At 36.9% G+C, this 418,630-nt stretch overlaps 3 protein-coding genes and 1 pseudogene across 4 annotated transcripts; 3 read left to right on the top strand and 1 right to left on the bottom strand.

Annotated features, from left to right (window-relative positions):
- The first annotated feature begins 32,545 nt into the window (after positions 1-32,545).
- Positions 32,546-37,105, top strand: SMIM28 (small integral membrane protein 28). The gene is made up of 2 exons (XM_078155547.1): positions 32,546-32,656; positions 36,704-37,105. Exons 1-2 carry the CDS (start codon positions 32,546-32,548, stop codon positions 37,103-37,105), a joined length of 513 nt encoding a protein of 170 aa, XP_078011673.1.
- A 22,873-nt stretch (positions 37,106-59,978) lies between these two features.
- On the top strand, positions 59,979-68,319 carry HEBP2 (heme binding protein 2). Of its 2 annotated transcripts, XM_020973762.2 has the most exons (5): positions 59,979-60,086; positions 60,509-60,625; positions 61,301-61,436; positions 62,493-62,673; positions 65,710-68,319. In XM_020973762.2, the coding sequence occupies exons 2-5, from the start codon at positions 60,524-60,526 to the stop codon at positions 65,906-65,908; spliced, it is 618 nt and encodes a 205-aa protein (XP_020829421.1). In that variant the 5' UTR covers positions 59,979-60,086; positions 60,509-60,523; the 3' UTR covers positions 65,909-68,319. The 2 variants fall into 2 exon arrangements, with proteins under 2 accessions (XP_020829421.1, XP_020829419.1); XM_020973760.2 differs by lacking the exon at positions 59,979-60,086 and having other exon boundaries at positions 60,271-60,625.
- Positions 68,320-69,571: 1,252 nt separating this feature from the next.
- On the bottom strand, positions 69,572-337,997 carry NHSL1 (NHS like 1). The gene is given in 9 exon segments (XM_020973759.2): positions 69,572-72,361; positions 78,705-78,837; positions 79,560-81,431; positions 81,434-82,927; positions 90,383-90,514; positions 96,296-96,488; positions 109,904-110,028; positions 140,572-140,724; positions 336,767-337,997. Coding segments are annotated over 9 exon segments (5,244 nt in total). The 5' UTR covers positions 337,176-337,997; the 3' UTR covers positions 69,572-71,628.
- Positions 337,998-343,175: 5,178 nt separating this feature from the next.
- Positions 343,176-346,521, top strand: LOC144457635 (L-lactate dehydrogenase A chain pseudogene; annotated as a pseudogene).
- Positions 346,522-418,630: the final 72,109 nt, after the last annotated feature.

Genomic DNA, 418,630 nt, shown 5'->3' with positions numbered 1-418,630 from the left:
CATGCCAGGGAACAGTGTGAATCAATGATGTCTCAACTACTCCAGTTTTCCTCTGCTTAGCCAGACCTGAATACCATATTTGTCTGAATATAAGATAAGGTGCTAGAAAAAAAATTTTTTAGTGCATCTTACCTTACATTCACAGGCATGGTGCACAGGTAAGGAAAACTTAAGAGTCCTTCTTTGAAGCCTTTATTGCTGGGAGGAACAGACTCTTGCTAGTTGTTTCAAATCCCTTACAAATGATAACTCAGGACAGGGACAGGTACAAGAACTGGAATGTGTGATTTAATTACTTTAAAATCTGCTTTAAAACCTTATTATGTTTCTTTAGTTCAAAATGCTTTATTCTGGCTTTTTCTTTTTTGAGAGGAGCTTTAAGAGGCTCTAAAATTGAACACAAGTGGTTTAAAAGACAGACTGGGAAGAAGTTGATACATAACACCAGCTTTGGCATTGGACTTGGAAAAGCTAAGGGAGAAGGGGATCATTTCGCATCACAAAGGGCAAGGAATGAAGTGTGTAACAGATTTGAGTTTATTTGTGAACTAGCATTTCTCTTCTTTGGAAAGTAGAGGAATTTTGTATTCAAGGTCACTGTATACTTCAGCCAACCCAATAAATGGAACAAAGGTATTTAAACCATAGGTTATACTGACCTTCATCTAGATGTAACAAGAGAAGTAAATTTAGGACATTACTTTTAATAGTTACAATATATTTTAGATTTCTCAAAACTGTAGGCCATTCTGCTGATAAATTAATGTTATTAAGTTCAGAAGAAAGTTTTTCAGAGACAAGAGATAAATCATAGGACAAATGAATTTTGATTTTCACCCATCCACCCCCAACTCCTTTTATTCCAAACTGAGTGTCTTCTCATTCCTGAAAATATAACACAAACTATTTGCCAAGGGGTTAATAAGGATTTCCTACTGGGTTTCATCCGGTTTTGACAGCTAAAATGCTCCATTTGGGTAGGCTAATTATTCTCTATATTATCTGGAAGGATGAGGACTAGTTATAAGTCCCAAATTTTATGAGTGGATTGTTGAAGGCATTTTTCTCTCCAATAGTTTAGGGGAAAGAAATAAAATAATTATAGACTATTCCATCTAGTGCCATCCACAGGTAGAGGGCAATGTTTCCAGTTGTACAATATTCATTTTTCATACTCATTGTTTAACTTATATCATCCAACTAGCCAAGAATCAGTTTGGGAGATTCTTTTCAACTCTGACATTCTGTAAAGTAGACCACCAAGCCAGATAGACTCTGGAGAACTCTTGTTTGGCTTCCCAATAGTTCAGATGCTATGGATTTCCTTTGTTTCACAAGTGGACCTGGTAGCATATTTGTATAAGTACTTTTCAAAAGAAGACTGAGATATCTTTTGTTTTATAGCTTAGCTCCTGCCTTGGAATACCCTCAAGTGTTCTACAAGTTGTGAAACTGTATATACAAAACAAACCGTTAGGTTCTATGTGGAAAGTAAATTTGTTACATTGAATTCTTTGTTATAATTGTAGGAGGAAAAAGCACCTGTTTTTCTCAATTACCAAGTAGGATGTGAAAACTGCTTCCTCATACAAACAGAATGCCTCTTAAGAATACTGGCTGTAGCAGAGATTCCTCTCAAAAAATACCCCCAAACAATTAATAATTATAAATTGTGGCTAGGTAACCAGGTAGCTCGCAGAAGATTAACCTAAAATTTTGCTGAGTGAGAGACTTTGTAAATGGAGTTGGTGGCATTATAAGTACTTTTTAAAAGAAGACTGAGCTATCTATTTTATTTTATAGCTTAGCTGTCTCCTTGGAAAACCCTGGAATCTGGAATACCTGAATATGAATCCAGCCTCAGATACTTTCTAGCTGTGTGACCCTAAGAAAGTCACTTAACCTTTTTCTGCCTCAGTATCCTCATCTGTAAAATGGTGATAATAATAGCACCTAACTCCCAGGGAGGTTGTGAGGATAAAATGACTTAATATTATAAAGTGTTTTGCAAATCTTAAAGCTATATAAAATCCTAGCTATTGTTATTAAATATAAATATTAATGAGATACCAGAGACCATAGTAGCTGGCTAGTGGAATCTCTTCTACAGCATGTCCAACAGGGAACCATCTGTTTAAAGAAGCCTAGCAATGAGGAACAAACCACTACCCAAGGGAGCCTTAATTCTCTTTTGCTTGCTTAATTTATTGCTGTGGCCACAAGTCTCTTAAAATGAGATCAGAATTTAAAACCAGCAGCTTCCCACTCTATTTCTTTGCTCTTTTTAAAAAAAATTTGCCTCTTGAATTAGACAGTGGGGAACCCTAAAATGCAAGGGAAAGAGTTCTGATTCTATTGCCTAACCAACCTACTTTGCTTCTGTTAATTATTCTTCCTGTTTTATTCTGATTTATTCTTCCGGTTTTTCTTTTTTAAGAATGGATAACAAGGAATGGTTGGCGTAGATAGTCTAACCTATCCAGAACTATACTTCTATGGAATTTTCACTTGAGCCATACCTGTCAATATTCAGGTTTACTTACTTACTGCCTGACTACCCCCCTTCCTAAATAATTCCTAACTCTTATTTATCTTCTTTTTTTTTCCAACTCTCTTCTACATGTACAAAATGAGGTTGCAACTTTCATAGTTTTAAACTTCTTGATTTGTAAACAATCAGACTAAGAAATATTAAAATTTTTTAAAAGCAAACATTAAAAATTTTATTTTTAAGCATGACATTTAACAAAAACAATGTAAAAGGATTTCATGCAGTTGCCATTTAAGCATAATTAATATTTTATAAGGATTTACTTAGAGTGCATAGCTTTAAATGATTATATTAGGAAATTTACTTTGCCCCTCTGGGTTTCTTTATTTAAAAAAAAAAGTAGTTGTACACAATGACCTTTGTGGTATTTTCTAGCTCTAAATCTATGATCCTGTGGTTCCCTTATTTTCTTTTTTCTTTTTTTCTTCTTTCTTCTTTTCTTTTTTATTTTTATTTTTCTTTCTTTCTTTCTTTCTTTTTTTTTGACTAGGCAGTGGGGTTAAGTGACTTGCCCAGGGTCACACAGCTATTAAGTGTAATGTGTCTGAGGCTAGATTTTGACTCAGTCCTCCCAAATTCAGGACTGGAGCTCTATCCACTGTGCCACCTAGCTGCCCCCAAGTAAGAGATTTTTTGTTTTGTTTTGGTTTTTGTAGGCAAGTGGGGTTAAGTGACTTGCCCAGGGTCACACAGCTAGTAAGTGACAAGTGTTTTGTCTGAGGCCAGACCAGTGCTCTATCCACTGCACCGTCTAGCTGCCCCTGGTTCCCTTATTTTCCAGGAAATTATAATGTGACTTATAAGTAGTCACTGAAATATTCGTACTCAATGTATCATTGTTCCTCCAACATAAACACATACAAGACCTTTGATGTGATTATAACAAAAGTAAAGCTTACAAATCTCTAATGCTTTAAGCCCTACAAAGTAGTTTCCTTACACTATTATCTCCAGAATTGGAAGCAGACAACCTTAGAGGTTACCCCATCCAACCCATGTTGTTGTTCAGTCGTGTTTGACTCTTTGTGACCCTGAATGGGGTTTTCTTGGCAAAGATATCTGAGTGATTTGCTATTTCCTTCTCCAGTATCCAATCCATACCTGAACAAAAGTCAACTCACAGTATCCCTAACAAGTGGTCATCCACCTTTTGCTTGAAGGTCCCTAATGATGGAGAAGTCAATACTTCCTAAAGCAGTTCATTTTACTTTTGGATGGAAAAATAGCCAGTATGTCCCTCCTAAATCTTCCGTTCTCTAGTCAACATTTTCAGTTCCCTCAATAGTTCCTCCCATGAGATGAATTAAAGATCTTTTACCATTGGGGTCACCCTCCTCTGGACACTCTCCAGCTAATCAATGTCTTTGTAAAAACAGGCCTGGCTCCTAGAACTGAACACAGTACTCCAGCTATAGTCTGACCAAGGTAGAGCACGATAGGGGTCTTGCTCCACTAGTCTTGAATACTGCCTTTCTTAATGGATCCTAAAAACATAGATTTAGAGCTAGAAGGAAGACTCCATGGAGGAAATGATATTTGAGTTGGGCTTTAGAAGGAACATAGATATTCAACTAGCAAAGATGGGGAAAGGAAGACATTTCAGGCAAAAGAAACAGTGCAAGGAAGGTCTGAAAATGGGAAAGTGCTGTTCACAGTCATGGGGCAGGAAGTAAGCGAGTTTGGCTGGAGCATAGAGGGATTGGAATGGATTAATATGAGAGAAGTTTGGAAAGATAGGATTGTGCCAGATTGTAGGTAGAGTACCTTAAATGTCAGTCAAGGAAATTTAAATTTTACTTGGTAGGCAATCTAAGGCCTCTAAAGAATTTTAAAGACAAACTCATTCTTTACAGTTATCCTTTTCGGGTACCAGTTAACATTTTTAAAAGCAGAGGCAGTCTTAGGTGTCACCATGAATTGATGGTGGAATTAGAATGCACATCTTTGCATGTCTACCCTGGCTGATTTAGCCATTCTAATTAGTTAAAAGTTGTCATGTGATCTTGAGCTAGGAAGGCTACCTTTTGACTTGTAGTACTTGGGTATTTTATGCTTTTTCACAAAAGCAGACATGAATGTTGAAAGCCTGTGAAATTAGGAGGCACTTTGATTCACAATTATCCCTTTTCCACAAAATTGTTTGTCCCTCCCCTCCTTTTCTAGGGGAATACTCTGAAACACATTCCACTTTCTCTGCTGAAGGTAGGTGAGTGGTACAGTGCACATTGCCTTCCTACATTTAACACAGAACTTAACCAATTAATTACTGCAGGATGTGAGGTAAAGGTGCCAGTAAGGTGAGAACCTGTGCCTGTACCCATTTGCATTTAAAATAGTATTACTTCAGGGAACAGAGAGAGAGAGAGTAGCCTTGTGGAGAAACTTAACAGGCAGTAATACTTAACTTATTTTGAGATGGTATCATTTCTTAACTTGAAAAGAAAACTATATTAAAGTTTCCCTATATGTTTGCTTAATGTATGAGGGGTTTGGGGGCAAGCAGGGCAGAGAGACAAAGACAAAACTATATATTAAGAGCCTGATTCCTTGTAACATCTCATTGTGGAACCTCCATTTTCTACCACAAATTATTTTTCTAGGGCAATCTATTTATTACCTTGAGGAATCAAGTTTCCTTCAGTCATTCATAAGTGCTGGCTGTTAAAAAAATCAACCAGGTTTACCGAGTGTCAGAGATAAACAGTTTGACAGAGGCAAGACAGTGTTCAAGTTTAATAACTTTTCAACCACACTTGGCTCACATCTTTCTGGTTTCCGTTTTGAACATACTGGTAATTGGTGTTTTTTAAAAGGACAGAAGACTATGAATGTACATGTCCTATAAACAGTTGTTAGAATCTTTGTCTTTGGAGAACTTGATGCTGTTTTTAAATCATGTAATAATTTGTCTCTTGTTGATTCTTTAACTTCTATAGAAGGTGATTTCAAATTTAAGAAAATGAATTTACTGTGTCTAAGCATATTTAAGGGGTCATTTCTACAGAAGCCTACAGTATCTTTAGGTACTGCTTAGTAGAGGATTTTGATTATAAACCCTTCTTCTTCTCCCTCTCCCATGCTGTTTCTTTTACATAACTCACAGATGGATCACCAAAAATATCCTCACTTTCTTGAGCTCAAAACTGAAACTTTCCCCTAGGATGTCAGCTTTTGCTCACATGTGCTATGTAAATGAACTATTTGGATTAATCTCATATATATCCTTGGAACTTATAGTTTGGACTGACTACCCTTTTGAGCATGGTCATACCAGATTATTCCCAGTCAAGGGGGATCCCCTTTTACCAATGGCACATCTACCTTGTTAAAGTGGCATGTCATTTGTTAGCCATTTTGTAGTAGTTTATATGGTCAAAGACCTGGCTACTACATCTCACTGTTTTTGCCTTACGCTATTTTCAGTAGTCATTGTGTTTTCATGCCCACTTCTGTTGATTTGATAAAATAGGTACTTGCTGACATCATCATGCAATCCCTTGGTTACAAGTTGACTCATTTAGTTGACAACTTTTTGAAAACACTAATAGTGCATATGCACAGGCACATGTAAACATAATTAAGGTACATGAATAATTACATTTTCCTCCAGTCTTGGGTAACCAGGGTGTGATTAGTACTGTATACTCTGTACTGCAGGGAAAAGACAATGAGACATGTGGGAAAACTTTATTCAATAAAAATCAACAAATACCTAATATGTGCCAGGCATTGTACTAGGTGCTGGAGTCCTAAAACAAAAATGAGGCAGTCCTTTCCTTCAAAAAGCTTATAATCTGTAGATTAATTCAGATGTTACTTACTTGGAATTTTGATAATTCCAGCACAAGAATAAAGTTTTCTTTCAAATTATCTATACTATTTGCTTTTTAAAAAAATAAACAAGATTGTAGACTTTTTTAAGCACTTTAGAAGCCCAAATCTCTTATATAAACTATTTCATCATTTTTATATAGTCATTAATAAATAAATTCTCACAATCTTTACTAGGTGAACCACCCAGTAACAGAGTCACAAAAACACATAATTTCAGAGCTGAAAGGAACTTTAGGGATCATCTGGTCCAATCCCCTCATAAACTGATCTGTAATTCATACTTTTCCCTGACTGAGAATGTCCTTGTCTGCAATTACTCTGAATTATTTAGATTTGATTATAGTTGATGAGAACAACAAACATATGCAAGATATAGAACAGGAGGGTGTGAGAGATGCGAATTCTCGCAGTCTGATATGTGACTCAAAGGTAAATGATTTCATTCCTTATTAAAATCATTTATGAAATTAAAATAGATCTTAATCTTAAGTTATGTTAGTTAGAATCTTTACCATTTTGTATTTTATGCATCAGCAACCATTGTGTCTTGAAATGACATCAAATTAGAATGTTACCACTTTCCTTCCTCCCCCCAAAAAGCCCCAAATCATCTCTTCAGAATTGATTGGCATATCATGTATTGTCATGTTAGTTTTCATAGGTTTTCCCTTCAATCCTTTAGGTTCACAAATCAAGAACATGAAAATTGCGGCCACCAGTGTCTGTTTACATCTACCTCACTGTTATTTGCAAGCTGCCCTATTCTCCTGTGCTTCTTCTAATATATCCAAAGTTAGATCTGTTTCCTTCTATTAGAAAAAGAGAATCCCATCCAAATGGCAGGCCTCAGCAATTAAGATGCTTTTAGTAATGACTTTAATATACTATGGCTTCATTACAAGTAACAGCTGTGCCAGGATTGCTAGTGGTCTGGTTTGTAAGAAGGACATTGCATGGGAATAGTCCAGCTTGCTTATAGGTCAGGGATTTTGTTTTGATGTCCAGCATTTTGTCTTATTGTAATAGCAGTGCTGCAAAACTAGCCACCTTTTTGTATCATCAGCCCAGACTCCATCCTCGCTCGAATAAATGTTGAATAAGACCTAGGGGTTATTATCCTGGGGTCCATGAACTTATGTTCCTAAAAATATTTTAATGTGTATTTACACATAATTGGTTTTCTTTGTAATCCTGTGTATTTTATTTTATTTCATCCTGTGCATTTAAAAACATGATTCCAGGAAGGGGTCCATAGCTTTTGCCAGACTGCTAAAGGGGTCCAAACACACACACACACACACACACACACACGTTAAGTATTTCTGATCTAAAAAGAAAACAATATGCTCCTCACATATTTCTTTCCCAGTAGACACAAAAGAAGGTTAGTGTTTTTTTGCCCTTTTAGTATTATGCCAAAGACTAAACTTGTTTTTGCATTTTAAATCAAAGACAGACTCTCTAAACTATAGTGTTGCCATGATGATGTCAGTATAACTGTTTTACCTACATCTGTAGTGATTCTAAACTCATCTGTACAACCATAGCCATTTTTTCACTAGGAGTCTTGAGTGTTTTTTTTTCTTTCCCCTAGAGAATTAACATGAGCTCAACAACGAAGTTACCTTCCATCTCTTCTGTATCAATTCCAAAGTCCATTTGTTCTAATTTCTAGGAAAAAAAAACTGCAAACCATTCTCCCCAGTTCCTCTCTGTGCTGGTCTGTGGACATTTGATTTGGTTATTATCTATCTGTTTATTGTCAAACAGGTCACTATGAGCTGGCTTGCAAATGTATTTTGTGTATATTTTGTTCAAATTGAAAATTAAGAAAGGAAACTATTTTAAAAGAAATTGTATTTCTGTTGCTTGTGTTGTAGAATAAAGATGCAAATGCATAAAAAAACAAGGAGTCTGACATGCTTCAGAAACTAACAATTTGTTTGCTAAAAGAGTCAGTTCAAACAACTTATCTTGAGAAAAGGATGTCTTTTTTTTTTCCTGAACTGCAGTGAAACAGTACACACAGAATTCAACAAACAAACCAAACTTCTGGGAAGTGAAGGAAAAGTAATCAGTTCTTGGAACCACTGTTTGATCACAGCAACATGAAGACATTAGCAAAACATGACTACTTCTGTTTCTTATTTCTTAAAAGCACCCATTAAGTGTAAAGTAATGAATACATACTTATCATTGCATCCCCTGCACCCTCAGAGGTACTAGAAAGGTCTTGAAATCTTGAAGATATGGTTTCCTACTCAAACCTATTTTTATTATTTGCAGGGTAGGAATTTTAATATTTGTATTAGCTACCTTACAGAATTATGGTGAGAAAATAACTAGCTATACTAAAAGCATTATATAAAGGTAAGTTATCATTTCCCTAGTATGACCTTTCACTCTCTTCTCTAATGTTGAACATTTCCTTTATTTCAAACCATAGGAAAGATTTAGATTTGCCAGGGGAGCGGGGGGAAACTGTAATGTTAACTAACTCCCTTACATTCTCAGAGCCATTATGTACTGGAAGCAGGACTTGAACCCAGGTCTTCATGATTGACTCCAAGGCTAATACTCTGTCTCCTATGCCAGGTCACAAGTCAGTATGGTAAATAGGATTTCTTCCCCAGAAGTTCCTCACACCAAAGAAATGACAGGTACATACGCCACTTCCATCCCTACCCCTAAAGTAGGAAAGACTAGAGCAAGAGATAGAGTCATTAGGTTATTTTTTTAAGTTTGAAAACCACAGTATTAAAATAAAACTAAGTACAGACCAACATCTTACACCATATATCAAGATAGACTCCAAATGGAGGTATCACTAAAATATAGAGGATATTTGTAAACATATTAGAGGAGGAAGGAAGAAATTACCTTTCAGATCTATGGATAAGGGGAGAGCTCATGACCAAACAAGAGATATATAGGAACACAGGAGGTAAATGCACAATTCTGATTATGTGCATTTTAAAAAGATTTTCCCCAAACAAACCTAATGAAGCTAAAATTAGAAGTGAAGTAGTTAAATGAGGAGAAAAATCTTTGCAGCAAGTTTCTCTGAAAATGGTCTATTTCTAAGATATGTAGGGAATTGATGCAAATTTACAAGATTAAATTCTCCAGTAGAAAAATGGTAAAGGGAAATAAGCAGTTTTTAGAGGAAGAAATCCATGCTATCAACAACCATATGAAAGAATATTCTAAGTCACTAATCATTAGAGAAATGCAAAATAACTCTGAGGTTCTACCTTAACAACCATCTGATTAAAAAAACTGACAAAAAAATGAAAATGACAAATGTTGGAGGGACTCTGGGAAAATTGGTATATTAATGCACTGCTAGTGAGACTATGAACTGATCCAGTCATTCTGGAAAGCCAATTGAAATTATGCCCCTAAGGCTCCTAAAATGCACATAAGCTTTGAGCCAGCAATATTGTTACTAAGCTGCCAATAAAAACAGAGTGGCTAAAAATTTGAGGGGAAAAAAAAAAGTACCTAGGACAGCTAGGTGACACAATGGTCCTGGGGTCAGGAGGACCTGAGTTCAAATCCAGCCTCAACCCTTGACAATTGCTAGGTGTGTGACCCTGGGCAAGTCACTTGACTAAAAAAAAAAAGCAACTGCAAAATGAAAATGGGACCAAAAAAAAAGACAATGCAAAATATAATGAGAGATATCCTCAAACATATAGTAATGGCACTTTTAAAGGAATTAAGCAAGATCACTAGTAGGAAAATTATAAGACCAAATAGAAAAATAAATAGGAGAAAAAAGTGCTGTAAGAACTGAAGCCAGAATTTTAAAATTTATTTTATTTTTAATTTATGGAATAAAACAAGCATTTCCATAACATCATATAATAAGAAGATGATTGTACATGAAACTGCTATTCCTTTTAAATATGTAATAAAATTATTATGTAAATTTCTTTTTTTCTTCCCTCCCCTCCGCCCTAGAAATGTCTACTATTAGACACAAATGTGTGTGTGTGTGTGTGTGTGTGTGTGTGTGTGTGTGTGTGTGTGTAAAATCATTCTATACATACTTTTATTTATCAGTTCTTTCTCTGGATGCAGATAGCATCTTCATTCATATGTCCTTTGTAGTTAATTTGGGTATTTATAGTAGTCAGAATGACTAATTTACTCAAAGTTGTTCTTAAAAAATTATGGCTGTTACTGTATGCAACATTCTCTTGATTCTGCTCATTTTGCTCTTCATTATTTCGTGCAAGTCTATCCATGTTTTTCTAAGATCACCAAGCTTATTATTTCTTATAGCACAGTAGAATTAAATCACAATCATATACCACAACTTGTTCAGCCATTCCCAAATTGATGGGCCTGCCCACAATTTCTAGTTCTTTGCCACCTCAAAGAAAGCTGCTATAAATATTTTAGAACACATAGACGCTTTTCCTTTTCCCCTAATAATCTTTGGAAATAGACCTAGTATGGCTAAAAAAAATTTTTTGTCAGTCAATAAGCAGTTATTAAGCACCTAATGTGTATCAGTCACTGTGCTAAGATCTGAGGATACAAAGAAAGGCAAACGACAGCCCTTATTCTTAAGGAGCTCACACTTTAACTGGGGAAACAACATATGAACAACTATGTACAATATACAGATGTGTAATATATGGCAAATTGAAGAAAATCAATAGAAGGGAAGCACTAACATTAGGTGGGAATCAGGAAAGGGTTCTTATAGAAGATGGAATTTATCTGGGACTTGAAGGAAGCCAGGGAGGCCATTGAAATCAGGAAGAAATAATGAAGAAATTGAGCAATTATAGACAAATTTATTCTATAATCCTTTTTTATCTTGAAGTACTACACACTACCTTGTGTATGGTCTTTTTGTAAACTTCATACATTAATATTTTAGAGGGAAATGTTGTTAACATTTAAGTTAATCACAGTGTGAGACTATGCTTAATGCGTATACAGTCAAAGTCCCGGAAATCTGCCCTAACTCCCTCATTTGGTAGTCTGTTATTTGGATGAAGCTATCAGTATTTTACTTTCTCACTATAGACATTGTACAACCAAATTCTTCTCATAATTTCTCAGCCAGCAGTTCTTTAAGCATTGTAGGCACACACACACACACACACACACACGCACACACAAAACACCAAGAACACCTTGATGGATTGAATTGACATTGGAAAGAAAAAGAAAACTCCATTTTCCAGGTGAGAATCAGAGAAAAATTAAAAGATCTACTGTTTCTGATCAACAGTATTGCTTTTCTAGAAACCAATTCTAATAGACACAAAAACCTACTTCTCTGGCAACTCTTGGTCACTCATGTACAGAATTCCAGAATGATTGCTGTTTGAGTTGATTGCTGCCTTGGGGGTGTGATGGGAATGGTATTTATTTTGCTGGGGACACTATCCTATTAAACCATTGCCATATAATTAGCCAGCTAAATGCCGCAGTGGATAGAGCACTGGGCTTGTTCAATCAGGAAGACATGCTCATGAGTTCAAATCTGGCTTCAGACACTTACTATGTGTGTGATTCTGTTTGCCTCAGTTCCTCATCTATAAAATAAGCTGAAGAAGAAAATGGCAAACCACTCTAGCATCTTTGCAAAAACAAAACAAAACAAAACAAAACAAAATAAGCTCATGAAGAGTAGGACATGACTGAACAACAATAGAGTTAATTAGCTTGCACATTAGTAAGACCAGAAAACCCCAAAATTATAATCCCTTTTTTCCTGACCCTCTGATCACTTCTACAATATAAAACAAAATATGAAGAATTTTAATGTTTCAACTGATCACCAAAAAATAAGCAATGGGAACCTGATTTCATTTTCAAACCTGACCCGCTAGAATGAAAAACAAACTAACAAACCTAAACTTCTCAAATATGTTTGGCCTAAAGGGAGGGGCACAAATTATATGTCAGTGAGTATCAACTGTTGATAATTGCCAAAAATTGTTTTTCTACTAAAACAAAAGCTCCTTGAGGTGATGGCTGTTTTCATTGTTTGGTTTCATATCTCCAGGACCAAGGACAATACCTCCCACATATCAGATGTTTAATACATGTTTGTCACGTTGAATTGCATTCTCTGCCACACACCAATTTGTCCCCAGGATCAAATCAAATTTTTTTCTCTCCAGTGTGTGGTGGCATATGATATCTTTTACAATATAACACCAAAAGCTTGGACTTGAATTTTGTCTTTCTCTACAATCCCAGTGTTAATGGCAGGAGCTCAGAAATGGATTTTGTTTCTTGGACAGTTTGGTAGTAAGACCCATTGTATGCTAAGGGTCAGTTACTCAATCTTTGATCAGAGGGACAATATGCATAATTCATGTATAATTCTTCAGAAAGGAAAAGTCAAATCAGTAAGTAAATATTTATTCAGCTTCTACTATGTGCCAGACACTATGCTAGACACTTGAGCATGCGTGCACACACGTGTGCATACACACATACACACAAATAGTCCCTTATGTATCAGAGAAACAACACATATGCATAAGTAAGTCAAACATATACAAAAGATTTACAAGGTAATTGGGGAAGGAGCATACTGCTATCTGGGATGGGGGGAGGAAAGAGGAGAGGTATCAAAGAAGGCCTCTGGTAGCAAGTGTCACTTGGGCTGAACTTGAAGAAATGTCATAATTCTGTGAGGACTTGGTGGTCAGGAAGCACTCTGGTCATGTGCAAAGACAGATGGCAGATGGAAGAAAAGCAAGAAGGCCAGTTTGTGATGCCTTATCTGTTTTGGCCTATGGTCAGAACTTTTATCATAAGATACTTTCAAGCTCTGATGAATATTTAATCATTCTCATTGGAAAGACATTTCTACTTCAGCCCTGAGAGTAAGCTCAAAAAAAATAAACAACAAAGCAACCCATGGAAAACAAAATAGGGATTTAATGCAATGCTGTGGCTTTTGTAAACTGACCAAAAATTCCTGCTACCTTGAGTCTTTGAGAGACCACTTTAACCAATCCTTTTATCATCTATATGTGTTTTTATTTATAGTTTCTTCCATATAACATCATGAAGCCATTAAATACTCTGGAGGCAAAACTGTACACGCCAGACTGAGTTAGTGATACGTACTCAGCCCTGAGTCCACCAGACCTTCACCAGTGATGGACTCCTAGGGATCATATTCAGCAGAAGCAGTATTAAATGCATGAGAACTGACAAAGTACTTAATATTTTAAAGGGGCCTTTAAGCTCCTCCTTCACATCAGTTTCAGCAAAGGCTACCATCATAAACTAGGTTAAAGTACTTATGATCTCATATGAAATGTACAGTGTCATTGTTATCACTCATTCAGTTGTGTGCAATTCTTCATGACCCTATGGACCATATAGTACACCAGGCCCTTCTATCTGCCACTATCTCCCAAAGTCTGTCCAAGCTCACATTTGTTGCTTCCATGATATCTCTATCCATACCATTCTCTGCCATCCCCTTCTCCTTTTGTGTTCAATCTTTCCCAACATCATGGTCTTTTCCAATGAGTCCCATCTTCTCAATATGTGGCCAAAGTATTTAAGCCTGAACTTTAGTATTTGTCTTTCCAATGAGTAGTCTGAATTAATTTCTTTAAACATTGACTGATTACTGGCCCATGAACTTGCATGAAATATCCAGTGGTCTTCAGTGTTGTTTTCATTTGCTTCCTCATCTACTTCAGGAGGAAGCAGTGGAAAGAATGTCAGATTTGGAGTCAGAATATGGGATGGAGCCTAGCCCTGCCATTTGCTACTTGTATGAACTTGCATATGTCACCTCATTTCTCTGGTTCCCAGCCTCCTTAGTTGTAGAATGAGGTGGTTGGATTAGATGACCTCTGAAGTGTCTTCTAACTCTAAATGTCTTATTCTAGGAATATGGATTTCTTGTACCAGGCTTTCACATCCATAGTGTAAGGATGGAACATGAACAAAGCCCATATCTTAACTGATTTCCACAAAGCCTATTGATCTTGTTACTAGTGGAATTGGAATGAATTTTGATTTCCTACTGTGGGTGGTATAGGAAATAGAGTGCTAGACTTAGAGTCGGGAAGACCTGGTTTCAAATTCCACCTTTGGTACTTACTAGTTGTAAGACTCTTGGTAAGTCACTTAACTTCTTCTAAATCTATTTCTTTGTAAGTAAAATGAGGGTAATACAAGTAGTACACCACAAATGAAATCACGCCCGCAAAGTGCTTTGAAAATATTAATGAATTATATAAATACCAGTTATTATTATTATTCACCCTCAGAATTCACATAGCAGATAGCAGCTAGGTGGCGCAGTGGATAGAGCACTGGACCTGAAGTCTGGAAGACCTTTATTTGAATCCTTACTAGTCTTGTGACCTGGGGGTAAGTCACTTAACCTCTCTTGGCTTCAATTTCCTCTTCATCTTTAAAATAAAGATAAAATTTGCACCTGTCTCACAGGATTATTGTGAGAATCAAATCAGATAAGACTTTATGTAAAACACGTTGCAAACCTGAAAGTGCTTATATAAATGTTTGTTATTAATATTATTAGGCATCGAGGTGATGCAGCAGATAGAGTGCTTGGCTTGGAGTCAGGAAGATTCCTCTTCCTAAGTTCAAATCTGCTCTCAGATACTAGCTGTGTGACACTGGGCAAGTCACTTGACCCTGTTTGCCTCAGTTTCCTCATCTGTCAAATGAGCTGGAGAAGGAAATGGCAAACCAATCCAGTATCTTTGCCAAGAAAACTCCAAATGGGATCATGAAGAGTCAAAAACAAGTGGACAATGTTATTATTATTATTATTATTATTACATCTCTAATGTACTTGTGCATTATTGGGTCTGATAGACTCTGTGTATATATTTTCTCTCCCTAATAGATCTGTTAAGTTCCAGGAAGGCAGGAACCATGTCTATTTTAAATATTACATCTTCTTTGACAGCCAGCACAGAGTAGGAATTTAACAAAGGTTCTTGAGTTGACTTGGGTTCATGTTCAGCCTCTAACATATAGAGGCTTGTGTAACTCTGGGTAAGTTATTTGACCTGTCCATTCTCTAAGCAACTCTGTAAGACCATAAACAGCCAAAGAGGTACTGACCTACATTGGTAGACTTTCCTCCTCAGCCTAGAATTCCCTATGCCAATGAAGTCCCACATAAAATCCCTATCCCCTCCTTAAATTGATAAGAACTGTAAATAAAATTAATTTAATTAAGAATATGACTACAAAGACCATATGGTTAGCTGTAATTTAGCTTGTAAACATAAATAGCATTGAAACTAATCTACTAAATATGAAGCAAAAGATATAAAAATCTCCTTGGGCCTTACATAGAGTTAATTAGCATTTGATGATTTGGTGATGATTTATGGAAATAGAACTTTTTCAAAAATCTAGAACTGATAGATTATTTAGTTTGGAGAGAAAGAGAGCAGGTATTTACACTCTTTTCAGTTCAAAGACCAACTAAGTAGGCTTCCTCAAGAATTAGCTACATAGGCTTGGAACACTGTACTAACCATTCTTGCTAATATACCAAATTAAGAAGACAGCAACTGCATATTGGGGTTAATTCTAATGAAAGTGAATGGTTAAACTATATGAATTAATTTCCTCTAATGGCAACCAATCCTCCATTTCCTACGCAGAGGGTCATTTACATAACTACAGTGGGTAACTGCTGGTTGGGGGAAGGGTAGAAACATAGCATAAGCATTATTCCCATATCTGCAGTTCTCTCTACTATCCTCCTACTGCATACAATAATAAAAATAAAAATAGCTAGAATTTATATAACACTTTAAGGTTTGCAAAGCACTTTACATATATTATCTCATTTAATCCTTATAGGAACCCTGTGAGATAGTTGCTATTATCTCCATTTTTCAGATGAAGAAAATGGGGTTGACATGGGATATGACTAGACAAGGATTGCACAACTAGTAAATTTCTAAGGTAGGTTTTGAAATATTTCTTGACCCAAAGTCCAAGATATTATCTACTGAGATGCCTAGGTGTCCATGTACAAATTATGCACCATTTCTACTTATTTATTCATCCTTGAGTCTCCATCTTTGATTTTTAAAGCCACTGTGTGAGGTGTAGGTATAACCATTTTATAGACGATGCTATGAAAGTCTCACAATCAAGACTGTTGGGCACACTGCAATCCCTAATCTCAATTGGCCTCTCACTGCTCTACTGTAATTCTTTTATTTTTCTCTAATTGGCTATCATGCTCCCCAAAGTAGTTATTCCATACCTTTACCTCTTTCCTTAGATGCCCAATTCTGCCCCACCCTTTGTCTCAGCGAAGGATCTTCCCTCCAAGGTCATCAGTGGTGAGTTCTCTTATCTTTCCCCACATCTCCACACCACTCCCCATTTGCAACTGTACCTGATTTCAACTCCATGGAACAAGATGCCCCTCTCAGAATCTCTTCTAATCTTATTACCATGCTGCTAATTTAAGCCTTGGAGACCATCACCCTTAGCCTCTTCTCCCCTCTGACTGGAAGACTGGAGAGTGAAGTACCAAACTCCCACCAAAGCTTCCCTTCACATAAGACAAAAATTGGACTTCCAACTCACTCCACTCTCCATCTGCAGCTCTAACTGGTTTCAACACCATGGATACCCTCCCCCTGAAAATTTCAGCTTTTGTGGGTTGTCTTCCCCCATTATATTGTAAGCTCCTTCAGAGCAAGGACTCCTTTTCCTTAGTTGGTGCATTGATAAGGCACAGTGCCTGGCACATAGTAGGTGCTTAATAAATGGTTGTTTACTGACTGAAGTCTCCTGTCTCTTCACTTTCATCTCTTCAAATCTCTAGCTTCCTTCAAGACTCAGGTCAAGAGAAACTACCTACATGAGGCCTTTCTTGATTCACCCAGTTGTTAATGCTTAATTTCCTTCAAATGTTAATGTTAATTTCCTTCAAAATTATTTTGAATCTGCTATCAATAGTTCTATCTATTTACGTCTTATCTCCCCCTGCTCCTTCAAAGTAGGAACTTTTTCTCTTAACTGTATCATTAGCAGCTAGCCAATATCTGGTACAAAAATTCATGTTGATTTATATTAATTTTTTCATATTGAAACTAGCAAAAACCAATAACGTGTATATATACATGCACACACACACATATATAATTGAACAAGTAACTTTCAAAGCTATCCTCTTTGACTGTGACTCTTTCTGGCCTTCCATCTCTCCTCTTCAATGAATTTTTTAAACAAATTTTCCAATAACCCACATTTATTTCTTAGAGAATAAATTCATTGTAATTAGGGGTTATTTAGTTAGTGTTACTTGTATCCCTAGATCTTAGCACATAATAGGTTCTTAGTAAATATTTGTTGATTGCTTTTCTTTTCTTTTTATGAGATCCTATTCCCACCCTCCACATTTTTTCCAATTTTTATTTTTTTTATTCTAGAATCAACAAATACCAAATAAAATGAGCATTTCCATATACATAGTAGGTTGCGATTATACAGGAGACAGCAAGTCAGTTATCCAGAGCTTACTTCCTTAAAAAGTTCATGATAAATTTAACATTTAACATTCAAAGTTATCCTGCTTATCTCTGTTTCCTTCTGAACTCCCTTCTTCTGTTCTATTTTGTGCATTTTTAAAAAATACTTCAATGATCCTTTCTTTCTTTTTAGCAATAGTGTATTCCCTAGCCCTTCTCTCCTTGACACTCATCCCACTATTTAAAAACAAAAAACAAAATCTTTATAACAAATATGTGCAGGGAGGAGGAGAAGAGGGACTAGCCACTCTCCACAGTAACTGCATCCTAAAGTGTATGTCTCATTCTTCATCTTGAGTGACCATCACTTCCCTACCTCAAAGTAGGTTTCGTACTCAGTATGATGGGGTCATGCTTGGTCATTTCATTGATTATGGTTCTCAAGTCTTTCAAAGTTGTTTTTACTTACAATATTGTTGTTATTTTGTAAATTGTCCCCTTTTTCCTGTTCAATTCACTCTGCATCAGGTCATATATTACATGTCATTTCTTATGGTGCAATGATATTTCATTATGTTCACGTACTATAATTTCTTCAGCCATTCCCCAATTTATGGAAAACTTTTGTTTACAGTTCCTTGATACAACAAAAAGTGCTGCTACAAATACTTTTTTACATATGGGTCTTTTTCTCCCTTCTTTTATACCTTTGGGATATAGGCCTAATAGTGGTATTACTGGGTTTTTTGTTGTTCAGTAATTTTTTCAGTGGTATCCAACTCTCTGTGACCCCATTTGGGGTTTTCTTGGCAAAGATGCTAGAGTGATTTGCCATTTCCTTCTCCAGCTCATTTTACAAATAAGGAGCTAAGACAAACAGGGTTAAGTGACTTGCCCAGGGTCATACAGCCAGTAAATACCTGAGGTTAGATTTGAACTCATGAAGTCTTCCATCTAGCTGCCCATTAATGGGTTTTCCATTTTCTTTTTCATTTTCTTTTTTTTTGTCCTCTTTGCTAATCTGATGTGTGTGAAATAGGACCTTCCCACATGCTTTGATTCGCATGTATGTAATTTTAGTGATGTGAAGCATTTTTATATTGTTGCTGATGGTTTGGATTTCTTCCTTTTAAAACCAACTGGCTGTGTCCTTTGCCTCTTTAAATAGACTGATAGATAGCCTCGTCTCTTTGGCTTCTGTGACATTGCTTTTCCTGGTATCTCTCCTATCTGACTACTCAGTTTTCTTAGATTACGCTTTTCCCATCTTCATCCCACTGTACCCTTGCCAGATATAGATAGCCCCAAAGACCCCCAAGAAGGCCTTCTTTCCTTAGTCTACAAACCCAGTTATTTCATCTGCTCTCATGACTTCGAGTAACGTCTCCAAATAAATGTTTACTGTTGTTGGTGTCATGTCCAACTCTTTGTGACCTCACAGACCATGGCACATCAGGGCCTTCTATTCTCCACAATCTCCTGAAGTCTGTCCAAGCTAACGTTCATTGTTTTTATGACTCTATCTCTCCATCGCATCCTCTGCCATCTTGTTTTCCTTTTGCCTTCAATTTTTCCCAACAGCAGGACCTTTCCAGTGAGTCCCATTTTCTCATTATGTGGCTGAAGTATTTAAGCTTCAGCTTCAGTATTTGTCCTGCCAATGAACAGTCTGAATTAATTTCTTTAAGTATTAACTGGATGGATCTCCTTGCTGTCCAGGGCACTCTCAAAAGTCTTCTCCAATACTACAATTCAAAAGTGTTGAAGCTTTCTAATTCTTACTTACAACATCACTAATGTGAAAATAAGTTTAATAGGAATGTATACATATAGCCTGTATCAGATCGTGCACTGTCTTAGAGAGGGAGGTGGGGAGGAAGGGGGAGAAACATTTTAAACTCAAAAGCATATGGAAGTAATTGTTGATAAATCAAAATAAATTAATTTTTTAAAAAGTGTTGAAGTTTTCTTTATAGTCCAGCTCTCACAGCCACACATTGTTACTGGAGGAAAAAAAAACCAACATGTGGCCTTCTAGGTCTTTGGGTGTAGCCTTTTGACTGAGCCCAAGTTTTACAGAACAAATCCTTTTACTAAGGGGATTTGTTCTGTGAAGTTTGGAATATTCAAAGGGCCACAACTGAGGACCTGGAGGGCCACATGGGGGCCTCAAGGTTGCAGGTTCCCCACCCCTGGACTATACAGACCTTCATCAGCAATGTGATGTTGCTGCTTTTCTAATCTCTCTCTTTTTTTTTTGCTTCCCATAATGACTGGTTTCTTTTTCTTTTTATTAATTTATTTTGATTTATCAACAATCACTTCCATATGCTTTTGAGTTGAAAATTTTTCTCCCCCTTCCTCCCCCCCACCCTCCCCAAATGGTGCACAATCTGATATAGGCTTTACATTTACACACCCATTAAACATATTTTCACATTAGTGAAGCTGTAAGTAAAAATTAAAACCAATAGGAGGAACCATCAGAAAGATGAAACAAAACTCAACAGAAGGTAAAAATAAGTGATAGCGATTCGACTTCCATAGTTCTTTCTTTGGATGTGGACAGCATTTTCCATCCTGAGGCCTCTGGAGATGTCTTAGATCCTCATAATGCTGAGAAGGGTTCAGTTTAATAATCTTAGTCATTGCATAACATGGCTGTTATTGTGTACAAAGTCCTCTTGGTTCTGCTCACTTCACTCAGCATCAGACCATGTAGGTCTTTCCAGGTTTTTCTAAAGTCAGCCTGTTCATCATTTCTTATAGCACAATAGTATTCCATTACATTCATATACCACAACTTGCTCAGCCATTCCCCAATTGATGGGCATCCTCTCAATTTCCAATTCTTTGCCACCACAAAAAGAGCTGCTATGAATATTTTTGTACATGTGGGTCCTTTTCCCATTTGTTTGATCTCTTTCGGATATAGCCCTAGAAGTGTTATTGCTGGATCAAAGGGTATGCACATTTTTGTAGCCCTTTGGGCATAGTTCCAAATTGTTTTCCAAAATGGTTGGATCATTTCACAACTCCACCAACAGTGTATTAGTGTTCCAATTTTCCCACATCTTCTCCAACATTTATCATTTTCCTGTTTTGTCATATTGGCCAATCTGATAGGTGTGATGTGGTACCTCAGAGTTGTTTTGATTTGCATTTCTCTAATCAATAATGATTTAAAGCATTTTTTTCATAGGACTATAGATGGCTTTAATTTCTTCATCTGAGAACTGTCTGTTCATATCCTTTGACCATTTATCAATCTAATATCTCTCTTGAAATCTTATCCCTTATCTCCAATTATCTGCTAGACATGTCCACCTAGGTGTCCCTCAAGTACCTCAAATTTAATATGTCCAAACTGAGCTCATCAAGTTGCTAAGTATCAACACATATGCTGATTTGGTTTGGAAAAAATACTGTCAAGTTCATCATAAAATTTTTCTGTCTCTTTGGCCTCCATGATAGATGTGGACACATAAATTGCAATTGCCTACCTAATCTTTCTGCTTATGGTCATAAGCACTGCAAAGCCATGATGATCAAGTGTCCCATCAAATGGTATTCCTTGATCCCTTCAGCACACTCCTGTCAAGTCCTTTATCTGCCTCTTAAGGGATGACAATCTGTGAACTATCCTTTATTTCACTGTAACTTCCTTAAATTTTCTGGTTTCATTTATGGAAGAATATCAATATTGGTATGGATCAGTTTCCCCAGTGATATATCAATTTTTTGGCCAATTTTTGATTGGACAAGGATCTCACATTCAGAGTACCAACCACTAAAAACTGTACTTCTTGTCACTTTGACTTGTCACTGCAAAAGGGAAAGGAAGCCACCTGAATCTTTTTGAAAGTTCAAAATAGGGCTTTTTTGTATCATTTTAATGGACTGGGTTGGCCAAAGATTTTATCACCACATAGTCACTTAACTTTCCATATTTAGCTATATATGTGCTCAGAAAACAGAAAACATCTTTCACTAAGACTTCACTTGGTAGAACTTGCCAGCTTCCAAGCTGCCAGAGTTATCCTTACACTGTAATGAAGTATCAGTGTAGAACTTCTAAGAAGCATAGAGTTTCATACTGCTTTTTTCTCTCTCTTTCTTCCAGAAATATGAAAGTACAGGATTTGTAAAAGCTAGCAGAAGGATGTTTTACAACAGGCCAAGTCAGAAGTGATGTTTCTTAATTAGAATGGGTGGCCATATGTTTGTAGAGAAGGGGATGGATATTTTCCTGAGAAAAGTCATTTGAATTTTCATAAAGATTAAAATGTTTATATAATGCAATACATTTGCTTTGAATACGTTGGCCATGTAAATGGAAGAATTGGCTGACTATCCCCATTTACTATGTAACTGGAGACAGTGGTGTAGTGGGAAGCCATATTTGAAGTCAGATTTGTTTTTTAATCCCAGTTCTATTCCTCACTACCTGTCTTACTTTGGGATGGTCATATAACCACTGAGATATAGCTTCCTCATATGTAAAATGAGAAGGTTAGGCAAGATACACTCTGAGGTCCCTTCCAGTTCTAAATCTTCCAGTCCTATGATCTTTCTCCTTAGGCTCATCTCACCCCCAAAACTTCCTTATTTCTATTGATTCAATTCATCATCCTTCTCATCATGTATGTTGGAAGTCTTAGAGTTATCTCTGACTCTTCTTTCTCCCTCCCTCCATGATCAATCACCAATTCATATTAATTCCACCATCACAACATCTCTCATATCCATCTCCTTTTCTACAACCATATGGTTGCCATTCTAATTAAGAAACATCACTTCTGAGTTGGTCTGTTATAGAAGTCAGTGGCATCAAGATGTAGTGGATAGAGTACTGAACTCAGAGTCAGGAACACATGGGTTCAAATTCTGATACTAGCAGTTTGACAGTGGGCAAATTACTTAATATCTCAATTGTTCATCTGTAAAATAGGATAATCAATCAGTAGTTCAGGTTGGTTGGGCATTGGACAGCATAATGTGGCAGAAATCAGGGCTCAAGTCCTTGTGCTGCCACTTACTAGCTGTGTGGTATCAGAAAAGTCACTTCATCTACTGGTTCTGTTTTCCCAAGTATGAAATTGGGATAATACTTGTGTCCCCTGACCCACAAGATTGGCATGAAACTCAAATGCAATAGGATATGTGAAAGCACTTTGTAACCAAAAAGTATTATATAAATGTGAACTACTGTAATTACTGAACTGCCCAGAAATTCAGCTGTTGATCTGAATATACTTAGGATGAATAAGTCAACAGGAAAATTATGGATAGAGGGGATGAGACTACATTAAGATTCTAATATTTTTACTAGGTTGTAAATTCCATGAAGTCATGGACTATATCTTATCTAAACTTTGTACCTCTCCCAGGGCCCTGCTGAGTGCTTTGCAAACAGCCGGTATTTAATAAATATTTGTTCAATAAATAAATTCTTTTCATAGTCTCAGCAGCTTTGAGGCCCAACAGAGCAGAACCTTTCTCCTTCCTGAATGTTATATTTTATTTTATAAAACAAATAAATAATTAAGCAATTTGTGCAATGTTATGGCCCACTGATACACAAGAGATTAAGGACAAATAGTTTGTGAATCCAACCATGAAAATGAGAAGTAAACATTGAAGCTGGGTATCCTAGGATATTGAAACAAACTTTGAAGAGAAATTTTTCATCATGACTTCTTGATTCCGCCAAACTTAGAAAAGATATCCCTAGGAAGGTATATAAAATGACCACAACTTAGGGCAATTTTATGCAAGTTGATAAAACCCTTTAACAGCACTATTTTATTATAAAAGACTCACAGTTTGTTGAATGTTGTGCAACAAACAATTGCTAATGTTTCCTTCCCTGGGTGGCTATCTTCTTTCAACCATCACTATCTTGGAAGAAGAGGGGGGGAAATTATGCTTGTAGCCTTAGATTATAGTAACTTCAAAAATTACTTGAAACACTTTTTTTTTGCAACTCCTTAATAGATTCATTATGAAGGTAGCATGACTTAATGGATAGAGAGATGGCCTTAGAATCAGGAACACCTGAGTCAAAATCCTGTCTTTAAGACACGTTAGCTGTGTGACCATGGACAAGTCCAAACCTCTGAATATCCCTAGGCAAATCGGTAACATCTAGTCAGAGATGAGCTGCAAATTTGCTTCAGTGAAAGAAATTTCTACACTGGGAATTCCCTACAAAGATAAGATGATAAGTGATTTTGTAAGTGTAGGCCTTCTTTTTACCTCTTCTACAAGAGAATGAACTTTGCATGTAACTTGTATTATAGCTATTTTAGTAACTTTGCTGTCATTAGAGGGAAAAGAGCCCTAGATTTAGTCAGAAGCTGTTGATGTTGTTGTGCATTCATTTTCAGTTCTATCCAACTCTTTGTGACTCCATTTGGGTTTTCTTGGCAAAGATACTGTAGTGGTTTGCTGTTTCTTTCTCCAACTCAATTTGACATATGAGGAAACTGAGACAAACAGGGTGAAGTGACTTGCTCAGGGTCACACAGCTACTAAGTGTCTGAGGCCAGATTTGAAATCAGGAAGGTGAATTCCTGACTCCAGGCCCAGCACTCTATCTACGAACCACCTAGATGCCCCCTTAGAGTCAGAAGACCTCAATTCAAATCCCAGGTCTCCCACTAAGTTGCTGTGTGGTTCTAAGACCCAGGTTTCTCCATCTATGAAACGAGGTGATTGGATAAGATTATTTCTGAAGTCCCTTCTAGCTCTAAAATCCTGCAATCCTCTATTTGTGTTTTATCAACACTGCTCCTTCTACCATAAGCTCCACAAAGACATCCAGGAGCAGCTAATTTTTGCATCTTCTATAGTATTCTGCAAACAATAGATACTTAATAAATGCTGTACGAAATCTCCTATATTTTCTCTCTTCTTTAACCAATTTCCTTGCAAGAATGAATGGAACTGGACATCACATGCTTAACTATCACCTGAGCAGTGAAGAAGGCAAAGCCAAAATTTGGTGATAGTGGAAACGTGGTTAAACTCCTTTCCTTCTCTGTATCTCATGTAGGATAATGGTCACAATATATGTTTACTCTTGGGTGGGATGTGGAGGGAGGAAAATGATATAAATTCATCAGAATTGCTCCAATTTTGTAAATGGTATCATCAAGTTCATTGGTTTTGAGAGACAGCTCAGCATAGTGGATTTGGAGCTGGCCTTGGGTCCAAAAAGACTTGAGATCAAGTCCCACCCAGGAACCAGACTAGTTATAAGACTTAACAAGTCACTCATCCTCTCAGGGTCCCCAGGCAACTCCATGATACTTTAAATTACAGAGCAGATGTCAGTCTACACCAATAAAGAGTTTCGTCAGGAATTCTCTCTACAATAAAATCAAGCTCAGTAATTTTTTTTTAAATAGAACTTTAAGGCTGAAGGTACTTTGAACCTAAAATAGGGAACTGAATGTCAAAATCCCAATGTTTTGTAGGGAACAATACAGACAATAGAGGTACAGGCCAAAGGGAATGTTACAGCTCTGATGCTGCAGAATCAAATCACCAGGGTCCCAAGAGTGTATCAAAAAAGAACCTTCTAAATAATGCACATTTCAATTCAAAATCTTTCATCTGGATATATTTCATCCTGGGCATAGCATTAGTATCTTAACCCTACCTATTTAAAAAGCAGTACCCAAGGGCATACACACACAAATATGTTTTGAAAAGCATTTCTCCCAGAAACATCCACCACCTATTGGGAAACTCATTAATAATATGCCACACATGGAATGAACTCCAAAGCAAAGCTTCTTTGTCCCCCTAAGCCAACTCTAGCACCACCAAACCCTCCATTTGAAGATTTAACATTCACTTCTGATGACCAAGCTTGTCTACAAAGAAGGAGAGAATTCACCTCCTTCCTTTCTTTGTAAAGGTAAGGGACTATGGATGTGGAACACTGCATATACTGTCAGACTTGGTTTATGTTTTGCTATTTGGGGTTAGTTTTGCTGAACATTTTTTCCCTCTTTCTTATGAAATAGCTCTCTGGATGGGGGAAAGAGAAGACTATATTGAGGAATAAAGTGATATAAGAATGAAAGATACTTTAAAAGTTTAAAGGAAAAAAAGGTTCAACATTCACTTGTTGAACAAACACAAAGCTGTGAATTTCTCAAGATGTTCACTCTTTGGAAATGTCTTTTGGCTAGACCTCTTATGGTGAAATTATTTCACTAGGGTATAAATGTAAGTGCCCTTCACTAGGCCACAGACAGGCTAAAATAAACACAAAATACAAACTACAATAATAATGTCTGGCATTTACGTGGTAGTTTACGGTTTATAAAAGGCTTTGTGTCAATTACCTGCAAAGTGAGAAATTCAAGTATTATTATCCCTGTTGGGCAGAAGAGTCACTGAGATTATGTGATGTTGAGAGACTTGCCTAGTAGGATCAAACTATTAATAACTATCAGACCCAGTACTCAAACCCAGATCTTGTAATTCTAAGTCTAGTACTCTCTTTTAAAAATATTTTGTTTCATCATAAATTTAGCAATCATCAATAAACACATTTAAAGACACAAAGAAAAGGGGGATTATACATAAAGTTGTGAACTTCAGTAAGTTATGTTTTTTTAAGTATATGTTAAATTTAACAATGTAGAAACAAAACTGCCCCTTTGGCGTTCTCTTCTGAACTTTTTTGCTTCCTTCTGGGTATACTGTAGTGTTTTATTGATGGTCTTAATATATTTTTTCTTTTTTGCATTTTGCATTTGTGCCTGTAGTCTATCATCTCTCTGCCAAAAGAGATCTGGCACTTAGCCCAGTGCCAGGCACATAATAGGTGCTTAATAAATGTTTATTTATTGATTGAAGAAGTAGGAGGCATGCTTCACCATGAATGTCTCCAGGGCTTTGCATTATATCTCAATCACCTCCCCTCGGGAGATTCTAAGAGAATCAACATATTGTGTTTGTTGTAGGGCTATCTATTCTTTTCTCTTTTTTTTTTTTTTTCCATTCTGTGCTTTCAAATAAATTACCAGGGTGAGGAAGGAGGCAGGTGGAAGGTAGGAGTTGGTTTCAGACTTTATTTAGAAGCTGATTAGCAAGCTGTGAATTCTCCATGACCTTTGCTTCTTCATCTACTTTAAGCTAGCATTGTTAACACTTCCATAAAAGAGTGGTCAGAACACAGAAGCTTATTTATTTCATTATTTATGAACTGCTTTGGTGCTTGGTCAGTAGGCTGCAGCTATCAGATATCATTAATCATCCCAGGCCGTGACTCTGCACTTAATATCTGCTCTATAGCAAGAGGGTTAAATTAGGTGGGCTGGATAATGAGCAAATGAAGCCAAGGACGTCATCAGGGGTGACCAGACATTAAGTCCAATAATAAGAACTCTCTTTGCTACTGAGATCTGCTTTTCTGCTCTTACTCTGTTTCAATCTGGAATTTTGATACTTCTCAATTGTTTTTTGTTATTGTTGTTGTTGTTGTTGTTGTTCAGTTGTGTTCAACTCTTTGTGTTTGGAGTTTTCTTGGCAAAGATATTGGAGTGGTTTGCCATTTCCTTCTCCAGCTCATTTTACAGATGAGGAAACTGAGGCAAACAGAGTTAAGTGGATTACCTAGCGTCACAGACAGGATGTATCCAAAGGGGTTAGCAATATAAGTATTCTCTTCATACTTTAAGGAACAAACGGTCTTTATGAATCCTTGCAGAAGTTCTCCACTCAAATGTTTAAATTCTTCCAAAGCATATTTTAGATAACATCTAACTTACATAGTACCTAAGAGTGTTGTATTTTGGGGGGCGGGGAGTTTTCAACTTAGGTAATTCCATTTAGTGAAGGTTGACTATTGTCATGTGGCAAAAGAGACCATTTACTTCATGCAGTGTGTAGAAGGGGCCACCATTTCTGCTTTGTCCTTCATCACACTTCTAAGAAGCTGGTACTCAGGCTAGGAGAATTGATGGCAATGGCTCCCAAGAATGTTGTGTGGTATTGGAGGCCTCTAGGCCTGAGCAACATATGATCACCATAGTCTCCACCACAGTTACAATAAAAGATAAGCCTGTGGCCAAAGCTGGCTCAGCAATGGTGGTGGTGTTTCCACTATCCTCAGTGGCACCTGGGAATTATAAAGACTGAGGGCAAGAGTGGATACTAATTCTACAGATGGTAATAGTGGGTAGTACACAGTGATTGGTGGAGGTCAGAATGTCCATGTTATCGAGGATAGCCATGTAGAAACCGAGCAGAAATGACAAGAAACATTTCAATATGAAAAACAAACAGGTATATGAGGGATCCTATCCTGGTTGCTATGAGAGTGTGAAACTGCAAATGTCTTTTGAAGAAGGATCAAGAACATCCCTCTTCTCCAAAACTCTCACATCAACTCTTCCCCTTACCCAGGCACATCATTTCAGCATTCTTTCCACCAATTAGAAGAAGCTGAAGTAAAATGCTCCAGGCTTGTCTAGAAATCCAGATTATGCATTTATCATGTGTTATATATAGCATCTGGGTTCTGGCCTCATAACAATTATAATTATGATGACAATAATAATAAAATAGCTGGCATTCATATAGCATTATGAGGTTTATAAAACACTTGATGGGGGCAGCTAGGTGGTACAATGGATAGAGCACCTATCCTGTAGTCAGGATATCTGCCCTCAGATGTGTGACCTTGGACAAGTCACTTAACCCTGATTGCCTTCCAAAAAGTAAAAAATGAAACACTTTTTGTGAGTTATCTCAAGCTCCACGATGGCAGGAAACATCATCTAAACTTTTTATTGGTCTCAGCAGCTACACAGTGCTCTATACACACTGGGTATGTAAGAAATGATGATTAAATTCAATAAATCGACTGATTGATTGGATTCTGACTACAATGTCCCCACTGACACAACTTCTTACAATATGGTGTAGTGGAAAGAGCTCTAACTCTGGAATCACAGAACTTAGGTTCATATCCCATCTCTGATATTACCTGCATGACCCTGAACAAGTCACTTAATCTTTTAGGCCTCCATTTCAAAAAACGTAAAATAAAGGGGTTGATCTAGGTGACTTTAAGAAAAATTATTTGTTTTTAATTTATGGAATAAAACAAGCATTTCCATAATGTAGTATAATAAAAAAGATGATTACACATGAAACCGAAAATCTCTTATGTACAGCTTGCCATTCCTTTTAGATATATAATAAAGTTATCTTGTAAATTTTTTTTCCTTTTTTCCCCTTTTCTTGTCCCCCCTCCCAAGAGATTGGCTACCATTAGGCACAAACAGATATATATATATATGTAAAATTATTCTATGCAAACTTCTATTTATCAGTTCTTTCTCTAGACACAGATAGCATCTTTCTTCATGTCCTTTATAGTTAATTTGGGTATTCGTAATAATCAAAATGACTTATTCGCTCAAAGTCTAGGTGAGTTCTAGTATTCTTTCTGCCTCTAGATATCTAGTCCTCTTGTGAACCTTCCTAATTGCAACTTGACTGCATTGCCAGTTTACAACTAACTTGATTTTATCTTCTGCACACTGGTTTTTCTCAGCATTAAAGCTTTGTGAAAGCTCCTTTGAGATCTCTTTGAGAGCAAATGCTTGTATTTTTCCATCTCTATTCTAGTTTCTCTCTTGGTTAATTTTCTTTCTGGCCTAAGCACTTTCAATTCTTCCCTCAGTCTATATTGACCATGAATTTGGTTAGAATGCTTTTTTGTTTCCTCTCTCAGTCATTAGTACTAAGGTTTCACAAAAACAAAGACTCGCTGCTGACCTCTATATGAACCCTCTGGATACTTCATACAAATCTGGTACAGCCTAGGTAATTTGTAATAATGCTGCCTCCACTCCACCGATTAGTTGTCAATCATTTTAATTGTGTCATTGTCTAAGCCCACTTAACTTAATTTTTGAAATAGAATTTCGTGAGACATTGCATTGAACAGCTTACTAAAATTCAAATATGTACTACTTTAACTCCATCTTCTAGTTTACGTAAATATGTGACTGTGTTTTCCTAGCATGCTTTATTTGTGAGCATTTGTTCCATCTCTTAACAGCCATTGACTCATCTTCTATTTGACTCCATACTAGTGCTACAAATTGAAAAGTGTTGTCATGATATAATTATATTATGTTGGGTCCAATACCTTCCTCTATGCCCCATCCTACATAACCCTGCCAATACAAAAGAACTTTGAAGAACCTAGAAAAAGAAAAATTAAATAATTAAACAATTCAATTTTAAAAGAATTAAGGGGAAAAGAGAAGCCAAATAGATTACACTTTTAAATGATTTTCAGAAAGAGGTATTAAAAGAAAAATTGGCGGCCTATAGGGCACGTTTAGCATTCTTATATAAGTATAAGCTCTGAGATGTTGTGGCATTGAGCTGATTGTATTAGATACAAGGTCAGGTATATCCTGGGTACAGACCTGCCTTGACACTGTCTAGCTGTGTGACTGTAGGCAAGTCATTTTGCCTTTCTCAATTTCACTTTCCTCATCTTTAAAATGAGGGAACATCAAAGGTCCCTTCCAGCTCTTAACCTATAATCCTACTAAGGGATATTTTGGAGTTAGATTGATAAATCCCTATGCTAATATTAAATAGTTAATGCTTGCACCTCTCAAATTGAGCTATAAAAAAAACTGACTGGTAGAAAATAAGATATATTTAGAGGATAAAAATGTGTGCTGTTTCAGCAGAAAAATAACACAAATATTATTTGGAAGCTAAAGGACGGAAGGTTTATATAGGAATAGAAACAAAATGATAACTTCTAGGTTGGCCCAAAGTGATGGCAAGTTTACTCTATATACAATAAGTATATTCTTAAAACAGATTTAAAATATTTTAAATTTGTAATTAAAGTTCATAATTCAAACCCAATGCCAAACTATGGTTGAAAAACTTGCTATGTAATTGTCTTATTTTTGATCTGGAGAGAAGGAACCTGAGAGGCCCCCTCATTTTACAGATAAGGAAACTGAGGCTCAGGAAGGCAAAGGTCACATGGGAATCATGTCAGAGGCAACATTGGAATACATGTCTTCATTCCAGAACTAATAAATCATTTTGTAATGAAAACAGATTAATTCATTTTCTCATAATGATTTTCATTCAAATAGGAGAATGCCTGGGCAACACAAGTAATATTTTAAATGAGGAGAAAGCACAAAGCAAGATGAAATAAATTGACCGGCTGACAAATAGGCTCCAGAAGGAGAATAGTTACTATCTAGTCTAATGAATATTTTTACAAAGTTGAATATTATACTACTAGATGTAGGTAAACCAAGTGGACAATGTTCATCACAAATTATAGAAATTACTAGTTTTAGGATGTGATGATATATTTAGTGTGAAGATTACTCCACTTGGACCCAGAAAAACCTGAATTTGAATCTCATCTCATCACTTACTCTAGGTAACTGAATCTGTATGATCCTCAATTTCTCATCTGTAAAATGGATATAAGAACATTTACTTCACAAGGTTATTGTAAGGATCAAGTGACTTTGTGTAAAAGCACTACAAAAACGTAAATTAAAACACCATGTAAACCATCACGTAGCACTACTTTAACCTTTTTGTCTCAGTTATTCTATAGGAATCATAACACAATTTATCCTCAAATGTTTATTAATCATTCAAATGACAGTGGAATTTAGAAAATCTCCAATTCTCAACCAGGAAATCACATTACAACTCTTCATAACAAATCTTCAAGTGAAAAAATATTTTGCTTAGAAAGGATGAGGCAGGATGATTCCAAAGAACTAGCCTCCCAAAGGAAAGAGGAGAGAGATCCCAATATTACAGTGAAGGAAAATCTGACATTAGGAGTTTTTCATTTCAAAATTTCAAGAGAATCCACTTATAAAGTTCACAAACAAGCCATTATATGCAATATTGTATAGATGTTAAAAAAACAAATTGATTAAAAATTTTCATGTGTCTGTAAGTAAATATTATTCTTAGCCATGAGACTAGCAAAGGCTCAATCCTAACAACCTAAGCTGTTATCTGGCTTCTGTTCAAATTTATCATTAGCTTCTATAGTCTAAATAATTCAGTAAGACATTATTCATATCTCTTTGCCTCTTTCCAAAGTACCCATTCTCTGTGTACTGTCTAATCCAGTAGCAATTAAGGGGAATTTAGTTTGTTTTCTTCCTTCCTGCTCTGAGATACAGATCTCAATCTCTGGTAAGGGATGCAGGGAGGGAATAGGAAAGGGTATGAGGAGGAAAAGTCATGTTTATTAGATACCTAAATTTAGAAACCTATTTATCTAATGAATTAGGGACAGTATGGTCTTGGATTCAGATGCAAATTCTGCTCTAATAATCCCTAATGCAGAAAGCCCTCCCATCACCCTTGATACCTGATGCCTGTTTTCTCAATTACATAGACCACTGAGATAAACCCAGAGAAACTGAGTTAAAACAGCAAGTTCAGCCTAGAAGGTGTCTTTGGTACTTTCCTCTGCTGCTGCTAATCACGGGAGAAGAGTTTGCCAGTGGTCTTCAGCTGAGACTATCCCAGCAGTGTGAGGGCCAAGAGCAAGGGGCGTTGTTTAAATCTGGAAAACAAGGTGGAAGAACAATAACAGAGACAGCATCAGCCTGATGAAAGCATGAGGTGGCTATTAGGAAGCAGCTGGAGGCAGTTTGGACCTGCTGGCAGGGGGGCCCACGAATGGTTAACTAGTGAACCAAGTCTGCCACTTCTGGACACCCAGCTGCAGGTCTGTACTTAATGCCTTCCCTCTCTCATTGGTGTGTGATTGCTTTACCAATATTGCCTAGCTCTAGTTTAGGGGTTGCAGAGATTGAATTCAAACACATATGCATTATGGTGATAATGACAGAAACGTTAATTTGCTAATGTTTGGCATAGCAAAAAAAAAACACATTTTTATGTTTGTCTCAAAGTGTACAGAGGTGTTCTAAAGTGTAAAAGAAAGTTGATAAAGCTTTACTTCTTTCTGTAAAAACTACTTTCCCTTAGGAATGCCTAACAATTTTCTTCCTTAAGGTCCTTATCATCCTGTGATCCAATCTGAGATTTCTAAGACTTCAAAAGGAAAGGAACTCTTATTTTCCTTTGTAATAGACAAAAAAAACCCTTTTTGTTTTCTACTTTCCTAAAAACTAGGTAGAAGATTTCCTTTCCTTTTGATATAAAAAGGGGCACAGTGTGTAGCTTGGAGTGGAAAAGTTCATTTCTGAAGAACCTCATATCTTCAGATGAAGAATTCTTGCATTAGAATGGGCAATCTTAACCTGGGGTCCAGAGACTATCAATGTGTTCATGGATCTATCCATAAACTTGGAAATTTTAATATTTTGATAACTATATTTCAACATAATTGGCTTCCTTTGTAATCCTATATATTTAAATTTTTTAAAAAATTTTTTCTGAAAAAGGTTATATAGTTTTCACCAGGCTGCCAAAGGTGACCATAACACGCACAAAAAGGTTAAAAATGCCAGAATTAGAGGGTGACAAAACAATATAAAGTAAATAGAAAAAATGACAAATCATTTTTTTAATGTCAATTTGAGGGATTTGGAATTAACTAATAGTAAAAAGATCAGCCCAGTAGAGTTTAACTAACATGTCTTTGAGTAGTTTGATTTAATTTATTAGGATTTAATTAGGAATATGTATGTAAAATACCCATTAATCAAAAAGTCTTTGGATCAAAACAGAGCCCATGATGACTACAGGACATTCAAGCAGCTCTAAGGGAAAATGCACAAATCTGCCCATTATTGAACATAAAAATTAAAGTAGAAAGTCATTATACATATTTTTAAATGTAATGCAAGTTGATAAATTATTTTGCATGAATTCTTAAATTAACAAAATAAGGCCAAACCTGCCCCTAGCTATTTGCCTCCTAGCACTACTTGGAGAAACTGGAAGAATTATTTACATCACTAAATCTTTTTAATGTGTCTTTTTAGATCACAACCATTTTAAAAGCCCTTCAGCATTTGGATAGTTACAATATGTATGTACTATAAAATTCTAACAGTTCAGTTTATCATGTGGAAATATTAAAAAGAACTGTACCATTTTTTTAACTTATCTTCTTGAAATTGGAGAAAAGTTCAACTTTCTGTGAGTGTCTTTTTTATATATAACAGAATATTTGAATGTTAAGCATGTGGTACCTTTTATACCTTTAATGGACATATAAGGGGCACTGTAAAGGGGTTTTTTTTATTTTGCACATTAATAAATAGCTTAAATTTAATTATTCTTTACTACTAAGAATGGATAATGAAATAATGAAGAGTAGAATATGGCCAGTTTTAAGCCTTTGAAATCATAAATATTAAATCTAAAGTATGAAAATACCTTCTATATACTTTTGTAACAGATGCCAAATATAGAATGACATGATATACTTTTAATATTTTGGAGTGTTAAGTGAGGTAAGGGTAGGATACTGACCACAGTAGTATTTCCTGAACTCCCCATTTTGACTTCTAATTTTGAAAGAGTTGCAGGTAATTTGTTCCGGTATCTCATCTTTTCTCACAGCTTCTCTACTCAGTTAAAGCCATGGTTCAAGATATTATAACATCCTCGGTCTACAATTAATCATTTAACATAACAATTAGCTGACTTTGTAAGACAAATAATCAGAAGAAAGTCAGAATCCATTTTTTTTGACTTCTAAATAGCAAAGCATCTGTAAGGTACAACTCGTGAAATACATTTAAAAATGAAATTTTATACTAATTTTATTAATAACTCACTTATAGATAGGATATGATTTTAGCAGTTCTGAATAGTTCAGCAGATTTTTCTTTTCTTTTGGTGCTATAAATGAATTCTATACTTGTCTGGATTAGTTTTAGCTTTGTTCTAATCAGTGTAACTTTCTGAGACTTTAAGATGGTAAACAAGCCTTCAATATTTATATACTTTTATAGGGATCATTTTCTAACTCAATTTGTGTCAACTAAATACCCATATATTGATATTTGCCTATTTGGAAGAAATAATAGAAAACAATTCCTCTAATCTGGTTCAGAATGTCATTTATAAACTATGGAATAAAAAAGATAGCTAAGCAGAAAACCTTTGAACCAGAATCTTGGTCGTGACAAAAGTACATTTTCCTATTTTGCAAAAATTAAGGAAAAAATAGTGACTGCAATTTTATTTATCATATTAAGCTATGTAGCAGAAGACCTTAGTTTTTTCTTTCCCAACTTAGTCATGCTTACTTTAAAAAAAAACTTTAGTAGTTAGTTATTTGTACATGTGGTTCCATTAGCTTCATTTAATGCAGAAAAAAATCTGATTTTAACATCATTAGGCAATAATAGTTCATTATTGCCTAATGATATTAGAAGTCAGATTTTTTTTTTTACTGTTAGGAAGGCAATTCATTTTTCTCCCAGTACTGACTTGGTTTCTTACAATTTTATTATAATTCTAGATATAGAATATGATTCCTTCCCCAATAACAATTATAATTTTTTGTGACCACATACCACATAACCAAAGTTATCTAGGAATTTAGTTGTAGCCTTTCCTTAAAAACAACAACAGCAAAGACTAGTTTATTGCTCCATGAATCATACAAATGAAATGAAAGCAACTAAGGATTTTTCTCCCATTTATTAGACTCTGAATTAGTTTTTAAAATTACTTTTCAATGGTAGACTTGTATGAAGTGATGCAGAGAGAAGTTATCAGAATCAGGAAAACTATATACACAATGACTACAATAATTCATGTTATTATAACAACAATATAATTATAAGAACAGAACGAAGCTAAAGGTTGTAAATTTCTTTAGACAAATCTTAACCCTTGAGAAGAGATGAGAAAATACACCACTCTCCTTTTACTGGAGAGATATGTGTGTGTGTGTGCGTGTGTGTGTGTGTGTGTACATACACTGTCTGGTGTCTCTGTCTGTTGGATTCACATAACTGTTTTTCTTTGTCAAAAAGTAAGACTCCCTAGCAAGGGTAGGGATATATCTTGTAATGACTGTGATGTAAAACAAAAGGGAAGGTATGATTGAAACTAAATATATAAATCTCAAAAATTTTAGAGATTTAAGTTTCTGAGGATAATAATAGAACCTACTTCACAGGGCTGTTGTGAGGAATAAATGGCATACCCTATGTAAAGCACTTGGCAAAAATGAAGGCTCTAGTAGTAGATAGAGCACTGGCCCTGGAGGACAGAGTTCAAATGCTGATTCAGACACTTACTAGCTGTGTGACTCTGGGCAAGTCACTTAACCCTGATTGCCTCCAAAAAATAAAATGAAATCTCTTAATTATACTAATTATTATTATTATTACTTCATAATATCCCTTTTCAGGAAGAAAACAATCAGCTACTTCTAGAGAAAAATAATCTAAAGCAAATAATATATACAGCAATACATGCATACCAGAGTCAGTGCTTGAAAATGTAGATTCATTTTTTATTGTGTATATTGGGTGGGTAGTGTGGAGAGGCCTTCAAAGAGTCTGAAGTTATCTTAGTGTTACATTCCCATACCCTGGGTTTTTGTATGAACTCATTCCCTGCAAAGCTTGTGAAATAGTGAAGTCATTCATACTTTATCAAAACAGTGTTTTGTGAGTACTGATGTCTTTGGTACGTATGGAATAATCATGTTATTCATGAAGTAAAAAAAAATTATATAAGAAAAAATAGGAAAGGACGGGGCAGAGGAAATAGACACTTGAGTGTTTTTGGTTTTGCTTTTCTCCTCTTTTCCTCTCCTATTTTTGTTCCCTAAATCTAGAGCACACATAAGATAAGCTCTACCAAAGAAGACATTGAGCCATTCCTGTGCATCATTCTTCCAGCCACTATCCTGCTTTTCTTGGCATTTCTGCTACTTTTCCTGTATCATCACTGCAAGCACCCAAGGCCCCAGGGACAGATCTTCAGCATTGACCTTCCAGAGCATCTACCAGAGAGAGAAGTGACCGATTTCCTTTCAGGCTTACCTTGGAGCACCGAGCCGACCTTTCATTATTCAACCTTGTACCCTGAAGCTACCTTCCTCACAGTGTGCCTGCCACCTTCTTATGAGGAAGCCACTATGAAAACCCCTGAGGAAGAAGTCCAAAATAGGATTACCCAGGGTCTAGTACCTCTTTATGAAGAAGAGAGCACACGTAGGTTGGATGACGATAAATGACCTTCCCTTGCAAATCCTTTGTATCAATAGCTGTCACCTTTTTAACTAGGAAGGACAAAAAAATTGGATTGGGGAGGGGAGTATGCTAGCCCATGAAATGAGATAGTCATAGACTGAATCCAAGCACCAGAGACAAACTACAACCCTAAGAGTATAATGGAAAAAATGCTAATTCATCTATTTAATTCATGTATACTTTCTGTGATACTAGTGAATATTTTTTTCTTATATCCTAGACATAATTAAGATAAAATGAATAACACTTTTAATTCTTTGTCCCAAATGAGAAGAAAAGTTCCATGAAGACTGAAAGAATTTAGCTGAAGTTGCCAAAGCTCACTAGCTACTGAACACACTGGTGTATTTTCCCTACTCCCTGCCCTCCAGCGAAGACCTTTCTTTCCATTTTCCCTTTGTCATGGACTCAGCTGAGTCTTCTATATTACTTTATTTCATCTCCATTTAAGTATTTCAAGACTGGTAGGCAGTCCCAGAAATTAACAAGAGAAACTCTTGAGAATTAACAGAGAGCAAGTATAACACTTAGCAGTACGCATAAAGAATTGTTCTGTCTTTCACCAAAGTGAGGCCAATGAGTTTGCAATCAGTTATATAAAGGAAAATGAAAGTTGAAGATCAGACTCTTTGGGAATAACTAGTTAAATACATCTTCACTTTTGCCCATTCTTAAAATAGACATATGCATATGTATGTGTGTATATATGTATATATATATATATATATGTTTTATTGATGTTTTGTTTTTACATACATATATTTATAGTGTTTTATGAGAGGTTTCATAACAAAGAAAAACAGTTAAATAAAACTAATAATATAGTGAATTCATCTGAAAGTGTATGCAACATTTCACAACTGTAGCACATATCCCCACTTCTCTATAAAAAAAAATTAACAGAAATCTATTTTCTTTCCTTCTCATCCCCTCCGCATTGCAGAAAAAACCTAAATTTCTTGTAATGAAAATTCATGGTCAAACAAAAATTTTCCCAGTGGATTTACATACATACATCTGTGCATGTATATGTATAAATATGCACATATATACATGACCCACACACATGTTATATATGTGTGTGTACATACATATCACACATACACATACATATACACACACAGAGAGAGGTGTATCTTTTCCCCTTTACTCCAGTGAACATTTTAAAAGATCTTGGGAGTTAAGAATTGTGGATGTGAATTGTGAGGGATATCTAACAATTTCATCAATCACATACTACAAGTTTCTTTCCATAAGGTAACTTTTGGTGTTACTGTATCTATGTGCACATATTTCAAACATATATTATAAAACTATATGTGACAAAAACTATAGTCTATGGGCAGATAAATTCTTTTAATGGGTTTTATAATTTTTTCTTTTTTTTTCTCAAGAGGGAATCCCACCATACTCAGCTTTGCTCCATGTATGGACTCCTTCTTTACATGTTAGCTCCTGCTCTCTTAATTCTTTACCTATTTCTGCTCCCTGTTACCAGTACTTTTCAATCTGACCTAACCCCAAACCAGTAATGATGATAGACATAGTTAATAATAAGTGTTGGGGTAGCCATTGTTTCATCAGCTAACCAGTGTTGATTGTCAGAAGCCAAAGAGATAACTGGCAAAGAATTTTGGAAAGGTTATACAAGCACACTTTCTTATTACAAAATTATTGTTATACAAATTAAGTACTTGTTCATCTTAATATATTTCAAGTAAGCAAACAAATGGTGAACATTTGTTTAGTGTTCACTATGTGTCAAGCACTGTGCTAAGTGCTTTACAATTATTATGGCATTTGATCCTCATAACAACCCTGGGGTGTAGGTACTATTATTATCCCAATTTCACAGATGAGGAAACTGAGGCAGGCAGCAGTTAAGTGACTTACCCAGGGTCACATATATATATTAAGTATCTGAGGTCAAATTTGAACTCAGGTCTTCCAGACTCCAGGCTCAGGATATATAAAGAATCTAGAAGATCAGCAAATAAAAGTGTTAGCAGCACCCTATAATGAACAGAGCTCAAGCCATGGAGTCAAAAGATCTAAATTTGAGTCCAATACTTAACAAGATGCTTGCCTAGATATCAAGTCACTCAACATCTTTCAGTCTCAGATTCTATATCTCTAAAATGAGGATAATATTATTTGCATTCCCTATATCACAAGGTTGTTGTGAGAGAAATGTTTTATGAACTACAAAGTGTTTTGTAAATATGAATTATTATTATTTAAAAGTTTTAAATACAACTCACAGTATTAGCCCTATGCTTCATGTTATAGATGTTCATGACTATAAGATCAATATTTATGTGATGCTGAAAATAAGTAGAAAGAACTGATTGAAAAAACTGTTTTCACTCAGTAAAATATTATTAGTTTTGATTCCCCATTTGTGAAGTGCTTATTTTATAAATATCTCTTTTCTCTAAAATCATATTCTATTTTTCCATGCTTTGTATGGAGTGGAGTATGTGTGTATGTGTGTGTATGTGTGTGTGTGTGTGTGTGTGTGTGTGTGTTCTTGTTCCACAGGTAGAAAATGCACAGTCTTAAGCCTCATATTCCCTCTATATTGCATCTTAGGCACATGCTTCCAGACTTGAATGTAATACCCATTACAGTACACATACACACTCTGGAGTCTTAGTTGAAGAATCAAAGGACCCATTAGCAAATTTAACTCCTCACCCCTCAATACGTACTTATCAGTAGATCTGAAACTGGTGATAAATAGACCTCCTTCTCCCTTTGTCACTTCAATTTCTGCCAGCCTCACCATTCTTCTACCACACCCCTACTCCCAATAGTGCTTAGCTTTACAAATGGCCCTAAAATTCTGAAAAATACTGGCAGGGGAAAGATCAGAGTTGGTGACCTCAGCCCACCATTTTAGTTGCCACGGCAAAAATCTCTGTCTCCCCTGTTATATGCTACACACACAAACACATATAAACCAATACACAGATGTGTGTATGTGCATACAGATACATAGAGGAACATAGCTGTCTGTATATCAGTTATTCTCCATATTTCTACTTAAATGCTGGTTCTGGATATCTAGAAAAGTGATTTTTAAAAAATGACACCAGGAGTAAAGCCTATGTCTCAGTTGAGAACCTTACTTCAAAAATGAAATTTAAAATGATTCAGTGTGTGATATCCCCATAAAACAGTGGCTTCTTTGGGATAATTTTCCATCTTCATCCTCCTCTCTACAATGCCCTCTGCCATGAATAAGAACATTAGAAAAGTGTTCAAATAACATGTATTGTTCTCTTTTACAGCTAAATAAATGATATTAATGTTAGCATATACAGTATTGCATCTTCAAATTTCAGAGAAGTTGAGGAAGAAGGCCATTTGCAGGAAGTTTCTAACAGGGACACTTCCTACCCTATTCCCTGAAGGCTTCAGAAAACAGAATGTAATGATAAATAAATACATTGAGAGAGAGAGAGAGAGAGAGAGAGAGAGAGAGAGAGAGAGAGAGAGAGAGAGAGAGAGAGAGAGAGAGCGCACATTCAAGAAATCAGCATCTCATACTTGAATTCCAAGACTCCAGGGAGCTTGTTAGGATTGATGCTGGTACCTAGGAATAATTATCAATCAATTAACAAGTGCAGTATTTATAAAATGCCTATTATGTGCCAGGCAGTGTGGATACAAGTATGAAGAATAATCCCTCCTCAAAAACACTTTACCTTACCCAATACTATAGCCCATGATTTGATTCAAGGAACCCATTTCTAATCTGAGAGCTCCTCCTTTGATGGTCTCAGTGCCTGAACACTACACCTTTTCCACATATATTGCTGCCACGTGAAGAGTCATAGAATCCCTACTATCAACATCAGAGACACGTGATCATGGGTACCCCAAGTCAGAATGTAAGGCTGTACACGATGGCTGCGTGTAGTTGAAGTATTATACTTATTACCATTGTACCGCACAAAACCCATCATTTGTCACTCTATGGAAAACTTGTTCCAAATTCCAATGACCAGCTAAGTAACTTCTATAAATCCAAACTTTCAGAATTTGGGGAGTACTTGTATGGTATACTCCAGGTTGGCAAAAGTTTTTCCATGAAAAGGTCACAAGAAAAAATCAAGTAAAATATGCAACTTACCTTGCTAATTTTTAAAACACAAAAGTAGAAAAGTAGAAAATACACGTTAAAAGTGTAAAATACACATAAAAAGAGACAGACACATAACAAAGAGAATACTCTACCTCTTCCTCACTTACTCTCCTTGCTCTCTCACACACATGCCATTGAGACAACTAGTCACTGAGATGTAGTGTGACATAGTGGAAATAGTGATGAGTTAGATGAAACCTGGGTTCAAATCCTACCTTACATCTTTACTAGCTCTGTTACAATGAGCAAATTGCTCAACCTCTCTACTCTTAGTTTCTACATCTGGAAAAAGGGATAATACTCACCTCACAGAATTATTGTGAGGATCAAGTGAGATAATGTATGTAAAACTTAAAGCACTAAATCAATGTCAGTTATATTATCTGTTCAACATATAGTCTTTCAAGGTATTGACAATAAATATGTTGAAAGACATGCTACATTTTTGCAACTCCTGTGTTAGTATAAGTACAGATTTCACCTCTGCATACTTATGCTCTGGGATGTATGGTATTAAGCTGAAGTTCATATATGTGTATCCTTTGAGCCAAAGGTTCTCAATCACTGATATGGGCATGGGAACATAGAGCATTATAATAGCATAGAATAAATTGAGCTGACCTTTCAGGAAGGTAAGGATTCTTAAAGGCAGACATGGAGAGGAAGGGCATTCCAGGCCCAGGCAACTTACTTGGTAATTTGTGTGTGTGCTTTATATAGAATGTATCTAACCAGAACTCTCCTGGACTCTCTGGATACACTTCCCCCTCAGAGTTCTAGGATCTCCCTGAGGGGATTGGAGGCATCTCTTCTCTAATGCAGTAGCATTAGTGTTATTTCTCATACTCCTATGTGGTCTCTTCACAGTTAACTTCCTAGTGATTAACACCCCAGTTCCATTTAACTAATTAACATCGGGTTTTGGGGTTTTTTGAACAGAGGGATATTTGCTCAGAAGATAAAACAATAACAGGAGTACAAAAAATTTTACTCTGCAGCACTCCTCTATACCAGTTCAGTCTCTAGGAAAAGTGAACTCAGGCATAATAGCATTTCTAGATACCACTGGTCTCAAGTTCACATGCAAATACAACACTTGTCTAAGCTACCGCTGGCCTGGGTCCTGAAGGCACTGATCTGGGTTCTAAATGCTATGCCTCAGTCCTATTAATAACTGGACTCTGCAAAACCTGGACTAGGTTACACTCCCAAACTTCCAGACCCCAGATAACAATCTTTCCTGACCTCTCAGGGTTTACAAGGTGTAGTCATCTCCAGTCTGTTTCATGTAAAATAAAAGAACAAACACCAAGGGAAAGAAAGGAGGCCCATATTCACAGGCTGAGGTCACTGCTCAAAGCATTGTCTCTCTTCTCTCACCCAACACTGTCAGGTAGGAATTAGTCACCCCAGAGAGAGAGAATGAGGTTCTAGTTGGTTAATTCTTTTGAATGAGCCCCAGTTCTGACTACACAGCTGCAGTCAAGAGGCTCCCCATTTATTACATGGTTAGCAGGCCCCAAGGCATTTCCATTTCATATCATTAAGACTTCCCAGAAAGAGGCTCCTCAGCCTCTTCCATGTGGATAATTATATTCATGGCACTCTGCTTTTGCTCATAATGACTGGGCTTTGTGACCAGTCCCCCATTACATACATATACTATAAATATGTAACATTTTATGTACTGTAAATACAATTTACATAAAGCCACAAATATAGAATATATTAACATATGTAAATATGTTATATTTATGTATATATTAATATAGATAGATTTCCTTGTCAAGAAGATCTGAGTTCAAATTCTATCTCTACCACATAGATACCAGCTGTGATACCTTGGGCAAGTCACTTGAACTCCCAGTGTCTCAGGCAAATCTCTAAAACTATAAATTGTAGATGAGTTGGAATTTGCATCAATGGAAGGAGTTTCTATACTGGAAGTTCCTTCTACTTGAAAAAATGGATATATTCTTTGCTTTTTTCAATTATGTTGTCTGAATATAGCTATTAAATCCAATATTCAATATTATACCTACTTTTCTCTTTTATTTACCATATTCTGATAACAAATGTTGAAATATCTCACTATTTTTAAAAATTTATTCCTGAAAGATTGTGAGCTTTATAAATTTTATTGCTATGTATTTAGCCCATATTTTCAAAATTAATGTGCTCCTAACAGTGATGCCTTTGACATTTGAACAAGACAAAACTTTCTCTTCTCTTAATGATTCTAGCAAATCTGTGGGTCCTTCTTCAACTATTCTCTAAAGCCATCCACTTCATCTGCATTGTTTATCAAGTTTGTTCCAATTGAATTGCTTTCTAAATGGAATGAGGAGAACCCACATTACATGAACTTATTTTTCCATTTACCTTCTTTACTTGAATTTTGTCTTCTACTGTATTTCTTCTTCTCTTAGTCATTTATATTGATATTTTCAAATTTTCTCACTATTTCCTATTTTGCAGAGGTTCATCTTTTCAGATTATTTTAGTCACTTTCAGCTGTGTTCATTTTAATTCTTATTTTTGTTGAATAATTTTTAAATTCCCTTTAATTATTTGAATATGTCTCATACACTTTACCATATTTTCAGGCTTTCATTGTCACTGATGTTACTTCTGATGATAATTTAGTCTGCCTTTTTATTGTGTATTTCTCCTTACTTATTTTGCTCTAAAACATATTTTTAAAACTTGCATTAGGGCTCATTATGGGCTAGCTCATTGTATTTCTAAAATCAATTTTAATATTTAAATTTCTAACAATTGTTTTTGGCTGTTTTCATTGTTATTAGTAATGAGTATTATAAGAGTCCAGAGTCCCTTGTTATACTCCATCATTCTATCATCTTCTCAGAAGTTAGGAAAAATATAAATTTTAAATTGCATTAGATTTAATAAAGAATTAGCATGGCAACTTCTAAGGCTCTTGGAAAAGCCCAGAAGTTCCTCTTTTAAGTCTGTCCTCCTCTAATTAAACCTGATTTAACTCAGATACCAATATTCAGGATAATTTTAAAACTTCAATGTTATTATTTTTCTTTCATTACTAGCATTGCAAAAGTAGTTTTGTATTTTTTATTGCAAATGTATATTATTTCAGTTATATTACAAGTTAAATATATTTATAAGTTATACTCCAGATGAAATTGCAATGGTACAGCACTGTTTCCAACACAAATGTATCTTGTTAAAAAAACAAACTTTAAACAAACGTTTGAAACAAGCTCAATTGCAAGTTGGAGGTTATTTGTATACTAAAATGAAAGCTAAAGGCACTCCTACTTAAGTAGCACAACTACTAATATCTCTAAGAATAAGAAACCTAGGAATGATAGATTTAGAAAAGGTCTTAGAGATGATCTAGTAAGACCCCTTATTATATAGGCAAGTCTAATGGGGGTTTGGCCATGCCTAGACTACCTATAATAGAGTCAATCACATGGAAGGAGGGACAGCTAGGTGGTACAGTGGATAGAATGCAGGGCCTGAAGTTGGGAAGACTCACCTCCCTGAGTTCAAATCTGGCCTCAGACACTTACTAGCTATGTGACCCTGGGCAAGTCACTTAACTCTGTTTGCTTCAGTTGCTCATCTGTAAAATGATCTGGAGAAGGAAATGGAAAACCACTTCAGTATCTTGGCCAAGAAAACTCTAAATGGGATCACAAAGAGTCAGGCATGACTGAAATGACTGAATAACAACAATGCGTAGGAAAATGATGCTCTGTTAAACCCATGTTACACAAATAAACTAAGGCCAACAGAAGTTAATTGATTACATTGATTAATTGGTTGTACATCTAGTTAGGAACAGAACAGAGTCAAGACTAGGTTTCATGAAAACCATAGCTCTCCCCACTATTTAATACAAAGTCTTTTCCACCCCACCACACTGTTGTCCTTGGGAAAGAAGGAAAATATAGAACACTAAGACTTTCAGTGTACTGTTTTGAGTTTAGAAGGGTGAAAGGCAGAAACGGCTGGCAAAGATGACTGACAAGTTAATAAGACAGAGAAGAAAATTGTGAAAGGGGTTTCTTTGAATTTGTAAAGAAAGCTAGATTCTAGATTTGTGAAGATAAATTTGGAAAAGTTAAGGGAAATTAAAGAAAAATGAAAGCTCAATTGAGCTGATAAAGGAGGAGGAATTCTTAAACTTAAGAAGGAAAAGGATTAAAGAAAAAGATCTGAGTAAGAAATGAACCCCAAACAAGCTAAAGCAAAGTGAGGAAGAAAAGGAAGGCAAAACTAATGGGTGGAATAAGGTGTTAATCTAGTGACAGAAGGGAAAGAAATTTGGATATGGCCTTCAACTCACTGAGGAGAATAAGAAGGAAGCAAAGGTATAGCAATGATAAAAGGGTATGATATTTTATTGGTAGGGCTGGGAATTAATCTAATCATTCTGAAATACAAATTGGAATTCTTTGGGGGTAAAAAAAAGAGACAATTCATGCCTTTTGAACCAGATGTCCCATTTGTGGGCACATACTACATACAGTTAAAAGACAGAAAAAAAGGTAGTGTGCATGTGTATGTATACACATACACATGTAAAACACGTGTATTTATATATATATATACACATGTAAAACACGTGTATTTATATATATATATATAAAACACATACACACTCCTTTAAGCATACATATGTAGAATATGTATTTTACATATATAAAATGTGTATTTTACATACATATGTAAAATATATACATATACACCTTTATATACCCATACATATATAACATATGTGTATATATGTACCCACATATATACATACATATATATACACAAATATATTCATAGCAGCCCTTCTTTTAGTACCAAAAATCTTGAAATAAAGTGGCTATCCATTGGTTAAACAATATATACAATGTCTAAAACAAAGTAAAAGAAAAATAACAATAGAACCAAGCTGAACACTATGTACTTATGGCTCCTTTCACTGGAATGGTGGAATGTTACATGAACTGTTAGATATAGTTATTCTTGTTTTAGCCTAACCTTTTTTTAAAATTGCCAGTAGGTGGCAATACCTAGCAAGATTTGGAGGTTTCAGGTAGAAAGCGAAAGAAGAGGTACTTTCTCAAGTGTCCACTACTTTTGGAATTTGGAGCATGGCCCCTCCTTCCAGACAACAGGATTCTTCTCCCAGTGAGTGGTGCTAATACTCATTTATCATTCTTACTCCACTTAGCATGCTCAAGGAGAAAATAAATTGGAGAAGATTACTGTGGTTCATACATATTTATCCCTCTCCCCACACTACCTTAGTTACTTAGCATTTAATTTTAGCTTGAGAAGCAGAAGACAAACTTCAGATGTAGTTTAAATTCAGCTTTTAGGAGATTTATCAAAAGTTATTGTAATTAAGATCATGGATTTAAACAAACAAATGAAAAACTCTAGATATTTTAGATACCACAAGCCTCTCATTGGCCTCCTCCACTTCTGTCCCCCTATTCACAATTAATAATAAACCTATATCACACAGCAGATATGACCAGTGATGATTTTATGTCACAAACCTCAAATTAAGGACATCTTAATGATATAGAATGATTTGGAAGTAAACCTCTGCTATATTCAAGAGGGAGATGGAGTTAAAGCACTTCACTGGCCATTTTGAAAATCCCAGAATGACAACTGTCAGCATCTTTAGTCTGTTCTAGCCACACTCTCTTCTCATGAGTTTGAAAAGGCAGAACAGGAAACAGAGTTTGTATCTCTACCATGAACACAAGTGTCTGCTACTTATATACAAAGTACAGTTTGCTTTCGCTCATAAGAAGGAATGTTGAAGTGCTCAAAGTCTATCTCCCCATACTTCAGATTTTCAGAGACAATGCGGTATCCCTTTAAGAAAATATGGAAGTTCTTCAGTGTAAAAATTAGAAGAAAAGGAATCTAAAGAGGGGAATCCTGATTTGAATCAAGAGTTTGGAGGGTAGAAGACTATCTTACAGAGGAGAGGAGGAGGAAGAAGGAACGATAAATACTTGGAGCTTAGGAAGAAATTTGAGGTATTTTTATGAAGAGGAGGAAGCAGCTGCTGATCTTCCAGGGAATGGTGACATGGATTGACAGGTGTTATTAAGTGGGAAAATATACATGAAGGGTCAAAGTAAGAAGCAAAGAATGCTGATGGTTAGTGACTTTCTGTGAGAAGAATTGAACTACTATCTGTCAAATTGATAACAAAAATAAAGAACTCTATTATATTCCTGGGACATATATCTACCATATAAGACAGCCTCCTAAGTAGTCAAAATGGATGCCTATTGCCTGTCTCCAGTGATTCATCCGGGCACAAATGATGTTGTTCCAAGGTGTTATCGAAAATGTTAAAGTCTTCGGATGTCCATGGGGACACAGGTGATATTTTTGTCATGGCTACCCACTGAAAGTAAAAAAACATAAAAGAGAAAGCTTGATTTTGGAGATGAATTAAGATATGAGGTGAATGTCTAGATAGGAAGATGGTATCTGACAACTGGATTTGGATTTCTGAATAACAGAGGCATGACAGGTTCCTGGCCAGAGGTAGAGTAAACCCAACAAAATCTAGTAAGAGAGTGTTTGACTGGCATCTTGAAAATCTAACGAAATGAACCCTAAACTATAAGGGGTGGGGAGTCACTTTGAGATCCATTCTCCAAGGAAACCATGATCAGAGGAGTGTGGGGAATTGAGTTATAAGGAAAATAAGCTCAAAGAATTGAGTATTTATAAAATAAATACAAGACAATTTTGAAGGTGAGACACTAGCTATTGGGGTGATGAGAAAAAAGTCATATGTAGAAGTCAGCATGTGAATTGAGTGAAGGCATTTAGCAATTCTAAAAGGCAAAAATGAAAAGGTAGTACATTCTAGGTTTGGGAACAGATAGCTTATGTGAAAATATGGAAAGAAAAGATGGAATGGAGGTGTAGGGGGAGAATGTATATAAAGATTGGAAAGCTACATTGAAGCCAGTGTGTTTGGGGGTGGGGGGGAACTTTTAAATGGCAAACAGAGGAATTAGTCTTTACTACTGAAGGTAACTGGGAGCCACTGGACTTTATTAAGCAGCAGAATAATATGATTAAACCTATGCTTTAAGAATTATCACTATGTATATGTTTATATATGTAAGAATGTGTGTGTATATCTATGTGTATATTTATAGCTATAGATAAATATATCCACACTCAATTGTAGCCTTTGTGAGGGAGGAAAGGAAAAAAAAGAACAAAATTCAAAACGTGCACATCAGAGAACAAAAGAAAACTTACAAGGAAGCAAAGAAAAGATGGACAGCTCTCGATACAAGGTGTAATATTTATCAAACAGGCTTTCTTGAAATGAAAAATTATCATTACATATTTTGAATCTTCTCCTATGTTCTGCTATGCACATGACATACTTTTTTTCCCTTCTCTTACTTTGTAATTAAGTTCCAATATTTAATTTGTGACATGTTTTTTATTTTTCCTTTCTCCATTCTGTATTTGTGTTCTGGTGTTTTAAGTTTAAAATAAAATTCAATTAAAAAAAATTATCACTTTGGCAGCTGTGTGAAATATGCATATAAGAGGGAAGAGACTTGAGGCATGGTGAAAAACATTGCAATAGTCCAGGAAAAAAAGGTGATGAGGGGGCAGCTAGATGGCTCAGCAGATAGAGCACCGGCCCTGGAGTCAGGAGACCTTGAGTTCAAATCCAGCCTCAGACACATAACACTTACTAGCTGTGTGACTCTGGGCAAGTCACTTAACCCCAATTTCCTCACAAAAAAAAGAAAGAAAGAAAAAGGTGATGAGGACTTGAACTAGGGTGGTAGCTTTGTGAGTAGAGAAATATATGGACATGAGAAATATTGTGATAATAAAATCAATCAGAACTGGCAACTGATTGAATATGTAGTGGGGAATAAGGAGTCAAAAATATCTCCAAGGCTGTAAATCTGTAAATTAGGAAAAGGGGTAAGAGCTACTGGGTTCTGTTTCAGATAAGTTAAGTTTAAGATATATATGGGATAGTTACTCTAAAATGTCCAATAGGCCACTGGTGATAAGGGACCAATATTGGCAAGGATGGCTAGGGAGCTTGCATCATCAAGAGAGAGCCAGGTTTCAGCAATAGCCAGAAGATGAAAGCACTGGGAGAGGAAAATATTTAGAATGAAGGAAATGAGGATTTTTAGGCTAGATAAAATAAGGTAGGGAGGTAAGGTGGGGGAAGGAGAATTAACATCTGTCTTGAAATGCTGTTATGTACAAGAGGGATTTTATATGGTCTGTTTGACCCCATAGGGCATAACTTGGGACAGTGGACAGATGTGTACAAGTTTCAAACAGACAGATTTAGGAATGCCACCAGTAAAACCCAGGCCATCAAGTGGAAGCTGGATGACAACTTCTGAAGAATATTAGAGCTGGGATTCTTTGGAAGGTATGAGTATGGCTGCTGCCATTGCTTCTGAATCTGAAATTCTGTGAGAAGGAACAACATGGAAATCTAACTTTAAAGACAATGTTATATTTTGAGACTGGTACAAATCTCAAAGCATTCTTTTAAATTAAAATGTCATTGATTTAAAATTTTAACTATATATATATATATGTATATGTATATGAATAGTTCTACAATTGAAATGTATTTAATAATTTAAAACCATATTCCAAATGCTCCCATAGCTAATTCCTAGTTTTATCTTTTCAAATTTTTTAGTGCTGCTCAATCAAGTAGCCTCAGAATACTCCTCCATTTAGATAAATGGAAGGGATTCTTGAAATCGAACTATATCGTTTATACTTTTAGATACTAAGATAGATTTATAAGGATGATTAAATATTCAATCAGCTACAATCATTTATAATAAAAATAAATGATATACCACAAATATCATTTGTAGATTTTTTCTAATGCAATCACCATCAATATTTACTAACTAGTAATTGCTATGACTCTGTTTAATCTAATGCATTTGTAATAAATTCAATTCAACCTATCCTATCCATCACTGGTAACTGTAGCCCAAAGACAGTTCCTCTGGTAATATCATCTCTTTCCTTCTTCCATTCCCCTTAATGTTCTCACTCCTTTCCCTTTTCCAATTCCCACTCCAGAACTTAGGAGATCTACTTAAGCATGAAAATACTTTGATGGACCCATTTATGTAAGACCCCAAAGAAAGTCAAGATCTCACTGATTCATTAGCATATACAAGAGGGTGTTGTAGAACCCAAACACAAAGGAACAGGAACACCAAAATACTAGAGATTCCCTTTCTTTTTTTCCTTTTTTTAAATATAAATTTATTTATTTGTAGTTTTCAATATTCACTCCCACAAGTTTTTGAATTCCAAATTTTCACCCCATCTCCCCTCCCCCTACTCCCCACCCCAAGATGGCATGCATTCTGAATATCCCTTCCCCTAGTCTGTCCTCTCTTCTATCTCTCTCCCCTTCTCTTATCCCCTTCCCCTTCTATTTTCCTGTAGGGCAGGATAGACTTCTGTACCCCATTTCCTGTATTTCTTATTTCCCAGTAGCATGTGAAAACATTTTTTTAAACATATGTTTTTAAAACTTTAGGTTTCAAATTTTCCTTCTCCCTCCCCACCCACCCTCATTGAAAAGGCAAGCAACTCAATATAGGTTGTACACGTGCAGTTATGCCAAACATGTCCATAGTAGACATATTGTGAAAAACTAACTCTATTTCCCTTAATCTTACCCTGCCCTCCCACTTATTCTATTCTTTCTTTTGACCCTGTCCCTCCTCAGAAGTATTTACTTCTGATTACCCTCTTTCCCAATCTGCCCACCTCTCTATCATCCCCCTGCTCTCTTGTCCCCTTCTCCCCCTATTTTCCTGTAGGGTAAGACAGATTTCCATACCCAATTGAATGTGTATGTTATTCCCTCCTTAAGCCAAATCCTATGAGAATAAGATTCACTCATTCCCTCTCACCTTCCCCTGTTTCTCCTCCACTGTAAGAGACTTTTCTTTTCTGTTTTTTTTTTGTGAGATAATTTACCCCATTCTACCTCTCCCTTTCTTCTTCCGAGAGTATAATCCTCCTCATCCCTTAATTTTATTCTCCAGATATGACCCCTTAATCTTCAACTCACCCTGTGCCATCTATCTATCTATCTATCTATCTATCTATCTATCTATCTATCTATCTATCTACATACATATAATTTTTTTTTCCTCCAACTACCCTAATACTGACAAAGGTCTCATGAGTTATAAATATCAGCTTTCCATGAAGGAATGCAAACGGTTCAGTCTTAATAAGTCTCTTATGATTTCTCTTTCCTGTTTACCTCTTCATGTTCCACTGGAGTCCTATATTTGAAAGTCAAATTTTCTATTCAGCTCCGGTCTTTTCATCAAGAATGCTTGAAAGTCCTCTATTTCACTGAATGACCATTTTTTCCCCTGAAGGATTATACTCAGTTTTGCTGGATAGGTGATTCTTGGTTGTAAGTCATTTAACCCTGTTTGCCTGTTCTTCATCTGTAAAAGGAGATGGAGAAGGAAATGGCAAACCACCCCAGTATCTTTGCCAAGAAAATCCCAAATGGGGTCAGGAAGAGTCTGACACAACTGAAAAATGACTGAAAGGTAGAGCATTGGACATGGAGTTGGGAAAGACCTAGGTTCAATCCAGCCTCAGACACTTACAAACTATGTGACCCTGGGCAAGTAACTTAACTTCTGTCTGTCTCAGTTTTCTCATCTGTAAAATGAGGATAATAATAACTAGCACATATAAGGAGATATCCTTTGCCCTCTGGAATACTGTATTCCATGCCCTGCAGTCCTTTAATGTAGAAGCTGCTAAATCTTGTGTTATCCTGATTGTGTTTCCACAGTACTTGAACTGTTTCCTTCTGGCAGTTTATAATATTTTCTCCTTGACCTGGGAACTCTGGAATTTGGCTATAATATTCCTAGGAGTTTTCCTTTGGGGATCTCTTTCAGGAGGAGATAGGTGGATTCTTTCAATTTCTATTTTGCCCTCTGGTTCTAGTATATCAGGGCAGTTTTCCTTGATAATTGCTTGAAAGATGATGTCTAGGCTCTTTTTTTGATCATGGCTTTCAGATAGTCCAATAATTTTTAAATTCTCTCTCCTGAATCTATTTTCCAGGTCAGTTGTTTTTCCAATGAGATATTTCACATTGTTTTCTAATTTTTCATTCTTTTGGATTTGTTCTACTTTGTCATGATTTCTCATAAAGTCACTATCTTCCAATTGCTCTATTCTAATTTTTAAGGAAGTATTTTCTTCAGTAATCTTTTGGACTTCCTTTTCCATTTGGCCAATTTTTCTTTTTAGGGCATTTTTCTCCTCATTGGCTTTTTGGACCTCTTTTGCCATTTGGGTTAGGCTGTTTTTTAAGGTGTTATTTTCTTCAGTATTTTTTTGCGTCTCCTTTAGCAAGCTGTTGACTTGTTTTTCATGATTTTCTTGCATCATTCTCATTTCTCTTCCCAGTTTTTCCTCTCCTTCCCTTACTTGCTTCTCAAAATCCCTTTTGAGCTCTTCCAAGGCCTGGGACTGATTCATATTTTTCTTGGAGGCTTTGGATGTAGGAGCTTTGACTTTGTTGTCTTCTTCTGGTTGTATATTTTGATCTTCTTTTTCACCAAAGTAAGATTCTATGGTCTGACTCTTTTTGCGCTGCTTGCTCATGATCCTAGCCAATTACTTGAGTTTTAAACTCTTTGTTAAGGTAAGAGTCTGCTTCCAATGTGGAGAATGTATTGTCCCAAGCTTCAGGGGTTTGTATAGCTGTTTTCGGAGTGCTGGGTCTGGTGTCAGAAAGACTCATCTTCCTGAATTTGAATCCAGTCTCAGAAACCTATTAGCTGTGTTACCCTGGGCAAGTCATTTAACCCTGTTTGCCTGTTCTTCATCTGTAAAAGGAGATGGAGAAGGAAATGGCAAACCACCCCAGTATCTTTGCCAAGAAAATCCCAAATGGGGTCAGGAAGAGTCTGACACAACTGAAAAATGACTGAAAGGTAGAGCATTGGACATGGAGTTGGGAAAGACCTAGGTTCAATCCAGCCTCAGACACTTACAAACTATGTGACCCTGGGCAAGTAACTTAACTTCTGTCTGTCTCAGTTTTCTCATCTGTAAAATGAGGATAATAATAACTAGCACATATAATGCTTTAAGGTTTGCAAAATACTTTACAAATATTATCTCATCAATCCTGGGAAGCAGATGCTATTATTACCCTTGTTTTGCAGATGAGAAAACTGAGGCGGATAGAGATTAAGTGACTTGCCTAGATTCAAACAGCAAATAAGTATCTGAAGTTGAATTTGAACCTAGGCCTTCCAGACTCCAGGTCCAGCACTCAATTCAATTCAATAAACATTTATTAAGCATCTACTGTGTGCTAGGTACTGTGCTAAATTACTCTATCCACTGTGCTACCTAGTTGTCTTACTATAGCTCCTACCTCCCAGGGTTAATGTGCAAACAAAATGAGATATTTGTAAATTGCCTTACAAACCTTAAAGCATCAGATACATAAAGCATCAAATACTAGCTATTTATTATTAATTATTATTACATACAGTTCCACTTAATAGCTATCTGCTTTGGGGAAGTTATAACTAAGAATTTATATTTAAGTGAAGATGTATACAAAATATCCTGAAAAGATGGCCCTTCCATGCCAACATAGAAAGTAAGCTGAGAAGAAAAATTTTCTTCTACAGGTTCTTTTTCTGTGTTGTGCAGAAAACAGAAATAAGTTTCTACAGCAAATAAATAAATTTGCAAATCTATTAAATTAAATTCAACAATTTGTGAACTGCCCTGTAATTCATAAAAGTGGAAAGTTTTGACAAATATTTAATAATGTATGTATAGTCAAGGAAAAAAAGAAGACAAATGGTGGAAAAGAGAAAGAAGAAAACAAAGGTTTCCCAATCTATTGTAGTAGAAATGATCCTGGTCTGACTAAAAGCCAGCAGAACTGATCTAGTTCTGGATCCACTATTAATTGGGCAAGATTTTTACCCAAAATTTCCCATGGAGTATACTTGGGACTAGAATCCAGATCTTGTGACACTTCATCTGAGGCTCCTTCTCCTGTTGTGCTCAGTTTTGTTTTGTTTTGTTTAGAAATACATAATTATTATTTGCAGTCCCTAAGTTGATTTCATCACCATCACCATCATCATAACTAGCATTTAGATAGTGCCTACTATGACCCATAGACATCTTAAATTCATTATATCCAAAACAGAAATCATTTTCTTTCCCCCTAAACCCTCCCCACCTCCTACCTTCCCTATTACAGTACTCCCTTCCACATCATGGGAGTTATGGTCACAGAGCCCCTCACAATCTGGAAAATCCACATAAAATTTTTTGACCTCTCTTCATACCAGAGAAGTCTGAATTTTTTTCTTTTTCTTTTATGGGGTACTGTTATTATACAGTCTTATACACCTATTTTATGCATTTCTGAGATTCTAAACTTTTTTCTGTGTCATCTGCTGGCTTTCACATGTTGTCTGAGGCTTCTGCAAAACTCTCCCAAAATTCCCATTTAATTTCTTATGCTGACCCATGATATATAGAAACTGCAATGAGGAAAGTTGCAAAATGTGTTGTAGAGGGCAACATTATCCTCCCATCCCCTCAGGCTCATATCCTGGCATTATCTTCTCTTGACTTCTCACTAGCTCTCATCCTCCATATCCAATCTGTTGCCAATGCCTGTCGATATCACCTTTGCAACATCTCTCAAATACCACCCTCCCTTGTCTCCTTTGACACTGCCACTACCCTGGTGCAGAGTCTCATCACCTCAAACCTGTATTATGATAGATAGCTTGCAGGTGGGTCCACCTGTCTCAAGTCTCCACTCCAATCCATCCTCCATTCAGTTACTAAAGATTTTCCTAAAGCTCAAGTTCGATCATGTCACCATCCTACTTGATAAACTTATCTATTAATTAAAGTGACTATTCTAACATGCAGGTCTGACCATGTATGTCATCTTCCTTCCTACTCAATAAACTCCAGTGACTCCCTATTACCTCCAGGATCAAATACAATATACTCTGGCATTCAGTGCTCTTCATGATCTTGGTCCCTCCTACCTTTCCAGTATTCTTATACTCTATTTCCTGACATGTACTCTTCAATCCAGTGACACTGGCCTGCTGGTTGTTCCATGAAAAAAAAACACTCCATCTCTTGGCTCTGGGCATTTTCTCTGGCTGTCCCTCATGCCTGGAATGCTCTCCCTCCTCCACTTTCCCTCTGGCCTCTCTGGCTTCCTTTAAGTCCCAACTAAAATCCCATCTAATACAGGAGGCATTCACCAACCCCTCATTTCTAGTGCCTTGCCTCCATTTATCATTTCACACTTGCCATTCATATAGCTTGAATTGTATATATTTGTTTGAATGTTGTTTCCCCCATTAGATTGAAGCTCCCTAAGGGCAGGGACTGTCTTTTGCCTCTTTTTGTATCCCTGGCACTTAGTGCAGTGTCTTGGCACATAGTAGGCACTTAATAATGTTTATTGATTGGTTGATTACTATGTACCAGGCACTGTTCTAAGAGCTTTACAAATACTATTTCATTTAATCCTCACATTTCCTCTCATTTGCGAAATGGAGATAATAACGATAGTAACTACCTCTCAGAGTTATAACTGCCAATTAAGAGAACATACATAAACTGTTTCGGAAAATTTACTATTACCCTATAAAACATCTTAACATTTAACTTCAGCTTTTATTCTTTTAAGAAAGTAATTTTGAAAACCTTAAATGACTATATAACAGGCATCTCATAGATTTTTAACAGGTCCTGTAGGCATTATAGGTATATAATGATATTTCTTAGGTATCAGTATAACCTACCTCAGGTCTTTGCTTCCACACTTTTCCTGCTCTGCAGTAAAATAGAATGATATTCTCAATACTGTAATGCCACTTGAACTGACAGTCATATCTAATAAAGAAAAAAAGAGTTTTTTAAAAATATACCCCCATCTCTCCTCTGACCCTGCCACTTCCTCACCTCATGACTGTATTATTTAAAAAAATGTTTTTAAAGGAAAAAATGGGCTAAGATACTTTTAAAACACCTTTAAAATATTTTTTAAAAGCTAAAGAATAAAGAAGCAGCATAGTGTAGTAAATAAAGTGCTATACTTTGAGTCAAGAAAGCCAGGTTTAAAAATTCTGCTTCAGACACTTTTTGGTTATTGACTAGTCATTTGACCCCTCTGGGCCTCAGTTTCCCCCACATGTAAAGTGGGAATAATAGGAACTACCTCAGAGGGTTGCTGTGAGGACCGAACAAGACAAGGTTTATAAAGTGTTTTGCAAACCTTTAAACTCTACACAAATGTGAAGTATTACTATGCTTAATCATAAAGATCATAGATACAGAGCGAAAGGACCTCAAAAGACATCTACCCAACCCACCCATTTTTACAAATGAAGAAAATGAGGCACCGGAAAGATAAGTGATTTGTCCAAAGTAACAGAGCAGTAAACATCAGAGGTGGGACTAGACTGTAGGTCCTCTAACTCCACAGATAATGCTCTTTCCATTGTACCAAACTGCCTCACCAAAGGACATTAAATGAAGTCAAATTTATTTCTGCATAATAATAGCATTGAGATTGCTTCCAGAAAACTCTTTATCTGTTTAGCACATACAAACATATTATTTGGGAATAAGGAAATATGAAAAGAAGATGAAAGTATATGCGTTAGCTTTTAATAATAACTCAATAATTTACATCCACTTGGTACTTTAAGGCTTTTAAAGCACTTTCCTCACAATAATCCTTTGAGGCAGGTGGTTCAGGTATTATCTTCATTTTACAGATAAAGAAACTGAGATACAGACAACTTAAATGACTTTCTCTGAGTTACATAGCTCATAAGTGTCTGAGGCAGGATTCAACCTAAACACCTTCTCACTACCGCTTCAATGTTCTTTTCATCACTGTACTGCCCAATCACTAGTGGGTAAACAGTAAGTCCCTATATCTGCTCCTCAGGTGACCATTTTAATTTGGGGAATGAACTGGAGATTTGAGGTAATTACAAGTGAAGGTGAGGATACAAATTTCATCCAGTATTCTTTAGTACACCCTAGGGAAAATCCAAACCACTAAGATGGTACCTAAACCAGAGGATTCCTAGAGAATATGGTTTAGTAAGCAAGCATAGCTTCTAACACTATTGTCTCTTCTCTGAGTCCCAAAGCCTGCCCTCCCTCTTTCAAATCTCTACCTGTGGCTATGACCTAGAGAGGAGACTAGATTTAGCCCTACATTCACTTGGCTGCTTTGACCTTGTTCAAGTACCCAAAAATATTGTCTGAAAAGACCACCACCCTCATGGTTCCCTGCCTGCTCCTTTCTCTTCTCTATCCCAATCTCTAAAGAAACTGCTTCTTTTCCTGTTAAGGCATAAAGCCATATTTTTAAAAATTTTCAAGATATGCAGAAAATAAATAACAGGGCCAGTTTTTCTGCCTTGTAGAATTCTTAAGGCTAGGTTTGTTATGAAATCTGATTCTACAAACCTGTTTTTCCTGCTGAACAGTGAGGTCACTCCCAGGCATTTGATCAGCTCCAGGAGAAGAATATTAATTGCTGGCATTTAGTTTTGTCACTTTCATCACCACCACCAACCCATCCCACCCCTTAAGCCAGGGGAGGGGAACCTGCGACCTCCAGGCCACATGTGGCCCTCTAGGTCCTCAAGTGTATGACTTCACAGAACAAATCCCCTTAATAAAAGGATTTGTTCTGTAAAACTTGGACTCAGGCCTTGGGTGCAGCCTTTTGACTGAGTCCAAGATTTGTTCTGTGAAATTGGGATTCACAAGCTGCACTTGAGGACCTAGAAGGCCACATGTGGCCTTGAGGTCGAAGGTTCCCCACTCCTGCCTAAAGCTAAGTAGAGTCTCCCCAGAAGGAAAAGAGAAAAAAAAAAGAGGTGAATGAAATCGGCTCTCCAGCTGATTCAAAAGCAGAGGTGATACAGGGGGAAAAAACATAAATACAATAAGTTCAACAGAAGATAGCCTGATACATTGTCTCTAGAGCCAGCCTCAGAGTCAGGACCGTGCGGGTTGGGTATTACTATTGACCTACTGACAATGTGAAACTGGTCAAGTCTGTTAACTTTTTCTTATCAAGCAACTTTTTGATACTATAAATCACAGTTACTGATGTGCATTGGTAGAGCAAAATTCCACCCAGGGAGTGTCCCATATGGATAAAGGTCATAAGAACATAGTTCTAGACATAGGTGTGCACAGTACATTTCATTAGGGTGTGTACCTAGGAATTCTAAAGTCAATATATATTTTTTCAGTCTTGTCTGACTCTTTGTGACTCCATTTGGTGCTTTCTTGGCAAAGATACTACAGTAGTTTGCCATTTCCTTCTCTAGCTCATTTTACAGATAAACTAAGGCAGAGTTAAGTGACTTGCCCAGGGTCACACAGCTAGTAAGTGTCTGAGGCCAGATTTGAACTAAGGAAGATGAGCCTTCCTGACTCCAGACCCACTACTCTATCCACTACACCACATAGCTGCCCTATTTATTGAATTCCTAATCATAAAGGATACTGTTTTGTTCCTCACACTAAGGAAATTAAAATTTAATTTATAAAAATAAAAACTTAAAATACAAATAAAAATGAGATATGATACCATTTTTTGACATTAGGCATACCAGGTGACCATAGCTATTGATGGACTTAGAGCTGGAAGTCATCTAGCCCAATTCCTTCATTTTACAGAACAAAAAACTGAAGCATAGAGAGGTTGTAATTGGCCCAAGGTCACACAGATAATAGTAGACAGATGTTTGGGCTTTTAACTCAAATCCCATGACTCCAAGTGTACCATGTGCACTTTCTAGAGCACCACGATGTAGGTCAAGGGCAAGATTAAGAGTGAAAAGCACATTTACTGGGATAGCGACTGAACCTCTTATTTCATTGATATAGAGAATGCCTCTTTACTAATACTAGGTCTGTTGCTTCTCTGCAATTGAAAGTCTTACATTAAGGGTTGTTAAGCTGGAGTTCAGGAACTTTAAATACATACATACACACGTATACACACACATATAAGTTTATATATATATTATATATATATGTATATATATACACACACACACATATACATAACTTTAACATAATTGTTTTCCCTCCAAATTCTATGTATTTTATGAATTTGAAGAGGTTTAACCGGATTGTCAAAGGAGTCCATAACAAAAAAGGTTCAAAACTCCTTTCTTAGAGTTAAGCTTGCTCTCTGAGAGTGTAAGTAGCTTGTACAGGGTGACACAGATATTAAGTGTCAGAGGCATATACTAAACCCAGATTTTAAACTCAGATGTCCCTCGTTCTGAGGTAAACTCACCCCTTACTATTCTATGTGGCTTCTTCTAACACACGTTTTCATAGTTTTAATGTAAATGAATAAAAGTTCGGCTAAAAGTAGACAGGAGGGCTTGTTCCAGGTCACATTCTAGATGTCAAATGGAAACTCACATTCCTATTGGTTTTAAAGTTTCAAGGCGCTTCTCTCAATCACCCTTTGATATTGGTAGGAAAAAAAAAAAAGCTAAACCTGTGAAACCGGCCTGCAGCCTTTCCCCACAGGCTACACCCTCGCCTGCCTTTGGTGGCCAGGCCTCGCTCCAGCTGCAGTAGGGGAGAGAAGGGAAAGATATCCCGGGTCTGCTCTCCCAGCACACACTGCTGCTCCCCTGCATTAGGTGAGTGCGAGCGTTGGGTGGTAATCGAGGGTGGTGAAAGCCACCTCTTCCCTCCCCCAGTCTCCGTGAACAGCCCTGGGGCTACCTGGGCGGTCACCTGAGCAGCTGGGAGAGAGGGGTGGGAGGAGGTGGCGGTGTGCTTAGAAGGCGCTGGCTCTGCCTGATCCGTGGCGTTAGCTCACCCGTCAGGTCCCAACCGGGCCAGACTTTAGGTCTGGCACCGCTCCCTAGCGCGCTCAGGGCGGGCCCGCATCCCTGGCTGCACCCTCCGGCCCCCACGCACTCAGGAGGACCCGCCTGGGCGGAGTCTCTGGCCGAGGTGCAGCCCCCCGGGAGCAGGGGCGGAGAAATGGGTCAAGTTACGTGGGCCTCGCCTTCAGCCAGGCCTGCTCCCAATTTTTCCTCGCATCTTTTCCTGGAAGTTAGCTCCACCGCCCATGTCCGAGATGCCCGACCCAGACCCAGAGGAGCAAGTTGCTGAAGACGCCCCCGCTCCCGAGACACCCAACTGGAAGGGCTTGGAGGAGGCAGCCTGGGAGGTAGTGACTGACTTCTTCAACTTGGCAGGAAGGAGGGAGCGGCAGGGCGCAGAGGAAAACAGTGACTCAGGATGCCCAGGCTCCGAGGCCTGGGATGGGGAGCCAGTTTCCCTCGGGGAAGTAGGTGGGATGGGATGAAGCTGAAACCCATCCTAGCTTCCTAGTCCTTGGAACACCCTGTCGGGGTTGGGGTGGGGGAGGGAGGTTATTTCAACTCCAGTGATTGACAGGTGAGCAAATATTAGCATCTTGAGACTTTGGGAAGGCCTCTGGGACCAATGCTCAGAAAGAGTCACATTTTGGGTGATTTGCAATGCAAAAGCAAAAGTTCCCTGGTCTCATATAATTTTAGCAAAAAGTCACTGTAATTTTTAGCAAAGAAACTATTATAAAAAAAGTCATTGTTCTTCTAGGCAATAAATAACAACAATAGCCTTATCCTGGAAATAAGTATTTTCTGCTGTAAAAATAAAATATTGCCTGTGACATAGCAGTACTTGAGGTTGCAGGCAATCATTATACGCCTTTGAATTTATAAGACACATGCAAAACTCTATTTTTGTACATAAAGTATGTATTCTAATTGGATTCGAAAGTAGGCCACCACTATTGTTAAATTTGAGTTTTTAGAGCTTCTTTCTTCCTTCTGTATTTTTTTTTCCTGTTTCCTTTAAGCCTCGTAGTTATGAGATCCGGGAGTATGAACCAGCTAAGTGGGTTAGTACCTCAGTTGAGTCAATGGACTGGGATGCAGCTGTCCAAGCTGGCTTCACGAAACTTCGTAATTACATTCAAGGCAAGAATGAGAAAGGTAAGGTGGTTTATTGTACATTCATATGAAATGGTGACTGAGTAATAGGTCCAATGTGGCCTTCAGTTTTAATAAGGGAAAGGTATTATTTTATATAGGCAACCAACTTCTGTTGAATATGATAGAAAAATAACCACCACTGTGGTCAGTTAAAATTGAAGGACAGACAGGAAAGATCTAGGTTCATATTTTATCTCAGACACTTTTTAGCTGTGCCACACTGGAGAAGATACTCAACCCCCCCCCTTTTTTTGTCTTGTTTTCATGGCTTTTAAGATCTCTTCCAACTCTAAATCTATGACCCTGTAGACCATAGGTAATTGGTTCAGCAAAATAAAGAATAACCAGCAAGATACAGTTCTTACCCTTTTCAGATTAAGAATCGGGGCCTTAGCATCCTCATCTGTAAATGAGATTTGACTAATGAACCTTCAGTTTTCCTTTCAGTTCTAGTTTTTTGATCCTAAGCAACTGAGTACATTTAAAAAAAAATCCCCTTGTTCATTTCTTTTATTTGGTAATGGGGAAAAGCCAGTAGTTGAAGGTAACCTAATACACTAGGTGTTTCAGAATGGGGGGGAAGGGATGGCAGTTGAGTACAACTCTTTAACATATAAATGAGAACAAAGCTGGGATAATATCCTATTCCTATCACCACTATGAGCACAAAATGTTTCTTCAGGGGTTTTTCTCAGTGTTTTCTCTTTCTCTATTTCTGTTTAATGAATTCATTATAAGCACTTCAAAATAGCCATCTGATCCACCCTTTCCTAGTGTTTCAAGGTTATCTGATGGATTTGATAACCTCAACTACCAGTACCATTTAGTATGGGAAATAGAGCAAATTAGAGTATGTGTGTTTTTATGTGAGTATACACACACATATTTAAGGATGGAAGTTTCCTTTAAAATTCCATATTTACTGGGAAGTATGGAAAATCATTCTATTCAAGAAAATTATAGGCAGGTCAGATGAGAAATAACTAAACAGAAGGGTACAATATAGTGTTAGCTCATTCTTCTTTCTCCTTTCCTCCCCTTTTGTAATCATGTCAGAGGTAAAGATCAAGATGACTACCCCAGTAACAAGCTATGTGGAACCAGGTTCAGGGCCATTTTGCCAGTCTACAATTACCATTTCCTTATACATCCCTGCTGAACAGCAATCTGATCCACCGAAGCCTTCAGAGTCAGATGTCTTTATTGAAGACAGAGCTGCAATGACAGTGTTTGTGCGGTAAGTGGGAGGTAATTTAGCTCTTCAGACTGATAATTTTACTTGTGTGCTCATACAGTTTCTATGCAACTTGAGTCTTAACAGGAAAAATAAAAGGAGTAATATACTTAAACAGGCATTTCTTCCATGTTTAGATTCAATTCAGTTAAATACTAAACACCTACTATGTGCAAGGCACTGTGCTAGAAGTTAGAGATAGATTAAAAAGGAATTTACAGGGGCAGCTAGGTGGTGCAGTATATAGAGTATCAGCCTTGGAGTCGGGAGGACCTGAGTTCAAATTTGGCCTCAGATCAAACACTTGACACTTACTAGCTGTATGACCCTGGGCAAGTCTCTTAACCCCAATTGCCTGAAAATGAATTTTTAAAAAATTTGAAAAAAATTAAAAAAGGAATTTACATTCTGTGAAGTAATAGGAGGGTATAACAACATTTGCACACACGCATAATTCAATACAAAATATATATGAATTAATGTAGGAAAGGGAGGGAAGAGCGTGTTACTAATGTGTATCAAGAAAGGTGATGTGAAGGAGTGAGTTAGTACATGAAGGGTATTTGGAAGGAAGATGGGGATTCCATGAGGTAGAGGTGGAGGAAATACATTCCAAAGAGGACACTTGTGCAAAATAACTGGAATGTGGAATGTTACATAGTGGGAAGAGAGCTTGTGTGAACAGGTACACTCAGGACTGAAAAGTACATAGATACCAGTAAGGTAAATCATGATGAATTTATTGTGAGGAATGAAAAGGTATGTAATGGTCACTGCTTTCCAGGGGCCAACAGTATAATTAGATAACCTAAGTTCAAAAATAGCTGCAATGCAAGGCAGTGTGGGTAGAGATGAGTGCAACAGTAGTTGAGAAAAGGAAGGAATCACTTCTCCCTGGTTGTTGGCTCAGGAAAGGCTTCATGGAGATGAGATTTGAACAGAAATTTCTTCCAAACCCAGGTAGCTTAAAATATATATATAAAAAATATATATATTCTGACATATATTGATATATATGTTCTGATATATATTGATATATATATTCTGATATAGATATAGATATATAGATATATTCTGATATATATATCAGAATATTCTAAGAAGTTGACTCTCATTCTCTTTGATTTTATATTCCAAATGTAACAATACCTAACTTTTAGTAACTGAAATGTGACTCTGCAACTCTCAGATGAATTCACAGGAATGAAATAGATTAGTTGAAAACATTTTTGCTTTATGAACCCCATATTGTGTGTGTGTTTGTGTGTGTGTATGAAATACATAGATGTATAATAAAGTAACATTATATATCACTATATTATATTTTATTATTATAAAATAATAATAAATACCTAATATTATACTTGTGGGTACATGCATATATTTGAAAACTTGGAACAGAATTATAAAGCCATGTTCTGATTTTTCCAATCAAACATTTCTACATTTCCTCTAAGGAGAGCTGGAAGGGTGAGGAAGAAAGAGCAGAAAGAGGCAACCATCTCTCTCCCTACAGCTTTGACCCTATGCATATAGGACAAGATATAACTAATCATGGTCTCCTTTTAACTCCTAATTGGTACTTATTTTGGCAGAGATTTTAGGCATTTCTAAGTATGTGTCTTTAACCTCAAAATCTACTATCTCTATTATTCATAACCAGTAATTGTTTGACACAAACATGTAAGATGATAAACACTTGAGAAAGTGAATTGCATTTAATCATACTTCCCCTAGTTCTTATTCCTCCTCCCCCATATGTATCATCTAGAGTATATCTCTTCTGTGAGGGCTTGCCAAGCCTGTTTCAGGGGCTGCTCATCCAGCTGTGGTGTCCAAATAGTTACCCAGCTGTCACCTGTGACTCACATGGAGCAGCCACACCCCAGTAAAACCCCATCTTGACAGAAGAGCTAAACCAGGTTGAGGGTAGCCAACAAGTCTCAAACCTGTCACTGAATTAGGAGGATGCCTACTCCAAGCACATGAAGACTTTCCTGGTGGAATGGACCCCTGGGAACAATTTGTTCCAAGGAACATGAAAGCAGCTGAAACAAGAACTGTGGAGTGCTTAGAGCTGGGTCAGACATTGAAGACACCAAGGTCATCCACTGCAATCCAGGCCATTGCCAATTATCCTGACTTTTGTCTTGCCAGTGGACTTCTATGACTCTGGAAGAGTGAGGCTGACGATTTTGTGCAATTCTTCCTCACTTAAATCCAGTTCATACAAAATGCAAGACATCAGCCAGTGATATCATTGGTCCTCATAGAAAACAAAGTACAAACAACAATATGTTAGCAGCCCATCTGAATATAGGGAAATGATTTTGCTGGCTTAATGTGAAGATTTCTATTTCTCATGTTTCCATGTATTTTAAAACTCAATATGTATGTTTTTCTTAAAACTTTCTTTTTATTATTTAAAACTGGAAAAGAACCACCCTCAAAAGTGCTTAAACTCATTATTGCTGGCTAAATGTGTTTCATGTGCATATCCCTTCTCACTAGTTATCTTCAATATAGCTCTTCTGCAGAAAAAGAAAGTGATTAGATCTCATTCCATTTTCCTGCTCATTTACACCCTGCATCTCCATAAGGGAAAGGCTTGAGATAGATGACGAAAATATTTTTTTAAAAAACCCAAATTGGTATTTCTTATTGAGTAGAGCATAAATTCCCTTGGACAGAGAATCAATTGTTGTCATTGTAACCCTAGCACAGTGCCTTAATAGATAGTTTTCGTAAATTGAAGATATAGAGATGTTGGAGAATGGAATCATACCTACCAAAATCATTAGTACAATGCTTCTCTTGAACACTGCCCCCATTACTAGTTTTCTTACTGTCCCTTTCTTCAGGAGGAACAATAGTGAGTGGATAATTAGTTGGCCTGGAAAAAATTACTAATTTTGAACTTTATTTTTAAACTTAAAATTACTAAACTAAAATTTCAAACTTAAAATTACTGAACTATGACTGTTGTTACTAAATAGTAGTATTCAAATGATTCACGTTTATTACTTTTCTTCTTCACAGGTCTTTTGATGGATTTTCTAGTGCCCAAAAGAACCAGGAACAACTCTTGACATTAGCAAGCATTTTGAGAGAAGATGGAAAAGTTTTTGATGAAAAGGTTTACTACACTGCAGGCTACAACAGTCCTTCTCAATTGCTTAATAGACACAATGAGGTGTGGTTGATCAAGAAAAATGAACCTCCCAAAGAAAATGAATAAAAAAAAAAGATCTGTTAAGGGCAAAAGTTCTGCTTAATGTAGACCTCAATACTACTGTTAAGCAAATTGATAATCTAGTCTCTTTTGTATAAGAACACTATCAACTGAGCTTTCTTATGTGCCTTTTCCAATGCCTGAAGCTTCACTTTGCTTCAAGAATACGCTGCCAGTTCACAATTCCTGCTAAAAACAACAAACATTTAATTTGATTAATGGTAGTAGTCTTTCTTCTTTTTCACCAGAGGGTCAGAGGAAATAACCATGGATGTATCTTTCTTCCTTTCTGATTTTAGTATTTTTTTCCCTATCCTCTCTTCCACCAGTGAAATTCTTAAATATTTTACTATCTGTGGATAGTGCCAAGCTATCAGCCCTGGAGGTCCTAAGTTCCCAATTGATAGCAGTTTTTCAAGACCCTAAATTTCCCTAACTTCCCATCTTTATGGACAGCAAAAGGTCTCTTTTCCATTGTTAGCTAATTTCCACCCACCCCCTGAAAGTACTATTAGTTCATAAAAGTTGCAACCAAGAGTAGTGTCTAAGAAGTGTCTAAGTTAGTGATTTCTAATCCTGCTTTTTTGACTCAGGGTATTCTATTTCAAAGGATGCCTCATTTTTTTTAAATTTAAGAATAAATCTTAATTCAATTTAAAAAAACTCATGAATTACTTTTAGGAGGGAATAGTAAGGAATTCAAACAAATGCTGCAACACACATCCTCCCCACCCCTGCTAAGAAATTTTACCATTTTTTAGCTTACTGTTGTAAACTTCAATGTCCTCTCTTATCATCTGACAAAATGAAGTGATATGTGTTTCCTTAATGTTTAATGGACTTTGAAATGTGTGCATTTTTGTTCCATTTAACTATATCCTTATAGTTTTTTTGATCACATAACTGCCCTTTGTTAATAAAATGATAATTTCCAGTATGACTTCTAGCTTTTGAGATTATTTTCCTTTTGAAAACCCAGATCCTTATTTTCCAGAGGCATTTTATTTAGTTTGTAATATTTAATACTTCCTTATAATTTTTCAGTGTAAGGATCATTCCACTGGCCAGGGAGAGCTAATGACTTTGCTTTTACTACTAATTGGCACAGTGGATACAGTGGTGGGCCTGGAGTCAGAAAGACTGTTCAAATCCGGATTCAGACACTTACTAGCTTATGACCCTGGGCAGTCACTTAACCTCTGTTTTTCTTCAATTTACTTCTTCATCTACAAAATGGGTATCATAATAACACCTACTTCCCAGAGTTGTTGTGAGGATCAAATGAGATGATAATTGTAAAAAGCTCTTAGCACAGTGCTTGGCACAAAATAAGCAACATATAAATGTCAACTATAATTAGTTTTACTTACTGAAAGTAGTCTGAAAGTTCCCTCCACAGTGAATAATTCCTTCTGTTGCTACCAGTAAATATACATAGATATTACTGGGATGTGACTAATTCTAACAGGCAATTTGTAATATGTATACATATACACAAACATCTGCATATACATACTATCCTTATTTAAAATAGTATTTATTCCTAATAAACAGCAAGATTCTGTAAATTTGACATACAAGGGACCAGGAAAATATTGATTTTTTATTAGCTACTTAGATAATTCAATTTGATATTGAATAGTGATGCCATCTGGTATGTCAGCTTCCTAAAATGATTTAATCCAAACAGCATCCTGAGAAGCAAGGTTATAAGATAAAGATTTTTTGGTTCCCATGTCAATCTCTCCATGTTACCCAAATCTGTCTTCTTTTTTTCCCTTACTTATTAGAGACCCACTTCCTTCAGCCTATCCTGTCTGCCTCCACACCAGATCATGGATAGATTTTTTTTTCACTTATTTTCTCATAATTCTTTTTCCTCAAATGGGAATAAGACATGAAGGGAGAGACAATTTAGAAGTGGGTAAGCTGCCTATAGCATAAGGTATAAGCAGAAATATCATAATTAGGAACTGATGAAGAGTGAGAAAAAACAAGGAGATGGGTTATGTCAGTTATATCTGCAAGTCTTCTGTTCACCATACTTGGTCTTCGCTCCCTTTGTATAGTCTTGCTTACGAGGCAGGTTATGCTATGCAGCTAAACAATTTTTACCAGATCAAATTCTAGACATTAGATACGGAATCCATACTTAATATTGTACTTCTGTTTGGCTAAAACAATCCTTTTCTACCTCATAAAACAGGAAAGTATTCCTGTGTCTTCTGTGAAGCATCTTACGAAGCCCTCGTGTGCTTCATCTCTGGAGCCATCACCTAGGTATCATCAGTCATCCAAAGCATTTCCCCCCTCTGTTTAATAATGACTTCATCTTAGACTGTATATGGATCAGAATAGGAGTTTGTGTTTGCACATGTGTGTGTGAGGAAAAATAAAACATTCTCATTGTTGCCTTTTTCCTGCCACTGTAATTTACTGTGTCAACTAATACTTTTAGTCCAAATGGTTAGCACAAGTCCCACCAAAACATTCCCAATCTAATTGGAAGATTTTAAACACCATGCTAAACCCAGAATGGCACAAGGGTAGAAGGCTGAGCTTGGAGCCAGTGAAGATGTGAGAGAGAATAACTACTTCCAACTCTCGCCAGAGGGTAACCACTGGTAAGGTACTAGAAGTCTTTGAACCTGTTTTCTTTTCTGTAAAGTGAGAATAATACATCAGTCATCCCTTAAAAGGTCATTGTAAGGAGCAAAAGAGATAACATAAGTTAAATGTTTGGTAAAACCTGATCTGCTATGTAAATTATTCTTTGAAAGTAGTGGTTAGAATAAAGAGGATGGATGTACTACAGATTACTGAGTGAAGTCTAGTAGATGCTATTATTCAACTGGTATATCAAATTCATTCTCAGCCCTCCTTGTAAAGCCTGATTATTTTCTGTTCTCTGTAGTTCAATGGGAAGGAGCTTTCATGGCCGTACGATCAATCTGTCACTATTTGGCATTTAAAGATCTTGATGCTAGAGGAAGGGGATGTCAGATTTGTCTTTGTCCAGTTTTACAGCGTCACTAAATCCAGCAACAAAAAAGATTGGTACCCTCAAGATATCCAAGAACACAGGAAGGGTAGCTACTCAATACTAGAAAGAAGGTCTTAGAATATCTAGGAGAGGGCTAAGGACTACACCTGTGATTTCTAAAGAGAATTTTCAGGTTAGGAAACTATACCAAATGAGGTTGGCAGCTTCTCTGTAACCACAGTCAAAAGTTACTGCCTGGCATGTTGAGAGGTAGGAACCCAGGCCTTTCCAGCCCTGCAGCCTCTATTCACCACACCATGCTGCTTTCACTGCATACCTAGAACATCGATTAAACCTAAGTCCTTGTTGTCCTAAATACTTGTAGAAAGCTCCTTGTTCTCAGCACAAGCAGCCAGGGAGGCTGGAATGCTTCCATGTGTTATTTACATTTGTTATTCAGACTACATAGGATTGTATTTGTTGTTCTTTCCCATTTTTATGGCATCTACCAGCCCAGTGTTTATGTCCATTTCTGGCTTCTCACTGTTGGGTTGCCTCCTCCCGCTGGAACCTTCTGGTCTCAGTTGTTGTTGTCTTTTTTTCATCCAAACAAAACATTTGATGAGTGTATAAAACACAACTTGCCCCATTACCACACCATCATTGTGATCAACACACAGTAGGAAGAAAATTTTAAAATATTACTTTACTTTGTTTTTATTAAAGCAAGTTTAAATAGTGTATTTGTACAATTTTAGAAAAATCTGATATCTCTTAATGAGGTTTGTTATCAACTTCACCTTCAAGGTAGGTAACTTATTTATTGTGTAGTGGGTTCCAATATTCAAACATTTCTGATCTTACAGAAGATAGTATAAATTTCATCATACACAGGAATTGCTACTACCCTCTAAGAATTCTGTAGGATCCTTATGCCTTATGCAGAAACATCATAAAGCGCCTCTACTGTTGAATAATATCAGGTCCTGATGGCTTCCCTGCTTGGAATAAAACAATTCTACAACAGATAGAAGGAGCCTTGACTTCAGGCTGTTCTCAAAGATAAATCGTGTTTCCTGGTATGACTATGAAGTGCCTAAGGTAGAGATGTTGGATGGAGAGATGGGAAAAAAAAACATTAGTGCAGATCTAGGAAGATATCTTCATGTGAGAGACAAGATAACAATTGGCTCCCTCATTTTATTTGAGCTAAGTATCACAGCATAGTCTTCTTGGATCCCTCTGCTAAAGAAGGCATTAGTGAAGGTCCTGAATTTACATGACTAACAAGGGAGTTCAAAGGACAGAGAGGATGGAAGAGGTAGGGGTCACAAGCATATTTCCCTAAAATAAATAAATCTACATACTTTTTCCTCCCACATACTAAAAATGGTTAACTCCTAAGTTGGGGAAGATTAAAAATGTAATTAACAATCTTAGTTATTTACAGACAATATAAAAACTGCACAAGCCAATTAATATAAAGTCTTTTGTTTTTCAATTTAAAAACTTCCTAGTATGACTCAAGTTCAGTTCAGCATGCCATTTTCAGCCACTTTTTCTTTGCTAAGAAGAACTACTCAGTGTTTTCTTCCAAGTATCATTTTTAATATACAAGACAATTAAGATAGACCCTTCTATATTATGAAAAATTTTAAAAGAATACTGCAGGCAGCTTAGAAAGAAACAGCCATAACTTATTCTTTGGTATGACCAAAAGTTACCAAATATTGACATTTCAAGTGATGAGAAATTGCCAACAGAAACTAAATTCTGGCAAAAACAGTTTTAAAAGGAAAATCTCCACCCACAGTTTTGTAGTGCAAGCTTTCGAATTTAATTTTGGAAATAATTGTATTTATAAACAGAAAATTCCAACTCTAGTAGTATGTCACTTACTCTGATTCCTCTTTTATTACCACTAAAGTTTTTTGCTTATCTACAATACATCATTTCAGTTTTCTCCAAGGTTTTCTAAATTTCTGTTCAAGGAGGAAATTCATTCAAAAACATACATCCCTTCTAAAAATCAGGCTGAAGACTATATGAGTAGGTGGCTGCATAGCAGCAGACACCAAGTTTTAGTGGTGCCATTTTCACACACTTTTGTTATTTTTTACAAAAAAAGAAAAAAAAATCTTTTTTTTTCCCAGAAAAAAGTACCTGAACCAATGACTCCAGCCCTCTCTCAGCTTCTCTGGATTAACTATGACACGCTTCACCTCAAAAGCACACGTGCATACATATTCATATGGTTTCATTCCGGAATTAGCAATGCCACCACCTCTCACCAGCTGTGGACCTTTTCCTGCTTGTGGAACTCACTAAACTTGATAAATATACTGCAAAAACAACAACCATCTTGTGTCCCAGAAGCTTCCAGTTTACCTAGGTTGACCTCTTTGCTCCTATACTTTCTTACCAACTTAAAAAAAAAGTCTCCCCAAATGCACATATACCCTTACATCCCCAGCATCTAGGAAAAGTTTTCCCCACAAAGGACTTTCAGAAGTTAAGGTTGTAATTGCTTTTAAGCCAGAGGGCACAGATACCATGTAAGTCCTATATGACTTTCCTCTACCATGTAGAGCCAGCAATGATCTGGCATACAGCACAAACACAGTGTAATCAACACTCAGCAAAGTGAATGGTACCGATCTGGGATTACTCCTGGTACCCATCCCTCATTCCCTGTGCATATCATATGGAATACTAAGATGGAAAGTACATTTGTCCTTGATGCCTAACTCTCTTCCTTTAAAGAACTTCTACATTGTCCTAATAAAGCCTTAGTAACTGCCTTATCCTTTGCATCTAAATGGTTAGGAGCCTCAGCCCCCTTGGAGACATGCTCTTCAGAATGGGGAAGATCACTAGAGTCCATTTCATTCCCCGTAAATCCATCCGTTTCTTTCTCCCTCCCAACTCCTGAAGTCCGATGGATTCTGTTCTCTGTGGATTCCATTGCTTCTCCTTCTCCCTCAGAAATGACAGTCATGGGGCTGCTTTGAATTCGGTTCCTCATGCTATACCTGCTGCTTGCTGCAGAAGGTGGTGTCCGGCTCCGGCCATACCTAGGGCCAGAGAAGGACAGACTCCTTGGCATCAGGCCTTCATTCTTGGCCCACTCCTCCTGGGCCCTCCTGTTCTTGTTTGGAGAGCAGCTTGAGGGGCTGTCAGGGGTGTCTGGTGAGGGCTCTGACTTGGATCTTTGAAACCTTGGGTCTGTATTCTTCAGCATCTCAGCTGCTGACATTCGAGAGCTGGCATCTGTCCGGCTGCCCTTTTTCAGCAGCAGAGCTTTGAAGTTATCACTGCTGGTACTACTCTTACGAATACTTCTCTGTATCGATCCTGCTTGTTTAAGGGAAGCCAGACTGGGGGCAGTACCAGTGGGTGTCACTGGGGGTGATGGAGAATGGTTTCGGGAATGATCATCGTCAGAATCCTTCCGGCCAAGGACTTTCCGTTTAGATCTGAAACATAAGAACAAATGTTTTAAAATAAGTTATTCTACGTGGGTCCACAAGGTAGCAATCAATAACATCACACTCTCAGTCACTGAAGACTCAAACTGTCATCTGAGTTCATTTTCTGATAATAATAATAGCAGACATATATGCATAAATGTATACATATATTTGTAATGGTTTCATGGTTTACAAAGTTTTCTGGTTCACAAACAAAGTGTTTAGGGTGTCCCAGTTTTTTAAAAAACTGCAATAAGACTTTTGGGACACCCTATATTATCTCAACTGATTCTTACCACAATCCTGTGAGGTAGGTGATAAGTATTATTATCCCTTTCTTACAGATGAGAACATTGAGGTTGAGTGAGATTAAGTTGATTTGCCCAGGCTAACAAAGTTAGTAAGTAGCAGTGTTGGGATTCGAACACTGACTACAATCCCATGGTTTTTGCACTAAAAGACTTCCTTATAGAATTTATTAGACAATTGAACCTTACAGTAATACAATGCAAGTCACCTCATGCCTTTATATTATATCAGTTCTTTCCTCCTCCAGTTCTTTTCCAGTTTGGTTCCCAGGACAGGACAGGCCTGGTATGTAACCTAGTCCCAAATTACCTTCCCTACCAAGGACTCCTGGTAAAGCAGCTCTGCTTATGAAGGTACACGTTAATCACAACACCTGCTGGTGGACCTGCCTGCCACAAGTCGCTCCCCATTCCCGTCCATCCTCCACTCAGAGATGAAAGAGATCTTCCTAATGTGCAGGTCTGACCATGTTACCTCACCCTCTACTCAAAAAACCCCAGTGGCCCCCAGGATCAAATAGAAAATCCTCTGTTTGGCATTCAAAGTTCTTTATAAACTAGTCCCTGCCCCAACCTTTATGCCTCCTCCTCAAATACTCTGTGATCCAGTGACACAGGCCTTCTTGCTGCTCCTTGAACAAAACGCTCTATCTCTAAGCTCCAGTCATTTTCACTAGCCGTCCCCCATGTGAGGAATGCCCTCTATCTCTGCCTTCTGGCTTCTCTGGCTTCCTCCAAGTCCCAAAGCCTTCTTGATTCACCTTTAGTTCTAGTGCTTTCCCTTAGATGATTATTTCCCATCTATCCCTTACATAGCTTCTTTGCATGTGGTTGTTTGTATGTTGTCTTCCTTAATGGACTGTGAGCTCCTTGAGAGAACAGACTGTGTTTTACCTTTCTTTGTATCCCCAGCACACAGCACAGTGCCTAGCACATATTTATTGACTAACAAAAACTGAATTAGACTTCCTGAATTTCTAGAATCAAATCTAAATCTCTAGGAAGCCAGTTCTTAGGACCAGAGATGTGAAATTGCAGGACCATATCAGAATTCAACACCTAACCTAAGAGACCCTAACTACCCTGGAGTGGATAGGGTACTACAGATTTAAGGGGCATACAGGTAGAGGTGTGGACCTGAGGCATTCATTTCAAAGCTAGTTCATTAAAACTGGTTAATTTGTGCATAATCTTGTTTGGGCTTTCTCTTTGACCTTGGTTATGTATATGGACATGATTTCTACTTCTACTGGTGGAGAGAGACTATTAACTGACTAAACGGAATATTGCCTTTTTGCTGTTCTTCCTTAAATATCATTTCAACAATCCAATGCATAATTAAAGTGAAGTATATTTGTGTCTCTGTTTAAGCAAATCTAATATTGTTAAATCCCTTATAAGGCTGTTTCAACCAACCTTGTTTCACACTTCCATTATTATAGTACATTATTACCAAACTAACTCTATAAAGTTTAAAAAATAACTGACCTGTGTCATGTCATATTGCTTAATATTGTGTTTTCACCAAGAAGCAATTATCAATTTTGGGTACTGTGTGACTGAATTTTTTAAATACAGATTTACAAAACAGATAAATCAAGGTGATAGGGAATATAAAAGGATTTACTATGATATTCCTTTAAATTACAAGCTCCTCTGTATTTCTAGTGCCTTAAAATAGGATCCAATTTTAAAAAAAATTTGTCATGTGTTTTATTAACATATTTACTGTGTAAATCAAGGACAGTTGTAATGGCATCTTCAAATGCAAGTCTGAAATACAGCATCAGGCAAGGAACTTTTCCTTAACCAGATGATCAAGAAGGTCCTTCCTACCCTAAAATTCCAAAACTAGGGAAGACAGACACAATGCTGTTTTGCTGCTGCATGCTCTCTGGAACAGAAAGGAGGTGTGTAGAATTCATTGCTAGCTACAGGGATTTGGTGCTTATAAATATCCTCTCTAACATTGCTACCAACCAAAGAGCTAGAAAATGGGAAGAGGAAAAGTAGCCCAGTGATAATCTAAAGTAAAACAACATTGAAAAGCTTCAGAATTCTGATCGATGCCAGTGGTCTATTATGATTTAAGGAGACTGACGATGAAGTATGTTTCCTGCCTCTTAGTAGACTGGTGGTAGACTACAGGTATATAATGAAGTTTACACTTTTTGACATTTCTCTGATTACATGAGGTGTTCAATGGTTTTGCTTAATTGTACTTATTTGTCACAATGGAAGGTTTTATTGAGGGAGAGAGAGAGATTTAGTCATTGGGAAATGATAGTGATATAAAAAAAGGAAGTTTGATAAAGCATTTTCTAAAGTGCCTTGAGCAGTGGAGTAGCAATTAAAAGACTGGCTGAATAGTGCCCAGGGTTGGGAGTATCACTAAGAATGAACTGACATATCACCATTTGGAACTGCAGAAACTGACACTAAGGTTCATTTAATTGTAATGAATAAAGCATTGATCTGGGGGAGGGTTAGGCTTCATTCAGGGTTCACTAATGGTCTACAAAGAATCTACAGGGTGATCCAAAGACCATTAGTGAACCCTGAACCAAGTTTAAGACCCACCACCCACTCCAGTTCAATGCCTTATTTAGGACAATTAACCTGAGATACACAAATTTATTTTTAATAAATATTTGATAACCATATTTTAATATGATTAGTTTCTTTTGTAATCCTATGTATTTTACTTTATGCACATTATTCTAAGAAAAAGTCTAAGGGTTTATCAGATTGCCAAAGACACAAAACAAGGTTAAGAACCCCTGCCTTAGATCATTAAGATTATAGGGCAACATCTTTCCATGCATTAATAACTAAACTATCTACTGACATATTCCTTTTCCATGGTCTCCTCAAAGTAACATCATTGTCCTCTGCTTTATTTCTGGTGTCGATTTGTTATTTTCTACAAATGTTAAGTGGGTATGCAGACCAAATTAGTTTAAAATCAAGGATCTCACTTTCTAGAGGCTTTTCTGTCCTGTCCAATGTACCTAACGTATCAAACAAGTATCCAGCAAAATCTAATCTGTCAATCAACAAATGTTTACTCAGGACATGCCACTGATTGGTATTTATGTGCACAATTAATATATGTATTTCAAATAATACCTTGCTATTTTTATTGTAGAGAAATCTATTTTAAGAAAGATCATGTTTCAATTTTCTTTATTCAGTTTCTAAAATACAAACTATTTCAATATGGTCTGTAGTTACAGCATTGCACTGTTGGCAGGAGTGACTCTTTTACCCTTTCCTGAAAATTGTTCAGTCAGTTAACAGTCAGCAAGACTGGGCTAAATTCTCTGCTCAGATTACATAGTGTCATAAAATGAAGCACAGCTATATCATACTACTTTTGGTTTTTGTTTTTAATCACTGATTTAGATTAATGATATAGTTGGAAACACACTGGAGTTGAGATACGAAGATTTGGGTTTGATAATGGACCTTGGCATGAGATCACAACTCTTAGAGCTTCAGTTTCCTTATCCATAAAATAGATATGATGTATGCACAAGCTACTTTATATAGTTCTGAAGAAAGCACTTTGTAAATTGTAAAGCCTCATACAAACGTGGGCTAAAAGGACTTCGGTTTTTTCCTAATACAATGCTTTACTTCTAATAGCAAAGACTGCTTACTACCTAGACATTAATATTGCATCAATTTTTAAACACTAAAAATGTAATGCAATATTAGAATAGCCAATGTCTAACCATTCAAATTCAGCAAAAAGATTAATATTGTATATGTGGTTTTTAAAAAACAAAATGGCTTTAAAAGCCTGCTTAAGCAGCTAATATTGGCTTAGAAATTATTTGCTTCAATAAATGTGAAGAATTCATACCACCTTGGGTGCTCTATTTTCCATCTGGCTTTAAATCTAAACTTGGTTGATATGCATTATGAAATTGCTATCTGAAGTCTGTGAGCTCAGAGAAAATCTTCCTTTTTTTCCTTCCTTCTTTCCTTTTAATATGGAGTCTGGGTTCTGTTGCAAAAACATTAACTATTATATCCACATCATTTAGATGAATTCTTATTGCTCCTGCTGATAAATTACAACATGGATATGCTACTTATGAAGCTGACAATACACATATTTGATTTTTTAATCACAAACTACACTAAGGATATATTTGGCCTTTTATATAGGCATCTACAACGTTTATACAAGATATCAAATGCTTGTTTTCACATCTTCACATGTGAATGCATCATTAGGAAGAGAAAGATTCTATTTTGGTGTTTATTTAAGGCCAAGAAAACAAATGATAGGATCACAGATTTAGAACTAGAATAGACTTTTTAGGTCATCTAGTCCAATTTCCTCACTTCACAGATGAGCAAACTGAGACTTAGGATGATGAAGTGATTTAGCTGAGGTCATATTGGTAGCAAGTGCTGGAATTTTAACTTGGGTCTGCAACAGGAAAACATGCCAGAGACTTAAGCCAGCTTTTTAGGAAAAGTAACTATTTAAAATGACATTAAAGGTCAGGTTTCCTCACTGAGTCAAGCAATTTGTACTAGGGAAAAAATCCAAATTAACAGGTCAAATTATAGCCTCTTAACTCTGGATCCAATGTTCTTTGCAAGCTTGTGGGCTGGTTATTAGTGCCATTGGTTTCAGATTCAAGAGCATGCTTCTTTCCAGTTTCCCTGGTATTAGAGTTTGGTAATTAAAAAGAAGAGGAATGAAACGTTGAAGAGATGATTTTAGTACCTACTAGAATTTGTTGCTAATGGCTGAATACACAGAAGGTCTACATTTGGGTTGTAATCTCTTACCATGATTTTTTAAAACAGTTTTATTCACTAGCTTTAATGTATACAGAATATTATTTTGGTGTTCTCCAAAATGGGATGTATCTATATCATACAATGAATCTTGAATGTAGGCAGAATAGTACGTTTTATCCCATGCAACAGTTTTTGAGCAAGAGACAGTTCATGTAATGTTATTTTACACACAGAAAACTGAATACATGTATATGATAGAAGTTCCTTGTTCTCAGGCATAATAAGGTATTTCGTGCAAATCCTATGATATATAAGGTCCTTAGGAGGCAAGAAAAATAATATATTGAGTAAAATTTCAAGTCTAATTTGTATTTACTTCAAAAAGTGTACACAATGACTTGGGGGTGTGGGGATTAAAACTGTCCAAACCACAATAAAAAAAAGGGAGGCAGGAAAAAAAAGTGTATGCAAAATGCATGCAAAAATGGAAGCACTTTTTAAAAAAAATCCCATCTTATTAAAAAAAAAAAAACCTCTCTGAGTCCAGTAGATGGCACTATCAGTACACCTCAAAATCCACGTTTAACAAACTATGTTTTTTTTTCTTTCTGTTTAAAAGGCGTCTGCTTTTGTTGATATCTGCAAATTACCTGAAAAAACTGATTTGGCACAAAACTAAAATTAAAGAACTGTAACTTGTAGATGGGAAATAAATAAATACCAGAATACTAAGTTCATTCAAACCACAGGGCACCAAGACACTCATTCCACATCTCATCCTCAACTGGATTATGAGAATCTATAATCCAGCTCTTGTCATATATTTTGTCATATGACTGACAGTTGGTATTACTTGCCAGTGTATGTCATGCTTGCCAGGAGGCATGTGTTGAATCTCTGTCCCAAACTGCACCATAAAAGCAGCAGAGAGTAAAGGAGTTGGAGGGAAAGAAGGAAATGGAAATAGAGACACAGACAAAATCAACAGTGAAGTTAGTCAGGCAAAGAATCACAAAATACACTGAAGAGAGAACCTCAAAATATAATTTTAGAGTGTAGGATGTATAGACAAATTAGATTACCAAAGCAAACTTTGTTTCTTGGATCACAAGAAATAAAACATAATCTTATTATCTTGATTTACCAGTAATAGAGGAGATACATTAGTCAGAAATCTAAGCAGGATTCATGGATTTCAATTTTTTTTTCCCTAAAAATAAGCTGGGACATTTTTGGGAGCTGTCATAAGCACCTAAAAGGAAACAGTATTTAGGTACCTGTGGATAGCTGCAAAAAGATCTTCTGTCGTCCTGGGTCTACTTGGAGTTGTCACCTCATCACCCCCATCTTCCTTGTGGCTACTGCATGGTCCAGGGGAGGTACATACCATGTCAGACTCAAACACCCCAACTGCAGAGGAGAAAGAATGTACATATTTAACATAGGAATGATTTGGAATTTTAGTCTTTAAGAAAATAATTTTCATTGCTACTCAAAAAATGCAAAAGCCATAGGAGTACAGGCAATGTGGTTTACAGCATGATTTTCATTAAGAACAGAGGAAAAGGGGCAGCTAGGTGGTGCAGTGGATAGAGCACCGGCCCTGAAGTCAGCAGGACCTGAGTTCAAATCCGACCTTAGACCAAACACTTGACACTTACTAGCTGTGTGACCCTGGGCAAGTCACTTAACCCCAATTGCCTAAAAACAAAACAAAACAAACAAAAAAAAACAGAGGAAAAATGGTGAGGTGGGCCAATTGAGGAGATGGCATGACAGGCATTAATTCCCATGCTTTTTTCTGTTGAATGATATAACACTCTGTGGAACTCCAATGCCTCATTTAAATACATTTTTTTAAATCTTAAAACTATCATTTAGATGTCAGCACAAAAATGCTTTATGTAGCCTCCTATTCCTTACTTAATTGCTTTGATTGAGGTTGTTTTTAATCTAATTTTTAAAAAAAACAATTAGATGCCTCTACAAGGCACTGCAGGAACTCTAGGCAACACTATATTGAATATTTCAATCTAATCTCACATCCCTCAGTCCTAGGTCTAAAAGTCCCAAACTCAGTTGAGTTCAACTACACATTAGCAAAGAGAAGAGGAAAGAGAAACCAGACTTACTGTTTGCATCCTCTCCAGAGGGGGGACTGCCCACATTACCACCACTATCTTCACTGCTCTCTATTCTGCTGCCTTCAGCTGAAGTGCTTGGCTCCTCCTGCTTGGGAGCTCCTTGAGCTGGTGATGCACCAGGCTGTACCATATAGACATCCGCTTCCACTCCTGCAGCTCCTCCCTCTGGCACCGAGATCCCAAAGTCTGTATCGGCAGAACCAGGTCCTCCTGCAAAACCCCCTTTCGCCTCTTTGCCGTTCACATCAACTACCTCTCCCCTGGCTGAGCTGCTGACACTTTCATTCATGTTGGTTGTTTTCTCTGCTGTGAAATCGATGTGCGGAGGTGGCACGACAAGGAACAGTTTGGGTTTCTTTGAAATAGGAGGTGGTTTCTTACTGGGTGAGGAGCCATGTGTCTCTTTTGGAGAGCTGGGCTGCTCCTGGAGCAATGCAGTCTTGAGGCCAGGAGATTTCTCATCCTGCCCAGAAGTCTGCACTCCTTCCTCAGCGTTTGTTCCTGCAAAGGATGCTTCAGAGCACGGTACAGCATGAGCTGCATCTCCAGGCCTTTGAAGGGTGGCAAGCTCAGCCTCCCTGCTGTGCTGACCCCAACACGAGCCCTTTGCAGGAGCTGCAAGTGTGTTTTTAAAAGGGACATTCTGGGCTTTGCTGCTATCCACTCCATTGATGCTCTGTCTGTGTTTAAAGGCAGATGATGGTTTTAAAGGACCATGTGGAACCACAGAATTATTTTCCTGAGATTCTATTTCAGAAGCTGGTTTGCCTGGCTGTGCTTCTGATGTTTCTGGGGGCTTTTTCACAGGCCTCAACCGTACCATCTGTAATACTTTAGTGGTTATTAGGGGCATTGGTGGTTTAGCGGTTTCTTCCTTGGTGAGAGGCTGTTTAAAGACAGCACAAGAAGAATCCTGCTGGCTACACTTTTTAAAAGAAGGCCAAGCTTTCATCAACTTGGGGTCAAGAGGTGGAGCAGGTGGAGGAACCAAAGAGGGAAAGAGAGATGAAGGAGGAGGTGGAGGCAAGGAAGCAGCTGAATCTGGCATACTAAAGGATGTGGGGGGAAGAGGAAAGCATGTATCAGTTGGGAGGAAGGAAGAAGCAAGGGCTTCTGGGGGTGGAGGAGGGAAAATAGGGGAGTGTTGTACAGTAGATGGCTCCAAGGTATCTGCTAAAGGAGGAGGAGGAGGAGGGAGAGGGGAGTGATCAAGAGTATGTACAGATGTTGGGGAAAGAAGAGGGATGGAAGGCGTGCCTATGGCTGAATCTAACTTCTTCATATTCACACTGCCTTCAGTTGAAGTATTGGAAGAAAGAGAAGTTGAAGATGAAGAGATGGATACTGAAGATATCAGAGAGGATTTTCTTTCAGGCACTTTGGGCTTCAACTTTGATTTTCTGTTTCCTGGTGAGATGGATTTTAAAAACACAGGCACAGGGGTAAGCGCAGTAGGGGTATTCGACTGACTGGAATAGCCACTAGATGGGGAAGTGACCCTGTGAGACTTCTCTGGGGACATGTTCTTTGGTTTGGCCAGTCCACTAGACACCTGTGGAATACCTGGCACCCTGGACCCATCCTGGAGATGGCTGGTGGCAAAATCACCCAAAGGGGCAACAGCATTAGGTGGACATGTTCCACTGGATTTCCCCAGATCTTCCTGCATGCCTGTGTAGTCAAGGTAATAACCCCAAGGATCGCCACACTCTGACTTGACACTGCTCGTGTCACTCTGAGACGGTGTGACTGCACAGAGGGAGTACACATTTGGTGCTGTGGCTGATACCATGCTGCTGCTTGTGCTGACTGTGCTCTGGCTACGGGAACGGAGGAGCCACGGTTCCTCATAATCACTACCGGGGCTTGGGAAGGGGAACTACTATCTTTACACTGCAGATTTAATTGCAGAGAATGTTGGAGGGTAGCAATCAAAGTCTCATTGAGCACCTGCCCATTGGGCTGGGTTTTTTTCTTGGGGGACCTTCGAAGGGAGTCTGTTCTGAAAGGTGGAAGGGGAGGTTTCTTCGCTTTCTTTAAGGAAATGTTTCGTGGCAGAGATTTATCACAGTGTTGTGACCGGTCACCTTGGTTTTTGTGGGCATTACCATCAAAAACATTAATCACACTGTGCCTGGGGTTCCCAAAGCCATCACTGCTATTGCACTGATTTCCTGATTTGAGTCCAGAGTCCACATGCATGGAAGTGTAGAAGCCATCATGGTCTACTGAGTAGACAGAACTTGCATCCTCTTTGACTGAGGCTCGGTCTAAACTACTGCTGCTCATGTTACTAGCAGGAGTAGAGTAGCCAGGCGTACTACAAAGTGGCTTGTGTGGGGATGCCCTCTCATTACCTGAGGCTTTATATTCCCAGGACTCTGTGCTACCATGTGCTCTATTACCTGAATAACTGTACTCACTCTTGCCATCACTATCCTGGAAATGGCTTAGAAAATTCAGGTTGTTTCTGCAGTTATAGGCAACATTTCGGGACCCATTCTCCTTGCTCCCTGGAGTGTTCAGAGAGACATCCGAGTCACAGAGGGATGCCATCATGACTACATTGCTGGTCTGTGAATGTCGTGTAGAGCTATTCTCACTCCAGTTACCACTGGAAGACTGATGATCATCTTTTATGGCACTGATGGTGGCAAGATTGTCTCTGGACTTCATTGTCTTTGCATAAGATAATGAGCTGGTGATTTTGCTGTCCAACTGTCCAGTATTCTGGACTGTGTGAATAGCAATAACCTCTGATGATGAAGAAATTGTGGCATTTGCTATGAGGCTGGTAGAGTAGGTTGCATGAGGAGAAACAACACAAGCTGGGCTTGTTTTTTCACTTTCATGATGCCTCAACTCCTCAGATTTGGGCCTTGATAACATCCCAGGCCTTGAGATACATCTCACATGCTCAAGGCCCTCATCAACTTGCAGCTTACCTATCTGGTAGGAAAGAATACTAGCCAAGTCCTCTGCAGGGTCAACAACACCCTGTGGTGTCTCTAGTGGCTGAAGGGATACCCTTGTTCCAGGACGAGGAAGGCTATGGAAACCTCCATCACTGTGGAGGCGTGGAGATAAAACAATGCCTGCAGAATCACTCATCACTGACATGTTCCCTGATGAGATGGAGAACTGGCTCATCTGGGCAGCAATACCTTGCCCCTTTTGGGCCCTTATTCTTCTCATTGAAGGGGGCACAACTTTCACTTCATCAGTCTGACAACTGGAATCCCTGGTTTCAGAACGCTGCACAACAGATCGATAGTTGTCAAGCCTTCCTAGTGTGGAGTAGTGGTCTGGGACATACATCGAGTGACCACGGAAGTCATTCTGGCTAGTGCCAGTAGCTGGAGATAAAGCAGAAAAACAGTTATTACCTGAAAACAAAATGATAATTGGATTCATCACCTTTCCCCTGATACACACACAACACAAAAGCTATTTGCCCTGATTCTTGGGCAATTTAACAAAATACCCTCTTTTCTCTTAATTTGATTTTTTCCTCTCCTTCCATTGACATTTAAAGCAATTTAAGTATCTGTTGGCAATTGCTGGAGGGTAAAACAGCTCATCATGCAGTTATGTATCTTTTTTCCTTTATTTTTATATTCTCTGACAGACTAAGTGCTATGTTCCAGTCTCAGAAACTAAAGCCCCTTAATCTCTATGAAGACAGTAAATACCTCACAGATGACTTAAAAAACCCAAACAGAAAAAAGAAGAAAGAAAAAAGAAAACAACCCTGAAGTCTGTTTCTAGACCTCGGGGAGAGAGAAAATTACCTTTCTCTGCATGGCTACAGACAGGGTGGCTACTGGTCTGTGACCTTCATTCCTAGAAGTGACTACATGTCAGTGGTTGAGCCATAATTGATTATTTAGATGCCATTTGTGAAGCATATTGGTATGAATAGTGTTAATGCCACTAATATTTTATGTAAGAAGGCATTCCAGAGGAAGGGAAATGTGATTTACAGACCCATCTGTGTTTTAAACATTTTCTTCTCCATCTTAAACTATAATCATCTGTTGGTGACATTCAAAATTTCAATAGCAATCTGTTGTGCTATGGACAGAAAGAAGTGACTTCTGGTGGGGCATAAGGAATAGGAATAGATGAAATCTTGCCAAGCAAAGTTCTGATCCAGCGAAAAATTCTTCAAATTGTCATCATTTCTTGGAGCTATACATCAAACAGAACGTAAATGTATTCTACAACTAAAAACAAGGAAGGAAGCAAAGAGAGTGTGAGGAAGGAGTAAGAATAAGTAGAGCTAAACATAAAGCTTTCCAGTTTCCCATGAAAGACTAGCAGCTTAAAAAAAATTGGGGGAGCCAGGAACTTTGCCAAAGAGAAATGAGGAAGTTAAATTATGCATAGCAATCACTAAGAAAAAATAAATGGGGAAGAAACTCACCACAGTAAGAAATAAACATCCCTTTCCATTTTGTATTACTGTCTGAGCAAGAATCTTATTGAATTGGTACCAACAATAACCACTCTCTTGTATGATGTCGATTCAAATGACATAGTATTAGCTATGACTTAAATAATAATTCATCCATTTTTCATCTCTGATTTGGAATAGCTCAAAGTGCTCTTCTGTCATCACTTCTACTTTGCTCCATTACCACTGTCATTAGGGTGTATCCATCTTGGGTTCAAAATCCTAAAAACTTCCCCAGCTATAGAAGGGTTATATCAATATATTAATAGGAAGTTTGTATCAATGGTATGCTAGGTGTTTCATGGAAAAATAAACTGCACACAGTACCAACCCAATGTGCTAAGCTTCTTTTCTCCTACCATGATGCTGTGGAAAATTTTTATCTTTGGTTCTCTCCAGAGGAGTGAAAAGAACATGCATATATCCTATTGGAACTGAGATATGGTTAGAAAATGTATTGTCTTTCCTAGGAAATGGTCACCAGTGTCTAAACAAGAAAAATGTTGCCCATTCTTGGGAAAAGGGAATGAAAGATACAGGGATCATCCACTTAACTGGAAAATGATGGTGATAATGACTATATGGACTTTAAATGACATATGTTTAAACTTCCAGTCATTGAAGCAAAATAATACCCTATTTCCACCAAAAATTAACATTTGGGGTAGATGTTTTTCTGCCAGCATTTTAGATATCTTTGAATTGTAAACAATAAACTGTACAGGGTATTTGCCTTCAAAAGCATTTAGAAATAGGAAAGTAACTATTTACACGAGGAAATAAAAGATATTCTATATTGTTTCAGGCCTTAATTCTAAAGACAAATTCAACTTTAGTTTTTCAAAATAGTAGTAAAATCAATTATAAATGTATGTAACCAAAGCTATACTTGTGATATGATGGTGCCTGAATTAATTATTTTGTTATACCAAGAATATATTCTACTCATCTGAGAATCAGGAAATATGCAAGTAAATATATTTGGAAAGTCGATATAGGTCTTTAGAAAAGTTCTCTCATGCCAGTTATAAATGACTCAAAATGTTCTTGAATTTTGATCTGCAGCTGCCTCTACATTCAGGAAATGTACAGAGGAGGTGGGGAAAAAAATGACTCTAATTTTTTAATATGGATAAAGATTGGACCTGTGATTTCACTGGTGAAGAAAATTCTCTACCCATGCAAGTGGGCACCTTCTCTGCAACTGACATAGTGTTACAGTTGCCTAGAGCAGAAGTGTCAAATATGCAGCCCACAACACTGCTGAGTGTGGCCTGAACCAGATTAAAATGTAATTAGGAAATATTTAACAAAATAAAATGAAGATAATATTAATATGTGGTTTTCTAAGATAATATGATGCTCACAGGAATTCTTGTGCATTCTTTAGTGGCTCCTGTTTCTATTTTTTGAGTTTGACACTACTGAAATGCAGCATCCAGAGGTTATGTGATTTGTCCAGGGTCACAAGGCCAATGTGGGTCAGAAGTGGGACTGCTCTTCCTGGCTTTGAGGCCAGTTTTTTCTCCTCTATACTGCACTGCCTTTTCTAATTTTAAAAAGGAAAATTAAAATATGATATAATTTTAAAAACCCCTTAATCAACTAATACTTGGAAGACAGCTGATACCACACTAAAGAGGTAAAATCTTAAATGGGATAACCAAGGTTCAACTGAAATTTAATATGGTTTTAAAGATGATAAATGGAAATAACTCATCTTTTCCCCCCTTCTTATTTAGCCTTTTTTTTAAAACACTAGGTAATTTGATTCAGAGGTGAAATAACATCAGTTCTAGGTATGCTTTGAGGGGGGAAAAATTGGTAGGTTTGACCTAGTTTTAAAAAGTGTGATGCGTCTTCAAAAGCTCATTTACATGATTTACAATATACTCTACACATACTCTGATATTTAATATACTTCCTATTCCGTCATGTGAGAAATTAAGGTTTTGACTCAGATTCAAAAAGCTCAAATCTGTCAGCTATTCGATAGGTATTTAGAAAGCACATCACTTACATCATGAGTTTGGAGGTATTAAAATGAAGTATTTTTTCTTAGTGTCTGCCTTAAATAGTCTTTATTTACCTAAGCTATTTTACTATACATCTCTCCTGTGTCACATCTAGAGATTATTCTTGATTATTCAAGGGATATGTGAAAAAAGATATTTTTGATAATGAAAAAATTTTTAAATTCAGAGCTTCAAAACCTAGGTGCCTATAAGTGTAAGCCAATAGAGAGAAATAAATAGCCAAAGCCAACAGGAATGGGAAACCTTTTGATTATCTTGGCATTGCTAAATTTGCTCTTCTAGAAAGAGAAAATTATCTTAGATAAATATTCCCACACTCCCACTGTCAAACTCTCTAGTTAGCCTATTTACCCCAGGAGAGAAACTAGACAGAGCAGATGTCTCTTCTATGGGAAATGAGTAAGATTTTATAGTCTTAGTTGACCTCTGGCTATTATAATGCTGCTTCTTCAACTACAGTTTCACTGTAAAGCTCAATGTTTTTGGGGCATGACAATCCTCACTCCTCCCAGCAGCTGTTCACAGAATCTCAGAGTTAGAAGGAATGTTACATGTTATCTAACTCAACTCTCACATGACAAGACTCTCTTCTGTAATTTATCCAATAAGTGGCTTTCTAGCTTGTACTTAAAGACATCCAGTGAGGGGGAACATGCTACTTGCTGAGAAAGCCCATTCCACTTTTAGATGGTCCTAATTATTACAAAGGTTTTTGGGGTTTTTTTTCCTTCTTATAGCAATCCTCAATTTGCTTCTTTGCAACTTTCATCCATAATTCTTAGTATATTAAATTGGGTGCTTGCCATTCAGTCCTAGAAGGCTTGATTCCAAGGAGAAATGAGCCTGGGCACCTAGACACCATTCCTTCATTGAAAGGACCCAATGTAATTACTGGAACATAGGCTGCACTGTGAACTAACAATATTGTTCCATCACAGCAGCCCCACAGGACAGAAGAAAGAACTGAGCGATGATTTATGGCATTACTTGGTTCGATGCTGTGTACTCAGATATTAATGACAAATTCCATACCTGTAAACTCTGAACTGTAAATCTCACACACACACACACACACACACACACACACACACACACACACACACACACACACATTTAACAAAATTCTCCCTGTGTCTCAACCTTAATATTTCTATGTATGATACACAGGATACTTGGCCTCAATTGAGAAGAAGAGCACTATATTTGGAGTCAAAGGACCTCAGTTGGATTCCCAACTTGTGATTTACTTCCTGGATGTCTTTGGAGGCAAGTAACCTAGACATTGAGTTTCAGTTTATTCATAGGCTCCCAAAATGGGCAGTACTAACCCCTGGGGGGCACTGGAATGATGGGGGGGCAGCAGTAGCCTCAGGTGCAATTGGAGGGTGTTGAATAAAAGTAAAGGGGCAGTGGAAGCATAAAGAAAGAGAAGAAAATTTTGAAAAATCATTCATATGTGTTTCATTTGTTCTATAACAGAATTAAAATTGTAGTGATAACATTATTTTCCAAATAAACACACAAAATGCAAATTATAACCAATCAATGGTCAAGTCCACTGACAGGTCTTAAAAAGCAAATGTTGGCAGAGGAGCATACATATAGTACATTGTCAAGAAGTCCAGCAGGCATAGGCAGGAACATGTGCATGTAATGACTTATTTACAGCACAATACTATACTTACATGATGAAATATTGCATCACCAAAATTTCAATGCAGGAAAAAAAAGCACAAATTTACAATAAATTATTAAATTTAAGATGCATCATTTTAACAAATACGTATTTTCTTATATTTTTGAAATGACACAAATTTCAAAAAAAATCACTAAAGGGTTAAAGAAAGCAGATTTCAGAGGGGGAGCACTGAATAATTTTTTTAAAAAGGGGGCAATAGGCTAAATAAGTTTTGGATCCTGAGTTTATTCATCTATAAAATGAAGGGGTTTGTACTGTGTGACCTCTGAAGCTACAGGTTTTGTATTAGGAGTTCGAGTAGGCAGCGACCTATATGTTATGACTTAATGACAACTGAAAACCCAGCCCATCCAAGAAATTCTTCCCATTCATTTGCCAAAGAACCTGAATTTTCCACTGTTTATTGAATTCTATTCTGATGTTTCATCAGAGCTTAAAGGTGCTATTGGGAACTTAAGAGCAAGAATATGAACTCTGGCAGGTCCTAAACCAGGCTAGAAAGACTTGAAGCATTAGTCCCACAACAGATTATTTGTTGCTCACTGAATTCATAGAATACAGCAATTGAAACCAAAACCAACAGGAGCACCAGCTCCACCAGCAACACTACCACCACCACCAACACCACCGGATCATTATCCTGCATTACTGACTCATTCTGCATGTCATCTCCAAGGACTAAATGGTTGTTTTTTTATTAGTAGGATTTTCTCCCCTTCCTAAGAATGTTCTTTTAAGTCTTGTCAAATGTCTTCTTGTGGTGATTCAATAAATATTATAAATGAGGGGGAGGGGCAGAACCCATGAGTTTTCTGATGACTATCTGCTAAGGAATGGAATAGCTGAAATTCCTATCAAGTGGAGGCAATATGCAATATGTTAGATTTGAGATAGTAGGTTATAAGGTCTTCTCCAGAAATCATCTGATAAAATCCAAATGCTTCTCTGAGAGTAACAAATTATCCCATTTGCATTCCAGATTCGTTTGCCATTGCCTAGTAGGGAGTGAGTTCCTTAAAGAGTGGGCAAATAAAATTTTGATGGGAAAGATACAAGTGTCCTAGAGAAGGTACCCTAGTCAGAATAAGGTCCCTGAGGGAAAGGGTAGAAAGCAATTAAATAGACTGTGGTACACTAAAATAGCAGGTATGACAGGAAAAAAATAGAGAAGTTAAAGATGAATATCACTCAGTTCACATTTTTGTGGGCAGTTGGACCTTCTTCCATGCCTGAATTCCTTCCCCTCCCATTATGAGAAAAGGACATTGTTTAACTCTGTTGTGATTTTTCACCAAATCATGCGAATTTGGGTTAATATAGCCATGTTTTTGCTCTCTAGAAGATAAAGCAGCAAAATATGTCTTTGAATGTTGTTAGAGGGGGGAAAGGTAGAGCTTGCACACTTCAGGAACTGAAGAAAGGGTCAAATAAAAGGGCAGGAAGAGCTATATCATACTGAATGTATTATTGTATTGTGGCTATATTATTTAAAGTAAGACAAACTAGGGGCTAACTCCAGTTCCTTCAGACCCTCATTTTTTTTTTACTGGTAGAAACCAGTTTCATGATCTTGGATATAGAGAAGACACAGAATGCATGCTATAGCAGAGCTGTTTGTTGCCATGATAAAATTGGGGATAAAAAGTATTAAGCAAATGTAGAGCAATTCTTAAAAGTAATTCTTATGAATGAGTAATTTTTATGAATTTACATTTGCCTTAAAAGGAAAGGAAATGATTTCCAAAGTATGAAACTTACAGAAAAAATATCCACAGGGAAAAGAGTTAAGAATTAGGAAAACTAGAACTATTCTGATATTCCTAGAGTCCTGAATAAATCACTTTCCCAGATAGCATTACAGAAAATAAGATTAGAGTTGTTCTAAACATGAAGGAGAAAATAAAAATTATACCCAAAACATTTTGGAAAAATGTAGAAATGAAAAAAAGAGGTCAAAAACCCTCACAAACATTTACTATAGGATAAAGAAGATAATGTTAGTTTAAAAAAAACTTGTAACTATCCTAAAGGCAAATTATTAAATGTTGATAACTGTTTTCATGGATGATGCTGCTGGCAAATAATTCTACTGAGGTAGTTAGTATGTGAAATATAATCAATGTGTTCTCTAAATTATTCTCAAACTAAGTTTTGGATATGTCTTATTGGAGACAAAATTTCAATACCATTGCCGAGTTATCCGATTACAGTCCTTTCTCATCTGAAGATCTGAATTTTAAATTAAGTGAAAGCTTAAATCCTGAATAAGTGCACCTGTGAGAATATTCAAAATCCCAGGAATACTGGGTGATAACATACCTCACAGAGTTGCCATGAGGAAAATGCTTTATAAAACTTTAAAGTACCAGCTGCTGTACAGAAAAGTTTCTACAATCCTCGTTCAGGTTAGAAGTACTCTCCTCTGTCCACCACCTCACCCAAATTCACCAAGCTAGTCAGTATTCATGGATTAAGTTTGCTTCAAAGGACCTCATGTAGGAAGAATCACAATAGGCCATCAGACTGTATTGGTTTTATAAGCATGAGTAAATGGGATTAGTTTAGTAATAACAGCTAGTGAGGATGAAGAGCAATGAAATACAGTTCTGATGAGCCATACCTAGCTCCTTTTGTATGTTGTCAGGGATTCCTGTAATAGTCTTTCTCCTTTTGACTTTCTTCGGCCGTCTTACGACAGTATCTGTGTAAATTAGAGACCGCCGAAGGCTGGCCTGGCGGTCGAAATTCTCCCCTAATGTAGAGTAGTGGAACAAGCAAAGCAAAGTTAATTTGAAGCACGCTGACACCATGCACTTTCTTCCAGTAGCTTGTTGTAGAAATGAAAAAAGGCATTAATGATGATGTTAGCTCAGTCATATGAGAATGTTGGCTTAAGGAGAAAAAAAGAGAAATAAAGCATACTATCACACCGAGGCTGGCTTCCACACTTTCAATACCCGTATACTTCCCAAAGTAGCAAAACTGCAGAGTATCTCCCAGCTACTTTCCAAACACAGAGCAGGACAGCAGCAAATGTCTTTCTATCACATTTAAAGTTAGAAGAGGGTTACCATATTATCTAGAAAGGGATCCCTTGTTATTGAATTGCTTTATGTGGTTCAAATAGTTCATATGATTATCCATTCCTTTTGTAATCTTCCAAAATTGTAATCTCCATGAAGACAGAAAGACCTTTACGTACTCCTTACCAAGACTAGCATACTGCCTCACACATAGTAAGTATGTCATAAATGAGCAAATGAATGTCCCAACGGATAACTGGTGTAAGTATAGCAATTTTTATGATATCCAAAAACATTCATTGGAACCAATAAAAAGTCATATAATGATAGAGTGATTTTCCCCAATGAGACCCAGTAACACTGAACTGAAAAAACTGATAATAGTACAGCCATTTAGGCTCATGTCATATTCAAAAATGCTAATGGTAAACCCATATGACTTTCTAGGGCTTAAGTTTGTGTAATTGCCATTTTTTTGAGCTGTCAAAAACCACCCCCCCCCCATTTAAAATAAAAGGGCAGTTCTTTCAGAGCAAACTTTTTTTCCATTGGCCAAATTAGTTTCTTTAGAAAACTGAGCATTAGATATAAATACTGGTTATATCTGTCTACTATCATCATTATAAAGCAGAGAAATTGTGAGAGTTTAAAACACTCAAAGTATGATTCTTTAAAAATAATAACTATATAACAATAACAATAGCTAACATTTATACAGTACTTACTATGTTCCAGGCACTGTGCTAAGCACTGAACAAACATTACCTCATACCATCCTTACAACATCCCTGGGAGGTAGGCGCTATTATTTTTTTCCATTTACAGTTGAGAAACCTGAGGCAACCATAGGTTAACTGACTTGCCTAGGGTCACACAGCTAGCAAGCATCTAAGGCTGGATTTGAACTCACATCTTCCTGACTCTAGGCACTACTGTATCACCTAACAGCAATTACAAAATCTGTAAATCTCTTATAAAAAGAGATTTATTAAAAATGTAAAGTTCAAGTGATCTCATAAAAATGGAATACCAAAAAAAAAACTTAGAAGGAAAGCAGATTAACTGCCTATATGCAGTATAGATATTGAAAAGCACTTTTTCCAGTGGTTTTGTCACTAAATTTGGTCCTGGTAGAGAAAGGTAAGATGGGCTAAGAAGAGAAGGCCCTGTAATATTGGAATATACCAGGACTTAACTTTGCCTAAAGAAACACTACTATGTAAGAATAACAAAGAACAGCTGGGAGATGAACCATGGTTCATCAATTCACCTCAGTATGTTAAATTATACACATACAATAACTAGCATTTACATGTAATATTGAAATGGAGTCTAATAGAGCAGATAGAGAACCAAACTAAGGTTGAGAAGACCTGAGTTTCAGTTCTTCTCACAACAAACCACTGGCTGTGTGACCCTGGGTAAGTCATTTAACCTTTTAGTGTTCCAGGCATCTCTCTAAAACTATTGTGGCAGAAAACCAACCCATATTGGAACAGGGAGTTGCCACTTGGGAATACCTATACCAAAGAAATCAAAGTTCCTTTCACCATCTGTGTGAATATGTGTGTATCCTTGCACACATGCACACACATGAACATGCATGCTGTCTCAAAATTCTTTGTGCACTTTTAAGCTATTAAAGTTATTTAAAGTATAAAAGCTATTTAGGTACTACAGCTTAAAATTGCATGAAGACTTTTGGGACACCCTGGAGATACACACACATACATATTATATATATATACACACACACACACACACACACACACACACATATATGTATATATATATACATATATGTATATATACATATATATGTATATATATACATACATATATATATATGTATATATATGTATATATACATATATGTATATATATATATATATATGGAGAGAGAGAGAGAGAGAGAGAGAGAGAGAGAGAGAGAGAGAGAGAGAGGGAGAGAGAGAGAGAGAGAGGGAAAGGGAGAAAACTTGCCAGAATGGTAATAGAAAGTTGCATTTTTTTCCCCTCCAGTTCTTTTTCCCTTAAAAAAATAAAGTAGGGACAGCTAGGTGGTGCAGTGGATAGAGCTCCAGCCTTGGAGTCAGGAGGACCTGAGTTCAAATCTGGCCTCAGACCAAACACTTGACACTTACTAGCTGTGTGACCCTGGGCAAGTCACTTAACCCCACTGCCTAGCCAAAAAAGCAAAACAAAACCAAAAAATAGTAAAGACATACTCAAAAGTTTCAAGAATATTATTAGAAGCAAAAACAATCAGAATATGAGGATCATCTTCTTTTACATTTTGACTCCAGTTAACTTTCCTTGCTCTGCCTGCCATCTGGTAGTGTGAGAGCTAATAGCTCCTACTAGATCTGGGTCCAAAAAGGTCAGTGTTAATGAAGCAATTTGTATTTCTCATCCAGAAATAGCTCAAAATTCAGCACTCTGTAACATTTTACCTTTTGTTATTTATAATACTTTTATTTCATATTTTTAGGTTATTTTGTTTGATTCTAAGCTTAATTTATCCATTATCACCAGATATTTTCCTTTTAGCTAGACAAGCTACAAACCTACTCATCATGTGCAATACTACTTTTCATAAACATAAAAAAAATTCTCATTCCACCCCCATCAATATTCTATTCTAGAATCTGTTCAGTCCCAGCTGGTTCAAACCCAAGGGACTTAATCAATTTTTAACCCTGGCTATCTAGCTTGCTGTGTTAATGTCCCATCTCTGCCTGAAGGCTTCACTCTAGATTTAAGTGATAAGTTTAAGCGTACTCTGTACAGCGTGACTAGTCCACCTAAATAAATGAGGGCACAAAGTAATGCCCTACAAGTAGCTGCACAGGTTAGTCTCCAAGCCCCTTCATGGCTTAATATTTACATAATTTCTACAAAAACCATACGAAAACTATCTATTTAGGAAGAAAAAACTGCTCCTTCTGTGATGCAAATTAAAATGACTAAGTTAGTAAGTCATTGTAGGTAAACAGAATGTCTAAGGTGTACAGAAACTCACAGTGAAATAGAATCAAAATATAATTTTTTTCTTTCAATTTTAGTACTATAGTAAAGATTAGAAAGTCACATAATGGGTCAATTTGGACAACTAAACTATTTTTAAAAAACATTTTATATCCTTTAAAAAGTAGGGTGTTTATATGACTTCTTTTCTTAACTCCAATATTTTATTTATATCTAATATGCGTGTACCTATCTTTTATAATTGATTAACATTTTAATTGCCAAAGAGAACTCATTCTTTAAAAAGTAATGCTGAGCTTCTTCTCTGACAATGTTTATGTCACTAAGTTTAAATCACATGGTAAATAATGCTTTGTTCTAAAAAGTCTCCTATCTTTGCTCTTTTTTATTCTTATTATAATGTAGTCTCTTAGTAATGCCTAACAAAATCTTGAGCTTTATAGTAACATTCATCTCAGCTTGTGATTTTATATTTTCTCTGGATTTGAATTACATGATTATGTATTGATTTTATTGTCTGGTTAGAATTATGAGATTTAACTTTCAAGCACACCCCCTGAAAAAAGGACATGTTTTGCTGTAAGACAGCTACTTATATTTATAAAAAGATAGTTGTATGATAGCTACAAGATATAGGAACATCAATGGTAATAGTTATGAATAGAACAGATTAAAATGCCATGCATGAAATATGATATGCAAGTCTAAAATGAAGTAAACATATGTGGAATGAAGACCACATGGAGTTTTAAATAACTAGTTTTTTGTTAGGATTTTCAAGAATTCAAATAGGGAGTGCTTGCTACTAAGTAAAAACCAAAAAATGAAAACAAAAAAACAACCTTCAGCAACCAGCAAGAAAAAAAAATCATTGCTATTAGCCTCTTCCATGGTCACCAGTGTCACTGTGCAGATGCCTCTCCTGGCAGGGAGCAGCGGCAGCCTCACTCACATACAGTACTGGTGCTAGGGGAATTGTTTTTGATTTTATGGAAAATTTATTCCTGCTTACCACTTTATTCCCTCTCAGGCTCTAAAACTACAGGATATATTTTTGATATTTTGATCTATAATCAGTACAGATGGTCTATTATGCCTATATTTGGTCTAAAATGACTCAAACTGTCAACTCTGCATTATTCAGGGGTGGATTATCTAGTCTATGCATTGTCCAAACCCTTTGCCCTCCCTATTTGCTGCTGGCTGTGATTAGATATTAAAAAGGGAAAGTCTCACAAAGAAAGAAAACTATGCATATAATAACCATTTCTGGACTTTATCTTTCTATTTCTATTCCAATTATGGCAGATAATTGAGAGTTGATTCTTAATACTCAAAAAGAATGTGGATATAAAGATGACAAAAATTGACAATTAACTATCACATTCTAAATTTTTAAACTTTAAAACTAAGGGACACACATATGTGTATACATGGAGATATATATATATATGATACATTCATGTACATGTATACATGCATAGATTACATCTACACACTCATATATGCATCATTTGTTTTAAAGGTAAAAATCTGTCAGTGTCAGAATTTGAACCAAGGTCCAGTGCTTTTGTTTTTGCTGGGTTGTTGTTGTTGTTGTTGTTGTTTTTTCCAGAAAACTAGTAAGCAAAACAAAAACCAAAAAACTAAGACTAGATCAGATTCTGACACTAAGAAAAAAAGTGTGACTGTGAACAAGTCAATTAATCTTTCTGATCCTTAGGTTCCTCATCTATAAAATGGAAATAAATAACACCTACACTATCTCCTTTGTAGTACTGAAAGAAAAGCACTTTGCTATCCTTGAAGTGCCAGAGAATGTGAATGTGAGTAGTTGTTAGTTATTATGGTAACCACTATTAGAGAAACCACTGTACTTTTCTTGATGTTCTTAGGCCTTAATACCTTCTGTAGATATTTCTTCCTGAGATCATTAACAAAGAGTGTTCCAAAACTTAGTATTGTTTCTACCATTTAAAAAAGTTTAAGGTAAGCATCAAATCTTTATTACCAAGGACTATGCTTTAGAAACTGCAAGTTAGAGAGCTAGATTCTAGCCTGAGTTCCATTCCTATTAACTATGTGACCCAGAGCCAGTCCATATTCCTTCTCTGTATCTCAGCTTTTCTAACTGTAAAATTCAGATTTTGGGTTATAGAATCTCTAAGATATTCTAAAATAATAATCTACGAATCCACGAGAACCTCTTTCACAACTGAAATTTTAGAAGACAGCAGGTATGTCCATGAAAAAATCTTTCTCAAGTTGAATAGCTGAAACATCAAGTCTTACCATTAGCCTTCAGTAAGATAGGCAGACAATTTTAATTTTTAAATTAAGATTTTCTTCATTGAATTAAGTGCTAGATTGCAGATAAAAGTATTATTTATGTCATATAGCTAAATGCAAAAGTGGTAAAATTCTGCAAGAAAAAAATAAGTAAAAATTTTAAAAGGCTCTAGCCTAAATTTGCATATGTTCCCCAGAAGCATAGCAAACTTGATTGAACTGTAAAAGCATACCAGTTACATTAATAGGAACCACATCTGTCTGGACTGTTTGCGCTTGCTGTCGCATCTTCTCCTCTGGTGTTGGTAGCGGAAGTGACTTGGTCCAGTTTGTCTGGGTGTTAATATCAGATAAATCATTTGAATTTGGAGTTCTGGCTTTCCTGGTAGCAATAAGTTTTTCTTCCTCTGAGGAATCGATGGAACACTGAAAGAAAAAGAGAAAGGTACATGGCATGTAAATAGCTGAGGAATACAGCTTTTAAATTTTTATTTTACTATTTTTTAACCAGGGTCTAACAAATCTGATCCAGTCAAAAGAACTGGCAAGGTTGGACACTGAGGGTTCCAATGAAAACATTCGTAGGTCTTGAATATTTACCAGTGATTTTTGTAGTCAACATCTAAGAAGGATGTGGTAAACCTCAAAAGCCAGCACAGCTTCATCAATAAATAGATCATGCCTTAATTCAATCCATCTCCAATTGTTTGTTTGTTTGTTTGTTTGTTTAAATTTTGTGCCAAAGATGTGGATAAAGGCATACTTGATTTGCTTATCAGATCTGCAGGTGACACAAGACTGGGAAGGATAACCAATGCACTTGGTGACACAGTCTGGATTCAGAAAATTAAAATTAAAAGCAGAAAACTGGACCTAATCTATAATGTGATTTCATAGGATTAAATATAAAGTCAGAGATTTGCAGAGTCATAGACTTGGAGCTAGATGGAGTCTTGGAGAGCATCTGGTACAGCCCCTTCATTTTACAGATAAAGAAACTGAGCCCAGAGAGACTGCCTGGGGAAATAGTAGGCTCCCCCTCACTGGGAAGTCTTTAGGCAAAAGCTTGAAGGATTTGGCCATTTGACAGAAATGTTGTAAAAAATCTTGTTTAGATACAAGTATGACTAGGTTGGCCTCTGAAATTCTTTGCAACTCTGAGATTCTGTGCTACTCTTCCATGGGCCTAGAGAGACAAGTTGAAGAAACACTATTGCTTAGGGGTTATATTTTCCATTTTAATAAATAATTCTTGAATCCAGCAAAAAAAAAAATCTGTCCATACCACAATTTTTAAGCCTATTCTAATTTGTTCCGGACTTTAGATTTAAGGGTTAGTTCTTATAAGAAACAGCTATTGCAGACCAACCATTCCTGCTCTTCTCAAAACATAAATAAATAAATATACAGAAACATCAGTGTGAAATTGTTAAAGTATATCAAGCTTTAATAAAGCTTTACTCTGAACCTTATCAGAGCTCTATGGGAAACATTGCTTGCTGCATCAGTTTTGATAAAGATTCACATACTAACAAAATAACCTTCAATGCCCTTCTTCCTACAGCACCTTAAAAGGTATTCATTTAAAGGAGGAGCTTTTTTGGCAGTCCACTGGTGACGAACTTAAAGCCAGAGCTTAGCTTCACTCAATGACCAGAGGACACTGCAGACTCATCAAAAATAGATGCTGTGGGGGTCAAGCAATTCTGCTTTTGTGGGAAACTACATAGTAACTGAATAGAAGCTCCTCTAATGATGCGCTGTAACTGCACTCTCTTTTCAAAGTCTGTCTCCATCCATTTCTAATTGCATTGTAACATTTTGTGAGGAAATATGAAATATAAGCTGTAGAAAAACTGTTATGATATTACTGTCATCATCATCATCATCACCATCATCATTATTTAAAATTGGTAGTGGTGATTGCTTGCCAATTACTAAGGTTATCTTACCATTTAAATTACTTTACTTACTCAGACAACAATAATAAAGATAAGCCCTTTCAAACTGTGCTTTAAAACTCACACAGCAAACTCTGTATTCATTTTTTTTCTCGTTTGATTCTTAAAACAATCCTCTACGATGAATAGGGTAGGGATGCGTTTTGTAGATGAGAAAACAAGGTCAAAGAAATAAAGTGACTTGATCAAAGCCATGCAACCAGCTGGGGAATGCATGACCAGGACTCAGATCCAGGTTATTATGTTCCCTAGTGCAGCATTCTGCTACATCATGACTGCTCAGCTCAATAAAATTTGAAAACCAGCACTAAAATCACAATGAGAAGACAGTAGGATAGTGGAAAGAACATTGGATGACAAGTCAGAAGATCTATCTCTTGGCTTCGCCTCTGCCACTCACTCTTCCTGTGGGCCTTGAGCAGGGCACTTAACTTTGCTGAGCCTCAGTTTCATCATCTGCAAAATGGGAGTAAGAATGCTCACCCTATCTCAAAAGGCTATTGAGAGCATTAAATGATATAACATACATATGTTACAATATAAACTTAATGTACTGTCATTATAACAGAAAATACATTCCTGAAAAAACAGAACTGGTACATAGGTATATAAGTATACATGCGCTGCATATATGTGCACATATTTAGTGGATGATAGTAGCAAAGGTTTTGGGAGGAAAGGCATACTAAAATCTGAATATTCATTAGTAAATCCCAGTACAGTTGGCTCAAGTTATCCCTGTTATAAACTATTTTTAATTGAGTTCCAGTTTCTTTTATTTTTAAGGCACAACAAAGAAAGTGGTATGTGATTTTTTTTAATGGCATAGATAGGTCTAAAGAATAAGAACATTGATTTAAAAGTAGGTCTCACTAATATTATTACATTTGTCCCTTTTAAATTTGTCTGTCATTATAATTAAGATGGTTCAAATTTGATGTCATTCTAATCAAACTGTTGTAGTTGGCAATGATGACTGAAAGGCAGATGGAAACTGAAGCATAAAGATGTATCAGAGATGCCCAGCCTTTTTTGGAGAAGACATCCTATTGTCTTTCTTTGCAAACACATTTCCATCCCTATCCATACCCTAACACTTTATAGCCCAAACAGAAATAGAGATATAGGTACAAAGATATATATATATATATATATATATGTATTCACACATCCATATATACACATATGCATATATTTAAAAGACCTTGGATAAATCATTTAATCCCTCTTGAGCTCAGATTCCACCTCTATAAAATGAATATATGATCTCTAAGATCTTTTCCAGCTCTACATCTATAATTCAGTGGAGATAATTGGATTTATGTTTGGATGTAGTAAAATCAGGAATGGGATTGACATTTATCTGTCTCTCAAACAAGTCACTTTTCAAGGCAGTGGGAACCCTCTAACCATAACTGGAAATAAGGTTAGATGCTTTTACTCAACTTATCCTAAAAAATGAAGACAACTTTACAATAGGGTCTAGTATGATGGTTTAAAAAACCCAAATGTTAATAAAATAAGGTTTGCTTTGTTGATTCATTTTAAATGGAAAGAAAGCAAAGTATTCAGGTGATGGACAATCCTATTCTCTACTACACAAAAGTTTCTCTTTTTTGTCCATTTTTGGTGAAACAGTGTTCTACCCATTGTGTATGTTTCAATGCTGGTGATAGGCCCCAGTAACCTACTTTTCCCTTGATAGTGTCAGAATTGATAACTGTCACAATGAAACAATACTATACTGTATACCTCAGCTTCCATGAGGCAGTCACTAGGGAGTGCGTCAATATGACAAATGACAAAGATAATACATTTTCTAAAGCTCCATGTACTCTTCTGAGAAAATTTCCCAGGCAAGTAAAGCTCAGATAATAGTTAATGCAAATGGAGCAATAAGTCAGTGCCATGATCCACTATTTACTGACCTCTATATTCAGTGTCCTTCTTAAAACATGACATCAATTTCAGAATCATTACCTATTGAGGTGATTCCCTCTCTACTATCTGTCTGTGAACTCTTCACATACTCCCCAGCCTCACCTTTCCAGTGTCTACATCTTCCTATGCTTTCCTAATACATTTTGTGTCTAGAAATCCATTCTATAGTCACAAATTAGTGAACCTCTTTACTTCCTATTCTTTCCACCCTCCTATACCAAGAAAAACCTTGCTCTCTTCAGATGAAAATGCATCTTTAACCATTGTTTCTAATACTAAATGCTCCTCTCATTCCTGTGAAGCCTTAGGTCAGGAAGAGTAGGCCTATCTTTGATGCTTATTCTCACTTTCAAACAATTCCTTTGACTCCACTATAACCCAGCAACCTGCTCTCCTTTGAGGATTACTTCATTGATGTTTATTACCAACACGTACACTTAAATCCAATGACAATGGCATTTTGGTAATTTCACAAACAAGACACTCCATCTCTCAGCTCCAGGAATTTTCTCTGGCTGTCCCCCATGCCTGGAATGCTCTCCCACTTCCACTCTGGTTACTGACCTTTCTAGTTTTCTTTAAATTCCAACAAAACTCCTTTCTTTTACTAGAAGCCTTCCCGAAAACCTCTTAACTCTGGTGCCTTTCCTCCATTAATTATTTCCTATTTCCTTTAATCCTGTATATAACTTGCTTTGTTAGCATGTTATCTCCCACATCAGACTGTAAGTTCCTTGAGGACAGGGACCATCTTTTGTCCTATTTATTTTTATCCCCAGAGCTTAGCACAATACCTCGCAAATAGTAAGTAATTAATAAATGTTTATTGACAGATTATCCAGTCCCAATCTTTGTTGAAGTTATCTACTAACTTAAAGGTTATTCTTTATTCTTTTTCAAGGGGTTCATGTCCTGGATCCTACTCTTCTTCTCTACCCCAGCCCCTGACCTCATAGTGGAGACATCAATATAAACGGTGACATCTTCTCGAACACTCTGGCCTCTTTACTCACTAGCCTCTTAAATGTCAATGAACCCCATATTCACCCCACTTAAACCACATGCCCACAACCTGATCATTACCCATAACTGTTCTACCTCAATATTTCAGATCTCTGAAATTTCCCTCTCCAATCACATCCTCCTAACCTTCACTGTCACCTTCAACCTCACTCCTCCTAACCTATTAATTGCACTTTCCATGATCTCTCCAGTCCTTCTCATTTTCCTAATCCATCACCCCTGTGGTAGTCTCACTTTCTACCCTTCAGTCTTTACCCTATAGCTGAAAAGTTCAACCATATACCATCAGCTAGCTTGAATTATTTGTCCTATTTCCAGCCAGGCTTTGCAAAGCATCAAGTCTGGCTTACCCTCAATATCAGTCTTCTTTGCTCCTACTTTATATGCTGTTGATTGCTGCTAGAAAAAGTAAGGCAACTATGTTGACTGGATTCACTATAAATTTATGTTATCTAATCTCAACAGGGCCCTAACTAATATAGGGAAACCCTTTTTTATTCCTGCCTGATTGGCTCTCTATCATTCTCCAAATCTCTCCTTGCTCAAAACTTTCACCATCCTCCTTCTTTCTTCCATCTCAATAAAGAATCTCATCTCTTATTTTACTAAATAATAATAATAATAATAATAGATCCATAGTCATCTTCTCAAAATGTCAAAATCCTTCATCATACCTCATTCTTTCCTCCTTTGTTCCAGTCTTTGATGAAGAGGTGTCCTTTCCTGCCAAGGCCAACTCTTCTTAGTGTACTGCTCTTTAACCCATTCTCCTCCTTATCTTCCCCTCCCCTATAAATAATCCACACTCTTTCATCATCAATCTCTCCTTATCCACTGACTTCTTCTATGCCACCTTCAATTATGACAATGTCTCCCCAACCTTAAAAAAAAACCCTTCAATTGACCCCATTATTCCTTCAAGTTATCACCCTACATGTCTCCTCTCTTTTACAGTCAAACTTTTCAAAAAGATCATGCACCATTTCCTCAGCTCCCACTCACTTCTCAATCCCTTAAAATTTATATTCTGCATCCATTCACCTCCACATTTACTAATAACCTCTTTTTATTGTTTTTGTTTTTAAATTTTTATAAATATTTTGTTTTTACATTACCTTCCTTTCTCAATATATTTTTCTACTACTCCCTTCCTTACAATAAAAAGAAAGAAAAAATAGTTCAGCAAAACAAATGGAAATATCAACCACATCCGACATTTATATTCAGAGTTTCGTACTCATAGTCCCAAGGAAGAAGGTACATTCTCATTATTCCTCTTTGGCACCAACCTTAGTCATTATAACCTTACAGCACTTCGTTTCTATATTGTTGTTTTTCTTTCCTTTTATATCATTGTTGTCATTATGTATATTATTTTCCTGCTTCTCTGTATTGCTTTCCTGGTTCCTTGTATCATTTCATGTAAGTCTTCCCATGATTCTTTGTACTCACATTCATATTCCTCACAATTTATTTAGCCATTTCCCCAATAAATGGGCATTTCCTTTGTTTCAAGTTCTTGGCTACTACAAAAAGTGCTGCTATAAATATTCTGATGTATAGAGTAGGTAATTATGTTAGGTCGCCAAATATATCTTGGATTTCAGACTCTTAATTAAAGATAGTCTAATGATCTCAAATGCAAAATCAAATGGTCTTTTCTCAGTCTTCAGACTACTACTTGATCTATCTTCAGTGGTCAATACCGGTGAACCCCCCCAACCCCTTCCAGGATACTCTTCCTTTCCTTAGCTCCCATAATGCTATTTTTTGGGTTTTGTTTCTCCTCCTCTCTATATAGCCATTCCTTCCTATTTTTCTTTGAGGAATCATTATCCTTCTACTACCACTTAAGCATAGGAGTCCCTCAGGGCTCTGTCCTAGAAGTTCTTCTCTTCTAACTTTTCACTTCTCCTGTGATCTCACTAGATCCCATGGTTTCCATTATTATCTCTAGATAGGTAACTCTGAAGTCTAAACATCTATCTAACTTTAATCTCTCAATTCTAGTCCAGTTTAACCAATTTGCATCCTGTATATTTTAACTGGGTGTTCCTTATTTCAAATTCACCATGCAAAAAAAGGAAATTCATATTTTCCCCTAAAACTCAACCTTTCTCAAAACTTCCTTATTTCTGTTAAGGGCACTACCTAGTTTTTACCTTGGAGTCATCCTTCGCTCTCCCATCTCCCTCATTCTATATCCTATAAGTTGGCAAGTCTTGTTAATTCTGCCTCCACAATATCTCTAGTATAGCCTTATCTCTACTTACACAGTTTCTACTACATTTGAAGACCTCATAACTTCTTACTTGGATTTATGTCTCTTAATTAGTTTCCCTGTTTCCAGTCTCTGCCCTCTACCCTCTACAGCTGCCAAATTGACATTATTAAAACATATATGATGCGGGCAGCTAGGTGGCACAGTGAATAGAGCACCGGCCCTGAATTCAGAAGGACTAAAACATATATGATTACATGACACCCCCCCATTCAAAAATCTTTAGTGGCTCCCCCTAAGATAAGATATGTTAGTGCCCCAGCTTTGTATTTAAGGCCCTTCGCTATCTGCCCCTCCCTTCAACCTATTCCAGTCTTATTTCATATTACTCCCTCCTTCATGCACTCTCTGTTCTAATCAAATTGGCTTGCTAGCTATTCCCCACATATTACACTCCATCATTTACCTTTGCACAAGTGGCTCTCTACTTTTTGAGTATTATGTGCCTTCCCTCCATACCTCAGCCTCACAGGATCTTTAGCCAATCTCAAAACACAGATGTCACTGCCTATACAATCCTCCAAGTTGTAAGTATGTGCTCGCTCTCTCTCTCTCTCTCTCTCTCTCTCTCTCTCTCTCTCTCTCTCTCTCTCTCTCTCTCTCTCTCTGTCTCATACAAATACCATGGTGCAGGCCTTCCTCACCTCACATCTGGACTGTTGGAACAGTCTACTGGTTGGTCTCCCTGCCTTAAGTCTCTCCCCACTCCAGTCTACCTTCCAATTAGACGTTAACACAACACTCAAAGAGGCAGCCTAAACAACTAGACTGCTGAGTGAGGAAGGAGAGAAAAGAAAGAATAAGGAGAAATCGATTCAACAAGAACATACAATACACACATGTACGTCAGAACAGGAAAAACGTACAATCACTGTAAAGGCTGAATTATGTAACAGGCCAGAGGCACCATTCCTGAAACTATAGTCTTTGCAATTTAAAACACAAGTTAGTAATAAGGTGGGGAAAATTGATCTTCATAAAATGCAGGTCTGACCATAGCATCCCCTGATTCAATAAACTCCAGTGGTTCCCTATTATTACCTCCAGGATCAAATGTAAAATCACCTGCCTGGCTTTCAGAGTCCTTGTTAATTTGACCCTCCTACCTTTCCAGTTTTTCTACAACTTATTCCCCTCCATGTACTCAGATATTCAATTTCCTTGCTGTTACTTGAACATGACAATCAGTCTCCAGACTGTGTTTATACTGGCCACCCTCCATGTCTATAATGCTCTCCATCCTCATCTCTACTTACTAGCTTCTCTGACTTTAAGTCTCAGTTAAAGGTCCATCTTCTTAAAGGTTTTCCCAGTCCTCCTTATTCTTAATACCTTCTCTCTGAGAGTATTTCCAATTATCCTATATCCTATTCCTATATCTCTACATTTTGTTTGTACATAGCTGTTTGCATATTGTCTCCTTTATTATACTCTGAGCTCCTTGAGAGCAAAACTGATTTTTTTCCCAGAATATCTTCAGAATATAATACAACATCTGGCACATAGTGGGTGCTTAATAAATGCTAGTCAACTGACTACTAAAGTCTATTCTTATTTGTAAACCCCTGGAGGTAGTCATTCTCACTTTTACTCAATAGTTCCATTTTGTGAATCAGATATATCCTATTTGGTTTCCTTCTAATTAGATAATTTTTAAACAATGTTAGACAATGCTTGTATTTCTGTAACTTATTAATGAACAAGTCAGGTGAAAGTTTAAAATCCATTCTCATATTATGGGATTCTCTTTAAAAATTTCTCATTTACCTTTTCAATTACTAAGGCTTCCTATTTCTAGCATCCCCTTCCCTGAAGGTGGCATTTTAATGCCACCCCCAATGAAAATACTACCTGAACTGCACCATATTAATTCTGATGTGAACCTAAGTTATTCTGTTAGCACACGATGGTCAGTGTACATGTACTAATGCTAACAGCTCATATTTACACAGTATCTTATGGTTTATTTAGCAATTTCTTCATAATAACCCTATGAGGCACATAGTACACAAGTATTATTCACAATTTAGAGATAAGGTGTAACAACTGCAAAGGGGTTAAGCGACTTGTCCACAGTTACAGTGCCAGTAAGTAGCATACTGGAGACTAAAAATCAGAGCTTGTGACTTCACCCACTACATCATGTTGCTTCTGCACTTTGTTACACAAAACAGCAAGTATTGACCCCCTAATTCTACAATCTTACAAGGCAGATTCCATAGTAGAGAATATTATGATTAATTCATTAGTTATGAGTGGAAAAAAAAGTGGAAGATGTAATAAGATGGTATCAAGCTATATATATGGCAGCTGGTAGAGAGGTGGACAGGTACCTTGAAGCTCCATGGGACCAAGTCACTGCAGACGTTAACACAACACTCAAAGAGGCAGCCTAAACAACTAGACTGCTGAGTGAGGAAGGAGAGAAAGAAAGAATAAGGAGAAATCGATTCAACAAGAACATACAATACACATATGTACGTCAGAACAGGAAAAACGTACAATCACTGTAAAGGCTGAATTACGTAACAGGCCAGAGGCACCATTCCTGAAACTATAGTCTTTGCAATTTAAAACACAAGTTAGTAATAAGGTGGGGAAAATCCTTTTTTGTTATTGTTACTGCTTCAATTTTCTTTTCCTCCAGGAAAATATGAAGCTTAAATCCATATACATAGTAGCACATGTGAACTTGTCTCAAATCCAATAACTCTTATGAAGATGTTATCTGATATGTTTTAGTTAAGATCATGAAACTTGTGGGACCTAGAAAAATATGTAGTAATCCTTTCTTTCTGGGTTGTCTATTATGGGTTATCATTGTTTTTTTGCTTAATTTCTCTATAATCTCATTAACTATAATGCCCCAATAGCACTACCTTGATCTGCATGATCCCAACAAATCCTCAATGGAATTATTTATTCAATGAGCTAGATTCCTTCTCCTAGATCTTTTAATATTTCATGAATACTAGGGATACTTTCCCACATTTTTTTTCCCTTTTTCATATTATTAGTGAAAAAGAATAGTCATCCCATTTTTAATGTAATCAAAGAGAATTTGCATCATGCCAGGAAAGAAAATGAAAAGGGAAATCAACGATATGTCAGTTCCTGGTATAATCAACACATTTTCTCTTCTTCATTTATGGGTTTTTTTGATAACATTTAAGCAATACTTAATTTCACCATTGGAGGAGGGGTACTACTTCCATTGAAACAGATGACACTTTTTTTTTATATATAACTGAGTAAGTGGTCTCTGAGATGTGCTGGGGATGAAAAGTTAATCACCCACAGCCAACCTAGTCATGAGGCAGAAGAAATTAAAGTGGTATTTTGAAAAAATCAAACATACTGATCTTTCCCATTCCCCTCCCCCACAAGCTCAAACTTCAGTGAAAAACATTTAAAGTCTGTAGCAGGTTAAAAGGCTTATGGGGCAATTTTGCTAATGGGTAAAATCCTACTATGCCTTAAGATAGGAGTGACAGTTAACAGTGCTCCATTAATCAGTATTATTCAAAGCTGTCAGTTTCCCATCTGCCCACCTATCTGCTTTGTACTAAATTACAGTTTGAGTGACACATTAGTAAAAAGGTAATTCAGTTTTTAAAGTATTTATTTTGCAGTAAATTGTTTTAAATTTATACTGAAAGTTTCTGAAAGAAAATTAATTTCACTATTATAAAATATATTAAAAATTACAACAATTTTATTTTTGCCAACGTACCAATGAAAAAAATCTGAAAAATAAAATAATATTCTTGGACGTTTAATAGCATTGCTTAAGACAATTAAGTGTTTAGTTGATCAGAGTACTATGCAGCAGTTTGGCTTAAGTAACATATGGACAATTTAAGAAATATAACAAAATTCATAGACTAATGCATAAAAGGACAGTTTTTATACCTTTTCTTTTTACTAAAAAATTGGCTTGATAAAATCATTCATGTAATAATTTCAAAGATATTTTTAATATAATCATGTTTCACAAAACTTTATCACATTACCTATCACAATATTGCCCCTTGAATTTTGATAGTTTTCCATTCCAAGCAAATAAAAATATTCTAACATGCTAAACATTACTCAAAAAAAGTAGGAAGATGGAAAACATAATTAGTCAGTTTCATGGTTAAAGACACACAAAAGTGACAAAAAATAGCACAGAAAGTAACTGAGAAATCCTTAAAGACTTCACTGGGGTGACTAGATGGCTGAGTAGCAGGCACTGGAATGAGAAGAGAAGAGGAAATTTAACTTAAGAACACTTTTCCCGTGGGACTTTTTGATTATCTAATAGATCAGATTATAGGAGCCAGAACCAGAAGTGAATTCAGATACAATGGAAAGAGCCCTGCCTTTGGAATCAGAGAAGCTGGATTCAAATTACACTTCTCTCTCTTACTACAATGTAACCCTATATAAATATCCTAAACTTTCTGGGCCTCATTTTTCTCATCTGTAAAAAGGGGTTGCTGGACTAGACGACCTCTAAGGTACCTTCCAAGTCTAAATCTAAGATCAGAAATGAACTATTTAAAATCTCTTTGCTTAAAAGCTTATTAAACTAAAGTTCAGAGAGCAGCATGGCTTGTCCAAAGTCACTTACCCAGCAAGAGTCAAAGCTAAAATTAGAACCTAGAACTTTTCGGTTCTAACTCTAGAAATCTACTACACATCACAAAACCCTCATTATTTAACAGATAAAGAAACTGAAGCACTGGGGAGATTAAGCAATCTATTCAAAGTCACTGAGCTAGTTAGAGGGAAAAGTTGAAGCCTAGAATTCAGCTCTTTTGATTTCCAGTCCAATTGTTCTTTCCACTATTCCATGAAGCCCTATGTTCCTATGGAACAGCCATTAATGTAGAAACATCTAGGATCAACAGTGACATGAGCATATGATATAGTGATTTTGATATATAAAGATAATACTAGCATCTCTGACCACAGAAGCACATGGACTCTGTTCCTCTAGTGGTGATGGATTTGTTTGTTTCCATCCACCAGGTTCTCTTATGATAGCTCACAACTAAGAATGAACAGTTTGGGGTTTAAGGGATCTAGTCTGTGGTCATAGAATAGTGAAAAGCTAACCGACCCAGGAAGAGCCCTTCATCTCCCATTGGTGAAGTGACCCTCTCTTCCCATTGCTGAATTCCCCCAGAATTTCCATTTTGAGGGAGGGTTGAGATCAGCCATCCCTTAGTCTTTTCCTGGTTCCACTCCTGACTATTTGAACTTTGCCACTAAGTTTCCTTCTCCATCATCTTCCAACTTCAGCTCCTTTTCCTGCATTATCTTTCCTGATTAGAAACTAAGTTCCTTGAGGGATGGGATTTCTTTTTGCTTGTATTTGTATTCCCAGAACAAAGCTTATTGCCTTCTACATAGTAAACAATAAATGCTTACTGACTTCTTAACAGGAAGTTTGTAGCAATTGAATCCACTAGCCTGATCCTATCAGTGAAGGTACAATTATCCTAAACTCTTGAAATTATGTTCCTCTTTACCATTAGATTGAGTTTATTTGTAAAAGATAGGCAGTTTTTCTACAACGGTGCCATCGGTGTCCAATGAACCATTGAGTTGGGGCGGAAACCAACAGGACTGAGTCCCACAGTTTTCCAATCTTGGTAGAGGTGAACACAGCTCTTGTGTACAGCCTACACATTAAACCAGCATGTTTCCCATAATATTTGTACTAGGTTGTGGTCTTTGAAATGTTAATATATTATACAACCAAACTAAAGCTATTGGTTATTATTATACCCAATCCATTTACAAAATATCAAGATCAAAGAAAATCCTTCAAGGAAAGTGAAGCATCAGCAACACAAAACTCTAACAAAAACTGAACATTTAACAATAGTATTCAAAAACAAGTTACTAGCAAGTATATTTAACTCTGCTTTTAATTATTTGGGTGTAAAATTATTACATTTCTGACATTAATAGACTCTTACCCCAGACACCTTTATATTTATGTCTATAGCAAAATCACTTTGGTTATAGTCCCCTTGAAGCCCAAAGCTGATTTTAAACTGTGACTAAAACCACAGAAATCTAATCAAACTCTTGTTTGGATAATTAGTGGGTTATTCAATACTACTTTAAATATAAAATTGAATAAGGCAACATCCCCACAAACCTTCATACCCTTATCTTCATTCTAGCTTTAAAAATAAGCTTATTTTTACTTACTTTATAAGTAAATAAGTATGATTACCCCAAGGATATTATCAGAGAATGGAAACTACAAAGAAAGCAAAACCCAAACCTGAAATTGCATTAGACTACACTGTTAGTCTACACCATAGACTAGTCTAATATTTATTCCTAATCAATATAAAGTACATGGACTATTTAGAATAACAAGAGTTAAATGTGGAAAAGATGTTACAGAACCATCATTTTGCAGTGGGAAAAACGAAGGCACAAATATGGGAAATAATTTGCTTAGGTAAGACTTGGTAAATTACAGAGCAAGGATTTGAACCCACATTGTTTTATTTGAAAATCCAGGCCTCTTTTTACTACCTTAGATTTTGTTGGAATAGTTCCAAGTGCACAGTCAAATTTAAGATCAGATTATGTCCTTTAGATATTCACTTGGTTTGTGACTTTACCTTCTGATCACTTTCTTCATCTTCATCTTTATAGGTATCACAAGCCGAGCTGGATTTAGAGAAAGTTGGTCCCTGAGAGTAGTACTGAGAGCTTCGATAACCATCTCTCCTCAGTTTATCACATTCTGTATCAGGCAGAGAGAACAGGAAGAAGGGGAAAATGTTATTTTTTAAAAGCGGTTTCTTGTTTGTTTATTCATATTCCACTTACATTTTTCTAATCATACTTTCAAAATCAGAATAAGATATGTCAACATCACTTTCAACTTTTATTTGAAAGCATAGAACATTTAAATCCAAAATTCTATATAAAACTTTACGCAATTCTCAAGTTCCTGCTATTTCTAATTATCTTGATTTCATGTAAATTTCAAAGTTAATTTTAATACTATATGTATATTCAATCTGCATAGAGAGCAACACGTAAAAGCACCTCTGTTGGTTCCACAAGAGAAAGGGATGGGGGTAGCTAGGTGGTACAGTGGATAGATCACCGGTCCTAAAATCAGGAATACCTGAGTTCAAATCTGGCCTCAGACCAAACACTTGACTCTTACTAGCTGTGTGACCCTGGGCAAGTCACTTAACCCCAATTGCCTAAAATAATAATAATAATAAAATAAATAAAAAATAAAAAGAGAAAGGGATGGAGGATTGGTTGCGTTGCAATAGGAATTCACTTATTGCTTAGGATTTCTATGCATCTTGTAATAGGAGGAAGAGGTATGATGTTATAAGGCTCAGGTTGGGGGAATAACATAACTTGAGTTTTTAGGAATTCTTAAATTCTTTTCTATTATTCATGGTGACACATATTTTAAGACTATAAATGGGGAAAGGCAATTTGGCTGTAATTGCTGTCATATATTATGAACTATTCTCCTGAATGAGGGTCCTCTGCTGTGAAAGCTTCAAGAAGTTTAGTTTTTTTTAATTTAAAATGTTTTTTAAAATATAAAAAGACCCTAACAAGTCAAGTTCTTTAAAAATTGCTGTTTAATGTTATAAAAGGTGCCATTCCATCACAAACTACAAACTTTAGAAAAGGGGTAAGCTCCAAAACAGTGAGTCCTTTATGCAGCGTAAGTTTAAGTTTCTATGTCACAATGCCTGTTTTAATTAAATCATAGTGTTTCAAATGAAATATAATGCTTGAGTAGTATAGCTTTATGGCAACTGACCAAATTTTTGACTTATCAGATTTTTGAAATCTTGTAAACTCATCACATTACACAGCCACATTTCTTGTTCCAACTCTGGGGTAAATCTAGAAAAATTTCCTTCTGTCACATTTCAACAGCTCTCTTTGTTTGTAAAAACATGTCTTTGTTCATTAGAAATAAGAGTATTGTCTGCTAGATGTGACATAAGTAAATAATCCAAAATCATCACGAATAAACAAAGCCACTTTTCCAAGCATTAAACCATTAAAGAGTCACTACTACTCAAGACAAAACTCAGTAGGGTGTCTATGCAGAAAGGATCCAAATATAATAATTAATATATTATAAAGAAATATTTTTCTATCTCTATACCTTTAACATACAATCTTTGATGAGAGCCAATATGGTGAAGTAGAGGGAACACTGGACTTTCATTCTTTAAGCCCAAGTTCAAAGTTCTAGCTCTTACAACTGCAAGCAAATCTCTGTGAGACCAAGTTCACTTTCTTTCCATCTTACCATGAAGGCATAATATATCTAATAATAAAATTAATATCAGTAAGTTTCTCTAAAAGCCCTGCTTCCCATTTTTCTCCATATTGATATATGGCCTAACCTGAACTCTTTCTGGATGACAGAGTGTTTTGATCATGAATGTGTAAATGAGATTTAAAAAAAAACAGTTCTGAGATTCTGCTATGAAAATTTTATAATTATAATTCACTATTTAAATTATAACTATTACTAAACTTTTGCTAAATTTGCTTTTCCTGTAAACTAATACAGCACAAGATATTTTGCTATCCTCTTCCAATCTTCATTTTTCAAAAGATCTATGTAATGCATCTTGGTCTATAACCACATTTTGGGTTATTTTTTGTTTTAATTGTCTAAGAGGAGCTATAATGAGTCCATCTAGCATAGGAATCTGTTTCTGACAATGGTAAAAAACAATTTTACAGTGAAGAGCAGATTTCTTTGACCTCTGCCAGAGTGGAAAATGTGCTCTAACAATCCTTTGATAATATAATCATGGAATTATCATCTTTAAATTTCTCTAATAAAAAAAATTCATTGCTGATCTTTTTTAGCTACTATAAGGCTTCAAACTTAGGAATCTCTAGGGTCAGATTATAATGAATTAGAGACAGTTAAGACCTGCTGACTAATAGTGACATAAGATCCCACTTCCAATAGAACTCTAAAAAAAATAAATACATAAAATAAAACACGAAAGAGGATGCGAGCAAAGCTTGGGAATCTATTAAGTATGGGGATTCAGGGTTAGAAATGAATGTAAAAAATGCCTATGGGTCTAGATAACAGAGTGATTATAACTAAGACTTTTGCGTTTGGGGGAAAGAAGGCAAGGGAAGTTCACCTTGTATGTACCACTGGGAAAAGATTGTGTAGAATATTGAAAGGTTTCTGTACTTCTGAAGATTTGCCTGATGTGAGTGATAAAATGAATTTGATAAGAATTTTTGTTAGAATGTCTTGGATATTATATAAAGCAAAGAATCTCTATATTTAACTTCCCATGAAATGAACTTTTTAACCCTTTCTAGAGAAGAGAAAATTCCAAAAGAACCCATCTCTGATGATTACTACCTTTGGATACAGGAGCCACTTAATGTACTCTGACCTCAGTTTCTTCAACTGTAAGATGAGGAAGCCGGACCAGATGGCCTCTGAGGTCTCTTCTAGTTCTACAGTTGTGATTCTATGATAAATACCAGCATAAGTAATCTCTTTACTTCAAAGGAAGTAAATATTATGAAAGGAGGAAGTTCCTTTCCTTTGAAGTCTTAATTATTCTGTAAGGTCTTGATTGAATTTAAGCATATGCTACTTTTTCCATTCTTTTCCTTATCTTTCCTACTCTATTTTCAATCTTATACAGTGAAAAAAATATTCCTTTTCATAAAATACTACAGCTAAGTCCCACCTCAGTCTTCAAGATCAGTTCAAATGTTACATCCACTAGAAAGTCTTTGCTAATTACTTACCATTTGTATGACTGACAATAAGTCCCTTAACTTCCCTGAACCTCAGCTTATTCCAACAACTAACACTGGGGTGATAATCCAAGGTTATTGTGATGAAAGTGTTTTGCCAGCCTTAAAGAAATGTGAGTTGTTACTTCAGCCAGAAGTAATCTTTCCCTTCTTGCTTCCTACAGTATTTTGAATCATTTATGTAGTCTCTATCTTTATTGCGCCTTGTGTCTTACTTGTTTATGTATATTCATTTTCTCACCTAAAGGATATAAGTTCCTTGAAGGCAGGGAAGCCAATTTATACATCTTGGTATAACCTGAAATGCCTTGGACATACAAATCCAATAATTTTTGCTTGATGGATGAAAGAGTAGGAGAGAAAGGAAGAAAAACAAGTAGAAGTGGCCACAACCAGGTAGGTAAAAAATCACTAGTTGTGAAAGGGTATACTGCAACCCTCCCCAATTCAACATAATAGAATCACTTTCCATGCTTGGTTAGTATAAGCTTTTTATTTCTTAGCAAATTATTCTTATCTACTTTCTCACACACAGGATCTCTACCTCTGGGCATGAGGACTTTGCTTTTTAATTAGGTAGCACTTAAAACATGCTCAAATACTTGATTTCTAAATAATTTAAGATGGACTGGGTATGTTTTCCAGATTAAAGTGGTCTTTTAAAATGTTCACAGGATATCAATTTTATATTCCCTTGAGAATGCAATCAGTAAAAATGTACATACATTACTATCAATTTTGGAACCATCTCTTAAGTCTTCTTGGTGTGTTTGGTTTTTGTTTTTTTTAATTTATGCTCTCTCAAAAGAAAATACACCACATTGGTTAAAAGATTTGGGTGTGTCTATATGTGTTTTACAGAGTTTGTGGCAATGCTTCAATGAGGAGAAAATATTAAGTTAAATTGATGGTGAGACAGTTCCTACCCATTCCCCACTCTGTTTAGAAACTGGGTCATCCTATCCCATCTATGTTAGAAACATAGGCCTCTTCTGGGCCTGATCCCATTACTCCTCCATTTTTCACCTGGGCTGGTTTACCCCCCTTTAGGGAGCTTGGTGGCTTTCTACTCCTGGGGGCTCAGATTTCATGTGGACATGCAATGTATTGGTGCTAGATTTAACGTGGACATCCAGTGGGTTTTAGCCCTACTGCATCTCAGAACTGAGCTCAGGAGTCCAAGCAGGATTAGACAAAGGAAGATTCCCCAAGAATAATAAAAGACTAAAAACTTCCCCACCACCAGCATCATCCTTAGGTTACTTATCTCACCATTTCTCTCCCATTTCTCACAATTCAAGGGGTTCTCAACTTGGGTTCTATGAACTTGTTTCTTTAACATTTTGGATATATATACTGGATTTCAGTATAATTGATTTCCTTTGTAATCCTATATATTTTATTTTATGCATTTAAAAACATTATTCTGAGAAAGGGTTCATAGGCTTCACTACATTGCCAATGGGTCCATGACATAGCAAAAGTTACAAAGCTTTGCATTAGCATGTACTACAACCTCACCTTTCATTTCACTGTCTCTTCTTTGTCTTTCACTTCTAAAACTTCATGTGTTCCAATCAACACCCTTGCAAAGTGGACAATGATAGGTATTAAAGTCATTTTACAGATGAAAAAGTGGGTACAGAGAGGTTAAATAACTACTAAGTTTATATAGGGCAGCTAGGTGGTGCAGTGGATAGAGTGCCAGGCCTAGAGTAAGGAAAATTCATCTTCCTGAGTTCATATCTGGCCTCAGACTCTTAGTAGCTGTGTGAACCTGGGCAAGTCACTACTTCTTTGCCTCAGTTTCCTCATCTGTAAAATGAGCTAGAGAAGGAAATGGCAAATCACACCAGTATCTTTGCCAAGAAAACCCCAAATGGGATCATGAAGAGTCAGACATGACTGAAATGACTGAACAACAAGTTTATACAAGCATTTGTGGCATGTAAGAATCTAGGCTCCTATCCTAGGTCACAGTCCATTAGAATATGAAAAACAGCCACATCACAGGCTCCCTTTTTTTAAAAAAAAGTTTTATTGATGGATTTTGTTTTCATATTACATTTCAAATTATCTCTACTAGGTGAGAAGTCTCTTGTAACAAAGTAAAACAATTAAGTAAAAGTATTAATATAAAGACCTCATCTAAAAGTACATGCAACATACCACATCTGTAGCATTCTTTTCCACTTCTCTATTTTTAGAAATCCATTTCCAGCTTCCCATCCCACATTGGAAAAAAAGACAAATTCCATATAATAAATATGCATAATCAAGGAAAACAAATTCCCTCAATGGCTGTATATGATACACACACACACACACACACACACACACGTATGTATATACACACACGCGTGCATACATACATACATACACACATACATACATACATACATACATACATACATACATACATACATACATACATACATATATCATTCTGTACCCTAAATGGGATACCATGGTCCTCTGGAATCATGAATAGTCATTGTATTGATCATCATTTCTATAGTTTCCAAAGTTGTAATAGGTTTTCACTGTATATGTTTTGTCCTAGAAAGACAGCAATCACTAAATCATACAACACAAATACTCAAAAGAATAAGAAGAAAATTTCTTACAGCCTTCCAGATAGACCAAGTATTTCACAGGTGAAGTTCTAGTTGAATTTACAAGGTAACATATACGAACAATTATTACAAATCATAAATGCTATATTTTGCCAGAAATATTAGACACATTTTCTGGTAATTTTAGGCCACAAATTTATTAAATGAACAGAAGGCAGAGAATTCCTACCTCATTAGCTTATTAGGCTTGGCATTATTTTTTTTTTGGAAGGAAAAAAGGGTGTTTGGAGAAGTGGGGAGAACTGATATATTTTTTCTTGCCAAGAAATTCACAGTGCATATGAATAGAAATCTAATTTCCCATAAAAATCCTTCAGACAATAAAATGAATAAGTTTAAATTGTTGATATGACCTTCTAAAACTAGAAAGAACTGAAATTTAACACAGTGCAGTAAAGGTATAGATGTTTAAGTGTTTTTTCATTGTTATTTAGATACATGCATGTAACTTCCCAAAAGAAAAACAGCCCAGAAGTCAGTAGGGTAGAGAAATTGTAACAAATATCAAGTCTTCCAACAATATAAATTTTTTTTTGACTGATGATTTCATTAGATCATTATAAGCAGAAATACTGATAGATTTTCTTATTAATGGTTCATCTCTGATTCATTCTTTTCTATTTCCATTTCCCTTTGTCTTTAAAGCATCCAGGTAGTAATATGCAATGTAGTACATGTATGTGTATATGTGCATATTTAAACATATATTCTCATACAAAAACTAAAGACTTGTTTAAGTTCAAATAATTGTCTCCCAATAAATTTAGATGTTGAGACCATTAAGGCCTAATCATCACCTCAATAAATGGATATAAATTATTCAACTAACCTACCACTAAAGGTTTAGCTTCATTATTTTGTATTAGGAGGTGATCTAAGTTTATGAGGCCATATTAGAGGAGAAATAGCTCTGAGAGGTTCTTTGAACCTAGTAATGCTTTTAAATATGGGCTAAACCATAGACAATATCTGTCATCTGAGTATGGTGGAGAGGCTCATCACCAGAAGATTGATCACTGAGGATTTCTGATTTGAGTTCGTAGAGGGAAGACCCATTCTAATTGCATCACTGCTTCTTTGAAACATATCAATACAAAAGGGTAAAGATAAAAATTATGAAGGATTAATGCTTAAAATTCTTGCTTTTATAAGAAATCTGAAGATTACCTTCCCCTTGTTGGTCTAAGTCAAACAAAATGTTCTTTGTAAAATAAAACAAGGTGACTGAATAAGGCAAAGTAAAGAACAAAACAAACAAAAATCCCCTTATCACTGACACTACTACATAAGGTAAGAAACAGGCACAAAGAAAGGTAATAATTTGAAAGATGCTAACCTTTGTTTCCTCCAAGTGAAAAAGGGAGGTTTTGAAAAATGTCAAAGGGAAAATGAGCATGAATATGAAAAAAACTCTGATGAGGACTTAGAAAGAGGGATTAAAATAGCAGTATGATACTTTAAGCACTGACATTAATTAATTTGGATAGAAATAATAGCCAACAAAGTTTTGACTATTTGAATTGATGTTCAAAGTTAGGCTTTCTAATTACCAGCCCAAAGAAGAAATGGGAAGATGAAGTGTGGGTATAGAGGAAACAGTGCTAGATCAAAAGAATCACAGGATGTGGATTCAAATGACTTTGCTGCTACATCTTGTAAGATCTTGGGAAAGTCATAATTATTTGGATCTCAGTTTCCTCAGCTATTCTATACCTATGATTTTATAATCCATGTAATATGAATTATTAAGAACTAGGAGTAATCAAAGCATTATTTAAATTTGGCACTAAAGTGCATGATGTGATTTTTTCCAGTGGATTATGTTGGCTTTTAAGTTATTAAATTCAATTTGTATTACCTAGGTAACAACCAACTGGGGAAAAAGTAAGAAGAAGCCAAGAAGCAAGTGAGGTAGGACCAAGGAAACTTAGCATACAATTCACAATTCTATCAACTCTCTATAAATTATTTATGTACCTGAGTATTTAAATGTTGTCTCTCTCACTAGAATGTGAGTTACTTGAAGACAGGAAATAGTTTTGCCTCTCTTTGTATCTTTAATGCTTAACATTTATGTCCATCACATAAGAAGTTATTAATAAACGTTTATTGACCAAATATTTTTAAAATAGGTCTTTATTCCCAGGATAAACTTAGGGTCAATCAAAACTACTCATGTGTTCCTTTTCAATTCTGGGCCCAGACCACTATTTGCAGTGACATATGAGACAAAGACATTCACGGACACATTCTATGCACTGACCATCCTACTACAAAGCATAATTTAATCAATAGTAATTTTTCACCTGTTGGTTTTGTCTATGTGAATATTTAGGTTAAGCTCATTCAAGTGGCTATAGATCTTATTTGGGAAGCTCTGTAATCTTCTGAGGCTTCAGGAAATTTGCACAATTTCATCAACAAACAGGAATATCTGTAGAGCCTTATCATATATTCCTCTTTTGATTGGACTCTGTGCTAGACATCCTCTATGACAGCAATAAACAGCTAATGCCTCACTAGATCATAGGGTCATAGATCTAGAGCTGGGACTGACTTCAAAGGTGATCTACCACAACTCCTTCATTTTACAGACTGGAAAATGGAAACCCAAGGAGCCTATGGTTTGCATAAGACCACACAGGTAATATACATCAAGTGACATCTGAACTCAAAGCTCCCTGATTCGAGTATTCCTTCCACAGTATCATGCTGAACAATGTTATTTCATCTTGCAAGAAATTGTATATGATTTTGATACATGCATAGGGAATATCTTCCTGGGGAAGAATGTGCATTGTAATCATTTCCTCTATTCACATAATATAAAAACTCCTCTGTGTGGCTTTTTAAATTTGAGTGTTCCTTTATAGGCTTTTCAACTTCTCATTCAGTTTTGTTAGCATATACCTGGGCAAAATGCTTTCTAATGCTTTTTAAATGTTTTTCATTTGTTGTAAATTCTTTTTGTGATATTGGTAACAGTTTTTTCTCACTCCTTTTAATTATATGTCCAATTCACTGACCCTTTTTTGTTGATCAAATGTTTAGAGATAAAAATTTTCTCTTCAGAACTTCTCTGGCTATATCCTAAAAATCTGGATATATTTTCTCATTTTCTATAGTTTATCTGATGAAATTACCTATTGTTTCTATGATTTGTTCTTTGACCCACCAGTTCTTTAAGAGCATTTAGGCTCCATTTAAATTTAAACTCTTTCTTCAAAGGCCCCCCCCTTTTTTGTGAGGCAATTGGGGTTAAGTGACTTATCCAGGGTCACACAGCTAGTGTCAAGTGTCTGAGGCCAAATTTGAACTCAGGTCCTCCTGACTCCAAGGCTGGAGCTCTATCTACTGTGCCACCTAGCTGCCCCAAAGGCCTTTTTTTCATTGAGTATAATTTTATTGCCTTGAGGAAAGTAAAAGATATGTCAAGTCTTTCTGCTTTTCTATGTTTATGAGATTTTTATGAGCTAGCATAGTTAATTTGTGTAAAGGTGCCAGTAAAAGATGAGAAATATAGGTACTCCTTTCTGTTCCCATTGAGTAACTGCCAGAAATCTATTATGTAACTTTTCTAAAGTTCTATTCAGATGATTAACTTCTTTCTTATTAAACCTTTTGTGAAGTTAATCCATATCTGAAAAAGAGATATTGAAGTTCCTAACCATTAATATTCTGCTATCTATTGTTCATTACAATTCAATTAACTTTTCCTCCCTGTAATGTGAAGACAACTGTGAAAATATAACAATATATGTAAAGCACTTTAAAACCCTTAAAAATTGTTATAATTTATGATTGACATTATGTCAATGCTTATCTTGCCTTTAAAATATAATGCAATTTCCCTGTTTATATATTTTAACCTTGTCTATTTTTACTGTTGCCCTATCTTAGATCATGAATAATATATGCCTTTTTTGCGTTAGCCTTAAGCTTAATATATTTTAGCCTACCAGTTTAATTTACGTTTCTTTGAAGCTTTATGTTTCAAAGATGTTTCTTCTAAACAACATATTGTTGAGTTCTGATTTTTAATTCATTTTGCTGCGCTCTTCTTTATAGGTGAGTTCATCCCATTCACATTCACAGTTATGACTGCTAAATGTGAACTTCCCTCCATCTTATTTTTTTCCCTTTCTTTGTTTCCTGCTCCATCTTTACAGAGAAGATGGTGGTGAAAGAAAAGGAACATGATCAAAACCAATAATTTATAGTTGAAGTAAGCTAGCTCAGTGGCTTATTAGATAGAATGCTAGACTTGGAAATTGGGAAGATGCAAGTTAAAATACCACCTCAGACCACTCACTTAGCTGTGTGATCCTGCATGAGTTGCTTAAATTTTCACAGCCTAAGTTTCCTCATCTATAAAATGGGGATAATAACAACACATACCTTTCAGGATTGTTGTAAGGATCAAAAGAAATGATATGTGTAAACACAATACATGCAAATTCATATAATATATGTATTGCTCAAAAGTAAACAATACCTGTATAAGGTATTGTTTACTTTGTGAATCTTAAAGAACTATATAAATGCTAGCTATTAAGTTCACTTCACTGGCCATCCTCTCTACCCCCTAGCCTAACCCCAACCACTGGTTCTTACACTTTCTTTTTAATCCTTCCATTAATGTCTAACCTTCCAAAGTTCATTTGTGCTTGAGATTTTTACTTTCTTTTTTGAGATTTTTTACTTGAGATTTTCCCTTCCCTCTTAAACCCTTCTTTTCCCTTTGCCTACATAATTTGTTTTCTTGTTGACTTTAACACATTACTACAACCAACTCTGAGTATGTATGTATATGTTCAACTCTCCTTGGTCTGGTTCAAATGAGAATGAAGTTCATGTGATGCCTGCTCCCCATATTTCTTCTATTTTGTTATGCTTCTATACCCCACTTATGAGATACAGTAAATCCCTCTCACTTATTCCCTATCATATTCCTTTTACCTTCCTTTCTTTTATTAATAAAGTCTTAAAATCATTAAAACAGAACATAATCACCCTCAATTCATTTGTCTTAATTCCCTATGTGACCCTTTACATCTTTAGTATTTTGAAGGGATATTTGTTTCCTTTCCCCCTTTTATAACATAAGCACTTTATCATGATTTAGTCCATTCCAGTTGTTCAAATGTATTTATCTTCCTAAGTTTCTTTCACCTTCGGTATTTACATTTCAGTTTCTACTCATTTCTGGTATCGTTTTCAGGCATGCTTAAATGTTTACTTTTCCATTAAAGGCCCATTTCCACCACCTTGCACCCATCAGATTATACTCAGCATTATGGTATTCTTTATTTTAAGCCATTATCTTTTACTTTTTGGAATGCTATGTTCCAAGATTTTCTCTCCTCCATAGTTGTAGCTGCCAAGCCTTGTGTGTTTATAACTGATTTCTTGGTATTTAATCTCCCTTAAAAAAAAATAAAGACTGGTTCCCCCATCTCACTCAGGCTGGAAAAGTAGGGTGATTCATTAGTCTTATAGGCATAGGAGTTTTGTTCTCCTACATTTCTAATCTGGGCTGGTTCACTCCTCCTTGGGCAACCTGTTTCCTCCCCTCCCCATCCCAACAACTTACCATAATGGTTCAGAACTTAGTGTGGACACCCTATCTACACGATCCACTGCAGTTCAGAACTCCCAAGCTCAAGAGATTCACCAGCCTCATAATCCACAGTAGCTGAGATTACAAGTATGTGCTTGATTATGGCTGTTTCCAGCATTAAAAAAATAAAACAAAACAGAAAAAAACAAAAACAAAAACATTTCTGGGAGTTTTCACTTTGAGATTTCTTTCAGGAGGTAACTGGTATATTTTTCTATTTTTACTTTTCCCTCTTGTTATAAGAGACGTCAGACAGTTTTCATTAAGTACTCTGAAATATGATACCCAACTTTGGAGGAGGGGGTGGCACAGATTTGGCTAGGATATGTGGTGATTCTTAATATTTCTCCTTGACCTGTTTTCCAAGTCAGTTGATTTGATAATAGGTACCTCATATTTTCTTCTATTTTTCCAATATTTTGGTGTTGTTATAAGATTTCTCATTCTCTCATGGAGTTTGTTTAGGTCATTCTAATTTTCATGGCATCCATTACCTAGGTAATGTTTTCTATCTTCTGTTCAAAGCCTTTTCTTTTCCTCCCATTTCTTTCTTTCATTGCCCTTATTTTACTTACAATTTTATTTTTAACTTTTTGCTTAATTTCTTTTACTCTTTTAGTCCTTGTAGACAAGGCATTTTTCTTTTCCAACTCTGTTTTTACAGTTATTTTGGAGTTATTCTCTTCCTCTGGGTTTTTCTCTTGAGCAATGTTTGCCTCAATATATTTCTTTAGTGTTTAGTATCTACTTCTGTTCTCACCGCTCCAGACTCAGTTTCTTTTTGGGACTTTGTACCAGGGCCAGACTCTTCATTCTTGCATTTGGTGGTCACGTACTGTGTGGTTCTAATTCACTTTCCTGAGTTCCTGTCACTGACTTGGTCACTTCTCTTGGTGTATCTGCATTCAAAGAGCAGTATTGCTTCATAGTCCTGGATTAGAGCTCTGAGGTTATATCTTTATTATTATCTCCAATTTATCCTATATATGTTTTGTTTGCATGTAGTCTGTGCCATTAGACTGTGAATGCCTTGAAAGTAGGGACTATTTTTTGTGTTTCTTTATACCTATTCCCAATGGCATAATAACTAGAAAACAGTAAATGTTTAACAAATACTTGTTGACTTGACTTGTCTCTGACTAGTGTACTGCTATGATCTTCTCTTTTGCTTGGTGATTTTTCAGTCAGGGTGCTGGATGATCTTTTGTTTCCCCTGGTGTTTCTCTGGATAGGGGGCTGCCATGAGTTTCCCTGTTCAGCGTTCTGCCAATGATCATGCTGGCTTCTCTGGCAGGATCCCTTTTCCTCTCAATACAGACTCTCTTGCTCTTATGCCAGAAGTCAAGTTCCATAAGTACCTTTAAAGCCATGCTTTTACAATTTGTATTGAACATATGCATCTTTTTTTTAAATAAAAGAATATTTACCTAATTATATTACCATATATGCCCTGCTGGTATTATTTATTCAGTGCTTATTGACTATCCTGTCACCTGCAAGTCTAGAACAACAACATTAAATATTAATTTGCTGAACAGTCTGCATCTACAGATGCAAGATTATGGTGTGGCATCTCTCCTTTGTTTAAAAAAATTGAATTAGCTAATGATTTATTTTAATATTTTTGCAAATAGCTTCTAGTTTTATCGACTAATTCAATGGTTTCTTATTTTCAATTTTGTCACCTCTTCTTTGATTTTTGAAATTTCTCCCTTAATTCTCTATTTTGATATTTAATTTTGTTTATTTGCTGTGTTTCTATTTTACTTAGACGTTCAATTCATTGATTTGGTTTTTTTTTTCTCTTTTGTTCATGAAAATGTTTAAAGATACAAATTTTCCCCTAAGGACTGTTTTGGCTTCATCCCAAAATTTTTAGTTTGCTGTCATAAAAATAACAATGATGATGATAACAATAGTAGCAATTGCTAGCAATTATATAGTTCTTTAAGGTTGCAAAGTGCTTTACAAATGTTATCTCATTTAATCCTCACAACAATCCTGAGAGACAGATGGTATTGCTTTCTCCATTTTACAGATGAGGAATCTAAGGTAGATAAAAGTTAAGTGATTTACCCACAGTTGAACTCAGGTCTTCCTAACTCCAGGTCCAGTTACCTATCCATTGAGCCACCTGACTGCCTCATTATCTTTAATAAAAATTATTTATTTTTATTTTTGTAATTTGTTCTTTGACCCACCAATTCTATGGGATTAAATTATTAGCTTCTAATTGATATTTTTGTGCCACCTCTCCAAAATGGAAATTTTTATATTGGGCAACTTCTATAACCCAACTTTTATCTTTGACCAAAGTGTAAAATTAACCTTGGTTCATAGCTTGAACTAGATGTGGAAGGGGTGGCTAATGAGGAAAGTAAAGGAATAATTATTATAAAGAATGACTTTTATGAAAAAATAAGTTATTCCAGAAGCTGAATCTCAGATTACCTCGACCACACCATATGCATCACAAGCAGCAATCATTCCATGAAATTAATTATTGGCTAGAAGCTAGGTATAAGGAACTAAAATGTAGTATGACACTGACCAGACAGTAAAGGTGTATATTGATTACCAGCCTGTTTGGTAAAACCCAATAGAGATAGCTAATTTTCCATTATAAACCTCTGCTGAAGCAATCATAGCTTGTGAAATTATTTTTAACAAAGGATTTGCCAGATATTATTATTTCTGATAACAGATCTAAATTAATCACTGATGGGCTTAAGAAATTTGTAGACAAGAAGATTAAACCATCATTATTAGACCTCATCACCCTTAAGTAAATGGCTAGGCTGAAAGAATGCTACAAATGACTAAAGATGTCTTGAAACCCATTGTTGGAAGAATCTGGCCAACAAAACTTGTAGGTTTTTTATTGTTTAATATATCATTATGTGTTCTCTATTGGTAAAGTCAATATCTCAAGATATCCATTGAGACTTATCTCAGGACATATAAGACAAATAAGAATGAGTCTTGATGCTGTTATGTCTATATTTACTCACCACATTACAAAGTATTTTGCTATGACCAAAGGAGCTAGAAATGAGCCAATGGTAGCTAACCACTGTTCAATATTAGTGGCAGTGGAAGGGAGCCAGCCTTTGCTTCTTTGGGTCACAATCTGTAGCAATAAAGAACTATTGTTTTACAAACATTTACCATGACAGTAGTAGGGAGGGTAAGTTGTTTATAATGCTCTATCAGGGTTTTTTGTTTTATATCCAATGCATGTTAATTCAAAGAGAAACTCAGAGAAACTAATAAAATCTAAAATTAAAAGCTTATTGTATCACGGTTAATTTCCAACAGTTCTGTGCTCAAACAGAACAGATGTCTTAGTGAAACTGCATCAACAGATAAAACTCCATTAGCTAGTAAAGACTGAGTATAGGGTGTGGGTGGGAGCAATGAAAAAGTATGGCAAGAAAAGGATAGTGATGGGATTGAGACACACCACCTTTACACTAGAATTTCTGGGAGGTTTTTTTGGCCATAGGGGAAGCAACAAGCAGGAAGCTGAATTCACATATCTAAAAATTATTTCAGCAAAAATTTGGGTCACAATATTTCACAATGTGACCAGAGTAAGAAGTTAAGCAAGAGTGTGGGAAAGGTGTGGAGTACCTTGAGAGTGTGAAATGTACTAATTGAAATAGTCAGCTGGATTGTCAACTTAGAAATAAATCTGCTGATCCTTGTGTTAATTCTAATTGAGAGACAGACTAGTGAGAGAAATGTGGGTCAGTTCTAATGCTTAGCTAGCTCTATAACTATGTACAAAACAGTTAAACCCTCTCAGCCTGTTTCCTCATCTGTAAAATGGGGATATTTATGTTACCTAACTCAGGATCCTAATCGAATATCTGTAAACCTTAAAATGATATGAGAGTAAGAGCTGTTGTTATTAGTGATTCTTCATTGTGCCTATAATCATTAAGCATCATCCTTTTCTTATCTGCAAAGGCCAATACCTTTCTCTCTGATTCTAAATAATAAAATGAATATCATTTCATAAAAGGTGTGAAAACTGTGATTTTAATAGCTTATTCCCCCTAATTGTTAGCTATTAGAAAGGCCCTTTAAAACTAGTGTCAAAACAATCACCTCCCTCAAAATCTAAAAAATATACAAAATGTTATATTGACTAGAAGTCCTCTTTTTTTACAGTATGCCTGCCAGGCATCAGATAGCATAGGAAGACCTGAACTCATTCATCTACACAGAAAACCATCTTTTAAACAAATGAACTTAAGAGCATGTGAAGAATTAAATCTAGTTTAAGTTTTGGCACAGAGGTTTTTGATATCCTTTATTAACCTGAGGGAAGCTAACAGCTTGTAAGTTGCAACTGAGACACCCCAGCAGTGTGTAGTCAAATTGGAAGATATATCACATTACATCTCTATATTAAAAAGCCCCTATCCTCTGCAGTAATGGAGTATCACCAAGGTTACTCAATACCAAACAGCTTAAAAAGATTCTAAAATAACAGCAGAGGCTTCACTTGCATAAAGTTTGATAACGAACCTTATTCACAGTACGTTCAATGTACCATTTTTACACTATAGGAAACAAAATATAGGGGCACCTCTCAAGTTACTATATCCAGAATTCCCACTGACTTGCTGAAACAGCAGACTGGCTACAACCACACACAAAAAAAAAACCCAAACAAAAACCTTTTTGTTCCAAACAATCCAGAGGGCTTTGTTGGTACTGTGTCCATTTAAACGACTACCTTCAGTTTTCTATCTTTTGTCTGTCTTTAGCCACCCAAAAAAGAGGAGTGTTATTTCACTTCACTTGACCAAAAATGTAAACTGTTTACTTGTTAACTTTTTCTTTACTGTTAGCAATTTGTCTCGATTTTAAACTGTTCATCACTACTAATGAAAGCTTGCTTTTTAATCATTTACCAGACATTTTCTGAGCTTCAAAATGAGATACAAATTTACATCCTGACTATTAATTTAATATAAAAGTGGACTATGATCCTCTTAGTCTTTTTTAAAATTTCCTACTCTTAAATTCCAGGTCTGTGGTTATAGTTTGGGTTATTCCTGCTAAGAAAAAGTTTTAAGTTGATCTCTACCTTCATCTTAGTCTTTTCACCATCCTATCATTAGCTTTATTGCTTGATATATCCAACTTTTAAAAGTCCCAAAAATAAAACATTAGTGTTCAATAATTACATACCTGAAATTTATTAGAAGCATTTATTAAACCCAAAGTTACATCATGATAATAGGGAAAAAACATATCCAGTAGCAGTGCCAGCCTTTTCAGGAATTTCAATAAAGTAAAAACATCTCAGAAATAGTAATAGCTTCCTCAAGACCTCATATATCCAACCATGTATCACAACACTTTGGCTTATCATTTCAACTTTATCCTAGAATAAACATTCCTACCTAAACATCCCAAAGGATACTATTCTAAACAATCTGGATTTTTCTGACATTTTTTCCCCTTCATCCCAGGATGCCAGACTTAAATTTGAAAAGTAAGGCATAGCTTATGAACAATAAATTCCACTCACACTATGTACCCATTTCAATAGCATACATCTTAGGCTGCAAACATGAAGGGAAGTAATCATTTTAGAGCTGAAAAGAGACTCAAACATCATCTAGTTTATACTCTATATGCTATAGATTGATGAGGGAACTGAATATAAATGACTAAAAGTTCTCTGTTTGGCTTTTAAAGCCCTTCAAAATCTGGTTCCAACCTATCCTTCCTGGAGTATAACCTACTACCCCCTTTCACACACTCTATCATCTTCCAACCCAAATGGTCTGTTTGCTTTTCCATGGGTACAACATTTAAGCTCTGGTCTCTGCCTTTGCACAAGCTATCCTCCCATGCCTAGAATGCCTTTTTTCTTCATCTGTTCCTCTTGGAATCTCAATTTCTTTCAACTGACAGCTTGAGGACTGCTTTTCCTATGTCAGGCCCTTCCTGATTTCCCTCAGCTGCTATTCCCCCACCCTATTGCCTAATTACCTTGCATATATTAGACATAAACTCATTACAGGTACAGTTTCATTCTTTATATTTGTATCTTCAGCACCTAGAACTGTGTCTGGCACATAGTAGGCACTTAATAAATACTTGCTAAGGGGCAGCTAGGTGGTGAAGTGGATAGGGCTCTAGCCTCGGAGTCAGGAGGACCTGGTTTCAAATCTGGCCTCAGATACTTAACACTCACTAGCTGTGTGACCCTGGGCAAGTCACTTAACCCTGATCACCTCAACAAAAAGCAAAAATAAATAAATAGATAGGTACTTGCTTATTCACTGACTGATACACATTTGCATTTACTTATATATGTATATATTTCCTGATATAGACTGTAGCCTCCTTCAGGGCATTAACTGCTTTGCTTTTTTTTTTTCCTGTTTATCTACCATGCCTGGAACACAGTAGGTGCTTACCAAATGCCTGTTTCTTAACTGACTTAGAGTCTTACAGACAGAGTAGCAGAGCCAGAACTAGAACCAATATTGCAAAGGATTAGATTTGTTAATTTTATGATATGCCTAGCAATGTGCCGCACAGAACAATGGTAATCCTGGCACTTGAGAAACTGAGAGATTTTCTCTTTCACATTTTCTCTCTTCTTTAGTAACTGCTTCCTTAGAATCATCCGTTACTGAGTTAGCAGGTGGGAAAGGAATCATAGGCCCTTGGATATAAATGATCAGTTTTATAACCTTTTAAAAATTATAGCACATTTTTCCATTACTTCTCTTTACATGAGGATCTCTGACAATATCATCAGTCTTAAGAGCTCCCAATGGGGGAATACCCTTCGCCTATGTAAATTACCACTTCTCTAAGAGTTATTAAATAAGTCCTAAGGAGCAACTTGAGATACTAACTACATGTCTGGCGAAGGGTCACACAGATGATGTCTGAGTGGGGATTTGAACCCCAGTCTTTCTGACTCCAACACTCAATGCTTTATGCTACACTGCCTAGCTTTTATTTACACAAAAATACAATTTTTAAAATAACTATATTAGCACTAAACAATTTAAGGCAACTTTAAACTTTCATTCTTCCAAAGGAATTACTTCTATACTCTTCATCTGGCAACTGTGCACAAGGTCTGAATACTACCTATAAGTGTTAAAGTATTCACATGTTTAAATATTTCCATAACTTCATCTTTCACTTGACCCTTTTATAACCTGAGAACTCCTTCAAGCCTGCTCAGGCACTAATGACCTGACTGGTTCCCTCAGACAAAAAATGTACTTGGTGGCATAAAAATGAAGCAATGATTATAGATATTAATCAAATTATGACACATGGGAAATGTCAAATGCTTGTATCTTCATTTGTCTCAAGCTTTTTTGAATTTTAATGGAGAGGAGTATGGGTGGTGATAAAATATTACAAGACATTGGGGAGTTATCAACTTTTTTTCTTCTCTTCAAATGTGGTAATTACTATTTCAGAAGTTTCACTGGCTGAAGAATAAATGCTATTAAAGGAAAAAACAGTTTGCCCTATGTCTGTAGGCCTCCCAAAAACACGGATCTCTCAAAATTTTGAAAGAAGAGGATATCCTGAAACTCCATCACAGGGATGTTTCTACCCCAGTCACTAACTTATAACTCGGAATCTCTATAACCTCAAAGCTAATTCATGAAAGAAATTGTGCATTTCAACAAATTTATGGGGAAATATCAAAATATAGATTGTCAGTCAACAGGCAGACTGTTAAGTGCCAGAAACTGTGCTAAGTGCTGAAATACAAAGAAAGGCAAAAAACATGTCTCTGCCCTCAAACAGAGACTATTCTAACAGGGACAGAGGAAAACAATATACAAATAAATAGGTCCATGAAACGCATATTGATACATATATATGTACACACACACACACACACACACACACACACACACATATATGTGTGTGTGTGTGTAGTATATGAAAAGTAACCTTAAAGAGAAGGCCGTAACAACAGGGAAGATATGAGAAGACCTACTACAAAAGATGAAGTTTGAACTGAGTCTTAAAGGGTACCAGGGGAGCGAAGAGGCAAAGGTGAAGGACGGTAGTCTAGGCATGGGGGAAAGCCAGTGTGATGGCACAGAGATAAGTAGCAGATTGCTACGTGTGAGGAACACTAAGTTGATACGGCTGAATCATAGAGTGAGTGAAGAGCAGTAAAGTATAAGAAGGTTGGAAAGGTAGGCAGGGGTCAGGTTATGAAGGGCTTTAAATGCCGAATAGAAGATTTGAATTCAATCACAGAGGTAATCAGATGAAACTTACTGAGTAGGGGTGACGTGGTCAGATCTGAGCTTTGGGAAAAGTTCTTTGACAGGTGAATGGAGGACATATTAGAATAAAGAGAGACAAATCAGAAGAAAAATTAGAAGGCTATTGAAATAGTTTGACTGAAAGGTGATGAGGACCTGTACTAGGCAATAGCTACAGGAAGGAAGAGGGGGATATGTATGAAAGGTGCTGTGAAGTCAGCAATGACAAGATTTTAATATAGACTAAATAGGTGGGATGAGTAGGCGTGAGGAGTTGAGTATAAAACTGAGGTTGCAAGCCTGGATGACTGGGAGGACACTAGAGTCCTCAACAGTACTAGGAAAGTTCTGAAGAGAGGAAGATTGGGTGAAAAAAGACAATGAGTACTGTTTTGTTGAATTTGAGACGCCTATACAACAACCATTTTGGGGTGCTATAAAGGCAGTCGGTGAGATGAGACTGGCACTTAGGAGAAAGACTAGCTCTAAATCTGGAGATCTTGAAATCACCCACATAGAGATGACAACTGAACCCAAGGAAGCTGATGGAATCAATCACTAAATGAGCTAGGATAGAGGGAGAAAATAAGATGACTCAGGATAGAGCTTTCAGAGATACCCATAGTTAGGAAACATGTTCTGAATAAAGATTCAGAAAAGGAGACTGAGGAGTCATCAGAAAGGTAGAAAAATCAAGAGAGAAAAATGTTATGAAAACCTTTGGAGGAAAGAATATTCAAAAAGAGATGGTGATCAATAGCATCAAAGGCTTCAGAGGTAAGGAAGGAGGAGAAGTGAGCAAAAGTTATTAGATTTGATTGGGAAATTAAGAGATCATTAGTAAGGGCGGCATTTAGAGAGGGCAGTTTCAGTTGAATGATTAAGTTAGAAGAGGGTTTGGAATCAGCGAAAGGCAAGAAGTGGAGGCACTGCATATAAATGGCTTTCTCAAAGAGCTTAGCCCACAAGCAGAAAAGAACTATCAGAAAACAGCTAGTGAGGATGGTCAGGTCAAGTGAGAATTTTTTTTAAGGCTAGAGCAGACATGTGCATGCTTATAGGCCTGGAAAAGAATGAATAGGGTAAGAAGCCAAATAAAAGGCTGCAAGGGGGTGGGGGGGGGGGGGGGGGGGGGGGGGGGGGGAGGGTTTGGTGTAGCTGTTAACTAGATACCATATAGCTGAAGGGATCCCACCACTAGGCTACAATTGCTTTATAACTACTATCTACCTTGTAATGGTAAGAAAAAAGTTCAATAATACAACTAAAGAATAAATAAGGAACGCATGTCACTATTTCCTAATGGATAGATGCAGTTAGATTTAGGAAATCAAGCTCGTAAATTAGGGTTATATACAACTCCCAGTTACACAGAGGTTTTTAATAACTCCCAGTTGTGCTCAGGGATTTGGTGATAAAAGCCACTTTCTACATAAAAGGTAAGATCAAATGAGATAATATTTGTAAACTGCTTAACATGATGCCTGGCACATAGTAAGTGCTTAATAAATGCTTGTTTCTGCCTACCCTTCCTTAAGGGCTAAACCTCAATTTTTTTTCCATTCCAAACTGGTACTACTCTATAGCCATGGTTCAATGTTAGAATACAGAGGAGAAATCACACACTATTGATGTATCAATAGATAATGAATAGCCCAAAAAATCCAGTTATTAAATGCCTACTATATGATAGGCACTGAGTTAAGCACTAGGCATACAAATTTGTGATTCAGTCGTTCAGACAACTCTTCATGATCCCATATGGGGTTTTCTTGGCAAAGACACTGGAGTGCTTTGCTATTTTCCTCTCCAATGGATTAGGCAAACAGAGGTTAAGTGACTCACCCAGGGTCACACAAATATTGAGTGTCTGAGGTTAAATTTGAACTCAGGTGTTCCTGACTCCAGGCCTAGTGCTCTATTCACTGAAGCACTTTGCTGCCTTTACAATTTACAAATCACCCCCCCCCAAATCTACAATCCCTGTCCTCAAGGAGCTTACAAACTAGAGGAAATCAATACACAAAAGAAAGCTGAAGGGGGTAGGAGGTACCTATATAGGAGGAATAATGGAGAAGGCAAAGAAGTTCAAAATGAGTGCATCTAGGTAAGAAATTAGGTGTCTGACTTTGAAGCCATCAAACTGAATTATTGCCTTTATCTTTCCAATTTAGCTCATATGAGTTTAGAGAATTCTAGATTCATACAGTGAAAATGCAAATAAAAATATAAACTTTTAAATGACCAGTTGTGATGATCTAAAGGGAATCTTCTCAGTTTTTCTAGAAACAAGAATCTTGGGCTAATGCAGTAAAACCATTAGGAAAAGAAAATAGGAAAATACTCTGGCATAGTTGATAGTCATGAAGACCTGGGCTCAGTTCCCATCTCTGAAATACACTGGCTGTGTGACTCTCAGCAGGTCACTTAAAATTTCACTGTTCCCAGTCAACTCACTAAGCCTATACTTTTCTCCCTTTGTAGATGGAGTTTTCCTCATGGAAATTCTCAACACCACTGAAATCATAGGCCCACTGTTTTCAAAAAGGTAATAATAAAGAAGAAAATGTATATGTATTGCATTTAAAAGAGGAGAATTTAAAAATCCATTTACACAAGTACATATATATATATATATATATATATATGCACGCACACACACACACACACACACACACACATATATATTAGACTTTCATTTTACTAAGTTTCAAATCCTTTTAACGACCCATGCTTTTCCCTGAAACAAAGTTCAATGAAGGGGGGGGAGTGGATATCTGGGAACTCTTCCTAGACCCTCCCTTTGAGGAGAGCACCCACAGAATTCACCTCATCATTTCCCATCCAGCTGCTGCTATCCTGGATTTCACAATCTCCAGAAAGTAATCATTCTGCACGGTGAATTCAACTCTTTAACTCGTACCTCCTCAGATCATTTCCTACCACAACTCCAGGACTTCACAATGCCTCTGTGCTAGGTCCCATTTTCAGGTTCTTTTTATGTATTCTTTCTCCATTAGACTGTGACATCCTTGAGGACAGGCACTCATGACTTTCTTTTTATTCCCAGTACCAAGCACAATGTCTGCCACATAGTAAACAATAAATATTCCTTGATTCTTGATTCTTGCAACAACAATATTCTTCTGATGGAGTTGTACGGCCAAGAATTAAGGAACACCACACATTGCCAAGATTTAAAGTGGAGGTTCACCTTCAATTTAATTTAATGGAAAGACATATGGTGGGTGGAACAGTCTAACATACAGGGTGTCCCAAAAGGTTCAGTGCAGTTATTTAAGCTGTTAGAGCTTCAAAGAGCACTAAGCCTTTTGAGACACACTGTATTACAAATGAAGAACTACAGAAGAGAAGCAGGATAAAGGATGTCATCAGAGAGTCTCTAGGATCAGAAAAAAAGAGACAAGTTAGCCAGGTAGCAGTAAGAAGGAATGATGCTGAAAGGATAGGCTCTTTGCTCCACTGTTCTCCATGCAGTCAGGAGGTTTAGCTCATGTTATAGAACATATTATGAGAAGACATGGACAAGTCACTCAATATGGGCAGGCATGGAGGGGGTTACAGTCTATCTTTAAAAAAAAAGAACATCACATTGATGAGCCTGCAGCTCTGCACAAATAAATTTAAATTCTAAAGCCTCATAGAGTGATATGATCAATATAAACAATAATAAATACATTATTAGTATACACATTTATTACAAAGTTCTATTCCAATGCTTCCATTGTGGCATGAAGATTACCCTGAGTCAGGCCGGGAGTGCACAAGCTATGGAAGGTCTCACAAGCTGAAAAGCCTTGAGTTAGAGTCTAGGTTTCACTTGAGCTTTGTTGGGAGAGATTCATCACCACGGAGTTAGCACCATGGTGAAGATATATTTTCTGGCCATAAAAACAATACATAAAGCCAGTCAACAAAGTCATGGAAAAATCTGGGATCTTCATCACTGAAGAATGAAATCACAGTGTTAAGGGACCCCTTAACAATATAGTTAAATTATTTTAATAAGCACTAATATAGCAGCACCCTTTCACATTACCTATTTCTAGTTTCTTAAAATAAGCTGACTTACTAATTTTGCAAAAGATCATTTAAGATTTTACTACAGTATTGCCAAAATAGAGAACAGATGCACTGTGAACTAATTTCAAACAGTAAAATATTCTTATAACATCCTTATGAGATTTATAGGTTGTAGAAAACTCACTTCTTGACACCCCTAAAAACCTGGATCTGACCCTTTTGCTTTGCATCTTTTTAATAAAACTGAAAATGACTGTCAAGAGAAACTAAGCTTCTTAGAGAAGGATTATTCAGCATTATAGCTAACCCCAACTTAGTTCACATCCATAATGATTAAGCCATAGTTATAAAAAGGGCAGAATACTACAGACTAACTATTTGGAAGTTCTCTCACTAGGCCAATTAAATGCTTTATAGCTAATGGGATCTGTCTTCACCGAGTTTCATATTACAGCGTTTAGCAGATGTCTTCAACGAGATGAATCAAGTATCTAAATATCATGTTTCTCAAATCATCTGAAGAGTTTGCATTGAACAATATGAGTAGCAGTTTTGTGTTTTACCTACTTTGCTAAAAGGTCCAAGGCATTTGATTTAAGAACATCATCGCCAATTTTCCATTCATTCTCTAGTGACTATATCCAGCAATACATATAAACCTACTATATGAAAGTAGCAAAAATTTAAACCAATGCATACTGAAATAAAAACACAAGAATAATACTATATAGGTAAATTAATCTATCATTATCAGTATCAAATACACAAACAGCCCTATACTTGGCCACGATGATAGTAATTCCTATCTGCTGATGGAGAAGGGTCCACTAATTAGTATAGCCCAGTGGCGTAGTCATCTGATGGCGGCCACTATAAAGACCTACAGATGAGGCCTACCCATTGCTGGTTATCATTTCAATACAAAAAGTCAACTCAGCTTGCAGAGTCTATCCTATGAACTGGTAATGAATCTAGGTTGCCTTTGCACTCTGATTACCTGCCAGGACTGCAGTATCTAAACAGTGAAGTGGAAAGAGTGTTGGATCTAAAGTCAGAGGAACTGGATTCAAATCCTGACTCTGTCACTCAACCATGCACTTGTGTGACTGTAGGTAAATCACTTAATATCTCTGGGCCTCAGTTTTCACATCTGTGAAATGAGGGAGTTGGACTTGACAAGACTTTTCAAGATCTGAATGTATGCCCCTAAAACTCTGCCCCTGCAGTATAAAGGATTGCCGTGCTTTTTTCATTTGTTGTGTAAGTTTCATGTGCCCTGTTCCTAGACAGAGGCTTTTCCACTGACTCTGTGCAGCACTGCAGTATTTATATCCTTAGGTGGGTAGAATCCTATTTTTGTGGCTCATTTGTCTAAGTGTGCTTTCAAGAGTTGGTGGTCCCTAAGGATAAGTTTTCTCCTAACAGAACCAAGAGGAAGTCTGCGAAGAAATTCTACCTAGATTCCGGGTTCATGCAGACTGAGATACCATTTTAATTGAGACTACATAGGAACTGAATTAGCCACCATGGAGATAACTCCATAGGCCATTTCCCATATCTAGGATGTCTTCTTCCTCAAGCCTTTGCAGCAAAGCACATCCATTATCACCTTTAAACCATACTCAAAATTCGTCCTCTCTGTGAAGTATTTCAGACAAAGCTGGCCAGTTTCCAAGTGCTGCAGACAACCCTGAAGCATTTATGTATATCACCATGTACTTGTAGTTGGTTATGGGCCTGTTGTTTCAATAAGTAATTTTATTACTGCTTGTCTTTAGACTGCCCTTGAGAAGTCATATATCAACTCGTTCCTAGTAAATTCCCACAGTACCAAATTCACTGAGTGGGCACTTAATAAATGATTATTACCAAACCATACCTGCAATTTATCATAAAGAATAGGATTTCTTCCAATAAAAATAAGTGACTGGTAAGGTCACAGCTACAGAAGTGACAATAAACTGTTTGGCCAGCTTATATTTTCCTGCCTGTATTTTAAAACAGAAATAAAATTTAACTCTAGTCAACTTAGAAGGATAACCAGTATATAGATAACTGGGATACACATTCAATAACTGGGTTTTTAATACATAATCCTTCATTATGGGGTAATAAAAAAATATACTTATATGCTGTTCTTCATTTCAGGGTACAAAAATACCTTCTGAGTTACTGTAATGAGAATCAAATTCATAGTTTCATAGACATAGATATGGAAGGCATCACAGGTCTTATAATCCAATTTCCACATAATCTTAACACGCAAGGAAGCTAGGTGACCTGTCCAAGGTCCTACAAGAAGGAAGAGGCAAGGCTCAATCCTAGGTCCGCTAACTCCCAGTCCAGCCCTTTTATTACTCTGCCATGCTGCCATCCATCCCTAAGACTTTCTACTGCTTGGCATTGTTCTCTCTTTCTAGTTTTACTGAATGATATCCCACCAGCACTCTGCTTTTTACACAAACAACCTCCAGCTTTCCCACCTGCATCTCCCTACAACCCAAGAAGGAAGAAAAGACATACATAAGTAGCTATAATAAGCAAGGCAAAATGTCCTAAGTGCTATAAGAAAGTTACACTTCAAAAATCAAATAAAGCAAATATCAAGTGTCTACAAAAAACCTCATCTCTTCAATGAAACCTTCCCAGATAACAGCACATGTTGTTCCCTACATTTCGAATATCCTTGTTTGCTCCATCTCTCTGTGTTAAAATCTTCATTACATCCTTGGAGACATAGCTCAAATACCATCTCCATCATGAAGTATTGTCTGATCCTTCCTCCCACCCCGTTGGAAATTATCTTCTCTTCATTAGACCTTAATATCATTATCTTTTTATGTTTTATTCAGAAAATTCTACATTAGAGTTATTAGTAAATTACAGTAAACTCCACAAGGGTTCTATCATATTTCATATTTGTATTTCAAATCTCAGTACCCAACACAGTGCCCTACATAGTGGATAATTAATAACTGAACTATTGAATTGAAGTATTAAACCAAGTTTTGCAGATGAGGAAAATAAGTGAACAAACAGAGAGGAAGGGGGAAGAGAGGGAAAGGGAGTGGATTAGGAGAGAGAGAAAAAAAGAGAAAAGGGGAGAATATGAATACATATCTTGGAGTTCTCCCCAATTTAATCACTAGTTCAATCAAGTACTTGCTGTAAAATCATAAAGCAATTGTATTTAAAACATCTTAAGTAGTGTTTCAAATCAAATTTTAAAATGGACCTCGAGCAAGTTTTCTCCAAAATTTCTAATAAGAATGTTTTTCCCTTGATGTATATTTGCTTTTAGGGTTCTCTTTGAGTGAATGGCTTAAGGCATTAAAGCCATTATTGAAGCATTTGCCTTTTCAAAATAAAAATGCAAGTCTAGGCAAAACTAGCAACAGGACTGTTTGGCATTGGTATACTGAAATGGTAATTTGAAAATGAAATAATGAGATTTGAATAAAGGTACTCAATATAGTAAAAGGGCAGAAAAAGCCTGCAGACCAGGACTTTGAAAAATCTATTCAATATACAAGGTGTTCCAAAAGTCTGCGTGCAGTTTTAAGCAACTGAAAACTACTAATGCTTAAAATTGCATGCAGACTTTTGGGACACCTTGTGTAATACAGATTTTCCTGAAGTCTTATCAGAAAACTGATTATGGAAATGGAGTTCGAATTCAATTTCAATTATCCAAATTGCTGCATTTAGAAAATCACATCGTAAAGATGTCATTAAGGTAGCTCCTTCTATTAAGTAAAACTTTGAGATGCTTTTATCATTCAAATCCCACAGAATATGAATAATTGCAAGGCCTCAGACTTTTGTCCTGGAAATAAAGTCATTTCATATTGTTAAAGAGTAGGTGGAAAAAGTGAGAAATAATTCTGGAGTACCTTTAATGACATTTACTGAGTTACTAAGAACAAAAGGTGGTAGGTAACCAATGAGAGGGGAAGCTAGATAGTACATTGGATAGAGTGCTGAGCCTGGAGTCAGGAAGACTCATCTTCCTAAGTTCAAATCTGACCTCAGACACTTACTAGCTGTGTGACCCTAGGCAAGTCATTTAACCCTGTCTGCCTCAGCTTCCTCATTTGTCAAATGAGCTGGAGAAGGAAATAGCAAACCACTCCAGTATCTTTGCCAAGAAAACTCCAAATGGAGACACAAAGAGTTGGACAAAACTGAAAAATAACTAAACAACAACCAAAAAACCCCAATGTGATGGGACAGAGCATAAATGCAATAAGGGTAGTGGTAAAGCAGCATGCAGAAGTCAAATCAATATAAATTTTTACATAAAGTTGTAGCCTATTAATTCACAAGAAAGGAAGATACATAAATTCTAAAAAGAGGTTGATAACAGAGTATTTCTTTCCCAATAGTTCTATGTTTAAATCTACAGCAAAGGCTAATTAAGGTAATTTGGCATTTTAAACTTAACAAAGTTTAAACATATACAAAGTTGAAGGTAAGAGAGCAAAGAATAATTTCCCAAAGTATGCCAAATAAAAAATAAGGGCTGATCAATCAAATCAAGGCAACTGTTTGGCACACTTCTGTTGGGAGTACTGAATCCTCTTTTAATTCCATCAGAAGTATTTGTGACAAGATAAGCCTTCACTCTTGGCACAAGCACACCCTCCCTCTGAATTCTGCTAACACTTTTCAGTCTAGTGCTCCAGGGCATTTAGTGCTTGCTGAACTGAATTGTTTAAATGTGCCTTTCAAAGCACTTAACACATTTTATCTTATAAAAAATATCCTTATTTGTGTACACGATTTATGTTCCCTGCTAGACTGTAAGCTCTTGGATGGGACGAAAATATCTTTTTATTCTTCTTCTAGTTCTGCATACATACATATATAGAGATAGAGCTATACAGATATATATGTACATGCATTAACTTTATTTTAAGTTAAAAACTTCATTTTTAACAAAAACAAAATCAAATTTTAAAAGACATTTACGAAATCTTTGTTAAACCTGAGAAAATGCCACAAAAATGATACATATGCAAGGCTTTCCAAGGGCTGTTTACACTATAAAACTATACCCAGAATTTTCCTCAAGGTTAGAATAGCTTGAAGACAGCAAACTGAGAAAGAAATAAAATGTTGGAAGTAGAGTGGGGAAATTCAGGTGTTACTAAACACCCCTCCCCCATGCCAGAAGGTTCCTTCTCTATCCACCACTGACCAAAGGGTGTTGTTTCTCCCATTAGAATATAAACTCATTTAGTTCAGGTACTGTCCTTGCTTTTCTATTTGTAACCCCAGTGTTTACCCCAGTGCTTGGCATATATCACAAAAGGTATTCTCATTCATCCATCCATCTACTCATTCATTCATTCATTGTAAGGAAAATGAAAAATCTCACCAGTGAAAAAGCACTGTGAGAATTTGATTAATCTGTTTGGAAGGGAAAATCTGAGGAAGAGGAAGAGGAATAGGAAGAAGAGGAAGAAGAAGAAGAAGAAGAAGAAGAAGAAGAAGAATTCAGGGTAACTATACATGAAATACTGAGGATCTTTGAATTTTCAAACATGTCAATGACAGAACAATCTATTATATATGTGTGAGCATTTTTCTGCCAAATGATAACAACAGAAAATGTGAAATGGCTTGTTGACCATAATGGTGATCAAGTAGATTTTAAGGAAACCAACTGGTTAGAAGAAAGAAAGAAAGGAAAGAAAGGGAAGGAAGGAAGGAAGGAAAGAAGGAAGAATTCTGATATACTAGGAACAGCTTCTAATTTCGTAAGCCTATCCTCTCATACACATCCTTTTCATGTTCATTTTTAAAGTGCTTTAAATAATTTAAAATTAGGGATAAAAGTAATAAGTAGGGGCAGCTAGGTGGTACAGTGGACAGAGCACCAGCCCTGGATTCAGGAAGACCTGAGTTCAAATCTGGCCTCAGACACATAACACTTACTAGCTGTGTGACCCTGGGCAAGGCGCTTAACCCCATTGCCTAGCCAAAAAAAAAAAGTAATAAGTAACACTGGCTACATAATAACTATAAATCTTATATGGATATTTTCCCATGCCAAAAGATTTGCTTGCTTGTGAAAGATCAACTAGGACCCATTCAAGTTTTGGGGAATCACTGACAATGATTGAGTACTAACCAAAGTGTATATACCCTTTGATAGAGGGCTTAGAAACAGGTATAAATATCCAAGTTCCCACCAGAACTTGGATTAAACATAATAAAACATTAGACAGTATTGTTGAGACATTCAGGTTTTGTGAACTTAAGAATCTGAAAACCCTAGGAGGCTTTTTTTTTTCAGTGCCTTTTTAAAAGGCACTGAAACTAGTATCCACTGTGTTGTAATTTGTTAGATCTAATGAACTTAACAGGTTTAAAGGGCCCTAAATGGTTCCCCCAACTTTAGCAAGGCTCATTTTTGATGACAGAACTAAGAATACAATCAGTTTTTAAATATGTTTTATCTTATGATGTGGATCTTTTATAGGATATGTATATCAAAGTAACTTTAAGTGAAAAAAAAATCTATAGAGTAAAGGTTCATGACCTGCGATCCACTCTCAAGGGATCCATGGACAGATTTAGGGGTCAGAAAAAATTACATCTTTATTTCAATAACTGATTTCCTTTATAATCATAAGTGTTTTATTTTATGTGTTCAAAAAATATTCTGAGAAGTGGTCCATGGGTTTCACCAGACTGTCAAAGAATTCTATCATACAAAAAAGGTTAGGAATCCCTCTCTTTGAAGGTCTGGATTGTCCTGTGCGTATTTCAAGTACTTAACTCTAAAAGATCCTTTTACAAAATTAAAATTACCATATAGAAAATAACCAGGACTATTATCATATCATTCAATAAGTAAGCAAAAAAAAAAGACTTACTGATGTCAAATATCTTACCTCTCAGTACTGATTTGAGGTTCAACTTGGCTTGTCGATGCAAGTCTTCCACACATGGTGGCCTCGTGTTGGGTAGGAAGACATTTTCCTGCTGGTGCCATGGTGCTGTGTAATGAACCGTCCACCTACTCTCCTCATCTAAATTGGAGACAGCTGTAAAGAAAAAAAATACAACCTTGAGTGAAACAATGATTGTTCTATGACAGCTAGATCAAGATAGGGAAAGGTAGCTTGAATTAGAAAAATAACAAGGTACTATGCAAGACCAAATTTTGACATTTAATCTTATAAACACCGCAGTATTATTAATAGGTTGCAAGAAAAAAAACCTTAAATTTATCCATCATCTATTACACCAATGACATCATACTTTTCAGCTGATTTTTTCTCCCAGAATTCAATATTCCTTTTCCATGAAAAAATTATAAAATGGTTGATTAAACAGGTTGAAGGTGCTTGTACCCATCTCCTAGTCTAATAACTATTCGGTAGCATTATATGACCATTTTATCATGAAGTTTTTGATGCCCCACGTAGGAAAATAAACACCAAGTAAAGTTGGAAAAGAGGTAAAGTGTTCCTTTCCAAAATAATACTTAAAAGCATTGTAATTATAACAACTGTCACATTTTGTTTGAACAAAGAAAATTCCATTTAATGGTGTTAAAGAGCACTCCTGAGATTTTTGTTTTAGAAATCATTAATGGAATTCTTTATTTTCATGAATTTTAGTTATTTGCAAAGATCACAAGTGAACACTAGGTAATTTATCATGCAAAATTTCACTGGTTATCTAGTCTAATATATACATGACACATGAAGCTCCTTAGAACATTCTGACATGGTTCTTGACTTCAAAAGGGAAGCATTTTAACCCTTTCACTCAAGAATTCCTCCACCCAGGTCTTCTAGCCTCTCCCCATATAACCTAAATTGAGATGGGAGGCAACATGAGGTACAACAAATATCCAACTGGCAAGTACTTATTACTTGCCCACCACTGACCTGACAGGGATGGGAGGGAGAGAAGCTGAGGGGGTGGTACTGAATGGATACTAGCATAAAATGAAGTCTCTGTTTTGGAGAAACTTAGAGGAATACTCTTAATAGAGATGAAAGAACAGCAGGTAGGCCAAGGAGCTGAGTCCTACTTTCTCTGACTGTGTACCACTAAATATAGTTTTTACAGGTCTAATTTCTGCAGTTTTAGGACATCATGAAACAGATTGAACAAGTGCAAATCATTGGCAGAAAGCCCAAAAGAACAGGCCAATGAGTCAAGAAGTGAACTATAGGTGTTATAATCTCAGTACTTCAGGGGGGCATGATTTCATCAGTGTAGGTACTCCCCCATGGATGCAGACTGGAACTTCTTATGAATCTCTTGACTGAAAAATTCATCACCCTGGTGGTGAGCCACTGAGCATTTAGCTCACATTTCTATACCTCCTTAAGGTTTAAAAATTGCTCAAGGACTTAATAGAGGCAAAATTTTAATTCCCCCTTCTCTGACAACTCAATTCAGTAAGCATCTCTTACAGGCAAGGTACAGTGCTGGGTGCCAGGGGATACAAAGGCAAAAAACAAATAGTCCATGCCCTCAAGAGATCTGCATAATTAAATAGAAGGTAATTTGAGGAGGCAAAGAGCACACACAAAGAGAAGGAGAAGAAAGATCAGGAAGTGGCACCAAAGCCGAGGTCCAAAGAATTATAAGAGGAAAAAGTGAGGAGAGAAATAGTTCCAAGCATGGTAATGACCTGTGGCTCTGACAGCAGAGATGGAATGACCAGTTGGGAGCACAGTTAGTAGTGGAGACTCCAGATTGAAGGCTCTTTACTATGCTGCGGCTGCTTCTATGCTACTAAACTCCCACTCAGCAATCTTAACCCTCTTTTCCTCCTCTATCATACCCTTCTGACCTGATCTTAATCCATTAATCAAATTACAAGCATTTATTAAGCACCTTTATGTGTCAGGGGCTGGTGATACAAAGATAGAAGTAAACAGTCCTTGCCTTTGAGGAGCTAAAGTTCTAAAGGGATGGAGAGGGAAGAAAACCTTAATGAATGAATGAGTAAATAAGTAAATGAATGAATGAGCAAACAAATATGCACGTGATATAAATAGGTATCATATAAATATAAAAATATGTCAGTGTACCTTACTTTCCCCATAAACCCATACAAAAAAAAACTAAACCTTTGAGTTAAAGTAAAGATTTATATGGGATCACATAGCCAGAAAGGACTTTGAATTATCTGATTCAAACATCTAATTTTACAGATTAGTCAACCAAACATTTTTATGTGTCAAGTTTTGGGAATACAAAAGGAAAGAGAGAGAAAGGGAGAGAGAAAGAAAGAAGGAAGGAAGGAAGGAAGGAAGGAAGGAAGGAAGGAAGGAAGGAAGGAAGGAAGGAGAGAGAGAGAGAGAGGGGGAGGGAGAAAGAGAGAGGGGAGAGGGGAGAGAGAGGAGAGAGAGAGGAGAGAGAGAGAGAGAGAGAGAGAGAGAGAGAGAGAGAGAGAGAGAAGATAAATTAGTCCCTGCCCTCAGAAAGATGAGAATACTGAGGCCCAGAAAAGTTAAGTGATTTGGCCAATCATTTGGACAGAAGAGCTAGACTTGAACTCAGCTCATAATAGTCTGACTCCAAATTCATCTCTCTTAAAGATATCCTTAGCTGCTGCCTTCTTTTTTCTGACCTAATCCTTTGTTGATTAGGTTATATACTCATGTCAATAAAACTGTCTAAGACTAGTCATGACCTTTTCTTTTACTTTTTATTGAAATACCTAATTTAGTCCATAGATCCAACCTCCAAATTACAGGGTAATATATGCAAAGTGCTTTGTAAATCTTAAATTTAAAATCTTAACTGTTATTATTATTACTATTACTACTACTACTACTACTACTACTACTACTACTACTACTACTACTACTACTACTACTACTACCACCACCACCACCACCACCACCACTAATGGCCATTGGTGATGGTGTTACTAAACACCACTGAGTTTATTATAACACTGAGTTTCTCACAACAAATTACTTTACTTCCTCTATAAGACAATGCTGAATAAGACACAGCTGATCAAATCCAAGTAATAATATTCAGATCTCTACCCCTTTATACTCTAGGAAAAAAAGGAAAACATTTATCAGCTGGCTCCCTACCTTGAACATTACTATCTGCCCCTCCCCTTTCAGTGTAGATTCTAATCATGAAGAACAGTTGAGTAAACATTATACATGAAAAACAGCCTCAGATGCCGTTCTTTGTTGCTACCACAACAGTACATAGAAATTTATTATTAAGCAGCATAAACAACTGACACCATGAATGAAGAAAGAAGCAACCAAAGTATAAGAAAATCATTTAAATATTTACTTGTACTTCCAAGTACATAAAAATGTGCCTGAATGGAAAATTTTCCTTTAGTGATATTTCAACAAAACTATACTGCTCTGGTTCTTGACTTTAAAATGATCCCTCTTATATATATATATATATATATAAATATATGTGTGTGTGTGTGTGTGTGTGTGTGTGTGTGGAGAGAGAGAGAGAGAGAGAGAGAGAATTTGGTGGGTAGCAGGGTCCTTCTGTGTTTAAACAGTACACAGCTGGGACCTCCTGAGGAAACTTTACAGGATTATCCCCACCTTAAATATGGGACAAATCATTCAAGGACTTCCCTACTACATTACCATTTAAAACACATATACATACACACATCCCCCAACTATACATGAAGGATAATACAAAGCAAACAAATACATTTCTTTTCCTCTTTCAATGGCTTTATAGAGGAACAAAGAAAGTTGCATAACCTGACTCCCATTTTTAAAACAGGAGGCCAAAAACAAAATGCTCTCCCTGTATTAAATCGTAAAAGTTTGAACTATAACAAAAGCTTACTTGCAAATAACATACAGTTAAATAGTGCTCCCATAAACATTATTTCATTGATTCTTTCAATACCCTTGTCTGAAATAAAAACCAGCTTGTACAGACAGCCATTTAACCTCATGGTAATTATGCATTTCCACCATTTCTTTCCATTCCATCACTCAAAGGGTGAGAAAGTGAATAAGACACACACAGTAGGGGGTGTAGAGAGGAGGAGGTCTGTAGAGAGGAGTGGGAGGAAAGAAGGATGAAAGAACTACTTACTCTTCTTCTTAAAAAGTTTAATTAAAGACTTGATCTTTGTATTAATGAATATGACCATTTCCAAGGTGCCTACATGAAGTTCTGTAGTACTTTATATCCCATAAGAAGTCAGAAGCAGCAGCAAACACCAAGTCAAGATGCAGTCTGAATTTGCCTCAACTTCTGTTCCTAACTTTCTTCCCCTTCTGTCTCCCCGAATGTAGGCATCTGCCAGGGCGATGTAACTTGGAGGCTGGGCTGACTATCCTGGTGGTTACAAACCATTAACAATCCTTGAACCTGAAAAGCTTATTCTGAAACCTAATCCTCAAGGCTGAGAGCAGCCAGTTACAACATGTGGGGGGAAGAACAAGAAGCCAATCACTGTTCTTATTTGCATGAAACCCACATCACACTTTCTGCCTCAGGGCTCATTCATTCAGTTTTCTCTCCAACAAATCAATAGAGGCTTCTCCTCTTTCTAGTCCACCACAACGTGCAACAATTTCACTCTATAAAATAAGGGCAAAAACAAATGCATTTTCCATTTTCCCCTAGGCCATTGGTAGCTTCCAGGTCCTTTGTAGCACAGTCGACAGGTCTGTGAGCAATTCCATGTTGATTCTTTGTCCCTCTCCAGCTAAATCAGACTACATGGAACTGACTTCCAACCCCAACTTGCAGCTATTATTTCCCTAACACTGCTCTCCTCTACCCGCCCCCACCTCTGACACAGAAACCATTTACAGGCAGTAAAGATTTTACAATAGAATCTCCATGGAGCTGCAAATGATGACTCTACTGCATTTTCCTGCAAATTAGAATGCCTTGGTTTTCTCATCCCTTTTTTTTTGCTTGGTCTCTGCCAAAGATCCCTGGCTGCATCTTAACAGTTCTGCCAAAGTGTGATTCTCATTTGCATGTCCCTTCTACCCACCTTAGAAAGTCCCTCCTCCTCCCTTAACCAACCAGGAAAATCAATTGCCTGCTAGCCAATTAATTTAATCTTTAGGCTTAATTACCTAAATTAGTACTTTCCCAAAGTAATGTGCGATACTGTTAGTTTTTCCAGGGGTGGATGGTTCTGGTAATGAAAGAACCTGAGAGGATTTACAAGTGGAAAGGCCCTTAGACATCACCTAGTCCAATCCTCTCCTTTTACAGATAAGGAAACTGAGGTTCTGAGTGTAGAAATAACTTTCCTAAGATCACATAAGTAATAAAGAACAAATCCACCATTCAGATTCCAGTTCTCTGATCCAAATCCAATGTTCTTTTGACTAATGAAGCTTCTTCCCCATTAATAAACACTGAGAATCTTCTCGTGTGTAAATCTTTTAGTGCTTCCCCAACAGGACCAAAATGGCATCACTAGGTTGGGATTAAAGTACAGTGTGTCTGACTGTGGCTGATCAGACCAATATAAGCTCAGAAGGCTCTACCACAGGTGGGAAACAAATAGTCCATATAAACATGTGGAGTAGAGATGCCTCTAAATTTGCACATCTCAGGTATCTTTTGAACTACTGCAATTCTGATTCCAAAGTTCTTCAGAGAAACCTTGAGATGACAGTGTCCTTGTATTGCTTCTTCTGACTTCCTTGTGAGTACCTGCCTTGTGTGAGCTCTCTGTAAAATATTCTTTTAGGCAAACATATGTACAATACTTGCTATGGCATGTATACACCATCCTTCACAGAGAGATGGTAATGGAAATTCATGGAAAAGAGGCACTTTGAGGGCAGCAGAATGATGAGTAAATAAGTATGAACCAGAGAATAATATTCTGAAGGGAAGTGAATAGAAAGAGAGGTGAGGAAAGGAAAAGTAAATCAATTTGAGTGTACTGTGAAGCTTCTTAATGCAGTATGAAGAGAGCAGGTTTTGAACTCAGGAACACCTAGCTAGGTTTAAGTCTAGGCCTCTGACACATACTGACTGTGTGACCCTAGGAAAGTCTCTGACTTCCTTTAAGTTCCAATTAAAATCCCACATTTTACTGGAAGCCTTCTCTCTTTTAATTATTTTCTATTTATCTTGTATATAGCTAGCTTTGTATGTATTTGTTTACATACTGTCTCCCCCATTAGATTGGAAGCTCCTTGAGGGCAAGGGCTGTTCTTTGCCTCTTTGGTATCCCCAGCACTTAGCAAAGTGACTGGTACATAGTAGGTGCTTAATGAACATTTGTTGATTGATTGGTTGATATCGCTATACAAATATTGGTTTGACATTTGACTAGAAAAGATGAAAGGCCCCTAAAACTTTGTTTTTCTCCTTCCAAGGGAAGTTTCTGAAATAAAACTTAGTGAAAGTCTTAATTTACATTGGTATGGGTCAAGCTCATAACTGCATGGGAAAAAATGTAAAAAGCTACTAATTCAAAACATTTCATTTATAATAAAAGGCACTACTACTAAAAGACTGAAACTTATACAAGATTCTTCCTTAAGGGAAAGAATTGGAATGTACTGTCCATTCCCTCTCTCCTCAAATGAAAACAAAAAAGCTCAACAACATTTTCCCCTTTAGTTTTTTTAAGACCAAAAAGAGAATCATAACCCTACACAGATTTCTACCCCTTGTTCTATTGGCCTACATAAATACTGCTTTATTTAGGAAAAAAATGCATTTGCTAAAGGCAAAGTAGAAATGTTGAAAATTCTATGGTTACAGGAATAAAAAGTGTCATCATGGATCATAGATAAGATTTAGAGCTTGAAGGGATCTCAGTCATCATCGTTCTAGTCCCAACTCCCTCAATTTACAAATGAGGAAAACCCAGGCCAGAAAAGTTAAAAGACTCGCCTAAGGTGACAAAGAGAGGAAGTGGCAGAAATAGAATTTTAACTGAGGCCTTTGGATTCCAAATCTGTAATACACCTTCAGATATGTCAACGGTCTCCATTTCAATAGAGGGACATCCAATGCTAAATGGGAAGCATTTTAATCTCTAGCATGCTGATTTTGTGCTAAACTTACCCATACAGAATGTTAGTAGAAAAGATAAAATGTTTTTCTAGAAAACCAACTTTCAATATTGAGGGGAGGGGAGGGGAAAACAGACCTACAATATAGCTCATTCCTCAACTGTTTATAAATCTTTTGATATAAAAAACAAATCCATTCCAAATTATCTTGCAAAGCAAATTTCTGTAAAATAAATGTCCATTTCCCAATTGGTTTTCATTTAAAGGGATTTCCTGGAGTAGTGAAAAGGAAAAACTAGGACTGAAGAAAAGGATCCCCTTTCACAGAACCCAATCAGGTAAACATTCTGTCCTTCCCAATGGATCAGTTCTCTTATACATTGGAAGCTATGACAGGAATAAAATCCCCAAAAGGGAAGCTAGTGAAGATGAGAAGTCAACAAGCATTTAATAAGTACTTACTGCATACCAAACACTTTGCTAAGCACTGGAAGTACAAATCTAAGCAAAAAGAAAGATAATCCCTGTCCTCAAACAGCTTATTATTCCCCCCAAAGGGAAGAAGACAGGGAGCTACAAAGTTTGTGGTAGTACCCTAAGAGGTCATGGTGGACACACAGAAGAATAAAGTTTATATTACATTACTGTTAAACCCAAGCCTTGAGGCAACATAGACCCCATTTATGAGTTATAACAATGAGGGAATAAACTAGAGGATTTGTATGGTCTCTTCCATCTCTAAATCTACGACCCTATGATGCTGTGATCAAGTCTTCAACTTGAAATTCCATGTACAAAATTGCATTTGCTCTAACAACACACATTCTGAGATCAGAAGATCAGCACAAAATAAACAGACTAGCTTCTGCCCAAAAAACAGCAAGCAAATGTGTGACTTGTAAACTGGTTTGGCCATACGCAGTTCAGATAAGTGGAGGCCCTTTGTTCCCTACCATGTGGGTGGAGGTAGTCTCTTTTGATTGGCTACCTGCATCTTTAAAACTGGGAAACTAAGCCTATTATTTTTTTTTCTGTTACACTCTCTTCTTTTCAGCACTTTTCATCTGTTAAGCTCAGCATGGACTTCATTAACTGAACTGGTAAGAGAAGAAACGGAGTCCTTTCCCTGTTTTCTTCTTTTATCCTAGTTCCAAGGAATGGGGCTGCGGTTGGTTGTTTCTGTTCTAGGCACACAGTGCTTAGTTTCAGGCACCAGAGGTGATCTCCATGGGACTGAGAGGTCAAGCCATTTGTAACCTTGGAGCCAGGATGCAGCAAGTCAGCCCCATATGGAAGCCAGGGTACCTGGGACTCAAGCCCAAGGAGGGTTTTGGTCTCAAAATGTGGACTGTGTTCTATAGCAACCAAGTTAAACTATGAAGCTAATTTTCTTCTCCCACAGTGAGGTTGTGGGGAGGGGAAGATGATGATTCTAAGATGTCGGGGGAATGAGTGTATATAGTTGTGATTATACTTTCTGAAGTAAATATTTTTGTGTAAAAGCTAATTTAACTGTTAGTGGCTAATGGAACTGGGGCATATGGTAACTGTAGCCTCTACAATTGAGGGAACAACATTGGTGGGAGCTGGAGCAGATGTCAGAGAGCTTAGGGGTGGGGAAGCTGCAGCCTCGAGGTCTACAGCCCTCTGCAGCCCTTTGACTGAATCCAAACTTCACAGAACAAATCCCCTTACTAAAAGCATCTGTTCTGTAAAATTCGGACTCAGTCAAAAGGCTGCACCCAAGGACCTAAAAGTCCACATGTGGGCCTTGAGGCTGCAGGTTCCCCACTCCTGTGCCCAAATCTGCTGAAGGGGTACCAGAGAACCCTGGCACAGGTGATAGGGTGCTGGGGTGGTGGTAAAAAATGGTGAAATCTAGCATACCAGGCCTTCGGGCAGTAGAAGCCAGGGTAATCTGTATTATTTTCTCAATTGTATAGTCCTTGTTATAATCTCCCACCCCACCCCACCATCAATAAAAAGTAAGGTCCTTGAGGACAGAGTCTGTTTTGTTTATTTTTTCTTCATGTCCTTAATGACTTGCACATAGTATGTGCTTAATAAATTTTCTTTGAATTTGGTATTGAATGAAATTCTGTTATCTCATGGAAGAGCTATATTGGGGAAAATCCATTGGCAGTTTTTCCCTACATATCTTCTTCAGTTTTTTCCCCGCCAAAACCTCACTCATTATTTTCCTCCTCGAGAATGTTAAGAACTGACTAGGAAGTGATTTTCTTCTCTCAATTAGGTTTTAAGAAAATGATGTTCACTTTATTTTGACAACTTATCTTTCAAAATTTCTGAACTCATTCTGTAAACAGTTTGGAGATTTGATTAATACAAGAAAATATAAAGCAAATACATGTCCCTTGTAATTCATCTTTGGGTTAGTTTCAATGCATCATAGTACAGTGGAAAATAACACTGAACTAGGTATCATTAAGTTTGTTTTATAGGTGCCAGCAATGCCACTTCTTAACCACATTTCCTAGGAGAAGCTGTATGACTTCTCTGAGTCTCTGTTTCTTTCTCTGAAGAGTGGGGATGCCCATTCTATAAAAAGAGAATAAAGAACTTGTTTACTAACACATATGGTTACTAAGAACATCAATGAGATAACCAAGTAAAAATACACATGTAACATATAATTATTTAATTTATAGAGCAATAATATCCACAAAAAGATTCTCCTAAGTACATACAAATTACATAGGAATGGTTATGTACCTGGAAATGTATATAAAGAAGGGTAGAAATTGCTTTTACTATCCTTGCCATACCTGCCACCAATCCCTAAAACCAATTAGAAGCCATGAGCATGTCACTGCCAATTTTCTGGTCCCTGTTTTCCAGTCCCCAGGCTAGGAACCTTCAACTGTACACAAGAGAGGAAAAGATTCCTGTCAGAAGTTAGAAGTCTCTACATGTTCTTTACATCCTAATAAAGCTACTGCAGGTGTAGAGGAGAGTGATAGATGGCCCACTGTGGGGAAGAATAGTAGGAAGTTCCTTCTCCCTCCATTTCCCACTTCACAAAGGCTCAGAGTGACAAGAGAACATTGTCTCTCAATGGGGGAGGAGGAGGGACAATCATGAGGAAAGATAGCTTGGAAGGGACCATGGGAATTTTGTCTACAATATTCTGTCTTGAACATCCAGGTGGGGTAAATAAGGGCAGACAGGAGAAGAAATACTCTCAGATAGTAAGTGCATGTATATAGCACTAGTATTTTAAAAATGGGAAAAAAAAGCTATAAATGTTCAAAAAAGCAACTCAGGTTGCTTTAAATCTCAAATATTTCTGAGTCTTAGAAAATCTGACATCACAATGACAACCTCTCCACATAAAAGCTGCCATTTCTATAGCCCTTTAGAGTTTGCATAGTGTTTTACATATATTACCCTCAGTCTAGCTTCAAAACAACCCTTTGAAGTAAGTACTACAGGTAGTATGATCCCATTTTTCAAGTGAGGAAACTGAGGCTCAGAAAGGTTAAATGATTTGTCCAAGGTTAGAAAGCTAGTAAGTATTAGAGGCAGGGTTCAGTCCCAGGTCTATATGATTCCAAGTCTAGCATTCTATCCATTATGCTATGCTAACTTTTAGTATTTGGCTTCATACTATCTTTAGTTACAGAGTCAGAAGTTTCATTGACTCCAACGCTCTTATTTAACAGATGGACAAGGTGAACCCCAGGGAGGTTAAATCACCTATCCAAGATTAAATAGTAAGTAGCAAAGCGTGTAATTTAAACTTTGCTCTTTTGACTTCAAATTTGGCTATTTCCCCCATATGATGCCTCTCTAGCTATCATAAAAAAGCCTTTTTAATATTAAAGAAAATGGCATATTTCCTTACTTTTACTGGGAAAACAGAAATCATTGAGAAATTCTGCAACAACTTACATGTTACATTAAGAATCAAAGTTCATCAAATTGTGATATGTGATTATAATGGAATACTATTGTACTATAGGAAATGATGAGTAGGATGCTCTCAGAGAAACCTGGAAAGATATATATGAGCTGATGAAGTGAAATGTACTGTGTACAAAGTAACTGCAATATTGTAGAATGATTAGTTGTAAATGACTTAGCTATTCTCAGCAATGCAACAATCCAAGACAATTCTGAAGGACTTATGATAAAAATGCTATCCATCCCCAGACAAAGAACCGATGGTGTCTGAATACAGATTGAAGCATATTTTTTTTAACTTTATTTTTCTTGAGGTTTTTCTTTTTTCTTTTTCTTTTCTTTTTTTGGTCTATGTTTTCTTTCACAACATGACTATTATGTAAGTGTTTTGCATGATTACACATGTATAATCTACATGGAATTGCCTTCTCAATGGGGGGTGGGGAGAGAGGAAGGGAGAAAATTTGGAACCCAGAGTTTTAGAGTTGAATGTTGAAAATTGTTTTTTGCATGTAAGTAGGAAAAATCAAATACTAAATAAAGAATCATTGCTCATTTTAATTGTTTGAATTTATTCTAAAGTTTTGCCAGATCCTATTTTTAGTGCTCCAAGTCAGTCAGTCAGTCAATAAAGCATCTAGTATACACCTACCAGGGGCCAAATTTGTGCTAGAGATAAAAAGAAAGGCAAAAGAGAGTCCCTGCCCTCAAGGAGCTGACATCATTTCTCAGGAATATAGGAGGCTAACCTGAGAGAAGGGACTTATGCATTTATGTCTCCCCATATAAGTGATTTTTGCCCTGCTTGGACCAACTACCCTGGTTCCTAATATACTCTAATCTTTTTCATTTCCTAAATTTCTAAAGCCCTTGAATGTGCATATTATGCCAACTGCTTTCATTTCTTAAGCATTTATTCTCCTTTCAGTAGCATGAGATCTGACTTCTGGCCTCAACTCCATTACAACTAAAAATAAATTACATTAACAATGTACCATACTGTTAGGACATTTATAACTCATGTGGCCCCTTTCCAGATATCCTTAAGCCCTATTTCCTGAGTGCTGTCTTGCTTAAGCCTACAGAAAGGCAGCCTGTCATAATTATTCAGTAAGGAGTGAAATATCTGAATGACAGGCAGTGGTACCTTGGGACACCAGTCTGATGATCTCGACAAACTGGTGCTTGTGTGGGATAGATCATTTAGCCTACAGCTACTTAGAATGCTCCCCACCCCCAAAGTGCTACTGATAGGGTGTGGCCTGAGCTGAGGTCTTTGCCCCTTGCCCCAAAAGGAATCTGGCTCCCCTTTTGTCTACAGGCCCTAGCCCCTCATCTCCCTTTGAAAGCCTTAGCCTACCTTTTAATTTCATTCAGATACATTTCAGTTCCTTCATTACCTATTCCCACTGTCTATTCAATCTCTTAGACGTTCCAATCTCTGGGAATTCTGACCCAGACCCTTTTCCCAGACCCTTCCCTGGTCACCCAAAGTATATAAGATCTACCCTGGCCCTCATTCGGGGCTGAGACTCTCATGCTCAAAAAGCTGAGAACCTCTAGTGCCTGCTCATCCTTACGGGTGTCACCTGGCCCTAATAAAATTTTCCTCTGGCTGAAGAAGATTTGAGTTGAATTCTTTCAGACAGGGCCTGGTGCCGTGATCCTGGGGTTCCAGCAGCACCCCAAAAGTCCCAGACCTCCTCACTACTGCCGAGTAGGAGTTCTTAGCTCTTTTTGTGTCACAGACCCCTTTGGCAGTTTGATGAAGCCCTATGGATACCTTCTCAGAATATTTTAAAATATTTGAAGGAAATGTTAAATTTTAGTTTGAGATTAATGAAAATAAAGATGTAATTTTTGTCCCATCCAAATTCATGAACTCCCTGAAAGCTATGAGTGTCTGTAGATCTCAGATTCAGAACCCCTGAACTAGGGGGCAAAATGAATGTTATTCAAAATATCACATTAAGAAATCTATAATCTGTACATAGCCCATGAGTCTTTCTGGACTTTTCTATTTTAGTACGGTCCCTTGAATCCATGGGTTAAGAGATTTAGCATATTTTAATTGCACAGTGAATGAAACATTGTGAAAACAGAAGAAAAAAAAAATTAGGTCAAGTGCTTCTATATGGAACTATCTGCCTCTAAATGTCTCCTAAAATACCTCCTGCTTGTACTTACAGATTTTAGGGGGAAGGAATTTCAGAACCACCTTCACCCCAAGCTTTTGGAAAGTATTAAAGGAAAGGTGTATGTCCAGGAATCCATCTCAGGCTTAGAAACTGTAGCAAAGGGGGCATCAAGAGAAATAAGTCACCAGTCCAACAAGAGTCACCTGCCACTCTCAAGGACACACAAACCTCCCTTGTTGTGCTCCCACCTTTAATTTCTGTTCTGTTATCTAGATGGTAGCCACACCCCTGACCACTCCAGTATACTTCACGAAACCCTGGAATACCAAAGCCCAGGCCAGCAGCCATCTGCACCACATTGTCCTATGACAGTCAGGACATTTGATGCTCAAAAGCAGTGGAAGGATGAAGAAGTAGCCACCCTCAGACACCATCATACAATTCTTGTACCTTGTTATTCTGTTATACAGCTTCCTGTCCATTGGGAGAATATGTTATTGACCCACCCACACTTTCAGCTTAAGTCTTACAACTTGAAGAAAAAAAAAGAACCCTATCATGCTACTGATAAGTAAAAGGCAGTAGCTTACAGATATTATCAACAACTTGGGGATTTCAAAATATTTGCTTTTCAAAATAAGTATTACATGAGGTCATAGTCCCTATTTTCTTTTCTATCTCAGGAAGCAGGTCTTAAGCCTTAAACATTATATGAAATGAGTTATAATTAGAGGCAGCAAGGTAGAGTGGAAAGTGCTATGGACTTGAAATAAGGAGAAACCTCAGTTTGAATTCTGGTTCCAGGGCTCACTAGGTGTGCAACAATGGGTAAATCATTTAACTACTATGAGCCTCAGTTTCCTCATCTGTAAAGTAAATATATAAATACTTGTAATACCTAATATGGTGAACATGAAGAAAGCATTTTTGAAATCTTTAAAGCCAAAGAAAAAAATCTAACTAATATAGTCTGATCCAAAGACCCTAAACTGTTAGCTTTCCTCAATAAATTAAATGCTTTGATACTGAATTAATACAAATACTATTGTATTATTTTTGACAATAAATACTGCACAAAATGAATTATTAGAAACAATAAGCTAAAAACCAAAATGCACATCACAACTTATCTGTAACTTACAGTAGAGTAGGGTACCTAAAGGAGAATGGGAGGGAGGGAAGGAAGGAGGGGGGAGGGTGAGGGGGGGAGAGAGAGAGAGAGAGAGAGAGAGAGAGAGAGAGAGAGAGAGAGAGAGAGAGAGAGAGAGAGAGAGAGAGAGAGAGAGAGAGAGAGAGAGAGAGAGAGAATTTGTTGTTCGTAAGGACTATGACATCAGGAAGGTAATGCCATGACTTGCAAGTGAATTGGATTTAAGTGAGGTAGGGCTGTGCAAAGTCACCAGCCTCACCACTATGCTATGTGCTAGGGCAACAAATACAAGCAACTAAGAAAATCCTGGCCTCAGTGAATTTACATTCTAATGGAGAAAGACAAAATGAAGGGGAAGTAGAAAATGCAGGGAATACCGATAACAGTGTGGTAACACAGTATGTGTCAACCCAGGTCTCCCTGATTCTAACGCCTTCCCTTTCTCCAATTCAAAATGCTTCATGTAGAAGAAAAGTTTAGGTTTTTTTTTTAATAGGTCTGTGATTTCACTGGTGTTAGGCAGTGCCAGTAAGGAACCATCCTCTACCAACTAGATTTTCAATTCTCCTGCAAAAGAAGTTTTAAGTTTTGCCTGGGGCACTGAGTGGTAAAGTGATTTACTCAGTCACAAATCAGCATGTGTCAAAGGCAAAACAAGCCTAGTTATTCCTGGATGGCTCTCTATGCCCTACTACACCTCTAGTATGAGTTCAAAGAGTTTATTATGGTCTTCTATGAGGAGATAAGGGATAAGTATAAAGAAAATTTGAAAAGAGAGAACTAATACAAGGTTGGAGGGTAGGGAAGAGGGAACCAGGAAAGGCTTTGTGGAGGAGCTATAACCTGAGCTAAGTCTCAAAGGAAGATAAGGGATTCCAAGAGGTAAAGATGAGGAGCAAGTGTATGTCAGGCAAGATAGAAGGTTTCTAAACTAACCTTTGGCTTGATCACAAGAGGAGAGCAGCAGGACATAATGATAGAAGGAGACTTTGATAGCCAGATTCTGATGGCTTTAAGTGGCAAGCTAAGGGAATTTGTATTTTATTCTAAGGCACTAGGGAGCCATAGAGACTTTGAACAGAGGAATGACATGATCAAATTTATGCTTCAAGAAGATTATTTTGTCAGCATAGTGGATAACGAATTGAAAAGAGGTGAGAGATGGAAAAGGGGAAGCTAATTAAGAGGCTATTATAGTAGTCTAAGCCTGAACTAGGATGGTAGCAATGTATAAATGTAAGTACTTCAGAGGTAGAGTCAATAAGACTTGGAAACTGAAGAATAAGAGGAATTGATTCCTTTCGAAGAACACAGGATATAAAGTATTTAGAAACAGTAATAATCCCTCTTGATTAACTGTTCACTCTATAAAAATAATACTTGAATGAATCCATTATCTCAGGGATATAGGCAATCCATCCACCTGTGCAGATAACAAAGAATTCATGCCTTTTCTTCTCTATATTCTTCCATAAAGCATCCAAAGATATCATTTTTGTTCTTAGTCTAGGACATGATCCCTTAAACTTTTTCATCTCAAAACCAAAAACATCATTATAATAAATAAGAGGTTAAGGAGTACCAGATGAAGGCAGTGAAAAGGATATTCAAATAGATTACCTGAACTCTGCATTTAGAGATTGAGGGAAATTTTATCTAATTTACATGGTGCTTTAAGGTTTGGAAAGCATTTTACCAATGTTATCTTATTTGTCATAATAACCCTGGGAGGAAAATACAAATATTATTCCCATTTTACAGATGAGGAAACAGAGGAAGACCTAGGTTAACTGACTTGCCCAAGGTCACAGAGCTAGTAAGTATCTAAAGTCGCATTTGAACTCAGGTCTTCCTGACTCCAGACCCACTTCTCTATCCACAGCTCCAAGTAGTTATATCAAGGTACTTTGTGCATATTTGTTCTATTATGTACTCATCAGCTAAAAAGCAAACAAACAAACAAATAAAAAAAGCACAGGTAACTTAATAGTTTTACTGATGACATCAGCTAAAGAAGAATCTACTGTCGAAATTTCTGTCCCTTTCCCTAAAGCAAGGAATTTTATCAACCTTCATCCAACAAAAAATGTATCTAGTGCCTACTATGTACAATACACTTTAAATTATCTTAATATTCTAAGGATACTTTGGCACAATGATTATTTCACTTATACATCCATTTTAGCAAACCTCAAAAGAAAAATATTATCATCTATCCCCTCAGATTAATGAATCTTAATTAAAAAACAGATAAAATTTAAATAAACAGCTTGATCAGTATCATTCACTAGGAATGAGGATGAGAGGCGAGAGGACCCTCAAAATATATATATATTAACAATTCTTTGGAAGTAATTAAATAAGCATTTGTTTTACATGAAAATTCTGATGTTGGGAAGCACCCTTCACTCTGCATGTGTTGCATTTATGCACTTATGTCTCAAATCCTACTTAATAATTTAATCTGATCCTATTGCTACCATCTGTTCAGCACTCTGCTTGGCCAGTTTCAAAACATCAACTATCACTGCCACTATTCTAGTCAGGCCATGATATTCATGGGACAAATGCTGAACAAATGAAAAGAGATGCAGGCAGATAAAAGCATGTTCCAAAACAACAATGGGGGCTCATCTGAAAAAGCATTCTAAGCTTGTCACTGTTCAAACCAACAAATGGGAAGATTCTATTCCACAGGAAGAGAGAGAGAAATGGGAAAGTTTACAGATTGTGTGGCCAATTAGTGACTGGATGATGTTCTATGTGCAAGTCTTCACTGGGAGATGAGGTTTGTGTTTTGATTTAATTGAAGGCAGGTACATAGAAGAGGATAAGGGAATAAGCATTTAAACATCTTCTATGTGTCAGGAACTGTGCTAAGCACAAATCTTATTTGATCCTCACAACAACCCTGTAAGGTAGGTGCTATTATTATCACCATTTTACATTGAGGAAATTAAGGCAAAGAGAGGTTAAGGGATTTTCCCAGTGTTACACAGCTATTAAGTGCTTAAACATAGGTCTTCAGGTCTAATGCTCTATTCATTGTGCCACTTACCTGCCTCTGCATCTATAGCAGAGCCTACTAAAGGGAAAAAAAAAGGAATTTTCTAGAATGCCAGAATGAGAAGGACTTTTAGAAATTATCTAATAAGATTCTGCAGATGAAGGAGATACCTAGTGCCTCCATGATCAAATATAAAATTCTTTGTTTGGCTTTCAAATCACTTCATAACATGACCTTTTCCTACCTGTCCAGTCTTCTTCCATCTTACTCCCCCCTTCAGGAATACTATGACTCGGTGACTGGCCTCCATGAGGTTCTGTGCATAAGACAGTTCATCTTCCAACTCCATACAATTTTACTGGTTATCCCTTAAGTTTAGAATTCTCTTCCTCTTCACCTCTACTTCCTGGTTTCCTTCAAATCCTAGCTAAAATTTCACCTTCTTCAGGAAGTCTTTTCTTGTCCTCATCAATGTTAATACCCTTCATTTAAGAATATCTCCAACTTAGATAGATACATCTTGTGTGTGTGTCACACACATATGATGTATATATCTTGTTTATACAATTATTTGCATATTATTTCTCCTATTCCATTCTGAGCTCCTTGACAGCATAGATTACTTTTGCCCTTCTTTGTATCCCCAGTGCTCAGCATAGCTCCTGGCACATAGTAAGTACTGAATAAGTACTTGTTGAGAGCTTACATGACTTATCATGGAATCATAAATTTAATTCTGGAAGGACCTTAGAGGCCATTTAGTCCATTTTCCTCATTTTGCAGATGAAGAACCTTAGTTTCATAGAACATGACTAGCTTTAGGTCATACAGATAGTTAAGTAGCAGAGCTGGGGTTCAACCTCATAGATCTAGAACTGGAAGGGACCTCAAAGGCCATCTAGGGAAACCAGAAAAGTTACATGACTTAAATGACTTGTCCAAGGTCGAATAACTAGTGAGCATCAGAAGCACTGCCTCTTAAAGCAGCCCACTGCACTACTGGTCAACCTGAATTATCAGGAAGTTTTCCCTGATATCAAGATGAAATCTGCTTCTTTGCAGCTTCTACTGATTCTTCCTGGTCTTCTCTGGAATGAAATACAATCAAGTCTAATTGTTATTTCACATGACAGTCCTTCAAATACTTAAATACAGCATCAAGTCTCCAATCAATCTTTTCTTGAGGCTAAGGATTCCCAGTACGTTTAACTAATCTTCATATGACATGGATTTAAGGTCCTTTTCCACTCTGATTTCCTTCCTAGATACACTCCTGCTTATCAATACCTTGAATTGAGTCATCTAAGATTGAACACAATGTTCCATATATGGTCTGATTAGGGCAGAGGACAAAGGCTCTATCAACTCTTTATTCCTAAAAGCTATACTTTTAAAGAAGAATAGCATCATGTTGGTTTCATGCTAAGTCTGAAATTCATTAAAACTACAGATCTGTTGGAGATAAATTGCTGTTTAGCCATGCCTTCCTATCCTGTACTTGTGAAATTGTTTTTCTGTACCCAACTGTAATCCTTCACATTTATCCCTACTGAATTTGAACTTCCAAGACTCACCCTAATGCTCTTAACTCATGAAAGATCCTCTTGGACTCTGACAGTCATCCAGAATGTTACCTATACCTCTCAACTTTGTGTTATCTTCAAATCTGAAAAGTATTCTATTTATAACTTTATTCAAGGCAGTATAAAAATGATCAGTAGCCTAGAGTCAAGCATAGATCCTTGGGCACTCCTGTGGAGATGTCTTCCCAACATGACATGGAACCATCAATAACAACCATTAGATTATAGCCTCCTTGAGGGTAGGGATTGTCTTTTGCCTCTTTTTATATCCCCAGTGCTTAGCACAGTGCCTGACATATAGTAGCTACTTGTTATTTATTGATTGATAGATTTAAATCAACCAATTCTGAATTTATCTAATTGTATTATTACCTACTCCACATTTCCACACCTTTTTTTACAATAAAAGAACAGGATACTTTGTTGAATGTTCTGTTGAAATCTAGGTGAGCTGTATTTGACATTCATCCCTCAGCTATCTGCTAAGTATATCTTGTTAGAAAAAGGAGATGAGGTTAGTCTGGCAAGACCTATTCTTAATTAACTTATGCTGACTCTTTGTAATCATCTCTTCCTTTTCTAGAGGTTCACAAATAATTTCTTTAATGATCCGTTCAAGGATTTCTCCAGGAAACTGAAGTCAAACCAATGATGATGGTGATGATGATGATGATGATAACTAGCACTTATATAGTGTTTTAAGGTTTGCAGAGTACTTTATATGTACTTTCTCATTTGATCTTCCACTTATCCTATGAGATAGGTGCTACTATTTTCTTCATTTTATAGATGAAGAAACTTAGGCAGACAAGAGTTAAGTAACTTTTCCAGGGTCACAGCTGCTAACTGCCTGAAGGGGAAAGTGAAACAAGGTTTTCCTGACTTGAAGTCCAGTACTCAATTCACTATACCCATGTAGCTGTCTATAATTTATAAACTCTCTTTCCTTGATTGAAAATCAGGACATTTGCCCTTACACATATCCTGTAGTAACTCTTCTATTTTCCCCAATTCTTCAAATATTATTGGCAGTGGCTGGACAATCACAAATGCCAGTTTTCAGTGTCTGAGGATTTGGTTTATTTGAGCCAGATGACTTGAGTGCATCAAGGGTAAATAAGTGCTCTCTTACTATCTCCTAACTTATCTTGGTACCAATTTCTCATTATCAATTTTTGTTGTCACTGCCAGTATAAAGCCATTTACCTTGGTGGATGAAACAAGAAAAGTAAGAAATAGGCAGTTTTACCTTTTCTTTGTTGTCAGTTAATAACACCCCATCCAACTCAAACAGCAGTTCTATGCCTTCTCAGTTCTGTGTTCTTTCCATACCATATTGAGGCAGTTGGATATAATCTCAAATGTCATGAGAAGGAAGTGTTCCATGGGATCACAGCAAGGTGGTTGTTGTTGTTGTTGTTCAGTCATTTAAGACTCTTTGTGACCCCATTTTGGGGTTTTCCTGGCAAAGATACTGGAGTGGTTTGCCATTTCCTTCTCCAGCTTATTTTATAGATGAGGAACTGAGGCAAACAGGGCTAAGTGACTTGCCTAGGGTCACATAGCTAGTAAGTGTTTAAGGTCAAATTTGAACTCAGGAAGATGAGTCTTCCTTACTTCAGGCCTGGCACTCTATCCACTCTGCCACCTAGCTGCCAAAAGCATGGTCCTCTTTGAGAATGAAGGACAAACAACAACAATGACAATTTCAGAATGGGAGACAGTAGTAAATCTTCATAATTTGCTTTACCTTAAATACAAAAGACATACAACTCATGCTTGAAAAAAATAATAAAATAATTCATAGAGTCCAAAGACAAAAATCAGATGACAAGTTCAAGCAAATTTGTTTAAATTAATTTCCTTCAAATGTTTATTAAAATAATAGCTTCTAAACCCCTTATGTATTAACTTCTTTCAAACTCTAGAATTATGTTGCCTAACATTTTAAAATGTCAAGAAATAAAAACCATTAAATACACAAAGTTGTACTAAATTCCCTAAATGCTTTGCCAAGAAAGATTTGGAATACATCAAAAGAGCAATACGGTAACAGTTCAGCACCTTAAGAAAAACATTAGGGTTTATCTTTATAAACCTCTGTATCTTTGCTCTGGATTCTAACAGACATCACATTTTGATTATACAATTTAGCACTTATATGCTCTATTGTCTACTAATCTTTCATGTGCTTTAGTCTTGTCTCTCCAATTAGATTGGTCAAGTCCTTGAGGGAGTCTATATCTTATTATACATTTTGATAGCCCACAGTACTTAGTAGAGTTCTAGGTATACTAATTTACTAATAAGTAAATAGATGTTGATCAATTGGATAGTTAAGTTGAAGGCTATAAACAGCTTCCAAAGTACTCAAATAAGTTACACTAGGTTACTGCTGCTGTCCCAGTCACCATTTTAAATACATTGGAATTTAAGGATTAGCTTAGTTCTTTATTCACAGCATCCCCTCCTCAGAAAAATTAGAGCTTAAGATCTTCATCATAGCCTTGCTTGTTACCAAGTCAACCCTGTCACTCTTTTCCCTATGTAACTCTGGCTATGTCTAGAAATTGCCACAATATTAATTCACTGCAGAAAACAGGTGGTTCTTCTCCTTTATCTTCAATTTAAAAAGTGTTAGGGGGAATTAAGACCTTTTGATACTTTTCCTTTTAAAAGTAAAGACAGAGGGCAAGTATTGCCTTTTAGTAAAGATAGAGGGCCAGTATTACCTTTTAATAAAGAGAATAAATAATTACCTGCAAGCCTACTATACTAGACTTGAACAATGCACTTCATAACAATTGATAATGCTTACCACTAATTCTTATCCTCACCCAGGCAAATAATACTAGCTAATTACAATTAAGCTTGTAAAAGACCTAAATTCATCATGTATATTTTATTGTCCCTGTGTTACGTACACAATGAAGTCTTTTTCCAGGAAATAAGTAGGGCACTCTTTTCCACTTAACTTAGTCCTATTAATTTACTTGCCCTTTTTGAAGACAAGGTAGTGATATTAAACACTTACAAATTCATATTTCCTTTAAAAAACTTTCCACCCCCTCAAGTTGTGACAACATTTAAAAGGGGGAAAAAAACCTAAGATAATAAAAAAATTTATGGAAGACAAAGTCCATCAAAAATGATAAGTACAAAAATTTCAATTTTATGACCTTGTAGATTTCCTTTCAAAAGTTAGGTACATTTCTAACAACTACTTTATATATGCTTCAAGTTTTCTATATTGGAAACTTCCCTTCCTTTAATGTCAGATGTAGATATATGAATACCCTACCTACTCTACTTTGGTTAAAATACCTGTTGAAGGAAAACAAACAAACATTTACAATAAAGTTCCTTACCAAGGCTTAAAGAGTTTCTAGCATCAAGTGCAAGGCTGCCATCTACAGGGAAATGCTTCCAAATCATGAAAATAGCCACACAAAAATGAATTCTGCATTGTCTCTTATAAAGGAAGAAATAGGTAAGAAAAATTCAAACTTCGAACACAGTTCCTACATTCTACTAAAAATGAAAAATGAACCTAATTTCAAAACAGAATAATATAATCTAGAACAACAACAACAAATATCAAAGGGATCTTCAAGGTCTTAAAATTCTATCTAAGGATGAAGGGACTGGCAGTGTGGTATAATGAAAAGAGTATTAGTGCTGGAGTCAAAAGACCTGGGTTGCAATTCTTGCTCTAACATTCAGAACTTGGGACAACTGTGGGCAAGTCATTTATCTTCCCTATGTTCATTTTGCTAGTCCTGTTATAGGTACATAATGTAAGGTTTATTACAAAGGGGCAGGGTATACAAAAAATACTCTGTAAAGTGATATATAAATCAAAGCTATTAATAGATGATAGCTCATTCAAAGTGATGTGTGAACACATTTTTCAAACTGCCTTTCATCTGAAACCAATCTCATAGGACAGAATCATCTAGAATTATATCCAGTATCTATGTAACAGTAAAATGGCTGCAACATTTAATCAGATAATTAATAGGAGGATAACAATTGGAAAATCTTGATCATATAAAAGTATGCAAATGACCCTAACATTTAAGGAGGACAGATTATGGGGATTACAAAGAGTTTGTAGTAATGTAGAGGATGATTCTGAAAAACATCCCAAAATACCCATGAAGTCATTTCACTCAAAAATACCCCAAAAATACCAAATGCATTACTCTTCATTTGATTTTTCTGATAACACCTAAATATTATTCTGAAAAACAAGGAAAAAACAAGGGGGAAAATGAGAGAGCAGCTTCTTTTCAGAAAGCTCACTCCATAAACAATTTCCAATAGAAATCTGTATGCTGATAGATAAAGAAAATGGCTCCTTTTTCTACATTTTTTGTACCTCCTACGATTTTTGAAAATGTTTCACATATGGTTAAGATGAATGCAGCAATTAATATGCAATTAATAAGCTGGTGTGATCAACCGCTTTTGTTGGAAGAGACAGCTGGTTTCCATACAAAATGATAATTAGACAAATTAAGATAGACCACTTTTGTTTGCTGATGAACTGACAGCATTGCTTCATGATAGTTAAATGTTACCAACATTATTTAGTTTTCTAACAATATTGAAGGATTGTCTAGTGACAGAAATATTTGCCATTTATGAGGGAAAGAGGAGTCAATGTAGTTTTTTCCCCCCTTCCTTTCTAGATCATTGAATGGATAGGATTGTTCTTTTGACAAGGAAACTATGCTTCTTTACTAGGTATAGGAACTGGTAAGGATAGTGTCATTACAGTAAACTAAAGTGGTAGATGAAGAGAAATGCCAGCATAAATCCAATAAACATTTACAAAGCACTATCTATGTACATAATGAGATCTTGCCTCATAAATGAACATGTGGAGGTGCTATATAGTAGAAAGAGATAGTCTAAGTAGCAGCACTACTGTCAGGAAACCCTAAACATTTTCAGGAATGATTTCTATACAAGTAAAAACACATAATATACTAAAGAGAAAACAAGAAAAAAATGACATTAACTGTTTTTAAAAAATCAAACAAAACCCCAAGCAAGTGACAGTTAAAATATAGGTTGTTGATCTTGTCCCAGAATACCAAACCATTCTGTTATTTCTAAAGTTGTTTCCTAGGAATGAAGCTCCACAATTTGGAGTTATAAAATCCAGAAGAGTGCCATTGTACCTGCAGCCATTAACTATAACTAGATGATAACAGGGAGAAGGAAAAGGAAACAAACTAATTGCAAGACCAATAATTGGGTCCATATAATACCTGAGACAAAAATTAAACAAAACTTAAAACCCAAATCCTAATATTGGAAATGGAGGAAATCCATCGATTTTTAGCAATAAAATCATCTTTAGTTCCTCCAATCAATATACCAGGTTGCTAAAGGGAAGCCCCAAATAGAAGCTGTCCAGATAGCAATAAAGTTAAACTTTTAAATTTAAATTTAAATTCAAATTAAAAATTTGAAACTTTGAATACATATTAAATTTTTTTTAAATTTCACAAAAAATGTTGGAAGGGCTGTTGAGAAAACAGGAACATTAATACACTGTTGATGAAGCTGTGAATTGGTACAGCCCTTCTGGAAAATAATTTGGAACTATAACCTTTGACCCAGTGATAGTATTACTAGACCTATAGCACAAAGAGATCAAAGAAAGAGGAAAAGGACACATGCACAAAAAATAAAAAATACACACACACACAAGATCTCTTTTCATAGACAGAGCTGAAAACTAAGAAGGTACCCTTCTTAGGAATATGGCTGAACAAATTATGATATATAAGTGTATTGGAATACTACTGTGCCATAAGAAATGATGAAAGGGAAAGAGTTTTCAAGAAATCTTGGGAAGACTTGTATGAATTAAAGCACAATGAAGAGAGCAGAACCAGAAGAAAAATTTATACCATAACCACAACATTGTAAAGACAAACAACTTTGAAAGATTTAAGAATTTTGATAAACATAATGATCAACCATGATTCCAGAGGACCCAGAGTACAGAATGAAATATATTCTTTGGAATGGGAACATGAGAAGTTGTTTTCCTTTGCTATACATTTTTGTTACAAGGCTTTAGTTTTTGTTGGGTTTTTTTCCTTATATAATTGGCAGGTAAGAGGCAAAGAAAATAAATTTGTTGATTGCAATAATTAGATAAATAAATGAATGAATGAATAAATGCATGGAGATAGTAAAGGAATGAATAAACATTTGATGTATGAAATGTTTCTTCTGATGTGCAAATTTAATAACAAAGAAAAAACCCAAATCTATTTGGCCTATAAACAGGGACTTAGGCAGTCAATGTCAGCCTGCATAAGACTGAAAGAGAGATTTAGGGGAGAGTAAACCAGATCAGATCATGCATCATAAAATAGCCTTTCTAGCAACTCTAGTAACCTAATCTCTGCAGTAGCCTGATCAACCTTTTATCGCCTTATCTGGAAACAGATGTCTCTTCCAGAGAAGCAATCTATGCAAACCATTACATGACAAAATAGGTTTAAATTAGGCTGCCATAATCAATTTTTGCTGGCAAGCAACATTCAATTAAGGCTGCACTTAGGCTGACAAAGGCAGTCCTAAAATGCTTTCACTTTTCCATATTTTGCCAGATGTTTATGTTAGGAATCTACTTTTTTTTCACTTTTTAAAGAGAAATAACTACTCACCAACTGCAGTCCACTGAACACTGGAATCAGTTGTAGACTCCAGAGAACATATTACATTCATTATCAACATGAATCCCAGAGCACTGAATGAGAACATTTAACATCCCCATGCCCCATTCTGAAATAGTCTTTCTTGTCGCCTTCAAATTAACTTTTTCCCATTGTTTGTATGGATCTTCCACCTGATGAAAGCAGGATGCTCCAGCTCACCAAAGATACCTCTGTCCCCTGTAACTTCCCAATTTTCCAGGCTCATTTAAATTATGTTAATAAACCTTCTCTCTCCTCCCCACACCAAACTGCTTCTTCATTCTGCAGCTGCTGAGTGCCACAGATAGCTTCTTGTATGGTCTGGCTTAAAATGGACTCCCCACTAGATGTGTAGAATGGCCAAGAGAATGACTCATTGACAAGTAAACTACGTAGGTTGTTTTAGATAACATAATTATGGCAAAGGAGTCATTTAAAAGTGCTGGTGCAGAGAATCTTAAGTTCTTTGTTAGGATACTAATATAAAAAAGGACAGAGATATTTACTATACCTTGTTACCCAATGTAAATGGGGAAGGGGAGGGGGGGAGAGAATGATCCACAGCACTTTTACCTTGTGGATCAGTGGAAAGAGCACCAAAGTTGAAGCCAGAGGACCCGGCTCAAAATCTCATCTTTTCCGTATTATACATGTAACCTTGGGCAAATCAGAACGCCTTTGGGCCTCATTTTTCTCAACTGTGAGGTGTCTGTCAGCTCTAAAACTAAAGCAACTAAGGAAAATACTTATATTTTCTTATCTGCATTTAAAAAATAGACAAGTTTGAAATATCAACCACAACATCTCACAGAAGCATTTTACATTGAGGACTGGAACCACTTCTACAAAATTATATCCATTTTTCAACACTGTAGAGATGGATAAGTAGCACTTATCACCAATATTTTGGAGACTGAGATGAAGGCAATTTTGAAAGAAAAAAAGAAGAAGAAGAAGAAGAAGTTTTCCTGGACAACTCTCTCCAAGACTCTGGGTTGTAAAACAGTTGCTGATATAAACTGGTAGAAGAAATTTCCTCACTGGCAACTCCCTGTACCAAGAAATCATAGTTTTGGGGCAAAAAAAAGATAATATAAATAACCATATATTTTACTGTATTGCCTATACATGTGTGATAATTGTGTAATCAATACAGATAATTTGTACCACATAGAAATTGCTGATTTCATGATTCACTAGACAAGTAACTAAAACCTTTCCCAGCCTCAATTTTCTCATCTATAAAATGGGGAAAATAATAACACAGTCTCATAGGGTGATTATGAGGATCAAATTATATAATTTTTAAAGTGCTTTGCAAATCTTAAGTGCTATATAAATGTTAAGTATTATCATTACTTGCTCTTCTTGATCACTTAATCAACAATCACTAAATGCTTTCTATGTGCCAGGCATTATGTTTGATAAAGTAATCACAATCCTATGTATTTCAGTTGCTAATACAAAAGAATAGTATAGCTACCATGTCATCTCTCCATCTCTTTTACTTTCTTGAGAGTTCTAACAACTAAAGGGGACAAAATTTCAATTTTATATTTTTCTCTACTTCATCATCTAGCCTGTTTGAAAAGGCAGAGTTGAAGACTAATAAAATTGATAGAATAGCAAAGACATTTTCTAAGCTTAGATAACAAAAATACCAGTTAGGGATGGAGAGTAGGGCCTCTACTCTTCTGACATGTTCTCTTAAAGGAATGAGCTTCAGTCATATAGTGTTTGCTGACCAGTCCCACAAAACTGCACAACTTTGTATAAGGCACAAGTAAAGACCACTCACAGGCCAAGAATGATGTTCACCAGACTTTAATGAATCAGATACCAGCAACAAAGCTGAAAGTTCTTCAATATGTCAAGTTATTTGAGAAAAATTGGCCAAACTTCTGATCTAAAGTCTTAAGTGATAATAATAATCAATATTTTCCAAAAATCAACTAGCAGTTTTTAAAATTTGTATTTCAATTCCTCCTCCACTAATGTCCCACTAGGAAGTATCATTAAGGCATGAAAATGCTGCTGGCTTCTCAAATGCCAGGCCTGCAGAAGACAAGCTCTGATATATGTTCTGCAAAGGAGGAAAGGTTTTGAGAGCAGGCCAGGGGATGGACAGCCTACCAGCCATCTGAGGACAAGAACAGCTAATCTTAGTGAGACTCAATAGCAGAAGGTTGATCACCAGATCATTATTGTTACCTTTCTTTTGGCCCCAGCAACTCGTGAAGACTATCTGGATAATTATGCAACTTCAATGATGTAGGGAATACCTACATCAACGGACCCTTGAACATCTAAACCAATACGATCCATATCCAAACCCAAAGTACTATACTATTGATATTAGCAGTTGTGTAATCAGAAGCTGAGGAAATTAGACAAATCCTTCCTCCAAATAGTATCAGTGCCTTACAGTGACAAACATTAACCACTATCAGTACACACCAAGTAATATTTAACAGTGCCACCTGCTGAGTCTCAATTGAACATATTCTACAGATAGGCTGTCTGCCACTGTTTTCTCTCCTTTCATCAGATTTTCACCAGACACAATAGAATTCTAAAGGAATTCACTTGTATTGACAAAGGAAAAAAAGACAAGAGTTGGGAGGGAAGAGGGAAAAGTTACATACCAGAATTTGTAAGCACTTCAAGCATCCCAGCTATCCTGCTTATACAAACTAAATGAATGGGTTCAATGGTATCACAATTCAAACTACTCTTAATTTAATAAAAACTGAAATGCATAGATGTTCAAGCCTTTTCCCCATGAAACAAATGTGTACAATTCCAGCAGATGACATGGAACTCCATAACTCATATAACCTACAGATGAAAAAATAATAAACTACTCAGTGTCCTAATGATATTCATTAAGATAAATCCAATTTTGCTGACCAGAGATGTACGGTTATGTCTTGCCCAATCTGATAGTGACATGATCAGTATTTATCATGTAACTAGTTAGTTCAGAGGACATTTTTTCAAAATGTTAATCTTGGGGCAGCTAGGTGGTGCAGTGGATAAAGCACTGGCCCTGAAGTCAGGAGGACCTGAGTTCAAATCCGACCTCAGACCAAACACTTGACACTTACTAGCTGTGTGACCCTAGGCAAGTCACTTAACCCCAATTGCCTAAAAACCAAAACAAAAAACCAAAAATTAATCTTATTTGAAGTCACACATTCAAGAGTAGAATTATTTTACATATTTTAGATCAAAAGTGCATTTTAAAAAATTCTTTCCAATGAAAAATCCTTTTTGATGAGATAAACTTAAATAATGACTGTGGTTTATTAAAAAGTCAGTCTAAGTATTCCTTCCAAGTACAAAATGTCAAGAAAAATACATGTTTGGTGTTATATGCAAACACCCCAAATGAGAGAATTACAGAGATGCATAATTTAATTTAGCACAATTTGAATGATTCCATACAAGATAATTTTCAATTGCTTGTGATAACTAGACATCATGAGAAGATCAGCATGAGAGCAAAGGGAAGAAGAAAATCAATACTCCTCTGAATGAATCAATTCACTCCTTGCAAACAAAGCCCATCCACCAGCCCACAGGCCTTTACAGGGAAAGTCTTTTTTTTTTTTGGCTTTGTGCATGTTTTTTTTTCCTTCCCATGCTTTTTTGAAATATTACTCTACAAACAGCTGGGTGTCCCTGGGAGGGAAGATGAAGAAAGAGAAGACAAGCAGAGATGCTAACAGCTGAGTCCTTACAGTGACACTATTTCCTATCCTCCAAACTTCAATGTTTAACTAGGGTTTGAATTAATGATTCTTTGTTCAACTCATTCTGAAGAAATATTCTATTTTTAATAGGTCCTAAGGCTCAACTCTTTGAATGTGGATAGGAAGAGAAAAAGAAACCTGAGTTTTCATAGAATAAATTAAATGGAACCTAAAAATATAGTAGTGAAAACATATAGCTACTTATCTAATTATGAGACATACATTTTTGAAATTAAAACTATAGCTGGTGCTAAGAGAATAATAATAATAACTATTGTCATAGCAAAGTAAATAAGTATTACCTTGGTTAAATAATCTACCTTGGTAGTATAATCTAAAACATGACCTTCACCCCAAATGTAGGACATTAAATGTATTATCTCTAAAGCAGTACACTCTAATTCTCACCAACCTTCAGCTTCTTTTATTCTTAATACCAGAATACATATTACTGACTAGATCGATTTCAATAAGAATGACTTACTCACCTAGATTTTCTTAATTAAAAGGTTTTCTTCTGTCATGGACACAAAATTTCCTCTAGAAATAGATTCAGCATAAATAATCAATACCTTTACCATCTGATACATCACAAAGCAAGCCAGTCACACGGTTAAGGGACTTGTTTAAAAACAAAAAAAAAAGGCAGGAGACAAGAGACCATCCTCTCAATACCCCAGCACATTGCTCTTACTTGTCCAGAAGCAACTGTCATCCTCTGTACAACACTTTTTTTCTGAGGCACCATTGTACCTCCCATGTAGCATCCATAAAGTGAAATCGATTCCTGCTACTTATACTGTAGATCCCCACCGGCCTCTTTGTGAACACCCATCCACAGGCTCCACAGAAAGGAATCAGAAACATAGAATTTTTAAGAGGGATGTTTCAAAGGCATATCCTCAGTCTACATACGGTAGGAGCAGGAGGGGCCTTTTCACAGCCCTTCATGGGACTAGAGACAGAAAACATTCGGAAGGAAATAAAAATAATGAGTTTCTCTTAATTCAGCCTCATGTCTTCAATAAATAAAAATAAATGTTTTTATTAATTATCTTAAAAGCTACTTTTTTAAAGAACAGGAAAAACATGAAACTACTTAAGCTTAAAGATTACATGCAGATCTATCAGTCTGGATCTGAAAAATCTAATATTGCACCAGTAATAAGAGTCAGCAAAATATCTTTGTTTGATCCAGGTTTTCTTTACATTCTTCACAATTCTTTACCTTCCCCCTAAATGCTCCTGCTTTCCTTAAACCTTATTCTGGATTATTTGCTCCTTACTATGACATTTTGATTATCCCTGTAGTATGATCCCTCAGTCAATAAGAATTTACTAAGCATCTATTATGTGCCAAACACTGTGTTAAGTGCTGATGATACAAAAAATAGGCAAAAGATAGCCTCTGCCCTCAAGGAGGGTACAGTCTAATGGGAGAGACAAGCAAATAAATATGTACAAACAAATACACAAAGCAAATAAATATATACAAACAAAACGAATGGAAAATCATTGAGAGGGAAGGTTCTAGAATTAAGAGGGGTTGAGAAAGGATTTCTGTAGAAGTTAGGATTTTAGTTGGGATATGAAGAAGATAGGTCAAAGGTCAAAAAAAGAGGAAGGAGCAGGCTTAATGTGAGTAAATGAGAGAATGGAATAGGTAGAAAGAAGGCTAAGGCTAGAAAATTGAATTAAAAAAATGAACTTCAACATTTCAAAACTTAGCGGTGGTAAAATTCTGAGGGACGGTACGCACAAAAGTGAGATCTTTATGTATGGATGAAGTGAGGTGGAAGAAGACACTAAAGTATTACGAAATCAAGGACATTCACATGAGTACTGATGTCTCCAAGAATAATAACAGGAGAGAGGATTATGAGAAAGTTGAAGACCCGAGTTGTTTAGAGGTCCAAACGATTAATTTAGTCATTGAAACTGAGATTTCTAAAGAGGCATGTCAGAGTGGAATAACAAATTACTTCTAAGGAGCCAAAGGTTGTGCTCTTAATCATCATCTCACTCTTGAGTACCTTACCTCTAACTCATGGAAATCAATACTGGGAGCTCCCATATGGGCTGACTACATAGAGCAGATGTTTGTTGCTTTGTTAGAAACTTTGGCAGCATGTTTGATCTGGCACCATTGGTTTCTGCCAAAGGAGGCACAGTATTTCTATCCTGGGAGAATAAACAGTAAGTATTTTGGTGCATCACTGCACAATAAATAACCAGAGTGAATGAAAATGTCCCCTTTTATTTTACTTTATATATGAAATCAAAGACAAGTTATGTAGTCAGTAACTTCTCAGAAAAAGATTTCAGATCCAGTAATTTTTGCAAAACTCTGGAAGAAGGAAGTAGAAATAGAGGTAGAAGTTAGTGGACTAAATTAACAACTCATAATAGGATTGCTGCTCTTGAAACAAATTCTCAAAGACTAGCATTTAAGGACATTCATTCCAATGTATGAGTATGTAATAACGCTAAATTATGCCATTAGTATCAGTGATAATTTTTAATTTTTAAAAGTATGCATGACATACAGCATGAACTCCTTTTTAAAATTTCATTTTAAAAGCTGAAACAAAATCAACTCTGCCCAAGTTATACTCATTAGTTACTAACAAATGTAAAACCAACTATGAGTGTATGAATATGCATGTGCATAAATGTGTGAATGTGGCTTTATTTCAGTAATAACTATTTGTGGGAAAGGTAATTTTCCCTGTTCAGATTCTTGTGGAGATCTTAATAACATTGGAGGTTATATCCTAAATCACTTCACATTATATAGCCTTTTATATGAAAAAGTACTTATCAAAGCTTCATTATATCCATAGATCTCTATAAGGAATAACAAAAAAAAAACTGCCAAGAAATGGTAGCTCTGCACTATTATTTACACATACAAAAACACATTCACATTTCCTAAATGGCCTATAATTAAACATTTGAATTACTTGAAACACAGGTAAGAAGTCACTAAACAACCTATTATTATCATTCACCTTTGATGTGTTTTGATAGTAAGTATAATGAAAATTGTCCCTTCAACCTCAACAATCTAAGGAAAATACTATATACTAAACTCTCAAAGATTCATGTTAATAAGGAGAAAGCAGGCATATTTGAATATTCACAGATGATAATCTTCTCGTCTACAAAATCTTAGCCACCATGAAGTCTGGTTCTAAAATCACTCTGAATAAGAAGCCTAAACAATATGATCTGAACAAACAACACAATTTAGGAAATACAGCTAATTATTTTCTGAACTGATGAACACTCACAATAGAAGAAAATAGTTATCTATGATTTCTCTCCTCCTGTCTCCTGGTCCACCATGTGTTCCTTCCTTTCCCCACCCCCACTATCCTGCCCTTCCTGCCTGCTGCTAGGCACCATGCTAACTTTAGGTGTAAACACTTATGTGTTGGGAGCAGCTTCTTCAGGCATACAGATGTCCATCAAGGCCATCCTATTGGGCTTCACCTCTCTGGGCTTCAGTTTCCTCAAGGGTGGATCTATGATTGTTAAATTATTTTCCTGTTATAAATCCTTCAGTCCTATGAATTGAATGGAAATTAGGCATAAGCTAGCCAAGTTATTTCTCTTTTTATATATATATAAATTTATTTATTTTTAGTTTTCAAAATTCATTTCCACAAGTTTTTGAGTTCTAAATTTTCACCCCATCTCCCCCCTCCCCCCACCCCAAGATGGCATGCTTTCTGAATATCCCTTCCCCTAATCTGTCCTCTCTTCTGTCTCTCTCCCCTTCTATTTTCCTGTAGGGCAGGATAGACTCCTGTACCCCATTTCCTATATTTCTTATTTCCCAGTAGCATGTGAAAACATTTTTTAAAACATATGTTTTTAAAACTTTAGGTTTCAAATTTTCTCTCTTTCTCCCTCCCCACCCACCCTCATTGAAAAGGCAAGCAACTCAATATAGGTTGTACACGTGCAGTTATGCAAAACACTTCCATAGTAGACATGTTGTGAAAAACTAACTCTATTTCCCTTAATCCTATCCTGCCCTCCCATTTATTCTGTTCTTTCTTTGGACCCTGTCCCTCCTCAGAAGTATTTACTTCTGATCCCAATCTGCCCTCCTCTCTATCATCCACCTGCTCTCTTGTCCCTTTCTCCCCCTATTTTCCCGTAGGGCAAGACAGATTTCCATACCCAATTGAATGTGTATGTTATTCCCTCCTTAAGCCAGATCCTATGAGAATAGGATTTTCCCTCTCACCTTCCCCCATTTCTCCTCCACTGTAAGAGACTTTTCTGGGTTTTTTTGTGAGATAATTTACCCCATTCTACATCTCCCTTTCTTCTTCTCCGAGTATAATCCTCTCTCATCCCTTAATTTTTTTTCTCCAGATATGACCCCTTGATCTTCAGCTGACCCTGTGCCCTCTCTATATATACATATATATAATTTTTTCCCTCCAACTACCTTAATAGTGACAAAGATCTCATGAGTTATAAATATCATCTTTCCATGCAGGAATGTAAACGGTTCAATCTTAATAAGTCTCTTATGATTTCTCTTTTCTGTTTACCTCTTCATGTTCCACTGGAGTCCTGTTATTTGAAAGTCAAATTTTCTATTCAGCTCTGGTCTTTTCATCAAGAATGCTTGAAAGTGCTCTATTTCACTGAATAACCAATTTTTCCCCTGAAGGATTATACTCAGTTTTTCTGGGTAGGTGATTCTTGGTTGTAATCCTATCTCCTTTGCCCTCCGGAATATTATATTCCATGCCTTCTGGTCCTTTAATGTAGAAGCTGCTAAATCTTGTGTTATCCTGATTGTGTTCCCACAATACTTGAACTGTTTCCTTCCGGCAGCTTGTAATATTTTCTCCTTGACCTGGGAACTCTGGAATTTTAGCCAAGTGATTTCTCAAAGAACTTCTAACAATAGGCCACCAATGCTGCCTTAAAAAAACTGCCAAAATCTGACACAAAGTTTCAAAATGTGTCTAAAAGGGCTGTAACTAAGTTGCCAGTAACAATTACAAAGTGGTTATAAGTCAGAAGAGGAAGGTAAAGAGGGGTAACCAGGACCTCTGCAGGCTGTTGGTGACACAGTAGACTGAGTCCTGGATCTGGAGTCAAGAAGAAATGAATTAAAATCCAGCCTCAGACATTTACTGGCTGTGTGACAGAGGTTAAGTAACCTATTTGCCTTGGTTTCCCTAACTATAAAATGTATAATAATAGAACCTACTTCTTGGTGTTATGGTAAGGATCGAGTAATATAATATTGGTAAAACGCTTAGCACAATGCCTGGCACATAGTAAACACTTAATAAATTCTTATACCTTTCACCTTCCCTGATATAAGAACTAGATAGCTTGATCTATTATTTCCTGTGAAATAAGTAGAACAAGTCTGTGCAGGTAAGAGTCACAAAAGGTAAGAACCATAGCAGCCCACGCTCATATCCTTACCATGTGCATGACCTACATGTGATTAAAAAAAAAAAAACCAGAAACCACGGCAGGCAAGCAAAATTGTTCCAAGTACTATTTCTCATCCAAGCCAGCAGTAAGTTTTGGTGACCTGAGAACAGAACTATAAAGGGTCATTTAGGCACCAAAGACCTACTTTGGGATTTAATAAATTAGAAGCAGTGAGACTGTGAAGTGGATAAAGTGCCAAAGCCTTGTGTCAAGAAAACTGAGTTCAACTTCAGACTCAGACACAGTTTAGTGACCCCAGGCAAGTCACTAACCTCTGTCTTCTCCAGTTTCTTGAAATGTCAAATGGAGATAATAATAGCACTTAACTGTTTAAAGTTGTAAGAACAAAATGAGAAAATATTTGTGAAGAATTTTGCAAATCTTAAAGTGTTATATAAATGCTATCTATTGTCATTATTATTACCATAAGTGTTCCAGGAAGAAACAAAAGACAAATTAATAACAACAATAACAACAATTGATAGCATTTACATTGTTGTTCAGTTGTTTTTCAGTCTTACACAACTCTTCACGACCCCATTTGGGGTTTTCTTAGCAAAGATACTGGAGCGGTTTGCCATTCCCTTCTCTAGCTCATTTAACAGATGAGGCAACTGAGGCAAACAAGGTTAAATGACTTGCCCAGGGTCACATGGCTAGTAAGTGTCTGAGGCTGGATTTGAACTCAGGAAGATTAGTCTTCCTGACTCTAGGCCCAGCAATCTACCAACTATGCCACCTAGCTGCCCCAGTATTTATATAGTACTAGACAAAATTATTTTCAGTTAAAAATGATAAGAATAATATTCACTTAGATCTTAAATTATTATTATTAAGTTATTATTAAGTTATTAAATTATTATTAAGTTATTCTTCAAGTTGTGATGTTTTACTATATTTCTCTCATTCATGACTTTGCTATTCCTTCTCTTGCAGGGGCTACCTTGCGGGCATTAAGAGAAAATGCTTTGGAAACCTCCAGTGTCTTATATAATGATCTCCTTTCCCAAGTTTACAATATCTTCCATTTCACCCAAACTTCATATATTTAACTAGGATGTATTACTCATTTCTCAATTTAGTTTAACCAATACATATCTATGTTGATAATTGTCCTTCAGAGATGATTTGTTACTGGGTTGTTTTTTTTAATCCCTATCATCCACTCTGTTTTTTTCTTTACTTTCAGTTAGATATATATTTTAAAAGGTAATAAATACTGTCATGTATATAACATTAGTTTTTTGTCTTTGCTTTGCAATGTTTAAACAAGAAAGCAAACATAGCCAGCTGTATAAGCAGCACACAAACCCATGTAATCCCTATATAGTCTCTTTCTCTTTAGCCACATTAACATATGGGGCCAAGACTATTGCTGTGAAGCTCCCTTTTACTTGGTGCAGCTTCATGTCATGATTTATTGAGTAGCTGCATATTGTGGAAACTGAGTTTAAAAAGAAGGGAGGGAAAGAGTGAAACATCAAAGCCTACACTTTGTGATTGATGCTATTACTCTTGGCTGTAAAACAAAAGCAATTTATTTTAGATTTTGCTAACCAACACAACTCAGAATCTGAAAACATGGAAAAAGAAATGTGCCAAAAAAAAAAAAGGCAAGCTTTCTGGAGTGACAATGAAGTGATATAGCTAATAAGGCTGGTACACCCAAGTAGAGAGAAAGCAAAGCCCTTTGTTGACAACCCCAAATAGCAGCTAAATTTACAGCTCCCATTAACTGGCAATTCAGACACAGTGGCAATAGAATTATACCAGTGTTATATCATTTGTCACATCTACTTCCAAATACAGATAATTTGTTGTTCAGTCATTTTTCAGTCATGTCCTACCCTTCATGACCCTATTTGGGGTTTTCTTGGCAAAAATACTGGAGTGGTTTGCTATTCCCTTCTGCAGCTCATTTTACAGGTAAGGAAACTGAGGCAAACAGGATTAAGTGACTTGCCCAGGGAAACACAGCTAGTAAGTGTCTGAGGCTGGATTTGAACTCAGGAAGATGAGCCTTCCTGACTTCAGGCCCAGCACTCTATCTGCTGTGCCACCTAGCTGCCCTGTGTAGAAAATTGTTCACTGCAAAAATGTCCATGAAGTCTTCTTAGGAAATTTTAGGAATTTTTTAAGTGTTACATTGTTTTGACATAATGGAAACTTCCCAAGTAACACCCAAAGTCCCTTTCCAAGTATATTTCCTGAAAACTGTTAAATCTTAGATGCTTCTTTGAATGCTAATGCCCTTTAATGTTGGATGCTCAGCAAATTCTTTGAGAAAGTTGTCGTGTAGAAGGCACATTATACTGTGAAAAGGCATCTTCTTTCTTTAGGTTTTTAATTTCTAAGAAGACTGGTAATAGACAGTACACATCCAACATTAAAGGACATGAACATTCCGAGAAGAATATAGGGGACTTTGGATTAGTCAGGAAGTTTCCATTATGTCAAAACAATAGAACATTTTTTTAAAAAAAAGATCTAGGACTTTCAAAAAATGATTCATTTATTTGAAAAAGAAATGAGACCCTACTGATTAGAAACCAATTTCCCAATTTTTAGTGATGAATAGGATTATTGTCCTAATGAGGAATATATTATCTACTGGATGTCTGGCAACTTTTGCAAATTTATCTATATAAGCTTATGTATGGAAAGAGTTTGATTTTAATTACAGGTTAAGTGTGGCAGCTAGGTGGCACAGTGGATAGAGCTCCAGCCTTGGAGTCAGGAGGACCTGAGTTCAAATCTGCCCTCAGACTCTTGACACTTAGTAGCTGTGTGATCCTGGGCAAGTCACTTAATCCCATTACCTAGCCAAAAAAAAAAAAAGCCTTCCAATTCAGGTAGTCTATGCTAAACAGTAATTAAAGTAAAAAATGTTTTTAATATTAAAAAACTAATAAAACACTTTACTATTACTTAGGAATCACTTTAGGATAGTAGAACAGTATAGCCAAAATGGACCTCAGAGATTATTTAGTATGATCCCTTCGCTTTGCAGATGAGAGCACTAAGGTCCAGAAAGTTAAAAAATAACTTGCCCCAAACCATACAGGAAGAAGCCGAGCCAGGATTTGAACCCAGGTCCTCTGACTCCAAATCCATCATTTCCTTCAATACCATAATGTCTATGTTTACACAAAAGATAGTCTGCCCCCAACAATGACATAAACCAAATGAAACGCATATGTTGAGATGATGCTAGGGAGAAAAAAAATAGATTCTGTGCTTTTCATGGAAAGAATAAAATTTTCAAAGAAACTTAACAATTATCAATTAGTCTAAAATATGAGTTTTCCTCCTGCTTACCTTTATAAAATATTTCTCAACTTGTTAGAGCACAAAAAAAATACCAATATAAATCAGAGTAGAGGAAGAAAGAAACAAAAATTTGGTTTGCAGAAGAGCTAAAAAGAACTGAGATAAATAGTATCAATAAATAAAAAATAAGGTAGGCACAAAGTAATAAGACTCAGTGGATGAGGTTGCTTTCAAGATGCCAATTTATTAACACACCCTTTCAATTCTTATTCATTAACTTCTTATGCCTGGCTTTATCTGTTCACTAATTATTCAGAGTTCCAAGAGAGGTAAAATGTACTTGTCCTTGCTATGGACCTTTCTATGAATAACCTCACTTGATCTGTCCACCCTAACTATCATCCTATATCTTTTCCCCTCTGGGGAAAAGCTTTGAGAAGGTTATCTATAATTGATCCTTCCACTCCCTTTTTAACTCACCACACTGTGCCTTTCAGCCTCATCATTCAAACAAAATTGCTCTCTCCAAAGTTACCAGTAATTTCATGATACCTTTCTTGAATTCTTTGCAGCCTTTGACACTATTGTTTAGCCCCCTTCCCCTTAATACTCTCTTCTCTCTAGGTTTTACTCTATCCTGGTTTTCCTCTTACCTGTCTGAATACTCCTTTTCAGTATTCTATGCTGGATACCCAGGATCACTAACTGTGGGTGTCCCCCAGGGCTCTGTCCTACACTTCTTCTTTTCTCCATCAGCTCCCACAGAATCACCTATCTCTCGGCTGATGATTCTCAGATCTCCTTAGCCAGCACTGACCTCTCTCAACATCCAGACCACCATTTCCAACTGCTTTTTAGATGTCTTACACTCAACATGTCCAAAACCGAATTCATTATGTCACCTCAAAACTCTCCCCTCTTCTGAACTTTCTTATTACTGTTGAGTACACTACCATCTTCCCAGTCCCCCAGGTTCAAAACCTAGATGTTATCATCAACTCATTTTATTTCATGACCCACATCCAAGCTGCTGCCAAGTTCTTTTGATTTGAACTTCATGACATATCTTGTATATGGCCTATTTTCTCCTCTGATACTGCCACCACCCTGGTACAGGCCACTCCCTGACTATTTATTTACAAGAGCCTGCTAGTTAGACCCCCTGTCTCAAGACTCTCTCCATCTTCCTAAAATCCATCCTTCACTTAGCTGTTGAATTAACCTTCCTAAAATACAGGTCTGACCATGTGACACTCTCTGACCCTATTCAATAAACTCCAGTGGCTTCCTATCACCTCCAGGAACAAATATAAAATCATCTGTTTGGCCTTGTGCCCCTCCTATCTTTGCAATCTTCTTATACATTATTCTCGACCCTGCACTCTGAAATTAGGCATCAGTGGCTTCTTTGTTGCTCCTCACACAAGACACTCCATCTCCTGACTCTGGGCATTTTCACTGGCTGTTCCCCATTCCATGAATTCTTTCCCTTCTCATCAATGTGTCCTGGCTTCCTTCAAATCCCAGCTAAAATCCCATCTTTTAAAAGGAGTGTTAGGGGGCAGCTAGGTTGTACAGTGGATAGAGCACCAGCTCTGGATTCAGGGGGACATGAGTTCAAAGCTGGCCTCAGACACATAATCCTCACTGGCTGTGTGACCCTGGGCAAGTCACTTAACCCCATTGCCTAGATAAAATAATAATAATAATAAAAATTTTTTTTTTAAAATAAGTATTTCCTAGCTTCTCTTAATACTGGTTCCTTCCCTCTTTTGATATCTCCTCGAAATCAAGTACTGTCTTTTGCCATTCTTTGCACTGCCAGCTCTTAGTACAGTGCCTGGCACCTAGGAGGAGCTTAATCAATCCTTATTAACTGGCTGAGTAACTGCCTGAATGGTGAGATTCAGTGTTGTCCATGTCCACTTCTATGAGAGAATACCTTCATGATAGAAGGTGTGAAGCATCTGAGTAGTCTGTAAATTAATTCTTAATTCTAAACTATATTTTAATATATATTTTGCCCTCATCCCCTGTGTCCATCATCTCAAAGCAGTCATTAAATATGTTTATATTGACTTAATGTGGATTTCTGTTTTTTCATCCTTTATCACAGAAGTTAGAATAAATTATAATTATCTCTGTAATATTCATTTTGCTTCTGATTGTCATGAGTATGGCAAGGTGAGACGAACAAACATCCTATGAAATTATGTTTCTTGTTGCTTCTGAGTACATTATGAAACTGATTTTAGACAAATTCTTTTTTTTCCCTTCTTCACAGAGAGCCCCTGAGTCTACTTTCCATTTGACTACAATTTCCTTTTATCCTTTGATTTCATTGAAAGCATACAATGTCAACAGAAAGGATGTTATCTTGCTAGTTGCAGGGCAAAGATTTCACATTTAGAGCATGAATGGTTAAATTAATATTTGTATTTAACAAAAATTATAAAAATCTCATCAGCTTTCAGCTCCCTTTTCTGCCAGTCTCCTACCATAACTACAGAAATAATTAAAAAGAGGTCTCAAAGGACTAAATGTCATTTTGTGGGGGGTTTTTTTGTTTTGGTTTCATGGATTGTCATAGTAAAAAAATTTATCACCTAGTGTCCTGTCTATTAATGATGAAATCCTTTATACTTTGACCTGGTAATACCACTAACAAGAAAAAAGGAAAAAGGACTATATTTACAAAATTATTTATAGCCTTTCTTTTTGGTAGTGGCAAAAAAAAATGGAAACTGAAGAGATGCCCATCAATTGGAGAATGGCTGAACAAATTATGGTATATGATTGTGATGGAATACTATTGTGCTATAAGAAATGATGAGCAGGATGGTTTCAGAAAAACCTGGGAAGACTTTTGTAAATTGATGCAAAGTAAAGTGAACAGAACCAGGAGAATACTCTACATAGTAACAGCAATATTGTATAATGATCAACTGTGAATGACTTGGTTATTCTCAGCAATACAATGGTCCAAAATAATTCTAAAGGACTTATAATGAAAAATGCTATCCACTTACAGAGAAAAAAACGATGAGTCTGAATGCAGATTGAAGTATATTTTTTCACTTTATTTTTCTTGCTTTTTTTGCAACATAGCTAATATGGAAAGGTTTTGCATGATTTCAAATGTATAATTGATAACTATGTGTCTTGCCTTTTCAGTGGGTGGGGAGGCATTGGAGGGATGGAGAGAATTCAAAACTCAAAATTTTTTAAAATTTATGTGAAAAATAAATAAACAATAAAAATTTTAAAATGAGGAATCGGAGGTTCTAAGAAAGTAAGTAGCTTGCCCTGTGGTTATATACCTATCCAAGTATCTGAGGTAGTGGTCAAACCCAGGTCTCTTGACCCTGCGATTAGCCCTCTTTCTATGTCATTATGCCCCCTCTCAAAAGACACAAATATCTTCCAAAAGTTGAATTGGAAGTCTTTTTTTAAATAACTAGAAGAGATCACAAATGGAGAAGGAAGATGGAGATGGAAGAAGGTAATGAAACTGCTCATTCAGGCAGTATTTACTGAGCACAAAGAGTACACACTGATAACAATAAGAGCATGAGGCACAAAGTAAAAAACCAGATAGCCTGTCCAGAAAGACAAACAAATAGAAATATGGAATTACCACATTATGAAATTGTTTTGAAAGGGAAATTTAGGTCAGAAAATTATGTAGGAATGTGAGTGGAATAAAATGGGCAAGAGGCAGAAAAACTACTGAGCTGACCTAAAGAAAAACAATTTTTAAGAAGTTAAAAAAAAAAAAGAAATTTGAACTATTGAGAGCAAAACAAGCAGATTGGACTAAATAACTTCTACATCCCTTACATTTTGAAATCCTACCTTCCTATAGTAGAATCATTCATTCACTGTAATTTTGCCAGATGTTATATTATGAGTCACAAGGCTTATGTTCTAGTAGTGCTTTGCTATTAATTAGCTCTGTGACCTTGAGCAAAAATCACCTAACCTCTCTGACTTTCAGTTTCTATGTTTACAAAATAAGCAGTTGAACTAGATAATCCAGATGCCCTTTCTGGCTCTAAAATCCTATGTCCCTATGATTTCTATTCCAAAAACATGTAGGAGAGAAAAATCCTCCTATTAAATTAAAAACAGCAATTAGTCCTATTTATTACAGGAGAGAGTAGACTCTCTCACCACTCACAAACCCCTCAGAGGACATTTTGATACGACTTTGCAAAAAAGCCACACTATGCTCTACAGTTCAGAGAACCAGGCAAAAGTATATCATATATAGGGGGTAGTGGGTGGGGGAGGGGACAGGGGATGACTTGTACCCATTTAAGAACATTCTTGCTTTCCTAATAATTTAGATTAACCTTACCATTGATTTATTCTGAAATCTTTACAATTAAGATATAGGAACCAATTTTCCAAAGCTCCATTAATTCCTTGAGACAGAAAATCTCTTATTGAATTTATTTAATAAAACCTAGAGGTAAATCTCTATAGCTAAATTTAGTTCCAAAGAAAGCTGTTTTTTAACCATTAAGTGAAATAGGATGGAGCTATCTTCATTCCCCATCAAGGAGTGATGAACAGACCTCATTAAAAGAAAGAAATTTAAACCTTAAGCCTATCAATAGCATCAAGTAACAGAGGAATAAAATGAGAAAAGGACTAACTGGAAGCCCAGTCCTATAATGCACAGCAAAACTTTTTCTTATCTGCTGGACAAAATGATGTGACATAGAATTCTATTTCTTAGACAATATTCTTCCTCTCTTATATGTGTTTGCTTCAGACTATCATTAGAACCTTTGAAATTTATGTGGATAGAATTATAACTAGTTTTACTCCCACCCCCCCCTCCAAAAAGCTATAAAACATGAATGTGGTTTAAATGTTATTGTCTACACTGAACATGAGCCCAGGAAATGTGTGCCTGGCAGTGTCCAACTTCCTAAAATATGGAAACACTACAAACTCAGAAATCAGAACACTTGGATTTAAGATCTGGCTCTGACACTTACTGCCCAAGTGACCTTGAGCAAGTCAGATACCCTCTCTGAGCCCTGATTTCCTCATATACTCAAATGAATGCTATATCTCATTAATTCAGAGGTTCCCACCAACTATTCAGGTCATCACCCATCCACAGCTGCCATCTGATGTAACTCTTATCCATAGCCCAACCTACATTCCATATAGTCAGTCCATCCAATATCGCCAAGGTCTACTTTTCTTTCTCCTAACATCTTGAGAGTCACAGTGAAGCACACAGGCTGACCACCTGTCATTCCTCATTCATGACACATAACCAGACTTTCTTCATTTCCTATCACACAATTCCTTGATGATGACCTTTACTCCTGATCATCTTTGGATTTCCTCCTTGGTGTCCTCTGTACAGCACTCATTTTTAATTCTTCAGAGACAGTAGGCTTTCACGTCTCACTGTCATACAGCAACACTAGTAAAATGTTTAAAAGATGGTTCTTTGCTTTCATGAGAAGCTTAGAGTCAGTAAATGGCTTTATAATTTCCCAGAGAAAATTCAATTCAACCTATTCTCATCTTCACCTCTAGACCTGATTACATCACCCATCTGTATAGTGTATCCCATACGTACATATTGATAGTCAAACTCTACAGGATGTCTATCTGTAAAATGAGGGCACAAATACTTTACCTACCTCAACAAGGTTGTTCTAGAGTAGTCCTTTCTCTACCTTAAATTACTACATAATTGTGAATTATCCTTCAGACTCCCTCACTTGAGAGTGGCTAGGATCCAAACCAGCTTCTGAAGTTGGGCACAGATCCTTGCAAGCTCCAAAATTGTAAGATTTAATAAATAATATTTGTCTCCTGATATACACTGGAAAATCAGTATACAGTACTAAAGCTAGGTAAAAGGAAACTTTTGCTGTGGAAGTAGTAGAGTTCTCATGTACTACTACAGAAGCAAAGAAAGCACCATTCTCACCTTTCTAGCCGTAGCTATGTGGCCTGACCCAATTTTAGACACTGCACAGAGATGGTAGGGGACAATGGCAGGCAGAAAGACAGAAGAGGGTAGATGTCTGCCTACAGAAAGCATAAAGTGTTCTTTCCCTTGAAATGGAAATAGGAATGAAAGAAAAATTAATAAGAGGCAAAAACCAAAATAGTTGTCTGGTAGAAATTCTTGGTATGCAATGAACCAAAGGAATCTCACCCTATCTGCATAGGATTCAAGTTTTCCCCTCAGAGGATAAATTCTTTATCTGTTACAGATAAGCACTAATACACCACCAGTTCTAAAATGTGAGATGGGAATTGTTCTGTTTTGTTTTGTGGGGAGACAGAAAAAATTATTCCCGAAATCAAGTTAAACTTCAGTTAGGAACATAATTTTATAATGAACATAAAGAAAATAAGGAAACGCAAAGAGAAATATAAAATGAGAGGGAGCCAAAACAATCTGCACATTGACTCAGATCAATAACAATCACTTCATAAACAGCCATTGTGTTCCACACATTATGCTAGGTGCCAGACTACAACTACATGAAAACTTAAATAAAGAAAATAAATGAAGCCACGGTTCTTGAAATTTCAGATCTACATAGAAGTGATATAGAACAAATGCATTTCTGTTTGCTGGCTCTTAATTTGTTTGGTTCTGCTTTGTAGATGCTAAGAATTTCATGCAAGACTATATTTCTTGTTTCCTCTCTTTAGCGGTTGGATATTAAGTTTAAAATAGAGGAAGGGACTGGACCTGTGATGGCATTGATAAAGGGAACTCCTAGATGAGAAAACTCCCTTCTCAAACACAAGTTGGAAACCTTCCATCACAGTTCAGACACCTTCTGTATAACTTAAAGTCTTAAGGGAACTGCCTAGAGCTCTGATAGGTTAGATGACTTGCTCAGGTAAAGGGAAGATGGAAGCCCAGGTCTTCTTGATTTCCAGCCACATCTCTAGCCATAATTCTAAGCTTTCTCTTGAAGCTTCACATCAAAAAAAAATTAAGTTTACAATAAAAAAAAAAGTTAAAGGAAAAGAATTTTAGTTGATTTTTCTTCTTATATTATCAGAAAAGCTTTGAATAAGTGATTTACGGTCTTTCCTATGGCTACAACTCCTGTGGCAGGCAAAAACTGCTTGAAATTTATAGATATTCAACATGAATAACTGGGGTGGAGAGGGGAAGGGGGAAATTAGCTTGTATAGGGCTGGTTTTGCAAGCCTAAATCTTAAAGTTATAGCAAAAGTTATTGTGATGCTCTTCTAGCAGTCTCCTGGGAATGTCCATACTTTGGTTGTCTCTACCCTACCCAAATCTTGGCCTCCACCCCTGTCTTCCCCAGTTCTGATAAATGAGCTTTACGCAAGGGCCTAGTCTTCCAAGTCCTCTCCCAGTGTTCTCTGCCTGCCCTTCCCTGAAGTACTCAAGGCAGAAGCATTCCTCCTTCCTCAGGTTTCCAGCACACCTTCTGTTTGTGTTGTCTTACCCTTATTGGAACATAGGCTCCTTGAGGCCAGGAATTTTTTTGACTGCCCTATTTGTATCCCCAGAACTTAGCATTGTGACCCTGTAAGGTAAGCACTTCAATCTTTTGTCTATCTATATTTAAAACATGCAAAGCTATTGCTTTGCTTAAAGCTCTTCAGAAGTCCTGGATGATATTCATAGTTCAGGGGTGGGACACCTGCAGCCTCAAGGCCACATGTGGCCTTCTAGGTCCTTGGGTGCAGCCTTTTGACTGAGTCCAAGTTTTAAAGAGCCTTTTACTAAGGTGGATTTCTTCTGTGAAGTTTGGATTCAGTCAAAGGGCCACACTTGAGGACTAGAAAGCCATATGTGGCCTCAAGGCTGCAGGTACCCCACCCCTGTCAGAAGGTTATTTAAAATATACATCTAGCATTACCTAATTAAATCTCCTCCAAATCCTTTCAGCATTTATGCCCTCAAAATATTTGAAGGGTGGGGAAGGAAATTTGTACGTTGCCATTCCTGAAGGCTTTCAGATAGTTTATTGTGGGGGAAGATCTGGCTTGCTTTAGGACAAGAGATTAGGAAGGAGATCTTTGGGCCACACAAAAGTTTTGGGATATTGAGAGACAGATGGCAGAGAGTAGATACAATTTTAACCAGACTGGGTATCCTCCAAACACAGATGGGGCACCAACAACTAGGGACAGCAAGAAGCTAGAGCATGTGGGGGCAGCTAGGTGGTGCAGTGGATAGAGCACGGGTGCTGGAATAGGAGGACCAGAATTCAGATCTGGCCTCAGACACGTGATACTCACTAGCTGTTGAGACTGGGCAAGTCACTTCACCCCAATTCTCATATACACACACACACACACACACACACACACACACAATTTTTTAAAAAAAGAAGCTAGAGCATGAAGACAAGAAGCTGAAGGTGTCTTCTCTCTTCCTTAGTCTTCTGGGATAGAGAATTCTTTGCCTTAAAGCTTTCTATCACTCCCTTTGCCAGATTTTTCACTATGCGATGGTGTTTATTTTTTATTAAGTTGACTTGTTTAAAGAATGCTCTCCCTTGTTTTGCTGAGTTTTTTGTTTTGCTACAAATGCCTAAGTAAGGAGGGAGGAAGGAAGGGATCAATTTTTACAAGGTTTTTAGATTTCACAGGATATATAAGTGAGGACCTGACTTGCTTATTGAAACCACCTGGGAAGGGGGTGAGTGCTATTGTATAAGCCATTTATACTATAGGTTTCTTAGCTAAAATCTCAAGGGCAGAATTTAAAAAATACCTGAGGCTCTTTCAGTTTGCTCTCAGACCAAGAGTTTGTCTTTCATTTCCATTGGTTGTAATCGCCTGGTCTGACTTCCTGAGTGAGTCTGGTACACTCCTAAGAGGAAATATTTTCCCTTTACCTCATCTCATATCTCTACAGAAAAGGAGACAAAAGAAGAAGGATTAAGGTGAGGGGACTAGAAGGGAAAGTCTTGTGCCATCTGGTTCAGGAGACAGATACAGGGTGGTCTGTGAGGTTTTTACTTCACTCCTTTCTGGTTGGGAGGAACTGTAATGGGGGGGGGGAACCACAAAAAAACAGTCAATTTCTACAGGGATACCTAGTGGCTACATATTTAATCTTTCAGGTATGTTGTGGTTTTAAAAAAATGCTCATTGTAATTTATCAGAAATTTAATGCTTTGTGTTAAGATGGTAATATCTATGCCATACTGTATTACGTCCCTGAGGTAAAGAATATACAAGTCAATTTTTGATGACATAAACTAAATCTTGAAAGTCTGAAGCTTGTTTCTCAAAACAAAGCAATAGTATTCTTTTTAAAAACAGGTATCATATGGACAGATTAAAGGAGAATACTACCCATGGGCATGGTCTGTTTGTCTTATTCATTAATAAAACAAACATTTTTTTTTTTACTATCTGCTAGATGTGTAGGACACCCAGGAGGGGATAAGAAAATAAATAAGACCCTTTCTCTACTCTCAAGGAAAATGAAGTCTAGCAGAAGAGATAAAGACCTAAACACAAATAACTGGAATGCAAAACAGAAGATAAGGAACATACAAGAAAAGTACAGTCAATCCTCAACATTTGAACATTTAATTCTCTTCACTTTCAGCATTTGGGTGATTTTATTATTAGTAACTTCATTTTCCCTTTTGGGTTGGTAACCATGCATATTCATAGCTGTGCACAGTAGAGAAAAAAACTAGAGGTGTGATGAGTTCAAGTTTCTGGAGTAGCTGGTATCCCACTAGGTGCTTCACTGGTCTTGTCACTCTACCAATGTAGAGTACAGAGCTCCCTATGCATTCCTTGCATATTTTCCTTGTTTGACTTTAAAACTTTAAGTTTTGTGTTGCAATTATGCCCCTAAAGGATAGTCCAAGTCCTTTGGCCTCTAAGCCCAAGCTTGCAAAGTCAGTGAGGCAGCTGCATCATAAAGTGATGCACTCAAAAAGGTGTTAGACAAACTTCATGCTGGTATATCCTTAACCACTGTCAGCTGGGAGACCCTTAAGGCTCTCAAACAGCCCACAAGCATATGTAACTGACAGACTACAGACAGTTCTCACTTTATATAAGTGGATCATTCTTGTAAAGCAATTTTAAGTAATACAAATTTTCCCAAAGACAGGGAGAAGGGACGGGAGGAAGGAGGGAGGAAGAAGGCCAAGAGCCTGTGGAGGGAGGGGGCCAGCACAGGGTTCAAGGACACATGGAGGCCAGAGAAAGAGAAGTGAGAGCAGCAAGAGAAACACTGAACAGGGACCAGCACTTGGGGGTGCTGGGCCAGAACTGAGAAGAACACTGGGTAGGGAGTCAGGGCAGAAAGATGGGGGCCAAATGTGGACACAGACAGGAGAAAACTGGTCACAAGGCAGGGTCAGAGACAGGCACAGAAGACAGACATGCTGGACACATGGTGGGTGGGCTGAAATGGCATGGCAAAGGTCTCCTTTCTCAGAGGCGCCAGATATCTCAAGCCAAGTCCCCATCCAGCTGTTGCAGCTCTCTACTTACCTATTCTTCTGCTTTCACTTGCAGGTGGGGTTTTTTGGTGGGAGTGGGTAGGGTAGGGTGGGAAGAGGCCATGGAGTACTGAATGAGGAGCAGAGAAAGAAGAGTACCATACACTGAAATTAATGCAGGTGGCTTTGTTGTTGTTGTTGTTTTAGAATGCTGACTTCTTTCAGCATTCTTTACTTAAAATCAAACTTGCTAAATGAAAATTGACATACAGTGAGAACTGTTTGTATTTCAAGCTAGTGCATCTTTCACCAATGCCATCCACAAACCATGAAGGACAGGGTATTAGAAGTATGTTCTTTTAGCAGCAGTGACTAAGGTTCCAGAAATCTCTCCCTTGGTTTTCAGAGGGTGGCCAAGGTAGAGAAGTTTACAGCAGTACAGTAGACAGTTCTTACACTGCCATCTGACACAGTGGAAGGTAAGACTTCAGGTTCAAAATGTTTTAGTTTTAAGAATTTTAGTTGCCGTACAGTATGTATGGTACTGTAGATATCACATGTTATAAAAAGTAAAATTGTCTGAAATCAATGGTTTTTTATTGAGATGTTAGCACAAAAGGTCACAGAATTCTAGGGCATTACTAGTGAGAAAAATGTTCTGCACGTTACCAATTTTATTTTGTGTATTGCATTTTATGGGTTATTTCACAGTTACTGTATTAGGAAAAGTACATATTATCAGAATTAATGTTTTGTTATAAAGATTTGTATACAGAAAAGTATATTTTCAACAATCTCGTGAAAAATTACAGTTTTTGGTGGTTGCAAGGACTCTAATCTCCTACTTCCCATACTTTTTTTTTTGGGGGTGAGGCATTTGGGGTTAAGTGAATTGCCATATAGCTAGTAAGTGTTGTATGTCTGAGGCCGGATTTGAACTCAGGTCCTCCTAACTCCAGAGCCAGTGCTCTATCCACTGTACCACCTAGTTGCCCCTTTCCCGTACTTTTAATGTATCAACATTCATGTTTTTGACTTTTGCACCATTTTCTAGGAGTATTACCCTAGTGAAAGTTGAGGATTGACTGCATACACAAAATGCTATAGAAGTCTGAAGGACAGAATAGAAAAAATATTTTCAAAATAAAATGAGATATTTCAACGAAAACTTCTTAGGCAGTTCTTAGCAGCAAAACACACTGCTTAAATTTTAAATTTTGTTCTACCAGCAAACATTTCCAGAAAGGAAACCTTTGTTTCAATTGCTAAAGTAGTAAACATTTTTTGGGGGGGGAGGGGAGGATAGATAAGATAGCATTTAGGATTTATCTGCTCTAGTGCCTGAAAGTCTTTCTATATTCTTGTGCTCCTCCCAACATGTGACCATTATTTCTATTGAAACTGTGGTTGTATAATGGCAATTCTATAATAGAAACATTGTACAAGAACTGATGTCAAGGGTTCTGACACTTAATGGAAGACTGCTAAATTTTCTTTTCCTTAAAGTTCAAAACAAAATACGGATCCAATGGATTGACTTATTTTCAATTACAGGGTTTCAGAGTCACACAATAGGGAACTAAGGAGCTAATAAGATTCAACTTATAGAGGGCCAGGGTCAGCCAGTAATTTGATAAAACAGTGTAATTTTTCAACTTCCATTATTTAAATGGAATATGCATTGTTGAAGAAAGTTCCATCTAAACAATTGGGTGATTAATTTTATATATTTCAAAAGTATTACAGCATAATCTCATTTATCCCAACAAATTTAAACCACACACTATTTCAACTTAGGGAAATATGTACACAGTGAGTAGCTTTACTGGGATTCTTAGCCTGTGATTAGCAGGTCCACAATAGTCTTTCATGTACCCAATTTAAATGCCCTAGGGAGTTTTTAATAATGGCCACAGGAGGTTTTCTTTCCTCCCTTTTAGCAAGGTTAAGGATTTTTTTCCCCTTTACCTCTCCATGGTTTGTTGCCTGGGACCTCACTTCACCCAGTACTTCCAGCTCTGGACTCATCATAGGGCCCATGGTGATGGGTGGTGGGGAGGGACAGATTTCAGACTGACAAAACCAAGGATGACAGTCAATGAAGGAGAAGGTATACCAATCTGCCTGGCTCCTTCTTCATCGCTCTCCTCCCACTGCTATAGAGACTACTGAAAGCCCAAAGCCACTTGTCTCCCCAGCACTCTTTATACTTCCTCACCGCTTCCAGTGATTGAATGCCCCAGGAAGCCTGATTTTGAGTTCACTCTGAAATGCAGATGAATCTTTAGTACGTTGCTTTATAAAAACTTATCATTAACTCCTGTAGTTCTCAACCAGTCATTAAACTGTAAAATGGCCTTAAGATTAAAAAAGGGGGGGAGTGAAGAGCAGGTTAAATATAAAATGTTATCATTTTATTTCATATTCCCTATTTCATTTTTTTAGAACCCTTAAAAATTCAAAAAGGTCTTCTTGTTTATATTTCATTATTGTTATTATTTTTTTTTGGTGAAGCCATCAGAGTTAAGTGACTTGCCCAGGGTCACACAACTAGTAAGTGTCAAGTGTCTGAGGCCACATTTGAACTCAGGTCCTCCTGATTCCAAGGCAAAGCTCTATCCACTGCACCACCTACCTGCCTCTATTTCATTATTTTTTTAATAGATAAGAGGAAGAGAGAAATCCTATTTGCAAATAATAAATGGCAGTAGTTGCAAAAGTCAGTCAACAAAAATTTATTAGGTGCCCAGAACTGTGCCAAGGACTGGGGACACAAAAAAAAGGTCAAAAGTAGCCCCAGCCCTCAAGGAATTCAGAGTCTAAATAGGGAGAGAAGATGCAAAGAATTATGTACATATAGGATATACACAAGGTAAATTGAAGCTAAATTCAAAGGACTAAGCATTAAGAGAAGTAGGTGCGGGTTGGGAGGAGCCGTACAGAAAACAACTTGGTCTGAAAATAAGTTCAGAGGAGAAATGACCCAACAGAGTTTTTTAAAAGTGATTTTTTTGGGGCAGCTAAGTGGTACAGTGGATAGAGCATTAGCCCTGAAGTCAGGAGGACCTGAGTTCAAATCCTGCCTCAAACCAAACACTTGACACTAGCTGTATGACCCTGGGTAAGTCATTTAACCACAATTGCCTTTAAAAAAATTGATTTCTTATTTTTAAAGACTGGATCTCCCCCCACCATGTCCATGCTGGAACTACAGAGGACTACTCACTGACAGATTACAAAACTGATAGCATGAGAGCTCTGACCTGCTCTATAGACCAGTTCACTCCTCCTTAGGTAAGCTGGAGCCCCACTCCCTTTGGAGTTTTACCCTATTAACGTCAAACTTAGTGGAGAGAGTGGGGTGCATGGGGTGTTCAGGGAGGACCAGTACTTCATCCACTTTTGGTGTCCATCTTTTCACTCCACTCTCACCTGTGGCTCTAAGAAGCTGTAGCATACACAATGGCCATACCCCAGACCGGCTAACCTAGGTTGAGAGTAACCACCTGGGCCTCAAACCTGTTGGTGAGTTAGAAGGATGTCTTTCCCTGAGGGAATGGACAGCAGAGAACAATTTGTTCCAATAGCCATGAAGCAGCTGAAGCAGGTACTGTGGAGCACTTAGAACCTGGTCAGGCATTAAAGACACCAAGTCATCCCCTGTCTCCTGGGCCATTGTCCATCTCCTTAACTTTTGTCCTGCCACTGGACTTTGATAACTCAGGAAGAGTGAGGCTGACTCCTTTGTGCAATTCTGCCTCACTTAAAGCCAATTCATGTGCAAGAAGGTTACCCCGTTGTCCTCTTCAAAAATGAAGCATAAATGAAAACAAGTAAAGTAGACTGGCATAGCCCTTCTCAAAACTCCTGAGCTCCAGAAATCTGTCAGCTTCAACCTAGTAGTTCGGATTACAGGTGTGCACCACTACTCCTGGGTAATTCATGGAAATTTATGAAAGCTGAGGACCACCTCGGCTCCTTCTTTTATTCCTAGGCTTCCAAAATTTCTCTGAAACCAATCTAATTTTATCTTCAGGAAAGTGTTCCTCATTTAAATATTAGTTCAATCAATTTGAAATGTCAATTACTAATTCCAACCTAACCTTCATTCATCTCTGTTTTGATTACCTACACTAGTTTCTTCCTTTAAGATATTCTCAAAACAAATCATGAGATGAATAATCACTGAACATCAATTAATGTTTCTCCCTCTTAGTTACTTTTCTAGCTTATTCCTGTCTTTTCTCCTGTACCATCAATTCTATGTTTAGTTTGGCTTCTTTCACAAAATTTAGAACTTTAATATTTGTTGGTAATTTCATATTCAATGTACGTTAACAAAAGCAGTCTGTAAGCACTCAAGACAATATGAGTAATGCAGAACACACAACTGCATGGTTTCATCCCTACATATCCCTCCTTACAAGAAGGCCTGATAAGAAGGCCTTTGTAGTTAGAACTTAAATGTTGTAAAATTCATAAAATAATGCACAATTTAATTTAGTTTTTTCCATGCAAAATAAATTCCTCTAACTACTAACTAAGCTACTATTACTGCCAAAACTATATCACCTGAGCCATTTTCAGCTCCATTTATTTTTATCATTCAAATAGAAAGATTTCCCAACATACCTTTGCCTCTGGTTGATGATGGTGACATAATTGTGCTGGGCAGCAAACTGCCTTTATCACTGTTCCATCTGCCTCCATCTACTGAGTATTGCCTTTACTAATATGTGTCTAGCCTACTGATGACATCTTCAATAGCAAAACTGAGTTGAATGTAGCTCATGTGAGGTCAGTTCCCCCAACACACAATCAAAGAGCAAAAAAATAACTAGCCATGGGAAAGAATGGACTAGGAAAATGGGGAGAGGAGGGAAGAGAAGGAAAGGAAAGCGCCAAATAAATCTAACAGTAGCAGAGAGAAGTGGGAATAAAATGTTAAAAGGAAGACTATAACAAATCATTGTCACTTCTTTTTGCAATTCAAGTAATTTGGTTCAGTGAAACAACTACAAATTTCTTAGCTCCAACAATTACATCAGACATCATCGCCCCTACAAAGCTTGTCCTGAAACATCCTCTCACATTTTAGATACATCAAACACTTGGTGTTTCAATCAGTGGGTCAGGGTAACTTTTAGGTTGTAACACCTCTACGCTGATTTATATGCTAATGAAGCTCCTGCAACCCAAAAATAAATAAATAAATAAATAAAACAAGCAAGACTGGGAAACCTCGTGAAGGGGGGGAAAGAGAATAAAGTAACATGGAAACTTTTTTTTAAAAAGACGGACAAAGGAATTTTTAAAAGCTTGTTTTGGTTTAGTTCATTAAATTTGAAGAGCTTTGCACAATATGAATTTGAAAATAAGTTATCTTCAACATTTACTAAGATTGCTGTTTTAAATTATGGAAGAAGCAAATTAAAATGTCCCTAGACAGCTGTATATCATGTATAACAAGTATAATGCAATTTTAAAATAGAGAGAGGGAGAGAGGGTAGGGAAACACACATACAGAAAATTGTTCAGATTCCAGGAAGAACAAAGGACAAGAGAGTTACATGCTCAGGACATGTAAATTTAATTAATGTTTTCAGTGCCCCTGTATATATTTTTTTGTTTAAGCCTAATAAAATTCTATTTTAATTAAATAGCAAGTCAGTATAACTACCTGTGTCCTACCCCTTTCTCAGTATCTTAGTTGACCAGCCAAGAAGAAAAATACATTTCTCTACAAATTTTTATTGTTTTAGCTGGAAAAAAATGCACTTGTTTCCACACCACACTAAAAAAAAAAATCTGTTTCTGATTCCAAACATTATTTGATGAAAGTTGCCAAGAAAAGAATCCAAGGAATGTTGTTACATGCACAACACATATAAGGCAACTGCTGTACAGGCCTGTGATCTTTTATGGGATGGGTAGTGGGGGAGAAGAAAAGTTGCATTTCTAACATGAACAGTCCTCCAGGGATCAAAAGCACATGCCTGAAATTTTTCATGACCAGAGTCTCCAACATAACTCTTCACTAATATTAGGCCTAAAGACTGCCCTCAATCTGTAATTGTGAAGCATAAAAAGATACAGAAAATAGCCCACAAATGTTAAATATATAGACTCTCAGTTTATAGTTTCACAAATTTCCCCCACTAAAAAGCTGTAGTTCTGACATAGAAGAAAGAAAACACAAAATCAGCCAGACTGAATTTAGTACAGAAGACTAGCAAGAAAAATACTCATAAAACATTTCAAAATTTAAAGCTTAAAAATTAGGTGTTTATCACCCTCTTTTACAAACTTCTGAAGGCAATGCCATTTGCTTAGATATTAGATATTTCTAATAATATTAGATATTTCTAATATCTAACTACATAGAACACTCCATGCTCTGGCCATGAAGGATTATGAGTTTATGTTGTAATGAATGCACCATAACTTTGTTAACCAAAGCAACCTGCAGCAGACCTTCAGTAAGCAACTTCCAACAGACTGACGAGATATTTCCCAGAGAGGATATGTCTGAATACTTTGGTGGTGTGAAATCATCTGTGTGACTTCAACAGCAATAGCAAAGGAATATTATCTTATCTCATTTCAGAAGAGCGATGCAGAGTGGCCAAAGATGACATATGTACCATGCCAAAAGTAGTTTCATGGAAATGAAAAAACTAGACATATTGTAGCCTATGAAAGGAGAGAAAGTTTGTGGGGAGAGAAATTTTGGAGCAAGGGAACCTTACAACAAGATGGAAGACTTTCTGATTTCTGATGGTTTTATGCAACCTTTAAAAACCAATACACAAGAACATTCAAACCAAGTAATAACAATTCCATTCCCCCATCAGCAATGCAAAGCATAACCACAGAACAAATAACCACCAAACAGAAATATAGTATCAAAACTGCTAGACGTGGTGCATGCAAATGAAATGACCAGTTCTTTTATAACTCCCTAAAGCAAATGGAACAAAGCCTTGGACTTACTCGATAGCATTTAGCTCTTAATATCTCTGCCTGTTCAACCCTAGTGACTTCCACCCTATTACAGGTTTATATCAACACATTGTAATAACCATCTCAAAAAACTTTAGTAGTAGATAACAGAATTGTGCAAATCACTTTAAGAAAAACCAAAATGTCAAAGGGTTTTCCTGGTCATAAAAGATAAAGGTACACTTTTCATAGAAAAAGAATTGTTGGGGCAGCTAGGTGGTGCAGTGGATAGAACCAGCTGTGGAATCAGGAGGACCTGAGTTCAAATTCGACCTCAGACACATAATACTTACTAGCTCTGTGACTCTGGGCAAGTCATTTAACCCCAATTGCCTCACCAAAAAAAAAAAAAAAAAAGAATTGTTGACTAAAACATACTAGCAATGTAAAAATCTAGAGTTATCAACATACACTCCATGCTTGCCATTTCTTAGTTTGCTCTGTTACTAAAGAAACTGCTAAGAGTCAATGATATTCTTTAATAAAATTAATTGCTGTTGTGGGACTAGGTGGAGACATACTGAATTGCACACACTCATACACATACACCCCACCCTGTGACTATTCCACACCTGCATTCAATTAAAGAAAAAAACCCTAAAGTTTAAAAATATTATTTCATAACCACTTCAGTTTAAACTGTACTGTTAAAATTTCAGTTAAATTTACAGGTAGATTCTGTGTCATTATAAGCATTTTACATCAAAAAATTATGCTGGAAAAAGTAACATCAGAATTTATGATATTTTACGTCCAAAGTTGTTTACAAGAATTCAAAATCCCTAGGATCCTTTAGCACAAGCTCTCATTTTACAATGAGCAAGCTAAAGTTCATAAAAACTAAGCAACTTGTCCAAAGTCACACAGATATTAATGACTGAGCAAATGTTTGAACCTAAGTTTTCTGACTCTAAATTCTGAACCAATACTGCCATTCTACAGTGTCTCCAATATTTTATTAGCTTCAGGTCACAATGCTAAAAAGCTAGTCAGAAATCTATTGCAACCAGACATTTGGGAGTTCATGATAAACAGTAACCTAGTGAGGATGGAAATAGTATTAATTTCATTTATATTTAGCAAACTTGTTCATTTATCCCATGTTTAAAAACTGTATCATCAAAGCCTTTTATGGGTGTCAACTAGGGTAAGCCCATAAAGATAGAAACTAAAGAAACCATATATCTCATTAATGGACTCTGAGAACAGATTAACCAATGACAAAGGGAAAGCATAAACCAGGGAGGGGAATCAAATATTTTACATCAATAGAATGGCACACATAAAAGAATACAAAGAATTTCCATTGCTAGGAATATAAACTCACATTTCTAGAAATCCATAGTCACTACACTTTAAATTGCCTAAATTAAATAAATTATCACAAAAGCCAACAAAAATAAAACAATGAAGTATGGAAGAACAAAAAACAACAAAAACCATGATTACAGGATACACAGCCTTTGCACGTAACCAACTATAGTATCTACTATAAAATCAATTTCTCTTCAAAGGTGCATGTTATGACAACACAGTATAAGAATACTTTGTCCATTTTATTTCTCTCCCCACTACAGCTTTTCATCTCTTGCAGTTCCTTTCTTGGGGAACTTTTCTTATTTTAGTGACATGTATATGTTACAAAGTTCACAAAAACACCCATTTTTTCTGCACATTTAACCACCTATGTATATCATGCCCTGCAAATCATACTGAGAAAGATCTGTGTAGATTGAAAAAGAATTCTATCCCCTCATAGCAGATTTTGTGTGTGTGTGTGGGTAATTCCTTTTTGTAACAACAAAAAAGGATGATAAATCTTTTTTCAATTTCTCTCTCTCCTCTCTCTCTCCCTCTCTCTCTCTCTCTCTCTCTCTCTCTCTCTCTCTCTCTCTCTCTCTCTCTCTCTCTCACACACATACACACACAAACACCCCATCAAGTAGTATTCGTACTATGGCCATGAACGACTTACAAACTAGCACACCTCAAAACACTATTTCATCCTCTGATTGTCACCAAGCCCCTCACCTTTCAGACAGAACATTGTGAAGCAGTTCTGTAAAGAAGAAAGTGCTCTACAGTCCAACAGCAGTACTAGGCACAGCTGTTTCCCAGTCCTCCTCTTCAGCACATTCTGCCAGAAGAGCATGGCAGAAGGCCAGCTCATGTTATTACAGGAAGCTACTACCCAATCCACTGCTTTCGAAGCTCTGCTGCTGACACCTCCCTATCCTACCCCACGTCACCTCTCGCTACCACCTTAAAAAGAGAGGGAAGAAAACTCCCCATGCCTCTAGCTGCATCCAGCACAATTGAAAACCCATACTCCATTGTGCCAGCTTACCTATCAGCACTTTCCACTGTGATAGATGTAGCATGCATCTATCACACGATCCATAAGAGAAAAATCATAGGATCCTGTATTTAGAACGCAGAGGGAACTTCCAGCGCCCTCATTTTTCAGATGAGGAAAGTGAAGCCCAGAGAGGCCAAGTGTCTTGTCCAGACACACAGATAGCAAGTAAAAAGTATCAGTTAATTCAATTAAACTACTATGAGTGATGAAGCCTGTTCTCATGCCTTTTCTCCCATTTGTCCACTCCCTTGAAGAAAGGTTACTTTTTTGGGGTGGGATTGGGAAATGGATGCAGGTAAACACTAAAGATCACAACATTATGCTTTTCATTTCATATACAAATACAAATACTAGAATAGACATATCAATACCTTACTATTTATATAAGTGGTATCCACATCTTATAGATGAATAAGGGTAATAAAAAACAAATCTGACATCAGGCTTTATTCACCTCTACCTCAGTTGCAGCATTGGATCCTCAAAGACCCGTTGCTGGATGATTATTCACAATTTTAATCTGATAGGCTGAATAAGTGGATGAATGAGTAATGGTCCAAGAATGGTAAATAAAATATGTCAAGCCAAATCCCCAAAGAAATATTCTATTACCTACAAATCATTTCATTCTATGTTCAAAATTATGTTATTGATGACACTATAGCCCTATTCACAAATGTATTTCAATTGAATTTAATAGTATAAAATTACAAGAGGCCAGTAGGTTCTTCACAAATCATATATTTATAGTGTGCATCCTGCTTTTGCCTCCCAGAAATCAATGCTATGTATATGCTCTTTTGAATTTGGTATATCTTTCATTATATTACTATTGCACTTTAATTTTTTTTAATTCTTGTTTCTTTCCCTGCCCAATAAGATATCCCTTTGTGACAAAGATTTAAGAAAAAAATTAAAGCAGTTCAGCCAAGCCAGCACATCAACCATGTCTAATAGTATATTCAATATTCCATAATGTGGTTCTCTCACTCACTCCAGGGCAGGAGATGCATTTTCTCAACTTGCCTTGTCCTTGTAAGGTTGGTCATTATAATTACATAGTGTTCTGTTGTATTTTACCATTCTTTCCACTTACATTTTTGTAGTCATTTTGTATAATGGTTTTCTGGTGCTGCTTACTTAACTCTGAATTAGTTCTGATAAGTCTTCCCTTGAATCTTTGAATTCTTCATATTCACCATTTCTGTAGACAATTAATATTCCATTGTGTTCCTGTGCCATAATTTGTTTAACTCTTCCCCAATATATAAGCATCTATTCTGTTTCCAGTTCTTTCCTACTACAAAAAATGCTGCTATAACCCATGGCTAGGAATTGTCTCCATCATGCTGCATCTAATTCAGAATGTTTTGCTGTCTTCCTATACATTTAGCAGATTTATGTGAGGTCAAATGTTTGTCCTTAAAGTATTAGAGTGCATTTTATTTTATTTTATGTTACAAAGAAAGACAAAGTAAACATGACTTGGAGGAGTTAAAAATAAGATCTTCAAGTAACTAGGAAGATTTGATTGAGCAGTGGTGTCAAACACAAATAAGAACCAAGAGCCAATTTTAATTCATACATAATGATTCTTGCATGTCACATATTAAATTAGTTTTAAAATATAATATCCATGTTTTATTGTATTTTTGTTATTCTGTTAAATATTTCCTGAATACATTTTAATCTGGCTCACACTCAGGAGTGTTGTGGGCTACATGTTGGACACCCTCCAGTGCAGAAGGTTTTTTTAAGCATACTACTTAGAAGGACAGCTGAAATCTGTTCAAATATTAGTATTATGACATAGAGGTTCCAGTCCTAACCTGGCTCTGTGACCTTGGACAAATCAGCTAACTCTCTCTGGGTTTTGATTTCATCAACCTTTAAAATGAGGGACTTCCCTGCGTAGCTACTACCACAACATGGAGGGGAGAGGGTGTTGCTTATCACCACTTCAGCTTCCAGGATAATTCTAGAATGTTCTCATTACAGGCAGAGAAACCTATTTGAGGTTTTTGTTGTGACTGTTGACTAAAGGTCAGGAAGTGAAATGTCAAAAAAGTCAGTCATAGTTTGCCGAGATAGTTAATTAAATTACATTATTCTAAATATACAGTCAGACCAAAAAAGGGAAACCAATCTTCCCCCTGCTAGGTTAGAGGATTAGAAGCTTTCATTTGTAGAGTGTTTTAAAGCTTATAAAGCACCTTCATCACAACAGACTTGTAAAATAGAGAGTACACAGATTTTTATCACCATTCTACACATGAAAGACAGACTTTCAGAAGTGGTAATCTTATCATCATTATATAGCAAATAGCTGAGGAAGGATTCAAAACCAGATCTCCTAACATTCCACTACAATTTTTACAGCCATCTCTACTTGTTATATATCAGACTTCTTCACCAATTGTACATTGGTATAAGCCAAGATGGCAGCTAGATGGCTCAGTGGCCAGAGCACTGGGCCTGGAGTCAAGAAGACCTGAGTTCAAACCTACCTCAGACACTCAGACCTCGGGCAAGTCAATTAACCTCTGTTAGCCTAGGAAGGTGCTAGATGGCTCAGGGGATAGAATACTAGGTCAGTGAAGACCTGAGTTCAAATTTGATAACTTACCAGCTGTGAGGCCCTGGGCAAGTCATGTAACCTCTGCTTGCCTTAATCCACTGGAAAAGGAAATGGCAAACCACTCCAGTATCTTTGCCATGGTCGCATGGATCATAAAGAGTTGGACATGACTGAACAATAACAACATGAGCCAAAGTGGTACCACCATCTTGGTTATGGGCTATCTTTGCCATGTGGTTAGGGCTTTGAGTGGCCTTAGGAAGATTGGTTCAGGGAACTTGAAATGTTTATTCTAGACCAAAAAAAAAGCCTCTGAGTGGAACAGGATAACTGTCTTCAAGACCTTGAAAGACTATGACGTGGAAGAGGAGACTTGGTTTTGTTTGTTTCTTTGTTTTTTGTTTCTGCCCCAGAAAACATAGGGACAATTAGAAACAATAATTGGAAGTTGCAAAGAAGCACATTTAGGCTAGACATAAAGAAAAACTTCCTAATAACCAAAGGGATCCAAAAGCGGAATGGGCTGTTTCCCCAAGCTGCTGGGTTCTCTTACAGGAGAGATCTTCAAAGGCTGAATGTCTGACCCTTTGCTGGATGTGCTGTAGTAGAGATTCTTTCCAGGTGTTATCCTAGCTAGCCAATGAGGTACCTTCCAACTCTGAAATTCTGGGTGTCTCTACCTTTTTTTTCATGACATCATGACTCTGATCTCTTGAAGAAAGACTACTTTTTTTGTTCTCCAACAGACTAGAGGAGACAGGAAAGGCTTCATCAAAAAGGTGGCATTTGAACTTGCCATTTGTTAAAACATGGAGAAGTACATGAGCACAGAGACACAGAGGGAACCAGTGAACGTGTTTGGGAACTTAAGAAAAGCACCACTATGTTATTTTTAAATTGCTAGGCTGGATTTTAAAGGGAACAGTTTTTCTGAAGTAGCAAAATGTATATGCACCTCCACTACAACTGTCAAAACAAATCTTTGAAACTGGTTGTCCCAACTGTTTTTTTATCCTAGACTAAAACATAAAAAGGCAATGGGAAAGGGAAAAGAAAAAGAGATTATGCTAGAAATGACTGTGCAAAGAATGTTGATGTCAGAGTCCCAGCTGGACAGAGTGTACACAGAGATGTCAGGACAATTACCACAAATCCCTTTCCTTAAGGGGCTTGTAATGGAATGTCATAATAGGAGAAGAACAAACAATAAGAGCAAATTCCAACCTAAATTTGACCTACCCAGTGCCTTAACACTGTTAGCATGCCTAATTAACTACTTTATACCCTCTTTATTCAAATATTTTGAATCTACACAATGAAATATACTTTATCTCCTTTTACGCTGTACACAATTCATTCTAGTAAGAGCATAAATGTTCCCATGATAATCTCTCTCTCTCTCTCTCTCTCTCTCTCTCTCTCTCTCTCTCTCTCTTTCTCACACACACACACACACACACACACACACACACACACACACTACATAGAGGAAAACCTTCCCGATAAGGTAAACCAAGAGCTACCTTAAAATAAAAAAGGGCATTTGTATCATTTTCTCTTGAGCATCTGAACAATTCAAAGAAGTCAAATAACTTTCAGCTATGCAAACAGCTGAGCCCCCAAAAAAGCAGTCTTTCCCAAATAATTCTAAAGGAAAGCAATTCTATATATCAGAGTGGTCAAACTCAATGTACAAGGTTCAAAACAACACCCAATTAATCTGAATATGCATTTCATCATGATTCATCTGTTACTGGGTAAGAAAACATAGCCCAATCACCAGAAATTGTGAGAGAAAATGACGCTTTTTGCATCACACCAAGTAGAAAAAAAGATAAGTAAAATAAAACCCATTTTGAATTCTATTTCAAAGTTTCTCACCATCACCACCACATAGGATACATGTGGTAATTCAATTCACAATAATAGTATGGTGGAAAGAGCACTAGTTTTGATGGAAGAGAACTTGAGGCAAACCCTAACTCTATTACTTTCTACCTGTATGGCCTATCATTTAATCACTTTGGGCCTCAGTTTGCTCTGTTGTAAATCAAAGGAGTTAGACAAGATGACCTCTAATGTCCCTTAAAGCTCTGAATCTATAAACCCTGGAGATTGAGGGGTCATGGTGGGGGAGAGGATGCAAAAAGATAGGAATCCTACCTCCATGGATCTCAACCTAATAAGCTATACTACACACATACAAATAACATCACCAACAATTAGGTTATAAATGCTTAAAAGTATAACACTTTACCACCAAGTATACCATCTTTAAGACTCAGATTATCTCTAAATTATCCTGTATATGCTTTGTTTGCATATTCTTGGGTGTATATGGTCTCGCCACATTAGATTGTGAGTCTCTCTCAAGGGCAGGGATGGTATTTGCCTGTCTTTTCATCTCTAATGCTTATCACAGTGCTTGCACAAAGCAAGTGCTTAATAAATGTTCATTTACTTGACTTTTAAGACATTAAAATATTGTATTTTTAAGCTAACAAACACACACAAAACTTGTAAAACTAAAAGTATTGTAAAAGAATCATAGAATGTGCCTCATAAGTTGCTCATTTCTATAGTCACCATACTCTCCAACTGTTGCCCTACTTAAATCTTAGTGGAAACACTCAAAGGAAGGAGATAATCATTCCCCTTTCAACTGCCAAGTCCTCTGAGTGGTCAGAGTTTGGAACCTCAGGACTGATGAGTTATTTCAAGACATAGAATTTAAAATTATAATGACAAGAAACCACAGCACTGAAGCACCATTTAGTTTCTTCCCCCCTGAGCTTTTGAGTTTTAAGAGCTCTAAAATAAGAAGGCAAAAAGTCTTCAAGTTGACAATCCAATTTCCAGGGTGGAGTCTTGCCACACTACATGCTAATCACAGAGGTTAACCAAACCAGAGAGAACAGCACATCCCACAAAAGCAACATTTCAGATGATCCTCTTTGATCATTCTTAACCAAACATAATTTGGGCCTTTCCTCATTTTTATTTTTGCCTTACTGTGACCACCTTCTATGTATCCTCAGCCCTAGAAAACAATGCCCTAATAGGTGGAATCTGTAATCCTATTGATGATAATTGTGGAGGTTCTTGTTCAGATTCTATTTTGATTTAATGCATCCCCTCAGAAACAGCTTTCTAGTAAGAATAATTCTATGACCATACAGATTTTAAAAAATAATAATAATATCTTAACAGTTGGACCAAAAATAGAATCAAGTTAATTTTTTTTAAGAAATCAATTTATTCCTTCCGCAGCAGGTGTACTTCTGACAGCCCTATGTAGTTATCAGAAAGCCACCAGGGAATTTAGCTTGTATAAAGAAAGGAATGCAGCCCAAAGCTCTAGGTTTTCTTCGTCTCTTTGAAAGAATTTATTTTTACTTTGTACAAGAGTAGTGTAACTGTAATACTCTCTGACTCCATGATTTCTCTCTCCCTTGTTTTTTGTTTTGTTTTGTTTTATTTTAAAGCTTGCTTACTTTACCCAAGGGTTGCTTTTCTAAAACACATCCATTAAATGCTTCTGTCACTGTTCAACTCAAACATAAAAGAAAGGTTAGTCAAGCAGTGATCCTGCAAGATGACAAGATGAATCTGTAACCTTAGAAATGACAAAGTTAAAGAAGGTGCCCAAAGTTAAAGAAAGAATACCTCATCTCCTTTGGTGGGCACCGAGAGCTAAGAAATATCGGGAACTCAAGGTCAGAAACTATGTCTTAGTCATTTTTTCAATTTCCCAATAGTGTATACCATAGTATCTTATACATGGAACAGGCTTTCAATGAGTGTATGCTGAATGAATGATGGTGTTGGGAAATTCTCAACCTCTTTCAACTTCAATTTTCTCATGTGCAAAGCAGGAATCAGGTAGAGGGAGAGAAGTAGATGACATCTAAGTTGTTTCTAGTCCTATATCTATGATGCCATGATGTAGGTAAGCTTTGTCACTAACTTGCTGTTGGGTGAAGTATTTACTTCTCTGAAACTGCATCTACTCATCTGTCAAATAAAGAGGATAGTTTAGAAAATCTCTCAGGTCCCATTTCAGCTTTAACATTCAGGCATTCTATAAACCCATTTAAACTGCAATAGTATATGATTCCTTAAAGAAAGCCCCTCTACCGGAATGATGGAATCTTATTCTCATAGGATTTGGCTTAAGGAGAGAATAACATACACATTCAATTGGATATGGAAATCTGTCTTACCCTACAGGAAAATAGGGGGAGAAGGGGACAAGAGAGCAGGGGGGTGATAGAGAGGAGGGCAGATTGGGAAAGGGTAATCAGAAGCAAATACTTCTGAGGAGGGACAGGGTCAAAAGAAAGAATAGAATAAATGGGAGGGCAGGATAGGATTAAGGGAAATAGAGTTAGTTTTTCACATGTCTACTAAGGAAGAGTTTTGCATAACTGCACATGTACAACCTATATTGAGTTGCTTGCCTTTTCAATGAGGGTGGGTGGGGAGGGAGGAAGGGAGAAAATTTGGAACTCAAAGTTTTAAAAACACATGTTTAAAAAAAATGTTTTCACATGCAACTGGGAAATAAGAAATACAGGAAATGGGGTACAGAAGTCTATCCTGCTCTACAGGAAAATAGAAGGGGAAGGGAATAAGAGAAGGGAGGTGGGAGAGATAGAAGAGAAGGCAGACCAGGGGAAGGGGTATTCAGAATGCATACCATCTTGGGGTGGGGGGAGGGGTGAGAAATTTGGAACTCAAAAACTTGTGGAAGTGAATATTGAAAACTAAAAATAAATAAATTTATATTTTAAAAAAACACCCCTCTACCTTGGAGAAAATATATGTATTTTATTACTAGAATCAATTGATACTAAATATTAAACTATACTAAATACAATTTAATATCATTATTCACATTATATGTAATTCATATAATTATATGTAATTCAATATAATAAAAGACAATAATATTATGATAATTAAATAAATCAATAATGAAAATTCAAATTGACATGAAAAAAGGAAGAAACTGTGTTATGATGTCTCTTTTTGCCCAAAATTGATCATCTGATTATGCCTCAAAAAAGAAAGGCATTCCAAGATTCACACAGAAACACAAAAGTAATGAAACTTCTACCTCCAAATGAAATTATATTCAGAGATTTTTTTTGCTAATTATTATTCTTATAGTTTATCTGTAGAGTTTTTATCTTACTTTATACAATAAATTTTATATATTATATATATATATATATATATAACAGCTTTAAGATTTATAAAAGGGCTTACATATGTTGGTCTTTTTGATCATTAAAACAAACTAAGAGGTAAATAAAGCAAATATCCCCATTTTAGAGATAAGTCTGTGAGTCAATAAACATTTATGAAGCACCTGCAATGTGACAGGCACTGTACTAAGCACTGAGGATGCAAAAAGAAGCAAAAGATCTTACCTGCCCTCAAGGAGCTTACAATCTAACTATAAGGAAACAGAGGCTTAGAAAGGTTAAGTGACAAGTCCAAATCAACAGGGTTTTCTAAGTAGTAAAGTCAGAATTCAAAACCCATTACTTTTTACTTCAATTTCCACTATTACTACACTACTATTTTTATATATAAATATAAATCGATTAAGCATTTATTTAATACCTACTTGGTACCTACCACACAGACTGTTCTATTTTATTCTGTCTAGTAAATGACTATGTTATTATGAGCTCTGAACAGAGATTGTTTATAGTATTAATGTTTTATTAATGAATTCATTTTAAAAATAGATCAGAACTTTAGGGAATGAGTTTCTTATAATTTCACAGGGATGGGACCAATATTTACCAAGATTCACACCTCCTCCATTTCGAATGGGGTGAGCTAGATTTTCCCTAAAAGGTGACAAAGACCAAACTCAGTTTGGGGAGGAAAAGCTGAGTAAGGGTGCAAGGTGTGCTCTATTGGTCCAGCTTCCTGGTGGCCTCTGGCTGTGTTGAAGTGGCTTTCTTATTATCCAAGGGCATAAAAGGCACTGAGCACACCCTGCCATATGGAGACCACCTATTCAGTAGGGTATGGTGACTCAAATGGTCTTCTAATATCTAGACTAACCCGTGCTGGCTTGGAGGGAGGGGAGAACTATGGTACATACTGAACCTATAACACACACTTATTAAAATAACCCAATTAAATAAGCATGGTCAAAAATCCTAGTGATTTTGAACTTCTAACAAAAGGAGGGATATGCTTTCTACACCATTAAAATTAAAGAATGTCATTTCTTGGTGTTCTTGTGAGATGCAGATATGAAGAAGGATATGAAATTTACAGAGGGAGGTTAATTCTATCCTTGCAGAAAATGATTAAACTTCACAGATGGGACAGTGAGTTGAAAAGAAGATAGTAATATACTTATATGAAAGGAAATGGGTTAGATAGAAGTTATGACAGACTTTTTTTTTGTCCTTTTCTCTTTTTCAATCCTTGTTTGGCAAGCTTGTCAAACAAGTCAGTAGACAGAAATCCATTAGGAAATTTCATTTCACACACCTGTGAGTCACATATGGAAACTAGTTAACTTTCATGGCAACACGGATTCATAAACAAGGCTCACAATGTTATAATACTAATATTGTTTCAACAAATATAGCCTGCTTTTCATGGAAGTAGCTTAGCTAAGTAAGGAGGGGTTCATCACTAATGATTAATTTATTGGTCATGTCAATGCATGAAAAAGATAGAAATATAAACTGGCTCAATTTTGTGTGGTCCTTCTTTATGCTTCTGTAAGTAACTGTAGCAGAATGGTAGAAAAAGTAAGGCAGAGGATGCCATGAATCACACTGAATTTTATACCATCTCCAAGATTGTTGCTTGAATGGATCCTTGTCCATATAGATATTCTCAATAAAATGAAACCAGGAAAAATAAATGAGTAAAAACTAAATAGGACAGCTCACAGGTTCTCATTTAAATAAAGGAGAATAAAATAATTATCAGTCAATTTAATCCTGAAACTGTAGGCAACAAAAAATACCACGTCCAAGGACGTCTATTTGTTTTATCTTCCTAAAGAATGCTCTTGAAGAACATAAACACACTACCCTAAAGATAATTGCCACTTACGCACCAACATTTTTTTTTGTATTGGAGGAAGAAATAGAGAAATTCTATGAAGAACTTGAAGCTAACATCCAAACTAAATTGACATATACCTGATCCTTATAGATTTTGATGTGAAGGCAGGCATAAGAAGATAGTGAAAAATGTTAGAAAATATAGCTGAGCAGTAAGAAATGAAAGAGACCAAACAGCCTCTGCCCTATGTATCATAAATACATTTTTCAGGAAAAGAAATGGACTTGGTGAGCATCTCTATCTCTCTCACTTTCCTTTCTCTCAAAATGCACACCTGCACAACTACACACAAAAACTCCTTAAAGAGTATATAGTCCAGCCTAGGGGAGATTTCACATATACATACATACATATACACACATACATATATACATATATGCAAAATAGATACAAGGTAATTGGGTGGGTAGTAGGACACCATCATGAACATATATGACTACAAGTTAGTCATGTGATGAGAATGAGATCAGAGGGCTTGCAAGGTATACTGGTAACCACACACACACAAAAAAGTTAAAAGAAACAGTGAAAATCCTCCTAATACAGACATGGACAAGAACTGTTCACAGTGCAGTGGAAAAGAGTGCTAGAGCTTGGGGCAGCCAGGTGGTGCAATGGATAGAGCACCAGCCCTGAAGTCAGGAGGACCTGAGTTCAAATCCAGCATCAGACCGAATGCTTGACACTTACTAGCTGTGTGATCCAGGGCAAGTCACTTAATCCCAATTGCCAAAGAAAAAAAAAAGAATGCTAGAGCTTTAGTCAGAATTCAACTGGATTCTCAAATCTCTGGCTCTGCCAAGCTCTTGCATGAGCTTGGACAAATCACTTAAGCATGCTAGTCTTCAGATTCCCCATCTGTAAAAAGAGGGTGTTGGATTAGACAACCTCCAAAGTCACTTCTAGTTCTATATCTATGATCCTAAGTCAAAGATCAACTTAATGGTATCACTGGAAGTAGTCTCAACACCAATAAGATCATAGGATTAGCAAAGTAACCATTTGTGATTGAAACTTTTAGGTCCTTGGGAAGTCAGTTTAATTATTTGGAAATTTTGTGATTAAAGTCACACAAATGCAGTCAAAGTATGTACATTTCATGAGGTACCACTTTCCATGGAAAGAGGAGCTAAGAGTGACAATTAGGAAAGGATCCCTACCCACAACTCTCCTTCTGGAATTTAAGATAAAGAGGATCTCTTCTTCCCGAACAATAACAGACTTTCTAGCACCGCTTTGCCAGGGCACAATACTCCTAAGGTAAAACCAAGTGGACAAAGAAGTTCAAAGGTAATTTTTTCTCTATAAGGTATAGGTTATTAGGGAAGAGAAATCTATAGGAAGAAAATGTAAATAGGTCAGACAATGTAATCATGCGGTCCCCCACTGGGGATGGACAGCAGGTGCAACTAATCAGCCAAAGTACATTAGTAGGCTTGCTTACACCGCCTTCCAGCAGGGGAAACAAGGTTTAAATTGGTAATCATTAAATCATGCTTGCCAATTTCCAAGCAATGTCCCTAACACATAGATATGCTTCAGTGAGGTTTGTAGAGGTTGGGGAAGGAAGTCCCAGAAAAAAAAAACTTCTTATATAGAAGGAGTGCCTTACACACATGCCCACACTATATATAAAAGACATGGAATACCAGGAACAGAAATTCAGAAATAATGATTTTCTCTAAGTTGAATAGCTGCCCTACATCATATCTCAGGACAGTATTCCTGGCCTTTAAGGCTTTCCTATGCCCAATATCAAGATGACAGCATTACATTTGGCATAGTTTCACAGTTCTTCCCTTCTTCTAGTAGAGGAAAGCCATCTGGTATACGGAAGGAAAGACTGATTAAGGATGGTACTAGAGGATATACAAGAGGCCAATGATAATTAAATTTCTCAGGCATGGAAAAAAGTCACAATATTCACACACAATTACAATAGAAAATAATCTTGCCCACTCCATATCTCCTACCCTATATCTTTTTTGCAGGATTACTTTATGTAGTGTGAGAGACAAGGTATAGATAGAGCAAAATATTTGAAAATTAACATAATTAACTCCAATTCCCACCCCACCAAAAAAACACACTAGGAATTATTCTCTGATCAGTTGGTTTTATGCCTAGGATTTCAGTGTTATTTTTAGAACAATAATATCCAAAATCAAGTTAGCAAATTTCTTCAGAAAACAATTTATTCAAGAATGAGATCCAGTTGGAAAAGGCTATAGAACAGCAACAAAAAATAGATAAGCAAGGCCTGAACGTCTAAGGAGAAGCATGAAGGGGTGAAGCTCCTAAGCTTTGAGCTCCTTGGGATCAAGTCTATGAAAACAATAAGCAAATCAACACTATTATCACTGACTCTGGAAAAGTCATGTTAATGGACCACCCTATCCGTCCACTCACCACAACCTCCCCAACTCACTTCCCTGGCCACCACTCCCTTATATATGCTGTCTCCTCCCATTAGAATGGAAGCTCCTTGAGTTCAGGGACTGTCTCGCTTTTGTATTTGTATCTCCAGTAATAATAGCACAGTATTAGGCACATCAGACAGTCAATAAACATTTATTAAGGGCTTCATCTATGCTAAGCATTATGCTGAGCACGAGAGAGAGAGAAAGAGAAAGAAAGAAAGAAAGAAAGAAAGAAAGAAAGAAAGAAAGAAAAAGAAAGAAAGAAAGAAAGAGAAAGAAAAAGAAAGAAAGAAAGAAAGAAAGAAAGAAAGGAAGGAGGGAGGGAGGGAGGGAGGGAGGGAGGGAGGGAGGGAGGGAGGGAAGGAAGGAAGGAAGGAAGGAAGGAAGGAAGGAAGGAAGGAAGGAAGGAAGGAAGGAAGAAAGAAAGAAAGAGAGAGAGAAAGAGAGAAAGAAAAAGAGAAAGAAAGAAAGAAGCAGCTAGGTGGCACAGTGGATAGAGCACTGGCCTTGGAGTCAGGAAGACCTGAGTTCAAATTTGACCTCAGACACATAATACTTGCTAGCTGTGTGACTCTGGGCAAGTCACTTAACCCCAATTCCCTCACCAGAAAGACAGAATAATAAGCCCTCAAGGTTTTTTTACATCCTAAAGAATCTTTAGGGCAGAGATTTCATGTTGACTTAGATTTATAAAATATCAGAAGAGCAGCCTCCCAAATATCTGCCAAAAAAAAAATACCCTCCTTACAACTGGATCTTATTCATTTTTTTTTGTGATTCAACAAACATTTAGTAAGTGCTTAGTATTTTCAAAGCACAGAGCTGAGGATAAAAAACAGAAACAAAGCAGTTCTTGTTCCCAGGGTGCTTACATTTTACAGAAAACCACATGGTCAAAGAAAGGAATTAGTGGCCTAGTCACAAATGATCTTCTCTAAGTTGAATGGCTGCCCTATTGATATAGGCAGCAATATAAACAGGGTAAACAAAATATACAGGGTAACTTAATTCTGCTCTATAGACCTAAAGAGTGTAATGAAATTAGATTTGTAACTTATTTGTTAAAATTATAGCCATCATGGCCCAACAGATAGAAAGCCGGCCTTGGAATAAGGAATAAGTTCAGGTCCTGCTTTAGACACAAAATGGTCCTGCAACCTTAGATATGTCATAACATGTTTGAACGTAAACTCCTTGAAAGCAAAGGTATTGCTTCCTTGTATTTGTAATTCCAGGGCTCAGCACATTGCCTAGGACATAATAAGTACTTAATAAATGTTTCCCCTCTCTCCTCATCCCTTCCTCTCTAACAAAAAAGTTAGCTTTCATTGAGGAATAGCTGAATAAATTGGGATATTAAACAAAAATATCAATGTACTGAAAGAAATGACAAATATTCATAGAAACTTGAGAAAATCTATAGGGAATTGATAGAGACCAAAGTAGAACCAAGAAAACAATTTTAGATAAAGACAATAAGGTAAAGGAAAACTACATTCAAGGACTTTAGAACTCAGAACAAGTGACTGATCATGACCACAGAGAACTGATGATGAAACATGTCCTACTTCTTGGCAAAGTCTAAAAATATGGAATGATGCATGCATTTTGGGGGATATGATTTATTTTGCTTAAATATATTTCTTTGTTACAAGAGTGTACTATTGAGGGGGTGAGTCATTGGAAAGGTCTGGAAACACAGGAAAAAGGAGCACCATGTCAAGAAAAAGACAAACAAAATCACAGAAAGTCAGAGAGGTAGAACTATGATTAACACAGCTACAAATTTACTCTTCAGGGTAGAAATCAAATATTTTTTAAAGTACTCAAAGTTTAAAACCCTCTATGTACTTTTCCATTGATGAGAATGACATGTAAATAAATATCAAGCAAAATGATTTCAGCAACCATGCCAAGTCAAGCAGCAGGAATAACCATTCACCAAGGTCATTTCACAAGTTGTCTTTTGTGTGTTCTGAAAAAGAACCCCGTCTAATCAAAAGCTAAGCAAGACAGACCTGCGCTGGGGGTAGGGATTCCATCTTATCTCAAACTATAATCCAACCAAACCACTCACTCAGCATCTACTTTAACTGAAGAGTTTCTAGTTATGAAGTTAACAAGAATCTTAGGGAAATGTGGTGATAATGAGAAGTGATGGTCATACAACAAAATCTCAAGTTTTATTTTCCATTAAATCTTACCTATCAAGATAAATATTGCATTTTTCAAAGAATCACAGTGTTTTGAAGGCGATGCTGTACTTTTCCGCAGTCCTGCCTGGGAACAGCGATGTGACCTATCATGCTTTAGAGGTAAGGCTAAAGGTTCTAGAGTGGTTGAAGACCAGAAATGTTCCTATTTAGAGGGCAGCCAGAAGTACCCACCTGGTCTTGCAAAGCCAAGAATCCTTCCTGGAAACCTTAGTAATAGAATACTGAACAGAGGAACAAGGTTGAGAAGGTAGGAGAATCTTAAGATGGCATTAGGATCAACAGAGTCAGAGGAAACAGAAGAAATGGCACCTGGTTTATTTTTCTCTGGTTAAAGATCCAGAATGTGATACCTTTGGCACAGTACTAGACACACGATTCTTATTGTAATATTTCAAGGATCTATAATTTTACAGGTGTGGGTATACACTCCTGTGGGTACACTGCTCCCAGAAGCATCTGGATCATTCTGTGGATAAAGTGCAGGGCTTAGAGTCAGAACGGCTTGAGTTCAAATGTAGTGTTGGGCATTTGGTAGCTGTGTGACCCTGGGTAACTCATTTAAATGCTGTTTGCCTCAGTTTCCTCAACTGTAAAATGGGTATAATAACAGCACCTACTTTGCAGGGTTGTTGTGAGGATAAAAGGAATATTTCTAAAGGTTTAGCATAGTGCCTCCTCTCCTTCCATCAAAACAGATTACAACTTCTCTCATGCCTTATACTATTACTTATACGACATACTATTGTCTTGTGGAGTTTCTATGCCAGAAAAATTTAGCACTCTGCAGCCAACCTGGTAATGATCTACTCCAAATTTAGCTAGACTGGCCCTCAAACTATGGACATATAATCTATCACTGGCCCACAACTGGAGTCTTTCCAGCTTGATAGAACCTGCCAGACCATATGACCCTTTGGTATAACCTTCCAAGACCCAGCCTTACTTGGATAGCCCAGTCAAAAAAGAGAAGTAGGACTCTAGTAAGAACATACAGTAGGGCCTCAAAAAGAAAAAAAAAGGTTGAAAAATTGTACGACTCTTGTTAAGCAAAAATTTGGAGCAAACCAAAAGTCAAAGAGGCAATTATTGCAAACAGCTCCAGGCTCTCCAAATAGCAGCTTCAAACCAAAGTGCATTCCTTATATATAAACATATGTAAGACACTACTGATTATACATGAGTCTTTTAAGCCCACATCCACATAGGCAAATAGTGATCATCGTAAATGTTATCTTGAAACAGAAAGACCAGGAATAGAAAAGACCATAGCAGTTAGTGAACAAAACTATATAGAGCCTATAAAGAGAGATAATGTGGCCACATTAGGTTCCAAGAATGCTTTTCTTCAGATGTCTGTAGAATTGCCTCAAGGTCCACTGTGCCTTAAACTAAACTATCATATTTTCCTCTGATTCTAGGCACTCCACAACTCATATCCATCCCATAGCACTACTTCCTTAAACATGGCTTTCATTATTAATTGACATCAATAAGACACTGTGAAATATACAAAAGAGATATAATTAATTGACTCTACCTTGAGGGTAGATATAGTTTTATCAGAGACATTACACAAAAGTTATAATCCAAAGCAATGCATTCATTCATTCATAAAACAAATATACTAAATTGAGCACTTATGTGTAAAGGCACCAACAAGTGATGCCAATTCTTCCATCATGCCAAAAACCTTCAATGACTCTATATTTTCATCATTTTGAAAACTCCATTAGCTTGTAAGACCAAATCAGCTTTGTACTTATACCCCTTTACTACCCTCTACTCCTCTAGCTGCATGCACTCCAAAGCTTCCATTTAAGGAGAGGACTCAGGACAATTGTCTCCTTCTTTCCAATTTAGCTATGCTACTCAGGATGTCTCTGACTTCTCCACCACGTCCCTTTTCCTTACCCTCCTCACCCCCAGCCCTGCTTTTCAGCTTCCTTTGGTATGTCGTCTTCCCCCATTAGACGGCAAGTTCCTTGAGGGCTGGGACTGTCTTTTTTTTTTTTATGTCTATTCCTAGCACTTGGCACAGTGCCTGGCACATATTAGGCAGGTACTGAATGTTCACTACTAACTACAAGCATCTGCCTGAAACAATAGACCAATTTTTTGACATCTATATTCTTCCGATGATGTTCTTTGACTGAGTCATGGACTAGCATAGTATCCTGATAATGCTCAATGGCTTCAAATCACTTTTTTAAAGTTGTATTTTCTAGTGATTTTCCCATGAAATTATGGCTCTTTAAGGGGATGTAATGTTTAACTTGCTGCATATTTTTTCTCTATGCCTTACTTCTCCACTTGTGACATATATAGTCATTACTAACTAAATTACAGACCAAGATTGTGTTTATTTTATAACTACCCTACTGAAAAAGAATTGGGAGAATGTCTTCAAATACAGTTAGCTCTAAATTACTCAACTATTGATTATCTAATTTGTGGATTACTATTTTTACTTAATTCTTTTCTTTTCTTTCTCATTCTGGTCATTATACTTTTGCACTCTCTGTAGCTCAGGGGTATTTATACCATAAGGCAGAAAAGTGAAATAAAAGGTGAAACTCAAGTTGGTCAATTTTGACATAATAGTATTGTAGCCAAATTTGATTAAAAAAAAAAAGTAGCCGCATAAGATGTGAGACCAGAAAATGAATTTCTGTTCCAAATAAGGCAGGATTTCAATTGTTATTATACCTATTTCTACCTTTTAAACTATTAACTGAAGAGTTGGTTATATGACAAAACATGATTTCTCTTTTCAGAAATCAGAAGCTATAATAATAGCATATCTGCTTTTTTCTTTTTGACAAAAAAAAATGATGAAAGTAAATTTAGGAAATAATAATAGCTTACATTTACATGCCACAATTAAAAGTTATTTTCATATATATTATTGCATTTGATTCTAACAATCTTGTAAAATAGGCAAGGCAGCAATTATTATTCCTACTTCCAGATGAGAAACCTGAGGGTAAGAAGTGAAATGCCTTGCAAGTGATTAGAAAAGAGTAAAACATGAAAAGGTTTTTTTTGTTTTGTCTTGCTTTGTTTTTCCCTCAGGGCACTGGAAGGTAAGGGAGAAATCTGCATAGGAAAACAGGGGTTATGTGACAATTGTTGATTTAAACATACTATCAATGTAAAAATCATAAAGTTATTTCACACATACTATGTTTGACTTTTCTTAATTTCCTGTGTTACTGAGGAAATTGCTGACAGCCACTAACAATTTAATAATTTTTCATTATTAACAATTTAATAATTTATTAAGTGATAGAGAAGAAAAATGAACTAAGGTTTTCTGACTTCTGGGTCCATTGCCTTAGTTTACACATCAGTGCTGCTACCTTTTTATGGATTTCTTTTACACTACACTCCTGCAATAATTAATATAGTCCTGTTTACAAAGAATTGATCCATAAAATATCCACTGAATTGAATGTTAAGGGCCAGAAGAATATTACAAAATAATCAAGATCATAGAGTTAGAGCTGGAAAAGATTTTACATCACCTAGTTTAACCCCCCTCATTTTATAGATAAAGAAATCAGGACCGAGAACATATAAGCAGCTTCTGGGATCACACAGAGAGTAAGGGGCTAAGCCAAGAACTTGAATATCATTCTTCCCATTCCAAATTCAACACTCTTTCTTCTGTTTCAATCCCAAGTCCTGCCCTCTTTCTCCTGTTTCATGTTGCCTAAGAAAAAGTTAGTTGAAAGCATAAAGTCTTAGATTTGCAAAACATTCTTGTCTATACCTTTCAGTTGATACAATTTTATGCTGACTTTTATTATTTATTTTTTCCTTTTTTGTCTTGTGTCCTTACAAATATAATCTATTTGAGGACAAGTACTAAACAACATACAGACAATTCACAATTTAAGAGTTTAGAACTCATTTACATTGGAAAATGTAAATTATTGATAGTTACCAAAGGCATATTACAACAATCTGAATTATGTCAATAATAGTAACAGCTTAGTTCTTTCCTTTGGGAACAGAAGACCATGTGATGTAAGATGGAAGATCATGTGATATAAACCTTATATACAATAGAATCTTAAATTCCCTACAAATTTACCTACAAACTATAGAGATGCATGCTGCTATAGACTATTATTTATTATAACTTTCCTATTGCTTTCTTATATATACATCAGAGATTCCCTCAATGCATCCATAGAATATTCTCATTTAAATTTGTAGAGATGGGCATTTGGTTCAGTAATCATTAACACATTTGCAGTTGATCTTTTTAATAGTAAGACATTTTCCCCAAAATCTTTGGACTCCTATTTCAAACACCTTGGCAACTGATTCCTCAACATCCTCTAAATTGTGTCATCACCAGCCCAAACTTCCTCTGTATATGCTAAGCCTTATCCCAGCCACTTTTCTGATCTTGTTTTCCTTAAGACTATTTCTACTTCCTAGTGCAGCACACTGGGAACCATGATGTTAGATTCCAAGTGTGGTGGCTCTCCTATCACTGATGGATAAAAGAATTTGTTATAGACATATTGCTAGATCTTTTCTAGTGAATTTATAATCTGAAGAGTTTCATACAATGTACCTAAATAAAGAGTGAGTTTAGGCCATAATGGGGTGGGTTTAGGAGTGGGGAGGTAGTGATTATGGAAGGAAAACAAAACACTAAGGAAAACAGCTGACTTTGTGAGTGTGCCCTTGCTGCAGGATGCTCAACTCCTAAAACTCTTGCTTTCTAGTTTATTTCTTCCTCTATTTCTGAACTCAAAATCCTCTGAAAACCCTCAGTTTTTCCACAATGTATAGGGGTTAGGGAGTAGTGAGCCTTTTTATGTAAGGGAAGTTTATAAGTACAGTGTTGATAGACTGTACTTCTGTAAACTAATGGGATGTTCTGCACATAATGGGCACTCGGTGAATTATTTGTTGAATGTAGGAAAGAAGAAAAGAATGAAGGAACGAATAAACAGTCTCAGTCCAGATTCTCCCGCTCTACATAAAAAGCTTCACATTGTCTCACCTACTACATAATGAATTCCACTTCCTTTACAGATGCCTTATAAAACATTGCACGGTACACTGAACCTAATACTGAAAAGAGACACTGATGCACGTCCTTGATTTTTATTGCTAATGAAGTTGTAACATAATGTGCTATCACACTGGAACATATCAGTTTAAGAATCTGATGGTTGACAGTTACTGCTATGAAATTAATTTTTTTCCATCAGCATAACAAATGACAATAGAAGAAAACCTAGAGACTTGGGGTGGTGTAGTGACTAACACAGCCAACATTAGTAGTTAAATGTTAAGTGAGCATATGACATTTTGTATCTTCTGTTTAAACTCACTTTCATGGACCTAAGAATCAATAAAACTGAACAAATATGAGTTATCAGGGCAAGAACTTACAAAAAGTGTTCCACTAGAAGTTGTCTCTGGGCAGTTAGGTGGCACAGTGGGTAGAGTTCCAGGCCTGGAGTCAGGAAGGCTCATCTTCTTAAGTTCAAATCTGGCCTTAGACATTTAAGAGCTATGTGACCCTAGGCAAGTCACTTAACCCTGTTTGCCTCATCTGTAGAATCAGCTAGAGAAGGAAATGGTAAACCACTCCAGTATCTTTGCCAAGAAAACCCCAAATGGGGTCACAAAGAGCTGGACACTACTGAAACAACTCCACAACAACAAAGAGATAATCTCAAATCCAATCTGAAACACATATGATTATCATCCCTTCCCTCTCTGGTAAAGATGAGAAAAGCATTAAATAACAACACTTTACATTTTTATATTAGTTTAAAGTTTACAGATTTCTTTCTTTAAAACAACTCTATGAGATGGTTAATGAAAGTATTATTATTCCCATTTGACAGGAGATTAAACCAAGGCTCAAAGAGCCTCAGTAATCTGTTCAGTTAAGTGGCTAAGCAAATCTTCTATCTCAAGGCTGGTGTTCTTCCTGTCCTCATTAGAAGGCCATGAGGAAATTAATTTTACTGCAGAAGTATGCTTTTGTTATAAAGAGATAGAATTTCACTATAAATCGTAATTTCAAAACAAGAACATCAGTTTAGAGTCAGATGACTTGGGTTTACATTTTGTCTGTCACTACCTGTGACCTCAGGCAAGTCACTTAACCTCTCTGAGACTCAGTTTCCTCTTCTGTAAAATGAAATGATAGACTAAATGGCCTCTTCAAGTCCCCTCCAAGTCTAAATCTATGAGCACTCTGTAAAGCTTTGAGTGTCATATAAATGATTATTGATAAAGAATTTCTTTTTATTTCCCTTAAATTTATTGCATTCATAGAACACAAGGCAAATGTACCAGTCACACTATTACTGCAGAAAGAACTATGAATTGGGGTTTGGCAACAAACCTGGAGCTGCAACAGTCTCTGGGTAAAGGGGAAAAGGCCTAGAGGCTTGGAAGAAGGACCCACTTTCTCCCTTCCCTTCCCCCACCTGCCTTCAGTGTACTAGGAGCCTCAGTCGAGAAGACAGCATATAAGGTAATGACAGCATATAAGGTAATGATGTTCACCAAGAAAGCTACAAAGCTGGTTTTTTTTCTTGTTGGTTTCAGGATCTAGAGTAAGTCAAACAAAAGTAAACAAATGTAAATTAAGGGGTATGTCTGTCTGTCCCATCAGAGGGGTCACTATGAGAGGAAAGAGAAGGAAACTATGTTCCTTTTGGATGGTACTACTTCAACAACTTCCTACTTGCAGCCCCAAAGCTCTACAGGCCTATGGTACATTATTAGCCCTGGCTTGTATCAGTCAGTCAATCAATAAACATTTATTAAGCAAATAGTATGTGCCAGGCACTATGCTCATTGTTGTGGATACAAGGAAAGGCAAAAGACAGTCCTTACTCTCAAAGAGCCCACAATTGCCTTCATTTAGTGCTGATGCCACCATGCCCCATCTGCAATTTTTCTTAATTTTCTTTGTTTTATGCAAACATAAGCAAATGTCAGAACCACAGTCCTCCAAATGAACACAGAGTTACAAGGCTTGTCACAGAGACAGTAAATCAAAGCTGGGAGCAGAACTTTTTACATAAGAACTTTTAATGTGGGAATGGATACACTGAGTTTTGTTCTTAGAGTGAACTTTTCAGGAAAACCTATTTCATAATCAAGGAATGCTTGCACCTCATAATGTCTAAACGTTTCCAGAAGCCACATAAATGTAAGTACTGTCATAACAACTCTTTTTATTCTTCATTCACTAACTATACTCCTTAGCAGAAGGGATAAAGGATGCAATCTTTTGTACAGTGATGTTCAACTACACAAACAAGTCCTCCCCTTTCCTGGGCTCTTTACAATGACTTTGTTATATTTTATAAGTCAAGTGTGCAGTATTTGTTCGATTCCAAATGAAAAGAACACATACCAATCTGGCAGAATCTCTTTCTCCCTGGACACATAATAAAACTCTTATAAAAATTCTAAAATATAATTTTAAATAATTTTTATCATTAACTCAATAGCCACTTTAAAATAAAAAGACTGATAGCAACTTTATGAAGGGGAAAATATTCAGAACTTTGCCAGTTACATCCTCTTGCTTCCACATCACTGCTGCATATGCCTACTTAACATTTTTGCTACAGAGGTTACAACCCAACCATCACTGAAACCACTGTGGTTTATTCCTAAATTGGAAAAAGCAAAAATTCACATCCTGGCTCTTGTCAGGAAAGAAAAATGCAAATGTCATTCCATTGTCTGTCCTTTATTATAAAGCACTTTGGAATTAGGCTTTTAATTTTAAGCTGTCATCTATTGACCACAGTTGACTGGCCAAGTATGAAACAAAACTGACAACTTTAGAGGAGCAATTAGTCCCTCATGGGTGTTATTATATTAAGACCACAGTTTAAATGAAAATGAACTAATAGTTTAATACCTGTTCAGTCTCACTGAGGGGCTAAATCTAAGAAGCTCTTCCTGCTCCATCCTCCAAGCCCCAATGACACACACATATAGAAATGAATGAAGCAAAGTTTGTTTCCTCACATTTATTCATTTTGTGTCTCCAAGAGAATGAGAGAACAGGTTACTGAAAGGTCCTGACAAGGGAGAAATCCATCATGGAAAGAATGCGATAAGCAAGGGAACACAGTCATGCGGAATGCCTGAACTAGACTCCTTTGTCAGAGTGACACGGTGCTCCCAGACCGTGCAGAGACTTACACAGAAAGGAGAGACCATTTTAGAACTTAGGCATTCAGTCCCTACCAAAAAGTCCTTAACCACAGTTGAGTGAAATCCTACAAATTCTAAACAAAAAAAGGGGGGGGGGGGAATGTTTTTAATATTGGATTATGTTCCACATTTCCAGCTGGAAGATTATAATTTCTCTACACATTAAGAGAGATAGCATATGGTCTAATCCAGGGAAAAGAGCACAAGACTGGTACCAGGAAAAGAATTTTATTCCAATCCCTTCATTCCAGTCTCCTACTGACTGAGAGACCTGAGGCCAAGTCCCTTTACCACTATGCACCTAATTTTCCTCAATTCAAGATACTATCACCTGTTTAATTTGTATCAGGAAGGATTGTAATAACAACTGATGAGATTGCACATAACTCATTGGATATCTCTTATAAGGAAGATGCCATAATTGTACAAGGTAAGATATGACTGCCGTGAAGTCTCACAATGCATTATTCCAGGAAAAAGCTTTGCTTCCTACTGCCCATCCTTATAAGACTCTAATAAAGTTGTGATTGTACTGTGCTACTTAATATTCCACAAATGTAGATTTGGTGGGGAAAGCTAAAGATGAAAGGGGAGGGACAATTTTTTTTCTTAGGAGGACAAGAGGTCAAGCTTGTTAGGAGAAAATTATTTCTATAAGTGTAAGGAAATGCCATTGAAAACTATCTCAAGAGATGCATAAGACGCAAATTAAAAAGTCAAATTATTGTCATAAACAAAAGAACTCTAACAAATCCAAAATAAAATGGTCACCTTTTCTGTGCTGAGTTCTGTAGATCCAGTTTTCATCATCATCTTCTACCTGCTGTCCACATATTGAGAGCTCTCCATCACTGCGAAACAACCTCTTTGTCTGCCTGGACAAGGAGGAGAAATTTATCCAGCTCACAGCGCGTGAGAGAGAACCTGAGTTTGGCTTGAGTCTGAAGGAACCTGAAGCACACTCCTTTTTCATCTTCTTTTACATTACTGTACACAAAAATCAGACTAAACAAAATACTCTCTTTCAAAAAGTTGCTCCTGGTCCTTCAACAAAGTGCTCTCCTCACCTTCCCACTGCTTAAGCCACATTCAGTGCAAAATCCAAAAGGGTTGTTACTTCTGGCCATTCGTTTACAAGAATAAGAGGAGAGAGTGGGAGGCAGAGTCTGAAAGGGGTATCCAGAAAAGGAAGTAAATAGCAGCAATGTGCTTGAACTAGTCGCACTTCTTTGGTACTTGGTCACTAAGCTGATAGAATCTTCCCAAGTCCTTTTCCTCGGGGATGTTTCGTCCACAGCCAAATATAACAGAAGAAAAGAAAAACAATCAAAATGAAGCAGGATCTTGGTTTCAGAAAAACTTGTTACGACTTTGTGCAGTATAACACCAAAGCACACCCATTTGTTCCTTGTGCACCTAGCCTCCAAGACTGTAATCTTACTCCTCTCCCAGGCATCTTTCTCCCACAGGGACTGAAATCCAGCCTGCTGTTGCATAAGGAAGTAACTCCTCCTTGCCCTGGGGAATAAAGACTCAGTTTTAACTTAGGGTCCCAGTTTGCCGATCTCCAAAGGCAATACTTCTCCCACCCAAACAGGTTACTGGAGAAAAATCAAAGTGCTCCGTTCCTTCACACCGATACGATGCAATCACCAACCCTCCCACTTGTCCTCTCTTCTTTTCCTCCTTTCTCTCAATGAAAAGCTGGGGATCTACAGAAGGACTCCACAAACAATAAAACAGGCTGCGTGGCTGTTGCTTGGATTACAGAGTAAGCACTAGAGTGAAATACGATAGGCTCTCTAACGTACTAAAGGCACCGTATTGGAGGTTGAAATCTCCGCCTTTCCACAGCCAATATCTTGTAGGCAGAGCAAACTTCCAAACTCCTCTCACGGGGCTGGGGAAAATGCAAGTGTCTCTGGAAACTACTGATTTTAAACAAGCAAATAAGAAATGAATGGATTTATAATCAGACTTCAGGGAATATTTTAGGTATGCAGGATTTTTAAATGTAATTTTAATGATTTCTATCAAAGAATTATGGGTTTCTGATTTTTATACATGAATATAGTATATGGATGTGTGGCTTCTTTAGCTGTCATAGCATCACCTGAATGAATAAATCCAAGAGGCTGTATTTCTAACTAGGCTAATATACCTATTAGACCACTATGGCAGTGGGGAGGCAAAGGTACTATCCTGGCCTGTCTGGCTAACACTCCCTGCCACTAGCAGACAGGATGCAAAAACAGAGCATAGACCCTCAACTTTCTCCCATCCCTGGAGAGAATTAAGGCAGTGGTACTTAGGTGCAGGGATTACCTCTCCACCTGTTCCTACTTCCAGCCACCCAGAGTTCTAAATAGTCATACTGCCCCAGAATTAACAACAGGTGTGTACGTTAGCAACCCAGAACTACATTTTCCAGTTCTATCATTCATCCCAGTTACCCAGTACTGGGGCAACATTTGTAAAAGCAGAACTGACCCATAGCAGCAATAAATCCAGGGTCAACATATGATCATTATTACAAAGAGATATGATATTATCTTGGGGGAGGGGAAGGGGAGGGAGAGGAAGAAAATTTGAAACTCAAAATGTTGTGGAATCGAATGTTAAAAACTAGAAATTAATTAATCTTTAAAAAAAAGAAGAGATACGAGAATATAACTCTGTATCTTATTTGCAGACTTGGGGGACAATGGAAGTAAAATACACGTATAGGATTGAATTTATGAGTTGACTGGTTTTGCTGAAGTACTTTTTCCCTCTCTTTTTAATCTTGGTTACAAGGGAAGGCTCTCTGTGGGGGAGGTGATGGATATATTAGGCCATGAAGGTGATGCAAAAAAAAAAAATCAATAAAAATTTTGAAAAGAAAAAAAGATCATGGCCTGCATGTCCTTTATGCTATCAGAGCCAATAGCACTTTTCATGTGCAGTCCCAGGTCAATGCCCCCTTTACATATTGAGCTTTTGTGTAGTAATGTAGACTGCTGTCAGGGGAACACTAAAAAGCAGTAAAGAGCTCAGTCTTATTTGTTTTCTTTGCACATCACTAATAAAACCAGAAAAGTAAAATGAAAGTAGATGTGAAAGAAAAATGTAGGTGAAAATAGAGCTGGGTGAGTAATGTTCCAAGAACAGGTATATGATCTTCATCATATACCTACTCCAGTTCTGTGAGGTTTTAAGCAAAAAACTCTTCAGCCTACCTAGAAAATGAATGTTGGAAAGTCCATCAATCAATTAAGTATTCACACTAAACAAGACTCCAAGAGACTGACTGCTAGCTGGAAAATGATTTTAAGAAAAAAATATCACAGAACAGCTTCATTTTACTATTTTTAAGCAACAAAATGGCCTGGGTCATAGAATCACAAGCTCATAGAAACTCAGAAGTGGGAGGAACATTAGAAATCAATACTCTTCTGCAGAAGGTCTTGAAAAATTTTGCATATACAGCCCCTTTAGCAGTCTGGTGAAACCTATGGACCTATTTCTCAGAATATTGTTTTTCTTTCTTTTTTTCTTTTTTTTTGGGGGGGGCAATTAGGGTGAAGTGACTTGCCCAGGGTCACACAGCTAGTAAGTGTCAGGTGTTTGGTCTGAGGCCGGATTTGAACTTAGGTCCTCCTGACTTCAGGGCCAGTGCTCTATTCACTGTGCCACCTAGCTGTCCCTAGAATATTGTTTTTAAATGCATAAAATAAAATAAAATACATAGGATTACAAAAGAAACCAGTTATATTGGGGAAAATATATAATTTTTTCTACCCAAGTTCACTGATCCCCTGAAATCTATCAATGGAGGTGGAAGGGAGACATGTTAAGAACCCTTGACCTAATGTAACCTCCACAATTTATAGGCACAGAGAAGGAAGTGACTTGCCTAGGGTCACATAGTAAATATCAGGAAAGAGAACCCAAGTGTCCTGACTCTTAATTAGGAAACCAGAACTCTTTCTAATAACAAAATGGTAGAATTACATACAAAAGGAACTTTTTTTTAGGAGTATCTTTGATAACTAGTAACACTAATATATAAATATGTAAAAATATTGTCTTTTATTATTAAACAAATACCTACTTTCAGTAGACTTTGTTTTCCCACTTGCGATTGATTTGAACTGATCTATCCAAATTCTTTTACCACTGTCTTAGCATCAACTAAGAAGGGAGGTGCTGGGAGTTGGGAGTATAGTGTGTGGTGGTAGAACAGAGCACAGCTAGCTGACCCATGTGGTAATTAAAGGAGACCTGGGACCCTGTTAATAAGTGTACATTATATGCTGTACTTTAAAAACTATGCTTCCATTTCCCAAGAAATTAGAGTTCATTAGTATCAAAGAACCAATTCTTCATTTTTCAATTATTGATTATCCAGGTTATATGTTATAAACCAATGGAAGCAAAAGGCAAAACTTAGATGTCAATTTTGCTACAAGTTAGTGGTTAGACAAACTAGCCTTAACCTCCATTTATGTGGAAAATCAACAGTTGTATGCTTTAAAATGCACTTAAATTTTCAACTAAAATCAACAAACATTTTACTAAGTGCTTATTATGCTATAAGGTACTGGGGATATGGGGGGGGGGAAATGAGATAATTTCTACACCACAAGAGGCAAGCAAAGCTGCCATTCTAGTAGCAAGGAGGTATTAATCATCCCTTTGTTAGGCAGTTGAATTAAAACATTGACCTTGTAATTTTTTTTAATAAGTCAATTCTTTCAGAATAACAGTGAGAGAATATTCTAAAACATTCTAGCAAGGAGTGGACAGAGCCTCAGGCCTGGCATCAGAAAGAGTCATCTTCTTGAACTCAAATCTGGCCTCAGACACTTACTAGCTGTGTAGCCCTGGCAAGTCACTTAACCCTGTTTGCCTCAGTTTCCCATCTGTAAAATGAGATGGAGAAGGAAATGGCAAACCACTCCAGTATCTTTGCCAAGAATATCCCAAATTGGGTCACAAAGAGTCAGACATGACTGAAAGCAACTGAGCAATATTCTAAAATTAAGGACCCTTCACTAAAGTACAGTGCCTTTAAGGCCCTCTGCAATTTGACTCCAATTGACCTTTGCATCTTTCTCATACACTTCTCACCCCCAAGTACAGAGAGAGTCAAACTAATTATCATCTCAAGCATATATTTCTTATTTTTCTGTCCCTATTCTCATCCCAGTAACTCTGCCCTCTTCCTTGTTCCTGTATCTTCAATCCAGCCTCTAACACAAATTTAAAATGATATTTTCTTCCTGATCCCTAGAGCCAAAAAGGTTTTTGCCTCCCTATAAATGCAAATATCACCATACCTTACTTATACTGTGATAATATTCTGTTTTATTCTGTAGTTATTTGTGTGCATATGGTTTTTAATAAAACAGTTCTTGAGGACAACAGCCTTATCTTTTCTTTTAGCAGTTTCCAAGTGCCCAGCAGAGTGATTTAATCATAGTAATAATTACAAATTATGATTGTACAATAATTATAATTTATAATTATGAAATAATCACAAAGATTATAATTATATTTTTATTAAATGAATGCAATGGTGAAGGAACTAAAAGCAGAAAAGAAATTGAAATGTTGGTTATATGTCATATGTGTGTATACACACACACACACACATACACATATATATATATATATATATATATATACACATACACACCTATATACCTGTGTGTGCATACCAGTATGTGTGTAATCAGTGTCTTAGTACCAAAAGGAGATAATAAACTTTAGTGTGTACACACATATTAAGCACCTATAAATGATAGGCCACTCTTATCTGGGACCAACAAAAACTTTAAGAGCCATTAAGAACTACTGAAAAGTCAACATACCTGAAAGAAGTTCATCGTGAGTAAAATGAATGTGCCTGTCTTCCAATAACCCCAGTAAAGAAAATAATAGCACTTGATATAGAATTTAAGAAATCCACTTTGATAAATTGGCAAAGTGAAATACAAGACTACTTGAACAAAGGTTTGTTTAACTAACTTATCTAAAGTTAGTGGTAATAATCTTAATGGCTCTGAATTGTCCTATTAATAAAGCAAGGTTCATAGATCTTTTATCTAGGTAGCTAATGTCACAAGATTATAGAATCTCCGACTAGCCCAATCAATACCTGAACAAGAATCCCTCCTACAGCATATATGACAAGTGGTCATCCAACTTTTGCTTTGCAGACCTCCACTGCCACAAACCGGCCACTAGCAGAGAAAATCCATACCAATGTGGGAATAGCAATAATTGTTAGGAAACTTTCCCTTAAATCAATAGTAAATTTGCTCCTTTACAACTTTGAACCATTGCTCCCAGTTTTTCCCTCTGCCAACAAACAGGATAAGCCCAATCCCACTTTCATATGATAGCGTTTCAAATAATTAAAAGACAGAAAGCATTAGACCCCTTCTCAAGTAGACTTTTGAGCAATTTTACAGCACCTTCAATCAATTCTGGGGACCTTTCATCATCCCAATTATGCTTTTCTCAAGGATCTCCAATTTAATCAATATCCTTTGGTCAAATGTAGTACCTACAACTAAACACAGTATGGTCTAAGGCAGACCGTTATGAGATCGTCATGTCCCTAGTGCTAGACACTATGCCTATCACTACAAGTTTAAGTTAGCTTTTTTTAGCTGCCATATCACTCTTGACTCATATAGAGCTTGCAAATTTACAGAAACTTTAGGCCCAATTTCAGGAAAAACTACTATCTAGCCATACTTTTCCCCATACACTAGATCTGATTTTTCCAACTCAAGTACAATAATTCATATTTATCCCTTTTAAATCTCATTTTTAAACATTTATTCCAAAATTCTACTCCATCAAGATCATTTTGCATGCTGAGTCAGTCCTTCCTAGCCTTGTGTTATCATAAATTCCATAAGCATGCCATCTACGCCTTTATCCAAGTCACTGAGAAAAATGTTAAATAGCACAGGGCCCAGCAAAGATCATCACTAGGACACTCTACCAGGGACCTCCTTTCAAGCTGATATTAAATCATTAATGGTCATTCTTTGGGTCTGGCCAGTCAGCCAGTTTCATTCAAACTTATCCGAATATCATCTAGCCCACAAGAAGAACAGATTTGCTAAAAATCTGGGCAAGATGTTCTCTACAGCATCACCCCATCTACTAGTCTAGTAACCCTGTCAAAAAAGGAAATAAGGTTAGTCTGATGTGACTTCATCCCAATGAAGCCACGCTAGCTCTTTATGATCACACTTCTTTTCTAGATGTTTACTAACTATGCCTTCCTTAAAATTAGGGCAATATTTGCCCTTCTTCAATTCTGCAGTTACATTTGCCATTCTCCATACTCTTCCACAGGACCATGAATCTGACCCCCTCATTTTACAGATGAGGAAGCTGAGGAAGAGAAAGGTTAAATGATTTGCCCAGGATCACACAGGTAGTAAGTATCTGAGGCAGTATCTCAATTCAGATCTTCCTGACTCCAAATCCAGATCCCCATCCACAGCTTGCTCTTTCAAAGATCAGTGATGGTAGCTCAGCCATGATGCTCATCAATTCTTTTAGTACCCTAGTCTATCTGGACCTGAAGACAAATACCAAGGCACTGCTCTATTAGTATTTGTATATTTATATTCAGTGCCAACTCACTATTATCGTTCCCCTCTCCTTTTCCCTTCCAACTTATGGATATTTTCCTTGTTAGAGAAAACAGAAGCAAACTCTACCCTCAACTAATCAAATTATTATTGGGAAAAGAAATGTTCCAGAATAAGTATTCCAGATAACTGAAGCTAATTCCTTCAAACAGTTCTTATGAAAACTTTTCCTAACATATACTGTATATTTTGTTTTCCTTCTCAAGCCAAGAATATTGAACATTTTCTTGATGACAGAATCATAACAAACAACTATTACTATGTTGTTGTTATTGTTCAGTCTCTTTCAGTCATGTCTGACTCTTCATTATTCCATTTGGGATTTTCTTGGCATAAATACTGGAATGGTTTGCTGTTTCCTTCTCCAGCTCATGTTACAGATGAGGAAAAAGAGGCCAACAGGGTTAAGTGACTTGCCTACGGTCACACAGCTAGTAAGTGTCTGAGGCCAGATTTGAATTCAGGAAGATGAGTCTTCCTGACTCTGAGCCCGGCACTTTATCCACAGTATCATATAGTTGTCCAGCTATTAGTATTACTGTATGCTAATAGAGTTCTAAGCTAACTTTTTAGTTTTTCTGTCTCCTCTTTAATGTGGCTGTTGTCTATTAATTGTGTGATTTTGCCTCTACTCTCCTTTTCATTCATCCACTAATTTGCTGTTCCTCATCCACTGTGGTCTGGGAAAACATGTAACCAATCTTCTTTTTTTAAAAAATAGGGCATAAAATACAAGCCAATAAGACTATGCATAAGGTCCTACAGAGTAAATAATTCATTTATATAGCACTTGACCATTTGTAGTATGCCTTCCTCAGAAGCCTGTTAGATAGCTAACTATCACTGTCTTCCTTTTTCAGAAAAAGAAAAAGAGCCTCAGAGACGTTAAGTCCCTTGTCCATGGTCTTATTCCTGTAAGTGTTTAAAGTAGGATTCTGACACAAGTCTCCTGACTCTAAGTCCTACCCTCTTTCCATCATATCACACTGAGTAAAGTGTTACAAAGGCTTTAAGACAATGATTCGAGATGTTCTTTGACCTTTTGCCCTGTTACATGGGCTTGGGAGCACAAGGAGGTGGGATGCTTGAAGATTGAACTCCAGATAAATGAGGCATATGTAGTTTATTAAGTTTGCTACCTGAGTATTTTTAAGGCTCTTGGCAGAGGGGATTATGTTTCCACTGACAAGAGGATAACGGAAAATTACCTTAGATGGCAGTGGGAAGCCATCAGCCAAGAGAAGAGACTGAGGTCAAGGACCAGCAGTTCCTCTGATCTCCAGGTCCGCAAACAAACACAGTAACCCTCAATTTACTCCTTTTCCTTGTCCCTACTCACTCAGGCAAATTTGGAAGTGTAAATTGAATTGAGAAGTCTAAAGTTAGATATGTAGAAAAATGTAAGATGCAGAGAAGCAGAGAAAAAAAGGAGAAATAAGAGAGAAAATTCTCATCCTACACTATGCCCCTGGGATTAGATAGGAAGCTGCTAGCTAAGCACTATATCAGATTACCAAATGAATCAAGGAAGCATAGCAAAGTGACCTTTGGCTCCTGGGACACAGTACTGTAGGTTCCCCAACTGTCATCTTCTGTAAATAATTTAAGAGGTAGATTTAAATGTAAATGTCCCTTTGAGGTAACATATACACACCAAGAATAAGAGTCCTTCTACAACGTCCAAAAGTAAACAGTTTTAAACCAGATATGATAAAAATTTAGAACCTGAGGCATGCACCTGTGCGAGTACACACACACACACACACACTCTCTCTCTCTCTCTCTCTCTCTCTCTCTCTCTCTCTCTCTCTCTCTCTCTCTCTCTCTCTCTCCCTCTCTCTCTTTCTCTCTCTCCCTCCCTCCCTCTCTCAAACCACAGGGATTTAAATTCCCTATAGTCTAAAGTTAAAAGAAAAATCCCACATAAGGAATCTCATCACTACCTCATCAACAAGATGAAACAAAACCACGGAAAAGTTTCTATTCTCAGGTGCTTTTCTTTTGAAATTTTAAGAAATTAAAACATTTCCTTCTAGGCAAATATACTTTGGGTTAAGCATTTCAGAAAACCGGGGACTTTTCATTGATATTAATAATTTTGTTCTTTTTTTTCCATATGAAGATCAATTGGAAACAATACTATAAAGCATTACTATAAAACTCTTTAGATATCTTCATGTCTGAAAAGTATTCTTGCACATAAATACTATCTTCCAAATTAGCTACATAATTGTCATGAGATAATTTGATACACAAGCAATATGGCAGTGTATTGTTGCTTTCAATCTCCAGAGGTTAAACATATTGTAAAGGTGAAAACAGCCAATCTCCCATGTTAAAAACTAATGCTAGCAGAAAAATCAAGCTCGCCTTGCCAGATAATTTGGTAAGTAATGGTTTGACAGAAATGCTAACATTGTTTCAACCTCTCCAAAAACAAGTCTCCATTCTCCAGGTGAGGTACCTGTATGAAGAGGACTTTGGCATGTCCAACTATATCTCCATGCATTTGTATAAACCATTCATAAGGCCGAGAATATACACATCCTCTCCTCTCAACCTATCAAAATCTTCTTTGAAGGCTCCAGTTAGGTGTCATCTTTTGCCTGAACTACCCAGATGAAAGTGATTTATCCCTCCTCAAATCATCCAAAACTAGGAAAACAAGGACAATATAGGTACCACTACATTCAAGTCAATATACACATTTTTTGGATGGGATTGATGAATTGGAAACAATGGAAATTATAGATAAATATACAATTGTTTACAATCTTTTATTTTGCTGATTAGTTTGAGCTTGTATGCTCATTTTCTTTTCTATGCAAATAATAATAATAATAATAACAGATAGCATTTCTATAGTGCTTTATAAATATTATCTCACTAGTTCATATATTTGAATATCTGTACTTGAGAATTGAAGTAAAAAAAATTTATACTTTAAAGAATCTTTCCTCAAGTACTTTAAATATTTCCTTTGCCCATTTCAAACTCTACCTCATACTGCACTAATCTGTGTACACGTTAGCAGTGTATTATTTTTCATCTTTCGTTACATAATAATACATAATAATGGACTTAGTGTCAAAAGATTGAAATCCCTGCTCCACTATGTACAAACAATGTGTCTTCTGGGCCAAGCAATTTAATCTAAGCCTCAATTTTCTCATACATAAAATGAGGACAATACTTGTGCCACCTAACCTCACAGTGTTGTGAGGATCAGATGAAATAACATTTGCAGGTGTTTATATAGTTTATATGATACACATTATATTTCATATATACATATTATAAAGTGCTTAATTATTGCATTATCCAGATGCTAGTTTCTTTGCCTTCCCTGAGATTACCTTCCACTTACTCTGCCAATATTTTATGTTTTGCATAAAGCTAACAGTAGGGTCTCAAAGACTACATGCTGTGGCAAAGCTCAGAAAACTGGAAAGATCTGAATAGGGGCTTAGCCTGTATATCTGCCATCCAAAGTCCAGCACAACTAAATTTGGAGATGTTTATCACCAGAAGGTTGGCCATCAGATGACAATTTTTCTTCTGACTGCATCATTATTGAAGATCATTTACTAAGACACAGAAAAGTTTCATAGGTGGAAAGAGTGCCTAAATTTGTGACAGTATGTATGTACTCTTGAAGTTCAATGATTAATGCTTTTTTAGACAGACAAAATTTGAACATTATATACAGAAGTGATGATTCCATTTGGACAGAAATAAAAGCACCAAAATTTTATAACCTAGGTTGGGATTATTCAACCTGAAGGAAAAAAGGACTACTTACTGGTAAGTGTCAAAGTTTTGCCAGTTTGGGACCATATCTTCACTTTCCTTGACATATTTTATTTGGCAGCTAGACTGCACAACAGAAGTGTTGGACCTGAATCCAATTCCTGCTTTAGACACCTACTAGTTGTGTGATGCTGGGCAAGTCAGCTAACTGATCTCTATCACAGGTTCTTCATATGTAAAATGTGGACAATAATAGAACTTATGTCACAGGACAAGGATCAAATAAGATAACATGTAAAATATTAAATGCAATTATTATTGTTATTATTATTGTTGTTTTTAATTAGTATTGTTGTTTCTCCATCTACCTAAAATCTAATTTCAAAGTCTGGTCAGATATCAAAGATGCCAAGGTCATCCACTGCATTCTGAGCCATCAACAGGCATCTTTGACTCCTGTCTTGCCACTGGACTCCTATGACTCTGTAAGAGACAGTGAGGCCAATAACTGAGTATCTCAGCTTCCCTTAAATCCAATTTGCATGAGAATCAAAAGAATTTCTAATCACCTTTCAAATAACAAAAGATTTCTATTGCTCTGTTCAAACAGCAGCATACCTCAAATGGAAAAGCATCCTGTACACAGTGTAGATGATGTCTGTAGCCAGCAGAGTTTGTTTTGAGAGAAAGTATTTGTCCTGTGCCCATAAGAGTGACCACTGTTGCAAATGCTCCCTCCTTATGGAGGTTCTGGCCAAAAGAACTTTGCCCTATCTGCATCTGATGGACCCTGAAAGGGCAGGTTCTCTAGCTCCTTAGATAAGATCTAAACAACAGGTTGATAATGTGTATCTGAGTCCCAGCATAAACAGTAGCTTTGGATTGTTGATTGCAATGACTCCTGGCATATCTTAATTTTAATGCTTACTGATGTCATTAAGCAGAGAGGATATAAAGCCATTTGCTGACACAGTTCCCTGCCTCCTATTGACAAGACCCTATAAAGCCTGGCACTCTTATTCAATTATATCCTCCATACATTTCAACTCAACAGATAGTCCCCAGTGCAAAAAGGGTAGGAGAAAAATAAACACAGTAAATTTGCAGCAATTCATCTTGGGCTAATTCACATCATGTGGAAAGGAGAAAGTAAAAAATCTTTATCAGTCAAATGTTCATGGCTCATTTTTTTGTTTGAAATGTAAAATTCCTGGGCCTTCAGATACACTCAAAAGGCAAATATAACCCAAATACTTGAACTAGATTGTTAGTCTATGACTGAAGTGATTGTTCAATGGTATTTCTGAGAAACAGCCAGACAAACCAGACAGCCAGACATCCAGACAAAGGATGCTAAATTGAATCATATCATTGGATAGACTGTTAAATTATTTGCAGGATGTCTGTCATCGCGCCAATATATAAGCATTAGAAGTAGCATGGTATATTTGATTCAGAAGGTATCTGACTTTGAATTCAGGCTCTGGCACCTACTTGTTGTGTGGCCCTGGAAAGGCTATTTCCTCTCTTTAAGCTTCAATAATGGCACCATTGGTCTCATAAAATGTGAGGATTAATCAAAATATGAAAAGTGTCTCATAACTCTTAAACCCTATATAAATGTCAGAGAATATAGACATCTATAATATGTTAGGTCTAGGAATGGGGATATGCTGATTAATGAAGTATCAGCACATGGACCATAGATGGATTACCAACTTTCAAAGAATTAGAATACAGTAAAATACAATTGACATTAGAATCATACAGTTGTTTTTTCCTTTGATGATTGAGAAGGCACTTAAGATCCTGTATATCATAAGGTTTCAGGAAGGACGGTGATTACAGGTAAACACTGGTAACAGATTCCTTATCTTCTGAATCTAAAGCAACATAGCTGCCCAGAATATGCAAAATATGTACTGAAATGATTTTTTCTGAGCCAAGATCTGACCATTTCACTCTACTATTCAAGCTCCACTGGCTTCCTATAGGCTCAAAGGTCAAATATAAACTCCACCATTAGGCCCTTCACAATCTTACCCCCAAACTACCTTGAATTCACATTACTCCCATTTAAGCATACTCTAGTCCAGGTCTTCTTAAACTTTTTCCACTCGAAACCCCTCATCAGCACTTTTTAAACTGTGGGTTGTGACCAATAGTTTAAGAAGTGCTGGACGAGGCAAGCCAAACTGGCCTTCATACTGTTCTTACACAATACTCCATTTCATCCCTGTGCCTTTGCACTGGCTATTTCCTGTGCCTGGAATGCACTTCCTCATCCCTGCCTTGTAGAGTCTCTAGTTTCCTCAAGTACCACCTACTACATGAAGCCTTTCCTTATCCCCTTTTCCTCACAAATTTTTGTATAATATAACTAGAGATTTCCAAGCAGCTGCAGGTAAATTGTAAGCTCCTCAACAACAGAGGTCATTTAACATTTCTATCTGTATCTGAAACACAATGGCTAACACATACTAGGCACTTAATGAATGCTTGTTGACTGATCTTATGATAAGAGGAATCATGGTCCATTAGAGCTGGGCACTGAAGGATTAGTTAAGAATTCAGTTAAATTCAGTGTTAAAGGGTGAAGGAGCAGGAAGAGGGAAACAGTATGATTGAAAGTAGTTAATCTGTAAGGTAGGACATGGTCAGAAAATAAACATAGTCTAGCCTGGCTGTTTAATAGGATATGTGAAGGAAGATAGTAGGAGATACAATCATAATTGGACCAGATTAGAACCTGATCCAGGAAGGCCTTGAACATTAGACCAAGGAGTTTGAAATGGGAGGTAGCACGGTACCAGGCAGTTTGCCTTTTAACACCCTTCATAACGAGACTCCTTTTAACTGTTCTTGCACCTTACTCTGCTCCATGTGCTACTATCTAGTGACCCTGGTTTCTATTCATCCATCCCTCTACTTTGAGGATTTTCAGTGCCTATCATACAACCTGACCATGGTCATACAGGTATATGTATCAGAGTCAAGACTTGAATTCCAAAGAAATCACTCTATCTACTATGGCATGAAACTGTCTCTCAAACACATAGTAGGCACTTATAAATGTTTGCTGGCCTGAATGACCTGTGAACGATTGTGTGAGCCAACTCTTAGACAATGTATTAACTTTTTCAAGACCCCATTAATTTTTTTAATTGCTTTAAGACAATATTCAAAGTGTCCCCACTTCACCCCAAAAAACAATTTAAGAACTAGGAGAATAAGACTTACATTCAGTCAGAAAATATTATTTAAGTAGAAACAGAGAGCTTGAAGTTTTTACATTCTCTCATAGCTTGAATGGAAATTAGCAAGTTTCAATATATACCACAAGAGAAGTTTAAATTCAATACTATGAACTTTTAAGCCTACTCTGTGGCTCAAAAAGATGTGATTTTTGGCACCTCTCACAGGCCAATTTACTTGATCCTCCTACAATCTTGCTTGAATATGAAGGATGTTAATAAATATTCCTCTCAAGGGCTCTTTTTCCTCAGGTAATGTGTACTTTTGCATAACGTCATGACCCTTCTCCTAGACAGATTTTTTTTAAACTTTTTTCAATTAATGTGCTACATTTCTAGAAATACTCTCATTTTTGTTAAGCTGTCAAAAAAAAAACCCACTTCTTTAAATCCTGAAGGAGAAAAAAGAATTTTTTTCACAAGTTTAACGCTAAGTACACCACAATCCAAAAAGAAATATCTTCATACCAGACCAGTCCTCATTCTACCCATCCACTCTTCTGTTGAAGGAGTTTTAATCTTATACACCACAACTCCCTCAAGCATCATAATCATCATAAAATTCACATTTATATAGTACTTCTATGGTTCACAAAGCACTTTGTTTGCACCTTTATGAAACAGGTAACACAAGTTATTATTACTTCCATTTTATAACTGAGGAAACTTCAGCTCTGAGAGGTTGTGACTTGCCTATGTATGTACACTTGTTGTTCAGTCATTTCAGTCATATCTGACTCTTCGTGACCCCATTTGAGGTTTTCTTGGCAAAGATACTACAGCGGTTTGTCATTTCCTTCTCTAGCTCATTTTACAGATGAAGAAACTGAGACAAACAGGGTTAAGTGACTTGCCCTGGGTCACAAGCTATTAAACATCTAAGGCCAGATTTGAACTCTGGAAGAAGAGTCTTGGGTGAGATCAAAATTTCTAACTAAAAAAGTCATCTGAAAGAGGGGGAATTCACAATGTTATAATTATTGGGTCTGAAATTACATATTATTAAATGCTTAAAATGGTTAGTACTTCATCAGAATAAATTTATAGAACAATCTTTTTAAAAAACTGCAATAACAAAAAGTCTGGAACACATCCTCCACAGTAAAAAAAAATCATGCATTTAAATAATTGGTACTCGTTTCTATAGTATGATACTTTGAAATATCCACATGAAAAGTACTTTTCAGCATAAATTGCTTCTACAAAATAAACACCACACTTTCTTCACTGATTTCTGAAAGAAAGATGGAGTACTAATAGACTTGCCTGTAGAAGATTTCTGTCATCATTAACAGAAATGTATTGTTTATCTACACTGTGCAGGGGACAAGAGGTATTGGGAAAGAGAAGTGTGTAAAGGGAAAGAGACTCAAATTATCAGGCTTCCAAAGAAGTATTTGGACTTTGAAGGAAGAATAGTAGTTAAGAGTAGAAAGATAATCCATTCATAATATCCTTGGATATTATATATCTGTGTGGAATATATCTGAGCTATAAAGGACCTCAGAAATTCCTTTCTATTTTATACTTAGAGAAATTAAGGCCAGAAGAAGTTAACTAAGTCACAGAATATTGGTAAGGAACAGAGTCAGGATGTGAACCCAGGTCCTGACTCCAAATCCAGTGTGCCTGCCACTCAAACAGGCAAAGGGAATATGAGCCAAGGAGGCACAGCAGGTGAAATAGACAGCACAAGACAGGTAATAATGAGTAAAGCAATTTGGCTGGAGCGGGGAGGGTTCAGTTTGAGCAGTAGAGTAGTGAGAGATGCCTTATTTGCTCAATTGCTAAAAAGATAAAGAGCTATGCACAACACTACTACTCTCTTGTTCAATTGTTTTAAATATCTTTCTTCCCATAACAAAGGAACACCATAGGGCAAACAAAGGGAAGAAATCTTAATGATTCAAAAGCAAAAAACACCACTACCACAGTAATAGCACCAAGTACTATTTAATCACAAGGGGTGATACCAGTTCTTTAAGACAGCTTAAAATAAATGAGTGCAGGAGATCGAGCCAAGATGGCAGAGCAACAAGAAGCATTGTCTCTGGACTCCCATCCACAAAACTCCTCCAAACAGACCTAGAAAATACACCAGACTGAATCCTGATGGGGGAATCCAGGAAAAGTCATAGTGAATCCTTTATCCAACACAGGTCAACATAGGGAGACAGAGAGGTCTGCTGATGCTGGAGATGGGATCAGGGCTCAAACACATACCAGTGCCCAGAGAAAGCCTATGTACCAGGGCAAGAGGAGGACTGATACTGGGAAACTCCCAGACCAACATATGGCACTGTGACAGGGACAAGTGCCAACCGGGAACTTTATTGCCCACTACCTACTTCTGAGTTATAGATACAGGATAGGCTGTGCGGTTAGATAGGGGGAGAAGAAAGTGCCCATGTAGAAACTAGGCTGTGTACTGAGAAAGGAAGAAGATCAGAAGCAAGCAGCAGTGGTTTGGCTCAGATCCCAGGAGCAAAGTGGGATCTCAGTTCAAGCATCTAGCCCAGGCTGCAGAGGAATAACCAGGGTAGGAATCCCAGAACAAGGTGGAGTCTGCAGTTCTGTCACTCTGAGCCAAAAGAACTTCCTAGCTAGTTGAGCAGGATTCTATTGTTACTCTGGCCAAAACTAAGGTCAGGAACTTGCAGATCTCAGACCAAGTGGCTAGTGATCAGACTTTGCCCTACATCAGAATATTTGAAAGCAGTGAAAGATTGCAAATCTTTGCAAAGATTGCCTGTCCCTGAGATTCTGGAACAACACTAGAATAAAATCTAGAATAAACTAAAGAGAGCAGCAAGAAGAGAAGCCCAGACCTTTCCTCTAGAAGTGTGGCAGAATCCAGGCCTAACATCAAGTCAGGACATAACCTGGAAGAATGGCCAAACAAAAAAAATTGTTATGATGGTAGGAAAACTTAAGACACAAATGCAGGGGGAAAAAGAATGACTCCAAAACATCTACAAGCAAAGCCTCAGAAAAACACAGGTTGGGCACAAATTCAGCCAGAATTCCTGGACAAGATGAAGAAAGAGTTTTTTTATTTTTATTTTTAATAAACAAAATGAGAGTGCTTCAGGGGAAAAAATGAAAAAGAAATGAGAACTAAGAAAGAAAAAAAAAATGGAAAAGGCAATTAACGTTTTGGCTCAAGAAATCCCTTGCCCAAAAATAAAGTTCCTGAATAAAATGAACCAAATATAGAAGCCAATGACATAAGACCAAAAAAATTAAAATAATGCTAAAAGACTAGACAATGAAAAAACATAAACAGAATCTCATTTTAAAAAGAACAAGTAGAAAAAAGTCATTGTACTATGTGAACACAATGACCAAACAAGGGCCTAGACACCATTTTTCAAGAAATCAAAAGAAAACTGCCCAAGACCTCTTAGAAACAGGGGCAATGTATAAATATAAAGAATCCACTGACCATCTCCTAAAATAAACCTTGAAATGAAAACTTCCAAGAACATCATAGGCCAAAATCCAGAGCTTCCAGGTCAATATGCTGCAAGTAGCCAGAAAGAAATAATTCAAGTACTGAGGAGCCACACTCAGGATCATGTATGATTTAGCAGCCACTACTATATAAAAAAAAAAGCAGAGAATTTGGAATATGATATACCAGAAGGCAAAGGATATAGCTTGCAGCAAAAAAAAAATCTTACCCAGATAAACTGGCATAAAAACGCTATGAGGAAAAAATGGATCTTTAATGAAATAGAGGACTTTTAAGCATTCCTGACCAAAACAACAACAAAAAGAAAAACCAGAGATGAATAAAAACTTTGAAGTTCAAACAAAGGAGATAAGAGAAATATCAAAAAAAGTTAAGGATCAATGAACAATAATAACTGGCTAACCAAGGATAAACTGCTTACATTCTAATGTAGGGAAATGATACCCATCCCCTCTAAGTCCTATCATTGTCAGGGATCATAGAAGGAGTCTAATTAGACGAGGTCTGGGAGCGGTTCTTTTATATTTTAATGGTGTTAAAAGAAGAATAGAAAGAGAGGGGAAGAGGTATATACTGAGTCGAGTGAGGGAGGAAAAGGAAGGTTAGGAAAAATTCTCTCACATAATCAATGTGCACAAGTAGAAATCTATACAAACAAGGAAGAAAGAGGCAGGGGAACAGCTAACACACTTCAATTTCATTCTCAAGTGATCTGGTTGAAAGGAACAAAGAATACACTTACATATACAGAGAGAGTTGGATTTCATTCAACAGAGAAATAGGAAGGAAAGGGGGAAGAAGGAATTAGAAGGAAGACATGTTAATCAATCAACCAATCAATAAACATTTAATAAATGCCTGCACTTGGTTAAGCATGAGGGATACAATAAGAGACAAAAGACAGTGCCTGCCCTCAGGAAAGACAATAAATAAATGTGTACAAATTAGCATTATACAGGATAAATAGAAAATACTTAATAGAGGGAAGGCAGTATAATTAAGAGGGGTTGGGAAAGGCTTCCTGTAGAAGATGGTATTTTAATTAGGCCTTAAAGAAAGCCAGAAAAGCAAGCAGGAAGGAAGAGCATTTCAGGAATGAACATGTCTGGTGCAAAGAGTTGAAATGACTTTTTCATAGAACCAGGAGGCCAATGTCACTAGATTGAAGACTACATTATGGGGAGTGAGGTGTAAGAAGAATAGAAAGTTAGAAAGGAGGTAGGTTATAAAGGGCTTTCAACACCAAACAGAATATTTTGTATTTGATGCTGGAGGTAATAGGGAGCCCCTGGAGTGACATGGTCACACTTGTGCTTTAAATCTCTTTAATGGCTGAAAGGAGGATGGATTAGAGTGGAGAGAGATTTGAGTCAGACCCATCAGCAAGTTATTTCAATAGTCCAGGTGTGAGGTGATGAGGGCCCTGCACTAAAATGGTAGCAGTGGGATGGGACAAAATGGGGTGCATTTGAGAACATTGCAAAAATGAAGTCCAAGGCCATGGCAACAGATTGGGGGGAGGGAGGGTTAGCAGGCAAGATAATGAGTTCTGTTTTAGACATATTGAATTTAAGATATTCACTGGACATCTAGTTTGCAATATCTGAAAAGCAACTGAAGACTTGAGATTGAAGGTCAGCAGAGAGGTTAGGGGAAGATAGGTAAATTTGAGAATCATCAGTATAGAGATGGCAATTAAATCCATGGAAGCTGATGGGATCATCAAGTGAAGTAGTACAGAGGAAGAAAGACAGCACAAGACAGAAAAACCCTATGGGACATCTGGATGAGGATAAATTAAAGGAAACAGGGAAAGAGCTGTCAGGTAGGAGGAGAACCAGGAGAGAGTGGTATCTCAAAAACCTAAAGAGAAAAGAAGAGACAGTGATCAACAGTGTGAAAGGCTCAGAAAGGTCAATGAGAAGGAGAATTGAAACAAGGCCATTAGATAGGGCAATTAAGAGATCCCTGGCAAATTTAGAGAGAGACACTTTGATAGAATGATAAGGTTGGAAACTAGATTGTAAGTGGTTAAGAAGAAAAGTGAGAGGAGAGAAAGTACAAGCATCTACTGTAGATAGCCATTTCAAGTTTAGCCAAAGATATATAGAATGATAGTTAGCAGGATCAAGTGAGGGTTTTTTTCAGGATGGGGGAGACATAGGCAGGTTTGTAGGCTGTAGGAAATTAGTCAGTTGACAGAGGTTGAAAATAAATGATACAGTAAGAATGACTGGGGTGGGGAGGGTGGCAATCTGTTGGAGGAGATGGGATGGAATGGGATTGCTTGAGCAATAAAGAGGTTAGCCTAGGTAAGGAGTAAGGTCACCTCATCATGAGAGATGAGTGAAAAAAGAGATAGTGGTAGAAGTCACATGAGTGATAGAAGATAAGGAAGAGGAGAGAAGAGGGAGATCATGGCAAATGACCTCAATTTTTTTCTGTAAAATATGAGGCAAGGTTCTCAGCTGAGAAGGTGGTGGGAGAAAGAGCCATGGGAGACGCGAGGAGAGAAGAAAAGGTTTGAAAGAGTTGCTGAGGAGAATGGGATAGTGAGTTGATAAAAGATTACATTTAGGAAAGTACATCTCTTCTGGAAAAGGCAAGTACATCCCATAAAGCTGGTATAATATGGCATCACAAAAAACATATAGGAATAGGTGTTAAAAAAATACTTACCTGATATTTTGCTATCTTTTAAAAAATAATAGGATAAACAAAATTCAATTACACAATAGCCTTTTAAATTTGTCATCTATTTTCAAATGGGAGTTTAAAAAAAGTCTTGGGTTCAAGTCCTTCTTCTGACAAATACAGGCTATATAACCCTAGGGAATCTTTCAGTGACCCAGGCAACTCTCTAAGAGGGAAAGTTGCAGTGTAGTAGCTAATATAGAAGTAGAAAGGGTTTTCTCAATAGCAGGTTCCTTACAATAGGTTTAGACCAAAAACGAACAAACAAAACTCAGAACTACACAGTATTGTTTCTCTCAGCATCAATGGACTAAGGCTACATTTTGGGTTCTGACTAAGGTTTTACTAGTTCATTCTTGCCAGCTTTTCTTAAATTACAATGTTTAAAAGAATAAACAGGGAGAAACAGCACACCAATGTCCCAGTTCCAAAGAGAAAAGGTATGTCAACACCAGAAAAAAGCAGAACAGGACATTAATTTCTCCCAGAAGAATTCAACAGAATCAAAGAATTATTGCCACAACTCTTTTTGTACATGTGATACACCTAGACCATGGAACCATAACAAGGCTTGATACACATCAGAGTAAAAAATATTTTTTTTACAATTTCTAGAATGAATAGGAAAACAAGAAAACAATTATTTTCCTTTACCTCATAATGTGAAATCAGTAGAATTTGAGCTGGAAGGAGCCTTGTTGCATAATTTTAATAAACTAAATGACATCTGTGTCCCAGAAAGTTTAAATGACTTGTCTAAGACTAGTCAGTTAATGAATAAATAGGAGACTTGAACATAAAACTTTTAACTCCCTGATCCAATGCTCTGGACTTAGTTCTTAGGCATTAACATTGAGGGCTAAACATAAGCCCCAAATTAATGGAAATTCATTTTAACAAATTAGAAATTTGGCCAAAATTAATAATGCCATTAAATGAGACTAACTTTCCAATTTTTGCCACATCTCTGCTGTCAGAAACTACATTTGAAAGTTTCTAAAAGGCAATTTCAAGGTACTATAGCACTGAGAATTTACTTTTAAGTGGCCACAAGATGGCAGAACAGAACAAAGTTCAAGGAAGGGAACAAAAACCACACTTGACTAGTTTAAGGTTTAAAACAGGGAGTAGAGTACTCAAAAGTCAAAACTGAATAATTCTAGGTTAGCATATAAAGATTATATATTACATATCAAAAGGAGCCTAGACAAAGTTAACATTTGAGGGTAGATTAAAAAGCAAACAGAGGACAAAATTCTATGTGTTGTCTCTTTAAACTTGGCTAAATTTTGGAGGGTGGAGAGGAGGGTGGTGTCCAGATCTGACTTCCATACTAAATTTGTAGATATTCATATGCATTTCAGTTCAGGGGGAGGGTCTTCACTTGTGACTTCACTGTTTTCAGTAACCCTGGGTAAAGAAATATCCTTTACCACTGAAGATCTCCATCCGTTTTGTTGTTTATAGTCTTAGAAATTGTCTGAGCAATGAAAGGTTAAATGACTTGCCTAGGGTCACACAGCCAGGGGCAAGACTCACCTCAGGTCTTCCAGACTCTCAAGTTGAAACTATTCATTTAGACAAGACAAGCTACCTCTCTATTCCAAATAATATAATAAATGTTATTGAATAGCACATTGTCTGAAACATATTAACAAATTTTAATCCATAATTATCCAACATATCTGTGTGCTAAGCACCAGGGATACAAAAGACATACATTTAATTGTTCCTACTCTCAAAGATTTTATATTCCACAGAAGGCTGTTGCCATACACGTTAGAAAATAAATATAAGATAATTATAGGAAGAAGGCACTAATAGTGGAGTGAGGAGGGGAAGGAGAGATCAGGGGGAAGGCTCCTTAAGAGGTAGCACCTGAACTGAGCTTTGAAGGAAAACTAGGAATTTTAAGAAGCCAAGGTGAAGGTTTAGGGATACTCTGTGTAAGATAAGTTGCTCATTTTTACAACTTTGTATCTGATTTTGTAACATTCACATTCAAGCAAAATACTAAGAAGTTGAAGATTTTACATGTTCAACAAATAGGAAAAGAATTTTAGCATGAAAAGTAATATACATTTTGAATAATGTTATGAATTAGTTTGATATCTCTTTCTGAAGGAAATTTTCCATGCAACAAGTCCTTTGGAGGGGAGGAGAGGAGGAAGGTGTTCAGATACTGAATTCATGATTGTGGTGAACTCTTGGTGTGGAAACTTCCTCCACCAAAGTAGCCTGGCCTCTAAGTAAGAAAGTTCCCTGGGGATACTGAGCAATTCCGTGACTGACTGGTCTATGATCACAGCAAGTCCATGTTAGAGATAGGACTTAAACCCAGATTTTCCTAATATCCAGTCCAGCATATAATCCACTAATCCTATTGTTTCACTTCTTCCCTAGTCTCACAATTACAGAAACTCATTATCTTGTATAACAAATGCTATATCCACACAGGATTCATTTGCCACATCCTCTAGAAGTCAAAGTGCTTAAAAGGAACTTCCTTGTTCTGAGTCAGCAGCTTTCCTTGTTTGCTATTAGCTATTGAGTCAGCTAACCAAAATCTGTGTGATATCAGTTGTTTTGGTGGAGGTGGAGGTGTGGGGATGAGGGGAAGAAGAACTCTCCAGGAGTCAAATCTAGGAGCATTTATAATATATATCTGCCAATTATTTCAATAAACCCACGAAAGATCCATTTTTTTAGCAGCACAGGGAACTTCCTCCACTTAAGCAGATTCAACTTATCTATGACTTAGAACTTGAGTTCTAGGGAGTTAGTTATCTAAGGGACAGCAAGTTATAATCATCCTAAATAGAATACGAACACACCATTTCCCAAATCTAAGTCTAGCACTCTCATAATGCTTCATATTTGAGATACAAAGTAATGGAATTTTAAAACTGGACTAGGCCTTGAAAGTCACCTAGTTAAATTTTAAATTATAATTGAGTTCCACCAAATCATAGAACTAGTTAACAGTAATGTTAGGGCTTGAATTAACTGCCACCTACTTCCTAAGCCAGCACTCTTAACACAAAATCATGCTGCTGCCTCCTGACTCCCTTTCTGACTGCATCCGTGAGTAATTTTTTGTTCTCTTCCTCTTCCAAATAGTTCTGACAATATAGAATTCATTCATTAATACCAATATGTACTAACATATTGTAAATTTTAACTTTTAAAGAAAATTTCTAAATCAGTCAAGCCATCTGAAAACTGCTAATCAAATCTAAAAATAAAAGTATACCTAACATTTTTAAACTTCTGCCAAACATTTGTTTCCAATGTAGTATAAAATAACAGCCCATTTAGCAGATGAAAAGTGACTCATGGCTTTTCATTCAACAACCATTGTTTCTCCAGGCACAACAAACATGTTACATTTCATGGGGTCTTTTAAATATTTACTTGTAGGCAATATTTTTCCTTTCAGGTAAAGGAATTATGGTACCTAGCAACACAAAGAAAACAAAGATGGAGATGGTTATAAGCTTACATAGTGCTTTGTTAAAACTTCCCGTTCCTCAATTTCACTCATCATAAACTGCAGCAGGAAGCAATGAAGACAAGCTCAGCAGTCAAGAATTGATATTGAGAGAACCCTACTGAACTCAAAGTTTGCAGTCTATTTTAGCCCCTCAGTACTATATTATAGAGGAAAGACTAATTGTAACTGCAAATAAAACAGTACAGAACAATTATATTCCTCAATCAGTGGGAATATATATTTAGTGGGAATATATTTTTTTAAATTAATGATGAAAAATAAACCATTATAAAAAAATGTACACTATTTACACAGGACAGAATGATAGTATCCTCTCATGTACTCTGTTTCCGTAGGAGATCTGGGTTCTAGTCCTAACCCTAGTTAGTTCTAACTAGACTAAGCAAGTCTCTTCACCACTGTGGGCATCAATTCCTTCATTTGTAAAATCAGGGATTTTAAAAATTAGGGACAGCAAAGTGGTGAAGTGGATACAGTGCTGAGCCTGGAGTCAGGAAGTCTCATCTTATTGAGTTCAAATCTACCTCAGACACTTACTAGATATGTGACCCTAGGCAAGTCACTTAACCCTGTTTACTTCAATTTCTTCTTCTGTGAAATTCACTTGGAGAAGGAAATGGCAAATCACTTCAGTATTCTCGACAAGAAAACCTCAAAATGGACTTATGAAGAGTCAAACATGACTGAAACTACTGAACAACAAAAAATCAGGGAGTTTGGACTATGGCCTCTTCTAGGACTCCAATTCTAGAATTCTACTAGAAAGTAATCCTCCTGAGGGCAGGAACCATGTTCTCTTTAGAGCTCACATTGTGTCTACTGCAATTTGGATTTGCTAACATTTCTTGAATGAATGAATCAACACTAAGCCTCCATTACAATTTTTTAAACCACAACAAGAACTTCAGAGGGGATGTTATTTAAAAGACATACCTTTCCATTACTTACATGAAAGGCATTTAAAGAAAGCAAGTACAAGTAAAAGAACAATACTTGACAGATTATGCAATTATGCAATTATTTAGGCAAGATAAAACATGATTTTTCACAAATGAGTTTGATGAATGGCTAACTCTAAAATGTCAAAGCATTTGTAATATCAATATGACATTAGACAGCATTTCATTTGCTAAACTAATAATTGAAATGGATTTGTTTACAGAAACTATGCTAGGGTCAGTCAGGGAAGGACTGAAAGCAGACAATAAAAGAGCAACCCAAGGAATACACTACATTAATATAGCAAAGCTGCTCTCTAGCGATCAACAAAACTAGGTTAGTTTACATTAGTTCCCCATTTAGATTCCAGAAAAAAATATTCTAAGGACAAAAGCTTCAATGAGAAAACCCATTATACAAGTCTCTTGAGAGGAAGAGTAAAATAAAATAATCTTGATATTGCATGAACTTATATTGACGGGGGGGGGGGACCATCTTTATTCTCCAAAGAAAGTATCATGTTGTCAAGATTTTCCTTCTCTGACAATTCTTAGGTTCCAAGTCCAAGTGCAAGAAAAATGTCTAAATAAGTACTAGGCCATAAGGCCTCAAAACATAAATGCTGACAATTAGTTGTTTGTTTGTTTTTAAATATTAGTCATCTTCTCACAGAGCAGCTAGGGATCAATGGGATATCTATCAATAGGAGAGAACACTGAGCTTGGAAACAGGAAGATTCATCTTTATGAATTCTAATCCAACCTCGGACAATTACTAGCTGTGTGACAAGTCACTTAACCCTATTTGCCTCAGTTTCCTCATCTGTAAAATGAGCTGGAGAAGGAAATGGGAAACAACTCCAGTATCTTTGCCAAGAAAACCCTCAAAGGGGTCACGAAGAGTAAGATGCAACTAAAACAATTCAATAACAAACTTACTGAAGTAACAATCACCTACTATGTACAAAGAGCTATATACTGTGTTGAATATACAAACCAAAATTTAAAACAGTACCTGTCCTCAAAAAAGTTTACATTACATAAAACAATAAAACATAAACAAATACAATGTAACATAAGGAGGGAGAGAGCAAGGAGACAAGAAAAATATTCTTTAAGAGGACTCATGTAAATTGAACAGGGAACAAAGATAAGGATTCTTAGAGGTGAAGAGGACATTTTTCATTATGTATGAATTTTAAATGTAAATTCAAGGACACTGAAGCATTAATACGGTTTTTAAAAATGTTACCATGAACAAGTTTCAACAATCCAACTTTATAACAATTGTAAACATACCTGGTAAATTTTTCTAGACAATGCTGTATTTCGATTTTTTAAAAAACAAGTCAATTCTTATCAACAGCAAAAAAAAAGTGTATTTCAAGCACAGAGGGAACACTATATAACAAAAGGTGGGAGGCGTAGGTGGATTAGAGGCAAACCCAGATGAATTCTCTCAATATTCCCCTCAAAACAACTTTTAAATGCCTTAATGACCTCAATAAGGTTGTTAATTTTCTTGATGTGAGAACTATATTATAGAATCACAGAGCTTAAAGGAATCATAAGATTGTACATAATCTCTAAGGTACCACCACATCTCTCAGAAATATCAAATGCTAGAGTTGATGAGGGGAAAACAGATATACAAATGAACTATTGGTCCAACCATGCTGGAGGGTAATTTTGAACTAGGCCCAAAGGGCTATAAAACTGTGCGTACTCTTTTAACCCAGCAATACTACTACTAGGTCTGTATCTCAAAGATAGCAGAGAAAAAGAGAAAGGACCTATATGCACAAAAATACTTATAGTAGCTCCTTTTATGGTGGCAAAGAATTGGAAATTGAAGGGATGTTCATCAACTGGGGAATGACAACATGTTGTAGCATATGATTGTGGAGTATTTTTGTGCTGTGGGAAATGATGAGGGGGATGGTTTCAAAATAACATGGCAAGACCTATATGAATTGATGCAAAGTGAAGTGAGAAAAACTGTGAGAAAGACTTGGCTACTCTGATCAATACAATGATCCAAGAAAATTCCACTAATGATGAAAAAAATGTTATCTACCTTCAGAGAGAGAACTAATGAACTGAGTGCAAAATGAAGTATAATTTTCTTACTCTCCTTGTTTTCTTGCTTTTTTTTGAAATGTGACTAATATGGAAATATGTTTTGTATGATTTTACGTGTATAACTGATATATTGCTTGCCTTCTCAGTGGGTGCGGTAAGTGTGAGAGGGAGGGAGAGAATTTGGAACTCATGATTTAAAAAGAAAAGAATATTAAAAAATAAATTAAAAAAAAGTGTGAAGCGGAACAGCATGTAGCCCAGTTAGTCAAAATTGAAAGTTCACCAAGAGTAATAATGTGACAAAAGTCTGGTAGGAAAGGCTTAAATCAGACTGTGAAAAAATTTTAAAGTCAAGCTGAGGCATTTGTATTTTAATCTAGAGGCAATAGGAAGCCAACGAAGACTTGTAAGTAAGGGAGTGGCACAATTAGAGCTATGCTTTAAAAAGATTATTTTGGCAGTGTTGTGGAAGATTAATTTGAAAAAGGCAGATAGTGGAAGCCAGGAGTTCAATTAGGAGGTTATTTGCAATAATGCTTGTGAGAGATCTGAACTGGGGTGGTAAGTGTGTTTGTAGTGAGAAAAATAGCAATATGAGGTGTTGTAGAGGAAGAATAAATAAGACTTGGCCACTGGCTACATAAGCATTTGGGGGGAAAGGCGCTGCTAAGGAAAAATGAAGAGTTGAAGATAACTCCAGGGTGTGAAGTTCGTTGAAAAGAAGGAAGAGAAAAACCTCTACAAAAATAGCAGAGTTTTTAGGAAGGGTAACTTTAGAGAGAAAAATACTGAGTTCTATTTTGGACATGTTGGGGTTGAGGTGCCTATGGGACATCTAGGTGGAGATGTCCACCAGGCAAGTGGTGATGTCCTAGGAAGACGGGTGATACAATGAATAGAGTGCTGGACCTGAAGATAGGAAGACCTCAGATATTTGCTACCTATGTACCCCTGAGCAAGTTATTTAACCTCTGTCTCAGTTTCCTCAACTGTAAAATGGGGATGATAATAGACCTACTTTACAGGGCTGTTGCAAGAATCAAATGAAATAATATTTGTAACATATGTTTGTTTTTGTCTCCCTCATTAGACTCTGAGCTCCTTGAGGGAAGGGATTGTCTTTTGCCTGGCACATAGTAAACATTTAATAAATGCTTATTCCCTTCCCTTCTTTTCCCTTTCCTGATGTGTAGCTGACACTCAGAAGAGAGATGAAGGTGGCTACATAGCCATGGTAGTCATCTACATAGACCTAATGGAAATTTTTTAAAGAGAGAAAGTTTCAATTAACAAATAAAAATAATTGGTAGGAATTGGCAGTGTTGTGGAATGAAAACTCTATTGGGTTTGGGCTCAAAGGATCTGGGTTAAGTTGTGACTCAGATACTAACTAGCTTTGACTATGGGCAAGTCATTAACTTCTATGAACTTCAATAATCTATAAAAGGGGAATAAGAATAACCTGCACTACTTACCTCAGATGACTGTTGTAGACAAAAGACTTCTGGAAAGTGCTAGATTAGTGAGCGATGACTACTAGTATTATTAAGAAAGGCTCAAAAAAATTTCCCATTTCTGCTGCTCCTCCTAAATTAATTAATATTTGGCTATTGTTTTTTATAACATTTGAATGAAAAAGCATTTATTAAGAGCTTCCCTCATGTCAAGCACTGTGGAAATAAACATCTAATTTGCAGTTGTGTATTTCATATACACTTAGTATGCATGTAACTCATATATATAATGCATACACACACACACACACACACACACACAAAATAGGTACATGTCTCCGTCATAGCTCCTTAAGTGAACTACTTCTATTATTGCTTTTTGTTTTGCATTCCTATGGTTTTTTAACTGTACCTGAAACATGATAAGCACATATTATAAATCCTTGTTGATTGGCTGATTGACAGAAAATCCAGACAACTCCTGTTCCCAAGGAGCTCAGATTCGAATTGGGGAAGAAGACACATATAGGAGGATTTGGCTACCAGGAAGATAGCAAAGCCCAGCAATTCTTATGATGACTTGCTAAATCAGATGGTAACACCTAGACATCTGGGAGGAAAGTGAGGGCAGGTGATAAGATCTGGTAGGCCAGAAAATATTGTAGCAGGGTAGGCAATAAGATCCAATTAGACTCCAGATGGATCAATATCAGAAGAACTGTAATTGGTTAACTAATTCCTTGATCACCAAAGCAATATGAGTGGTCATGTCTGCCCCACAGCCAAAGGACTGAGGACTCCAGCCTCACAACATTTGTTAAGTGGGGAATGGGTCTGAGTTTGAATGGAGCAGGTGTTCCAGGCTCCTTCCTTTAAAGGTTAAAGGGGGGGGGGGCAGGAAGGAATGAGAGTCCAGTTGGGAGGGGAAAAGAAGAATGAAACCTCAGCAGGAAGATCGGGGAAAGGTGAGATTCCTACAGGAGGGCTGGATTCTCTCCATGACCAAGTCAGTTTAATGTGGAGGAGGGAGTACATGTGGAAAATGAAGAGTTGAGATTTCCAGGGATATAAATCTGGCTAATTGAAAAAGTGATGACCTCAATAGAAACCAGGGAGTTTGAAGAAAGGGTGTGTTTGGTGGTAAAGGACACAGCATTCAAGTACCTATACCAGGGTTCTAAAGAAAGTTCAATCCTGAAAGTGATACAAAAGTTTACAATAACCATATGTCATGTTCTTCTAGCAGGTGGATAATCTGTCTTTACATCATCTGTCCCCACATCTTATGTCCTCAGTTGGTCCTCTCCTTTGCTTTCTTTTCTCTCTTCTACACTTTTTCCACTGGCAATATCTTTACCCTCACAACTTCAACTAACACTTCTAAGCACAGGATTCCTAGACCAATAATTCCAACTCCAACTTCTCCCCTGAGCACCAAACTCGTATTCTTCAACTGCCTGTGAATTCTCAATCACTTGCCAACTCTTAAGACCTTGGGTAATCCACAAGCTCCGTGGGCTTCAGTCTTTCAACAGAAAAATGAGGGGAGGGCAAAAATATGTTCTATTATATATGTTAGGAACTGAAGGGTGACTGTAAAGTGGTAAAACATGAAAATTGTTCACAGTCTGAGGCATATCTTTTTGTGCAGCTCTGAGGAAATCTGCCAGAAAGTATATGATTTCTCTACTGCCTGTGACCTGATAGCACCACTCCTGTCCTGATATTTTCCATAAACTGTGATTTACGTGAGCAGTAGAAGTACATTCCTACTGTTTGTGTACAGAGCAAAAAGCCCTTTAGACTCTAGCACATATTTTAACCTTTTATTGAAACCACTTTGATTTTCTAGGAGAAAAGAAAACAAGGTAATTTTTTAATAATTAGGTTAAAAACATCCATTTGAAGTGTTTTAATAAAATTAAGTCAGAGAAATTGTGAGAGCGTGTAGTTGTAGTTAAATAGAATAAAATTTCTTCTTTGAAAAATAAAAGAAGGGGGTAAGACCTGAAGGCCTCCAAGTTCCCTTCCAGCCCTATATTTCTGATTCTAGGATCTTAGACCTATGAATGTATCACATTCTCCTCCACCTTCCAACTAGATTCTTACTTCCAAGAGGACTAGGATCCAGTTTATCTAAATCTTTCACACAACGAGTACTTGATAAAGGCTCACTGAATTTTAATTTGTCCATTGTTAATCTGAGTGGCAGATTAATGATCCTCAGAAACAAATTAATTTAAACTAACCATTTTTTCATCAAAATGAGTAAAAAGATTCAAACATGTTAATCAATGCTATCACCCCTATAGCTTAACCACATAAAAAGTATTTGAACAGTAAAAAGCCATTGGGTATAAATTGTCCTCTTGTATTAACTGATAGCCTCAAAATTTATCTGGCAACATTTTACTTAAATTTAAAGTAATTTACTGGATTTCCTAGAGAAACATAAAGGAAGGAAGGAAAATTGGCATTAGGTAAAGAAAAATATTATCCAAAAGATGTAGTTCAACCAATATCAAAAAGAGGAAGTGAAAATGTTTCATAATTGGGTCAGAATCAAGTACTGTTTCTGACTTTTCAACTAATTTGATGTTAACATTTATACCTTTTACATTTTTAACAAACACCCCACAATGGCAACAAAATAGCACTTAAATGCTTTATTTCACTTGGCAAACTTTGGTAAAATGCTTCATCATCTTCAAATGTTAATCATTATTCTAAAATTTTATTTATCTAAGCAGAAAGTAAGATCATTCAGTACAAGTACAATATCAAATAAAATGAAAGAACTGATTGCTTACTACTTGAAAGGCACAGTGCTAGAATTGTAGCATATTTCATCTTTATGGGCCTCAATTTCCTATGGTAGTACAATGGAAAAGCTACTAGGTTTGGAGTTGGAGGACCTGGCCATTTAACCTCTCTAAGACTCAGTTTCCTTATCCGCAAATTGAGGGAGCTGTACTAACATCTCTTCCAGCTCTTTATCTACAATCTTATGTTTCCTTCCAGCTCTGTGATTCTGTGAACCTATAATATAGATCTCACACCAAGAAAATTAACAACCTTGATTTTTGGGAAACATGACAGACAATGACAAGTTAAATAACAATGTATAAATTCAAAGAAAACATGAGCTTATCAGAAAGCATAACATGATTCACTGGCAAATGAGTGACACAGACAACAAATACCATAGGATTTCAGAAGAAGGGGAAATTCATCTCTGGAGAACCATGAGATTTCAGCTGAGTCAAAGAATGAGTAGACTCTGGATAAATGAAGGGCATTCCAGTTAAGAAAATTAGCCATGAGGTGAGGTAAGCTTACAAGACACAGGAGAGTGAAATGTGTCTTTGGATAACAAATGAGTTTGGCCAAAGCAAAGGGTTTATGCTGGGAAGTGGTAGGTGATAAAGCTGAAAAGACTGTGACCAGGTTTTGAAAAGTCTTGAATGCAAAACTAAGAAGCTTATATTTTATCTTGTTGTCAGAGGAGCCAATGGACATTTTTGAGTAGTAAAGTCACATTAAAGCAAGATTTTAGAATGATGAAATCATAGCAAGAGCTATAAGGGACCTCAGAAAACTAGCTGAATCTTTTGATTACAAGGATAAAGAAGAAAAAGGAGGCCCAAGCTAGGTGGTGGATCTGGAGTGGCAGGCCTGGAGTCAGAGAAACTCATCTTCATGAATTCAAATCCAGCTTCAGACACTTGCTAGTTGTGTGACTTTGGGCAAGTCACTTAACCATGTTTGCCTCAGTTCCTCATCTATAAAATAAGTGAAAGAAGGAAATGGCAAACTACCCTAATATCTTTGCCAAGAAAACCCTAAATGGGGACATGAAGAGTTGGATACGACTGAAAATGACTGAACAACAATAAACTGAAGAGAAATATCATGCCCATGAAGCATTTTTAATGACTATCTGGGAATAGAAAAATGAAAGACAAAATATAATTATAACTTTCTTTTCCTTATAACCCCAAATGTCATTTCAAGCTTCTTTCTCATAAATAAGAAACAGACCAGTCAACCATTTTTATAGTTACATTCTGTAGATTTATAGATTTTTACAGTTATATTCTATAGGTCACCAACTCTCTAGTTAGAGAAAAGCAACAGTAAAGGACATCTTTCACTTTCTTGGGTATGTGCATCAAGCAAAAGAAAAACAAAAACAAGTAAGCACATCAAATTCTTGTGCAGTGATTTTTTCCACTACCCTTCACATACAGTTACACTAATCTACATGACAAAAGAATTTTATTGTACTCTTGAAAATCCTCTGAATACAACTTGAAAAGATGCCAGTTCAATTCAACAAACATTTATTAAACACCTACTAGGTGTGCTAAGCACTAGGGATACAAATAAGTAAAAGAAAAATAGTCCCTTCCCTCAACAACCTTACAATCATATAAACATGGGGAGACACATAAAAGGAAGCTGGAAAGGTGAGGGGAGAAAAACATCTTGTGTATGTAGTACTCTGCCCTCCAAACAGAGGGGAGAAGAGGCTGAGGGGGGGTGGTATCCAAGGTTAGAGCTTTTAGCATGTTTATGAGATTAGAAGTAATGAGCTTATCCAGAGAGAGGTATCTTGGTCTATGGTCCTGGAAAAGTAAAGAAAAGGGGCCTCACCACTAAGGCTAAATGAATTTCAGTCAGTATAGGAATTTAATTTCTTCATATGTCCAAATTAGGGAATTCAAACAACTGGAAAGATGTCTTCTAAGACAAACATTCAGGGAAACCTCATTTCTTATTCATAACAAGTTATCAATAAAATTATTCAAACATGCTAATAATTGCCTGCATATCTAGTTGCCATACAGAAGTGTACTAGATAATCGCTAGAGGGTGTTTAAGGGGATAAGAAGCTATATTTCATATGAAAACTTAAGTACCAGCAACCTCCAAAGAATGTGCCATGCATTTGTATTCTAATCACCTTGTGGGCAACGGCCTCCCTCTTGTCTTAGCCTCACATTTCACAGGGCATTTAGCATAATTCATTGCATACAGCAAGTAATTAATGAATGTTATTTGAATTACTGAATAAAAGAATGAATACACATGAGACTTCTCCTAGAATAGTAACAATAACTGACTAGTGCCAGGAATAAAGTTTAGTCTGTTCATATTCCTCTCATTTTTCTACACTGAGTGACGTCTCTTTTACCAGCACTTCCACAAGAGGGCAGGCAGAGGAGAGGTGAGCAGATGAAACCTCAACTAACCCAGGGCAATTGTTCAGTTCCGTTTTCCATAGTCCTATCACCTCAGTAAACTATGAAGAAACATTACAATAAAGACATACAACTGACAGTTATTCTTTTCTTCTTTTTTTGTATTACTACTTCTCTGCTGAAGTGTACACAACAGGTATTTATGCAAATATTGGTTTTCCTTCCTCATTTCCCTACATAATAACATCATTAGAAAACAGAGGCAATATTGTTGTCCTTTGGTTTCTTTTTCTATCTCCTGTCATTTTTCTTTTTTTTTTAACATCTTATTCTTTCTATTCAATTTTGGCCTTTCCTCTAGTCTTACCCTCTAGCCTAGTTTATTTTCCTCTCTTCTCCACTGTATTTGCATAGATGCGTAACTTATTATAACTATTTTCCTGACAGTGCTGTTCTTAGGCTGTCCTCCTAATTGTCTAAATTCTACTTTTTATTTCTCAATAAATTTTTCTCGGTCTTTTCCCAACTGCCTTCCTATGATTCTATAATTTCACTCATTTTACTCATGTGTCCTAACCCCAGGTAAGCTTCCATTTCCAAGTACAATAGCAGTCACATGTTTTGTGCAACCATTTTCCAAATAGGTCTCATATATTCTTATTCAGTGAATTTAATAACTATATGCATGTTAAATCTCATAAAAATAAACTCCATTACCACCTACATGCCTTTGTTGTACAAGGATTTTCTTGAATTTAGAATAATTTTGTTGTAAAGAAAATTGTGTTGATGGTGTTACCACAAGGAAACTTTGCTGAGAAGAAACTGTGGTCATTTTCTTTCAAAAGCTACCCTCTTGGGGCAGCTAGATGGCACAGTGGATAGAACTCAGGAGGACCTGAGTTCAAATCCCACGTCAGACCAAACACTTGTCACTTTACTAGCTGTGTGACCCTGGGCAAGTCACCTAACCCTAACTGCCTTAGAAAAAAAAAACTACCTTCTCTCTTTGTGCCCTTGATTGCACACCCTAATTTTGCTCAGGATTTTGCTCCAATCAATCACTATCTCTTTCTTGCCTTTCCATTACCTCCCTTTCCACTGGATCTTCCCCCTCCTCCTTCAAACATGTTCAGGTCCTCCTTATCCCAAAAGCATTTCCCCCTCAACCCTACTAACATATACAATAGTCTCACTTTGACAGACTACTCTACTAAAATTTCTTTCCTGAAGCAGGGACTCTGGATCCTAAGTTCCAACTTACTTCCTAAATTTCAGTTCTACATTTCCAAATACCTACTGAAATATTTCCACTTGCATGTCCCATTTATACACCAAATACCACCATTTCCAGAAATGAACTCATCTTTCCCCCAAAACTTGTTCTCCTTCTTGACTTTCCCTTAATTCTGTTAATACCACCATGTTACCATCTCTAAGGGTAGGAAATTTGAATCACTTTTGACTCCTTTTCTTTTTTACCTATTCTGTTTCTAATTAGTTGACAGTATTAGTCTATCATAGGGGCCTTTCCATTTCCCCAGCTGTATCCCACAAAACTGGACAACTACAACAGTTTCTCAAATTGTCTTCCTATCTCCAGTTTCCCTCCTCTAGGCCTTTGCATTATAGATTGAATATAACTGAAACATCTCTTTCTTGAAGTCCTTGTTCTGCCCAAAAACTTTCAACAATTCCCTACTGTCTATTAAAATAAGCCCAAATTCCTTAGCTTACCACAAGATCCTCCACAATTTATACATTCCAGGTTTTTCTCACATTAGTCCCCTTTGTATTACTTAACCATATCCAACTGGACAATCTGATACTCCCCAAAGAGGCCCAATGATATCTCACATCTGTACCTTTACTCAGAACTACCTTTACCTAGAAGGCCCTGTACCTATTAAAATTCAAGTTATTCTCCAAGTTCCAACATAAGGCCCTCAGTGATTCCTGCAGGCAGAAGGAATTTCTCTGTCCTGTGAATTCCCATAACACTATTAACAATTTGTCTACTCCCCTTATGACACTGATCATATTGTTGTTGTTGTTTAGTTGTTTCAGTCGTGTTCAACTCTTTGTGACCCCATTTGGTGTTTTCTTGGCAAAGATACTGGAGTGGTTTGCCATTTCCTTCTCCAGCTCATTTTACAGATGAGGAAACTGAGGCAAAGAGGTTAAGTGACTTGCCCAGGGTCACACAAAGCTAGTAAATAACTGTCTAAGCCTGGATTTGAACTCAGGTCTTCCTGACTCCAGGCCCAATGCTCTTTCACCATGCCACCTAGCTGCTCCAAAAATGTGTCAAGTCCTGGCATCAGTTAGCATTTTGTTATTGTTCAGTCATTTCAGTTATGTCTACATCTTCATGACCCAATTTGAGGTTTTTTGGACATAGATACTGGAATGATTTGCCATTTCCTTCTCCAGTTCATTTTACAGATAAGGAAACTAAGGCAAACAGGGTTAAGTCATTTGCCCAGAGTCACACAGCCATCTGAGGCCAGATTTGACCTCATAAAGATGAGTCTTAACTCTAGGCCTAGCACTCTATCCACTGCACCACCTCACTGCCCACTAATCATATACTACATATATACTACCTTCAAATGTGTGTGCATATATATATATATATATATATATATATATACACATATATATATACATGTATATATATATACTATATATATACATATATGTATATATGTATATATATATGTGTGTGTATATATGTATACACACACACACAGAATGTATATACGTATGCATAATATATAGGTATGTGTCCCACTACATTATAAAATAACTGAGATAAAAGGGTATAAGTCCTTTTAATCTTTACGTCACTAACACAGTGCCGTACAAATGGTAAGTGCTCAACAAATATTTGCCTGAAAACTTGTCTCTGCATAGTGTCCCATTACCTTTGAATCTAGCATTTCTTCTTAGTTACTGTCCAAAGATATTTAAAAGATTTTTCACTTCTATTTTCTTATTCTTATGTATTACATGCATGTCTTGCCTTACTTTTTTTCTTCCTTTGAAATATATTATTTTGCTTTGTGGAAAGTTTAGTTCGTTTTGCCTAACAACATAACCATTATTGCCCTTTGTAATTATTCCTTTCATCTGCTATCAACAATTTCATCAATAATATATAAATGTATCCAAGAGTACTTGTCTTAAAAATCTAAATTCTTGTTCGTATTCTTCCTGGTTTTTTAACAAGTTCTTAGGACTTTGTCTATAATTATCATGAAAAGAAAATAATTTAGACTATCTGAAAAGGATGTGAAAAGGTTGTCTTTCCAAAGATCGACAATGTCACACTGGCTTACAATTGTTTTCTGGCATGTCAGTGGTGTGATCCATTTCCCTAGCACCTCTCATATATCTAGTCTAATACTAAAACCAGATTTAAGGTCTAACAAGGACAAAGAGCATAGATCTTCTCTGGTCATGATTTTTAATGTATTATTTATAAAATACTAAGAGAGCCCATCTTGCAGATGAAATAATCACCATAGCCCGGTGATTTCAGTTGAAGGCTTCCAGAAGTCCCTCAGAATCACACCCTCTGAAATGGCTATAAGTTCCAACTCAATCTGTTAAGAGTTTTACCACCCCTTTTAGTTCATAGGATATAGATTTCAGCTGAATATAAAAGAAAAAAAACTTCCCTGACAATAACAACTAGTTATCCCTTCCATACCATGGGGGTTAGGGGTGTAGCACTCCTGCAATCTGGAAAATCATGTAAAAAATTTTGGCCCTCCCTTCATACCACAGAAGTCTAAATTGTTATAGTATTAAAAGATAAAATATGTTGATATTATATGATGCCATACCTATATTTTATTCATCTCTAAGTTTCTAAACTTTTTCTGTGTTGTCTGCTTGCCTTCATGTGTCATCTGTAACTTCCACAAAACTCCCCAAAATTCCCATTTAATTTCTTATGCTGACCTGTGATATATTGAAACTGCAATGGGGAAAGTTGCAATAGGGAAGGGAGTATGTAAAAGTGGAATAGGCTGCTTAGTGAGCTTTGAATCCTCGGTTATCCTTAAACAGAAACTAGATGGTCATGTCTAGGCTTACTGTAATTGCAGGTTCATGCTTGAGGGAGGGGTTGGACCTACCTGAATCTCCCAGATCCCTGCTAGTTTTGAAATTTGCTAAGTCAATATTAAGTCTCTGATCTTGAGTAAGAGGCAATACCCCTAGAAGGAGTAACACTTCAAGTAAGTACCAGTAACCATTTTACACCCTATTAGGAATGAAGGAGCTGACAAAAAGTTTTAGTAGGCAAAAAGAAAGCTAGCCCCACAGCACTGGAGAGTTAGATAAAAAGGAGAGTGAAAATGCAGTATGGACTGATTGAAGACAAAACACCTCCTTCACAATTCTGCCCTGACTTGAGATATTAATATAATTGTAAATGTGTTTGTACAGAATAAAGAGCTACCTGGCTATTCCCTTAGGGCCTTCTCTGTTTCATAGGTCTTTCCATAGTTCTTTAGTTTACATATTTACTCAGATTTCTATGTAGCACTTAATGGTTAAAAAGTGCTTGTGTATATTATTTCATTTGATCCTTATAAGAATGCTACAAAGTAGATGGTATCATCATCCACATTTTTATAGATAAGGACATTTTGAAGGGCTGAGAAACTAAATGACTCAACTAGAGTCATACAGCAAGTAATCGTCAAGCTGGAAATGGAACCCAAATCTTCCCATTTAAAATCCAGTAGTCATTTGACTCTATTAATAGAAATAGAGTACCACCCCACTTATCTAGTAGTTAAACTACCAGCAATATAACCTCTTACCACCGGTGACAATCTAAGAAATGTGGAAATCCCAGAGGAGCAATGGCAAATAGCTATCAAAGTCCATGTACTTTATTTAGTCTCTTCTCCCTCCCTAATCCTAATGACTTAGTATTGCATATACAATCAAGGTTATTGATTTTTAAAACTTGATTTTCTTTCCTTCGAATATATCCTGTAAAAGGGGAAAGAAGATTAAAAGGGGGCTAGTGGGAATAAGAAGGGGAAGAGATTATGGCTGGTGTAAAACAGAACCATTGAAAAGATTATATGACAACAAGAAAGAAGTTGGGGGTGGGGTGGGGTGGGGTGGAGAAATCTGCCTTGCAGTCTGCAGCCATTTGGTTTAGAGAAAAACAATTCTTACCAGAGCAGCTGAGCTCAAATCCCACCTCTGATACTAGTTATATGACCTTGGACAAGTCTGCTAACCTCCTGGGACCTCAATTTCCTCATCTATGAAGTGAATGAGTAGACTAGATGACGTCTGAGGTTCCTTCCAAACAGTATTTACCAACAATGATACTGACTTCTAAAAAAGAAAAAAAGGCTAAAGTATATATAGTATATTATGTTTGCTAAAGTGGAGAATAGTTTAATATATTTTTCATAGGATCATAGATTTAGAGCAGGAAGGGACTCATGAAATCCAACCCCTTTATTTTACAGCTAAGAAAACTGAAGGTCTCAGAAATAGCCTTGCCAATGGCCACACAAGAAGTGGTTCTCCAACTCCAAATTCATCACTCACTTCATACCACCCTACTGCTTTAATTTGTATGCTTCCACTTTATTTCCATCAAATAGGAAGCTGTTACTAAAGAGCTATTCTTTAATTGTATAACAAACCTCGTTCCTTAATAGTACTGCACAGATAAAGTATCACAGGAATCCTGGAACTTTAGAGTTGGTTGGGGTGGGGGAGGTATGTTAAAGATATGTACTTCCCTCACTTCATAGATAAAGAAACAGAGAGAACAATGCGATTAAAAGACATATGCTGGATCTCCTAATAAGTATCATAGTAAGAATCAGAGATTCAAATGAAAATCCTTTGACTTCAATCTATTAGTCTCTTTATTAGAAACCATTGTCTTAATATGTTCTAGGACACTGTTTCAGGGTTGACAATTATTTTGTTCTTTTGAGGGGCACATTTATGGCATAGGGGAAACAATTTCTCGGCTTACCATTACTTTGAGGAATCCTACTTATCTTCTCTTAATAAATATACATGTATATAGGAATAAATATAAATTTTAATGTACTCTATAAGCTGTCGGTTAATTAGGATTGAAATAATTCAGGAATAATACCATAACTAATCCATTGAGTTGACTATATTTCTCAAAGTCTAAATCTAGGTCTTAAAAGTGTTGTATCCTTACTTAAGCATCAGAGTTAATGGCCAAGTTTTATTTCACTCTCACTGTATTCAGTGTCATTTAAATGGTTTAATTTCTTTCCATTATACCTTTCATTTATATTAAAAGACAAAAAGTTTAAGGCAATATTTAATATATAGTCATCTATATTTCAACAAAAAATAATAGCAAAACCCAGTAAGTATAGATTCCCATCCCACTCCAACTCTTCCTTCCCACCATTTTATTTAATAGGATGTCATATATCTGACCCTCCAAGAAGAAAAAAAAAATCTGTTTTTGAAAGAGTGATTTGGAAAAATGATATCATTACTTAATGTGTGGCCTTACATATTAAAATCAGGAAGGAGGGAGATCAACAATGTTTTATGGAAGGCTATAATAAGATTATAATGAAACAAATTATAGCAAATAACTTTACTCTGATTGTGCTGATAACTCTGCAGTGTCCCAATTGAAAGTCTTTTGAGAAATTAAACTATATTAGTAATATTGATATTCACTGTGTTGGCCAAAACTAAATCTTATGTAAAATTTAAAGACTTAAAATTTAAGTATCGAGAAAATTTAACATTTTAAGAAAGTCTGTTTTAAAAACTAGTCCAAATCTTTCACAATTACTACAAAATATGCATCAGAATGCCTATAGAGAAAATTAGATTATAGGATCATAGATCTAGAGCTGGAAGCAACCTAAGAGATCATCTAGTCCTACTCTATAATTTTAAAAATAAAGAAACTGAGGCACTAAAAGGTTAAGTGACATGTACTCATTCCGAAATAAGTTAAAATACCTAAAAGATGCCTTTTAAGACCTGAATGTAGATGCCTACCTGCCCTTATAGGTAAAGAAATATTTTCAATTATTATCTATATCAAATTATGTATGACTTAAGACTACCATAAAAATCAACTTGAGTCCTTCATAATTTGACAAAATTAAACATTAAGCTGGGACATTACAAGATTTTGTTAGTGTTATTCATTTTTATTTTAATAAATATTTTGCTAAATACAAACAGCATTGGCTTATGTGTACATATTTGCTAAACAGACTAGAATAATTTTCTATTCTTCATCCTCTATAAGCTCTCTGCAACAGGAAAAGGGAAAAAGCGGGTAAGCACTATCATCACCCCTAAAATAACAGCATCCTTACACCCAAAAAGCACAATAATTAAGATGAAATTACAGTGAAGAACCAACTAATACTATTTTGTGATTATGGTAGCTCTTTTAAATTATCCTCATCATGTTTGCAATTGCTAGACTGTAAAAGAAAAACAAGAGAAACACTATCCTAGACAGAAAGTGCAAAGGTTCAATTCCCAGCTCTATGTCTGACTCACTGTTTGATCATCAGCAAAGCATCTAACCTCTCTGTGTCACAGTTTATCCAACAGTAAAGTCGGAATAATGCTCGTTCCCTCCCATCTCAGAAAAAGGGAAAGATTTAATGAAGCAGTTTCAGCTTGGTCTAAAATGTTTCAGATAAGTATCCTTCCAAAATAAATGTCTGCAAAACATAAGGGCAGGGTAACTTGGCTACAGAAGGCTTTTTTTGAACTTTTTTTTTTTTGGATGGGGTGTGGAGGGGGAAACTACTTCAGAAACAAAACTACTAAAGAAATTAGAATTGGCTTATCTTATCAGGAGTGTAACCAAGACGCCCTGGAAACCTCGAGTTTCTAGTTGGGTGTCTGGGATACCTTACAGGAGAATACTTTATCAAATGACATGTTCAGTTTGGGCCCATCAGATCTCAAGGTAAGGACTCAAGCTGCGTCAGTTTAGTCCTTGCATAAAAGACCAAAAAAGGTACATGCAAGAATGCTATCAAGGAAGCAGCCAAACTAGCCAACTATTCCATTCCCTATTGGTTCACATCAAGGCAAATTCACTGAAGACACTTCCGAATAAACCATACTGGGTAATGAGAAGAAATGATGAGAAAGTTAACTGAAGGAGAAAGAAGAGATTTTTTCAAAAATTTTCCAATTAATAATTCTTCTTTAAAGAATTAATATTGGACTTTCATGGCAATGTAAAAACTCATTAGGTTGGCTTAGCTCTCAAACTTAAAACAGAACACACATACTTTTTCCTTTCAATTTAACTTCTGCTTTTTAATCTAAACTAGATAGCAGAATGATTTACAATCCATATCACTCCAGATCAAGAGAAGTTGTATCTTACTAAAGTGCTGGATATATTTATTCAACTGTTTGAAAAGTATCAATTTTTTAAAGTGGAAAAAGCAGGACACTTTAAGAAATCTATAATTTTCATATGAAATTTCATTTGAAATGTGGCTTTAATTGAAGTTTTAAAAGTACTTCAGAAATTTGTTGCAATATGATGTTATCATCAGCAGGTATTCTATAATATATAGAATAGTGAAGCTAGGTGGCACAGTGGATAACATACTGGGCCCAAAATCAAGAAGCCTCGTCTTCCTGGATTCAAATCTGGCTTCACACACTAGCTCTGTGATTCTCAGCAAATTATTTAACCCTGTTCACCTCAGTTTCCTCATCTGTCAAATGAGCTGGAGAAGGAAACAGCAAGCCACTCCAGTATCTTGCCAAGAAAACCCCAAATGGGGTCACAAGGAATTATACATGACTGAAACCCTGAACAATAACAAATTCTCTTATTTAGAAATTGTTAAGTATCTGATGTGAGGAAGAAAAAATGTATACAATTCAATGATAACAATGGTAGTCTTTCAAAACACTCTAAGAAAATTTCTTCCGCAATTCTAAAACAATTTCACTCCTCTTATTGCTCATTATCTGCATGGCATAAAACCGTTATCAAAATGATTCAAATTTCTACTTGCAATCAGAATAAGATGCTCTATTCTCAAAGGACTGCTTCTGTCTTCAAAGGCATAGAAAAACACTTTAAAAAGAAGTATTTAAGAGTATTCCCTAGGCTGCTGCATTTCCTCAAAGTAACTGAGACTATTCACTTCAAGAGAAGATAAAAAGTTCCATAAAAACATCATACACTCTACAGGGCTCGATACAAAGGGAAAAAATATACAAATAATGTGTTTCCACTATAAACCTCATCTCCTTTATCCTAAGACTTAAGGCAAACCTTACCAGAACTATTTAGTTTTATTTAATTTTCCTCTTTAACTTCACATTTTTCAGTAAAGCAATCCTATATTTTGTTACTTTTGTTCAGTTATATTTCAGGGGAGTGTATGTATGTGTGCATGTGTACATGCACGTGTGTGTGTATGTGTGTGTGTGTAAGTTCCTAATCTTTGATTAAGCCAATGCCCAAATAATTAAGGAAACACAAAGTATTCTTAGTCATCATTTGTTGGCTCATCCTTTGACTATGAGAATAAAATGAGAAAATAGCCGTAAAGTTTTAGCACAGTGCCTGCCTGAAGCATAGTAGGCACTTACTAAATGCTTATTCCCTTCCTTTCATTATGTTAACATATTCAAGTCCTGACTCTGTCACATACTCACAGTATGACCCCAAGCAAGTTACTTAAGCTCTCTAATCTCTAAGAAATTCTCCAAAATTTTAAGTTGTAGGGATCTACCCATGCTGGTAATTGTACTTCACCTAGAAGTTCCTTTTATGAACAAAATTATAGTTCTTATCCCTATTTGTCAGATGATCCTTTAAACCTTTTTACTCAGTCTAATTTTAGCTTTCTCGGTTTCCTAAGGAAAATCATCAAAGCTGAATTAAGAGAGGCTATTTGTCCTTTACTAACTTTGATATTTCAAAATTTTCAAGATTACATCTAATTAGGTTCTACCTCCACTGATAGAGATCAAAACTCCTGGCTCTTTGTGATGAATACATCCTTTTCAGTTAGTCATTTAGTCAATAAACATGTATTGTGGTGTATAGGGTGTTCAAAGGAGGACTAGTACCTCTTGTGTGAGGGCTGCTAAGCCCTTTACAATGCTACTCCACCTTTGGTGTCCACCTGCCACCCAGCTCTCACCACACCCAGAGCAATCTCCAGTTATCTTGACTTTTGTCTTGCCACTGGACTCAGATAACTCTAGAAGAGAGAGTGAGGCTGACAACTACACTCAACTCTGCTCACTTAATCCAATTTACACTCAATTCAAAAGGCATCACCCATTACATTTTGCTAATTTACTATTTCTTATTTTACTATTCAATAATTTTACAATTTTATTATTTTACTATTCAACTATCTTATTATTTAACCTTTTACTACATTACTATTTTACTATCTTATTATTTTACCAACCTTAAAGTCCTGTGGTTACAGGCTAGTAATAAAACAGCATGTGTGGATACACTGGGAGCTATAGTCATAACCCTGAACATAGGCAGCCCAATGGACTGAAACTGCAGTGGGATTCAGCAACTACTTAGGTGTCTGAGCAGCCTTCTTAAGGACCACACTGCTCACTTCCCAGTGTGAGAAAAGGGCTAGAAAAGATGCCCTAAAAATTGTCTGCTTCACCTAACCCTAGCCTGATTATTGTGGCAGGTAGGGATCCCATCTTGCGGCCAAAACACAAAAATATGTACAAAAACTTTTGCAAAGATGATTCCACTCACTGTTGTTACGTGGAATGTGTATATGCATATACACAACAAGAAATCCAGTAGATCTAAAAGACAAACAGTCCTCGTGAAAGAACTCAGCAGGTACCACATCCAAATAACAGCCCTGAGTGAAACAAAGCTAGCAAATGAGGGCCAGTTTGCCTAAGTCAGAGCTGGATACACATTTTTCACAGTGATTGGGAGTTCTGTGAAGCTACCATAGGTTTCACAATCAAATCTAATCTAGTCAACAAGCTTGTATGCCTTCCAGAAGGACTGAATGATAGACTCATGACAATGCAATTGCTACTTGCAGGAAAGCACCATGCACCATCATCAGTGCATATGCTCCCACCACGACAAGCCCCAATGAGGACAAAGAAAAATGTCATGAAGACCTGGAGACTCTCATCAACGGGCCCAAAAGAAGACAAGCTTGTAATTTGGGGTAACTTTAATGCAAGAGAAGGCAGACGAGCAGACGCAGCAGGGAGTCCTTGGGAGGAACGGAGTCTGAAACAGCAACAGCAATGGTCACTTAATAGTGAAAACTCGTGCATCTCATGATCTTCTCATCCCCATCACTGTCTTCCATTTATCTAAATGCAACAAAACTTCATGGATGTGCCCTCGCAGCAACACGGGCATTTAATAGACTATGTCACTGCAAGGAGAAGAAACAGACAAGATGAGAGAGTGGCGAAGGCAACGTGTGACACAGAGCGCCGCACAGATCACAGAGTTATCCTCTCCAGGCTAAACGTTCACAGTCAACAGTAGCAGCAAGCCCCAAAGCATCATGACCATCGAAAGATTCACTATCGACATGTCGGAGTGCTTCTCTGTGGGTGAACAGTGTGTTACTGACTCGAGAGGAAGCTGAGCCAGCACACTTTTGGCAACAGCGGAGCAGAAAAGGAGGGGGCAGCTCTCAGTACCACATCTACTCAAATGGGACAGAACACTAGCAAACATCAAGATTGGAAAAATTCAGAAGCTACTAAGTGAAAAACAAGAACTCTCAAGGTAGTTCAGTCTGAGGCAGGGTACTTCATCAGTCTGTAAAAAGGCAGCGTTTGACTCCATCAAAAGTGAAGTGCAAGCAAAGCTTAGAAAGATGTAGGATTCTTGGCTCAGTAAGAAAGATGATGAAATTCAGTTTTATGCTGATAGCAACAATACAAAGTGTTTTTATGATGCCCGAAGGATATTTATGGGCCAAAGAACTTTGGTGCATCTCAAGTACTCAGCACTGATCAAAAATACGGACGTCATCCTGGAAAAATGGGTTGAACACTTCCATATTGTTCTCAACAGACCATCATCAACCAATGCTGGAGCCACTGACCATATACCTCTACTTGAAGTCAATCCCTCTTTAGCCAAACTTCCAACTGAAGAAGAGGTTTTCAATGCCATTAAGCTCCTCTTGTACGGCAAAGTCCCTGGAGCTGATTCCATTCCAGCCAAGATCTACAAGGCAAGTGGTGCACTGCTTATACAAAGGCTGAATGAAATCTTCTGGGTTATATGGCAAAAGGAGGTTATCCCCCAGGAGATCAAGAATGCTTTTTATTGTCCAACTATACAAAGGAAAAGGAAACAACTTGTCTTATGACAACCGCAGAGGGCTCCTTTCTTAGTCATTTCCAGAAAGATTCTTGCCAGAGTCCTTAATAAGGTGACCTTCACCAGAAAGATGGTCATCTATCTGAAAGCCTGTGTGGCTTCAGAAAGGGCTGAGGAATACTTCACATGGTTTGCTGCCTGACAACTCCAGAAGAAATGCAGGAGCAGAAAATACGTCTGTACACAACATTCGTCAATCTAACTAAGGTCTTTGATATTGTTAGTTGTGAGGCCTTGTGGAAGATCATGATGAAATCTGGCTGCCTGAAAAAGTTCATTCAGTATCGTATGCTAGTTTTATGATGGCATGCTTGCATGGGTTCTGGATAATGGAGTGAAGAAGGGCTGTGTGCTAGTTCCCCACGTTTTTTAGCATGACACTTTCAATGATGTTTTCAGACACCTTCAGCAAGGATGAAAATGGCATGAAGGTCAACTACCATACTGATGATATATTATTTAACCTGAAAATACCAAAAGCTAAGACTAAAATGGAGGAAGAGCTGGTGTGCAACTTTTTGTTCACAGACAATTATACACTCAGTACAGTCTCTGAGGCTGAGATACAACAAAGTATGGATCAATTCTCTGCCACTTGTGCTAATTTTGGCCCAACAACTAACACCAAGAAAGCAGAGGGTCTCCACCAGCCAGCACCACACCATCCATACATACTTACAGCAAATGGAGAAATTTTGAATGCTACGGATAGGTTCACTTACTTTGGCACTATACTTTCTAGGGATGTAACTATAGATGATGAGGTTGAGGCATTCATTGCCAGGAATAACTTAACATTTGGGAGGCTCCAAAAGAATGTGTGGGTGAGAAGAGGTATTAGGCTGCCTACCAAACCAAAGATCTACAGAGCTGTTGTGCTAACTTCATTGTTGTATGCCTGTGAAACCTGGACAGTCTACCAATACCCTGCCCAAAAAATTGAACCACTTCCATTAGAATTGTCTTAGGAAGATTCTGAAGATCACCTAGCAAGATAAGGTCCTGGACACTGAGGTTCATTCTCAAGGTGAACTGCCAAGTATTCAAACTTTACCACAGAGAGTGCAACTTCAATGGGCTGACCATGTTGTTTGAATGACATTCTCTATTTTATAGAGAATTCACACAAGGCAGATACTCACATGGTGGTCAGAAGAAGTGATACAAGGATACTCTCAAAGTCTCTCTGACGAATTTTGGTATCAGTTATGAGACATGGGAGACAATGACATAGCATAATTCAGCATGGCATGTCCACCAAAGAAGGTGCTGTGCTCTACGAGCAAAGCAGAATTGCAATAGAAACATGAGACGTGTAAATTTAGAGACACTGCTCTCCCAAACAGTCATATGGAGGATTTGTGCCTCACCTGTGGTAGAATCTCTGAAGCTTTTACTGGTATGATCAGCCAGTCAGACACACTGTACATTGACCCCAACATCATGTCATTTTGAACCTCTTTGAGCATGAAGGACAACAAACATTTAGCAAGTGCCTACTATGTGCTAGGCACCGTGTCCAAGTTAATCATTAATCATACCTTTAATAACATTCTTTAAAAAAAACTTTGCCAGGAATTAAAAACAAGCCACTGAGGTGGCAATCTCCACTCTCTTCCCTTTTCTAACCATCAGGATATTTGCCTTTCTCCAATTCTAAGGTGCCACTCACATTCTTCCTGTTATTGCCAAGGTCAATAACAGTAGCTCAACAATTGTATCTCCTTGGTCCCCCCACCACGCACATACATACCCAATATTCTACCATGTAGTTCAACTGAGTCTTGCAATACAAACTCATCAAGGGTAGATAGGTGTGCTCTTAATATTTCCCTATTTATCTTGAGTATCGACTCTCCATTAAACAATTTTGTTCTGTCCTTTCCAGGATCTCACCTGAAATCCTTCATTCTTTCTAACCAGAAGGTCATTTCACCTCCTCAATCACAATGGTACAACTTTACAATTTTCAAAATGTTACTAAACACACATTTATGGCTATAGAATAATGTAGTTCAATATAAAAATCCAAACTGGTCTTTCTTTCCTAAGGGAAGAAGAAACCCTGTACTATCACAATAATCAATGAAATAACATGCAAATATGTATATGACAAAAAATAGGTTTTATTGGCACTTATTTTTTAAGATAGCATAACTAAGAAATGGTAAGGATTTGAGTAAGACAAGTGGGCTGTGTGGAGTTACTGCCAATAAAAATTTTACTTGGTCCTAGTGGATTTTTCAGTCCTACTCTTCACAGAGAACCTCCTTTTTAGAGGTTCCTTTATTAGTGCCAAGTCATATTAACTGAAATAACAAGGTAGAAGTACAGTAGACTAGTTAAATTCAAGAGCTCAAACTGGCTATAAAATAATATATGGATGATGCTGTACTGCTCTGGTCTTTTCCCAGAAGCTCATATCCAACCTTCCTCTTCATAGCCAGCATAGAAAAGTTTGTAGAGTGCTCCTGAAATCCATAAATTAGAGCATTAACTATAATCAGGCTGTCTGGGGTGTTTTTTTGGGAGGGAGGCAGAGAGGAGTTGGTTAATGTTGGGCTTTTTGCAATCCCTACACAAAAGTCTTTAAGTTTAACTCGCTGAACTCAATTCTCTATTAGGGCATATTAAACATCTTTTTCCCCAGTTTATTGAAAGTATGTAAGATGCTTAATTATAGTTTTGCTGACATATCAATCCTTATACTTTATAGTCAAAGAAGCTAACCAAAACAGACTTGCCTTCTCTCCTGGCCCTCGAGAGTCATCAATCAAGCAGAGAACAAGAGAATAGGCTTTCCATTTCTGGAATGAAGGCTGTAAGGAAATGTTGAGCAGACAGCAAAATGGGGAAACTTGACAGTTTCACAGTTCTTCTAACTGCCCTAAAGTTAGGTCTCACCAATAAGTAAAACTACATAATTTTGTTAGAAGAAAATTTCCAGAACACTAGACAAATTTATGCAAGTGCAACTGAATAATATTAAACACTGCTACAAAGAGGGCTTCAATAAAAGTAGATTTTCTTCTACCAGAGGATAGTTCCTAGTAAGATTTTGTTGGTGGTAGTGGTGACAAATTCTCTACACTGTCACACGGTAACTGTGTGCTGTTCATACTGTAAGGAAGGAAAGAGGAACACTCAGATCATGAACAATCATCTCCACAAGGAAAATCTAAATTATCAAACTATCCCTCCAAAATATGTAAGAATCCGGAAATTTAGAGGAAGGAAAGGAAAAGTAGTAGTGCTGATGTGTCTGTGATGTTCTCTCCTTTCAATTCAATTCCATAGATACTTAACACTTTTTTCCTTAATTCTAGAGAGAATTTGCTTCATCTTTAGCTACAGCCTAGGAATGTGGTTTCTACCAGTGTATTCTTTTTATTTTTTTTTATTGTTTAGGCAATTGGGGTTAAGTGACTTGCCCAGGGTCACACAGCTAGTAAGTGTCAAGTGTTTGGTCTGAGGCTGGATTTGAACTCAGGTCCTCCTGACTTCAGGGCTAGTGCTCTATCCACTGCCACCTAGCTGCCCCCAGTGTATTCTTTATAATACAATTCTACTATAGTAAAACACTTGGGTTTTGCATATAATGGGATTAATCTGCATAAAATATAGTTTTAAAAAAACACATTTCAAAGCCAAACATACAAAGTTTGAATTTGTATTCCAGCACCTAGCATGGTGCCTGACACATAGTAGGGATTTAGTAAATGCTAGATCACTGATTAATTACATCATTCCTCTGCTCAGAAATCCTTGAGTTCCCATTACCTAATGAAGTATGCACAAATTTCTTTTCTGGGTACTCAAAGCCCTTCACATTCTGGCTTCAATCTGCCTTTCCAATATTACCCCTCCCCCCCATTAGAAACATGTATAGTCAAGCCAAACAAATGCTCACATTGGCCATATCCAAAAAGAAAAAAAAAGTCAGAATCTTCACTCTGAGTCCATAAATTCTCTAACAGGAAGTAGGCAGCCTATTAAATCATGGATATTTTGGAATTGTGATTAGTCATTGTGTTGATCAGAATTCCTAAGAATTTCATAGTTGATTGTCTTTACAATGTTATTGATATTGAATTGTTCTCCTGGTTCTGCTCACTTCACTTTTAATCAGTTCATACAAGTCTTTGCAGGTTTGTCTGAAACCATATCCTTCACCATTTCATACAATATTGGTCATTCCCCAATTGATGGGTATCCCTATAATTTCTAACTTGTGACCAATCACAGAAAGAAAATGTTTTCAAACATCTAGGTCTTTTCCCTCTTTATTTGATCTCTTTAGAATACAGATCTAGTACTGGCATTGCTGGACTGAAAGGTACACGTGGTTTAGTAGGTAGCACCAGTTCACTGATCTACCAAATGTGCATTAAGCTACAGTTCCGCCTCAGCACCTCCAACATTTATCATTTTCCAGTTTTGTCCACTTTGTTAATCTGATGAGTGTGAAATAGTTTGTCAGAGTTGTTCTACTTTGCATTTCTCTAGTTATTAGTGATTTAGTGAATTTTTTTCAGATGGCTATTGAGAGCTTAGAATTCTTCCTCTGAAAATTGTTTATATCTTTTGACCATTTATCACCTGAGGAATTGCTTTGATTCTGATAAGTTCAAATCAGTTACCTCTGTACCTTAGAAATCACACCTTTTTTTTTGAAGAAACTTGTTACAAGCATTTCCCTCCATATACCTACCTCTCTTCTAATTATAGCTGCATTGGTTTTGTTTGTGCAAAAATTTCATAAGTTTAGGTGATCAAAATTTTCTATATTATCTTTTGTGGTCTTCTCTATCTCTTATTTAATTATTAACTCTTCCCCATCCATAGGTTGAACAGGTAATTTTCTTCCTCATTCCTCTAACTTGTTTATGATGACCTCCTTCATGTTTAAGTTATGTATCCATTTGGGGCTTATCTCAGTAGATGATATGAGATAATAGCACAGAATTAATTTCTGCAAGACTGCTTTTTAGTTCTTGTTTCAATTTTGGGTTTATCAAACACTAGACTATTGTGTCCATTCGTTTCAGTATATTACATACCTAATGTCTTCCACTGCTCAACCCATGTCTTACACGGCAACAAACTGTTTTGACGGCTATTTTTTATAGTGTAGTTTGAGATCCAGTACTGGTAGGCATCTTTCTCATTTTTTCATTAATTCTCTTCAGATTTCTGACCTTTTCTTCTTCCGTATAACCTTGTGTTATTATTTTTTCTAGCTGTATAATCATTTGGGCACTTGATTAATGTGGCACTGAAAAAATAACTTCTTGTGATGCAATATAACATATATACGTAAATGCATATATCTCTTTTCTTTTACTTACACTGATCAGGTTTATTGGCATATAACTGGGCAAAAGAGTTCCTAATAATTTCTTTTATTTCTTGTTCCTTAGTTGAGAATTCATTCACCTTTTTATTTTAATTTCTGATGAACTAATGAAGTTTGCTAATGATTTATCTTTTTTTTACAAAAAAATCAGTTGCAACTGAATTTTTTTTCTTTCAAATATTTTCCATTTCTTCTTTGATTTTAGTGTTTTTTTATTTATCGGTTTTTCAGAGGTTTTTTTTTTAGCTGAATGCCCAACTCATTGATTTGCTTTCTCTCTTTTATTAGTAAAAATGTTTACAGATAGAAAGTTTCCCCTAAGTACTGCTTTGGCTAGACCCCAAGTATTTTGGCATGTTGCCTTATTGTTGTCATTATTATTAATGAAATTATTGCTTCTTATAATTTGATCTCTGACCAATCCATTCTCTGGGATTGTTAGTCTCCAATTAATTTTAATAATGTCTTCAGTAGAACTTCATTAAATATAATTTTATTGCATTGTATTCATGAAGTGTATTAAATATTTCTCCTTTTCTGAATTTATTTGTGAGGTTTTTATGTCCTAATACATGGACAGTTTCTGTGAAAGTGCCATGCACAGCTAAGCTATATGTATACACCTTCCTATTCCCAATTTCCAAGTCCATCATATCTAACTTTTCTAAAATTCTATTCATTTTCTTGAAGTCTTTTGTTGTTGTTGTTAAATTTATGTAGATCTGAGACAGGGGAAAAGGAAGGGAACAAGCATTTGCATAATACCTACTATGTATGAGGTATTATGTTAAGTGCTTTACAAATTTATTTCATTCATTCTTCACAACAACCCAGGGAGGTCGGTGCTATTATTATCCCCATTTTACAGTTGAGGAAACTGAGGGAAACAGAGGTTAAGTGGCTTGACCAAGGTCACATAGCTGGTAAGCATCCAAGGCTGAATTTGAACTCAAATGTTACTGACTTCAGTCCTAGTGCTCTATCCACTAAACCACTAAAGGTCCCTCATTATATAGTTTTGTTATTTCTCCCTACAATTCATTTAATGTTTAAGTATTCAGATGTTATGCAATTGAATACATATGTTCAGTATTAATATTAACCATCTGTGGTAACTTTCAGCCAAACATAGTTTTTTTTTCTGTTATCTCTTAATTAAGTCTATTTTTTTCTGTTGCTTTGTTTGAGATGATGATTACCTTTGCCTTTTTTTTTACTTCAGTTGAAGCACAGGATTTTGCTCCAAACCTTATTTTTATTTCACTTCCATGTTTCTGTTTCAAGTATGCTTCTTCTAAATAACATTGACTCTGCTTTTTAATCCATTCTGCTACACTCTTCAATTTGATGGATGAGTTTGTTCCATTTGCATTCACAGTTATGATTGTTAGTTGTGAATTTGCCTTCATCTTACTCTCATACTTTCCCTTGTCTTTGTTCCCTACCCCTTCTTTATAAAGAAGAGGAAAGTGGTAAGAGAGAAGAAATGAAGTCAGCACCAGCTGTAATCTTTATCTGTTACCTGGCCCCTTTTCTCTTTCCTTTACCCAGAGCCTAAAAACAAGTTTTTACCTTTTCTTTTAAGCTCCTCTTCAAAATATTTCCTTCTTAGTTAAGTATGCTTTGCTTAAGGCTGCTTTCTCCCTTAAGCTATCCTCCCTTTTATTCCCTTCTTTCTTGTCTCCCCTTTCTTTCCTATTTGCTAGTTGAGTGAAATGCATTTCTGTACACAACACATTGTGTGTATATGCCACCCTGCTTTGACCAGTTCAGAAGACAGTGAGGTTCAAGTATCACCCACTTCCTCCTTGTTTGTTTAGACTTTTACTTGTACATTCAAATTATATGAAATCATTTTCCCCCCAATCTTCATCTCTCTTCTCTACCCCTAATTTCTTCTTTTCTTTTTCCATTCATAAAGAATATCAAAATAGGGGGTGGAGCCAAGATGGCAGAGTGAAAGCAGTGACTTGCTTGAGCTCTCCTCCAAACCCCTCCAAATACTCATAAAAAATGGCTCTAAAAAAATTCTGAAGCGGCAGAACTCACAAAAGACAGAGTGAAACAAATTTCCAGCCCAAGACAACCTGGATGATTGATCAGAAAGGTGTATCACGCCGGGCTGGGACGGCAGCGCAGTGTGGTGTGGGTGCGCAGGCTGCAGGGAACCTGCAGCAGGCCTCAGAGGACTGAATCTCTGGCAGCTGTGGAGGTTTCCGGACTCCTCAATCCACCAATGCCAAAGACAACTTAGAAGGTCAGTGGGAAAAGTCTGTTTCTGTTGGTGCTGAGAAAGGAAGGTGGGGTTTCAGCTCCATTCCCCAAGAGCATGGCCCCGGGGGCAGCTGCTTCCCGAGCTTCCGGCCGACAGACTGAGGGGGAATCCAGTGGCTGATCAGAGAGGGATCACAGGGATCTCTTTGCCAGTGTTGAGGCAGGAATCTCTTGCTTTGCCTATGTTTGGATCTGGGCCACAGTTCTGGGCAGCAGTGCTGGGGTGAGGAGGAGCACTGGCTTGGTGGAGCTTGTAGTGGTTGTGGAGAGGAACCCATCCCCACAGATACAGGACAGAAAGAGCACTTGTAGTCGCAGGCCAGGAAAGGAGTAAACACCTCACCCCTTATCATACTACCTTGGAAGAAATGAAAATTTACAGGTCCCTACAAGTATCTCTGAAAACAGCTGTACAACCCCCTGAAGCTTGGGACAGTACATTCTCCACATTGGAAGCAGATTCGTACCTTAACAAAGAGTTTAAAACTCAAGTAATTGGCTAGGATCATGAGCAAGCAGCGCAAAAAGAGTCAGACTATATTATCTTACTTTGGTGAAAAAGAAGATCAAAATATACAACCAGGAGAAGACAACAAAGTCAAAGCTCCTACATCCAAAGCCTCCAAGAAAAAAATGAATCAATCCCAGGCCTTGGAAGAGCTCAAAAGGGATCTTGAGAAGCAAGTAAGGGAAGTAGAGGAAAAACTGAGAGTGATGCAAGAAAATCATGAAAAACAAGTCAACAGCTTGCTAAAGGAGACCCAAAAAAATACTGAAGAAAATAACACCTTAAAAGCCTAACCCAAATGGCAAAAGAGGTCCAAAAAGCCAATGAGGAGAAAAATGCCCTAAAAAGAAAAATTGGCCAAATGGAAAAGGAAGTCCAAAAGATTACTGAAGAAAATACTTCCTTAAAAATTAGAATAGAGCAATTGGAAGATAGTGACTTTATGAGAAATCAAGACACTGTAAAACAAATCCAAAAGAATGAAAAATTAGAAAACAATGTGAAATATCTCATTGGAAAAACAACTGACCTGGAAAATAGATCCAGGAGAGAGAATTTAAAAATTATTGGACTATCTGAAAGCCATGATCAAAAAAAGAGCCTAGACATCATCTTTCAAGAAATTATCAAGGAAAACTGCCCTGATAATTAGAACCAGAGGGCAAAATAGAAATTGAAAGAATCCACAGATCTCCTCCTGAAAGAGATCCCCAAAGGAAAACTCCTAGGAATATTATAGCCAAATTCCAGAGTTCCCAGGTCAAGGAGAAAATATTACAAGCTGCCAGAAGGAAACAGTTTAAGTACTGTGGAAACACAATCAGGATAACACAAGATTTAGCAGCTTCTACATTAAAGGACTGCAGGGCATGGAATATAATATTCCGGAGGGCAAAGGAGATAGGATTACAACCAAGAATCACCTACCCAGCAAAACTGAGTATAATCCTTCAGGGGAAAAAATGGTCATTCAGTGAAATAGAGGACTTTCAAGCATTCTTGATGAAAAGACCAGAGCTGAATAGAAAATTTGACTTTCAAATACAGGACTCAAGTGGAACATGAAGAGGTAAACAGGAAAGAGAAATCATAAGAGACTTATTAAGATTGAACTGTTTACATTCCTGCATGGAAAGATGATATTTATAACTCATGAGACTTTTGTCAGTATTAGGGTAGTTGGACGGAAAAAATTATATGTATGTATATGTAGATAGAGGGCACAGGGTGAGCTGAAGATTAAGGGGTCATATCTGGAGAATAAAATTAAGGGATGAGAGAGGATTATACTCAGAGAAGAAGAAAGGGAGAGGTAGAATGGGGTAAATTATCTCACAAAAAAAACAGAAAAGTCTCTTACAGTGGAGGAGAAATGGGGGAAGGTGAGAGGGAAAATCCTATTCTCATAGGATTTGGCTTAAGGAGGGAATAACATACACATTCAATTGGGTATGGAAATCTGTCTTGCCCTACAGGAAAATAGGGGGAGAAGGGGACAAGAGAGCAGGGGGATGATAGAGAGGAGGGCAGATTGGGAAAGGGGGTAATCAGAAGCAAATACTTCTGAGGAGGGACAGGGTCAAAAGAAAGAATAGAATAAATGGGAGGGCAGGATAGGATTAAGGGAAATAGAGTTAGTTTTTCACAACATGTCTACTATGGAAGTGTTTTGCATAACTGCACATGTACAACCTATATTGAGTTGCTTGCCTTTTCAATGAGGGTGGGTGGGGAGGGAGGAAGAGAGAAAATTTGAAACCTAAAGTTTTAAAAAACATATGTTTAAAAAAATATTTTCACATGCTACTGGGAAATAAGAAATATAGGAAATGGGGTACAGGGGTCTATCCTGCCCTACAGGAAAATAGAAGGGGGAGGGGATAAGACAAGGGAGGTGGGAGAGATAGAAGAGAGGACAGAGTAGGGGAATGGATATTCAGAATGCATGCCATCTTGAGGTGGGGGGAGGGGGAGATGGCGTGAAAATTTGGAACTCGAAAACTTGTGGAAGTGAATGTTGAAAACTAAAAATAAATAAATTTATATTTAAAAAAAAGAATATCAAAATAGAACAGACCACTCCTATGCCCTCTACATAATTAGACTTCCTCTATGATCCCAGATGATAGTGTTCTGAGTACATATTGGAATGTAAACAGTTTATTAGTGTTTGTTATTGTTGTTGTTGTTGTTCCTTATGATTTCTCATTCATGTATTTCTCTTAACTCCTATTTTTGTATTTCAAAGTTTCTACTCAGCTCCGGTCTTTTCATCAGGCATGTTTGAAAGTCTTCTATTTCATTAAAAATCCATTTTTTCCATGCAATTATACTCAGTATTTTTGGGAAAGTTATTCCTAGTTATAAGTCTATATCTTTTACCTTTTGGAAAATCATTTTACAAGCTTTTTGCTCTTTAAGGATGATGGCTGCTAAATCTTATGTGATCCTAACTGTGATTCTTTGGTACTGAGGAGTACCAGTTCCTCTGGTTACTTACAGTAGTTTTTCTTTGACCTGGAAGCTCTAGATTTTGCCTATGATGTTGTTCCTGGGAGTTTTCATTTGAAGATTTCTTTCAGGAGATGACAGGTACATTCTATTTCTACTTTGTCCTATAAGAGATCTGTCTGCTTTTCTTTTATAATTTCTTGAAATACAATATTTGAGCTCTTTTTAGTCATGGTTTTCAGGTAGTCCAATGATTCTTAAAATATCTTTCCTTAGGATGCCAATCAGTTGGGAGATGGCTGAACAAGTTGTGGTACATGAATATAATGGAATACTATTGTGCTATAAGAAATGATAAGCAGGGAGACTTTCAAAAAAACCTGGAAAGACTTGAATGAACTAATGCTGAGTGAAGTGAGTAGAGCCACGAGAACATTATACACAGTAACAGCCACAATGTGTGATGACTAACTTTGATAGACTCATCTCTTCTTAGCAATGCAAGGATCTAAGACAATTCCAAAGGACTCATGATGGGAAATGCTGTCCACATCCAGAAAAAGAACTATGGAGTCTGAATGCAGATCAAAGCATATTATCTTTTTTTTGTTTGTTTGTTTCTTCTTTCTCATGGTTTCTCCCATTGATTCTAATTCTCCTTTACAACATGACTAATGTAAAAATAAGCTCAATATGAATGTATATGTAGAGCTTATATCAAATTGCATGCCATCTTGAGGTGGGGGTAGGGGAGAGATGAGGAGAAAATTTGAAACTCAAAATCTTATGGAAGTGAGTGTTGAAAACTACAAATAAATAAGCTTATATATATATATACATATATGTATCCTCAATCTGTCTTTCAGGTCATTTTTTGTCCCTATGAGATACTTTATATTTTCTATTTTTTTCAGTCTTTTTTTAACTTCATTTTAACATTTCTTATTGTTTCATGGAGTCAATATCTTCTATTTGGTCAATTTTAATTTTGATGGATAATTATTACCTTATTTCCACAATGACTAATTTGTGATCGGGATCTACCACCCTGAAATACCTTCTACTGATCCAGGCAGACCACCCCCTACCAAAAAAAAAAAAAACCAACACATCAGATGCTCTCTGTTAGTGAAGATCCATGTCTCCTAGTTTGGAACCTTATCTAGACCTTTCAAAAGTCTGAAGATCTCCCCAAAGTAACATGAGTACTACAGTAAGCCTGGGATTTCATTTCTGACAGGGATGGGAGTGGGGGAAGGGAACAAGCATTTATTATTAAATGCTTACTATGTGGCAAGCATTGTGCTATGTGGTTTACAAATATCATCTCACTTAATTGTCACAGCAATCCTATAAGCTAAGTGCTATTATTATTCCCACTTTTACAGTTGAGGAAACTGAGGCACACATAGGTTAATGACTTGCCCAGGCTCACAGGACTAGTAAATATCCAAGGCTAAATTTGAACTCAGGTCTCCCTGACTCCAGGATATAGCTAATACTAGTCAAGAGAGGGTGCTGCCCTTGCTACATAGTGACAGATAAAGGACTTAAATTCTAAAGGCATCAGTTACTATCCAATCACCTGATTTCACCCTCCTCATCCATAGCACAACGATTTATGAGAGGTAAGACTTCTCTTTCTCATAAGCAGAATCTCATACATCTCTCCTCAAGAACTTGATCTTATCCTTACATTGACCAAAAAAGGCTCACTGTCTCTGCTCTCACACTCAGAAGGGCTATGTAGGCTCACCAAGAATACTTTTTCTGAACCAAAAATTGGTCTGACAAAGGACTTTATTTTTCCAAAGCTTATTTCTAAGTATCCTTTATGTTCTTGAAACTGGGACTCCAAAAGATCTAGATAGGTCTTAGGCTTCTCCCTGGCCTAAGTCTCCTTTCAACACTTTCAACTCCATCCCCCAAAAGAAGCAACTCTGGCTTAGGATATAAACTCATTTTTAAAATCTTATGGGGAATATGAGCACTGTGCACCCATGGAAGTGGTACTTTAGAAAGTGCACTACATTTGGACCTGAGTTCAAATCCTGCCTGGCTCTATCACTTGCTGCCTGTACAAACATGGGCAAATCACTTAACCTCACTGGGCTTCACTTTCCTCAATTGCCAAATGACAAGGATCGGACTAGATGACTTCTAATGTCCATCCCAGCTCTAAATTTAGGAGCAGGGAGTCACCAACTACAATCCTCCAGGAAGATGAAGCATCACTGAACCTTACCTTCTTCCCTTCCATCACGCTTTCTAAATTCACGGGCCTTGGCTTTTTTCCTGTCTCTGAACTCTAAAGATCAGCATGGCATAGTGAATAGGGCACTGAATTTGGATTCAGAAAGAACTGTATTCAAATCTTGGCTTAGACTTACTGTGTGACTCCAGGTGGGTCACTCAATGTCTCTGTGGCTTTGCTTCCTCATGTATAAAATGAGGGGATTGAATTTGATGGCCTCTAAAATCCTTTCTAGCTCTAAATTTGCAAACCTAAAGCTAGACACTTTCCCTGTGCACTTCTAATGACCCTGCCTTTTCATCAACAGACACAACATTTGCCCCTGGTTTTTCATATTCTTTGCCAAAATCCTAATGTGAATGCAGAAGAAGCTTAGGCCAGGAGAGGTCAAATCCTGAGCTTTTACATCAAGCTGTAGAGGCTGTCAATACCAGGGCTCAGCACCAGATTGTGCATCCATCTTCCTAACACCAGCCTAGCTAAATTTGAAGAGGCCCATCACCAGGTTGTCATAGGATGATAGATTTATTTTTTCTGTCACAGCTCTCAGAGACCAACTACCATTGTTCAAACCATGTCTGGATCTACTTCAGAGCATGTAGGGCATTCTTTTAAATAACATTCTTGATAGAAAATCTTCATCCTTTGGGGGTAGATTTGTATATTTTTGGAAGCAAAGTTATTGTGGCAGGCAATCAATCTGGATTATACCATTTTTGGCTTCAAAAGAAAAAAAAATCAAATAAACTAAGATGGAATCATAAAGTAATGAAGTGGTTTTTCTAATATGTCTGTGAAGGCATTCCCAAAATTATTCCCACCCCTCCCCCAAAAAAATCCCTATTTTTGAGCCAAAAGCTGTTTGCCTGCATCTTATCTGCAGCTTCTACTCAATGACACTAGCGGAACAAGTCTAATCTCTCCTTTATAATATGCTAACCCTTCAAATACTCATAATTAACTATCATGTGTCTAACCCATCCCTCCTTACTCCTAAGGCTTCCCTTTCTCCTAAATAAAGAGACCTCCATGCTCAGTAATCTGAGAGAAACAACACCTTTGACCACAATGTGCCCATATTATTCAATTTTCCATAGTGATGGAAAGTGAGTTGTGAATTTTTCAGATGCTAGTAAATCTCATTCAGGAAAGAAGAAAGGAAAAAGTTTTGACTGGTTACAAATATAACTATTTTCAAAAATTTGTTCTGTGTACTAACTAGTTCATTTCTTCAACATGTATTCTAGTGCAGGGCTAAATTCTCCCTATATATAAAAATAATCCTTGAATGAGATTAGGAGTATACAATTGCATAATGGAAAGAAGGGACATTCTTTTTAAATATACATTAATACAACTACACAAAGGAGAAAGAAAAACTCCTTACAAAAAAATATTTCTTTATTATGTATGCCCCGAAATGGAATTATTAAATCATACTTATCTGAGGCTATTAAAAAAGAAGGTAGTACTATATCTAATTTCCAACTGTGCATGTTACTATCTTTAAAACTCACAGGTTCCCATGCACGACATTAGGAAGTAAGCACAATTTCTGATTTGAAGCTTTGTTCCACATCACTATTTTATAATGTCTAAAACTTTGGGGAACTTTGGGAACTCAAGCCTCATTGCACTAAAACAACAAGAATTAAAAGAATAATTTCACATAAAAGCAGAACTTCTCACACCTACCATCATAGAATCTTCAGTACATATCACACTTCTCACTTTTAACTTAAATACTAAATTCTTATGTTTCAGAAAGACAACTGTTTTGTTAGAGCTTTATACACAGGAAAACAAACTAGAGTGTTATTGAAACTGCCTCAATACACACCCACTAGCAATGAAAGAGAATGAAAAGTTCCTAAGACCTAAAACAACAGAAACCAAATCAGTACAGTGGCCTAGCGTACCATTGTTCTAAAAAAAGACACCTGTACCTGGGGACATGATCACTTCCTTTCCGGACCTCCAGAAGTACAGCCTTCTCTGAGGCATTCTCAGAGTTAGCACTACAATGACCCAGAATCCTAAATGAATTAATACCAAGCATCTCCAAGCACTGCAGCAAAGATCCTTCCCCCACCTCTCTTCTCCCAACTTACCTCCACAAATGCAGTCAAGCAGAATAAAGCAGGAGCTTTATTCCCTGTACGGAAAACAATTTTACAAAAGCTAATCCCAGCACCTGAAATTCTAGACTAAGAAACTGTTTTGAAAGTCTGTACTTTAGCTCATATGCAGATAATTCTTAGATGAAAGCCTGAATTTGTTTAAAAGAAGCTAATGTCATCATGTCCATCAGAAAAATCAGTAAAAGTCACTTTAAATGACATGTTTTTTAATCTAGGTAACTAATAGGATAAAGAATTAAAGTTTTCAACAGCAAAGCTTAAAAACAACGTGGAGATTTTAAATCTTTTACCAATAACCAAAAAAGCAATTGCTTTAATTCAATGTTCATACATAAAACTCAGATACATGAAACTGAACCTACTTTCAAATACCAATTGTACAAATTAACTTTAACCAGTTGAGGGGAGGAGGGGAGAAGGGAGGAGTGCATACAGGTAGGAGGGGCGGAGAGAAAGTGTAGTATGGCCAACATTTAAAAGTGGTTTCACTGCAACAATTGTTGAAGGACTCTAGTCTAGCCTATCCTAGGCACTAATGTCATAATGCTACTGCTGCTGTTTGTTCTTTATTGTCAAAGAGGATGTCACCAGCCTCACTTTCACCTCCAGAGCCATCTGGGTCCTGCACCTAGATGTAGATCAGGACAACTAGAGGGTTCAGGAAGCAGTGGGGAAGCCTTGGCCTTTTCAAGCTCAGGTCTTTAACAGGATTCAGTTTGCCTGAGGCAAAACCTATTCAGTGACTAAAGCTTAATAAGAAGTGAGGCAAAGAATGGCCTCTTTAAAAAATGAAAAAAAAAATAGATCTGGGAGGGGAATACCCTCAGGGTTTCTGGCAAAAACAGAAACAATTGCTATTTACATTCATTCTAGGCCAATCAGGGCCCAAACAATGGCCAGGTAGGGCTTGGCGTAGGACCTATTATTGGCCAATCAAAAAGAGCAAGAGTGATTTGGAGAGCGAGAAAACGATTTGGGGTTAAGACTGGTCTTTAAGAGAAAAGGAGGGAAAAAAAGTTTCTGAGATTAAAAATGTACATTCCTTTTAGGCAAAGCACCTGCAGGTAAGGTGGGGGACACCTTTTGTGGATGGAGGAAAAGAAGAAAGTGTCATAAAATGACACTTATAAAGGAAAAGATCAAATCCATAGTACCAAACTACCACCTGAGAGAGCTAACCAGGGCAGTTAGCTTCACAGAGAGTAAAATTCTGCTCTGTTTCCATAGACTCATGGCTAGTCATTTCAGAAATTCAAACCGACATTCAGAAATGGACAAAATAAAACCAACTATCCCTCAATATTACCAGATGCAATAGAAATAACAGAGGATCCTTGGTACTTCAGCTCTAAGAGTTTAAAACGTGTTTGGGAAAATAAGAGGCAAGACAGTATACAAGGGAGGTAATGACAAGAGAACTAAACAGCAGTAAAACACGAGTCCAGGCCCAGCTCAGTCATTACTTGTGTGACCTGAGACAAGTCACTTAGCCCCTCTATACCTTAGTTTCCTCATGTGAAAAATAAGGAATTCCGTGACAGGTAAGGGTATCCCTTTCTAGGTGTAGTAGTCCATGATTAGATCCATGTTTGTCAAAAACTATGATCTACAGAATAAAGAAAGCCAACAGGAAAGAAAAAAGTTGTGACAGGATAAGTACACATAACAAACATATGTTTTGCTCTCTGAACCAGGCACACATAACATATATATTCAGGCAATTTGGGAAAATCACTGAAGAATGGTACAAATGGATCATATATCTAAAGAGTTGCCTTCCTAGACTAAAACTGATCCATGAATACATTTAATGGCAAAACACACAATCAGTTAGTGTCTTTCTCAAAGCCACTGGTGCCCATTTGTAGTCCTGCGATTTTTTTATTACAAATATTTAGTGCCATTGCTAATTGTGGATAATTGAGTAAAATCAGGATATCTAAAGACACAAAAAAACCTGATAGTAACCAAGACTCACATGATCAAGCAAACATCCAAAATTAAATAAGAAATGCAAAGATAATCATAGCTCTCTATACCCCTAATAGGGGTATTCGATTACAGAATTATAGATTATAGAATCACAAACTTCTGAAAGGCAGGAATCATTTTTTTAAATCTTTGTATCTTTCCATAATGCCTGGCACAGGTTTTTGCACATGATGTATATTTGATAAATGTTTGTTAAAAAGAGAAACAACAAAGCTAACATTTTGAGCCTTTGACTAAAATCAGGGTAAAGAAATGCCCCACAGTGAGTATTTAATCATTTAGCCTCTGTCTCCTTATATCACTCTTGATTTTGATTTGTTGCTAACACTGGAAGTCAAGTTTTTCTTATACCTTGTAACATTTTTCGCTACTAGAAGAAAATACGTAAAAAAAACCAGTAATTAGCAAGTGGTCCTATGCAGAAATGATTTTAAGAATGATTTAAGATATGTACTAAATTAGCATCTACCCAAAAGATAATGAATATTCATAAATCATTGAAATTACAAAATAAAACATTCCTTGTTGGTCAACTCCAGTCAAAACCCATGAATTGGGGGGAAGAGAAGAATTGTTGTATAGGATCAAAGTCCCAAAATATTGCCTTTAGAATAACCAGGCACTGGAAAGGGAGTTCCTCAGCCAGGTAACTGAACTCTTATTTACTGTGCTTGAAATAGTTTTCTGTTCCACACGAACAGCTTTGTAACAAAGCTTTGGAATTTTGGCAGCACGTGCCTCAAAGGAATTTGATCTGTTTCTGTCCTCTTTCAATGGGGATTGGAACTGATTCTGCAGTGAAACTCTAAGACCCATACAAACAAGTGTGAGAAACTGACATGGGTGTTGAATGGTTTTGTGTCTTTCAATGAGAAATGAGAAAAGGGAATATTAGATAGGATACCAAGCCAAAATTATAAGGGATAAAACACAAAGATATATATTTGTCATTATTTCTGATCTAGGGAGAATCTGTAGATGTCAGCATCTGCCTCTCCTTCCAAAAACTCAATTCCACTTACTGGTGCATTCTGCAAGCATGATGTTCCAAAGATTATCATCTAAGGTGGAAAATATTATGCCAAGTGAACCAAGTTTTCCTATACTGACAGATTCAGGCAAGACTTCTGTTCAATTTCATCAGCACTCCTCATGGGAATGGAATGTCAATAAAACAATAGAAGTGAATGACCCTACCTGGATCACAGAATATAAGAGTTTGAGGGGGCCTTTGAGATAATTTACTCTTTTCTCCTTGCTTTAAAAGTAAGTTAAACTGAACCCGGGAGGGTAAAGTGCATTTCCTGATGTACCAAGCACATTAGGTGCAAACCTGGAATAGAATTCAGATCTCTGCTATTCTTTCCACTACACCACGTTTAATTTGTGAGAAAGCTATGCAGTTAGAGAGAGGGCTGATCAATGTGCAATACCAATATCTTTTATTTATATATCATTTCACTCTATCTCAAATCCTTCTGGATATCCAATAGCATACTTAGCTTTCTGCAACTATAGATGACCAAGAGTGGCAAGACATTAGGGATGATCCCCTGTGGCATTGTTATAATTACTAATGATGGGGGCAGCTAGGTGGCACAATGGATAGAGCACTGGCCCTGGAGTCAGGAGGACCTGAGTTCAAATTTGTCCTCAGACACTTGACACTTACTAGCTGTGTGACCCTGGGCAAGTCACTTAACCCCATTGCCTAGCCCCTCTCCCCCCAAAAAATAATTACTAATGATGCCAACACGATCCAGCCTCCAACTTAGCTACATTTGAGATCACTGAGAAAATTAACTCTTAGAATATGACAGCCATAGAACCAAACGGGCCATGCAGGTCCCATACTCTAAGGGATATCCACTCAGAACTTCACTGATTTTTATTCTGGGTGACCCAGAGAGTTATAAAACAATGAGATTTCAAGATATTCTAGAAAGTTGTAGACCTAATTTAGATTTCCAGAATTCTTCAGGGTTATTAGAACTCTTGAATCCTGGGGCTCTCGATTCCCTCCTTAACATTTCTAGGAAATGACAAAGAACTAAAATGTTCCTTCTATAAATAGCTATTTTCGCCCCCTAAAAATGTGGATCCGTAGAGTCATTCTGAATGATTTATGAGCTATTCCAGAGCATGAGTTAGGTGGGTATCATCATTAGTCTATTCCCATTGGCAAAAAAGTTTGGCTGTGAATATAGCTTTCTAGTTCATATGTACCTAAAATTAAAGTCCATTTTATTGTTGCAACCAAAGTCACTTACTTAAAGTGAACTGACCTTTTCTCAGTAAAGATATTCAATAAGGAAGGACTGTATTCTCTTTGCTTTTTGTCCTCTGCTCCCATTTTTTTAGCTAAAAACAAGTATTTAGGTTAGATATGGACAGCGTCAACCAGACTAAGAAATCACTCCTTAGCTTAAAAATAACCCCAGCAGGTTCTCAAAAGAAGACAGACCAGTTTTCAGATAATAAATCCAACTAGTATTGATTGATATTAAGATCCAGTACACTCACTTATTCAGGAATGACTTCTGGTTATAATTTCAGCAATGACAAAAAGTAATTTTAAGCAGATTTATTACCTTTAAAAATTTTTTTTACTGATTTGAAAACAAATATACTTTGTACCCAATTTAATATTAGCAAAAGATGAATCTGTTTTGTGATTCATGTGACATGAATGAGACAACATCAACAAACCAGTTGTTTTAAGTATTTTAGGATTCTTTCCCAACCTTCAATACTTTAAAAAAAAAAAGCATAGGGTATAATGAATGAAAATGCAGACCACCTAATTGAAAAATATTTATATAATGAATGTACAGTTGCCAATAAAAGTTCAAAATCACATATATATCTGAGCTCAATGTAAGTTCAAAATTCAATTAGAACTAAAGTAACCTCAGGAATCCAAGGAATTAAATAATCATTTCAAGTTCTTGCAGGTGGGGGAAGGGAGAGAGGAGAGACAATGTGGCCATGGGTCATTATGTCAATCTTCTATCAGGAAACTTTCTAATATGAAGTGGTTTATCACAAACACAAGATCTATGACACTGAACATTTATGTGGCTCTCGAAAGTTTAAAAAACCATTAGCTTACAACCTCTCATCTGAGCCTCACAAAATCCTATGAGGTAGGTACAACTATTATTATATCTATTTTGGAGATAGAGGAACAGAGGTTGAGAAAGATAGAGTCACATAGTGGCAGAGACAAGAGTTAAATACAAGTCTCCTAATTCTTGCTCTTCCCATGACATCATGCTGCTTCTATAACATTAAGTTAATGTATGTAGGAAATTGTAAAATTATCATATAATTACATAAAGTCAGATGTGACTAAGTTTACCACAAAAGGTATTTACCAATAAATTATAAATGTAAAGAATTCTCTAATCCAAAGTTTCATAGTAGCAAAAAGATAATTATCCATATCATTCCACTGCTTTTCACTAAGCAATTAAGTATTATAACAAAATGAAGCCAAATAAACAGGTATAAGTTCATAAGATTTAGAATTGGTAGGGAGCTCAAAGATCCAAAACACCTCTCCCATTTTATAGATGAAGAAACTAAGTCCAAGAGGGTTTGAGTGATTTTACCTAAGGTCATAATAATCAAACCCTGGTCATCTGACTCCAAATCCATTGTTCTTGTCACTACACCCCTGTGTGACTAAGCACTTAGTAAATGGGGCAAAAAATGACTTATTACACTTACCTGGCTATCATATATGATGGAAATCTATTGCCTTAAGTAAAGCATAACCTTTTCATATTCACAAAAATGTACATGGCTTTCCCCCTAGCTATCACAAATTCTACTCTTCTCTTTCTGGAGAAGGGCGGGGGGGGGGGGAGGGGGCATAAATGAGTCATTAAATATTTTATAAAATAGTTAAGCAAGAAGAGAAATAAATTTCAATCCTGTAATTACTTCAGTCTACCCTGTACTAAGAGGCAGCTAGGTGGCACAGTAGATAGAATGCTAGGCCAGGAGTCAACAAGACTCATCTTCCTGAGTTCAAATCTGACCTCAGATACTTAATTAGCTATGTGACCCTGGGGAAGTCACTTGCCTCATTTCCTCATCTGTAAAATGAGCTGGATAAAGAAATGGTGAACCACTCCAATATCTCTGCCAAGAAAACCCCAAATGGGGTCCAAAGAGTCAGACATGAAACAACTGAAAAAAAACCAATACTATACATGGAATGAAATGCTGAAAAAGCTTAAAGTAAACTAGCCCAAATGAGCAGGGGAAAATGCAAAATATGCTGTCCTTCATATACAAAGATAACATTATTAATCTGTCATCAATAGATCATGAGCTTGTTTTTTTTTCCTATTAATTATAAAGAGTGGCACTATCATCAACCATAAACCTGTGAATAATGACAACTTTCATGGAATAACTGGCTTATAATTTAGATAATGCTCCATAGAGTTTTTCTGTGCACAACCAAATAGTCCAGATTTAACTTGACCACCCACCTCCAATTCTGTCCCTGCTTCTCACTACTTATCATAGGGCCAGCCAAGGGCTCTATTAACCAACATCTGCTGGACAAAACTATTAAATACATTAAAAATTGGTATAGGGCACCATGGAGGACCAGCTGAATCATGTTTATGGTTTGATATCAATTCACAACAGGTTCAGTCAACGGTCAAGCAAAATGAACTATGCTCACTAAAGCCTAGCTAATAACTACTAGTAGTGGGTGGTCAATGTTTCAAGGTTCTGTTTGCTTCCACCCTTGCCATTTTACAGTTTTGGTAATCAGTTATGCCACACATTGGGCTTTGGCTAGGCTGCTAGTGTGACAGATCTTAAACTAATGTCTTCCAAGAAGAAATAACCACTAGCAAAAATATTCATTGTGGTCATGTTTACACTTTAGTTCACACAACTACACACAGCTGTATGTTAAGTATATGTTAAGCCACAGGAAAAAAGTCTTGAATTTTGCTTTCAGAAAGAGAAGTTGGAAATGATAAGAGGAGTGTCCCTTCCAACTCCCCATTAGAACAAGCCCAGGTGGGAATAGCCTGTAGAGAACCACTACACTTCAGTTAAAATTAAGGTACAATTTACCACAAGAAGTAATTCACCAGGCTGATAGCATAGAAAGACAAATATCTTCTCATGTATCTATTCACAATTTGTGTCACTGGAAAGAGATACTGATCTAACACTTAATTCTACTAAGTGTGACAGGAAACAACTGAACAAAAGCAGAGCAAAAATATAATATGCAATTAATTTTTATATATAGAGCACAACCATGAATTATCAAAAATTAAAGAGTAAATCATACAATTGATGCTATCACTCTTATTCCTGTCCATACTAACTTAACCAGCTTTTAATGTACTTGCTGCATAAATGAGCATTTATCTTGGGAAAAATTTTTTGTACAAATGTTTAATCATATCACTGAAATTATTATCACTATTTTAAAATGAACCCCTGTCTCTTTTTTATTCACTCTCCATTATAAAACTAATTGGAGATAGCAGTAAACTGTATAAGCAACTCTGGTCAAGTTAAAACACAAAATTATTTTCAAAAAGGTAGGAAACAGCAAAATCTTAAAGAAAAGTACTTATGCATCTTATAACATTTTACATATTTAATGTTAAGAATTTGTACAAATTCTCATAGATTGATTGTTTCAAGAGTTGCAATTCTTTTCCTCTCAAGTCACATTTTTCTTAGGAATTAAACATGCTTGTGACCAAGTACAAATATAATCTATGATTAATGCAACATCTATTCATATTGGCTTTTTATCAGCTCTGCACAGACGAAAGATACAGCAGGTTCTTTTGGGATTTAAGTACCAAATACATGCATATTTAATGAAGCTAAAGTAAGGACACTCAGCAAAAACATGAATGAGACCCACCAATAGCCATCAACATAGGGAGGCTAGCAATAGTATGGACCATCTCTTCTGAAAGACTACATTTTCACCTTTCTAAAGTCTCACTATTGATATTTATCTTCTCTTAGGTAAGGAAAAGGGGAATAAAAATATGCCTCCATTTGCTTCAAATTTCTTACCTCTAATAACTTAGCCAAGAAACAAACAACAACAGCAGCAAAGGTTGAAATGCATTTTTACATCTCAGACACCCCAAATTCTGGACTGATCTAATCTCCAGAAGGCTGGAGTAGAGGAAATAAGAGATATGCTAGAATACAATACAGATTAGAAAATTCAAGTTCCTGTGAATCAATGACTAGAAATTAGATTTTTGTAGCTGCCAGGTTTTCAAAAACATTATGACATTGTTAATTATTCTGGCAATTCACATCCAACACTATCTTCAAAAAGTGACTGAGATAATATTACTCGACTAAGGAATACAGCAATGGTTCTTATAATCTCATGAAAAGTAGAAATTTCCATTTGCAACAGTCAGCCTCTAACCAGAGAGGCATATATATTGTCAAATAATGGAGGCAGAGTCAACACAGTCAAGTGGTATTTACAAGGTCTTGATAGTAACTGGGACTAAAAGCAGCCTTGGTGACATCAACCTTAATGATTTTGGGATGTGAAAGCTTTGAACAGCATAGTCCTGAGCTTGTGATCAAAAAGAAAACTTCTGAATCCTTATTTAGTAGTTTCAAATAAAAAAAATTTTTTAATCATGCAATTAATTAACTTCTGAAGTATCAATTAAACTTTAATAAATTTATTAACTTGTTTAGTTATAAAACTTTCACAACTATTACTAAGTTAATACATTTCTTAATCAAAAGCTACTATAGAAAACCATCAGCTAGTTATGAAAATTATCACTGTTTCCTCAAAGTTTTGCCTTGTGCCAAGGGTCAAACAAGTGTGCCCCTTAGGTTGCCCAAAGGAAGATGGCTGAGTTATTCTGCTTTCTCCACTTCTGGCACTGCCATTACCTTTACAGTGGAGAGTGAATGAAAAAGAGACAAAGGTTCATTTTTAAAAATAACAAAAATTCCAATGACATATGATTAAACATTTGTACTAAAAAATTTTCCCAAGACAAATGCTTATTTATAGGGAAAGTACATGGTTGAGCATATTCATTAAAAATTGATTAGGGTAGTATAGACAAGAATTGTATAAGGACTGGAAGAAGACTGCTTTCCATGGCCATCATTCTATATAAGCTCTTACTTGCATCTGCCTAGAACAGTACATATCAATGACAGCTTAATTTCACAAATTCAGGTGCTTGCCATTGTGTTGCTCACATTCATTTAGCTCTTTAAAGTTTACAAAGCACTTTTTTCTATGCAAAGCAAATAGTGATAGCATTATTATTCACATTTTACAGAGGAGGAATCTAAGGCTCAGAAATGTTACATGGCTTGCCCATTATAGCACCCAATAAGTGGAACAGCCACAACTAATTTATGTGTCCTGATCCTAAGTCAATCCTCTGATCACCATATCACACTGATCATTTCTGCCTGGCTTTAGGCTGTTTCGTGAGGGCCAATACAATGTCAAGGTCATCCCCATGTAATAAACAGTGTATTCTCCTACTCTAAAAAATAGCGGGGCGGGGGGGGGAGGGTCAGTTATTTCAAATCATAAAATTTTATCAGTATAGTGCAAGAATGTGTGATTTTTAAAGTGGCATTAAAAAAAATTTACAGTCAAGATGAAGTGATACACTGCTGCTGAATTCACATTTTCCAGAAAATTTTCTCTAAGCAAATACCAACATAGAACTTTCCAAAACACAATATTCTGAGTTACTCTACTATGCAACACACATAGACCTCAATGTGTCCCTTTTCTGTAACAACAGATTCAACACCTAAGCATCTATCTAACCAGCTCTATGATTCTGAAGAATTTCAGTCGAACTTATTGAGAATCATTAGGCAAGTATCAGGCTATGTTTTACACTCTAAGACATGTGGGCATTTCAATGCCTACCCTAATCCAAATAAGATAAATGTCACACAATTCAGAGAGGACAGAATGACTCAAAATGGAATGACATGGTTAATAATGACTGCTGACATTTATATTGGGTTTCACATAAGAGTTTACAAAGTACTTTATGATCATTACTTCATTTGATCTTCAGAATAATCCTGTGAAGTAGGGAGTATAATTATCTCCATTTCACAGATGGGAAAACTGAGCCCCAAAATGGTGAAATGACTTGTCCAAGAACAACTAAAGGACAGAGATAAAACCAGAACTCAGGTCTCCTAACTACAAGCTCAGTATTATGTCCACATCCATAAAGGATACAAAAAGTAAACATGCATATGTTTTATTGAGGAACAAATTACATGGAATAAAAAAAGATGTATTATCACTTACTTTCTCTTAATCCTCTGGTTTTGATTCAATTAATCTCTTTATTAACAGTAAAGTACTAGAGCCAGTGAGGCATGCAGAGTGGGTTCAATCTGACACAATCTCAGTGATTTCCTGCAAGTTCCTTAACCTCTCAGCACCACCAAGTAACACTCTAAGACTGTAAGCTGCAGAACAGTTGTTGCTCTGCATTGGTAGAGTGAGTTTCCTCACCAGGGACCTTCCTACATCAATGAAACCATAGCTCCAAACCAACATACTCAACCAAACTGTCATCTTTCCTCCAATAATGCATATCACAATCCATCTGTTCCTACCCATCCTGTATAATTCTTGTCCATGTCTTCCCATAAGTTTGCCACAGAGGGTGAACTTGACGTGTCAGTGGTCCCCTTGATGTCTCTTGACATCTTGAGTATATCAATGGAACTCTCATGTTTTCTGCTTGACATCTCTCACCCTCATCACGTGACCAGCTCAATGTCTTTTCCTATCACCCATTTCTCTGATTTTAATTTTTTGGGGGTTCAGACCAAAAGAAAATCTCTAAAAATCGCAATAGGTGAATCTTATTTTTCCCCTTTCTCAAACTCATCAAAAGTAGTTACTCTTTTCACTGCATTAAACCATATTTAAATGATTATGAGATCCCTACTTTCCTACTGACACTTCCTACTTCATTCACCCTATAAGCCTTCTGTTAGCCTCCTTGATTTTCTGAAGTATCCTCACATTAACTTCTTTGATGTGCTTTCATTTCCCAGTGAAAAGACTATTATTAATAAAGTTACACAAAAGGGAGCTCATCAGTTCTCATAAAGTTGTACCAATGATTTCTCTCCTTATTTCAAGGGTTTTTTTTACCAATATATGTGATATTTCAAACATAATGAAGAAACTTAAAAGTTTTTCTCTTAAAAGAACAGATTTGTGATAACTATCATTAGAGAATGTCAAAATGATTTTTTTCAATTTCAATTTTCATTTTGAGCACTAATATCCTTTTTTACTTTGTATGCCAGTACTTAGCAGAGTACCTGATACATGGTAGGTATTATTATAATACATGGTTGTTTAATTGAACAAAGATTTCTTTAAGATTCCATTGCTATTAGGTAAAATTAAACTGGGGGAGGGGAACTATTCATGACATAGAATTCTAATCTAAATATGCTTAAGTCTGAAAGAAATAATATACTTTAGACACAGAAGTAACAATAACATTTTTAAATGCCCCAGTAACATTTTGAAATATGATCACTTTCCAGAGCAATTAAACCCATGAAGCTGATAAGGTCACCCTAAAACAGGCTATGGGAAAATGGAAAAGTGGAAGAAAAGTATGGGTGTAATGTTAAAGAAAAATATACTGGACTTAGAATCAGAAGATCTGGGGTCAAGTCCCAACGTAGTAGCTGTGAAATACTGAATAATTCACTTAAGTGTCCTGGGCCTCAGTTTCCTAATATGCAAAAATGAGGTGATATGCTTAGGGAGCTCTCATCTTCCTTCCTCTTCTCTCCTTCCCTTCTCTACTTTGAGAAAAAGGTAAAAGAGCATGTGTAAGAAGTGAATAAGAGAGAGCTATTGTTTGGCTCCTACTGACACGCATGCTAGTCCTATGATGATGGCAAACTCTCTGGGGGTTAAATAGAGTATCATGAAGCCAGGTGAAAGCATTTCAGTCCTTTGTATTATGAGTTTCTGACAGAAGGTTTACAAATGTAAGGTTTTAAACTTAGTTATGTATAGAAAATGAAAATAACATTTGATATTTCTCTCCTTCCTATGTACATTATAATAATTACCAAGATAGAAAGAGGCACTCTGTATTTATTCAGTATCATTCTTTCTTCCACAGCATTTATTACTATTTTTCAGGAAATAAGAATCGTTCTAAAAAATCACTAAGGTGAAGTAAAGTATTCTTAGGTCAAATATGGCCTTAAAATACCTAGCAAAATAGCCTTTATGCTCATCTATAAGTGCTGGTGGTTCCTGAGCAAGAAATACATTTCACTCCATGCCCATACTTTTTTTTTTTAGTGAGGCAATCGGGGTTAAGTGACTTGCTCAGGTGTCATGTGTCTAAGGCCGAATTTGAATTCAGATCCTCCCGACTCCAAGGCTGGAGCTTTATCCACGTGCCACCTAGCTGCCCCCTTCCCCCCTGCCCATACTTTAGGTAGGGAGACAATCAAGCATTTAAAGTACTCTACATTCACTCTAGAGAGAATTCAAGCTACAGCAAAAATCCTCCGGTTTTGCTTTGCTTTAGAGCACAAGACAAATCAAAAATATTGTCCTTCACATGTGAACATGATACTGTTGACTCACCTTCAGTAAGGTTGCCCTTTTAATTTCTCAAGGCATTTTAATGGGTTGGCATAAAGATATCAATATACTTTTGACTGTTGTCCCTTGGAGATTTACTGCGGAAGGCATTAAATGATTATGCTACAAAGACAAAAGAGCATCAACAAAAGCTTTTTTAAAAAAAGTACTAAACTTCAAGTCAAGCTTTAAGTTGATTTTTTTTGCATTTTATCTACCTATTTTTATTGTCTTATTTTCATATCTAATAGTATTACTTCTGTTAGTTCACCTAATCTCTCTCATTAGGTATTCAATTTGTCATGAGTCATACTTTGAGAGGGGAAAGCATTCATTTAAAAAACTAATCATCATTATCATAATAGCTACTATTTACATAGTGTTTTAAGGCTTATAAGGTACTTTACATATATTATATGATTTTCACCAAAACCCTCCAAGGCAGATAATACTATTATCCCAATTTTACAGATGAGGAAACTTGGGCTGAAAGAGTTTAAGTGGCATGCCCAGGGTCACACAGCCATTAAGTGCCTGAGGTGAGATTTGAACTCAGTTCTTCTTGACTCCACTTGAATCTTCAAGTTTTAGTCATCTCTACACATTCAAAAATATCTGTAGAACTTTTCCAAACAATTCATTTAGGAAGAATAACATGATTTGAGATCCTTCTGTGCATATAGCACAGAATAGTGAAGCAATTACAGTTAGGGGGAAAAAAAATCTATGTACTAGTTTTAGTAAAGAGGGATATGAAAAGGATTTTTTAAAAATCTAACTTGTAATTTCATCAGTGTAGGGAGTTTCCAGTGAGGAACTTTTAAAATAAGCAGATTAGTATATTTTCTGTAACTTATGGTGTTAGAGAATTGCCTAGGTCAGTAAGAAGTTAAGTAACTTGTCCAGGGTCACAGAGGCAGTAACCATCAGAGGCAAGACCACCAAATTTCCCAGCCAATCTAGGATACCATCTCTCAGAAGGCATCAAACAAAATTTTATGGGAAAATAGTTGTACGTCATCATATCATCTTCAAAAGGAAATTAAATTTGCAACTACTAAATAACCCTAAGGAAAAAGGACTTCAGTAGTTCAAATCTAGTTTTCTTTCCAACTAATATCAAAAATATTTCCCAAACCAAAAATATTTCCCATTCACCTGAGAAGGAAAATACCACAAAATTACCAAAGCTTTTCTCTCTATTTTCCTCTCACTTACCCCTGCCTATATAGAGAAACAGAAGTTTACCATCCCTTAAATTGCATAAATATACCAAACATATCATTGCAACAAATTTTCATTGGCTACTCAAATTCATTTCTCCTTTGGAATTTATTTGATCCAAATATTGTTCAAAATAAATGAGTCATAAGTGCAGAAATCTTTTTGGTTATATTAAGATGTTGTTGTAGTGACACTGATGTGATGGAATTTCTTATAATAAGACTTTTTGGCAAAGCGGGATTCATGCTTAAACCTCACCCAAAGATAGGTGAGTAAAACAGATTACAACAGTGGTGGGTAGGAGTACTGTCTAAGTATTACAAAGGACAGCAGGATGCTAGAGATAAATACTTGCTACTCAGGCAGAAATCCACGTAGCACTCCATCCTCAACCCCAGGGGAATTTGCTTCTATGATTGGCAGGACCCAGACTTCTAGCTTCTCCCATCAAAGAAGACTAATAGTGAGGGAAAGCAAAGAGGCCATATGGGCTGGAGAGAGAAGCAGCAGCATCACAGAGCACTGGGGATGCCTGAGGTCCAAATGATATGACAGATGCAAAAGAGACTAGGAAAGAAGGGGCAGATGCTGTTCTGCTTTGGAGAAGGTTGACCAGTGTCTTACTGGATGGCTCAGGAGGCCTACCCTAGAAAGTCTTCTGTTCTATTTACTTTGTCTCTTAAAAACTAGCAATCCTGATAAACTGTTAAAGTTTGTTAATTAGAGTATACTTACTGGGAATGCAATTGGGAGGAGATTTTTGCATGTGTACATCTCAAAAGAATAGGAAGTTTCGAAGCTTTGGTATTTTTGCCAATAATTGGGGAAAAAAGGGGGAATAAGGAATCCCTTTTTACATCTTTCTGGGTCAGTGAAAGAATATGTATATTGGTGTCCATAGTAATAAATTGGATGTAACTGGGAAGGGGAGAGTAGTTTTGATTGGCTAGCCTAGTGCTGAGACTAGTCCTTGCCATTTTTCCTGTCCTTGATTAGAAAGTCCCTCTCAGAGCAAAGAAGCTAAGGTTGTGGCTTAGAGTATGTTGGTAAACATTTAACCACCTGCATCATTAACAGTTTCTCTATCACATTCTTAAGACTAGACAATCAACAAAATACTAAATCACCCCCTGAATTGTAGTTTTTGGAAATTTCCAAGGTGTAAATGCTCACACTGAAAATTTTAATAGAAAGCTCAGAGCCTGTATGAATTGGCTGCAGCACACTCCAGCTCTTTGGAGGGAGACAATCACCTGAGGAGGAAGCTGTCTAACACAATAACACAACAACAGCCAACTGCTAGATATGACATAGATATTTCTCTGTATTAGGCTACTAGAGATTAACTAGTCAAATAATTCTTTAAATTTTTTCCTTTGACTGGGAGAACATAAAAATGAGTTTCTCAGACCTATTGTTAAAAAAGCTAAATATTGTCACTATTTCAATTTTTTAAAACTTATTTTTATAGCTAGTACTTATGAGAAATCAAGTTCTTGGAACAATTTAATTTTTATCATTCTAAATAAATTACCCTTGAAACAAAAGATATATGTAATTCCTATGTGCAGATAGTTGAGTAAGATTTCTTTCTAATAAGAAAAAATGTACAAACCATAAAAAAGCCAAAAGTTATCTTTAAAAACTATATCTACATTGCAGAGAGAGAGAGAGAGAGAGAGAGAGAGAGAGAGAGAGAGAGAGAGAGAGAGAGAGAGAGCATCACAAAATAATTCTGTTTTAATTGGCTAAAAAAAAGCTTAAGAGTTCAACTGGCTTAAGAAAATGAAGACTGGTAACAGTATTCCAGGGGACATTTGCATCTTTTCTCAGTAGGGCCATCATCTGATCTTTCATTGCCCAACTTCCAACCCTTTGATGCCTTCTTGGGCATTATAGATCAAGCTGAATATCAATGAGTAAAAGCAGCCAATGAGTACGAGTCCCAGCCAAAAACACTAGGACAGACAAGAATAGATCTATTTTCAAGAAAACACCCCTTAAGAGCTCCAGTCTCCCATAAACCAAGCCAAAAGGGAAAGGGGAGGGGAAGGGAACTGCCTTTGGATACGAGTAAAAGAGTTTTAGGTTTGCCTAAATAGAATGGGGAAAGTGTTAGTTGTTTTGGGGGATTTTTGTTTGGTTAGGTTCTATTGCTATTGTTGTTGTTGCTGTTTCTCCATTTCTTTCAGCAAAATTAAATCTGGATAAAACTGGGATAACTTGTTTTTCTTTTAAAAGCATAGAAATTATTAGCCTGAAAGGAAGAAATTTATGAAAATGAAAGTTCAAAAAAATATGAATTTTTTTTATTCAGATCTCAAAATCCTCCATAATGCTAATGCTTTCCGTCTCTTGATTGGTTCTGATTCATCCTGTATATATCTTGTTTCTACCTAGATATTTCCATTTCATCACTCTGATTAGGCCATGAACTCCTTAAGAGTAGATATTGTCTTTTGGTTTTCTTTGTATCCTCTATGTTTAGCACTCCATTGGCACATAGTAGTTGCTTAATATGTGTTTGTTGACTATAACTAATGAATATCCCCAATAAAATGATTAAGGGATGAAAGTAGAAATTAATGACTCAAAATTAGATATAAATCTATCACCTACATCATGGTATTTTAAATGACCTAGACAGTAAACATTCATATTGCCCAGTAAAGTAAGAAGTAAAAGAAAGTACTTTGATTCCTAGGGAACTATTAATTTTCCTATCTTAATTTCAACCTTGCTATGGAGCTATATCTTTTTGTTCTGAATGGCGTCAGCTACACTGGCACTTTAACTAGCACTGACCTACTTCTATCGCATTTAACAATGGCAATTTGAGCATCCAATTGAATCTATTCTTCAGGCAAAAAAAAACCCCTGCAAGGTACATAAAATTGTTTTAAAATGCTAGCATGATTTAGTAGAAAGGGAATTTTAATTTTGAGTCAGAGAATCTGGATTTGAATTCTGACTATGCTGCTTATTATCTCTGTGACCTCAGGCAAGTCACCTAGACTCTCTAAAACTCAGTTTTCTCATTTTGCAAAATGAAGGGTTTGGCCTGGATGGTCTCTACTTTGTCTTCTTTGTCTGAATCCTACAGCCCTGTAATTAACACCTACCTTGATTGAGATTCTCCTCCAAATTCAAGCTGCGTCTAGACAACAAGCCAGTCACCATGCTAAGTTCAGGTAATACAAAAAGTAGTTTATGCTCACACGGGGCTCATAATCTGTCTAATGGAGGAAATAACATGAAAATATGTACAAACAAGATCAAACATGATATATACATGCTAAATTGGAGATGATCTTAGAGGGAAGGCACTAGCATTAAAAGGGATCAAGACTTGACTCCTTGCCTCTGTTTTCAAAGTGCCCATATCTTGAAAAGTGTGTTGAACATCAAGAGATATCCTTCAACAGATAAGTAATCAAAAACTATGAGTTATTTTCAAACTAAGAATTGTAGACTATAATAATCTCATGAAAACATGCTCTAAATCATTCACCAGCAGCAAAAGGAATGCCAATTTTAAAAATTCTAAAGTTTTGTCTCACACTACATTGTGGGTTATATCAGTATGCTTTTAACCAAATGTTTTAGCCAGATGTTTTTCACCCAAGAAGCACTACAAATATGAAGGATCTTCTCCTTAGGCTTTCCATTTGTTTCAAAATTTTATCTCAAAATAATTCACCATCTTGAAAACAAAAGCAGAGATTCAAAAAAACAAAAACAAAAAGTGCTTGAGGTGAGGAAAATATTTCACATGGCAGAAGACCTTCAAAATGTTATCTGATTTCTATAAATACATATGCCCATGCCCTTCCACAGAATATTTATTTGAAAGAATGCAGGAAGCTCCACATCTAGCTGAACTTGTTTTTGAGTTAGCATTAAGATTTTTTTACTTAGTTCTCATTCCTCTTCTCCAAAATTATTTCTCTACCTCTCCAATCTAAATAACACACTGGTAAAATTCAATCCAATACCCAAATACCATGGTCTCAGATTATGATTTCATAGGATATTGAAGAATGTATTTTAAAGTCTCAAATTGCTACATTTCTTCTGAAGACTATGAATAGTCTTCAAAAGGATGAACAATATCAACTGAAATCAGATAACATGTTTAGTCATTCCCAAACTAAAACATTTTATCCACCCAACCCCCAACAGTTCTACAAATATTCTTCAAATTTAGGGGGAAAGTTTTTAATTTAAATATGGCCCCCTAAAGAAAACAAACAAGTATGTATTGAGCACCTACTCTAAACTCAGAGCTGTGGGGGATATCAAAAAAGTATAAGAAATGGAAACTGCCCTTAATGAACTTGTAATCTAATTGGGAAAGCAATAAAAGGGTCATAAAGCATTAAATTGTAAGGCACTGACTATACCTAAAAAGAGATTCTGAGGAAAAGGAAAAAGTTATAATGAAGAAATACTAACCCCTAGTACTCCAAAAGAAATTGCAGTTAAAGGCTGATTATTCCTATAACCAAGAGAATCACTGGAGGACCCTTTTAACTGGTGATTCTAGTTCTAATACAAGTACATGTTTGTTTATGGAAAAGTAAGAACATTTTTGGGGACAGAAATTCATTATATTAGATCTCTGAAAATAGAATGTAAATCAACTGGAAAATATTGTTTGAATAACAAAGTTAACTTATTCACACTTTCCAGCAGAACATGTATTGCATAAACTAAGGCAAGGCATGCCTTGACAAGAGTTTGCCAAGACATAGTTAGTATAGAACAAGTTTATTTACAAGGGAAGAGTATTGAACTATTTTCTATCCTTCATACATGCCCTTTGCTTTTTTTAAGTCTGTGCCTTTGCAACCATTCTGTTACCTAAACCAGAAATGCCCTCCTTGCCCTTCTTTGCCTTTTGAATCCCCCATCACCCTATAAAATCAAATTCAAATGAGATTTGGTCTGTGAAGATTTCCTTCAACTCCTTATCCCTATCTTTATGTTGTACCTCTCATTATAGCACTTATTAAGTATTTGTTGAATTGAATTGGAAAATGACAATTAATTTAGAGGGCACAAAAAAGTGAATCATCAAAAAAGTTCTACTCAGATGCTGAACACAAACTGACAGGTTCTCTCATGCTAGAAAGGCTAAGTATGATTCTTCCAACAAAATCTGTGTTTGCTGTCCAAGGATTTGTCTAGGTTAAGTGCAGAGAGGCTTATATCATCATCAAGGCAATAGAAAATTAACTGACCAATAAACAGATGATTAGTTCACTCTAAAATTTCCTAAATCTGAACTAATTTTACTCTCCAACATGACTCCATAAAGAACAGGTCAAACCAGACTAAACTAATTTTCTTTTCTGACAGAACTAGATCAGGGGGATACTGTAGACATATAGTTTACCACACACGGCATATTATACTGGTATATTATCAGTACTGGCATCACAGTTTAAGAACAATATTGATTTAATAAAGGAATATTGATTACCAAGGAAGCAACCAGTTGGCTAATGAAAATGGTACAGATATGTAAATCCATGTCAGATGACAGTCAGTTAAAGTAACTGAAGGGTGGTAGGAAGATAGCAATCAAGTCTGTATTAAGATTAGACATCCTCAAATCAAGGTTTACAAGTTGGAAAGATCCTTAGAGGTCATTTAGTTCAACCAGAACCCCCATATTTTACTGAGGAAGATATAGTAAGATATCTTCTGTTTGGCCCCAGAGGGAAGAATGAAGAACAATAGTTAGAAGTCTCAAATAAGCAAATTTAATCTTGATACTGGGGAAAAAACTTCTGAACAATTATAGCTATCCAAAAGTGGAACAGGCTGCCCTGAGTAGTGGGATCTCTCTCACTGAATGTCTTTAAGTAAAAACCAGAGGACCATTTTGGGGCCGTGTTAATGTGGTGTAGTTCAGCTTCTCTAAGGGGACTGAGTTGGACTGGATGACAACTGAGATCATAACTCTAGTTTTATGCTTCTACTCAATTCTCCAGGTCTCCAAACTGGCTTTCACATTCTTATCCTAATCAATTAGGTCCTCATCCAGAGCCTAGAATTCTCCTAAATTGTGTTCCCTCCATCATGATATTCTCTATCTATTAGTGCATGATATTCCCTGACTCTCAGGAAGCTCCCCAAAGAACTAGACCACACTATGTTTTCAGTTCACTGACATTGTGCAACCACCACCAATAATCATGCCAACTTTATATCTAATTTGCCTCTGGAACTCTTCTCATGCCTACTAGGTGATCTCTATATTAACTAAACAGTGAACAACACATTAATACAATTTATTACCAGTTTCAAAAATCCACCAATACACCCCTGCCCATTTCTTCATACAAGTTCTAAAGGACTTAAAAATTTTCTCACCTGTTTTTGATACAGGTTTTTCAAACTCTAGGTTTATTTAGGTAATTCATCCATGTGTTTTCATAGTATCATAGAATAAGAGCTGTAAGGAAACATAAATGGAAAACCAAGGATGGCCGAATTAATTGCCATGCTCAAAGTCACACAGGTAATCAACATAGAGCTAGGGTTCAAATCCAGATCCTCTCTGACCTTAAGCCCAGCACTATGACTATACTGCCTCTCAACATGCTTCCATGCTTTATCCCTTTTTTGAAGAATATACTGCATCCCAACAAAAAGCATCACATCATCTTCTTAACTTATGCTATGACATAATGACTTCAACCAGTGGCATAAGTTTAAATTGTAGACTCAAAGAAAACTTCACAAAGGATTTTCCCTGGGCCACCATCAGCCTCACTGACAATCAGAAAAAAACCCATCAGGAACCAGAGTACCTCCTTTCAAGAAGTTCTCATCATCATTACAGAAGTGATTTGGGCGTTAACTATACCTCTGACTCCAATCCAAATCTCAAACTGATCCAAGCTGAAATTGTGATAGAGGCTAATCAGGTACATGTTCATTTAGGCAACATCATAGACTGAAAACAAGGAGGGACTTTGGAAGTGAGTGAGTCCAACAAGACAGAGCATTGTGATTCATTCGCTCTGCTTCATCTATATTCTATGTCACAAACAAGTGACTTCTGAAAAGTATTTGATTGGGGGGGAGGGGGAATTAGCCTACTCATTATTAATTACATTTACTTGGTCTCAAACTACCTGGGGGAAAATTCAAAGTCAACCTAAAAGTAAGGAGTCTGGGTACAAATAAGAGTCTTAATAGAAACTGAAAGTTTTTGCAACTCAAGTTACTCAAATTGCATCAACTTTGTAACCCTGGTAACAAATGTATCAAGGGTTAAAACTTTTTTTAAAATATGGACATTTTAATAGAAACAACAATTTCCTTCCAATAGACATAAGATTGGTTATTTTGTTTTACAAAACATTTACTCCTTACTAGTTCACCATTTTTCTACCCTAGTGTGCAGCACTAAAGTATCAACCTTTGCCTTCTTTCCTTACTAATCTCTCAAGATTAGTAAATCCTAAAGGACTAGCACCGGCTACTAAATTGAATATATTTGTTTAGTAGTTTCCTGTTCCTAGGGCACACACATCCACACAAAACAGAATGATATACAGCAGAAAAAAAAAATCAGTTTTAGGCATCATGCCAAGCAAGCAACACCAAGTTTTACACTTGAGCCAAGGGCTCCTTGGTTTCTTTTAAAAATTTTAGTCGTGACAATTATTTTGATGTTTCTTGATGAATGAGATCTGTCTGCAAAATAAAAGCCTATTTAGAGATTTTGTGTACTTTAAGGAATGCATATTTTCAAAGCTTATTCACTTTTTTAAGAAAGCAGTTCACAGGCAGATTTAAAAGCTAATGAGCTTGTGTGAAAACATTTGTAGTCAATCTGCAGGACAGTTTTGCCTGAGACACCTGCTAAAAAGGATAAAAAAGCTGTTGCAAGAAAAAAAATTAAGGAGACTAAAAATCAGGTTTGATATTTTTTTTTGCCAATGACTTTCTCCCAATTTTGTTGCTACTGCTATCAAAGAAATTACTCTACAATAAAGCTATGCCTGGGGCTGAAATTAAAATTTTAGGATAATTCAAGTGTATATTTGTGTGTGTGTGTGTGTGTGTGTGTGTGTGTGTGTGTGCACGCGCGGGCGCGCACGTATAAACACACACATGATATTTGACTCACTGTCTTTGGATTTTTTTTAAGTTAGTGCTCTAGACATGGGATTTCATTAACGCAGGCAACTACAGGAGAGGAAACTCTCTACCATTTCAAACTGTCAACTTCATCTTCAAAAATTACCTACAGGCACTTAGAGATTAAATGACACACAGCCAGTATATGGCTGGAATCAAGATCTTCTTCACTCAGAGGCCTCTTTATCCACTACACTAGATAGCCTCACTACTTTGGAATATGACTGCATCATTTTACTTTAATAGCAACTAATACCTACTCATGTTTAAATCATATTATGCAGAACATATGAAAAATGAAGATTTAGATTTTCCTGTTTTGGTCATTTGTTTATGGAGTTTGGTTTCTTTTTTAGACACTATATTTTGGCTAGAAATTTGAAAGATATTAAGCCAAGTTAAAAGAGATCAGACTAGAACTATTTCAGACCACATCATTTTACTGAATTTCAGGTTGTTGAGGCTGATTACTATAAAATAGGTGGAGTGCTAATAAAAGCTTTAAGGCATAATGTTTTAAGTAAAAGAGGATCTGAGACTAAAAAGAATAAAAGAAAAAGAATCTTTTAACAAGACTGATATAGTCAACTGGAAAATAATACTGTGCAGACAGGAAGAAACAAAGTGGAGAATAAAATCACAAGAATATTTCTCTGATGCTAAATCTCTGTGACTTCAGTTTATTGGATTTTGTGTTACCCTAACCCATTCATTTGGCAAAATTAAGAATAAGTAACAGAGTAATGAGCCTGTAGTTCTTAATTATTATGCTGCACACACTCCCTGAGGCCCTTAACAAGGAAAAGAGAAGCTAGGTTACTGACGGCAAGTTTTTTATAGTTCAGTCTTACCAATATATGACTACTACTGTCAGGCTGACTGAAAAGTCAATGGAGAGATGATTAGACTGGAGCCCTGCCTTGATGTTATGCAGCAAAGCCCTCACTGTCAACTTTACTGAAGCAGTTTGATTTGTGAAGTTTCCTAGCTCTCAGTGTAGGCAGAGAATATCCTATACCTCCTTCGTTTGCTTTTTTTAAAAAGACAGTTCTTACAAAAGAGCTAACCAAGAGATTTGGAAACATGGTGCTCTGTAGATTCTCCCTAAACTAGGTCTAGAGACATTTACTCCACAATTGACAAGAAGCAACTTCCTCCCATAAGACAATTAGGAAAAAACACAGCACACAATTCTTAAAAGACTTTTTGTAGGTCTTACTTAATTGAAGCAAGTTAGAGCTGGTTTTAACAAAGTCATTTTAAATTGCCCTTTATTTTTAAAATGTGCCATAAATTCTAAAGATTTTATTATCACACAAGTTCTAAACAAATGAAAAATATTTAGTCATTGAATTTTTTTTTGCTTTAAATCCACAAATTTACTTATTTTCTACAAAGTTTTGCTACTTTTTCAACTTAGAATTTGAGATTTAATGAAGTGGGTATACACTATTGCTTTAGAAATGGACAATAGAAACCCCTCAAATACACAGTAGAGGGGTACAAAAAAATGAATATGGTGATAATTATAAAATTAAGTTCTTCCCAAGTTAGCACATTTATCCAACATTCAACATTCACTTTCTTTTCTGTCTCTCCTTCTACTAGCCTGACTCTTTTTCTCCAGTATTCAACCTTTTTGAACAAGAAAGTTGCTTCATTAGCTTTTCTCCATAGGTAAGTAATAAGTCATGATGTTGATTTATAGGAATAACAACTTAAATGTAACTGAAACTCGTGTGGTATCAAACCACCTTTTTATTAAAAATAATGGAGAAAGGGAGTTTGAAGAGAAGAAGGAATACAGATCTATTACTAAAACATAGAGTCACTTTCTGGCAGATGTGCAACCTGCTTTTCTGATGGTTATTAAAAATCTCTAAAGGCATTTGATAGAAGCTTTTCTTGAAAAAGCTTTTTAAAGCCAATCCTCAAAGAAAAGTAACTCACATATACAACCAATGGCATAATGTTATATTTAAGTAGCATTTCTCTCCAGGAAGATCATAGTAGATTCATTATTAACCATCACTATCTGTATTCAGTAAATGGGGAAGGTAGTCCCATTTCATAGTACAAGTCAACATTTGACTTTACCAACCTATAGATTTAGCAATGCTGTGTTACTTCTCTCACCTGTGAAACTGAGAATATAGAGAAGAAACCACCATACTTTTCTACATACTGTTCTTTGACGCTAGTTTCAAAACACTGGATTAGATAGACTACTGCTGTAAGGCAGTATGACATCTCTTATGTTTAAAGATTGAATGAAATTTCTATGGAACCACATTTAAACTTGATAGGGTAAAAGTGTTCTCAATTCAAGGCAGCAACAAAATATCCATGTTCTAATGCTTTCACCAACATTATAATTCATGTTAATAATATAGATTAGCATTTCAAAGTAAATCTAAGAGCTACATATGATGCAAATACTATGAGCCTATGAGCTGGGTTTTTTTTTTTGCATTATACACAGAAACAAGAAAGTAATTCTTTATAGAAAAGCAGAAGAATAAACCTTAATAATTCTCTATGGCTATAATCATATATAAAATCAATACATTTCCAAGATTATTCTATCTTTATAAATCACATTACAAGGCTCAAGAAGAAAAGTTTAATTTATTCTAAAATGTTTTCATATAATCATTTTTTCTTAATGAACTTCCTCCCTTAACACTCCTAAGATACAGTTAATCAATTTTAAGGAAGTAAAGATAAAGTAGGGGAGAGAAAGTAGACCAATAATTTAATCAATCATTTGGTAAATAGATAACACCATGCAAATAACTCAAATCTACATTAACACCCTAAAAGAAGCCATGTTATTGATTGTAAAAGGTGAGGCACATGAAAGAGTAAAATTTCTAATAACAGAAGTCATTGTTTATCCACAACATTGAAGCTTTAAGAAACCTGAATACCTGCCAGATAATGAATTATACTATACCCACATTCAAGGTGTACCATCACTTTTTAATTTTAATTACCATCATTTAATTTTAATCACCAGTATATAATTTTCCAGGCAACCAAAGATTAGCATTGGAATTGGGGTGTGTTAGGAGACTCAAGTTCCCCTTCTTGGAAAATTATTTGGTGAATATACCTCCACATATGATGAAACTATTAAGTACCAAGAATTTCTTTTCCATTCTCTCTCCTGAGAAGGGTCATATCTTTTATATATGCAGGTGTACAACTTCACTGACACCCAAATAATTACAATACTCAGTTAAATGAAGTGGAATTAGGAACTATTCTTTCTTTCAACCAACCCAGAACAATTCTGGAATGCAACAATATACAGGATCAACTTATGGCACTAATTCTATATTGGGACCCAAGTAGGATAAATTCTAGGTAAACTTAAGTGACTACAAAGTTCCTATGAAGTAAAGTCAGCCTTTTATCCTTTTGGAAAGGGTCACTGAACACATTCCAGTCCTCTAAATGGGAACAACAGTGGCTTATATCAAAGTTTATTCTCAGTCCAACCTATTAACTAAGCTTCTTTCTGTACTATTTTTTAACATCAATTCATATTCCTCACTAAAAAATGATTCACAGATTACAGAGTAGAACTGCAAGAAGCCTTGTGATTATTGCTACCCACACTGACCATCATCATCATGCCTTTATAATGCAGGTAGAACACTACAAACTTAATATCAAAACATTGAAAATTTATAAATGAGAGTTTCCACACTATTAATGAGAAAGAGCTCTGTGGAAATTTGAGCTTGAAGAACAGGAGTATCAAATATTAGGCTGTATCACAACATAGCTTACCAATTTCTTCTGCTGAAAGTTATCTTTTTTGTTAAAGCTCTGTATAACAGAATTTAGGGAAAATCCATTCTCAATGATGAGATACCCAAATTTCTAAGTAGATGTATTGAAATTTGTGAGTTTCCCAAAATGCTCGTTAAGAAAGAGCCATATAAAAAAAAAAGATCACCCTGCTTTATACAAACAAACCTGGATAAGTAAAAGTCATCCACCAAAGCGACCTTGGGACCTTGGAAGCTATGTCATTAGGTGCAAGTTCTAGCAAGTTCTACAAAGCCAAAAAGGTTTCAAGTACGGACCCAGTGAGGGATTTTATGTCTTGTCTCAGGACCAGCCTGGCTAAATTCAAAGAGGCTCACTGCCAGGTTTCATGGTAAGATGAATTTTTCAGCTGTTGTAATTCTCAAAGACTACTAAATTATAAAGGATAGGGTTCGTCTGTATTAATGGAGAGCCCCTACACTGATGAAATTACAGATCTTTGAAATATTGAATTATGTAAGTAAAGGTGTCCCCTCCAAAAAACAAAACAAAACAATCAAAAAAAACCAAAGACATAAATGTTGGCTGAACAGCTTTTGTCATTCTACACTTGACAGAGGATGACTCATACATAACTTTTCTAGATCTCAATCCAGTGATCCTGGGCTCTGATTGATAAGCATTCTCTCAGACTCACCAAGCCACTGCCCTGGCTATCTCCCTACCCTATCCCACCTCTTTCCCACCATAATTTCTCATTAAGGGTATGATAATTACCCTAGGACTACAGTCACCACATATTCTGACTTTTCTATTCAAAACACTCCTTCCTAGCCATCATTGCTCTCTCTGTGCAGCCCTTCCCTGTTAGAATGGTAAGCCCTGGAAGGGTGCCAGATACTATCCTGCTCACTTGTTTTTGTATCCTCAGTGTTTAGCACAGTGCCTAGAATAGTAATCACTTAATAATTTGTTTTATTCATTCATTCATAATGGTAGGAGGAATAGGGATGCAGACTGAACCTGTGATTTCATTGATATACAGAACTCCAAAGTGAGAAAACTCCCTCTATCAGCACAGGTCTGTAAATTCTCTGCAACTTACACTCTAAGGAAAGTTCCCTAGAACAATGGTGTCAAATTCAAATGGGAACAGGACCACCACTCAAAACATAAGGATTGCTGCCAGCAGCATAGTGACTTACAAAACCACATATTAACATATCTATGTTATTTTATTTTTATTTCTTTCATTAAATATTTCCCAATTACATTTTAATCTGGAGCACTAAGATGTTAAGTGATTGGCCCAGGGTCAGAAAGCTGGTATGCATATAAGCTAAGGCTTCCTGGCTTTGAGGCCAGCTCTCTACTATACCACAGTGCCACTCTGGTCAGAGAGAGAAATAAAATTAAAATTGGTCCTTGTCTCTAATTTGTGACATTGAAATTTTTAATTTAACTGCTTTGAAACATTTAAGACTTAAGGAAAACCAAGTAAAATGTTAGCATCTTAATCATCAATTATAATGTTTCAAAAGGGGTAAAAATTCAATGAAATGAGTAGATTCTTAATAGATACCTATAGAAGCTATTGCTTCATTAGTGGTGCTCTAAATTAGAAATCAAATCCTGTTTGAAAGATTGTAACAAGCAAGATGGGAAAATGTTGAATTGACATAGGTCTTAAACCAACATTAGAATGGGAAGAGAGGGAAAAAAAGTTTAAAATTTGTATTTTTGTCAGTCATTAAACAAGGTTATTGCTAAATGCTGAGGATACAATGTAAGGCAAAAAATTGTCCCTTATACTGTAATGGGACAAACAACATGCAAATAAATCAGTACAAAAAAGATTACATGGAAGGTAATCTTAGAGGAAAAAGCACTAGCTGATGCAGGGACTGGGAAAGACCTTCTACAGAAGATGGCATTTAAAATGAGTCTTGAAGGAAAGCCAAGGGGTAATGGTGCAGAGGGAAAGTATGCCAGACTTGGGAGACAGTCAGTAAAAAGGCAGAGAGATGGGGGTGTGGAGTATGCACAAGGAAAAGCAAGTAAGTCTGTGTAGCTGGATCATTGAAGGAAGTATAATGTGAGAAGCCTGCAAAGACAGGAAGAGGTTAGTTTGGGAGCCATCAAAGCCTATGGGGGGGGGGGAGATAAACATGGAAGTCTTAAGACAAAGAAATGCTAAATCATTCTATCTTGTCATTCCCTCAGAGACAAAAAGCTTCCTTCCCTTTAGCAGAATACTGGGTGAAACTTTTGGAACTTTAATGCCAGTCCTTAATTATCGAGTTTGAGAGATGTCAGTGAGCAACACAAGCAATGTTCTCACTGTAACAAATTATCCTGAGATCACATCCATTTATAAATACTATTCTGTTACTTTAGTCACTTACTCTTTTAAACATTTACTCCTTCACAAAATTCACTACCAACCCCATTTATCCAAATCAGAAACTTTCAGGTTATTTCTAATTCCTCTCTCGAGGGGCCCCATCTTTCATCAGTCTTAAAAGAGTTCCTAGGAACTGCAAAGATAGAGACCTGTCTTTGCATTCCCAAAGCTACCATGCTGATTAAGGGACTTACATCCTCACATTTGAACTAATGCAACAACTCCTTGACTTATCTGTTTCTAGTCAATCATTTATCCAGTGTGTTCTGCACACAACCACCAGATCATGGATCTAGAGCTGAAAGAAACCTCAGAGGCCATAAATTACAACCCTCTCATTTTAATGAGGAAATTGAAGCCTAGGAAGGTTAAAGGACTTGCCCAAGTACACACAGGTAGTAATAGCCAAAGGTAGTATTTGAACCCAGAATCTGACTCCAAAGCTACCTATTCTTCTCAAAATAACAATTTCATCATATTGCTTCCCTAAGCAAAAACCTTCAATTTTGCAATGATTTCCAACTCACTGTTAATGACAGAATAAATTCTAGACCTCAGCTGGAATTTCAGACCTCCTATAATCTGACCCAAGACTACCTTTCCAGCCCTCCCTCCCCCAACTCCATGGTAAATCTTTTAAAGTAATCAAATTAGTCTGCTGACCATTTCTAAAAAACACCTTGTATTTTTCCCCTCCACATTTTCATCCATGGGGTTCTTTCTACCTGACACAACCTCACCTTTTTTACTCCTTCAAAACTCCAATCAAACATGATCTCTTCCTCTTCTAAGCTCCTATTGTAATTTTGCTTGGAATTTATTCATATGTTACTCTTCAGTGTTACTTAGCTTTTCATATCTGATCTCCCCAAACAGATCATAGACATAGTCTCTATGAAAATACTCTGATCAATTTCACTTCAGAACAGTATTACTAATATATCATAACCAAACAGTAATGTTGATGCAATTATCATCCAGTTATTTTTCTAGGATGTAAATTACATCTTCTTCCTATCAAACTGCTCCTTATAAAACTGTTTCATCTGTGATTTATAAGTTCTTTCTGGAGATGGACTATTTTTCAAATTTTTTTCATACCTAATAAAATTATTAGCCAGAATGTGCCTTTCTCAATAAATAGTTGTTAGCTAATTTACTACTGTTCTACTAACTGGTATCTGCTGTGATCTATAAGAAGCAAAGAGTTTTGTTTTCTGCCATTTTATGTACAACATCATACCACAATGTCAAAAGATCAACAGTAGATCATAGAAACTGATTTCTTTTCGGTAAACTATGCTAAAATATTCTCAAGAATTAAAGACCAAAAAAAAAAAAGCTCATGATTCAGATTTATTGCTCTGTTCCTACAATTCCAGCAATAAAAGATACAATGTGTGTTTTCTACTGCTGATGACTTTTTACATATTAAACTACCTTTTTTTACAATTAATTTTTAGTATTTATTAGAAGATTGTGAATATTTTATCATAAATATATGAACATTGAAACTAACATACTCCAACTGTCAAGGGTCACACATGCATAATTTTCCCTCGTATCTTACATAGATATATACACATATGTATGTATATGTGTGTGTGTGTGTGTGTGTATACACACATATACACTATCTTTTTTCCAATACTCTCAACAGGTACACCTTTTCTAAGGTTTTCACTGTATCAAATAGGATAGCTTTCAATTTTAGCTCTGAAGTTCTAAACATTTAAAATAGGTTTATATTGATAAAGATTTCCAAAAGAACATCCCAATGAGCTTCTGTAGTGGTTAGGGGGTCCCTTATCCAAAGTGTACAAAAAGAATTTAAAATATATTAAATGGGATTAGGGGAAGTAAATTCCATTTTTAATTTACAATTGTTTTGGCTTTTAAAAAGTGACTAAAAATAAATTGCATGTTTATTCATAAATTTATACACGTACACATGTGTGTGTATGTGTGTGTGTGTGTGTTGTGTGTGTGTGTGTATGAGGCACCTAGGTGTCATAGTGGATAGAACATTGGACTTAGAGTCAGGAAGACCTGAGTCCAAATCTTGCCTCACATACTAGCTATGTGACTCTCAGCAATCACTTAACTTCTCTTTACTTCCATTTTCCTCATCTGTAAAATAAGACTGATGAGAGCACCTACTTCCCAAGCTGTTGTAAGAATAAAATGAGATACTATTTGTAAAGCACTTTGGAACTTTAAAGCACTATTTAACACTAGTGGCATCATTATACATTTACAAGATTATTGTTTGTCCTTCATTCTCAAAGAGAACTATGACATCAGGAAAGTAATGTAATGACTTTCAAGTGAACTGGATTTAAGTGAGGGAGGGCTGTGCAAAGTCACCAGCCTCACTCTCTCCTCTAGAGCCATCTGGGTCCAGTGGCAAGATATAGATCAGGGCAACAGGAGATGGCCTGGATGCAGTGGGAGACCTTGGCCTTTTTTTTTCCTTTTTGTGGTTAGGCAATGGGGTTCAGTGACTTGCCCAGGGTCACACAGCTAGTAAGTGTGATGTGTCTGAGGCTGCATTTGAACTCAGGTCCTCCTGAATCCAGGGCCAGTGCTCTATCCACTGCGCCACCTAACTGCCCCCAAGACCTTGGCCTTTTTAAGCTACGGTCTTTCCCAGTTCTCAGTTTGACTGAGGCAATGCAAGACAGGAGGAGAAAGGGGGAAAGAAAGAGACAGAAATACATGCTCTAGTAATCCTAAGAATTACTTAATAAAAGTAAACTAAAAAGAACTTACAAGTAACAACTGATAAGAAAAAAAAAACCAGAAAACAACACTTCTGAGTTGCAGCTGTGAGACAAGTATTCAATTCCTTCAACATCAAACCAGGGCCAAATGTGCCAAAAGATAGTTGTAGAGCTGTAGGTCTTCTTACATTTGACCCATTAACAACTCAACTGCAAAGGAAGCATCAGAGAAACACCTAATCATGTGTAATTTTCATAGCATTTACACTTAGTGCCATTTACTGGCTACAATCTAACTTGGGTAATTTATATAATACACTAATTGGGAGAAGTGATTTTCTTCTAACCACACCCATTCTAAAACATACAATTCTTCTGACTCCCTCTTTTCACTCATCACTTCATAAATTACTCTGACTACTCACTTAGACATACTTGATGTATGTTAAATGTTTATAAGTCTGAAGGTTCCTGAGCCCTATCAATGTCCAGGCATAATCAATGTGGTATGGTGATGCACTTAGCATCAGAAAACTTCTAGCTCTGATACTTCTGGCTGCCTGATCTTTTCTTCTTCTTCTTTTTTTGTTTTTTTTTTGGTGAGGCAATCACCAACAGTCACTTAACCCCATTGCCTAGCCCCCAACCACCCCCCAAAAAATAAAATTAAAATAAAATAAACTACTATTTCCACAATAAGAAGGCACTTTATGTTGAAAAAGCTGATTATGGGGCTTCCAAATAACATAGCTGCCTAAACAAGAGGCACACTGCCTAGCTTCTACATACTTACTCCATGAAAACACTAGAGTCCACACCAGACCAAATTATAATCAATAAATCTAACAAGAAACTAAAGTAAGTGACTTCTACTCCAGAACTGCACAAGAGATTGGACAAAAGCTTTGGGTTCTGGTCCTTCCCAGTGGGACCACAGGTGACCAAGACATGTGAAGCCTGCAAGGATCTAGGAGGACTCCTCTGAGAAAACCCTAAAATGGTCAGAAAGCCCCAGACCTGGGGACCTTGGAAGTCCCAGAGAACAGAAAACAGCAGCAAGCAATGACCATAGTGTTCAAATTATGACACTCTAAGCCCAGGGGCTCTTAAGTCCCTTGTACTGAGACACCAGAAAGGGCCTTGGAGATTCAGAACACTGAATCTCAAAGATCCACAACATTGAGAGTGGAGGTCAATGAAGAAATTCTATGAACCAAGGGAAAGAACAAGCAGGACTGACCATCTCATCCCAAAAGCACAAGTATTATGGAAACTGGCCTTGGCACAAAGCTCTCATTAAGGAACTAAAGATGGGGAGATGAGTAAATAAAAGAAAATATCAACAAGTATCAAAAATCATTGCAAATATAAAGATCCCCCAAAAGGAGAATGTAATTATGTTATAACTGCAAACAGTGACTCAATGGGGGAAAAATGGAATTTTCACAAGGTCAGCATGAAGATATGAAGCAAGAGTTAAAAATGAAATAAAAGCTCTTGAGGAAAGAACTGAAAGAATATATTTAGAAGGGAAAGTCCATAACCCTCACCCAAGTAATGGATTCCCTGAAAATCAAAATAAACCCAAAAGAAATCAATGACTCCATTAGATAGCAAAACATATTAGAATAAAATCAAAGGATTCAAAAATTAAAGAAAACATAAGATCAGATATTAAAAACTGACCTAAAAAAATCAAGTTGAGGAAAGATAATTGAAGAATCATTTGGGCTTTCTGAAAACCCACAAAAAAATACACTCATCATATATTAATATGTAGAGCACATAAGCTAAATGTGAGAAGCTTTCTCCTTTAAAGGTCTCTGGCAAGCATATTCACAATGAAAACTGTACCAAGGAACCTAGAGCAGAAAGTTTTACCAACTGGTTCTTAATTGCTTCTTTTTAAAAAGAAGGCAAGAAAGGAAGCTATGTTGCTTTAAAAAAAAATAGAGCTGTTAAAACTGTAGGTTTCAGTCTTTTAGGATATAAAATTTCCACTTGATGTGATATAATTTCTCTTTCCATACTCAAAAAGAAATCAAATATAAAATATAAATAAGCCTATGAGGTTTTAGAAAGGTTTCAACAGAGACAGAGATCCAAAATTGTGAATGAAAATTGATCAAAGCCACAAATTTAAAATTATTCAGTAAAATGCTTCCCTGAAAATTGAAGATATAACAGGAATCATTTTAATTTAACCTTCCTGACTTCCTTCAAGTCTCAGCTAAAATCCTACCTTCTGCAAGAAACCTTTCCCTGACCCCTTTAATATTAATTCTTTTTCCTGGAAATTACCCCCAATTTACCCTTTATCCTTCACTTGTATAGAGTTGTTTGCACAACGTGGCCCCCATTAGAATGTGACCTCCTTGAGATAAAGACAATTGCTTTTCTTTGTATCCCCAGCACTTAGCATAGCATCTGGCACATAGGAAATGATAAATTCTTGTTGACTTTTCCATGCATTTTCAGAATTCCAACAAATTCTTTTTTTACCCATTTCTGAAATGAGAAAGATCAATTTAGAATGTAACCCTCAAAGAGGGGCTGCACATTACTCACTTATCCATTGTATGAAGCTCACTGTGTGCTGATAGCACGTGGGCACCTTAAATGTCTTACAATTATGCTAACACAAGGACAATTCCCCTTATGACTACAGTATCACCTCCCCTTACTATGTCTGCCAAAAAAACACACTAATGCAATTACTAAAAGCCCACACTCACAATAAGTTCCATTAGAAGAGAACTGGCCCCTCTCTCTGGGTAGTTAATATTTTAAATTCACAATTGCATCATTTCACATTAGTTACAATCTGACCACAATATATATAAAACTCATTAATGTGCAATGCTTTGTCCTGAAGGCATATGGGTTGAAAACTTTCCATCCAATACATCTCAGATGGAAGATATTTCCAAAAATGCTCTTAGTCATGTTGACTTCCATAAACATATTTGAATTAGATGGCTCTTTTAATGCAGACTCTTATTAATCTGATTTGTCTCCTCCCATTCTTTTCCATTTCAAACAAACAAGTGAGTCACAGTAGCATGTTGCAAGGCTGATTACTTGTGTTTTTGGATACTCGAAGATGTTGCTCAAACAAGCATAGTTAGACACCAGTACAGACATTAAACTCATTTGCCAGATGTATAGTCCAAATAAAAAATCATTTTATACCAAATATTCAGTACTTTTAAAACATGCATAGAATAACCAGAGACCCTGGCAGAAACACATGGCATCTGTGCTTGTTTCTATTTTCCCAACAGTCACAGCACATGCTAGTTTGATCAGTCTATAGCCTCAACAGGACATTTGCTAGCACTGCACCACATAGGGATTTAGGGCCGTATCTGGCAGTTTTCCCCTACCTTAGCACAGGTATTGTTATATATGCTGTAACTATTTCTGGAAGTCCATTAGTATAAAATGCTTACATAAAGTATTATATCACATTCATCTTCACTAACTCAGTATTAAAAAGGTGAGTATGTACAAAAAGTTAGAGGAATCTGAGGGACAAAGCCAGTTCTCATGTAAAAGCGCAGGTGAATATTTTTGTGATCTGATGTTTGTTTGTTTGTTTTGGAGGGGTGCAACTACAAAATTATCCTAAACAGAAATATGCAATAGCATATTAAATATTAATAGCATTTAAAATTACATAAAAGGAAATACAAAATTGCCTGGTCTTTATAAGCTTTTGATAAATTCAAGATGACTAAAAAGTAATGACCCTAATTCCACAAGCTATGAATAAAAAATCAGCCTCATTACTTTCTAATCACACCTTGTGTCCGTGAGTGTACGATAATGATACTATCCCTAAAGCCTGACTGTATTCTTATTACTGTACTTAAAAGTAACAACACAGGCCTCTGTGTTTAAGATTATCAATATAGCCTCATCTAGAGTTGGACACTAATTGAGAGGGGACTGACTTCTCCCTGGGTGTGGTCCTTTGAGATTAGGAATGACAGAGTCTCAGAGATACACCTTCAAGAAAAAAAACCTAGTCAACCTAGTCTGGGGACATTTCTCATCAAAGACTGATACCTCCACCAACCTGAGCAGGTAATGCCAGTTCCCCAGTTCCCTCCTGATACTGGGTAGACAGCATAATGGAGTGCTCCTAGAGAACACAAGAACAGGAAACATCTCCTTTCTGTCATTCCAAAATCTAGATTGACCCAGAGATATAAACTCTCCTAACAGGCCAGCAAAGGATACCAGAAACCACAAAAGGGAAATTCTCTGTTTCACAGAGTTCACAGTGAAATGTTCAGAGTATTTCAACTGGGAAACTGCCCAGTTCCTGCCTTGCAGTAATTTCTCTTAATAAATAGAGAAATGCAGTTAATCAAATCACCACAATCTCAGTTCCCTATATGGGTGCTTACAGGCCTAAGCTAACTGCATCCAATTGGGATATGAAATAAGTACATATTTCAGCTGCCTCTGGGATATCTGGGGGATTTAGAGGTACTACATTTTTTTTTTCCTTAGAAGAACTATAAAATTTACTGGTTTTCCTTGCCAAAGTAGGCCATGAGAAGAATACAAAAAGGTAAGTTTGTCTTTGGGGCCTCTCACCCTTCCCTTTCAACAGCACCCCCTAATTTTCAGCACATTTGGGACCCTTCTATCAGAAAGGAAACAAATCAAATTATAGTTCTGGTATCTTTGAAGTACACATGGCAGTAAATCTAGAGCAGGCCTTAGAGTCAACAAGACCTGGATTCAGTAATGCCTCTAACATACACTGACTAAACAACCATGGGCAAGTTCACTATCCTCATAATGCCCAGGCAACTCTTTAAGACTGCACTGACCAAGGGACACTGAGCCTACCCTTTGAAATCATAGCTCCAGACAAAAAACACACCACCATCACCTTGTATGTATATAGCACATTACAGTTTTCAAAGTGTCTTCACATACATGATCTCACTTGGTCTTCACATTTGATAATGATAGAGCTGGTCAGGTGGTATTAGGAATAAGGACAGAGAGCAGACTACTAAATTTCATTAGTTTAAGAGGAAGAGAAAGGAGAGAAAGGAAATAAGCATCTACCGTATGCCAGGCACTGTGCTAAGTGCTTCACAAACCCTGTCTCACTTGATCCTCACAAAAACCCCGCAAGGTAAGTGCTGTTATTAGCCTCATTTTACAATTGAGGAAACACTAGCAAAGACAGGGCGTGTCCAGGGTCATGCAGCTAGTAAGTGTCTAAGGCTGGATTTGAGGTCTTCCACACTCTATCCACTAGGCCACCTAACTGGCTCCTGGAACTCCCAGGCGAAGAAACTCTCTTTACCAATTCAGGTTGGACCCTTCTCAGCAATTTATAATCTTAACAGTTGTCTACGACACAGAGAAATGATGTCACTTACCCAGAGTAAAACATCCGGTATGTATCAGAGGCTGAACTTGACAGGCCTTAATACATAGATATGAAAATGAGACCAGGAAAGGTTAAATGATTTAATCCAGATCACCAGAATGGCAACATCATCAAAATACAAAAGTTAAAGGATCATTGATTAGAGCTGGAAACAACCTTAGAAAAACATCTAGTTCTGGGGTTCTTAACCTTTAAAAGTGTTTCTGTCCCATTTGGAAATCAGGTGAAAACTACAGACCTCTTCTCAGAATAATGTTTTTAAATGCATAAAGTACATAGGATCAAAAAAAAAATGAGGCAGCTAGGTGTCTCAGTGGCTAGAGCTCTGGCCTTGGAGTCAGGAGGACCTGAGTTCAAATCCAGCCTCAGACACACAACACTTACTAGCTGTGTGACCCTGGGCAAGTCACTTAACCCTACTGCCTCACCAAAAAGGCAAATAAATAAATTGATAAGTGAATGAATGACTAAGTAAATAAATATTTTTTGAAAAAAATTATATTGAAATATAGTTGATATTTTAAGAACAAGTTCACAGAACCGAGGTTAAAAATCACTAATCTAATCCTATTTTATAGATGAGGAAACTGGGGCTCAAAGAGGTTAAATCATCTACCCAAGGTCATAAACGGACTAAGCAATAGGGTTGGGATATGAACCCAACCCTCAAATTTTTAAAAGAAAAAGGCAAATGAAAACAAGAGCATAGCTACTATGGTATATTACCTATGATCAGCATATATTCAGACTTACCTCCTACATGCTCAGTCCTAGACTACCACATGTGACATTCAGAAACATGACCCTGAGACACAAGAATTTTAGTTACCAATGATTCAGTCTTGCTCATACCATAACTATTAAAGCAGATAGTACAGCCACGTCCACTGAAGACCCAGAAAAGAAAGTTATTGTCATCAAAGTCCTTGGCACTGGAAAAATGGTTCAACATCAAAAATTGATCTTTTATCAGTAAAAATGACATTAAAGAAGAGTCATTATGATCTGCTTTGTCACTGCACCCAAAGGACCATGAGACCTCTACTTCTGACTTACAAGTGAAACCTTCGAAATGCATTGGCTTCCCATTAGAATGTGAGACCCTTGAGAACAGAGTGTCTTTTCTATTTCTATGCCTATAACTTACCAGGGGTGTTTTGAACATTGTCAATACTTAATAAATGCTTCGTTCATTTAGGAAAAGCAGACAAGCATCTAACAAAGATTTGTAATAATAAGCACTCAAGTAAAAATACTTTTCTAGTTACCTCTCAGTTAACCAGAAAATTCTGTTAAACTAGAATACCCCATTCCTTGAGCACTTCAATTAAAATAAACTTTTCTAACAGTTCAGTCCATTCAAGTAATTAGGACTAACAAATCCTTATAACATGCCATCTCAAATAAATATCCAGAAATAAAATATTTAAAAGTGTGGAACTTATTTTATAACTGCTTTATTTTATTAGTTGCTAGTTTATTTGTAGATTGAATTCAAATATCAGCAGCAATTTGTGGAGAACTTATGCAAATATTAACAATGAAAAAAGATTAGATTTAAAATAAAAGCCAAACATGGTGGCGCAAGACTGTAATCTCTGCTATTGGGGAGTCTGAGGCAGGCAGATCTCTTGAATTCGGGAATTCCAAAGTGCAGTAGGGGTGACGCCTTTGGGCCACTGGCACTAAGTCTGGTACAAATATGTTGGGAGCCTCCATTAGCAGAGGGCTACTGTCTAAAAATGAGCAAACTGGCCGAGGTGAAAAAAACAGAGTAGAATAAAGCTTCCATGTAGATGAGTACGGGGATCATATTAAAGCTTCTCTGATGACCAGTATTGAGACCCACTGATGAATGACAAGTAGAGGAGAAGAAGAAAGAAGGAAAAGGAGGAGGAGGAGGAGGAGGAAAAGGAGGAGGAGAAGAGGAGGAGGAAAAAAAGATGATGAAGTAGAAGATTTAAATTGAAAGATGAGCAACTGCTTTAAAAGGAATAAAGAAAAACAACATACTACAATAAACCCTATAACACACAAGTGACCTAACAAGCTGCTATTTGTAAAGAATCTCTCGGATTAAGGGGATTTGTTCTGTGAAGTTTGGATTCAGTCAAAGGGTGGCATTTGAGGACCTAGAGGGCCCATATGTGCCTCGAGGCCAGAGGTTCCCCACCCCTGGTTTATACCATTGACTCAGTTCCACAATTTTCCATTTCAGTGCTTTCAGGTTACGTTTTTGGAGCCAATTTCTTTTTTTAAAAATCTCAACAGACAAGTTTTATTTTAATCATTCTTTGAGAAAAGATACTTTTGTCTCCTCAACTGTTGGTTAAAAACATTAAAGAAGCTGACTTGAGTGCCAACTGCAAAGAAAGTCCTGCAAAGAGAAGGCACATCCCCACCCACTAAGATACTCTATCAGATGCTTTAGCCTTCTTTGGCTTCTTTGTTTTTACCATGAAATCAGCTTGTACAGTGGAAAGAACATGGACTTTGGAGCCAGAACTAGGCTCTTTCATGAGCTCTTCTAAAAATCTTGATTACCTGTGGGCAAATCACTTAACCTCTATAGGTCTGTTTCTTAATATGGAAAATGAAAGGATTGGACAAGATAATCCCCAAAGTCTCTTGTACTTCTAAATCCTTTGATATTTTACATTTAAAGTCCCTGGGAAAGGTGAAATCAGATAGGAAACATCTCTTTACCACATTAAGCCTTAACAACTACACAATAAATCTAGGAATCCAGTTACTAATACTGCTATTAGAACAGTCCTGATACCAAGTTTAGTTGTAAAGCAAGAATTGGCAGCAATATTTGGATTTTTAAACCAAGAACCCTACTCTCTACTTTTAATGTTGTACATTAATTAAGCATTATTTAGTAAATCCTTATTGTCCTGGACAGGAGGCAGAAGCTGTTTAAGGGACTCCAGTAGCTGGACCTAGATTCACTGAAAATCCTCTAATGAGACATTATAATGGCACAATAGTCTGCCAAAGTCCTACTAACAAGTTTTGGGTCTTTTTTTTTCTCTCTCTCTCTATTATTGCTGACAGATGATGTATTCAGTACCTTGATTTAATGGTTACAAGTGATGAGTCCAAGAGATGGTGGCCCAGGGCCAGCTGCATTACCAGTTGTTGTTATCTTCCCTCAACACCAGAAGATAGGTGAACTTGGCTATAGTAACAATTAGCTATTCCCATTATTGTATGTTATCCTTCACTTAAGGGTTATGATTGTCTGAAGTAGGAAAGTCATTAGGCAATTATAGATGGTATATTATAATTTTACATAATTAAACACTAGAGTAGGCTTGAGGGTGTTGTTCCTTCTACCAATATATTATTTGATTAAAAATAAATTTAATTGACCTCACACTGATCTTATACTTCGATTAATCTTATAAACACAATATTTGCACTTCCATCAATTAATCAACGAACATTTAAGAACCTACTCTATGTCAGGCATTGTGCTGATTGCTGAGGCTACAAAATAAAAATGAAACAATTTTTGTTCTCAAGGTATCTAAATTCCATTGAGAAGACAAACTATACATCCATAGACATATAAAAAATAAAAATGAAATAAATTGTAATAGGGGGAAAGTCACTAGGAGAGGGAGTCAGATCAGAAAAGGCTTCCAAATAGAGTTGTATTTGAGAAATGAGGAAGTAAATTCAGGCATGAGGAAGGAGAGGTGTAGTCAGAGGAAAGCCTCAGAGATTGGATGCCACAGAAGAGAAACGACAATGGCCAGTTTGGTTGGACTTTTAGTGTACAGGAAATAATAACGTAATCATGCTGGAAAAGGTACATTAGGAACAAGTTGTGAAAGCTTTTAAAAGCCAAGATGACATACTAAAAGAAAGCCCTGAAGTCAAGCTCTCCCCCTATACTTCTTCAACAAAGATCTAGAGAATGAACTAGTTTGAACTGCAATCTGGAAAGCCAAGAAGTCATAGTATATCATTTTTCCAGGCCAGGGTGGCTTAGGGAGACATAGATCTGCAGATCCTAGGGAGAGGATCTGGCCAGGAGCACAACTTTGACAGCAGTTTTAAGGTGCATTCCAGCACTCAGGAACTAAGAGAGAGCCAAGACAGGGAGAAGCAGAAAAGGATCTCAGGAGATTCCGAAGAAAACAATGGGTATAAAACAGATGTCACTTGGCAACTGTTACCCACCAGGCATTGTCAGGTCAGAGACCCAGAATGTCAAGGAGGGGTGGCCTTAGCTTTTCACTGAGCATAGAACAAGTTTCAGGAAGCAAACCCTGATGGCTCTGATCCCCATTGGCATTGTTCAAAGACCATACATGCATTATTAACTCACCACTAGCAATAGTATTGTAAGGTAGCAAATTATTTATCCTCATAGAAGGAAAAGAAGAAAGCCAAAAGATTAGTTCTCATCCTCAAAACAATAATTTCCTCATAACTTAGAATGAGTTAATAGATTACAGCTAATGAAAGTAGACTCTTCTGTTATTAAAATAACATTCTGTTCTGTTTTCCCTTTGGTCAGCACTTGAGATTTCACTGATCTAGTGAACTCCTTGGGAAAGAAACTCCCTCTACTAAAGCAGGTTGGTAACTGTTCTATGACCCTTCTTAGAAAGTTGTCTGAGGCACTGAGAAATTATGAGATTTGTCCAGGAAAACAACCAGTGAATGTCAAAAGGAGGACTTCAACCCAGGTCTTCCTCATTTAAAGCCTAGATCTCCTTCCACTGTGGCATGCTACCTCACAAATCATCAGAACTTATACTTCTTGAACACATTTGTTGGAAGTTGACTACATGGTGAATGATACTTGTCCAACTTGCTTTCCCTCTTAAGCTAGGAATTACTGAAAGGTCATTCAAATTTTTTTTAAACTTAGATTCTGATATGTTCCAATTAAAATTATCATCTCCTCTGTTTAGATGAGGCAGGAAACATTTCTCTTAATTCTTTATCTTTTACCAAAACAGCAAAAACAAAAGGGATAGCTGGAGATAACCTTATAAGCTATCTTTTTTGAATCCTGCTGGGCTTCCTATAAACAAACTCAATATGTTGCCAAAAGCAGACAACAGCCAAGGCAGAAAACTTAACACACATGTCCAACTGCCATTTTGGCATGGGTGTGAGGGATGGGATGGGAGGGGGCAGGGAAGTTTGCTTCTTAAAAAATAAAGAAAATAGAATCAGTCAATAATGCACACACACACTCATGAATATATTTCTGCAAAATGCTCTAGGATGGAAGAGGCATACTACTCAGCTAAATTAATCAACAGGAATATCTAGCTAACTACAGCATTTTTATTTCAATTATTTGTTAACCTACATATGTGGAGCTCTTCTCTAGATATAACGTATCCTCGAAACAAAAGTACAAACTTTTATTACTTTGTCTTAGGGAAAGTAAATGTAGATCTTTTTACTTATTTCTATCATTAAAGGCAGGGGTAAGAGGAGGGGCATTAGAAATCAAAGCAAGGATTTAATCTCCCTACAAGGAAAGGATGACTTCACAAAGACTTTTTAATATATGAATGTCAACACCCAATCAGACCCATTACTATACACTGTATCATTCATGTAGTATTCTCATTCTCAGTTCATCACTAGATACTTGGTAAAGAAGAAAAATACACACTTTCCCACAATAGAAAGCATTGCTTTTAAACAGTGACATGATCCAAAGAAGTCTAGCTGTCACACAAGTATCCTATAAGTTCTTTCATATCTAAAACTGTTTTATCAGTACATTTTGTGGTTTATTAACTAAGAATCTCAAAAGGTTTCCTTTTTAAAAAATTTTACTTTTAAGTACATAAAACTTATAGGAGATATAAGATAATTTGATGATTAGCATCTACACCCAAGTATAATATTTTCATTGCCATTTAAGTTCTTTCTACATTAATTGGGTCAAATCTCTGATCATGCTATAATTCAAAGATTAGAAAAAGGAATGATTTTAATGACCATAGATGTTTCATTCATGTCAGATTCTCGTAGCTTTGTCATAACATTAACTCACATACTGAAAGTCACAGTAGTAATAACCAAGCCAGAGAATGAAAGTATGTCAAACACAAATTATGAGGCAGACTGAAAGAGTGATGTGCAACTGGGAGTCACTATTCTTCAGATGTCTGTCTGTCCTCATACAACACCAAAGGCTTCATGTGAAATTCCTCTTGTTCAATTATCTCCCTTCTCTCAATCTTCAGGGGGAAAAGTCAGATCATCGGAACAATTATATTCAGATAAAGGGCTATAAAATATGATTTTTCTAGGGGCAGCTAGGTGGTGCAGGGGATAGAGCACTGGCCCTGGATTCAGGAGAACCTGAGTTCAAATGTGTTCTCAGACACATAACACTTACTAGCTGTGTGACCCTGGGCAAGTCACTTAACCCCATTGCCTAACAAAAAAATATGATTTTTTTGGCTCTTTAATAAAAAGAACCACACAATTTAGGGGTTTTGTTACATGTATTTATACTTACTTTTCTGTTTCCATTTCTCTTCTTACAGCAATTTTAGGCTCTATTTGTTTTGCGAACCTTATATATTAGGAATGTTCTTAAGTAAAAACTCTATTACTACTAGAAATATTATAAAAAATATTTATATAGTGCTTTATATAATTTGTAAATCACTTTACATACATCATTAGGACACTAATATGTTATCTTCAGTTTTTAATCATTAAAGTCAATATTAAGTATTTTCATTTTTTTGCAAAACAAATTCCCTTTCTGAAAAAGATATTTGGGATTGTACAATCAGTCAGAAAGATATCATTCAAGGCACATATGCAAATACAGCAACATTCAAAAGTCAGCTCTCTATCATTCATATTACTCTAGATGAGATGTTACACATATAATCCGAATAATATGTATATTTGTTTTCTGATTTCATAACATTATCATTTTTATAGTAGATTCACCTAGGTTGATATTTAAATTAGCTTGCATTCCACGTGCAAACACCAAGTAATGACAGGATAAATTGGCCTGCCTGGAATTTTTTTTTTAATTGGCATACATAGATCACCAAGTACTCATAAAAGCTCCATATTTTAAGGACTGTCATCTATATCATAAGACTTCATGTAAAAGAAAATTTGCTTAATCATATTTTAAATTCATTATATGCTTTGAATATAGAAATGTTGATGTTTGTCAAGTTCATGAATCTAAAGAAGAAAAACATCTTTGAGATGTCAAACTATATGCATTTAAGACTTATTTTAGATATTCAGAAATACTTAATTCTAATTAACCATTTTTACCAAGCACATCAGTTCCCAGGCATGCTAACTTTAATATATTAAAAGGAGAGAAGGAAAGCAACCAAGTTTGGTTAGAATTAGTTCTTTCTGATGGACATTTGGATAGCAACTTGAACAGCATGAGGCATTCTTGTATTGGGATGTAAAAAAATGTAACCTTGAATAGGCTGTGATCAGAACAGCAAGACTATCATTTGGAAAACCACATAGCAGAATACAGTAGCTGAACAGTGCTTCTCAGATTCCAATATAATAAGGTTTCTGATCCATAGAACAGATCTGCTTAATTGAATTTCCTAGACTATACATAAGTCTACTACAGAAACATTTCATTCAACATCTAATTTAAAAATCTCTCATTTCATTTTATCATCAAGTGTTGCAATCTAACTAGACAGCTTCTACTCCACTGTTATCGTACTGATGAAATGTTTAATGGTGTTCACTTTGGTGAAGGGGCAAGAAGTAAAGGACACTAAGATAGAAAGTATCCTTGCAAAAATAACCTAATAAAGCTTCCTGTGCAAAGGCAGGGCACTGCTTTTCTGCATAGGTGGAACAACAAAACTGGAAACTAACTGCTAAACAAAATAGGAGATTTAGTGAAAATGGAGTTGTGCTAATGGATCAAAAATCCCATCACATAATGGGGGGGGCAGTTTCCACCTATTTCAAAAGTGCTTATATTCACTTTGGAACTCAGCTCCTTAGAATTGGAGGGGGAAAGATGATATATAAATGAAAGACTGTTATTGTATCTGTGAGATCTCTAGTTACCCAAATAATATAAGCAATCCCAAGTTTATGGATGGGTTGTCAGTTGTTTGGAAGATGGATTGCTTTTGTCTATAGAAATTATATTACATTTATACCCACCATTTGGTGAGTACATGCCCAAGCTAAGCCCCAGAAAGTCTATTTAACCCATAAGTTATTATGTCAGGGACCTGCAGTTTTTTGGGTGTGGGAACTCACTCCACATACACAGATTGCAACCTATCTATAATTTAAAGTCCTGACGAATGGACTTGAGAGTCAACTGGGTATAACCCCTAATGCAACTGAAATAGTACTGAGCCTCGAGCCTCCTGTAATTTTGAGCACTAAGTTCTCCTTCCAGTACCCCCAGTGGAGTAGAGGAAAAGAGGGGAGGGATGAGCTACAACTGTATTACTAGTGATAGGCTATAAGCTGTTTGGAAGTTATATAAGCTACATAGCTCCTGAGACACTTCCCTAATTGGTTTGCTATTCATCTTACCACATTGGCTATTCCAAATATTTTCATTTTTCTTCAAGCTTCATGGCAAATCATCCCATCTCCCTTTAACTGAGGCCCTTTCCTTGCACCTCACCCAAAAGAATGAGATCATTCTCCAAGCGCTCTCTTCATTCCTTTTCATCTTCCTTCATTCAGACATCTTCCCTTCCCTCTTGTATCACATGATCTCCCACAACATCTCCAAAGTTATCAATGATCTCAATGGCCAAATATAATGGGAGAGTGCAGGAGGTAGCAGTTGACATTCATTATACTAACAGTAACCCTTATAAAGCTTCCTGAGGCAGTTTTACTAATAGCAAAAAAATTATAGGAATCTCTCAAGGCTTTCCCCCTAGTTCTGAGACCTAGATTACTAAGCAAATATGACACGCTGAAGAATACATCAGCATTACTTGGTATCTTTAGTCTATTGTATTAATCTGTATAAATCTAATAACATAAACATATAAATCAATAGTTATGGTGTATTGATATAAAATCTTTCAGGCATCAATTGAAATCACATATATATAAATACAAAAATATATACACATATATACATACATGTGTGTGTATGTGTGTATGTGTGTATATACATATAATTCTTCAAAGTTATAATCCATCAAGGGTGCAGCAATCTGATTTTGCCCTGGATCAGACTATTTTGAGAGCATGGAAAGATGACAGGTCCCAAGCCTGTACCTGAGATCCTGGAATAACAAAACAATCTATACCCCAAGAAAGCAGCAACAACATAAGCTCAGAACTTCCCCTAGAAGTATAGCAAAGCCCAGTTCTAACAAAGTTATGATCAATATTATAAATTATAAAAAATCATTCTCCTTACTTAAAAAACTATCCACTAGTGAGACAGAATGTGCTAAATCTAGCAGATTGGTGTGGTCAAAGTATTGGAGCCAAAGTCCAGAACCTTTGGGTTCCCCTTTTCAAACTCTGACACACTCTTCCCAAGGTATCTCAGCATCAGTTTGACTTATCTGAAAAAGTAATATCATCATTTCTAAAGTAAAGTTAAATAAAGGCCTCAAAAGATTACTGCTTAAAACTAGTTTCCCATCAAATTTTTAGGTCGTCGAGTGTTTTAAATGATGTGCTGCCTTCATTACAGAGAACCATGGCTGAGACCTAGGGCCCTATGGCCTTGGCTCCAGAAAAATCTCACCCAAAGGCAGCTGCTCTATCTCAGTAGCTCAGCTACTCAGGAAGAAAATTCACTTTGCAATATATAGCTAGAAGTTTACACTGCATGAGAAAACGAGCTGGAAACCAGTTATTGCTTCAAATCCTGAGTTAAAAATTGCAAAAAGTGAATAAACTGGAAAGGCTATATCACTAAACTGATGCTTCTGAAGTAGAGGTTGTTTTGTTATGGACCCCCTTTAGAATCTGGTAACACTTTATGGACCCCTTCTCAGAATCATGTTTTGTTGTCTACATTCATAATTGGAGAAAAAGCTAAATTTCATTATGCATTGTAGACACATATGTATATATATTCAAATATATATTATGGGGAACCTGCAGCCTCGAAGCCACATATGGCCTTCTAGGTCCTTGGGTGCAGCCTTTTGACTGAGTCCAAGTTTTACAGAACAAATCCTTTTATTAAGGGGATTTATTCTGTGAAGTTTGGATTCAGCTAAAGGACTGCACTTGAGGACCTAAAGGGCCACAGGTTCCTCATCCCTGTATTAGTGAAAATAAAGAAGTATTTTCCCAACGAAGTGCACAAATCCACTAAATTCCCCAAGTTAAGAATCCTTACTCTAAAGATTTTTACTCTAAGCTAAAATAATATCTAGTGAAGCAGCTACTAAGAGCAAGAAACATTTTAAGATAAAAGCCTTTAACATAAACTTTCCTTAAATCCAAAGTACCCTGGGAAAACATTGCCTTCATTTTGACAAATTTTTCTGTTTCCTAAACTATCTCCAAAGACAGTGAGCTAGTAAAAGAATTCTCAATCACTATCTAGTTTCTCTTTCTGTTCTATTCCAGTTGTTTTTTAAACACTGTTACCTTGGAAACAACTGCCCTCATTTAAAAAAATTTTTTTTTATTTGACCTTCAACACAGGACCAAATTAGAACACTCCTAAACAATCAGCCACTTAAACATAAATCTGTAGGCCATAGCAAGCATTTGGGAACCATGTAGCTTTTCTAAGCCAAATGGAAATGTTTTAAATGCTTAAAACACTGGCAACAGTTAGTGGATTTATGTCTGGATATAAAATATATACACCCCTGATTCTGAGATAATTTTGCATAGTATAGTAGACAGAGCACTGGACTGGGATTCGGGGAACTCAGCTGTAGTCCAATTTCTCCTATTAACTTATTGTGTGACCTTGGCCATGTCAGTTCATTGCTTGGGATCTCATTTCTCTCATCTGCATTTCTATAGCACTTTGGGGTACATTATCTCACTTGAGCCTCAGCACAACTCTGTAAGACAGATACTATAGCATTATTTCCACTTAACATATGAGGGAAGTGAGGTTTAAAGAGCTGGTATCAGAAATAAAGCGATGGTTTCTAAAGTTCTGTCCAATTCTTGAACTCTGTGGTTCTTTTCTTATTTCTTTTATCAATCTGAACTGATTACTAACTTCCCTAAAATGAAGATTGAACATTTAAACACATTCTTTTGTTCATAATATCATTGTCACTTAAAAATAACATGTAGAATAATATGATGACAAAGAAACTATGACTATACTTAATAATGAGCGGGTGCACGGTTTCTAAACTCTTTTTAAAGGTCCAATCTAATTTCTTTGGAGAATAGTTAACTTTTTAAAAATTTAAATAATGCTATTCATTTGATGTACCAAAAATATACCTAACTGAAAGGAGAATACCATGAACTCAAGGTGCAATGGCCAGTAGAGGGTTGGTGTAGAACACATACCCATGCACTTACCCTACACACATACACTTCTAAAAATAAAGAAATTCTGTTAGTAAAAGTCTAACCTAGTATGCATTTAGTTTTTAGCACATAAAATTCTGTAATTATAATCACAGAATTATAATGATCTAGTCTTACCTTCTAACTTCGTAGGTAAAGAAGACCCAGGGTGCTTAAATTACTTGCCCAAGGTCACACAGCTACTTAAGCAGGAGAAACAGAGCTAAGACCCAGCTATTCTAACTTTAAGGCTCTTTTCTCTGTGTCCTGTTGTTTCCCTACCCCATACCTTCTCACACATCCACACATACACACACACACACACACCTCATTACCTTATGCTATAATGAAATTTGATCTTTTTTTAAAAATCACATCTTTTTTCTACTTTAGAAGACATAAAATTAAGAAAGTTAAGTCATCCTTAAGCTAATTATTAGCTATATCTTAGAGACAAAAATCATACAAAAAGAAATATATAATAGAGATGGATCCACATATATGTATATGTACATGTATAAGTGTATATGTGTGTGTGGATATATTATATATACACATGCATATATCTCACATCTGTAAACAAATATACATTTATGTAAACAATGCTTTCTTATATGGGTGTATATATATACATGTGTCTGTGTCTGTGTATACACCAGAGTGAGCATGGTATACTGGGCAGGAAGTTGGACTCAGTCAAAAAGATATGAGTTGCAAGGCTTGCTTCTGACCCATACTGGCTATGTGACTTTGGTCAAGTTGTCGAACCTCTTAGTACCCTATGCAACACTCTAAAACTATAAACTCCAGAGCAAGTGCTGATCCTTATTGGTAAAAAGAAGTTCCTCAACTAGAGCTCTCTATGCTAATGAATTTATGTCCGGGACATATAGATGCAGATACCAATGATACATATACACATGTATGTATGTATGTATGTATGTATGTATGTATGTATGTATGTGGGTATACATATTTTTCACACTAGAAAAAGCAGAACAGTAGCTCCTAGTGGTTTGGCTACTAATCTCTATCTTTTGTTGGAAATAAAGAAACATATGGATATTTGGCCCCTCCTGGGAATTTGATCACGTAATAGAGCTAAGATATCATCAACTCAAAACAAAGTTAAGTGTCCTGAAAAACTGTGGAAATTATGTGCATATAATGTGCATATTGTGAAAAACTGAAAAGTTTTACCACTGTACTTTGAAAACTTCCTAGATTGGGGGGGGTGGGGAATGTAAGTAGTCTGTTGCTTTTCAAGAACTACACTAAAAAGGAGTAATAATCTTTCACCTTTTTTTCTTCTTTATTAGTATAGAGTATAAACAACAACTTTACCCAATAAGTAATATACTTTAAAACCCACTAAGTTAAATAAGGAATCTTTATCAAACAATTATAGTCTCAGATTAAAAGCTAAATTATCATTTAGATGAAGGATATGCTAGATGTGTTTTCTTTTCCCAAGGCTTCCTACTAAGGTTTCATCACCTGCCTAGCTGGATAGGATCTTTTATTTTGTTGCACATGTAGCCAGTGCTGTTCTGGATCCCATAGGATTTAGAGTTAGAAGAAAGCTTAGAGACCATTTAGTCTAAATTCCTCATTTTTAGACATGAGAAAATTGAAGTATTTTCATCCAGGCCTCTTTTTACTTGTCACTGCTTCTAACAAGACTTACTTTTGTTGACCAAGTTAAGGAAGTTTTGGCTGAAATTGAAGAGAATGCACAGAATAATGTTTAAAAATTCAACACTAGAATGTTGAAAAAGGTTTACTTTTTTCATCCATCTAGTCCAATTCCCTCATTTTATAGATGAGAAAACTCAGGTTAAGGGGATGGACCTGAGGTCATATGGGTAACAAGGTCAGGATTTGAGCAAGTTACCACCTGCAAAGCTGGTCTTTTTTCACTGTTATGATGCTGCCTCCTAATCATTATTTTTATCTTAAGCCATTATTTTATCTAATACTTGGAGAAACTAATATATTACCTCCTTAGAGTCTCTGTAGTTACAATTCTTCACACTGAACATTAACAATGTCAAAAGCAATAGCTTTCCCTTCTCAATAACTACACATTTATTAAGTGCTTCCTATGTATCAGGCATTTAGTGCCAGAAAGTTAGCCCTAGTGGCAGCTGAAGAAGATATCTAAGCAAGTTGCAAACCTTAAGGTATGAAATAAGTGCTAGCAATTGCTATAATCTATTAAGGTGCTGCAATCTACAATAGTGAGTATATGCACCAACTAAATGATGGATCCTTGAAGTACAATATAAAAAAAAAGATAGCTTTCTAGCTATAGGGTTCTAAGGAATGCTTACTACAGTGAAAACTAATACTATGATGCACAGAATATAATTTAAACTCCTACAAGGTAAAGGCTTGTCAACAATTTAAAAACCCTGATTTTGTGTTGAAAAGAGACAAAGATGGGCTTCCTCTCCTTTTTTGGAACTCATCATCATTTTTGTTGTTGTTCAGTAATGTCCGACTTTTCATGACCCCGTTTGGGGTTTTCTTGGCAGAGAAATTGAAGTGGTTTGTCATTTCCTTCTCCAGCTCATTTTACAGATGAGAAAACTTAGGCAAACAGAGTTAAGTAATTTGGTCTAGGGTCACACACAGCTAGTAAGTGTCTGTGGCTATATTTGAACTCAGAGTCTTCCTGACTCTAGGCCTGGAACTCTATGCACTGCACCACCTAGTTGCCCCAGTTTATATACCTTTCAGGGTTTTTGCTGCCTGCCTGCTTTTGGCCAACAAGTCTCCCAGAAGCTGGAGTGAGAAGATTAAAACTCAAATCAACTTTGTAGCTTCTTAGAAGTTCTCTTTGATCTCAGAGGAACCTGAGAAGACTTGAATGAACTGATGCAGAGTGAAGACAGCAAAACTAGTAGAACAATTTACTCCATAATATCAACATTATGAAAACACACAAATTTGAAAGACTTAAGAATTTTTATCAATGCAGCAACTGACCACAGTTGCAGAAGACTGATGATAAAGAATGCTATCTCCTGACAGTGGTGATGAGTTAATATGAAGAACGAGATGTACATTTTTTGGCACAGCCAATATGGTAATTTGTTTTGCATGACTAAGCTTATTTGTTGCAAGAATTTTACTTTTCTTTTTTCTTCTGGGGAGGAGTAGAAGGGAGAAAAAAAATGCTTATAGCTGAAAAAATTCATTTTAAAAAATTTCTCTTTAAAGGTTTATCTGACAAGAAAGAGGTACTTAATGGTTAATGTGATAGTTTTGACTATTTGGGGATTTTATTTATACACTCTCCCTACATCTCTATACTAATAAATGGTATTATTTAAAGTCTTTCCAAAAGTAAATAATAGATATTTACATAAAGAAAGACTAAAAAAAATGTGACATTGCTATAACAGAGATAAGAAAAAATGTGACTTTTTCCATGGTTAACAGAGACAAATGTCACTCCACTTCACAATTGTTTCTCTGCCTGGTTTCATTCAATTTCATGAAACAAAATGTCCCTCCCATTTTGATACCACCTACCTTAGCCTCCTCTCCCCTGTCTGGAGAGATGCAAGGTGGAGTACCAAACTCCTCTCACAGCATTTTTTTTTCAGGCATTGGGGTTAAGTGACTTGCCCAGTGACACAGCTAGTAAGTGTCAAGTGTTTGGTCTGAGGCCAAATTTGAACTGAGGCCCTCTTGACTTCAGGACCAATGCTCTATCCACTGCACCACCTAGCTGCCCCAGCATTCTTCCATAGAGGGTAGAATTTTAACTTTGCATCTATTGCTCTGCTTGTTTTCAACTCTGCCCAGTAAGATGCTCCTGGGTGCCCCCATCATCCCTCTTCTCTAGCTTTCCAGTCTCCTTTTGTGTGTTGTCTTGCCCCATTAGATTGTAAGCTCTTTAAGGGTCTTTCTTTTTCTTATCTGTATCCCCAACACTTAGCACTATGCCTAGCATATATGCTTAATACAGGTTTGCTGAATTCAAATGAAAAGTGTGTCTACATGTATATAGACACATATCATATAAACACATCTATATATTCGCCTAAACATGTGCATTAAAGAATTTTTAAAAATGCTGACTGAGTATAGTTAATTCACAAAGACTGTATCCCTTTTAACAGGCTAAGGAGGCAAACATCATAAATTATTTAAAAAACCAATATTTATTTCTTGGCTAAAAGTCAACCATAGAACCTATAAGAAAATAAAGTACATGTTAGACTTAGATCTAAAGACCACCAAGATGAATATCCACAGCAAAGAAGAACAAATGAGCAAATTAACTGTACTTCTGTTCTCAGGATCAAATTATGTTTGTTTACCTTCTTCTTGCTTGATCAAGATAATATTTGATGATCCAGGCCTTCTGGGACAAAATGAAAAACTTCAGATATTTAAAAATACTTGGTGGAAGCTGAATAATTTTAATGTACCATAATTTAAACAATCTTTTTGCTAGCTTTGGAAATTCAAGTGTATACAGAGAGATATCACATGAATTTGTTCCTCAACCTTTTCTACAATTGCTATTTTGGCAGCAAGGCACGTGTACAACATGGGCAGAGAAAAGGAGGCACAACTGAGCATGTAATAAAACCAGCAAAAGGTTCTACTATATGGAAATGTACTTTAATTCCAAAACTAGTTTTCTGTGATCTACCTCATCTAATTGTATACCAAATGTGTAAATTCCAATTGATATGTATATATCATACCGCAGAAAAAGGCAAGCAAAAAACAGTATTAAAACATAATAATGGAAGAAGGGCCCTGTATCCATGATCATGAGCACTTTTCCATTCTCAAAGGAGAATCTTCTTAAGAATTTTCTGGTTTTGGTGTTCTCACTAAACAGTATGAAAGAGTTTCAGCCCAAGTTTTTCCTCCAAAATAAGGAACTATTCATAATAACACATTTCATCAGCCTGATCAAAGATTTTCCAGCTGCATTTGACAAGCACCTTACATTATTACATAGAGGAAAAAAAGATGCACTATAGGAAGCTATCTCATGATTATTGTGCTATTCGTAAGCGTGAAGGTTTCAAATGCAGCTATATAGCTATATATACACACTCCAGTGTAATTTAAGGTCAGAACTTAATTATCTTCAAATAATATTTAAAAGAAAAAGGACATTAAAGCAACCTGTCAACTAATAGAGATAGGAACCTGCATCTCTCAGGTTTCTAAATAAACTCATCCTAATAGAAATAGTATTTCACACAGGATCCCTGAGGGTCCCTAATTCTAAAAGGTACCTCACTGATTCTAAGAATAGCAAGAGTAACATACAGAAAATACTTCCTTCTTCCCTCCTCCTCCAAGCTATCAGCCTACCCACCAAAGCTACTCTTGGTTATACTCTGATTATGACAAAGCACAAGGAGGAAAAAAAGAAAAACACACATACACACACCCCACTGAAAGTTTCACTGCCCTGAGCCAGCAGGAAATTCCAATTGCTTCATGCAAAGGAGCCCGTTGAGCTGCTGAAATTAAATGTGATGTTTAGAGAGATCACCATGTCATGACACAAACTTGATTTTCAGGGTTGGAAAGGGGTCAGGAAAGGAAGCTGAATGAGATTTCAGGAGGTGACTTCAAGGTCAGGGATCTATGAATTACAAAGAACTGGTAGATCAATTAATGGATTTACAATCTATAATACATAACTAGACAATCCTGGGGTTTCAGAGTTTAACATCAAGTGTGAAAAACAGCAGTAAATGCCCTTTGATGTACTAGTAAGGAGTATATTATACTTTCTAAGCGGAAAAGAGGGGTGGGGGGAAGTAATTACAAACTCTCTGAAATCTCCAAAGAATTTTACAAATGAATTTTCTTGATGTCCAAGGAACCAAAACAATCAGAGGGGCCACCTCCAAGAAGTCTTTCTGGAAATATATCCCACTCTCTTTTCCTGTTCTACCTGGCTAGGCAGGTTTCCGTGTGCCCTTCCTCAAACCTGACTCAACTCCCTACTGTTTACGATGACCATGTGTCTGCCTGCCTCAGTCTCCCACGCAGACAGACGCGAGGCATGGGGCAATGGCAAAGAAGCCCCAGTTCCCACACTCGGCTCACACACACGCACTCACACAAACAAAACAAAATTAGCAACCCAAACACGAGCTTTCCGTAAATGCTAATCCTAGAAGATAGGGGGATCACATGAGGCTGACACCTGCCAACTGTCTCCCAGTTTATGCCACTGCCTACTGGAAATCTTTGCTCATCTCTTGTAGTTCAAATCTGAGCTTCCCAAGCGGAGATCCCGCCGGACGCCGCCAGGGGGCAAGAGCCAGCAGGGCTCAGCGCCGACTCCACTTTCCCCACCAGGCTTTCCGCACCCCCTCCCCCAAACCAAGCCGAGAGCACCAGAAACTTACGGATTTTGACTTTGCGGTGGTCCAGCCTGTCGGCCGCGGCTTGTAAGGCGTCCAGACGGCCGTGGAGCCGGGCGGCCCGGCGGCCCAGGGCAGCCGCCTGCCCCTCTATCTCCGCGAAGATGTCCCCCGCACAACGGGAGAGGTCAGAGAGCTGCCAGAGCAGGAAAATCAGGGAGTGCGCGCTGACCTGTTCCAGGGAAGTGAAGAGTAGCCCCACGGCCCCAGCCCCGGCACCTTCGGCCGTCGCGAGTCCTCCCGCAGCACCCCCCGACAGCTGCGGCGCCCGGCCCGGCTCCCCCGGCCCGGGGCCGCTTCCGCATCTCCCGGAGACCCCGGCCGCCTCGTCCCCGGCAGCCTCGTCCAGCCGGCACATCTTCACGGGCTCCACCGTCCTCTTGTGAAAAGGCATGGTTTGTGCGGGGCTTCCTCCCTTCACCCTCCTCCTGCGGCCGTCTGGCTGGCTGGCTGGCTGTCTACTGCCCTCCTGCCGGTCCGAGGAGGGGACGAGATCAAAAGCCCTTCGGCGGCCCCTCTTCTACAGTCTTCATGGAACACAAAGAAAAATCCTGGACAGCGGGGTGGAGGGGGAAGGAAAAAGGGCTCTGGCTCCTGTCCGGGCTGGAGGGAGGGAGGGAGGGAAGGAAGGAAGGAAGGAGCTAGGGGAGGGGGATGTTGAAGGGGCGGTGAGGGGCTCGCCCTGCCTGGGCTTAGCCGGTGTCTGTAGCGAAGGGAGCCCGGGGGAACCCGGGGCAGAGGTTCATGTGGGTCGGAGCAACCGCTTCCCAGGAGGTCCCGGGAAATGGGAGGCGGTGTTCCCACCCGGAGGAGGGGGCATTCCCCAGCCCGTCAGTCCCGGGAGAGAAAGTTGGGGAGAGAGAGAGAGAGAGAGAGAGAGAGAGAGAGAGAGAGAGAGAGAGAGAGAGAGAGAGAGAGAGAGAGATGTCGGGGAGGAGGAGCCGCGGGAGGCTAGGCGAGGCGCTCAGCAGGGAGCCCCAACAGAGTCCCGCTGAAGTTTGCAAGGAGGCAGGAAAGAGCCCGAGTCGCCTTCCCTCCCTCCCGATTGGAGAGGGAGGAGGAAGCAGGGGGAAGTGCTGCCGACACCGCGGCCGCTGAGAGGGGGCGGAAAAAAAGCAAAAGAAAGAAAGGGGAGGAGAAAAGGGCCCAGCGTAACAACCACCTGCGGCTCCCACCGCTGCCGCCGCCGCACCCAGTCCTGCGCCCGCCCGCCGGGGGAAAGGTAGCTAGCTCCTGCTTGGCTTTCTCTCCCCACCCCCCACCTTAACTCTATTTCTACCCCCACCCCCACCCTTCTCAGGGCAACGTGGCCGAGCCTCCAAAGACAGTTTCTCCTCCCGCCCCCCTTTGCTTTCTTACGTCCCTTTACAGTTTTGGTCTCACCCCCTCACCTCCTTGTGTCCCCCCCCCCCGGTGGATGGGCTGACTCGGGAAAGGGGTGGAGCGGGACGGTTTGCTGTGGGGGAGGGAGCCCAGACAGCTCCGCGGACAGCCTGGGCTCACCCGGAGCCCGCTCCTCACCTGCAGGCTCCGGGAACCTCCCGATGCTGAGTCAGTAGCGGGGCACCTTGCAGCGCCTTGCCTCTGGGGGAACCCCTGTTAGTTAAGTCTCCTCGTGTTCTTTCTTGTTCATCCTATTTTTCCGTGCTTAGTAAAGGGTGGGCAGGCGCGGCTTCCTCTGTATATTCCTAGGGAGTTGAGGAAGGGCGCCTTAAAACAAAACTAATCACCAAAAGTAATTTGGCGTCCGCCCACCCCCCGGGTTTGACAGTCTCGGACTCTAGCTCTCACCTGAAGGGAAATCTAAAGAATTTCCTTTTTCAGGTGGCTTTCGGTAGCTACTATCCAAGAATGAGTGAAATCAAGCTAGCCCTCCCTCCCCGTGGTCAGTGTTACTGAGGCTCACTCGAGTCTTTTGGCCGAAATGTGCGAAATCGAGATTTTTCCAGGCATCTGAATTTTCGGTTTGAAAAAAAAAATTGCAAGAGGCTTCAAAAGAGCATATAACTGACTATTAGACGTGATTTGCAGAGCCTTGTAAAGGTTTCAACCTTGTACTGATGAGAATGTGGTCATGGGGCGCTATGTAGTCATCTTCATCCCACTAACTCAAACCTTCTGGCCAGAAGTATTTGAGGGGGCTGAGTACAATATCCTGGAGTTGAAATCCCACTGGCCTCATCGCTATGTTTGCTCAGAAAATGAATCTTACTTCTTTGGTTTCCGACCCGTAAATGACCCTCATTACACTGCCTTTATTTTGCAGTTTAAGAATCAATCTCTCATAGTTGTGCTGAATGTGCTGAAGCTCCTTCCCTCTCACTGTGAGCTAAACCTGGTTGATGGATTTGAGAACTATATGGTTGGGTCTAACAGCCTAAGAAAATCTGCTAAGACAAATTACACCTCCTTTAGTAGACACTGTCAGATGTCAACTTGGTACCATGGGAAAAGCATCAATCTGGAAACAGGAGGCCTAGGTTTGATTGACTAGGTTCTGACACTTAGTTTTCTAGTCACTATAGACAAGTCACTTAATTTATCTGAAACTCAGTTTCCCCATCTGTAAAATGGGGATAATAATAATTGCACTATCTCACAAGCTATTATGAGGAAAGCTTTTTAGATGCCTTTTAAAGAGGTATATATGAGTTACTAATTCCCATTGAGAGTAGCATTCCGTAAAATGGGCATAGTAATTCCTGCTCTAACTACAGAAAAAAATGAGATATGAAAGCACTTTGAATATTGTAAAGCATTATATATAAAAAAGCAATTACTGCTCAGTTATAAAGGTTGAAAGATACTGATAGATTGCATGCAGTCTTATGGAGGGAGGCAGAGAAAATTTAAAACTCAAAAGCTTGTGGAAGTGATTGTTGAAAACTAAAAATTAATTTAAAAATTTTAAAAGAGATACTGATAAACTAAGTACAACATGTACTAATATAGTTCATCAGTCTTTAACCACTGTTTTCCTTATTTACATATGGGGAGGGGGATGAATTATGGTAGCTCCAGAAATATACATGTTATTGACCTATTAATATCTTCTTTGAAATGAAGTTATATGAAGAACATGGTAAAGTTATATTGTTCAAGTGATGTTCAGTTATTTCTGTGATTATGTAATTTCACTTGCCAGGTGCTGAACCTGAAAAGTAAACTTGTACCTCAATAGATATGTGATTTCGTAGATGTGGGTATTCGCTCTAGTGTTACAACCTTCTTATCCTCTGTGATTCTTATCCACAGAGGACCCACCTGATGCCTTGAAAGCCCTTCTTTTTTAGTAGTATGAGGATTTAAAACATGTATGCACAAAGTTGATTAAGACTATAGGTGTATTTTCAATGAAGAAGGATATCTATATGTTCAACATGAACCATTATAACCAGCCTGAGATATATAAAAAGTAAAAGACACCCCTTGTCTTCAGGAAGCATACAATCTAGTTGAGACAATATTTACACATGGAATAATAATGAAATAGTACAAAGGAATAACTGGACAGCATACATTTAAATGCTAAATTGTGTAGCATAGATGCAGCTCATAGGAATGAGAGGTCAACTAGGGTTTAGAACACTCAGAAAAGGCTTAATGAATGGGTGGCATATGAGCTGGGCCTTAAAGAATAGGTAGTATGGGGGGGGGGAATGATTACTGTATAGGAGGAGTACAAAACCTGAAAAAATACAGTACTGTATTCAGAATAATGTTCTTGAAGCAGTAGGAAATTTGGCTGGTTCATCAGTTAGTCAATAAGCATTTATTAAGTATTTATGAAGTAAGCCTGTGTCAGGCTCCATGATAAATGCTAGGTATACAAAGAAATGAAAAAAAAAACAGTCCCTGCCCTCAAGGAACTTACAATCTAATGTGGGAGAAAAAAAATGCAAATAACTATGTACAAACAAGCTATATACTAAAATAATTAAGAGAGATTAGAAAAGACTGCCTATAGAAGATGGGATTTTAGCTGGGACTTGAATGTTCTTTTGTGGGATGCTCTCCCTCTAATGACAAGGGAGAGCTTTCAAGGAATGGGGTACAAACGATGAAAATGCTCAGAGTTGGGAGATGGTGTGACTAAAGTAGAAGCTGTGTACTGAGCAGTAATGACAAATGCTTTTGGATAAATAGGAGCCAGATAATAAAGGACCTTGATAGGTAGAAGGACCTTTGATAGAACAAGAAATAAGGAGCTACAGAACAATTCTGAGCAGGGAAATAACTGATTTAAATCAGTTCACAAGACTTTTATTAAGCATCTACCATTTGCCAGGCATTGTGTCAAGTATCAGGAACATAGACAAAAACTCCAACTAGGACTACTCACTGAAAGAATACAATATTTATACATATAAATAAACACAAAATATATGCAAAGTAGGAAAGTTATTTCAGGAGAGTGCTAATAGAAGGATCAGAAAAAGCTTCACCAGAGGTGGCATCTGAGACTTTTATTTTTTTAGGAAAGCTAAGGTTTCTATGTGCTAAAGATGTGGAAAGAGTATTACCAGGAATGGGGAAATTACTTAAATGTAGGCATGTAGGAAGAAGATGGAATGTCATGTATATGGAAGAGCTAGAGGGTCAGGTTGACAGGAATACAGATGATAAAGGAAAGTAATAAGAAGTCAGATTGGAAAGCTAAGTGAGAATCAGGCTAAAGAAGGCTTTCAGTGCCAGTCTTCAGATTTTCTATTTTATCCTCTAGGCAATAAAGAGCCATTGAAGATTTTTGAGTAAGGGGAAACATGGTCAGGTCTGTGTTTTAGACATCAATTTGGCAGCTGTGTGCAAGATAGACTGATGAAAGCTGTGTTTAAGGAAAATGAGCAGCATATTCAGGATAGATTGAAAAATGGAAATAGTGGAATCAGAAGAGTCAAGACTTGCAGTTATCCAGTTTGAGGTTGATGAGAACATAGACAAAAATGAGAGATGACAGTGGGAATGGAGAAAAGGAATGGCTATAAAATAAATTTTGAAGGAAAGATTCCCAGAACTTGATCATTTTATAATATTGAAGAATGATGGATCAAAAATGATCTCAGGATTTGAAACTTGGGTAACCAGTATTATTGACTAAAAATGGAAAAGAAAACTGATTTAGGAAGAAAGCTATGTTCAGTTTTGGACATGTTGAATTGTTTTTTCTTGCTGTTTTCTTAGAAAACCTTGTATTGTAGATATTTTAAGACCATTGATAATAAAATAGCTCTTCAAGGGAAAGAATATAGAGAGAAAAGACTAAAGTAGCAATGTCTGAACCTTCAATACAGTACAGAATTAAGTCAGGAAGAGGAGCAGTTAATGAAATAAGCAGTGGTTGATGTAGAAGATACTGTATTGATTTGAAGGTAAAAGAACATTCAGTACAGAAGTAAAGAAAAATGAATTTTGAGACAAGTCTTCTGAATTTAGCTTTCAGGTCACTGGTGACTTTTGTGATAGCACATTAGGCAGCAAGGAGGAAGTCTAGCTAAAGTTAGATTGCCATGGAGGAGAAAGAGGCTGTAGGGATAGGCTCCTTATTAGAGAAGTTTGTCAGTGGGAGGAAAAGCTAATGAGGTAGCTAGAGAGAGCAGCATGTTCTAAGAGTTTTTAAAAACAATTTTTTTTCAAGAAAAGAGAGACCTGTTTGTGAAGGCAGAGGGGAAGGAGCCAATGGAAATTGAGAAATTAAAGATGGTGGAGGTAGAAGGCAGTTAATGATGTAGAAGCAAAGTCCCTCATGAGTCAGTAGATGGGATCAACGACATTGGAGGAAGAGGAGAAAAGAGGCACCTCTTTTTTGGAGGTGGCTCCAAGCCTCCTCAACATAACCATGTGTGTCTTGTCAAGGGCAGGTTGGCTCATGATATTTCCCCCATGAGGCTTATCCTTCATAGGTTCTCAGTTGCATCAAGTACTTGCCCAACTCACTCTCTGGACTGCTTTTCCTCTTCTCTAGCAGCTTTGCTCACCTCCAGATGCCTCCACCCTGTGGCCTGTTCTCCAGACTAGTAAGTCCCCAGCTGGAATCAACATTTCATGAGGGGCGCTAGTCATCTTCATGCCCAGTTCAATTCACTGTCTGGAGTGTTCCACCTCCTCACTAGCAACCTTGCTCATATAAGGATACATACCTCCTACCCCCGACCTCTTCCCCCCCCCCTTCCAAGTCCACTTTATGTTTTCTCTTCCCTTATTAGAATACAACCTCCTTGGGAGTAGGAACCATCTTGTTTTCTTGTATGTGTATCCACAGACCTTAACACAATGTCTGGTATATGACAAGTACTTAATAAAGGCAAAGGCAAACATATGTATATATATATATATATATATATATATATATATATATAGAGAGAGAGAGAGAGAGAGAGAGAGAGAGAGAGAGAGAGAGAGCGCTTTTTATATTAGATTTAGGAATATATAAATTATGTCTATATACTTTGCTCTTTATAGGAAATTTTCATTTGCCTAACAGATACAATTATAATATATAAATATCTCTCTCTGGAATAAATCTTCTGACTTCTCTTCCTCAGAAGTTCAAAAAGATGTTATCAAATTAGTGAAAACCACAGACAGAGTCTATTCAGGCAATTTCCAGAGCCTAATGTCTCTATGGTGAGGGAGTTATACTAACACAGTGCCTTGCATACAGAAAGTGCTTCATGTTCAATGAATTGAAATATGTTGGGATACAACATAGTATGGTAGAAAAAGTATAGTCAGAAGAATCTTAGCTCCACCTTGAGCAAATCGTTAAACTTCTTTGAATTTTTCTCCTTACCTCTATCAGTTTTAGCTATGAAATACCCGCCCTACCTACCTGTAGGATTGTCATGAAGCTCAAATAAGGAAATGTATGTAATAGCACTTTCTAAACTATGAAGCACTAAAGAAATGCACCTTATTAATATTCTTGTTAGGTGGAGATAAAGGCAAATGTTGACGTTCATGCTCAATGGCCTTAGTGAAATAGGAGGCAAGGTCATTTGCTAAGAGTGGGATTAGGAATGGGGATTTCCAGTGAATCGTCTTAAAATTACTACAGTACAAAGTTTTCTAGGAAAACAGCAAGAAAAAACAATAAGAATAGTAATCAAACATTGGAAAAGCTCTAAATGAAGTTGGGCAGTTTTGATATGTAGTGAATGAGTGCTGTAGGGTGTAACAGATATGAAGAATTCAGAGAAACTTGAGAAATTTTGTATTAATTAATGCAGAATAAATAAAGCAGAATGAAAAAAAACCAGCATACACACAACCTATGGCCTAGCAACCTAAGATCTGGACTGCACAGACAATTTAAATACTGAAGGTGGCTCCCCAAAATATGGTTCAGTCCCTTGCTGATTCTCCCTTAAGCAGTCTTGCACAAATCTTTGGCTCATTTTGATACTGCCCTAGGTTACCTCTCAGAAGATAGCTAGAATATAGTTTATAGCAAGGTCTTCCCAGATGTGCACAGAAGGATTCCGGAGCTCCTATGTCAGCATTCAAAACAACAATGTATAATAGGTGAAGGACAGCCTTTATTTCACCCCACAGAAAATTCAGAAAACACATAAAATACTCTCATAAAATACATATAAAATACCCATAAACAGTTGTTAAAAGGCTGCCTCTCTGCTAAGTTCCACCTTTCCCCAGGGAAGGCAGGCCTCTAGATTCATAACACTACCCTGTGGGTTGGATTCCTCTTGGAAGGGAAATTAACTTGGGAGTTGCTAGAGAAACAACCCACACACATTCATTCTGGGGAGGTGGAGGTCCTTACTTTCAGTACAGAAATATATACAGAGGCCTTCAACCTTATGGTACTATCCCAGGGGTGGGGAATCTGTGGTCTTCAGGCCACATGTGGCCTTCTAGGTCCTCAAGTGTGGCCTTTTAACTGAGTCCAAGTTTTAAAGAACAAATCCTTTTATTAAGGATTAATTAAGGATTATTAAAATATTAAGGATTATTAAGAATCCCCTTAATAAAAGGATTTGTTCTATAAGACTTGGCCTCAGTCAAAAGGCCACACTTGAGGACCTAGAAGGCCACAGTTTCCTCACCCCTGCACTATCTTAACTCCCCCTGAAATGGAATTAAATTGAGGTCTCAGAAGAGGCAATCTTCTGCCCACTGTACTTGTCTGAATAACTCATGGTAATAATGGACATTACTGAGGCATCTGTGGATAGAGTGCTGGGCCTGCAGTCAGGAAGACCCAAGTTCAAATCTGGCCTCAGACACTTACCAGCTATGTGATCCTGGGCAAATCACTTAACCTCTGTTTGCCTTAATCCCTGGAGAAGAAAACAACAAATCTTTTGCTAAGCAAGCGTCACGAACAGCATTGGTATGCCGTGGTCCACAGGATCACAGAGAGTTGGACACAACAGAACAACAACAATAATGGAAGACAGGTACAAGTCTGGGAGCAGAAATCTCACATCTAACTCAGAGTTTTCACAGACTGCCCAGCAACCTCAATTTCCCCAAATGGGAACTACTATCAAGGATCAGCTAATTGTGAATGTCCTAAAGGAAGACCAGGTTCCCCATAACAAGATCACTGTTGCTGGGGTTGGTGCAGTTGGCCTGGCATGTGCCATCAGTACCATAATGAAGGATTTGGCTAATGAGCTTGCCCTAGTTGATGTCATAGAAGACAAACTAAAGGGAGAGATGATGGATCTCCAATATAGCAGCCTTTTCCCCAAAATACCAAAAATTGTTTCTGACAAAGATTACAGTGTGACTGCAAACTCAGAGATGGTTGTTGTTATGGCTAGGGCACATCAACAGGAAGGATAAAGTTGTCTTAATTTGGTCCAGCATAATGTGAATATCTTTAAATTCATCATCCTCAATATTATTAAATACAGCCCTACTTGCAAGCTGCTTATTGTTTCCAATCTTGTGGATATTTTGACATATGTGGCCTGGAAGCTAAGTGTCTTTCCTAAAAACCATTATTGGAAGTGGTTGCATTCTGGATTCTGCCCATTTTTATTGCCTAATGAGAGAGAGACTTGGTGTCCATTCTTCAATTTGTCATAGATGGGGGGTAGCTAGGTGGCGCAGTGGATAGAGCACTGGCCCTGAGGTCAGGAGGACCTGAGTTCAAATCCGACCTCAGACCAAACACTTGACACTTACTAGCTGTGTGACCCTGGGCAAATCACTTAACCCCAGTTGCCTAAAAAACAAAAAATTTGTCATAGATGGGTCCTTGGGAAACATGGAGACTCCAGTGTTCCTGTGTGGAGTGGTGTGTATGTTGCCAGTGTCTCTCTCAAAAATCTTTATCCTGCTTTGGGAACTGATGCTGATTTAGAGAATTGGAAAGATGTTCATAAACAAGGAGGTTGAAAATGCTTATGAGGTGATCAAGCTGAAGGGCTTCCTGGGCCATTGGCTTATCTGTGGCAGGTTCAAGAGAAAATATTATGAAGAATCTTAGGAGAGTGCATCCAATTTCCACCATGATTAAAGATCTATATGGCATTAACTATATCTTCTTTAGTGTCCCATGTGTCTTGGGGTAGAATGGCATTTCAGATGTGGTGAAAGTAAGCCTGAATCTGGAGGAGGAGGGCCATTTAAAGAAGAGCACAGATACTCTTTGGGGAATCCAGAAGGAACCTTTTAATGTGCTGCCACTTTACTATCTAGAGAACATGACAGTAGTTAAAGGATTATGTATGATGCACTTTTCAAATAGGCCAAATCCTTCCTCTGATTAGTGATTGAACACCAGAAATGTAAAACCTGTGAACACACTCTAGTCTCTTCCTAGACTTTAAAATGAGAAATAGTACATTGTGACTACTATTTGTTAAACCCTGTTGTTGTTTGTATATGATGCTGGATATGACTACTTGAAGAAGTCAAGCACAGCCAGCACCCCACAGGTATATATCTACCTGCCTTATAGGTGCTACAGGTTCCTATAGGTCCAGAAGGCAATGTTCCTGGATACAAAACCCATATAGAAGTAATACTTTATTGATGCATTGATTACCTTTGTGTTCCCCACCAGTAGGGCTCTGCAGCATGGCCCCATGCAGACCTTTCCAGAGGACCTGATTTGGGGTGGGGAGGGTATATGTAGAGCCATTCCTACTTTCTTCAGAATGAGAGATTGAAAATCTTTGAATGGTGAAGAAATTATTAACTTGGGTTGTTATTAGTCAGAACTACCCTTTTATTCTGGGCTTATAAAAAGAAGAAAGAAGATCAGAGGAGGAGTTCTATATTTCTCTCCCCTCATATCCTTTCCTTTTCTGAGATTTTTGGAAATGCAGAGCTATTATTTCCATATTATATAAAATTCCCATATTATATAAATTTCTACATCATGTAAAAAGATTTATATAGGTACAATGATGCAACCAATTCCTCAAGTGTCTTACTAACCCAAATACTGAATAAGCAACAAATAACTGATTAAAAAATAATGATGGAAGACATACTCAAGGTCTTTTTCTCCCCATATGATGGCTTAGTGTCTTACTGATTTTCCAGGTTGAAGACTATATGTATGATCCTCTTCTCCCCAGAAACTATAGCCTTTCTCTCTAGAAGCTGGATTCCAAAGACCTGTACTATCCAGAAACTCTGCTTTCTCTCCCTAGAAAGCTTGGATGCTCTTTTCAAGAGGCTGGCGCTGCCTGGAAACTTGACATTATCTGACAAATTTCCCATCCTCTTTCCAAGAGGCTGGTTCTACCACCTAGCCATGGATCTCTTCTTTATTGCTACCATTTCTCAGATTGAAAAGTTGTCACTGTCTCTCTATAACTGGGGCCAAACAGACAGGGGTCCAAGAATTCTTCTCCTGGGCCACTTAGGTGAAAGCAGATGCTAATACAATATGTCTCTAACCCAAGAGAGCCATGAGCAGATTCTGGGGGTAAAGGAGGTTATGTGTACACACAGGCTCCCCCTCCCCAAATCCTAGTACACAGGTTCACTCTTACATTGCATTTCCAAAAGTCTCAGAAAAGGAAATGGGAGGAGGGGAGAGAAATATAGAACTCCTCCTCTGATCCTTTCTCCTTTTTTTTGTTGTTGGTTCTTCATTCTCAAAGATGACCATGGCATCAGGAAGGTGATGACTTTCAAGTAAACTGGATTTAGGTGAGGGAAGGCTATGCAAAGTCACCAGCCTTACTTTTTCCTCTGGAGCCATATGGGTCCAGGGCAAGGTATAGATCAGGATGACTGGAGATGACCCCCTTCTTTTTATAAGCCCAGAATAAAAGGGTAGTTCTGACCAGTAACGACCCAAGTTAATCCCTTTTTTTTTTTTCCGGTGGGGCAATTGGGGTTAAGTGACTTGCCCAGAATCACACAGCTAGTGAGTGTGTCTAAGGTCAGATTTAAACTCAGGTCCTCCTGACTCCAGGGCTGGTGCTGTATCTACTGTGCTACCTAGCTGCTCCTAAGTTAATCCTTTCTTCATCAATCAAGGATTTTCAGTCTCTCTTTCTGAAGGAGGCAGGAATGGCTCTACCAAATGTTATTTAGTATGTCCACACCCTCCGTAGAAAGATACCATCTATATCACAAAGGAAAGCTCACTTCCTTGTAAACTCATTAAGCTGATTAGGGAACTTCCCTGATCAATCTGTAGCATTCACAAAGCCTGCAGCCAAGTAACTGAAGGCAATGATTAACGGAGAAAACTGAGGTTAAATTCGATTGACAATGTTAGTATCAAATCATTCAAGTCAAAGCCCATATTCTTTCTGTTAACAACCAAGTGTTAGTGGGATCAATTGCAACCACTCATATAGGCAGTCTTGCTTTACTGTTGGGGGAGCATACTTTGTTGCAGAAGCATGTTTGTTGGGGTGTGTCTACTGTCAAACAAAAATAAGGTTTTTAAAAAAAACATTGATCAAGGTCACCATGTCAACTGTCATGGTCATATAGTCAGGGTCAACATCTGCATTTTCCTTTAACAGCAAAAACCAGGTTCAAATCCAGCCTGAGACACTTGACACTTACTAGCTATAAGTCACTGGGTAAGTCACTTAACCCTGAATGCCTCAACAAAAAGAAAAAAAAAAGAAAATATAGGTGATATAAAAAAATAGAAAAAACAGCAAAAACTATAAACAGTAACGATGACCTAAGGTTGGGGCACTGAAATCACTGACTGAGCTAAGCAGAGAGAATGGTATGACCATGAATGGGCTAATAGTAAAAATGGAAGCAGTTTAGTATCTGGAGGATCTACAGGGACAATAAGAAGATTCTATGACCAGAGAGGAAGAACAATTAAGCTTGACATCTCAGAAGTAAAGCAATGCATGGTGGTTGAGGTCCACTGATAAATATATTTTCTCAGAAAAAAAACTAAATTATACTTAATAGCAATAAAATACTTTCACCACTGCAGCTAGGTGGCACAGTAGAAGGATCACTGGACCTGGAGTCAGGAAGATCATAGACACTGGCTGTGTGACTCTAGGCAAGTCACTTAACCTCTGCCTCAGTTTCTTCATAAAATGGATAAATAATAGTACCTCCCTCCCAGGGTTATAAGGATAAAAATAAGTTAATATTTATAAAGCACTTAGAAACCTTAAAGTGCTATATATATGCTAGCTATTGTTATTTCAACTCAACAAACATTTATTGAGTGTCTACCATGAATGATATGCACTGGAGATATAAAAACAAAAATTTGTTCATTAGCCCTTTCCCTTAAGAACCTTACATCTTACTGTGAGGATAATAACACATAGGTAAGTATGAAATATATACAAAGTAACTTCAAAAGAGAAAGAACAATTTGGGGAATCAAGAAAGGTCTTGAATAGGTAGCTGAACTGTGCCTGAAGAAAACTAGAGCTGAGGCAGAGGTGAGGAGATAGTATGTTGCATATGAAATCAATCACCTCTGCAAAGGCACAGATGTGGGAGATGGGGTTGTCAGGTGTGGTAAGCAGCAAATAGGTAGTTAGGTTGGAGAGGAACAGGCATGAAGAGAATAATATTAAGTCAGACTGGAGCCAGATTGAGGAGGGCCTTCATAGTGCTTTCCAGTTAATTTTAAGTAGATAGATAGACAGATAAATATATCTTTCTCTAGTAGTAATAACTAGAAATTAAGGTAAAAATTTCAGAACTTTTACTCCCATTCAAAACAAAAAATGTCTGTAGCATTCAAAAATTAGTTTAGTGTCAAAAAGGTGCCTCACACTTTAAAATATGTTATTTGTGTTCCTTGATCTCAAGGGCTTATAAGCAAAAGTAAGATAAATATATGAAACAGTCTCCAACACTATAGCAGAGAAGTTAGTTAAATGAAGAAAGAAGTCAGCATGTCATGAATACTGAAGAACATAGCACTGTTGTGCTAACCTCCAGTTCAGATTACCTCCTGATCCAATACATTTAAGGATAGTGTGGTATAGTAAAAAAAAAAAAAAACCAACAACAACACTGGCTCTACAATCAGAGGACCTGGGTTCAAATCCTGTCTCTATCCCTTATTATCTAAGTGGTCAAGTCACATAATCTCTCTAGGCCTCACTCTCTTCATCCTAGGTAACACAAAATGAAAAGTTTGGACTAGATAGATGGCATCTAAAGTCTTTTTCAAAAGCTGCAAAACTATGATGCTATCAGCCCATGATCTTATGAATGGGGAGGGGGGAATCTAGGAACTCCAACTGTTTAGGCTCAAATCCCACCTGTCCTGCATGACTACCACTGCCACCCCTCTTCTCCTTCACCTCATAAACTCAGCAAGTGGTTTGGCCCAATTCCATGTGACTGTTAATCTCTGTTCCATAGTCACCAAAACCTGCAACAACAACAACAACAAAAAAATGAAATGTGGCAGTGAGGCCCTCTGACAGATCTATATGTGAAATCTTATAGTTTCCTGCCTTCATTCTATTAGGCTTGACCTAGAACCTCCAGGCCCCCCTTTTCACATTAATTTACTGAACAGAGAAAGACAAAGTAAAATTCTATTGAATTCATTAGCTGAGTGTTGAAAAGGCAATTCTAAAATGAAAGTTGTGCAAGTTCATAAATTTGGGGAGTTATCCAAAGATAAATGAAAAATTAAGTGATTGTCAAAATGTCTTGCTCCTTTTTGTTATACGATCTTCCTTTAGAAAACAATCACTTTGTAGATAATAAAATTTTGTCGAGACAAAAACAAAAAAGATTATCATAAGAGTAGTTAGGTGCAGCTAGGTGGCGAAGTGGATAGAGTACCAGCCCTGGAGTGAGGAGGACCTGAGTTCAAATCTGACCTCAGACACTTGACACTTACTAGCTGTGTGACCTTGGGCAAGTCACTTAGCTCCACTGCCTAGCAAAAAACAAAAACAAGAGTAGTTAATAAAAGATATGATAGCTACAAAGTTATCAAGGGATATTATTTCAAGTAACATCCTACTCATGGAATATAGCTATTGTTTTGGATGGGACTTGGAGTTTCCAAGCAATGTGAACCCAGTGCAGTGACTTAAATTTGTGTTGTTTTTGTAAGCAAGTTAATCAGTACCTACTGATTGCTATGCACAGAACATGCAAATAGAAATGTTACTTCAAATTACAAATGAATAATAGCAAAGTGATTTGGTTATAGCCAATACAGTATTGTTCTCCTTTCCCTTCCCCAATTCTCAATGATCCAATGTGACCTAAGAGAATGCATATTAGAGAAGCAAGAAAACACACAGATTTACCATAGGTTCAACATCCTCCACTCCCTGTCTTAGATGTAGCTAGTGATGCTCTCAGGTGGTGTGGTGGAGAGAATGCTAGATTTGGTATCACTAAGACCTGGGTTCAGATCTTCTTGGATACTTAAATAGCTCAGTAAATAACTTTACTTCTCTGGCCTCAGTTTCCTTATCAGTAAAATGAAGGAGTTGAACTTAATGACTTCCAATTTTCCTTTCAACCCAAAATCCACAAAACTATGACCCTAGTGTTTCAGTGAAGATTTTTGGAATTTAAGAGAGATAATTAAAGGAAAATTGGATTGTTCTTTTAGCTCCTAAATAATCAAAAAGTGCTTTGTTGATGTAACTCATCAGTTTCTAAGGAAGAAAGAACATCAGACTACCTCCAAGGAGACTGAAAAAAAAAAAGACTCCATATATACCAAAATATTCATAGTAGTCCTTTCAATGGTAGCAAAAAATGGAAACAAAGTAAAAGCCCATTAATTAGGAAATGGCAAAAATAAATTGTGGTATTGTGAATGTAATGGAATATAATTGTGTAGTAAGAAATGGCAAATATGAGAAATTCAAAGAAACATAGGAAGATATACATAAACTGATATGGAGTGAAGCAAGCTGAACCAAAAGAACAATAAACATGACTATTGTGATAATACAAATGAAAAGAATACTAAAAGGAAGCAGAATTCTATGTAATTATAAGGACTAGTCCCAATCCTGGAGACCCAGTAATGAAACATACTTTCCTCCTCTTGGGAGAGAAATAGGGAACTTCAAAGGAAAGGTATTACTAACACTGTCTGATAAAGTCACTGTATCATCCGTTTTCTTGAAACAAATTTTCTCTTTTTTTAATGGGAAGATTCAATTCTGGGGAGGTGTACTACTATGTGAGATATAAAATAACCATGCTCCTCTGTTCAGCCTCTGCTTCCAACCTAGCACTCCAAGTTCCAACCCTAGGGCACTAGGCTTCTGATTGGTGAGCATTCGTCATATCTCACTGCTCCCCAGTCATTTTCATGCTATGCATGGGCCAGGTGCTTATCCCCAAACCCCTATCCAACTCTACTTCTTAGAACAGTAATCAACACTATAAATATACTTCTTCCTGGCCAGTGCTCCCCTATAAGGGTTGCCTTCCCCTATTATAATGAAGCCTGATGGTAAGGACAGTCCTTACTTGGATTTGTATTCTCAAAGCTTAAAACAGTGCATGGCACAAAGTAAACAATTTTTTTTCCATTTTATCCCATTCTATCATGACTTGTTATCACCATATCTGAACCTGCTGCTGCTGACTAGGACTCTTTGAGACAGAGAGTGGTAGTGGTCTGTATTCTAGACAAGCTTTTGTGAGGCTAACGTCACAAGGGGTAATAGAGCAAAGGAAAATAGTCGCAGCAACAAGAAGTCCCCAATTTGGTCCTGCATTACTAACATTGTAGCACCGGAAAGTGTCTCCTCCCAGAAAGGAGAGCTCTAGAGGTATTCCCCTTTTGTAGTGGGCAAGGATAGCACCCAATAACAGAGAAAGATTCACCCTGGCAGAGATTTTAGTTGCGTCCACGAGTGGAAAACTGCAGATGAGATATGATGGAGAATAAAACCAAATGCTACCGGAGGCACTAAGAAACTAGGAGACAATGCCTATTGTGAATCCCACTTGGTTGTGACTATGCAACTCAAATTCAATATAAATCATTGGGAGACAGTTGCTCATTAGAAGGTGTACTTCTTTTTCAATAACTCTTCTGAGTTCTATTTTGTTTTCTTTGACCTTTCAGTAAAACTTTTCATCAATTTTGTTAACTGCATTGTTATAAGGGGAGTTGGTAATCACACACTGGGTAGAATCAAATTTTCCTAGACTTTCTGGGTGGAGACTGTAAGCCAGCGAGATGAGAAATTCCCCATAGCGATTCAGTCCCTTCATGATGTGAAAGCCTCTGACACAAAGTTTACATAGTCTTTAGCTACCTTTGTTATACTTGGTTGTGCATTTTTTTTTACGTCCTTTTAGGTCACAACAAAAAAATAAGTTGACTGGGTCATGGATTAAAGAAAATACAGTGGTTTTCTATCATAGCCCAGTACTTTAAGCATACTGGTCACTCATATATTTGTTGATTTTATTTTAATTTGATAATATTACAAATACCACCAGACATATAGTTATTCTTTTCAACAAATATCCATTATTGACATGGTCCCTACTTTCTAGGAACTTAGTAATATAACCTTTTTCCCAGCTTCCTAAGCACAGGCATGGAGTCTCAGAACCATGTTAGTGAGATCATGAGCCTATGCTGCAGAACAACACAGAAGTGGGGAACACACATCTCCATCATAAAATGGCACACCTTTAAGAAGCCTAATTGTGTCAGTCATTTCACTCATACTTCTGGTAGTGTATCTCCTGATCTCCATTTTGACCATGAATGTTGGATATGGAGATGGCAGAATTTCAAGCAGAGGAAACAGCATGAGCAAAAGTTAGCCTATGAGAAAGGGCAAGGAGTATTCAGAAATCGGCAAATAGTCCAGTCTGGCTAAAGAGTAGAAATATGTATAAGACAGCCATGGCTAGAGCCCTGGGCCTGGAGTCAGGAACACCTGAGTTCATATCCAACCTCAGGTACTTCTCTGATGCATTGTGACCTTGGCCAACTAACGTTAACCTCTGTCTGCCCCAGTTTCCTGATCTATAAATGGGGGTAATAATAATAATAATATCTACCTCCTAGAGTTGTTGTGAGGATTGAATGAAATAATATTTGTGAAGCACTTTGTAAACTTTACACACACATTATCATCATCATTATTATGTAGGAAGAATTAAAAGATGAAGCTGGAGAGGTAGGTTGGAGATAAATTGTGGAGCTGAGGACTTGGAACTTTAATTTCAAATTGAAGACCTGGTACTTTACTCAGTAAACAATCAAGGATGGGGAGAGGATTGAAGGTTTTTGAGCAAAGAAATTACCTAAATGATGCTTTAGGAACATTAGTCTGGAAGTGCTATGTAGGTAGGACACATTGAAGGTAGTGAAAGATAAGAAGGAAGGAAATCAATGAGATTATCACAGTTGACCAGGCATTAGGTAATTAAAAACCTGAAGTCAGAGAAACTAGCAGTAGAAATGGCAGAACCCACTCCTATGAGGAGGAGGCAGCATCTCAGCTGAAGACTCCAATTGCAATTAGAAGCATTGAAAAGCTCCCCAACCTTATATACAGTGGAGCTTTTCCTAGGAATAGCCATAGGAGCAACAGAACAAAATCATGCAGCAGCCATATGAGACCACACACTCTCTCCATGTCTGGAAGAGACTGCATGCCACATGAGACCAGAATGGAGCAGGCCTGTTGGGACTAATGTGATTACACCACCTGAAGACATTGGCAGATCTATAGTATCAGAGGCATCCTGGTCACAAGAGGTCCCTTTGTTTTGAATTAATTATATCCTCTGGCTGTCTAGGAAAAGTAAACACGTAGGTGTGTTTCCGTGATGGTGATAGTGGTGGCTTTAAGTAGATCAAGTACCTTGAAACTCAGACTATCTAGGGGACCCATGTAGTAGTTAGGGGAGTCCCCTCAATATAAGATCATATAATTCTGGCTCTATAAAAGTTCCATAGCCTCCCTCTGGCAGGCCTACAAGATAGTAAGAAGTTTTTCAATTGCCAAACAGTGGAGATGAGGTGTATATTTGTTTTTGGTTTTACCATTGTCAAATCAAGAAGTGGGGGATGGAGGGGTGAGGGAAGACAATGCTCTTAGAATACTCAGGTGATTAACAAGCAGAGTGGGATTCAATAACACAGGGGAAAATGGTATGGTCCCAGCACAATGTCCTGCTCCAGAGATCCCAGCCAATAACTGAAAAACAATCTTGAGGTCAAAACCACTGTGGTACAGTAAAGAGAACTGGACTTAGAACCCAAAGCCTGAGTCCCAGTCCTGTTCCTTAACAATGGTAGTTGTGTTACTTGTGGAAGTTCCTTTATCTCTTCTGGGTTTCAGCTCCAGGGTCTCCTCCCCTCCTCCTCTTGACTGCTTGACTCCACTCTAGTCAGACTCACTGTTCCAGACTCACTGGATACTTGCCGTGTGCTTCTGCTGCAAGAGATCATTGCAAACTCTTACCTCAGAGCCCACTCTTGATTTTTAAAGGCCACCAGTGGCTTGGCTGACCTTTCAGCAAGCCAATCACTAGAAGTTCCATTTGTTCTGTCAGTTTCCTTCATCCAGTGGTCAATGCCTTATAATTCCATTAGAGTGAGTGAGGAATTTCTTCAGTTTGATCAGCAGCTAACAATGAGCCATACTTTATTATGTTAGCAGGTTCTTTAGCAAACTCTGTTCTAGAGCTACTTCTGTTCCAAGTCATCCTCTTCACTCTCTCTCTCATCCTCTTAACCAATCAGTTGCCAAGTCATAGATTTTACCACCCCTATATTTCTTACAACTGTCCCCTTCTCTTGATCATACCAGGGTGAAATTAATTCAGGCCTTTATCACTGCTTTGCGTAGAACAGGGGTGGGGAATCTTTGGCCTCAAGGCCACATGTGGCCCTCTAGGTCCTCAGGTGTGGCCCTTTGACTGAATCCAAACTTCACAGAACAAACCCCCTTAATAAAAGATTTTGTTCTGGAAAACTTGGACTCAGTCAAAAGGCTGCACCCAAGAACCTAAAAGACCACATGTGGCCTCAAGGCTACAGGTTCCCCACCCCTGGCCTATACTACCATGGCCTTCTAACCCTCTCTTCTCTCTAATCCTTCTTCCACACAGATGCTAAGTTGTTATTCCTAAAGCACAGTTGTGACCATGTCACTGCCCTGCTCAAGAAGCTTTAAGAAGTTTGTTTCTAGGATAAAATGCTCTGTTTAACATCTAAAGACCTTCATAAACTGTCCCCTTTCTACCTTTCCACACTCTTCATATTTTATTTCCCTCCATGTATCATTCTATGATCTAGTGACACTGGAGTTCTTGTTTCTTGAAAATGGTACTTCATCCTCCAACTCCCTTCCTTGTCACTGGCTGTCCTCCATGCCTGGATTGTGTTCCCTTCTCACTTCTCTCTACTGACACTTGCTATCTGTTTTAAGGATCACCTCAAATCTCATCTACTGCAGGAGGACTTTCCCAGAACCACACCCCACCTCCACTCCACCCCCCACAGCTAGTACCCTCCCCAAAAGATTACTTTCCATTTGCACTTTAGATAGCTTGTTTGTAGTTATTTGTGTGTTGTTTCCTCTATTAGAATCTGAGCGTCTTGAAGCAGGGACTATGTTTTTACTTATCTTTGGATCCTTGGTACTTGGCACAGTGCTTGGCACATAGTAAACAATAAATGCTTGTTGGCTGACAAATGCCTTTGTTTGGCATTTTTAGCTCTTCACAATTGGCTCCATCCAGTGTTTCTACACTGATCTCACAACACTCTCTAACCCATTCTGTACTCCAGCCAAATTGTCCCACTTGACGTATCCTGTACCCGGCATTTGCTTTCTTCTGCTCCAGGGCCCAAAATGCTTGCCATCTTCACCTCTACCTCTTGGAATCACCAAGCTCCTTTCAAGGCTTAGCTCCTATGCTACTTCCCACAGTCCTTTCCTGTTTTTCCCATTGTTTGTTTATATTCCTCAACCCCCCTGAAGTTACCTTATGTTTATTTTGTGTATATTGTGTACTTAACTTACTTGTGCATGTGTCATTTCCTCCAGGAGAATATAAGATTCTTGGAGGCCAGGGTGTTTGTTTTATTTCTGTCTTTGTATCTCTATCTAGTCCAGCACAGGAACTGGCACAGTGGTGGTTGCTTTAAAAAGCACTAGTTGAATTGAATAGAATGCAGACGCAGGGAACCAGCTTAATATTTTAAAAGGATTGCAGAAAAGACAGAAGTATGGATAGGTAATTGAAGATGAATACAAATTATGACCCTGAAAGAACAGTGTTAAGAATGCTAACACAGTGTGAACTCGAGCTGGAAAAGAAAGTTACACACAATAAAAAGAGGATTGGGAGTTTTGTTTGTTTTTTAGCTATATCAGGGAAGAGGGGAAGATCAAAGAAGAGATCAAACTGCAGCTTGGTGTAAATGAGAAGGTCACAACAGAAAACAGAGAGAAGGCAGAGCTGGACGCATCTTAGATTATTTGTTTTCTCTTTCAAAAGAATGATCTCTGTCCTGGAAAGGAAAGAACAAAAACAATTGAAAAGAGATGACATCAATGGTAAGTAAGGAGATAATTCTTACCTATCTGTTCTTGATGTGTTCAAGTCACCAGGCCCAGATAAACTATACCATTGAGTGCTGAAAGAACTGACAGATGTCACTACTGAGCCACAGTCATTGAATTCTGAAACATATTGGAGAATAAAATATCTACTACAGGAACAGAAGACATACATCCTGATTCCTCCTACCCCCAAAAAAGAAAGGAGGAGGAAAGAAAGCAGAACCTGCAAGCTACAAGATAATGAGCTTGACTTCAATTCCTGACAAAATTCTGGAACACATCATTAAATGTGTGGTTAGTAAACTTCTAGAAGAAGAAACACTGATTATCAGAGCCACCAAAAAAGATCATGCTAGACTAAACTTACTTTGCCGACAGTGTAATGAAACTGGCAGATCAGGAGAATGCTTCAGATATAATTTGCCTAGACTTTATCAAAGTATTTGACAACATTTCTCACACTATTCTTCTGGGAAAGTTAGAAATAAAAGGCCCCCAAGCCAAGAATAGTTTTCAAATAAATAAAATGGTTTTAAAATTTTAAAATAAAGTTTTATTGTATTTTAAAATGTAAAAACCATCCTTAGCTTTAAGGCCACCAGAAACATGGTTTGGCCAGATTTGGCTCTCAGGCTGTGGTGTGCTGAACCCTGGGGCTCAGTGATAGTTCTATTAGGTAGATACAAAACTGGTTGAATGACTAAGTTCAGAGAATAGTCATGGTTCTGTATCAGCTTGGAAGGAGTTCCTAAGTATACCATCAGCCCCTGAATGTCCTTCAAAAACATTCCTGGGCTGTTTATCGATGTTCCTCAAAGATTTGGATAAAAGTAAAATGATATGCTTATCAAATGACTAGGTCAATCCGTCAATAAGAATTCACTAAACACTGTGACAATACTGGAATTATTGGATGATAGATTCAGCATCCAAAAAGATCTTCAAAAGCTAGAAAATTGAGCTCATTCTAAAGAGATGAAATTTAATTGGGCTAAATATAAGGTCATATATTTCTGTTAAAAAAAATCAAATTCAAGGGGCAGCTAGGTGGCACAGTGGATAGAGCACTAGCCCTGAAGTCAGGAGGACCTGTTCAAATCCGGCCTCAGACCCAACACTTGACACTTACTAGCTGTGTGACCTTGGGCAATTGTCTAAAAGCAAAAAAAAAAAATCAAATTCACAAGTACCAGATGGAAAGTGAGGGTTAAACTTCAAATGGTCTGAAGATCTGGGGTTTTTAGTAAACTCCAATGTCAATTAACAGTGTGATATGGAAGCTAAAATATATGACGAGATCTTGGGCTACATTGAGAGGCACAGTTTCCTTGAATAAGGAAATAGTCCCAGTGTATTCCACTCTGATTAGACCCCTTTTCTGGAATATTATGGTCAATTGGATTGCCACAATTTAGAAAGGCCATTGACAAACTGGATGATATCCAGAGCAGGGCAGCCAGAATAATGAAGGGCCTTAAGTCAAAACCATATGAATATCAGTTGAAGAAAATAATTTTTAGCTTGGAGAAGAGAAAATTCAGTGGAGCTGTAGGTGAGTGACTGCTGTCTTCAAGGACCTGAAGAGCTGTCATGTAACAAAAAAAAAAAAGGGGGGGGATTAGACTTCTTCTGTTTGGGCCCAGAGGACAGAATTAGGAGCAAAGAATAGGAGTTGAAAAGAGGCAAAATTAGGCTTGATGTAAGGAAAAACATCTTAATAAGAGATGTCCCAAGGTGGAAGGGGCTGCCTCACTTGTGTGGCTTGTGCCACACTTAGGATGTAATCAAAAAAAGGCTGGGTGGCTGCTTAGTAAGTATGCTATGGTGAGGGTTCTTTTTTGATATGGTTGAGACTAGTTGGGCTCAGAGGTCTCTTCCAACTCTGAAATTCTATAATTCTGTGATTCTTTGAACTAAAGAAGAAAAGAAGAATAAGACAGCAAAGAACAGTTGAGGGATAGAGATAAAATGTAAAAAGTTTATGGACAGATAATAAAACATCACAATTTAATTTAGAACTTATTTCTACCACTCAGCTTCATATTTTGTTTTGTTTTGTTTATATTGATATAGATATTGTTGTTGTTTCTCAGTTGTTTCAGTTGTGTCAGACTCTTCGTGACATGCGGAACTCTGTCCATAGGGTTTTTTTGGCAAAGATACTGGAATGGTTTGCCATTTCCTTTCTCAGTAGCAAACAGAGGTTAAGTGACCTTCCCATGGTCACACAGCTAGCATCCATCTGAGGCTGGATTTGAACTCGGGTCTTCCTGACTCTAAGCCCAGCACTCCATCCACTGTGCCAACCTAGCTACCGCATAGATATTAATAGTGTTCAATAAGTAAGAGTAGACTGAACCCTTCAGTTTGAAAGCTACTTCAGATTCACATCATTCTTTGAATCAGCATCAGCTCAGAAACTACTATTTATGAGCCCACTGAAGTTCTTTTTACCATACCAGCCAATTCATAGCAAAACCATTTTTGCTTCAGATGTAAATGTAAAAAAGAAAATTTAATAAGAAAGTATAGTAAAAACAAATGACAAGGGAAAGTGCCCCATATACATAGGAATGCACTCCTCCACAGATTCCTCCTTCAAGTCATCTTCTGACTTCCCTGACATGATTCCAGTTCCTGTGCTTGTCTCTTCACACTATAAGTAACTCAGGAAGTTGTTATATTAGTACTCAAATAGCTTTTCTGATTTTCCAACACAATGAGAGAATGGATATATAAGTGCTAAGAAAGTCTGATACAACTCAGAGTGCAAGGTTAAGCACTGAAGCTGTCAGAACAGAAACTCGGGACAGGAACTGCCACCGGGGGGTGGAGGGGGTGGGATGGGGGAGGAATCTCCTATCACCACTTCCACCAGGGATGCATTACATTGGCACAACCAATGTTGACAGAAGTAAGAGGAAAGTCTTCTGGAATGGCTGGTACTCAACACAGTCTTGCTGCTGCCTAGATACCACTACTGCTTCTACCGACTCTGCTAATCCCTCCAGGGCAGGAGTTCTTAAATAGATAGAAGATGATAGATAGATAGATAGATAGATAGATAGATAGATAGATAGATAGATAGATAGATAGATAGATAGAAAGAAAGAAAGAAAGAAAGAAGAAAGAAAGAAAGAAAGAAAGAAAAGTACATGCAAATAAAATCTATAGATGACTATTTCAGCATAATTGGCTTCTTTTGTAATCCTGTACATTTTATTTTATGCATTTCAAACATTCTGAGAAGTATTCCATAGGCTTTACCAGACTGCCAACAGGGTCCATTACACACACACACACACACACACACACACACACACAGAGAGCTAATAATCCCTGCTTTAGGGTTTGGATGCATAGTCATAAAATTCAGACAAAGGATGGGGCCTCTATAGCTATAGATCTCATATTTTTGATATTTTGAGTAATGTTTCACTTCATGCCCTAGAGAGCTACAAATTTAGCCAGGCTAGATTTGAACTGCTTAATGTGAGGGTACAGACTAAGCATTTGCTGACTGAATGCTCTCTGATAGCAGTAGGGAGACTATAGCCTTAAGGAAGACTATAGCACATACACACCAGAGAACAACTGAGGTGACTGCTTTCCAGTAGGTTAAGGAGAGTGCCATATAGTGGGCAATGCAGTTATTATACTCTAAATAGAAAATGCAAAGAGTTGACACACTGCCATTCTGTAGGATTAAGAGAGAGATAGTCAATGAGGCAATTTGTATTGCTTACCATAATTTACACATTCACTCTTGTAGTGCTCCAAATATCACATGACAAACAGATGTTAAATATAAAAGGTTCTTAGACTTCCATGGTGGTAACTACGTTTATTTAAGGCATTGCTATTATTTCTGTAATTCAGTCCCAAATAATTTCTTTCTGATAGGCCTAAATGTGGATAGAAAAGCAATTTCTTCATTTTTGTATAATCTCTTACATAAAAAGTTTTTCTCCTGTTTCATTGAAGATACTGTTTCCAACCTTGGTAACTTATTTTATAAAAATCAGTTGCTCCCCATTGTGGTTTGTTTGTTTGTTTTCACATCTCTACTAGTAAAACTCAATAAGGGAACACAGCCAAGAAACAGAGTAATTCATCATCTTTACAGTTAAAGAACAGACAGTTAATTATTTGCAATAGAGCCTATTTCCTAGCACCTAATTGTGAAACTAGACAGGTACTTTGTCAATTTAGAAAAACATTTGCCTTCTCAGAAATTTTTTTTCTTGTGTGTCTTGGTGAAAAAGAGCTTCAATAGTTTTATTTTTCTGCAAGGTGAAAAACATGGCTTTAGCAAAACAGCTCTGGTTTGAGCAAGACAGTTCTAATTACTCAAAGCCAAGAAAGAGAAAGTGTACTTATTTGGGTTGTTGCATTTGGTTACCATTAAAATAATTTAGCAATATGCTCTGGAAGAAGTTATTGTTCCTAAAGGTTAAAAATAAGCCTAATTATGATATTGTCGCACAATAAACTGTTAGAGCTGGAAGGGACCTGAAAGATTATCTATCCAACTCTCTCATTTTACAAATGAGGAAAATAAAAACCAGAGAGGTTGAGATAATTGCCCAAAGTCACATAGCCAATTATTGGCAGAGCCAGGAATAGAACCTTATCTCCTGATACCCAGTACAGCAAAATTTCATTTTTAATTTTTTAATGGTTCATTAGTAATAAGCCATATTGCCTAGTATACTTATAGAACTGAGAAATAATTCATTCTATTAGCTATAAAAGTACACAATTAGAATTTTCTTATTTTAGTTTCAATTGTGCTCATAATGAAAAATATTATCTTTAGGTCTAAATATGGATTATCCCCCTAACTGGTACTGGCAGGTTGGGTTCCCTGGGAGATGACTATCCTGAGTTCAATGCACTCTATGAATCCACACCCTTAAAATTATAACTTACAATCTTTCATTGATATGTTTCTCTTCTGATAATGACAGAACACAGTAAGTTCAAAGGAAAGGCATTTACTGAAATGGTAGAGTGAAAAAAAATTAGGAACAAAATATGTCCCCCACAAAGTTGGGAGACATCTTTTGTAAATACACACAATGTCATTGGGAAGAGCGGCTGCTCATAAAATTTCTAAGTGGAGAAGCACATATATAGGAAACACAAAAACTGCTAAGGCAGTTTACACTTCTAGCACCTCTAGGCCCTCTAATGTCTTCTCTTCCTGGGCTGTGACACCTCTGCTTGGTGAGTCCTGTCATCAATGCCTTATAATTCCATCAGGGTGACTGAGGAACTTCTTTATTTTGATTAGCAACTAACAATGAGCCACATCTTATTGTGTTGTCTGGTTGTTTAGGAAACACTTTCATGCTTACTGTTTAGAGTAATCCTTTATAATGTTATCAATTTGCTTAAGAAAACTGCTAAACACCTCCTTTATGCATAAGTGCTCAAATTTGAGTAGTTTGAGTATTTGCAGATTTAAACCAAAAGATGATGAGTATCACACACAAAATAATATCCAAAACTAAAACACTGTAAAAGAACAACTGTACCAAATCCTCTCAAATAATGTTTTATACTTGTTGTGCATAGTGCACCAAAGACACAATGAACAAATGACAAATTCATGTATGATCATAGAATCACCGAGTGTTCAGGCTGAAAGGCTTCTTACAAATAATTTAGTCTAATACCCTCATTGTAGAGAGAGCCTTCCATTTAAAAAGAAAAATAAAGTCCTGTTTTAGAATTGCTATAGATTAAATTGAACAATTATGGGCAGTTAGCTTGGGTCCCAAACCACCTAGGTTTTTATAGACCATAGTCAATACCTTGAATTACATTAAGAAATACCTAAGTAGCCAGGGAAGAATGTAAAGCCTATTTTAAATACTGTATAATTTTATTCTCTGTCTATATTTCAGGAGGCACAGCTTCCAGATAGTCTCCTAGCATCTATTGCAATCATCCAACTTGCTTGATGAGGTATCTAATGCATTTGCTCCAAAAGATTGTCCTTTCTGCCATCCCCATCTTATCTCTCACTTATCTCAATCTGTCCTTGTCTACTGGCTTCTTCCCTACTGCCTATAAATATGCCCATGTCTCCACCATCCTCACTTAATCCTTCCATTCCTGTTAACTACCATACTATTTCTCTTTTGCCCTTTGTGGTTAAACTCCTAGAAAAGCCTATTTACAATAAGTGCTTTCATTTTCTTCCCTTTCACTCACTTCTTTTTTTTCTTTTCTTTTTTTTCCCTTTTTTTTTTTTAGGCAATTGGGATTAAGTGACTTGCCCAGGGTCGCACAGCTAGTAAGTGTCAAGCATTTGGTCTGAGGCCGAATTTGAACTCAGGTCCTCCTGACTTCAGGGCCAGTGCTCTATCGACTGTGCCACCTAGCTGCCCCTCACTCATGTCTTAATTGGGTACAATTCAGCTTCCAACTTCATTCCACTAAAACTACTTTCTCCAAAGTTACCAGTGACCTCCTAATTGTCAAATCCAATGATCTTTCCTCCATATTAATTCTTCTTAACCTCTCTTCAGTCTTTGACCACTTTGAGCTGTTGATCACTTCTCTTTGATATTCTCTTCTATCTAGGTTTTCAGGACACCACTCTCTCTCCTGGTTCACTTTTTGCCTGTCAGGTGACATCTTTTCATCTCTTGCAAGGTTCCTTATCCAAGACCATGCCCTCTAACCATAGGTGTCCCACAAGGTTCTATCCTGGGCCCTCTTCTCTTCTTCCTCTATAGTAGTTCACTTTATGACTTCATTGATCAGCTCTCATGGATTTAATTGTCATCTCCATGCTGACAATTATCAAATCTACTTATCTTGCCCCAATCTCTGAGCTGACCTCTAATTACACATCTCTAGCCACCTTCCAGAAATTTCAAACTGGATGTCCTGTAGACAACTTACACTTAACATATCTAAAACAGAACTCAGTATCTTTCCCCAAAACCTTCGCTGCTTCCTTCTCCATCTTCCCTATTACTGTAGAAGGCAATACCATCCTCATAGTCTCTCAGACTTACAACCTAGGAGTCATCTTCAATTCTTTACTATCTCTTGCCTCCCATATCCAATTTATTGCAAAGGCCTGTCAATTTCACTTTTGCAGCATCTCTCTAATACGCCTCCTTCTTTCCTCATACTGCCGCCACTCTGGTACAGGCCCTTATCACTTCATTCCCTGATTATTAAAATAGTCTGTTGGTGGATCTGCCTGCTTTGAGTTTCTTCCCATTCCACTCCATCCTCCATTCAGCCACCAAAGGTGATTTTCCTAAAGTGCAGGTCCAATCATGTCACATCCCTCCATTTAATAAACTATAGTGACACTGGTTTGCTTACCGTTCCATGAATAAGACACTCCATTTCTTAGCTCTGGCATCTTCTTTGGCTATCTCCCTTGTATAGAATGCTCTTCCTCTTCATCTCTTCTCCCTGACTTCCCTGGCTTCCTTCAATTCCCAACTAAAATTTCATCTTCTACAGGGAACCTTTTCTAACCCCTCTTAATTCTAGTGCCTTCTATCTTTTGATTATTTCCTGTTTATCTTGTATGTATGAAGTGTTGTACAAAGTGTTCAGGGAGGGTTAACACCTCTGGTTTGAGTGCTTACCAAGCCCTTTTCAGGGCTGCTTATCAACTTTTGGTGTCCATCTTTGTCCAGCTCTCACCTGTGACTCCAAGAAGCTGTAGCATATACAGCAGCCACACCCTGGTAAAAACCTAGGACTGACTAAACAAGGTTGAGGGTAACAAACAGGCCTCAAGCTTGTAGGTGAGTTAGGGGGATGTTTACTCAAAGCATGTGAAGACTCCCCTGGTGAAACTGGTGGATGAGAACAATTTATTCCAATCTCCCTGAAGGAGGCTGCAGCAGGCACTGTGGAGTGCTTAGAGCTTGGTCAGACGTCAAAGATTTCAAGGTTATCCACTGCATCCCAGGCCATCAGCAGTCATCTGAATTTTTGTCTTGACACTGGACTTCGATGACTCAAGAAGAGAGAGTGAGGCTAATGACTTTGTGGAACTCCGCCTCACTTGAATCCAATTCACGAACACCTCAAGATATCACCCTTATGATGTTTTGGTCCTTTTTAAAAACAAAGGACAAAGGGGGAAGTTAGGTGGCCCAGTGGATAGAGCACCAGCCCTGAGTCACATGTGCTCTAAGCTTGAGACCACTTTCCCCTGTACTCTGTGTGTACTTGGGAGAGAGTATATTACAAACTTTTAGGGAGATGTTTTGTACCAACTCTGTCACCCCTGTTTCTAAAAGCTAATTAAGTCTGCCTGCCTAACTGACATCATCTGATAGCAATAGAAGGAAGAATCCCAGTCATGATCTACATAGCATTAGAAAATTCTGTATTTCTTCCTTTTTGCGGACCATATATGAAGTAAAGAAAGAAGGAAATACAAGATATTGTTTCTATAATTGAAGACTAAAATGCAGACAAGTCCTCCATCCCACATACATACTGAGAGTTTGGGGCATTCAGAGTAGTCTCAGTTTAGGGTGGAGGGACATAAGATTAGCTTAAAACCAGGTGTCACATTAGGGAGGGTGTAGAGAAATCTGAAGAGGCACTGGTTCACCCTCCTACCAGGAAGTATTTAGAGTGTCATTCATCTCTTGCTGTTGGAGTCATAACGTTGGCATCTATTCATCAGCACTTCCTGATATCCTGGGAAGGAAATCATTTGAGGCAGCAGGGTGTGCACACATATTCTTTTTTTGTTTGTTTGTTTCTCCATGGGTAAAGCTTTTATTGTTGTAAAAGCAAACAGAAACAAGCAGGGTCAGGAGGCTGGTTGGTTGGGTGGAAAGGGCATGGGCATTTGCTTATATCAGAGCTAAAGGGGGAGTGACTTCTAAAAATTTGCTATGGCATAATCTTTGTGCTATGCAAGCAAAAAAAGACTTGTGCCTATGCTTTACTGGGTCTTCCAGGTAGCTATAGAGTCCCCTCTGAACTCTACTCTGGAGTCCCTTCATTACCATATTCATGAGATGTTAATGGAGGCTTTGACATCATATAGTTACTATCAGGCAGTGAGGAGTCTCATTGCATTTGCAGGATCTTGGGAAAGTCCCTTGACTACAAGGTTGCTGGTGATAGGGTGGGCTGAGGGTCCCTAGACCACAAGGACACTGGTGTTAAGGTGGGCCATGGAGTGGGTGCACACATATTCTTGATCACCCACTTATGGATATAATGGGTTCCTCCCACTTTAGCTAATCTCCTCCCCATTCCCTCTTCACCCTACCCCTCCCCTAGTTTTAACCCTGTTCCTTGCTACTCCATTTGATCATTTTTAAACTTCATTTAGAAAAGTATTTGTACTCCTCACTCTCCTCACCCCAATCCCATTTAACCCCCTAACCATCCCCTAGAATGAGTTTGGAGATGTCCAAAACATCTATAGTTCCCTAGGGTATGAAAACTACAAACCTTAAATATGTAGAACAAAATTAGATGGGAAGAATATTAGATACAGGACCTTTTTTTTACTTTTGGATCCAGTATTTTTGGTTGATTTAAGAAAAGAAAAAAGCACATGCCATGGAAAAAGAATAAGTCAAAACTTTTTGGGCCTCATTGGCACCCTGTTTATAACAAATATATTCCTTAGGGTAAATTTTTGCCACTAATGTCCATTTTTTAAAAAAGCTACATTATTTGAACATACATGAAATTAACATACCTATGTTTATGTTGGTTTACAAAATTCCTGAGTATGCATGACTATATGTGCCTAGAGTGCTATACCTTGATATGTTAATAAATTAGTACCAAAATTATATAGCTCATATCTGGAATGTGATATTTTTCTTTCTTTTTTTGTTTTATTTTGTTTTGGAAATAATTAATTTATTTATTTTTAGTTTTCAACATTCACTTCCATAAGATTTTGAGTTTTAAATTTTGCCTCTCCCTCTCTTCCCCCTCCCCAAGATGGAGCACAATCTGATATAGGTTTTACTTATACATTCATATTAAGCATATTTTCCCATTAGTCATGATGTAAAGATGAATTAGAACTATGGGAGGGACCACAAGAATGAAGCAATAAAACAAAACAACAAAAGAAAAGGAAAGCAAATAGTATGCTTTGATCTGCATTCAGACTCCATAGTTCTTTCTCTGGATGTGGATAGCATTTTCCATCGTGAATCTTTTGGAGTTGTCTTAGATCCTTGCATTGCTGAGAAGAGCCAAGTTCATCAAAGTCAATCATCACACAATGTGGCTGCTACTGTGTATAATGTTCTCCTGGTTCTGCTCATTTCATTCAGCATCAGTTCATATAAATCTTTCCAGGTTTTTCTGAAGTCCACCTACTATCATTTCTTAAAGCACAATAGTATTCCATTACATTCATATACCACAACTCAATTTCCAATTCTTGGCCACCACAAAAAGATCTGCTATAAATATTTTTGTACATGTGGGTCCTTTTCCCATTTTTATGATCTCTTTGGGATATAGCCCTGGAAGGGGTATTACTGCATTAAAGGGTATGCACAATTTTATAGGTCTTTGGGCATAGCTCCAAATTACTCTCCAGAATAGTTGGATCATTTCACAACTCCACCAGCATTAGTGTTCCATCTCAACATTTATCATTGTCCTGTTTTGTCATGTTAGCCAATCTGATAGGTGTGTTGTGGTACCTCAGTCATTTTGATTTGTATTTCTCCAATTTATATTTAAAGCATTTTCTCATGTGACTATAGATAGCTTTAATTTCTTCCTCTGAAATCTGCCTGTTCATATCCTTTGACCACTTATCAATTGGGGAATGACTTGTATTCTTTTAAATTTGACTCAGTTCTCCATATATTTTAGAAATGAGGCTCAGATTCTTTAAGAGTCTAGCCAAGGGCTCAGCTTCTTAAGATCTGGCCCACTTGCATTAGTGATACAAATATTCAGATTCCTTAAAAGTCTGCCCAGAATGATGGATGTTCTAAAAAACCTTGTCTTTGGCTGAAAGAAGGCTTGGGTCAAGTTCTTTCAGACATGACCTATGTGTTGTGATTTCAGGGTACCAGTACCCCTAAACCTCTAAACCTCAACAATTTGGTGGCCCATACGGGGAAGCTGCCTAACCCCAAGCTCTTCTCCAGCCAAGACCGGAAGGCATGTGAGCTTCCCCGCCTTCTTTCTTGCCTTGTAGTTGGGGTTGCTCTCCAAGCACCTTGGAAGTTACAAGGCTGTCTCATACTCGGCCTGATGCTCTCAGGCTCTCCATCCACTGGTTCAGTTCAAGGCCATGGAGCTGGGTACACCTTCTGAAGCATAGAGAACAAGGACAGAAGCCCTATCTGGAAGTGTATGTGAAATTCTGTCACTTCTGTTGGCACTAGGGAATTGTGGAAAACTGCAGTTCCTTTTTGGTTTCCTGAGGCTTACTTACTCCCTTTCCTCTACACCTCTGAATCCTCCTTCATGGAGGTTACAGTGAAAAGTTAGAACAGCTAAAAACATCTTAGTAGATTCTGGAAGTTTTGTGATTGATCATTAAGAAGTTGGTTTGTCTTTTTTTTTTTTTTACACAATTGGGGTTAAGTGACTTGCCCAGGGTCACATACCTAGTAAGTGTCAAGTGTTTGGTCTGAGGCCAGATTTGAACTCAGGTCCTCCTGACTTCAGGGCCGGTGCTCTATCCACTGAGCCCACCTAGCTGCCCACATTAAAGAGTTTTAAAATACCTCCTTACAACCCTGGTCACTTCCGTTTCCCACTCCCTTCCCTTGAGTCAAGTGGATATCTGTTATTCCTTCTCTGGAGAAGAGAGTTTCACCTTCCCCCTTCCCCCCCCCCCAATTCACCCTCTACAGCGTGGCCAATGGCCTTGGGCCCAGCAGTGACCTTTGCCTGGAAGCATCACTCAGGTTCAGCACATCCTGCTCAAGGTAAAGAAGCTAGCCTCTAAACTTGGGTAAGCACTTTCTTTTAAAGTTGTAGATTTAATTGTTAATGATGAGATGTCGATTCTCTGTGTAAAGTAATTTGGAAATGCATTTAAGGAAACTGAAGTCACCTGATTGGTAATGGGTTTTTTTCAAATTGGTGAACTTTTTGTATCAATTATGTCAAACAACTTTTCATAATTTGGTTACTGCTAAAATAATTTGGCTATTGTTGGCTATTGTTTTAATGTATAAACCTTAATGTATAAACTTGCCAAAAAGCTTGTTTTGTCTTGCTGAGAATTTGCAGGTATATGGAAATAATTTCTAACGATTGACTTTTTACACCAGGACAAATTTAAATTTGAGATGTAAATCCTGGAAAAGTTTTTCATAAGTAATTAGTGAAACTTGCTGTTTCAGGTAAGAGCTCATGGGATTTTATTTTGAGTTGTCTGATAGATCATAACAATCCATCAGTAATCAATAATCCACCGTCTGAGAGAAATGCCACAAGCTACTCAGAGAGAATATGATATTGGTGGGAAGTCAGCATTGAGAAAAGCTGAGAGGACAATTTTAGCCTCAGTCTAAGATGGGATCCTCCTGTCTCAGTTTCCCTAAGTTCCTTTGAAAAGGAATGTTACCCACCTGGCTATTCCTGAGTCTGACTATCAGGTGGATTTGATACTGCACAGTTGGAAAACTGACTTATCTGAATCCAAACAGAATTAAGGGTGTTTCATCTTGTTATATCTGGGCCCTACAGTCTTTTCTGTCAGATTTATGTCTTCCAGACTACAGGCCATTCACCTACAGTTGGTAACAAATAGTGGGTACCAGCCAACGTACCCCCATCGTTCCCTGAATGCAGCCTGTGCTTGGTTCCAGTCAACCTCCTCTTTGGGACCCCCTCAAGGCAGGAACAACTCTACAATCCTTGACAGCAGGAAGCAGTTTCAGAAGCCAAGACCTTTGTCCCTTATCCAATTTGCTTGAGGAGTGAGTGAAGGAGACAGGATCTGAACCCATAAAAGGAAAAGACCATGTCTTTGGGATCTGGACCCCAAAAAAGAAAATCCCTGGACTTTTGGTGGTTGCCTGAGTCTGTAATCCACTCAACTGGCCTTTCCTAGTGGGTAGGCCCAATCTTCCAATTCTGTTAGGTTACCTCCTTATTGCCACTGGCCACTTCCCACCCTTAATCCTATCTAGACTCCATTCTCCCTTGTCCACATGGTTCAGGTCCCTGGCTTTCGGTTAACCCCAGCTTACTGGCCACTCCCATCCAGATACTCCTTAGACCTCTCCTCCAGTGACCCCAAACTCTTAGATCCCTCCCACATCTTTCTGTATATAAGATCCATCTTGTTTCCACTAAACTGCTCATATTCTTTAAGAATCTAGCCAAGGGCTCAGATTCTTAAGATCTGGCCCACTTGCATTAGTGATACAAATGTTTAGATTCCTGAAGAGTCTGCCCAGAATGATGGATGTTCTAATAAACCTTGTCTTTGGCTAGAAAAAAAAAGAAAAGAAAGAAAGAAAGAAATGAGGCCTTTATCAGAGACATTGGTTGTAAAAATTCTTTCCAAGTTTTCTTCTTCCCTCCTAATCTTGGTTGCATTGGCTTTGTTTGTGCAAAAATTTTTCAACTTAATGTAATGAAAATTATCCAGTTAGCATTTCATGTTTTCTATCTCTTATTTGGTTATAAATTCTTTCCTTCTCCATAGATCTGAAAAGTAAACCATTCATTGCTCTTCTAGTTTACTTATAGTATCAGTCTTTATATCTAAGTCCTGTACTCATTTTGACTTTATCTTGGTATAGGGTATAAAATGTTGGTCTATGCCCAGTTTCTGCCATACTATTTTCCAGTTTTCCCAGCAGTTTTTGTTAAATAGTGATTTCTTATGCCAGAAGCTAGAGTCTTTGGATTTGTCAAATAGTAGATTAGTATAGTCATTGACTGTTGTGTCTTGCATACCTAACCTATTCCACTGATCCACCACTCTATTTCTTAGCTAGTATCAAGTAGTTTTGATGATTGCTGCTTTATAATACAATTTAAGATCTGGTACAGCTAAGTCACCTTCCCTTGCATTTATTTTCATTAGTTCCCTTGATATTCTGGACCTTTTGTTCTTCCAGATGAATTTGGTTTAGTTTTTTTTTTCTAGCTCTATAAAATAATTTTTTTGGTAGTTTGATTGGTATGGCACTGAATAAGTAAATTAATTTAAGTAGAATTGTCATTTTTATTACATTAGCCTGGCCTACCCATGAGCAACTGATATTTTTCCAATTATTTAGATCTGACTTTATTTGTGTGAAAAGTGTTTTGTAATTGTGTTCATATAGTTCCTGGGTTTGTTTTGGCAGGTAGACTCCCAAATATTTTATTTCTAAAGTAACTTTAAATGGAATTTGTCTTTCTATCTCTTGCTGTTCAGCTTTGTTAGTAATATATAGAAATGCTCATGACTTGTGTGAGTTTATTTTATATCCTGCAACTTTGCTAAATTTGTTTATTATTTAAAATAATTTTTTACTTGATTCTCTAGGATTCTCTAGGTATACCATCATATCATCTGCAAGAAGTCATAGCTTTGTTTCCTCTTTGCCTATTCTAATTCCTTCAATTTCTTTTTCTTCTCTAATTGCCAAAGCTAATATTTCTAGTACAATATTGAATAATAATGGCTATTGCCACTAAGCAATTTGCAAAGAAAAAAATGCCAACAATTTCTTGCTTCTATTTCCAAATATCTTGTCAAAATTAGCAGAACATTGAATTTACTTCAGTCAAGATGGACGCAGTCAAAACACTATTTCAAGCAAGATGGTTACCCACACACTTTTAGAGTTACCTGAATTTCCCTCACTAAATTCTTCCTGTGATGCCTCCTTGTAGCTTGGGGTTATTGTGGATTCTCGAGTGTATACTAACAGGAAAGCAGTTATTCTGGCAGTCCTACAAAGGTGGAAAGGCCTTAAGTAGGGATGTGGCAATGGACCATGCATCTGTAAACCAAGGACCAGCTTGGCTAAGTGAGGAGTGGCTCAACACCAGAAGGCGATGGCCATCAGACAATAATTTTTTGGTCCCAATATTTATGAAGCTACTAAGGTGTGGAGGGTTATAATCTGTGCTGGTGACTACAGTACCCACACCAAAGAAACTGTGGATCTTTTGGAATTAAGTAGGCCAACCCTGACTTTGGCTGGTCTAGTTGTTCAGCCTTCAGGGGTTGAAATAAAATGAGACTCATAGACCATTTAACATTTAACAAAAGAAGGTTTGTTTAACATAGAAAGGCTATTCAGCAAAGATTCAGCTTAGGTTCATTTGGCACAGCTTTCCTTCATTTCCATATTTGCTTTGATGGCACACCTAATCAGCAGTGTATGTCAGTCCTTAGGATCTCCAACTCTTTGTGTGTTGGGCTTTTATACTTAATCAGTAAACCATAATTCAATCTTTAATCCCTTAGATCTATTAAGTCTAAAAGCAATTCCATTGCTTCTTAGGGAAAAACTACTCTACTCTATCTGCTATTTGTACAAATGTTTTTATTAAAGACAAAGAAACAATAATTTTTACAAACAAAGTAGCAGACGTGATGAAGGGGAGAAGTCCCAGGACTTCATGACACTTAAAAAGTGGGGCTTATTGGAAGAAATTATCAAGATTCCATTTCCCATAAGATTAAGAGTCTGGGTACAGGGTGATTGTATAATGAGACAAGAATTTTGTCAGGTCTTCCTGACTTCAAATCCAACACTCTAACCTAGTTGCCTCTCTAATGAGCTGAGAGAAATGTCTGCACTGGAAAGATTTTAACAGACCCTCATACTGACTACTAAGAAAGAAGAGAATACTTTTGAAAACTTCAGACAGGAAAAGTTTTACAGTAGAAGCCCAAGGCAGATTGCAATGAAACCTAAATCCTTCTCTAACGACATGTGTCTGTAGGAGATTGTATCATTTGTTGAGAATGTTCTTTTTGCCTTACTATTCCCTTTTGTTCATTTTGCAATTCTACCTGCTATTTGTAAGGGGGTAACTATAATTATCTAAAATACTCCTCATTGACCCCAGATGACATATGAACCTAGAGTTGAGTGGTTTACATTTTGCAAAAAGAAGGTAACTAAATCACTACTTGATATCTCTTGATATTTCTACTTGACGTGTAAAATAACACTAATGAAGCAAAACCAAAAAAAATTTTTAAGAAAATTTTCAAGGGACCAGTTGAAAGCTTCTTAGCAGATTAAATTTTGGGAAAGAAAAAAAAATGAAAAATTATTTTAAAAAGACAAATGATATCTAAACATATGAACACATATGAAAAAATTCAATGAAACATTCTGCTACATGTGCCAAAAAATATATTCCATGAATGGATAGAATGAAATCTTCCATAGATATCTTAAACTCTACATGGTCACAGATGAAGCTATCTCCCACCACACTTCCAACTCTCCCTTCTTCCTAATTTCCCTGTTACTGTTGAGGGTACCACTATCTTCCCAGTCTCCCAGGCTCACAATCTAGAAGTCATTCTTGACTCCTCATTCTCTCATATCCCCTGCCCCCTTCATATTCAATCTATTGCCAAATCTTATGTTCTATGGTCTCTACTTCTCTCTAGCTCCTCTCCTCTGACACTCCCATCACCCTAATGCAGGCCCTCATTACCTCATGCTTATACCATTGCAGTAGCTTTCTGGTTGGTCTCCGTGACTCAAATCTCTCCCCATTTAAGTCCATTCTCCACTCAGCTCTCAAAGTGATCTTCATAAAATGCAGGTCCAACCGTATCACCCTTCTACTCAATAAGCTACCATTACTCACTATTGCCTCCAGGACCAAATATAAAATCATCTGTTTGGCTTTTAAACTCCTTCATAACCTGACTCCTTTTTGCCTTTGCAGTCTTCTTACACTTTATCCTTCCCTCTTCCCCCCATGAAGTCTAGGACAATCCATTGACACCAACTGTACCATTCCTTGAACAAGATCCTCCATTTCATGGCTGCAGGTGCTTTTGCTGGCTGCCCTCATGCCTGGAATGCTCTCCCTCCTCATCTCCACCTCTTGGTTTCCCTGGCTTCCTTCAACTCTTAGATAAAATCCCCCTTCTGCAAGAAGCCTTTCCTGGTCCTTAATGCTAGTGTCTTCCCTTTTTGATTACTTCCAATTTACATTGTGTATACCTTGTATGTACATAATTGAATACTGTCTTATTAATTAGAGTGTGAATTCCTTGAAGGCAGGGACTATTTTTCCTCTATCCCCAGCACTTAGCACAGCCATAGTAAAGTATTTAATAAGTGCTTGTTGACTGTGTCTCCAGACTCTGCCCTGAAGTGAAATCTACATTTGGTTCCAAGACAGAATATTTATCCCATAGCTGTTAGCCAAAAGCACAACATACCAGTTCAAATATAGGAGAGAAGTGATGTAGTAGGATTTAGCCTTTTTAGCCCTACATACAATGGAATAGGTAGTTTTTCCTCAAAGTATCCCACTCCAACTTCCCAGCCTAAAATAGCACCTGAAAATTCACTATTGTAGATTCATTTTGTAAGGTTAAGAAATTGTGTCCAAGAAAACATATTGTTTCTGGTAGGAATAAAAAATTAATCTACTTATGGATATCTTAGTTCCTTCGCAATTAACCTATCTAGTGATGACTTGGTTCCTTATTCCTACACTGATGCCTCATCTTAATATGGAAATAACTCTGGATTCTCAAAGGCAATGCCAGTGAAATGTAAATTCTGGCAAATTTTACCTTTTGTAAAAACTTCAGGTATGGTCTCAATGACAGACTGAAACTGGGTATCAACATAACTAAGTATAGTGAAACTCATCACCAGTAGGTTGCCCACTAGGTTGTGAATTTTTTGGTCATAGCAAACCATGCATTAGAGTAGGAAAAGACTTTCAGTCCTGGAGGTCCCATTTTCCTTCCATGATCACATTGATAAAGTAGCTAAAAATAAGAGGATATGAAGAATCACAATTTTACGCTGTATATAAATATTAGCTTTTAGTACTCAAAAAGTAAGATCTTTGTCCAATGGCCAATAAATTGGCACACTCTTGTAATAACAATAATTAATCATTATAATAAAAACATTTATATAGCACTTCTATATCTTCAGTGCTTTACTTATATTATTTCATTTGGTCCTTACAACAACTCTGTGGTTTAGGAGCTATTATTATCTTCCTTTTTTTTTAAACAAATGAAGAAAATGATGACTTAGAGAAACTAAGAGATCTGCCCAGGGTCACACAGCTATTAATTTCTGAGGCAAGATTTGAACTCAGATTTTTCTAATTCCAAGTCCAGCTCTTTGTCCACTAAACTGTCTGCCAAAAAGCTTAATCACTAAATACTGAAATTATCACAACAAACTAAAGAAGACCCAAAAAAAGTGGCAGATAAATGTCTGTTGGGTGTAACTAGGCAATTTCCTGAGTGCTCATCATTCCCACTAATAAGGATTTTGTCTTAGCATTTATATTCTTTCCCTACAAATGGTGAAAAAGCTTCCATTAACCTTTTGATAAGGACTTTGTTGTAGTATTAATGACATGTCCTTTAATAAGCTAAGAAATTTTCCTGATCATTCCCTAATAAGGGACTAATTCCTTTCTTTGTCCTGGATTTCTCCACTTAACATCACTTGGAGGATAATTGATTGATTCACAGCCAATTCATACACCTGAGGCGCACATTTGGATTTGGCCTTTAAAAGGGAGGTTAGAGAGTTGGCAAGGGAACAGAGAGAGGCTATTCAGAAACACATGGACTTGTTTCCCTGAAGAGAAGCTGATATAGCCATACAGTCTCTCCAGAGAAACCAGGTATGTGCCGCTGATGGACCAAGCCTTCTGAACTCATAAGAGGAATTTCTGAACCAAAGCAAAGTCACAGCAAAAGAACTGTGGGAAACAAAGTTGTAATGTAGAAGAGAAAAGCCAGACTGTTTCACTGGTATTGTTAGTTACGTGGATTATGAAGGTCCTGGGCAAGGGGTTGACACTAATGACAATTGGTGCTTTTTCTTGGCATAGGGACTTCAATCAACTATACAGGTCTCAGGGAAGGTAAAGGACCACTAAAGAGGATAGGAGATCCATTTTGACTATTTATGGACTTTAGTGTGAGATCTTTGTATTATTTTTTCAGGTTAATAAAATTCGTGCTATATTTAGTGTTTTGTTAATCTAAATGGTTATATAGGAGCTGAGAAACCCTTTCCTTTTTGTCGTGTGAACCTAGACATAAGCCAAATCTGATGTTCCTGGGGAAATCCCTACTTGGGTCATAAACAAGAAAGAGATACCTGATAAGAAAGCCATCAAGGTGGATTCAATATAAATTAATATAGATCCTTTTTTTCTGGACCATGGGTTATAGAAAGATAGTTAAATCAAGCTATACAAGTCCTACCAACCTCAATAAAAATTGTTTTTAGTTTTGTATTTAGGTTACATAGCCTGGCGATTGGAGAGTTTAGTCCTGTAGTCAAGGAAGACTTGGGTTCAGGCCCTACTTCTTACACATACTGGCTGTGTGACCCTGGGCAAGTCACTTAACCTCTCAGACTTCTAGGCAACTCTCTAAGACTACAAGATGCAGAAAAGTTTCCCACTTGCTCTGGTAAATGGATTTTTCTCATTGAGGAGTTCCCTAGGATCAAAGAAATCCTGCATCCGATCCCAATCACTAATTCTTACTTATCTATATATATTTTGTTTCCCCACAGGAACTGTTTCATTTTTGTATTTGTGTTTCTTATTCCTAGCATCAGGAACAGAACAAAGTAGGCACTTAATAAATGCTTACTTAATTGAAATGATAATCAGAACCAGCTGTTTGTGTTGTAAGACCATTGAGTAATTAGAGCAAAGATTCAAATCAAAATCAAATGAAAAGAAAGGAAAAATATGAGATGACTGAGATAATATTATAAAATTCCAATAGCTTCTGGTCTATTTAAACAAGCTATTAAACCCTCTCCCCCCCAAAGAAGAAAAGGCAAAAATGTGGATCAAACCACCACCACCACCTCAACCAACACTTCTTAAACTCTAATGAAAGACAAGTTAAGGTCCCAAGCCCCACCACAAACCACCTTTCTTGCTTCCAAACAAACCCTAAAGCTACTGTCCAAGGTAGCAACCCCTGTTAAGCCATGACAGGGCAACTGCCTCTAGAGGTGCTGCAGCTTCTTCCTCCTCAGCAGCCACAGCTACTGAATAGATAGTTGTCCTAATGTGTATCTGGCCACTGGACTCAAATGGCTCCAGAGGAGAAAGTGAGGCTGGTGCCTTTGCACAGCCTTCCCTCACTTAAATCTAATTCACTTGCATGTCACGGCATCACCTCCATGATGTCGTGGTTCTCTTCAAGAATGAAGAACAAATAACCACCCTGTGAGTAGGAGGAGCTGCCCCACTGCAACTGGCCAGTTGACTAATACAGTTCTTTTTCCTTCCTTCCTTCCTTCCTTCCTTCCTTCCTTCCTTCCTTCCTTCTTCCTTCCTTCCTTCCTTCCTTCCTTCCTTCCTTCCTTCCTTCCTTCCTTCCTTCCATTTCTCGCTCTCCCTCCCTCTCCCTCCCTCTCCCCTGGGAAAGGCTGAAAGATATCTTGAGGTTTACAAGCTAAATCTTTTTCTTAATGACCATACCATACCTTAAACCCAAATCACTCTGGCTCTCACTGATTGGCCAACAAGAGGTCCCAGGCCAAACCCAACTTGGTCATTGTTTGGGCCCTGATTGACTCAAGAGTGAATGCAAATAGGAATTATTTCTGTTTTGGCCAAAAACCCTGAGAGTCTTCCCCTCCAAGTTTGATTTTTTTATCTGATCTAGGTTAAAGAGGCTATTCTTTGCCTGAATTTTTTTTTTACCTAGCATTAATCACTGAATGAGTACTGCCTCAGTCAAACTGAAACATGCTAAAGACCTTAGCTTTAAAAGGTCAAGTTCTTCTATTGCATTTGGGGCCATCTCCAGTTATCTTGATGTGTATCTGGCCACTGGACCCAGATGGCTCCAGAGGAGATAGTGAGGCTGGTGACTTTGCCCAGCCCTCCCTCACTTAAATCCAATTCACTTGCATGTTATGGCATCACTTTGATGTCATGGTTCTCTTCAAAAATGAAGGACAACAACTAAACAGACACAGAAAAATAGCTCTCACCAACACAGTCCTTGATACTATACAATAGTTTAATATCAGAATTAGATCTTATCCTGTCAATGGAAATAACATTAAAGAAAATCCATTGCTATCTTCCTCATCACTGACTCTAAGGACCACTGGACCCTCTCATTTGCTCTACAACTAAGCCCTCCTGTCTATGTTATCTCCCTGTATTAGAGTAGGAGTTCCTTGAAAGTAGCCACAGTCTCATTCTTTCTATTTGTATCTCCAGCACTTAGCACAGTGCTTGGCAAAGAGTAAGTGCTTAATAAATGCTTTTATATTCATTCTTTTTTTCATGCGTTTAATTTATATTTACCATTAATGACAATAGAACTATCAAATTTAGACACCAATACTCCATCCTCTGGGATCCAGACATTTTCTCTGGCTGTCCCCCATGCCTGGAACACTCTTCTTTCTCTGCTCCAACCACTGACCTCCCTAACTTCCTTTAAGTTCCAACTAAAATCCTACCTTCTATAGGAAACTTTACCCAATGGCTCTTAATTCTGGTGCTTTTCTCTGTTAATTATTTCTTATTTATCCTGTATAAAGCTTGGTTTGTATATATTTGTTTGCATGTTGTCTCTGCCACTAGGTTGTAATCTTTCGGCCAGGGACTTGTATCCCCAGTGCTTAGCACAGTGCCTGGCACACAGCAGGCACTTAACAAATATTTATGGATTGATTGATTCTCCACCGCACTATATGAAGACATACAAACAGTTCTTAGAAAGACAAAGTTGACAGAAATAATAGCTGGACCAGGCAAAGTGCATATGGAAGAAATGTGTGTTGGAGGTGACACAATACTGAAAACATTGAAGGATTCTTCTACAAGTGATCTCAGGGAGGAAGATACCAAAGGAATAGAAAAAACAGACTATTATAATTCCTCAAAAAAAAGTGATCAAGAAGACATCAATCTACAAACCCATATGTGTTTTTCATCTTTATAAAATCTTATTGAGAATGAGCAACAGATACAGAGTGTTCCAAAAGTCTTAGTGCAGTTTTAAGTTTTAATAGCTTTAATATCGTAAAACTGCGCTAAAACTTTTGGAAAACCTTTTATATTCAAAGTACTTTTGATAAAAATAAGAGACAGGAATAAGCAGGCTTTAAAAAAAAAACTTCTATTGATCCTCTTTTTAAAATATCACTGTCATTTCCTAATGACTCCCCCCTCCCCGCCTTTCCTCCCAACAGAACCTTCCTTTATAGAAATAAGTACTGTTAAGCAAAACAAATTAATAGTGAAAATATGTGCTTCATTCTGCTAGGTGGTAGGAGGTATATTTCATTATCAGTCTTCCTAAAGTCAAGATAAGTTACTGTATTAATAGAAGTCTGAAGTCTTTAAGGTTGTTTTCTTTTATATTATATCACATCTTGTAAATTGGTTCTTCTTAACTTCACTATGCTTTGATTCATACAAATCTTCTGAAGTTTCTTTGGCTTCTTCATTTTTAAATTTGTTATACCATAATAAATATTCCACTATGTTCATATATCACAGTTTGTTTAGCCATTCAACCAACTGATGGCCACTCACTTTCCTTCCAGTTTTTTGTTACTATGAAAGTGTTATTATAAGCATTTTAGGGGCCTATGGGACCTTTTCCTCTGTCTTTAATCTCCTTGTGGTATATCAGAAAAACTTTTATAAATCATTTTCCACAATAGACCACATCTTTACAGTCACCTGATTTCTGACTGAAAGGTGCAGAAAATACAAGATTCTGTTGGGTTTATTGTTTGTGATTACAAAAAAAAAATTTTAATTGGCTGAGCCAACAAAATATAGCTTAACGGCTCTCCTCCAATAAGGAGTCTCTCTTGTATGTGTTAGGATCACATGAGATTCTTTGACTAAAACAAACAAACAAACAAAAAAAGAACCTCTGGCTCTCTTGATTATTACTGTCCAGCAAGACATAAAACAGTAGCCTCACTTCAGTTATCCACTATTTCTATGAAGGATGGCTCGTGCAGGGTCAAAATGGAAGACGGATTCCTTAATCTTCCTGATACTTCTGTTTGTGCATGACAATGTGTAGCTTACATTTATATAGTGCTTCTTATGTGCCAGGCGCTGTGATAAGAGCTTTATAATTACTATCTCATTTGATTCTCACAATAACCCTGGGAGGTAGGTGCTATTATTATTCCCATTTTACAGATGATGAAACTGAGGCAAACAGAGGTAAGGTCACTTTCCTAGGGTCATACAGCTAGTATACTTCTGAGACCAGATTTTAACTCAGGTCTTCTGACTCCAGGTCTAGCACTCTACTGTTCCACCTCAAACTCTAGAACCTTTAGTGCCTCATCAATGAGGTACATCATTACCAAAAAAAAAATCAGTTAAATCCACACAAGAAAAAAACAGAATGGATGAAAATTGCCTATTGTCCAGACTATGACACGCAATTCAAAGGCTAGTCAATTATTTGTACATCCATATGTATTCCTTGGATAAGCACTATAGATGGATAATGCGCTGTGCCCAGAACTTAATGGAAGAAAACAAGTAAGTTAGATTGGATTTGGGAAAATGTATGATACTTATAATGCTTCTAAGCTGTGTTCTGACAAAAACTCATCTTTTAAATAAATACAGCTTTCTCCTGGTGATTCTGTACATTTGCAAATCTTAGGTTACAATCTCCAAAGATTGTAGATCAGAAAATCATAGCCACAGAACTGAAAGGTATGACTGTAGTGTTCCAATCCCATCATTTGCCAGATGAGGAAACTGAGACTTAGTGAGGTTAAGTGACTTGCCCAAAGTCATACAGGTAATAAATAGCAATGATTCCAATCCAGTTCTTCTGACCCCAAATCCAGAAATATTTCTACTTCATTATGCTTCTGTAATACAGGTGACCCAAAGGGCAATGGAAAGATGCATGGTGAAGGAAAGTGAGTTACAAATGGTTACCAAAGATGATCTTTGTTCATGGTTTAAATTTTGTTTTTATTTATCTATTTCAAGATGATTAAATGGGTCACAATTCAAATTTAAGACATAATTTGATAATTTTAGTACTGTTCCATACTTTATTAAAGTCCTTCAGACTGGGCAGTTGAGCTAAAAGAGAGTTTTACTTTGGGTAATAAAATAATCGTAACTCTCCTATTTCCAAACCTAACACTTTTAGAAAGGTTCAGTTTCAGTAAAAATAGCAATACATCATTCAGTCAAAGATTTTATTAAAGATGATAAAGAGTGTAGTTTCTATATTGCTAGTAAAACTTTTTTTGTTGCCTCAATTGGGATGAAATATTTTTACAGAACTACCTGTTCCTATGTCTGGGCTTCTTTGCTAGCAATCTCTGATCTGCAATGCATGTTACAACTCTCTCCTTTTCCTAACAGAGATGCTTTGTATTATGTGGTTATTGACTCAGATGATCATGTGATCTTTCTCTTTGTGCTGCATCATGTTCTTCATGATTGTCTGATGGTCCTGATGGTTCTTCATCTTAGAGCATTTTGTGAAACCTTTCAGGGTAAAAGACTTCTAGGACCATGGCAATTTCAAGACATCAGGGAAAAAAATGAGGAAAGCCTACAGCACATTGAGTAGACACCTCTGAGGTGAACTTTTGGTAGAACATGGAAAAGAATCACGTATGGGATGGACAGGAATAGATGGGCTGCGATCTTCATCACTGGATAGAATTCTTGAATCAATGAGATCACATTCCCATTTGAGTATTGAATATTTTTGTGCAACCAATGGTAGACGAATCACTCAGGGCTAAGTATGATTAGAAATAGAGACAGGTACATTATAAAACAAAACTGAGGGATGACATGTTATGAGTCAGACGACAGAACCTGGGTCCAAATCTAAATCTGCTTCTGATGCTTACTACCTCATACTTAACTAGGGCAAGTCACTTAACCTGCCTGGACCTCACTTTTCTCATATATAAAATGAAGAAGATGACTTCTGAGGTTTCCTACAACTTTAGATCTATGATCCTACAAGCTTATAAAATGAATAGACTAAATGTTGTACTTCTTCCCACAAAATATAAGAAAATCTAAATACAATTCATGAGCTTCTTCTGTAAATCCTCAGTGTAAAATCTATGAAAGAATATGTATAAAAATTACATAGGATAAGAAGGCATGATCAATTGCTATCTACATTAGTGGACGCAATGTCTACATCTATAAGATCACAAAGCTATATGGTACTGGAGTATAATACCTAGAATATAATACATATTCAGTTATTGGAAATGTTTTCATATTGGAGAGCAGAGAACAAGTTCTTGAAAGAATAGGATACTAAATGGGTAAGTTTCCACAGGGCATAGCAGAAGGAAAATGGTTAGAATATGGGAGACTCTCTAGGGAAAGGAAGCCTAAGTGAATGGAATATTGTAGTGAAGAAAGTCCCTGAGCAGTGTAAGGGAGCTGGGTATATCCCCAGAGCTCTCTTAGAATTCTGTACCATTATTACGCATTTATCAGACTCTATTTCATGTATGTCTCATCCCTTTCCCCACCTCAAACTATAAGCATTTTGTTGGCAAAAGCCATTTTACTTACTTTTGTATCTTCTTCAGTTTTTAGCTATGTGCACAGTAGGCACTTAATAAATGTTTCTTGAATTAATGAGGCACTGAGAATGATTAAACATGAGAGATGGATAAAATATTTATTAAGTACTTACCATATTGCCTAGGAAAACTGCCAGGAATCATACATACAGGAGCAGAGTGACAACACAAAAAGTCATTTTTGACTATACTCTGCATAAATCTACATACTGATCCAAAAACAGAGAATTAAGCAGATTAATTGGGAACTTTTAGAGGGTTTGAATTATGCATAGTGCATACACATTTATTTTTTATTGTGTCCTTGATTATTGTTCTTAATTAATTGTGCTATACTCCATTAGTTTTAACAGGGAAAGCTTTATAAGGGGGAAAATTACAAGAAGAATTTGTAAACAAACAAAAATAAGGGCCCAAAGTGAAAGTGTTTTCTTAAACTTCTATAAGAATTTAATAACAACCCTTAGAATTCATAAAGTTCCGTGAAGTTCTTAACTAATTGGGGCCAAACCTTGTTTGTGGTAGATCACTATTCTTTACTCCCATTTTGTAATAAGAAATATGACAGCCTATGATTTTGCCACAGCTATAAATCAAGTGAGTAAGCAAAACCAGTATTAGAATATATGGTTCATGATTCCAAGACTTACCCAAACCCCAAAGACCAGATTGTCTCTTATAATGTTTAGGGAAAGTAATGTTTTTCTCCCCTGTCCATTGTATCTTTAAATATTGTATGCATAATAAAATAACAGATCTGCCTCAGAACTATTTCACATAGCCTCAGAACTATGCTCAGCTAGCATTTTATCATTTTAATTTTTTTCTTTCATTGAGAAAAATCCACAACTTACTGTCACCTATAGTTTCATCTCTGAGATACTGGTTTTAGTAAATCAAATTTTTATTTTAAATATAAGTGCCTTAAAATACTTTAATAATGTATTTATTGATATTTTTGATATATAAATTTGTGAACTGTTTTTAAAATTAACACTGAATCTTAAATTTCATTGTGGAATAGAGATGACTCTAGGTTCTCAAAGACCAGCCACATGGAGCACAAGTTTTGACAAGTGCTACCAAATTGGGGAGTCTTTGGGGATGGGCCTAGTGACTACATGTCTGCTGGCTAAAGACCAACTGAGGTTGTTCTAAGTTTCCAGAGACTCTTCCCCAGGTTGACCTTGTTATGAATTTTTTTAGCCATAGCAACTCTGGAAGAATCTACTAAGTCATAGAGAAGTATGATCTGTATCAATGGAAAGAGTACCTGCACGAATGAAATCACAGATCCTTGATCTTTTGAGATATTTTAAAATAATTCTTGTAGCCTGAAGTATCACTAAAATTTCAAATTCAGGAAAGACATTAGTATTGATTACTTCTCAGTAGACCAGAGGGTGGGGGTGGCAAACTGTACTGGAGTGCTTTATAGTAAGATGATACCAAATTGCTTTCATCTATGAAATTGGTGCTAGTTGAATTAATTTTTAAAGTAATAACCTGTTAATGACCCTAGATTCCTTAAATTGAATTTTTTAACCAAAGAAAATGATGGAAGAAGTCTGGTTAAAGATAATCAACCCACTCAGCTAGAGTTCTCCAAAATATTCTAGAATAAGATCAAAGGATCATAGATTTAGAAATTGAAGGGAATCTTCTTGGTTAGCTAATCCCACTCCTTCATTTTTATAGTTGAGGAAACTGAAGCAAATACGTAGTCATTATAACAGGTATGTAACTTGAAAAAGGTAGACATTAATCTGTTCCTGTCAGCTATCCTTTATCTAATGACAGCTTTTTGGTTTGTATGCCAACTTTCATTCATTCCAAAAAGGTTTGTAGATTGTATGTGAAAAGATCACTATAGCTCTGTAGTAACAGGGGCAAATGTAGACTTTCAATTCTTAGTAAAATGACAACAAAATCATATCTGCTAGTGAAAGAGAAACCCTTATGTGACCTAAATTATAAAAAGGGGAGGGATTTAGGTAAACAAAACATAATTTTTGGGTTGGATTTTTTTCCTAGGTTTTTAAAAAGAATGCATTATGTTGGAACTTAAACCCTATTATACTGCAAAGGTGTCCTGTTTCACAATGGGATTTGTGTTTAATTATTAAATACTTCCGAGAAATGAAGATTATAGCCAAACAAAAGATGTACTCAGGTCTTTGTACTACAACCTTCATAGCTTACTGCATTAAATTAGTAATAACATTCACTTAAAAGGTAGAAAAATATGACTACTAAGGTAAAATAACATAGTTATTAAGTTCAGAGACTCTGTAACAGCAAAGACAGAACACTAGTACAGACCTTGAATTTTTTTTTAACCATTGTTTTAAATTATTTCAGGATCCTGGGAATATTAATATTCTTATTTGAGATCATCTATTAAGATCTGGAAGCAAATTTAGAGATCATCTTACAAAGGAGGATTTTCTTTTCCCTGATAGCCCATCTCCCAGGCCCACTCCCAGAATATTAACTGTGTAGCTTGCAATACCAAGAAGTCAGGGCTACTGGCTTCCTGCAGTGGTGATGGTGAGATGGCCTTGAAAGCCATCTTGAAGTACCAACAACCTGAATGTATCTAAGGCACTGTTACCTGCACTCATTCCCTGGATGCAGGGAGATAAAATCTGTCTTCCCCAGAGGGGAACTTATTTTTAGTTTTCAACATTCACTTCCATAAGCTTTTGAGTTTTACATTTTCTCCACCTCCCTTCCCTCTCCCCTCCCCATGACATCTGATATAGGCTTTACATATACATTCTTCTTAAACATATTTTCCTCTTAGTTGTTGTAAAGAAGAATTAGAATGAATGGGAGGAACCACAAGAAAGAAGAAGCAAAAAAGAAAAAAAAGAAAAAAGAAAATAGTATGCTTTGATCTGCAGTCAGACTCCATAGTTCTTTCTCTGGATGTGGATAGCATTTTCGATCATGTATCTTTTGGAGCTGTCTTAGATCCTTGTGTTGCTAAGAAGAGCTAAGTCTATCAAAGTCAGTCATCACACAGGATGGCTGTTACTGTGTACAATATTCTCCTGGTTCTGCTCTCTTCACTCAGCATCAGTTCATATAAGTCCTTCCAGGTTTTTCTGAAGTCTACCTACTCATCATTTCTTATAGCACAATAATATTCCATTACATTCATATACCACAACTTGTTTAGCCATTCCCCAATTGTTGGGCATCCTCTCCATTTCCAATTCTTGGCCACCACAAAAAGTGCTGCTATAAATATTTTTATACATGTGGATCTTTTTCCCATTTTTATGATCTCTTTGGGATACAGCCCTAGAAGTGGTATTCCTGGGTCAAAGGGTATGCACATGTTTATAGGCCTTTGGGCATAGTTCCAAATTGCTCTCCAGAATGGTTGGATCAGTTCACAACTCCACCAACAATGTATTAATGTTCAAATTTTCCCACATCTTCTCTAGCATTTATAATTTTCTTATTTTGTCATGTTAGCCACATTTCACTAATCAATGGTGATTAATGTAGTCTTTTTCACTACGATTTTTATATAGTGAAATTTTCTTAGTCTCGTATTTAGGCATATAATTGATGATGACTTTTGTGCCTGAATGAATGCATGAATCTAAAGATTTTACATCAACATGAGACCAGATAGTTAAACAGGGAACTAATAACTGTCTTGTTGGATAGAGTGAAGCAAGGAAGGAAGGAAGAAAAGACTGGTTGAGCCTGGAGGATATGAAATGAGTCTCAATGCTCAATCTCACTTTTACCAAATCTCTGATTTGTTGGGCAACATAATCTATTTATCCTTTTCCTTTACAGTCAACAATAGAGTAAAAGCTCTTAGAGGAAAGTGACTGTATCTTATGCGAAGAGGCAGCTAGAGAGTAATAATTTGAGGTAAGTAGAGGAATGGGAGTATAAGATGGAAAACAGATGTGATGGAAGGGAATCGTTACAAAGAATGAGAGACAGCTGGGATAATTATGAGATACAAATAATGTGATTATAGCAATTAGTTATTCACATTTTTATTTCCAAATGGTGTGGTAACTGCCATATCGACTACAAGCAATTTTGAGGTAAGAAACATTTGGATTCCGAAAAGTTAGGTGTCTTTCATTTGAAGATAAGAAAAAATACAAATAATTTTGACATATATTTTTTATTAAGACCAGAAAACCTGAAACGTAGTTTTAATTTGTGTACATAGAGTCTCAAACTTTATAACATATTGAGCTCAAAAAATTCATTTGTAAGTAAGATGTTGCAAAGTCGGAATGCATTTTCCCAAGAAAAGAATGATATAAATGATGATTAGGTTCTCAGGTTATCCTGAGAAAGTCTATTTTAATCCATAGCTAATAACATGAAGTCAGAGCTATGAACCTGCTGGAATTTGGAAAATTTGCCGTATTAAGATCTACAGATTGGAGGATGACAAATGATCCAATTTAAAAAAGAAGAAAAGGAAGAGAATGGAATCTGTAACAATAGATCAATGAGCCTGAATGTTGTTTATGGAAAAATTCTACAACACATTATTAAAGAGTCTGTTAGATAAGGAAGTGGCAATCACAAAGGGTCAACACAGCTTGTCAAAAACAAGTCATGTCAGGGGCAGGTAGGCGGCACAGTGGATAGAGCACCAACCCTGGATTCTGGAGGACCTGAGTTCAAATCTAGCCTCAGACACATACACTTACTAGGTGTGTAATCCTGGGCAAGTCACTTAACCCCATTACCTAGGCCCCCTCCCCCAAAAAAGTCATGTCAGACTAACCTTTTTTTTCTTAAAAAAAAGTTTACTGGTCTGGTAGATCAGTATAATGATGTTGAAATAGTTCACTTGGGCTTTAGCAAAGGATATGACAAAAGTTTCTCACATTCTTGTGGCAAAAAAAAAAATAGATGTGGGCTAGCCAACAGCAAATCTAGATGGATTTAGAAATGGTTAAATGGCTAGACTAAAAAAATGCTCATTAATGATTCAGTATTAACTAGAAAGGAAGCTTCCAGTTGAACATTTCAGAGATTTTTATTTGGTCTGTGTTGTTTAACATTTTTATCAGTGTAAGTATAGATGGTATGCTTATCAATCTTCCAGGTTTCACAAAGCTGATAGGGTTGGCTAATAAATTGGACAGTGTGTCAGAATTAAAAAATCATAGTAGAACATAAGCTCCTTTACAGCAAGAACTTTTGTTTTTGTCTTTATATCCTCAGTATCTAGCTAGCTCAGTGACAGGCACAGAGTAGGTAGCTTACATGCCTGACATACATCTTGACATACTTGTCATAGTAGATACTTAATAAATGCTGATTTCAAGAACATTGAGTCAAATTGAATAAAATTAAGTGTATTGGAGACAAATATAAAATCCTATACTTTGGTTCTAAAAAATCAGTTTCACAAGTATAAGATGGCTAGACAAAAGTAGATCTGAAAATGATCTGAGGGTTTTAGTGAACTACATGATTAATATGTATCAACATTGTGAATGAAAGTAAGGAAAGCAATGTGATCTTAACCTGTTAAGAGAGTTCTGATGTGCAGAGCTTTGTCTGTCCTGGGGAGACCACAACAGGAGTACTATGTTTAGTCCATATTTTAGGAAGAATAATGATAAGCTAGAAATTTTCTAGAGGAGGCTGAACAACATGATAAAGTGCCTTATATTCATGTCATAGGAAGATCAGTTGAAAGAACTGAGGATGTTTAGATTGAAAAAGAGAAGACTTAGGGGAAGAAGATGGGAATATTCTTCAATTATTTAAGGAGATGTCATGAGGAAGAAAGATCAAATTTACTCCATTTGGCCCTATAAGCTCAACTAGAAGCAATGGGTAAAAGATGCAAAGAGGTAAATTTAGTAAAAACTCCAAATAATTAGAATTTTCAAAAAGGAGAATGGACTGAATCCCTTGGGAAGTAGTGGTGTCCCCCTCCCTGGAGGTTTTCCAGCAAATGCTGGTTGATGATTTGTTGGGTGTGAAGTAGGATACTATTGTTATTGGAATAGGAGTCCTTTAAGGTTCGTTCCAAACAATTCCTACACCTCAAATTCTCTCAACATAATTACTCATTTTCTCCTCTTTTGTTTAATTTTTTGAGGAAGAGATGCCCCCCTTCCTTGGATGCAGGGCTAAACCTCTATTCATGCCTTTGATTCATTCCCCTACTTCTCTGAGAGTTTGTCTCTCCCCCCCACCCATCATCACCTCTCTCTAATCTTCATTCTCTCCTTATCCACTGGCTACAAGCTAGTTGCCATCTGTCCAGATCTCCTCCATCCTTATGTAATGGGGGTAATTAGGGTCTCCCCCTCATATGATCTTACTAAAGCATACCACATTGGAATATATGTGAAGCTGAACCAAGTTTCTCCTCACCACTTCTGTGGACACTTGCTCAATACTGAAGTATTTTGGAATGAGGCAACAACTCCTTTGTCCTGTGATGATGATGACAATGATGATGGCAATGATGATAACCAGAATTTATATAGTTAAGATTTGGAAATCATTTTACAAATATTATCTCATTTTATCATCACAACAGCCCTGGGAGGTAGGTGCTATTATCATTCCCATTTTATAGATAAGGGAACTGAGTCTGAGAGAAGTTAAAAGATTTTCCCAGGGTCACACAGCCAATAAATGCCCAAATCAGGATTTGAATCCAGGTCTTCCTGACTCCAGTACCAACTCTATCCACTATACCACCTAGTTACTAATAGCATCAGAGGCTACATTAAAGAGGACTGGCCACTGAGTTAGGAAAAGCTACCAATTCACAAGCTTTAAAGAGAAAAAACTTCCTTGTATTACCTTCTTCTACTCTTTTAGATATATGGCTTATAGTTTTCTCTGAGACTTTTGGGGGTGAGAGGGAGAGGTGATTTCCCATAACCCCAGCAGCTATGATGACTGCTTACATATGGCATCATTCTAGATGGATGAGCCTGAAACTGGATCTCAAACTCCTGGCAGCCTCTTTTGCTTTGTGTTTCTTTCTCTGAGCATATAAGACTGAGAAAAATTCTGTATATGGACATTTCTGTCCTTTGGAGGCCTCTTGCTGTCCTTGTGAAGACCAAGGGTGCTTTGTCATTCCAAAGTACTTCAGTGCTGACCATACGCTTCCCTGGAAGTGGACAGGGAAGGCATAGGTCATCTCCTCATGTGCTCCATGAGGTGTGCTTCAGCTGGAGCAGTCAGTCAATAAATCAATAAACATTTATTAAATGCCTACTATTTGCCAGTTATGGCTATGAGTTCTGGGATTACAAAGAAAAGTAAAAAACAGTCTTTATTCTCAGAGTTCACAGTCTAATGGGGAGACAACTTGTAAACAATTGTGTACAAGGAAACTATATTTAGGTTAACTTGTAAATAATCAATGGAGGGAAGGCCACAGAGGAAAGAGGCTAGAATTAATGAGGTTTGGAAAAGGCTTTTTGTAGAAGGTGAGAATTTAGCTGGGATTTGAAGGAAGTCAGGGAAACTTGGAGACATAGATTAGGAGAGAGAGCTTTCCAGGCATGGGGGACAGCCAGAGAAAACATCCAGAGCTAAGAGATGGAGTATCTTATTTGAGGAGGTCAGGGTCATTGGATCACAGAGTACATGCAGAAGTGGCAAGGTTAAAGAGACTGGGGGGTGAGGAGAATTGTAAGATTTGAGAAGACTATAAAAGTGGGGTGGTAGATTATTAAAGCGTCTGAAGGCCAAGAGAGGATTTTATATGTGATCCTAGAGCTGATAGTAAGCCACTTGAGTAGGGATGAGGATTGGTGGCATAGTCAGACCTAAACTCCAGGAGGATCACTTTGACAGCTAAGGATGGACTGGAGTGTGGAGAGAATCCCAGTAGGGAGACCAGCAAGCAGGGCAACCAACTAACAATTGTAATTGTCTAGGTATGAAGTGATGAAGGCATGCACCAAGGTGGTGGCAGGGTCAGAGAAGAGAAGGGAGTATATGTGAGAGATGTTAGAAAAGTAAAATTGATAGATCTTGGCAACAGATTGTATACTGAGTATGGCAGAGGGATGAGAGAGGATAAAGAGTCAAGGATGACATGTAGGTTGAGAGCCTGGGCTATTGGGAGTGTAGTGGTGCCCTCAATAGTAAAAGGTAAGTTTAGAAGTGGAGTGCAGAACTTTGGGGAGAAAAATAATAAGCTCAGTTTTGGTCATGTTGAGTTTAAGGTGTCTACTGGATATCCAGTTGGAGATGTCCAATCGATATTTGGAGATGTAAGACTGGAGATCGGTGGAGAGTTTAAGTCTGCATAAATAGATTTTAGATTCATTGGCATAGAGTTAATAATTGAGCACAGTGTAAAAGCTGGCTTGAAACTTAACATAAATTTAAGATCTTGGCAACCGGTCCCATCACTTCCTAAGCAGAGGGAGAAGAAATGGAAGCAGTATCAGATTTTACATTCTTAGACTTAAAGATTAGTGCAGATGGCAACTGCAGCCATGAAATTCATTTGCTCCTTAGAAGGAAAGCTATGGCAAATCTGGACAGCACACTAAAAAGTAGAGTGACATCACTTTGCCGACAAAGGTCCATGTGGTCAAAGCTATGGTTTTTCCAGTGGCAACGTCTGGCTGTGAGAGTTGGATTGTGAAGAAAGCTGAGTACTGCAAAATCAATGCTTTTGAATTGTGGTGCTGGAGAAGACTTTTGAGGCTCCCTTGGACATCAAGGATATCAAATCAGCCAATACTTAAAGACTATTTACTGGAAGGTCAAGTATTGAAACTGAAGCTTAAATACTTTGGTCACATAAGGAGAGGATGGGATTCATTAGAAAAGATCCTGATGTTAGGAAAGATTGAAATCAAAAGGAAAAGGGAATGGCAGAGGTTGATATGGATAGATAGTGAACAACTGACATGGACTTGGACAGACTTCAAGAGATAGTGGAGGACAGAAGGCCCTGGTGTACTGTGGTGCATGAGGTCACAAAGAATCCAATATAACTGAATGACTGAACAAGAACAAAAAGGGTAGGAAGGATAAAGCTCTCCTGTGTCTCTGTCTCAGTGTCTGTCTTAGTCTCTCAGTCTCAATCCCTCTCTCCAATTTCCCTCTCATTTTTATCCTCTTTCTCTTCTCATCCTTCTCTAACTAAATCCCTTTTTTCTTTCCCTCCCTCACCCACCCCAGTTTATCCTAACTCATATTCATATTCACAGGGAACTCCTTGGAGTTCTCTCAGAAGTTTGATGAACTTAATAAGATCACTAAGAAAAATGGTATGGAGGGAGAAGAGAAGAGACCTAGGACAGAGCCCTTTGGGATACCCATTGTTAAGAAGCAGAGAGCATGACCTGGATGAGGATCTAGCAAAGGAGGCAGAAGAGGAGTGGTCAGATAGGTAGGAGAAAACTAGGAGAAATTGATATCCCAAAAACCTACAGAGAAGAGAGTATCAAGAAGAGGGTGTCGAAAGTGTCAAAGGCTGAAGAATGGTCAAGAAGAATGAAGACTGAAGATGGAGAATATCCTCATTTCTCCAATTACATTTATAAAAACTTGCACTTGAATCTACCATTCCTTCAATCTAATTCCCAGAAAAAGCCATGGATACCTGGCCTGCTTCATACCATGTCTTCTCTACTTGGACCATCTCCTCCACTTCTTCTTCACCATTGGCTCTGCTACGTGAGTTTTTGGTTTATGTGGTCAGGACCTAGGCCTCCATGCCACTTCCTGACCTGCTCTATACCATGCCATTGAACTCATCCATTTTCCAGCTCCCCTTTATGTGTTGTCTTCTCCCATTAAAATGAAAGCTCCTTGAGTGCAGGAACTATATTGCTTGCTTGTATTTGTATCCCCAGGGACTGGCACAGAGTAAGCACTTACTAAATACTTTATCTCTTCTCTAACCACACTCTCCTTTCTGTTTCCTCTCTTTCTAATCACTTTTCAGCCCCTTTAGTCAGGTTTCAAACACCACTAACTCAATCAAAATCACCAAATCCAATGGACTTTTCTCAATTCTCATCCTTCTTCATCATTCTGCAGCATTTGACTATGTTAAGTAACCCCCCTCTCCCAGAACAATTTTTCCTTCCTGGGTTTCAGTCCTGATTCTCCTCCTACTTGACCACCAGTTCTCATCTTCCTTTTCAGAATTATGATCAGTGCCCTTCTCCTTAAACATGGGTTTAACTCAGGAATCTATTCTTTTCTCTTTTTCTTCCATATTCTCTTTTGGTGATCTAATCTAATTAGTACCGATGGGTTCATCATTTAGCATATAACTCCAAAATTTTTCATTTCCAGCCTTCATCTTTTTCCAAGCTACCTATACCTGGATGATTTCTAGGAACTCAAATTCAGTATGTCCAAAACCATTTCTCATTACCCTTAAACCCAACCCACTTCCTAATTTCACTACTTCTGTTGAGGGAAACATCATCTTTCCAACATCAAGGTTCACAATATGGAAATCATTCTTGACTCTTCCTCTCTCTTTTAACCTCATATCCAATCAGTTGCTAGACCATGCCAATTTCATCTCCACGATATGGTTCAATCCCTTATCACTTCTTGCCTGATGCATTACAATATCCTCCAAATTAGTCTTTGTGTTCCAGTCTTCCATCTCTCTAAGGCATCTTCCATTCCACTGCCAAATCAAAATTCATAAAGCACAGGTCTGGTCATATTACTTCCCAGCACAAGAAGCTTCAGTGATTCTATTGCTTCAAGGATAAAATGCAAATTACTGTTGGCATTTAAAGCCCCTTACAATCAGGCTCTAATCTATTTTTTCCAGGCTTATTTCATGACATTCTCCCCTCCCTCACACACATACTCTATATTCCAATCAAAGTAGCCCCATCCATGCTGTTTCTCAAAAAATGACATTCCATCCTTTGCCTCCGGGCTATCCCCAATATCTAAAATGATTTCCCTCATCACTTCTGCTCTTAGAATCTCTAGTTTTCTTCTAGGCCCAGAAACTACCCCACACTCCTTAAATTTGACTATGGGGTTTATTGCTATATAAACTACTGATCATACACATATACACAAAAGTGCTAATTGGCTTCTCTAGCAACTCAGTTTCTTAGCTATCATTTTCTTCATCTGGGCCTCCATTTTCTCACATTTCAAATGAAAGAGTCAGACTAAATTATCTCAAAGGTTCCTCCAAGCTAAAGAATTTTAGGATCTTATATATTAACATGCCCTTTTATAGAACAAATACCAAATGAAACCTCTAGATGATAGTCTACAGAGTTTATCAGAACAGAAATTCAGTTATGGGACTTTAGACTGTTGTACTTAACTATTACATAATATCTCTAGTTGTTGCTCCCCCTTCTTCCTCTCCCACTTCTAAATTAAACAACCATTTGGTACATTGTAGCCATCCTGCTTTCAAGTGGGCTTGGTGCCAACCTATTGGACTACCCGGTACTAGGATTCTTTCCAATTTCTAAGTAGGAGTTCAAATCATCAGAAGTCTGATGCCCCTGAAAGTCAGAGCCCTTTAGGTCACAGGTGTCTCTGACACAGGGATTAAAAATAATGACACAGTTCATATTCAAGTTTGAATAAATGAGGAAAAAGTAAAAGAAATATCTAAAAAGTTCATAGACAATGGAGAAATTCCAGATTGGCCCCTGTTAATTCAATCTTGTTCTTTCCTCAAGTTAATGAGCTGTCAAGAAAAATAAACTGTCATTTGATTTTGTCTGTTTTATGACATACTCATATATCCTTGGAAAATCAATTTTAAGAGTTGTTCCTTACATGGGAATAATTTACCAACAAGCATCTACACTATTCTTTCTCATCTTTAATTGTACTTTTTTATTGTGTTTGTGTGTGTCTGTATGTGTTAGCATGTCATTTTAACCAAATACTGGTTAATGTCCACCAAATAGCAAATTAGTATATTATAACTTCTATTGATTTAACCTTAGGGATCATTCACTTAACTAGTCTCCTGGGAGTTCTTAATATAACAAAAGAGTATCTAAAGGGGGAAAAGTCTTAAAAAAGGAAACACAGATATAATTTATCATTTTGCCAAATGTAACAAATACCAATTTTATGGTAATAGACTCTAATGAGGACAAAAATCCTTTAGCTGAATAAACAGAACATTCTCCTGATAGATGAAATGGTCACACAAGCACAATCTACTTATTTAAATATTCACATAAACATAATGATTATGGTATAGTGGAAAGAATGGTAGAATTAGAGGAGGTGGGTTCACATCCTGTCACTACTACTTAATTCCTATGTGACCTAGGAAAAATGAACCTCATGGGCCTCTGTGCCTTCATCTTTAAAATGAGAGGGTTAGACTGGAATAAACTCTGAAATCATTTCCTGATCTAAACCTTATGATCTTCAATAAATGTGCTTAACCTTGATGAATATTTGCAGTAAGTGTAAGTGTATATATAAAATATCCATTTTCTATCTTTATTCTATTAAATCATAGCTATGTCCTTACATATGTTGTTGAATTAAAGAGCTGCTACATTGTAGCAATATTTCAGAAATGATCCTTTTATTCCACATTTATTAAGTACCTAATACATACAAGGCACTGTGATGACAACTGCAGCTACAAAGAAAAAATGAGATAACATAATAAATAAAGAATATTTATTGAGCACCTACTGTATGTAAGGTACTGTGAAGGATTAAAAATGTTTGTGTGGTCTTTGACTTCAAGGAGTTTGCAGCCTAGCTATGGCATTAAGATGTACGTGACAGGATAACTAGCAATACAAGGGAATATATGGTAAATGCCCAATGAGTGGTAGACATAATAATGCTATAGGAGGTCAAAGGAAGGAGAAAGAGGAGTTGTAAGTGGGTGGTCAAAGAAGGAATTATGGAGAATTTTTGCTGAATCTTAAAATTTGGATTAGAAAAGATATCTTTATTTCTGTATCATGGCTTATTTCAATAAAAGGCTTAAAATCAGCCATGTTTACACATGAGGTAAGTAAACTTTTTAAGACAATGAACTCAATGCTACCAATTATAAGCCAAAGTATGAGATCTGGAATCATGGTAGACTCTTCTTCATAATTAGCTCAATGTACTCCTATGGCTAAAAGAACTACAAAACATTGGACATCATTGAAATGAGTACAGGGGCAAGGGGGAGACGAAAATGTCATCCTTGTATCTTACATATATATAATAATATCTTTTAAATGTTCCATCTTATTTGATCCTTGCAGCAGAGATTGTATTTGCCAGAGCACTAGATAATCTGATAAAGAAGGTTTTAAATTTATGGGAGTGAATGGGAGAATATTCTCACATCTATCTACTAACTCAGGCATTATAGAGGACAGCAAGTAAGATGAAAGAATAAGAATAGTACTAGAAATACTCTATCTACAGAAAACCTTGACTAGGAAAGAGAGGTAGAAATAATACACATGGATTCAAATGCCTATATATGAACACATGAAGTATGAGTACTAATTAAAGTGAACTAAAAATTTCAACATAGTGTAGTAAAATGAAGTCCTAAGTATTACTGAGAGTTTGTGGAATGCAACACACATGACTCGAATAAAGCAATGAAGGGTACATATTTTCTAAAAGAATAGATTAGGAAAGAAGGGAGGAATGATAGCACTGTGACTCAACAAGATACTCAAATGTGTAAAAAGTTCATGAACTTAAGGAAAAAGTCATAGTAGTGATAATCTGGGTAAAACTCAAAGGAAAAAAAAATACACAAGTGGAAGTATAATATAAGCCATCGGGCCTACTGGAGGAACTGGATGACAAGTTTCTGACATCATTTAACTTCTTTGTCCTCAGAATATATATGTGTGTGTGTGTGTGTGTGTGTGTGTGTGTGTGTGTGTGTGTGTGTGTATACATATATATAGATATAGATATAGATATATATCTATATATATATATATAATTTTTATATACTATATATAAAATTTATTTATATATAAAACTGAAATAATAATACTTGTTCTATCTTCTTACCTCATGGAACTTTTAAAAGGAAAGCCCTTGTGAACCTTAAAACTGCTATGTAAACATGAGGTATTATTGTTGTTTCTGTTACCCATTTGCTGTTTATATATTGTGCCATATGGTGCTATGATTTGTTGTTGGGGGTTTTTTCCGGGGGAAGGGTGGATTGATAAGCACCATGCTATAGTGGAAAGAGTGCTGAACTTGGAATTGGGACAGATCTTCAACTCCCACCTCTAATATCTATTAGCTATTTATTAGCTGTATGGCCTTGAGCAAGTCACTTAAACCATTCTGAGTCTCACCTAATTCTTCTATAAAATGAGAATAACAGTACCTGCAATATCTACAGGTTTGTTTTGACACTGAAATGAGATTATGATGTAAAATATTTTAAGTCCTAAAGCATTTAATTATTATTATTATGTAGATCACAAAACTGGCATAGAGGTAGAATATAGTTATGTTGGGGGCCTTCAACTATCTGCATGTCTGCTGGAGTTCTCTCTCTGCTAAGCTTCAGTGGCTACCAAATTGCCTCCACGATAAAATATAAATTTCCCTGGCATGTAAATTCCTATGCTATCTGGAACCAATCTGTCTTTCCAGATTGATTTTATATTACACCTTATCCTGTACTCTAAACTCAATCCAAAATATATTACTTAATGTTCCCTGTACAAGATATTCCATTTCCTCCTCTGTATCTTCATATCCTTGGAATAGTCACCCTTCTCACTCTAATATCTTGGAATATCTAGCTATGTTCAGGGCTTAAGTCAAATATCATCTCCTATTCAAGACCTTTCTTGATTCTCCCAGTTGCTTGTGCTCCCCCCACCCACCCCAAAATTATTTTGTGTGCATTTGATAAATTTAAAGTATATTTATCTGTGTATACACACACACACACACACACACACACACACACACACACATATATATATATATATTATATAATATATATATATATATATATATATCCCTTTTGCCCCATACCCTTAAAGAATTGAATTGAATGGAATGGAATGAGGAAGACCTGTTGGTCCTAAAGCATCATGGGTCATATAGCTCAGACTAGTATTCAAAAAAAACATGTCTTCCTGCTCTAAAGCATCATAGGAATATGGTGGACCTCTAAAAATGACACATTAAAGATTAAAAAAAACTTGTGTTGCTGTATCAGTCACCCAGTCACTCCTAGGTCTCAGGATTCCTATATTCTGAAGGACAGGGTGGCTACCATTAGAACATTTATAAACTGGGAAATGGAGTAAGTAAACTTTTTTAAGACAATGAATCCAATGCTATTAATTCTAAGCCAAAGCATGGGATCTGAAATCATGTTAGAGTCTGTCTCATAATTAGCTCAATGTGCTCCTGTGGCTAAAAAAAACCAAACAACAACAACAAAAAAACCCCCACAAAATACTGGACCTCACCAAAAGGAGTACTAGAAATAAAAAAGAAAATATTTTATCCTTGTATCTTATATGTGTGACATTTAGGTGAAATTCAGAATGCACTACTTTCACTGAAGGGACTCATTCTCCTTCCCCATTCTAGCCAGGCTCTGAGAAATAGCCAGCCCCACATCCTTTTGGGTGGAAAAAGCCATAAAGGGTTTTTGCTTCCTAGTGAGATGCCTATTTCTGTTGGGGATTTTGCCATTCCAAAAATGTTATAACCAAAAAAAAAAAGCTTTTGTGCTTTATATTAAAAGGGCAACGTCAGAGCCCCAACCCCTGCCATTCATCCTCTTATGAATAAGAAATAGCAACTCTCCTGAAGACTCCATTTGAAGCAAGAAGCTGAAAGCATAGATAAGCTACACAAATTCATGCCAACTGTCACTGCAGATCTCATTTCATTATCTTTCTCTCCAAATCTACCTCTCTTCCAAATATCTTTGTTTCTATTGAGGGTACCACTATCTTTCCAAGGACCTAGGTTTCAAAACCTCAAATATCATCTTTGACTCCTCACTTGCACTTACTGTTGTATCTTGTCATTTCTATCTCTACAACATCTTTTGCACTCATTTCCCTCATATGGCCACCACCCTAATTAGGATCTCTTGCTGATACTATTGCAATGGACTCCTAACTGGTCTATGTACCTCAAGTCTCTTCTCAAGCCCATCTATCCTCCACACCGTTGCCAAAATAATTTTTAAAATCTCATATCTGACAAACACCATCTCCCTACTGAATTAACTTCAATGGGTCCCTAATACTTCTAAAATCAAATATGAACTCCTCTGTTAGAGATCTAAGGCCCTTTATGTTCTGGTTCCATCTTTCTTTTCTGATTTAAAAAAAATTATTAATTAAGTTTTAGTTTTCAACATTCACTTTTATAAGATTTTGAGTTTTAAATTTTCTCCCCTTCCTTCCCCTCTCCCCTCCCCAAGATGGTGTGCAATCTGATATAGGCCATATATGTACAATCATATTAAACATATCCACATTAGTCATGTTGTAAAGAAGAATTAGAACGGTTCCATCTTTCTAGTTTTATTGTATCTTACAACCCTTCCAGCACTCTGTGGTCCAGCCAAATTGGCCCCCTTGCTATTCTTCACACTCTTACAGGAAGACTACTAAAATATGCATATGTGAATAGAAAATTAAGATTTAATGACATCTATTCAACACTATCATGTAAAGGAAAGAAGAATGTATTTACACTGGAAACTTTTCCCGAGTTGAAATCAGAGACAATTCACTTTTTTACCTTGTTTTTGCATTGTGTATAATGAATGTCTACACAGAGAAGAACATGACTCCTACTGAAAAAAGATATACTGTTTTAACCCATAATTTGATTGTTATACTGTATATCTCTCCATTTAGAAGTACCTGAAACAGAAAGTCACCTGCTTAGCTAGCTACATTAATCAAATTAAATGAATAATTATCAACATGCATGATATATGTCTGCCCTATTCCCTAGGATATACTCAAGGATTTAAAAAAAATAAAAATAAGGACATATTCAATCATACTGCTACCAAGTACAAAAAGTTTTTTAAATTTGAAAATATTTTTATTTTATCTTAAACTTTCCTTTTAAAATGCCTATTTTTTGTTTATATTTTATAATTTACAAGAAATGGAATGAAAAGACATTTATTAAGTGCTTCCTACGTGCCAAGCACTGTTCTAAGTACTGGAGATACATAGAAAATCAAAACAGTTCCCACTGTCAAGAAACTCACATTCTCATTGAGGAAGACAACATAGAAGGGAGGGTATATGTTCAGTTCATAACATATGGAACAGCTAGGTAGTATCTACATTGTGGTGGAGAAAGTAATAGGACAGGAAGCAAGGCCTTGAGGACCTTAGAGAGAAGTGGCAGAGGAGATGGTCCCCAAGTAAGAAGATACTGGGTCAAATTATCAGAGTGGATTGGAGCTATGTGATACCACCAGCAGAAGTGAGAATACTAGAGTTAACATCCAGCTGAATGTGGGTGTTTTGCACCTGGTGGGAACTGTGAAATGGAGTACTGAGAATTGGGTTGAAGAAGGAAAATATGGTATATGTATATTAGTACAATAGTACATGTATATAATTTATAAATAAATATATGCTTACATAAATATAATATAAATATACATATATAAGGAGTCTATGCTCAAAAATTCTTTACTGATTATTGTGCATGGTTAAGAAAGTTTGGAAATGAGATGTACACAAGTATGATACATAGCAGACTGTGATAGGGACAAAGGAGAGATGCGAAGTAACATGAGAACTTGGAGAAGAGAATGCCTGCAGCTAGAGGAATACAGAAAACTTCCTAGAGAGCAAGGCATCTAGACTAGTGTTATGAATACCTGACAGTCCAGCTGCAACAAATACGTGTAGGCAAGATACGGCAACAAGTATTTCTTAAGTGCTTACTATTTGCTAGGCACTATGCTAAGTTTCACAACCTAGGTGTCTTTCTCAGCTCCTGTCTCTCACTTCCCATATCCAAACACTTTTCAAGTCCTGTCATTTCTACCTTTGTAACATCTCTCATAAATGCCCCCTTTTCTCCTCTGACACTGCCACTACCTGGTGCAGGCCCTCATCACGTAATAGCCTGCTGGTTGGTCTCCTTGCTTCATCTCTCCCCATTCCAGTCCATCCTCCACTCAGCTGTCAGATTGATTTTTCTAAGGACAGACTAACCATGGTACTCCCCTATTAAATCAACTCCACTGCCCCCCCCTATTACCTCCAGGACCAAATATAAATTCCTATATTTGGATTTTAAAGCTTTTCACAACCTGGCCCCTTCCTATCTCTCCAAGTCTTCTGTACTTCTGTCAGTACATTTCCACTGGCTGTGCCACATGCCTAGAATTCTCTCCCTCTTCATTTCTGGCTCCTGGCTTCCCTAGTTTTGTCTAAGTTTCAGCTAAAATTCTCCCTTCGGCAAGACTTCCCTGATTCCCCTTTAATGCTAGTGTCTTATCTCTGTTGATTATTTCCAGTTTATCCTATTTATTTCTTGCCTGTAGATAGTTGTTTTCGTATTGCCTTCTTTAGACTGTGAGCTCCTTGAGAGCAGGGCCTGTTTTTTGCCCTTGTTTGCATCCCCAGTGCTTAGCACAGTGCCTGGCACATAGTAAAGACATAATAAATGTTTACTGACTTATTGATTTGTGGCTAATGGATAGCAGATTACTGAGGGTCCATGACTTTGGATGAGAAAAAAAATCACATTTTTTCCCCACTTAACCTCTAGCTCACATTTAGTGTTTCCTTTATTTAAAACCATTTTTCTGAAAAGTGACTCATAGTCTTTATGAGACTGCCAAAGGGGTGCACACCACAAAAAAGGTTAATACTGGACTACCCTTGGACTAGAGGTAGGGAGACTGGTCAGGAAATTATTTTATGATAGTTGAGAAGAAAAGCAATAGAGGCTGTGTTAATTCCATTCCAGTCAACAAGTATTTATTAAGCATCTTCTATGTGCCAGACCCTATATTAGACCGTAGGGATACAAAGACAAAAAAGGAAATAGTTCATTCCTTCAGGTAACTCAATATTAAGTTCCTTGAGGGCAGGAGTCATGACTCATATTTCTTTTATGTTCCCTAGAGGACATAATAGAATGTTGGGTATATAATAGTCAAAAATAGTTCCTTATGTAGCAACAGGAGTTATATGTTAAAGGCTTACACATAGGCACTTCAGAATAACTATGCGTCACTATGTCAGGATACATTATGGAGGCTTGATTCACTCCTCCAACATGATAAGACCAACAATGATTTCTGGTGACTTCATTTTGTTATCCTCTTTGGAATTACTCCCTTCATTGTGGTATCTCAGCTATGTTCAGATATTGCTGTTTGTCCTTGATGATCTCTGGTAGCCTAGCTTCTAAAGTCATCCATTCAAGGCCACCTTCTGATCATCTCTGCTCCAATCTGCAATACATAGTAGCTAGAACCTGATAAAAACAGGCTAACAGCTCATTTAGTCACATGCCCTTACTTTATGTGTTTCCTTCCTGTACTTGATTGATTGATTGGTTTACTATTCTCTATTCATGTCACTATGCCCATTAAAGGTATGGAAGTTTGTGGTAGAGTAAGCCTCTAGTATTATGAGGTACAAAAGAGGGGGAAGGAGGGAAATATTTTGTTGTAGCTTTTCTTACTATGCTACTTCATCAGATGTTCTTGCTTTGAATTACTTTTGTTCTTTGGCTGGCTAAGGAAAAAGTAAGCATTGATGGGGGCTCATAATCTATAGTTTTGAGTAGATGCAGGCCCATAGAGTACCTTGAACATGGAATAGCTCTTCTGGGGACCCCAAGAGGAATGGATGTATGAGGCAAGAGAGAAGGAGAAGGTGGAGGTAACAAGTTTTAAGTCTTGTTACATGGGAGAATGAAGGTACCATTAAGAAAAATAGGGAAATCAGAGATATTACCATGGTAGGAAGAAATTGTTGTTGTTGTTGTTTGTCATTCCTGTGGCTCAAAGAGGACCAAAATGACATCACAATGTCAGGGTCAATGTACAGTATAATCAGATGTGGCTGATCAGATGGCTCAGATGGCTCTCCTACAGGTTGGGCACAAATAGTCTATCTCGTTTTTCTTTTGAACTACTGCAATACTGTTTTGCTCATAGAGCACAGCATCTTCTTTGATGTGGGCATGCCATGATGCATGATCTTGTGCCAGTGTCTACCATGTCTCATAATTGACACCACAGTTCTTTAGAGAGACCTTGAGAGTGTCCTTGTATTGCTTCTTCAGATCACCATGTGTGGTTCTGTGAGTTCTCCATAAAATGGTCTTTTAGGCAAACATATATTTGGCATTCTAACAACGTGGCCAGCCCATTGGAGTTATGCTCTCCGGAGAAGAGTTTGAATGCTTGGCAGTTTAGTTCAAGAAAGGACCTCAGTGTCTAGGTGTTAAGGATCTGTAAGGATGTAGAGGGCCACAGACAGTTCACAAGATCTCACTGAAGGGCTGAGGCCCCTCGCAGGTGCTGGTCCATGAGCAAGGTTGCCTGGTTTGGTGCTCCATCCTGTGTCTCTTTAATTTCCCTAGTTACTTATGAGTCATTAACAGCATATTTGTGGTTGGTGGTAGGTAAGTGCACAGACTGTGCATGCACTGTCCTTGAGCACAGCATGGGTTATATGTCATTGTAACATGAGACAGAGTTCTTGTTATTTTACTATATAAGTGAGTGCTTTGCTAAAAATAAATGGAGCTGCTGCCATCTTGTCTCCCGCCTCATCAGTGTGCATTCGAGACAGAAGATCAAGCTGGTCTTGATTCTTCAGGTGATTGAGAAACCCTAGGTCCTAGGTAGGCTCTGTAGCCGAGTGAGCTGGTCGCAACATCTAGGACCTTATTTTAAGTGATCTTCAGAATCTTCCTAAGGTAATTCAAATGGAAGCAGTTCAATTTTCTGGCATGGTGCCAGTAGACTGTCCAGGTTTCATAGGCATAAAACAACATCAGCACAATGGCTCTGTAGACTTTCAGTTTGATAGGCAGACAGATATCTCTTTTCTCTCACACTTTCTTTTGGAACCTCCCAAACACTGAGGCTAGCTGTGGCAGTGTGTGTGTGTGTGTGTGTGTGGTGTGTGTGTGTGTGTGTGTGTGTATGTATACAAACCTAATCATCTATGTGTATATACCTAGAAAGTATACTGTCAAGGTAAGTGAACTTATGCATAGCATTCAAAATGTCTTCATTTCCTGTAACCAATGGTTCCACACATGGATAGCATAGTGCGAGCTGGAGGAAAACCTCTGCTTTCTTGGTGTTGTTAGGCCAAAATTAGCACAAGTGGCATAGAACTGATCCATACTTTGTTGCATCTCAGCCTGCATTGAGTGCATAATCATCTGCAAACAAAAAGTCGCACACCAACTCTCCTTCCACTTTAGTCTTGGCTTTTGGCTTTTTAAAGTTAAATTATTTACCATCGGTGTGGTAGTTGACTTTCATGTCATTTTCATCCTTGCTGAAGGTGTCTGACAACGTCACTGAAGACATCATGCTAAAAGCATAGGAACAAGTACACAGACCCGCTTCATTCCATTATCCAGAACCCATGCAAGCATGCCGTCATAAAACTGGCATAAAATTCTGATTAATTTTTCCAGGCAACCAAATCTCACCATAATCTTCCATAGGCTTCTATGACTGACAAGTATTAAAGGTCTTGGTTAGATCAACAAATGTATACAGACCTATGTACTTCTTCTGGAGTTGTCAGGCAACAAACACCATATCAACCATTCCTCAGCCCTTTCTGAAGCCACACTGGTTCTTGGGTAGATAACCATTTTCCAGGTGAAGGATCAGCCTATTAAGGAGGACTCTGGCAAGAATCTTGCCAGCAATGACTAAAAGACAGAGATCTGCCCTGCCATGATTGTCACAAGACAACCTATTCACTTTCCTTTATAGAGGTGAACAATGGAGGCTTCCTTGAACATCTGGGGGATAACCTCCTTTTGCTATATAACCCAGAAAATTTCATTCAGCCTTTGTATAAGCAGTAGACCACCTACCTTGTAAATCTCAGCTGGAAAAGAATCAGCACCAGAGTGCTTTGCCACACAAGAGGAGCCTAATAGAATTTAAAACCTCTTCTTCAGTTGGAAGTTTGGCTAAAGAGGAATTGACTTCAACCTGAAGTACACAGTCAATGGCTTCATCACTGTCTGATGATGGTCTGTTGAGAACACTATAGAAGTGTTCAGCCCAACTCTCCAGGATCATGTGAGGCATCATAAAAGTGCTTTGGGTTATTACTACTAGCATAAAACTGAATTTCATCTGCCTTCTTACTGAATCAAGAATGCTGCCTCTCTCTAAGCTTTACTTGCACTTTACTTTTGATGGAGTTAAACTACTTTTTTTGGAGACAAACTATCCTGCTGGTAGACCCTGTAGAGTTCTTATTTTTCATGTAATAGTTTCTGAATTTCTCCATCATTTTCACCAAATCAATCCTGATATTTGTGAATGTTCTGGCCCAGATGAGTAAATGCAATGCTTTATACAAAGTCTCAGAAGGCTGCTGACTCATTTTCTGTTCCACTGTTATCAGTGTTGTGTTGGCTCAGCTTTCCCTCAAAGTCAATAACAAACTGTTCACATGCAGAGAAAAGCTCTAATCTGTTGACTTTGAGTCTTCTGATAGTCATCATGCCTTGGGGCTGCCATTATTGGTGAATGTCAGGGATGGGGAACCTGCAAACTCAAGGCCCTGTAGCCCTTTAGGTCCTCACATGCAGCCTTTTGATGGAATCCATGAAGTCTGGGTTCAGTCAAAGAGCTGTCACTTCAGGACCTAGAGGGCCACATGTGGCCTCGAGGTCCCCTACTCCTGGTGAATATGAATGGTTAAGCTTAGAGAAGATAAGTCTATGATCTACTCCACACATCACCTTAGTCATTCTCACATTCTGTCTGTCTCTTCTTACAATGACATAGTCTATTAAATGTCCATGTTTACTGTGAGAGTACAATCATGGTATGCCTCATCACTGTGGCCATGCTATAAAAATGTGTATCGAGCTCTGACTTAGGTAAACTGGCCTTCATTTGCCAGCCTTGTTTCACTCAGAGCTACTTCTTGAATGCAACACCCGATCAGTTTTCTCACAAAAGCTGTTCATCTTTCAGGGCTATTGGAGATCTTGTTATCCATAAACATGTGCAACTTCCATGGACCAGTGGTGAGTGGAATCATCTTCACAAAAGTTTTGGTACATGTTTTTGGATTTTGATCAGAACGTAGGATCCCTGCTGCCACAGTAAGCAGGCCAAGATTAAATGAAGCAGTCAATTTTTAGGGCACCTTTTCTAGTCCCTTCCTCACACCAGGAAGTAAGCAGTGCAGTCCTCAAGAAGGCTGCTCAGACACCCGGAAGGCTGCTGAATTCCACTCCTGCTTCAGCCCAGTGAGAAGATGACCCTATGGCCCAGGTCACCTACGTGTAGGATTGTGATTACAGTTCCCAGTGTATCCACACGTGCTGCTTTATCACTAGCCTGTTGCCACAGGATTTCAAGGTAGGTAAAATAGTAAAACAGTAACATAGTGAATAATAAAATAGTAAAATAATAAAACTAAAACTATTGAATAGTAAGATATAGTAATGAAATAGTAAAATAGCATGGGTAATATTTTTGACTTGCACATAAATTGGATTTAAGTAAGTCATAGTTGCATGAAGTTGTCAGCCTCACTTTCTTTTCCAGAGTTATCAGAGCCCAGTGGCAAAATAAAAGTCAAGACAACTGGGGATGGCTCTGGATGCAGTGGATGACTTTGGCATCTCAGTGACTGAGCAAGCTCTACAGCCATGCTAGAGTGAGCCCCTCACTCTATAGTACCAGCTTCCGTGGCCTCCATAGCCCATTGAAACAAATTGTTCTCATCCACCTTTTCCAACAGGGAAGTCTTTACACGCCTGGGATAGACACATTTCACCTCCCCCCAACCCACCAACAGGTTTGAAGTCCATCAACCTAGTTTATCCCATCTTCTGAGGAGGTTTACAGGGGAGAGGGGGTGACCACTGCACATGCTTGTTTGTATTTTTGAGGTTTTTTGTTTTTTGTGTTTTTGGTTAGGCAATGGGGTTAAGTGACTTGCCTAGGGTCACACAGCTAGTAAGTGGCAAGTGCCTAGTCTGAGGTGGGATTTGAACTCAGGTCCTCCTGACTCCAGGGTCAGTGTTCTATCCACTGTGCCAAATAGCTGCCCCTTCTTTTTTTTTCTTTCCTAAGGCAATTGGGGCTAAGTGACTTGCCTAGGGTCACACAGTTAGGCTACTACACATGCTATAGCTCCTTGGAACCACAAGTGAGAGCTAGGTAGCAGGTGGACACAAAAAATGTATAAGCAGCCCTGAAAAGGGTTTGGCCAGCACTCACACCAGAGGTACTAGTTCTCCTTTGAAAACCCCAAAGACCACACTCGGAAGAAATTATAAATAGTATATGTGAGGTAAAAATTGATTTATTCAACAACACTTTTTCCAAATTCCTAATTTCCAGTGGTTATGTATTTGACATTTATGTGCCTAGCCTAGAATTAAATGTTAATACTAAAGCCCAAAGTTTCATTGCTCAGAATTGTGAAGATATACTCTAGATTCCTTATTAAGTTTGATCCTCTGAAGACAGGAATAGCAGCAGTAGTACACTAGTTGTAACTTGATTCTGAGTCTTTTCCTTTTCTTTTACTTACAGTCTCAGGTGGGCAACCTTACTGATTTAAATGGTGTTTAATTTCTCAGTTTTCCATCTCCTATTTTTTGCATTCTCTTCCATCTTCACATACTTATGTATTCTAGGTCTTAGGACCTAATGATTAGGTTGTTATTTCAATAAGAAGAGACAAATTTACTTACAACAATAGGAAATTTTATTTAAACTTTATTTAAACTAATTTAAATTCCACATAGTAAATTATACCTTTCACTATCATTGTTTATCACTTTAGCAGAAGAAATAATTGAAGAATTGTATAAATAATAATTAAACATGACATAAAATAGTACAGGGGGAGTGGAGGTGATTACCGTATTAACTTAGCAATCAAGAAAATTATAAATTGGTATTTTCAAACACTCCTTTTAGCTGATGCCATTCTACGTATATGGCAAAAAAATTTTTTAAATAAATTATAAAGTATAACAATAGTTTGTTTTTCTATGAATTTCTTATTATGAAACTGATAACACCATACAGTAGACTCTTTTTTTATTATGTAACTAAGTTGTAATAATTTCTTCTTCCTGATGATACCTTCAGCACTGATGATTGACTATAGATTCTAATTGTTTCCTAATTGTGAAGCTAATGTAAATATTACAACTACCATGATAATAAGATGGATATTTATTTCAGTAACTAAATAAGTGCTTCCTTTTTCTCATGTACTAATTTTTACTGCAGGGTGACTCTGAAAACAACTAAATAGCTTGATTTACTTAGCAGAAAACATAATTTTACATTATTAAATAGTGCCTGATCTTTGTCAGTCTGGATTTCAAGAATTGTAAGGACCCTCCCAAACCCTAGGGAAATGGCTAAGCTGTTGCTGGAAGGGGATGGGGAATTGTATTCAGTAAACATATGGATGCTCTTAAATGCATGATTTTACACTAAAGAGTCTTTATATGTATAAAACTCAAAATTGAAAGGGAAAAACCATGGAATGACATTAAAATTCTGCTTAATTGCCAGTATGTTTCTAAAACAACATCATTTGTCCACATGCCACTTAATGAATCAACTAGAAGCCAAAGCCCATGAAATTCAGGGGAAAACAGTTTTAAATGTATAAAACATACATTCCTATTCTTTTTCTTCAATATTCTTTTCCACTGACACTTTGAAACATACAGCTTTACATAATGGTTATTTCCAAGAAGTTTGCACATGATAATCTTTAGAGGCTATAGAATATGAGGATAGGAAGTTGCTAACACTTGTAAAATAGGATATAAATACATAATATCTATTGGAAAAGTGTTCAAAGATTAAAAGAATAGAGTTCAATCAAAACCAAGTAGGAAGAGGTAGGAAAACAAATTCCTTAACAAAAACTATAGAATGTATAAAATATCTAGAAGTATACCTACCAAGACACATACAGGAATTATAGAAATACTATATAAAACATTCTTTATAGAAATAAAGACAGATTTAAATAACTAGAGAGATAGTAATTGCTCATAGTTGGGCCATGCTAAAATAATAATAATAATAACTAAGTGAATTAACAGATTCAATGTCACCAAAACAATAAACCACCAAAAATTACTTTAGAAAGGTAGCAAAATCATAGTGAAATTCACCCGGAGGAACAAAAAGTTAAGAAAGAAGGAAAATAATGGGAAAAAGGGATTGAAAACAAGGAGACCTAAGAATACCACATCTCAAACTGTATTACAAAGGTTTAATCATCAAAATTATGTGGTACAGATTTAAGAAACAGAAAAGTTAATCAGTGGAACATATTATTCACATAAGACCTAGAAGCAATTAAACAGAATAGAAAAACCTTTGATAAACCCAAGGACTTTAACCTCTGGGTAAGGACTCACACTATTCAACAAAAATTGATGGGAAAACTAGACAGGTGTCTGGCAGAAACTGGGTTAAGATCAATAATTCACACCATACACAAAATATCCTCCAAATGGTACACGTTCTAGATATAAAAGGGCATATCCTAAGTTAGAGAGAAAATGCCATTCACAGTTTCTGATAGGGGAAGAATTATTTGCTAAACAAGACAAAATGAGATAAAATGGGCAATATTATTTACATAAATTTGAAAAGTTTTTATTCAAACAAATGCAATGCAGTTAGAAGGGAAATAGTTCACTGGAAAAGAAATCCTTGAAGCAAACTACTCTTTTGATAAAGGTCTGATACTCAAATGGATCTATGATCTCATAGATTTGAGAGTTTTCTCCAGTGATACAGATAATAACCCAGCTACACCTGCCCTGCTGTGTGACTCTTTTCTATATCCTCCCACAAATTCAACACAAGAGATCCACCCAATGATCTGGAGTCCTTTCTCACTTTTCCTCAATATCTTGAGGGTATTAGTGAAATACTCTGTCATCTTTTGCTTTTGTCACACGACCAACCCATGTCCTCTTTGTCATAAAATTATTTGCTAACTCTTTTACTCTTTTTTCTTCTCTGAAGTTCCTCATTGTTTATATGTTGTAGCCTGCTCATATATATCATGAATCTTTCCATTGCCTTCTCTATGAGGCCTATCTTTAGTTATTTAATAGTGGTGGTGTTCCAGTTCTGAATGCCATGTACTGTTGGTAGAGCTGTGAATTGATATAACCATTCTGGAAAGCAATTGGGAACAATACCCAGAAAGTCACAAAACTATGTATGTGTTTTGAAGCAGCAATACTATTAGTAAGTGTATATTCTAAAGAGATCAAAGAAAGAGGGGAAAGACCCACATATGCAAAAATACTTATGGAAGCAATTTTTCTTAAAACAAACAAACAAACTGAAAACAGAGTGCCCATCAATTAGGGAATGGATGAACAAATTTTAGTATAGGAATGTAATGGAATATTATTGTGCCAGAAAGGATGAAATGGAGGATTATGTGAATTGATACAGAATGGAGTAAAAACAGAACAGTTTAAAAATTACAACATTTTAAAGGAAAGCAACTATGAAAAACTTAATAATTATGATCAATACAATAACTAATCATAACTCCAGAAGACTGAGATAAACCAAGCTTCCCATCTTCTGAGAGAAAAGTGATGCACTAGAGGTGCAGAAGAAGACATGAATTTTCAGATGTGGTCAATGCATGGATTAGTTTTACGTGACTACATATCAAGTTTTTTGATTTGTTATAAAGGAGAGCTTTTGGGGGGATTATGGGGTGGGAAGTAATGATAGTAATAAAAAGAAGAAGAAAGGAATGTCAATTAAAATGCACAGCAGAGAGCAGAAGGAAGTTCAAAAGATATGCAGGACAGTGTTAGAACTACCATTTTAAATATAATATATGCTTAAATAAATCAAGCTTTACCTAGTAGAAATTCATGGTATTACATACACAAAAATATTTATAGCAGCTTTTTTTGTGGTAGCAAAGAATTAGAAATTGAGGGGATGCCCATCGATTGAGGAATGGCTGCATGAGTTGTGGTATATGAATGTAATGGAATATTATTGTTCCATGAGAAATGATGAGCAGGTGCACTTCAGAAAAACCTGGAAAGATCTGTATGGACTAATGCTGAGCAGAACCAAGAGAATGTTGTACACAGTAACAGCAACATTGTGTGATTACTAATTTTGATAGACTTAGCCCTTCTTAGCAGTGCAAGGAGCTAAGATATATCCAAAAGTCTCAAGAAGGAAAATGCTATCCACATCCAAAGAAAGAACTATGGAGTTTGAATGCAGATCAAAGCATATTATTTGCTCTTTTTTTCCTTGTTTGTTTTGTTTCCTCTTTCTTGTGGTTCCTTCCATAGGTTCTAATTCTTCCTTACAACATGACTAATGTGAGAATATGTTTAATAGGAATGTATATGTATAGTCTATATCAGATTGCATGCTCTCTTGGGGAGGGACGTGGGGAGGGAGGGAGAGAAAAATTTAAAACTCAAAAGCTTATGGAAGTGATTGTTGATGAATAAAAATAAATTAATAAAAAAGAAATTCATGGTATTATATACAGTCCTCTTTTTTGTACTTTGTTTAATGAAATGTTTATGCTTACTGATGTCCATCAAGTTCATAAAAATAAAAATTAAAAGCATAATAACGTGTAACGGCTACAACAGAGAGAGGAAAAATAAAATGTACAAATAGATGGGAACATGATGGTAAAGCAGAGAAAGGGTGCTGTGCATGGTAAAGCAGAAAAAGGTATATGTCAACAGTTCTGGGTTCTAATCCTAGCTCTCCATCCAACTAATATTATGATAGTTGAATAGAGAGATCATTTAATATCTCTAGATTTCATTTTATAAAATAAGGGGAATGGACTAGGTAATCTCTAAGATCGCAGTCAGTGCTAAAATTATGTGCCACGTGAAATACAGGACAGATAACAACAGACAGAAAAAAAAAAAGAGTCAGGGTCAAAAATAAGCCAAGTATGCAGAAGCATTCCTGAGTATCATTTCATATGTAGGAACTGTAAAATGTTCTTTGTCAAAATTGGCCTTACCCATAAGTTGAATGAATAGTACGTTACATGGTAATTGAAAGCCTCATCTGACCCCCAAAGTCTCCCATATTGGTGCACCATTGCTACTTACCAGGCTCTTTAGCCTGGAACTGATATCATTAGAACCATTACTTAAGATAAATAACAAGGTAAGAGTACTGCCTCCAGAAGTCCTTTGCTGAAATGCATATATGTTGCCTAGAAGATGAGGTAAAAGCACTTGTAGTAACACAATTAGTATGAATTTTTGTTTGAGATTAGCTAACAATATAACCTTGGAGGACAAGAGATCTTGAGTCTGGAGGAATGATGCCAGCTAAAAAGACAAAATAGTACAGAGGAAAGACATGTTTGAATCAGAGGAACTGCGCTCAAATTCTGACTGTAGAAGTTAATTTCTATATAAAATTTCCCCATCTACAAAATGAAATGGCTGGAGTCAGGAGTCAGCAAACTATGCCCCATGAGCCAAATCTGGTTCATTGCCTCTTTTTGTATGACCTATAAATTATGAATGGCTTTTACATTTTAAAATAAAGTTTTATGGGAACATAGGCAAGCTCATTCATTTATGTATTATCTACAGCTGCTTTCTCAGAGTTGAATAGTGTGATAGAAACTGAATGTGGCATTCTCATTGCTTCATGATGCTGTTGGGTACATTACAAATTGTCATGACATTGTTATAATTTGAAACCATTTTGAGTGTATTCATACTGCCACATTTTTTTTTATTACCAGTGTGCATACCCATCATGTCAAAACAAGAAGAAAATAGAAAAAGAAATCATTACTATTTTTTGAGCAAAGCAACAAAATTGAAATTTTTCTGAACAAGAACTATCCTCGTCACTGTTATTAACACTGCATGGCTTTGGACATTAGCTTTTGCTGAAAATTTGATAATGTTTCTTAATAAATTCAGCCTAAAATTACAAGGTAAAACAAAACTCACACTACAGTAAAGTCAATTTAATGACAAATAGTGTTGTTTGAATTATAAGTAATATTAAGCTGCTTCATACACTTTCTGTGCTGTCAAAAATTAAAACAAGAAGATCTCTATCCTCATACACATTTTTAGCAGATATATATATATATATATATATTGAGCTCAAACTACAGTTGCAGCATTATTTTTCAGATGTTAATGCAAATTCAAAATAAATTTCCATATTTTAAAATCCACTTAACTGTGCAATTGAGGACATTTTAACTAACCTTCAATTTTAAGCGATTAATCTGCAAACAATGATATACAAAAAAGCAAATATCAAGATAAGAATCTATAAGGATTTTGAAAATGCCTTTTAAGCAGTGAATATGCTCAATTCAAATCATAAGATAATGCACTGATATCAATATTTGGCAGTGCCTATCTACATGAAAAGACATTTCCAAAGATGAAATGTATAAAATTTTATTATACATCCACATTAATAGATGAGCATTTTAATTGATTTTGATGATAGGGAACACTAATTTTGAACCTCAATTAAGGCAAATGCAATCCCTCCAAAAGAATTCCATGCTTCATTAGTATACCTGTATTGCAAAAATAAATATACTCAATTATTACTAGATTTTGAATTTTGTGAATAAAAACATTGTGGAAATGTTTTCTCTCTTGTTATATAAGTACTTACACAATATCCTTGATTTTGCCTCTTGGCCCACAAAGCCTAAAATATTTACTATCTGGCCCTTTACAGAAAAAGCTGATCTCTAGACTAGATGATCTAGATCTTTTTCAGCTCTGTATATTTACGTTTACACCTATGGTAACTGTTTCACATAAAGGTGGCCCCAGTATATTTTAAAAATAGATATAGCCTGAATGTTCTAGAACAGAATTACGGCAGAGATGACGAGTAGCTCTTTCTGTTTCTAGAAGCTCATGTTTAAGATTCAGTGTTTGGGACATTTCTGAAACAGAGAAAGACAGATACATTTGCCAGGAAAGGAGGACTCATAACATCATAAGGTCCTGCATGGCGGGAGATTACAGTGGTAAGCAGATACCACAGGAACAGGAGACCTAGGATGATGATAGGACAGTCAGAACTAGGCATTGTGGTATGGGAATTGAAAAGGAAAGAAGAACAAGAAAGGATATAGCAGGTAAATAGCAACTTAATTTTGCCTGGGATTATCCTCAATACATGTGAATTAATATTAAAATTGGTATTTTTCAAAAACATGGATTAAAATCTTTATTAAAGTACTGTTGTTGTTTAGTCATTTTCAGTCATGTCTGACTCTTTCTGACCCCTTTTGGAGGTTTTCTTGACAAAGATACTAGAATGGTTTGCCATTTCCTTCTCTAGCTCATTTTACAGATGAGGAAACTGGGGCAAAGAGGAATTAAGTGATTTGCCCAACTAGTAAGTATATGAAGTCACATTTGAACTCAGGTCTTCCTCAATCCAGGCCCAGTGCTTTATCCACTGTGCCACCTATCTGTAGTACTAGGGTGCTACATCTAGCAAATTTTAGAAGGATATGGAAATCTGACATTGTCACCTGGTTACATCCCTTGCTTTTGCAGATTGGGTCCCATGAGGATGATTACATCAGTTTCAAAGGACTCTGGATCTATATTCCTAATACTATGGTTCTCAAGTCCCTCCCACTGTATTTCCTTCAATACTCAGCCACTTGAAACAAGAAGCTCAAAGCAAAGGTATTTGCTCAAATGGCTTAGTAAGGATAGAATCTATACATCATTTCTATATCTATACATCTATACATACACCCCTCCTTAACATGAACAGATAGCGTACTTACCAGAGCTCTCACCTCTCTCCGCAACAGACATTAGTTTTCCCTAAAAAGAGACAAAGTTTTACCTGGGACCTGATCAACCCCTGATTCCCTTGGCAATTTACTGGTAACTTAAAGGCATAAACCTCCTACCATGTGGAGGTGGGGCCTCGTCTACAAGGTGGATGTCTAAAGACCACTTGAGCTCATTATAATCCCTTCTGATCCGTCAGACCCATTTCCATATAGAGACAGCCATCAAAGCTAAGTGCCACTGTATCTTGTTATATATCTTTTTCTATATTAGGCGTAAGTAAACTTTTAACTGTTCAGTACCTCATTTCATCCCCAAACTGAAACTGAACTATGAGGGTACATTGTCAGGACTACCCCTAACACCTCATAAACCTAGGGCACAGTCTCCTACAAATTATATATCAGTGTGAAGAGTAAGCATACACACATGGAACATGTTGCTAGCTCTTGAGGAAGAATCACTCTTCTTTTCCCCTTGAACATCTTCTACAATGCAGGGGAGCAAAGGGTGGAGGAGCGAGTGGATTCATCTCTCCTTCTCCCTCTCACAATGATGTCTTTTGGTGGAGCAATTAGCCCAGTAAGAGATGACACATCTAATAGACAGCAAGACTGGGCAGTCCAGATGAAGAATTAAATTGAGCTGTAGAAAATATCAGGCTCAGGAAACCAAATGTAGAGACTTGCCCATCAGATGCTATGCCCAAGGAGAGCACTGTGAAAATACCATGATGAAAAACTAAAAGAGTTATACTTATGTAGCTTAAAGAAGGAAAGTATTTGAAGAATTAAATAGAAGACAGTAATCAGCTGTTCTCCATCTCCACTTATGACACTGAAGATTTTTCTGGGGGTAAACTTTAGATTATATATCTAAACAGAAGTCGTTTTAAAATGCATATTATCAGTATAATATAGTCCATAAATATAATCTATAAATATTTAGTAATTATCCAATGTAAAAGCCTCCCACACTATATATTCATTACCTAAATTGTATTTTAAGATTTTTTTCCATCTTTGTTAATTTGTTTTTCTTAGGAAAAAGTTGTTTATTTCATCTTTTTTCAAACTGCCATAATGAAATCTGTTCTATTTTGATAGAAAACAAAAAAAATACATATATTTAATATCATTTCAGTATTTAAAAGGAGATTCAAAATCTGTATTATTTTGGTATTCTCTGTGGCTTCCTCGCTGTCTTTTCCATTAAAACCCACCCTTCTTTTCTCTTGAGAATATCTTCATCCTTCTAGTCATCCTTTTACATCTTTGGAATCATCTCTACTCTTTACACTACCTCATCGCACATATCCAAGTAACTGTGAAGTCTTGTTGATTTTACCTCCAAAACATTTCTCACATCCACTCCCTTCTCTTCATTCACACAATCACTACCTAGTTCATTCAGACCCTCATCACCTCTCACTTGGACCATTGAAATAACCTCTTAATTGGTCTCCTGTCTCAGTTCTCTCCTCTTTACAATCCACCATCTAGAGATGCCAAAGTGAAATTCCAAAAACACAGGATCTGATCGTACCATATCTTGTTCAATCAATTAACAAATAAATAAACATGGTAAGCACCTACTATGTGCCAAGCACTGTACTTAATGTTGGGGATACAAAAAGAGGCAAAAGACAGTCCCTGCCCTCAATCTCATGGGGGAGACAACATGCAACAAATACATACAAAGCAAGCCATACATAGGATAAATAGGGGAAAAAAGTGAAGGCATTAGAATTAAGAGGGGTTGGGGAAGGCTTCCAGCAAAAGATGAAATTTTAGTTGGTCCTTAAAGGTAGCCAGGGAGGTCAGTAGGCAGAACACAGGAGGGAAATACTTAAAGGCATAAGGGACAGCTAGAGAGAATGCTGACAGCTAAAAGATGAGTGTCTTCTTCATGGAACAGCCAGGAGGCCAGTGCTACTGACCTGAAGAACAGGTGGCACAGAGTAAGGTGTAAGAAGACTGGAAAGATAGGAGGGGGCTAGGTTGTGAAGGGCTTTGAATACCAAACAGCATTTTGTATTTGATCCTGGGAGCAACAGGGAGCCATTGGAATCTGAGGAGGGGTGTAACATGATTGGATCAATGTTTTAGGAAAATCACTTTAGGGGCTGAATAGAGGATGGACTGGAGTGGAGACAGACACCCACCAGCAGGCTATTAAAATAGTGTAAGCACGAGGTGGAGGGGGCCTGTACTAGAGTGGTGCAGTGTCAGAGGAGAGAAAGGGGGTGTTTTCATGAGATGTTGCAAAGGTGAAATCAACAGGCCTTGGCAAAAAGATTGGATATAGGAGGTGAGAGAGAGTGAGGAGTCAAGGATGACTCCTAGGTTGCTAACCTGAGCGACTGGGAGGATGGTGTTGCCCTCTACAATAATAGGGAAAGTAGGAGATGGAGAGGTTTAGGGGGGAAAATGAGTTCTGTTTTGTTTTTAAGATGTCTACTAGATATTTAGTTCCAGATGTCTGAAAAGCAATTGGAGATATGAGGTTGGTGGTCAGCAAAGTTTGGAATAGGATTGGTTGATTTGAAAATCATCAGCATAGAGACGGTAAGTAAATCCATGGGAACTGATGATCCAATAAAACCCAATAAACATTTATTAAGTGACTATTATGTGCAAAGAGCTGGAGATATAATTAATAAAAAAAAAAGACAGTCCCTGCCCTCAAGGAGTAGGGAGGAGACACAAAAGAGTCAGGAAAAAGAGGAGGGGATATCAGAGGGCATCTTATTTTGTGGAGCTGAAAGCAAACAGTGAGCTGTGAATCCAGTTTTCTGCCCTCCATAAAGGAAGCCATTGGGAGGAGTTTGGTACTCTATCCTCCAGCCCTCCAATCAGAGTGGAGAGAAAATTGAAGGAGTTGGTATCAGTCAAGGCTTGAGTTAGCAGCATGGTAATTAGATCGGAGAGGAAGAATCTTTGGTGATGAGAACACTAAATAGTATAGAGGGAGAAGAAAAGAGGACCCAGGACAAAACTCTGGGAGACAACTATGGTAAGAGGATTGGTATGGAAGACTATCCAACAAAGGAAACAGAGGAGGGG

Source organism: Phascolarctos cinereus, unplaced genomic scaffold, assembly GCF_003287225.1.
Source record: "Phascolarctos cinereus isolate Bilbo 61053 unplaced genomic scaffold, phaCin_HiC Scaffold_5;HRSCAF=322, whole genome shotgun sequence".
In the NCBI taxonomy this organism is placed as follows: domain Eukaryota; kingdom Metazoa; phylum Chordata; class Mammalia; order Diprotodontia; family Phascolarctidae; genus Phascolarctos; species Phascolarctos cinereus.
The sequence above is the reverse complement of the archived record's forward strand: the minus strand, read 5'-3'. Positions and strand labels throughout refer to the sequence as shown.

What these genes read in the sequence shown, in the direction of transcription:
- SMIM28 (XM_078155547.1), top strand. Translation starts at nt 32,546, where the DNA reads ATGAGGTGGCTATTAGGAAGCAGCTGGAGGCAGTTTGGACCTGCTGGC. An exon ending in TTCTGGACACCCAGCTGCAG is followed by an intron (nt 32,657 to 36,703) that starts GTCTGTACTTAA and finishes CCCTAAATCTAG; the next exon opens with AGCACACATAAGATAAGCTC.
- HEBP2 (XM_020973762.2), top strand. Translation starts at nt 60,524, where the DNA reads ATGTCCGAGATGCCCGACCCAGACCCAGAGGAGCAAGTTGCTGAAGAC. An exon ending in TGGAGGAGGCAGCCTGGGAG is followed by an intron (nt 60,626 to 61,300) that starts GTAGTGACTGAC and finishes GTTTCCTTTAAG; the next exon opens with CCTCGTAGTTATGAGATCCG. An exon ending in GCAATGACAGTGTTTGTGCG is followed by an intron (nt 62,674 to 65,709) that starts GTAAGTGGGAGG and finishes TCTTCTTCACAG; the next exon opens with GTCTTTTGATGGATTTTCTA.